The 545,976-nt window shown below is 38.9% G+C and overlaps 1 protein-coding gene across 9 annotated transcripts; it reads right to left on the reverse strand.

Moving 5' to 3' along the window:
* Window positions 1-111,535: 111,535 nt before the first annotated feature.
* Window positions 111,536-481,121, reverse strand: ZNF385B (zinc finger protein 385B). 9 transcript variants are annotated; one of them, XM_041721854.1, is made up of 11 exons: window positions 481,022-481,121; window positions 400,979-401,130; window positions 399,979-400,296; window positions 192,459-192,601; window positions 171,678-171,716; window positions 167,706-167,816; window positions 139,632-139,794; window positions 115,960-116,205; window positions 114,859-115,037; window positions 114,198-114,299; window positions 111,536-112,926 (listed from the first exon to the last, which is right to left on the reverse strand). In XM_041721854.1, exons 3-11 carry the CDS (start codon window positions 400,292-400,294, stop codon window positions 112,711-112,713), a joined length of 1,515 nt encoding a protein of 504 aa, XP_041577788.1. In that variant the 5' UTR covers window positions 400,295-400,296; window positions 400,979-401,130; window positions 481,022-481,121; the 3' UTR covers window positions 111,536-112,710. The 9 variants fall into 9 exon arrangements, with proteins under 9 accessions (XP_041577788.1, XP_041577789.1, XP_041577790.1 ...); XM_041721855.1 differs by having other exon boundaries at window positions 115,960-116,202; window positions 481,022-481,118; XM_041721856.1 differs by lacking the exon at window positions 171,678-171,716 and having other exon boundaries at window positions 481,022-481,117.
* Window positions 481,122-545,976: the final 64,855 nt, after the last annotated feature.

Raw genomic sequence — 545,976 nt, forward strand, 5'->3', positions numbered from 1 at the left:
GAAGTAGAAGGAAAACTACTAATCCCATAATTGAGTACTTGTTTGTAATGCTAAGGCAATGTGCCACTGTAATACTTTTGATCTTTTTAAAAGAATTATCATTTGCTTATTTAAACAGTATCTGATATTTGGTTGAAATCACTGGAGGAGCCCAGGTTTCTCTTTATAAAGCTAACTTTGTGAAATTTAAATAGAATTATAATAATTAAAATCCACTCATTGTTTGTGGATATTACTGGCTTTAAAACTGGAAAAATATCTCCCATGGTTTAATATGATGGGTGTGCTGATTCTCTGTTGCTTTTCAGCCTTACTCATTAACTTAAAATGTGCTACACTCTGCACATTACAGGATTCTGTTAATTGATTTATTTATGTGTGTGCGTGTGTAATTGCATTTGACCTTTTATGAATATAAAATGTTTTTTAGAGAGCTGAAAGCACTTTACATACATATAGCATCCGTTAATTTGAAAACTACATTCTAATGTGGGGAGAGAATTCGTGACTTTTATTTCCATTTAAAATTTTAAAAGTGAAAAATAACACCTTGTTCTTCTTTCTAGCTTTCAAATCATGCTTGAAGCTATTAATGCATGTAAATTAATGGATGTAATCAGTTCTGAGATAGAATAGGTACCAATCCTATCTAACTGATAAGGAAGCCAAGGCTCTGAAGGATTTAAGGGGTTTACTGGAGGTTGTGAAACTGGGTCCAGAGCTGAGTCCCAGTGCCCACTGTCCACTGTCTACTTTTTAAGTCAAATTTGTGTAGAATTCTCTTTTTGAATCTCATCATCTTATACAATCTTTCCTTCCAAGGTCTGTCCCTCCAGTCCACATGTGAATTGGTTTTAGAGTCAGGAATAAGATCTGCTTACTCTCAAACGACTGTACATGCATGGCCTTATAAATATGTTATCAAGCAAAAAGATGTTTTTTTTCCATTTTCAAATCTGAACAGCTAAGACTGTACACACAAACCAAATGCACAATTAACTATATTATTCCCTAGGAGTTTTTAATCCTGGAGAAAACTCGTGGACAGTCAGAAAAAACTCATATGTCAAGGAGAGGTTTATACTGAAAAAGTTATACTGAAAAATTTTGTTAAAAACAAAATTTTGAACTGGGAGACAAAGGGCCTCTTCATGAGTATAATAAAGAATGGAATTGCCACCTACTTAGTATTTTCCTGTTCATCGTTTTCCTAAGTAATATGAATCTGGAGTCCATTGTTTACCTAGAAACTCTTCAGTGAAGCCCAAAAGTTGAAAATGCTGGACATTTTAAATGCAGTTGAAACATGTCCATGGTAGCTGGATATTAAGGTTGGTGTGTGTGACTAGAAAGGAGGTAGTTGTTTTCCCATGGGACATTGCTGCATCCTGCTTATCACTCCTACAAATGCTGGTTCCACAGGAAATTAAGGTCCTGAGGTCTGCTGTGGTAAGCCACTCATTATTGAACATTTTTTATAAAATGTCTTATGGAAGAGTAGAATAAAATCTTCCAGGGCAAGGACTTCCTTTGTGTTGGTTGCACTTTGATATATCTACTTTATTTATTTACCTGTCTTATGTAAAACAATGAGATCCCCAAAACAATAGAATTCAATATGGGATGCAATCCCATCCAGGAACATACAAACTCCTCTGCCTCAGCTGAAGAGTTGATCTACTCACCAACCACATTGGAAGACACCAGGAAAATTCCAGCTATTCAGCAGACATACCAGCTAGGTTATAACCCAGTTCTCCCAACCTCTGCAATCATTGCAGTGAAGTTCAGAAGAATAATCTGAACTAAACAATTTAGCAAGTTCTGTATTTTTCTATGCCTAAGAAGAGAGAGAGAGAGAGAAACTATTTTAGGGTTCAGTTTCTTTCAAAATGCTTTGAAGGCTTCACATCCCTCTCAAAATCTCCTTCAAGGCCTCTCTTACTTTGGGCTCCCTAGATACAGATACTAAGGTGAAGAGTTGCATCTGGAAAGTTTTTTGGGGAGTTATCTCAGGAAATATACCTGTAAAAAAGAAAGGCAGAGGAAAAAGCTGAACTGCAGTTGGTTACAGATGAGGTCTCAGCCCATTTGAAGGGGAGGTCTGAGCTGGGTGGACCACATTGACGGAAGGGGCCTTGGCCTAGCCAGTCATTAGTCATGTATTCCCACATTAGCCAGTCATTAGTCACGGGCTGGTTCCTCAAAGGGATGCAATTTTGAGGGAGATGGTTCTCTGTAGCCTAGGGCAAGGAGCATGAAAAACCTCAGGATGAGCTCACTGGCGGTAGCTAGGGGTGGTGCGTGAACTCTGAAAGGAAGGGTTGGGTAGAGGGCCATTGTGCTCACTCTGAGGCCTACATGACATGACCTCTTCATATTACTGACCGCATGCCATCTCTAGCTGCACTGGCCTCCTGAAACTCCCAGGCATGCTCCCCTCTCAGGGTCTTTGTTCTCCTTCTTCCTGTTCCCTGTGTCTGGAACACATTTAAGGTGATCAGCTGTTTTGGTTTGCCTGGGCTGGGACCACCCTGGTTTTAGCACGGAAAGGCCTGCAACCTGAGAATCCTCTTAGTCTCAGACACGCTAGGACGGTGGGTCACCTAATCAATCCTCTTTCAGATATCTACATGTTTTACTCCTTCACCTCCTTCAACTCTTTGCTTGGATTGCATCTTACCTAACCATTCTCTGTAAAATCGTACCCTCTTACCCTCACTCACATAACCTTCAGTTCCCTTTCCTTGCATGCATTTTTCCCTGGGGCATTTAGTATCTTCTAATATGCTATATCACTTATTGGTTTTATTTAGTTTAGGAATACAAAGTCCACAATGATGCTTTCTGGCATATAACAGGCACTTGATGGAATAAGTAAATATTTCTAATATTTTATGGAAAGCATGTAGCTCCTGGTTTGTCTGCAACGTATGCCGCCGCCCTTTAATGATTCGTTAAAAATATTTCAGATTGTAATCATTTATCCTTGTTAATTATTTGGCAATTATGCTGGTAAAAGGTCAAATTGATCATGGAATCATTTCTTTGGTAAGCGAATGGAGAAAGGATTTTAAATTAAATCATTTTACTTGGTGGTTGATGGTAATGACATGCTATTTTTAAATTTTGTGAAAAGACTTAACAGATTACTTATTTAGAATTTGCAACTTGAAAAAAATAGGTTAGAAAAAAAAAATGGGGCAATGTGACTGACAGGATTGCCCACTGTGAAAAGCAAGCCTGGTAGGAGCCATTTCCTACACACATCTATATAAGCAAAAGTTTACACTGGACACAGGACAGCTTGAGACTAGAATTCCAGCAGCTACAAAGTCAAAGCATTAGCTTTTGCTTTCTCCTCAGTGATTCTTATTTTCTTCAACAAGAAGGGCAGAAGAAGAAATATGGGCATCATTTTACTTGCAACTGAAAGAAAGATTTTTAGAAAATACAATACTCAAACATTTCCAAAAATGACTCCTATTTTTGAGAACTTTGCCCAACTATATACAGTCCCCTCTGCTCCACAAAGAATGAAATATGATAAGAAACATGAAGTGGCCTCTCATAATATTTTAAGTGAACTTTATTGCTTTCTTGTTTTAGATTTTTTAAGAATTTATTTATTCATGAGAGACAGAGACACAGGCAGCGGGAGAAGCACTCGATCCTAGGACCCCCGGAATCATGCCCTGAGCCAAAGGCAGACGCTCAACCACTAGCCACCCAGGCATCCCTTGCTTTTGGTTTTAGTAGAGAATTATCCCTCCAAACTCCTCTAGCAGCCAACTTTGAATATGGGCAAATAACTATTATTCTCAAGCTCATGGAGAATTTCTAAAACCAAAACGTAGGAAGTTATCCTTTAATTTTATTTTTGAAATATTTTACCCTAAGAAAACACAATAAATGAAACCCAACTGAACATGCTGCCTCATGATAGGAGTTATGCGTTTAGCTTTCCATTATTTATATAAGGAGTCATATACACTATCGTTGAGTTAAAATAGATCCTGCATCTTTATTCTGTTTACAAAACAATAGAAGGAGTTAGTTAACCTAGGTTCTTTACCTGAAAAAGTCTGTGCATGTATCATATAGCCAGAAGGCTCATTTTGCTAACCAACTTTTTGGGTCCTCATATTGAAAAGGCAGTAAATTCAAATCAGGTGTATTGCATCTTTATTGCCATTCTAATAAATCGCAATTCTTTGCTGCAGATCTACTAAAGATGTTCCATTAATAAGTCTACATTCTCTAAAGCTCTAAGGTAAACTCCACCTGGGACTCAAGGAACATGTGAAGATTTTTTTTTTTAATGTAATGAAATTGGTTAAGTACTGTTACGCACTCCATTGTGTCTCTGCCCACCCCCAGGCCCCAAATTCTTATTTTGAAGTCCTAACTTCCAGAATGTGACTGTCTTTGGAGATGGGGCCTTTAGAGAGGTGATTACATTCAAATGAGGCCTTTAGAATAAGCCCTAATCCAACCTGACCGGTGTCCTTATAGGAAAAGGAGATATGGACAAGCAGAGGGACACCAGGGGTGTACGAGACCAGAAGAAACACTATGTGAGGACTCACTGAAGGTGGCCATTTACAAGCCAACATCCCCGTCTTGGAGTTCCAGCCTCCAGGACAGTGAGAAAATAAATTGCTGATGTTTAAGTCAGCAGTCCATGGTATTTTGTTATGGCAGCCCTAGCTGACTGATACAGTGTACTTTTCAAGCTTAGTAGCTGTTAACTGGAACAGGTAGGCCACTTTCCATTCATTCATTCATTCATTCATTCATTCATCCATTTACTTATTTATTTTGGAGTCCAGCATAGGGCTTGAATTCACCCACGATCCTGAGATCAAGACCTGAGCTAAGATCAAGAGTCAGACGGTTAACTGGTTAACAGACTGAGCCACCCGGGGGCCCCTACTATCCTTTTAGCCGTTGGTTAAATACAATTTAAAGTTGTTTGTTTGTTTTGTGGGCACTGGTGTGAGGGCTGGAAACCTTTTGTTTGCCTCTCACCCTCACCAAACACCCTTTGTTCCTTCCTTTCCTCTAATGTTCCCTCCTTTAAGTCTCACTCTTTGTTCCCCTTCAGCTTTTCCCCTCCCAGGGCTTTCAACCCACATGCTGCATCCAGATGTCTTTATAAATATATGGAAAGGGAAAAAAACGTCAAGTTTAATTTTAAAATGGGATAAATGGAGAAACTGAATGTTAAGGGGCAATGGATGGTACCAGAGCTCTTGAAAATAATTGGGATGGCATCCTTCCTTGTCAAATTTTATATTTCAATAGACTTCTAGTTAAATTATTGCTTTTTCCTAACCAGGTGATTTTACATTTCACCACCTTTGTAAAACTTTCTCTCATTTTCCTCTCTCTGAAGAAAAAAAAGTTCTCCCAGTTTCTCTTTTTTTCTATAACCTTCCTTTTCTTAGATTGAATCTTTCCATTCACATTCTTGACTGGTTTTTCTCCATTAGGAATCATGACTTGACAAGTAGCAGGTACATAAGAAGTGCTTCCTTGATGAATATATAAATATCAGAATGCAGCCTGCTGTTCTCCACCTCTCACCATCCCACCAGCTGTGACCCTGCTATGAGCCTCTTCATATTCTCCTGGGTCCTGGCAGAGACTCTGTTGGTCTCTCTGAAGGTCTAGTTCCCACATAGCAGCCAGTGACTTTAATTTTATTTACGTTTTTTTTTTTTTCAAGTGGGCTGCATGCTGGGCTTGAACTCACCACCCTGAGATCAAGACCTGAGCTGAGATCAAGAGCCAGTCACTCAACAGAGTGAGCCACCCAGGTGCCCCAGTGGCTTTTAAAATAGAAGGTAAATATGTCACTGGCCCACTGAAAGCATGCTCATGATTCACCATTTTACTCAGAATAATACATTGAAATCTTATGATGATCTACAAGGCCCTATGTGATCTGCCCTTGCCTTGCAATCTCATCCATCCCTCCCATGCTGGCACCTATTGTTCCTCAAATAGTCATAGAAGATTCTTATTTTAGGACCTCTCCCTGTTTCCCACCAACTCCAGAGTTGCACCTTTTCCCCTTATATTTCCTCAATCTCCATTTTCCTCTCCTGTTCATTACTTGCCTCCTGAGGTACCAGTTGATAAATCTCACGGACATGTCGGCTCTCACCTTCCTTTACTTGCACGTCTTGGATCATTCTTGGGTCTTCTTCGTTGGCTCCTCTCCTTTTCCTGACCCCAATATTCTAGGTCTTGAGCCTTCTCTTTTCTTCTGTGCATGTCTCCAGAGAGAGAATCTCATCCATTTCATGACTGTAAATACAACATCTGTGTTATGCACTGAAGATTCCCAGATTAACATCTCCTCTGCACTCAACACTTGGATATCCACTTGTGAACCTGTCATTCTCTGAATATCCCCCTTACAATGTACAAAACATGTTTTATCCCCATCCTGCTGGTTTCCTAGCCCTGCAGCTCAGAACAGGGCACCATCATCTACCTAGATGTTCATGCCAAGGACTTGGAAATCCTTCTTTAATCCATCCTCTCCCTGTCTGTATCCATCCCATCTAGTCTAATAGTAGGCCCTGTAATATTACCTCCTTAATAAATCCTAAACCAAACTACTCTCCACTCTGCTTTCTTCTCTTGCTTCTAGGCCACATCTGTCTCTCTTTGGATGAGAGGTCCCGGTTTCTATTCTTCCTCATGTCATGTTCCAGACCTCATCACTTTCCCTTGGACTACTGCCATGGCCTCCTGCCTTCTGGCACAATCTAATCCCTTCCCCACATTGCCGCCAGTTGGGTCTTTTTAACATGTGAGATCCAGGATCTGTAGTACTGCATACAAGGCCTTTTGTAATCTGGTGTTTCTCTGTGTCTCCAAATTTATATCTCTGTCACCTGTCATATACACTACACCCTCCCCTGCTTCTAGGCTTTTGCTGTACATGATAACCCCCATTATTCATCTGCCTTACTCCTACGTGCCCTTCAGACACTCTGTTCAGACTTTGTCCCTTCTAGAAAACCTCCCTTGGTTTCTCACAATTCAAGCAGTGTGGCCCTTGGTTTCCTTATCTCTCTCCTGCTGTGTCACTTATCACAGATTATTCTCTTTCTCCCACCAGACTGAGAGGCCTGACAGCCGGGACTCAAACTATGTACAACTGGCCCAGAGTCAGGACTTACTTAATATTTGTTGAATAAATTAACAGACACAGTTTTGAATCAAGTTAGAGAAGTATAGCTATCTGGGCACAAAATAAAAAGGCAGCAAAACTGTTAACTCTGGAGAGAATTGTGAGATGGAAGGTTAACTAAAGAAGAATTTTAGTTTTTCTCTTTATGTATTTAATTAAAAAAAATATATAAAATAACTGACCTGTTGTATAGGAGTTAGGAGACCAAGAGAATCTGACATGAGAGTTGTTGAAACAGGAGCCTTGCCTTTCTCTCAACTCCCAACAAAGTGAATAACACTGGGCAAAAACCTCTTAACTGATCTGGGCCTCCATGTCTCCACGTAAAATCAGGATTGGCTAAACTAGCTGTTCTTTCAAAATCTTTCCCAAAACTAAAATTCTACTATTGTACAAATGGAACAAATTAACAAGTTCATAACAGAAGTTTGAGCCCCTTCTTCGGTTTTAAGACAATTTTTATATGCTCTTTGGAGGTTAAAAAGCTATTCCACAATTCCCTAGGGCCCATTTAATATCTCAGGGTGGCACCACAGCAGATTCCCTGAGTTTTCCGTCTGCAGGATATCAAAGAAAGTGTTCATTTGCTCCCTTGGCATGTCTGACTTTCTGAGGGAGAAAAAGCTTTGAACAACAACATGTTTCCTCTGAGCTGTATTCTCCAAACCAGTATTCCAGGAGATGGAAATAGGTCACCTCAGTGGAGGTCAAGTAAATTTGGGAACTCGCTGCATTCGAAAGCCCTTTTTGGAAACATGCAACCTATTTTGGTCTATCCAAGGCTCAGAGAAGTCTAGTGGTGTAGGGACGTGCTTCATCCAGCATTTCCCTAACCAAGGTGAGTGTGGAGCACTTTTAGCACGGTGCACGTATTCCTATTCTGTGGCACTTTGTTAACATGTCGTCAACTTGGAAAACTCTGATGGAGAGCAACCTTTCTACTCTTCCCTTTAGTTTTCATTCATTCATAAAGTCCCTTGTATAAAGCAGCTTGACCTAAGCTAGGACTATTTCATGGCTTGATAAGTGCCCTAGACGATACCTTTCCAGTCGGGTCATTATCTCCACTTAATCCATTTTTCTGTTTTAGACTGCCCCAATGTAAGAATTACATTACTATGGCATTTCTTAAAACTATCTACACATCACCCTGTAAGACTGCCATTGTATTTTCTTGCTACTGATTACAGTGGCTAAACATTTTCTTTATAACATTTTAAGACATCTTTGTATAGATACATAATTATAGAAATTCTCCAGCTGATCTGGTTGGCACTTAAGCCTTTCTCAAAAATATATTGCCTTAGAAATTGCTTGAGTGTCTTGTCCTATCACACCTGAACCATACATTTTTGGTAGTTAGACCACTTAAAGTGCAGAAGAGGATACTCTTTCCATAACCTTTTGCACATAATAGATGCTATTCCGAGAGGTCAGTTGATCCCTGAGCGTGGTATGTCATCCTGTTGTGAACAGTACAAACTGAAAATCTGTAAAATGTCTCTCACGTTTTATTATTCAGACAGCAGCTTCTCACCCATCTTCTAAGCAGATCTACTAATGCTTCATCAACTTAAGATCAGAGTTGAGGCCTCAAGCCAAAAAATTACAAAGCTTCAATTACTTGTCCTACTTTATAGGGGTTTATTTTTAAAGCAGGTGGAGAACAGTGCGTGGATGGTCTGTGCTGCTGGACCTTACATCCTCAGCATGACTGCAGACTGCGGCAACCAAAGTTGGCAAGAGGCTAACAGGCCCTGACCTGACTTCAGAATGCCATCAATAACCTGCAGTAAACGCTGGGGGCTGGCGTCGAAGGAGTTGACAGCTGTCTCCTTAGAAGCATTTCAGAACAATCCAGTGAGCCTGATTGTAACCCCCTTTTTAAAAATCTCCTGGTTTCAAAATTTGGAGACCCAGCAGTTAAATGATGCTAATCTGAATAATGTCATAATAGCTCCATTTAGAACTCAAACAAAACAATACATTTAAAGGAGTTGTGAAATGAATACTGTTTAGAAAGAAAACAAAGTATCATTATTATTGGCATTGTTTTTAAATAACAGACCCAGGTCTAAAAAGGAAATTGTGGTTATAAGGCATATGGTTATAAGTCCATAAAATGGACTGACCCAAGGGGGGGAAAAAGTTGTAATTATTTTAACATATAATTTATAGTTAGGTCATTTTATAGGTATGATAATTTAAAAAAATAGAGTATTGGCCTAAGTATAGATCTAGTAACAGAAGAGAATAAGTAAACCAGAAGTTAATGGTATAAGAATTTAATATCAGATAACAGTAGTAGTAAAAATCAAAAAGGGATGAGAACATTACTGGATAGTGTCATGGTAACTGGATAGCCACAAAAATAATTATCCCCATCTTGTGCTGTATACTAGGGTTTCCAGGAGGGATCTGTATATTAAAAAGGGTGCTTTTAGCGCTAAATAAATATATAAATAAATGCCAATTTAAACAGTCAATAATAGGGAAATGCTTATGCAAATTATGGCACATTTATGAGATGAAATTGTAAACAGCTATTAAAAATTATGATTACTGCTTTAATCTGTTCAGGCTACAATGGGAGAATATGATACATTGAGTGGTTTATAAACGACTGAGATTTATTTCTCACAAATCTGGATGCTGCCAAGATTAAGGCGCTGTTAGTGCCTGTGTGTCTAGTGAGGGCTCACTTCCTGGTTCATAAAAGCCTGTTTTCTCATGGTGTTCTCACGTACGGGAAGGGCTGTGGGAGCCCTCTGGAGTCTCTTATAAAGGTACTAGTTTCATTCATGAGGCTCCTTAATCACCTCCCAAAGGCCCTCTCTCTTAATACCATCACATTAGGGGGTTAGGATGGCAACAGATGAGTCTTGGGGAACACAAGCAGCCTATAGCAGTTATAAAGAGTATCTGGCAGTAAAAAATATATATGACATAGTGTTAAGTGAAAAGGGTGGACTACAGCAAAATTCCTGCACCTGTTTCACTTCAGAAACTCATTGAAGAAAATCCTAACAGTGGCCTAAAGTAGATAGAAGCTTATTTCTCAGCTAAGTTAACTCCCTTTGGCTGTCCAGCGCTTGTATGGCAATAGCACAGTAATAATCTTGTGGTTCCACCTTGTGTGGACTCGACCTCAAAGCTGAATATGTAAACATCTGTTTCAGGCAGCAGCAGGAAAGGAGATGAAGGAAGAAAGGCAAAGGGTATTTATGTCGTTTTTAAAAGACGATTCCCAGACATTGCTACATGATCATTCCACCTTGCGCTCTCTGGCTTGCACTTAGTCAAGTGTCCACTCCTAGCTGGAAGGGAAGCTGGGAAACGTAGTCTTCAATCTGGAGGGCCATCTGCGAAGCTGACAGTCAGGGGCTCTGATATCACCCAAGGGAGAAGAGATTTTGGAGGACAACCAAAAGTCTCTGTTTTAACACCATTTTACAACCACGTGAAAAAGAAAAGAGGGAAGACAGTGAAGGAAATAAACCTGTGGAAGAGACTAAGTCACTGGAAGGAAAGATACCCAATTCCTGTTTTTGCTTTTTTGTTTGTTGATTTTAACAACAAACCCTTCCTGTGTTGTATCGCCAAGAAGAATTCCTTTTTTCCTGATCTTTCCTCCTCACGTTGTCCTCACCTTCCCTAGCTCCCTGTTTCCTGGGTTTCCCTCTGCAAAGACCTATATCCCATATGTCTTCTCCTCTCTTTAATATGCAGAGCAGTTCAGCTCTGCCTCAATTTATACAGGTGCTGAAACAACAAAAAAGTCTTTAAAGGGTAAGGAGATGTACTCTTCACAAGGCAATGATATTTTGTTATTTTGGCTCACAGGCCATAAGAGGAAGCTGTGGCAAGTCACAGAGATAGTAGGACACCAGTTAATCTGGTATAATGGAGGTGAGCTGGGCCACTTGGAGAATATGTTCTGAAGGTAAGGAGAGTGCTGTGAGGTGTTAGGAGGCCCAATAAGTCCTAAGCAAAATGAATCCTTAAATGGCAATTTTCACTCACAAGTCTATGAAATGTTATCAACCTTGCTAGGAGAACTGAATGTTAAATTATCTGAATTATTGGCTAACAATGTTCACTGGTGTTTCAGTGTTTAAATATTCAGTATAAGCTACAGATCTTTGTAAACACTGTAACAGGAAAACACAGAGAGAAAAAGATGTGTGTGTCGTGGAACACTATCATATGAGATCAGAAAAAAGATCCAAGATCTGAGTTATCCAAAGAAATATTGATTTCAACAGCAAAACCACTATCAGATCAAGCAGGCAAATTATTCTCCCAAAGATCAACTTTTAGACCTACTTTCAGCAATGTGACCAATATCGATACAAAATGCAAGAATATTTTCCATGTCAAACTGGCAATTAATTATAGGTAACTTTTGAAGTTTTACTTTAAGAATGATAATTTTAAGGGATGCCTTGGTGGCTCAGTGGTTGAGCATCTGCCTTTGGCTCAGGTTGTGATCTAGGGATCCTGGGATCCAGTCTTGCGTCAGGCTCCCCACGGGGAACCCGCTTCTCCCTCTGCCTATGTCTCTCCTCTCTCTCTGTGTCTTTCATAAATTAAAAAAATAAATTAAAAAAATGATAACTTTAAATATTAAATATTTGTGGCATTCTATTTTTATTTTTAGAGTTATTTTTGACATTTATTTTATGTTGTTCTTGCCTTTGAGTGTTTTTTTATGATCAACTAGAGATTATTTTTACATTTTATATATTTATGTGTTAATACATACTTTTTAGATATTATACATATTTACATGTTAATATATTAAGGCCATAATAATAACCTTAGGGGCATCTGGCTGGCTCAGTCTATAGAGTATTAGACTGTTAATCTCAGGGTCATGAGTTCAAACCACACATTGGGTGTGGAGCCTACTTAAAAAAAGAAAAGAAATAATAACCTTAATTTACTATTGTATCATTTTTATACAAAAACCTCTGAAAATTTTTGTATAGCACAGAAAAATGATTCCTTGTGTATTATTAGTTAATATAATAAATAAAGCATTACGGTCACTATAGACAACTGATGATTTCAGAATTCCTTGGACTCTCAAGGAATTCTGATTTCTTGTTTCTGAATCCTAAAGTTGAATAATTGTTGGGGATTCAGCAGATCATGGCAAGAGCCATAGAAACGATGACGAAAGGCAACAAGCCACCATGGAGGTGGGAGGTGGTGTAGTTCCTGCCGCCCATGTAGCAAATCTTGCTTCTTACCTAGAGTTGTGGGTCAGTTGTGTAGCTCTCCTGTGTCCTTGAGGCCCACACCGCATGTAATGAACTTCCTGTTGCTTCCATAAGAATCCTCATATCTTTATTGTGACAGGTCAGCTTACTTTAAATTACTGGAGGTAATCTGAGGGTGTCTAAAGGCCCTAATGCACACAGAAATTTAGAATTAAAAGATCATTCGGGGTGTGATTGAAGAGCATTAGCACTGATTTTCAAGTAGGTATAATCGATGAACAAGAAATGATCTTGTTTCCCCCTCCTGAATGAACAGCTTTATTTACATTAAAGTATGGTGTGATCCTGGGCTCTGCTAGTCACAACAGGACATACCTTAGAAGCCCAGTTCGGGCCTCTGCATTGCTCAACAGGCTGCGGGACTGACTGCACTGATTTTCCAGGTAGCACGGTAAAATGACAACCACTTGTATACCACCAAGTGCAATACAAAATTGTGTCTCTGGTGTGTAGTCATTGCCAGACAGAATGCCAACACTTGCAAAACAGAGCTAAATATTTAAAAAGCTTGCAGTGTCTGGAACTCACAAAGGGTTTGACAACGTCACCAAGTGTGTTTCTTCTATTACAATTCACATGTTGCATTATTATTTGTGTTATTGTGCATCTCCCCATAATCTGAATGAATTTTTTTTTAAGATTTTATTTATTTATTCATGAGAGACACCGAGAGAGAAAGAGAGAGAGAGGCAGAGACGCAGGCAGAGGGAGAAGCAGGCTCCATGCAGGGAGCCCGACATGGGACTTGATCCTCGGCCCAGGATCAGGCCTTGGGCTGAAGGCAGGTGCTAAACCGCTGAGCTACCCGGGCTGCCCTGAATGATTTCTTTACTCATTTTTTTGTCCCTGCTCTTTTGAGTTATGGCCAAAAGAAATTTTGTATCATAGATAGAAAATGATATATTCATTTCCACATCTATTTATAATTATTTTTTTTTAATTTTATTGAAAGGGCAATGAGCTTCATTTTAAAAATCACCTCTGAGCAATAAATAAATAAATAAAAATAAAAAAATAAAAATAAAAATAAAAATCACCTCTGTCTCAACATGACTATTTTCTCTTTGGAATATGAGACCCTACATGTCCACAAAATTTGTATGTATGTTAATCTCAGACAACTGGATTATCTTTTAGCATTTCGTTTTAATTAAATATGAATACCATTCTTCATTTTAAGGCTATTTACTGTTGGGACATAAAATTACCTCAAACATTAAAAGTAAGGTTTCACCAAACTTTTTCTGTAGAGGGTCACCTAGTAAATATTTTAGGTTTGACGGGTCATATGGTTTCTGTCCGAATTAATCCACTCTGCCTTTGTAGCATGAAAACAGCCACAGATAATATTTAAATGAAAGAGTGTGGCTATATTCTAATAAAACTTTGCTCGTGGACACTGAAATTTAAACTTCATGTCATTTTTATGTGTCACAAAATATTCTTCTGTTGAATTTTTTCAAGTATTTAAAAATGTGAAAACTACATATGTGGGCCACGTAAAAATAAACCGCGGGCTGGATTTGACCCACAGGTCATAGTTTGACACCCTAGGTACTGTGGCAGATTCATAAATACTATAAATACTTTCAACATGATGGTTTCTATCCACTTTTACTGGTAAAGAACAATTATTACAGTGTTAGTAGTACCAGAAATCCAGTTTCATAGATAAATCTCTGGCATTTTTGAACTCACTTATTTATATATTCAACTACTGTGTATGAAGATGATAGGGTGATAATAACTAGCTTTCATTTGAGTCAAAGTGGCTTACTTAATCAGATACAGAAATAAAATTGGATTAATAATGCTTTTCTCTCATTCTCAAAGGAGAATTGAAAGAAGTAATTAGTGATTTTACATCATATGAGAAGTAAAATTGCTATATAAATATGGAATTTAATAAGGCATGTGGACCTGGCTTTAATCAAACCCAATTATGAATGTCTAGATTCACACAAAGGAGACTGCAGGGTGATTGCTTACTTTACCGAAAGGACATGCATGTTATCCCTTTATTCAACAGGCTCAATGAGTACATTTAAAATATAATTTGGCTTGCACACAGCTTTCCTATAATTTATCACATAAAATGAAGAACTTTGAAATGATACAAAAATATCTATAAAATTTTCACCCACCCACTCTCTACCATGCACACGCAAAAGCACAAATTAAAGTCTAAAAAAAAAAATCTATCATCTGGTTCCTACTTCAAAATGATCAGTGAAGCCCTGGAAGGCCTCTAGCTGTCACCCTACAAAGATGTTTTTCCATGCATCAAAGGAGCCATGTGGTACACATGATGCAGAGTTTATTTGCATACTGAATTCTTACATTTAGAAAATCTATAAAATGCCAGAAAACAATGCTGTTAGCCTCATGACTTCCCAAGTCTGCCTCCTGGACCAGCCTTCCTCTCTTTTGTTCTCCACTTCAGCCATTGTTGAACTCAAAAACCTTTCCAGCATGGTGTGAACCACAAACCAGGACTGAACTTCAGCCATGGATGATTTGCTCCCTTGGCCTTTGGAGACATTAGGTTTGCGGCAGCCTCTAGACACCATATGTCGGTGCTTGCTGTGAACTGGATGCTTTCATGGTAGCGGCAAAACCTTTGCCTCTCCTTTATGTTTTTAACATGAACTGTAAAGTGGAAACTCCGACACGTATCAAGTGAGCATAAAGTGACTAGTCTAAATTTGGGCTGGGCTCCACTTGCTCCTTGGTGGTAGTGGAGCCATTAGGTATGACTTGGGGGTTTTGGAGTCAAACCCTGCCACATATCTTGAGGGTTTAATTCTGGTAGAAAAATCTCAGTCTTCATAAATCTCTTTCCATGCTTCCAATTAGATATTTTGTATTTGCTCTGTTGAGTCTAACCCTTTCAATTCTCTTCATTTCTGGCTTAGCTAGAACTAGATCGTGCCAACACAAAACTGACCCCGTCTCAAGTGGGATATTAATTTACTTTCTAGAGGAAAACTAAAGTTTAAAATTCCAGATTTCCATACTTTTCCACAGAGCACTTTATCTGACATTAAAGCTTACCCTTATGAAAGTCTTTACTGGCAAATAATTTTACAGATGTGGAAAGTAGCACAGAGAAGTAATTTCGGAAAAATTGTCAGAGAATCCTGGATTCCTTGAATTTGAGTATCTTGCTTATCCCTTTGAGTTGCTTCTCATCTTAGATTTTTAAAAAAATCACCTTAAATTGTAAAGTTAAATAGATTTTCCTTAAGGCTGACAAATCTCTTTGGACATTACAGAACATTCCAAAAAAAACCACTTCTTGAAATAGTACAGCCTTTTTTTCTTCCTCTTGAAATTTCTATACTGAGTTTTCATTTTTTACCTTAAAACATAAAATAGTCTCTTTTGTATAATTTCTCTACCTGGAATTTGACTTTTTTTTCTTATCTTCTATTTAAAGTGATATTTTGGATTCTTTCACAAAAGTTCTCTTTTATATCAACTATTTAACAGGACTCACTTTTCATTTTCCAGGTGAAGCCACTTCTACAGAGTGCGCCTCAGAAGCAGATCTTATCTTCAAGGCTTCAGCCATTGAACCACACAATCTCTGAAAAGTGTATAGGAAATGATGTACACAATAATATTTCCTTTAGGTAAATACTTCTGTTTCTATCAATGCCCACAGAAAATTTTAATATATAATATTAACACTATATATATATATATCTCCAGATTCATAAAATGATTAAATGTTGAGATTCTTACTAGACAGAACAGAGAGGGTAATAAACAGATACCTAGCTTTACAAATTCTTAGGGAAGAAAGGAAACTGTTATATATAGAGCTGACCAGAAACGTGGAGATGAAAGATATAACCTAGAATATTAAGTGATAATTGTTCATCAGAAGTCTAAACTATCCCTAAATTCTACCTCTGAAACTAATAATAGAGTATATGTTAATTAATTGAATTTAAATAAAAATTAAGAAATAAATTTAAAAAAAAGAAGACTAAACTAGAGAAAGGCAGGCAAGAACCAGAATTGTGAGTCCTAATTACAGCGACATTTTCTAAGAAGTAGACTGAGCAGCCACTATCCTGTTCATGCTTTCCATCAATAAATAAGAAATTCTTAGACATCTACTATGATCAAGGCATCATATGATGCACTGGAAATTCACTCAGATCTCTGCCTTCTCTGAAGTCAAGATCTAATGAGAGCTCCTAATCCGTAAGAACAAGGTATCTCCTACCATTTGTAATAAAGTACTTCTCATTGCCCAGTTCAAAATTTCAAAGGATGTCTTCAATATATTAGTAAAGGTATATCAACTGTTCATAGAAATTGCACTGGATATGGGATGAAATGGTTTAACCTTCACGTCTCAGTGGTTAAGGGTAAGGTGCTTTATTGCATTCAGATGCACAGGTTGCTACATCTGGGATTAGAAAGTGTTCAGACATATTGAGGTAAATTCGAGAGCAGAAATGTGTCTTGTCAGATGCATAAACCAATAAAAATATCGGGTATATTTCTGGATCCATGACTGACACATTGTGTTTTCTTGTGCTTCAGTTTTCTCATCTATAAAGTAAGATACTCAAATTAAATCTCTAAAATCCCTTCTAGAATTTTATTCAGTGTATTTTGAGAATTTAAAGATAGGAAGAGTTGGTTTATTCATCAGGTGTCAGGGCCAGTATGAATTGAACAACTGCAGGTTCTACAGTTAAAATGACCAAGAAACTATGGCAAGTATAAGGAAAGGAAGCATAGAAAGAAAGAGTGTTTGTTTCCAAGCATTAGGAGCCAGGCAGTAAACATTAATAGCAATCTGGAACAACTTGGCTAGAGTGTGCTTGACCTGAGTTTGTAGGACAGGCCTCTTTACAGAACTCTTTTGACAACCTATCCCCTTCCTACCTCAACCCCATTTCCTTGCTTCTCATTCACAGCAAATAAACTGAAAAGAGAGGTCTTTATTTGCTAGTTTCATAATCTTATTGCCATTTCTGCTCATGGTGATCATTCCAATAGGTCTACTTCTAAGCATCCACAGAACTCAAGTCAACCCAGCCCCAATATGCAGAGCATCTTCCTTTCCTTACAGCCATTAATTAATTTTTTAAAAGATTTTATTTATTTACTCATGACAGACACACAGAGGAGGCAGAGACACAGGCAGAGGGAGAAGCAGGCTCCCCCTGGGGAGCCCGATGTGGGACTTGATCCCAGGACTCTGGAATCATGCCCTGAGCCAAAGGCAGACACTCAACAACTGAGCCACCCAGGCATCCCAAAAACTTATTTTGAAATAATTTTTGATTTGCAGATGAGTTGCAGAGGGAGTACAGAGTTCCCACATACCTTCTGCTTCCCCTAAGGCTGGCATCTGACACATAACCCTAGTGCATCATCAAAACTAAGAAATTAACATTGGTGTGGGTACTGACTGCGCTGCGTGCTTTACTTGGATCTCACCAGTTTTCCCCCTAATGTCTTTTTTTTTTTCTGTTCCAGGATCACACTCAGAATATCACCTTGCACTTAGTCCCATGTCTCTTTAGTCTCCTCAAATCTATCTTATCTTCTCAGTCTTGCCTTATTTTTGATGACTCTGGCTGGCACTTTTGAAGAGTACTTTCAACATTTGGAATAATGTCCTATGTCCCTCCGTTTGGGTTTGTTTCATGTTTTCTCATGATGCGACTGGAATTACAGTTTTGGGGGAAAACGCCATAGAGATGAAGTATTATTGTCATTGCAGCCTACATTATCCTTTTATTTTTTATTCTATTTTTATAAGATTTTATTTATTTGAGAGAGAGAATGAGCATTGGAGGGAGGCAGACGGGGAGAGAGAGAGAGAGAGAGAGAAGCAGGCTTCCCACTGATCAGGAAGCCCGATGTGGAACTCGATCCCAGTTCTCTGGGGTCATGACCTGAGCCAAGGCAGACACTTAACCGACTGAGCCACACACGTGCCCCTCAGTTATCCTTTTAAACATATAAATAACGCAGGCTTCTTGCTTTCAGCCTTACCTCAGCTTCCCATCACACTGAAAACCCAGGCTCCTTACCACAGCCTGTGGGGCTCTGCTCTCAGGATGTGGCTCCTGCCTGCTTCATGAGCTCCTCTTGCACGATTCTCTTCCAGTCACTCTGGCCCAGCTGCAGTGGCCTTCTTGTTCTGCAAACACACCAAGCTCAGTCCTACCTCAGGGCTTTCGAACCAGCTGTCTCTTCAGCCTGCTATGCTTGTTCCTTAAATCTTTGCATGGCTGACTCTTGCTTGTCATTCACATAACAGCTCAAGTGCCATCCCCTAAGAGACTTCTTTCCTCGACTCACTGTTTAAGACTACCTCCTTTTTTGTCCCTCCCTATCACATTATTATTTTTTATTTATCTCACTTGTAACTACTTGAAAAAAATATTTTTTAAGGATTTTATTTATTTATTCATAAGAGACACAGAGAAAGGCAGAGACAAAGGGAGAGGGAGAGGGAGAGGCAGGCTCCATGCAAGGAGCCCGATGTGGGACTCGATCCCTGGACCCCAGGCTCACGCCCTGAGCCAAAGGCAGACGCTCAACCGCTGAGCCACCCAGGCATCCCCAAAAATATATATTGATAATTAAATACTTGTTAAATAAATACATGAATATCACAAAGCAAGAATCTTAGGCCTCAGATTTGAGAGCTCTAAGTTTTTAAGATAAACCATTTCTACTTTCTCATTTTAGAGATGGATTGAGTTCTAGACAGGTAAAGGACAGGGAAGCTCATTATTTAATTCTTTAAATTTTATTTAAATTCAACTTACCAACATACAGTATAACACCCAGTGCTCATCTCATCATGTGCCCTCCTTAATGTAAGCTGGTCATATAAACTAGTTAGTGGCAGAGCCAGTGACTAGAACCCACATCATTTGACTCCTACTTCGAGCTTTAAAATATATTCCACACTTCTTTGACACTTTTGAATAGGATTTCAGGTATGACTTTGGCTATCATTAGTTTCTGATAAATCTTTTAAAGCCATTGTGTTGTAAGTAATGAAGAATTCATCCTAATGTTTCCCTGCTGCTACGCGCACCTGGGCTGCTAGAGGAACTTGTATAGTGACATAAATTGGTGCCATTACAATTTGTACTTTCCAGCCTCACCTGGGTTCTCAAAGCCCTCTGAAATAATCCTGCTTATTCCTACTTGCTTCTCTTCTCCATCTGCACAGCAGCTGCCTCAAACTTTCATAATTCACCTCATTTATATTTATTAAGGGACTTTACCTTCAATGTCTCATGAAAAGAGAAGTGACTTAGTAAACAATTTCCTCACCTTCCCACAATTCTAACTATAAACTCCCCTTTCCTTTCCGTGATACATCTTTTCTTTGTAGTCTCGATTTGAACCTGCTATAAATTAAATTTTCTATCTAAAAATTGCTTCAATAGGGTGGACCCCCTTCTTCCTTCTTGAAAATCTGTTTTCCCTTGAGTTCCATCCATTCCATATCTTTGCATAACACCCGTAGATATGATCTATATTTGCAGTAGGGATGTGAAGGTGCCCCAGGTGTATTTTCTTTTTTTTTTTCTTTTTTTTATTTATTTATGATAGTCATACAGAGAGAGAGAGAGAGAGGCAGAGACACAGGCAGAGGGAGAAGCAGGCTCCATGTACCAGGAGCCCGACGTGGGATTCGATCCCGGGTCTCCAGGATCGCGCCCTGGGCCAAAGGCAGGCGCCAAACCGCTGCGCCACCCAGGGATTCCCCCCAGGTGTATTTTCAACTCCCATATTTTATCTGAACTTCATATTTATATTTCCAACCAGACATACTTACGGGAGGGATTTGCTCACCACATAGGGATGGGGTGCCCCAAGCACTATTTTCATACATCTTACTGAGATTTACCTGGAGATATTAATTTTCAATTACAGCCATCAAACTAATCAGCTGATGCTTATTAAGAATCAACCATAGTCAAGGCATTGTGGTAGGCCCTTTGTTTTCTGCTTTGAACAATTCCAGCAAGGTCTGTTTGACTTTGCCCAAACTAATAAAATTAGTCAGAATTCTGGTGAAGTTGATCCAGAGGAAAAAATCAGATAGATCTTTTAATTAAATGTTAGAAATATTTGTCTTTTTTCCATCAGGATTTATTATGCTTGAAAATTGACATGCTCTGCATTGTTGCTAAACAAACTCCAGAAAGGTTTCTGTGTTGAGGCAAGCGAGCGCCATAGAAAAAATACCACCAAGACAATGCTATGTTATTGTAGGAATCCAAAATCCGTATTTTGCCTGTAGAAGCTGATCACTGCTGACTGGTTGAGTCTATTTTAGGCAATATGGGAGAGAGTGTGTATATTCTGGACATTAATGATAAATATTGCAGTACTGATTTGATTGATTTAAAAATGTTCTAAGAGGAACACCTGGATGCTCAGTAGATTAAGCATTCAACTCTTGATTTCGACTCTGGTCATGATCTCAGGGTCATAAGATCAAGTGCGGAGCCTGCTTGGGATAATTTCTCTCCCTCTCCCTCTACCCCTCCCGCTGGCATTCTCTCTCTCTCTCTCTCTCTCTTTCTTTCAATCTCTAAAAAAAAAAAAAAAGTTTCTAGGAATGCAAGAAAGGTACAAAGATAAAAAAATTATGTATTTACCTTGTGATTCCAATTCCTAGGGTACTTGGCTAGCTCAGTTGGTAGAGCAGGCAACTCTTGATCTCAGGGTTGTGAATTCAAGTCCCATATTGGGCCTAGAGCTTATTTAAAATAAAATAAAAAAAGATTAGAATTCTTGTTAGGAGGGTTTCTTCCTCCATGAAGGATCCCACCTTGTCCTAGTGAATGCATATCATGTTGTAATTCAAGAGAAGAATATATGTAGATTATGTCTAGTGTGGATTGGCAAAAAAGTTTTATGCTGAGATAGCTTTAGCAGCAGAGGTCTGGGGTGTGGCATTGCATCCCAAGTTTAAGTAAAGGTTAAACAGGGAAGATCAACGAGTATGATACTTGCCTTGGGTATGGAGTTGGAACGTGATGGCACTCCACAGTGTATTTGCCTACCTGAGCCTAATGGTATTTCCATCATGCCAAAAAAGTGTCTGGAGTCTAAGATGAAAACATGATTCCTAAAAACGAAAGGAAAACCTGAACTTTTTTTTACAGATTTTATTTATTTATTCATGAGAGCACACATAGAAAGAGAGGCAGAGACACAGGCAGAGGGAGAAGCAGGCTCCATGCAGGGAGCCTGATGCGGTACACTATCCCAGGACCCTGGGATTATGACCTGAGCCAAAGAGGGAAGCTCAACCACTGAGCCACCCATGTGCCCCAGAAAACCTGATCTTATAGCCCCCATAAAGTATATAAAACATTGGTTAGACAAAAGATGAGGTCTCTTATAGAAAGAGATAATAGCTCTTTTTTTTAAAATAATAGATTTATTTTTATTGGTGTTCATTTGCCAACATACAGAATAACACCAAGTGCTCATCCCGTCAAGTGCCCCCCTCAGTGCCTGTCACCCATTCACCCCACCCCCTGCCCTCCTCCCCTTTCACCACCCCTAGTTTGTTTCCCAGAGTTAGGAGTCTTCATGTTTCATCGCCTTTTCTGATATTTCCTACCCATTTCTTCTCCCTTCCCTTCTATTCCTTTTCACTATTATTTATATTCCCCAAATGAATGAGACCATACACTGTTTGTCCTTCTCCGATTGACTTAGTTCACTCAGCATAATACCCTCCAGTTCCATCCACGTCGAAGCAAATGGTGGGTATTTGTCGTTTCTAATGGCTGAGGAATATTCCATTGTATACATAGACCACATCTTCTTTATCCATCATCTTTCGATGGACACTGAGGCTCCTTCCACAGTTTGGCTATTGTGGACATGGCTGCTAGAAACATCGGGGTGCAGGTGTCCCGGCGTTTCATTGCATCTGAATCTTTGGGGTAAATCCCCAACAGTGCAATTGCTGGGTCGTAGGGCAGGTCTATTTTTAACTTTTGAGGAACCTCCACACAGTTTTCCAGAGTGGCTGCACCAGTTCCCATTCCCACCAACAGTGTAAGAGGGTTCCCTTTTCTCTGCATCCTTTCCAACATTTGTGGTTTTCTGCCTTGTTAATTTTCCCCATTCTCACTGGTGTGAGGTGGTATCTCATTGTGGTTTTGATTTGTATTTCGCTGATGGCAAGTGATGCAGAGCATTTTCTCATGTGCATGTTGGCCATGTCTATGTCTTCCTCTGTGAGATTTCTCTTCATGTCTTTTGCCCATTTCATGATTGGATTGTTTGTTTCTTTGGTGTTGAGTTTAATAAGTTCTTTATAGATCTGGGAAACTAGCCCTTTATCTGCTACGTCATTTGCAAATATCCTCTCCCATTCTGTAGGTTGTCTTTTAGTTTTGTTGACTGTATCGTTTGCTGTGCAAAAGCTTCTTATCTTGATGAAGTCCCAATAGTTCATTTTTGCTTTTGTTTCTTTTGCCTTCGTGGATGTATCTTGCAAGAAGTTACTGTGGCCGAGGTCAAAAAGGGTGTTGCCTGTGTTCTCCTCTAGGATTTTGATGGAATCTTGTCTCACATTTAGATCTCTCATCCACCTTGAGTTTATCTTTGTGTATGGTGAAAGAGAGTGGTCCAGTTTCATTCTTCTGCATGTGGATGTCCAATTTTCCCAGCACCATTTATTGAAGAGACTGTCTTTCTTCCAGTGGATAGTCTTTCCTCCTTTATCGAATATTAGTTGACCATAAAGTTGAGGGGCCACTTCTGGATTCTCTACTCTGTTCCATTGATGTATGTGTCTGTTTTTGTGCCAGGACCACACTGTCTTGATGACCACAGCTTTGTAGTACAACCTGGAATCTGGCATTGTGATGCCCCCAGCTATGGTTTTCTTTTTTAAAATTCCCCTGGCTATTCGGGGTCTTTTCTGATTCCACACAAATCTTAAAATAATTTGTTCTAACTCTCTGAAGAAAGTCCATGGTATTTTGATAGGGATTGCATTAAACGTGTAAATTGCCCTGGGTAACATTGATATTTTCACAATATTAATTCTTCCAATCCATGAGCATGGAATATTTTTCCATCTCTTTGTGTCTTCCTCAATTTCAGAAGTGTTCTATAGTTTTTAGGGTATAGATCCTTTACCTCTTTGGTTAGCTTTATTCCTAGGTATCTTATACTTTTGGGTGCAGTTGTAAATGGGATTGACTCCTTAATTTCTCTTTCTTCAGTCTCATTGTTAGTGTATAGAAATGCCACTGACTTCTGGGCATAGATTTTGTATCCTGCCACACTGCCAAATTGCTGTAAAAGTTCTTGCAATCTTGGGGTGGAGTCTTTTGGGTTTTCTATGTAGAGTATCATGTCATTGGCGAAGAGGAAGAGTTTGACTTCTTCTTTGCCAATTTGAATGCCTTTAATGTCTTTTTGTCGTCTGACTGCTGAGGCTAGGACTTCCAGTACTATGTTGAATAGCAGTGGTGAGAGTGGACATCCCTGTCTTGTTCCTGATGAGATAATAGCTCTTAAAGGAAATTCTACACTGTAGTAATATTTGAAATTTGTCAACTTCGAGGTAGTTGAAATAGCATGATACAAGAGGCTAATCATCAAATAGGTAATGAGATATGCATAAATCAAAACAGGGAAAGTGTACATTCCCATTTCCCAGGTATGTGTAAACCAAATACCTCTGATTAGTTCTGCTAAATCCAAGGTTCAAAATCTTGAACGCCAACACTGTATAAGCCTAAAGTTTGAACAAAAACCTGATGTTCAGGCTCTTTCTCCAATTTGTCTTTTGTTTTCATGCTGATTCCAAATTGAGCTTTTTCTATAACTTACCACTCAGGAAATCTCTCTACCGCTCTCTTTCAGTTTAATTTTTTTCTTTTATAAAACAATTCTGAGATGAGATGCAGTAGGAAACAAAGAGATGGTAAATGAAATTAAACGACTAATCCCCTTACTAAATTAGACCCTATCTCCCTGACTGGGTGAATCTATTTTAGGCAACATTCCCTTCTAGTGGGCTAATACCTGTGCATTTATGAGGAGTTCAGTGTGTTTTGCAAAAACAATAGTGCCACAATTAAGCTTAGTCTCGTTGCTTCACATGTAGCTAAGTAAAAACATTTAGGAAAATAGAGGTCCTCTACCCTATTTTATGCCTTACTTTACGTGCTTAAACTGATATTTTCTTAAGAGTGAGAGATTATAAATGTGTATGCATATAACGCAATGTATGATGAATAACGTTTCAAACCATCTCTAGGACTTAGACAAACTTTGTTCTATTTGTTCTGTGAAATTTTTTAAAAAAGTAGACTTACTAAAGATGACAAGATACCCAAGCCTAATACTTCTGGGCTCAATCTTCTCTCTGCATCATTCATTTCTTGAAGGGAGAAGGCACACATCCAACTTTTGTGAAGCTATGGTTTTGTTGTGGAAAGTATGGTATTTCAGCCTCCTGAGGCAAAGAAAGCCTCAAGGAACAAGTGAAAGCACAGCTCTGAGAGGATGTTTCTTAGGAAGAGATGGAAATGAGTCCTCCTCAAATTACTTGATTACTTCTCATAACACTGTAGCTAATTTGGGGAAAAAATGTATTAATGAGTTTGTATTTATTTAATCAAACTCATTAATACATTTAACGGGGCTTCAACATGCCTCAACATGTTCAAGGTACCAGGCTAAGTACAGTAGAGGAATATTGGGATAAACAAAAGGCAGACTTTGCCATCCAAGAAGTCACAGGCTGGTGGGGGACTTAGATATTACCTGTCGTAGACAGGGGCTTAGACATAAACCTGTCTCTCTGCCAAAAATGTGATTAGGGTAAACAAAATATAACTAGAGAAGGAGGATCAGAGAATCATCGTACTCAAGAAAATCATCTAGCAAGAGGCGGAGGTGGACTTTGACTCCAAGTTTTCAATTTCAGGGGTACATTTTTCACAAATCAGAAAATACTCTTCAGGAATGTATTAGTTCTGAAACGAGCCCCGTTAAATCAGAGCGGGGAGATGATGGGTAAGCTGTGGAGGAGGGAAACCCTGAAATGGGAAGACATTATTCCAGTTCCACCCTTTACTGGGAACTATAATTAGAGAAGAATTCCAATGTAGTTTTAACATATTGGGAAACCTAGGTGGCTCAGTCAGTTGTCTGACTTTGACTCAGGTCGTGCTCTTGGGGTCCTGGGACGGAGCCCCGTGTCAGACTCCACCCTCAGTGAGGAGCCTGTTTATCCCTCTCCCTCTGTCCGTCCGCCTGCTCATGCTCTCTCTCTCAAATAAATCTTTTTTTGAGTTTATTTTTAAGTAATCTCTACCCTCAACATGGGGCTCCAGCTCATGACTCCCAGATCAAGAGTCACATGCTCTTCAGGTGGAGCCAACCAGGCACCCAGGAAATAATTCCAATTTATAAGCAATTTATAGTAGGCTATGTACCTATAGTATTTTGTTGGTCCTAAGGTATATATTTTTGCACAGTTTAATACTTCTGAATTCAAGATGTGTCTTACAATTAACATTTATATTTAATGTAAAGTTATTATTAAATTGATGTTATCTAATTGATATTAAATTGTTATTAAATTGATGTTGCTTCTTAGAATCAATGACATCTTCTTTTTTTTTTTTTTTTTTTTTTTAATGACATCTTCTTTTAAAGATTTATTTATTCATCTTAGAAAGAGAGAGAGAGAGAGCATGTGTGAGCAAACTCAGGGAGGAGCAAAGGAAGAGGGAGCACCCCAAAGCAGACTCCACGCTGAGGGGGGGCGGGCTCGATGTGGGGCCTCTGCTCATGACCTGAGCCAAATCCAAGAGCTGGCTGTCCATCCGACTTGCACCACTTGAGTGCCCTATACTCACTGACATCTTCGGTGAAGAAACCTTCATAATATGGGAGATTTGAGCCTTGCCTCAACTTCATCATCCATAAAATGAGAGTGAGACTACCGCAGAGTTTATGGAGATGAAATGAGATGATGGAAATCACTTAGCAGTACCTGGCACATGCAAGACCCACGACTAACTGTAATCACAATTTTTGTCATTTTTATTGCTGTTGATGTTTACCTGTTCACAGGCTGAGCATCTTTCATGGCAAAGCACCTGCAACTTTACCCTCTGTCAGAATTTCATCATCATACACAAACCACAACCGTATTTTAGTCACAAGCCTACTTCTTGAGAGAAAGGGATTTTGAAGGGGGTTGGAAAGATGAGGCAAATTAGAGGGGAGGGTTGCCAAATGTTGAAAACCGTCCTTGGGACTGTAACCTCTGGGAGAGGAGCTACTCTGAAAGCACAGATGCATCATGAAAACACATCAATTTTCTCTTCTGTGGAAGGGGGAGCAAATTGTGGCTTCTCGTCACTGAATTCAATAATGACAATAATATGATGACAGTTCTCTGATGACAATGGCAGCCATGAATGGGGAGAAAGTCTTCAGAAGAAAAACAATTATAATTAGACCACAAGAAGGAGGGCTGAAGAATGCAGAAAGTAGAGGGCTGCATACGGTATTGTCGAGGTTACCTAGCAACAGGGTAACTTTTTTTTTGGTTGTTTTGTTAGAAAATGGCAAAATGGAATATCAAGCATAGGCTACAACACTGAGCTCAGGAGGGCTAAAATGCAGGACTGTTATCCGTGAGCTTATAATTACATTCATAGCAACATCAATATAAAATGATGACTTGTGGCACATGCTTCAGGGGATTGTTGCATAAATAGGTGTGTGTGTGTGTGTGTGTGTGTGTGTGTGTGACAATTTTATACATGTCTATGGCAAGGAGGAAGAACCCAAATATAAAGAATTCAGATGGTATGGGGGAAAATTTCAGGTACCACCCCCGAGTGGAATGTGCAAGACAAAAACTTTAACTCAAGGGGACATTCTATTGAAACCAGATGTGAGTTGGCTAAATATAAGGCTTTTCCCAGTAATATTTACATTTTAGGAGGCGGCTTCTGAAATGAATCCTGCAAAGCTGTAAGGTGGAGGCGTCGGGGGTTCAGCACCTGCAGGACACCTATTTTTGAAGTGGGGTCTCTGCAGCAGCCCAGCCAAGTTTACAGCGTGCAGACCACCCGGTGGCCCGGCCAAGGTCAGCGGCGCAGAGGAAAACCTGGCCTCCTTCAGGGAGGCTGCAGCAGCATGAGCAGGGCCGGGACAGCCCCGCTCTCGGTCACCCCGAGCCCCCCCCCCCATTATTGACATCCATCACTTGAAGGCAAACTTACACGATGCATTTGCCACCTGGCTCTGGTCCCCTGTTTCCCCTGGCCGGGCCGTAATCCAGGGAGTTCGCACCCTTTAAAGTGCAAGTAAGTATTCAGTTCCTGATCTTTGAAGACCTTGCTGCGTCCTGGAGAAGGAGAGTGTGCAGGTGTCAACGGCAGGTTCTACCAGGGGCAGGTCACGAAAGCTTTCAGGAGGGAAACGGGTGGGTTTCAGGGTAAGTCACAGGGAGGCCCAGGTGCACCCAGACCCCCGAAGGGGCCAAAGCTCCCGTGTTCGGGCACAGTGCACCTAAGCAAATGGCCCGAGGACTCGGGAGCAAGTGGCCTGTGTGCCCGCAGTTCCAGCCTGTGCCGAGTCCCGTGTCCCCTGAGTCCCCAGACCTTCGCCTTCATCAGTCTTTGGTCCTTTCTCCTCTGTGTTAAAGTCACACTGCGTCGCCTAAGACTGGTCCGGAGGCAGGTAGCCACACGCCCCCCCGGGCCGCTCCCCTTGCCCGCACCTGCAGGAGTTGTCTGCATCTGGAGGGGGTGTCCACACCTGGAGGGGGGTGTCTGCATCTGGAGGGTCGTGTCCACATCTGGAGGTCTGTGCCCACACCTGGAGGGTGGTGTCCGTATCTGGAGGGAGGTGTCCACCTCTGGAGGGCCATGTCCGCATCTGGAGGGCCATGTCCACATCTGGAGGGGGGGTATCTGCATCTGGAGAGCCATGTCCTCATCTGGAGGGCCATGTCCACATCTGGAGGACGGTGCCCTCCTCTGGAGGGGGGTTTCCGCCTCTGGAGGGCCGTGTCCACCTCTGGAGGGCTGTGTCCAGGCCCGCAGCTGCCTCCAGCTGTGCGCCGCTGGTGGGACTCCTGCCGTGGCCTTTCCTGAGCGAGCCGGCAGGACGCAGGTGCAGCGATGAACCCGGGAGTCCTTTGGGGCCCCGCCGCTGGCCTCCTCTGTGGGTCTTACCCCCCTGTTGTCAGGGTGGAGAAGCCAGCTCCCCTGCGCTACCTTCCCAGCTCCCTCTGTTCCTTTTAATACTGAGCCTCTGCCTTCATGAGAAGAATCCTTGAGTTGACTCATTCCTAAAAGCCTTCAGATTGCTATCAGTTCATTAATGCCCAGTCCCAAGGACGGTGGGTTTCACACACACACACACACACACACACACACACACAATTATGGATTAAATGGGTATTGCCTAGCTCTGAGAAAGTAGCATTGTTAAATTTAAAATAATTTTGTTTGTAGGAGCCATGGGAAGAAAATTAAAATTGGATTTTTTAAAAAATATTTACCTGGAACTTTAGTGGACCTTGAACTCATTCCTTAAACTCTTCCTGATGTCAAAGTTCAGAAGGATCAGTTAGGGGATCCCTGGGTTGCTCGGCAGTTTAGCACCTGCCTTCAGCCCAGGGCGTGATCCTGGAGTCTCAGGATCGAGTCCTACTCGGGCTCCCTGCATAGAGCCTGCTTCTCCCTCTGCCTGTATCTCTGCCTCTCTCTCTCTCTCTCTGTCTCTCATGAATAAATAAACAAAATCTTTCAAAAAGAAGGATCAGTTAGATTCGGGAAGGGACAGCAAAGCGTCTTCCAAACACCCTCCTTGACTCCCTTATGCTATTGTGCTGCGTGCTCTTGTGTTTCCAGGCCCAGGGCTCAGCCGTGACCAGGCTAAGCCAGTAAGGGTAGACTCACAGCCTTCACACCTGTAGTAGTTCAGGTGACTCAAGCCTAAGTCATCAGCACACAGAGGCTTCCTAGTTAAGGAGTTGAGGGAAGCGTGTCTCTTCTCTAGTTCTAGACGTGAACGTGGAGCAGGTGGCTCTGTTGATGTTGGCAGCCAACATGGGAAGCTGACCTGGGGGCAAAGCTGACAGTGGAGGCAAGGTAGACTCAGGCTCCCTTCTCACAGAGCACGAATCCTGACTGTCACCTCAACGCCCACACCATGGCTGAACTTTTTGAGTCAAAAATTTCCATTTCTTGCTTAACTCAGTTTGGGTTGAAGTTTTTGATCCTTGCATCCAAAAGAATTCCAGCTGAATAGATTAAGCTGAGAGTATCCACAGATTTCTTCAGCCTTCTGGGGTCATTCTTTTTAGTACCACCATTTAGACTCCCATCCTGGAGATGGCGTAGAAGTAGCACGCACTTTCCAACTGCTCTGAGGATGGCCGGGGTGTGATTCTTTCCGTGGTTCTCTTGTCACCTTTCCTCTTGTGGCTGGGGCCACTCCCATAATCTGAGTTTTCTTTCTCTTTTCCTCTTTAGTTTCAGGATGATGACTCCACTGTCTCTTACAACTACAGTCCCAACTAGGAAGTTCCCAAATTAGTTATTATAATAACCTCTACATTTGGGAAAGACAGACTTTTATTTAATTATGGAGAGAATTGTTTTCTCTCCATAACACCTCATTACCTGAATATCCTCTCAGTCCACCCAGACATTATTCTAGCACCAAGTTTTGGGCCTTAGCTTGCCCAAGCAGAAGTTCATTAATATGTTTTTCCAATGAAATGGACAATTTTCCCCAAAGAAGTTGTAGTCCCCCCCCCACTAATATAGAACACACTTCAGTTTTCTATGTTTTCATATGTAGATTCTAGACAAGAAATAATGATTATGGCTGAAATTTTTCTAATGCCTAAAACTGCTTTCTTCATTTTAAATAATCATGAATAAAATTTGGGAAAACTAGTAGAAGGTATGGACTATGTCTTGTTGCCTAATTTATACCACAGTGCAGTGAATACTTGGAGGTTTAATAAATATTATTTACTGGTTAGCTATAAAGATAGTAAAACAAATTTCTTATTTTATTGGGATCCTCTTTTGGATATAATTTAGCAGACAATTTTTTCTATACTTTCTATTACATTATTTTTTTTCATTAAGAAAGGCTTTAGTTAAATCTCCCTACTCATCAAAAGTGCCTTCATTTGATTTATTTTGCATTTCATCAGTGAAGGTCTAGGCAAGTAAACATCATTGGGGAAGTATTTGAGTGTGGAAGATGTGATTAATAATATGCTTTAATTAAGTTACATTGACATTCATAATAGATCTCTATCTGGCTAATAAGAACTAATATTTTCTTGGATAAAGAGCAATATAAACTATAGACAGACAGTGATCAACTACTAGTGCTTGGATTTTGCACTTCAGATAAAATGGATCATATTCTATGGGGAAATTATAGAACTAATTGTGAAGAGTAATGATGCTCTGGGAAAAAAAGGATTCTCAACAGGCAGTAATTATAACAGTTATTGATAGATCTATAATTTTTAAAATCTAAAACTTTCCATGAGTGGGTTGCATTTTTACGTTGTGATTTTCTCTTCAAGAGCCATCATGATTAAGCAGCTTCCAAAATAATTCAATGTATAACATACCACATAAAGTGAGAGGATCAGACACCATTCTGCTTGTGGTGATCATTCCAATAGGTCTACTTCTAAGCATCCACAGACCTCAAGTCAACCCAGCCCCAATATGCAGAGCATCTTCCTTTCCTTACAGCCATTAATTATTTTTTTTTAAGATTTTATTTATTTATTCATGAGAGACACACAGAGAGAGGCAGAGACACAGGCAGAGGGAGAAGCAGGCTCCATGCAGAGAGCCCGACGTGGGACTCAATCCTGGGTCTCCAGGATCACACCCTGGGCTGAAAGCAGGCTCTAAACCACTGAGCCACCCAGGCGTCCCAGCCATTAATTAATTATAGGTGGGACAAACAAGTGGAATTGCAGTAGAATGTGGGGTCTTCAGGCCCATTACAGTGTGCTCTCACGTCATGTCTACCTTTTCCATACCCCCATCACACACAACTATATCCATTCATTGAATCTTTGCTAATGTATTTTGACACACTCTCTACCTTGATCAATTACAGACCCAAGGCTTTTTTCGTTCCTCAAACACACCAAACTTGATCTAGCTTCAGGGCCTTTTTGTAGCTGTCCACCACTGGGAAGTGTTCCTGCAAGACTTGCAAGGCCAACTCCTATTCGGGTCTTGGAGCAAAGATTACATTGTAGGAGAGCCTTCTCCTGATAATTCATTCTAAGGTTACTCATTTTCCCCACTGACAATCACGTTATCCTCTTTTTTCCTTTTCTATAATTAACCAAAATCGTCTTTGCCTGTTGAGTTGTAGATGGTCTCCTCTCTTTACATTCTAGAAGGCAGTTTCCCCAAAGCAGAGGCTTATTTGTTCTTTTTCCTTCTATATATCTACCCTCTAGAAGGTACTGAAAAGTATTTGGTGAATGAATAAGAAAATGAATGAACGAATGAAGGTACAAAGGAGAGAAAAATCACAAAAGTACATCTTCAGAAAGGAGGAAAGGGCATCCCAGCACTTAGTGCTTGGTGATAGTGAAAACTTTATCAATTGATTTTATGTCAGGGGTTATAAGAACCGCCTTCTCCCTCAATGCTGCTTTCTTTTTCCCTCCTTCCAACACTACTGCTTCCCCGCCCCCCATCCCCCAAACTCCCTCCACTTACTGGCCAGATACCTTGTTGTAAGGATGGAACCTGGGAGATTCACCTCAGCCCAGGAAAACCCCCATCAATTAGATTTCTTTTTCCCTCAATATATTCTGGCATCAGAACAAATGGAGAACTACTCAACCATAGATCCATTTGTAGTGGGCAAATGATCGGAAAACACACAAAGCTTACAGATCAGTAGGCTCACATTTAAGACTTTTGGAGCATTCCACTGCTTTTTCAATCTCCTGTACTTATACTTTTAAACAGAGAATATATCAGAGTATTATTTTTGGCCGTTAACTCCAGTCCTTGAAGTATGTAAGTCATTTTTAATATTTGTCTAGAATACCTACTGAGTTTTAGGCAAGGAAACATAAGTGCGTTTTGCTCTTTTACCTTGATTTCCTTAAATCCTAGATGTAAAACCAAAGAAATGATCAGATGTGAATACTTGCTTGCACAAATTACTTCTCTCTACCTGTACATGCTTTGCACACTCAGGGTTTTTATTAGTAGGAACAGGCACCAGAATAGGAGGGAAGCCCCAGGAAAGCTCACCTGAATATGGCAGGAATATTTGAACATGTATGTATATAGGTAGGAATATTTATTTTCTGTCTTATTACAAAAAGATTTAAAGCAGTTGATACTAAAAGGCAAGAACAAACTCTCATTTTCCATGATTCCACCAAAATAAAGGATGGCGGGGACATAGAATGTTGTCAGGAAATGTTATTTCTCTTTGTCTGAATGATTCATTCATTTATCCATCCATTTATTGAGCATCTGTTTATCAAAGTTCAAAGTTCTAAGCATTGGAAATGCAGTTTCTTGCCCACATCATACTTTTGGAGGAGGAACTGGGAATGAAAAAAAACTAATCATTGTGACTATAGCATCCACTAACAAAGATATTTCTTTAAAACTGTCAGCCCAGTTCACAAAGAGGACCTCAAAAGTAGCCAGAGAGAACCCCAGGGCTCTGAGTCTATATTGGTGCTTCTCAAACTTTAATGCACCTAGGAATTCCTGAGGGAAAATTTCTAGACCTTGGATTCTGATTCAGTACTTAGGATGGGGTCTGAGATGCTGCCTTTAAAAAAAAAAAAAAATTTATTTATTTATCTGACAGAGAGAGAGAGAGAGCACAAGCAGGGGGAGCAGCAGGCAGAGGGAGAGAGAGAAGCAGGCTCCTCATCTAGCAGAAAGCCCAATGTGGGGTTTGATCCCAGAACCCTGGGATTATGACCTGACCCGAAGGCAGACTCTTAGCTGACTGAGCCACCCAAGGGCCCCCAGACACTGCCTTTCTAACATGCTCCCAGTGATGCTGACGCTGCTTCTCTGTGCACACTTTGAGGAACAAGGGCTTCTGTAAAGAAGACCTGCTCTGACCAGATTCACTTTGTAGTCCCTGATAAGCTGTCCTCTTGTGGCTCCTGAAGTAATCGTCCCCCTGTACTTGCATTTTTTTAAATTAAATTAAAATTTTTTTTTTTACATTTCATTTATTTATTCATGAAAGACACACAGAGAGAAGCGGAGACATAGGCAGAGGGAAGAAGCAGGCTCCCTTCGGGGAGCCCGATGTGGCACTTGATCCCAGGACCCCGAGATCAGGACCTGAGCCAAAGGCAGACGCTCAACCACTGAGCCACCCAGAAGCCCATAAATCGATTCGTTTTCAAAGGGAACTTTACATCATCACCTCAAATGGAAAGACCAGTATTGCTTACCACAAATGCACGGTAGAAATAACTGAAAGGAAAACAAATCAAAACAAAACAATGTTTACAAGTTCAGATAGATGTCCTTCAAAGCTCCAAGCCTAAGTCTTTGTTAAAGGGAGACTATAAGAAGCATTAGAGAGTGTTAAAGACTCAAGGCACTAAACTGGCATTTGCTTTGATAGTACCACAGGGATTGAAAAGGACCTGAATAGAGATTAAGTCCTATGTAATTCAATGTGGATTCACACCACCTAAATAATTTCTTAGGGAACTTGCTGTAGATAATGTGTGAGAGTCTTGTTTTTTTTCCTGCACATTCATGTCATTTGTACTTGGGAAGTGCATTTATAGATCTGTGTTTACCGGTGTCACAACAGGATTGGTCTAAGGCAAAGTAAAGTATGCATGTGTGGGCTACTTTTACCAACCCTTTCTGCACAACCGATGGGGTGAAGGCATTGTGGGCTCTGACGTCAGAAAGACAAGGTTTATTTCTGTGCCAATTCACTGTCAATTTTCTGGATGTTACTAGAATTTCCACCTGTAGTCATAAATAAGCTTGTTCCATTTCAGAAGTAGTAATTGAGCTCTCCAGTATAAAGCTTTGAAGAGGGTAGCAGACGAACTATTCCCCTTCAGATGATTAATCAAATTAACTCTGAAAATGTTTCCCTTTACCAGTAAAGGGTTCAGGGTGGGCAAGCTAAAGCCCACATGGGCCAATGAGATGCAAGGAGAGGCTAGCTGATAGTAAAGGAAAAGCTTTTTGTCCTTAATAGAACGATAGGAGGAAGCTTTCCTCTCCTTTCAGACATAAATGAAGTGTGATTGTGATGGTTGTGTGACCATAGTGTGAGGTGAAACAGATCCTGTAGATGGTAGAGCAGAGAGAAAGCATCTGGGTCCTTAAGGATACTGTTTGTTGACTGCTGAACCAACCGCTCTTCAAGCCTATTGTGAGAGAATTGATTTCCTTGCGGTTTAACCTAGTATAAATCTGATTTTCAGAATAGGTAATCAATAGCATTCAAATTGACACAGGAGGATACTGTAAAAGTATGAGCCATAGGATTTTAAATCTAGCTAGGCAACTGTACCCATAAAAAAAGAGTAAAGACCAGTCATTTCTGTATAGGTAAATGACGGTATAATCATGTTCTGATACTTATTAAGCACCTAGTATGAGCCAGGCATTGTGCTCATATTTTATAGACATTATTTTATTTAATGGTTTTAACACATTAGGAGGTAGACGCTGCTATCCCAGTTTTAGAGCCGAGACAATTAAGGCTAGGACAACTGCGTACTGTGACCAGTGACACATGAGGGAATAGAGAACGCGATTCTAAATTTTATGCCTTTTGCATAATGTAGCTGAGAGAAGGAACCTAGGCAGAAGTTGATACATCAACTTGGTTGGCCAAACAATGGAAATGGAGTGGCTGTGAGATCAGATAGGCCAGGCATCTACTTCTCACGTAGTATAATCTTGGGTGAATTACCTAATTGTCGAGCCTCAGTTTTCTTATTTGAAATATGGGATAATTCTATGTACCTCCCATGGTTCTTGCTAATATATTTTTTAGATAATATATTTATAATGAGACCTTTTGAATAGTAGCTGGCATATGATTGAGATATGGGAAGGGTTTAAAGAAGAGGCTATCCAAAGACCACACTTACATATATGTTATTTCATGGGAGCCTGTTTATGTTTATGTGGGACTGATACCCATTTTAAAATAGTTTTTATTTCGAATATTGTTGATTCGTAAGACATTGGAGCCAAAACCCTTTTCTTTAGAACAGGGGAGGGACAGAGACACAGGGAGAGAATATTAAGCAGACTCCATGCCTAGCACAGAACCTAACTTGGAGCTCAATCCCACAACCCTGAGCTCATGAACTGAGTGAAATCAAGAGCTGGACGCTTACCTGACTGAGCCACCCAGGTGCCCCCTGACAACACTCATTTTTAAGGTGTATAATGTCAAGCTTTACCTTTATATCCTGCTACACGTCATTCTTCTGCTCAAAAACTTTACTTTTAATTGAATGACCTTTGTAAATAGAAATGGAAAATGGAAAGTTCAAATGTCCCTAGACTTTGATTTTGAAACAGTAGATCAAGGTGGCCAAACCTCAGAACTCTCATACCTTTATGCTCTCGGTACTCTCCTATTTTTAAATATTTATTTATTATTATTTATTATTATTTTATATATTTTATTATTAATATATATATTTTTAGTAATCTGTATACTCATTGTGGAGCTCTAACTCATGACCCCGAGGTCAAGGGTCACATGCTCTTCTGACTGAGCCAGCCCCATGACCCTCTATACTCCTCTATTATGGGCGGAGCAGAGGTCTTCTCCTTGAACTGGTCAGAAAGCTCAAGGCTGAGGCCAGGAGGACAGGATGCGGACTCAACAGAACTCTCTGCCATCCCAGCCCGGAGCAGATGCACTACCTCCCTGCTGCTCAATAAAGAAAATTTCCACTCCTACCATTTTCATCTATGAAATAGAATCTTCCACAAACTGTATAAAGCGGACTTTGTCCCTTTTACCCTTCATGAACTTCTCACCCACTCTCCCGATCCTCCTGAATTTGCCTGCTCTCGGGAAATGGTGGTTTTCTCAGTTGGTGACTGTGGCCCACAGAAGGTCTGTGGCTCCCTTCAGTGACTCAGCACCTTAGGGAGAAAAACTGTTCTGGAGGGAATGTCAAGACAGGCCACGCTGCTGTTTGCAGGAAAAAAAGAGATCAGACACCAACTACAGGGAAGCTTAAGGCACTGAACTTAACAGGAAAAACAACAGATGATGGAAATCCTGTGAGGTCAAGGTGAAGGAGAAGGAATTCCCTCAGGGATACACGAGGCAGGCTGTGAGACCTGCTTGTAAACCTCCAGGTACCAAGAGCCCTGATCGAGGGATCACACTGCTCTGGGGCAACGAGCAGAGCCTACATTCTTTGTTCTGATTTTGGCTATGTTGTCACTTTTCTGAAGTTGAGGATTTGTGAGTGGTCTGTGTAAAGACAGGATGCAGTGTGGAATCTGAACTTGGAAAGTTGCAGAGAAATAAAGAAAAAAATGTCATTCTTCCCATCCTCTCTGATTTATCCACTTGAAACCAAAGCTGCTGGCCTGTTCCCTGAGAAAATAGTCCATTTTAGGGTGTTTGTACTGTCACAGTGGATCTTGTCAGAGCTGTATGTGTACATGGGACTTGGCCTCTGTCATTCATCTTGAAAACAAGTTGGGGGGGTGGTGGAAATCTTCCATTTGTCCTATTTTCATCATGTCAAGCAACTCTTGAATCACTGTAGATTGTTCTAGAAAAACAGATGAAGCAATAAAACTCTCCTCCTTATTGTCTTAATTTGAAATCATAGCCATAAGTTCCCAACACAAAATTGCTTTAATTTATTTGTCCATTCATTCATTCATTCATTCATTCCTCCTTTCCCCTCCCCAGCACACCAAACACACATCTGGACGTTTGCAGATTTGGCCTGGAGCTTTACAGCAGCCTAAGACAGAGGGGTGTGTGTGACCTGTAATTTTTAAGTTGGTAATACGAATTACAGCGTCCGAACGATTAAAACAGACCTGTTGCTTAGAATGATCATGGTGATTTTTGACTTGGGAGAAATTTCCTCCTAAAGCCTACTAATGTGGTAACTGTTCCAACAGCACTTCTACATTGACCGTGATAATGGGTTTCATAGCCTTGTTGCTGATAAGGTTTCTCAAATGCAAGCTGATGCTTTTGTAGCCAAATTTAGCTCGGTAAGGGCAAGTCTGCAAAGAGCTCAACACTACTGTTGAAGGATCCGGTACTTACCAGCTGTAAGATGTGCTGGTAAAATGTTAAGCCCCAGAGAACCAGATAAACTCCACGGTCATCCGGGATTTTTACCTGAGCATTTTGTCTTTTTACAGTCAAGCTTTTTAACCGTTTTGGACAGCAGAGTTCAAGGTTATGCTCTCTGGAGAGATGCTCGAGTATAGATAATCCATGATGACGGTGAAGGATACATCTATCAGAGTCAGTTGAGCCGGTGGTAGGATCGACATTTTCTTATGAAAACTAAGGAGTCCCATCCAGAAAAGGACCGGATAGGTGGAGGTGGCAGTGATCGTCTCAGACAAAAACAAAAACAAACTCCTTCCTCTTCAGTGCAAGAAATGAGGAGACATTTATTTCAGGAGTTTTAATGTTTTACTATGCCTTAATTTTCAGAATTTAAAGGCAAGTTATGGCCATTTCAAACAATTTAGGAAATACAGAGAAGCATAAAGGAGAGAATCAAAATCACTTTTCATCCAATCTCTAGAGACAGTTAGCATTGACATTCTATTTTTTTTAAAGTACAGAAGTCTAATTTTTCTGTGTAGCACTTTTTCATTTGATATTATAAGCATTACCTCATGCCATTAAATTTTATAAAATCATTATTATATTTTAATATTGCTCTATATTTCATTGCATGGATAAAACATAATTTATTTAGTCATTCCACTATTTGAGGCTTTTTTTTTTTTTTTGGTAGACATTCTGGTTGGTCAGGGGACCACACCCCACTTGACTTCTGCAAAGATTCAGTCTGCATTCAGACTACTTGGGTTCAAATCTCAGTTCAATCACCGTGTGACCTTGAGAAAGTTACATAACCTCTCTGATTCTTAGTTTCTTCATCCATATAGTGGGGATAATATTAGGACCTATCTCATAGAGCTTTTTTGACAGATAATATCTGTCACATATCACACAGAATATGGGCTGGTCAAGGTATTAATAGGTATTATTATGATTACCAATACCAATAATAGGTATTATTATGATTATCTTTCAGAGGAGTCCTTCCAGAGTTGTGACATCAAAAATCTAAGTCCAGGTCTTAGGTACTAGACCCCAAGCATCACAGCCAATCCTAAGAGAGTTAGCATCTTACACTGAAACTTCGTTAAGACAAAAACCTCTCTAATTTTTCCCACTCATTCCCCTCCTTTCCCTTATAATCCCTTTCACTATTTCTTATATTCCACATATATGAGTAAAGCCATATGATGACTGTTCTTCTCTGATTGACTTACTTCACTCAGCATAATACCCTCCAGTTCCATCCACGTTGAGGCAAGACTCCTAACTCTGGGAAACAAAGGGTTGTGGAAGGGGAGGTGGGTGGGGGGTTGGGGTAAGTGGGTGATGGGCACTGAGGGGGGCACCTGATGGGATGAGCATTGGGTGTTATACTATATGTTGGCAAATTGAATTTAAATTAAAAAATGTGAAAAAACATAAAGAAAGACAAGAACCACACCTGTTCTAACTTTTAAACTAGCCCACACAGCATCAAAGGCATGTGTGCACAATGTGAACTTTCTATGAGAGCCAGGGTAGCTGGCGAAGGAGCGGATGTGGGGGAAAAGACCTAGATAAGATAATAGAGAGGTCTGCAGGGCTACTTTCTCAAATTTTATGGTTTAGATAGTCTGTCTTTTCATTAAGCAGTTCTTTGATGGGTCCTTGGATGTTCGTTATATTCTGAAGTTAGCTACATGAACATTTTACAAGACATGCAAAATCCCGTAGGCTGAAGCCTGATACTGTTTCAAGTCTAAAGGGACCTCTCTGCCTTGATAACAATCAGAGAATAAAACTGAACTAATGTGACCCAGCAATGGCTGAAAGAGGAGAAAAATGAGAAAACCGTGGCAAATATATTTTATATATTTTATAAAATCATTATGTTTTATTATTGCTTGATATTCCATTGCATGGATAAAACATAACTTATTTAGTCATTCCACTATTTGGGACTTTTTTTTTTTTTTTTTTGCAGACATTCTGGTTGGTCAGGGGACCACACCCCACTTGACTTCTGCAAAGATACACAGTCTCTGCATTCAGACTACTTGGGTTCAAATCTTAGTTCAATCACCGTGTGACTATATTTTCTTTCCTATATTTTAAAACTGAAACAATAAGCTACCATGTAACTGTAAATTTAACTGAATTGGCTTAAGGAAGTAAGCATTCTAAAATAGGTCATATAAAGGACTCAAGGATTTTAGGAATATATAGAACTGGGGATTTGGGGTAATGGAAGCCTAATGGATCAACAAAAACTGAGAACAGATATCCTTGGGAGGGGAAATGGAGAGTCAACATTACTGAGCATATCCTATCCCTTGGCCGTGCCCCTCTGCTACCGAGTAATAGAATGATGACTCAAGTGGAGTCATTCAAGGATTTACAGAACTGCAGCACTTGAAGAGGCGTTAAACGTGAAAGTAGCAAGCAAAGAATTACTGACAAAATTATAACTCAGTTGAGTTCTCATGTCTTTGAAGATGGTTCTAAAGTTTGAAATGGATACAAGGCAATGAATCAAGTCCTGGTGTTCTTGCTTTAATGCCAGTCTAAGGGCTCAGAGCCGAGCCTGTGGAGGCCAGGAGCACGGCAGATCTAAGGACTCCTCCTGAAGAGTAGATTTCCAAGTTGGCCTGGAGCAAGTGTTCAGAGGGTGTCTCAGCTCTGCCCAGATGTGTAGGCGATCCCTGTGAAGCAACCATTACCTGGAGAACCATTTTCCCTGGAACTCTGGCCAGCATTCCTTAGAGGCAGAGGTGAGGACTGAAGAATGTCCAGAAAGGAGAGGCGACTGAAAGTGAAACAGTGCTCGGGAGCCCATCTGTCCTGATGGCTTTTGATCTGTAGTCAGATGTTGTGGAAATTTCCAGTTGGAGGAGATTTAATGTTTCCGGCCTTTCTAGCAGTATTTTGGTTTCCTCCTTTCCCAAGCATCAAAGCACGATGTCATGGGCTTCTAGGCCTTTTAAAGAGCAAAGCAAAGAAGTTGATTTTTGGTGATGTTTTCACCCTGAGTGAGATTGAATTGGACAGCAGCAAATCATAGCTCTTCCTAAAAAATGTTTGCTTTTGGGTTTTGTGTCCCAATTGACATCTATTCTGATGGGTGCAAGCACAGAGGCTGTTCGGGAATCTTGTTGCCTCCAAGGCAAACTTCTTTTCAGTTTAGTAATAAGCCAAAAGCATAGACATAATTTCCTGGCCTTTGAAATGATGATATTTATAAATACCTCGTGATTTATTTCGGATGCACTCAATTTAGTTGATGGGTAATTTTAATCTCCTCACCAGAAGATGCAAATACAGAAGTATCTACCCCAATTTTAGTTTTATAGTTGTGATAGAAACACACACAGAAGGGTCTATAAATAAAGAGCCATGAGTGACTCCCTGTCATAAATATTTTAGTCTCAAGTTTGTATTTCTCCCCGTCACATGGACCTGTGATATGTGGCTGAAATGTGCATCTGTAACAAACCTTTCCAATAGGTACCTGAGATGAGTAGTGAAAATGGTTTAGTGACTCGGTTTTGTTTTTTTTTGTAAGGTAACAAGGACTTTGATACTTGAAGAATTGGTTCACTGCCTTCTTAATATATTTAAGAATAAGAACGAGGTAACTCTTGCCTCCTGCTTGAAAATCAAGATTAGAATGTCTTTCCCCCAGTAATTTGTACCATGCTATTAATAGCATTTGCTAATAATAACAAGGAACTGACCTAGTTCCTCTTTTTAGCCAAGAGATAAAAGGTAACTGACTTTCCAATTACTGGGCACTGCTCTTGCTATCAACTTGTCTCATTTCATAAATATATTGAAATAATTTAAATTTTCAAACCTAGGGAAAATAAGTAGAATTAGAATTCCCTGGCTTCCTTATCAGGACAAACAGGAAGTATGCTAATACCGTATCTGGCTCCTTGGCTTTATAGCTCCAGAGGAAATATTTGGATGTTTTCAATTAAAACCCAACAAAAGATAAATTGCAATGTGAATGACAGAAAAATCAAATGCCGATTTTATTAGAAAGAACCCATTAAGGAGAGCCATTAAGACCAGGAACTGATGGCCTCTTATGGCTCTGGGAGACAGAAAGCGGATCTACTGTCGCTCAGGAAATGTTTCTCAGCAATAGAAAATAAATTCAAGTACAGATTAGACATCTTAGTTCTTCAGATGGCTGGGGGCAAGCCGTGCTGATCGGCTGGATCACACCACAGTCCTGACACCCTGACTTTATTCACTGTGCATTCCCCAAGGGCTGGGGGTGCATCTCCATCACTGTGAAGTCCCAGAGGAGAGAGAGAGAGATGCTTAGTGTAACAATTCAAAAGTCATTGAAAAAAGAAAAAAACTACTGGAGAAAATGAAAGTAAGCTATCATCTATTCCCTTAGAGATTATTTATCTATTTATTAATTTTTAAATGTTTATTTAAGTGATATCTCTACACCCAACGTGGAGCTCAAACTCTAGATCCTGAGGTCAAGAGCCATGTGCTCTACCTACTACTGAGCCAGCCAGGTGCCCCAGAGATCATTTATTTTTGACAGTTCAGTCAATTGTCTCCTAGTCTTTTAAGGGGCTCTCCATACCTACTATGTATCTATACTAGACAGTAAGGGGAAAAAATTTTTGTTCCCTTAACTGCTGACCTAAATATTCATCATTGATTGAAGCTGGAAAAACACACCTTAATAAGTGTTTGAGTTAAAACGTGTTGAGCACACTCTAGGTTGATGACCAAACTTGAGAGAACAGGACAGGAGGGGAGTTCTTATTTTTCTTCCCCAAAGGGTCAGAATGCAGAGCTAAGAAGAAATAATCAGGGGGAAAGAAATGAGGACAGGGAGAGGAGCCCAAGAGAAAGACTGAGGCAGTGCATGGAGGAGGAGTGAGGAGAATTCATGGCACTGGCAATGCCGGAGGCATTTGGGGACCAGCATTCTCTCGTGCAGGTTCCACGCCATTTGCTTTGTGGTAGTTGCACCATCTCTCCCCTGGCCCCCAGTGGTTAAGTAAACACTGTCCTATCTAGAAAATGCTTGGTGTGTGTCAGCTTTTCTTGTGGGAGTATGTATACTCAAGTGGCTGAGGGTCAAAACCATATTGAGGCTGTAGGAAGGGAGACCACCCTCGAGGCTGTGGGCCATGGGTCCCTTCCTCCTTAGCTGCCTGTTCCCTCTGGATTCACAGAACACTTAGGGGAAGTTTTGGAATCCACTTGATGACGAATTTCTTCCTAGGATGATTGACAGTGGAGAATATCCATCTCATAGGGACACCCAACACCTGTGTACAGAGGTCAGACTCAACTCTGCGTCCTCGGAAGGAAAACCACGAGGAGGGTGTTGTTTCCATCATCTGAGTTAGATGGCTTTACCTTTGCTTAACTTTTTTTTTTTTTAAGATTTTATTTATTTATTCATGAGAGACACAGAGAGAGAGAGACAGAGACACAGGCAGAGGGAGAAGCAGGCTCCATGCAGGGAGCCTGACGTGAGACTCGATCCTGGGACTCGATCCCGGGTCTCTAGGATCAGGCCTTGGGCCAAAGGCGGCACTAAACCGCTGAGCCACCAGGGCTGCCCCCCTTTGCTTAACTTGAAGTAATATCAACTCCCCATTCTCCCTTTCTTCCAGCCCCCAGCAACCACCATTCTACTTCCTGTTTCTATATATTGACTATTCTTCGAACCTTATGTAAGTGGATTCATATAATATTTGTCCTTTTTGTTCCTGGCTTATTTCTCTTAGCATAATGTTTTCAAGATTCATCTATGTTGTAGTATGTATCAGAATTTCATTGTTCAAAGCTGAATAACATTCCATTGTGTATATATAGATACACACACACATATATACTGTTGATCCATTCATCTGAGGACACTAGGGTTTCTTCCACCTTTGGTTATTGTGAATAATGCTTCTGCGAACATGAGTGTCCAGGTATCTGCTCATGTTCCTGCTTTCACTTCCTTGGGGAATATGCTCAGAAGTGGAATTGCTGGATCATATGGAATTACCTACCACGTATGATTACATCATTGTGTTTAATTTTTTTGAAGAATGCCATACTGTTTTCTGCAATGGCATTTGGACCATTGTTAATAATAGAATAGAGGCTCCTGGGAGGCTCAGTTGATTAAGCGTCTGCCTTTGGCTCAGGTCTGGATCTCAGGGTCCTGGGATGGAGCCCTCATTGGCTCCCTGCTAAGGGGGGAGACTGCTTCTCCTTCTCCCTTTGCCTGCCGCTCTGCCTGCTTGTGCTTGCTCGCTGGCTCTCTCTGTCAAGTGAATAAAATCTTTAAAAAAAAATAATAGAACAGCTTTATACATATGTGTCTGCACATTCATGCAAAGTATTTCTGTGTGATAAAATTCTGAAGTGTAGACAGGGAATTTCTGAGTAAAAACACTTTAATAAACATTGCCAAATTTACCTTCCAGAAGACTGTATTAATTTACATTCCTATCAATAGTACTGACATTCTCTGCTTCATCACACTCTTACAAATTTTGGATTATCACATCTTTTAATCTTTGCCAAGATGATCAGTGAAATTTTTAAGCTTGCTTAGATTTGTGTTTTTGTAATTATTAGTGAGGATAAGCATCTTTTTGTTTTCTGCCCATTTATTATTGCTCATCTGTGGTTTGCCTATTTATGTCCTTTGCCAATTTTTCTTTTAGGTTGTCTTTATTTTTTTTTTTTTAAGTGGTTAAGAGAGCTCTTTTAAATTAGAAAATTAGCACTTTGTCTTCACAAATATTATAAATATTTTTCGAGTTTTTACCTTCTGACCGCAATTATGGAAGGATTTATAAATACTTTTAAAGTTCGAATATGTGTCGTGTTATATTTGTAGATATTTTTATGACCTTTGGGTCTCATTTCACATTTATAGATGCTTTCCTCACTCTAAGATTTATTAAAATACTAAATCTTTTTTTATTTTCAGTATTTTATTGTCTTTTCAAATTGAATCCATGAATCTAACTGGAATACATTTTGGTGTGAGGAGAGAACTAGGACTTTGTATTTCTCTCAAATTAGTTGTTCGAGTCCCTTATTTCTCACTAATTCAAAATCCCAATATTGGCACTTTGAAAATACCACATACTGTTTGTTTGTTTGTTCTATTAATAGACCTCTCTTAGACTGTGCTGACAACATACTGTTTATTTACTATGGCTTCATATCTCCAAAAACACATACTATATCTAGTCTATCCCCATATTACTCATATTTCAATTTTAATGTTGTTGTTCTTGGCATTTTCACTTGCATGTTCTTTCAGATAAACTTTAGAAGCATTTGGTCAATTTTATTAAAATTCTATTGGGATGTTATTGAATTTAAGGATTAGCTTAGGGAATTTGATCTTAAAAAATACTGAGTCTTTTTATCCAGAAACGAGACATTTTCATTTATTTATTAAAGTCATTTTAATTTATGGTTATCTCTTGATTACTCTCAGTTGAAAACGAGTCCTAATTTCAAGGTTTTGTTGAGAACCACCTGTTCTGCTTGATTATCTCCTTTGTTTTTCTTAACTGCTTTTATGTTCCTCATCTATATACAAAATGTAACTCATTAGGAGTTTGGAAGTAAGAACTTTAAAAAATATATATCGAATTGAATTTCAACCTGGGAAGAATGGAGACAAAGAGGTAGCAATGCTTTAAGCAGAGGCTCTTCCAAAGTGTATGCTTCCTTCCGGTTTATAGATGAGCCTTGGCCCATTTTAAGGTAGGAAGAATATGAAGTGTGGGGAAGGGAAAAAAAAAAAAAGAGAGAAAGGAATACGGGATAAATTTTGGGTTCCTGTAGAGACAGAAGTTCTATGTGTGGCTTCTTTATTTTATTTCAAATGTTGTGAACTTTTAGAAAATGAGAGGTACTCATGACCAAACATGAGTAAAAAGTACCTCTAAACTCAAATATAAATGATATCTTGTGGTATGTAGAGTGCTATATATACTTCCTGCCTGCTGACAATATTCCGAAATGTAAGAAAGAGGAAATAGAACATTTTTTTAAAAGTGGAATAAAATTTGGGTTAATAAAAGTGAAGAAAATAAGTGACTCTCCAGTGAAACTTTTAATGCATTTATCAACACGATGATAGTGTAATACAAATCATTTTCATTATTTGTAGCTCTTTAGAAATAAAATGTTCTTATACTGTATAATTTATAGCACGAGTCCAAAGAATTAAATAAATATTTTTTTATAGTAAACCTACAGTGAGTTTACAGCAAAAAGGTCAAAAAATTAAGTATATTTTTAAAAAGAATGTCACAATCACCACTAGAGGGTACAATAAGCAATCTTTTTTTCTAGGTGTTGAGCAGAAGAATATCACAGAGAAATAAAAGGCAATTTAGAATCGCAGTACAACACCCCCACAGGTCATCTGGAAGAGGAATGGCTTTTAGAAATATTCATCAGATTTGACATGTAACCAAGGACAGATGCTATCAAGTGGTTTTCAAGGGCACTGTTTGTCTTGGGTAGAAGTGAGTTTATCAAGAAACACAGAAATGTTTCTGAAGTAATTAAACAGGAAAACAAATAAGCCTTTCAGACTTCCATGAAACCGTGCATGCATCTCACTCAGCAAGCCTGTTGATTAAAGCTTCTCCTGGAGTGACTTTACTCTGGAAAGATAAACTCCACGAGGGCATAGAGAACAAAATGATGACACTGGCTTTAGAACCTCAGCAAGAAGCGGGAAAAGAAAGAGGCAGGAAAACAAAGAGACAACATTCTCAAACCAGCTAGTGACGATGGTGTGAGCCAGATGCGGAGCTTATGACTCCCTCACTTCGGATGTTCCTCCAGACTAGTGGAGCCCCTGTTGTGAAAAGTTAACATATTTCTCATTAGGATTCGAAGAGCAGGCTTTTGTTTGTGAAAGTTGGATCATCTCACCCAATGTACCACTTAATCTCCTGTAATGGTTCTTGGGGGGAAAAAAAAATCCTTTCTTTAATACAGGATGTCCTCTATTTCCCATTATAAACATGCTTTCAGCCTTTCACTTTTGAATACTGTTCTCTGTTCCAGAATATCTGTGCTTCTTAAAAGAAACACATCAAGGGGCACCTGCGTGGCTCAGCGGTTGAGCAGCTGCCTTTGGCTCAGGGCGTGATCCCCGGGGCCCTGGGATCGAGTCTTATGTCCGGCTCCCTGCATGGAGCCTGCTTCTCCCTCTGCCTGGGTCTCTGTCTCTCTCTTTCTGTGTCTCTCATGAATAAATAAATAAAATCTCAAAAAAAAAAAAAAAGAAAGAAAGAAAGAAAAACACATCAAGCTTTGCAACATAGGAGAAAATAAGGCAAGCATACCTCATTATAATGACAATTTAAACCTTCTCTTACTATTTTTTAAGCATAATATTGCTTAACAGGTGCACTTTACAATGTATAATGTACCTTTACATCTTTTGATCTAGCCAGGGAGATATTTTTATTCACGATTTCTGAGTGACAAAACAAAGCTTAGGGCCTGGGATAGGCCTTACCGACGTCTCTCAGAAGAAGACGGTTCTGGGAGAATGGAGCATTGGACCCCTTCTTCATCGAGTCCTATCGGTGCCATCCTCTGGTCCCCACTTGTCAGCCATGACTCAGGGTCAGAAATCTCTTTTGAGGCACATTTACATTATATTTCTCTGAAGAACTTTAGACTTAATATGAGAAGGGTTTTCTATTTGTGAATGTGCTTGTGTTTGTGTCCAGAGTGTCAGTCATGAGTAGTTCCGATTTCACAGCCATTTGTGTTCCCCAGGCCCGTTTCAACCCCTGGGTAGGGCACACCAAGCCTTATATCACTGAAGGATCATTACATTTCTCCAGGGCTTGAAGTTACTTGGCCTATGTTCCAACATTATCCAGTCTTGTCTCACTGGTTATCTGGAAAAACATTCTCAGGGTATATAAAGTTGTGGAACATACGCTCAAATCTCTTCAGCATTTGTTAAAGCATTGGAATAGTTGACCATGTTTACTTCTGTTATTACTCAGCAACTTTAATGCACGTGTATTAGATATAGAAAAATGTTAATCATTTTTTTATATTTTACTATGTTGAACAGCAATGACACTAGATGTGGATTATAGAGAAACAAAAATGCAATTATGACTTCTGCACACTATAAACCTGTTCTTTCCAAAAAATATTTGATTCACATCCAAATCTTGAACTTAATATGGCCACTGGACCACTGCTGAACAGATTTGCAAGATGTTGTTTATATTGTCACCTGAACTTGGTGTGGTAAGGGTTTCAAACTTCAATAATTTCAAGATTTTTGCCATATCTATATGCCACCTGTACTATTACTTACTATATATGCATATATATATTCATGAAATAAAATTTGATACAAATTATTTTTCTAAAATGTGTTAAAATCGTGTAACTTTAAACTTTTAAAATAAAAAAAAATCTATTTAAAGTAATCTTGGATACCAAGATTGATATGTATACCATATTTTGTGAGGCAGTGGTTTAGCAGAAAGAGTTCTGAACTGATAGTACGAGCTTGGATTATGGCATAAACATTACCATTTTCTAACTTTGATCATTGAGCAAATCAATTTCCCTGAGCCTGAACCTTAAAAAAGTCCTGAGGATTAAAGAGCTAAATGACTTAAAGATCTTTGCATACACAATATACTCAAATGCTAGTTTCTGTCTCTTAAAGGGAATTTAGCTGATTGAAAACCGCATCTACCTCAGTCAAGATGGTATGACTTGAGCCCAATACCTTTCTCTGTGTAATTTTTATCTGCACGATGTGCAACAAAGCACTGTAGAAAAAGTGCTGCTTTCAGAGAGGCCAGGCTACTGATGAAATCAAGTGAGGAGGTGGGTCCCCATTGTGTATTTGTATGGAAGTTCACACAATTATTTATCATGTTCTCTTTGGAACCCCATTGTCTCCCCCCACCAAGGTTGCAAGAATGCCCACTAAAGAGCCCATATCAAAGGGGAATAGGGCTATTGTAGCACTCAGAGATCTCATCCAACGTGATGACAGCTAATGGCATTCAGTGAGGTGGTGCCAACTAGAACTGGAAAACCAACCTCAGTCTTTCAGAGGCTTGGTGTCTCTTTTCCTCTATGTCTTATTTCTGCTTCCTTGAGCTTTTTCTCTGCTCACAGTTTCTTCTGCTCACTCATCTTTCTCATGACTCCAAAATGGCAGTGAGAGTCAACCTGTCCAGCTTATACATTTCCGTGAAACCAAAGGTCTTAGTTAACCAGTGGATTGGCTTCTCTGGGAATCCACTTCAGGGACAATCAGCTGTTCAGGGAGGGAAGATCTACTTAATCTATTCAGTCATGAATATATAAATCCTTCCACTGTCCAAGCCTTCCTCCCAAGGTATTAATAACATTTTGCTAGGAGTCATGGGGCATACTGAAGACCTATAGCTGTGCCATGATTTGAAGACTGATGTGTGTTTTGTTTTTTGAAGATTTTATCTATTTCTCTCATAGAGAGAGAGGCAGAGACACAGGCAGAGGGAGAAGCAGGCTCCTCACAGGGAGCCTGTTGTGAGACTCAATCCCAGGACCCTGGGATCACAAGCTGAGCCAATGGCAGATGCTCAACCACTGAGCCACTCAGGTGCCCCTGATGTTTTTATATGATACATCATATGTTTGAAAATTATCCTGTAAATGCAACATACTTTACTCTTTTTAACACCACTGTTACCCAGGTTAAGTCAATAATCCTTTCCTGGACCAGGCCATATTCATTCTTTAAATTTTAAGAAACTATATTTTTTAGAGAAATTGGATTTGTGAATCAGACTCCTCTATCTGGAGAAACACAGCCCCATCAAACGCTTCTGATATTGAGGAACAGTGGTAACACTTAAAATGACTCACAGTCTTCGACAAGTGTGATGAAATATGTTATTTCTCAAGCAAAGAATCAGTAGTTATTCCCCTTCTACCCTCAAATGTTGATATCCCGTTATGTAGACCTGGGCTAATAACACTCAATATCATTAATTAAGAAAGTGAAAATTTATATTTTCAGTGCTATTTTACATACTGAGGAGTTCAACACAAAATAGGTAACTTTCCCATGCAGAATTTTGCTGGACCCTTGACATAGAGACATAGTCTTAAACTCTAGCGCGCTTAAGAATCAAATTAAAGAGTCACAGCCACAAGGTCTGAGCGACCATCAAGAAAACTGCCTTTGTAATAAGCACCCCAGATTTTATTGATGTGAGTGGTCCGAGAACCACATTTTGAGACACGTTTTAGAGAAAGCTGCTATGCATGGATGAGAACCATCTCAACAAACTTCTCTGGGGCTGATCTGGTTTCTGCTTTTTTGCAAAGGGATCATCACATCATGTGCTTTATATCTGGGACACTTAAGCGCTAGTTATACTAGCATAAGTCCCACTTACCTACTTTGAAAGCGTTATATAAGAACTTTTTAGAAAACAGGCTTTCTCGGTGCCCTAGGAGAGAGCCTGGGCCCTACCTAGTTAGGTATAATCAGGGCAATCCCACAGCGGGATTCTGGTGTTGGTTTCCTGTGAGTCTATAACCCTTTAGCAAACGTCGCTTCCGTGATGTTTCATACTTTGAGAGTATGCTGTGAAGCAAGCAGCTTTGTTCCACTCTGAGATAGGTGTTTGCCAAGGGAAATGTGTCTTTCGAGGTCAGGTACATTTTTCTTGGTTGTTAGGATACATCATTGTAGCAAATGATTATAGAAATGCTATGGTAATCTTTGGGGTTATTTTAAAATGTGATACCATATGGTTTTTGAATCTAAAAACTTAACAAGTGATACCAGTTCAAATTGAATATTGTATGGCTAACGTACTTAACGTATTCTGAAGCCCACAGGGATTATTTTCACATCTCTAAAGGGAAAATGTGGGAAAATTGAAGGCATGAGATAGCATAAGAGGCTTTAGGTTGTTCATCATAAAGATCTTCTGGGTTTTAAACTGGGTTTTAAATGGAATTTCAAAAAACAATTGTTCCAACCTGTAAAAGAGTTTAGAAAACAACAAAGGCAAACTTATTTCCAAAGTTTGACTTGTGTTTTCACATGTAATGCTTCCTGTATGCTTGTTATAATGCCCCTTTATTCTTTACCCCTATGTTTAATGCTGGCCGTGGGTCCTTAAAAAGCTTTTTTTCTGCTTTAAATCTTTTCTTCTTAGCTGCGGCAGAACTTGTTTTTGTGGTTCTTTAAAAAATTTTTAATAGTTTAAATCTCTGGACCATGAAGAAAGTTAGATTCTGGAAACTTGTTTATTTTTCTTGATTTTCCCTTGGAGATTCACATTATCGGCCATTATGCTTTTTTCAATCAAGTTTTCAGAAGCCACTAATGATTTTAGATCTGATTTAACTCCTAATTGCTCCACATACTACTAATGGAAAGCATCATTTATTTTCCATAACTAATTAGACTTGTAAGCCAGGTATGGTTTTTCAGAGTGTCCCTGCTATAAAGTTTGTTTTTTTTCCACCCATCTGTCTAAAATATGTCTACTTATCCATATAGTTTCAGCCCAGAGATCATTCCTATTGAAGCCTTTCCTGAGAACCTCCTGCCTACTTAGGTGTTCTTTGTCTTATTTTTCAAACTCTAGCCCTACAGCTATCCTGTGTAATGTGATTGCTGACCTATTGCCACATCAGATAGTACTGCATAGCAGGTATGGATTTATTTTGAAATCCATAGTGTCTAGTGCATTGTCTACTGCAAATAAAATGCCAAATAAATATGTGAAGACATATATCTTTGTATATTAGACTTAAACTTATATGTTTTGATCCATACAAACATTTAAATTTTTCCTTTGGACAAGCAAATTTTAACAAAGAAAGCTTCTCTTCGAATGTAAGAGGTTATACATTTGCTTTCTGAAATGGATTACCAAAGGCTTTATTCAAATATAGTGGCTTCTGGTGTCCTAGAACATGGTTTCTCAACTTTGGCACTGTTGACAATTTGGGCCACGTAATGCTGTGTTGTGCGGGGGACTGTCCACTGCATCCTAAGCTATTTAGCAACATCCCTGGCTTCTACCCACTAGAAACTACTAGTCCCTAACCCCAAATGGGACAACCAAATGTGTCTTTAGACATAGCCAAATGCACTCCGAAAATAAAATCACCCTTGGTTGAGATCTACTATCCTAGAATGAAAACTTTACCAGCTTTAGGTCAATTGACCAGTTTACCTGAAAGGGTTTTCAAACATCATTAGAAATTTAATGCTATTGGCTCAGCGGTTGAACGCCTGCCTTCCACCCAGGGTGTGATCCTGGAGTCTAGGGATTGAGTCCCGCATCGGGCTCCCTACATGGAGCCTGCTTCTTTTTCTGCCTATGTCTCTGCCTCTCTCTCTCTGCATCTCTCATGAATAAATGAATAAAAAATACTTTTTTTAAAAAAGAAATTTAATGCTATTAACTCTGTAAAACATTTCAGTTTTAAATTTTTTAAAAGATTTATTTATTTATTTATTTATTTATTTATTTATTTATTTATTATAGACAGAGAGAGAGAGAGAGAGAGAGAGGCAGAGACACAGGAGGAGGGAGAAGCAGGCTCCATGCTGGGAGCCTGACGTGGGACTTGATCCCAGGATTCCAGGATCACACCCTGGGCCAAAGGCAAGCACTAAACTGCTGAGCCACCCGGGGATCCCTCAGTTTTAAATTTTAATTGCCCTTTTATACTTCCAATTAGCTTACAATGCAAACTTACCATTTAATATTTACCTTAAATCTTTTTAAACTAGTCTTTCAACATATATTTCTTTTATACCTATTGTTGTAGTTGTCTATTGCTTCTTAAACTATCTCAAAGCTTTTTGGCATAAAACAAAAATGGTTTTGTTATATACATGATTTTGTGAGTCAGGGATATGGATGGGGCATAGTACTAGTGGCTAAAGATGCCTAGGATAACTCAACTGGGCCATATGTGTGGTTTTGCTCATTGGTTGAGTTTCTCCATTTTTCTCTATATTGCTTCTCCTGGACTAGAATCCCCAAGACGCTTTCTTAGCTTATGTGACTGGTGTATATGGGCCAGAGTGGCTGGAAAAATGGGGCTGGATGGACATCTCTCTTTCAATGAAACCAGCTGTGCTTCCTCACAGCATGGCAGGCTTAGGATACTCAGACTTTTTACACTGTCCCAAGAGCAGGTATTTCAAGAGACCTGGACAGATGTCAGGGATCTAGCATAGCAGGGACACCTGATCATAATGCTTCTTATGATCTAGTCTTAAAAGACAGGGAATGCCACGTTTATTTTATTGTTTGAGGAATTCATTAAGTCCATCCCAGATTTAAGGGGAGAAGGAGTGGAGAGAGGGGACAAATAGACACTACTTTTCTTGAAAGGAATAAAATATTTAGAGAGGAAGGGAAGAAATTGATGGTGGCCATCTTGCAAAGAAGCTACCAAATCTGCCCAGGTTTGGGGAAGCTCAATTTCTAGAAATGGGAACAGAAGACAAATAATCCTTCACTTTGGACAGTAGCTTTCTTTCCTCTCAGTCTTTGGTTGACAATTAGAATTTGGGGTCCTATTGCAAAGACCCCCCATTTTGGAGGAGGCATGCTAAGCCACTGGTTTATAAAGTTTTGCTTTAGTTCTTCTGGGTATCTTTCAAGAAATAACATTTGTCATCCTGGGGGACATAGGGGTCTCCAGAGTGGTTTGGAAGTAGACAGGCCCAGATGTAAACCCCAACTGCACCACTATAGGGCATATAGTGAGTTCCTTAACGTTTCTCACCCTCATTGCCTTCTCTGAAAAGTGAGTGAAATATGACTATCTTGAAGGTTTTTATTAGGTATTAATTATTGGGACACAATTATCCACAGGTTCTTGTTTTTGCACATTTTCGAGGCTCTGACTGGCTTTCCTCTAGACTATTGTTATTTTTTTTTTAAGATTTAAAAAATTTATTCATGAGAGAGGCAGAGACATAGGCAGAGGGGGAAGTAGGCTCTCTCCGGGGACCTGAGGTGGGACTTGATCCCAGGACCCTGGGATCATGACCTGAGCCAAAGGCAGATGCTCAGCCACTGAGCCACCCAGGATCCCTCTCTAAGCCATCTTTTAAGGATTGACTATAAGGCAAACAAACTGGAAGGATAGTGACTCTCTCTGGGACAGAAGGCAGGTTAGTTTCCTGACCAGGATAATAAGCCTATGTCTACCTCCTGGGTAGAAGTCAGATAAATTCATTGTCCATCATAAAAGATTTAGATTTAGGGACACCTGGGTGGTGCAGTGATTGAGTGACAGACTCTTGGTTTCAGCTTGGATTGTGATTTCAGGGTTGTAAGATTGAGTCTCAAGGCAGGCTCCATGACCAGTGCAGAGTCTGCTTGAGTTTCTCTCTCCATTTCCCTCTGCTCCTCCCCACTGCACTCTCTCTCTCAAATAAATAAATAAATCTTAAAAAAAAAAAAAGAAAGATTTAGATTTCACCTATGTGGTTTAGTCAGTTAAGTGGCTTGATTTGGGCTCAGGTCATGATCTCAGGGTTGTGAGATGGAGCTCTGAGCTGGGTGTGGAGCTGCTTAAGATTCCCTCTCCCTCTACCCTTCCCAACTCCCTCTTTCTTAGGAAAAAAAAAAAGGCTCAGATTTCCTAAGTTTGAAGTTTCTTAGTTACTCAACTCCACATGCAGGAGTGAGCTGGCCTTGGTGTGGACATTCAGGCTTAAGGAATTTATGCAATGATTTGTTTCTGACTGTGCTTTGAGGTCGAATCCTAGACAGGGAGTGGATCAGCAAAGCCTTGATATTTCTCCCACTCACTTTGCTCTCTCACTCTTGCCTCCTGCAATTTCTAATCAACCTGACCTAGAATGGAGTCAGTTTTCTTAGACCTCCACTTCTTCTGTTGATGGGATCTCCCTTATATAAGACATCATGATGAGGATTACTAATCTGGTCTCTCTAGAGGAGATCAAGGAATTTAAACAATCCTTTGGTTAAGTTTGGTGGTACCCTCTTTGCTCAGAATGTTTCTTGATGGTAGTTGGCTATTTTAAATCCTACATTTCTATTTCTTTTTTTTTTTTAATATTTTATTTATTCATGACAGACACACAGAGAGAGAGAGAGGGAGAGGCAGAGACACAGGCAGAGGAAGAAGCAGGCTCCATGCAGGGAGCCCGACGTGGGACTCGATCCCGGGTCTCCAGGATTGCACCCTGGGCCGAAGGCAGGTGCTGAACCACTGAGCCATCCAGGGATCCCCACATTTCTATTTCTTTAAAGAATTTAGTGTTCAGTAAAGGAACTGAACCCATAGAAACTTACTGAGCATTCACCAACACATTCTTGTATGTATTCCTACATACACGGCTCCCTCCAGCCATATCTGAGAGCCGGAAGATAAATCTTACTCAGATTCTCAAGCACAGCTTAGACTGGTTGAAAAGCAACTGAAAGAGAGAGCACACTGTCTGGCAATGTGAAATAGTACATTTTATTTCTATTTTGAGAAGTGTGTCACTTCAGATTTTTACCAGGATGAAGTTGGATTAATTCTCCCCATTTATGTGTGGTATTCAAATTAGGATTCACATTATGTGGAGATGAAACTTTCTTTATGGACTCCAAACTACATTCTTTCTCTGGACCTACAGCAAATCAATTCATTTTGTTCACAGGGTGGCGATGGGGGTAGGTCAGGCAGTCCATCCACCAATAACACTGAATCACCTCCCTTCTCTTCTCTGGTACCTACAGAAAGTCATTTGAGTACTTATTATTGTTCTCAATTTATCTCATTTCAAAGTATTGATCATTTACCAAGCAATTGGCATGGGCTGAACATTGTGTGGAATATTAAATAAATACCTGAAGCCTATAACCTTGTTGGGTCAATTTGACACTTTAATGGAAACCATATAAGGCAAAATAAAAATTGTGCCCAAATATGCAGTAAGCCAAAAGAAATGAAAATGCATATCTATACAAATACTTGTATCCAAAGTTCATAGCTCCTTTACTCGCAATACCCCCAAACCTAGAACAACCTATATTAGTTACCGATTGCCCTGTAACACATTTCTCCGAAGTGTAGTGACTTAGACAACAAACATTAGTTATCTCATAGTTTCTGAGGATCAGGAGTTTGGGAGCCACTTAGCGGGATGGTTCTGGCTCTGTGTCTCCTATGAGGTTGTAGTGAAGCTATAAAGGGGCTGCAGTCATCTGAAGTCATGGACTGAACTTGGAAGATTTTCTTCCAACATGGTTCCCTCGCATGGCTATTGACAGGAGACTAAAGTTTCCCATCACATGGGCTTTTCCATAGGGCTGTTTGAGTTTCCTCACAGCCTGACAGCTGGCTTTCCCCAGAGAAGATGATCCACTAGAGAGAGTAAGGAGGAAGTCCAAACTCCTTACATGACTAGTTTCAAAAGTTGCATACCATCACTTCTGCTTTATTCTATTAATGAGAATTGAGTTGCTAAGTCCAGTCCATATTAGAAAGGAGAGGGAAATTAGACTCCACTTCCTGAAAAAAGTAGTAGCAAAGAATTTATGGACTTATTTTAAAGATACCACACAACCTTCATGTCCATCAACAGGAGAATCCCTAAAGGATTTGTTTGCCTATCACCCAATGGAACACTACTCTACAATAAAAAGGAATGAAGTTTTGAAGCATGTAACAACATGGATGAATGTCAAAATAATTGTGCTAAGTGATAGAAAGTAGACACAAAAGAAGACATACTGTAGGATTTCATTTATATAAGCTTCTAAAAACCACACACACTAAGCTATGTGGAGGTAATAGATCGGTGGTTGCCTAGGGATGGAGTTTGGTGGGGATAGAGTGATGGAGAGAGAAGGGGTTTCAAAAGAACACAAAAATACTTTTGCAGATGATGGATATACTCATTTACTTGAGTATGGTGAGAATTTTAGAGATACGTCAATATGTCAAAGGTATCAAATTGTAGGCTTTAATATGTGCAATTTGTTGTATGTCAATTATACTTTAATAAAGCTGCAAAAAATTATGGTAAAGACAGAAAAATTTTTAAGTTCACATCCCAATTATATTTTCCAGAACTTAATTTTTTTTAGCTCTGTCTCTTTAGTCACCAACTATAATTAATAAGTCTGGGACTTTCCTCCATTGCAAGATATTTTTTGGCATGGAAGGAACTTTTTAACCTCTTTCACATCTGTGTATTCTTGTAACTTAGCATTTATCAAGGCATAGTAAAACTGAGTATTGAGGAAGAAAAATAAAAAAAACAGCCTTAGATTCCAGCTAGACCATGTTATTTTCTTGCAGAATGTAACATTTCACCCAAATCACGAGAGATGACTCTGTGACTAATCCACTTAATGGATTAAAACAAAAACAGGGACCCTCCATCATCACATTTGAACACAGACAAAAACAAGAACACTGTGCTAACCATAAACATGGCCACACATCCCCCCTTCCAGCTGATGTGAATAACTGCTCTTTCTTTACCAACGACCAATTCCATGCCTCCTTCCTCCTAGGTAATTTACGAGGTAAAAATTAGTAAAATATCCAATCATAAATTGCTCCCAACTTTCTGATGGCACCGAATCCAGAACAAATCCCTATCTTTCCCCTAAATTATCTAACATGGACCCAAATCCTACAACATGCCCTCCAAATACCCTTTGAGATTTCCTTTTGTTCTCCATAGTATAAAGTTTTCCTGGTTGCAGCAAATAAGAAACCCAGGTTGGTTTGAATGCAGGTATATTCCTGGTGGTGTTTCACTGTTGGGCATCAAAGCATTTATATATTTGATGTTTCTCCTAGACACTGAAGATTTAGAGATCTGGGACTTTTATCTATCTATCTATCTATCTATCTATCTATCTATCTATCTATCATCTATCTTTCTACCTACCTATTTGGGCATATGCAAGACCAAGCATAGTACCTGACTATGTGCCAAGTACATGTTTGTTGGACAAATGAATGAATGTGTATTTTATGATTGAAACGAAGCCCTTTAACAAATAGAGGAAGCTGCTTTACTAAAACATGTTATTTTTCACCAGAGTGCTGTGTCAGTCTGCTACTGACAGAGTTTGCTTTTACATGTGAAGGTGCCCTGTGGTTTTCATGTTATTGCCTTTGGCCAGTTCCCACCATCGGCAGAGCTTATGTCTTGTTTTTGAAGTGACAGTGGCTTGTATTGTGCCTCCACAGTTCCTCATGATCCTTACCATTCCCAGCGTGCACAGCTACACAGCCCACCAGGTGTGAAGATGCTGTTATCCCAACTATACGTTACCAGAAATAAGTCACAGTGGGAAAGCAGATTAGGACAGTTTAAAGTGTAGGAAAGAGAAGCTACAAAAAACTGGAAAGAAAATTGATTTCTAACTACAGTTGGACCTCATACTTGTTTTGACTTCATGGATGATTCAAAGTATAGTGTAGTTGTCTTTTCTCTCCAGGATTTATTGCTATCTGTAGATTTCCAGAGCCCTCTCAAATGTAATCTTATGGATCTTCCTGTTTTGTGCTTTAGTAACATACTATTCAAAGTGGAATAAAGAGTGATAGTTCTATTCAAGGCACTTATCTCGATTTTGTCCAGTATAGCAGAGTGGTTAGGAACTCAGGTTTTTGCATCAGAAACACATGGATTGAAATCCTGAATCATCAACTTCCTGAATAGACGGCTTTCATATCATTTCACCTTCTTCAACCTTAGTTTTCTCACCTGTGAAATAGGGATATTAATAGCAAATACGCTGTAGAGTTGTGACAATGAAATGAGATAGTATATAAAAATCTACCCTGGCATGTAAGTTATAAAATTATAGCTATTATTAATGCAATTAGCTCATTATTTTTCATTAGCATAAACTGCATTTATAAACCTAGGGTGAAAATTGGATACTATATACTGTGTAATTTTATGTTATATAATATACTATTATTTTATGTATTGTAGCATATAAAGCATACTAACTAAAATATAATGGTTTCTATTACAGGATTCTCGTTATTTTAATAATAAAAACATTGCAAAACTAATTTGTGTATATTGTATCTTGCCTGAAATAACTTCTAAATCTAGAAAAATAAACTCTTTGTAATGCCTATCACTGGGGAAGTTTTAGTGATTAAACTGGAAGACCTTCAAAGTTGTCTGTTGTCAGAAAGAATAGAGTGAACTTGGTAAGCTGGAGCCGAACTACCCAGCCAAGCTGCTCTCAAATTCCTGATCCACAGAAACTACAAGACATTTAAACCTAAACAAACAAACAAAAAAAAACAAGAAGGAATTCTGCTTCCAGTCGGATTTATCCTCTGCCTGAGGCAACCAAAAAAGAAAGAAAGAATAAAAAAAGGAAAGAAAAGAAGAAATTAGAGAAAAATAGACAAACAGAATGTATTAAAAAACAAAACAGTTTTTAAGATGCTGGACATCAGGCTCTGAAAGTCAGGAGCTGCTGAGAGGCAAGAAAGAAAAGTGCACGGGTTTAGTGCCCGGAAGGTTCCAGGCTGTGGCAGCGACAGGTAAATCTGGCAGACAGACTCCCTAAGTGGAGAAGGTGCATCAGAGCCAGGAGACCAAGGCAGCTAGGGTTTCCAGGCCAAGAGTCCTCGAGAGGGGAGCACCGAACAGAAAGAAAACTTCTGAGTGGCTCAGTTGGTCCAGGGGTGGGTGACTCTTGATTTCAGCTCAGGTCATGATCTCAGGGATCATGGGATCCAGCCCAGCCTGGGGCTTGTGCTCTGAGCTGAGTCTGCTTAGGATCCTCTCTCTCCCCCTGCTCCTCCTGCCACCCCCATCCCTCTCTTCCTCTGTGTTTCTGAAACAAACAAATAAATAAAATCTTTAAGAAAAAAAGAGAGAGAATCTCAGAGATCTACTGCATGTTCACCTCCCATATCCTGTGAGTACTGATTGAGGCACACACCTAATAACGGCTGAAAAATAATGAAATAAAACATAATAGAACTGTGAGAAGAAATGGACAAATCCAGAATTTTAGTCAGAGATTTCAACGCTTTTTCAATAAGTGATAGGACACATAAGCATACAGTCAATAAGGATATGGAATTTTGAATAATACTACCAAATTGACCTGAAAATTGTAGAAGGCATCACCCAACAACAATGTGATACACGTTATTTTAAACTTCACATACTCATTTGCCAAGATAGAACATATTCTGGGCCTAAACCGAGTCTTAGTAAGTTTAAAATTATTAGACTCATACGAAGTCTGCTCTTTGGCCACAATTAAATTGGAGATAAAAGACCTAAAGAGCAGGATCCCTGGGTGGCGCAGTGGTTTAGCACCTGCCTTTGGCCAGGGTGCGATCCTGGAGACCCGGGATCGAATCCCATGTCGGGCTCCCTGCGTGGAGCCTGCTTCTCCCTCTGCCTATGTCTCTGCCTCTCTCTCTCTCTCTCTCTCTCTCTGTGACTATCATAAGTAAATAAAAAAATTTTTAAAAAAAGACCTAAAGAGCTCTAGAAAAATACTCAAATGACTGATAACTAAATAAAACTTTTAAATGACATATGGATAAAGTTTTTATTTTGTTTTAAGTAGGCTCTGTGCCCAATGCGGGGCCTGAACTCACCGCCCTGAGATCAACAGTCGGATGCTCTACTGACTGAGCCAGCCAGGCACTCCCAGATAAAGTTTTAAAAATGAAGAAAAAATATAAAGTATTTGAACTGAATGAGGATGTTAATATCAGAATTTGGTAAAGCAGGTTATGCATGCAAACAAATCAATGACCTCTGCTTCCTTCTTAAGAAACTAGAGAAAGAAGCACAAATCAAATCTGAAGTAAGAGAAGAAAGGAAATAAATGATATGGAAAGATCAAAATGAAAACAATAGAGAACATCAATGAAATAAAAAACTAGTTCTTTGACAGGATCAATAAACTTGATAAAACTCCTGCCAGACTGATCAGGAAAACAGAGAGAAGACACAGGTGATCGATCTCCAGGAAGGAGAAAAGTGACATCACCATAGATTTTACAGATAATAAAAGGATAATAAAGGAATATTACGAACAGCATTATACCTATAAATTCTACTACTCAGATGAAATAGACAAATTCCTTGAAAGGTACAAACCACCAAAACTTATTCAAGAAGAAACAAACAAATAGCTTTTAATTTACTGAAGAAATTGAATTTGCAGTTAAAATCTCACCTAAAAAAGAAAAAAAAAAAAAAAAAACCTAAACCCAAACAAAAACTTCAGGCCAAGATGGTTTTGTTGTGAATTTTTCCAAACATTCAGAGAAAATACAATGCCAACTCTACCCAAACTCTTCCAGAAAATTGAAGAAGAGGCAATACTTTCCAATTCATTCAGTAAAATTGCCCTGAGATCAAAAATAGACAAAGATATTACTTGAAAACAATTATAGACCATTATCCCTCATCAGCATAGCTATAAAAATTCTAAAGAAATATTTAGAAATGAAATGTACCAATTTATAGAAAGGGTAATACATCAGTACCATGTGGGGTTTAGTCCCTGGAATGAAAGTTTGGTTTAACATTCAAAAATCAATGTAAATTATCCCATTAATAAACTAAAAAAAAAAAAAAAAGAAAAACTGTGGGATCATCTGACTATAGCAAAAACACTTGGCATGTTAGTTACTGCTCATACACACAATGATATAAATTGTGAGATGTTGTCAAGATAATATACACTTGGCAGGATTGTGTGTGTGTGTGTGTGTGTGTGTGTGTGTGTGTGTAAGATGCCTATATCGCGTCCTTTGCCTTCAAATACTTCAGACTGAATTTCCGAAGAATGCAGGTGTCCTTTTACATAACCACGGTGCTGTTATCAACTTCAGTAAATTTAACATTGGTATAATACTTTTACCTAATATAGCATCCATATTCCAATTTTGTCACTTGACTCAATAATGTCCTTTATAGCATTTTTTTCCTCCTCGAGAACAGAATCCCATATATCAGCAATTGCATTTAGTTATACTGTGTCTCTTTAGCCTTCTGTTACCTGGAGCATTTCCACATCCTTTCATTGTCTTTTATGATATGAACATTAAAAGAATATATAGTCACCCCCCATCTACCTTTTCTAAATGGAACATCCTCAGTGGGGGTTGACTGGTATTTCCTCATTTTCTGATTCAGGCTATTCTTTACTCCAAGATGGTGTTGCATCCTTCTCTGTGTATCACAAATGCAGGCACACGATGTCCATCTGTCTCTCAGAGTTGAGGTCAATTTTGATCACTGTCTCAAGGTTCTGGATTTCTCTGATTGGTAATTGCTACTTTTTACTCTTTATAATTAATAAGCAGTCTGTGGGAATACATTTTAAGACCAACCATGTAAATGTCTTCTTTTTTCTTTTGTTTTTTCAAATTTCCCTAGATTTAGTATTCATTGATGATTCTTTCCTGATGCAATCTTTATTCTAATATAATGATTTCAACTCCAGGATCCTGCATCTACCAGCAGGCATTCTGCTTTCTAGTATATGCAACAGCTTTCCTTTCTCCTGTTCATTTATATTGGTAAGAACTAATAAATTTCTATTTCTTCAATGGTTTATAATTCATTACTTAATTGTTTGATAGCTATTCCCCACCCACCCCCAACCCCCAGATTGACCCCTCAATTTGGCACCTGTGTCTGTGTGATGCACCACATCATTTTTACTTTCTAGCAATATATTCCAGGCTCATCTTGAACCTGTCCTGCCCCAGCCCTGGAATCAGTCATTTCTTCAAAAAACATTTCTTTTAATGGAGAATGGCACTAGGGACCAAAATTTGGGTTCTAGATGACAGTCACTATATTTTGATACCTTCTCTATTAAGTAAAAACATTATTTTAGCACTATTAGAGCTAGGTTATCTGGATCTAAGGTTACTATTTGCTACTTCCCCTCTATTCTTTAATATTTAAAAAAATTCAGTTGTATTTATAACATAATACACATTCATTGTAAAAAGGAAGTGAAACAACTGAAACAGATATGAGGAAGCAACACAACCAAAATAAAACCCCAAAACACTTTAATTCTTACCAATCAGCACTTACTTCCTGTTATCATTTTGGCTCATCTGCATCATAACTGGGTGCCGTGCTAAAGATTTAGTGGGAGTAATCTATTGACTAGGTAAAGAATTGTCTTTTTTACTCTAACAAGAAAGTTCCTTCATCTGATCTTCGGGTTGGGGAATGGGTACATGGAAGGGTGGGAATGATTTACCAGTAAGAAACTGATGGCAATTATGCCCCCAACCCTAACCCTAGTTAAGTAGGGGTTTGTGTTTCTAAGCTATGGACCTATCCTGATACACAATTATTGGAGAAAGGGACTAAATAAGTATTTTGTATTCCAAGGAATGAGAGGATGGATGACATAACTCTCGGGGCTCTAAGGGGTGAAAGGAAGGTGGTATGCTTTAACTCTATTAGACAGTGATTAATAGACTGTCAAGTTCCTCAGAGATGTACAGTCTTGGTCTCATGTTGAGGAGTCGTAAGTGATCCAAGACGACACTGGGGCACAACAAGGTATGAACGGGGAGATGGCAGGTGCCCCTGTGCCACGCTGACCATTGATCCCTCTGTACTGATTTTCTGCTTACCATGTAATAAGGATTCTTCTCGGTTTTGAGCCTCAGAGAGAGCACCACCAGGTCATCTGGCCACTCTCATGAGGGGGCCTCTAGCGGCTTTTAAACAACTTACAGAAGTTCTCTCTCTCTCTCTCTCTCTCTCTCTCTCTCTCTCTCTCTCTCTCTGGCATTTGATAATTTCTATCATTAAAAGAAAATAAAATACAGTTGAACTCATACAACCATAAGTTTTCACCACTTACTAAGTACCGGTCGCTGTGCACTATGCTAAGGATTCAAATACGGAAAAAGTCTACCTTAGCATGCTTTATTAGTATCATTGGCCTCACAGGGTTGGCACAAAGTGCCTTTGGAATAGAGGAAAAGCTTCATCTAAGTCAAGGATGACAGGAGACACAAATTGGGGTGAGTGAACCCTTCCTGGTTCTCAGAGTGACTGAGCTTGATCTACCTGCCATCCTAATTAGTCGTATAATTTCTGACTGGAATTTGAAATGAGAACATGGATAGAAAACTACTGGTCATAAGTCATCGTGAGGCAATAGAGAGAGGATCCAAAAGCTCTTGCTGAGAGGTCCTTGGAACTATGCTGCTTTCTGTTCTCCCCAAGGAGAATCTTCAGGTCCTTCCCAAGGAGAATCTTCAGGTCCTCCTGAGATTTCTGGAAGGCATCCATTATCCTTCCAATATGTCTTTTGTTTCCATATCTCAGCCACAATCCATTTCTGTCCCTGCAACCCATGAAATTTGCCAGGCACTGGAGGTTTCAGAATAAAGGAAGCATTTGAATTGAGACTTGAAGGATAAACATACATTATTATACATTATTATATATTAAAAATACCTCTTTTCTTCAGCAATCCACCTACTTCAAGTTCTTGAGTAGATGAAAGTAGAGATGTATGTTCATGGCATTGCCAGTTTAATACTATTTCTTTCATGACAAGAGAAGTTTATGTACACAAATTATATAATTTTTTAAAAGATTTTATTTATTTATTCATGAAAGAGAGAGAGAGAGGCAGAGACACAGGCAGAGGGAGAAACAGGCTCCACGCAGGGAGCCCGACGTGGGATTCGATCCCAGGTCTCCAGGATCAAGCCCTGGGCTGAAGTCGGCGCTAAACCACTGAGCCACCAGGCTGCCCAAATTATATAATTTTTAAAAACTATACTCTACATATCTAAAACCGGGAAAATTTAAATAATTTAACTGGAATACTCAAAACTGATCCTTTATTTGCATAACATAACATAGAAACTCAATAGAATAATAGTCTATTAAGTACAATTATTGTAGAATGCTTAAGGCTAAAATTTTGACTCTAGCAAAGCTTATAAAAAATGATTATGTAAGGTCTTACTTGTTTATTACAGAGATCAGGTAAGTGCGGAACCAAATCAATCAGTTGATTTATTTACCTTAATCAAATAAAAAGTCAATTAAGTTGAAGGGAAAAAAAGTCAATCACTTTAGATAAAAATAAATAAAATCAGTGTTGAATTGAAGGTTCCTTTTTGAGAGTAACCGGGTTGGCATAGCCAGAAAGAGCTGCGGAGTTGAAGATAAGATGAAAAGTTTTGATCTTAGAAAGTTTTTGGTGAAATCCTTTCAGTCTGGTCATTCTAGTCAGAAGGCAATGAATATTTCTGCAGAGAATTCCAGGGATTGGGAGGTAGAAGAGACCAGGATAGTGGAAAGGAATCCGCAATTTTATGTTTTCTCGGGGATATAATGGAGCATGTGTGAACTTGCTCTCCTTAGGAATATAACATCATGGTAGGAATTTGCCAAGCTAATCTAATTTTGCCATGTAATTCACAGATTTTAAACCCGTCATCTCTCTTCAGACTCTCCGAAGGAATCTAAGGATTTACAGCTTTTCCTATACGAAGGATTGGAGGATTTTCTGACCTAAATTCTTGGTCTATTGGAGATTACTTTGACAATTTCTTAAATTTGGGATTCGTGTGTCAAAAACTCCACAAGGCTTCAAGGTGCTGACAAATTCTCGGGAGCCTCTTAACTGCGGGGTGACCAAGTGCTTTGCTAACCGAGCAAGCAACTGTATAAGTCTCTCACATCCGAATCCCATCCTGGAAATACAGCAGAGGACGAGACAAAATTGGGACATCAGCTATCCATATGCCGAGTAGGTTACATTGATGGAATCAAGAAAAGCATTTGTCTTTAAATATTTAGAATTTTTGTCTGTATAGACACAAACCAAAGGAGTCTATCAACATGGCTTATCTTCAAAGCTCTCATAAATAAATAAAACCCAGGTTAGTGAGGTAGATATCAAAAGATTTGGATATCACTTTGTTTTCAAATTTTGTTGCTTTTAAAATTTACTTAGGAAGTCAAGAAAAATTTTTTTTAATTAATTTTTATTGGTGTTCAATTTACCAACATACAGAAAAACACCCAGTGCTCATCCCATCAAGTGTCCACCTCAGTGCCCGTCACCCCTTCCCCTCCAACACCCGCCCTCCTCCCCCTTCCACCACCCCTAGTTCGTTTCCCCAAGTTAGGAGTCTTTATGTTCTGTCTCCCTTCCTGATATTTCCCAACATTTCTTCTCCCTTCCTTTATATTCCCTTTCACTATTATTTATATTCCCCAAATGAATGAGAACATACACTGTTTGTCCGTCTCCGATTGACTTACTTCACTCAGCATAATACCCTCCAGTTCCATCCACGTTGAAGCAAATGGTGGGTATTTGTCGTTTCTAATGGCTGAGTAATATTCCATTGTATACATAAACCACATCTTCTTTATCCATCATCTTTCGATGGACACCGAGGCTCCTTCCACAGTTTGGCTATTGTGGCCATTGCTGATAGAAACATCGGGGTGCAGGTGTCCCGACGTTTCATTGCATCTGAATCTTTGGGGTAAATCCCCAACAGTGCAATTGCTGGGTCGTAGGGCAGGTCTATTTTTAACTCTTTGAGGAACCTCCACACAGTTTTCCAGAGTGGCTGCACCAGTTCACATTCCCACCAACAGTGTAAGAGGGTCCCCCTTTTCTCCGCATCCTCTCCAACATTTGTTGTTTCCTGCCTTGTTAATGTTCCCCATTCTCACTGGTGTGAGGTGGTATCTCATTGTAGTTTTGATTTGTATTTCGCTGATGGCAAGTGATGCAGAGCATTTTCTCATGTGCATGTTGGCCATGTCCATGTCTTCCTCTGTGAGATTTCTCTTCATGTCTTTTGCCCATTTCATGATTGGATTGTTTGTTTCTTTGGTGTTGAGTTTAATAGGTTCTTTATAGATTTTGGAAACTAGCCCTTTATCTGATATGTCATTTGCAAATTCTTCTCCCATTCTGTAGGTTGTCTTTTAGTTTTGTTGACTGTATCCTTTGCTGTGCAAAAGCTTCTTATCTTGATGAAGTCCCAATAGTTCATTTTTGCTTTGGTTTCTTTTGCCTTTGTGGATGTATCTTGCAAGAAGTTACTGTGGCCGAGCTCAAAAAGGGTGTTGCCTGTGTTCTCTTCTGTGATTTTGATGGACTCTTGTCTCACATTTAGATCTCTCATCCATTTTGAGTTTATCTTTGTGTATGGTGAAAGAGAGTGGTCCAGCTTCATTCTTCTGCATGTGGATGTCCAATTTTCCCAGCACCATTTATTGAAGAGACTGTCTTTCTTCCAATGGATAGTCTTTCCTCCTTTATCGAATATTAGATGACCGTACATTTCAGGGTCCACTTCTGGGTTCTCTATTCTGTTCCATTGATCTATGTGTCTGTTTTTGTGCCAGTACCACACTGTCTTGATGACTACAGCTTTGTAGTACAACCTGAAATCTGGCATTGTGATGCCCCCAGCTATGGTTTTCTTTTTTAAAATTCCCCTGGCTATTCGGGGTCTTTTCTGATTCCACACAAATCTTAAAATAATTTGTTCCAACTCTCTGAAGAAAGTCCATGGTATTTTGATAGGGATTGCATTAAACGTGTAAATTGCCCTGGGTAACATTGACATTTTCACAATATTAATTCTGCCAATCCATGAGCATGGAATATTTTTCCATCTCTTTGTGTCTTCCTCAATTTCTTTCAGAAGTGTTCTATAGTTTTTAGGGTATAGATCCTTCACCTCTTTGGTTAGGTTTATTCCTAGGTATCTTATGCTTTTGGGTGCAATTGTAAATGGGATTGACTCCTTAATTTCTCTTTCTTCAGTCTCATTGTTAGTGTATAGAAATGCCATTGATTTCTGGGCATTGATTTTGTATCCTGCCATGCTACCAAATTGCTGTATGAGTTCTAGCAATCTTGGGGTGGAGGCTTTTGGGTTTTCTATGTAGAGTATCATGTCATCGGCGAAGAGGGAGAGTTTGACTTCTTCTTTGCCAATTTGAATGCCTTTAATGTCTTTTTGTTGTCTGATTGCTGAGGCGAGGACTTCCAGAACTATGTTGAACAGCAGTGGTGAGAGTGGACATCCCTGTCTTGTTCCTGATCTTAGGGGAAACGCTCCCAGTGCTTCCCCATTGAGAATGATATTTGCTGTGGGCTTTTCGTAAATGGCTTTTAAGATGTCGAGGAAAGTTCCCTCTATCCCAACACTCTGAAGTGTTTTGATCAGGAATGGATGCTGTATTTTGTCAAATGCTTTCTCTGCATCTAATGAGAGTATCATATGGTTCTTGGTTTTTCTCTTGCTGATATGATGAATCACATTGATGGTTTTACGAGTGTTGAACCAGCCTTGTGTCCCGGAGATAAATCCTACTTGGTCATGGTGAATAATTTTCTTAATGTGTTGTTGGATCCTATTGGCTAGTATCTTGTTGAGAATTTTTGCATCCATGTTTATCAAGGATATTGGTCTGTAATTCTCCTTTTTGGTGGGGTCTTTGTCTGGTTTCGGAATTAAGGTGATGCTGGCCTCATAGAACGAATTTGGAAGTACTCCATCTCTTTCTATCTTTCCAAACAGCTTTAGTAGAATAGGTATGATTTCTTCTTTAAACGTTTGATAGAATTCCCCTGGGAAGCCATCTGGCCCTGGACTCTTGTGTCTCGGGAGGTTTTTGATGACTGCTTCAATTTCCTCCCTGGTTATTGGCCTGTTCAGGTTTTCTATTTCTTCCTGCTCCAGTTTTGGTAGTTTGTGGCTTTCCAGGAATGCTTCCATTTCTTCTAGATTTCCTAATTTATTGGCGTACAGCTGTTCATAATATGTTTTTAGAATCGTTTGTATTTCCTTGGTGTTGGTAGTGATCTCTCCTTTCTCATTCATGATTTTATTAATTTGAGTCTTCTCTCTCTTCTTTTTAATAAGGTTGGCTAATGGTTTATCTATCTTATTAATTCTTTCAAAGAACCAACTCCTGGTTCTGTTGATCTGTTCCACAGTTCTTTTGGTCTCGATATCATTTAGTTCTGCTCGAATTTTAATTAACTGTCTTCTTCTGCTGGGGGTGGGGTCTAATTGTTGCTTTTTCTCTAGTTCCTTTATGTGTAAGGTGAGCTTTTGAATTTGAGATCTTTCCAGTTTTTGAATGTATGCTTGTATTGCGATGTATTTCCCCCTCAGGACTGCTTTTGCTGCATCCCAAAGATTTTGAACGGTTGTATCTTCATTGTCATTAGTTTCCATGAATCTTCTCAATTCTTCCTTAATTTCCTGGTTGACCTTTTCATCTTTTAGCAGGATGGTCCTTAACCTCCACGTGTTTGTGGTCCTTCCAAAGTTCTTGTTGTGATTAAGTTCTAATTTCAAGGCATTATGGTCTGAGAATATACAGGGGACTATCCCGATCTTTTGGTATCGGTTCAGACCCGATTTGTGACCCAGTATGTGGTCTATTCTGGAGAAAGTTCCATGTGCACTTGAGAAGAATGTGTATTCAGTTGAGTTTGGATGTAAAGTTCTGTAGATATCTGTGAAATCCATCTGGTCCAGTGTATCATTTAAAGCTCTCGTTTCTTTGGATATGTTGTGCTTAGAAGATCTATCTAGTATAGAAAGAGCTAGATTGAAGTCACCAAGTATAAGTGTATTATTATCAAAGTATTTCTTCAGTTTGGTTATTAATTGGTTTAAATATTTGGCAGCTCCCACATTCGGGGCATATATATTGAGGATTGTTAAGTCCTCTTGTTGGATAGATCCTTTGAGTATGAGATAGTGTCCCTCTTCATCTCTCACTATAGTCTTCGGGGTAAATTTTAATTTATCTGATATAAGGATGGCTACCCCTGCTTTCTTTTGAGGACCATTTGAATGGTAAATGGTTCTCCAACCTTTTATTTTCAGGTTGTATGTGTCCTTCTGTCTAAAATGAGTCTCTTGTAGACAGCAAATAGATGGGTCCTGCTTTTTTATCCAGTCTGAAACCCTGCGCCTTTTGATGGGGTCATTAAGCCCGTTCACGTTCAGAGTTACTATTGAGAGATATGAGTTTAGTGTCATCATATCTATTTAGTCCTTGTTTTTGTGGATTGTTCCACTGAACTTCTTCTTAAAGGGGAATCTTAAGAGTCCCCCTTAAAATTTCTTGCAGAGCTGGTTTGGAGGTTACATATTCTTTCAGTTCCTGCCTGTCTTGGAAGCTCTTTATCTCTCCTTCCATTTTGAATGAGAGCCTTGCTGGATAGAGTATTCTTGGTTGCATGTTCTTTTCATTTAGGACCCTGAATATATCCTGCCAGCCCTTTCTGGCCTGCCAGGTCTCTGTGGAGAGGTCTGCTGTTACCCTAATATTCCTCCCCATAAAAGTCAGGGACTTTTTTTCTCTTGCTGTTTTAAGGATCTTCTCCTTATCTTTGGAATTTGCAAGCTTCACTATTAAATGTCGAGGTGTTGATCGGTTTTTGTTGATTTTAGGGGGGATCTATTTCCTGGATCTGAATGCCTGTTTCCCTTCCCAGATTAGGAAAGTTTTCAGCTAGGATTTGTTCAAATACATATTCTGGCCCTCTGTCACTTTCCGTGCCCTCGGGAACCCCAATTAAACGTAGGTTTTTCTTCCTCAGGCTGTCATTTATTTCCCTTAATCTATCCTCATGGTCTTTTAATTGCCTGTCTCTTTTTTCCTCAGTTTCCCTCTTTGCCATCAACTTGTCTTCTATGTCACTCACTTGTTCTTCCACCTCGTCAAGCCTCGTCGTTAGGAGTTCTAGCTTGGATTGCATCTCATTTAATTGATTTTTAATTTCTGCCTGATTGGATCTAAATTCTGCAGTCATGAAGTCTCTTGAGTCCTTTATGGTTTTTTCTAGAGCCACCAGTAGCTGTAAAATAGTGCTTCTGAATTGGCTTTCTGACACTGAATTGTAATCCATATTTTGTAACTCTGTGGGAGAGAGGGCTGTTTCTGATTCTTTTTTTTGAGGTGAGGTTTTCCTTCTAGTCATTTTGCTCAGTGCAGAGTGTCCAAAAACAAGTTGTATTGGGAAAAGGAGAAAAAGAGAGAGAAGGAAAGAAAAGAGAAAAAGAAAAAAGAGAAAGAAGAAAAAAAGGGGAAAAAGAGAAGAAAAAGAGAAAGAAAACGAAAGAAAGGAGAAAAAAAAAAGGGTGGGGTGGGGTGGGGGAAGCAATCCGAAATCAAGAAGAAAGAAAGAAAAAAAAGCACAAGACAAAACAAAAACAAACAAAAAACAAAACAAAACAAAACAAAACAAAACAAAAAAAAACACGGGGGAGTATCTTCCGATTCTGTGTACTTTAAGTCCCTTGACTTCCCTTGGAACTGGTCCGTGTCGCTGGTCTTCTGGGGGAGGGGCCTGCTGTGCTGATTCTCAGGTGTTAGCACTTGGGGGAGCTGCTCTGCCCCTGCCTGGTGCAGGGCTCAGTGGGGGGTGTTCACCCCGTGAGGCCCCGGGAGGAAGCCACAGTGGCGGGGGCAGCTCTGGGACTCCGGAGTCAGCCCCCGCAGTAGCTCCGGGGCTCTCCGTCTGCAGGGCCTGGGGGCTCCGGGGCGGGGCCGCTGATCTGCTCAGCTCCAGGCAGGAGCGTCCTCGCTGTCCTGGGCCCTCCCGGCCTCTGCCTGTCCCTGGGGGAGGCCGGATCCTGGGCTGTGTCCCGGCGCCCTGTGCTCCGGGGCCTGCGCTGGTGGATTCGCGCTCCCGCCCGCAGCCCCCTCCGCGGAGCCGCCGCCCGAGCCCCTCCGAGCTGTTCCCGGAGCCGCGCAGCCCCCTCCGCGGAGCCGCCGCCCGAGCCCCTCCGAGCTGTTCCCGGAGCCGCGCAGCCCCCTCCGCGGAGCTTCTTCCTCCGCCCGAGCCGCCGCCGCGCTGTTCCCGGAGCCCCGCAGCCCCCTCCGCGGAGCCGCCGCCCGAGCCCCTCCGAGCTGTTCCCGGAGCCGCGCAGCCCCCTCCGCGGAGCTTCTTCCTCCGCCCGAGCCGCCGCCGCGCTGTTCCCGGAGCCCCGCAGCCCCCTCCGCGGAGCCGCCGCCCGAGCCCCTCCGAGCTGCTCCGGGTCCCGCCGAGCGCTGCAGCCCTTAGGGAGCTCGGCGCATCTCCCGGGGCGCAGTTCCTCTGTTACTGTCCCAGGGAGCCCGAGGGCGTCCCCGCCTTTCTGGGGATCCTGCTCCAATTCCCGGGGAGCCCTTTCCCGCGGGGAAGGTCGGTGCAGCTCCTGCTCCTCCGGGACGGGGCTCTCCTGTCCTGGGGACACTCGCCCCGGCCTCAGCCCGGCTCCTCGGGGCCCCTCCCCCTTGGAGGCCTTTTGTGTCTTTATTTCTTTTTCCCCGTCTTCCTACCTTGATAGAAGCGCGAACTCTTCTCACTGTGGCGTTCCAGCTGGTCTCTCTTTAAATCTCAGGCCGAATTCGTAGATTTTCAGGATGATTTGAATGTTTTCTAGGTAATTTGTTGAGGACAGGTGACTTGGGGACCCTGCTCTGCCCCCATCTTGCCCCTCCCCCTCAGGAAGTCAAAAATTGATAATATATGCAGATGGTTGAAAATCCAGAAGTACCAATAAGCTTAACATTAAAAATAAGTCTCTGGCCAATCTTTATTTCTTGCTGCTCAAATACAATCTCTTGGCTTGTTAAACTGTTTCTATTCTTTTTTTTTTTTTTTAAGTTTATTTACTTAAATAATCTCTGCACCCAATGTGGGGCTTGAACTCACAACCCTGAGATCAAAAGTCTCATCTCTTCCGACTGAGCCAGCCAGATGCCCCCGTTTCTTCTATTCTTAAGTCTGTATTTCTAAATGATAAACTTGTACTATTTCTTCATGTTATTAATTTTAGGCATCCCGTTATGACAGATGCTGACTACCTTGCCCGTCCTCTTACCCATCTCCTATTCCATGCCACTGCTTTAATTAAATCAACATAGTGTGAGATCATTATAACCTTGTAAATACTGTTTACTGTAAATATGCCATGACTCATTTCTCTTTTCTGCAGCAATTTTTTTTTTGTTATTGTTTCTCACTTGTAACACTTGTTATTCATATACCCTCAATACTGCCCTCAACCAAGCTACTCCATAATATCAACTGAACTACTGAATAGCTTTTTCTGGAAAACATGATTGAAGTCTCTTATTCTCTCCAACAGAGGCTGCATGGCCCATTACCTGGGAATCCTCTTTGACACTTTATTGGATTGACTCCATTTCCTCTCACATTTCATATTTTCTTCTTTTCCATTTTACTCCCTGATTTTGCTGGAGCCCATTCTTCAGTGGCTCCTTTCGAAAGATTGCACAGGAAGTGAAGTATCTTATCCTCTTTGTATCCGAATATGTCTTTATTCTGTGCTCCTCTTTGAATGATGAGTTGAGACTGAAAATTATTTTGCTTCATCATTTTGAAGTTGTTCCACTGTCTTTGGACTTACAATATCATTTCTTGAGAAGTAAATACCATTCTCAGCCCCAATCTGTTTTATGTGACCTAAGGTTTTTACATTGGAAATTTTTAGTATCTTTCCTAGTCTTGATGCATTATTGTGAGTCTTTTTCCATTTAATATGTTATGCATTTGGTGGACTCTTTCAGTCTGGAGACTTGTACTTTCATTTTGGGAAATATACTCATATTGTTTCTTTGACTATTTCTCTTCCCTATTTTTTAAAGATTTTTAATTTATTTATTCATGAGAGAGAGAGAGGCAGAGACACAAGGCAGAGGGAGGAGCAGGCTCCATGCGGGGAGCCCGATGTGGGACTTGATCTCAGGTCTTCAGCTGGGCTGAAGGCAGGCACTAAACCGCTGAGCAACCTGGGCTGTCCTGTCTTCCATAATTTCCTCTAATCTCTCTTTCTAGAATTCATCTTGATTAGATATTGGGCTTCCCAGCTTGAATCTCTAGACTTGATTTTTTTTTAATGTTTTCCATCTTTTTATTTTTTTGTTTAACTGAGAGTTTTCAATAACTGTCTCCTGCTGCTTTGAATTTTGACATTTGAATTTGACTATTTTAAAAAAGATTTTATTTATTTATTTATTTGAGAGAGAGTGCATGTACACAAGAGGAGGATGGACAGAAAGATAGGGAAAAGCAGATTCCCCACTGAGCAGGGGGCCAGACAGGGGCTAGGGATGGGGCTCCATCCCAGGACTTTGAGATCATGATGATCTGAGCTGAAGGCAGTCCCTTAACTGACTGAGCCACCCAGGTGCCCTGAATTTGAGTATTTTTAATTTCCAATATTCTTTGGCTTTCTTTTTTATAGAATTCTTTCCTTGCTTATGCATATATTGTTTCTTATCTTTTTGAGGATTCTAATTATCAGTTTTGTTTTCGTTTTCAAAGTTCTCTTTTTTTTTCCCTGCACACTATTTTCCTTATATGATTTTTTTAATGTTTGTTTTTAAATATATATGTATTTTACATTTTGGAGACATCTTAATTTGTAATGTTATAGTGTCCCTTTATATTTAAGCATAAGGCACTTACAAAATCTGATTAAAACATTCTAAAAATGTTTATTTTACTGGGTTTGGGTAGAGATCCACCCCTCTTAACCTTCAAGTGCCTATTCTCTGGGTCTATGTATATAGTCTCTCATAGAAACCCCTAATCTCCGTCTTGGGACCAGGTATTTAAATTGCCAGTGTTCTGTATGAACACGTAATGGGAAGGGGAGTTGAGAAATCCTTATACAACCTGTCAGTGAATTCCATATTATCAGCTTCATATCCTATCCCTGCCTCTACCACTCTGTCATGAGTCAAGTGTTTTTCATCTACATTCTATAGAGAAATAACCTTTAGGCTCCAGATTGAGTATTTTTAGGGTTGACTATGTGAGGGTGAAAGATTTCTGGAATTCTGCTTGTGAGCAATCGGGAGATTGACCATTCTGTATATTGACTTCAACTCTTATCTTCTTTCATAGTTTTTCACCCCCACCCTTATTCATACCAGCTAATTTCGAGTCCTTCCAGATATTATCACTTCCTGCTCACTCTTTTGACTTTGACTTTCCCCAACCAGATCATCAGTGTCCACTTCTTAATTTTTTTTTTTTTGCCTTCCAAAATTGCATTGAGTTCTTTGATCCACTAATATTATTTTCCCCATTCTTGTGATTTTGATCAGTTTAGTTTTGTATCTTAGTGGGGTCTTGGGTGGGAGAAGAGATAAACATGGGTGGTAAACCCTGGGTCTTTAAATAAAACCTTGCTTCTTTTGTTTTCCATTTGGAAACTGCTTTCCCACTGTTTCCATCTGCCCCAATTTCATGTGGTTTTATTGGGTTCACCAATCGTAAGAGGCTTCCTCCTGACCATGGAAAGCAGGTAACTTGAGGGTGGTGAATTACAGATCTTATGCATTTGCCATGTGATTTTTTTTTTTCAGGCATAGAAATGACACAAGAAGGGATAATTAGATAAGTTGGAGCTGGAGGAAAGATAGCCTTCCTTCTAAAGATTACAGAAACTTGATCTGGATGCAATTATGGAACTGCCGGTAGTCACATTATCTCCACATGAAGAAAAACTGAGGCAAGAGAAAATGATGTCAAACTGAAACAAAGGATTGACGAGGAACAAGAGTGGTAAAAACAGTGTTTGAGTTCTGGGACCCATTCATCCCTAAGTTTGCTTCACCTCTGAAACTTTACTGAGAAAGTCCCCTCTCACATAGACAAGATTGAAATTGGTTTCTATTCCTTATAATCTAATGTGTCCCAGTGAATGCATTGTTGTTCTATGGGGTATTTGTAGGATTTGGGTAGCAATAACTTGCCTTTTTCCAAATGGAAATAAAATATTTTGAAACAAAATAAGGTATTGGAACTTTTGTTTTCATACAAAAGAAACATGATTCAAATTGTTCAAACAGATCATTACTTTCATAGAAATAAAAAAGTTAAGGGATTAATCATGTGCAACTAAACCTAAGTGTTCAAAAAAAAATCTTTAGCATCTGTCTCACTCTGTTTGCCCTCTTCTCTGTGACTACGTTGTCCTTAGGCAATCTCCTTCTATATGATGTTAAGATTCCATCAGCCCTAATCTTAAATCTATCAGTTTAAAAAGTCCTGAAAGAAGAGAACTCTTTGGGGGGTTGACTCAGCGTGGATCTTATATCCATCCCTAAACTAAATGCTGGGACCCAGATGAGGGGTAGTGATGGAGCCAGCCCTGCCCTCACCACAGGAACACAGTCAGAGTATGATTTTGAATGAAGTTGGAAAAAAGTACAAGTCGATTTGGCATAAGAGGATTAGACATGGAAAAAAATCTTAATAAGGGTAAACTAGTAAATGAACTTATAGAAAGGACATAAAGAAAGTAATGACAAAGTAGTAGAATGAACAAAGTAATGGCAAAAAAAAAAAAATAGGGAAAGGCAAAAATGCTGAGCTGAGCACGTCCTATGTTGAAGTTGTAAAGAAAACAAAATGAATTTTGTGTTGTAAAGATTGGCTATCCTTCCTTGGACATGTGTTGAGACCATATGTTGACTGTAGACAGTGTTTTGATTGAGGTTAATTTCTCCTAGAAGATGTTTCTCTCATCTACCCAGAAATGGACAGTGAAGGAAATTTACACATTTACTGATCTATTCAAGAGGCATGCCTATGAATAATGGCCGACTGCAGAAATTGTGAACTAAATCACAATTTATTTGTAATAGAGTGGGAAAATATATTCATTGAAAGAAAGGGGTGAATATTTTCAGTGCTCTGGAAATAAAGTTCTGATTAATTTATAGATTTAAAAGGCCACTCTGACTCAGCCTCATAATTTGAGTAATAAAACTCTTCTAATGGCTTTACAACAGATTTATAAAATAAATGAGCAAACTTAATCAAACCATAGTGCTTGGCCAATACAAACGTTTCTGTTGTCAGCAATTTATTCCACCAATTGAGAGATTTAGCCGTGAATTTGGGTGGCTACATGCCTCATATTCCATGAATATATTAGCTTGACCTTCATAAATGCATTCTCTGTAGTAAATTAGGAAGGGCATATCCTTAACAATCAGCTGAAGAAAAAAATTCTTCTCTCTTCTTTTTTATAATAATGAACAACAATTTTTTGAAGTTCCATAGAGATATATATTAAATAAATTTTTAAAGAATCTCTGGGATATTATATTTAAAATAGTTAATGTTTCGCCATTTACTATCTATCATTTCAGTTGACTGGAACAAATATATGGAAGTGTCCATTAGATGTTTTATGTATCTGTGGTTTTAACTTGGAAACTCTTACAGAGGCAGATGAGGTTATTGATTTATAATTTATCTTTAAAAAATTATAGACCAGAAAGATAATTTAATTGTAGTCCATAGCCTATAGTTATTTTCTAGAAGAAATAGACCCAGACTGTGCAAAGGAGCTGACTATGATAAGGAAGAGGTGCCCTTTCTGCTCATCAGGTTCCAGCAGGGCTGACCTCAATTATATTCACCTTAAATTCATTCCATAAGTAAAAAGTTGCTCATATACTCCTAGTGTATATAACTTATTATTTTTTATTGAAGTATAAGTGATACACATTATCTTTCAGGTGTACGTCATAGTGATTAGATATTTTTATACATTACAAATATCCCTCTAAGTCTAGTTACTGCCACTGTAAAGTTATTATAATACTATTGACCATATTCCCTATGTTGTACATGCAAATCTGTGACTTATTTATTTTATAAATGGAAATTTGTCCCTCGTAATCCCTTTACCTATTCTGTGCCCTCTTCCTCCTTAGTCCTTCTTTTCTGGTAACCATTAGTTTGTTACCTGTACCTATGAGTCTGTTTCTGTTTCGTTTGTTCACTTGTTCTGCTTTTTAGATTCCACATATAACTGAAATCATATGGTATTTATCTTTCTCTATCTCATTTTACTTAGCATAGTACCCTCTCTTTTAAAAAATTAAGAATAGAAATATCATGCAATCCAGTAATTTCACTATCTGAAGAAAGTGAAACAACAATCCAAAAAGATATGTGCCCCCTTATGTTCATTGCAGCATTATTTACAATAGCCAAGATATGGAAACAACCTAAGTGTCCATCTCTAGATGAATGGATAAAGAATATGTGATATATATTTTATTTGATATATATCAATGAGTATTATATATATATTTCATTCTTTTTTATGGCTGAAACATTATATATATTATCATTTCAGGAAAATTCACACTATTTAATGTGTTATGCTTTTTAAATTCTATTCTCCATTTCTCTTACTTTCCATTTAGTGTTTTTCTTGTGATGCATGATATTTCTATTCTTAATTTTTTTTTAAGAGATTTTATTTATTTACTCGGCATGGAGCCTGACACAGGGCTTGAACCCATGACTACAAAATCATGACCTGAGCCAAAACCAAGAGTCAGGTGCTTACCCAACTGAGTCACCCAGGTGCTCCTCTATTTTTAATTTTTGGAGGAAACTCCATACTGTTTTGCATAGTGGCTGTGCCAACTTACATTCCCATCAATAACATATGAGGATTTCCTTATCTCCGCATACTCAACAAGACTTGTTATGTTTTGACTTTTTGGTAATAGCCAACTGTGAAGTAATATCTTATTGTGGTTCTGATTTGCACTTCCCTGATGATTAATGATATTGAGCATTTTTTCAAGTACCTGTTGGCCATCTGTATGTCTTCTTTGAAAAAACAGGAATTCTTAGCCCATTTTTGAATCCAGTTATTTCTTTTTTTGGCATTAAGTTGCATAAGTCCTTTAGATACTTCAGATATTGACCACTTTTTGGATGTATGATTTGCAAATACCTTCTCTGATTCAATATGTTGCCGTTTCATTTTGTTGAATGTTTCCTTCATTGTACAAAAGCTTTTTAGTTTGATAGTAGTAGTCCTGTTTATTTTAGCTTTTTTTTTTTTTTTTGCCTTTGCCTGAGGTGTTTGCTAGTCCTGTTTATTTTAGCTTTTCTTTTTTTTGCCTTTGCCTGAGGTGTTTGCTAAATACTTTTTTCTTAAGATGAATAGTGGACACATATGTTTTTGCTTAATTAGTCTTTTTAATGCATTAATTATTTTATAAGAAGAATTAAATATAAACTAGCAGTACCCATTAGACTGAATAATTAAAATGTAAAAAAAAGAATTTATTGATGAAACTTCTACCAATATTGTGGACTAAGTTTGCATAGACTCCATAATATAACACATAAAAATGTTGGATAAAAAATACACTTGAGAAATTGTGAATATCTAATGAAGTTCAAAATAAGAAAGGGAAATCTTCAGGTACCAGACATGAAGAGAAAAATCAAAGCTAAAGCAATAAGCAAAGACTGAAGTCAAACTGGGGCTGCCAGCTGAGATCTAATGCTCTTCTAGAATAGGAAAAGTCACCTAAAGCTTGAGAAGATACAGAAAATGAACTGAAATCACCGAACAAAGGCTGGACCTTATATGAACTTCCCCCTTTGTTAATCCTGCTTATTGACTGAGGAGAGATAACAAAGGTGTGTTTACTTGTCCTGTGCCTTATGTTGGAAAGAAAAGACATATATTAGGAATTATAATTCTAACCTAGCACTACACTCAGACATGGGATATAAATTTGTATACTTCATGATTCAGGACTCACCAGCTGAGACACTTTCACCATAAAAGAAACTCAATAGTAATAATAATAATAATAATAATAATAATAATAATAATAAATAATAATAATAAATATTTTTTCTAGATATGAGCTCACAATAAAAAATATACATCACACACACACACTCAACAAAATCAGTTGAGTAAACATGAACAAATGGGACAAACAAAATAATTACTACCTTGAGAATTGCAGATAATAAAACAATGAAAAAAATTAGAACAAGATTGTTCAAATTGTTTAAAAAGACTTTTTAGGGCTGCCTGGGTGGCTCAGGCAGTTAACCAACTGACCGTTGACTTCAGCTCAGGTTATGTTCTCAGGGTTGAGAGACTGAGCCTCACGTTGGGCTCCCCACTGGGTGTAGAGAGTCTGCTTGGGATTCCCTTTCCTCCCTCTCCCTTTGCCCTTCCCCCTCTGCTCTCTCTCTCTTTAAAAAGAGAAAAAGATTTTTTTTAAAAAGGGAATTGGAATTATTATGAAAATGTATATCATAACAAAGAGAAGAGATTGATTTTTTTTAAAGAACCAAGAAGGGGTTGGCCCAATCTGTTGAGTGTCTGCCCTCAGCTCAGGTTGTGATCCAGGTGTTCTGGGATTGAGCCCCATGTCTGGCTCCTGGCTCAGTAGGGGAATCTGCTTCTCCTTCTGCCCCTCTCCCATGTTTTCTCTCTTTCTCTCTCAAAAATAAATAAATATAATCTTTTTTTTAAAAAAAAAAGAACCAAGAAGGATGCCTAGAAATTAAAAATATACTCACACAAATGAAAAAACTTAAAATATAAACAGCAGATTAGACACCAGTGAAGAGATAATAGTTATCTGGAGATGAAAAACAAGGAAAATATTCAAATGCAGCACAATGGAAGAAAAACTCTAAATCGAAAGTAAGAGAAATGGAGAACAACACATTGAATAGTGAGAATTTTCCTGACATGATAAAAACACGTGAACTCACAGTTGAAAAACCCAAGCTGTGACCAGAGTAAACAGAACAAATTAATCTAGACATGTGGTGAAACTATAGAATATGAAGAGAAAATTGACCTCAGAGAAAATCCAGATTACATGTAAAGGGATAAAAATTTGACAGATGTCTTCTCATCAAAAGATGCTAGAAGAAATTGGAACAATATTTTCAGTTTTTAGTAAAATTTTCAGCTAACCTAGAACTCTGTACTCAGCTAAACTATCAATCAAGATAAATAAACACATAGAAAATGTATTTCAGGAAGAAAGAAATGAAACCCAAAAGGAAGGGATGGAGTGAAGAAGCAATAGTTAGCAATTGCAGCAGTAAGTCTAAAGGATCTTCAACTAAAAAAAAAATAATAATAAAAATGAATCACGTGGGCTAAAATCCTAGATAACAATAAGGAAAAGGGAAGTTGTCAGTGTCACAGTTATCCAAGGTCCTTGTACCATATGGAAGGAAGACAGAGGCCTTGAACATGTTAACCAAAAAAGCAAAATAAAATGAAACAAAACCAAAAGGCATAGACCTAAAATGTATTCCTTCTCCTTCAGTGAAGTAAAAAATAGAAATAAAATGTCATCAATTCAATAGAAAGATGCAAAGAAAACACATGATTAACAGAAAACATAAGATGGCAGAAATAAGCTCATCTATTAAGGCAAAAAATGTAAAGCATGCCTTCAAAAAATAGAGCTCCTTACTTGGTTTTAACTTTTAGCAATTTGCTTCTCTAAGACAAAGTAAAACATGAAGCTGAAAGTAAACCGGGAAGAGACATCCAATTTCAATGACCGGAGTAAGGTTAATATCACACTAAGTAGACTTTAAGAACAAAGGCTTTGGCGGGGGGTGGGGGGTGGGGGTGGGGGCAAAAAGGGTTATTTGTTTTCTTTTTTTTTTTTTTTTTTTTTTTATGATAGTCACACAGAGAGAGAGAGAGAGAGAGAGAGAGAGAGGCAGAGACACAGGCAGAGGGAGAAGCAGGCTCCATGCACCGGGAGCCCGACGTGGGATTCGATCCCGGGTCTCCAGGATCGCGCCCTGGGCCAAAGGCAGGCGCCAAACCGCTGCGCCACCCAGGGATCCCGGTTATTTGTTTTCTAAAAAGCAATTTTATTTATGTACTTATTTGGTTGCATAACATAATTTTCTTTAAGGTGTGCACTGCGAGGACTTAATATACGTGTACATCGTGAACGATCACCACAGTCAGGGTCATTAACACATGTATCGCTAGAGTAGGCAGTTAGTTAGGTTCTAACAGGACGCCTGGAGGCCAGCCAGGAGGGAGTCTGAGGCGGGTCCCCAGGAAACTAAACCACAAGAAACTGGACAGAACCGGACAGGCCAAAGAGGGCCCACAGGGTAGGCTGGAGTTCACACTATTCTTTCATTACACCACATTAACACTTTCAAATCTTCTCCCTGAGGGTGCCCGGATAGGAAAACCCAGACCCAATAAGGAGGAAAAGGCAGGTTAACCTACATCCCTGGAAGAGACTACCTGCTTCCAAGAACTCCTGCCTCAAGTAATGAACGTTCCAGTCCTTTGTTAATGATTGTTAACAAAGTTAATAAAAGACAGAGGCGCAGGCCCTGGTGGGCACAGCTCTCCTTTGAGCTCACCTGCTCTCCATCTCAGGAGGGTACTTTTTTTTTTTTTTTTAATTAATTTTTATTGGTGTTCAATTTACCAACATACAGAAAAACACCCAGTGCTCATCCCGTCAAGTGTCCACCTCAGTGAGGAGGGTACTTTTTAATAAACTTTCCGGCTGCTACTGTTCATCCACTGTGTTGTGTCTATCCTTGAATTCTTTCTCCTGGTGAGACCAAGCGCCTCCAGTGACATCATTTGGACAGGATGGGGTGAGGCCTCAGGGTCCGAGATCCCAGCAACGTCATTACCTCACATGGTTACCATTTTTGTGTGTGTGGTGAGAACAATCTGCTAACGAGGGTTGCTCTTTAACGATAAAGGAAACATTTTGATTAGAAGTTGTAAGATGTCTGAGACTGTATGCCCCCAGGACTACCTCTCTACCTTGGGATAATTCTTACAGGCTTAATGAAGAATTCCTAAACTTGATTTCTATTTACTTGCTCACTAGTTATTTGGACAAGACATCGCATCATGGCTGCTTTTCATTGGTCTTCTTGATTTATTTGTACTATAGTTTACAAGGTCTTATCTGAGATTTTGGACTGAGAGCTGCTCTTTGGATTAAAATCATCATCTAGCCCCAAACCAAGAATAATATTTCCTCCATGTCTAGTTTAATTACCTTTAACATTCAAGCCTTTAATTCATTTTAATAGGTTTTTGTGTGCACTGTGAGATAGAAAATTTCTTTTATTTTAAAATGAATCTCATCATCCCAGTACCATTTACTGAATGGTTTATTCTTTTCCCAACCATCTGCAACACTAAGTCTGTCACTTCAGTTCCAAATATATTATAGGTCTGTTTCTGAGCTCTCTTCTCTGTTCCATTGCCAATTTGCTGATCATCCTCTGGCTGTGTAATAAATCTTAATAAAACAAGTCTTCTCCTCCTTCCTCCTTCCTCCCTCCTCCCCCTCCTTTGGAACATCATGTCAATCCTTGGCTTTAGTTTTTCCATGGGAATTTTAATATTTGTAAAATTCCTAGAAAAATTTTTAGGGAAATTTCAGTGTAATGCATGCGATCTATACATTAATTTAGAAGGAGTTGGGATTTCTAAGATTTGAGTTTTCCTACCTACTAGGATAACCTTTCTATTTATTTAGATATTTTTTAGTGGCTTGCCATAAAGTTTTACAATTTTCTCCATAAACGTTTTAAACATGTTTTATTAGATTAATTCCCAGGTGCTTAATGTTTTTTTGCTGCTATGGGAATTGGACTCATCTTAAAAAGTATGCTAACTTAAAAAAAAAAAAAAGTATGCTAACTTTTTGATTTTTGCTGGTGTACAGAAATACAACTGAATTATGAATATTGATTTTATATCATCACTTTTCTGTATTCTCTTATTAATTTGAATAATTAAAAAACTTTGTATCTTAATATCTATGAATAAATAGAATTTGGTATCCTCCTTTCCAATCCTTATATCTTTTAAAATTTATTTTCTTTATTTAATGTACCGACTAGACAGGTAAATATAGATGGGTTAGAATGGGGTATTCCAGTGTGCGAGGAAAAAAGTACCACGTTGTATACACGTAGTTTTTTTCTCAGTACTGATTTTTAAATGAAAAATTTCTAAAATCCCTACATTAAAAACAAGAGTGCAGTAGTTTTTGCTAGATACCCCTTATCAGAGAAGGGAATACAATTTTTTTTAACATGAATTTTCTAGTATCTAGTTGAATTCTACCTAGGGAAGAGGAATTGTAGGGGAAAGATTTTAGCCAAAATGCTCGAACATTTTTTACTTTTTTTTTTTTTTATCCTAACACCACACCTGCCTATTTCTTAGAAATAGATGTCATCCCATGAAGGCAATAGGAGGTCAGTGACTGAATTGCTCTTATAATTTGAAGTTTCTGACCAGCTCCCCTACTAGGGACTGAATCTCCTAGATGCTAACTGGCGGAATAATTGCTACCCAGGATTTTTTTTTTTTTTTTTTTTTTTTTTTTTTTTTTGCAAGAAGCAGCATGCCAGGGATAGAGAAATGGACTTTCAGCGGGCAATAGAAATGTCAATAAATGACACAGTGGTGGAAAAGGCTGGTGATTGAGAAATACTGTCAACTAAATGAGAATCATCACTGCCCAAAGCCTACAGTGAAATGCTTCCCTGCTCTAGAGAAGACATATATTGGGTGGTGAGTTACTAGGATTCATATATTGAATTAATAATCAACTTGGGAGAAATACTCCACCTAGGTGTGGAGCATGAAAAACCTACTACATTGCGTCATCCAGCAGGGGGCAATCATGCGATGCCTGGAGGATCCAGTTTCTGAAGGCTCCTGGCTGAGAAGTTGAATTGGGATCCAAGTACCAGGGCCATCTTGGAGCTCAAGGGAGGCCAGTTTTCTTCCTCTACGCTTGACCTGGGGCTCCCAGGTGAGAGGATCAGTCCTGATCCGGGGCAGGGTGTGTTACAGTGGGACCGTAAATTTTATCACCAATCTTTACTGGTCATCTTTGAAACCCTTGTCTGGGTGGAACAGACTCATTCATCACTCAGGCTGCCCAGAGACAATCCCAAGTTTGTCTCAGGTGTGAAGGGAAGCATGCCCTGCACCTGTAAGAGTACAGCTAGAGCACTTTCTAGACAGGACTCGTAGGACATGGCATTAGGTCCTTGTGATTGTTTCCTGGGGAGTTAGTCCCTTTCTTTCAGCTGCAAAGTTTGTGGGTAGGGTGGGCGTCCCTGAGAAGAATCCTGCTCCCTCAGAGGGGAGAAAAGGACAGGAGAACAAACAGAGAGAGTGAACTTTCTTCTCTGAAAAGGACCAGGAAGGTTTAACTGGGACACAGAGCATTTAATGGACTAGATGTTAGAGTTTTAGGCTGGGAGTGAAGGTTGGCTCTGGTAATCCCTACAAAATGCATGCAGCAGGACTGGGGAGGGAGAGAGTGACGGTGAGGTGGAGTGTCCCAATGTGCAGAAACAGAAGCATCGTGAGGATTTTGTTTCCTTTGGGTAAGAACGTGGTGGGTAAGAAATCAAAGGGTCCGTTCACATCGTGGTTAGAATAATCCTAAAATGTAAAGGCATTTAACCTACTTAGGCTTTAAAACAAGTCGATTACTTTAGCATTTCAACATTAGTTTCTGTTCTAATGCTTACCTAGCTCCCTTGGCTGTTTGTACCCTTTTCAGTTCCTCAGTAACAGGTTGAAACTAATTGTGGGAGGATTTTTTAAAAAAGCTTTAGGTTGGTAAATGAATAGGGAACAAGCTTTTGTTGCAATTGGATAGATAAGGAACTGCATGATTTGTGAGGCTTAGAACAACATGAAAATGCAGGCTTCTCATTTAAAAAAAAAAGCCAGAAAAATATTGTTGTTAAAAGTACGTATTAGTACAAAGCTTTTCCTTTTAAAACTACTTCATAACTTAAAAGACACAATAGAGATAATCATCATTTTCAGTAAAATTAAAAATTTGAATTTCACCATTCATCTTTATATTGTGCAGTGCCAATTTTAATAAGTATTTAACTCATGTGTGGAATCCCCAGTATTTCACAGATCATACGTACATGTGCATTTCATTCTTGCCTGAACAATTGAAATCACAAAACTGTTTGATTCACTTCTTGTCACCCACACATCCTACTGACACTCTACCTTTGGCTTTCTGGTAAGTGAGGAAGAACTAAAAGACAAGGAGTTCAGGGCTTGTCCTCTCTTTCCCTTTTCTTTTATGTCATCAATTTATCATATTTTTAGCCAAGTGGTATGAATAAGAAAGAATGTAATAGAGTTCTTTGGATATTTATGTTTCTTAGAATACTATTGCTTGCTTTCTTCATTGGAAGCAAGTTCTGGTACAATTTTAGTATATGTGCTACTGAACTGAGCCCACAAGCTCTGGTTCAAATGAAAAGCATGACTTCTTGGACCTGTCAGGGTCCCCACTTGCTTAGTCTGAAATAAATTGCTATAGAATGAGCACAGGGGCACCTGGGTGGCTCAGTGGTTGAGCGTCTGCCTTTGGCTCAGTTTATGATCCTGGGGTCCTGGGATCGAGTCCCACATCTGGCTCCCTGCAGGGAGCCTGCCTCTCTCTCTGTGTCTCTCCTGAATAAATAAATAAAATCTTTAAAAAAAAATGAGCACAGATTCATGATGTGTGAGAGTTCAGCAAGACCCAAAGCTGGCACAAGTTAAATTTGCTTTGGAAACTACACAGCAACTACTGGTCCTACGTGTAAATAACTGGCAAGGTAGTGTGGACACGCGCACATGCATCTCCTCTACTCCACTGGCTCATTGAACTTCACTTACAAAACACAAGTTCAAAGATGAAATTTTTGAGAACCAGAGGGGGCAACCGCGGAGCTTTTGACCCACTGCAGCACTTCTGAGTGTGGGGTTTGTGCAACTGCACCTATGGCTCGTGAGGCTGGCCCTGGTGCTTCCAGATTCCAGCCCGGCTACTACTTGCTCTCTGGACTAGCTACAAATTGAGCTGCTTTCAGAGCTGCCCCTTGGCCTGGATCTGCCTGGGGGAGCGGGGGGGTGGGGGGGGAGAGCACAGAAGTCGAGTTAGCCGCGCAGCAGGTTTTGTGTGGGATTGGGAGGATGTTTCTCTTAGGGATGTCGTGTCTTCTCTCAGACCAGGAAAAGGTCTGAGGCACAGAAGAGGTCACGTAAATGACCTGGAATATGACACTTGACACCTCTGCACTGCTGATGTCACTCACAGAATCAGGAACTGCTCTTGTCAACGAGAAAATGCTCAACCCTGCTGGAATATTGTACACATCTTGCCAAAGGTCTGGAACGTCCATGGCCTCACTCTCACTTTTATGATGACCCCTGATTCTGCAGCTCTAGCACAGGAACCTTTCCTGTGAACTTTGAATTCCAGCCACCCACCCACACCACTTGCCCCTGGAACACTTCCCTGGCACCTCCAATTCAAAAGAGCCAACTCTGACCTCGTCGCATCCTTAACCATGTCTTCAATCTGGGCGCCTCTCTCCATCCCTCCTGCCCCCGCGTACTTCACTTCTTCGTTAGTTAGCTCTCTCCTGTACTTGTCCCCTGTCTCCAGACTCCTCCTTTCCCAAATATCCCCCAGACTGCCAGGAGACTGACTTTTTTATCTTGAAAATACAAGACTTATAAAACATTTTAAGCATTGATGAAGTCTAAACCTCTAGTTGATAGTAAAATTTCTACGCCTACCACCAAGCTTTGCTAAATTTTAATTTGCCGAATTTGCTTCATTATTATTTTTTTAGATTATTTATTCATGAGAGACACAGAGAGAGGCAGAGACACAGGCAGAGGGAGAAGCAGGATCCCTGTGGGGAGCCCGATGTGGGACCCGATCCCAGGTCTCCAGGATCACGCTCTGAGCCGAAGGCAGACACTCAACCACCAAACCATCCAGGTGCCCTGCTTCATTACTTTTGAAAGAAATAAAACATTATTAATATAGCGAGAGCCCCCTGTACACACCCTTCTGTCTCATAGCCCCCCTTTCCCCCAGAGATAACTATATTCGGTGTCTATCCTTCCTGTTTTGGTTATCATACATTTACTATACATGATTTTTTATATGTAACACATGTATTATTATGAATTTTAAAATTTTCACATAAGTGGTATCACAGTGTGCTTATTCATCTGCAACTTTCTCATTTTACTGAACATCGTATTTTTACAGTTTAATCATGACAAGACTTGCCATTTCAGTAATTTCATTTTTTTTAAAGATTTTATTTATTTATTCATGAGAGACACACAGAGAAAGGCAGAGACACAGGCAGAGGGAGAAGCCAGCTCCATCCAGGGAGCCTGATGCAGGACTCGATCCTAGGACCCCAGGATCATGCCCTGGGCTGAAGGCAGGCACTCAACTGCTGAGCCACCCAGGCACCCCTCAGTAATTTATTTCAATATTTTGATTTTAGTTTCAGTCGTTTAGTATTTCGTCTTTTGAATGTGCCTAATTTGGTTGTCTAGACTTTGTGATCATGTCAGTTTTCACCTTTCACTACTACACTACTACTATGTGACAACTAATATTTTGACCCATATTTCCTTGTACAAATTTAAGAGCTTTTCTAGAGTATAGCCCTGAAAATGGGATTGTTGGGGCACATCTCACTTAATCGCACATTGCCACATTGCTCTGTAAAGTGGTTGCACTGATACACATTTTCTCTAGCAGTTTTCACTCTCTTGTTCAACAGCTCTGTTTATGCTCGGACCTGTCAGTATTTACATTTTTTTTTGTCACAGTGTTGGGCCTGTAATGGTATATGCTTGTCACTTTAATTATTTCCCCTGATTATTAGGGAATATATATTACCTTTCCATATGCTATTGGCCAGCCAAGTGTTATTTTCTCTGAATTGCCTGTTCATATCATTTACTCACTTTTTCGGTTGTTGTTACATTGTTTGTTTTTTACTTATTGGTTATAGAAATTTGTAAAAAAAAAAAATGAGAAATTTGTAACTTTGATAGATTTAGGTATTATTTCCTAATTACATATGCATTAATGCTTGCAATATTCTGACTCCTAGTTATGCTGTAGGCATGGGTTATGGGTGCTTCTATTTCCATTTCTTGTTGAGTTTTAGAGAGTATGGGGAGAGAGATTTGGATTTAGATGTCTCTTATAACTCAATATTCTGTAGAATTAGTTTGTCTAATCCAACCCCCACCCCTCGAAAAAGAAAAACTACTCCTTTGTGTGTGTGTGTGTGTGTTTAGGATTTTACTTGTTTGAGAGAGAGAGAGAGAGTATGAGCAGGGGGAGGGGCAGAGGAAAAGAGAGAAGCAGACTTCCCACTGAGCAGGGAGCCTGATGCACACTTTATCCTAAGACCCAGGGATCATGACCTGAGCCAAGGATCCTAAGAGTTCCATCAACTTCTGCTTTCTTTCCCTTGGATCCTGGCTACCATGCTATAAGAAAATGCAGGCTAGACTAATGACTGATTAGTGCCCACAGGGAGAGAAGTGCTGGGGGACAAGAGGGCGTCTTTGGACATACCGACTCCACCCGGCCCAACTCTCAGCTAAAGGCAGCCAAAGGCAGATGCTGGGTCATAGGGTAGACATGTTTAAAGTCAATGACATTTCCAGACTTTTCCCAAAGATATCACACCATTTTACACCCTATCAACAATGTATGAGACTTTGAGTTGTTCCATATCATTGCCAATGTTTGATATTATCTTTTAAATATCATGATAAATGATATTCTAAATATGATAAAATGATAAATCTTTTAAATTTGAACCATTCTGGGAGTTTTAACAAAGTGGGATTTTATATTTATTTCATTCTATCTAGAACTTGCTATACTTTTTCAATCTGAAAACAAGCTTTTCATCAATTCCGCAAATTCTATCATTAGCGCTCAAAATGGTGCTCCTCTCCCATTTTCCATAGCTTTCCTTTAGAACTCCTATTAGATGTATGTTACAAATTTTCATTCTATTCCACATATATTCTTTCACATTTTCCAACTTCTTATCTCTTTTTATTGAATTCCAGGAAATGTCCTGAGATTTCTTCCTTTTTACTAATTTTTTAAAATTCAATTGTGTCTAATTTGTTGTTTAATACATCTATTGAGATTTCTTGTTTTGACTCCTTTTCCTTTTTCTACTTCATAATTTATCTTTTAAAAACGTATTTGTTATTAAGTCTATTTGTCCTCCCATTTTTTTTTTTTGATGAACCTTACTCAGAGTCTATTGTTTTTCTGTTTATAAACTTGGATCTTGATCTCAACATTAGCAAAACCTTATCTGTAGGAATTCTATATAGCTTTTTATTTTTGCTTTCATAGAGGTTTTGTAATTTTTATGCTAGATTCCCCAGGATGTCACTGGTAGGGACCTTTTTTGTTTTGGCTCCCTGACTTCGGGTCTCTGGACATTGAAGACAGTATGTATTTGACTCCATATTCACATTAGGGCTGCCTTAAAGTTAAAATTTCTTAGGAGAGATTTTATTCCTTGCAGAGCCTATAAACCAGCTTTGTCATCTTCTTGGATTGACACTTCCTGGTCTGTCCCTTTGAGGTTGCAGTTCTTTCAGAACCACGGCGGTATGCGGCATCTCAGTTGCAACCCCCTACATTGTTGGAACACCCTCCTCTATGTCCCTGTCATCATTAGATCCAAGTTCCATGTTGCTAGGATTTATTATTCCCTGTCCCCTATGGCATAATCATCATGTGAGATTTCAATTCCTTCTTCATTTTTGGCCTCTGGGGGTTTTAATACGTTGTTGAGAGTACAGATCTTCATTTAAACAGATATTTATTATGTCTTACTCTGTATTTCTAGGTGTTTATGGTAATTAGAAAGGCTTAGAAACAGGTTATTATGGTACATAACCTCCAAATATAGCAATGATTTTTCCCATTTTTATATGCTTACACTGTTCCTTCATCAGTAAGCTGAATCTGTTTTGCCTCTTGCGTTTTAGCCAATAGGATGTGGTAGGAATAATATTCTGGGATTTCTGAGCCAGGATCCTAAGAGTTCCATCAACTTCTGCTTTCTTTCCCTTGGATCCTGGCTACCATGCTATAAGAAAATGCAGGCTAGACTAATGACTGATTAGTGCCCACAGGGAGAGAAGTGCTGGGGGACAAGAGGGCGTCTTTGGACATACCGACTCCACCCGGCCCAACTCTCAGCTAAATGAAGGTACGTTATAACCCTGAGTGATTCATGTGAAGTGTAGTGAACCAGCTGAGCCATGCTAAATTCTTGACTGACAAGATCATGAGAAATAAATTGTTGCTTTAAGCCTTTACATTTTTAAGGTGATTTGTTTCACAACAGATAATGAGTACCTGCCAGAAAACGTGAAGGATCTTTCTAACATGCAAATCTAATATATTATCTTTGATGCCTCTCATACCCATGGTGTAGTGGAAAAAAAACAGACATGAACACATATAATTTAAATATGATTTAATAAATACTCTAATAAAAGGATACACACAATGCTAGGAGGGTCACCCAAGCCAGCCCTGTGGAAGGGGCAAAAGGGGCCAGTCACATAGAGAGTTAGTTATTCATAATTCTGTGTTTGACTAACTCTCCTGTTCCTTTTAGACAAGTGACTATGTCTCACCATTTTTGAATGTCTATGGCCTAGAATGGTTTTGGGTACATAGTTGGCATAGGATTAGTGAATGAACTTAATGTGGTCTATTTTGGAAAAACATGGCAACCACGTTGTTCCTAATCTCAACTTACTAAAGGTATACAATTGATACAGCATTAAAATAGATTTTCCATGACTCAGGGTTTTGGCACCCATAACTGAATAGTGACATGGTGTGATTTCAAGTGCCTTATGAAATAAAACCTCTAGCATTCTTTCTCATCTTCTGGCAGGAGTCTCAGATTTCAACGTAAGTATGCTATTCCTTTAGCTAAGGGCTTTGAGCCTGGCCCAAATATATCTCTCCATTCCCAGGGGAAAAGTATCTCTTTAAGCTGTGATGAGTTACTTCACTGGTGTATAGGCAGGTTTTATATCTTTCCAGGGAGCTTGTTTAAGTGGAAAAAAAGAGGAATAGGAAAACTTAGATTGTGAAGGGAGCTGCTAAAGATGGTCATTCCCTAACTACAGTTTAGCTGAGGGACTGGTCCTGGTCGTCATGTTAAACATGAAAAAGAGAAAAGTAAATAGAAAGACAGTATATATTGTTACACTCCACATGTGCCCATGCACTTACCCAACATGGGATGGAGTATTCATTTCTCTGAGTTTAAAATCTGTTGTTTTATTAAAAAGGACTTGGTATACTTGTTCCATAAGGACGTATAGTTGTTCTTGGTATGTTGGTTTTCTTTAAAACATTATTTAAGATAACTGATTTTTAGAAATCGTAGTAAAATACGTAACATTTACTATTGTAATCATTTTTAAGTGTACAGTGCAGTGGCACTAAGTGCATTGACATTATTGCACAACCATCAACACCTTCCGTCTCCAGAACTTTTTTCATTTTGCAAAACTGAAATTCTGTACCCATTATACAATTCCCCATGTGCCCTCTACCCAGCCCCTCTAAACCACTATTCTACTTTCTGTATCTCTGAATTTGACCAGTCTAAGTACCTCAAACAAATGGAATGATATAGTATTTTTCCTTTTGTGACTGGCTAATGTCTACAGGTCGATCCATGTGACATATCAGAATTTCCTTCATTTTTAAGGCTCTATAATATTCCATCGTGTGTCATACCACATTTCATTTATCCACGCATTTATTGATGGATGCTTGAGTTGTTTCCACCTTTGACTGTTGTGAATAATGCTGCTGTGAACCTGGGTGTACAAATATCTTTTCAACTCCTTGCTTTCAACTCTTTGGGTACATACCCAGAATTGTAGTCGCTGGGTCATATGGTAATTCTATTTTTAATTTTTGGAGGAACAGCTAAACTATTTTCTATAGCGTTGACACCATTTCACATTCCTACCAGCAATGCGTGAGTTCCAGTTTTACCACATCCTTGATAACACTTGTTATTTTCTCTTATTTTGATAGTAGCCATCCTAACAATGTGGAGTGGTAGCTCATTGTGGTTTTGATTTGCATTTCCCTGGTATGTTGGTTTTTATGACTTTCTTTCCAATGTTTGTTATTACTTCTTCTAAAGGAGCCAGACATCCCAAGACATAGAAAGGTAATGACATTGGAAAAAAAGATAATCCCTCCATAGTAGAAAATCAAAATGGATTTTGGTGTCTGATGGTGAAAACTTGATATATATCATATATATATACACATGTGATATATGATATATATAAAATTATATATATAATTTTAATACATGTAAATATTAAATATATACATATGATATATAAAATTATATAATTTTAATACATGTAAATATTAAATATATATACAAATATTAAATATATACATATATATGATATATATAAAATTATATATGATATATTATATATATATAATTTTAATACATGTAAAAGAGAGGCTCTGAATTTCCTTTCATGGTCCTTTAAAGACTGAAGTCCTGGAGCTTCTGGGTGGCTCAGTGGTTGAGCGTCTGCCTTCGACTCAGGCCATGATCCTGAGGTCCTGGGATCAAGTCCTGCTCAGGCTCCTTTCAAGGAGCCTGCTTTTCCTTCTGCCTACATCTCTGCCTCTCTCTCCCCCCTTCTCTTCTGTCTTTCATGAATGAATGAATAAATAAAATCTTAAAAAAAAAAAGAGAGAAGAGTCCCTTGCATGGTGCTGGTGGCCTCTAGGCTGTCCCAGAAGGCTGTGGATTCACTTGCTTTAGTCCCTGGCCTATAGCATTTTGAGGAGGTTTAAGAATAACTGGTTACCAAAAAAAAAAAAAAAAAAGAATAACTGGTTACCTGGGTTCTGTTTTCAGTCCCATGGAGTCTCATGACTACATAGAATTCCTAGCTGGAGAATTTGAGCAATAAAACAGTTTCAGGGGTTCCTGTTGATTCTACTAGGAGGCCCGGGAAGCAGCAGCACAAATCACAACTCTCTCATATCCTGTGAACTCAGTTTAACCGTCAAGAGAATGCCCTTGAAAAACTGAGGGCTCTAGGATCTCATTGAACTTTAGACTTTTATTACAGGCCCAGAAGAAAGGAAATATTTATTATGTGTTAAGTCTTTAGGTTAGATATGTTTCCCATAGAAGCTTATAAGTTATGTATTACTTTGTCTTATTAAAAAAAAAAGGTTAGTAATTTTTCAAGGTCACATAACTAATTAGTGCTAGAAACAGAACTAAAATCCAGGTTCAATTCTAAACCATGGTACCTCTGGAAATGTCTATTACGCACTGGGCATAATTATGCTATTTTTATTATACTCCCTTTAATGACTGAAAAGAGATCATCTTTGCAATTCATAGATTACTTCAGTATCCTTGGAAGTATTATGGAATTTTGAAAGCTCTAAAAACAACCCAGTTGAGCAAGGGTGCTGATTCTGGCTTGCTGCTTATTAAAAAATGAATAGCTGGATGTTCTATGATTTACTTACAAATGCTTGGTCTTCTCCAAATCACAGAAGTAGACTTGGCATGACCTTGTGTATCAGAATCAGAGTCCAGAAAATGTAAACCCCAGAAAAATTAGGATTTTTATCTTTCAAGCTCTTTGTGCAGTGCATTGACTATACCAAGGCGGTGCAAGCCAAGAGGCAATTATACCGCTGTGTATGAGTTTCTGTCCTAATACCATTTTGTTTACTTCACGCACATGTTGACCAAAGAAACATTTAGAATATATGAAAAATATAAAACCTGCCCTATAATAACACTCAATTGCCTGTCATATGATGACAGTGCTCAGGGGCACCTTTTATCTAAGGATTTCACAGTGCTTTATGTGCTCGTTAACTCACAACCCATCTGTTTTGTTCCATTTTATAGCAGAGAAACGGAGGTACCACGGAAATCACACAATATGTTGGTGCAGTAGCTGAACAGAGGACTTTTCAGATTCTGAGCATTCAGCGTGTTCATTCCTGACTTAATATGAATTCACCAGGCGTGGTGAGCAAGGAACATGGTGGCGGTACTAAATGCTCCTTAAGTGTTAACTCATTTCTACCTTTAGGAATTCTTTGAGACGGAAGCTTTTATTATCAGCTGCAACAACTGAAGACCAGAGAAGGTAAGGGATTTGCTGTTAATTTACAGTAAGTGTGGAGCTAGGATTCAAACCAGGCGGAGCCCATGTTATTACTCATTGCCTCACACTGCCTCTCAAGATAGTGGAAGGCCTTGTACTTTTAAACATATTGGAACATAGTGATTCTAGAGAAAGCAGTCACTTTGCTCTGACATGTGTAAAACTCTGTATCAGTGAATTAATCAGTGTTCTCCAGAGAAACAGAAGAGGACATGTATGAATACAAATACATAAATAGATTGAGAGAGAGAGATTGATGGGTTTTAATGAACTACCTTATATGATTGTGGAGACTTTCAGTTTCTGGTAAGTTCAAAACTTCAGGGTAGGTGGGGAGGCTGGAGACCCAGGGGAGAGCTACAGTCTGATCCCAAGGCAGTCTTTTGGCAGAATTTCTTCTTGCTTGGAGGAGGTTAAGCCTTTGTCTTGGTAAGACCTTCAATGGATTGGGTAGGACCCACCTGTATGAGGAAGAGTAATCTGCTTTACTAAAAGTCTATCAATTTAAATTGGTCTCATATAAAAAGCACAGTCATGGATACATCCAGAATGACATTTGACCACATAGTTGAATACTATGACTCAGCCAGATTGACCCATAAAATTAACCACCACAATCAGACAATATAAGGGGACAGTTTTCCTGATGATCACTACACCCTCATCTGACCCTCCAATCAGAATGAGGCCAAAGCTTCAGTTTCTGGGTGTGAATTAGCCCTTAGAGCCTTGCCTTTATAATCTCATGGGCTGTGTGAGGTAGAGGGCTATCCCCAGGACTGTCTATTGTTGGCTTTACTTAGCTGGAGCATATGGTTGGGGATCTGACCCTGCAGTCAGGGTCCATCTTTCCTCCACTAGTCATTTGTACCAGCTCTGGGTTATGAACGACCTTCACTGTGGATTTTCTCCGTGGTCTGATCCTGCATTGATGCTCTCCTCCATTTGACCTTCCCTCGGACACGCACCTCATTTTGCTTTCCTGCCCTGTGTGGCTGGTTCTCTCTGCTTCTCAAGGTGACTAATCCAAGAAATCTAGAAATTCTAAACATAATTCCTAACTTCCATGGGCACAAAGGAAGCAAAGCTAAATTGTCAACTCTTTTAAATTTAGGTCTTCTAGTTTAAGCCTCCCTGGGGATCATGCTGGGCACTTATTAGTTGTTCAATAAACTGATGAATCTATTTATAACTTTGTTTGGCTGACTCCTTTGGCTTTTCTGTTTTCTCGCCTATAAAATTCTGATAATATTACTCGACTTTTCAGGTGTGTTAGTAGGTACACATGAGAACATTCACATTAAAATGCCTTTAAAAGTAAACTTATCATGTGTCTGTAACATCTGTACTTTCTAGAAGTGCTTCCTTCCCTATGGCTCCAGAGCAGTGAATAATACCTTGGTCCCCAGAACAGTGACGGGGATACTTCAGGCCACATAGAAAGGAAATTATGAAACTAGTAGGAAGATGAGGGGGTCAGAGGGAGCTATTTACAGTGGGGGTGTGGGATGGGGGCAGCTCTTGGCGCCCCTTAGATGGTGCCCACATTTTGCCTCCACAGAAGATGCTCTGTTCCATGTATATGTGGATGTACTGCCTGGATTCTATTTAGGAATGAAATAAACTAGTTAAGAAATTATGGACATTTGACTGGTACAAATGGGACAAAAGAACACTTAAGTATGATGCTGCAAGAGTATCAACTTCAAAAATATTTCTCAGCCCACAGCGAAAGGATGCGTTTAAGTTGGTCACGACAAACTCGAATTTATTAACCATATTAAATGGTTCCATAAAAGATAAAATAGAGCCCAAAAGTATATAGGAAAATAGCATGGGAGAAAAATCAAGTGAAAAAATTAAAGGCAGGTGCTGACCCAGATATGAATTAAAAAATAAATACAATTAATATTTGTATTTATTGAGCATCAGTGTTATACCAAATATGGTTCTAAGCTCAATTTATGTGACAATTCATTCAATTGTCATAGCAATCACATGTGGAAGACGAGGAAACTGAGGCACAGAGAAAGATGAAGGCTTTGCCCTATGTCACATGGTTAGCACAAGGTAAAGCTGGATCTTGAACCCAGTCAGGCAGTTGGACTCCAGAGCCTATGCTCTTAACCAGTAGGCTAGATTGAGGAACGTGCTCTTTGAATATGAATATTGATCCATACAAAATCAAGGTATTATGGTCATGATTATGACTGGAAGGTACAGTAGAGATAATCTATCTGAACTCTTCATCTTCCAGGACACCGGGGGGCTCAGTGGTTGAGCATCTGCCTTTGGCCGAGGGCGTGATCCTGGGGTCCTGGGATCAAGTCCCGCATCGGGCTCCCTGCATGGAGCCTGCCTCTCTCTCTCTCTCTCTCTCTCTCTCTCTCTCTCTGTGTGTGTCTCATGAATAAATAAAATCTTAAAAAAACAAAAAATAACTCTCCATCTTCTACCTAAGGGGAATGGGACAGGTTAACTGACCTGCTCAAGCTCACAGGTGAGCTTATTTGCTGTATTTGAGACATGACGATTGTCAGCCCCCCTGCATCACCTTCACCTCTTATATTGAGAGCACAGATCCTAATAACCATCGTGTTGCAGTTCTGTTCTTGTCATCGTAAAACTGTTCAGTGCATTGAAGGAAAGACAATGATAGTAAACCAGAGAAAGAAGCTAGAGAAATAAATAGTGGCAAAAGGACAACAATCCCTCCATTAGTGAGCCTGTTTCTTGGAGTAGCTTTAGCCCTAGGACGGCCTGGTGGGTGTAGCTTCCCGACAGTGCGGGCTTGGATGAACACCTGCACATGGAGAGGCTGCCTCCCTCCCCCACCTCACTCACCTCCTTTCCAAGAGGTGTCCTTCAAGGACTGCTCTCAGTATTTATTTTAACCACCATGATAATGTTAAACGGAGAGATGCTGAAAACATCAGTTTTTTTGAAAGCCTCCGTTCCTTACTCCAGAAATGCCTCCATATCTTAGACTAACTCCAGTTCCAAATCACAAATAGTGATTTAAAGGTACAATGGTTGGGTGTAACTTGGATGTCCCTGGCTCTCCCCGGCTGTGGGAATAAATGAGATCACTGAAGCATTTGCATCCACTTTTTACTGACTTTTGACCAAGCTGGTGGCCTTGCTTGCTTGGTCAGTTCCCTAGCTCCCGAGGCCTTGGTGGGCCTCTGCCAAGTGTTCTACATGTGTGGCACCTCTGTGACATCTGTGTTCTGCTGGGCACAGCTGTCCAGGGCTGATGGCTGTCCTTCAAGTATCTGGGTGAAGATGAGACTATCTTTTTCTCACAATGAACTCCAGACACAGGAGACCGCGAAGCAGTGTCATTTGGTGGCCACAGAGTTACAGGGTTGGGTACAGCAGCCTCCTCCAAGAAATGGAGGGTTGTGGGTGCATATGCACGTTTTTCGTGGAGAGGGTCCAGTACTTCCAGCGGATTCTCAGGGGGTCTGTGAACACTCTCGGCCCCGCCTCCAAGCGGTGCCTCTGCAGCTGCTGATCCCTGGTGGCTCCAGTGCCACCCCCTCCTCCAGGTTAGGGCAGCGGAGGAGGCTGTTGGCGCAGCTCTGCAGAGAGGTTTTTCTTGGAGTCCTCTTCCCCCAGCTGCAAGTTGGTTAGATACGCCTGACCCAGAAGAAGACGACGGTGTCTCCATCGGCCATCGTTGCTACAGGAGTTTAATTAAATTTAGAAAAGGTAAGTTTGCACATTTTATTGCCAGTCCTCCTGCATTTGTAGCAGAGCTTGTATTACCATTTTAAAACAGCCTTGGGGGAAAAAATCCTCTTTCTGAGAGCGAGCGACAACTTATTCTGGGGAAATAGGAGTGGTAATGGAGAGTGTTGATTTAATTAATTTTACTGCCTATCTACATCGCCTGGGAACAGGTAAAATAACCAAATGAAATGGTAACATTTCATCTTCATGATCCCCACAATCAAGTCAGGAGGAATTTACTAAATTGTGGAGGCCACCGCGTAAGGCATCGTTCAGAGAATACTAATGAGATTTCAAGGTCCCAGGCTTCGGGGCTCACCTGCTACGGGCTCCCCGAATCCCAGCTCCAGTGGGCCCACGGGCATTGGTAAGGCCACAAACAGAGGATGGTCCTCAACTTGGGGACACACCCCCTAATTGGGGGGAGGGGGTGCAGGATCAGGGGGGACTTCGGAAGAGGCATTAACTCTGTAGAAGCCTCAATACTTCTTTAACTCCCATTGGTTCATACTGAATTCCATCCTTTTCCTATTTTTTCCCTCCGAAGTGGTTCCCCTCATCAACACGTGGCCTGTTCGTCCTTTCCCAGGACACCCCATTTCCTTCAAAGTGTCTTTGGGGACCGCAGGAAACGGCCTCCCACCTAGTTGTGGGGCAGCAAGCCCACAGGCCATCCTCCTCCTTGGGCAGCCAGGGTTGCGATGGTTCCCGTCTGCCGCCCCCCCCGCCCCCCAGAAGGATGTGAAAAGGGCTCTGCAGGCGCTCCATGCAGGTTTCCTGCACCTGTTGCGAAGACAGCCAAGGACATTGCAGTCTCTCCAGGCCCTTCGTTCACCTGCAGGAAAGTGGTGTCCCCACCTGTCCACAGTGGCTTCTGATCTCCTTACCTGCTGGGTCCCCCACCCCCTCACCCCCCCCATCCCTGCGACAGCCAGCCCTTGACGTCCCAGCCATGACTGCTGGGTGCAAACCCTGCTCGGCCCTCCCGTGCCCTCGCTCGCAGGTGATGGGGCTTGGCTTTCAGGTGTGAGGGGATGGGAGCACACGTGGGAGGCGTGTCTCCCGTGGCCCAGGCCGTGCACAGCTGTGTGACAGGAGGGCCAAGACCTGGCCAAGCCCTGGCCGCCGAGGCTCTGGGCCTGGAACGCAGGTTTCTCAGCCTCGCTGTTACAGTACGTGTTGTCACGGATGCAGAATCTGGAGGCCTCCTACTTTTCTCAGAGATGCTGGTGGTTGGGGCACAGGGTGATCAGTCATCAGGGCACCCCTAAATGAGAAAGCCCTATGCCAGAGGATTTGTGCCTGGCAAGCAGAACGGGGCAAAATTCAAAAGCCGCAAGGAGAAAGTAGGGCGAGCACCCCCTCCTTCTCAATATCCCTAGGTTTCGCCGACTCCGTCCGGGCCCTGCACTGGGCCCAGCGCCAGCGGGTGTGCAGGGCTGGTGAGGAGCCCGGGGCTCGCTTCACAGCACCTGCTCACAGGGGCGCGGGGCCCAGGGCAGAAATCGGGTAACACCAACACACCGGGGCTGGTAACTTGCACACTCAGGGCAGATCATTCACCACCGACTTGAGACTGTGCAACATATGCCATGGTTCAGAAGCTTCCATGACTTTTTTTTAATGACTTCTTAGAAGTAGGATCTCCGGTCATTATTATTTATTAAGTATGTGGGTTCACATTTCCCTGCCGTCGTTATCACCAGGATGCGGCAGTAAGTGGCTCAGTGCACCCAGATACTGCTTTTTGCTCTGAAAACCCTCCTGACCCGAATACATTGACCATTTCCTATGGGGATTTTGGGGGGTCACAATCTACACAGGAATTTGTGTAGATTGTGGGCATTTGCATAATTAAAATCACTCTGCTCCAGCGTCAATGCTCTAACAGATTACTCTGTGCTGCTTCGGGAATTTCATATTTAGATAAGGCGTTTTAGGATCGTGGCCTCCAGAGTTCACACTTTTGGACCCGAAGTTTAGCAATAGATTGGTAACATTGTCTCCTCAGATTTCAGGTGCCAGGACACTTCCAACGGTCTGGACATCATTGAACTAAAACCCCTCTCCTCCCCCACCACTCACATGCCTGGGAGGCTGGTCCTTCACTCTGTCCTCGGGCTTGGAAGATGTATTTTGCTCACGAAGAACAGTGATGGGAGGCGCCCGGCTCTCCTGCCTTCATGGGTGTGCTTCCCCTTCAGCCCCAAATGATCAGTTATCTCCAACCTGGCTCCTATTGAGGTCACCTGGAGGGTTTGTTTGCTTTCCTATCAATGCCCGGGGCTCCCCACCTGAGATCCTGGTTCAGCAGGTGCTGAGCCCATGGCTCCAATGGTGTTTCAAAATTAATTAGTTAATTAATTTAAAAAGATTTTATTTATTTGAGAGAGTGCAGGAGTGGGGAGAGGGGCAGAAGGAGAAGCAGACGCCCCCCTGAGCAGGGGCACGGGGTGGGGGGGCAATCCCAGGACCCCAAGATCCTGACCTGAGGGGCAGAAGGCAGACACCGAGGTCAGGAAGCCTGACCGAGCCCCCAGGTGCCCTAACTCTGGTAGGTCTTGAAACCCCCTCCGGTGATGCTGAGTCAGGATGATATTCTGTGGATTAAACTCATCTGGGCAGTATCAGAAATAAAATCAATTCCCGTTAATGCAGACACGTGTAAAAACAAACTGAGTACCTGAGCCTTGGCTCGCTCTCTCTCTCTTTTTTTTTTTTTTAAAGATTTTATTCATTCATATATGAGAGACATAGAGAGAGAGAGAGGCAGAGACACAGGCGGAGGGAGAAGCAGGCTCCATGCAGGGAGCCCAACGTGGGACTCCATCCAGGGACCCCAGGATCACACCCTGGGCTGAAGGGAGAAGCTGAACCCCTGAGCCCCCCAGGGATCCCCTCTCTTTGAAGATCCTAGTGGGCGGCCTCGGTGCCAGGTGGGAGTCTCACTGACTTTAGTGATTTTCCACACAGCGTCGGGCACCTCTTGGTTTGTAGAATGAATTAAGAAGAGGATCGTTTATTTGTTTATTGTAAGCATTTTATTTTATTAAAGATTTATTTATTTATTTGTTTGTTTGTTTGTTTGTTTGAGAGCGGGGGGGGGGGGGGGCAGTCTTCAGCAGGTCCCCTGTGCAGCGCAGAGCCTGATGCAGGGCTTGATGTCGCGGAGCTGAGGTCACAACCCGAGCTGAACCCGGGTCCCAAACTCCCCCGAGCGCACCAGGCGCCCCAAGAACATGAAGACTTTTTAGAAAGCTGATGTGCTCGCGGGGTCCGGCTGTGGGGCTGCCCCTGCGCGACCCCGAGGGGCAGACAGGCCGGAGCCGCCCGCCGCCCGCTCTCCCCTCGCCGCTGGGGGGGACCTGGGGGGGCTGCTGTGCGCCGGGACCCTACAGAAGGGACGCAGCGGGAGAATAAGCAGGGGAACCCCGGGAATTCCATGGCTGCGACCGTCTAGGATGGGGGCACACCCCGCTCCGGGCGGGCCTGGGGGGGTCGGCGGGCGCGGAGGGCGCCTCTGCCTGGGCTCAGCCCCGCGGGGCTGCTCCTGAGCGCGCAGGGCACGGGCACTCCCAGGGGCACGTGCAGGGCACGGGCAGTCACGGGCACGCACACGGGCACCAACACGCACACGCGCAGGACACGAGCAGGGGCACGCCCAGGGGCATGGACACGCGCACACTCTCGGACAGGACACGTGCATATGGCACGTGCATGCGCAGGGGGGGCATGGACATGTGCAGGGGCACCGACACCCGCAGGGGAGGACACGCGCAGTCGGCACAGACACGGGCATGGGCACGGCCAGGGGCACGCGCAAGGGCGGGACACGGGGCCGCCGCTGCCGCCGCCTCCCACTCTGGTTTCCACCGCTCGCGGGGCGGGCTCAGGGGCGGGCTCCGGGGGCCTCGTGGGTCGCACCTGGGCCGCATCACTGTCTCGGGCCGCAGAGCCCGCTCCAGTCCGCCGTCTTCTTTTCCACCACAAGGATCTCCCCGCGCAAACCTGATCATGTGGCCCCAAGTAGAAATCCTGGAAGGAGGGCGCAGGCTGCAGGACTGGGGCCCAGGTCTCCCCGGGGTTCCTCCCGCGCGCGCCTGCCCCTCCCTGGCCGCTGGCAGGTCCTGGGAGCCGCTCACAGTTTCCTGCACACCCGGTATGTCACACGCCTGCGCTTTGGCGCACGCTGTTCCCTCTTTCTTCGCTGCTCTTCCTGCCCTTTGAGCGATCCTGGCCTCCCGGACGGCACTTCCTGATGCGCGCGCGCCCCTGCGCCCCGAGGCCTGGGTGTCCGCGCCCCTGCGCCCCCAGGCCTAGGTGTCTCTGTGCCCCTGCGCCCCCAGGCCTAGGTGTCTCTGTGCCCCTGCGCCCCCAGGCCTAGGTGTCCGCGCCCCTGCGCCCCCAGGCCTAGGTGTCTCTGCCCCTGCGCCCCCAGGCCTAGGTGTCCTGTCCCTGCGCCCCCAGGCCTAGGTGTCTCTGCCTCCCTGCGCCCCCAGGCCTAGGTGTCCTTGTCCCTGCGCCCCCAGGCCTAGGTGTCTCTGTGCCCCTGCGCCCCCAGGCCTAGGTGTCTGTCTCCCTGCGCCCCGAGGCCTGGGTGTCTCTGCGCCCCTGTGCCCCAGGCCTAGGTGTCTCTGCCTCCCTGCGCCCCCAGGCCTAGGTGTCCTTGTCCCTGCGCCCCCAGGCCTAGGTGTCCGTGCCCCTGCGCCCCCAGGCCTAGGTGTCCGCGCCCCTGCGCCCCCAGGCCTAGGTGTCTGCCTCCCTGCGCCCCGAGGCCTGGGTGTCTCTGCGCCCCTGTGCCCCCAGGCCTAGGTGTCCTGTCCCTGTGCCCCGAGGCCTGGGGGTCTTTCCTTTGCTCGTGTCTCTTATCTGTACATGTGTCTGTGTCCCACAGCGGACGGACGGAGTACTGCTCACCTGCTGTCTCTGCGGCCCTTCCCGGAGGGCCCTTCCCGGTGGCCCTGGGGTCCTTCCCGGCCGCCGGCGACGGGCGGGCAGCACGGAGAGCGGGGTCGGGGGGGGGCTCGCTGTCCCCCCGCAGCAGGAAGCCCGGCGCGCCCTTGGCAAGGCGGGGGCCTAGGACCCGTCCCCAGGGCAGCGGGCCCGGAGCTGGCGGGGGGCGGCCTGGGTCACTCTGCGGGGCGGCGGGGAAGGGCCTCGCCCTCCGGGTCGTGGCCGCCTGGGCCTGGTGCTCCCGATCCCTGGTGCGCGCGGCACGGGAAGGTCACCCGGGTCGATGAGGGGAGGACACTACGCCTCAGATTTGCTTCGGGGCCTGTGCCTGGGCGGAGTCCGGGGACAGTGACCTTCGAATTCTTATTTTTAGCCCCTTGTTCTTCGCACAGCTAGGTGACATCGTCTGCACACGTGTCACAAATGCCGGCGCTAACCATTTAGTGGACTTGAATCATTAAGAGGGTTGTGGCCCGTATATGAGGCTCAAGAAGGTGGGGCACTTGGTAATAACGTCTAGAAAGGGTTCTATCCAAAGATTTAAATAAAACTGAGAGGAAAAAAAAAAAATAAAAAAAAAAAAAAAAAAACTGAGAGGGACGCCTGGGGGCTCAGCGTTGAGCCTCTGCCTTGGGCTCAGGTCGTGACCCCGGGGTCCTGGGATCGAGTCCTGCATGGGGCTCCCCGCAGGGAACGTGCTTCTCCCTCTACCTGTGGCTCTGTCTCTTTCTGTGTGTCTCTCATGAATAAATAAAATAAAAATAAAATAAATAAAATAAAATAAAATAAAATAAACTCACCTATATCTTTCATAAGCACCCAGAACCTTCTTTTATTTCTCTTCTTAAATTTGAGGTATTCTGATTCCTCTATTTGTCTTGAATCACTAGAAGCACCTGCTACAAATGATTTTTGGTTTGGTTTTGCTTTTGGGAGAGGCTTATATGCAGGATTTTGCTTATAACAGAAAAAAAAAACAAGCAGATTCATTTCTAGGGCATTTGAAAATCTTTACTGTTTGCCTACAAGTATTTGGTTGTTTGGAGATGGGGTTCCTCGGAGTTTTAGCCTGAAGTTTGCTCCACTCAGTGTAGACTTTGGAAGTGTTCACTGCTTTTAATGTGGACTCGACGCGCGGCACTGCGTGGACCAGGAGTCTCGGCATCCTGAGGCCAACAGGCTTCCTTTGATTTCATGAGCCAGACTACTCTGTGTCTTCTCTGTTTTACCCTGGGTGGGGGTGTTGGGGGAGGGCCGGGCCTGGTAGGATGCAGATTTTGGGGCATCACTCCGGCCTTCTTCAGTAATCCTCTCGGGGGGATGGGGCCCAGGAATGGACCTTTAACAAACCCTCCAGGTGGTTCTTCTCCACACACCCTTTCAGAATCTGTAGTCCAGGCTGTACTTTGTACCTCAATGAAGACTCAGCAGTTGGTTCAAGGATCTTTTTGCCTGTAGACAAAGCAAAGGAACCACCCTAATAAAAAGCCTTGCTTTCTGGTCTGAGATCAGAGGCACTTTTCCACCCTGCGTGGTGTCCATCGAGATGAAAAGCTTTCGCACAGCAAAGGAAACAGCCCGACCAAAGCTCCCAAGCTCATTGCGGGGATTAACTGCTCAGTAAATGGGTTGAAAAATGGGCTCGGCCACGCGAGGCAGTGTAAGCGAGAGAGTTAAAGCGCGACTGTTGTAGCAAAGGTATGAGCCTTGACTTGCAGCTGGCTGGAGGGACCAGGTGCTGCCAGGAGGGGCCTCCTGACCTTTGTCCTGGAGAGCCAGAGGTCAAAGTGCAGATGTCTAGTCCCTGGAGCCTTGTCCTAGTCATCGGGTAAGCTTCCAGGTTCACATGGTCTCACGCGCCACCTGTTTACATTTCCTGGAAAGTGGAACGGTTATTGGCATCCAAAGAGTGAATTCTCTTAGGGAGAGCGTCTGGCTAGCATTCTGACCTCTTGTCAGGAAAGGGAGGCTGTGTTTTGCATTGTCCTTTTATCATTTGAAACTTTGGGGCTTTGTATAGGTTAAATGCTGTCAGGAGGTCTTCAAGGGAATTTTCCTAACTATTCACACTCATACAGTCTTTCTTCCTTTAACAAGCAATTCTTCCCCACGGCCTGCACTGCAGAGAACAAAACAGCAGATAAATAGGCCTGGGCTGCTGGTCCTCTGATGGAGGGAGAAAGGAGGCCTGCCTTTCCTATGGACAAACTCTATGCCATAGTAAGAATGCATTTCCGATCAGCAGGCAGAGAGTGTTATTTTGATCTTAGAATAATGTCGTTACTGGAATAACCAGGCATGATCTGCCGTAATCAAAAACCAAATGGGGCTATGTGAATCTATACACTGGTTATGGGATTCCCAAAGGATTGGTTAACAGAAGAGCCCAGTACATGGGAGAGAGGTGGCAAGAATCTGTGTGAGAGGCATCGAGAATCATAAACCTTAAGATGCTATTTACAGTAGCACGTGGGTGGCTCAGTCGGTTAAGTGTCCAACTCCTGGTTTCAGGTCAAGTCATGATCTTAATGAGACCAGCCCACCTTGGAGGCTCATGTTGGGCTTCATGCAGAGTCTGCTTGACCCTCTCCCTCCCACTCTGCCCCACCACCTGCTACCTCTCTCAAATGAATGAATGAATAAATGAATGAATAAAATCAATTTTTTTTTAAAAAGGAGCTGTTTATATTATTTAAGTAACTGGGTGTTTCCTTTCTCAAAGTAACCTAATTGCAGTTTTCAACATGCCAGGAAAATAGTTTTTCTCAAGGCAGGAAAAAAAAAAATCTGAGATAACATTAAAGCTCTTTTCTGGCTTTTTGTTTTTATGATGAACTATTCTTATTTGATATTTATTATTTATTTTTCAGTTATAATTTCTTGGATTCTTCTGAAATTGTGTGTCATTGTGTAGTGGAGGCCATTTGCTTTGGTTACAATGGGACAACCAATTATATTTACATGATTCTGAAATAGCAACATGTGTTCTTTATAGAAATTCAAGTTATACCAAAAAATTAAAAATAAGATGTGGAGCCATATGGAAATCTACAACTCAGGAGTAACTTCTATCAGTCTGGATAACCACTTTTATCAGACATAGTTTTAAAATTTAATACAAGTGTGATCATACTCAACATGTTCCATAACCTTTTATTTCTCCCACCTGGACACATATCATAGGCAACTTTTCATGTCAGTAATTACAGAATTGTGTCATCATTTTCGTTTCTTTGAGTAGGCTCCATGCCCATGGTGGAGCCCAACATGGGGCCTGAACTCATGACCCTGAGATCAAGACCCACGCTGAGATCAAGAGTTGGATGGATGCTTAACTGACTGAGCCACCCAGGTGCCCCATGTCATCATTTTAAATGGTTCTGCCATTTCCTACTTCATATGGATTCCATCATTTATTTACTCATTCTCAGTGGATGAATATTTTTTTCACTATTTTGAAGCATAAATCTTTCAAATTTATAGGACTAATATCAGGATAAAGTCTTGAACACAGGATTCCTGGGCCAAATGTTGTGGGTAATTGACACGATGCTACATATTGACCGACCATCCTTCCAGAAAAGTTGAAGCAATTGTATTACCAACAGTGCATGGATGTGTCCATTTCCCTGTTCTTGTTGACATAGGTTTAGAAAATTTATATCTTTTTTGTTGATATGCCAGATCAAAAAAAATTGTTGATTTCATTTGTATTAAGTGATAACAAACATCTTTTCCATTTATTAAGCATTTGTATGTATTTTGTTTTTTTCTGAATTGCCTTTTTTGCCTGTTTTTCCATTGGATTGTCTTTCTTTTCTGGAAGAGTTCCCCCATCCCATTTTATGGGTTCTCTGTATAATAAAGATATGAAGCTATATATTTCATATGGGTTGTAAATATTTTTCTTAGTTTTTCTTCTATATTTAATTCCCTTTATAATGATTTTTAGTTTTTTACATCAGAAGGAAATTTTTTATAACAGTAGTAATTTTTTTTATAACATAAAGAAATTTTTGACTTTTTACAACTTGGGATTCTTTTTTTTTTTGTTATATAAAATACAAGACTTATAAAATTCCAACATAGTTGTGATATGTGAACATTTTGCATTTACTCTGGTTCTGTTATCTTAGTGTTACTTTTATTTGAATTACACCCTCGTTAATAGGAACATAAACTTACGACTAATGAATTTACTATTTCTTTTCCATCACAGATGTATTTTTCTCCAAGTCCAGATTAATGCTAAAGACTCAAAATTGGCTAATTTGAGAGAATTTACTTAAAATTTAAAATTTAAAATAAGGAAAACTGATTTCATTTATCCACATATGAAAATTTGTATAGCAAGCTATGACTGGCATTTTACATACTTAGTTTTATTTGCTTCTCAGAACCACGCAGTGAGTTGGGGACCATTATATATGTTTTACATGTGTGAGAAACTGGGACTCTGGGAAAATAACATAAAATCATTTTCTGACATCAAATCACAGAACTAAGAAACAGATGATGTGATAGGATTTGAATTCCTGAGGCACCTGTGTGGCTCAGTGGTTGAGCATCTGTCTGGCTCGGGGCGGGTTCCCGGGATCGAGTCCCACATCGGGTTCCCCACGGGGAGCCTGGTTCTCCCTCTGCCTGTGTCTCTGCCTCTTTGTGTCTCTCATGAATAAATAAAATCTTAAAAGATTTGAATTCACGTCTTTTGAGTGCAAGTTGTATATTGTTCTTATTTCTCTTCCATCTTAATTTTACTTTTTTACTCTAATAAAAATAAAAGGAGGTGCTTAAGGACTAGCTTGTCCAATCATCTGTAGATAAGTGGCTTCTCAAAATGAATGACATGAAGATACTGTCCCTGTGTCCACAGAAGGGAGCTGACAACCAGAGGCTGAGGCAGTTTGAGCACCTAGTGAGTAGAAGAATACATTGTGTTGTCACTCTGGCTTTAGAAATTTCAGCCAAAGAAATCAGAGCAATTCCCTAGAGTCACACTCCATTGCTGCTGAGGGCCTGCACCAGGTCCCTGATGAATTCCCTCAAGGAGCTAATTACTTGGAGAAAGGAAGGAGGCAAAGATGAGCATCCCCTGCAGAATTTGCTCTTGTGCTACACAGCTCCTCCGCAACCCCCCAAAGTATCAAAGGTGGTATTTTCCTAGAGAGGACAGGTCAACTCTGATGTTGAGGCCCATCATATTAACCAAACCAGAATCCGGCAGGACCACTGAAGAGAGGCCAGGATCCACACGGCAGGCCTACTGGGTGAAGAGAAATCCTCTGTTACCAGAAGGTGCTCGTGCTTGTCAAGGGTGTATGTATTGATGCTGACTATCCGTCAACGAGTTCCTGGTCATCTCTCCCATCAAACAGAACCATTTCTGCTCTAGGATATATGGATTCTCTTAGGGCTGAGAAGGAGCAAAGCAGGGTCAGTTTGTGTGATGCATAATACAAATGAAAATTTTGCTTTTTGCTCTTATAATAGTTTAGTTTTGTTAAGCACACTGAAAGCAGTGTGGCTTTCACGAAGGGGCATCTGTAGCTACATTTTCCGTGCCCTGGTGCAATCCCGTGCCAATATATCACTGACTTTTATTTACTGCAACTTCCTTCCTCTGCCTAATTTGTGAGTGCATCTCACTGTGTGCCTTTAAAATCTTGTTATTGAGTTGTGAATACCCAAGAGGTCACTTCTTTCCTGGAGAATCATGGTACTTGAGATGAATCTCAGGGATGCTCCTGAGACAAGGGTTGCCAGATTTAGCAAGTAAAAATACAGGCTTAAGTTTGAATATCAGATAAACAACAAATATTCCTTAGTATAAGTACATCCCAGATATTACACACTTATTTCTGGGATGTACTTAGACTACGTGCAATATCTTACTATAATTATTAAAGTATTCTATTAAAAATTATCCATTGTTGACCTGAAATCAAATTTGTTTATGTGTTTTATATTTCATCTGGCAAGCCTCTTGAGATCAATTTCCATATTCTACAGACACCTGTGCTGAACTATGTCAGAGTAAATAGCACATTTTTAAACTTTCCCAATAAGTGGAGGGGTAGAGTAAAATAAAATAAAAAAATGTCATGGGAATAAAATAAAATGATAAAAATTTTGGGAAATGTCATGGGAAGAGATATTAGTTTGAAAATACACATCAGCTTAGGATTGACCCACTCTGCTACTTCAGAATCAGGGTGGATAAGTTATATCTGCTTGATAGTGTTGTACATATCATGACTTGAAGCTACCCACAGCTACTCTTGGAGGCATGCATTTTAATTAATTGCTATTCTTTTATGCTCCTTCCGTCAGGTGATGCTTCAAAATCCTAAACCATAAATCGAATCAGCAGATTCCTGGGTCGATTTAAATACTGACATTTAAAAATTTTTGAGGATGGCAGTGAACATTAATGAGATGCAGGATATATACAAGAAATGAAATATAATTGTTACTGGAGATGATAATAATAATAATATTCTTCTCCAAAGTGTTAAAACAGAAAACACATTTCCTTCAGAGCATGATGTCCTAAGCCATGTCTGAAGGTCCAACCAAAGTTTGGTGTAGCTAGTACAGAGTTGAAATGAGTCCTATTAAAACAAATTCTGAATGTCAAACTGGAATTTTAGTAGACTCTAAAGCTAATAAGCCTACAATATCAAGGACAACAATTTTCAAGCAGTTGGATAAACTCTTTGATAAAGGAAGCCCATTGCCATATATCACAGCTGCACTGCCATCCACTGGCCTTAATATTTTAGAAATGGGGATTTAGGTGCCACCCCACCCCAATTCTTCTCATTTTAAAGAATTGGCATGGTTTGGACTTGAAGTGAGGGGAAAAGGAGCTCTCTCATAGCTTTGTTAGAACTCCCCTCAAAGTTCTGGAACAGAGTGGTAGATTAAAGATGGCCACAATTCTTTGCTCTTTTTCACATTGAAAAGTGAATACTTTCTTTCGCCTCAAATCTGGACTGGCCTTAGTAACTTGCTTGATCAACTGAATGCAGCCTAAGTGACATGCTGGGAATTTTGAGACAATTTTATAAGAAGCTTTTTGGCTTCCACTAGGGCCTCTTGAAGTGCTCTCTCTCTGGGAGCCCCAAGTTACCATGTCATTGCCCAAGACCACGGAGCTGGAGAGGGCATGTGTAGGTTTCTGGTAACTGTTCCAATAAGAGTTCCACCTTCCAGTCATCTCCACCCAGGCACACACGTGAGTGAGGCCATCTTGAGCCTCCAGACACCCCCCTCCCTCCCCACCCAAGTATTACAAAGGACTTCACACGGATGCCTCTCAGAATAGAAGAACAGCCCAGCCCAGCCTGGTTGGAATTCTTGACGCCTGAAATCATGATATAATAAGATGAGTCGTTATTTTAAGCCACTACGTTTTGAAGTGGTTCGTTAAGCAGATAACCAGAACAAATAGTGATGTATTGATCTTTACACTTAAAAAGAGAATGAGGTGGAAGAAAAAAGGGTGGGCTGGTTAGAGAAGGTAAAAGGGGGGAGGCGTGAGATATAAGGAGGTCATAAATGCCTTGGACACAAATGAAAGATGGGCTAGGGATTTAGAAGACTTAGAGCAAATTAAGAAAATCAGAGTCACAAAGTTTTATCAGGCTCCTACTGTGATTTAGGGCTACACTCACAACTTGGCCCTACTTCTTAGGGAATCAGAGGGAAAAGAGCAGTAAAGTCTTACCTCATGCAGATGCTGTGAAGAGTAATGAATAAACATGACAAATAAAAATGCTTCAAGAGCTGAAAAATGCTACATACATAAGGAGCAATCTTTGCACCTACTGAAAATCGTTCATCAGATGATTTCAAATTGGAGGTGTCTCAGGAGAAAATAACTTTGAAAACACAAACAGATTTTTACTTTTTGTATTTTTATTGAAAAGGTACATTTAAAAAAATACACAGACATTTTACCATTTACAGATTGCAGATATAGATGCTCTAAAAGAGTTCACTCTATTTTGTTGTTTTATGATACCTCTTGCCCCTGATACCACAAACATTCCAGTCTTGTTGATATCAGTTTAGAAAGGGGGGCATGGGAGCGTGACCTGCAACATATCCAGTGAACAGAAAGACAAATTGTTCAATTATAAATTTTTTTTTATCTTCTGTACATTATTGCATTAGGGAGCCACAAAATTATGTAGCATCATTACAAATGAAAACAGGTTAAAAATGAAGATTATTACGTAGAAATACATGGATTCATTGTCTCCTTGCAGAATGCACAAGAGGTGCAAGAGTGTGCAACAACTTAGGAAGCGCTTTTTCTGGTTGTCTACATTTGCTTAGCAACTCAAACTAGTGAGGAAGCTACAAAATAAGTTAAACAAAAATAGCAAACAGGTAGTAATTATAGCTATGTTATATGGCTTTCTAGTTCTTTTAAATATCACCAAATAAAACGTGAAAGAAAGAAAATACATTGCTTTATCTTTTTTGTTCTCTTAGAGAGAAAATTCAAAGCTACTTTGCTTCCTAACATTTACACAGCAACTAAAAAAAGTTGAGTTCAGACAAGAGATACAGAACTAGTACTACACAGGATACAACAGTACTAGGCCTAAAACAGTACACGATCCCCGTGGACAAGGGTACACCGTAAAAGAAAACATTGTGATCCGTTGGGTTAAGATGGTGTCCACAAGCGAGCACTTGTGTTCATCTGTTTTTGTTCCACACTAGAATGTGCCCAGTTGGATTCCAGAGTTATTTACAGCCGTGTGAGGAAGACCCCCCCAGTTTTCAAGTCTGTCAGGAAACAGCTATTCCTTATCGTTTCTCAGCCAGGTCACACCCATGGAAACGGAGTCAGAGGGTGGTAGATAGATGCGTTTTGTGTTGTTTTGCTTTCTGACCCATACATGTGCAAGAAACCAGTGATCTGGGATGCATGAAGGGGGGGCGGGGGGTAGGGCAGAGGGTGTGCTGCTGGGTCCCTAAGGCGGGCGCGCCCTAGAGGCCCTCCTGAGCCCAGTGACTCCTCGGTGTGGAGGCCCCGGCCCGGCCCGGCCCCAGCTCCGCCCGCGCGGTCGGTCAGTAGGGTGCGAAGAGGATGGAGGCGGGCGTGGCGCGGATGGGCCCGTGGCCGGGCCGCAGCAGGGCGGGCGGGAGGGCCGCGGCCTGGAAGAGCGACGCGGACGGCCGGGGCGGCAGCGACAGGGCCGAGGACACGGCCGCCGCCGCCAGCGGCGAGGACAGGAAGGCCGGGGCCAGAGGCTTCATCAGGTCCTTCTGGAAGGCGAGCTTGGCCTGGTGAGGCAGACAAGGGCGGCGGGGCCGGGCCCGGTCAGCACCGCGGACAGCTCCCCGCCCTGCGGCCCTGGGGCCCGGCTCCCTGCGCACCCGCCCCCCCGCACCCGCACCCGCCCCGCACCCACTCGTGCATCTGGCCGCCCCGCACCCACTCGTGCATCTGGCCGCCCCGCACCCACGCGGGCGCTGCTGGGCGCCGCTGCTTCGCCCAGGCACCAGCCGCACCCGCACGGCCAGGAGGTCTCCCGCAGGGCACCTCGGAAACCACAGGGCAGCCTTGAGACAGATGGGGGGCATGCCTGACCCTTCCCTCTCTTTGGAGAAGAGCCGCACTGGGCGAGCGGCTGGGTTCCAGACTCAGGGGCCTGCTGAGCGTCAGGAAGACAGTGCGCACCCCTCTCCCTGCCACGGACACAGTCGCAGGCCCTGAAAAACTGCCGCCAACTCGAAGTTCGGTCGGGTAAGCGAACTAGAAACACTCTCTTTTTAAAGGAATCCCAACGTGCAATCTTCCCCAGAAGTAAATCAGTCCTTAATTTCTCTCTTTTGCAATCAGGAGAAGCTCTGAGCGCTGGGTGTGGGGGAGGCACCGAACACCTGCTGGCAGTGTGGCATGGGGGCTCTGCAGAGGCCAGGAGCACCAGCTGGCCAGTCCCGCCTCAACCTCCAACAGAAGGCCCACTGGGCTAAGTCCCAGGGAGAGCCTGGAATGCAGCCATCTGGGGATTTCTAGGGCATCTAGTGCAGGCGCCCCTGGGTATTTTTGCAAAGGAACTGAAAACAGCGCCTACTGAGAGCAGGTAGGTCAGGCTGACACCAACGTGGCTGCTGGACAAGGAAGGAGACAGTAATACAAACACCCACTGTACTTTCTGGAGAGAGGGAACGGTGGGGGAGCCCGCCCCCAGAACGGGGGAGGGCATCAAATGGATGCAGTTTTGTTTTAGGAAAGCAAGCCTGCTTCCCAGATTCAACACAGTCCAGGGCTCCTCAGGATTACTTGTCTGTGTTCCTGGGCCTTAATTCTTCTTTATATGCTAAAGAAAGTTGGCTTTTGAAAAGATTCTGGTAAACAGTAAGGTGTTAGCTCTTAAAGCAGGGCCTGCAGGTGTCCTACAGCAGGGACTAAGGGGTTCCGTCTACACTTCCATCTAAGGGGGCTACTGCAATTCAAAACCCCCCAGGACCGCTTGGTCCCGAGGCTCTCCTGAGGGCCTGAGCCAGCAAGGTGGACCCACAAAACAGGTGAGCAGGTGAGGTGAACTTACCGCTAAAATGCTCGGGCTCCGCTGGAGTTTGTTGTAAGGGCTGTATTTCGGCTTCAGTGGTTTCCCAGCAACCCGATCCTTATGCCTTCGGCTAGAAATGTGCTGAAAAAGAGTTTGATGCATTAGCTGAATCTAAATGTGAGCTTAATTCCATGTAAAATCTATTTCCTAGATAGAGGTAGCGGGTCACGCCATCCTCAGCTCCGGGCCCACTGGGCTCTCAAAACGAAGACTTGCTCCTCACTCAGTCGCAATGTCTCTCTTTCCTTCTCTTTCTCTGGCATACTTACCCTGCTTTGCCTGTTGTGACCATCGTGACCCATGAGTCTGTCTCCCAAACCAGATTTTGGTCTTTGAGAGACGGGCTGAACATCTTGCCTTCCAGAAGTTCCTGCTCGACTGACCACGAGCTCCAGGGTGAACGCTTTTATTCGTCTGTCTGTCCCTGACGCCTAGCCTGGATCTGACGTATAATAGAAGTAGGTGCACAAGTATTCAGTACTAACTTTTTCTTCCACTAGCACTTGCATGTTGTATACCGTATGCATCGTGAAAAGGTTAGTAAATTTATCTGTGAGCACAGTGGGAACCATTATGCAGGTTAGATACACAAGCAAGTGGCGACCCAAACAACAGTGAATACTAATTCAGGACACATTACCTGCTTGAGTTGAATTTCTGAATTAACATGAACGTCACAGATTTCACAATGAAATGTCTTGTTCTGTAGTCCGGAGCCCTTACTGCCATTCTGCATCTTTAATCTTGATCCAGGTCTAGGATAGGACTTAATTGGACCAGCCCCATTACGAGCTTCAACCATGGTCTTGTGTTTAGATCCTAAGACAGAAGGAGACATAGTGTAAAATAGCTACTTAAGACCCGAATAGATACACGAATAGCTCTTTGCTTTCTTATCCTTGAGAAGTTTATCTTCGGGTTGAATTTCTCATTGCTTTTTTGTTTTTAATGATCATTTTAATGCTTATTATAGACACTTTTTATTTATGATAAACAATAATGTTTTTATTGTTTGAAGATTATTTGATAATCTTCAAATAATGAAGATTATTTCAGGCTGATCATTCGATACGTTTTGTAAAAAAATGGGAAAACAGGAGTATATTACAAAGAAAATATGGAAAATATAGAGAAGCATAAGAAAATAAAGATTACCCTGTATTTTCACCTCTCAGAGATAACCACTGTGATGATTTTATTTCATTTTTTTCAGGTTTTGTTTTGTTTATATACCAAAAGAAAATATCTATTTTCAAAATTGGGACCATGCTAGTTAAATATCCTGACAATTTCGCATGGCAAATCGTGTATTTTTTAAAAAAATAATTACATTTTAATGCCTTAGTAATATATTCTTTCATGTTGGGTTACTATAATGTATTTGACATTTCCCTACTGAGGGACTTTTAAATTGTTTCTCCTTTTTTCTAAGTGTGTTGCAGTGAACATTGTGCATAGATATTTGTCTTTATCTCTGTCACTTCATCGTAATGAGTTTGGGGAAATATTAGATGCCTTTGAGAAAATAAGAATAAGTTTTATCTCCAATTTGCTTTAAACTTTTGCCTTGCTGTTTCCAAAGTTATTATATCATATTTTCTTAAAATCACTCCTTTGAATCAAAAAAGCAGAGAAGACACTGAACAAATCTAACGTTTGAACAACAAAAGATATGGTATTCTGATGGGAGAAGTTGGGTTTTGTTATAAACGCTATTTAAATTCAAATGATAGCTGCTAACCTGTGTTGTGTGCCTCTAGCTGTGACAGGGAGTTCACAGCTACTTTGCATAGTGAACAATACAGTAATTTTTTGGCTTTTTCTTCTTCTGATTCAGAAACAGTACCAGGAGCTCCATTTGTGCTCTTCGAGGGAGAAGTGGCTGCTCCAGGTGGCAAGGGTGTTGTGCCAGATTTGAGGAGAAACGAGCCCCCTTCAGAGCTTGATGGCTGAATGCAACTGTTGGCTTTTAACTTTCCTTTATCTTCTAAGAGAGACACAGAGAAATCATATTAAAGCTTCATACAGCATTATCAACACAGGCAAATTGACATAAAAGAATTAAAGATAGAGATTTGATTTCTATATGTAGCTTTAATCTCCAGCACAGATTTTAGTTCATTGAACTTCACTGAAAAAGAACTCCATGCCATTGATATCCAATGTCAGCTCACTCCAAGATGATGACTTACGGAAAATGACTTTTTTTCTCCCACTGGTAGCAGGTAACTTTCTGATACCCTTGAGTTGTAAACTGTGCTCCAGGGAAGTCTTTAATGGATGAGAAAACCCACTACTTGCCAATATGAGTACATGATATGATGATAACATGAAATAAGTCATTAGCTAGCTTCATTTGACTATTCGTGCTTTAATTATGACATGAATATACAGTTAACATTCAATTTTTATGCCAAGTTAGCATTTTAACTTTGGGATGTTGCGGTAGTGGTGAGGGAAGAAACATGGTTGATTTTGGTTATAGTTAGTTAAGTTTTGCTGCTCTTTGAATGGCAGAGAAATTTACCTAAAATCCAAGATGCAAAGATTTCATTCATGATATTTATTACTGCCAGTCTATATTATAAGCTTTTTTTTTTTTTAAAGTAAACTCTATCCCCAGCATGGGGCTCAAACTCACAACCCTGAGATCAAGAGTGGCATGTTCTACTGGTTGAGCCAGCCAGGCACCCCCAAATTTTAAGTTTTGAGTAATGACATTAACCATAAGCAAAATATGAGGATTAGCCAAATAATTTATAGACATCTTGGCATTTTGATCATGTAGCTCTGAAATGCTTCCAATTGTCAAGGCCCATGGTGCAAGTTCTAAGAAGGGTCAGAGTGATTTTAATACGATTGAACTCTTCGGGGCTCATGTGCTATTCAAGACAGGTTCTGTTCAGCGGCATCTTTGGGAAAGAAATGGGAAATGCTCAGGCAACAGCCCAACCCATCACACATTTAAGCTGAGTAGAGCTGGTGCTCTTGGAAAATGTCTACTGATGTGCTGATAAACTCTTATTAAGAGAGGAAAGAAATTAAAACTGAAACTTATTTGTTAATTTTCCTAGCTAATTTGGAGCTGTATGCCATGGCCTGGACCACCGACAGGGAAGGAGTGACTAGGGGAATAGCAACATGATAGTGTGTCCGTTCTGCATCTGGGGTAACACCAAAGCTTTCATATGCCTCAAAAATAATGGGAGATCATATTTCTACTTGTTTGATTTAGGGATCAACACTTGATTTCCATCCTTTTTTCCTGCATTAGGTCCATCCAGGTCAAGACCAGCAGGGATTCTACAGATGAATTCTTGGACTTCACAATTTATATTCTTTTTTTCAGCAAGTTTATTAAAACTTCAGGATGCCATAAAGTATGATGGACAAGATCTTAGACTTTTACTAAACTGACCTCCATAGTATGAGAGAAGGAAATAAAATCAATCTTCCTAAAGTGGTATTAGTAAGTACATTAGATTGAAGATTATTTCAGGCTTGGAACTCTCTCATCCATAAGGATCCCTCAGAGTGATTTCAGGATTTCATAGAACTCACAAAACAGTGAACTAATCCGGTAATCTTAACATTTGCTCCTATGGAATTACTCAGTTTCTTGTCGAAGGAAACTCAAGTTATTGCATAGCAAAATCTTTACTTCAAGCATATCACATTTCATATAAATTTCACCTCAAGAAACTGACCTGTTTTAGTTATTTACTCATTCTCTCTTATGCACATTTATTTTATTGTCCTTTATACTGATCTCTCTCATATACTCTTACATTTATACAGAATGTTACAATTTACAAAGTGTCATCACTTACATTGTCTTATTATCTCTCACAACAAACTTGTGAAATAGGTAAGGCTGAAAATAATTATTTCTAGCTTAAAGATGAGAAAACTAAGGACCATCAAAATTGAATAATATCCCACAGATTAGCAGGTGGCATAAATGAGCATGATACTTTCTCTAACTATTCACTGGGTAGTGTATTATTCCTCTTGCACAAAAGGTGGACTTCATATGCCATTAACAACATAAATGGCATACGGTAGTCACTGGAGATGTGATAAAACCGTGGTTTTGTTTAGTTTGAAAGCATATTTGCCTTAAATGAAAATATCTATCCGGTTCAACAAGCATCTGATTCAGGTTGCATTGAGAAGACGGACAAAATTATCTTTTTCTCTCTATTCCTATTTCTTTAAGAAAACTAAACAGATTTCCTTTCATCTCTCCTTTTCAAAAGAGGTCTTCTATTCATTAGCAAATAAATCTTAACAAAATGCTAATTGCTGACAATGTGCTAGACACTGAAGAGAATAATAAATAAAGTAGGTATAGACTTTAAGAAAATAAAAGTTTAGCAGGGGAAATGAGATATTCAGAGATCTCTGATTTATGATAGAAACTAGTAAGAGGCATGACAGCATGGAGCAGGAAATGATTTCTTCTGGTTGGGAAGAAAGAGACATTCTTCATAAAGGAAGTGATATTTTGGCCAGGATTTGAAGGTCAGATTTAGAGAAGCGTAAGGTGAGGTGAGAAGTAGGAAGTGAGGGGTTAGAGCAGAAACATGAGGAAATGCTTAGGTGTTAGAATGCTTGGGGTTTGCTTGCCGAGAGCTGCTAGCTCAGCATAGATGATGGCAACAAGTGGGATGAGAATTGTTATTATAAAAGAAAATTGAACCAGAAGATAGAGAATATCTTAAAACTAGTAAAATGGATACTAAGAGAGGCCATTTACCTTTAAAAATATTAAGAGATATGGTATATTTACCACTTACATAAAATAGGTCTTACGTTTTATCCTCTGGATAGGCCAGAGCCTTAATGTTTGTGAATACAGGGATAAATCTTGACTCTGAAAACGTGTAAATGGTTCCATCAGATTCAGGACATTCTAGCTGCTCGATAAAGCAGATCCTAAAATCACCAACGCAATAATATATTTAGATTTGGGCATTTTCTTTCCTGGATGTACACATTTATAAGCTTCAAAGCCTAACTTTATTATTTCTCATTTTAATGGCTTTATATTTTTATGAAAATCCATTTTGTTATTTTTCTTGTTGGCATTTTTTAAAGCCTCTTTACTTTGTGTATTTGAAAATTTAATGAATGTACTGTTTACTTCTGCTTCTTTTAATAAAGATGCATGTCATCTGGAACTTCTGGTCAATGTGAATTCCGTTTTCAAGTATTCCCTCACCTAGTGTTAATTAGCGGGTCTTCTGACTGTCTTCATTATTTTCTGAGTACTCAACTGCCTTTTTTAAGGTTTTACCCTATAAGTCTTTGAAGCAAAATTTGCTTAGCTACATCAGAATTGCCCTCTGTAACAAATATCTGTAATTTATGCATCCAAGCAAATTTAATTCTTCAAAGTAGCTGTCTTGGAAGGTTCCACATTGATTTACTTATTTTCCAAAGTTCTAAGCATTTTGGAAACCTCTCATTTTAGAACTGTTTTCATATCTAGCCAATAAACCACGTGAAGGAAATCAGTCTTCAATATTTATTTGTCACAGTTATTTTTGACTCTACAATGTTACTCTGGTTAACCCACCTGTTCATCAAACTTAGTGTTATATTATTCAAACAGCTTCAGAGGACTAATAAGCTAACACAGATGAAAAGAACAGGCCAGAAGTTCTGGAAGCAGCTTTCAGACACTAATCCTGTGGGTAACTGGAAGACTCATGTCCATATATAAGTCTTAATTTAAAATACAATCAAAATAATATTCTAACTACATTGTAGATCTTATATTTTGAAGTAGAATTTTGGGAGCTATAACCCAATTTTTATGATTCCACTTACAAGGTTTACGCTTCAGTTTAATGTTATTCACATAAATTTCTTCTAACTGGGTTTCAATGGTTTAATAGCATACATATTTTATATAATAAATTTGTGTTCAATGTAGAAAGCAAAGTCAGACAAAATTTTTTTAAAATCACCCGTGATTCTATCACCTAAAATAAAAATCAGGAAACTTTTTCTGTAAAAAGTTTTACCAGATGGTAAAATATATTAAGCTTTGTAGGCCATACTGTTTCGGTTGTAGCTACTAAGTTTTGCTATTCTAGTAGGAAAGCAGCCACCAGCGTGGCTGTGATCTAAGCAAACTTTATTTACAAAAATAGGCAGCAGGCTAGATTTAGCCCACAGGTAGTAGTTTGCCAACACTTGACCTAGATTATTAGAATTATAAGTGTTATTTCATACTGTTCACGCAGTAATAAATGTGAAAAGACAAACCGCCATTGCTAACATTTTTCATTAGCAATAAATCAAGAATATCTTTCCATGTCAGTAAATGTAGAATTGGATCATGATTTATAACAAATTATATTCACTTATATGCATGTACTATAATTTATTCAACCAACCTTAGATATTTGGGTTATTTGTGGTTTGCACTTTTATGGTGTTAACAAGATATTGAAATAGGAGTTTGGTGGCCTCAGAACAAAGGAAACCTGCCCAAACCGCAAGCAATTGGCATCAAGTATCTCAGCATCTTAGAGTAAGTCCCCAAGGAACCCCCAGACACAAACATGTGGCATTTATAAGAGGACACAGAATGCAGGCTACCAACATCCTACCATGCACATTCCTGGAGCATCTAAGTACTGGAGGGCTCACAGGTATCATTCTGCCTGGGTTGGATGCTTCTGAATCCAGCCCAAGTAGTACAACTAGACGGGCATGTAAGAAAGGACACTGGCATTTCATTTTTCAGTCTGCTAGCTCCTGATCTTGGCGACCTGCCCCTCATGCCAGGTAGGGGAGAGGAAGGTTGGGGACAGATGATCTGGACCAAGAAAGGTCAGAAGTTGAAGGACCTGTAACCTCAGTCTGGCATGTCAAGGTTGAATGAACTGGACATCCTGAAAGGTGGTCAAGCTTGAGCCCTGTTGTTGGTAACCGGCAGGAAGGCTGATCACCAGGACCCTGGCAGCAGGAGGCTGAGGAGCAGACTTCTCTGGTGGCAGGAGCTGAGGAAGGACTGGAAGAACCACATGAAGCCCTTACCCATGGTCCTCGAGAGACAGACAGCATCTGGACACCTGCCATGCAGTGAGCATCAGAGACTGTCGTTAAGTACAAAAACATTTGGCGTGATTTCTTCTCTCATTCCTCCTCCTAACCCTAACAGTTGGGAAGGGCAAGAACTAGAAATTCTAGGCTGGGGCAGCAGGGAGGAGCAGACTATGCCCTTTCCCATGGTCCAACCTGAGCTGGGAAGAAGGAAGTGTTCAGTTGCGTAAGAGCCTGAAGTTTGAATAAGGCCAGACTTTCTGATCTCTGATAATGTCTTGGAGGAGTGAGAAAGGGCTATTCCAGGAGTAACAGGCCATCACGCTCATGCTCCACTGAAGTCACATAGTCAATAAACCAGTTTGATAAACAGCATTGTGTGTAGACATCTCTGTATACCTGCCTAATGATTTCCTCAGGACCTAACCTTTGAAGAGGAGCTGCTGGCACAAAACACACAAAGAGGAGCATGTGCGTTTTTGGACGTGTGCTGCGCATTGCCAGACTGCGCCCCAGAGGGGTTCACAGATTAATACTTCCGAGCTCTGTAGGAGAGTGCCAGCTTCCCTGTACCTTCACCAGCCTACCTACCCATTGCCTGGGCCAATCTGACAGATGAAACAGAGTGCCTCGTTGTTAATTTGATTTGCATTTTTTTTTATATCAAAGGGGTTGAATATCTTCTTGTAGGATTAATGATTTGTGTTTCAAAGTAATTTTTTAAAAATCCTGAATTCTGAAGGGGAGCAAACTCTTGAACTAAATGCACTTTTGAGAGTTAAAAACACTTTTACCAGTAGTAAGAAGTAAACTTTACAATAATCACAGGCTTTCTCTCGCTCTCTCTTTTTAGAAGATTTTATTTATTTATTTGTCTGACAGAGAGCAAGCATGGGGGGGGGCAGCTGCAGAGGGAGAGGGAGAAGCAGAGGGAGGCTGCTTCTCCCTCTGCCCTCCCCCTGCTTGTGCGTGTGTGTGCAAGCTCTATGTTTCTTGCTTTATCTCAAATAAATAAATAAAATCTTTAAAAATATAAAGACAGTTTTCCACAACGGTGGTTGTGATTTGTTTTCCTCCCAGCAATGCATGAGAATTCCAATTGTGGTACAGCCTCCCTAACACATGGTATCAATACTGTCACTCCTTTTGGTTTTAGCCACTCGGGTGGAGGTGTGGTGGCGTCTCACTGAGGTTTTCATTTCTATGTCCCTACTGACTAATGGTATCGAACACCTTTGCCTATTTTTGTTGGCCAATTATATAACCTTTTTTTGTGAAATTCTTGGTCAAATCTTGTGCTCCCTCCCCCCCTTTTTTACCTTGAGAAAAGTGCTCGGCAAACCAAGGTCACAACTTTAACAGAATTGTTCTTTATACTTTCTGAGGTCACTGAAATATACTGCTTGTCACTTCTTGGTACAATTAAATTTTCCTTTCTATACTTAATAATACTTAATATTTCACTAAAGAGAACTAGTAGCAGAGGCATGCAGTGAAAGGGCTGCTGCTCATATTCTTTCCTGCATTCACAAGCACCTTGTCCAACACCTCATTATTATTCCAAAAAACAAAGCAATGCCCGCATTACTGCTTAACACTCATTAAACCAAGTTAGTTCACTTTGATAAGGAATTCTGAAATCATTCTCCTCTGTCTTATCTTCCCACTTTTGAATAATGAGAAATTAATGGGTGTCAGTCACAGTACATACTCCCTTGCCAGTTGTGCAGTCTTGTGAGAAATGAAACTAAAAAGCCCATAGGGCTCTGTATCAGGCCAGAACCCCCCTCCCCACAAAACCCTCCAAAACACTGCAAACCTGTATGTTTGTTGATTGGTGTGCTGTAGAAGATTTCCTAACCCTTTGCTTCATTTATCCCCTCCTTATCTACACATTTGACACAGTAAAAGTGATGGAAACCACCAACTGATGACAGATAATTTAAAGTTTAAAGTGGAATTGCATTAAGACAGTTCATAGATTTGGTGGGTGGGGGGAAGGGGCAGCAGCACATAAGCCGCCAGATGAATAAGCCAATTTAGTACCTTGGCGTTCTTTGCAAAACAAAATGTAATAAGCGATGTACAGATGCTAGAGCATCACTATATTGGTGGGTGCAAAGGAAAGGGGCTTCATTAGTAGCATAACAGGTGTGCACCTGCCTAAAGGAGCAGCAAGAAAAGACCAACATCACATATAATGATCAGATACAACAGTCAGTTACCCCCTTTTATTTATTGGCTGTTTTCCTGAAAGGTATGTGCAAAAAAACCTTGAAAAATTTGGCAATAATTTGAATGCACTGTTTAAAAGTGTTTTTTTTTTTCAAATTTAAATTTTATTTAATTAACCTACAGTGTGATATTGGTTTCTGGAATAAAATTTAGCGATCCATCACTTAAAACAACACCCAGTGCTCATCAAACCAAGTGCTTTCCTTAATCTCCATGACCCATCCGGCCCATCCCCCACCCACCTCCTTCCATCAACCCTCAGTCTGTTCTCTATCATTAACAGTCTCTTTTGGTTGCTTCTCTCTCTCTTTTTAAGAGTTTTCTTTTCTTTTCTTTTTTTTTTTTTTTTTGAAAGCATAGCTGTCTTGGCAAGGCAATAACTACACATCCTTATTTTAAAATTTTATAATCTTACAGATTAGATTTGCTTAAATTAGAAACATAATAGTGAAAACTTCTATACCTGAAGAACAGGTCAATAAATCAGACCAACAAATGGGAAAAAAGTGATCTTATAATGGGAATAAACACAGTCAGCTTCCCCATGGAAACCACATCTTTCTTTTTAAGTTCCCTACCAATATCACCAACTTCTCATTAGCAAACAAACATCTGGTTTCCTGTTTCTCACAGAAACGAGGAAGCTGGATGAGTTTGCCTCTGATATTACATTTTCTTCCATTTGCACCTATTTTCTTTACACCTCTGATGAAAAGCTTTATGGTATCTTTTATGTTTCTTCTCTCCTTCCTACAGTTCTGGCTACTTTCTTTCCATTGGGTTCTTTCTGTTTACAAAATGCTGAGACTTCCACGTTCCAAAAGCCATTCCCTGACTTGGTTCACTCCTGGAATCTTCCATCTATCTTCCCTTTGGTGCAGAACATGAAGTGGTCATGTGAAGTGGCTCATCTACGTCCTTTCTTCCCGTCTATCTTTACCCTCCTGCAAAACCAATGGTCTCTCTTCGGTCTTCTCTCGTATTGGGCCCAAGTTCCTTCTTGAAATGCTTCTCCCCCTTGATCTTGACAAACATGGGCCTTGCCTGCTTCTCCCTCAACCTCCACAACAGCTCACTCTAGGTCCCCTTCGCCAGCTCCTATTCTTTCGCCTGCCCCTCGTGTTGGCATTCCTCAAGACCATACTCTTGTCCTCGTTTGGATCTAATTCACTCTAATAACTTCTTCTACCACATTAAATCCATAGATGAAATCTCTACCTTTCTCACAAGTTCAAGATCCTTTTCCCCTGATAGTCTTTGGAACTTCTATTTCTAGATGGTTCATGGGTGTTTCAAACTCAACATGCCTGGTACTGAATGAATGAGCCCCACATAGGGGCCCTTCCAAGTAGTCCCCCTATCAATCAATGACCTTGCTCGCTGTCCAGCAGAACTGTCATCAAGAACTCCTGAATTCTTCCTTCTCTTATCTTCTCTGTTTAATGAATGACCTAAGTTTATTGATATTATCTTCTAAATATTTCTTCTATTGGCCTTATTCACTTTTTATCCAGCAGACATTTCCTCAGCATCTACCATGTGCCACTGCCTCATTTCAGGCCCTCATTATTCTCCCTGGATCGCCATAAAACTTCTTTCTAGATCTTGCTGCCTCTAGTCCTGAGCTCATCTCCTCTCTCCTTTCCTTGCCTATGCTCTCATAATCATATAATTGTATTTTGGTTTTGCATAATTTTTTTCACAATTAAAATCGTTACCAAGGTAGAGAGATCCTCGAGTCCTGCAACAGTATCCTAATTCACCTTTGTGCCCAGGGTACGGAAAGCCATAGGTGGGCAACCAATATGTTGAAATAAGGAAATGCTCATTTCAGCGCAGTGCATTTTAGCCTCACAAGTATTAATACTAGGAATTCACTGTTAATGGCTAAATCATAAAGTGAAATAAATATAGATAGAACAGACATTTCTGCTATTATGTAAAATACTTGTATCGTTGTTAAAGATATATATTATATATACAATCAATATTTAATGTCATCTGAGGTTGGAACAATTCGTTTAAGAATGGGTCACCTTGACATGTACTAGGACAGAGTCATAACAAGTACATTGTGCCAGGTCCAATATTCTGATTCAATAAAATGAACAAATCCATAGATTTTATTATCTTCCTTATTTGGAATCCTACATAAACTTATATATATAAACAGTAAGCATGTACCTATGCCAGAAAATCTAAAGCACATGTAAAAACAAAATATCAAAGCACAGCCCATCCTCTTCGTGACTAAATGGATATCCTGTTGTCATGGCAAGGTTTCAGTCATAGCAACACTGTGGGTCTTATGTTTGGAGACTCATCAGAGATTTGTAGCTCGACAGCCCATTTTGGCAATGTTGTAAGCAGTCATAAACGAATAACATCACAGTCTACTCATCTGCACTATCAATCATTACGTGATGGAGATATATTCATGCAATAATGTTCTTTAAGAAATTCCAAGTACTAGGACCTATGCCATTATTTAATTTTCTTTACTCTTTTAGGTAATAGATACCCGTTCCTGAAAGTGTCATTTTGCAGACTTTGTATCTTAGTGATGATACCACTTACGGCCTGTCCAGATCCTCAAGGCACATAATCTTTATGCCACGTGGCCTGAGATGGACCTGGTACACTTGGAGTCTTCTCTAACTAGATTCCTCATTTAGATTTGATCTAATTCCAGATGTCCTCAAGCATTACCCAGCATAGTATAGGCTGGTTAATCTTACAACACCTAGCAGGTTAGTCTGTTTGCTTTATTAGTCACAGGACTTCTTGTTGGACAATGTCTGATCTCAATGCCTCACTTGAGGGTGAACTGTTAAACAACCTTTGGAAACAAAGAGTTTTCTATATGGCTTATGCCATTTTGCAGATGTGGAAAACACAACAGAGTCCTGTTGTGACAAGCCCAGAGACACAAGAAGCCAAGGACAGACACGAAAATTAAAGCTAGTTTTTAAAATTCTCAGAGCACTCAAATATTATACATTGGGTCAACTGATGCTGGTGGGGCCCTTCACACGGCTCCAGCTAAATCCCAGAAATCCCGCCTCTTTAAGCACCGTTGATCACTGTTAAGCTTGTTAATTCCTTTTTTTTTTTTTTAAAGCTTGTTAATTCCTAATCAACTATGTTTATGTCTTATTTTCACACCTTGGCCTTTAGACTAATCCTGGAAGGAGGGAAAATGGTCTATAAACTAAAGTGACTCTTCACTGAATCAGAAGCTATATATCCTTATTTAAAAAAAAACAAAAAAACAAAAAACAAAAAGAGCTTACTTATTTGAAGTAACTTAGGGCTCGTGAAAGTTTGGTGACCAATTTTGTAAGTTCAGAACAGCTGCTGTACTTCCATTTTCTGCCAGACTTAGGATATCCTGCTCTTTCCATTTGAAAGCCCAGGTCAGTTGGGTTCTGGCCACTGGGCTATACCCTGCAGGATGTTGTGGTCCATCTGCAGGAGATGATGGTCCCTGCCTACCTCTGCAGGACAACTGCCCTGTTGTCCTTCAGGCCACTTTGTTGGGGAGCAGAAGCTGCCAGTCCCTCACTCAGATAAAACAGTGACATCTCCAAGTATGTCCATGCCAACAGCTGGCAGCCCAGCTCCGTATCAATGAGCCGGCGCCGGTACTAGTGAACATGTCACCTTCCTAAGGGAGCACAAAAGAGGGCTTGTGTGCTAGAGTTTGAATCTAATGAACAGCTTTCTCCTATTTTGTGTGGTTTTCCAGCTATTTGACTTGTACAATAGAGAAATCATATTTCAACCTCTTCAGGTTGAAAAATTGCCCCTTTTCCGATTTGTCACCCCGAGATGTGAAACAGTTATTTCTGAGGCAGCTTTATTATGGAAAATAGAATAAGTAACTCATATCACTCAAATCAAGTCCCTCAGGGAGCAGGTCCAGTAACGATTCAAAAGCCAGGACTAAGATTAAAAACTGATTTTCTAGGTGGAATGAGGAGCAGGTTCTTTTCTCCTAGATGAATGGCCTTTTGCAGGGGAAACATCGATTCAGAAGGTATAAGGGAAAACATCTGAATTCTGCTCCTCCCACATCTATCCTTTCTCGATGCAGAATTTAGGGGTTAGCTTTGAAACTCCAGGTAATGTGACAAGGGAAAGGTCAACCTGAGAGGTATTGAGGAAACTGTCTTTCTTCATCTAAGAAATGTACTTTTATTTATTAGGGAAAATTTTAAAAAAAATTTACTTTCAGCAAACAATCCCATTGCCTCCGGCTGTTCCAGGGAGCTAGGAGTGGGCTGTCTCTCTTTATGGACCTAACTGGGGCCTGCCTGTCCTAAGGAGATCGCACTTTCAGTGGCTGGGCGGTCCCAGTGTAGGAAAGCTAGTAATCCTTTTAAAAATATGTTGCTAAAGGCCAATCACACTTTTACATCTTGAGTCTAGCATTTGTGCCTGAATTCAATCTGATGCTTTCTTATGAAACTGTCAAAGCTGGCTTTATATTTAAGGCTATGGGTTGCAGAAGAAAATCAGTTGATCATAGAAAGTTTCCTTTAAAAAGTGATGTTAATTCAAGAGGCCTGGACACCTAAAGGGGTCTGTGTAGAGTTTCTCATTACCTAGATTCTTTAGGAATACTGTGACGGGGGGCCCTATGGCTATAAGTTTATTTCCCATCCTCCCTGTGCCCTGAGATATATTAACTCATCAAGTCATTGGCAGTTATCATGCAAAGAACACAGTATGTAGAAATAGAGAAAAAAAAAACTCTATAAACCTCCCACACGAACAGGAGTTGTTGTTTTAAAGATTTTACTTATTTGAGTATTTGAGAGAGAGAGAGAGTATTTGAGAGAAAGAGAGAGAGAGAGAGAGAGAGAGAGAGGGCACAAGCAGGAGAGAGTTTGGAGAAGCAGGCTCTCTGCTGAGTGGGCAGCCCAACATGTGGCTTGATCCTAGGACCCAAAGATCACGACCTGAGTCGAAGGCAAACATCCAACCAACTGAGCTGCCCTGGTGCCCCTAAACAGGAGTTTTTAACCTGCGGAGGTGGGGGGTGGTCTACAGACTCCCAAGGGGCCCATGAGTTCACAGAATCCATGAACTTGGGGGCAAAACCCCCCATATCTTCACTTATATCTTCACTTTCATTTATCTCTGATTGAAATTTAGCATTTTCTTCAACGATAAATGAAGGCAAAAATAGCCATCTTGATGGCACCTGCGACTTTGCCCACTGACAGAAATAAGATATTTTCATCATATACTACAGTTGTCATAAAAATCTTGAAATGTTTATGCCTCACGTTACTTCAAAATTATCGTAGCTATCGGACCCGTTGTTAGATCTTATTTAAAGCATCATTGCTATGTCACTATATCATAATAAAAATTTGGCCACTGTATTCAGTGTAATTGATTTTCTTTGTAAAAGTATAAGTTTCCTTTTATGGCTTTAAAAACATCATTCTGGGGATCCCTGGGTGGCGCAGCAGTTTGGCGCCTGCCTTTGGCCCAGGGCGCGATCCTGGAGACCCAGGATCGAATCCCACATCGGGCTCCCTGCATGGAGCCTGCTTCTCCCTCTGCCTGTGTCTCTGCCTCTCTCTCTCTCTCTGTATGACTATCATAAAACAACAACAACAACAACAACAAAACAAAACAAAAACATCATTCTGATGGGCGCCTGGCTAGCTCAGTCAGTGGAGCATGTGACTCTTGATCTTGGGGTGGTGAGTTCGTGCCCCACGCTGGTTGCAGAGATTACTTAAAAATAACAATGAAAACAAATAAAAACGTCACTCTGAGACTAGGCCACAGGAATCCCTAGCACCAAAAGAGGTTCAGGACCTCTGTGTTTATGCCCATCACTTCATGCTGCCTTCTTTCCGTTCCATCATTTTCAACCACTTTTTTACCAACATCCTGAAATCCCTTCCTTATCCCCAAGTGTCCTCTCAGTGCTTCAATTCTATACACCACGCAGTCTTTCACATCTCGAGTCCTGTGGAGTACTGGTTCCCCTGGCGGGAATCCTCTTCCCTTCCACCTTCCGAACTGGGGCCCCCATTTCCATGGCCAACTTCTTTCCCACCAGGCAGAGAGAGCCTAAATCCTCTGCCTGGGACTTCCTTTCCTTCTCAGACAAGGTCAGCCTCTCTCTCTTTTCATTTAGCTTGTCATCACTTGTTCAGCATTTATCCTGGATGCTCTCACGAGGGCAAAGCCCAAGTCTGCTGATTCACCATCACACAGCCCGGGCCTAGCAGGATGCAGAGTACTCAGTAAGCACTTAATAAATACCTGCAAACACATGCATGGACAAACCATTTTGTAGCTTTCTATTTAGTGTATTACATGCATTTTTCATGTTGCTTTTATGTACTGTAAGGCTGCCTAATAGATTATTGGGTATAAGTAATTTACTGAAATAACTTCCCTAGTCCTCATCATCTTCTTTCCACTTTTCTTTAATACAAATACTGAAAAAAAATTTAAAAAAAATACAAATACTGCCATAGTAGGCATTTTCGTACATTTTAATTTTTTTTGCTTTGTATTTAGGATTATTTCTTTAGTATAAATTATAAGAAGAGGAATTAAATAGTCAACAGAATGAACTTTTATATGGTTTTTTATTTATTCTAGGACGTTGCTTTCCAAAAGAGTTCTCTCAATTTAAGATGCCATAGGTAACATAAACAGAACATCTACTAGTGGTTCTTCAAAATACTTAAAAAAACTTTTACTGGATATTAATCATTATGTCTTATGGATTAATCAAACGATTGGATAAAATTGTTGTTGAAAAGAATAAAATAAAAAACATTTTCCTTCACTCAAAATGATGATACCCTAATTAATTTCCACTGAGTAAAAATAACAGAACTAAGAACAAAGATATTGTTCTAGGAAAGACAAATTGCTTTGACTTAAATATGGCTATTTTGCTAGTTAAATGAGTACAAATCATCATGAAACTGTGACAGAAGTTCAAATATTTGCAAGCAAGGAATAAAATAATCTCTGTTATGACAAGAAATTCTAGAATTTATGTCATTTCCTATTTGAAAGAAAACAAAACACACATTTTCTAGAGGCTAACTAGTTAATAGCATACAAAAATTATTAAAAAATTGCAAACTACGAACATTCTTTTACAAGAAGCCAGAAATAAAATGTATGGGCTGACAAGTTTCTCATTTACTGACACAAATGCCAGCAGGCACTTGTCAGGCAGGAGCGTGTTTCCTATTCTGATTACACCCTCTGCTCGCCTCCTCAGTAACCCACTCTGGCTCCAGGCGGGGCTGCTTCTCCACAGGGAGCACCTGGTTTTCTCCCTCAATGAATGGAGATGTGTTGGGATGTCGTTGCTTTTAGTACTGTAACTGTGTATAGAACAGACTGCTGACCTATGAGGTGGGGTATCCACCTTACGGGAGACAAAGGTGGAGTTAACCAGGGTCCTCTTGCCCTGTTCATAAACTAAAGAAGGTGCCACGGCTTCCCCATGAAATTCTTCTTACTGGCATTAATGTAACATGGGCAGGACCTGAAGCTGCAGAGGCCATAACATTTGAGATACATTAACCAGTGGGAGAAGGAGTAGAAAGACATTTCCTCCACTTACAGCAATGTGAAGAAGACCAAGAAGGTCCTTCCACATTTTTTTTTTAATTTCTTTTTTAAAAAAATTTCTTTTTATTGGAGTTCAATTTGCCAACATATAGCATAACACCCAGTGCTCATCCCATCAAGTGCCCCCCTCAGTGCCCATCACCACATGTTCCACGGGGAGAGTCAGGCTAATCAAACCTTAACGTCTGGAAGGGAAACGCAAATGTAAATAATTAGCATGAGATAATAAAAGAAGCACAGAAAGAGGAAGGTAAGTACGGGTCCCGTTGCATGGCAGCATGGCATGAAATGATCATAGAGTCAAAAGGACAGGGTTGGGAAATTTCTTTGAACAACGGTTGCTTTCTATGGCTACCATCTGTTGACTATCTGTTAGGTGATAGGAACTGAGGCTGGCGCTGGCATCGTTGGTTCATCGATCCTGCCAGCTCCGGGAGGTAGGTATGAGCCCTCCCATCTAACAGACGGACAAACAGGTCAGTGAACAGGATTTGATTAAGGTTATCTGGTCAGTGAGAAGTGGAGCGAATCTCTCTGATTTCAAGCTCGTGCTCTTTTTACTACATTTGTATGCAAGGTAGGTAAATGGCGCTCAAAAAATCATGTTCTTATGTTCAAAGACACTCAAAACTTGATTTTTCAAAAATAAAACTAGTTGTAGAACAGGGTGGGAATAGAAATAACACATCTTTCTGAAGTGATAGACATCTTGTAGTGTCACTTAGTGAAAGAAGTCTCAAATAACTTTCAGAAAGCATGTGTGGTTAAAGTTCATGCACCCTCATCCAAAGTGGCATATCGTGGTAGTGAATTTGGGCGAGAATCTGGGCTTGAAGCTACTTTCTCTCTGACACAAAGCCGTCATTTTCCCTAACCAGATATCACTCTCTAGTATCCATCAGAGGACTCTATCATTAAATAAGATAGTATATATAAGACATTTAGCATATTAGCATCGGGCACACGGCAAGCATTCAGTGACACATTAATTATTAGTAGCACAGCTCTTACAATTACTTTTTGCATCCAAGTCTAATAAGCTTGGATTTGGTTTTCTAGAATAAACTATAATAGGTGCAACATAATGGAAGATGATGATAGCTGGCCACCACAAGGGGCATCTGTCACCTTTCATGGACAGTAGCAAGAAGAGACAGCTCCATAAAAGAAAAGAAACCCAAAACTGTAAGAATATCAATAATGGGCCTTTTTGTTATGTTTTACATTTTGCCAAGCACTCGCAAAATCATTTCACTCGATTCATAAAACACCATCATGATGCAGGGAGGGCATTATTCCCAATTTACAGATGAGAAAATAGAGACTCAGGGAATTTAATGCCTTCTCTGGAGTCTTGGCTAGTTAAAAGAGCAAAGAGTACCACAGTCTACAGATGCGCTGTCCAAGTCACTAGCCATGTTAGTACGTAAAATTAAATAAAATTAAATACTCAGTTCCTCAGTAGTATAAGCCACATTTCAAGTGCTGAATAGCTAGTTAGTTGGACAACACAGATTACAGACTGTTTTTTTTTATCACCCCAGGGTATTTTACTGAATAGAACTGGCCTATAAAAAAGAGAGCACCAAACTATAAGTGTGTGATACCATGCCCGGTATCCACTGTAGCGAACCTGATTCTCAGAGCAAGAAATCAGGGAAGTGGAAAATATTTTATAGATGTTTCTATGAAAAACACTTTAAGTTTTATACTGTAAAGCTAAATTTGTGTGGTACCATCAGAATTGGGCCTAGAATCCCCCAGAGTGCCTAGTACCAGTGCTTTGAACACAGAATCTACGAATATTTATTGACTGATTCTATTTGATCGCCCACCTATCTCAAAAAATATTTCATTGTAAGAGAGTTCTTCCTGAAGCAAATAAGTGGAATGTCATCAAATGTATGTAATAACCTTGGTTAAAGTCTCAGGGGGAATTTTTGGTTGTGCATTTATAAAATTATTTGATATACATACAAAGTCCTCTTATATTCCAATTTCTTTTCAATGCAGAATGGTTGTAAATAAGTATAATAAAAAGAGGCGAATAAAGTTTTTGATAGTGATATAAGCCTAAATGAGGGGATAGCCAAGGTTTTGCTTTGGGGAATGGTTTATAACATATCCCTAGTCAATTATAAGTTAGTAGGTCCTTAGTACATCATAAGTGAGTCTCAACTTTTGGTTCACTTTCTTAGGGTGGTGCTAGGAAATAGCTCTCAGAAGTGGAGACTAACAGTAAGAGCTCAGTCTTATTTCAAAGCAAGATAAAGTGCTCAGGAGTTTTGGAAGTTAGTTTCCAGAGTGTGACAAACACTTAACTACTTAGGAACCTTCGGCCTTGCCTGCCACTATGTTGTTGTCAGATTCAAGGTGGACAGGCAAGGATGGAGGCGGTTTCATTTTTTAAATTGACTTTGAAAGTCTTAATGATATATGTACATTTCATGAAAATATGAGCCTTAGTATAATGGTCTGTTCTCTTTAGACAGATGGGACTCAATTTATGTTCTACACGATTGTACCCCAGAATTTCAGACTTAGGATGTTTGTCATAAATATAGCTAATCTATTATTTTATGAGGGACACTAAATCTCGGCCTCCCGGATTTGGATAGATGTATGCTAAATTTACGATGGCACTTGTCTATAAATGACAGATGCTGCCAAAGCAGAAAACTATCATTTTCTTCAACTCAACAGCACAAGGTTCTGTTGCTAGAGACAGAAAGAGGGGAAGAGGCAGTTACGAAGACCTTGCTGGCTAATCGATGGAGTCCTGTGGCAGTCAGCGGAAATGAGAAGTTGTCATTTGGAAAACTTGGCCCCATTTGTAACAACACATAAAAACTATGAAACACACAAGGGAACCCATAAAAATGACGAGGCGAGGGTCTCTCCATTTGTATCATTGGCAGAAAGATTCTTCGACAAAATTGAAAATACACTTTTGTAAAGCAATAGGGTAACCATAAAAAGCTGAACTACAGCCTCTCCAGGTAAATCATACTGATCTACTGGCTGATAACTACTTTGGGTTCATACCCGAGGAATTGCCACAATGCAAAAACATAGCATGCTGAAAACTCAAATGAGCTGTTTTGAGGTACTCTATCCTCTCTCCTTCTTTTGTCTTTTCTGACACCGTCATCTCACAGTTCCCCTGGTATGATCATGAGGATGGGCTAAACAAAACCATCCACTTAACCCCAGTAGGAATATTTTCAATGGAATGATTCAAAATGCTCTAGCACCTCACATGAGCTATTTCACGTTTCCTAGACTCAGGTTCCTCAGCATTACCATATTTTGGGGAGCAGCCTGAAGGTGGTAACTATATATTATTTTTCTTTGTAGCCTTAATATCCCATACATTAAATAAACCACAATAGGTTGGAAGTTCTTTGAGCGCAAAAGACATCTTTGTGTTTATTGTTGCACCTCTAGTATCTGGCAAAATATACATATATACTACACCATTTAGTATAGATAGTAAATATTTCTTGAGTAAATAAATAGATACAAAGTTTATTGCATGAATGAATGAAAGATGGATACAAATCTCCCCTAGCAGTCACAGGGAAATGGAGAGGGTCATACAAAAATGTACAGGTGACTAGAGTTTATAAATTGAACACATTTTATGTGTTCCTATTGTTATATTTCAAGCAGAACATGCTCGTTTCATTATCTTTGCTCTTAAACTGCATTTACAAATATATCTATAGCATTTTGAATCATTCCATCTGCTTTCATCTGTTTAGACAGCAACTGATTAAGGATTGTTTAGTTCTAAATAGCTTTATATATTTTAAACTAGAAATGGATTTTCCCCATTTGATCTCTAATTAATTAAAAAAAATCCAGTGCCAAAGACTAGACATATGGACCATTAGGTTGACTACCACAACATTTTATCATTAGGTTGATTATAAAAACATTTCATTATTTTCAGGAAATAAGGCTTTTTGAAGGCTCTAGGTTTTTTCAGACCTGCTATGAGGGGTTAAATGCTGTCACAAAGAGCATTCAATTTGATGTATAGGGCATATTATCACAGGGAAGTGTACTGTCATATGGCATTATGACACTTGAACTCCAGGGAGAAATTTGGGTCGAGTGTTTGGCTAATATGTTCTAGCCATCTTCCTGAAGCTGCTTAATGCTTGCTGTGTTTTGACCCTAATTCTCCTAAAGCACATTTCTCCTCCCTCCAACCATGTTTTGAACTCCCATTGATGCATTCGTTAAAAGTTGGGATAGATCCTGGGAGACTATGAAACCATTTCTTTGGATTTTACATCTAATTCTACCCCAACTTCTAAAGACTGAATGGAACAACTATTTCTAACTGACTTTAATGAAACAGATTTAGTTTTTTTCAATAATGTGGTCAGAACTTCTTACAATAAATGAAATACAAGCTATTATACTTTAAACTCATTTTGTTTACTGACCTGAGAGAAAGAAAAGAAGGTTTGCCATGATACCCTGAAGTGTTTATATCTGAGAGCACCATTATAACAAATCTCTTTGGATTGCATAGATCCGGCCACAAGGTGAGCCGCATTATATCTCCAAATGTATCATAAAATTTAAAAGAATGGTTGTCCCAAGTGCCAAAATGGCAAGTAATAAAGCTTTTCTAACTCTCATAAGATTGTTAGGTCACTTCTTAGAATGAATAATCTGCTTTCTTGAGGAACAGATAGAGGGCATCTGTGAGTCCCATGCTCCTTGTTAGATACTCTGAAAGAACACTTTTGCTTGGCTGATATTTGGTGAATTCCAAGATGCTGCTCTCCCAGAGGCTCCCTCCCTTAACATCTGGCTATTTCCCCTCCCTCAAGATTTGCCCTTATTGGACAAGATTTGCCCTCTCCTGCTAAGTTATTGATGCTAAAAGAGGAGAATGGAAATTGAATTAGTCAATCATATGGATGTTGGGAACCTGGATATTTGAAATCTGATAGCTGAGACATCAAGTAACTAATGCCTTTACTTTTGATTTAAATATCTAAGAATTATGTAGATCCTGCTTAGGTCCATTTGATAGGAACTCTTCATTCATAAGAGAAAGACCAATGTTAGGCAACTTCAGTCTCATAAGAATTGGCCGTCATCTATAATTTTTCACTGTCATTGTTACTCTAATTTTTGGCTGACTCCTTAGAGATAGTGTTGTCTGAAATAAAATATTTGGTCAGTTAAGTGCCACAGTCACTATTCCTCTTCCCTTCCCCTTCCTCTTCCTCCCTACATTCTACTTGTTTTTTTGTGTCTTCTATTCTTCTAAGACAGGATTTTTGTTGTTGTTTTTGTTTGTTTTAAGTGGGCCCCCCGTGCTGGGCTTGAACTCATGACCTTGAGATCAAGACCTGAGATCAAGAGTCAGATGCTTAACCAACTGAGCCACCTAGGAGCCCTCTAACATGGATTTAAAATGGAATAAAAAACCAGTTGACAAAAAAATTGATAACTCTGACAAAGATGTGGGAGCTTTCTAAGGATTTAGAAATGGGTAGTTAGTAACAGGTTACATATCACATTGTTTAGATCAGATTTCCCATCTGGGCAAAATTTCTAATTTTCCAACTTGAAAACTCTACTACATATATGTGGGAATTTTTGCTTAGAAGCTGATACTCATTTGAAGGTGACAAAATAATATATATCTATTTAGCAAATACAACCCACTTTATTTTTAAATAATGCCATCCTTAACAATTTTGGTATTGCCTTTGTTATGGATCTGATAGAACAAATAAAGTATTTCATCAGTATGAATATTTATAGAAAACATGGGGAAATGAATAATTTATTTTTAAGATTTTATTTATTTATTTGAAAGAGAAAGGGAGAGAGCATGAGCTGAGGAAGGGGTAGCAGGAAAGGGAGAAGCAGACTCTCGGCTGAGCTGGGAGCCTGATGTGGGGCTCAATCCCAGGAACCTAAGATCATGATCTGAGCCGAAGGCAGCCACTCAACCAACTCAGTCCTAATGAAGAAATAATTTGAATGAATCAACTAAATGAATTACCAAATCATTTATACAGATTTTGAATAAGGAAGCATGGAAACTGAGGTAACCCCAAAATACAGGTGGTTACCACTGTTTCTAGTCCAAGTCTGGACAGTGACACAGTGAGTAAAACCAATAGTATTAGACCAAGTACTTTGGGGTGGATAAGTAGAGGATGCAGGATTAGAGACCACCACATGGCCACTGAAGAAGAGATTCTGTGCTTGAGATTGGTTTTCCTCTCTCCCTATTCACATCCCCTAGGGTGATTCTAGATCTCAGTTCTCTTTCTTTGTTTATACCACTGTTATACTTGACCTTGGTGTGCTCCTACGGCTTACTAGGCAAACACAAGTGCTCAGGAAGTCTCTTACATTGAGACCTCACTAGTATTTGATGGTAGGAATAAATGCCTTGAATTACAACTCTAACATACGCTCATTGGGTACCTTGTAGGTATAAGAAATGCTGTGATTGTGACCCAGGCCCCTGGTTTTCTATTTTCTATATTGTTCTTTCCCTGAGTCTATCCCTTAGTCTTTGACTTTTTTTTTGGTTTTCTTCGTACTCCCTTTCCCCTTCTTCCATATTTTCCCTTCTCTTTGTCTTCTATACTTTTATTGATTCTTCTTTCATTGATCCTTCCCAATTTCCATTTTCAACTTTTTTTTCTGCTTAATACTTTTACTACTATCCGTAGACAAACCCAATTCCCAAATAATAGTATAACTAAGGGGAGCACCGAGCACACACAGCAGCAATGCTGAAACATTTGCAATACCTACCAACTGTGCTATTAGCTCAAGACACAAAATAAGCTGAGAGGAGGGAGTGACACTAACCTCTATTGTTTTATCATTTTGTGTATGAGTTCTGCTATGCTTAAAGAGCGTAATTCAGGTAGTAAGAACTTTGCCAGGGTATTGTTTCAGAGAGGCAACAATATCCTGTAGAAAATGAAACCAGTCAGGCAGTCAGGAGATGATAGATCCAGTTCTTCCAAACACTGGGTAACCTCCAGTCGATGACTGCTAAACTATGGACCCTAGCTCGGTCTGCTTTTTTGTAAACTCTAATATCTGATAGGACTGCATCAAGGATTAATTAGATAATATATACAAAAAGACTTTGTTCTTTAAGAGAAGTGTGATGTAATAATCTAGTATCAATCATCTGTTCATCAGATAACACGATTTAGTGATTTTATCACACAAAGAACAAAAGTTTTTATTATCAGATTTGGGTTAAACTCACTCCTAGGCTCCAGAGCTTTTGGAACCAGCATTCCTGGGACCTAACCAATAATCGTCCCTTCCTAAATAGTCTTTTTGTCTTACCAAGCTTTCTGAAACTTCCCCTGATAGCAGTAGATTTGCTCTTCTCCAAAGCCCTAAGCAGCCACAAGAAGGCATTCTTAGGCTCTCCTAAAATTCTACAATGATTTGACGAGCAGAAGAGAATAGAAGTGTGTGTGTGTGTGTGTGTGTGTGTGTGTGTGTGAGATTGCATGTGCTTCCGACAACAGAGAGGTTCCTGAAGAGAGAGCCAAACATTGAGAAAGGGATACATTCTCTTAGTCTCCTTTCATAGACACTGTTCTTCAGTTAGTCACTGGAACAGGATTACTTATCCATGTTGGGCCCCGAGGGGGCACTTGTGAGTGTGTGAAAACCTTTCAAACATCCAATTTCATGGTATACATGCTAGAAAAATGAATTTTTTCTCTTCTTTCTGAATCATTCAGTTTGAACCTACTCAGAAAAACTGCAGATTCATTGGACTATGAAATACAGACTCTTCTTAAGAGGCATTTCCTCTGGTAGGCCATTTCCAATTACGTAAAGTTGTTCTGCTAGTCAATTCATAACTGTTTAAATAGCTTCCCTAAAATTCATTTGTAACTCTGAGGGGAACTCTACATAGATCTTCAAAAATCAAAATCTTTTATTACTGAACACATTTCCAGATTCATTTAATAATGCCACTCTCAGAAAACTTCACCTTTTTGCTCCTCCCCTCCTGTTTACTGTGATAAAAGAATATAAAAATGTCTATTAATAAACAACTTTAATCATTCCTGTACTGAAAAAGTCTATAGCAAAAACCAAACATAAAATGAATAAAAAGGTAATAAACTCAGTGTTTTAGATCCATTTCTTGATTTTTTGTCTAAACACATTGCCACCAAGTAGCCTCTACTTACTTTCATGCATATATACATATAATATATATATTTACACACACACACACATATATATATACTTAAATGTATATATTTAACATGGAATGGTAACATCAAATGCTTAGGTTCCGTGCAAACACATAACCTTTCCTGTGAAGGAAACATATTAATATTTAAGAACAAACCATGGAGAGTAACATGCAACAGCTGAGGGGAGGGAGGATGGGGTTGGGGCAGGGGACCCAGAGAAACACAAAGAATGTAAAGAACAAAAAGTGTCATTGACCTGATTTGTCAGAGCTGTTGCCTGTGATTGGAGTGATGGAGCAGCTGGGATTAGCCTTTGCGCTGTCCTTGGAAGAAACCATTTTGGGTTTATTTTTCGTTGCCTCTAGTGCTTTGACCTTCTTGGCATGTTTACTTCCTTTGTAGTGGGCCTCGGCCTGGCTCTACAAAGGAGAACAAATCAGGCTCATTTTTTTGCTACTTACAAACACCACAATGGATGATCATGCAGGAAAATATACATTCAATCCTAGGCACCACGGACAGTTACAACTCGGCACTCAACTATGCTTTTGGCATTTAATGAAGTGGTAGACCAGGTGCTAAGGAGGGTTTGCGTATTGAAACCTTCTCTACAGCACAGAGGACCTGTGTCTTTAAAAAACAGACATCATTGTGAGTGGACAATAGGGCCAGGGCACAATCACGAGGAAGGTGAGTTTTGTCATCAGCAGTGCCCTCCCACCACTGCCCATTGGGGTTACTTTTCAAACATCAGCTGGCAGCAAGATGCTTTGAGTGTCCTTCCACAAACATTCCGTTTTGGTTCCTTTCAGCTAAAAACCTGTTTGCTCTGCATCTACTTTCTTCTGGCTCTGCCTTGAGAGCTACTGATAGGACAAAGCAACCTACTGGTGAGTGGAAATGGAGCTACATTTTACAGTCATCTACATGTGCTTGATGCATCATTTTGAAAATTCCAGTTCCGAGAACAGATAATTTAAGCCACAAAGGAGAGACAGTCCTTGTTTCTAATCTCAGATGTGATTCTGAAGTCAAAACAGTTAGTGTTGCGTTCACTTATACACAAAGCATAGGTGGAACTGTGACTTTAATACTCGATCAAAAAGAAGAAAAGAGATCAAGACGAGTGACTACTAAAAATCTTTAAAAGACAAAAACAAATTACAGCAAAACAAGGAAACATTTAATCAATTTATTAGCATTTGGAAAATTTCTCTCTGCCTATACAATAAAGATTGTATATTTTGGGCACCTACACTAATACACAGATTAACAAAAGCATCTAAATATATTCACTTCAATTTCATTTTGAATAGACCCTGAAAGTAAAAACATGCAGTTGGTGAAAACAAAACAACAAAAAAAACCCAAATTAAAACATTTGTTATATGGTATATTAGCTTAGTTATAAAGGTGAAATGGATAATAAACTTGTGAGTTTTCGTTACAGAATTTCTAAAATAATAACGTTAATGTCAGTTTTCCTTATATAACTGTATATATTTGAAGATGAGTATATTAATGTTTTCATTCATTTTCCCCAGCAAGCCGGATGCAGGTGGGGTGTGTGTGTGCCGCGCACATGTGTAAGTAGGTGGGCGGAAGTGACGATGGACAGAACAAGCCAATTTTCAATTCTATATTTCAACTCAAGATACGTTAGTGATTTTTTCTTAGCATCAAACACTGATCGCCCAAGGTCAATAGCCTTATGTGGACTGGATACGGTACCGAACTTCCTGAGTATCTTCTCATGAATGTCATTTTAGATCATCACCGGTTTATAATTGCTCTTAGGTGGTTTGCTCAAGGACTTCTCATCTTGTTCTCTGTCCATTTGGAAAAAAATAACGATCCCAAGGGAGGAGAAAAGTGGAACATAAGTTCTTTATTTATTACGAACCGGGAACGCTTAAATCCAGCTAATATAGATGGTTGGATACAAATTAAGAAAATATACAAAGAAGAATTTAAAAACTGATCACATGAAGAAATGATAATGACTAATGTTATGGAGCCTCTGCCAAGCTCAGTTCTAAATGGATTGTGTGTATTAGCCCATTTCGCCCGCATAATACTCTGAGAGGTAGGTACCATTATTAATCAGCATTTTGCAGGCGGGGAATGAGACACAGGGGAGCCAAGTGGCACCCCGAAAGTCACCCAGGTGGGTGCAGAGGCCATTTCGCCGAGCTCGAGGGCTCGCACAGGGCCTCGCGCTGGGCTACAGCACAATTTTTTTTTTATGATAGTCACACAGAGAGAGAGAGGCAGAGACACAGGCAGAGGGAGAAGCAGGCTCCATGCACCGGGAGCCCGACGTGGGATTCGATCCCGGGTCTCCAGGATCGCGCCCTGGGCTAAAGGCAGGCGCCAAACCCTGCGCCACCCAGGGGTCCCTACAGCACAATTTTAATCAAAGGAGAGAGTCGCACGCAGAGAAGGCTCCTGCTTCTAATGACTTGGTGACAGTCATGTCCTCACGGAAGTTCCCGTGAGGAAGTTCCCGTGAGGAGTGCAACCCTCCTTCACTGGGGAGAGCATGCCCCGCACAACGGTGGGCCCGTCCTCCCCGAGGAGCAGGGCAGGCTGCCTGGGAGGCGGGAACAATCCCGAAGCGGCATCGGGCGGCCCACGGACTCAGCCTCCCAAGTTTGCTGAAGGGCCAGTGTGGCCTGCACGGGGTTCTCTGCTAAGCCTCCCTGCCCAAGGCAAGCAGTGCCGTTTCCTCGTTGCAGGTTCCTGGCATCAGGGCACAAAGTTCACAGCCTCAGTTGGCACTGAGGTCCAGCTCCAGCAGCGACACCTGGCTGGGGGCCAAGCTAGAGACCCCGCGGTCGCCGCGATCGGGGGTCCTGGGGCTGTCACCGGGAGGGGTGGTGGCGGCCGGCCGGGGGCAGCCCCGCTGTGTGCCATTCTGGGCGGCAGCGCTTTGCTAGCCTCACGACTGCATCTGGGCCGTGTCAACAGCTCCTAAGCCCTGGGCAGGTCTTCAAGCGAAACCGGGACACTGTTAGCGCCACATTAACCCGACTGCATCATCCAGGGCTCTTCTGGGTCGGGGAGGGAAAGCAGCAGGGCCAAGAGCCAGCACACCCGGGAACGAGGACGCAACCAAGCCCAACCAGCGGTGGCTCTTGTGCCACTTGAGGGACCCGCCTGCCCGGCTGACTGCTTTCCCCTCAGCGACTAAGGGGCAGACCCTGCCTGGCTGGCTCCACGGCCCCCTCGCTGCCCCCCTGGCCGGCCGCGGTGCCCCTGACCGCCGCGATCCAAGACGCCCCTGGCCGGGAACTGGCGGAGCAGAGCTGCTCAGCGCCACACTGACCTGCAGCACAAGAATTCCTCGGGGTCCAGGTTCTCCTCTCACGGGTCACCCCAGCAGCAACCAGACTACCTACCGGCAGAGGAGGAGCTGCGACAGGACGCCACATCCTGGGACCTCCTCTTCTGTTCACCTCCAGTTTTGTCACTAAAGCCTTTTGCTTTCCCAGATCCTCTCCATCTCTCAGGACCCCACCGGTCCAAACAAAAAGATAAACAAGGAGATGATGGATTGCTTTAAAAATAAAAACTGCTCTGAAATTCACCTGTGCTCGCATTTCTGGTTTTTCTCTTTTAAAAGACTTTATTTACTTATTCATGAGAGACACACAGAGAGAGGCAGAGACACAGGCCGAGGGAGAAGCAGGCTCCCTGCGGGGAGCTGGATGTGGGACTCGATCCCAGGACCCCGGGGTCACCACCTGAGCTGAAGGCAGACGCTCAACCCCTGAGCCACCCAGGTGCCCCCTATTTCTGGGTTTCACCTTACTTCTAATTTGTTTTTTAATATTTTATTTATTTATTTGACAGAGAGAGAGAGAGAGCCAGAGAGCAGGGAGAGTGGCAGGCAGAGGCAGAGGGAGTAACAGGCTCCCCACTGTGCAGGGACCCCGATGCGGGCTCCTCCCCAGGACCCCAGGATCATGACCTGAGCCAAAAGCAGGTACTTAACTGACTGAGCCACCCAGGTGCCCCACCTTATTTCTAACTTGGACTTCAAAGACCTGCCTGGGATCTTGAAACATGATGGTAAACTGTGTTCACCTTTTACAGGAAAAAAACAAACAAACAAAAAAAAACAAAAAAACCCACACACTCCAAACAGAAACTTACAAAGTGCCTGGGGAAAAGCTATGTTACTAGAGAAATTCCTTAATGATTTATTTACCTGTAGAACTCACCTTGTTGCATTTTCAAAAGTAATTAGAACTCTTCCCTTCATTAAATAAAGTGCATCATTAAAACTATAGGTGCCTATTTTTCTGAGACCTGAGATTTCAGGATGTTAAGCAATGTTACATGGGAAATAGCAGAGGTCAGTTAATTTGCAGAAAAACTCTATATGCTAAATTAAAAAGATGCCAAATGAACTTCCATAAAAAGAGGTTACTCCAACAAGGAGAAAACATTATTATTATTGCATAAAAAATTAGTTAGTGCTTGCCATGTGCTAGACATGGAGAAAGATTAATAACAAAGGACCCTACTCACAAGAGTGGTTGAAGGAAAAGACATGCACGCAAATAACTGCAACTCAAAGCCCAGAGTGGAATTGTAAAAAGCAACAAAGAAGTATAGAAGTTGGGAGAGGCAGATCTCTTTAGACTGGAGGCATCATGAAGCTTCATGAAAAAGAAGCATCGCAGCAGGTGGGGCCTGCTGTGGGGGGTGGTGTTCTAAAGTGGCAGGAGGGAGGAGGGGGAGGTATTTCAGACTAAGGGAACAGCATGTGGAGGGTTGTGAAGTCCTGTCAACTATGCAGTGTTCCCTGGGCACGTCCACTTTTCAGCACCACTAGAACACAGACATGTGAAAGGAACAACAGGGAAAGGCTGCTGCATTGTGCTGCCCTGAAAATTATTATCCCCTGTAAAACGGGAAATGTATAATAATGGTGTTCTACGATTAAAAAAACAAATATTCTTTTTGTAGGCATCTTATAGAGAAAATGGGTATAAAGTAAGATGTGGCTTTTGCATCACAGATTTTATCCTCTGCCCCAAACTATAATCCTATATTAAAACAACAACTAAATTATTTATATTAAAGCTGTAGTAATTGAGATAAAGAGAATGGCACTTTAAATACCATAGTTAAACATATTAGGAAACAAACTAAAGATTACTGAGTATTAGCTAAATAATTATTTGAATTTTTGCTTTAACATAGACTATAATTAACTATCAAAAGGCTTCTTGCATGTACTTGCTGCGTTGACAAAGTCACACACTCTCAGAGACAAGCTACTACGTATGAAACATAAGATGCACCCAAGAACAAGGCCGACTCAATCCAGAGATGGCTGGTAAGTCTTTCCACTGATATTTGTGATTTTAAGGCCTACAATATCAGTAATGACGTGCTACTGGCTTCGATGTGCATTTCATTCAATCCTCAATCCATTAGGATCCTTTGAAAACAAAGTCTACCCAAAATTATGATCAATATGGGATTTTTAGCTTGGAAGGACATAATGCTTTTGCTGATTTCTAGTCTATAGCTAAGTGAAACACTGCAGGTTGCTAAAAAGCCTGTTGAGAGTCGTCACATTGCATAACTCCAGGAGGGAGCGAGTGGTGTCTCCTGGATGCCTGCAAGACCAGGATTCTGGCCACAGCATTTCACATTTAATGGCTTTACGGTACCTATGTAGGAAAACCCATCAAGTCCAAATATTTCTATATTACTGACTCTCTAGAAACGTGGCTCTCTAGAAAGAAATGGTGTGCATTCTAGACTGCTAACTCTTTCGGGGCCTAATTTAAATTCTATCAAATATCATTAGACAAAAATGAAGTTCTTGGCTGCTGCTGCTTTAAAATGCCCTACTTGAATACATGAGCATCACATATATACTTGTTCACATTATCAAAATCTCCCCATGTAGGCAGATTAACTCATTTCTTAAAATGCTAACTAAGATCTTTAAAGTGGGCTTCAAGTTTTCAAGTTAATTTTTCAAATGCAGCCAGCTACAAGTCTTGATGCTAGTGTTTCTCGTGCATGATTCACTGGTGTAATTACTTTATACATTAAAACATGGAGAAGCTATAAATGGACCTAACAACTATGACAGAATTTATATAATGAATTACGAAAACACTACAGTTTGAGTTTAAAATCATCTAGAATACAGCAAAAAGTGACTTTTTTTAAAAGAAAAAGTGTTTTAAAAAAATTTGTTTCTTGTAGAGTTCCAAGTGAACAAAATTTTGCATCATTTTCCCAGTGTTTTATATTTCAATTAGGTGAAGATGGATTATTAATTTTAGATGATTCCCAGCAATCTAAGATTCTTTCCTTCAATATCCAATTATACCCTGTGTTTCCCATTTAGGATTAAGTACAACAGGCCATTAAAGAGATAGTTATATGAGCTTCACTATGTCAACTGTGATCTGAGCCTCAAACTTCTTTCAGATAAAACCAAATCATTTCATTTCATTGAATTTTGTTCTCTCCATCTGTCCTCTCTCTTTTTTCAAATTAGGCCATAGTTTAAAAACAACTCAACCATATATGTGTCAAGGTAAAGTTTGTCCCAGAATATTAATTTCCAAATGCTATTCATGAGTATTGCAAATTAGAGAGATTATATTTTGAAAAAGATTTTTCCCCCATCAACTTCAGGGAAGGGGGTTTATGAGAATTTTTTCAACATAAATAATGGATAAGAAAATGAGGCTTATTTAATGCCACAATTTCTTTAATATCATCAGAATTTAGTTAGGAATTCCACAACAAGTATCTGAAATGCTTAGCCTAAGAAAATAAGACTGCTTACTTCTCCATTTCATATTACATTACAATTTTGAAAGGTATATTTACTTGGTCTTCTGAGCTGGGGGTCAATATCTGAGTCAATTTAATGATAAATGTATGTGTAAACTCCTAGTATTTGCTCTGGAGTTCAGCTGAAGCAAGATGAAGTGTAAATAAACCCTGGCAAAATATGCCCTTAACTTCTCTCTCAAACCATGAGGGGAGCAAATCATGAACTCCACACAGAATTCATTTAGAAACCAGATTATCTAAGTTATTATGCTGAACATGGGAAAATTAGTGTTCTGTACACTAACATAATCTTGAATATGAAATAATGAGAACGCTTATGATTTATAAGAATACTCAAAGAATTATGCATATGGGGACCTAATGCGTTAAGAACTTTTAAATCTTAGAATTTTTATGAAACACATGGATACCATCTTTTATTTTTATATAATATACTACTAAACATTAAGGATTTAGTAATAATTACTTAATATTCTTAAGTCATTTATTGTATGATTTTCCCCAAAGTATTCCAAGTGGAAATTGTCTGCCTCTCCCTAATTATTTTCACGTTTTATATTAAACCAGGAAATTCCAGTTAATAATTCTCAGCTACCTTGAAATATAAAGAAGGGTATCTCAGAGTTTATAGTGATTTCCCAGTTACATCCTAAGTATCTAACATGTGTGAGTGCTGCTCTCTTTCAGTGGGGAAATGGATTGCCATTATGTGCTTTATAAGAGCGATTTTTGGTACTCAATGATAAGTAATGCAATATAATTCAAATCTACGCATTAAAGCTGTGACTCTCCAGCTAACTAATTCAAGTCTTCTGATGGTCTTTTAAATTAGGCTCCCAGGCTTCCACACATTAATTTTTAATCAGTCTAGAAGGTATTACATTTACTTCCATTTCCATATTAAAGAAATTTACATAAATGATAGAAAATAAATCTAAAATTAGAATTTGCTTTATGTCTCCTTATATTTGATATATAATATCTCTAAAGTAGACAAAAGTGGCAGAGTAACTTTATAAGTGCAATGACTAGAAAATTGGCTGAAGAATGGCTTTAGTAGTATTTCATATATGTTTCATATGTTATTTATTTATCATTACTCATTAGAAAATCTCTTTTACAGAATGGTTTGTTGTAAAACTCATACCACAGAGCCCTACACCAATTTTTAATACCAAGCAGATATTTTATAATTCAAAATTAAGTGAATATGCAAATGTAAAGATTAATACCATATCCTTTCAAAACATACAGATAAAACTAAGAAAAAATAATGAAACTGTACATATTTAGTGGTCACTTAGCCAATCTGAGTCATATTAAGGTTGTCTCTACTCTAAAAATACCAGATTAAATGAGAAATTTTCATTCCAGATTAATCTGGTCAAACTTCTCACATATGTGATACTGGTCTCCTGGAGGCAAAACTAAAATAAAACCGCCTTTAGCTTTGATTTACCCATAAATACAAAATATTTCACTATAATCAGCCAAGTGGACCTCTCATTTCTGATTCTGTGTGATATTCTCTAGAAGTTCTATTCACCAATAACAGTCACAATAAAGGTTGTTCATATAATATATGATAATCATTAATGTAAACTCTGACTTACTCATCTTGGAGTCTTCTAAAGTGTCTATTATATGGTACAGACTCAATAAAAAGTTTTTGAATTGAATATAATATATATGGGACAGAGTAGGGAAAATCTTCTAAAAGCATGAATTTAAAGCTGAGAGCCCATTCGTTCTTTTATTCAACAAATGCACATCAAAAACCTGTTATGTTTGAGGCATCATTCTAAGTGCTGTGAGATGCAGGTCTAGTAAAACTTACATTCTAGCATGGGAGATACTAAAATAAAAATTTACATATATGTATATATATTTAGGTGATTAAATTAAGTAATAAAGGATACATTTATGAGTATGTTAGGTCATGCTATAAAAGGTCAAGAAAGGTAAGAAGGATAGACTCTGATGGGATGGGGTACCGTTTTAGGTGTCGAGATAAGTCTTTGTATTGAGGGGACATTTTCAGAGAGACCCAAATGAAGTGAGGGAGTTAGCCAGGTAGATGGATGGTGGAAAAGCATCTCAGGTCCAGGAAACAGCAAATGGCCATTGTAAGGATTTTGACTTTAATCTGAGGAGCTGGGGAATCTCTGCAGTGGTTTGGGCAAACAAGTAACCTTGTCTGACTTCTGTTTATAAAATGGTAACTCTGGTTATTGTGTGGAGTACAAGCTGTGTGTATATGGTGAGGGGGCGGAGGTTGAGGCAAAGTTTAAAAGGAGGGTGTTACAATCATTCAGGCAAGAGATAAATAGGGTTCAAAATTAAATCCCACTGAAGGATCAGAAATGCTTCAAAAGAATGACTTTCTTAACTAATAGTTTTATTATTGGGCAGATTTGTAATCTTTGAACTTGAATCAACCATGATTTCTATAGAAGTTTGTGACCGATCAGCTAACCATTACTTTTGTTACTTTAAAATTTAAATTGTGTTTATTTTTTGTGTAGGTGATACGACCAACATACTTCAAAAGTGTATTAAAAAGCATATGCAGTGAAAAGTCTACCTCTTAGACTCAGCAACTAGTTGTCACTTTCTGTGTGTCCTGCCCCAGATAATTTACATGCCTGTCAAGCAAATATATACGTATGTTAATATTTTGAATTCTTCCATTTGCTGTTCTGTATTTTGCTTTTTCTTCTTAGCAATCAATGTTAGAGATTTTTTAATGATTAACAAGTTTCCTAACTTTTTAAGTGGTTGGGGATATTTATTCCAATATATGAATGAACCATAATTTATTTCAACAGCATCTTCTTGATGGTTATTTAGGTTGTTTCCAAAGTTGTGCTATCACCTATGATGCTAAAATAGGCATTAGATGCTTCAAATGAATCTTCTTCTTCTTTTACAACTAGACATGATTCTGTATTTTTTAAAGTACTTTAATTGAATTAGAGATACAGGATTCTCTTAATTAGTTTCCATACCCTAATTAGTGATTATGGATATACTATAGTTGTATGTTTTCCTAAATATGTTACTGGTAATCGGGTAACAAAATTAGCAGTCCTGCCCCAAGGTTAATAAAACAGTATGAAAATTATAGAAAAGAAAGGGCCTTGAGATGGGCCTTCAATAATGGAAAGGGATTTGAAGGCAACAGATCACGCTCCCAATAACACCATGACAAGAAAATATATCTGGAAAAAACAATTTATGTCTCTGGGAAATGTGAATAATCAGTTTGAAATGTGGGCTGGGGTAGAGTAGGAGTGGAAGAGCAGGTTAGGAAGGGAAGTGCCCTATTATTTAGGCCTGAAATATGAAGTACTGGGAAGGTAGTTAACAAATAGCATAACAAATAAGGGGTAAGGGGTAATGAGAAGCCACTGAAGGCTTATGTTCAGCAGCCTGATAGCAACAAAGACCTATTATAAGGAAAGGAAAGACAGGAGAGTAAGACCTAGGAAGTTCTTACTGCAGCAAGACAGGGAGTAATGGTGTTCAATACATAGATTTCAAATTTCAGGGGCAGTATAAACCAAAAGCCAGAGCTTTTTATAGAAATAGGAGCTATTCCTCCTATTAAGGCAAGTCTCTCAACTCAAAGACGCTGTTCCTTTTTCCCTTCCCTAAGCCTATCATGTGTGTTTTTTTGTTTTTTTGTTTTACATTTATATTCAATCCTTCTCTCCCAAATAAATCCTTATGATCTAATCTCCCCAAGCTCTAATCTCCCCAACCCAAAATGAATCATCTTTCAACTCACATTCACTGCTAACTTTTCACCCTATCACGCTGCTCCCTTTCACAGAGTAATTTAAATTGTATGCACATCTTCATTTTCTCTACTTGAATCTGGTTCATCTTAATTCCCTGAAACAGATATCACCCAGACACTGATGCCCTACAGGCTAAAACCAAGAACATTTTTCATTCCTCATCTTGCTTGAGCAATAGGGTGCACCTGACCCTGCTGACCTCTTGCCGCTTCTTTGGAAGGCATTCTTTCCCAGGCTCTTTCTTAGGTCGCTGTTCCCCTACCTTCCTTTCACAAGCATTTGCAGGCTTGTCCTGCAACCCCTTGAACCACCCCCCCCCCTCCCGTCCAGTCACTGAGTGTTGATATATTCCAAAATTCAGTTGTTGGCCTTGTCTTCTTACCAAAACCTTCCAATCAAGAGATCAGTCTTATTCCCTATCTGCCTCTACACTAATAATTTCCTGGTTTCTATCTCTCCAGTCTACATCTCTTCTGAGCTCCAGACCTAGCCTATCCTTTTGGATAACTCAAAGCACTTCAAACATAAGTTCAAAACCAAACTCCTGTGATACCAGACAAGTGATTCACTCAAAGGCCCCTCTTGCTCCCTTGCAGTCTGTTCTCCACATGGCAGGCAGCCAGAGTGATATTTTCAAAATGCAAATCTGATCATGTCATTCCTCTGCTTAAGATCCTCAACACCTTTTCACTATTAGTGGTTTAAAGTCTAAAATAATCATATGCAAGACCTGCATGGCCTACTTGTACCTCTACCTCTAGTTTCATTTGGTAGTAGCTCTCTCTTATTTCCTGAGGAACTGAAATATAATTATGGTACCATCCTTTTGTACATGCCTAAAACACTATCCCTTTTCTCTCTTCCTAATTAATTCCTATTCATCCTCAGAACCCAGCTCAAATATTTCTTCCTTAGGAAGCCTTCCATGATCCCTCAGACCAGGCCACATCTTAACTCTTTAAATTCCTTTCTTCATAGCATATCTCACAACTAAAAGTAAATTATGAATTTTTATAATTTGATTAAAGAATGTCTCCCCCCATCAGACAATAACCTTCATTAATTAGGCTTGTACTTCTAAGACTTTTGCTTTTCATTGTATCTCTTGTACTTAACACGCTGCCTGAGACATTCTGGGCATTTCATAGATACTTATTTCATGGACAGATGAATGAATGAATGAATGAATGAATGGAGAAAGAATCTTTATTACTTGGCAAAATATTAAAGTAAGGATTGAAGAAAAGTAATTTCACTCTAAAAGTTTCAGGCCTAAATGACTGGGAAAATGGTGAAATGATTAACAAAAAAAATGCAGTTGTAGTGCATATAGTGCATGAGGAACTGTGTGGAGGAAAATGAAAACTCAGTTGGGGCATCTTCTATTTAGGCTGCTAATGGGTGCAGGGCCGAGGTCCAACAAAGAAATGCAAATGAAAATGCAAATGCTCAACCCCCTGAGCAGAGGGGCTGGGGCTAGAGACACACATCTGAGAACCACTTGGTAAGATGATAATGCAACTCTCTGGGAATGGATGAGATTCCTGAGGAATTAAGTAGAGAGGTGAGAAAAACCTACCTGAGGAGAGAATTTTGTAAAACAGTTCTATTTAATAGATAAGACGAGGGAGAGAAGTCTGTACCAGGTACAGAAAAGCCACCAGAAAAGCTGGATATACAAGAAAGTAGTAAAACACAGAAGTCAAGGGAAGTAAAAAGTAAAGATAAAGAAAGGAACAAAGAAAAAAAATACATACATACACACAACTATCAAAGACAAACTATAAAAAAAAAACAAAGACAAACTATAGTCTTACTGAAGTACAGTAACATCTTAAATGTTAAAATATTTTTCTATGATTTCAAAATAATCTCATAAAATAACTGCAAAATATGGCATGAGGTCTTTATGTCCTAGACGAATATTTGATATAATGTGCACAGAAAAGTAGTAGCCATGTTAGTGTGAAATAAAGGATCTATTTATAGCTACTGCCCCAAGGAAATCATAGTGCCTCACCCATCACTTCAAAGAAGTGAGGAATGCAGAGCCATAGACGGAACACAGCAGCCTGAATACCCGAACACAATGTCAGGTTACAAAAATCACTCTGAATTCAATAATAAAAATAGTGACAAATAGTTTTTTCTTTAAAATTTTTATTTATTTATTTGAGAGGGAGAGAGAGAACATGAGCGGGGGAGGAGCAGAGGGAGAAGCAGGCTCCTGCTGAGCAGGGAGCCCAACATGGCATGGGACCCTGAGACCATGACCTGAGCCCAAGCAGATACTTAGCTGACTGAGCCACCCAGGCGCCCCAGGATAGTGACAAATAGTTAACATTTATTATTTGCTGTGTACCAGACACTGTGCTAAGTACTTTATGGACAGGATCTCATTTAATCCTCATAAAACCATGTGAAGCAAGTATTGTTAGCCCAAGAGACTCTGAAAAGTCAGTAACTGTCCAGTATTACACTGCCAGGAATGACAGACCCTGGATTCAAACCCAGGATTAAAAGATTAGAGTCTTAATCAGTACATCATTGAAGCAAGCCCCAAACCCAGAATCAAAAGGGCCTTCACAGGAGAAGATCCAAAACAAAACAGAATAGACTCTCCCTTAGTCATTCTGGAAAAGATGACCTTCATTTCCTTAGGATAATCTAGAGGTGAAAATAGGTCTGGGGATGTGCCCTTAAAGGTCATTGAAGGTAAAGTTTTCATTGTAGAGAATGGATTCAATAATTCTCAACCAACCCTAGGATGTCATAAATTATAGATTAAAAAAAAAATCCCCTTTAGTACCACTTATTAATTCAAGAAATATCTATACACACTTCCTGCCAGGCACCAAGGAGACAGCAATACACAAAGCACGCTCCCTGTCCTTTAGATCCAACCAGAGTGTGTGTGTATGTGCTAGAAACAGATATTTAAACAAATGGTCACATAAATGAAGATCTCTTTACCAATTGTGATACATTTCATAAAGAAAAAATAGTGGGTGTTATAAAATTATTACTGGGAATGAGTCTAGCTTAGATCAGGGAGCTGAGAAAAGCTTCTGTAAGGAGGAGACATTTAGGTGACACCTGAAAGAGGAGAATGGACTAGCCCAAAGTGGGAGGGGCTTCTAGCCGTTGTGGCTGCAGCCTTAGGAACAAAGGGGCAAGTGGTCAGAGTAGACTAGAAATGTGTGTAACTGGTTAGAAGCCTGAATGTTAAGAATTCTAGGTGACTAACAGGGTGAAGATTTTGGTGTCAAGAGGGGCCGTAATAATCTGAGTACCTCGTGCTTCCTCCAGATTGCTGACCGACTTCCGCCTACGATTCAAAGCAGTGGATTGAGGAAGGGGTCACCAGTTGGTATGATTTTGGGGGTGTGACTGCTTGATCAGTCTCAATGTGGAATGAGCAAACTCCTAACAGCCCAATCACTAGGTTATTGGTAAAATGATTCTTAAACACTGTGGTTTTCTCATTTGTCTATCAAGATAACAAGATAACACTAGGTCAGAACACAGAATCCGTGATTTATTGATAATTCAGTGAATTTGGTCAGTGCAGATAACTAAATTGGCTAAACATCCCTCAAAGCAATGTGTCTATGGCCTGAAACATAAAATGGAGATAATATCTAAGTTAAGACACTCAACTCAGAAGACTTTCAGAGAGAGGTGCCTGAGTGGTTCAGTGGCTTAGGTGTGTCTGACTCTTGATTTCAGCTCAGGTCATGATCTCAGGGTTGTGAGATCGAGCCCTGCCTCGGGCTTATGCTCAGCCCAGAGTCTGCTTGGGATTGTCTCCCTCTGCCCCACCACATCCTCCTCCCCAACCACAAACTCACTCTCTTTTTAAAAAAAAAAAACAAAAAAACAAAAAAACAACTTTCAGAGAAATGTTAATCAAGTCACAAATACAATACATTCATTTACTTTAAAAAAGAGAATAGTATTAGATATTATGAAGTGGTTTAATTTCAGAAAAACCTCAATAATGTAGACTAATTTGAGTTAAGGGTATAATGAAATGGTAAAAAGAAAAAGTTAAAAAGGTAGAACATTTTTAACATTTTGGAAGAAATACGGTTAGTTGATAACTATTAGGTACCAGAGATTCTTAGGTGACTTGTTAAAATATATAAGAATTATTTTAGATGATATCATTCCTTATATTTTAATGAGTGCCCATAAAATGTTTAAGCCTGAAAAAAATCGGTTCCATCTGTATTCTAAATCTCTATGCTTCAATCTTCTTTGCAACACTCATTTGCATTATCTTTGAAGAAAGAATTTGGACCAAACAAAAGTACAATTCAGCCTATACCTGAATGATCACAAATTCCTAATTAATGTAGTCCAAATTAATAAGAATTTATTGCACCTATAAAAATGGAAATTTATGCAAAAGACAATTACCTAATATTTAGATCTTTAGAAAACTAGCTTGAAGAGAATGTCTTTCAGATATTCAAATTTTGTATTTTTTATCTACATCTGCAAACTCAGTAATTCTATTCTGGCATTTTACAAATATAGATACTCATCATTTTCTCAGCATTTACAGATGTTAATGAATACCCCCTTCTATGACCATCTGTGTAAAGTGTATAAATTAAATCATAAAAAGATTGTTGGTATTTTAGTTTAAAAATGCATAAAGGGCATTTTGTTGCCTTAAACAATTTAAATTACAAAACTATAACAGGCAGCCCAATTAGTGAATCTATCCTTTTCTATTCCTCGTGAATGATATAAGAAAAGTCAATAAAAAATCATGACATAAACAAATAAATCATCACATAAAAGGATTCCATAGGTGTCTCTCAAATAATATAGAGTGGTTATTTTCTTTCCAGAGCAAAAACCAGATAATCACCTCAAGCTCCCGGGTCGGGGATAATGAAAGCTACATTTCAGAGAATACTCAGTGGGCAGTATCAGAGATAAAAAGAAAACTGCCGATTGTAAGTCAGTACTACATATTTTGCATGTTGAGTGTAGCATGCATTTAAAGCAGAACTAGAATTCCTGAAAATTGAATAACAAATGTCAGTGGTACGCTGAGAGTGAGGCTATCTACCTCAGGTCCAGGAAATAAGGGGTTGTACTGTCTATAAATAATTTAAAGGTAATAATAAAACTTTCAGACTAAGTGACTAATACAGTGGAAGCCGTAAGGTATCAAGAGCGGCTGTAGTCAAATGATTACAGAAGGCCTCCTCCTTCTGACTACATATCAATACACGCTGGCAATTCTAAATGTAGTTATAAAATAATCTTCCTGAAAATAAAAATTGTTCATCTACATTCTAAACCATTGCTGTGGTTATAGCTGAATTTTAATAATAAATATGCAGCTTAAAATCAGCACATTTTTGTCACTTCTCTTTTAATTAACTTCATGGAAGTTAAGATAGAGAACTTGCTGTTATATAATTGAACTTCCAATGCACAATGACTCTGCTAACCTATTATTTTGAAAGTAAGATCCTAACGATTAAAAATCATTTACGTTCGTTTCAGATGTAGTTCAAGTTTGTAAGCTCTGTGCAGCTCACACCCTGGCATTTCAATAATCAATCGGCACTAAACGAGGCTAGCACAGTGATTGTAAAGACAACGAAATAGAACTTGACATACTTCAGTTCTCTGATTTTACATGACTGCTTAGAATTTTTATTTGTGTTTAAAATTTCGGAGTGAGATAGTCCCACCTGTGAGGTGCATTATTCTTGCTTGGTGAATATGAATTTTAGCTTCTACATGACATATTTTACTGATTTTATTGGCTAATATCTTTACAATTGAACAATTGAAACTTCTGCCTTTTTTAAAGTTATGTGCTTTAAAGCTAAGCAATGAAGAACAACTATCCGCGGTGCGATTTAGCACATATGAAATTGCATCTTTCGTGTAACTCTGATTTTACTATAATTCACTTATTCCTTACTATAATATTATTCATCATTGTGACAGAATAATAGGTAGGTTTGAAAGTTTGTCTCTTTAAAAAATATATTAATATAAATAAAAAGGATCAACCCTTTACTTTTTTCCCTTTTTGTACTATAATATTAAGTGGTCTAGTCATATATTAAAACTTTATTTCAAGTCTCTGAGCTTTTTATTCTGGCTTTTATTATTATTAATGTAAATTTATATTTTTTTCTGAAAGTGACTATTCTATAGAGGGGATGTTAACATTATCTGCTTCTGGCATCAGCTATGTTTAGGTATACCTCTGATAAAGTGCTACGGTTTTATTTACAAGAGCTAAGTACACTTCTATCTGAAGGGAACACAAATTAGTAAGAGTCAAACCATATTCTCTGCCCCCCAAAGTCATAACCTGAACAGAGTGACTTATTCTTGGGAGTTCTTGCTCATCAGAATTGTCCTCTGAGAGGGAATACATTTGCTCTCCCTGTGCACCAGAAGGCAAAACGGAAGAGAGAGAGAGAGAGAGAGAGAGAGAGAGAGAGAGAGAGAGAGAGAAAAGACTAAGGTTTCATTTCATTTCAGTTTTCTTTCCTTTCCTTTCCGTTCCTTTTCCTTCCCCTCTTCTTTCCTTCCTTCCTATTCTTTCTTCTTCTTTTCAAGATTTAGGTAAGACAAAATGGTAGCCACTAAAAATCATTAAAGCCTGGAACATGTTGCCAAAGGAAGCTGTGAAACATTCATTCTGTGAGAATGGAAATAAATCACTTTAATCATCATCTTAAATAACTGTGGTTTCAGGTATGCAGATAGGTAAAATCTTGCATAATTTTACAGGGTTCATGGACCCCCGGGACCCTATATGAAGACTAATCTTAAAAAGCCCCATCTGTTTTAGCGCTAGTATTTTATAACTCTTCAATTCTCTCTCCTTCATCCTGTTTTTCAAGCTTTTCCTTCTTTCTTTTTTTAAAAAGATCTTATTTATTTATTTATTTATCTATTTATTTGAGAGAGAAAGAGAGAGAGGGAGAGAGAAAGAGAGCATAAGCAGGGGGAGGGATGGAGGGAGAAGGAGAAGCAGACTCCCCACTAAGCATGGCTTATCCCAAGACCCTGAGATCATGACTTGAGCCAAAGGCAGATACTTAATGGACGGAGCCACCCAGGTGCCCCTCTCTCAAGCTTTTCATAGTTTCATCTCCTCCATGAACCTCTGTGCAAATACAGAGATAATATATGTGAAGAGTATCCATTATAGAGCCTGGCAGAAAAATAGGCGTCCATCAAATGCTAGTTTCCTGACTGTGGTTATTTCAGCCCACGTGCTGACTCCTTTTCTAAATTTTTAAAAAAGATTTTATTTATTTATTCATGAGAGATAGAGAGAGAGAGACAGAGAGAGACAGAGTGAGAGAAAGACAAAGGCAGAGGGAGAAGCAGGCTCCCCTTGGGGAGCCTGATGTGGGACCCGATCCAGGGACCCCTGGATCATGACCAGAGCCGAAGGCAGATGCTCAACCATTGAGCCACCCAGGTGCCCCCTCCTTTACAAAATTTACATTACTCTACAGTTAACAGTATACAGTTTAGTGGTGTTTCTAAGTGTATTCGTTTTGTTTCCCTTGCAAGATAATTGGGTCCATGAGGATGGGGAAACTGTCTTCTATTTCTTGACTCCTCCTTCCCAGGCTGGAACTATTTTGACACTCTTCTGTCTCTAACTAAGTTCACTGCTTCTTTACTGTCCTTGAAGAAGTCACATTAACCAGCAACACTGTTTGTCCAACAAAGATTACTACCTTGAAATTTCAGAAATTGGCTAAAGCAATGCTTCCTCATATGCTATTATCCCCTGCCCTCAACCTGAGTCATGAATCATAAAATTCCAGTCAGGTTTTCCCCCCAAAATTGATCTTTATGATGACCCACCATATCTAAAGTTCCCTGGCCTCTAGAACAAATGATGTCACATTTTATTCAAATTTTCTGCTTGAGAGATGAAAGTAGTTAAAAGTTACCTCTTTTGCAGATGTTCTGAACTGTATTAAATCAGCCATTTGCTTGAAAGCAATGGAGTAGACAAAATTACTTTTTTTTTTTTTGCATCCAGCTTGTTTTGTTTTTGTCTTACATAAGTAATATTTTTTTCTTGTTGTAGAGGTTGTGAAAGTTATAGCCAGTTGCCCATGCAGGCATACAGAATAGAAGACAAGCTATAGGGAAGCAAACATGTCCTACATAAAGTCTGAATATAAACTTTAAACCAGCAGCTAATTATTTAGGAAACCTACAGTTGGTCAGCCTCAAAATTCTACCTGATTTCTAATTATATGGTTTTTTTTCCTAATTATATGTTGAATAAATTTTTAACTGAAGAATACCAAACCAGAAAAATTGAGTGAGACACTATCTTACTGCTAAGGATTCCTGAACCGATCTTAACTGAAGAAATCCATACCAAGCAAAGAAGGAAGATACACAAGCCTTCAACAATCTTCCTCAACCTCCAAGTGGCAAGAGAACTCTTAGATGACAAAGATCACTCACAAAGTGACTTGAAAATGCCTCAAGACTAAAAGAGTTGAAGGCAGATGCTTAACCACTGAGCATGCCTACTTTTGCCTATGAGAGTTTCTAACACAGGGATTTTACACAGGAAAAAAGAAGTCCCACAGTGTTTTTTAAAAGTGTTCTTAATATTTGCTCAGGAGAGGAGCCTGGGTGGTTCAGTTGGTTGAGTGTCCAACTCTTGGTTTTTGGCTCAGAGTCATGGTCTCAGGGTGACGGGATCAAGTTCCTCGTAGGTTCTGTGCTCAGCTCAGAGTCTGCTTGGGTTTCTCTCCCTCTCTCTTTGTCTCCCCCCCTTCAAATAAATAAGTAAAATCTTGAAAATGTATAAACTTCTTTGAAAAAATTTGCTCAGCAAATCTGTATTTATTTATTTATTTATTTATTTATTTAATTTATTTATTTTTAGCAAGCCTGTATTTAGTGGAAATGTACCAAAGCTTGTAGTACTGGTAGTGAATTGTAGATACCACAGGGTTTCCGTTGAGAATATATTCTGATATGTGAGGGCAGTTTTCAGTGCTTTCCTTTTAACATTCTTATTAGCTATTATTCTTCACAGCACCATATTGGCCAATCAATCTAACTTCAAATACTATTGAACACATATGAATACCTAAAGTAGCATGTCATGTGAGGCATCTATGTATTTTAAGAAAAACCAGAATAATATTGAATTATTTGTGTTGCATAATTTCGTCATTAGTTTAATGTAGGATCTGATGAGTCTTTTTAAAGTCAAAATGCTCACTTTTTTGGGAAAAAAAACCCCAAGTATTTATTTATTTGTTTATTTGAGAGAGAAAGAGAGAGTGTGAGAGTGCAAGTTGGTGGGGAGGGAGAGGGACAAGCAGACTCTCCCAACTCAGGACTCCATCCCAGGACCCTGAAATCATGACCTGAGCTGAAATCAAGAGTTGGATACTTAACTGACTGAACCGTCCAGGTGCCCCTAATGCTCACCTTTTTACAAAAAAAAAAAAAAAAAAAAAAAAAAAATTCACTTTTATCCTAGTCTTTCCTTCAGTGATGAATTTAAAATCTGTTCTAAAAAAAAAAAAATAAATAAATAAATAAATAAAATAAAATCTGTTCTAAATCATCCAAATACACATTTAAAATAAGGTAGTGCAGAGAAAGACTGTATGACATTTTTGTAATATCATTTGTCTACTTTGGAGGCAAGTTTTTTTTTTATTTAATAAGTAACTACTATATGCTCCAAAAAAGTTGACTACACCGGTTAAGAGCTTTGTTAAACAGAGTTATTGAAGAAAACTTTGAGCTCGGCATGTTCCTTTTCCCTAGAACCACGCTATATTTCTGTCAAGTTGGAGCAAAAAATGTTCATCATTTTGTCAGCTCTGTCTGCAAAGCAGAGAATTACCTTCCCAAGCTCCTGAGATTTATGCTTTTAATTACCTCCTATCTGCTTCACTACCCTCCACACCTAAGAATCAATATAAATAGTCTTATTTATGGGAAAAATGTAAAATATTTGACAAAAGCAGGCTATCATTTTCTAGATTTCCATTTGATACTATTGATTCCTTCTATCTTCAGTGACTTTTTCTTGACAGAATCAGTTGGTTTTTCAAACTTACAAAATTATTCATTTATCTAATAATTTGTACTGCTTTATAGCAGATAGTTGTAAACTTTGCAACTAGCTTTTAGGTTCCCAACCCAGCAACGAGATTATTATCACTTTGGCATCTCTTTACTCATCAGCCGCAAAATTCAGTTTAAGTATGGTTTTCTCCAAACTCCTTCACCATAAATTTACTTCTCAGTGAAGATTAACTTCCATGGCTTGTTTCATTTCTGAATGGGAGGCCACTATTAACCCAGAGGAAACCTAGCCACCAAGGCATCAGTGCTTTTTAAACTCTGCCCTCGCGTTTTATCAGCATTAATTCTTTAAAACAGAACCCCAACAAATTACAGATACATATCATTATACACAATTGTATTTACACTATTTATATATGACTATATAAATATAAACATAGAATAGGTGAATAGACTGAGCCACTCAGGCATTCCCAAACTACTTTTTTTTTTTTTTTTTTACATAGCATGGTGGTTAGAGTTTCAAATAATATGCTCAATGTGTTTGTTTTGTTTTATTTTGTTTTTACTACCTGGAGAATTTTTCAAGTGAAGTACCTCTCCCTGAATTTAAAGCAATGAATCCAGTAATAAACCTCAAGCTTCATGAAGGCACCACAGATGTCCAAGAATGGGAGGAAAAACAGTGTATTTGCTGTACTTTTGTGCCACAGGAAGAGAAAAAAGAGGAGGAAGGGAAGAGGTTGAAGGGTGGTGGGGAAAAAGGAGATAGAGAACGAAGGAAGGAGGAATGCAGTTGTTTAGTGGAAGAGAACATGTTTTGCAGGCAAAGAGACACACTGATAACCAACCCATGGACAGAATTTCTGGAGTTAAAAGCAAGTGCTAGGCAGTCAACGGCAGAATGTGGAATCCCCTGGAAGAATGTCACATGGCAACTCATAAAAAGCTTGGTCCTCCGGAAACAGAAAGTGGCTGCCCTTGCGGCCGAGCGCCTCTTTGGCCTTTGCTGCAAGGACCATCTTCGATCGCAGGGTGGAAAGTTCCTGTTTGCAGGCCGCTCGCACCTCCCAGGGAAGGCCGGGCAGCTGCTGCGGGGACTCACCAACCCACGGCAGCTGGCGGAGAGGTGGAGTCGGGCCTGGTGGCCAACGGGGAGGGAGGGTCAGCCAAGAGCGCGTGCAAAGGGCGTTTATATGGGACCCGGAGCCCGGCTTTCTCCCTAATCTCCTGTCTGCTGAAATCTCTGCTGGATGACAGAGGACGCCAGGGCTTCTAGCAGAACTGGCACTAAAGCCTCTTAAGTGGCAGGTGGTGGATGGGGGCAGTTTGTTCATGCAGGACAGTGAATGTGTATCATCTCTGTGGACTGCTGAAGAGACTGGGAAGTGGGCATGAGAGAGAGAGAGAGAGAGAGAGAGGTAGAAAGGTAGAGAGAGGTAGAAAGGTAGAGAGAGGTAGAAAGAGCAAGGAGGGCCTATTTAAATAATCTTATCCAAATGAAAATTGCTAAGACAAGGATGCAGAATGCAGAGGGAAGGTCCTGCCTGCGAACCTGGCGCACAGTGAGTGCCCTCGTGGAGGAATTGACGGGATGGCTGAAGGATGGCACCTCCTGAAATTTCAGAGAGATTTATAGTCGAGAATAGGAGAGTCAGGTCACTCAACCCATTCACACAAATGGTTGGTCAACTTGACATTTTACCTTCAGAAGCAAACCCTTCATTTCCTGTCCATTCGTACTTAGTCCAACTTAAATCAATGAGATGACATGAGGTCATTTGTTTAGGCCTTCAGATATGGGGAAATGTAACACACAGCAGCAGGAAGAGTGGGCTAAAATGAGAGAGAGAGCTATTTGAATAACCAAAGTCCAAAAGCCAAAAACAAAGAAAAAGGCAACAAAATTAAAAACCTAGAGAAACCACAAAGTAAGATGAAATAAAGAAATGCCAACTAAAAGTGATTCCAAGTTTGTAGTGCTCTTCAAAGGTAGTACTGCAAATTTGAAACACCAAGTGTGTTAACACCAAATGAGTAATGAAAGCCTGTGGGGTCAGCAATTAGGGACACTGCATCTCATGCTTAATCAATTGTGGTATTAATGCTGAGTATCAAAATTTCAGGGTCAATTCCTAAATTAGAGTACATAAAACTTGATTAAAAAGATCATTATGCTCTCGTTTCGATTTGCCTATGAAGCATAACGGACCCAGTGGTATGTTATTAAGGGTATTTATGATTAACCGTGTTCTAAGATAATGATAATAAAAGGAGATCATCTCTATTTTTAAGTCAAGTTGCCCTGATTTTGTGTAAGATCTGTTTAAGAGTCAGTTCCCTTTATCCTTCCGCTACTACCATCCAAAGAATTGAAATTAATATGCAAACCAGATAATATTTGGGATCTGCCAACTTCCAACCTAGCCAAAAGGAGAATCATTAGCCTCAAAAATATTTCAAAAGTCTATGTTAGCTCTTGTTTCTGGTCTTTTCGTGTGAAAACCGAAAACCCAATAATTTTGAGAGTCTTTTTTAAAACTAAGTACAGGACAGGATATACGCCTATTTCCCTGGCAAAGGCTTAACTCTAGAAATGCATTTCCCAGCCAAAGGGTAAAGATTCAGATTTAGGCTTATCAGTTTATGCCCCGTTATAGCTGCGGTACATTCATTTGTTGGAGAAGAAAGGGGCATTCAGGCTTAGGAAAACCTCACTCAGGGCTGAGGTTAAACCAAGTTAGGAAAAAGAAGGTGGCCAGGAAGAAACTAGGGATTTGGGTGCTGCACACAAATTTGTGCAAGTGTCTGGGACTCCGTTGGAAAGACGTATTATTCCTGGACTGCAGCGCCTGCCCCTGGCAAAGTTAATGGTGTTAATTTGTAAAGGTTCATTTGGGAAATGTTTGTGATTAATGCTTGCTCATTTACATAACAGTATATCGTGTAAATAAAGCTGTAGCCTTTTGCTGTCCGACAGTGGAGTTCTACTGAGACGATAAAAGCTGGACAAAAGGGGCTATGGGACACTGAAACTAGGTCACATTGCATTTTAATGCACGAAGCCTGCCCTGGTACATTTTACGTGGGTAATGGAGAACTGCGGAATGCAGTCTGTTTACTGTGCAAATCTGCCTTCCAGATTTTTCAATAAACATATTTTCTACACTGAAGAGTGAAGCCAATTCAGTCTCAGGCTGATTTAGAAATGTTATTAAAGAAAATAAGGATGAGCATCTTCTTAATTCTTACATTAAAATGTAAATAGGGTGATTATAAAATAATAAACTCTCCCCCAAGTAAAAAATGCTCAGTTTCAGAGCTCAGTTATGCAGATTATAGCACCATTACTAAACACTGAGAACATGTATATGTCACATTTGTGAATTTGCCATCCAGACTTTGTGGCTTTACTGCCCAGAGTCTAAGTATGACTCAGAAATTTAACTTCTTTCTCCATTATCAACAGAACTTTTGGGCGGTGACAGGGAAGCTGGTGGTCACGTGCTCACCTGTGTACATTTGTCCATGTCCCTTTTCAGTAAATATAAAAGAAAATGACTGACATCAAATGAAAACTCAAGTCAAAGGTGAACCTACTCCCAGAGCAATTCCGGGGCACATACAGAAGGCCGGCACACCTCCCCGAAACGCCCCCATGACTTGAATGAAAAACAAAACTCTTCGTCACTTTTTGGGTCTTAGTTGTTCTACCCGTAAGGAGGAGATGTCTACATCCTGTCCTTCTGACAGAAATGCCATGGGAATGATTTTTAATCACAGAGCTGGCATGGTCTTCAAAGATCATGTAGTCCATTTTAGGTAATAACAGAAGAGGAAACGGAGGTCCGTGGTGGTGAAGTGACTTACCAAGTTCAGAATTAGGATTTAAATCACCTTCAAAGACTCTTAATCCAGGATTCTATACTGCATGGCCTCTCAATGTATGGACTCATGAAAATATAGAGCAGAAGACTAATGTTCTAAGAGGATCTAATAAAGTTCATCCTTAGATACTTTCATTCATACTATTTGCTATAAAAGTTGCTCCTGGTCCCTGGAGCCTAGGTTGGCATAAGATAGGAGAGCAATAAGCGCTAAGAAAATGAGTCAGGTTGTCAGGTGGGACAGCATAATGCAATAGGAAGAGCTACAGCTTTCGAGGCAAGAGACCAGAATTCATGTTCTATCTGTCATTTATTGGCTATGAAAATGTATGGAATTCCAAAGGATCAGAAACAACCTAAGTGTCCACTAATAGGGACTATTTAAATCAATTCTAGAACATCCACACACAGACTACTCTATTAGCTCTCTATTGCTATTACAGTAAATTACCACGAACTTAGTGGCTTAAAACAATACGTTTTTATCTTCCAGTCCCGGGGGTCAGAAGTTAAATATGGGCTTTGTGGAGCCAAAACCAAGGTGTAAGACTGTGTTCTTTTATAGAGGCTATGGGGTAAAATCAATTTTCTTGATTGTCGAGCTTCTAGAGGCTGCCCACATCCCTTGGCTTGTGGCCCCTTCTTTCACCTTCAAAGCCAACAGTTGCCTGTCGAGTTGTTCTCATACCATAGCATGCTAACCTTCTCTCTTTTCTTTTTAAGATTTTATTTATTTATTCATAGAGATGGAGAGAGAGAGAGAGAGAGAGAGAGAGAGACAAAGGCAGAGGGAGAAGCAAGCTCCATGCAGGGAGCCCGACGCAGGACTCGATCCAGGGTCTCCAGGATCACGCCCCGGGCTGCAGGCGGTGCTAAACCCTGCGCCACCGGGGCTGCCCTAACCTTCTCTTTTGTCTCCCACTTCTACTTTATAAGGACCTTTGGGCCATTTAATTATCCGGAATAATCTATTTTCAGGTCAGCTGATTGGCACCCTTAATTCCATTAACTATCTTACTTTCCCTTTGCCATATAAGGTAACATAGTAAAAGGTTTCAGAGATTAGGATGTGGACATCTTTGCCCACCACATCTGAGGGAGCTGTCTATGTTCTGATAGGGACAATACTCTAGGATATATTGTTTTTTTAAATATTTATTTATTTTTAGAAAGAGAGCATATGAGCAGTGAGCAGAGGGAGGGGCAGAGGAAGATGGAGGGAGAGAATGAATCCCAAGCAGACTCCCTACTGAGCGCAGAGCAGAACATGGGGCTCCATTTCAGGACCCTGAGATCACAACCTGAGCCGAAGTCAAGAGTAGGATGCTTAACTGACTGAGCCCCCCACGTGCTCCACTCTAGGATATACTGTTATGTAAAAAATGCATGGCAAAGAAAAGTGTAAACAGCACATTGCCTTTTATGTAGAAAGGGGATGAAATAGGAATAAATATTGATATACTTGGTTGTATTTGCATAAACGAACTTGGGAAAAGTTTGCAAGAAATATTAAAGTGGTTATAGATAGGGAATGGGATGGAAGGTGGGAGGATGGGGAATGGGACGGAACAAGATTTTTAATGTATCATTTAAAATTAATTTGCTTTTTGAACCATGTAAATATGTCTTTTTTAAAATTCAAGGGATTCCTAAGTGCTCCAAAGTCTCTATTATTCACTTGATAGTCAAAACCCTTTTTTTTGAAGAGCCTGTCAATCATCGAACATTGTTACTTTTTTCTTCTCAATTTTTCTAATAGGCAGATCTTCCTTTGTCAGTGACTTTATATCAACAGTTCTCTATGTCCCTCAGTCCGCCTTAACTACTGATTTGATTTCTGTTACCACAGTTTTGTCTTTTGCAAAAAGTTATATAGGTGCAATCACATAATATAGTCTTTGTGTCCAATTTCTTACATTTAGCATACTGCCTCTGAAATTCTCCCATGTTGTGGGGTGTTATCTATCAGTACATCATTTCTTTTATTATTTAAAAAAATTTTTTTACATCATTTCTTTTATTGCTAAGTAGTATTCCATCGTACGACCATACTTTTGTTTGTTAATCCATTCATCAGTTGATAGGCATTTGGGTCAATTCCAGTTTGGGGCAATTATGCATAAAGCTACTACAAGTGACACATATGTCTGAACATTAAGTTTTCATTTGTCTTAGATAAATACCTAAAAGTTGGATTGCTGGATTGTATGGAAAATATATCTATAACTTCTTTAAAATTTCTTATAAATAACTATTAAACTATTTTCCAAAGTCTCTGCACTGTTTTGTATAGCTACCAACAATGAAAGAGAGAGGTTGGGTTGCTAATCATCCACTTTGTTTAATTTTCATCATTTTAATAGGTGGAGGACTATATGATTGTGGTTTGCACTTTCTTAATGGCTAATGATATTGAACATTGTTTTCCATACTTAATTGTCATTCATTTTTCTTCTTTGGTAAAGTGTTCAAGTCTTTTGCCCATTTATGATTAATTATTGAGTTGTAGGTTATTTAATATTTTGTATACAAGCCATATGCTTTTATACTATTTTCTCCCAGTCTATAGCTTTTCTTTCCATTTCCTTTTTTTTAAAGATTTTATTTATTTGAGAGAGAAGAGTGAGAGAGCGAGCATGAGCTGCGTGAGGAACAGAGGGAGAAGCAGCCTCCCCACTGAGCAAGGAGCCTGGTGTAGGGCTCAAATCCAGGACTCTAGGATCATGACCTGAGTAGAAGGCAGACTTTTAACTTGACTAAGCCACCCAAGCATCCCTTTTCTTTCCATTTTAACAGTATAACAATGTCACTTGAAGGGTAGAAGTTTTTAATTTTGATAATCTAATACAACAATATTTTCATAGTTCATACTTTTCCAATGACTATAAATTTTTTATTACGTTTCCTATGTAGAATTATCAAAACATCATTTATATACATATGCAAACAAGAGTATTTGTTGTTTTAGTATTTACAAAAAAAACATGACTCCTACAATATGTTCTTTGGAAAATGGCTTCAGGGGTGGTGTAACTCAGGAAGTAACTCGTATAATATACAGTTCCAGATTCAGATTTGCATTGGTCACTGGCTTTACTTGGTAATTGAGCAGTATAAACATTCTAATATTATTTATTTTAATTTCATGTTATCTTACACCTTGATCTGCTTTAATAAATGACAATACCTTTTTCTCGTTACTTTTTTTTTTTTAGCATGATAGCTATGTTGGCCAGATAAAATACTTTACGAATATTTCCCTGCATTTCCATGTTCTGGGAAAATATAAATTGTGTAATAAATTATTCTCTCAGATATTTAATATGGGCTTGCACAGATGAAATGTGACACTTGTTATTAAGAGTGATAGCAATAGTTTTCTTCAGTATCCATTGCATTTTAAACTTTAAAAAAATATCGTCTGCTATTTGGCAATATTTCAAAAGCAAATATAATTGGTAAAATTAAGCATAAAATTATTTGGGTAAGACTGATTACGTAGAGGAATTCTTGAATTTTTATATTGGCCACTCTATTGCTCATGTTTCTAATGTTGAATCCGAATCCCTGGGAAATCTGGCACACTGAAGTAAGTGGGCCACCAATGGGAGTAGCTTCTAGAGGCTATATAAATACAAAGAGATGTACATATTCAGAACAATCAGCCTTTCAGCTTGACATTCTTACAGAGAGCAATGAAAAGGTGATACTCACATCCGAATTAAAGCGAAGCTGACAGACATTACAAGAAATAACTTGTTTCTTCTTTGGGGGAATGGACACTCCAAAAGTGTGGTTAATGACTGCTTTTTGCACAGGATCCATCTGAAGAGCAAATGATAAAATAGTCAATGTATATCTTTAAAGATAGACAATAGTATGAACAAGTAAAAGTAGCTGTATTATGCCTTAAAGTTTTAACTTTTAGCTCCCAGACAGGGATAATAAAGAATCTCATTCAATAGTAATGTACTTGTTTCCAGGAATTAAAAACAAGAACAAAAAACTTCTTTGAAATAAGAATCCCCCCAAATCACAGGAAAATCAGAATATTTCAAGAAATCTTAAATCCTATATAAGGAACTTTGAAAACCCTTAAAAGAATCATAAAACGAGAAAACTTAAGATCTAAAGGTCAGAATCAAATTCACTTGTTAATGTTTTCCCAGTATGAGGTGATGATAGGTAACATGGTCTGAAATGACCTCAGTGACGATTACTACACATATTTCAGTTTCTCAAGTTTTGAGAAAAAAGTTATAAATGACAGACTCATATCACAAGAGAGAAACTACTGATCTTTATTTAAAAATAATTTATTACACCTCATGTACTATAGATTGAAATCCATCTTACTTGAAATGCTTGTCACATTTGTACACTCAAATACTCATAGCCGATTGATTAACATCCAACCTTTGTCTAGATATTGATCAAGTAAAGTTTTGACTTATAACCCATGACTTTCCTTTCTTTGGTTTGAATGTTCCATACATATTCAGAGAAATAAATGGTGACGAAAGGATTCAAGCACAGAAAAACTACGGCATAACACCATGAAAATACTTGGAGAAATAAAGAACACTATCTGCAGAGTCTATAAAAAGAGAAACAGCAGCAATTGTCTCATGTACTCCAGATAATCTCCAGCATTAATATCAGACAACTGGCAGTTCACAAAACAATGCGGATGATGAACAAAGCATTACTTATAAACACATGTAACATGAACAAGGACAGATCCACTGACACCATCATGTAGGAAATCTCCTGAGGTTAGAGTATGGGATTGGATTAGTTGATGATATTTGGTAGAGAGAACAAATGAATACAATGCTTGATCAGGAATATAAATCAACAAAATATAAAATTCGCAATTAGAAGAATTTAGGTACATTGAAAAAAAGGGTGGATTACAGAATTACTGAACAGTAGTGTAGCCTATTTTTTTTTGCTGCTAGTTTAAGAGAGATGACAGGACAATGTATTCCCACTATACAGGACAAAAATTTGGAGAGGTGAATGTTCTGGACTGACAGGACTACTCTATATCCTGATGTTAGTGGCGGTTATACAAATTTACACGTTAGAATTTTTAGAACTATATGTACTCCCCCAAAGTCAATTTTATATGCGATAATTTAAAACATAAAAAAGAAAAGGCTGTTAAGAGTATTATGTTTAACTACCACATGTAAAAATATCATTACTGGAAAATTTGGGGATTTCTTTTGTACAAGGTCATAATTGATGTAGTAAGTGCGGTTAATGAGAATTTTAAAAACCCTCCATGGGCAAAGAAAATGTCAAAAGTTCAGAAAACAAAATTTTAGTCCACTTTTTTAGTTTATTCACAAATGCATACACTTAAATCTCATTCATCCCTTTGCAAAACACAAAACTATACTTTCTCATTGTTACTAGAGATGGCAAAGCAGTCTGAACAGGCTTAAAAATAGGATAGCCTAACTATATTGGCAGGATGAAAGAAGTACGTTGTTCTGCAAAGTTAAAAAATGAGAACATTTTATTGAGATATTTTCTGTTCTTGGGCTCTGAAAAATACTTATTGGTAATATGTAAACTACATGGGATAAAATATTTCTCAAACAACAGTTTTCTGCATACTACTTTCATTATTTTTGCTATATCCATATATTATGGTATCAGTTTTTACTTATTTTTCCTTTAATTCAAACTCAAATTGACTTTGTAAAACATAGCAATAATATTCAGGAAATCTTTGGCTTAATATATTCTTTCCTGTTACTAATTTTTAAAAAGATTGAAAATTAACATTAAAAATTAAAACTTTCATTATCTAAAATAAATGCATATATTCTTCTTGTTCCCATACCACAATATAGAAACATAGGCAAAAGGCACAACTAAAATAATCTAGTTTCAGGTTTTCAGTAAGCCAGGACATCTGCTGACAGCTCCAACATGACCTGGAAAATAAACATTCTTCTTGCATCTTTAAAATTGTTAGCTGCCTATATAATTTTTAAAATAACTCCTAATATACAACTTTATTCTATCTAAATCTCGCATTTGCACCACATCAGCCTGAAAATATGCTCTAGTGCTCCCAAGGCTGGGGACAATCTGTCCTAAAAGGTAAATTGTGGATGAGCACCCCGGATAGAAACACAGGCGAGGTCCCAGCCATCTGCTCCCTGAAAAGTAAACTAAAGAGGTTCCTTCAAGAAACTTTTACCAGAATTGGCTTCTCTACTTTATATACATAATCCTACTCATTGTTATAAAATCAACTAAATAAACACAACCATTTTACCCCATTCCTTGTCACCTGTCATTAACACCTGCTGCCTTTTATCTTTTGAACAACTTACTACTAATCATGTAAAATTTTTATCCTCTACATTTCTCACTTGTGCATGGATTTTATTTATTTTCCATCTGATTCTTTTTCCTTCTTTCTTTCTCTCTCTCTTTCTTTTTTACAGCTATTTCAGGAGAAGATCCACTCCACTCTCCACCCTCTGCCCCCCTCCACGCAGTCTAAATCTCTTTTGTCTTTCACTGTTGTTTATCACAGAATTCTGTAATTACATTTCTTATTCAAATATCATTTTGGGAAAAAAAAAACAAATATCATTTTGGGGAACAAGGTTTAGTTGAAAGGGAACTTTAAGTTGTCTAAAAAAGATTGTTCCACTTGCCTATGCAGCTGTTACCTTGAAACAGATACCATCTAGCTGATATTTTGACTGTTTGCGATCTGACACAGTAACTACCAGTACCTGAGTCATTTCAGGGGGAACCAGACACTGAAGAATATAGAGAAGGTTTTCAGATCTCTCCCTTTCCTTTTTTAAAGTATTAAGTGATAAAATCCTGAATATTTTCCTTAGCAGTCCTACAATACGAGTTAGATGAAAATAATGACTATGATGTTAATTTATACTAACTTTTTTTAAATTTTTATTTATTTATGATAGTCACACAGAGAGAGAGAGAGAGAGAGGCAGAGACATAGGCAGAGGGAGAAGCAGGCTCCATGCACCGGGAGCCCGACGTGGGTTTCGATCCCGGGTCTCCAGGATTGCGCCCTGGGCCAAAGGCAGGCGCCAAACTGCTGCGCCACCCAGGGATCCCTAATTTATACTAACTTATATTGTTTTCTTCCACTAATGAATGTCAGTCGTCTGTAATCATAATGAGGTATGTAGAACTAAACCAATGGTAATTCTTTTATTCAATCGCCAGTTTTTAGGATGAATAAAATACTCAGGGTGAATGAAAACATTCTCAAAACTCCTAAAATGTGATATATACAAGTGATTCAATTTCATATAGTCAAAATTATATATACATGATCTCATATGCTGACTGCTTAGAAAATTACTGGAGATATTATAATTAACGACAGTTAAGAGTTTTCTTTTAAAGAGTCAACTGGTTTTCTCACAGACGTTTGGTTATTAAAAATAAACAAATGTTTTCAAACATCTCTATTAAAATGTTTACATCACTTTTAAAGGAACAAATGCCTTGTTAAATACTAATATTAAATTAGTTCCTGTTCATTCAGAGTGCACAAGAATGCAATGTATGGACTGAGAAAATTGTGATTCATTGTAAATAAAGCCAGAGAAGCGCTTGTTTGTTTGTTTAAGGGAAAAAAAACCCCACATAGTTCTAGCTACCAATATTCCTTACCTGGTAGAATTTATTGGTCCCAAATAAGCCTCTTCTTTTCTAAAAAAGTAAAAGTTAGAAGTAGTCATCTGGAATTTTGAGGCTAGCAAGCACATTTACATGAAATTTTTAAAAATTCCTTTTCCTTCTTCACCTCTGATTAAAAAGCCTGCAAAGCTTACCACCTAAGAAGCAGCGAGAGTTAACACTTGCCACTTTTTCTAATGAAAATCATGTAGAAATGAAAAGCAAAACCTATTAGTGCAATTAACTGGTAGGTAATAAAAATGAAAGATGGGGTTGTGGCTATTAGCAGGAATTGAGGAGATAATTGGAGGCTATGTATGGACAAATTAACTATTATATTATAGTACTTATAAATGAATTAATGAAGCTGGCCTTATCACACCATCTACTGTATTTTCAACATCAAAATAAGAACAACCAGGTATCTTTGGTGTAGGCCCCAAGATTATGGAACCACAAATCTGTGTGAATTCTTAACAAGTGTTTTTTTCATTGAGCATGCCCAAAACTAATTTACATCTTCGCCGTGTAAATAATCACATAAAAAAATATGCAGCCACAGATAAAACTTAGCCACAGGGAAATGCAGCACCTCACTAAAGGCAGGGGTGATGCTACGTGTGGGGAGAGGATGGAAGGTAGGAGCTACAGGACCAAATGGCTTCATCCTAGATGATGTTTAGATTCGAGGCAAAGAACTTGGAAATACGAACTTCCCACTGTCTCAGTAATTTTCAAGAGGCCTGAAATGTGATTTGTATTCTTGTAAGAGTCTTCAAATGATTTCACTAGGCATCCCGTGTGGCTGGGTATTGGAGCGAACCGAGCACCACCCAATTAAAAACCAAGGGAGACTGCTCAAGAATGATAATACGAGGTCTTCTTCTATGTGGTGAAATGGCTCTTCTTAAAGACTCTTCTTAGAGACAGGGATGTCCTCTTCGACTTGGCCATCTATTTTAACCCATGTTCCGAAAGGCATTTGGTAAGCACGTGCTATACAACAACGGGCAACTCTAGCTTTCCTATTAAACAGAAGTAGAGGGGCGCTTGGGTGGCTCAGTTGGTTAAGCATCTGCCTTCAGCTCAGGTCACGATCCCAGGACCCTGGGATCGGGCCCTGCGTCCTGCTCCCTGCTCAGTGGGGAGCCTGCTTCTCCCTCTCCGGAGGCTGCTCCCCCTGCTTGTGCGCGCTCTCTCGCTCGCTGTCAAATAAATAAATAAAATCTTTAAAAACAAAACAGAAGTAATAATACCAAGTATTTGACTTTTAAAGTTTAAAAGTCAGCCAACCAACAAACATTTCTGGAGGCTTAATATATCAGATATTGTTTCAGACTAAATGAGGCAGGATGAGTCCAACATAAGGACATACTTATAACTGCAAAAGTTAAAAACTGAAAAAGCAGTTTAAACTTTATTTAACTCGGGGCTGGGAAAAGCAGTGACCTTTAAGCAAAGTAATGAGGCCTGAGAAAGCACAGAAAGGTCTGTCTCCTTTGCCCCACCTGTACTTTGGCCTTTCTCTCCCTTTTCTGATTTTCTCACATTTTAAGCACCCAGGATCCTCCCTTTACCAGTGACGTCAATGCGTCATCCTCCCAGGATTATTTGCCATTCAATTCCTTTTTTAGCTGTGGACTAACAATAATAAACATCATAATAAGAGCAGCTTAGATTTACAGAGCTCTAACCATGTGCCAGGAATTATACCAAGGGATTATTTTGTGTGGTCTCCACCATCACCCAAGGAGGCAGCTGTGATCATTATCCTCTTTTACCAGTGAGGACTCTAAGGCTTTGAGAGGTTTAATAACTTGTCACCTCTGATTCCAAAGGTCTGAAGCCAGGGTTCAAACTCAGATGGGAGTCTCTCTGCACACTGGTCCCTGCAGGGAACACGGAGCAGAGATGGCAGGTGGAGCACTACTCACGGGGGTGAGATTTGAAGAAAGGATGGTTCTAGCACCTCTTTTGCCTGGAGGGCAGCTGCCTCGTTCAACTACACCTAAGGCCTGCTTGATGCTTCAGTAAGTTTCCTGGGGAGGTGAGTCTGGGTTTTGCTCTTTCGGATCCATCTTGGTCATTCTGAGAATAAGCCCATTTCTTCTTGAATAACTTCAGGAGAGCCAGAAATAATAACTGGGTCCCCTTTCCTCATTGTTACTGTTGGGCTTGCATCCAGAACAAAACACTTAGAGAGGGAATACTTAGAGATTACACACAGCCAGGGATGGTCATCATTTACACCTGCCCTTCATTTACTACCAAGAGGATCTCAGCTACTAAACCCTTGTGACTTCGGTCTATCTGGAAGTTTGGCAAAGCATTGCTTTTTAAAGTGCAATATGACCGAATTACAGTAGTCTGAAACAAATGGCTATTTTTCACCCCTTCCGTCTTCAATATTGGATTTATGAAAGAGAATGTGACAATAGGGTCTCATTAAAACTTCAAATATTCGTGAAGTGACACATTTAAAAGTGATAGCTACATCATTGAGGAGTAATATCTGCCTGAGTTACTTCAAAAAAGGTTTTGCCTTTTATATTTAAGTGCTCTGACCATATGCCTTAATATTATTGTTTACTTTTTTCAAATCCTCTAAAACTTAAAATAGAAACAAAACAGACACAGCTATCACAAAGACCCAATTCTCAAAGACCAAGAATTAGAAACAATTGCACATTATTGGCAACATCACCTCAACTGCACAGCTTTGTACTGTTTTGGATTTCAAATCAGAAGGCTCAATAAAAGTAAACCACATGGAACATTACACTGGAATTGCACGCTACCATGAGACCTGCATTTTTGCATCTGGAATGTGTAAAAAGGCACAGACTTGCCATACTGACACTGCTTCTCCTACCCACAGCACCCTGACAGGGGTCCACATGGATGCCATCATTATCACTGAAAGGAAGACAAATGGCATGCCACACTCTCCACAGACTGTTGATTCAGCCAGGAGCCATATGTCTGAAAAGGTGCTTCCCTCACGTATCTCCAGCTCCTTGCTAGAACCACACATTGGCTGTGCCTTACAAATCAAATCAGCTGTGTCCCTATAGCCATGGGATACCATTCCTCCCCTAAAGTGGTATAGAGGCTAAAATACTACAACACACACTTAAGAAAATAATAGGCAATAGGCTACATTATATCTTTGTCTCAGATCCAATAAAGCTCCTCCACCTCCTCCTCTTCTTCCTCCTCCTCCTACTGCTATTTTGTCAAAATATATTAAGCATTTTGGGATTGGTTAACAATTAGCAGTGTGTGATTGCTGCAGAAATGAAATGGGATCCCAGGATCTCTTTCCAGTCTCCCTAGGGGTGGTCCATAGTCTCTATAGAAAATATGAGTGGGGGCAGCCCAGAGATTTGAAGCAGCCAGTCAGAGGAGAGCACAGATTAGAATTTCATCCATCCTCCTTTTTTTTGTTGTTTAAATAAATTTAGAAGGCTCAATATCTTTCACTCAAATTCCATATTGTCAGAACCTCTTTGAAAAGTCTTGAGATTCATCAAACAAGATTGTATACTCCATTGACAAAAAAGGATGACTAAGTAAGGAAAAACACACGTTGGTCTATTTTGAAGATCTCTTTGGAAAGAAAAACTAAACCGCATTTTCCAGTAGTTTTTGGAGAAATTTCATCTTGGTTTTATTTTTGGAAGAATAAAAAGAAACACAGAATTGCTGAGAGATGTGCGTTTCTGCCATAGAATATTGTCCCCTTTCTAGATCACTCTGATGGTAAAAGATGCAACGTTTTTAGAGGTTAAGTGTTTCATCTTTTTTTTTTTTCTTTTTTTAAGTGTTTCATCTTAATGTAGTTCAGTATTCGGAAATTTGTGCTCCTTTTCCAACACATCACACTTTTTTAAATACATGATTTTCAGTTTGCACAAACACTATATTTTCTTGAAAATTCATTGATTTAACAAAAGTTTATTAAGTGACTATCATTCACTGTTTTTAGAAACTGGACATAATGAAGAAGAAGCCTTCAAAAACAGAGCATGGTAGCTGAAGAGACCTAGATATTTATTTTTTTTTAATTTTTTTTGAGACCTAGATATTTAAAGTAATATGGTATTTCTGGAGTGTTTAAGTACTTTAAAAAAAAATCAGATAGGAGAATAGGGAAAAAAAACACAGCATTTTACCACAGGAAACTCCTAAAGACATTTTGGTTGTCTTGATACAACTGGGATTCAGATACTTTTACATGTCAAACCATACCAAATATGTAAAAATAATGACACCATTCCATGATTTAGGAAAGTTGATACAGAATTCTGAATCAGACAACTGGTAAAAGTAAGGGGCATGTTCTTCAACTTTCAAAGTGGTCTGTGAGATTTCGACAGAGGATGCTCTTCAACTACCAAGTACCAAGATAACAAGTGGATGTCGGAACTACTACCATCAGCACAGGCTCAAGGAGAAAGTGATCCGCATTTTGGAATTTTTCTAAAGATGAGTCCTAAATGCTAGATGCCTCTCACATGGAAACCTGCCTAGTGGGTTTCTGCGCAGTGTGGCTGGTCTGGAGCCTAGTGAATAGCAAAAAGGGCATGAGTTACTTCTGTTTTTTAAATAAGTACACATTTGGCCCATGATGTAACAGTTATGAAGATACTACAAGAAAGTAATATTTTTCATTTTTTAACACTTTTAGGATTTTAAAGTTACCAAATGGTAAAAGCAAAAAAGTTAAATAAGTAAATAAAAGCAAATGAATGGGTGCTTTCACCATTTCCCTCTCTTCAGTGGAAAACCAGTTTACACTTAAGAAAGATAATTTTAAAACTACACTGAGTAAAAGGAAGACATTTTCAGTTCTTTTTTAGACAGTAGTTATTTTGTTAATGGGAGATGCCACAAGATTAGAACTGTGTACCTTACTGAAGCTGCACGTCTAATTCTGACAGTGGATCCTTGTATGTAACAAATACGGTCAGTTCAAATGTAAAATGTTCCATTTTCCTGGCTCTCCCCATGCCTGGTGATTTTCCATGCTGCCAGGGATTAAGAGTGATGCAGCAAAGCTGTAGTTATGCCGCTGGGTAATTTAAGAAGCCACATCAAAGAGCATTTCAGAAAGTTCAGTTTAACAAATAAGACTTTCAATTTATGTCCGCAACGGGTATGAGACTTAATTGAAGGTTCCCTCAAGACCCCACTGCAGGACACACACACATGCAACGTTTTGGGTGCTGATGTTCCTATTCAAATAATAGATGCATAAGGTAAAAAAAATTCAGTTGCATATTATCCATATTCAGGTTAAACAATGCATTTCGAAATGTCTAATTGGTTAATGTGATGTATTAAGGGAGACCACATCACTCTTAACTCCAATTCCAATTGCTCTTTTCAACCTGGGGGAAGAGCAGTAAGGTAATGAGCTGAATTATATCTCCTAAGAAAACCCAGTGCTTTTCTTCGTTTGTTTCCATTCTTAAACAAGCAATGTTTAGATGGGACGAGAAACCATTAAGAAAGAGAGGGGGGTTTTTCCATCAGGATGTGAAGAGAGTTCTTGAAAACTCTTTGTCTTATCTTTAAGATTTGATGTTCCTATAACTATAATATTTTTTTTTGGTCAATGGATGCCTACAGATATGAAAGATCTGTAACACCTCTGTCAAAGATAAGGTAAAAAATTCTTATGAAATCGTTAAATGTCCTTATAAGAGAAGGCAAAAAAAAAAAAACTTAGAAAAATTTTTAAAAAACTGAAAACTATGTGGAATCTTTTAGGAAATTAATAAGACTTTAGTTCTCCAGGATCCCTGGGTGGCTCAGCAGTTTAGCGTTGCCTTCAGCCCAGGGCGTGGTCCTGGAGACCTGGGATGGAGTCCCACATTGGGCTCCCTGCATGGAGCCTGCTTCTCCCTCTGCCTGTGTCTCTGACCCTCTCTCTCTCTCTGTGTGTGTGTGTGTCTATCATGAATATATAAATTTTAAAAAATCTTTAAAAAAAAGAATTTAGTTCTGTGAATTTTAATAACAAAGAAGAAATAAAATATTATTTTTTTGTCTGTGGAAAAATTACTACCTCCAAAGTGTTTATATTTCTCAATAAGGTATATTCGTATTTCAAAATCAAACAGCCTAAGATATGCATAGCTGACAATGAACTATGTCACCCCCCAAAAAAAACCTCCCATTAACAAAGTTAGAGTACATGTTTCAAGTGATGGGAACAGGAACTGCACTCACCAAGAGGATCTAAACTAAATAGGTCAGTTGTTTCCTGTGTTATTTAGTAGTGTGCCTTCTCAGGATGAAATAAAAGAAGAAATAAATTATTTCAGGAATATGGACTGAAGAATAGTTTTTTTCTTTTTAAAAATATTTTATTTATTTTATATATTTATTTATATATTTTATTTATTTATTTTATTATTAGAGTGTGTGTGCACAGCAGGCAGAGAGAGAAAGAAGAAAAAGCAGATTCCCAGCTGAGCAGGGAGCCTGATGTGGTGCCCTATCCCAGGACCTTGGGATCATGACTGAGCCAAAGGCAGATGCTTAACGAACAGAGCCACCCAGGCACCCCTAAAGAATAATTTTTCAATAAATGTACAAAATACTCAAGAAAATATTCATTTGAGGAGAGATCATGAGAAGCAATTATTCTATAATATATTGGTAGGAGACATCCATCCTGCATTCTGGATGAACTGGCTAATATCTGAGATAGAAGATTGGTATTCGGTTCTTGACCTTCCCTTGTTTTTAAAATATTGACTTAAAAACAGCCCCCAAAACTTTGTCTCCAAGATTAAATTTCCAGAACATAAAATTCAGTGCCAAAAGTAAGTCTGAGAAATAACTTTAAAAAAAAAATTGAATTCTTTATACTTTAGGGGAAAAAAAAGTGCCATACTAAGTCACCAAAGACCACTTGCTGACACTTACAGATGTAGCTTTAAAAGTTATTGGTGCTAAGTCTCCAAATAGAAGTAAGTAAGAATGTGTTTGCCTGTGTTCTCTGGTAAACAGACAAAAAAAAAAGAAAGAAAGAAAAAGAAAAAAAGTTACGAAGGCTAAGTGATTAGGGAAGCAATGAGCTTTCCTGATTTAAAAATCAATAGGCCTCCCAAACAGCCAAATGCATTAACTGACATCCTCTCAAAACCATTCTGTCAAAGCTAAGTTTGAAAGGCTGTTCTGGTAAGTAATCAGATATGTCCTCCTGATGGTGAAGCAGAACAGGTCCGTGACACAAATTAAAAAGGTATAAGATGAGAAGAAAACCCCACAAGGCAGGAGGAGGTGCAAATGAGGAAACCCACACCCTGTTTGGATGTATTCTTTATTCTGCAAAGAAAAGTGGAAATGAAATGTTTTTTTTTCCCCAAATGCAGGACAACACATTTCTTGCCCTCGCACTTCGAAGAATCCTGACAGCTGAGGACTGACAAGGCTCAAGGCAAGGGAACAAATGTGCAGTGCTCCAATCCTGAGCATCTGGGGCTCTCACTCTCCATGCCATACTCTCATCACCCGGGGTAAAATGGCAGAGATCATCTACGTTTTCAAACCAGTTTTTAAATTTGTTTTAGTTGGAGGTCCAGAACCCCACCACCCCCCAAATGGAATCCTAACTGGAAATTCTGTACAATAAACACTACAAACAGTGCTGGTGACAACAGGTAGGCCAGGCCCCATTTCCACCAGCCTGATTCTAGTCCAACTCCCTTGCTTGAAAATGAGAAAAGATTTGGAGAATTTTAGTGACTTGCTCTAATCTCTTTAGCTAAGACCAGGACCCAGGTCACTTGCTATAGTTGTCAGCTTTGCAAATTAAAGTATAAGATGCCCAGTTAAAGTTGAATTTCAGATAAACAACAGATCATTTTTTAAGTAGAAATATGTGCCAAAAATTGTATAGTATATTCTCCTACTAAAAATAATTTGCTGTTTATCTGAAATTTAACTGGGCATCCTATATTTTATCTGTCCCTATTTCCTTGTTATTGTTGTTGTTTTAAAATTAATTGATTTAAGTAATCTCTATACCCAATATGGGGCTCAAAACCACAAGCCTGGATCAGGAGTTGCATACTCTTCCAACTAAGCCAGCCAGGCACCCTTCTGTCCCTGTTTTGTGATTCCCGCCCAAGGATGTCGTAACTACATCAATGTTGATTTTACTAGTCCTTCTTCTTGCAAACTTACTTTGTCACACATAACATTTTAGGGTTCTTTATTAGGAAAGTGGTCCCTGAATGGTTTTGTGGACAAGTGACGTCAAAAATATTTTACATCATATAATTATCTTAATGCCTTTCTGTATGGATGTATATGTGTATTCATATTAACTCTTTTCACCAAAAAAAAAAAGGTTTTTGGTTTGACCTTGCATTTATATTATACAAAATATACCATACTTGTGAAGTGAAATAAAGAGCTTCAAGATTGTGCCTTAACTCTGTTCTCTGCAGTGATAATTGCTGTATTGAATAAGGCTCTGTTCATGGTACAGCTTGACATTTAGCATTTAGCTATTTGATTTATAATTATTTTTAGGTGATTGCAAGGAGGCTACAGTTCAAACTTAGAGTAGTCCAAATTGAACTCTTTCTTTTCTTCTGGATTTGTAAGGACATGTAGTCACTGATAGGTAAAACTATTTATCTACCAAATTTGTTTCAAATATACACAAAGCCCTTTCTGTCTCTATATATTCTAAATAAAGCAACTTATAGAAGAGAAAAATGAATACAGCCAATGAAATCACATTAAAATGTGTCTAGCTTGCTTATATTTTGGCCGTGGATATCACATCAAGACTCCCTAGTCAAGCAATGGAGAAAGACCTACATGTACCACCGAGTGCAGTGTCAGGAAATACAGAATCACTCAGGACCATTCATGAAAAGTTTTAATGTTACGAAGCAAAAACCATTTGCATTTCTCTAACTACTCCTTACGAAGATTTTCAGAAACGTCCCTAAGTTTTTTGTTTCCCATTCTGAACTTCAACCTATCAACATGCTTGGCACCTTCAAAGTCTTTGTAACACCCATTTGAAATTTTTATTCACCCTTTCTGTCTCCCCCAACCTTTAACACTTTTACTAAAATTGGGCAAATACCTATATCTAACAACACAAGAAATTCAGATGTCATTTTATTGAAAAGATTTTTGTATAATTAGTCAGGAATCACCAAATGTCTGCCTCACAACAGACAATATCACAGTAACACTTGCTGGCAGTCATGCAGCCACTGCCGTGCAACTGGCCTCCTGAAGCTGGGGTTAAAAGCTGGCCTCTGGAAATCAATCATGCTCTCGGCACAGAAGAATATTTCAGTGATATGAAAGCTGAAATGGAGACTATAATCTTTTGTCATTACCCTTGAGGCCGAAGCAAACGCAGAAAGGAAAGTCCATGAATTGCTGATAATTTCCTGTGATGACCGATTCCCAGGAAATTCTGATATAACTCTTGCTCTGTAACAAAATGATGCTTCCCCAGAACTGTAACTTCAAAGAACTCCACCTCTGGATGTCACAATGCTTCTTCAGAAGCTACTCACCCATTAACGGGGCCAGGCCGGTGAGGCAGCAGCTCTCCCTCTGAAGACAATGGAATGTCTGATTGCACAGGAGTGATGAGCTATGTGCTAAGGCTGTTTTTCTAGAGTTCTTTTTTAAAGGAATCGGTTGAAAATATATTTGTTTTAGACCTTTCTTTCTCCTCATATAAGTTTAAATTTGATGTGTTTCTCTGCTGTTCCTAATAATTATGTAGCTGTGATTATCTTGGCTTATATCATTTTTAAAGTTTTATTTCATCGGCTATTTGCTTTCTGAGAAAAAGTAGTTTACAGACATGTGCATACTGTTAATGTCTATTTAATATTTTGGGATAGAATATAAAACTACTCATCTCTTTTGGGTGAGTATTAAACTTACAGTTAGATGTCACTGCTCAGAACACAGGTTAAGTGGGTCCTTCTTATATGATTGGCAATAGAAATTCAGGAAAAAAGGAGGAGGCAGGGTAAATGGAGGTCTAACAGTCAAAAGTCCAAAGAATTTTTAGAATAAATTTCCATTATCAATACACGAAGGATAACTTAATATGTTGCCTTCTATGACTGGGTTTAAAATCTTTTTAAAATTGGTATGTTAACCACTGCTAGTTTAATAAATAATGTGAGAATAAAGGTTCTATGTTTGGAAGTCAACTGTATGTTATTTTATTTTTTAAAGATTTTATTTGTTTGAGAGGGAGAGAGTACATGAGCACAAGCAAGGGGAGCGAGAAAGGAAGAAACAGACTCGCCACTGAGCACAGACCGGGGCTCTATCTCAGGCTCCTGGGATCATGACCTGAGCTGAAGACAGACAGATAACTGATTGAGCCACCAAGGCGCCCCAAAGTCAACTGTAGTTTAAAAGTATAACAGAAAACGTTAGGAGTCAACGACAATATGTCACAAGTGCACAGCTCTCAGGTTCAAAATACCTTTATCCATAGCCTTTTAAAATCTAATTATTATTGAAGGTAAACAGGCAAAATGAAATACAAACTGGTGTGGTTATTCCCCACCTCTGCTCTATACCCTCTCCCCAGCCCTGCTCCAAATTCAGTTGTAGACTCTCTTCATTGCTTTTAGAAAGTCAGGTGATTCTGTTCTTTAAGTAGGCTCCAGTACTACCTCATTCAGCTAACTTAAAGTGAGTACCTACTTAGTAGCAGGCAGAGCTACTTTAAATGGAGTATAAATGTCTTAAACTCAAGAACCAGCTCTTAGTCATGTATCTGCCTTAATTAGGATTGCTCTAATGCAAAAAAGCAGCCCCCATGATAAATATAACTTGGTTTATTTAAGGTAATTGGTTAGGAAAGATGAGATGAAGGGAATAGACATATTAATAAGAATATTAATATTATTTGTAAGAATAGAGCTTTGCTATTTTAAGAGTCCTTTCATAAACAACATCTCATTTGATATTCATGGGAATTTTGCATTGTTCAAAATAACAATACGGTGATATGCTGGTGTGCCTGGTTGGCTCAGCCCACAGGGTTTGAGACTTTTGATTTAGGGGTTGTGAGTCCTAGCCCCAGGTTGAGTGCAGACTTCAAAATAAAATCTTTAAAGAAATAATTCGGCGATATGTTATATAGCTATGATTTTTTCACACTCTCACTAAATTTCAGAAGTTTTCTAAATATTCAGTGATATCCTCAATCCTCCATAAAACATATGAAGCTCAAATTTTCATGATATAATGATAAATATTAAGAACATATTATCACCTCTAGTTGTAAAATGAGGAAAAGTAGAACTAAGGGACTTTCTTTAGATCAAAGAAAATGAATCCCAGACACAGGTGCTCTGGCTCCCAGGCCAATGAAGTAGATCACTCTCCCCTCTTCCCTCCTCCACTTTGACTCCTGCTTCTCCAGGTGGCATGAAGCAGCGTCGAAGCTGGGTAGGATTATTAGAAGCTTACTTTGGAACAAGGCACGCAGAATTCTTTCTCTGAGATCAGAGAGAATGTTCCAAGTGGCTTTGGGGAGGAGGTGGGATAGGACAGACGAATGAATGACTAGGTGAATGGCACCAACTCTTTAGAAGGTAAATACTTCAAAAGTTGAAAATTAAGTATATATCAGATGATAGTGGCTTGTTACTAATCACTTCAGCATCTAATAGCTTCAGCTCATTTTTGGGAAATCAAAGTTTTGTGGGTTTGATAATATTATTGTGACACTGAATCAACTTACATATTATGGACGTTTGGTGTCTACATAAAAAAAAATAAGACCCAGAAATAAGACCCAGACATATATTTTTAAATACTGGAGAATTTATGTACACCTCTGATTATTGTAAATCGTAAACCTGTGAAAGAGATCAGCTATATTTCCTACTCCAACACTCAGATCTTTATTTGGTTGCAGAAACTTCACAATAAGAAAAAAAGTATGACACTGACAAGACAAATCTATCTTCTAAATAGAATACACTGCAGGGGTGCCAGCTGGCTCAGTTAGTGGAATGTGTGGCTCGTGATCTTGGGGTTGTGGGCTGGAACCCCACATTGTGGAGAGATTACTTAAAAATAAAATGGTAAAAAAAAAATCAATTAAAAAATAAATAGAATACACTGCAAAAGAGTTCTTCAATCTGACTTTAGGAGCCACAAGGATTTATTGGGCATTTAAAAAAATACATCAAAAAAAATAAAAAATAAAAAAAATTTAAAAATGCATCCTACTTGAATAACCTGTTAGATATACACACATTTAAATTCAAGATATGTTAGGGTGGAGACCAGCTCTTGTTTGTCAGATATTTAGCTTTTTTCCCTTTCAGTGGCAGAGCTGTCTACTGGAAGAAATGTGAAGACTGCTTTATATTCTTCAATCTTCCATTTTTGCAAAAAAGGGTGCAACAATGACACATATAGCCTATTTTCATATGTGGGTGTGTTAAAAGAATTAATTGTAGAATGTCTTTAAAATATGCTAAATCCCTCTGATACTAGAATTCCATGAAAATAAGGTGTTGTACATGTGATTTAAGTTTTTCCCATCTTATTTCAGGCATCAGAACATAAAAAGGAAGGTAAAAAAAACTAAATTGACAGCTAGATCTGTGAAAAAAGTATTTTTCCAAGATTCCTACATGGTTCCGCAAAGATGTTGAAACTTCACAGATTGCTCAATAGCACTCCAATTCTTCTTTAGCACCCTCAATGACAACAATTCTAAAAGTAAAGGGATTGGAATATTCCAAAACATGTTTTTCCTTCCCCAAAAGAGATTTGAGACCTAATTCTGAATACAAGAATCTAGAGGGAGGGGGGGAAAAACAGTCTGTGCTATTGGATGGATTCCCAAATTTTTGATAAAAGTTTCTCAGAAAACACCACCATCAATTAATGTTTATAGAGCAACCAATTTAGAACTAACTTTTTGGGCTGGAGGGAATGTTTTGCACGATAATATTTTGCTACTTTTTATATCTATTAAGCTCCCTTACTTGACCACTGGCATATGAAGACTTGGTCATTGAAAGAAGTTAACAACAGGTTGTTGTTGGTTTCTTCTTCTTTTAATTAACTAGAGATTTGTTAAGAATCAGATAAATTATTTTAAGAAGATGGCCTGACATAGGCACTTTTTCCAAGTTGACTCTACTCTTGAAAAATGCTGACCTGGGACAGCGCCAAGACTGAAGACCTGTCTTGCCAGAAAATCTGATGTGTCCTCCAAGTACACATAATCCTTGAAACTCTAGCACTGAAGGTGAGGCTCCAGAGCCATGTGAGGTTGAGACTAGGATAATGAAAAGAGACATACAAGAGGACATAGCGTGTGGGACTACAGATGTCTCTTTTCACAGGCTTCTGAACTTGTGTTTCCTTACTGCATAAGGGCCCGTCAAGTCTTAGTTCGATGTTTCTTGGCAGCTTCATCAACTGAATTGACTATTGACTATAAACAGTATCCTCTATTATGTTATGGTGAATTATACAAGAGGAGGAAGTAATGTCAGACAGTAAGCAGTTTCTGTCTTATTCACTATAACCCTTTCTTAGCACAATGATTGGCATGTGTAGACATTCAGTAAGTGATTATGAATGAATGCCTTTTCCTAGATGCCCTGCACAAATAATTTATTTAGGGAGAGGGAAGGCATATGATCACACATTATATAAATATGCATGCATGCATACATACCATATAAATAATATCTACATATTCGAAAGGTATTCCAACGGTTTGTAGAGAAAAGAGATTTGAGCATAAAGTCTGTAACAGGTGAATCTTGAGACTTTTGAGTAAGGCAAAGGACATGACTTACATTTTAAAAAGATATGTTTGTAGTTTGAAGAGAAGAGGGAGACAATAGGACAGATGGTCACTATGTAGGGTTCTTTTTCCTTCCAGGTCATGTTTACATAATTTCTCTCTGTCATACTGAGTAGGGATATAAAACATTTCAGGCAGGAATCTATGCTTAAATATTTGTACAAAATCTTCATTAATTTTATACTACCTTTCAAAGGCTTCCCAGACATACTTTTTTTTTTTTTCTAATGATCTAGGGGGTTGCTATTGACATTTTAAAGTCCAATAACAAGGCATCATCTTCCCTCTCTCCAAGTGAATTTCAGTAACCATGGAAAATTTCAACTTGGCCTATCTTATTATGCATTTATTTAGGACACACAGAAGACTAGGATCCTTCATTATATTTTAAGCATATCATGAAAATAAAAATTCAACCCTATTCTCTTATTTATTTATTTATTTAAAGATTTTATTTATTTATTCATGAGAGGCACAGAGAGAGACAGAGGCAGAGACACAGACAGAGGGAGAAGCAGGCTCCATGCAGGTAGCCTGATGTGGGACTCGATCCCGGGTCTCCAGGATCAGGCCCTGGGCTGAAGGTGGCACTAGACCGCTGAGCCACCCAGGCTGCCCTTTTTTTGTTTATTTTATTCTCTTTTATTTATATCTATTTTAACTCTATTTTGCTTTTTCAAATTTGGATAAATATATCATTAGTATGTTCAAGTAGCTGAACATACTAATATCCTAAGAAATAGGGAATACATAACTTTTTAATGACCACAAAGCATTATAAGAGTAAAAAAGAAGCCTCAAATGGCAAAAAATCACAATTGGTTGCATTAGCAGAGGTAAAGTATTTAATTTAAATTAAATTAAAGAAAAAATCAAATAGAAGAGGAATATGTATCCAAATGCTTAAAGACTTCGTTAGGTAATGAAGGTATTAAAAACAGATTAAAAAGTTAAATGTTTTGGCTCACTTCAGGTTTCCTTATAGTACCCCCTCATGAGAAACATGGCATGAATTAATAGCAAAGTAAATATGATTTTGATCCCCAATTTCTTTATTTCATACCTCCTTGATAAATATATCATTTCTAGTTCAAGAAAGAAAAATTTTAAATATTCATTGATAGTGCCAAACAATAAATAACCCAGAATCTCAAATTGTTTAGAATGATAAATAGTAGTCATACAGATCATTTCACAGATTGTCATGGATGATTCAAAGAGTCATGCAGTGATTTGGGATTTTATACTTAGAAATAATTTTTATTCTGTTCCACATATTTGTTCATGTGTCAGGAAAATTAATTTCAAGGTATATAGTAAAAATCAGATTATTTTTCACAAAAATAAGATTGCTGAGCCTCTTGCAATAAAACAGCAGTGATCTCTACTGGACTTGTGCCTTCCTGGAGCAACTGCAAAAACAAGGCAGGACTCAAAAAGACATCTGAAAGAGTAGGCATGGAAAGTACCTCCCATTGGCAGAGAGACTGACAGGTGACTGTGGTCTCAAGGTGGCTCTGGATCATATGTACAGCTCTGGAGAGTCACACAAATAATGCGTGTACCCCACATGTGGCTATTAAAAAGAAATACTTGATCTATTTGTCATCATATACAACATATAGCTTGGATATGTATGTCTTAGTCTGTTTGGGCTGCCATCACTAAATACCATAGACCGGGTGGGTTAAACAGTGGAAATAGATTTTATCACAATTGTGGAAGCTAAGATCAGGGTCCGAGTATCATCAGGTTCTGGTGAGAGCTCTCTTCCTGGCTGGCAGATGGCTGCTTTCTCACTACGTTCTCACATGATGGAGAGATAAAAAGCTTTCTCTGGTCTCTTCTTATAAATACACTAATGCCATTAGGAGGGCCTCACACTCATGACCTCATCTAACCCTGAATACCTCTCAAAGACCCCATCTCTATCTACCATCTGCAGATGTTAGGGCTTCAAACACAAATTTGGGGAAGGGGACATGAACATTCACTCCATAAGAGTATGTGTGTGGGTATAACTTCTAAATGGACTTATTTTATCATATTAAGTTGATACTATCCATCCTGCTAAGCATGCAATTTATTTCAGTTCTGAAGCCGTCTCTTCTTACAGTTAATTAAGCACCAGACATTACCCTGGTTGTTAAACACCAAATATTAAACACCTAGTATTATCTGGATTGAATGACAATAAAAATTGGATCCATAGTAAAGGAAATGAGAAATTCTAACTCTAATAGGAGAAATAATTGCCTATATCTCGGTAGCTACCAAAACATTATATACAGTAATTAAAGGATGACCAAGAGGCACTTGGAAGATTTAAATAAAGTGAAAAATAAAATAGTTAAAATAGCTGTACTGGGATACAAAACAACATTCTTTCTGGCTTTTAACCCTAGGAAGTTCAGTAACTATTGTCACTTTGCCTATATTTCATGGTTTTTGTTTCTTGCCTTTTCCAGTCTTTTTATTCAATTTCTTAATAAGTTTCTTGGGCACTACGGTATTTTTGTTTTGTTTATTTTGTTTTTCTTCTTCCTCAAACCCAGTATTCTTCAGTGCATATGTTTTCAATAAAATCCAGTAATGAATAACTCTCCCTTTAGACTGCACTTAAGAATAGGACCTAGGACAAGAAATGAAGTAGGCACTTGCAAGACTTCCACACCATCCACACAGAGAAAGCCAGAACTACAGCCACAGATAAGTTTGTAACTAAGTATTACCCTCAAATTAAAAAAACATGCCAGTTCTCAGGAAAATAAAAATAAAAGTAAACACCTAGACTTATCTCCTCATGCTTAGAAAGGGCTCAGAGACGTGTATTTCCTTTGCTGGGTGGAGAAACATATACATTGAAAAGCAAAGAACTGGGGCTGTTTCCTCCCTCCTTTTCTCCTTCCCTTCGGAAAAGTTTTATTGAGCTCCTGTGCCCGATGCCAGGCAGATGAAGAACAAGCTACAGGCCCTGTTCTCAAGGCCTGGCATTCTAGTGAGTATAGATAATCAGATAACCAGATTATGGTATGACGACTGCTATAATGGAGGTAATGCGGGAGGTGGGGGTTACTTTGGAAAGTACAGAGGATGGGCACTTAATTCAGACTCAAAGATCACAGAACACTTCCCGTGTGGGAGGTGATACCTAAGTTGGGCCATGAACGACAAATAGTGGAAGGTGGGGTGAAGCCTTAGTGGATAGCCAGGCAAAGAAGCTTATTAGGCTTTTTTTTTTTTTTTTTTTTTTCCTATTTGGCTTTAGATACAAAGGTTGAGATCTTTAAAATTTTGTGTTTTGGTTTGCAGAGTCTTTTACCTGCAAGTGGCTCGAAACAGCCCCTCTGTAAAGTACAACTGCTGAAGGGCAGAGTTAACATCACCATTCTCCAGACATGCATCCTTGACATATAGCCCATCATAAATTATCAGTGATCCAAACTCCATCTTCCCTAGCATGCCTCTTCATAATTCTGCTTGGACAGTGTCTTGAATTATTTGTTTATTCTTCACATATAAACACTGTGAGAGATTTTGTCAGTTGTGGAGTAGAAGGCAAGACAGCCAGTAAATGAATGCTGTGAGGCGCATTTCTTCACTGTGCACAATTTTGTGTAGAACAGGCACGTATTCTATTTTGGAATAGACCAGAATCTCATTTCATTCTTGCTATAATTCTCATGTAACCTTACCATACTCCACTATAAAAACAGGAGGAAACCACTACTTCATATGTATTTTTTAAATCCACTTAAAACAGCAAAACTTCCAAACTCCAAAACTTTCAGCTATGGCATCAGAATGTTTCTATTCTTCTGAAAATAATTATGAGTTAAAAGATATTTCTTATATTTATGAATACTATTCTTGGTTAAAAATAAAGCAATTATAATGGCATTCACCTACCTTGCTTTTCAAAGAACGAGTAGACTGTTGAATATACTTTTAAAATTTGCTAACAAGAAATTGTAACTTTTTAAAGTATGTCCTGCTTCGAAGATATGTTTGTAGAGGCCCAATTTTACACATTCAAAAAATTATTTCCTCTCCCTACTTAATACTTCTGCTGAAAATTGCCTACTATGCTTCCAGAAAAGAGCACAAAAGATTTCTCATTGAGCTTTGTTCACACTGAATGATGTGGGAGGTAATATGGACCAAAAGAGCCAAAGACATGGATGCGCCAGAACAGGAGTTTGTAAGTCAGTAGAGTTTTTAAAAAGATTTTATTCTTAAGTAATCTCTCCCAATTGGGGGGGGGGGGGGGGCTGGGAAGCTCACACTTATAACCCTGAGATCAAAAGTAGTAATGCTCAATGAACTGAGTCAGCTGGGTGCCCCTGAAGTTAGGAGGTTCTAATTCAAGTCTCAGTTCTTCCTTTACTAACACTTTCTCTTCCTCTAGACAATAGGAATTTTAATCAAAGTCTACTAAAATGTTCTAAGGTTTGAGTTCTTTGAGGGATACAAAACATCATAAGTATATAATGATCTAGTATAATTAGTGATACAAAAATGTTTTCCTAGAAAAATGTGGACAATGACTTTTATGAAATTGTCCTAGGAAATCTACTTAGATAAGTTAGACACTGGGATGGAAAAGTCTGCAGGAAAAGGATTAGAGCAACCGAAACTGTAACTCAGTAAAAAAATCAAAGGTAACCCAATGATCCTAAAAGTTCACTTATTTACTAGATGACAGAGGGTCCCACTTGCAATGACTTAATTTTTAATATACTACCAGAAATGCTCTCTGTCCACCAAATGACTTGGATATAAAATGTATGTAATGTAATATGATATGATATGATGTGATGTAATATGAGAGTAAAATGATGATTTCATGTAGTTCTTTGCTATATTCTTAACCTTAGCTAGAAGTATTTTCATTTGAAAATTACAAGTTTATTTTCTTCCAGGATGTAAAAAAATGAACTTCTATTAGAATTATTCTTTGGGTTTTCTCAAGTATTTCATAAAGTTAGTTGCTATATGGAACAAACAAACGAAAAGGCAAGTTAGTGTGTCTGTCAGTCTACACAACATTAGTAAACCATTATGAAACTGTATTTTTACCTAACAAAACCTTATGAAGGCACTCTTTGCATTTTTTATAGCTCTTAAAAACAGAGAGGTATATGTAGGACATTTTGATAGTTGAAAAAAGTAACTTAGCAAAAAAAAGAAAAAAGAAAAAGGTAACTTAGAGATCAGTGCTGACCATCTGAGAAGTTGTAGAAAGGCAACTGGGATCAGCTTTATAGCAATACTTCTAGACAAGAATGCATACGAGGGTACTTTCCTCTAACGAAGGGAGTACACATGGACACAGGGGCAGGGAATGGTGACTCACATTTTGCTTTGAATGTTCATGTTTCATTTGAATCTTTGAAATAAGTATCCACGTATTATTTGTGTTAAAAAGAAATGAACTACAGTAAGGAGCCCTTCATGCCTACCCACCTCATCAGGGCTGCTTCCTGACAGTGGCTGGACTCCTGCAGTGGCTACAAATGCTGTCTTCTAAATACACATTAATCAAAATACAAATAGCTAGTATGCGTTTTAAGAAGTACAGCTTAATTCAACTATGTCTGGAATGCATCACCCAAGTTTTGGTAGAGGATACAAGAGGCAAGCCTGAGTTCAAGTTCTCTGAAATGGCATGTCATGTTTTGGGTGGTTACTCCTGATAGATTAATGTGATCAGGGCAGGCATGGTTTCCCTCTCTGAGCTGCTCCACTGCACTAGAAGCAATGCTCACCTGTTTATGCCTTTCTGTTTTTTTTTTTTTTTTAATATACTGTTTGACTTGTCTTTGAAAAGCCCAGAAAAGACAAGAACATTCAACTGTTTATTCGTTAAGTCAAAGCCAGTGCTCCTTAAAAAGTTGGCTGATCCCCTGCCCCCTAATTACCTTATAACACTAAGCCATGACAGAAAGCCTGTCAGCAGATTTTATTTACAACCCTTGAGGAAAAACCCTCTGTTTCACTTCATGCAGAAGATAAGTTTGCAAAAGGAAACACTTGGCAGTACTTCAGATGTTCTCTGTCTGGTGGTGTTGATAATGCAATTCTTTTTCTTGATTATGGCAGCTTCTATAATGCTCTATCATTCATGTAGACCATCATGCCCCAACTGACTGCATTTATAGACTAAACAAATAATTCATACAATCACCTGAACTGTTTAACCTTTTCTCTTCCTACAAGCTTAGCATTTGTCTATGGGCAGATTTTATGCTAAATTCTATTGTTGAAAGGTGTCATGCTCCACTTGGCATGCCTACACAATGTCTTTCATTCGGATAAACAGTCAGCTGACCTGAATGAAGAACACTGGTAATTATAGGTGATTCACCAATATTTTTCGTATGTTTTAAAGGGAATGCTAAAGTATCACACAGACAATTAATATGTAGATTTAATTTTTTTTTTTTTTTAAATAAGAGAGTCACATTCACACAGTCCACAACTTCCCAATAAAAATTCTTCTGGTATAAGACCTAAAATATGTCCCAAATAAAAATGTATCCAGGTAGTCAAAGCATACGCTTTCTTTCTCTCCAGTAGTAGGGAAAAAAATCACAATTCGGAATTGTGTTCTTGAGCATGTGAACAGCACTGCAGAAATAATATGGGTTCTCAAGCCATCGAAGTCTATCAAAATTGCTCGAAGCTACAGGTGAAAAGTCACTTGGGGAAGTATTTGTAAAATAAATATGCCAGCTATTGTTTGGACTAATCCCCATGGGAGGAGGATTACCTTCCATAATACAGCTGATCAGTGTAAGCAGAAGAAGGTCTAAAATTACACACTTTGGAAACAGACTACATCTGTTGCCTATTCACAACTGTAACGAAAGAGATTGAGGAGGACACAAAATAAAAATACATTTACTCACTGTGTTAAAATTTGGAAAGAGCCCAACAGCAGAACTACTGTCCACTGGAAAAGACATAAATGGTTTGATATCCAGTGACGGCTGCATCATCAGGGTAGGTGTGCGCACAAGAGCAGGAAGTGTAGTAGTGTGGCATGTACTGCCTGCCAAGAACAAAACAAAAACGAATTCAATCTCTTGCTCACATCCATCTCCCTCCCCAACCTACCGTGCAAAAACAGGACTGCTGAGCTGCAACCTGAGAGCAAGAGAGTTATGCTGAAAGTAAGCAAATGGCACAGGAGGAGAAAATACAGTTAAAAGGGGTCTTCTTGCTCATCTTGTCCGACAGTGATGCAGAACACTTGCATTATGGCAAGGGGCAAGGGCTGCTCAGACCCGGCAGAGATAACACAGTGCACAGATCCTGCTGGCCGGTGGCAGAATGAGATCATCCTGTTGTTCAACCATTGTCTCTGACTAGCCAAAAATGTAGGAGAGAGGAGGGGAGGAGCCTCTTGCAGCCAGATGCTCTTTACTATTCAGAGTTATTGAATGGCTGGTAGGCATGTTTTATGCAAATCAGGGATAATTATAGGGTTTTTACAAGGGGGAAAAAACCTTGGACTCCTAGTCACTGCCTGCTCCCGAGAAAATTATGACTCAAACAATTTTATCTCTAAAAAAACCAAACTGAAAGTTGCCCTTACTTTGAGGGAAACAAGTAGTCTAGACATTGGATAGTTAGAGAACTTAAAAGGAGTGATTACTGCCAAAAGGGGTGATTACTGTCCAGGGGGGGCAGGGTATTGGGGGACGGGGAGAAGTTAGGACAGAAACTCAAATACTTGTCTCCAACTTTAATTCTAATGAGCCCTGTATTATTTTCACAACTACCCCCCTTTTAACAATTATATTAGCTGTCATCTTTTTAGGAATCTGGGCTAACCCATGTGTGGAGGATCTAAAGCACTCTTCGCCAGCAACAAGCATTCTTCTGTGGCCCTCTGGGAGGCAAGCTCTAGGGTGCCTTTTTTTAAAAAAAATTTTTTTAAATAAAATAACTTTATGGAGATATAATTCACATACCAGACAACTCTCCCACTTAAAGTGCACAATTCAACGGTTTTTAGCATATTCAGAGTTGTGTGCATCACCAAAATCGATTTAGAACATTTCCACAATCCCTAAAAGAATCCCATACCCACTAGCAGTCTTTCCCCATTTCCTCTCAACACCCCTAGCTCCTGGCAATCACTAATCCATTTTGTTTCTAGGTTTGTCTATTATGGATATTTCTTTTTTTTTTCCCTCGTTTTTAAAGATTTCATCTATTTACTTGAGAGACAGAGTACATGCTCCTGCACTAGTATGGGGGGTTGAGGGGGAAGCAGAGGGAGAGAGAATCTGAAGCACACTCTGGGAAGCCCGACACAGGGCTCATCTCACTACTGCGAGAATATGACTCAAGCTGAAACCAAGAGTCAAGGGACTGAGTCAACCAGAAGCCTCTAGTATGGATATTTCATTTAAATGAAGTAAAACAATATGAGTTCTTTAGTGATAGGCTTCTTTCACTTGGCATAAAGTTTTTAAGGTTCATCCATGTGGAAGTATGTATGAGAATTTCATTTCTTTTTAAGGCTGAATAATATTCCATTGTAGATGTAACACTTTTTTCTTTATTCATTCATCAGTTGATGGGCCTTTGGGTTGTTTCCATGCTTGTGCTATTATGAATAACGCTGCTATGAACATTTGTCGTAAGTTTTTGTGTGGAGATATATTTTCAGTTATCTTAGGTACATACCCAAGAGTACAATTGGGGATTGTTGGGTTATATGGTTAATCATAAATCATATAGTTTAACCTTTTGAGAACTTTCAGGCTGTTTTCCAAAATGGCCTGACCATTTTATAGTCCCACAAGCAGTGTATGAGGGTTCCAACTTCTCCCAGTGTGTCTGTATAGGACCACAAATAATCATAAGCCAAAAATCTCCTACTGACTTCAAGGAGGAATAAACAGTACGGGAAAATACTCCAGCTATTAAAATTTCCTCCAATGTTCTCACACAGCGTTCCAGAATAATTAAAATTTCTATTTCAATGATATATTTTTGATAATGGATTTCCTTAATAAACTCTGCATTATATTTTAAGTCATTCCAGAACATTATTAGTAATAGTGTTTAATGGACTATCATGCCTCATTTACATTGATCCTCAAAAGAGAAAAAAAGAAAAAGGCATCTGAAACATTTATCTGTAATGGCAAGTCTTTAGGTCAGCCCCATCCATTAGCGAATATAGAGTAGGACTCAGCAAAAATAGAATCAACCAAAAGTATAGATCAAACAGTAATGGTTATTTCTGATGCCAAAGTAAATACTCTGATCTCAGTCGGGCATTCACATAACTACTCTGTATTTAATTACACATTTTTCTTGTAATTAGGTAATGTTACACTCATGGCTAATTTCAGAGCTTGTAGATCCAAGATGATATATTATGTCAGTATTTCAATGTTGCAGAAGCACTTATTAAAATCTTTATTTTAAAAGCTTTGCTTTAAAATCTTAGCTAAATTGAAAAAAAAGATATTTCTTATTTTAGACCGATGGCCTTTTACAATTCACAATCATTATAATTGTCAGAAGTCAAAAGTCTAAAACATATACAGAATTATTCTACTTAAAGTTGCCTGATGAACAAATTACCTTGCCATGATGGGTCCTCCTCCTCTGCCCCCTGCCATAAGCAAAATTCTTTCTCTAAGTCCATGTAGTACAAGATATCGGAGGGCCTGGCAGGAGTCATTTTGTACTAACAAACTCAAATCAAACATAATGCAACATGGAACTTGACAAACAGATTGCTCCATCAACAAAGGTCAGAATGCACAATGATCCCCTTTACCCAATCAAATATCTATGCTAATAAAGACAAGGCTTGAGAACTACTTAGCTGCCACCGTTCATTAGCATAAAAACTTAGCAGCTGTTTACCATTCATTAGCATTTTAATGACAGACAATTTGCCATGTTAAACACAGATTGTTTTAAAGTACTGGTAGATCTCCTGAATAAATATAAACTGCTTTCATCAATTCCCCTCACCTCAACCTTGCTGTTTTCACTTTTAAAACCTGCTTTTTCATATTGCTTTACCTAAACCATTGTTTCAAAGGAAGTTTTTGCAAATGGCAAATCAATGGGGATAAAGTGCTCCCCCTCACCCCCCACAAGTTAGGTTAGGCTTTAATCCTGCTGTCACCTTATTCTAGATTTTGCTGCTGCTCCTGCTGCTGGAAAGCATTTCTCCTCACCTTGGGATGCCCAACAGTTGGTGGGAGATAAAGCAGAAATTTCGCCAGAATACATTGTACCCTGAAAAAAAATGCTTAGTTATCTCTAAAATTTGCTGAGAAAAAAGAAAGGGTTGAAAATATAATGAGCATAAAACATGGTGTAAAGTATCTTTTACATTGCTATGCTCATGAGACAGGACTTACCTTTGTCTTTTGTATGAACTATTTGGCAATATTATTAAAGACATCTCCTATATGTAGTTCTATTTCAAAGCATAGGATATAATCTTGTATATATCATAATGAATCAAGTCATGATAGGGCTTCACCTTATTTGGCAATAGAGATTTTTATTCTATTTTTTGAAGGTTTTATTTACTCAGGTAGAAACAGGGGTGGGGGTGGGTAGAGGGAGAGAGAGAATCTCAAGCATATTCTCCCAAGTGTGGAGCCAAACTGGGGCTTGATCCCAGGACCGTGAGATCATGACCTGAGCCGAAATCACAAGTCAGATGCTCAACCAACTGAGCCACCCACGTGCCCCAATAAAGATTTTTAAATCACTGAATTTTACTGTGTGTATACATCAGACTCTCTGACCTAAAATGAAATATGCACAAGCATGCGTGCATACCCAAAAGATCTAATAGTCACTGCTCTCACATGGAAATTCCACATGTTCATACACTTTCCCATAAGAATGCAATTACCCCACTTCCCCAAATTTCATTTTCATTGCAAAATCCAAGTTGTATTCATCTATAACCATGAGACCAATAATACACAAAAGACAACTCACCACCATGATCATAAAACTATTATTCAGCCAACTGCCTCTGTAACATAATAGGTGCTTTATTATGTCAATAGATTATGTCATAATCCATCACAATAAAACCTCATTTGAGGGTTAGGTGACATGTGAAATTACTGCCTTAGTCTTTGACTTTTAGAAATAAAACCTTGAAGATGTAGGTGAGAGCTCTGAGGCTTCCTAGTGGTTCTCTATGTACCATAACACAAGCAAACAAAACACCTCGGTGTTAGAAGGAGGTAATGCCAAAGTCACAGAAAAACTGTAAGGAGAAGCATTTACAGAATGAAACCAAATCTTTCCTATATTCCATTGAAGTAGTTTTTTCTTATGCCATTATTATGTATGTCTGCCATAGTGAGTACTGAAATAAAAAGCTTAACATAGTATAAAAGGCTACCGGGTGGAGGCAATGCCATTTGCAGAACTCCCAAAGATATCTTTAAAGAAATTAAAATGAGTGGCATTTTAGAGGCTCTACCAAACCCAGTTTTCTCTCTTTTGACTGCTTTCTCAGCTTTGTTGCTTCTTACCCTGAGTAACTTTCCAACTTTCTCTCTTACAGCAACAATCACCAACCAGCATCTCCTCTCCACCCCCCTCATCATTTCCATTCTTTCATCAGTCTGCCATGTGAGGAAAACAAATTTATCAACAGATCAAGTGTGTCACAAGAAGATGACTATGTGAATAGGAGATGTGACTGATAAAGGGTTTTGTTTCTGAAAAGGCCACCTAATAATAATAACAGAGATAACATTTTTATAGTGCATACTATATGCCTGGCACTACCAGAAGCACATTACATATGTGTGTACGTAAGTATACGTACTCGTAAGTATATGTATACCCATATATACTTGCTTATATATAGTAAATCATATATTTCTATCATTTATGCCATTATACATGATAGTGTATTATATATTCATGTATGCATATATTAAAAGAGTATATGCATAAATATGTATAATATATACATAAATGTTCACCATAACCAAATAAGATACTATCACTAGTCCCATTTTACAAGAGGGTAACTGAGTCACAAAGAAGATAAGCTCATACATCTTGTACATGGAAAAGACAATAGTGAAACCAGGAAATCTGACTACTGAATTCTGTTCTTTAGTGCTATGCTATGGTCACCAAATTACACACTTGAAAAGACTTCATTTATATAGACACATTCTCCAGAGGCAGATAGCATTTTACCATTGAATTAAGATATTTAAAATGTTGGATCTTCTTCAAAGCTGGGAATTAGGTGAAACTTTTAATTGACTCTAATGTAATATATGTTACTGAAATAACTAAAATACATAAGATTTTAAAAATGCCATATAACAGAGCTTCTAGAATATATTTATCTAGAAATAACATTCCCAAATAATAGTATTATTTAATTCCATAAATACTTATGGAGGAGCAGTTGTAAAGGCATAGTGCTGACAGATATAGGGGTTATAAATGGAGTCAGAATTTTAATTTTTAAAAGAGGATAAAATAATAACAATTACTATCGTTTAATGAGATTTTACTCTATGTGAGGTATTGCTAAATGACTTGTGTCTCTTATTTTATTAAATTATAATTCTATGAAGTTTGTATTATTACCTATATATTATATGTGAGAAAGGTGAGGCTTAAAGAGATTGAGATTACCTAGTATGTGGTAGGGCGTGGGTCTAAACTCTTGCTTGTCTGGCTCTAAAGCCCGGCCATCACTCCATAAAGTAGGTTATATGTAAAGTTCTTTTTTTTTTTTTTTTTTTAATGTAAAGTTCTTAAGTGAAAAAGATTCTGTCCTCAAATACATTTAGAAAATGCTGGCCTCAACAAAGTTTAGAGTGGTTCTTTTTTGCAAGACATCCTGGAGCTTATAATATACTAATGGGCACTGTGAATGTCTAGGCAGATAGAATTTCTGCTTTCCATTTCTTGAGCATGAAACAATCCTCTTTCTCTTTCTTTTCTTTTCTTTTCTTTTCTTTTCTTTTCTTTCTTTCTTTCTTTCTTTCTTTCTTTCTTTCTTTTCTTTCTTTCTTTCTTTCTTTCTTTCTTTCTTTCTTTCTTTCTTTCTTTCTTTCTTTCTTTCTTTCTTTCTTTCTTCTACAGAGCTTCTGGAATGATTATAATGCTTGGCATGTCCTTTAGGCAATGCTCTTCTACAGAAGTGAAATGTACCAATTCAGGAGAAAGTTGATGACTTTCAGGTCTACCACTTTCTTGTGCAAACTTGTGATGAAAGATAGTTGGAAGAAAGGAACAAGGGGCCCCTGCCCTAGGAGGAAACCACCCTTAAAGGATTTTACATCACCCTAGAAGAAGCCCTCCACCCCTTCCCATGTGATAGATAGAGGACTACAACCTGATTGGATGACAGGTGCATGCATGGTTTATCAGATTAAAACAGCCTACCAACAAGCCCATAAAAAACCCTAGACTTAAAAACTGTGGCCCTCTTGAGTCCCTTCCCTCTTGGGGAGCTTTGTACTTATCACTTTGCTATCCTTCAGTAAACTTGGCTTTACTGCCCATCCCTCTGTCTGGTCTACCTCTTCATTCTTGGAAGAGGCATGACCAAGAACAGTGGGCACTGAAGGAGAAAGAAATCCTGTGACACGTGGACAAGTAGTTCTATTTCTTTATTCCGCTATATTCTTTTTTATACACTGGGGAAAATAAGAGTAGCTACAGCATAGGACTCATAGGAGTACTAATTCAGATTTTTCCATGCAAAATGCTTAAGCCTATGCTGACACACAGCAAGTATTCAATAAGCTTTGGTTACTGTGTTATGAACCGTTCCTACTCTTCTCACACTATGCCATATCCCAGGAAAGCATAAATACTTAAATTCATTAATAGTAAAAGGTAGGATATGTAAGAGATCATAAATTATCAACAAAATGTTAAAGAGTTTCATGAAAGAAATTACATCTGGTTAGGAGTTAGGTTCATAAATGTTTTCATAGATGAGTTATCTCTTAAGATAAGCCTTGAGGAATGATTGGTATTTTGAGAGGTGGATATGGGATAATAGCGGGGGGAAAGGCATAAGCAAAAAACATGGAGAAAATTGAATGTATTAAAATGAAAATTCTTAAGGATTTAAGATATTCTTAGCATATCTGGTTAAGAACATAAAACATGAAAGAAAAAAGCAGAACCCTGGAGTAAGCAAAGATTAATGACCTTGGAGTAAGCAAAGATTTCCTTTTTCTAAAGATTTATTTATTCATTCTAGAGAGAGAAAGAGCACTTGTGTGTGCACTAGCAGGAGGTGGGGTGGGGCAGGGCAGCATGGAGACAGCAGGAGAGAATCCCTAGTGGGCTCCCCACTGAGTGTGGAGCCCCAAGTGGGGCTCAATCCCATGACCCATGAAATCATGCTCTAAGCCAAAATCAACAGCTGCTCAGCCTCCTGAACCACTTAGGCACCCAGCAAGGATTTCTTAAATAGGAAACAAAAGATATTAATCATAGGGGCACCTGCGTGGCCTCGTCAGTTAAGTATCTCATTCTTGATTCGGCTCAGGTCATGATATCAAGGTAGTGAAATGGAGCCAGGCAATGGGCTACGTGCTCAGCAGGGAGTCTGCTGGAGATTCTCTCTCTTCCTCTGCTACTCCCTCAAATAAATAAATAAATCTTGAAAAAAAGATGTCAATCATAAGAGAAAAAAAATTGACAATATACTCTATGAAGAATAAAGCTGTGGGACTGATATATTAAGGAAATGAAAAGGCAATCCAGAGTGGGAGATAATAATAAAACATGTATTTGGACAAGGACTTTAATCTAGAATACTGAACTCCTAAAGATCAATGAGAAAATGAAAACACGATAGAAAAGAATGAGTAGATTAATCACTTCATGAAAATATATTAAAAAAATGGCCAGTAAACATGAAAAAATACTTAACTTCATCAGTCATTAGGGAAATGCAAATTAAAACTGCAATGAGCTATCACTATATACCCATAAGAATGGCTACAATGAAGAAAGATAGAGATTATCTAGTGTTGATAAGGATATGGAGCAACTAAAAAAAAAAAAAGGATATGGAGCAACTGTAACTTTTTTTTTCACTTTTTATTTAAATTCCAGTTAGTGAGCATACAGCATAAGACTAGTTTCAGGTATATGATATAGTGATTCATCACTTCCATACATCACCTAGTGTTCACCACAAGTGTACTCCTTAATCCCCATCACCCATTCAACCCATCCCCGCACCAACCTCCCATCTAGTGTCAATTGTTACAACTACTTTGTATGGCTTTAAAAAAAATTTTTTTTAATTTAAATTCAATTTAATTAAACATATTGTATTATGAGTCTCAGAGGTAGAGGTCAGTGATTCATTAGTTGCATGCAACATCCAGTGCTCATTTCATCATGTGCCCTCCTTAATGCCCATCACCCAGTGGTAACCCCCATCCCCCTCCACCCACCTCTCCTCCAGCAACCCTCAGCTTATTCTCTAGAGCTAAGAGTCTCTTAGGATTGCCTCCCTCTGTTTTCCTCTTATTTTATTTTCCTTCCTTTCCCCTATTTCATCTGTTTCATTTCTCAAATTCCACCATATGAGTGAAATCGTATGGTATTTGTCTTTCTCTGACTTATTTCGCTTAGCATAATACCCTCTAGTTCCATCCACATCATTGCAAATGACAAGATTTTATTCTTTTTGATAGCTGAGTAATTTTCCATTGTATATAGATACCTCATCTTCTTTATCCATTTCATGTGTTGATGGGCATCTGGACTCTTTCCGTATTTTGGCAGTTGTGGACATTGCTGCTATAAACATTGGGTTGCAGGTGCCCCTACATATTACTATCAGTGTTAGAACTACTTTGAAAAACTAAATAGCAATATCTACTAAAACTTAATATATACATATCCTATGACTCAGCAATTCTACCTCTAGGTATTTACTTAATAGGATATGTACTAGAACGCTAATTGCAATACTATTTATAATAGCCCCAAACTGGAAATTAGCTGATTAACTCATCAAGAGTAGAAATAAATAATTTTTGTTCTTAATGCAGTAAAACATTCACATAATGAAATATAGAAATGAGAATAAATAATTTATAATTATATGCAACAACAAATAGAACTTTTAAGTATAATGTTGAGGAAAAAAACTAAAATGAGGGAGAATATCAACATGCTGTATGACACCAATTTACACAAAGTACAAAATCATGGATAACTAATCTATACTGTTAGGATAGGGCTATCCTTGTAGGAAGGGTGGGAGGAGCAACAGAGGGGCTTGCAGGGTGCTGGAAATTCTCTTTTGTCTTTGTGACAGTTATGCAGGTATGTTTAGTTCAACTGTACACTTTGCACATTTCTGCATGTTTTCTCTAACAGAAACTTTTTAAAAGTAATGTGTTCCACGATAATAATTTTAGTAAACTAGGCAAATACAGGCAAAATTCTCCAATAAGAAGAACATCTTGAAACACTGTCAAGTTTGTATACTTTTAGGATGAATATGATGGGTTTTTTTTTTTTCCACTGCCAGCTTGATTCTGCTCAAAATGATTTGTGAGAAAATAAAAGTTCCCTTTCATGCTAATGCTTCCTTGCTGAATTTCATAAGTGGATGGAAGAGAATGACACAGAATCCACTGATGCCAAAGAGAAAAACATGTATCTAGAACTGAGTCTATAAAATCCTAACAATTGGCGGTTCTGCTCCGGAGTCTCTCTTGGGGGCACCTCAGGGTTCCCTCCAAAGAGCTCCAACAGCAGCAGCCAGGAAGAATGTTGCATTTAAAAATAAATCCTTCTGAGTACCACACTGAAGTTTATGGGCAATAATGAAGTGCTGCATCAAAAAAACAGCAGTGAAGCCACATCATGATAGATTTTAAGCCACAACGTCCTTTGGGTTTAGTAGTAATATGCCAACTTTTACACAAAACCATGAATCCTTTCCTAAGATGCAAAGGATGACTTTTAGAATGTGTGGCAATAGAATACTTAGAGCCAGGTGGTGATTCATTTATACCTGAATATTTTGTCCATGTACTGACTTTCTTATATTGCAAAAAGGGTAAGATTTTCTTCTTCTTCTTCTTTTTTTTTACTCTATAGTACAAAATACAGTTTGATTAAACATGTGGCATACTGCATTCATTGTCATCCTTTTGGAAGCAGAAATGAAAAATCTGAGAATTTCAGAATTTAAATAAAAAAGATAACTGGTTTTCAAAAAAGGTTTTGAGGACCAATTGTCTTCTTTGGAGCTGAGTTTACAACATTTTTGCTTTGTTACCATTTTTCCACTTGCAAGCTGATACGATTAAGTATGACCATGCGAGAAAGGAAACTCAAAGAAGGAAAAACAGGGTTCTGGCAAGTGCTTTGTCATTTTTTGAAATAGTTTTTAATACACCTGACTTATCAAAAGGGAATGTCATGTGCTTAGTTCCTAAATTACTAAGTCTTTAGAGAAGCCAAAATTATCTCCAGACAGGGCTTTACTAAAATTGTCTGAGGTCAAGAGTGGATTGGGAGGTCATGGTAGCCTGACGAAACTTTCTGGCAAAAAGACGAGGGAGATGGTCCTGAGCTACATTTGCCCAGTGACTCCTTTCTATGGCATCAAGATGCTTTCATAAAGTCGAGCCTCTTTCTGTTAGAGGAACCTTTTTGCTCTCCCTTTACAGCATGTGAAGGACCTAATGGCTACATAGAACCATGGCTTATTTTAGAAACCTTCTAACTAATACAGTCTTTCGTAGGAAAAGCAACAACTATGTTTTCAAATTGTTGAACACTTCTAGAGGAGTTTCGTAAAATTTGGGGGGTAAACATAATTTAAGAATCTACCCTTTGTTTTACATGAGATAAATGATTAAGATAATTTAATGCAGCATGATACCTGACTGATGGTATAATCACATTTAGAGTTCCCATTGCCCAGAGACACTGCTTTGAATATTTAAGTCTATATAAAGATGTACAAGAATCATATGTTGAAGTCTTGATCTTCTTTAAAAATTTAAAGAGATTTGTATTTGGTCTGTTTTCTTTTCATGTTTTGACTGAAATTTAGAGGTATTCATTTTTCACTGAGATTTTAATTTTAATGTTTTATTAATATGAATAAAGAAATTACATCAAAGAGAAAAGCACTGCAGCCAAGTGTTAACATCTCCATCTATTTTAAAGAACAGCAGATTGATCACAACACCTCATTTTAAATAATTCTCTCAATATTTCCAATGGAATAAAAAAGAGAACAACAAACCCCATTAAAACTCTGCTTTCAACTATACTGTTTAGGTCAACATAACTAATTCAAATAGCTTCATAGCAGGAGGCATGCATACATTTGCTGGTGATTTTTACATTGAAGTTTTTATCAGTAACTGCAATAAACACACTATCTAAAAAGACATATTTTTTTCCAAGCTATGGCAAACTGACCTTCCACTGGAGCAGATCAAAGCAGCAATACCATTGAGGCCTCTGGGTCTGTCTTTAGGCCTCTCTTCTGCAGCTCACGAAAGGGCCAGGCTGAGCGGGATGCATGCAGCAACTCAGGAGGTCAACATATAAATTCTAGCTCCAGGATACAAAATGTTTTGCCCCCCTAGTTTCAGAGAATTTCAGTTCTTGCATTCAGTGACTTGGCTATTTGCATTTAAGAACCAAATGGGTGGGAAAAGGAATAGTGGTTTACTTAATGGTCCTTTAAAAAGATACTTTTTTTCCTCCAGAAGCTTGCTCAATTTAAAGAAACAGAGTTAATATTTACTCTGCCAGTTTTCTCTACTCCCACCTTGGTAGAGAAGAGAGATTTCCTTAGCTTAAATATTAACCAAACCTTTTAAAGCTATTCAAAAGTTGTTGCTCATGTTAAAAAAAAAAAAAAAAAAAGTAATGGCTCCTGGAAAGCACAATTTGGGAAGAAACAGGGCAGCAACAAGTGTGCTATACAAACCATTTTCCTTTGCCTACATAGTCCACAGTTTCCATATTATAATGCACTCACAATAGAGAATTCAAGACAAATTCTATTGGATTATAATCCTGGTGACTGTCATAGATGAGGCTACATTTGGTCCTCCATCAGTCAAGAAGCCATTTCCATCCAGAAAATACACAGATGGCTCCCCCTTGGCAGTCAGGATGCATGAAAACTGCCATTTCATCCCCGTGGAAACCTGGTATGGGGTGACTAATCTGGCCATGCCAGGAACGGAGTGAGAAAATATTGTAAGTAATGGGGAGATAGCGAGGTTCACTTGGGGCAGAAGTTGAGAGTGATTTGAGGAGGGAAGGAAGAGTGGTTAAGTTTGGCTTACTTTTACAGAGAAGACTAGAATTAGCACTAAATCTCTATTTGGAAGTTCCTAACATCTCACTCCGAAAATGAGTTTCTTCCCTTTTATCTTTAATCATGTTGTAGAAATCTGTACAGAATGAAGTAGAGCAGAGCAAAAACTATGTAAGCGGGAACAACTTAGTTAAGCAAGACATCTAATTTCCTCAAACCAAGGAGCTGGGCAACTGGGAGACAAGGTGATATCGCCCTTACCCTGAGAAACACGGAGTCCGGTGACCTATGGGATGCTCGCACACCAAAGGGTCTTTAGTGGGTATTAAGTGGAATGAACAACCCTTGACCTGGCTTCTTGGAAATCTGCCATTGTCCTGACATCTTAGAAATTGAGGTGACTTGCTTTAAGTCATTCAGGCAGCTTCTGGGGCACTAGTGAAATGCAAAACAGCGTCAGATAAGGCCCTCCAGTGAATGCCCAAGGACTGTCTGCGTTGGAAGTGATTCATCATAAATGATCACCCCTGTCCCTGCGTGTCATGTTTATTCTTATACCATTATACTGACTTTGTACCAGTTTTTCTTCTATGGAATTTCTTTTTGGCTTCTCGAATGACTTGGTCTCACTTCCCCAGTGAATACCAAAAGTCAAAGACATGGTGATTGTTTTAATAAGGTGTCTCATGGAAAGTAGAGAATTTAATCATAGCACACATCATTTTCCTTGTCAATGATTTGCTTTATAAGACAAGAAAGGGATGGAAATACTTTTTTTTAGAAGAACATTTGTTTTGACTCTTGGTCTCTTCTGAACTTCAAACAGCCTTTTAAGCTCCCTTTGCTATAAAGGACACAAATGGAAAAGTAACAGACCTAGGGCTCAATGTATTTAATTTGACAGAGCGTGTTCCCAGTTAAAGAAAATGCAAAAAAGAACCCAAAGTTCCAAAATTGCACAATCTCTATTTCCAACCTTTGATTGACTTCTATGTCTTTTTTTTTCTCTAACACCTTCTTTCTCTGTGTCTCTCTCAGCCCCCGCAGTCTCCCTAGACTCCCTCCCTCTCACCTGTTTATCTGTTCTGCTTCGCTCCTCTTGTCTCTCTCATGTCTCTGTTTCCATCTCTTCCTACCTCTGCATGTGTATGGACCTGTCTGTCTCTCTTGACTCTCTTTGTCTCTGTTGCTCTCTCTCACCATAATACTGCCAGGGAACTGGAAAGCACTCAAACTTTGTTATTTGCCTTCTTTCACAGCATTCATTTTGTTTTCAATATTTGCTTCTATAAATCAAAAGATGAATAGCAAGATTTTACTAGTATCAGGACAAGTTTGTCCCTGTGACAGGATAAAACAATGAGATGAAGGTCACATCTCTGCTTATGTCTCAAGTAGTCATGTCAGTTGTAATCACTGAGGATTGTTTTTATATACACTCACATGATTGTATCTGTCATACTCGAGACAGAGTAGAGCAAGTTAAGAACTTCAATTCACCACAGAATTGAGGGGTATATTTAGAAATTTGTCATCAGTGTCTTGGGTCATACAAATACTATAGCTTTTTGTTGAGGAACACAAGGTGCTTAAACACATACTAAGTCAACTTCTAACCTGTTACATGGCTCATGATCGATCCTCCCAACATTTTTCTAATGAAGAAAATGGTGCTCGGGGAGAAATGATTCCATGACAAAGCAAATATACAGAATGAAGCCAACAATGGGCCCGGGGCTAGAAAACGATTTTCTTCCAAAATCAGGTACGAGTCTAATTGTGATAACTACACCGAGCAACAACATCTACTAAGAAGTCCCACAACACAGAGTGTGTAGGACCTCGGAAAAATTAAGGCTCCTGGGCTTTAATTTATTATTTTTTGCAAGAGTCTACTGAGTCCTCAGTGTTGACAGCTCTTATTCACCAATGAGGTAGAATAAAAGAAGTTGATATTCTTTCCATATTTTCCAAACCACCTAAAATCCTACTGGGGACCATGAGATAAAAACATCTACCTAGTGCCAAGACTTCTTAAGTTTTTTCCTAACAATAATTTTTATTCATGTTATAAAAATGGCAAAATTGAAAAAAAAAAAGGAATTTCAGGTGGGGAAACCCAAAGTGATAACATTAAAACAGAAATGAGAATTTCACAAGCATCTATTGTATACATACAAACTACATCTATCCTCGTAACAAACAATACTCCCACTTGAGGAGCTAAACTTACCTGGTTTCCAGAGAGATTTCTATGCCCAAGGGTCTAAATAAACAATGAAACTCTTGAATTTTGACTTGAACTAGACGAAACATTAAAAAGGCTTGAAACGTGCTTATCATAAAAATCAGGTGACAAGAGTGCAAACCACCCACGTCACCTAATTTGGGGACAGGCTACTAGCCACTATCCTGTCCGTTTGGATGCGAATTCCTGAATAGGTACAATCATCAGCTTAAATATACTTTCGCAAGAGAAAAGTGAGAGAGGGTTCTAAACACTTGGATTAAACCTGAACTGCATTTTTACCTCCTAGTTATTCTGAGACACACTTCAAAAAGAAAAAAGATAAAGGAACCGTGGGCAAGCAGTCACATCGTCATTCTATTTAGCAAAGTGAACCAGTATTACAATCTAAATAAAAACAAGTTAGGAAAACCGGGACGTTATTGGGCAGGGGAGTTGTGAAATTAGCAAATTCGATTTGCTCCAATTCTACTTTTCTCTTCTTCTGAAATTGATTTTAACTGTTTTACATTTTTGTCACATCCTTCACGAAAAAGTTCCCTGAGGTGTAAATGCTGATCACCCGGCAATGCTTACCTTCGTAGTTAAGATTACAGTCCACGTTCACTTCTGCATTCGAGCACTGTACGAAGCATTACATTGAGAGAGAAATAATTCCATCATTTCAACCTGGTGCTTCTGTGAAATGTGGTGCTAGGAAACAGCCGCTGGCCAGTGCGTCTGAACAAATCATACGTCCTGTAATTGCCGCTTAGCTCTAATTACTATTGAGGATAGTGTCTGCAACTTGATTCCAGGGAGAGGGCAGACTGCCTTCTGACGACACTGAACCAAATATATCCTAAAAGGCTGACAATTACTTTCTTTCATGTAATTTTTCTCAGAGCTCTCAGCTACTCAGAAACTACTTGGCCAAGGTACAAATGAAATCGAATCGTCTGACACCCACCTCCCCTGCCCAACAAAGCAATGCAACTCTCTCAAAATACTTATTTATCATAACAATTTGGAGTTTAAAAACTTTTTTTAAAATAGATTTTATTTCTGTATTTGAGAGAGAGAGAGCAAGAGCAGGGGCAAAGGGTAAGGGGCAGAGGGAGAAGCAGACTCCCTGCTGAGCAAGGAGCGCAGTGTGGACTTGATCCCAGGACCCTAAGATCATGACCTGAGCTGAAGGCAGATGCTTAACCAACTGAGTCATCCAGGCACCCAACAGTTTGGAGTTTTTGGTCTTACTTAGACTTAAAGGGATTTTTTTCCTTTTTTTTTTTTTTTTAGGTAGGCAACTAAATCTTTATTTTGAAATTGCTTTTTATTTCAGAAAGGAATGTGTTCTCAAAATATGAACTGTGTCTATATTCTGTTAGTCCAGAATAGTTTATTTGCATACCATTAGGCCTGAAGAATTTCTTTCTTTCCTTTCTTACGCATTTTTTGGTTTTAAATAAAGATTCACAGCAGGTGACAATTTGAGGTTGATAACATTAACAGGGATGTTTATGCTTTTCAATGCCAAAAACCTAATTTTTCAGTCATTTGGGAGGATTATCATGGTGAAATGAACTTGGACCCAAAATGATACATCATGTACTCATATATCTAATCTCACTTTGCACCTAGTGGCATCTGATCATGTGATCATAATAAGGCTTCTGATATATCCATGTTGCACAGTGTGGCTATGACTGATTGGCTGTTTCCCTTATGCTAGGCTGATGGTCACTGATGAGTTAGCTTAGTGAGCATTTGACTGAATGAAAGAAACTTGAAATGGCTGATGTTTTAAATGTCAGAAAGGATTTTGGACCTTTGGTTGCGCAACTTAGCACATTTGCCAACCACAGCCAACACTTTAGTGACGTACAGAGCATATTGCGCTCACCCAAATTCAGAGATTTGATATATCTGCTTATGTCAGATTTGCATGGTAACTATCAGGGACAGGTAAACCTAAGGGAATAATTAGATGCAGCAATCAAAATGGTAATTACCATACCAGCTCTTAGAACTGTGCATATGTCAGGCCCCATGATCTCAGTTGTTACGAATAATAACAAAATAGCGCTCAAAATGGAACTGTGGCATGCTAGCTCTATACTTATTTTCCCCCAAATAGCAATTGTGCACTTCTGGCTCACATAATATTTAGTTCATGATTAGAATAAACTCGTATTGGGTACCTGGGTGGCTCAGTTGGTTAAGCATCAGATTCTTGATTCCTGCTCAGGTCATGGTCTCAGGGTCTTGAGATCAAGCCCCACAGAGGGCTCCACACAGGGAGTGGAGCCTGCTTAAGATTCTCTCTCCCTCTGCCCTTACCACCCCCACCCCCAATTAAAATAAACTTATAGTCATTGCTGTGGTTTTCACTTTTAATTTTTATTTCATTTTTAAAAATCTATACCTAAATTTAAAAATCTAGACCTCAGAAAACTTTGTGTTCAGTAGGGATTATGCTATTACTTTCTTTGAAGTATTTTTCTTTCAAAGGAGCAAGGCAAATTATTCCATTCTTTTTTTGCCTGCCTTTAAATCATGCCTGATTCCTGGAGTATTTTCCAGACCATATCCAGGCCTTGCATACTAGGCTATCCTCAAACTCCCAAACCTTTTATTTATACCTCCCACAGGTCCTTCGTTTAGTTCGGTGGTATACAAAGTGTGGTACCCAGAAGCATCTGCATCATCTACTAACTTGTTAGTGAAGCAAATTCCCAGGCTCCATCCCGGACCGCAGAATTATAAACTCTGGGAGTGGGACCCAGAAGTCTGTGTTTTAACCAACCCTCCAAGGGATTGGAAACACACTGATGGTTGAGGACTACTGGTCCATGGTGCATGTATGTACCAAGAGTGGTAGAAGAATGTGATAAAGAACATTTAAGCTTCCATGAGGGAAACCATGGCAGAGCATAAGTCCTAGCAGAGAGGTTGCATTTAAGTGGTCATTAAAGGGGTGGCAAGAGACTGAATGAATCTGAAGGAGGCATCAGCCATCCCTCACCTGGCTAACCCGGCACGCATGCCCTTGAGTTAATGCAGCCCCACCAATTCCAAGATCTTACTCTATAAGTTACCATCTTTCTTCAGTCAGTTCATTCTTAAAGAAAACAAAGAAACCTTGCCTGATTTTGTTACTTTCTTAGTCTATAAACTACTCTGTATTTTCCTTTAATTCCTTTTAGCATAGCCTACACTTCCTTTTTCAGCTTTTTTACTATCACTTCATAAATCTGGCTTCTGATTTCTCCATCTTAATAAAACTACAGTTTTGAAGTCCTTTATCAGTCCTTGGCCTCTGTACCATTGGAAGAATGTGAATTTATTCCATGTCTAAATACCTTTTCTCCAAGCTCAGCTTTTGTATTTCTGAACACCTGCTGGACTCCTCTCACCTGTATAATCCCTTTGGCATCTCAACTTCAACTTGTACAAAATGCAACTGGTCATCCCAGCCCACCTCCCAACCCTAGAAGGGACATTCCTCCTCTTGTGGTCTTTATTTTGCAGCCTGGTACCACGAGTTTTCTGGTTATATAGACTCTAAAATTTGAATCTGCATTTGACCTTTCCCCCTTCCTTGCCCCTGAACCAAGTTAGTTATCTTTTATTTTTTATTTTATTTTATTTTATTTTTTTATGATAGTCACAGAGAGAGAGAGAGAGAGAGAGAGAGAGAGAGGCAGAGACACAGGCAGAGGGAGAAGCAGGCTCCATGCACCGGGAGCCTGATGTGGGATTCGATCCCGGGTCTCCAGGATCGCGCCCTGGGCCAAAGGCAGGCGCCAAACCGCTGCGCCACCCAGGGATCCCCAAGTTAGTTATCTTTATGACATTTTTCATCTCCTTAACCTTTTCATACCCACTACTGTTACCTTCATTTAGGTCCTCATTAGCTGTTCACTAGCATAATTCTTTAATCACTATATTCCCCCCTGTGGTTAAATGAATTCTTGAGGATAGCTTGAATCAATCACTTTCCTGTTCAAATATCTTCCATTTGCTCACCTTAGTGAGATACAGGCTCTGAAATCCCATACCGTACACCTGTCCAATCCCATACTGTACATCTGTTCAATCTCATATTGTACACCTGTTCAAATCTCTACTCTGCTACCTACCAGCTGGGCAGCATTCAACGAATTAATTGACTTGTTAAGCCCATTTTCTCAGCTGACAAGTAGGAATAAACACACTTATGAGGAGACCAGAAGGAACTAATACATGTAAATTCTTACTAAAGTGCACAGAATGCTGAAGGATTCAGTATATGATAAGCGATAGTATCTCCATCACCAAAACCATCGCCATAGAATACAATCCCAACATCTCGGTTCAGCATCCATCACAGTTCTTAAACTTAACTGAAAATCCTTTAAGATGTGCTAAACTGAACTATTTCCCAGGGATGAGGACAAAATGCTTTTCTTTCTGACTCTGGCTTCTTAGGCAGTGCCTTACACCTAGTGGTCACTCTAGAAATTTTACTACACAAAGCACTGGTTGGTTCTGATACATACACACTTTATATTATTTTATTTATTTATTTTTTAGTTCTATCACCTTGCTTACGCTTCCTAGGATGCCCTTGCCTTTCTGTCTCCTTTCATATTCTATCTTCAAGTGGCATTTTAAATGCCATCTCTTCCAGGAAGCCTTTCCATTTCCATCAGAAGAAAGTATCTTGCTCTCTTTTGAACCTGCGATACGTTTCACTAATAAGTCTTTTACAGTATTTAAGGCATTCTATTGTGTATCTGTCTTTTCCCCCCAAGAAGCTATAAGCTCTTCTGAGTTAGAGACCACACTGACTTGCTGCTTTTGCCTAGTGACTTGCCCAGAGAAAGCACTGAACAAATTTATTGAATGAATGAATGAGCGAATGAAGGAAAGAGAATAGCATCTACACTCTCACATGAACTGTGCTATGGCATACTACCTGATGAAAGGCTTTCTTTTCCATTGATAATTATGATGGTCTTCAAAGAGGAAACATGATGAGAAATATAGAAACAAGTTTTAAGGGCCCCTTATAAAGGGGATGTTTTCTTTAAACCTTGGGTTTAAAGTTATTCTAGAACTCGGAAGCATGTTCCACATAAATAAAGTCATAAACATTCATTGAATTCCTTGGATTGTGGTCAAAAGCTTAATTAACCCATAGGACAGGTGTTGTGGTAAGAGCACCTCAATGCCAACGTGACTACTAGGGGGCATGAAAAGGGTCCATATTCTAGGAGTGTTTATGAAGTGTTCAATCTTCCTTATAAAACATCAAACCATGAATTTGTTTTCTTCTTCATATTTTAAGATATACTCTAAAAGCCGTAACCAGAAGCCAATTTTCTTGTATATTAGAATGATTACTTTTCATTGCCAGGATGAATGTGCTCTGGTTAAAGAACGAATTTAATTGTCGCTTATATTGTAAGTTTAGAAAATGAAAATCTTCGATCAAGTTGTTGGTATGTTTACATTTTCAGAAATCAGAAATTATTTTCTTTTTTAGTTACAATTCTAATTTTCAGCTCCTTTGTCTTCATTTTGGATTAATTGTAAATTGACTGTGTGGCCCCTGATACTGTAGCTTCAGTTCCTCTACCCACATCCCCTGACAAATACATAATGGCCTGTTAACAAACTTTTAATTACATTCATTAGGGGAGTCTGTTATTTTAAAGTAACTCTTCAGTGAGTAAATAATCCCTTTTTAATGGAAAAATGATTGCCTTTCCAATTATCTGAATTGCAATTTTGGATTTTCACAAATTTACTTAAGGCAGGCAAGTCTATAAACAAGAAATTATCAATGAAAAAGATATATTTTCACTGTTACTTTTGTTCCCACAGTACTGAGCTAGACATCATGACAAACTGAAAGCAGGGGTCTTTGGTCCTTGAGAAGGTGACTATTTGGAGAACAAAAAGAATATATCTGAAACACTTAGAGACTAGAATACAAAGACACGCACAATTTAGTGTGAATTACAGACCCAGAGAGAAAAGTAGTACAGGAGAGAACATAACCTCAGAAGGGCAGGGATCTTTCTTTTGTTCACTAGCAGTATCCTAAATACTTCGAACTGTGCCTTATGATATGAGCTCAAAAAACAATTGCTCCACCGAAAGGAAAGAGAAGTGAGTTAGAACGGCTGGAGAAGTTTCACTGTGAAGGCAGGACTTAAGTAAGACCTTAAAATATGGGATTCCTTGGTTTTCCCTTTTGCTTACCACCTACATCCAGACTATGACCAAATCCTGTCTGTACTCCAGCATAAATTGCAAGTCTTTCTGCTTCTCTCCACGTCACTGCCACTTTCTAGTCCAAGCCATCAACGTCCATCTGGGCTACAGCTAATGGCTCTGAAAGGATCTCTCTGGGAGTGTTTATGTTCCCCTATACTTGGTCTCCACATAGCAGCCAAACTGTTTAAAAATACAAATCTTACGTGTTACTCCTAGGCATAATGGCTTCCCACCACACTCTGAATAAAATCCATCTCCTTATCATGGCCTACAGTTGCCACATGATTAAGTCTCTGCTTACTTCCAAAACCTCACCTTGTATCACCTCCACTTGCTGACCCCTCCCTCTTCCAAGACCTAAGTTTCTTTTCTTTTTCTTGAACATATCAAATTCATTCTTATCTCAAAGGTTTTGTCTTTGCTATTCCCTCAGTGTGGAACTCTCAACCCTAAATTCAGTTGAGTCTCAGCTGAGATCTTTAACAAGGCTTTTCCTCTATTATGTGGTTCTATTTTATTTACTCCATTCACTTATTTGTCTCTAAAATTATCTTGTTTTATTTACTTGTTCCCTGTCTCCTTTGACTACAATGCAGTCTCCATGACAGCAACAGCTGTATTCTAGGTGCTTTATTCCCAGCTTCTAGAACAATGCTAGGCCTCTGACAGGCACGCAATACAGATTTTGAATGAATGAACGGCTTTATTTCCCCAGCCTTTTCAGGTATGAAGACACTTTTCACACATGGAATGATTTGAAGGGCTCATTACATATTATTATTCTTTTCTTTCCCATGAGTATTCACTGATTATACACGACGCTCTTATGAAGTCAGGGACATTTAAAATAAAGATATCATTATCACAATAGGGCTGACATACATTTGGCACGGGTTTGATATGTGAAATATGGTATTTATTCAATCTACCAAATATGTGGTGCACATTTCCATTTACGGGGACGTGAGGATCCTTTGGCCACAGATGTTATGGGATCACTGACTCATAGGCAGACAATATAAGAGAACAGAGGGATGGAAGCCACCCTAGTTAGTGCTTTCTCAAAACAGAAGTAAAAACAAACTCAGGTGAAGCCTTATCCTAAACTAAGGATAAACAGACTTGTTTTTTGAACCCTCCCCACCTCGACTGTAGAGCTTACTGGTCATTTTCGCAGGTCTGTATACCAACGGCTAACACGTTACATTTGTTTATACCAACACTGTTCTAAGCACTTTATGCCTATATTAATTTACTCAATCTTGCAAATTAACACAGTCAGGGAGGAACTTACTATTACCTGCATGTTGTAGATATGAAAACAGGGCACACGAAAATGAAGTATTTTGCTCAAGATCACAAAGCAGGTAAGTGGCAGAGCTGGCAGGCAAAGCCACACTGTCCAGCTCTAGGGTCCATACTTTAACCACTCTGCTGGGCTGCCTTCCTGATATAAAAAGAAGGCACTGCCCTTGCTTTAGGTGGAGAATATCTTGCATCATACATAGCACATAAGAAAAATTACGTATCAAATGTCGGCTACTTCTAAATATGCATGGTTCTCCCCTAAAGACTTCAAAGTGGTGGTGGTCTCTTTATGCCTAAAGCTTAAAGGTCTGAAAGCTTAGCAGCAAGTGACTTCATGAAGCAAGTTCTGTATCATGTGGGAAATCATGAGGATAATCTAAATCAAATACCAAATCTCACTGTGCCTTTGGTATCACGGTGAAAACAGCACGCTCTCCAGGACACACTGTGAGGTCTGAGGTGATAAGATAGCATATCTTAAAATGACTTGAAACCAAAAATGGATTTGTGGTTGTTATTCCCAACTCACCAAGAATGTTCTATTTTGACAGGTTAGAACACGGGGATACAGACCTCACCTTAATATATAAGGTCTTAAAGGATACAAACCTCAGTGATTTCTGTACAGTATCTGGCCGGGCTGTTTATGAAGCAAGTTCAATATTGGCTTACAGAACCCAGACGGAACTCCAGCAAGACTCTGGCTGTACAGTCATTCACACAAGGCCCTTCATTTATTCCCCTCCATCATATCCCCCCCTTTTAAAAGAGATTAATTAGCTACCTTGCAAAATATGAATGAATCAAGGAGGAGTCGAGTCTACTGGGCAGAGCACATGTTATGCAACATGACCCTTATGTAATAAATCTTTTGGAAAGCAGGTCTTCTTTTCCCAGTGGGACCTGTCTTCACTTTTCTCATGTGAGACTTGGCAAATGGGACACTCGGAGTTTGACAGGCCACTTCTCTGCTCCTCAGCTGACAACTATTTTACACAGATGTCAGTTGAAACCCTTACCGGGGCACGTAGGGGATCAGAACTTCTGACTCCCATCCAGCGCAGAGAATCCCTCCTCCCTCGGATCTCTGCCTGCCCCCACCCCATCGCACCAGCAGCCCAGCGCTCCTGCAAGGCCGCCCAGCGCCAGGGAGAGGCACTGGCAAGGGGAAGGGATTGGCCGTCAACGTGAAGCTGGCTTCAGGTGTTCCTTTGTAAGAAGTTCACTCAGGAAGACAAATCTCTGGATTTCTCTGATTATTCTTTTATAAAGATTTGGGAGCTTGAGAAGAGATGTGAAGGAATTTAGGGCTTTTTCTCATGGTGTGATAGTTTTAGAGTCAGACTCCAGAATCAGGTTTTGCTTGTACAATTTGTTAACTAGCGATGTCACTTTGGGGAATTACTATCTGACCCTCAGTTTTCTCATCAGAAATACCTGCCTTTTTTTAGGTTTGCAAGGGAAAGAACATCAGAACACATAAAAATGCTTACTTAGTGCAGTGGCTGGCACAGAGTATGCCTTCAATAAATGTTACTTCTCTCTTTGTTTCTCTAAAACTGAAAAGGCCCAGGTGCTTGGAAGTCGGCTTTTAGAAATGCCTCCAATATCCTCAGCACATCCCACTTTCATTGGCTTTGTTTTTGTTTTGGCTTTATATTTTTGTTTTGGATTCTTTTTTTTTTTAATTTTTTTTTATTTATTTATGATAGTCACAGAGAGGGAGAGAGAGAGAGGCAGAGACACAGGCAGAGGGAGAAGCAGGCTCCATGCAGGGAGCCCGACGTGGGATTCGATCCCGGGTCTCCAGGATCACGCCCTGGGCCAAAGGCAGGCGCCAAACCGCTGCGCCACCCAGGGACCCCTTTGTTTTGGATTCTTAAGATCCATGGACTCCCTCCTCCAAGAATTCTATGCAATATTTGCAACCATGCTCATTTTGGGGAAAGAGGAGTCAGATTTAATCAATTCTCAAAGGATTCTATGACTCACAGAAAAGTTGTAGGCAAAGTGAATACCTTTTTGTAAATCAAACTTGACTTTTAATGTATTAGAAGAACCAGTGAGCAAAGGAACCCTACGATGAGTCTTTCTGTAAAGCAAATATATATATACTTGTTTCCTAAACTGCATGTTCAATCCAGAGTTTTTTAGTTTTTACAAAAGATTTAAGATTTTCAATATCAGGTTTGCTTAAACTAGAACTTCAGTGACATTATATGCATAGTAGTAACTTCCATTAATGATTTACAATGTAGACTGGGGTCAAGTTCAGGTTTAGTGTAAACTGAAAAAGAAGAACTCCAAAAGTCCCTACTCTTAACTGGACTTATCTTCTGCTCCAAAGACCTCATTTTATGGATGAAGAAACTGAGGTTCTTAGGGGTGACATGACTTGCCCAAGGTCATTGCAATAGTTACAGACAATAAGACATAACAGCTCTAAAAATAATGACAGTGATTATGATGATGATGACAGCACTATGATCTGTTGAGCATTTACTTGAGCTAAGCCTTTTAAAGGCTTTAACCTCATGTACTTTAGCTACAACCCTAGAGGAAGATTTTATTACCTCCACTCATCAGATGAAACACTCTGCCCAGGGCTCCACAGCCAGTAAATGGACAACTCAGAACTTAAACTGACTCACAACTCAGAACCTGTTTTGGCTTGAAAGACTGTGATTTTAGGCTGCTTCCTGGAATACAAGAGAACAGAGAGTCACATGGTCTCGAAGGAGAAATGAGAGGTTAGTCAGGAAAAATTATCTACAACCTTCGGATTTTTAAAAAATACGGTATTAGATAGTCCTTGACAGTGCTATACCCTCACAGATAGACACCTGTAGTATACCAGGAGTATAAGCTCCCAATATACTCAGATCAACTGCAATATCACCCTTAGGCACAACTGTCTATGACCAGGCCTCTCCCCAGGCTGCAGGCCAAGGGGATTGGTCACCGTGGAGTCTATGCTCTCCTCCCCCACATTCTAAGCCACATTCTGGGTATCTGGGATTTCTTATGTTCATTCCCAAATAGCTCCTGAACTACTGCCAGGTCCTACATAGGTCTCTTTTCTAGATCTCTGCCCCTTGAGGCAGATAATACCCATGTGGGACCAGCATGGCTATTTTTAGGGAATGTAGATGGAGCTTGGCAGCCAGGATTGGGTGTCCATAGTCCTGTAGTATGGGACTGGACCAGGGTAAAAAAAAAAAGAGGCTGGGACAGGAGCCACTCTGTGCTTCCATGATCTGGCACAAACTTTGATGTGTCTGGGAATTCTAAAATAATATATGGCCTTCTCAGGTTTTTATGAACATATGTTTGTAAAGTATGTATTTGTCAAAGTATAGGAAATATACTTTACCTAGCATGTTAGTGGCTTGATTTTAAACCAGAATAGTTTGTAATAGATATATATGGGCATCAATTTTTTTCCTTGTCTCAGGCCTCACATATTGTGGGACAGGACAAGACAGGCCTGCGGCTTTTCCATTTCCCAGCACTGTTCTTTCTCAGCTTTCTTGGTCTCTAGAGCCCTTGGTATGGCTCCATATCTGCTTTGATTTCTACTTTCCTCACTCTACTTCTACTGATGACTTGGTATGAACTCCATCTTTGTAAACATCATCTGACATTTAATGTGGGCTGATTATAAGCCACAAGGTATTATGTACATAACCATGGATAAGAAACCCTCAGTCTCTGCCCTCATGGAGCTAACTGCCTGTGAAAACTCCTTTTGAAAATAAAGGCATTTAAAATACAGCATGACAAGTGTGATGACAGAGTAGTATTAGCTATGCTAAGGGGATGTAACTCTTTCATAGGTGTCCAGTAAGGTTTCCTTGAAAAAGTAAGGTCCAAACGGGAAACCTAGAATAGGATTTACCTAGGCAAAAGGTAGGAATGGGGTAGGAGAAGAGGAGGAGCTGGTTCCTTGTTTGTTTTAAGTAAAGGGGATTACACATAAGGCCAGGCCTACAGCCAGAGCAAGCATCATACCCTGACCTGAAAGAATTTCACCACTGACTGAAGTATTTCTCTGGGGTGAGAAATGTTCATGGAGAGGTAAACTGGAACAAGACCAATATAGGTCTTATAAGTCATGTTAATGTGTTCAGACTCGACCCAAAGGTGATGGGGAGTCAAAGGCCGATTTTAAAAAGAGCATGACATGATGAGACTTCTATGTTAGGAGCATCAGTGGTTGAAATGCAGATTATGTGTATGTGCCAGAGGAGCTGCTGGGGAAGAGGTGGGCGGGAACAGGCAGGGCTGAAGGTGCTAAGAAGTTCAAGTAGGAGACATTATACCAAACCAGGTGGTAGATAATTTTACCATAAATTGCAAGTCAGGCTATAGTGAGAAGACTGAGGAAAGAGGCAGAATCAGTAGGGCATGATCCCTGATTAGATGTGAGGCTAACATCCATTGGACTAAAGTGAAGCTCCCAGCCTGGGTAGATGGGGGGATCAATCGCAGAGAAGAATGCAGAGGGAGGTGAAAGCTTGAAGGTGTTGACCTCAGCACCACTCCAAGTCACAGTTCTTGATTTTCACCTTTTAATACCACACACTGAGACTGAGTCCAGGGCCTAAGTTTTAGACTTTGGAGGTCGCCTCCTCCCACTATGTCTCACTTGTTTTCTACCATTAAGAAGAAGGGGGGGGGACAAGCAACAGCCAGGAGAAAGGAAATTCTTAGATGACACTCTCACTTATGATTCCCCTGTTAAAGATCATCATTTGTTTTAAATACTTTGCTTTCATAAAAATTACCAGGATTATTCAATAAATGACAATGTTTCTGAATTTTCAGTTATGTTTGATATTATAGCAAGGATTCAGATTTAGTCAATATGTCAAGATTTTGCTCTCAAATATTTTTTTTAAAGATTTATTTATTTATTTATTTATGATAGACATAGAGAGGGGGGGGGGAGGCAGAGACACAGGCAGAAGGAGAAGCAGGCTCCATGCCGGGAGCCCAACGTGGGACTCAATCCTAGGACTCCAGGATCGCGCCCTGGGCCAAAGGCAGGCGCTAAACCGCTGAGCAACCCAGGGATCCCCCTTGCTCTCAAATATTTAAAGTTAACCTAATAAATGCTAATCCTTTAAAGATGAAGAAAGTTACTTAGAGAATGGCTAAGACCTATCCCTCCCTAACAAATCTTCGCAGACTTTACACATGCATTTCATAGTACATCTATTACAGAAATTAATATTTATCCACATGAGTTACAGTCTTTTCTCAATCTCCTAGAATGTCACATGGGCTATTAATGCCAGAAGGAAAATTTTAAGGAATAGCACTTAATTTTGGATAAAAGGAATAATGCAATTTTATTTTTTTATTTTGCCAGACTAAACATAAACTAATATTCTAACAATCCTTTATGAAGTTAGTAGCTCTCAGGAAAAGGGAAAAACAAAAACAAAAAACAAGCAAAAAAACCCCTAAAGGATGGGTTCAGTTTTTTGAAAACAAACTTTTCAAAGCTAAATGTATCTTCTGCTCAATATTGATGAACATCATCTGCATTATTTATTAGCCATATCATATGCAGTACACTTAGATCTTTTTTTAAAAAAGTCTAAAATTTAGGTGAAAAGCCAAATTTAAGAAAGTTACTTTGGAACTTCTTAACAATTGTGCTATGTGAATTTTTAAAGTTAAAGAAATAGAAATCAATACTATAAGGAGAAAAAGAAAAATGGATGAGAAAGCTTTCAAGGGCCCTATCAATATTTTAAGCAACTGTAGAGGAAAAAGTCAAGTTGTTGCAGCAGCACTACTGACGTTATTCACATCTAATGCCTATGTGGCTTTGGATAAATATCTTTACTTCTTTATATCTTAATTTTTCATAAATAGAAGATAGAATCAAAACAAACTCACCAAAAGGCCATGGAAAATAAGGTATATGATGAGTTTTGACATGCACTTGATAAAAAAAATAGCATTATTAGACCCATCTTATTTTATCTTTACACAGACCTGTATTCCTGTGAACCAAAAGGAACGATTTTTAAAATCATTTCTTCGTTGTAATGATCTTTAAGATTGATAACAAAATCTTTCCCCAGGAGAAATGGGAAAATGTAAATTAACACAATGAGAATGTTTCGATAAGTACCACTCGTGCCTACATTAAGAGGTTTGAATCCTGTACATAAACTTCATTTTGGGTAAACCTATCTACACTCCCATCTATTCAGGGAACAACAGATCCGCATCATCTGTGGATAAAATACAGATCTGAACTGATATGAATCAGACAGGTAGCGTCATCCTTATTCAGAGCGCTGTACAATAAAATAGACTTTTCTGTTTATTCTTCTCAAAACTGTTAGGAGTTCACTTAATACAACAAAGTAGAAAGTCCATGGAAGAAGAATCTAAATTATTTCTGTTTGGCTCTGAGCAAGGTATTTTATCTGTTACATCCTGAACAAGGAGGGTGAACTAAAAAATATCCCTGAGTGAACAATGGTAAAATTGGCTGAGTAACCCCGAAAATAATGACTATTGAAACACTCGCATTATAGTCAAATTACTTGTAGCTCTTTGCAGGAGAAGACTATTAAAAGCCACAAAGCCCATAAACAAACTGGATGGAAGTGATGCTAAAAGAAGCTAATCTAATGGCATACTTGCACATGGAGGAAATGACACTCTTCACATGGCATAAACCATTAACCTAAGAACAGAAACAGTGGTGGGCTACCATCTTCCCTGTGGTTCAGGAGAGCTGGGTGAGAGGAGGACTGTGACTGGAGGGCTGGCAGGTTAAAGAGGCCAGGCTAATGAGAGAGAAGTGGGCTTGCTTGCCGTTTCCTTTGTTCTCGGCGTCCTTCCTTCTGGAACTCTCTTTAGTCCTGCCTCCTGGGATATGTCTCTCCAGGCCCTCCTCTGGCCTCTCCCATCAGGTTGCTCTGTCCCTGCAAAGCCTGTTCTTCCTCTTAGGTGTATGTTATTGTTCAGGTTTTAGCAGTGGCTTTCTGCTGGTGGTCCTCTCCACCTTCTCCCCAGATGACCCCTGTCTCTCAGGGCGCTGTCTCTGCTAAAGTCTGCCACTCGGAGCCCCAGCCTCCGCCCCAAGCCTCAGGTATGCATATCCAGTTGCCAACTGGATCCCCCCCGTAAGCGTGTCTAGAACCAAACTTATTTGGCCTGAAAGATTTTACTCTGAAATGTGGGAGAATGAAGTTACTCATTCTAAAGGAATATTCTGAGATAATAAAAGATATATTTAGAAGAGGAAGAGAGCCAGTGCCAAGGAGTGAGAAAGAACATTAACCAGATTTCTTATAAATCTTCAGTGTACAAGAATTACATATTTTAACAATATTTTTAACCATCTGAGTACAAATTAAATTTAATATTATTTGAACACCAGGTTCGAATGAAGGGTGGCCCTTTGTTCTGTTGGATTTGTTTTCGCCCCTCACCAAATGTTAAAAGCAGATTGAGAGACAGAAGTAGAAATGCTGTTTATTTGGAATTCTCCTTGGCCTCTACGCATTGCTCCTTTCCCGTGCAAAGCGGAGAAGCTTTCAAAGGCCACTCAGAGTGAGGCTCCACTTGGGAGCTGATGCCGCCCCCTCTTCACTGCAAAATGCTCGACTCAGAGGAAGAATACTGGAAACAGAAAGAAAAATAAGGGAAAGCAAAAGGGAAGAACAAACTGTTAACACATTTCTCTTTCTTCCCAAATTTGTGTGTGAAGAATAAGTGGTAATTAATTATGCCAAAATGTTTTGGTGTTATCAACATTTTTTTAAAAGAGTGGGGTGCTCATGTTTTTAGATTATGTTCCCACCTAATGCTAATAACAATACCCACAGGATATTTGAAAAATTTGAAGTTCTAGAGGATTTTCATTGAAAACCTGTTAGAATTTCTCCACGGGTTCATTTTTAAAGCAAAAATTGAAAGAAATTTAAATTCTAAAATGACTTCAGAAACACTTGAACTTGATCCTCCCCCTAGACAACTCTTCTCCTCATATTCTTTAAGTTAAATGATGGCAACCACCATAACATATGCCTCCTCCCTCTCCTTTTCTTCTCACAGCCACAACAGCCACACAAACACCAGGTCCTACAGGTTTAAGTGTCCAATATGTCTCAGATTCTCACTCTGACTGACCACTGCCCTACTTCAGATCCTCATCTTTTCCCATCATTATTGGTCTCCTTTATTCCACTTCTATTCTCCTTGGATCCAACTCTCAGACTGCTGTTAAGACAATTTATCAAAAATTCAAACTGACTCTGCTTAAATACCTTTTTTCGTTCTATTTCATTTCATCTGCGCATAAAATATCTACTGAGGACCAGGACCCGTGTGTCAGATCAATGTACGATGTTGGGAATGTGGCATGAAAGAGACCGACAGGGTCTCCATGCCCACAGAGCTTTGCCTTCACTATCAAATTTGCATTAATATGGTTAACATGGCCCTCCAAGATGTTAGACCCCTAACTACCATCCGAGTTTCATTTCTCACCATCCCTGTCTCAAATACTACATCAGCAACATACATCTGTTTATAGTTCCCTGTATACTTCATGCTCTTCCTATTTTTCTCCTACTGACCCTTTTCTCTCCACTCTCACTTTATCTGCCTCTTACCATGCATTCTCTAAAAGAGAAAGTCTCTCTGACCAACTCAGACTGGGTGAAGTATTCCTCTGCTGTGGTCCTATATAATACCTACATTCCATATCACCATACCTATTACATTGTAAATACCTGTATACACAACACATGAACACAACTTATTTTAGGTACATGTAGTTCTAGACAAACATTTATTTAACAACTACCAAACTCAAACATATCGGCTCATATATTCTATAACAAATTTAGAAAAAAATTAGTGGCAAAGAGGTGGATATTAATAGAGTTATAATTCAGGGAAGAGGGCAGGAGGTGTTTGGATCCCAGTTCTAATTCCACATCCATGATGGGTTTTAAAAACTCAGGCAGTTCAATAAATATAGAGTAAATTCAATTGACTGTCTTGTTCTAGTAATCTCTGCTGCACTAGTGTGTTTGCCTTCCTGATTGAGGTATTAATAATTAAGTGTGTTGTGATAAAGTCAGTCCTTTTGCTAGAGGAGAGGGTTTGAGGAAAAACTTAACAGATGGCTTCAAGCATTCTTCATATGAGAATAAAGAACCCAGGAGAAAATCGTGGAAGTAGAGAGTAGTCATTACCTGCAAATACACAATTATGACATGGAAAAGTCCTATACCATTGGGCTACTACTGTAAAAACTAATACTTTCTTTGAGCCCTTCAGAACACTCCATGAGACAAAAAGCAGGCTACCCAGGCCCAGTTGGACTGAAGGGATCTTGTTTTTTGAGGCCAATATTAGTGGGGGAGTAAGCCAAAGCTGCCTCCTCAGATGAGATCTTGGAATAATTTCTTTTTTCCATTTTAAGCTGCTTCTAGTTCTAATTAGAGCAGATAATATGAAGTTGATTATATATCAGACATAAAATCTCATAGTGAAATATAAAGTTTCTCTAATAACCAGTGCCCAAAGTGTCCATAAATATAGACCTTTTACATCTGTAAGACCATTTACTATAATTCTCTAATTATACAGAGCTGGTATCTACTTTAAATAGAAACTTTGCCTGTGTATGTCATTATATTTCTAGTAGAAAATGTGGCAACTAGACCTGTGCTGTTTTATAATTACTGATCTTGAGGGAAAAAAATCAGGTTAATGTAAGGGTTTATACAAACCTTGTAAGTTGTATAACTTCTCATTAGGAAAAGAACTATAATTGATTTTTAACAAAATTTTAGATAATTATTTTTCAGTGTTTTTAGTAAATTAGTAAGATGAATGCTAGTTATGTCCACAGTAAGGAAAATAATGAATAAAATAATTGCTTTGTGGTCTGTACTGTCTTTGTTAGAAACAAAAAACATAAAACAAAACAAAAGAAGAACCCCAAACAACAAAAACAAACACACACACAAAACTGCTCGTGGCTATGAATATTAGTGTGCTTGGATTTCTGTAAGTTTCCTCAGACTGGTATATTTAATTCTCGTAATGTTTGTAAACTGACAAATGTCCATTTTTCATATTAATAAATTATTAAATTTTTTCTGCTTTGGCAATCACTCATTATTTAATTACATACTTATGTGGTGTTACCATTGGCTAGACACCGTAGACATTACTTTCCTTAACTAGTGACTCTACCCTGAATATGGGATGTGTGTGTGTATGTGTGTATGCATATGTGTGTCTGTGCATGTATCCATATACGCCAAGAGATTCTTCATACATGTTTATGTGTTGCACATTTCAGTACTATAGATTCACTCATTAGCTTAAATCCATTTGCGCATTAATTCAAGTTATTTCTTAATCATCTACCATGAGCCGGGCCCTGTGTTTATCGTGAGGGAGACGTGGTCCAGAATCAAACAGAGAAAACAAAATGAACATACGGGACAAAGGCAATGAATGAGTTATACATACAGAATAATGTGTAACTCTTCTTTCTGTACTTTTCTGAGTACAGACTACAACTTAAACCAAATCCTAAGACTATAATAAGTATACACAAAGTAAGCTGTTATAGTAAGTATAGTCATCTTGCCTTCTCAAATCAAAATCATCAGAGGGTATGTGTGGGTATCTTGCCCATATGAGTAGTCACACTGACACCATCTATGAAGCATAGAAAGAAAATGATTTTATGTTATTTTACACCTTATTTATCTATATATTCATAATTGCTCTGCCCAGATGCTGAGAACTATTTCGGATCAACTCAAGTCATTAGTATTATTAATTCCCAATCAAGACAGGCCAGAATTTACTAACTCATGCACCTAATGGGAAGCATTCCTTTTACCCTTCAGTCACTAGACTGTGTTCCTTTCTAGTAGAAAATGTGAAAGTCATATTGGGCCTTCACTGTTTGTTCAGCTGATCACAAATCAGAGGAAATGGCATTTACATTGCTAGTAGACTTTGCTCCAAAGTATTTTTAACTCCAGGTTCGGTGTAGTTTCTTCTATCTGAGAAAAGTTCATTTGATCTCCTGCATGAAACTAATCAGAACTAATTATCTGAATAGGAATATTCCCTTACTCATATACCCACAAAAATGTACACCTATTAAATCTAGAAATGTATGAAATTCTCTAATTAGTTATTTCATATGAGAATGAGGACTAGTGTGCACAACAAATTAAGGTATGCATTATTAATTTATCCTGACATACACATTAGATGACCCGACAAATCTGGGTTCATTAGGAGAGAACCTCCTAGTCATTCATTACGGTTGACAGCCTATGTAACAATGACCTCTTATGTTAGGCTTTTAGAATCAGACTAATAGAAAAATATGTATTTTGGTAGAGATTAAATCCTGCATAATGTGGAGAACAACTGCAAATAATTGGACTTTTCGGTAGAGCAAATTTCAAGCAGTTAAATCTTTGCTTTTTTTTTCATGTTCCTTTGATCACAATTATGAGCATACTATTGGCTTACTGGTGTGAAATGGAAAACAAGAATTCCAAACTCAGTTAACTTTATTAATGAGCACTAAATGACCTCATGCCAAAGCCAGATAAAAAAATTGTATTGGCTTACTTAAAGTATAACTGGTAGAGTTTAAAATATCTGCTAATTGTTAACTGTTTTAATCTGCTACTTGACCAGGCAAGAATAAATATACACACACAGAGACAGATATTCAGGTGACAATTAAGGTGCTCAGGTCTCATATGATGAATTTTATAATACTTAAAAACATGTAAAGTGTCCTGAGAACAGTCAGTAGTGTACATAATTTTGAATATTTTATCAAGTCCAATAAAATGTATAAATTTTGTTTCACAGTTAAACTCAATAATAGGATTTGATATGTCCTTAGAAATAATAACCAACAATTTTTAACAATTTTCTGTGCAGTAAGTGCTATGCTGATTTCTATGCACTACATAATTTAATTTTCATTAGAATCCTATGAGGTGGACTCTATTATTTCCATGTCACAGAGAAGATTGAGAAATTTTAGTGAGTTAAGTAACTTGCCCACTTGCCGTTAATAAGTGACAGAACTTGGATTGAAACCAAACTTTAGTGACTCCAGAGCCAAATTCCAGCTCATATATGGTGCTCTGTGAATTAGAAATTGGAAGGCCTGGAATAGAGTCTCAGTGTCAATCAATTATTAGCCCTGAGACCTTAGGGAAATTACTAAACTTCTCCAAACTTCAATTTTCTAATGTATAAAATAGAGCCAATAACATATCCCAACCATTCCTTCAGAGCTGCCATGAGGATTCAAGAGATAATGTAAGCAAGGAAACTGTAGAGCACTCTACAAATATCACTCCATTATATTGCAATATCTTAACATTTTGCAACTCCCAAGGCATTATGTAGGGCTAAATAATGACATTAGACCAAATATCTCCTTAGAGTAAGAAACTTTAGGAAGCTATCAGAGCAATCTCCCACCATAGGAAATTTTACGGAGGTTGCCCAGGGTGGCACAGGATAATCAGAAAAAAAGTCACCCTTTGTGGATGCCATGATAAATGAAAGGGAGGTCAGTGCTAAGGACTGAATGTTTTTATTCTCCCAAAATTCATATGTTGGCACCCTAACCCCAATGTAAAAATAGATTGGAGATCGGGTCTGATACTTAGAGTGCTAGTTAAATGAGGTCAAAAGGGTGGGGCCCTAATCCAAGATGGCTAATACCCTTATAAGAAGGGGAAGATAAAATAAATAAAATAAAATAAAATAAAATAAAATAAAATAAAATAAAATAAAATAAAATAAAATAAAAATTAAAAAAAGGGGGGGGGGGAGAGTGGCCCCTGCCCGGGTGGCTCAGTCAGCTGGGCATCTGCCTTTGGCTCAGGTCATGATCTCAGGGTCCTAGGATCAAGCTCCAAGTCGGGCTCTCTGCTCAGTGGGAAGTCTGCTTCTGCCTCTCCCTTTGCCCTTCTCCCCCCTGATGCTCTTTCTCTCTCTCTCTCTCAAATAAATAAATAAATAAAATCTTTAAAAAAAAAAGAAAAGAAGAAGAAGGGGAAGAGATACCAGAATACTCTCTCTGCCATGTAAGGACACAGAAAGAAGGCAACTACTTGCAAACCAGGAAGCCAGTTCCATCCGAAAACCTGATATTGGACTTCATGGTCTCCAGAACTGTGAGAAATAAATATTTGCTGTTTCAGTGACCTAGTCTATGGTATTTTCCTATGGCCGCTCAAGCCAGCTAATACAACCAATATTGTGCTCACCCCTCATGCTACCAACACTACCAGAAGGCAGAGCCACCTGAACCCCAGCCAGCTGTCAGCTGGAGGACAGCGTGGTCTGCTAGATCACATGAGAGGCTGACCCTCTGCAGTTAGGACCCATGGAATGTAAGAATGTTCTAGGCAAGCTTAGCGTGAATGGAGCTCAGAATAAACTGCTTTGCCTAGAACAAAACTGTTCAAGTTTAGCAGATCACAGTAAATATCCTCAGGGAAAAAAAAAAAAAAAAAGGAAAAAAAATATCCTCAGGAAAACAACAAACCAAACCGATGGAAAAATGAAAAAAAAAAAAAAAAAAAAAAAAGCTCTGAAGATGCAGCCCCCCACGTCTGTAAACATAAATTATTGCCAAAAGCTGAAAACTGAATCCGTGAAAAGAGTGGAAAAGTCCTGATTAAGAAAATTACAGCCAAGCAAACAAAAGAATTTCTACGTTAAAAATAAGCAGTAGAGTGCACTCTGGATCTTTCCTTTTTCACAAGAAGGGCACAGCTACTTCTTCATTAATCTACCGGAGTTTCCTCAGCTAGGAGGGTGGTGGGAAGTCATTACATACAGAAACAAGTACAAATGGAAATATTACTCCTGCAGCTTCTTTTTCCTTGGGATGATAGAAACCTTATGGCTTGGGAGTTGTGTTTTAATTTGCAAGAAGATAGGCAAGTTTTCAAGTCAAAACTGAGCTTCTGGGCAGCCCTGGGTGGCTCAGGGGTTGAGCATCTGCCTTTGGCCCAGGGCATGACCCTGGAGACCCTGGGGTCAAGTTCCATGTCGGGCTCCCTGCAGGGAGCCTGCTTCTCCCTCTGCCTGTGTCCCTGCCTCTCTCTGTGTGTCTCAAGAATAAATAAATTAAATCTTAAAATACAAAAACAAAAACTGAGCATCCCAGGAAGACCTGTCCTAAAATCTGAGTAATGCAAAGCAGAGTTGATACCATGTTTCTACTCACCCTCTCCTTTTACACTAATCACCTTCCAGATGATTTGGTTCTAGAGGAACATTTATTCCGTGGGAGGCACTATTCCCGGGGCTTATGGCAGCCTCTGCTAGTTTTCCTGCCAATCTCCAAGATACCAGGAGTTATCAGTTTAGCAGAAGCTTAAATGCTCAGATAGGGAGAGCATTTCCCGACTTCCCTTGCAGCTATAGGCAGGACCACGTGACTAAGTTCTGGCCAATGAGGTGTGAGTGGAAGTGATAACTTCCGGGTCATTTGGTTAGAAGGAAAGGTGTGCTTCCGGTAGCTTTCCTTCCCTCTGGTGGCCTGGAGTGTGGAAGTGGTGGTGAGTTGGGGGTGCAAAACACAGACAAACAAAAAAACCGAAAACACACGCAGACCAGAGGTGGCTAAGCAGCAAGACGGAGGAGCCCCGCCTGCCTAGGAGCTGTTAAACCGTTTCCGGATTGTTAGGTGAGACTGAAGCAAGCTTTTTTGTCTTGGGAAAGCCACTGCATTCTTCTTCTTCTTCTTTTTTTTTTTTTTTTTAAGCCACTGCATTCTTGAGCTCTTGTTACAGTAAATCTATTCTGCACGGTCACTGACAGACGACTGTACATACATGAGGCATTACTGTCCCAGTCTTACTGGGGAATCGAGGTTTAGGAGGTTAAAGAACTTTCTTACAGTCACAGGCAGGTGCTTACAGGTAGGGCTGGGATTTTAATCAAGTGTCTCCCCCATTAGGTCTCTTTTATATGAATAGAAAATCACTAATTTATAGAAAATCAGTATCATGCAGCTTTCTGATCCCTTACGAGTTAATCTGATAGGATTGATTATAAAGAGGCTCCAGTTTCCTTGAATTAGAAGCAGTGCTACAAGCCCCTATATTTCTTCTTTGTCTTCTTCTTTTTCTTTTTTTTTTTTTAAGGATTTTATTTATTGATTCATGAGAGACACAGAGAGGAGAGAGAGACGCAGAGACACAGGCAGAGGGAGAAGCAGGCTCCATGCAGGGAGCCTGACATGGGACTCGACCCCAGGTCTCCAGGGTCATGCCCTGGGCTGAAGGCAGGCGCTCAACCTCTGAGCCACCTGGGCGTCCCAAGCCCCTATTTTTCTAATAAAGTGCTTGATTATTACCTACTCCTCCAGGACCTACCCCTCAAAAAAATGATCCACTAGAAAAAATTATAAAGGGGCGCCTGGGTGGCCTTCAGCTCAGGTCATGATCCCAGATTCCTAGGATCAAGTCCCGCATTGGGCTCCCCGCAGGGAGCCTGCTTTTCCCTCTGCCTGTGTCTCTGCCTCTCTCTGTGTGTCTCTCATGAATGAATGAATGAATGAATAAATAAATAAAATCTTAAAAAAAATTATAAAGAACAAGTATGTTGATTCTCCTGGAATATGAAGTGGAGGGCTAGTCAGAGTGCTGTAATTATTTATAAAATAATATACTGAAAACTCACAATAACTCAGAAACAGAGCAGAGGTCTTTCTGGTATACATTTTCTTCCCTAACGTCATCCGTATGTTAACACATGAATTTGTTCTCAGAAAGAACCATAATAAGTGCATTCACTCACCATTCAACAAACATTTACTGAGTGCCTGGTCTACGTCAGGTACTCCTTTAGGTTCTGAGGAACAACAAGAAACAACCTGGACAAAGTCCCCGCACGCCTGGAGATCACACTCAAACACACCTACTGTAGGTAATGAATATCCTACACAAACGAACACAACAGGCTTTCAGCGTGCATCAGTGATTCATGTTTTTAAAATAAACTTTGGCAATAATTTTAAGTTTATAGAAAAATTACAAAGATGATACAGCGAGTTCCCATACACCCCTCACTCAGTTTCCTCTAGTGTTAACATCTTATATTATTACTGGGGTACATTTATGAAAAGGAAGAAGCCAATATCGGTACATTTCTATTAACTAAGTCCAGAATATATTCAGATTTAACTAGTTTGTTTATTTTTTTTTAAACTAAGATGCTTTCTCTGTCCAGGCAGGATCCAGTCCTAGCCTACCACATTACAGTTACACCTCAAGTTTCCTTAGTTGTCCCTAGTCTGTGACAGATTCTCAGTTATTCCTCTTATCGTGGCCTGGACAAGTTTGAGGAGGTGTTTTGTGAATGTCCCTCAACTTGGGGTTGTCTAATCTTTTTTTTTCTTCATAATTGAACTGGAAGTTTGGTTTTTTCTTTTTCTTCTTTTTGAAGAATCTCACAGAGGTAGAGTGCCCTTTTCATCACTTCATACCAAGGGATAACAATATGACATTACTGGTGATGTTAATACTGATTTCTACGGATTCCTGGTTCTGTCTGTTGGAAAATACTTGGTGTGCTTCTTGCTACTGAGATAAGCTCCATTTCTGTAAGCCTGTATTAAAATATAGTAAATTTATTTGGGGATACATTCATACACATAGGCACATGACACTGAAGCAGTAAAATAATGTTAAGTATAGAGTGGTAAAACGAATTCTTAAGTGCTACATTTCTATTCTTTATATTCAAGATGTTAGGTCTTAAAGAATTTACATTTAAGCACACTCACTATATCAGAATGCATTTTGGAAGGCTCCTTAAAAGAGAGGAATCATCACCATCTTCATTCTGTCCCCAAATCTGCTGCTTGGCACACACCAGTGGTGATTGATGCTCTAGTGGCATTTTGAATATCAGGGCCATATTTCAGCATTGATACAGTATGGAGCCCAAAAGAACCTGGATTCCTTAATGACTCTGTGGAGGCATCAGGATTGCAGACCTCCAGCCTTATTTTGTGTAGGAGAAAATAAACTGTTTAAGCCATCATTATCAGGGCTCTTTTTCCGAGTCAAATGCAATTCCTAATATAGGTAGTTTGGAGAGGAGGCAGAGAAGTAAAGATTTACTGAGAACACTGGGTACCAAGTACTTTATATGCTTTAGTTCATGTCATCATCAAAACAAAACAAATTTGAAAAAGTGAAAGATCAATGACACTAAAACTCATGCATAGGTTTATAGGATTACAAAGCTCAATATTAAAACTAAACCAGAATTTAAACTGGGGCACCTGAGTGGCTCAGTGGTTGAGCATCTGCCTTTAGCTCCGGTGATCCTGGGGTCCTGGAATCAACTCCTGCATAGGGCTCCCTGCAGGGAGCCTACTTCTCCCTCTGCCTGTGTCTCTGCCTCTCTCTCTCTCTCTCTCTGTGTCTCTCATTAATAAATAAATAAAATATTAAAAAAAAACATAAACCAAACTATGTTTTCCCATCATAGCATGCTAAAATGTCTTGTTTATTGTAAGTATCGGGACCTATGTTGATTACTAGCAATGGGTATAAACGCATATATTATTTTACTTCACTCAACAATAGAAGACAATATTTAAATAAATAAAATGGCATATATTTAAATACGCAACAAAACAGAAACATGCATCCATAGTTTGAGTCTTCCCATTTCCCTCCATGGGAAATGCTAATCAGTACCTCAAACAGTACAAGAGGCATCAGGGTGACTTCAGGAGTGAAACCTCAAACTTCTTGTCCTCAGCCCATAGGTAACTATAGATTTTCTCTCTGGGCTAGGAAGGGAAACCAATCAAACCACTGCATCAATCTGTCCACCTACTTATGCATTCATACGTACTGAGCACCTACTACATGTTGAACAACCTGTTACTTCCTGCATACACAATGTTGAGTAAGACACACAGTCCCTGTTCTCCAAAAGCTTATAGTTCAGTGGAAGAAACAGAAAAATAAATATACAATTAGATCAGAACAGGGTTTTTCAAGTTCAGCACTAATGACATTTTGTACTAGGTGATCTTTGTGTGGAAATCTGTGCATCGTAGGATATTTAGCCGTACCCTGGCCTCTACTTACTGGATGTCGGTAACACCTCAACCCTTTGTTATAACTGAAAGTGTCTCTAGACACTTTCAAATGTCAAATATCACTTGTCAAATGTTCCCCAGGGGTAGAAATCACCCTTCTAACCCTCTCCCATACTTTAGAGATAACTACTGCAATAAAATACATGCTACCATAAAATCACAAAAGATGGGCATCTAACCATAGAGGCCTGGGTCAGAAACGTTTTCTGAAGAAAGTAAATCCTTAATAGTGGCTTGAAAGTTCTGTAAAGTGCAGCCAGATGAAGCAAATGATTATATGTGTTTTTATATGTGTATCAAGAAGGCCTGCTAAGCATGTGCAAAGACTCAAGAGTTTATAAGGAGTATAACACATCCGGGGGAATAAAGGTAGTTTAGCACGCTTAGAATGGGAGGTATGTATAAAAGGGAATTATGAGAAGTTGCTTATACCTACAGAAAAATATAGGGGTCTAACCATGAGAAGGTACGAGACTGTAATCACAACAGGCAAATATTTGAGGAGAGAAGGAATTCAGTTTTAGATGTACTGAATTTGAGTTACTTGAGGGACAACCAGGTGAAGATGTCCAACAGGAAGTTAAATTTTCATTTCTGGAACATATGCCATGACTCAGGCCAGAGAATGAACACCATCTACATATAGAAGCCATATGTGTGGGTGAAATGACCTAGGGAGAGTACAAAGTGGAAGGAAGAGACCACAGGCCTGACAGTGGCCGAGTGGACAGGAGTGAGGGAAAAACAAGAGTGATCATGATGTCACAGGGAGAGTTTCATAAACAAGGCATAAAGGTCAAATCAGATGAGGGGTGAGAAATGTCCAGTGGAACTGGCAATTAGGAAGACATGATGATGGCCTTTGGAAGAGCCACCGTTATTGGTATGTTCCGGGCTGGAGTGGATAGGATGGGATCAAAGAGAGACACTTTTAAGAAATTTGTAGAAAATACTGGAATGATATAAAGAAGGGTATGCATAGTAGAATAAGTGACACGTACACCCAGCGTCAAAAGGTGCGTGGGGATGGATAAGAAGAATTTTAAGCAAGAGTTCTGACTCCAGGTTAGCTGTGGATATTGCTTATAGGCTCTGTTCTTATTTTTGGCTCTCAGAGTCTCCTGGGTATTTATATTAAGCTACCTCATAGAATTTCTGAATGTAAGCACAACTGGATTGTTTTTGCTTCTTCACAGCATGCCACATGATTCAGGGTGACTTTACAGTATCTATTTACTTGTCTGTGGTATGTCCTCTGAACAAAGAATCAATAACACCCGACTAACTGTGCACTAACTATATAGAGTTCCCTTTAAAAATATAATATTCCAATAGTCTAAAAGCAAGAACTCAGAACAGTAAGCCATTTTAGAGCTTTTTTAAAGCTCTAAAAATATTTTTTTATTAAGTGTATGAAAATCTTTCCTTTGAGAGGTTTTGATCTAGCTGTCTTGGAATAACTGACTCATGGAAGACAAAAGCTGAAATGAGGTTTAGAGACCTTCCACCTCCTTCCTTACCCCTCACCCATTCAGTGATTTTAGAGGAATCACTTTCCTCATGTCTTACAGTTCTTGCCCTTCCATCCCATAGCTACTGCTGTCACCTTTGTCATCTCTCCTGTGTGCCCCTATATGGCTTCCTGACTGCCTTCCTCGTCTCTAACCTGTGCCCTCTTCAAACCTTTGTCATACCTTTCTAGAGTGATCTTTCAAGAGCACATATTTGGATAGTTCCTAAGTTCTACCTGGAACTACTTGCGTCATGGGTTCTCACAAAATTCAGAACCTTTACATCATATAAAGCCTTTTCCATTTGTCCCAGCCATTCTTTGCATATTTCATCTCATCATGCTTATATCCCATCCATACAGGACATCTGTTAGATCCTGAGGCTTTATACTGACTTCCTCCCACAGGCCTGTGTTCTTATACTTCCATCCACTGTTCATCTAGAGAATAATATTCAAACATCTTCTTTCTAAAGCCTTTGTCAATCTTCTTTCCCTCACCTAAACCCAAACAAGGTTGACCACTCCTCTTTTGGTGCTTCCCTAAATATATAAGGTATCACTCTATACCTTATACAAATTTGTGTAATAGTATCAAACTGTTTTACTGCCTGCATTAGTTTTTATAAGTCTATCTTCTATTGAGCTCTCAGCTCCTTAAAGATAAGGGCTGCTTTTTATTATTATTTTTTTTATGTCTCACTGAAACATGGTATTTACCAGGAGCTAAGTAATTATCTGTTGAATGAATCTACTCCAAGCCTCTATTAATACCAATAAGGGAACATGGCCCATAGAAAAGTTAAATGACTTACCCAAGGCTACCCATCAAATGAGTGTCAGGGTGGGGAACAGAAGCCATAGATGTGGCCTGACTTTATTTGTTTTTAAGATTTATTTATTTATTTGTTCATGACAGAGAGAGAGAGAGAGAGAGGGAGAAGCAGGCTCCATGCCGGGAGCCCAACGTGGGACTCGATCCCGGGACTCCAGGATGGCGCCCTGAGCCAAAGGCAGGCGCTAAACCACTGAGCCACCCAGGGATCTCCTGGCCTGACTTTAAACTAGGGCTCTTCTCTGGGAAACAAATAAAGGGTAGTAGAAGGAGAGGTGGGCTGGGGGATGGGGTGACTGGGTGATGGGCACTGAGGAGGCACTTGACGGAATGAGCACTGGGTGTTATATGATATGTTGGCAAATTGAACTCCAATAAAAAAAATATACAAGAACCCCCCCCAAAAAAACAATTAACTAGGGCTCTTAAATATTTTCCCAGATGCTACTTCATCTGTTTGAAAAGAGAGAGCCCAGGGCCTAAATCTGTGGCTTGCTAACTTGATTGAACAAAGTTTTGACATAGAATATTTAAGTGACTATTTGATGGGAACATTTTTTTTTCTGATTGAGAGAAAACAGGTAGATAATTTTAAAATGATGTGTTATTTGATTTTATTCTCACCTTCTTCCCTACTATTTGCTCCTTCTACCTGATTGACTTCACCAATTAACATCTAGTTAATTTCAAAATCATACATTCAAAAATTTCAAAATCCGTAAGTAGATACTAGCTAAAGACAAACTAAGTGCTACCACATTCTTCTTGTTGACAGAAGGGAAAAAAAAAACCTGTCTTGGATGAAGAATTTACTGTATGTATTTGATACAACAATAATCACTAGTAGGTTGAAATTGGTTTTGTTTGTTTTTGCTGTTTAAAGATATAAATAAAAAAAAAAGAGAGTAATAAATTCTAGTCTTCCTTGGAATTAGGTTGCCAGACAGGAGGAGAATAAATTTGCATTAGGTTACTTTTCTTTTTTCCCTAAATGACCATGAAGATAACTAGCTCATCCTTTTCATTCATTCATTCACAAATAAAACAGAACATTTAACTGGTAAATATGTTTTATTTGGAATGCTTTAATAGTTCTTAGTATATAACATTAATATGTAAAGGCCCTAAAGAGTCCATTAAAACTCTGCACAACAAGCTGTATTTTAATAATGCAGAGACTATGCGAGATGGAGGCCATTTCTGCCGTTTAGATAACATAAGCAAAAACAATTTGCCTGAAAGAGCTGAAGCTTATAAGTAAAAGAGGTTTAAAATGCACAGGTCCTACAGATGGCAGAACTTAACATCAGCCTCAAGAGCACAGAAAAAGAAAAGATAAAACAAATTCCCTCCAAACCCAGGCTTCTTTCAAGTCTTCTACTCAAAAGAGGATCTAGGATGCTAATGAATATTCAACTTTCAGTTTCTTCTAACAATAAATTCCATTGCTAAATCTATGAAGTAAAACAAACTTGCACTATGTTTAGCTTTTCTCAAAAGATAAAGTGGTCTTTCAGATTCCTTTAGGAGTTGATGGTACTTGACTATAAAAGGACTTGACACCCTGAGTTGAGGTGAAACACTTGAGTGCCATTTTGTCAATGGCAGTTCCTAACCTCCACTGGAAAGGTGAGCATTTTGCAGGCTCTTTTCTCTGGATCAGCAAAACTCACAATATAAAGAAATCCTCTTCTTCTGGGGCATATTTTCATTTCAAAGAGGAGGAATGAATGAGAAAGATGGGTTTTTCTCATCTTTATATTGAACATCCCACAAGTCAAGACCAAGTCCTGCCATCATTCCTCATGCAAGCAGAGAGGTAAGGAGTGGTTCTTTGAGTTCCATCAGACTTACCTACCATAGTTGCTAAAATCATCTTCCAACTTAGTCTCTCTCCTGTCAGGAAGTTGCCTGAGGCCATGAAAGCCACTCATTCATCACCTGCCACACCACAATGATTCTCTGAGCAGACATCCTGGGCTGGCATAATTTGCTTGGCAGCCCTGAGGTCAGCCTGCCTAGTGACTTTTCCATCTTGAAATGTTACAAGGCATTGTCCTTTGTATACATGGATGATGTTCCTGACTTACCATCCATGGTGGTGAATCTGAAGAGCAAAATGTGACGATACAGTAGGGCTGAGCATGAAGGCTGTACATGGAAGGAAAATTTCACAAAATGACAGGAATTCTTGAAAAACCCTGCACTGTAGGAAGAGCTCTGCATTAGTCTGTACCTTAGGCTTTTAGAAGCCTGTTCCCATCCAACCCAATACCTCCAGCCTCTCTGATATTTTTCATATATTGGTCTTAGTTTCTAGGCAGATTTCTATTATCTGGAACAATTCCATACGTTGACTCGTACTTCATATATTTACAGGGATAAAGGAGCATTAAATAATAATCATACTCAAGCATCTTGGGAAAAATTAAGAAAGATATGCCAATTTTAATTTTGAATTTTCTTTTTACTTGTCAGTTCGCCTCTCAGACTTCATGCCAGCAGGGAATAAAATCATCATTACCCTCTAGTTGCTCAATGGCATATATAAAACAAAGAGGGGGGTTAACTCTGATCTAAGTGGCCTGATTTCTGCTCTGAAGGATCCAGCTTCCCGTCCATTCTCCTATCAAATTCAAACCAGAGAGAGCTGCCCAGACACATACATTCCGTAGGGAAAGGAGAGCAGCGAAGAAAAAAACAAAAGGAGGTCAGGGAAAGGGAGACCATCTATTTATTTCTGAAGTGGGCAAACTGGTAAGTTGTATTGGCATTTCTTTAATTCACAGCAATTACCTGCCCCCCATCCCCCCGAGAGGGGGAAGAAAACAGGCAGTTCTCTCCCACTCCAGTCAAAGCCCAGACTATATAACTATTTCCTATTTATATATATATCTATCGACATTGGACCTGATACATGAAGAGTGTTTTACCCTGGGGTCTGAGAATTTAGAGATGATTAACCAAGCTTTACTTCACCATACTAGCTCCGTGAATAAAAAAGGAAGAATTTTATGAAGACACCATTTGTTTCTAGAATACAAGCAGGTTTAAATCTGTGAAACTGGCCCACTTTGGTAACAAGAACTGATGCTGATGGAAAGCTATGCAACTGGCCAATTTGGAAAAAAAAAAAAGATGTTACTGTGATGCGAATACTTATTGGTAGGTGAGACCTAGTGTTGATCTGCTGATTTTCCTTTTGTTAGGTAGATCTAATTATAATTAGATATTTAATTCAACATTCATTAAACTGTCACCACAAGGACAAAAGTTACAAAGGGAGAAAACTTAGCATAGTATAGAAGAAAGTATATATTTAGATAGGGCAGGGTTAACATCCTTGCTGTTGTGTAGAATCTGTCTCTAACCCTACAGCGGTCCCCTAACCTCCTCCTGACACTATTATCTCCATCAGCAGATGATGTCCATAGGACAGGGTGGTCAGAATTGAGTGAGAGAGGGAGCAGATCCTGGAGTCAGCCTCCTGGGGTCCAAACTCATTTTCTACAACCTCAGTAGACCTTGCGCAAGTGAGTGAACCTGTCTTTGTCTCAGATTTCTCATTGTAAGATAGGGATTATGTTAAAACTTATTTCACAGGATTGTATGAGACAATGTATGCATGAGGTCTCAGCCTAAAGCCTGGCACCTGAGACTTTACCTGTACCCATTTTACCTGTGACTGCTTATTATTATTATTATTATTATCCTTATTATACCATCCAGAATGTGGTAGTGTATAATAAATAGTAGCTTTATTCCTCTCTTTTAAATTCCCTGTTTGTCTCTCTTCTAAGAATTTTACATGTTTAATAGGATGTACTTTGGGGATATGACTCTCAAGCAGACTCAGAACCCAGTGGGAGGCAGGCTTTGCCTATATACTTTCTTAAAAGACTTGACATAATAATCACCCGTGCAAAGGGCTAATTGCAGAAGCATCTCAAGACTGTTCTACTCAGATGGTACCTCAGCACCCGGTGGGGATTTAGGGTGAAAAGTAAAGCAACTGGCCCTTTTCTTTTTTTATTTGGCTTATACTTTGCTCTGCCTACTTACATTCCAAGGATGGGTTCTCCTTGGAAGTTCACAAGAGAAATATTGTCTACTACCTCTCTCGTGTCCTCATAAATTGGTTTATCACGGAATATGTGTGTTGTTGTCATTAATAGGTAGATTGAGGCAGAGGCAGAGCCTTTGAGTGATTTACCAAGTGTTAGAGCTCTAGGCTGAATCTCCGGTCTCTCTCCAGGGTCCACTCTATAAGGTCATGTGGGCCCTTAGGTCCCTTCTGCTCCAGTGACTCTGAATATCAGCTTATTTTCTTTTTCCTTAGTGGAAAACAGGACCCAAAGCCTGCCCAACAGTCCATAATAAGAAAATGTAGTGGTGTTAGCAGCAGTGTGATTAGGTGCCTTGCGATTACATAGTGGGCAGGAACAATATCATTCCCAAAATTAAACCACTGAAACTTATATATATGCCATTTATATTATGCCTCTATTCACACAGGCAAACATAATGTCTATTTGGGGAGGAGGGACCTGTTTCTTTAAATAACTGCCATTTTTATTAACTCATAGGTATAGCATTGACCACTGTAATTTGATCGTCTCAGTAAGCTGGATGGCTAAAACACAAATTCAGTTGTTAAAATCATAACATGGACTCTACTCTTTTCATAGAATGCTCTCCTTCAGCAATAAGTTCACCTCATTAAAAAACTGAGAATGAAAGCATGACATTGTGATTAACCCCATGTTATCTTTACAGTAGCAGAAGCAAGCCCATAGTAAATTTCACCCCGTAAAAGTGCTAATATTTAGTAATTGGGGAAAAAAGTACAGAACAAAAGTACACCATAAGGTCTCTGGACAATGTTTTTTACAGAAAAAAAAAAGTGTACCATAAAAAGTCTTTTGGAATTACAATCTATTATGTCATGGTCCAGATGGAGTTGTTGCATTATGTTAATTATTAACAAAGTAACAAAATATTAAACTGAAAATGCGTTAGCTCTAATTGCAAGTTGTATGTCTAAAGTGCTTATGGAAGGTTCCTGGCAACCCAAATCATTAGATATTTTACTCCTCAGTGTCTTTTTTAATTGATAGCGGGCTCTAATGGCTTCCCCAAAATCCCTACAACCTTATATTAAGCATATTATAAGTGAACACTGAGAATTTTCATATGGGAAAACTGTCTATTCTAGTCTAGTTGGGGATTCTAAAACCTAGGTCTTTGCAGTGAGCTTTATTTATTCAACACACCATAAAAAGTTACTGTTAGAAGAGAAGACAAAGGAAATAACTTGTCTGGGATTCAATTAAACTTCTCTAAAATATTAGTATTGCTTTCAATTATGATAAAAATGAATTACTTGCTATCAGTGGGAATGAAAACCTGGTTTGAGGCAAGAAACATTTTCTTTAAACTATAATAAACACTGAAATATAACAAAATCGCCTTCGGAAATTATATATGAAAGAGAATGTTAACGTACCTGAAAAAGACACCATTCTATTAATTTTATTCTGTTTGCTGAACATTTCAAATATTTTTTATTTAAATATTTTTTCTTTACTCAAAGCTACCAGCAACAATAGTATCCTTGAAATATTTTTTTTACAAATCCATCATGAATACATTTTATTAAATATCCACATATATTTCTGAACTATAATTCCATAAGAATTCTTATTAGGAATCCTTTTTTTCTTTTTTTGATTATCAAATGGAAAGTATCCTCTTAACATTGATGATAATTCTACAAGAATCTGGGTGGTTCAGTTTTCATGCATATAAAGAAGAACAATCGCTAAAAATATTTGAAAACACTCCCAAAGGTAACATAGTCTGGAGAGTGCACAGACACCCCAGTGTCAGAAAAGGCAATTCTGTTCTTGCTATTTTTAACAAGACATTAAGTTTAACTGGTTCTCTCCAAATTCCAACTACCATGAATATATTTTTAAAGAGTTCCTACATTTTTCTATAGCATCTGTTAGCCCATCTTAGGTATTACTAGGGTGACCACGTAATTTGGTATCTAAAAACGAGGACAGTTTTGAGAATGAAAGGGGAGGCTATTAATAGGCATAGCTTGGGACCGTCCCAAGCAAACGGGGATAAATGGTCACCTTAGTTACACCTATCTTCCTTTGTAACCTTCCTGCTTCCATGAAGTTAAAAATGTGCATGCCTAGCAGTTCCCTTCTCCAAACTACAATGTCTACTTCCAAGACCATAAGTAATGATGGCAAAGAGAAGAGTGGGAGCAAAACAACCAGACAGATTTCTTCCAACTTTGAAAAGGAAAAGCAGGCAAAAAGAAAAGACCAAAAGAAAATAAGATCAGTTACCAGAATAGAGCATAAATGAAAAACATTCTACCCTGCTGTTCCAGTAACTTGCTTTTTCTTGCTTTCCTTTGAGCCCTTAGCCTACTAATACAGGTTAGTAGTTTGTTGGAATTAATTTGTTATTGTTATTAGGCAGCTCTAATTTCAGCTTAGTTTGGCAGTCACACAAATAAACCTAAATAAATATTAGAATAAGCAGTGGTTAATTCCATCGGGTTTCATTTGTGAGCAGTACTCAAAGCTGTTGTAAAGGGTCCAGTGCTCTCAAATGGCAGCTATGCTCATTAAGTCATCGTTAACTCACCCACATACACTATAGAGTACCTACTTTTTTTGCGTATGTTACAGCAGGGAAGAGATTATTCACCACTGCTGGTTTCTAGTCTTCTTTGTGTCTGCCTATATCTAATGTTCTAAGCATAAGTCACAGAAAATAATATGCTGACATATGACTCGAGCCAGCTATGGCACTTGGCCTAAGGTTGACTCAGTTACTAAAACCACCATCACTGCTGTAAGCCCATTGTGAGCTGGTGTTATTTTTGACAATAGTATTTTTGAAGCTAGTTCAGATAATGGGGAGGCATAATGCCAAAAGAAAAAAAAAAAAAGCTTGTGTTAAGTAGGATTCTCATTTCAGGACAGCAGTATCTTATACAAACCATGAAACGAAGCCACTCTCTCAGGTGACATAGGTGAACTCTTGTTATAAGTAAGACATGACTAGCAGACTTTGCAGATCTCAATGTGATGAAGTATATTTCATTAAGCATAAAATAAATGTCAGTGAGAAATAATAACACAATTTTTTTCTTCATTTAATATTAATCATTGAGACCTCACACTGTCAAAAATGAAAACTATGATTTAAAACATGTTACTAAAACCGAAAAAAAATATATTTCACTAAAACTTGAGTGTAGGAGGATTCAGAGGAAAAATGGTCCTTTAAGTATCTTATCTTTTCATCACTACCTCCAAAGTAGAGAATTTGGCTTCCTATGTGAAATGGCTTTCCTAGGCCTTCTTAATTCAAATCTTAGGGCCTCAAGGGGGATTCTGTGGTTGTTCAACAGCAATACCAACCTTCTCCTCTTATTTCTTCCCCCCAAAATCTTAATAACTACATTTCCTGTATGCTCTTGTTGCTAGGGTTCTAGATATGATTTTGGTTCCACCAATTATGAATGCTAAATTAGGTCACATGCAAAGAGACCCAGGGCTTAAGGCATCTGGTTGTGATGCTACGCGCGATCACAGAGGGGCAAGTTGGTGATGCTTCTCAATTGTGGCTGTAACAGCAGCTCCTTGTCAAAGCCACATTCTGTGGTAGGGCTTAGAGTCATATTCGGAAAGTCAAGCTGAAGGTAATTTGATTTTTCAGCTATCCCAAATATTCTGGAAGTCTTTCAATATGCTCTAATAGACCCCTTTCTTATTGAATTAGCTAATATGAATTTATTCCCTGCAGCTGACCCCTGACCAAGGCATCATCCCTTAAAGTGAGAACTCAAAATTAAAAAAAATATGGAACATAAATTTCTCCTAAGAAATAGAATTTTCATCTTCCCACCATGGCCTACTTTTTATTTTTCTCCAGTAGTATAGCAAATTCTTAGCATACCAGGCAACTCCCTCTCCTACCTCTCTATACCTTCTATTGCTGCTATATGGAAAACAAAAGGATTCAAATTGGTATGTTCTGGAAGGGTGATCTAGCTATTCTTACAACATAGGCCATACAATTTACCTTCATTTGGAGACTTGGTTATGGTCTTGTGTGATGAAAACTAAAATTTCCCACCTGGATTTTTACTTTGAAGTGATACTTAAGGTTCAGGTTGATATGTGAAGTTTCTATACAGAGTAAACAATTCAAGGAATGGTGTCAATGTGTAAGCAAGAAAGGTAAGAGATTCCATAGTGTACAACTAAGGCTGTGAAGGAGAGGATTAAAATCTACTTCTCTAAGAGCACATTGATGAGTTTGAAGTAGAAAATAACCAGTGAGTCCTAGGGTCAGAAATACATGCATTTGTGACTTAATAGAAACTATACAGAACATAAAGCATTTGAACAACTGTTTTCAGAGCAAAGATTTATGAGTTTAGAAGTGAATTTATTATAAAGACCTCATGGAACCACTTTATTCGCTTTTAATTTGCATAAACCAAATTCTTTAAATCTCTTAGTGATTCAAGTTATTAATATCTGTATTAAATTTCTATTGCTGCATAACAAATTACCAAATAAACTTACTGGCTTAGAACAGCATCCATTTAATATTACATCATTCTGTAGGTCAGAAGTCTGAGTGGGCTTTACTAGGCTCTCTGCTTAGGGTCTGATAAGGCTGAAATTAGGGTGTTGAACAGGCTGGACTTTGATCCAGGGGATCTCAGTTCTGCTCTCTGGACCTCTGGTTCTACTCCCTGAGTCATCCTTCCTTTTATACAATAGTAACATATGTTTGCAGCCATCCAGTTATATTAGCCTGCTTCCTATAAATAGAATTTTGGGGTCCATGAGCCTCCTTTCACCTTGTACTCTTTTTGTTCCTTTCAGTCCTAACTGGTAGTGTTTCTGTTGATATAATTTTCTTAAAAATTTTGTCCTTTTTTTTTAAGATTTTATTTACTTATTTGAGAGAAAGAGGGTGAGCATGAACAGGAGGAGGGGCAGAGGGAGAGAAAGAGTCAGAGGGAGAGTAGCAGACTCCCCACTGAGTTCAGAGTCAAAGCAGAGCTGTGTATAGGCCATGCGGGTCCTGACACGGGGCTCGATCTCAGGACCCTGAGATCATAACCTGAGCCAAAGTCAGATGCTTAACCAACTGAGCCAGGCAGGCATCCCCAAATTTTTGTGTCTTTTATGGATAATACAACAGTGCTCTGCATTAGACAGAGCCATATCCACAAATCTTCTTGAGATAATTCCTTTTTTGTCTTTGGCTCCTGTTGAGATGGGTGAGGGCAACACAAATTCCTGGAAGCTCTCTAATTGTGAAGAGCTATGAGGCACAATTTTACATTTTTATGACGGAACCCTGATCATTTGATCTTTTAAAGGTTTCAGCAAAAAGTTATACAGCCACCCTTGGCTTTTTTCTTCTCTCCCTTTTCTTTCTAGTTCTTTTCTTTCAGAGGTCTCTTAGTTTTTTTGTCATCTGAATAGATTGAGAATTTCCCAAATTTTCATTTCTGTTTCCTTTTTTGTTTAACAGTTCTTCCTTCAATTTATATCTCTCCTCTTGCACTTGACTCTAAGTAGCAAGAAATAGGTCATATGTTTAATACTTTATTTGAAAACCCACTTAGCTAGATATCCCAGCTCATCTTTCCCAAGTTCAGTATTCACATAACTAAAAGATAAATTCCATTGAGTTTTGCCACTGTGTCACAAAGTTTCCCATTCTTTTGTTTCTTAGGAAAATGCTTCTCACTTTCTACTAAGCCCCAACCAGCAGCATCTTTAATGTTCATATTTCTGAGAGTTTGTTCAAGGCGATCTAAGATTTTTCTATTATACTCCTCAATTTTCTTCCAGCCTCTATCCACTCCCTTCTCCACATCCATTCTTATTTAACTACTTGTTGTGACAGCACCCCACATCCAGGCACCTAATCTATCTCTTTAGAAAGACCCAATTTCCCTTGGTTCTTGTTCTTTTCTTGCTTCTTATGTTTTTAACACTAAAAGTGTTTTTAACACTTTAACAAGTCTTATATTTTTATTGTGGATTTATAGTGCACCATCTTAAAAGGCATTGTAACACTTTACCACAATTCAGTAGTGGCCAATATCTACTATATAGATGTAGGTATTGCTTTGACTGTATTTTACAAATAAGATGCACTCACTGCCTTAGCACCTATGATTGAATATGTATATAGTTTAATATGATGTCAATGACTGCAAATGCAAAGTTATTTGTACCCTTCACAGTTATCTCCCAAAAGTCAGTAAATTCACCCTTGAAATTAAGGGTCTATTAGTCTTTTGGGTTCTTCCCATCCATCTCTCCTCAGTCACTCCATCTGAGCTTCTCATACAACTGATGCATAGATATCTTTGTGCCAGTCATTCATAAGTCCTATGGATAGAAGCTACATACCAATACCATTTTATTTTACATTTTAATGTAGTTTGGGAACATTGGAATATTTCATGAGATAGATATGAAGTATACGTGATGTTCATGTCTTACAGTTAAGGAAAAAATAGTATTTCTGCTTCAGAGGCCCTTTTCTTTCTTGGTTTGAACTTCAAGATCTAAGTTGAAGTGTTCTGATACAAAAAATTCAATACACACAAAAGTCTTTGAAAAGATTAATTCAACTTTTCACAATATGAAAAAGTAAAAATAATCTTCACTAGAGTTCAAGCATTGAAAATGTCAGTCCAAAGAAAGAATCTTGACAAACTTCCAACTTAGTGAAAAGAAAGATTTATAACATAGTTGCCATGGTAACTGCAGTGTACCCTATTGCAAGCTAGTTTATGGTTAGTAAAGTGGTTCTGTCTTAGGTTCTTTAGGATGAAAGACATTCTATAAATACAAAGTTTTGAGAACTCAAAAATAATATTAGTAAATCTTGAAATGCTTTCAGGAAGATATCTTAAAAACATAGCCAAACCTAAAATCCATATAAATGAGTTTGTTTTCTTGATATGCCTGAAATTACTCAACTGCCTCTTCAGCCATGGGTCTTTCTGGAGCTTTAGATCATTTGCTGTATAGTCTGCATCCTTCTTCACTATGGTGAGAGATACCTGCTTAGGCAGGATATGGATTGGGTTTTCCTATGAATGAGGCTAGTAGATCTTAGGTTATGGAGCTCACCATGGAATTTTCCTTATTCCCATCATGGAATAGTTCAAATGTACTTTGGTTTTAAGTGTCCCAAACATGGTAAGGCCTTTGCTTGATATATGTATCAGTACATGTGTTTGAATATGTCAAAAATTAAGTCCATTTACAAGATACATAATCCACAATAGTCTAGTATGTGTTTATTAAAAGATAAAGTCTATATGTCTGAGGGTGTGTGGGACTGTGCACATGATGAATCAAAAGCATGAATCATATACATTATTATGGTTTTAAATTTGGATTCTGAAAAAAAAACATAAAGTTATAATAACTACCATAAGTTCCTTGTAATTAAGGCTTTGTCTACATAACAACCAATTCTGACATCTAAGAACTATTTGTTTGGCACTTTGAAACATTAAAATGCATTAAAATAAATGCACATCCTTTTCAGAAGAATTTACTAAAATTCCTGTGGTTTAGAAACTTTATTTATTTATTTATAACTTAAATTCAATTTAGTTAACATATACTGTATTATAAAAAACTGTATTAGTTTCAGGGATAGAATTCAGTGATTCATCAGTTGCATATAACACCTGGAAAATTTATTTTTTAAAAAAGCATTTTGTACTCATTCTTTTTAATTAATTAGGGGGACAACTTGCTATAAGTAATAGATTTTTATATTAAATGCTTTAGATATATGCAGTGTAAAGAAGAAAATGATTCCTGAGGACACTTATTATAAAGAGTTCGAAAATACGTGAGGAATCATTGCTCAATCCATATACAGGGAAAGCATCCTATTTGACAAAAGGTAGAAAAATAAATGAGTAAATGAACATTTTAATAATTGTATTGATAAAAATTGTGTGTGTGTGTGTGTGTGTGTGTGTGTATTTTAACAGATAGCAGAACACTTGTGCAGGAATGAATAAGTATTTAGACCTTTTTGAGTAACAGATGGTATTTGACTTTTTCAACAGACGGCCTTGCTGTTATACCTCTATCTTCTACAGAATCTCTTGAGTGATCTAATTATTGGTACACGTTTTGGTTCAAATTTTTGGTTCAAAACATACCCACTGTATGGGTTAGAAACGGAAGTTCCAGGAAGGCTAAGGGACTTGCTCAAAACTAGGCTGTTTGAGTTTCAAAGCTGAGATTCGCCCAGATTTTCTGATTCAAAAACCTGAGATATTCACTCCCTTATAAAATTTAGTGCCAAACTCATGTAGATGGAAAGTATTTGACCATGAGAATTAACAGAAACAAAGTGAGAATACCTCATAAACTTGTATCACATATTGTCATATCAAAGAAAGAACAGCCAAATGTTTCATTTCAACTAATTGCCAAAGTTTCTCAGTCACAGCTAAATTAATGGACAAAACTTAGAGAGGGAAACTCTCTTCAAATTTCCTTACTTAATATTTTTCCCAAATAATTTAAACACAAATACTCTTTATAGTTTTATATGGAACTATTATTCTCCCTGAGTTTTATGTCTGTCAAGATACCTCTATTAAAGGAGACTCTGCATTATATAATGCTAAAAATGTTAAATGCAAACCTAAGTCAAAACAACTCTAAATGGGAGCTGAGTCTTCATCTGTGTCAGTCTTCTAGCTCAGACTAGATTTAGGGGTCTGCCTTGCTGTATGGCCCAACCATCATCGCTAGTGAATGTTTAGAAATAAAAGAGTTGTAGAATAACAAACGCAATTTGAATTCTAATAAAACAAACTAACTCCAGTATATTGGGAACTAAAGATACCATGCAAAAACTATACAACAGTTCTTTAAAATATCATTTTAATATGCAATTAAATAAGGGGGGGGTTAGCATTTCAACTGAAAAACTCTGCAGTGTAAATTGGACACTGGCAAGTTTGACAGTATTAAATTACTTCTGCAAGCAAGTCAACCAGAGGAAATCTAATAATATTCTCATCAAAAGAGAGTATTGCTTACTTTCCTAAGGTGGTTACTCCAAATGAGAAAATGTTTATCTAAATATGTAAGTCCGGGGAACTTATCATGTATCCATTTCTATATTTTTTGGATCAAATATTTTATCTCTCAAATCTTTGAGGAGGTATATACCTTTATATTGAAAGAATAATGTAATCCCTTCTGGTGGATCCACAGAAGAGCATAGCCATTTAAACTGCTTAACAAAATTAAAGTAATTGTTTTGCATTTCTTGTTCTGTATAATGCCAGTTGTTTCCACAGCAGTGTTGCCTACTACATTGTGAGACCCTTAAAGTCAAGAACCAATCCTATATTATTTATTTTTCTTCCTCCATCACAGAAACCAGCACATGGTGAGTGCGTACCCAAAGTTCCCAGAATTATATTACTCTCACAGAAAGACCCACATTCCATTTAGGAAAAAATGTTTCCACCTCCCACCTTCCCTACACAACAGCAACATTAAACTCCCACTGGAGAAGGACATGGTGAAGTCCAGCCAAGTTTCCCAAAAGTTTTGTGAATATATGTGGATAGAAGGAAAAAAAAAGACAAGATTTAAGTGGCATTATAAATACATAGGCCATTTCACTCTTGGATGCATGAAGGTGCGTAACACACTTGGTATCCCAGTCAGCACCATCTTGTTTGAATATACAAGACAAAACTGCACATTCTTACAATCCTTTGAAAGCATTACAGACTCTGGGCATATCTCTTCAGCAACATCTAGAAACTGCTTTTAGGTTTGGGGCTATTGCCAGCTCATTTGATAGCTTTATGCTAAGAGGAGGAGGAGTAAGTGTTTAGGGCTGGGTGAAGCAAGAATAAGAGATTTTGAAGTTCATGCAGCATATTCGGAAAATATCCCAAAGCAATAATAAAATATTCATTTTGTGTGTAGAATTCTTGGTTTTAATCTAGGATTATCATTTTTATGCTTTATGAAAACTAGATAACAGGTGTGGAATAAACAACTTTTCTTACTTTTAACATAATAATAATGAGTATATGAAGTTTCCAAATCTAAGCATGATAATAATTTTGCAGTTTTGTGTTGTGGATTTTATTTTTCTTTTATAGCTCTGGTATATTAAAAAAATAGAACTTTATATAAAAAAAACTAATTTTAGCTTGAAGAACTTTTTACTTTCAAACTCACATTTACCACTTGAAATTAGGACACAGCTATGATACGTATATGTACGTGTTTCTGAGTTACTTGAAATTCTGTATTAATTACAACATACCTATTACAAATATCCTTGCAGTCAACAGCTACAAGAGCCCTTAAAATCAACAGAGCCAGTTACACTAAAACATTATACTAAAATTTCATTGTCAAAGGAAAGATTTAAGTTTTTAAACATCTTTCCCCCCAAATATGCCATTAGGATAATTTGCTTTTTTATTATCTATTTCTCCTTTTAAAACTATGATCTGCTGAACCTTTTATTACAACAATATCCAAAGAGTCAACCAGAAAGTGATTTCAAGGGCAGGGTCAAAATGACTGCATTTTTACTACTTAGTGACTAACCTACAATTCTCATCACAATGGTGGGTGATGTATGAAAAATCCGTGGCATCAAGTGAAATTGAATGTCTTTCTATAGTAGATTCTACCAAAAAAAAAAAAAGGGGGAATATAACAAGTGTGATGTATTAGGATTTTCAGGATTATTGAGCACTGGCATACTGCTAGATGTGGTTATTTTATTCTATAAAATGTCTGAGACTTCATCAGAAGATACCCTGAGAAGATCTTTACACAGTACTTAAAACTGCCCACTAATAAAATGTGTAATTGGGATCAGACTATTTTTGTGAGCTTACTTTTAAGACACTAAACAAAGGTTCAGAGTTTTATTATCCAAAATACAACATGCAGGCTTTCCTTTTTTAAAACACTGTTACAAAAATCATAAACGCTGTATTCAGCAAATCACATAAGACTGCCAAATTGGGATATACTTTGAACATTATGTCAGAGTTTGTTTCTACTAGCCCATCTAGCTATAAATTACTTTTTTTTTTGCCTTCTATAATGGTCACTACTCTGCAATTTTTCAAAGGAAATATCATACATATTGCCAACAAATGAGAGTCTGAAAAGCCAGAATGATTCTGCCACTAGACTATCATTTTTTTAATGGAAGTTATTATAAATCGAATGTTACATTAGAGAACAAAATCCTGACATTATAACATAAATTACCTATTTGGAAAATTCACCCACTGCTGACAAACATGTTGTAAGCAACATGTAAGAAACGTATCTTGATATTTAGTTTTCATTGATTAGTATTTTAAAAACTCTTCATGTACAAAGATGCTAAAATTTTTCTTAGCTACCTCAAAAGATCAATGTGATTCCCCAGGCATCTTCAAACCAATTTGAGATTAAACAATCTGATTTTTGCCTCCTATTTAACTTTCTTCTTCATGGATTTGGATCGCTACAAAACTGATCGGGCTTTAGCTCATAGTATTGCCAGGGCAGAGCAGAAGAAACATGCATTGGTGCTGGAGGAGACGAATGTGGAGTCAAGTCTAGCTCTGCCCCTTTTGATCTGTAAGGTCTTTGACACATTACCCTATCCAAGCCACAGTTTTCTCACCTACAAAGTACCTGCCTTTATAGGAAAGTATCGAGGATTAAAAGGGACAGCACACTTAGCACTTAGCGAAGTACACACACTCAATATATGTCAGCTGGTGTTACCACTCTTCCAAGACAGCCTCAAATAATAGTTGGTTATACTGGGATCTAGCTCAGAGTACAAGCATTGGTGAAGCATGGATCTTTTAAAACAGGGTTTCTAGGATCTCAGTTTTTCAAAGGCCATTTATTTTCGATGACAACAACAATGCAATGGCCAAGGACCTTCGAACAACAACATTATGACATACAGGGTATTATGGTAAGGGCAACGCTTTCAGGTGTGCGTTTTTATGGTAAGTCATAGAACTCAAGAGTGCTATCTCATACCCGTGACTAGTAGCAATTCTAAGAACCGAGCCAAGTCCATGGTACCCCCAGCTGACCCTTGATAAAGGCAGCTTGACAGCATTTGGTTGCTTGGAAAAGCTCTCAGGGTTAGTCACCAAAGTAGCTGTGATGAAAATTTAGTTCTTTTCACTCTGGTACTTCCTCCACATTCCCTTTCCACACAAAATACGGTACTTCTCTTTTTGTGGGAAAGAGGAGAAAAAGGCTATGGTAGACACTGATATTTATCAGAAGTCGAATGCAAGTCTCCCTTCAGAAAATGCCTCTGTGGTAATTTGCGATCAGTTTTAAAGCTGAGTCCATTTAGAACACTTTTATGGAAAGCCTCCTCTAAGGGTTGGCGCTGTGGGAAACATCAGAGTGAGCCCACGGAGACTCTGCCCTCAATAAGTTGAAAAGCCAACTGGAAAAGCTATTAAAAGATTAAAAAATAATAAAAAGCCCCAAACCCTAAAAGTATAGGACTACAAAAAATAATGTAAATGTGTTTTAAAAAGTGGATTCCTAAGACAGGGCTAATGAGGATTAGAAAAAAGGAGTGATCACAAGAAGAGACGGAACTGAAGAGAAATAATGATAAAAATAATTCTAGCCCATTAAAAGAATGGTCATATTTTCTAGAACTTCTGAGTCAACTGGCCAGAGAAGACTGCAGTTGGAACTTGGAACTTCCATCAAACCTTCCTACAATTTAAAAATGTTTATGTTGGTAATCTTTATTAAACTCTGCTCATCATATAAATTCAAATGCAAATGATATTATCAGTAGGCCTTAATACCTGGAGAGGCTTTTCCAAAGTCAATATTTTTGTATGTTGTAAGTATTCATAACTATATCATAGAGCTTACTCCATACAGATTTTAATTTGTTGCAAAGGAAAACAGCAAGTTTGTTTTGGAGGAAATTTCCTCGCCTGCTTATAAATGCTATCTTTGTCAACGTGGTTTCTGGAGGGAATTTCTCAAACTGTATTTCCAAAGAGTACTATATAACCTTTAAAATTGTAAAATGTCACTATGCCTAAACACACCTTTTAACTGAATCCAAAAACACTTTATATTCAGTAGCACAAGGCAATAGTATTTTCTTTTCATACAAAGTACGTAATTGTGAAGTGATTTCGTTTTCCACATTGCGCACTTTAAGAAGTGCTCGTCTGATGTTATTTTGTTTCTGGCTTCATATTTGTTGAAACAGTGCATCTTCTATCTTTAATGTAAGGAAGTCCTTTTCCACATGTCAAGGATTTTGAGTACCTAATAGACGCATGTTTAAAATACACACTGATTTTTTAAAATGCATGTAGCAATATATCTTGACATGCTAATGTTAGGTAATCATTTTTAAAAATATATTAAGTCTTAATTCCAGTACATGCTACTTATCATTCTACCTGACTGGAAACATTTTCTGATTAAATATAGGTCATCAAGACATACCGCTTCCTGTGCTATTTCGTCCGGGTCATATTCTCCAGTTTATAAACCAACCCAAGTCATCTACCACTTGAAGAATTGTTTTCTAAGCATGAAACAAATGAAAATTAATTTCACTAGAATAATCAGTTGTAAGTAGATTTATTTATTTATGTATTTACTTTTATTTTTTTAAGAAAGAGACCAACACATGGTCTTGGATTTAGAGTGTACTTATGGGTCGTGAAGGTGGGACCCAATAGCAGTCATTCATGCTGGATCCCCAAAGTAAGTATCACATACAATAGGGTGACAATAGACCCTAACTCACAAAATGTGCATCCTGGCGGGAACTATATGAATACTTATTGAGTGATTTGGTTCAATGTGAAAAGTGAACAGTCAGGAATCCTTACGCCTTAAGATGCATTTATTTTCACACATTATCAAATGAGCTTAATAATTACAGGGAACCCAAATGGCCATTATTAATTCACTTCCTTATGTATAGTGTTCCCAGGTGAATTAACTGGTTCTACCCAGCAAATGCCAGTGGTATTAGAGGCGTGAGGCCTCCACCATCCCAGTAAATCAGGACAGCAAATAACAAGAAAGTCACCTTTTCTTCTTCTAACACAGGGATTTAGCCTGAAACCTATGAACTCTTCCGAAGAAAACATAACTATCTGGGCGAGGAGGGTTTCTCAGCACCAGTGAGTTCTTTTTTAAAAAGATTTTATTTATTTATTCATGAGAGACACAGAGAGAGGCAGAGACACAGGCAGAGGGAGAAACAGGCTCCATGCAGGGAGCCCAATGTGGGACTCGATCCTGGGACTCCATGATCACGCCCTGGGCCAAAGGAAGGCACTAAACCACTGAGCCACCCAGGCATCCCAACATTAGTGAGTTCTGAACTGATCATAAACCACCTTTGGAAAATAAGAACCCATTATTTTATAAATTTGGATAGAGATTATTATTATTTTTTGTAATAAGGAGTACAAGTAGTAGTTGGCCATCAACAAATGTGTAGAAATACACTAACCATATCTGTTGTTGTTGTTGCTGTTAATATTTATGAGAGACATAGGCAGACAGAGAAGCAGGCTCCATGCAGGGAGCCCAATGGGGGACTCGATCCCAGAACCCCGGGATCACGACCTGAGCCCAAGACAGATGCTCAACCACTGAGCCACCCAGGTGCCCCACTAACATGTCTGTGGAAATTTATAGAAGATTACCTCTAATGTGCAGATCAGAGTTGATCAAATGATTACTGGTGGGAAATATGATTCTGCTACTTGTGTAGCATGTAAATTGAGATTAGAATTTGAAGTAGAGTTTGAAAAGGGCTCTCCTTGATCATAGAAAAATTTAAAAGGTTAAGAGTATGTGACACTGAGCGACTCCTTGACAGGTGTCTAGAGTTTAGGCCTGACCAGTAACACATGCTGTCATTTTTAGCTCTCATTACTGTAGGGCTGGGCGGTAGAGGGTCTGCATTTCACCAGCACATGGGAGTCACAGACATTCTCGAAATGCCTTATTAGACATTGGGCAGTACAGCGTTGCCTTCAGAAAGCACCATTTCTGCTGAGTCTGACTCTATTTCTTCTCTTTCGCTCTGACAAAAAAGATTATCTCCTTTATGTTTTGGGAGCTGTGGAAATCTAGAGTTTTCTAAATTCTAGACTGGAGTTTAGGCAGATTTACTGAGTGTCTATAAAATATGCAAATAAGTTAAAATTTAATGACTGACATGTCATTCCAGTTTTTCTGTATTCTGTGTTTAAAAGAGTTTCCTTGACAAAACATACCACTCTAAAAATAATAATTGATGAGTTTCTCATTATAAAAGCAGTAAAGCTGTATCACAGAAATTTTGAAAAGCACAAGATATGATAAAAATGAAAATGAAAATCTCTATTTCCATCACTTGGGGATAACTACTTTTGACACTTAGATATTGGTCACATTTTCCTAATTTCCATAGATTCCAGACAGAGTGAAATCTGGATGACCTGAATAAGAATTTCTCATTCGGGGAACACACTGGGAGGGCACACTTCTGGGAGAGAATGAGCAACAGTGTTTGCAGGGTCTTGGATCTGCTTCACTCTGGGATCTGTGGTTTCTCCTTTGATACCTCTTACTATTTGCTTATCTGGATTTAGTAACGCGGACTGTTTGGTTCTATCTGGACTTGGTTTTTGGCTGGTCTAAGGCTGAAGAAACGGGCATGATGACATTAAAGCAGACGTGTGTATGATGTGCGCAGGTATATACTGGGTGAGGAGAGAGGGGCCTGAATATTTGAGACCCACACATACTGGCCAATGCACCACAGGTATTCATCAGCCTGGAGAAGAGAGGCTGGGAATCTAGGGGTGGGAGGAGCCAACAGAATAGCAGATAGTGGAAATCCCATGAGCTGTCAAGAGTAGGTCATAAGTCAGGGAGTGACAGAGTGACTAGCGAACGTTAAAAAAGACTTTAATAACTCCTAGTCACGATGACAAAATTTAACATTCAGAATTCTAGGGTGAATTCCCTTGTCCGGCAGAGGGGTTTGTGTTTCTGGTGGCTGACAAGTCAGTGCCATTTCTATTCACTTCTGCTGACTTACTGGATGGAATTTTCCATATACGTTGTTATGACACAGGAGTTTTGTGTGTCTTCACAGAAGCCCTTAGCTGCTCCCTGTTTTTTCTCTTTCCTGTCTGCACCCACCCCTCCACTTCGGATTTGGACGCTGTCACTCAGAAGTGCAGGGGTGGCACCTCCCACTGGTGTGAACCTCAGGCAGCAGAAAGCAGGAGTCAGGAGGGGGCCAGGTGTGAACCTTCCTTGCAAACTGTCTGGAGAAGCAGTTCCCCGTGCCCAGCAAATGCACCTGCTGCCTGAGCCGCTGTGCCCTTTCCAGATTCATTGTGACATAGGAGCCAGCACAGTATCCCATTGCGCTGCAGCTTCCCTTGCCTGACTAACTCCTTTTCCTTTATTTGTACTGTCCTGGGCTTGCACTCTCAAATAAAATCAGAACTTTAATCTTTGCCTCAGGCTCTGTTTTTTTTTTTTTTTTTTTTTTTGAGCAGTGATTCTCAAAATGTAACGTGGATATGAATCAGGTGGGGATTTTGTAAAATAAAATACAGATTCTGTGTCAGGAGATCTGGGATGAAGCCTGAGATGCTGCACTTCTAACAACTTCCCAAGTGACATCCACACTGTTGGCCCTTTACATAGTAAGGTTCTAGAAGACACAAAATAAGACAAAACTCAACACCGCTATAGTGTAAGCTCCTTGATGGGTCAAGACTGTATGGGTTTCTTTCTATATAGAGAATTCTATATAGAACTCTCACTGTTCTAGCCTTTGACCCTACAGCAATGCCTGGAATGGGGGAAAGTACATAATTGATATATGTTGACTGAATAATAAATGAATAAATTCCCCTAGATGACTTCAGTAATCTCGACTCATGGTAAAAAAGATTTTTAATTTTAGCATTCAAAATTCTAGGGTAAACTGCATTGGCTGGCAGTGGGTTTTTCTGTATTTCTGGTGACTGACAAATAAATGTTTGCAATGGACTGAATGTTTATGTCCTCCCCTCTCCAGAATGCATATGTTGATACCCTACCCCCCAAAATAATGCTATCAGGATGTGAGGCTTTTGGGACCTAATTAGGTTATGAGGGTGGAGCTCTCACGAATAGGATTAGTGCCCTTATAAAAGGACCTCAGAAACATCCCCCGCTCCTTCTATTCTGTGAGATCATACAAAAAGACAGCTGTCAAGGAAGCAAGGCCCTCAACCAAATCTGTGGGTGCCTTAATCTTGGCCTTTCCAGCCTCCAGAACTGTGAGAAATAAATTTCTGTTATAACCCACCCAGTCTGTGGTATTCTGTTATAGCAGCCCAAACAGAGCAGGACGATGTTGAATAAGAAAGGTAACTACACAGTCATATTACCCCAGCATCAAGGGGTAAAGGCCGAAAGCCAATTAAATGTAAGAGTTAACATTTTAGAAATTGGTTTCTGGTTCAGAAGCACAGACAAACAGTACTGAGGTATCAAGTTCAGGAAGATTTCCAGAGGCCAACTTTGCTTTCAAAAGCCTGGTTATCTTTTGTCAGGGGCTAGAGAACAAAGAGAAGCATGCTAAAGATCCATTATATTGGTAGCATCTTATGTTTACTCACCCAGCACTTCACTTTTCATATAATACCTTTTACAAGGGAGGGTAAATGGCAGTTTTCCACTGAATTTTAAAATAGTGCATCATGTATAATTCATAAAAACTGCCAGTAGCATCAACATCCTCTTCTGGTATTTGTCCTACTTAAGAAATGTCACACATTAGACTTCTGTGATAGGTCTTAGGCCTATTATTGGATGTAACCGACCTTGTCCCACTATTCCTTCTGTTGCTACCAACAACCATTTGGACATTAAAGATTTTTTTTGCTGACAACATCAGCAGCTATTCTTTTCTTGTTACACTTTTACTGTTGTCATAGAGACACAGAAACAGCTGAATAGAGATTTTACATATGGAGTTCCTGATGGAGGGGTGATATTAACCATGCTACTATCTGTCACTGAATTTGTTTCTAAATGATTGCATCAAGGACAGATTCATGCCCTTGAATTTTAAGGAATTTTCAAAGACAAGAATGGTTTCTACCAGGAAATCTCATCTGGAAGACTATTACAGTAGTTCTCAAAGTGTGGTCCCTCGACCAGTTGCACTGGCATCTCCCATCACCTTATTAGAAATGCAAATTCTTGTGCCCCATGATGGTTTACCAGTCCATTTAGATGGTAAAAGACTATTTCTGGTGTGTCTGTGAGGGTGTTTCTGGAAGAGATTAGCATCTGAATCAGTAGACTGTGTAAAGAAGATCTGCCCTCACCAATGTGGGGGGCATCATCCAATCCGTTGAGGACCCACATAGGACAAAAGATGGAAGAAGAATGAATTCTCTCTTCTGGAGCCGGGATGTCCATCTTTTGCCCTTGGACATCGGAGCTTCTGGTTCTCAGGCCTTCAGACTTGGACTGAATTGTATCACCGGCCTTCCTAGTTCTCCAGCTTGCAGGTAGTGGATCATGGTACTTCTCAGCCTTCATGACCATGTGGGCCAATTCCTATCATAAATCTCTTCATAGCTATCTGTCTTTCTATATACTATTGGTTCCGTTTCTCTGGAAGAAGATCCTGACTAATAGAGGCCCCATTCTGGGCCCATGGAATCAGAAACTCTGTGGTCTATATTTTAACATTTTAGCCTTCCAGGTGATGACACGGCATGCTAAAGTATGAGAAGCAACTTCTTCTCTATTCAACATCTTCCTGTCTGACGGTATTGATAAGAAATAGAAAGTACTCAAGAATCCAGAGATAAACTGAATACGAGATGTTCTACATACAAGTATTTGAAAATCTGAGGTATATAGAACAGCATTTTTAGAACTGGGCTTGAACACAGGAGAGGTACTTATTAAAAATACATAAGCCTCGGCCCCACCCAGACCTAGTGAATTAGAGTGTCGGAGTCTGGGCTGATTGCCTCCTTCCAGACAGTTCTGAGGCACCAAGTATTGTAGCCATAGAATAAAATATAGCTTATGGGTAACATCAGTTATCTCTGGGCAATGGGACCGAGAATGATCTTTACTTCCTATGCATTTTTTTGAGTTGGATGGCAATAATCCTATATTACTTTTATAATCAGAAAATAACAAGGCAATTGTGAGAATAAAAGTGGACAGAATAGCATCAAATCATTCTGGAGCCCTAGGAACTCGAGGGGCTGACCTATTTTGTCGACATCATTCATACCAGAGGGGTGCCAAGCTCAGATTCTGGCATAGGACTGGCGGGTCCCAATCCTAGAGGCACTGAGGAGCTATGTAAATCTCCTCGCCCAAGCCTCCATTTCCTCATCTCTCAAGCAGAGACAGTAATACTAGAATCTGTTTCACAGTGTTGCTGTGGGAATCATGAGTACTTACTACAGTGCTTAGCACATAATGACAATTCCAAATGTCAGCCCTTAGCAGTACAAGGATAACTATGTTTTCTGATTATCTATGGCCCTAGGTTTTACGCCTATTCTTAGCTCTTTTTTCTATGAGTCATATGTTGCTCAATCTCTCCATTTTTTTATAATGCTTAAAAAAATTGGCCATGGCTCTAAGTGGAAGATGTCCCTCTTCGTGGATAATAACTCTTGTGCATCACCCTGGACTTCCACCATTTCTTCTGACTCTGGTCCCCTGCCATGATTCTCACTCTCCTTCCTCTTGATAAAAAGCCTCATTCTAGCTCTTTCTCCATCCAGTGCCCAGCACCTTCATGCTTCCACTTTTCCCCTTTCAGTTTGGTGTCTGTTACCTTTGCCATATTTATGTGACTCCCCAAAGGCTGAAACTGCAGGTTATCACTGTGCATTTAATACATTTTTTTTCTTTGCTAAATTCTCTTAGGATTAAAGTTCAGCATCACCAACTATTCTTTTTCCACCTTGGACATAATTCATGATTTGAGTTTCTGAAGCTCCATCAAGCAGAACATTCCTGAGTCTCAGATTAAGAACTGATTAAAAAAAAATCCTTCCCAGGTTTGTGCATCAAGGGCAGGGACGGATGCTGTGCCCCATGCAGTCTTGCTTGCAGGTGCTTCCTCTCAGGTCCAGAATCGAGCTACACTTCCCTTTTTCAAAGAGAGATTTCATATGTGCCAAAGGCTTAGCACCTGATTGGGACCTTTTTTTTCCTACCAGATTTAATCAGGCACTTGTGAAAACACCGAGGAAAGGGGTTTAGGAGAGAAACTGATCAACTTTCTACTTTCTAAAGCACCTTTATATGGAAAACAACTACTTTAAGGCAATGGTTTTCAGATTTTAGCAGGCATGAGAATCACCTAGGGGGTTGCTGTAGATCTAATGTTCTGTCCTCCACAAATTCATATTTTGAAATCCTAGCACCTCAGGGGATGTCACTGGGAGGTGGGGCTTTAGGGGGGGTGAACAGGTCCTGAGGGTGGAACCCTCATGAATGGGATTAGTGCCCCTATAGAAGAGACCTCACAGAGCTCCCTTGGCCCTTCTGTCTTGGGAGGTGAGTCTATGAGGAAGTGGGTCCTTACCAGACACCAAATCTACCAGTGATTTGGGACTTCCCATCCTCTAAAACCGAGAGAAATAAATTTCTGTAAAATAAGCCACCCAGGTTATGATACTTCTCATAGTCAAAGCAGCCCAGATGGACTAAGACAAGGGCTTATTAAAACCCAGGTTACTGGTCCCACCTCAGTTGCCGATTTAGTAGACCTACAATGAGGTCTGAAAATTACCATATCTAACAAGTTCCTGGGGGGGTGCTGACACCCTAGCTCAGGAAATTCACTCTGAGAACTACTCTTTAAAAGAGTCTATCCTAAGAATCTTGAGAACTTGGTCCGCCCTAAAAGGGGAGGAGAGTTAGTACTAACTGTGCTAGGAAACTTCTAGTCATACCCTGTTTCTCTCTTTTCTTCCTCCTACTCATTGACTAGGACTCAGATTTGCCAATTTCAGCCCAAGAAAGTGACCCTTCCCATGCTCACTAAATTCAGAGAAACTTTTCTACAAGAACCAAAGAAATCTCTAACCCTTGCCTTAGAAAAATTCATCACCACTTTACCGATGATTATAATTTTAACAGCAAAATGTAAAATGTAGCTCTACAGGTGTTAGCCTCGGTAACTGCTGACGGACTTGTCACTCAGCAGACCTTCTCATGGCCCCTAAGGCAAGTCTGTACTCTCAGCTGGTGCACTTTCAGTTTCCCTGCCCTGAATGTCACTCCATCCTGTCTATCTACATCCATCACCACTTTGAAAATAGTTTCCTAAGATTTAGTGCCTCCGTAATATCTGTCTTTAGAAATGGACTCACAGATAATTCATTTGTTTTGCTTTCCAGTGGGTAAACACAGTTCATAGTTCCTATATCTCTTTTTCTATTATTTTCTACTATCTTCTGGCTGATTTATCTTCCTTTTTTTTTTTTTTAAGATTTTATTTATTTGAGAGGAAGACTGAGAGACAGAGCACGAGCAGGGGGAGGGGCAGGGGCAGAGGGAGAGAAAGAAGCAGACTCCCTGCTGAGCATGGAGCCCAATGTGCTGGATCCCAGGACTTTGATCATCATGACCTGGGCCGAAGGCAAGATGCTTAACCGACTGAGTCACCCAGGCACTGCTGATTTGTCTTCCTGCTTTTAATTTTGCTATCTTCTGACCACAGCACTCTTCCCCTAACACTGGGAGATACAGGGAATAAAAACTAATGATAGTATCTCCTTTCACCACCTGAGCTTCTCTGTAAATGATGCATGGGGCAGGACACAGCCAGGTTATCCCTGAATGAGAGGCCAAGGAGAAGCAGGAAAGCACTGAACTTGGCTTTCCTGCCTCTAAAAAATCCACACTGTCAGGGCCAACGATGACAAAGCTCCCATGCATATCTTGGCTTCAGTGGCCCCCAGAGGCTAATTGTAATCTGCTTATTTTTCTCTCTCATTTAGAGCAGATACAATTACCATGCTTAGGAAGGCAGCCCGGCCAGAAGGTTAGAGGGTTTTGTTTTGTGCTAAATTTTTGCTTCCATGCTTGGAGAATGTGTTACACAACTACTGTGAAATAGCACCTGCTCTGTTTACTAACACAATATTATAAAAGTAAAACATAATTAAAAAGAAAAAAAAAAGAACTGGATGACCAGGGTCCCAGAACAAAACTCAACCACAAATTGTCACCTCATACCTATAATTACCACAATAATTTGAGTGTGGAACAGATGCCAAATGATTCAGACCAGCCAGGTTAGATTCCCCTGCTGTGTGGCTGAACTTTTCAGGTGCATCTTAACATTGCATTGCCGTGAATATCAAAAGCACAGCAAGGGTCCCCCAAAGCTGGCAAAGCCAATAAATTCAGGGACTCACAGGCTTCCAGGAGCGAAACATATTCAGCATTTGTTCTACAGAAATGATTTATTCTATTAGATCAATGGTTTTCACTCTTTCCTTCCTTCTTTAGGTGACCCCTTTTCTACTTTGATGTTCAACATGTATATCCAAAAGTTCTGGCAGAAGCTGAGTAACCAGCTTCCCGTGACCCAGCCAAGAAACGCTGTGAGGATCTCAAAGCATCTCCTGCAGCCCTCTACAGCCCCACGGAACACAGGTGAAATAGCAACAGTGATATTGTACCGATTCCCAGAAAGAACAATAACTATAAAGACACTAGGATATAATTCCAAATTTTTCTCTATTTGTTCACATGAAAGTTAGATTTATTTATATGGAAGGAGGCACACTCTTGTTATACACCAGCCTGCCGGGCACCTGGGGTGGCTCAGTTGGTTAGGCATCTGCCTTCGGCTCAGGTCATGATCTCAGGGTCCTGGACTGAGCCCCACATCGGGGTGTCTCTGTTCAGTGGGGGAGTCTGCTTTTCCTTCTCCCTCTCCCTGTCCTCACCTCATCTCATGCCCACTTGTGCCCTCTCTCTTAAGTAAGTAAGTAAATAAATAAATAAATAAATAAATAAAATCTTAAAAAATAAAAACAAACCAGCCTGCAAACAGATTTCTGCCAATTCTAAATATTATACCTGGTTCTCTGAAGGCAATCTCTCCAAACGAGGTAGTGTGTATGAAAATATACACACAGAAAATAAATGAAAGTTTAATTAACCTTAAAAATTATTATTAAGCATTCCATTCAGTATAATGTGACATACTATGACATAATGAAAAGATATTAGAGCCAGAAGATATGGGGTAAAATTCCAATTCTGTTATTTCCTAGCTATGTGGCCTTGGCAAGTCTCTCAACCTCTCTGAATGTTAGTTTCTGATTTTTTAAAAAGAGCTTAAAAAACAATGCTGATAGTCAAATTTATCAGGGTAATTGTAAGGTTTACCTACTGACTAGTCAGCTTCTTTTTATTAGCAAAGTCTCATGAGTGATTAGCAAAGATTAGAACTGTTTTCCCCTTGAAGCTAGCTAGACACAGAGATAAACATCTCTTGTTCAACCTAACCAACCGAGATTTTCCCTGGTTGCAAAATCCCAACTGTAAATCCTCCCACTTGAACTTGTCTACTCCTTCCTATAAAAGACTAAAGCAAAACCACTCTGTAAAGACACACTCTGATCTTTGGGTCTAGGCTGTTCTCCCTAGTGTAATAGCCTGAATAAAACTGATTTCCTTATTTTTTAGTTTTTGTCTTTGATGATCTCATACATGTAAACGTGCCTGAATCGTACTTGGTTCTCATTAATTGGAAGCTTTTAATAAGGATCTTCTATAAATAGTGCTCTGAGTATAAACTATGAGGTGTACAAAGATGAGCAGAATGCATCTTCTGCACTGGCATCTGCTGAATCTAGCAGCAATTCCATATATTTATGATGCTAAAATCTTACTTTTCTTAAGTTTGCCCGACTTCCATGATGATGAGCTAATTTTGGCAGATCAGTAAACAATGTGAATTAACTCAAACTACTTTAATGGGAACTTTACAGTCATCTATTCATAAAAACTATAAATAGAGTTGAACTTTAATATGCATACCAATTCTGCAGGACTTAGCTGAGATGGCTCCATTTTCATGAAGCCTTCTCTAATTTCTGCAGTCAGAAATAACCTCCAGTCTCTGTGGTCCAGCTTGCATCTTTACTTTTTCTAATACTACCTTTCACATTATGTTCTATATTATTCTTAGTCATGTACATGTCTGATTTTCTCTCTAGATTTTATGTTGATTGAGACTAGGTACAGTGCCTTATTTTCTCTGGCATGATGTCTTATGCAAAGGATATATTCAATTAATGTTTGCTGAATTGAGTCTATAATACTCTTTGATGCCTTAGATCATACTAATCAGGCAGTGTGTATATGAATATCTCTTCATAAAATGTCACAGTCTACACTGAGAAGACTAACCAAGAAAGGATCACAGAGAACGGTATAGAAAAAGAAGAGGGGAGTGTGAAAAGAAAACTAACAATACATTGAGAATTCTAAGAAGGTAAAATTACACAGGAAAAAAATGCATCATAAGTAACTTAAATACAGAGCATATTATTCCAACTCTATATATTTTTGGGTAAAGGCAGATTACAGTCAAGATCTTTAGAAATTTTACCTATACTAACAAGTCATAATCAGAAAGTGGTAAGGGTAACGTTGTGATATACAATGTCCCTTTCAACAGAGGTCATCAATGGAATGCTAGTAAATCTTAGCAACCTACTGTCCAGGGTGGGGAAAGGGAGCCCTGATTTGTAGCAACACCAATTTCTACAGTGTAAATATTTCCAACATGGCTGATTTTAAGGTACCAATAAATTACTTAATACAAGTTTGGAAAGAGGTGCACACGGTTGGCTCACTCAACTCAGTGAAGCTGGTTCCATCACACTACTGCCAATTCCCTTTCGCCTACCTTCCTTCTTTTACTTTCTTCCAAGGAAGAGGAATGGAGATCTAGGGAAAGGGCAGTAAAAGAATAGGGCTTCACATAAAGTTTTGCTTCTCAGTTTCCCGTTTGGGATTATGTTTTGGAGACAATGGATCACCTCCAATTCATACTTTCCACCTCACTTTTCAGAGCAACCTGAAAATCCAAGAATCACTTTGGAAATAAAATGAAATGAAACCTACTATCTTCTTTTAGACTACTGATGAAAATGTTAGGAAGACTTGAATCATGATAAATATTACTCTCAATCTGAAAAAATGATGAGAGTTTAGCTCCTCTGAATCTTAAACCATAAACTTATATATGAGAAAGGCTGAAACTACTGAATTATTGGCATTTTTAGCTTCTCCACTGTTACGTACTAAGAGGTAACTTTCTAGCTACAGGGTGCACTTCATCAGTTGAGCCAATATTTACTTATCAAAAATCTATGTGCTTATTTTCTCTTAATACAAAATATACTGAAATAAGTTGAAAAAAATTTTGCATGGTTCTGAGTATTTATGCAAATTAGTAAGGGCTCAAAGACCCATGAGTAGCATGAATCAGACCTCAAGATATGTGACTATTAACAAAAATGTAATACAATCGCCCATCTTCTGAACTTGTTCAGGATCATCTCTACCAGATGCATCATCACTCTAACATCTTCCAGCCACCCTTGGGCTGGTGTAAACAATAAGTTCATGGAGTTTCCTGGATTTATTTTCAAGGATACGCAGAAGAAATCTAGCTTTTTGAAAACGTATACTTTGTGGCATCTAATGACACTGGAAAATCCCTAAGAAAATCTTCCTGGAATAACTTAGAAAGGTACCAAAATTAAAAATAAACCTTATTTTCTAAGTGTGGGCTAGAATGACGTGGGAGGGCATCTTCCCAGGAATAGTTATAAAAGTTATTTTGGCTCCAACTCTGTATTTTAGAACCTTAGAGAAGTTATTTATATTCTTGTTCTGCATTTTCAGAACCTTGTATCATTTTAAGCTACAAATATAAGAATTTTTAATCGCAACTAGTTGAATATCTATTTTCCCACTTGTATAACTGCCACACTGGTGTGTGGTCTGGCATGATTCTCTAAAACTGGCATTGTCAACTAACAAGAGACAGAAAGAAGACTGGCCTACACTCTGGAAGAACACAGCTGTAGCAGGATTTGGTGGCTGGCACATAGCCAGCACCTGCAAGAGCACTACCATCATTATCGGGGGGCTTCTCTGAGAGCCTTCATGGTAAAATCCCAAACATTTAGATTTATTTTAAATTATTCTGTTTAAAATATAAGCACCAAAAACAGAATAAATTTGATGTCAAAACTTAAAATGTTTCGGGCACCTGCATGGCTCAGTCGATTGACTCTTGATTTCTGCTCAGGTCCTGATCTCAGGGTCATGGGATTGAGCCCTATGTCAAGGCTCTGTACTCAGCATGGAGTCTACTTGGGATTCTCTCTCTTCCTCTCTCTCTCTCTGTTTCCTCCCTCTATCTCTTTCTCTCTAAAATAAATAAATAAAAATATTTAAATATAAATAAGTAAATAAATAGGAACTCAAGATTAAGACTCATTAGATAGCCTTTTCTAGGGTGTCCTGAAAAGTTATCTTTAAAAACTATCCAAGAACTCAAGAACATTTGAAGGTTTGAAAGAAAATTTAGTGGACAGTTGCCTGTTTGGGGGGACAAGGGATGCCCAGAATCTGGACCTTATGTCTCTCTGAGGAATTCATATCTTTTTAGTTTTGGTGGGAGGCAAGCCCACACCTCACTATGAGAGCCTATTATGGACTGAATATTTATGTTCCTCCAAAACCTTATCCCACCTGAGCTGAAACCAAGAGTCAGATGCTTAACCCACTGTGCCACCCAGGTGCCCCAACTTCTATTTCTTTCTAAATGGGTTTTCATATGCAATCATATTTTAAAATAGAATGGCAATTGTTTTTGGTTTTGTTTTGCTTTTCTGAAAGTGGAATCTCTTTAGGTTCACTAGAACAAGCCCAAGGATCTTCTATTTCATCCTCTCTTCCTTGCTCTCCCATCTCTCATTTGTCAGAGTAAATTGGAAGTAAAAGTTATCTGATCATTCCTCATTCCTGTATATCTCCCTTTATCTCTCTCTCTCCTAGGTACTTGCCATTCTTCTGCTGACACCCCCTAATCTGAGGCCCCAGTGTACCTACCCCCGCTATCCTATCACCTGGGTTTCATCACGGGCTTCTTACAGTGATTCTTCTCACAGCTGTCCAGATGCTCCCTTGTTATTCTCAATTCTGGAGCCCATTTCTGCCTTGGATTAATGTTTACTGTGAAGTTTCAAATTGTGGAAGCGCTTCTTCCACTGCAACATGTAGTAGATAGCTCATAAATGCCTGAACATCCCAGCGATTTGGTGCCCCAAACACGAGGTGCTCTATCTTTCCAGTTCACTTGCAAATAGCTTGTCAGTTTTTGTTTGAACACTAATATGACCCCCTGACATACATGAAGGCTAACAAAATGAAAACAGTACTACCAGAGGGAACAAAAGCCAGTGGTTGGCAATGTGGTACAGAGAAAAAACAAAGTTCAGCAAAAATTATTCCCACACATTTTGAAACTGCTCTGGAATGATACTATGGGTTCCAGCCTTTGAAACATCTGTCTTGGAATGGCCCATCTTGGTGAGGAGGTGGAGTGATTCATCAGATGGGAACCTTGGTGAAGTTGCCAATTTCCACCAAAGAATATTGACCTTATCTCCTAATCATAACTTTTTCTAAAGTAGATGGATTTATTTCCCACCAACAGTCCTGAGTGCCTATCCATCTAGGCCCTAGCCAAGGGATGTAATCTTAGACTCTCATCCAGTTTAGTTAAAAATCTGGTCGAGATAGGCGATATTTGGGGGATGATTGATTAAACAATTTCTTCTGCATGTTCTCAGTGATAGTTTAGAACAGGCCAAAGGTTACCTAACTGGATCATAATTTTCTGTCTCCTTACAGATGTACTTTCACCAGGTTTTGTCAGAAAGCCTTCAGCCTTCATGGAAGAGAAGTAGTAACAGAAATAACAGAAATAAAATCCATTACAGTTTCTTCAGGAGTGATGGTACAGATATTTTCGAGTTTCAGACACTGTCTCCCACATGAAACTCCATGTGAGAAATGCCTTTTAGTCATATTTCTCACGTATACAAGGAAGCCTCTGCCTTTCCTGAGGGTGTCTCTCTTCTTCAATAGTAAGAATTATGTAACTGATAATATATTCCCCTTTACTTGTCTAATGGGGAGTTCAGATGCAAGAATGAGCCTCAAAGAAAGAACCAAGATGGAACTTAATGCTTGATTATTCATATTTTTCCTCTGGCCTTACTTATCTTTATGATATATAAGGGTGTGTGTGCATATATGTGTGTGTATAAAAGTCTCTTTAAATGTGTGTATTTGGGATCCCTGGGTGGCGCAGCAGTTTGGCGCCTGCCTTTGGCCCAGGGCGCGATTCTGGAGACCTGGGATCGAATCCCACGTCGGGCTCCCGGTGCATGGAGCCTGCTTCTCCCTCTCCCTCTGCCTGTGTCTCTGTCTCTCTCTCTCTCACTGTGTGCCTATCATAAATAATAAATAAAAATTAAAAAAAAATAAATGTGTGTATTTGTGTGTGTGTGTATACACATAGCAAAGAACCATTATATATATATATAATGGTTCTTTGTTATGTGTAATTCAGCCGTTATTTTCTTACATATTCACATTAGCAGCAGCAATAAATCCTTTGTGGCAGATAGTATATGAATAAATATATAAACATATGAACAAATGTGGCCAAATAGCATATTAGGGTAAACTTTAGCTGTGCTCATTACTAACGGGAATGACTAATAACAGTGGTATCATTACTCCTACCAGGAATGGTAAGCACATACTACTGTGTGTGGGAGGCATGTGACGGGTGAGAACTTAAGAAAGCATACATGAGCAGGTAAGAGAGCATAAGGCAAAACTTCTGCCCTCAAGTCCTGAAATCTAACTGAGATGTTTGTGTTTATGCAGGCAAGCCAAGTAGCAGTATCCATCCTACATAAGAAAGGAAGAAATTCCAGCAGACAGAAGGAACATCGTTATAACCATGTCCCTTCAAGAGTATAAGTCCCCTCCCTCTGCTGTCCCCAGGGAGGCCTAGGTGGACTCACCATCCTCTCAAAATCCAGAATGCTTTTGTCTACAACAGCTTTGAAGGAGACTTCTTAACCTAAAAATACTGATTTGATACGTACCACAGGAGGGAGAGTTACTTTTTTTTCAGGAACTTTTTTATTGCATACTTTAAAACACTTTAAAATTTTCCATTTTTTTATTGTGACTCAGCGAGAAATAAATTTTACTTCATAGCTTAGGATGTATACATATACATAACTAAAACATAAGTTTTACAAGACGCTATTGATCCTTTCTCTTTGTGACACTATTTTTAAACTTATTTCGTTCCATTTCATTTTTTAAAGCATTCTTATTATGACCTGTTGAATTAAGTTTAGTATAAATAGCATTGCTTTAAGAAAATAGGAAATTCAAGTTTCTAAGGGGCAAGTGTTTGAATTTACTGAAGGAAAACTATTCTTTTTAAAGATCAAAGGAGATTGGAACAACTTCAGATGGATGATGCAGCATACTGCTTCTTAGCTCATTAAGTATTTGCTCAGAAATCCAAAATATGTAGAGTTGAGTCATGCAACTCTTCCTGAGAGGAGAAAATACATCCCCAAGTTGTATTCCCAATAGGAACACATCAACCCACACACGTAAATCAAATTTCAAGTGCCTCTAGTATTAGTGTCTCCAGATTCTAAATATGGGCTTGACTTCTAATATCCTTTCTCTCTAGCCTTGGCTTTAATGAACTTAAAAGATATTTTTATATATGCAAATACTTCAGTAATTCTGAAAACCGCATCACTATTGACTAATCAATGATGACCTTAATCTTAGATTTCTATACAGAAAAAATAAATTGTTCAGGAAACAAAAGGGGAAAATAAAACCCCTTCTTTCATTAACTGATACCATGGTTAATCAGCAAACTTTGAATTTGAAAAAAGAATTTGAAAAATACAATGCTACTATTATTAATAACTCCTCAATCAATCAAAACTGGGAATGGAAACATTTCAAATTTGCCAACATAACCTTTAGGCTTATTTATGCCAGAAACATCTTAGCTGAGTCCTAGCATTCCCCTGAAAAACATTAAGTAAGTTATAGGGTTGTGTTTTTTGTTTTTGTTTTTGTTTTACCATGTCAACTCTAAGACAACACTTAATTCTTACTGGGTGTTTTTCGTGCCAGATCACATTGGACAGAAACCATACCTTTAACAGATGGTTCTATTCTAGCCACAATCATATCACATTAACTTCCCAGCCTACCTATTAATATCCAACCAAATTAGAGCTTGGTGAACTTCTGGCAGGTTTGTGACAGTCCCTAAAACCTGCAATTTTAAGTAATTACAGAAATTCTGGGCAGGAAGCCCTCTAAGAAGATGATCAGCTTCATTACTTTCCTTTAAAAGTTTAAGACCATCCCAAAGCAAGAGTTCTTTCTTCTCTTTTAACTTGGAGGGAAGAAAGGATATTAGCATGAAGGATCACTCACTCCGTGAGTGGAACCATGCTAGGTCTACTACACATTTGATCTCATTTAGGCCTCGTATCTTAATGTACTAGGAATTACTATCTGTAGTTTACAGAAGGGGAAGTCAGGCTCAGAGAAACTAAGTAAGTTGATCAAGGACAAAGAGTGCGTGTGAGTTGGGGTCTGACCAGCAATCTGCAATAACTAACGCTCCTCTGTCAGCTTTCCCAGTAGTGGGCTAGGGCTGGCCACGCAGACGCACGAGAGCCAGTGGTATGCAGCTCTTTCCAACTCCACATTTGGTGAGGTCATACCAGTAGCTTGAAATCGGCTGTGGTGGGAGTATTTAGACCATGCAAACTGGTAAACACTATAAATCAGGGCTTTCTTCTTCAGATAGTCATTTACCAGCACACCACTACCTATAGCATTCATATATATTTTTAAATGATTTATTTATTTTCGAGAGAGAGAGAGACTGTGTATGTGTGAGTAGGGGAGGGGGAAGAGGGAGGGAATCTTCGAGCAGACTGCCTGCTGAGCATGGTGCCCAATCCAGGGCTTTATCTCATGACCCATGAGATCATGACCTGAGCCGAAATCAAAAGTCAGACGCTTAACTGATGAATCACCCAGGCACCCCTAACACTCGTATTTAATATTTCACAAATGTCATGATTGGATGCTTCTATTCATAATTTTTTTTTCATTTTCGAAAACAAATAACAATGAGAATACAGGCATACTATCTCTCAGTATGTGCTTCTCAAATTTACTTTCTATGTATTTTTGCCTACTGTTAAGAAAAACTTCAGTTATCTAAGTAGCTGCAATAATAAAATAATAATAATAAATCTCCATATCTGGGGCACTTGGGTGGCTCAGTGGTTGAGTGCCTGCCTTTAGCTCAGGGCCTGATCCTGGATCCTGGCATCAAGTCCCTCATCAGGCTCCCTGCATAGAGCCTGCTTCTCCCTCTGCCTGGGTCTCTGCCTCTCTCTCTCTCTGTGTCTGTCATGAATAAATAAATAAATAAATAAATAAATAAAAATCTAATAATAAATAATAAATAAATCTCCATGTCTTCATTATCCAGACTTAGTGATTATCAAAATATAGCCAACCTTAGTTCATTTATACTCCCTAACACCTTTTTCTCCCCAGCCAGATTATTTTATAAACAAATTTCAGATATTTTATAATTTTATTTGTAAATAATCAGTTTGTATTCCTAATAGATAAGCTCATTTTAAAACATTATAATAACATCATACTTCTACTTTAAGATTACCAGTAATTCCTTAACATCATCTAATAACCCATCCCTCTATTTTCAGTTTTCCTTGTTTAGTTTTCCTCATCAATGCTGTTTTTACAGTTTGCTTTGCTCAAATCAAAAGCCAAAGTTCACACATAACGCTTGAACAAAATGTCTCTTAAATATTAATTTATCTTACTCATTTACTTAATTTTTAAATTGTTTTACCAACTCCTCTCTTCCCCTTTTTTTTTTCTCATGTCATTTATTTGTAGAAGAAATTCAGTCATCTATCCTATAGAATATCTTAACTTTTGGGTTTTGTTGACTGGATTCCATGGTATCATATAACATGTTCCTTTTTCTTCTATATTTTTGAAAATTAATAGCTAAACCTAGGGGTTTGAACAAATTTATGTTCTATTTTTTGGCAAGTATATTTCATGAATAGGATTATGCACCTGCTACTTGTATAATACTTGTTGTTTCTCTCTCTCTCTGTAATTAATGAGTTTTGGTGTTCCCACCCTAACTCACTTCTTCTAAAGATTCCTCATCAACTTTCACCCAATGATTTGGGCAGCCATTGATGATCATTTCTCAGATTATTTGAAAAGGAGTTGCAAAATAATGATGGCTTAGTTTTTGTGTTCCTTCTGCAATTATTGCCTAGAATTCTTTTACAAAGCAGACATTTTTTCTTACCAACTCTTTGGTTAACCTGATTTACAGTTTGTCAGAAAAGGTAAGATAAATATTTTTTTCTTTCACTTTATCAACCAATTTTTAGAATGAATTTATGCCCTCATTTCCTTGGATCAAGGAGGTTTTTGGTTTTTACTTTTCGGTATCATTATACACTTGTAAGTTTTTAACATATTTGATGTATTTCAATACATTTCAGTCAGCTTTTTAGAAATTCTTTCAATTTGGTTCCTATGTCTTTCTGACACGACTCCAGTAATTTTTGATAGCTTCTTTGCTTTCTAGTACATTTCAAGCTCTTGACATTTCCTGCCCCAGTCCTAGAAACAGGTATTTTTTCTGAGGAGCTTGATTTCTTGCAGTGGGAAATTGTTCTGTGCACTATTTGAACTGATTCTGTCTCAACTCAGGAGAGATTCTCAACTGGAACACTCTGAGCACTCACAGACTACAGATGAAGGACAAAGTACTGGCAACTAGTGTCTGAACTTCTATTTCTTAGAGCAAAAATTGCCATCTTATTACAGATCTGTCAGGTTCAATGTATACAATATAATCTTTACCATATCCTAACTCATTACTGATTGCCTCAAGCATATGAATGAGTGATTGTTCACAAGATGACACACCCTTTATATATTAGTAGAGGATGGGGAAGATCCAGGTTTCGTGGAAACTGAAGTCTAAATAGTTGGAAGGGGCCTCTCCTTTAGAAAATGAATATAAAATTACAAGTACAAAATTAAACAAGAAAGTGGGTGTTTAGTTGACCAAAAATACCAATGCAAATTACAAGTGTAAAAAAGCTAAAAAAATCACAAAATATAAAAAATAACATGTTTTTATTAAGTTATTCCTACATTTTTTTGTTGTATACTCTTTGAACACCTTTCCACATGATAATGATTTTGTGATATCATTCTATAGAGGGATAAGAAAGATAGTCCAGTCTTTTCTCTTGTGTAGCTGACCAGATTTTCTTTTAATTTTTGATAGAATGTACAAAAGCTCGTGACTTAAACAAATATACTCTTATCTGTAGCACTACTATGGTTTGTGCCTTACTCAGAAATTTTGATAAATCCTATCTTAACCAATTCCCATCAAAAGAGGGAAAAATATATGACATATTTATAATTATACACACCAGTATGTTTTCTAGTATAGTACATTTTGATAGGAAAGAACTTGCATTGTGACCAAGTATCAATTAGACCTCAATCATCCAGTTACAACTTCACATGCCTCATGACTGAAGGAAATTTTACACAGATTAGCTTTGGGTTCTGTATGTTTCAATCATTCTTTCTCCTGCACTGCCTATATACATCCGTGGCTGTACTGCAGGACACATTAGCGATACAACACAGCCTCTGGCCCTGCTGGGTGAGTTGGCCAAATACGTGTTAGGACCCAGAAGCCATTCCTTTGCTGGGATGGCCAGCAATAACTTAATTACACACAGAAGCAATTGCAGATCCTATACAGAGCCAACTCTAAGTAAATATATCTCCCACCCTTTGTCTTCCATGCACACAGCTACCTCTAATTCCACTCAATACAAAGAAAAGTGAATGGAGGGGAAGTTCTAGTGGAAGGAAACAGTGGTTTTAACCAATTGTGGTTAAAATACTTTACTTCAGCAAATACTACAAAGGCATACAACCACGTGAACACACAGTTCAGTTTCCTCCCAGGGCCTTGGGAGGGCCCGTACAAGTGAGGGACCCTGAAATGTAAACTTCGTGGTATTTCCCTGTCTTGAACCATCACCTCACCACTCAGTCTTTTCTTTCCCAGTGGTTAATCAAAACACTTTAATCTTTCTGTCTGGGATCTTTTCCCAGTTCCTTGAACATATATGGAGCATCCTCTGACTCTCTGGCACTATCCTCAGGTTACCCTAGGGCACACAAACAGAAGTCTGTGCTTTTCACGTTCATCAGACATTCTTCACAAACCCTCCATGTGGATGCAAACATCATAATTTTGCATCTTGAAAGCAATCCCTGTGTGTATTGAGAGAGTAATCGTGTCAGATATAATTTTTTTCTTATCTGAACTCTTCACTGGTGGCATCAATAGTTTATATGAATCTATAGCTTATAAGACACTGTTTGTGGATTAAAAATACAGGACATCTATATAAATATATCTAGCTACACTTGGCAGTAACCCAAGAGTACTACAAGTGAAAACATAAAGAAGTCATAGCAAATGATTTCTAGCTATTATTTTGGTTTGTGTGTTTGTGTTGTAGCACACTCACTAGTAAGAGTAGCAACAACATGCTAGCTTTAGTTATAGTATGCTGTGCCTGTCGAGCCTGGGGGTTGCCAGCAAGCATTTCAGGAAAATTTCCAAAGCTATTATTAGGTATAATGCAGACTTTCCTACCTAGTTTTCAGCCCTGAGATCTCTAGCAGATGCTTTGGTGATTACAGCAGCTGTAATGCTCGGCATCCCGGTAGACAGCCTGCCCCAGGACCAGCAGCAGCAACTGACCGGTGTTTCACAGGAGGAATTTTTATTTTTATTTTTCAGATGCTTCAAAACAAGGACAAGGTCATTCTCAATATCAGAACTTTTAGCTAAGCCATAACTTTCCCTTGTGCATCAAAAGTTGTGAGGGAAAGAAAAAAATACAAAATAATAAAACCCACAAAAAATCCAGTTGCCAAGAAAATGAACCATTAAATTTAGTGTTAGTAACTCTGCATATCTGGAATACACCATTTCAAATTTGACACTAGCATCACTGTCAGCACCGCCAAAGTCACAGGTAACACTTATTTTGTACTTACTACTCATTGGGCACTGAACTAAGTGCTTTATATTAAACTTTGCGGTATCCTCATTTTACATGGGAGGAGGACAAGATAGCTGATTGACCTGGTTGTAATCAGCAAGTGTGGTGTGGGGATAGGGACAAGGGTTTGCCCTCAGGCAATCTAATTCCAGAGACAATTTGTTAACTTCTGCTCTATACTGCCTTGCAATTTTGCTATGTTGCAAAAACTTCTCTTGATCCTGAACTTGGAATAGTAATAATAATAATATAAATTATTAGTACAAGAAAGAAAAACATTTATGCTTTCCCTCTCTTAGTTTCTAAACAGGTCTTGCATATGATGATGACCATGGCACCAGATTTTGCATACAGTTTGTTAATGTTTAGGTTTCTTAGCATTTAAAAAACAGCAGTTTTTACATATTCAAAAGTGGATTAAATCAACAATACTGGAAAATAAACTCTTAAATATTACAAGCCAAGTAAATGTAAACCTATATTAAGCTGTTGAGAAAAAAAGAGAATTAATCCACAGATTAGCTGTTTTAAAAATATTCTGACCATATCTAGAGAGACATATTCCGAGGACAAAAAAGAATCGTAGGAGAAACTAATGTAACTAATGTAACATTGTGTGTCAACTATACTAAAAAAAAAAAAAAAAAAAAGAATAAAGAATAAAGGAATTAATCAGAAATCTTGAACCTGACACAGTAAGTTTATTGTTGGTCACAATATTGGTGTAGCAGATATGAAACTATTGCAGGACTGAGGAAATAAGTAAATATATTGTGCTGTAGGTACAAGGATTGGGAGAAGAGAAGTATGGAATGGGGAAAGGGGAGGAACGACCCCGTGATGCTAGAATAAAATTGATGGTAGTAGCATAGCAGTAGAATATTATAAAGCTACAATAGTACAATATATATATATATTGGTATAGGTATGTGTACATGCGTGCATGTGAGCTGCTAGTAGCCTTTTGCAAGGACCTGGAAGTAATTACGTTCAAACTGTAATGAGCAAACCTCTTGTCCAGATCTAAGTTTTAGAGGTAGGCCTAATTCTAAAAGGAATGAGCCCTCTCTGGACAGGAAAGTACAAGTTAAGCCTAAAGTACCCAGATGTGCCATGGAGAATGTGCTCAAACTGACGAGGGCACATCAAAAAGGAACAGAAGCCAACTCTGAAGGGCCCCCCCGCGCTGGTAAAATTTGGTACAATGTGAACAGTAATGGATAATAAAAAGAATAGATTACGATAATATTGAACAGAAAAAGTATAGTCATCGGTACATAGTGATACTAAAAATACCCTTTTTAAGGAGAAAGAACAAAGAATATCAACTAATAAATTTAAAAGTAAGGAGAGAAATAGAGGGATGCCTGGGTGGCTCAGATGGTTAAGTGTCTGCCTTTAGCTCAGGTCCTGATCTCCTGGTCCTGGAATTGAGCCCCACATCAGGCTCCCAGCTCAGAGGGAGTCCGCCTCTCCTCCCTCTTCCTCTCCCCCTGCTCATGCTTTCTCTCTCTCTCTCTCTATCCCTCTGTCTCAAATAAATAAATAAATAAACGAATGAATGAATGAATAAATAAATAAATAAATAAATAAATAAAATCTTTAAAAAATGATGGAAATAGAAAAACAGAATTTGACAAGCACATAGCAGTAAGCAAATCAGTATAAATGGATACCAAAACCACTATGTTTAAAAAAAAAAAAAGTGTGGAGAACCGGAAATTCATACAATCTCAAAGTATCACTGTACAGATTATACTTGAGTTAAAAAGGGGAAAAAAGTTTCTTTTAAATTAAAAATCATGTAGATACTACTTTTACCTTAACATCACCACAAATGGACACACACTGACATTCTACGTTTCCTGAGAAGGACACGGTGTTACTTAGGTAGATATCCTGTCAAAAATGAGGAAACAATAAAAAATATCCAAAATGAAGAACATTCTGTAAAACTAGACCAGTCTTTTCAGTAATATCAATACTATATAGAACAGCAACACCATCAAAAAAGGCTGGAGACCTGTTTGATTTAAAGGAAACTAAAAGAATATGATGACTAACACAGCATCCTTGATTGGATCCTCTAATGAAAAAAGAAGGAAATAACCAAAACAGTATTATTGGGACAACTGGGGGAAATGAGCAGACTGTTATATAATAGTACTCTTATCAAGATTGCTCTATCAGTACTCCCCGGTATTTTGCAGAGAATGTTCTGGTTCTTAGAATATCCATGCTAAAGCATTTAGAGGTGAAGGGTCTTGATATCCGCAGTCATTTTCAAATGGTTCAGCATGAGAATATATATCCATATGTATGCATATTAATGATATAAATGTAAGAACATAAATACATGAAACATAAATCCATATTCTAGAAAGTAAAAGAGCTCATGTGTGTGTGGAAAAGTGAATATTTAGCAAAGTTAGGTGAGAGAGTATATGGATGTTCCTTGTACTATTTTTGCAGTTTGCTATGGTTTTGAGATTGGTCAGAGTTAAAAGTTGGGGGTTTTACAATGAAAGATATTTAGGTTCAATTTGAAAATAAAGATCAGCAAATTGCTAAGAGGGAGAACATATTTCTAAGGCGATGATGGAAGAGTAGACAATCCCCTCTGTGAAACTGCTTCAGGTGAGCAGTAGAATAGACCAAGTGAACTCAGGAGGTTCTATTTAGCGTTATAATTTGTAAACTATGAAAAAATAGAAATAGAAAAAACAAAATAATTAACGTTAGTTTGATTTAACTTTTTAACTTTTTTATTTTTGAACACAGTGGTATGATCGCCACCACCTTAGGTCAAACTCACAGATTATTTGGTTGATTATTTGGTTCAAAATTCTCTAATTTCTAGTTTATAAGTTATGCATGCATTTTATCCATCAAAAGATATAAGTTGAGGGAAATATTATTATATTTTTATTATAGCTCTGTTAACTATGAGTTTTCCTAAATCCTCTTTGAATCGATCTTTTTTTTTTTTTAGAGATCTATACCTCCTACTGCGTCAGTGATTTCCATAATGTGACTACTGCATGTGAAAGTGATTCTTTTTATTTATTATATTTTATTTGCCTCCTTAGAACTCCAAAGATTTCCTTTTGTGGTATTTTTCAGGGATTTGATGAACAAGTATGTTTGGTCCTATCCATATGAAACAACATTTCATAGTTTTCAATCATATTCCTTTGGGTTTCCAGCTTGAAGAAATGACATTCTAATCCTTTTGATGGGCCTTGATATTGCCATTTCAATATCACCTCAGTCACTTTTTTAAAGAAAGGTTTATTTATTTGAGAGAGAGCAAAGGGAGGAACAGATGAAGGGGGTGGCGAAAGAATGCCAAGCAGATTCCCCATTGAGTGGGGAGCCCAATGTGGGGTTCAATCCCATGACCCTGAGATCAAGACCTGAGCCAAAATAGGAATCACTCTACCAACTGAACTATCCAGGCACCCCTCACCTCACTCACTTTTAATTGCCCTTCTTTGATCTTCCCCATGAGTTAGTTATATTCTCTAGCAGGAAAACAACTAGAAGAGAAAATAATTCTCCAAATATTTAGTTTAATTCCTGAGGCCTTGATTTCCAGTAGTTATTTATTTATTTTTTTAAATGAAAGATAAACTTTGTTTGCAACTGTAACTTAGTTTAAAACTTCAAGGGACAAATTATCTTTTCTTGAAGTAGAAACAGATTCTTGGGAATTACCATTGTACAGATATAGTTTAGATTTTATCCCCTTTAGGGTATATGTTACACATGCATACAGCAATATTGAACTTCTGTAGTCTCTAAGCATTCAAAATTTATTTCTGATACTTTTAGTTCTATAATACAATCTTCAGATACAAAGTTGAGAGGAGTCAAGAAATCGATTTATAGTCTGCTTATCTTTATAGAAAACTATTGCCAACCAGAGCAAATCTTGTCCAACCCTCGCAGTTGGTGAGCCAAATGAAGGTCAAGCTCCTTCATTTCAGGACCCACAGTGTAGAACAAACAGTGATCAGAGGCTCTCATGGCCTGAGATGCTTTCAATGTAGGTGGGAAGAAGGCCTAAACTGTCAAAGATTATGTGTCCCCATTAATCCTTGGCATGTGTGTGAGCAACACATAGCTCCCTTAGCAGCACTGACAGTTTCAAAGAATTTGATTCACTTCTAACCTGCAGGTTATTGAGAACAGCATCTTTGCGAGGCTCTAAGAAACTATATAAAACTAAAGACTGATTTAGAATGAAATCTTGTTTGCAAAGATATTGAAAATCAGTCTGAAGAAAATATCTGACACAAAGACAACTCTACTTAGAGATATCATAAGCCACAAATCCTTTGGGAGCACAAAATCATAGTATTAGAATGTGGAGTAACGTCAACAGATTATTTGGTTTTTTTGTTCGTTTGTGTTTTGTTTTTTTAAAAAAAATATTTTATTTATTTATTCACGAGACATACACACACACACACACACACACACACACACACACAGAGGGGGGTGGGCAGAGACACAGGCAGAGGGAGAAGCAGGGTCCATGCAGGGAGACTGATGTGGGACTTGATTCTGGGTCTCCAGGATCATGCCCTGGGCTGAAGGCAGTGCTAAACCACTGAGCCACCTGGGCTGCCCCTCAACAGATTATTTGATTTGGTTTTCTACCTTCAACCATTTGTAACAGTAAATGTTTTAAGACAGTAAATAGGATTCTGTTTTGAAGATCTCTAGGGGTTAAGACTCATCTTCCTCACTTCTAATGGTCGATAATTTTCTTCTCCTTCACCTATGTCTTCTCATGCCTTAACTTCCTTATCCTTTTTTTCTTTCTCATAGGGCCTGTATTCCATAATGATCTTATTCTTCTTTGAATCAATATCCAGCATAAACTATCAGGCAGTTGTCCAAGTGTAGTCTTTAGACCACTAAGGGTCAGGGGTCTGTGAAGTCAAAACTATTTTCAAAATCCTAAAACACTTGCATCTGTGCCTTTTTTACCTTGTTGACATTTGCACTGATGGTGCAAAAACAATAGTGTATGGATTTGTTGATGCCTTAGAGGAGTAAAGGCAGTGGCACCAGGCTACACTAGCAGTTCTTGTCTTTACTGCTATTATTCACAGTTCAAAAAAAATTTTTAATCATAAGAATGTCTTTTAAAAAACAATAAAAATGTTTAATTTCATGAATTCAACCCTTCCATAAACATCTGTTGAATATTCTATGCGACAAAACTGAAAGTACACATAAAGCACATTTTCTGTAAACAGCAGTATCATGACCATCTCAAAACAAAAACCAACCTCTGTGTGATTGAACTGTGAATTGAAATAGCCACTTTTTTTCTGAAACACCATCTTTATTTAAGAGAGTGACTGGCAGACAAACTATAGTTTCAGACTTGGCAATTTGGCAGACTTAGGGAAAAAAAGAACCAGAAGAAATGAATCTTCAAGGGAAATTGACATTTTTTTGGGCCAATAATAAAATCCAAGATTTCAGGTAAAAAAATTAATCTTTTGGAAAACTAATATTAACCACTGTAAGCTTGACAGCTTTGCAAGACTTTTCTGATGAGATTGATTGATATTAACATCAATGAATGTGCATTTTGAGTATTTTATAAGGAAATGTATCAATATTTGAAAGATTTGCTTATCTCAGGAAACCAGTATTTTTCAAATGACTAATGCGGGATGTTACAGCCTCATGAAGAGTTATAAGATCCATTCAAAGTATAGGCAGATCAATGCATTTCTTATAACATAGTATGAAAAGTTCACTGATATGGTTTCAGACTCCAAGATTCCTACTAATATTTGAAACACTACCCCTTACCAAATTCAAATGGATATCAAAGGGAATACTGCACAGCAATAAAGAGGGACAAATTATTGATGCATGCAACAACCAGAATAAATCTCAAAGACTTTATGCCTTGAGAGAGTGAAAGAGGCCAGTTTTAAAAGGCTATGTATTATATTTATGGTTCTACTTATGTAAAAGTCTGGAGAAGGCAAACTACAGTGATGGAGAACAGCTCACTGGTCACCAAGGGTTAGGGACACCCAGAGGGTGTGACTACAAGGGTTTAGCACAAAAGAAACTTTTAGGGTGATGCAACTGAATTGTGATTGTACTTATGTAAATCTACATGTAAATTAACATATCTAGAACAAAAAGGTCCAATTTACTCTATGTTAAAAATAAACGAAAAAAATCTCATAGCACCATGTCAGCTCACAGAAGATACTCAATAAATATCAGCTATATATATGTAGAAAATTCAAAATTCTGAGCACCATTTTCAAGGCACTTACTTAAGATCCGTTGATTAGATTACACACTTAGAGATAAAACAAATTCCCAAATATTTCCCCTGATGACATTTGGGAATCGTTTGTGAGTCGTGTGAAAATAATGTGAAAGCTCAAATCCTGAGATTTGCTTCCAGTCCTGCTTCTAACTGGAGGAAAGCAGATATAACCCGTTCTCTCATGGCCATCCTAGATACCATGAAGTTCTGTTTGTTACTACTGCCAGAGTTTGATGAAGGTACTGAGAGCTGTGAACTTTTACTGAGTGAGTGCTATCTCCAGGCCTTGTGCCAAGACCTATCTATGCCCAGTTCTCTCATTTAAATCTCAGAACAATCCTACCAGTGAGATCATGTCATTCCAAGATCCCATAGCTCAGTCAGACCAAAAGATGCATGCATGCGGCCACTGTGTGAAATGAGCTCTCCATCTCTGTTACCAAGGCCCAATATTTACCACAAATAAATGCGACAGGAAAACTGACTTTTATCCTATATCCTGTAAGTCACAAATCTTTTTTAAACTCACTTTCAGAGAATTTTCTATTCCAAACAATTTCTGGTCAAAGATTTTACTCTCGTTGTGAAAATTTAAGTCAAGATGTCAAATTCTCCAAAGATAATTTTGGCATCTTTGTATTCTTATCATTTCTTGGATTGTGGGTGATAGGATGGGGGACATTAGACTTAAATAAAACCTGAAGGAAGTCTAAGCCCATCAGATGATGGGCTTATGATTCATGAATTCTATAATACCCCAGCTCTCCTCCTATTTTCCCCAAATGTGTTTGAAATGGTAACAGGATCTCACTATATCTAAACTTCCTGACTTAAAAGTCCCATTTTTGTATACTCTGTTACATTTTACAGACCACATAAATTTGCTTAAAGTTTGTTATGAACTTTTTCAAAGGTGTAAAAAAATGTACTATAGTTTCTCATTATTATTTACTGGCAAGGGGATGGCTTCATTTGAGGCAGGGTCACCCTTGTGTGTAATTCCTGTCAGAGAATGGGATGTCAGAATTTTAATGGTAGAAAAATTGGTGAAAAACATTAAAATACTATGGTGGCACTCCACATTAGCACTTCATTAGATTTACAGAGCAAATGAGAGAACCATCTGACATCACTGTGGCTCAGCATAGCAGCTGGGACAACTTCTAGGAGACGTGTATTGTGACACCCAATCTTACAAAGGAGAAACTCTGACAATACGGTTGGGAAATGCTAAATTTTTTCAGGGCTTGTTCTTACCTGGTTTTCATTCCTAATTCTTGGGCTGCTGATACAGGAAAGCCATCACTGTCAAATAACCCTCTATCAATCTGGGGAAACACGAGCACGAATCACTGTCTTTAGAGTATTTTGATGTATCTAATAATAACAAGAACTGAGGTTTGTGTATCAGGCAAAATGCACCATCACACGAGAGGAGGACTTTTACGATAGTCCCTGAGTAGCAGTTACTCTTAAAACTCAAGCTTTATGGCTCCTCAAACAATCCACGAAGATCCACAAAGTGCCAAAAGCCTGGAAGACTTGCTTAGGCCACCTGAAGCGGCTTCCCCACCCGGACCTGTTGAAACCCCCTCTTCCTGTAAGTCCTACCTCAAGTCACACCTCTTCTATAGATCTTCCTTATCAGCCCAGCTTGACAGGTGCTCTCTCGTCTTGAAGTCCAGCAGCTCAGGACTCCTGGACATGTGTCCCTGGAGACCTGTAGGGCCAGGCCTGGGGCCCACCTTCCTAAAGGGGACCTTGTGAAACTGTACTTGTATACATACGCACCTGCATGCATTTTCTCTCTATAGAGGAGACCATAGGTTTTCATTTGATTATCAAAGGGAATCACAACCCTTGGAGTTTAAGAACCACTTTGGGTCCAATCTATTCCATCTGGTCTGTCCCACTGCCTTCACCTCACATCAGGATCTTGCTCCTCAACACTGCATTTTTTCCGGCCTGCTCTCCTACATTTGCCACCTCTCCTGTATTCCATCCTCCACAGGCTACTAGAGTGGTCCTTTAAACACATAAACCCGATGTTATAGTCCACTCTGTGTCCTGTTACACACTACACAGTGTGTTGAGCACAAGAAGTGCTCAATAAATATCCACTGAAGAAATGGATGGATAAGTGAACAGCTGCTTACAGTCTGAGTCCTCAACCCAGGACCCAATAATAAATCTCCCTGACTTGCTCCCTGTGACACCCCAAGACACTTGAACCTGCGGGCTTGGCACTGGAGCAAGTGTAATGAAATCGACACTACTGTGCCAGAAGAAAATCACAATCTGCAATTTGTGACACGAATGCATGACAAAATATGCTCCTCGTTCAAATGTCACACATAAACAGATTATAATAAGGTTGGTTAGTAGGTAAAACATGTTGAGTTCACTTGTTATCATTCTAACATTTTATTAGGATAGCCAGGAATATCTTCCTTTGGGGAGAAGATTTCAAAGAGCTGTGCCACAAATGTATATACTATTTTAACATATAACCATAGATATAAGCAGAGCTATAATCTAGAAGCAGAAAACTTTTAGGGATTAAAATTTCATACAAACATTTTTTTTTTCCAGTTGCCAGTGTCAGATGTCATAGCTTTGACTTTTAGACAGAGACAGACTGCCTGCCCTCCAGGTCAGGCTGACACGAACTCATCCTAGCATCCAGAAATTCAAATTTCCCTTATTACATTTTATCTATATGTGAATAGAACACAAAACAGCTGTGATTTCTACTATAGTTGGAATCCCCAGAGAAAACTGACTAGGTTTCCCAGTTATCACACAAAAGCCCAGGACACTGTAATATGGCTGAAGTTGTCCCTGTAAATAGCCTAGAATCCTCAAATTCCCTGGGCCCCAAAGTGCTTTTCTTTCTTTCCCTGTTTGTGTGTGTGTGTGTACGAAAACACCTTTTTGTTTTCTCGATTCTTAGAATCTGTATTTATTGGTTTCTCCCCAGATGACTTTATGTATATTTTTCTCAACAGAATGCATTTATTTTAAAGAACCCTCAAGTATATTTCCATCATAGATGTTGTTACCTTATCTTCTCCCCAGTTTTGTTGAGAGATAGCTGACATACATCACTGTATAAGTTTAAGCTGTATAGCATGATGGCTTGATTTACATATTGTGAAATGATTGCCACAGTAGTTCAGCTCACATCAATCTTATATAAATACAATGAAAAGAAAAGAAAAAAGGAAAAAAATTTTCTCCTTGTGATGAGAACTCAGAGGATTTACTCTCTTAAGAACTTTCCTGTAGATCATATAGCAATGTTAGCCCTGGTCGTCATGCTGTACATTATCTCTCTAGTCTCATGTATCTTATAGCTGGAAATTTGTACCTTTTTTTTTTAAAAGATTTTATTTATTTATTCATGAGAGACACAGAGAGAAGCAGAGACACAGGCAGAGGGAGAAGCAGGCTCCGCACAGGGAGCCCAATGTGGGACTCGATCCCGGGACTCCAGGATCACGCCCTGGGCCGAACGCAGGCGCCAAACTGCTGAGCCACCCAGGGATCCCCAGGTTTGTACCTTTCGACGTCTTAAGTTGTTTCTGTGTTTGGTCTGCCCTAAATGATGTTGCTACAAATGCGGGGATGGGGTGCAGATACCTTTTTTAGTATGTTTTCTTTGGATATATTCCCAAAAGTGAAATTACTGGATATGGTCATTCTATTTTTAATTTTTTGAGGGTCCTCCATACTGTTTTCCATAGTGGCTGCACCAATATACAATCCCATCAAAATGCACAAGGGTTCACTTTTCTCCTCATCCATGCTAGTATTTATCTCTTGTCTTTTTGATGATGGCCATTCTAACAGGTGTGGAGGGACAGCTCATTGAGGCTTTAATATATATTTCCTTAATGAGTAGTGATGTTGAGCATCTTTTCATGTATCTGTTGGCTTTGTATATCTTCTTTGAAGAAATGTCTGTGCAGGACCCTAAAGTTCCTTTAATCTTAAAGCCAAGTCAAACCATGTCCAACCTGAAGCTCCCAGCCTGGAGATACCCAGAGCTGTGTAGAGCCCTCTGGCTCTGGGCCTTCATACCATATAGTTAAGTCTTAAGACTTAGAGATCACAGAGGTCCAAATTAGCAAAAGGTGATCAGAGAGCCACAATCTCCTGTTTTAGTGGCTGTAGTAGTGAAGTAAGGCTTCCTTCCATTAGCAGCTGTCCCAGACACAAGAAAGAGTAGGTATATAACTGAGGAGATCCCAGAGATGGAGGAAACCAGAAGAGGATGTTTAGGTATATAGAGTGTTCATATAAACCTCATAACTTAGAGACTATCTACATTAAAGAGCCAAAGTGATTGCTAACAGCAGCAGTGATCACAGCTGGGATGTGTGTGGGGGTGGGGAGGGTAAAGGCAGAGACTCGAAAAGAGAAGTGGTCTAAGCTATTAATTAAAACAATTAGTGATCATATTTTTATTTCTGCTCTATAGTCATTCAAGTTAAAATACTGGCAGATAATAATTTTGTAAAATTCACTCTTCACCTTGAATAATTTTTTTCTAAAGTTATTGGATTGGGTAAAACAAGGTGTAGTCTGCATGAGTGAGAAGGAGGAAACTTGGTGATTCAGAACAGGGTGTCAGAAGAGAATAGGTTAGCAAGGTGTCCTTGGCAGAGGATTGTCCAGTATGGGGAGTCAGAGCCCCAGTAGGGTAATGAAAGTGATCCATATGGGAGCAGCCCAGAACCTAGTTTCGCAGCCTGGGTGGGGCAAACAGTACCACTACAATGGGGCATGGAGCTCAGCCTGCAAATGGGCTCTTGGGGAACGGGTGGGGTGAGGAGGACTTTCACGTGGTGGAGCAGACTGGGGGCAAGGTTGCTGGCAGCCCCGTGGTGTATCAGAGCCTAGGTGGGGTGAGGGAAGCATTTGTATAGGGAAAAGGTGGTTAGTAGCAATGGGAGGTTGGTCACAACAGAATTGATCAATTATGTAGATATATTAAGAAATAACTGGATCACCTGGGTGGCACAGTTGGTTAAGTGCCTGACTCAGTTCCAGCTCCAGTTGTGGTCTCAGGGTCGTGAGATAGAGCCCAAGTGGGGCTCTGAGCTCAGCACGGAGTCAGCTTGAGACTCTCTTTCCCTCTTCCCTCCCCTCCCCAGTCTCTCTTTCTCTCTCTCTGTGTGTGTGTCTCTCTCTCTCAAATAAACAAATAAATCCAAATAATAATAATAATAATAATAATAATAATAATAATGACAGCCAGTTTCTTACTGCAGAGAAGTGAGTTACAAACAGTGAAAGGGAGATATAAAAATAAATGTAAACATGTATGTGTTTGTATGCATGTGCATGTACAGCCATATATATGCTCTGTCCGCTGAGAGGGCTTGATAGCAACAACATCCCCAGACACAGTGAGCATATCTGCCATAGAGGTCTTGGTTTCTAAATACCATCCACCTAAAGAACCGGGACTTGGGGAGAAAAGGCTGAAATCAGGGCTGATGTAAGGCAAGGACAAGATAAACCTGAAATATCTTACGGTGCCAGAGAGCAAGAAGGTATTCAGAAAGTAGGGAGTCTCCTGGGTCATAAGGACACATGAGTCAGCTTGAGAGAGTCCTTGTGGCCTAGACTGGGACAATTTACACATCAAAATAAATGATGATTACTATAGGGACTATAAGTCAATACACAAAATAGGAACCGTGATCTATACGGATAGAAGTAAACCAATGGGGAATCTTATGAAGAATAGGATAGTTTAATGGTTTCAAAGTGCCACCCTACAAAATCCTTCCTAGTTGTAAAGGGGAAAGAAAAGAGTCACTCCATGGTAGGAGAGCTGGGAAAACACTAACTTTATAAAGAGATCGAAGTGAACATCATCACTAATAAGGGAAATTAAAATCACCTGATACCTGGAGGAACTCAATCAGAGGAACATAGCATTGATTCCCTATTACTCCCGTCTGAGATTCATGACCTAAAGTTAATCAAGAGGGAGCATTGAAAAAATCCAAATTGGCCTGTAATTTTCAAGAGTCAAGATTATGAAAATTAAACCAAAACCAAAACCGAAACCACCAACAAACCTTTCCAAGTACTACACAGACATAACTAAATGAAATGAAAGATTTTGAAGTGAAGTATTTTCTTTACTAAAAATAGATCCCTTAACTATGGAGACAACTGCTAAAACCCCAATGGTGTCTGAAAAGGAGAGGTAGAAATGCATCTATGTTAATTCCCAATTCTGATCATTGTATTCTAAGGATACTGCTTGTTCGTAAAAAATAAATAGCAAGATATTCCTAGCCAATAGGATAACTCACTCAGAAAAATAAATGTTCTTGATATTATATCACACATTTTCTATACCTTTGATTCTGTTTACATTTCCTTTTAAAATGTCTCTTAAAAAAGAAGAAGATAAATATGTAAGTCCTTCTATGGAAAAGTCCCAAGATTCACCCAATAAAGTACTAAGTGAAAATATTAAGGTACAGAATATATCATACATACAATACTATTTGTGTACCTGCAAATACATATACGTATGTGTATTTGGTTTTAGTTTTTGTTTTGTTCTGCTCTACTCAGAAACAAAGCACAAGATCTAACTAGCAAAGGTTTTTAGCTTTTTGTTTTGTTTTGTTTTGAGGAATGAGGGGTAAGGGTTTGGGAGAGAGGAAAGAAAAATTTTGCTTTCCATTACATATCTTTCTAGATTTTTAAGTTCTCCCATGGTATGTTTTAGTTTGAAAAGTTTAAGGCTCAGCTTAATAACATAAAATCAGTACTACGTAAAAATGTACAACATAATCCTGATCATAATATCTATTTGCATTTCCCAGTACTAGTATCCTTCCTCTCCACTCTGCTAGGGTAGAAGAAAAGAAATATCACACCTGGAGACCCAGGAGCCTGGTACATAGGAGGCAACAATTACATATGGTTGAATAAATGCATGAGCCAGTAACTCGTACACACAAACCATTTCACAACTGTATCATTTCATCCTTTTTTTCTTTTTGAGAAATAGAAGACCTGTGTATATTGTCATGTCTGTCCTATATAGACTATACTCAAAGAAACAAGGTTTCTCTGAAGACTCTAGAAGACTAAAAAAGTAGAGTGAGAGATTTCACTTGGAAAGACTGTGTGTACGTAATATGTTTTTGGGGAAGAGAGCGTGTTTGAAGTATGAGAGAAAGAAATAAGTTGTGATTCCCATTTAGCTCCATTATACCAATGCCCCATGTTTAGGACACCGGTCTAAGAGAATTTTTGCTTGATACATAGGGTTTCTATATTCAGGGACAAACACCAAAAATGAGCAGATGTGAGAGAAGGTGACAGACGTTATTCAAGATAAGGGGTGCCTGAAGATAAATAAATGCCCAAGGAATAGATAGTATTGAATGCTGAAAGGATAACATGATATCTTTCATGCTTGGACTTGGTACACAGGCTGTGGGGTTTATTGTTGAAAAAGGAATCCCGTAACAAGCCGTCATTTCGCCAGTGGCACCGTGCCTTTTTCAGTCATTTGGCTATATCAGTAACTCACGTTGATTCCATACACAGTGGATAATTCATTGCCTTTATCAGAAGTAGAAGAAAAGCCAATCAATAAGGTGGGAAGGTGAGAAACCAAGACACAAAAGTCTTTTGTGGTTATCTACACAACATTATGAATTTTCTTTGGATCAATGTGTCACAGCACAAGACTTGGCTGACTGATAGCTAACCCTTTCCCTGTCTTATTAGACAGCTAAGGGGCATTAAATCTACTAGACAATTGATACAGTCATACCCTGATACAAGGTAAGAATTGATTAAGGCAAAAAAGCAGCATAATAGTTATCATCAGTATCAAAATGGCAAACATTTGGAAACAATGCCCATTGATTCCCCTTTGTCATTGTCATTACTCAAGGATGAAAACACAAAGACATGCGTTAATTTAATTGAAAATATAGAATAAAGACACTGACTTGTTTAAATAATTCTGACTTTAATATCTTCAGAGTGCGTGTTTTCTCCCAAGATTTTTTTTACTATTTGAAGACAATCTGGCAAAAGGGTCAAATGATACAAGTTGCCTGAAAAGTTAGATAACTAACATAGGATAAGCTATTTTTACTGATATATAATTGACATACAATATATTATATCAGTTTCAGGTATACAATATAACGATTTGGCATTTGTAGGGATAAACTGTTCCTTAATGCACTTTCAGATAAAGAATCTCTAAATGTAAAGCAATTCATTTAATGGTTAGTCTGGAAAAGAAAAGTTACTGAATAAATATAATAACAGTGTCCAAAAAAGTCTGGAAAAAAAAGAGAAAGTAAGATATTTGTTTTTTTTCAATTAATAATTGGACATATTTCTTTGCATTTTGAAGTACTTTACCTAGAATGTGTCTGGAGGCTGAAGAAAAAGTATACCAAACAGAATATTATAAAATATAGCTAACACACAGTATAAAAATAAGTTTATACTTTTTCCAGCCTCATAGACACACTCTATTATACAGCACATAAACGCCTCAACCTCTTTTACCACAATAAATAATAAATAAATAACTCAAATTCTAATAAGACAGTCTCTTAAGACTTTTTTTTTTTAATGAGAACTGCAAATATGACCTGTAAGTTGGCAAGAGAGGATGTGAATATTGCTCTGTAGAGGCCTCCTAGGTCCCTGAGTGCTAACCTTACAGCATGAAACCACACGTATGGGCTGGGGGTAAAACAGGGGCTGTGAACCCTATCACTGGGAATATTGTGGAGAAACCTAAAGATTATCTGCTTCATGGAAAGTAGCGAATATTAGTTTCCCTTTTCTTTATCAGGGACATCTCGGAAAAAAAAAAATTAGGGAAGAGAGAGCCAGGAAGAAATAAAAAATACATTCCATAGGAGTGTTTCTTTTTATTGTTTAGAAAAATAAAGCCTCATTGGGCATGCCAAAACTGTAATGCCAGAGAAAAGTCTCAATCTTAGATTAAAACTAAGGTTATTGAGCTTCCCTTTCAACATGTCAGGGACCAGCCAACTCTGGCCTACACAAAGCATTTGAAGGCATAGATTTGGAAATAGGACAAGGGCTGTGACTTTCTAAGTAGTTACAGAGTCCATAGTTATAGCTGTTCAAATATATAAATAATGCCAATCACGATTAGGACAACTTTTTCATGATTATGTGGTTTCAATTTTCATAGTTCTGGTATTTTTCCAGAGTCCAGGTCTACACTACTGGTATAAAGTACATGTTCAATGATCTCTAAAACCATAGTTCCTACTGAATCCCCTAATTGAGAATCATGTCGTTCATCCTCAGGGCTAACACTGAGCCTGGAACTGTTTCATGTGTGTTTGAAAGAGTTGAAGAGCCTGTGCCAGTGGATTCTGGGAAACGCTACTTTTACGAGTCAGAACTTATGGGATTCCTCTTAAATAAAAACAACACATTACATTACTAACAGTGAGGCTTTAAGCGGCTCGCCTGAGCAGCCAGGAAATTCGGTGTTATGGTTATTACTGTAACTCTTATAGTCACCCTCACCCAAAATAACGGAATCATTTGCTAGATCCATAGCCCTTGACACTCAGCCATTGTTGTTATTTGCATATCTGCTTCCGAACTAATTGTGCAGTACCCTAAACACTAAGATATTTTATTAATTTCTCAATTGCTTCATGTACAAGTATACCGTAAATACTCAGGAATAATTTTTTGAATGACTGACAACAATGATGCTACGTAGAATACCATAAATACCTCACATATTAATTTGGTAACCTTGACAGTTCAGAATTCAGCTAAGCACCAGAAAATGTACCTCTTCCACCCTCACCCCTACCCCTCAAAAAAGCATCAGAAGAGTAAAGATTCATTTTTTTTTTAAAGATTTATTTACCTACTTGAGAGTATGTGGAGGAGTAGGGACAGAGGGAGAGGGAGAGAGAGTCCCAAGTAGACTCTGTGCTGGATGCGGAGTCTGACTCGGGGTTCGATCCGATGACCTCGAGATCATCATCTGGGCCAAGACCAAGAGTCAGGTGCTCAACGATGTGCAATATCCAGGTTCCCCTAAATATTCTTAAGAGAATCCCTGAGGTCTCAAAGAGTTAGAAAAAAACTGAGACATAGGGCAGGAGGCTTTCCTGCTTTGCTCCCCTCAATATCCTTAGGACCTTTACTGAGCAGAATAGATGCTCAATACAAAATGTGTCGCACAAATGACTACGGTGATGTAGTTTTGTCTTTTCTAAATGAACAGAAAAATGAAAATAGTTGAATCCAAGACTAGAAGCCAGAGTTGCTATAGACATGGAGGGCTGTGTCATCTGCCAGCCGAGACAGAATAGCAGAAGACCATAAAAAAGCACGGTCAAAAATGCAGAAGCATGACAAGTTGGAATCATTTCTTTTAGGAGCAGACAGATCCCAATCCTTCACTAGACTGTGTGCATTACCACTACACAGTTCAACAATTCACACTTGCATAAAAGATTCCAAGTTAATATAAAATTTTAAAAGCCAATCAATATCCAGAACAGTATCTAGAACATTAGAACAACATCTAGAACCTACCAAGGGATATGAGGCACTAAAGGAACACTTCCCATCCGTTATTGTTCAAATTAAATACCTCATTTGAAATGAGGTCAGGAGACCCTGTATGCTGGTTCTTCTCTGTTTGCTTCTAGATCCTTGCTCTACTTTTTGCCCCTTCTGTATGGGAAGAACAGAGAAATTGGAATATTTCTTTCAGTCTCCCTCATTGCCTGCATCTGTCAATGACATCTTTTTAGGGTAACAACTTCTGTTGAGTAGTCTCCCTTTCAGCCTCCAATTTCAGCTCTCACCAAACTTAGACACCTCCATTAACTGCCACCCTCTTCTCCCTCAGGAACGGGAGAGTTTATGGTTGGTCAATAAGAACCTTGACATCTATTGCTGACTCCCTTTAACCTTACTACATCTCTGCAAACAGGTCCCTTATTAAATTCTTTGGAAAACCCAGCTGATTATGCTTTCAATCAAACTGTTTGATCCACCATAGAACAGTCAGGTCCTTCTTACTTTGTATGAGACTTAAAAACAATATGTCAGGCACAAGTTAATTATCAAACCAATCCATTTCTATTTCTTCCTACTACATGAAAGTGCCCAACAAGGCTCAAGAGAGTGTGTGGTAAAAAGGTGCTAACAAAGATAATATGGGACCAGCAGCGTCAAGTGTTTTCTTGTTTCAATAATACCCAGGGTGGTGAACAAATACAGACTGGCTAGTGACTTCCCCACATGAGTCAAGGCCACTTTAATCTTTCTAAACAGATGAAAATTAATTGGTGATGCTTCTCTAAATTATGTTGAAACATTTCTGTAAAATGAAACAGAAATGCACATGAGTGAGAGGAAGCAAAAACAGTTTTAACAGAAAAAGATCATGGGTCTAACTCCACCGATTTTCTTTTTTTTTTTTAAATTTTTTTTAAATTTTTATTTATTTATGATAGTCACAGAGAGAGAGAGAGGCAGAGACACAGGCGGAGGGAGAAGCAGGCTCCATGCACCGGAAGCCTGATGTGGGATTCGATCCTGGGTCTCCAGGATCGCGCCCTGGGCCAAAGGCAGGCGCCAAACCGCTGCGCCACCCAGGGATCCCTTTTTAAAAATTTTTTTTAATTTTTATTTATTTATGATATCCACCGATTTTCAAGTAGACTACATAGGAAGATCTTATACTTAGTGACCTCGAGATGCAAACAAAATTAAGGGATGGAGTAAGGGGCATTACATGACTTCCTAGCACAGGTCTATAGCAGCCAAGCTCCTGCACCAGACCTCTTGCTCACCCTATCTGGAACAGAGGGAAGCATAGTGAACGAACAGAAAGAAATAATGGATTGGGTTCTAATTCCAACTTTCCTAGATGAGACATTTTGTGTAAGTCACTTTGGCTGTCCTGAGTGAAATAGAGAGGATGAAAAAATACCATATTAATTCCGTCTCATGCTGTGGTTAGAAGTTATGTGAAGATTATTCTAACCTTTTAGGGATGATACTTTTAGACTTATAGGTTTGGGGAAACTGTTTCACTGGTCAGTCCTCAAAGGGGCTGTCTTACAAATCCTGCCATTTTTGCTGAAACATTTGCCTCCTACTGTCTTGAAAACCCTCAGATTCTTCCGCTGGAATGGCAGCAAGTAGATGTGAGACGATTCTGTATGGGTTAGAGAATACCTCGTGTGCACCAGAACTTCCAGGGTGTCATTTAGTACGTATGTATTCTTAATCCAACTTTGCAGTCTAATGACTTTTTAAAGTCAAAACTTCTTCCAAAACCCTCTTGGAGTATGATGTTTGAAGCATATGGAGACAGAATCTGAGCCAATATATTTTATTCCAAATGAGGTTCTTTGATTTCTCATATGTTTTTGAAATGTGGTATCTGTCTACCTTGTGAAATTGTGTTCTCTCAGCTCCCTGGAAAGCTAGGACAAGTCTTAAATAACTGCCATCTTTGGTGCTTTCTGAATTCTACTATTTGGGGACAATTTCTGCTGGATAAACATGTTGCCTATCTATAGCATTCTCTTAATCCTGCTCCTCAAACTCTTATTTTCTGCTGTCAAAGCCAACAATTATAAAGCCAGACTCTGGTGTGGAGAACACTACTACATGGTTATTTGTTAATAAAGGACTTCTAGCACAGAAAAATGGAAACATTGCTGACAAGACAAATTACTTAAGAAGAAGATAAGCTGAAAAGGCAAGGAGGGATACCATGCATTTCAGAGTTCGTCATTCTGCTTTGCACATTCCAATCCTTACAATGAAAGGACTCTTCCTTCTCCATTGGATTTTCACCTGTAGAATATTAATCTCACAAAGTGAAAGAAATAAAAATAACCAGGGAATAGGTTAGTAGGTTAGAGTTTTAATAGTTATCACAAAAGCAGAATAATCGCTTGTGGAGAGGTAAGGAGAGAGAGAGAATTGTAGATACTTCTTCCAAGAAAACAAGCATAATCTTCCACAAAGTCATCTCAATACTGAAACTCACTCCATTTTACATGAATTCTCAAGAGCTGTATCAATACTGAATTTCACTCAACTTCACCTGACTTCTCAAATTTGAAATACTGGCTGACTCTCACTACTTCCTTTCAATTAATTTCTCTAGCCTACAATTCCATACATGTTGGTGAATATCTAAAAGCAAATAGTATCTGTACAGACAGGAAAATGATGGCATTTCAGGCAAAAGTGATGTCACAAACAGACCTCAACTCCAAAGGATACAGAGTTCGCACGGTACTAGGGAAAGTAAAACAATGACTTTATGGCTGAATAGTATGTAAAGAAAAACATTTCAACAAAAGTTCCAGAAAAATTAATCATTCTACATTTAACAGACTACATTAGCAACTATAGATGTTAAGTGTTTAATTTAGCAGAGGATTGCCTCTGACCAATAATAAATAAATAATAAATAAATAAATAAGTTTAATTTAGATTTTATCTTTTTTTAAATTTAAGTTTTTTAAAATTTTTTTCTTTAGCAATCTCTACACTCAACATGGGGTTCCCGAGATGAAGACTCACATGCTCTTCCAACTGAGCTAGCCAGGCACCCCACAGATTTTATCTGCTTGTGATTTATGTCAATAGGTATCATCACTGGCTTAAAGGAAAACTAGAAATTTATCTTTCTTTTTATGGATAACATTAATACTTTTCTCAGAGGGACTTCTATATTTTATGAATAATAATATTCACCTCCCAAATTTAAATCTTTTTTCTATAATAATTTTAAGACAGTAAGTGACACAAAAAGGAACAACACAGAGAATTATAGCTAGTAATTGGCTTGCATTTACTATGTACTAGGCAATGTACAGAAGGTTTTATGTACATTATTTTGATTAATACCTATGATACTGGAATTCCACAATGTAGACATTATGGACCCCCCCCACACACAAGTAAACTAAAGACAAAAGGACTGAAGCTTAAAGAGGGTAAGTGATCTACCAAGGGTCACAAAACAAATAAGAGAGGAAGTGGAATTCAGGTTTAAGTATCTCTTGTTCTCAAGTCTTTCTTCTTTATTTATTCTTATAACTAAAAAGAGTAAAAGGTACAAGTGAGCATATTTGACTTCTTAGAACATAAATACTGATTTTCAATGTAAATACTAAGTTGGACAAAAGCTACTTCATACTGAAAACATTCAGCAACAGTTCAGTAGAATTTGGACTCTACAGGCTTAAGAGAGTCCTTTAAAATTCTCATCTAGAGCAGCATTTCTCAACACATTTTTTTTTCTCAACACATTTTTTTTCTTTATCTCCCACCGCCCCACCCCACGGGGTCTTCTTGACATTTTTTTTTACCCCTCCCACAAAATTCTAATAACACAGATATACCATATAGCTATCTATGTACTATCTGTACCTCTGTGCTTTACATATAAGAAGAGTTAAGATTTTTTTTGCCTTTTAGAATGAATTTTTGCCCCTTGGAGGACAATGAGAATGTAGAATCTAGAGGATGTATCTCTCTGTTTTTCTTTGTTACTTCAACACCTTCCAACCCACTGGCTATGACTTAAAATTATATAGGGTTAGGACTTTAGATTTTTAGCTTGAAGTTTTTCATTACATTAAAATGTAAATACATAGAAAATGTTGGTGAAGCACTATAAACCATTTACATTTTACTGTGGCTAGAAGATAGGAAAACCAGTTTGAAGGAAAAAAAGAAGAATGTGCAGGCACTCCCTACTAGAGCAGGGGAGGGAGAACAGAGAGCCTCTGGTGCCAGGATGCCTGTGGCACAACCCTGCTTCAGTCTAGTCCCGTTGAACGCATTAACATGAAGTACTTCAAAATGCCAGCTCCCATTCATGATGAACAAGAAATCTTAGTCATAAGCCACTGTAGTGACCATCACCCTATTGATTAATGTGTAAATATTGGGTTTCCTGCCTGTGAAGAATTTGCTGTTTGGTTCCTTTGAGGCCTGTTTGTACATTCCCAACTGCTACGTGGCCAAGAACAAGTAAGTTTATGTAATGTTCCAAAGAAATGGCTCAACACCGTGGCTCATTTTAACCCAGGTATGAATAGAAGACAGAGATGAATTCACAAATACTTCTTTCACATGCAGTGTAAAATATAACTTTTCACTCCCAGAGGCCAAAATGGTCTTAACCATTGAAGTAATTATAGCTCACAACTATAATTTAGAGTTCGCTCTGGTTGACTCTAAATCCACACAGGAAAATAATTCACTCATTTCATTGGAACACTGGAGTGAATAATTTCATAAAACCTATATGGTTTCAGCAATCCTAGAAAGTAGGGTGAATTCTAATAGAAATCAACAGTTGATAATTTAATAAGACAATGACAGTAATTGTCTACCATTTATAGGTAACCAATTTAAAGACTCAAGTACCACAGTTTACATTTATAAATATCACCTGTGCAGTCCTTAGAGCAATCCTATGAGATGTACATGTGTATTCATATTTATGGAGGAAATGAGTTTAGAAAGGATGGGCAATTTTCCTGAAACCACTCGGAAGTGAAGGAAGAAGTAGAACAATTCAAACTGTCATCTGAAGCTCATGCTCTCCAACCTCAGCCACATTGAAATTATCTCAGTGAAATGATAGAAAGGATCAAGTCTAACATTTTAGTTTCCAATCAGATGGAAAAGTCTTGGGTAAATGGAGACGTAATGGATATGGTATGCAACATATTTTTTTCTGTTTTTGTTTTTTTGCAATTTTGCATGTGAGAAGCTACTGTTTAGATGTTTCAAGTGAAGGACCATTTTTTTTGTAAATGTTTTCAAGATGGGTATTAGTAAGGATTTTCTGACTTTGAAGGTTGTAAAAAACATGCATATATATCAGGACCTTGATAGATGATAAATAAAATGGTGGCTACTTTACCAAAGCACAGGTGTGCTTTCCAGAGGCCAGGGCTACTATAGTAAATTGTTTCCATCACTCATTCTCCATCAATGGCATTGAACCTTATAATATGAAGGGAGGCCCCATATGAAAGAATGGCCCTTCTAAAATAAAAAATACAAGAAACAACAAGTGCTGGTGAGGGTGAGGAGAAAAAGGAACCGTCTCGCACTATTGGTGGGAATGCAAACTGCTGCAGCCACTGTGGAACACAGGATGGAGGTTCCTCAAAAAGTTAAAAATAGAACTACTCTACAATCTAGTAATTGCACTACTGGTATTTACTCAAAGAACACAAAAATACTAATTTAAAGGGATGCATCCACCCCTATGTTTACTGTAGCATTATATACAATGGTTAAATTATGGAAGCAGCCCAAGTGTCCATTGATAGATGAATGGATAAAGAAAATGTGGTATGAATTTATAATGGAATATTACTCAGCCATCAAAAAGAATGAAATCTTGCCATTTTCAGGGACATGGATAGAGCTAGAGTGTATTATGCTAACTGAAATAAGTCAGTCAGAGAAAGAGAAATACCATATGATTTCACTCATATGTGGAATTTAAGAAACAAATGAGCAAAGGAAAAAAAAAACAGAGAGAGAGAGAGACAAACCAAGAAACACACTGCAAACTATAGACAACAAACTGATGGTTACCAGAAGGGAGTTGGGGGGGATGGGTTAAATGGGTGATGGGGACTAAGGAGTGTCATGGTAAGTACTGGGTGATACAAAGAATTGTTGAATCACTATGTTGTATACCTGGAACTAATATAACCCTGTATGCTAATTAGCTGGAATTAAAATAAAATAAATAAAAGCCCTTATTTAAAATTTCCTGTTTGTTTTATACATGTATATACTACCACCAAAATGACAGGACAATAAAAACTAAGAGGGCAGAAATGGAATAGCAAAAATAAAGTAAAAGTCTAAGAAATAATTTTATGGATGTACAGAGTAGCTAACCCAATATTTAGGGGCAGTGTTGAGGACTCAGGACCCAAACTTGGTCACCTAATTCCTGGACCAGTTTCTTCATAACAGTATACTGTTACCAAGTAAAACAATAAATAGGCTTGAAATTACAGCAAAAATTGACCTCCGAAATACATCATCAATTTTAGGCTTTCTCTGTGGAGACTGACCTAATATTTAAATTATTTAAACATGCTGACAATGAAATACAAATATAATTTATCTTTTAAACTACCAACACAGTTATGTTTACTATCTCCCAAATGGGATATCAAACATCCCTAAATAGTGACATAACAAGTAACTCCAAATAAAGGCTAAAATTGTTCTCACATGTGAAATCATGTGTACAATTGGTCAAAGTATAACCATTGCAATAAAAGATGTTTTCGCTTAATTTCCTAGAAATTTCAGATGTTTGTTTAGCCCTTATTAGCTGGAAAATTCTTTAATGCATTGTGCACTTACTGACATATTCTAGTAGGAAAATGTTTGTTTTCCAAATAAATAATCCAAGGCATAAAATTCAGCCAGTGTTTCACAATATTAACTTGACAATAAATGAAGCGTTTTATCTATGAGGCATTTTTAAAGTGTTTATGTAGCTCCCAGTGAAATTCTAATTTAATTATGCTCTTCTATAAAGTGAGAAAGCTTCCCATATAGGATCTTCTTTGAAAGGTTTTGTCAGATTTCTATTAAGACGAATGCATGCAAATGCTATCTTTAAAAATACTTTGTAACATGAGTTATAATTGTGAATATTACTAAAATATTCTTAACACTTCACTTTTTCCATGTTCTACTTGAAACTAATTTTAAAACTGACAATCTAGGCATTTCCATGTATTTTAAATATTAATAAAATAATCATGCAGAAATGGTTCTCTTTCAGAGGACACATCATAGCACTTTAACAACATATGGAAGTCCAATATATTTTTAAACCCTGGAGTCATGTTAACATTTAGACTGCACAGACTCTGTTGTCTATAACAACTACTGATTAACCCCCCAAATGTTATGCTCATCTTAACGGAAGGAGAAAAAGTATAGCAATGCTGGTCATGCTGCCCTTTTAATTTACATCTACATGTCCAAGATCATGCTAAGTTGTCACACCTCATCAACTAAAATCCTAGTAGGACACATACTACTGATCATGGTATTGCCCAGCACCGTACAAAATCTGCAGAAACCTTGGAAAATTACAGCCTAAGCCAAGTACATATCCATATATATATATATATATATATATATATATATATATATATATACGTTTTTTTCCTGCCACTTTAGAACAAATCTACCATTTGTAAGTTATGTTACTTACCGAGAAGCATGTTTCTTAGCAATCGTCAATTGAGCCAGTCTGTAATTTCTGTCCGATAAAGGTATGAAGAGCTGAGAAGTATGTTAACCTGCTGCACGTTTTGTGACAGATAGTGTGAGCCCTCACCAACTCCTCCTGTGTCCCCCGCCTGCTGGAGTACTGGACGGACTCCACTCACTCACCCACTGTGCACCTCGGTGGAAACTAACCAACAATACAGGGACTGTCAGTTGCTGCCTCCTCAGCCGACAGAGCCAAAAAAAATGATGGAAAACTAGGTTACTTCACTGGGGTTGCAGATGTAAATTCTGAATCGATTATGCTGTTTCTTTAAAATTCCAGTAATATTTTCTACTGAATTCACAAGGAAACAAAATTTAAACTTATGCAAATAAGCTTGTGAAATCCTGTTTAGAAAATGTAAGTGTCCTCTTTTTTCCCCTTTTTTTTTCCTCTCAAGAATTTAAAATACGTCTCGCTTCGAACTAACAAGAAATTCTGCTAGAAAATAAACTCTGTATAATATGCACATTTTTAGGGAAGACTGATGATTAAAGTTATATCACCCATCAAGGATCACAGAATGCAAATATATTTATTATTTGATGTTATGAGCTTGAGCCTCCAAAATGATTTCCGTTTCACAATGGATTATTTGTTTGACTCCAATACAAAGATAATTATTTCTGAAATCAAGTTTCTCCTGAGGGAATAAATCTTGCAGTTTTAAACCAATAAGGATATTGCAATGAACACTTAACAAAGGAATATCTCGTTTCTTTCTATTTTTCTGCTAGATGTGTATTAACAATTTAAAAAGAGAAAAATCTATATCTGAGCCCAAAAGAAGGATACACAGCATGTCAGATAACACTAGAGTCAATAAGTTGAATATGATTTTTGAGACTATGTTTTCTAAAATAGAAAGTAAAATGACATGTCCAAATATTACATATTCTAGCAACTGTTTTTCAGTTATCCTACAACACATATTACCATTTACATATTATAATAACAGAGGACAGCAGTTAAACTGTACCTTCCTTGAATCCAAATACTTGAAGTGACGTTTTACAGATGTTTTTGTTCAAACATATTTCTCTATTCCTTATTTTGGGGATTCAACTGTTACAGGATTAGCTACTATTATTGTTAAGGGTGAAAGTTAAAAACAGGAAAAGGAGAGGAAGAGAGAGTTTGAGGAAAGTGTAAAAGGGAAAATTTTGAACTATCCTGGTATTGCAGATTTTTCTGAATCTATGTGATACAGGGAAGGTGGGAAAAGACTAGAGCTAGGATAGTTTGGAGCTAAGAGGAAAAAAGGGAGGGTGATAGCTAAGGATAATAATAATAATAAAATATACCAAGGACTGTTGTTGTTGTTTTTCTTGGCCATTATAAAACGAAGGCCTTTTGTGTATCAAATATATCTATTTGAATGTAGTCATCTGAAGGATTGCACATATAAATTCTTCCATTGAGTAAACCAAGTTTCAAGAAGAGGTGTGTGTGTTTAAATTAATAAGTATTTCTCTATAAATGTGAAGGGAGGCCTCCCTCACTGCCTTTGACTTCCATTCATTCTTATCTAGTAGTTCTCACACTTAAGCATGCTTCAGAGATCCCTGGAGGTCTTGTTAGAACAGGCTGCTGGGCCCAATTCCCAGAGTTTCTGATTCAGACTCTCTAGGGTGGAACCTGAGAATTTACAACAAATTCCCAGGTGATGCTCTGCTGATGCCGCTAGTCCCAGGACTACACTTTGAGAACTGCTGCTCTAGCTCATTATGTTACCCTAGCATCTAGTACGAGGATAGTCTCCACTGCAAATTGTTGTATTACCATATTACATGGATTCTGAGATCTCCCCCACCCCTACCACCACATCTTCACAGCTTTGAGTCGAGATCCGTGTCTAATTAATCACATCTTATGATAAGTATACACAAGGCAGCACTCACAACTTGTAGTTGTCAATGTCAGAGTGTGCATGGACTTGGTCATAGCTGTTAATAAGGTCCCTTCAGCTGAGTGACATAATTTTTGAGTGATATCATGTATTGAGTTTAAGTGCCATTTAAAAATTATTTTTAAACCTATATTTTTTAAGAGCCACAGTATGATTTGACATGGAAGTTGTTGCATACAAAGATGGCATATAAACAGGTGTGAAGTATGTATTTGTTATTAGTGAAGCAGATGTTCATTATTGGAGGAATGACAGCAACTGCAGATTTTTTTTCTTGGAAAGTAACATTCTATTGCATTACAGGATGTAAGAAAGGTAACCTCAAGTGGAAGATGTGGTACATGTAAAAGTTTTGCCTATCACAGGCCTAGTAATGCAACTGAAGGTGAAAGAAATTGCCAGATCCCTCTGAACAGAAATTTCAATGTGATGAGTTGCTGGTGTGAATAATTCACGGAAGTCCAGAGTAACTCTCTTTAAGGCTTTGTGTCAAAGTTTATTGACACTTTTTTCCTTTCTTAGTGACACATGGAATAATGATGTGAGTTACATAAAAACCCGTAGGTTTGATAAAATATGATGTTATTGGGAAATGAAGCAATCATTCCTAATAGTAGCTCTATAAAAACTGATGATTAATGTCTTAATTTAAAGTGGGTTTTTTTTGGTGTTTTCAAAGTGTGGTGTTAAAATTACCTAAAGAATCACCAAGGTTCCCTGCTAAAAAATGTAGGTGTCTGGGACTCCTTGAGAGCTATTGAATCAACAGCTTTGGTTGGAGAATGACTGACCATTTCACCTTCAAGTAAATAGCAATTTAATAAGAATGGCTCCACTGGAGGACTCCTCAGTGTTAGTGGTAATAATATATTCCTTAAGAAAACTATCTTTGATTCCAAACCAATTACAATACATCTTTGGTATTGCCTAATGATTGAAACTATACAAGGACAACTCCGCTTATCCCCACGGGAATTTTTATAAACCCAAACACCAAACTGCATAAATATTCCAAAGGACCTATGTGAAGACAGAGAAGTCACCAGAGGCAATGGTTGGATGCACTCATCTGACTAGGCCCAAAGCAAGTCATGCTTAATAGGAAGGTATGATAGTAGGAAGAACAAGTACGTAGGAGGAATACCACATCACCAAGTCAAAGACTCCAACACCAGCCCGGTACTGACTGGAGATTCCGTGTAGCCCTCCAGGGGTGTGAAAAATTTGGAAAAGGTCATACCAGAAAACCAGATTTAATTGACTGACTGGAAAGTCACCCAATATCTCTCAGCCTGTTTAGTCTGTAATAGAATAAAGGTATTGTTAGATTAGATTTCTATAGCCCATTCCAGCTCCAAAATTATGTAATTTGTTTAAAAATGTTCATAAGAGGGTGTGGCCTCTTTCAAAGTCTTATTAGGAAAACCTCATGAAAGCAAATGACCAAGTAATCAAAGACAAAGGGCATGTGGGATGGTTTGAATTATGTCCCCCCACTACTTCAAATGTTGAGGACATGAAACCCTCCAATATCTCAGAATATGACTTTATTTGGAGGTAGGGCCTTTAAAAGAGGTGATCGAGCTACAATGAAGACATCAGAGTGGGCCCTAATCCAATATGACTGGTGTCTTTATGAAAATGAGAAATCTGGATATAGATAGGTACAGAGGGAACAGGATGTGGAGACACACAGGGAGAAGACAGCCATCTACAGACCAAAGAGAGGCAAGGAACAGATCCTTCCCTCACAGTCCTCAGAAGGAACCTACCCTGCCAACACCTTGAATTCAGAATTCTAGGTTCACAACCTGTGAGATAATACGTTTTTGTCGTTTGCACCACTCAGTCTGTGGTGCTTGCTACAGTGGCCTTAGCAGAGGAATATAGCATCTTTGCCAGCTGCTTGATATTTAAGTACCTGCTAACTTCATACAAAGACTGGAGAGCAGATCACCACTCTCTCTTTCCTCTGAAAAGCAGTCTGAGCAGCCATGTTTGAGAAGTTAAACTCAGATTTTTATATTTGTCCTTCGATTAATTTGTCCTTAATCAGGTTGGTCATGCATGTGTCTATTCAAGTAGATTTACCCCTCAAGAATGATACTAGCTGTTGATTTTTTTTTCATACTTGCTTTTATCTTTATTAATGTCTGCTTCCTAACTTTCTTTGATTAATTTTGATTCATTTTTCCTAGTTTCTAAGATACATACATGGCTCATTTATTTTTAATTTTTATTTTTTTAACACTAAAAACCATTTAAGAACAGTTTTGATAAGTTTTCCCTTCCATTAACTTTTAGATAATCTATCATCTTAGTTTTGGTTTTCCTTTTCTCTTTTTACTTAATGGATAATAGAACTAAAAGTAGAAATAACATTATCTTTTATTCTGTCTTTAGTATTGATTTAGTTTGGCCTTGGGCCAATCACTTACCTTCCATGAACTTCTAGGATGTTGTTTGTGTGAGGACCAAACCAACTCAATGACAATATTTGAAACCATAAATTGTTACATAAATTGAAGTCATTATTTTAATTATTTTTGAGCAATTAATTATATGTAAAGAAACAGGGTAAACCTGGGGACATCAGAATGGCTTAATTTTGGAGTTTCAACATCTCATATCTGTTTGATGTATTATTGTTTCTCAAATTGTTTGTAGGTTTATAATTTTATAGCAAAACGGCAATCATTCACCTACTAGTACAGCTTTAGTTGATGACTTTCATTCAAGGAAAGAGATTATTTTAAAATCCACATCTTGAAACATTCTGCATTATCATTTAAAAACAGGAGAGAGGGGATCCCTGGATGGCTCAGCGGTTTGGCGCCTGCCTTTGGCCCAGGGTGTGATCCTGGAGTCCCGGGATCGAGTCCCGCGTCAGGCTCCCGGCATGGAGCCTGCTTCTCCCTCTGGCTGTGTCTCTGCCTCTCTCTCTCTCTCTCTCTCTCTCTCTATCATGAATGAATAAATAAATATTTAAAAAAAAATAAAAACAGGAGAGAAAAACAGGAGCAAAATGAGCTAGCGTTTCTTGAGAGTCAGCTATGTGTCAGGCACTCTTTTAGGTAATTTACATTAAATTCTCATAACAGCTATTGCACAGATGTAGACACTGAGATTAAGAGTATAAGTAAATTGCCCAAGGTCACAAATCTTCCAATCCAGTGCTCCTCCCTAGCTCCCTCCTTATGGAAACCAATGAATAGAGACAGCAAGGTTAAACTCAAATTTTTTCTAGTGATTGCCAGGGAATATAAAATATTTTATATTTGGGGGGAAATTTAAAATATAAATCTTTTTTTAAAATAGGCTCCATGCTCAGTGTGGAGCCCACAGCAAGGCTTCAACCCATGATCCTGAGATCAAACCTGATCCGAGATCAAGAGACACCTAACCAACTGAAGCCCCCAGGTGCCCCTGAAAATTATAAATCGTTTTTAAATAAACATGTTTCAAAAGAACACAAAAAACAAGTGGTCCTTTTGTGGGTTTTTAAAGTTTTTTTTTCTTTAGAAGAAAATTTAGTTTTTCCTTTTTTTGTTTTCCTTCAGGGAAAAATGAAAATATCTGTGAGTAATTATTTTGCTTTGAATTATACTATTATTTTTCTCTCATGATTAATTTTAAGTTCTAGCACATCTTATGTATTAATTTAAGAGTTCTTATAGTGTCTAAAATGTATGTAAAAATTTTTAGTGACATTCATTTTTAATACTTAGTGCTGAGTTTTTGCTGAAGACCACCTGAAGGCATTAATTACTATTATTTCTGGTGAGATTATGCTGAAGAAAAAATTGTAGCCTAATCAGCTTTTCAATTATCTACAAGTACAGCTCTCTGTAGATGAAAGATCACTACTATTAACTAGGCTGCCACATATTTGAATAAAGCAAACATTTAGGGAGTTATATGAGTTCTGAGTTTGAGAATCCAGAATGGACCCAGAAAAGACAAATTGTAAGAATTAAAATTGTATTAGTGAAGATGCTCATTACATTATGTAAAATCACAAACATATAGAAACATCCTAAATGCTCAATAGCAGAGGAATGTGTGCATCAATATTATGAAATATTATAAAATATATTAAGTGACAGGAAAATGTTTACTATCTAACAAGTAGGGGGAACCCTGTAGAATTGATCATATATGTAAGAAAAGCGTGTTCTATATCTATACAAATGTTTGTCTATGTGCATATCTACAGAAATATGTTTAGAAGAAAATACTCTAAAATAAGTTAATATTGCAGGTTTACAGAAAATTTTATTTTGGTTTATTTTTTTTTTTTTGTATCCTTACATTTTTTGGTACTAAATTGAAAAAAAAATCCATCTAAAAAATGGCAGTGAGAGGGATTTGGCTCTTTAAAAGAACATGTTTATATTTTATAAAAATCTGGATGTAGGATTAGCTAATTTAGATAATCCCACTTAAAAACCTTATTGTAGGTAAATATTGAGAACATGCTAAATTCTTAAGTTTTCTTAGGGTCTCAATGATCCTCTGATACAACTGGTAAGGTTATAGACATGAGCAAGTGTATAGACTAAACACACACGGGAGGCTCGCATTGATCATGGTCACAGTGCAAGTGTATATAAGTGGTGTGAAATAAATAAGATAAAAGGGAATGAGGATAATGGTAATACAATATTTATAGGGAACTTCAGCCATCAATTCCCACAACTCCCCATGAGTCAATCTCCTCACCTGTACTATCTGCATCCATAGAGATGAGCCCAGAGAACCTGCAGGGAGGAGATGGGAGAAAATCCAGCCCACAAATAGGCTTATATACCTAGTGACTTCTTTCAAGGTGTTAAATCTTTTTAACCACTGTCATTTTATGCAACTGTTTAACTTTTATAAAGGAAATGATTTACAGGCTGGAAAGATATGGCTCCCAGAAACCTTTTATAACATGGCCCAAATAAAACTATTCCTTATTAATGTCCTCAGAATAAATTTCCACAACAACATCATGACACATAACTAACATGGTTCAGACACATTAGATCCCTGAACAACTGGACACATCAAGGAATTGTTATGTCATCAATGAGTCTAGCAGACCACCTGCTCCCCTCCTACACTGGAGAGCAGATGTTCCAATAATACCATGTAGGTTTTCTTAAGATAGATTCTCAGATGTGTTAAGAATTTCAGTAGGGTTAAAATGGAAATGCTATCATTTTTGTTCTTTTCATTAAAAAAAAAATCTCTATCTACCTAAATGGCACCCACTCTACCTTGCTTATTTTAATGTAAAGCCAGCTTGTCCTCTGAGGCTGAGTTTGCTTAGGGCAACACAATGCTCTGCAACTGTTAATCCCCTGAGAGTGATGTCAGCTGGGAGAAATGTGCTCTGTTTAGTTTGCCTGTGGCATGTATTTGGAGAGAGATGGACGAGACCCTATAACTTGGGACCAGTTAGACAATTTTGAAGTGTGATGATACTCTGCAAACAAAAATTTTAGGTACATCTATCTCTGGGAGATGAAACCTAAAGAGATTTTAAGGTTTCCTCTCCATTAGCACAGAATCTAAAAACAACAACAACAAAACCAGCAAACAAAAAACCATTTAAAAAAAATCTCCAATAGGCTTTATTTCCTTTCAAGAGCTGATTACACACAGTAGGTGTTAAAAACAAGACCGAAAATCATCTAAAATACTATGTAAAAGGTAAATTCACTGGAGTCAAAAGTGTTGAAATAGGGTTTTAGAAGCACATGGGTACCTTCCCTGCAACTGATCTGTATAGTTAAATTAGCTATAAAAAATGTTTATCAAAAAAAAATGTTTATCAATAATATACTTTTCTAAGACAACACATATATATATAAACTCTAAACCATATGAATAAGGAAAAGATGACTCCTTTGTTTTGGGGAATGAGTTTACTTGCTTAAAATATAGTTTTAAGGAAACATTTAACAAATAGGGTTTTTTAAATTTTGAATATATGTCATTTAATTATAGAACCTAAATTAAGTCATCATATTTTACTAACAAAGAAACTGAGAACCAGAGGGACAAGTTACCTTGCTTATTGTCATCCAGTTGGTGAAGGGAAAAATCATAGGAATATTTATTAATTGTTTATGGAGTTCTGTTCTATGCCAGGCACTATTCTGAGTGCTGAAACCATAGGAGGCCCTGCTCTCCTGGAACTTACATTAATGTTTTCTGATTCTCATCATTAAGCTCCTTGCTTACATACTTCTTTCACCAAAAGGGCTAATCCATACAATTGATGAGGGCACTCCAACATCTGATAAAAATGCCTATTGTTTTTTGTTGTGTTTTTCTGCCTAGGTTCATCTAAAATGGTTTCCTTGGAGGTGATCACATTTATCCATATTAATCAGAAAACCCCCAGATCTATACGTTACGTATACTTTAACGAGCAACTTGCATAAGACCTGTGTTATATTTTTTGTTATATCAAGGTAACTCATTTGGGATATAATGGCATAAAACAATTGGAAAAGATCTCTCTCTCTCTTTTGTTTTAATTTCTATACCCCTCAGATGGGGAAAAAAAAATCTGAGATTCAGAGAGAATGATTTGCTATTTCCTTCCCAGTTTAATCATAGCATTCAGCAGCCATTACATTATGATTTGAGTGAATGATTTCGAAAAATACCTATATAATATCCAGCGATGTTGTAACACTAGAACTGCAGCAGTTAATCAGGAAAAATTTTAGCTTGTGGTCTTAACATTCACTAGTAACCTTGTGCTGAGCCTGTACTACAACTTTTAGCCTTAGGCAATTCCATTTTGTAATTAAAACAGAATACAATGCATGTTTGCAGGGCTTGTTTCTGACTTAGTGGCGTTTAATACGTTAATTTTTACAACCTTCTAAATATAAAATTATAGGAGGGTTACTAAAGACCATAGTACTGAATTAATCTTTTCCAATTTTCAAGTTTCAAACAGTTTTTGGTGTTGCTCATAATATCTGCTTTTTTCATCTCTTTGCTGTTCTCTATCATAGGTGTTAGAAAAACAGGCACTCAGAGAAGCTTATAAGTAGCAGTCTTCTGGTTTGCCATGACCCCGACATTCTCCTTTATCAAAGTGCTTTCTGGCTATTTTTCCCAATAAATTTTGTACCTAAAGTACGAAAGGACTTTCTCCTTTATTCTTCGTCTAATTAGTCATCGATCCTCCTCAAACTGAATGGATGAGAAAATATTTTCTCCTTTGTTTTGCTTTTAAAGATTTGATTGAAGTATTTTTGCTACTTGTTTATCACACAGTTCCTGTAGCAAACAGATTTTTCTTCTGCTTCTGTGTTTGTTTTGCTCCTACCAGGAACAGAGTCTACAAAAATTTTATTGCTGCCACCTCATATACCAGAAAGAAGGCTTTATTCTTTATAATGTAAAGAAAATATCAATCTCAGTCAATATAAAGGCTTTAATTAGAAAGATCTATTACAATGACAATGCAGATATCATTCAGCTATGGCTTTGAGCCATCTGAAGCACTTAACGCTGGGGTTTTTCCAACCTAAGGGAACGTAAAAAAATGGGGGACGGTTGAAAGGAGAAACATCCATATGATTAAAGGCTAGAAAACAGTAGGAAAGACAAAAAGTATAGCAAAAAGGACATTAAGATGTGGCCTTCAAGTACATAAATGGCTCTAAGTTACCAAATGTGGAGATGACATGTAGAACTACCAAGAGAGTGTCCTTAGTGGTAATAATCCTAGGAACAAACGCTTCAGTGCTGGATCCTTCTCTAAATGTTTGCCTGCATTCACTAATGTAGTATTGTTATTCTAAAATTATAGATCAGGAAACTGACCCATGGAGACAGTATGTAACTTATCTGAGGCTACACAGCCAGGAAGTTGAAGAATGAGGATTTGAAAGCAGTTCTGGTCCTGCAACTGGAGCCCTTAACCAGAGGCCGACCACCCCTCTACGTAAATATTCTGACCAGTAGTTTTCAAATCAGTTGAATGTTAGAATCATCTCAAGAATATTTCAAAGGATAACTCCCACCTGGGTTCCACCTCCACGGATTTAATGGGTTTGGGTGGGAACTGTCATTAGTAAATCTAAAGACGTGCAATGGTGATATTAAAGCTCAGAGAGGCAAGAGCACCAAGCCTAAGTCACCTGGCTGTTTAGTAGTTCAAACAGGAGCAAAATCTAGGGATCTTGACTTTTTCCTGTAGGATCTAGTAGCTCCTACTTTCAGCAAATTGAAGGAGAAGATAAAAAACATTGTTACTCTGGAGTGATGAATTTGAATTTCTTAAACCAAAAAGTGTCAGTTCACCGAGGATCATGAAAGACAGGATTTCTTTTGGTGGTTATTAAAATTAAGATGGATTATCAATTTTCTGAAATAATTAGGTATATTAATGAGAAACTGATGAACATTTCCAAATTCCCCTTCTTAAATGTTGTAGCACTAATATAATTTAGACACCAGAGGTCTCTGCTATACAATTTGAACTCTCTGTGTAATAAAGAGCCCTCCTGAGAATCAGCTTAAGGCAAAATATTTTAAAGAAAGAATAAAGGGGGTACTGTGGTAAATGTTGAACAGCCAGCTCCCTGGGGAGAAAGCCCTGATTTGTAGTGTTTACCAAATCATAGTATAAATATGATTCTAACTTCAAGATACCAAACTGATGGGCATTACTGAATGCAGCGCTCAGTGGCACACCATTACATAGTATTTCCACACAAACATGTATATATAAAATTGGCATAGAAAGCCTCAAAAGCATAGATAATAATAAATTATAAATAATTAGGAAGTAATGGGTTTTGAATACTTATCACCTTTGTTTTAAATATAATTCCTTTAACATACATTTATATAATTTAATTTTCAACAACACTATGTTTAATAAGTGGCTTGCAAAATTCCTGAAAATTTAATAATCAGCTCTTGCAAAACCTGTCCAACATACCACTGAAAAGGTGTCCCTTCTGTCATGCATTTTTTTTCTTGGAGAAGAACAATATTTATTAAAATAAAGTAAATAACAATAAGTCAATTTTTATGGTACCTACAGTCTATATAGGGGAGAAAATTATCTTTCTCCATTTATTGAGCTTTCTCAAGAATGAGAATTTTTTATTAAATCCTTCAAGATAAATCAGCCTTCATTGTGTGAGCTACAGAACATAAAGGTTAAGAGTATGGGTTCTGGGGTCAGAACACCCAGATCTGAGTCCTGCCTTGCCCACTTATAACCCTATAACTCTAGGAAAGTTATTTTAAAAATTTGACCATTTGTAAAATGAGATAATAATAGGACCCACCCAAACAATTGTTGCCAAAACTAAATATTATTATACGTAAAGCATGTACAACCGTGTCTGATGCACCACAAATGTTCAGCAAATGTTACCTACCGCTACCATAGGAAAGTGCTTTCAAATACATAAACCACATATATTTGAGATAGTTACTTAAAGTTCTCTGAACATACCAAGAAGTTTCAAGTATCCTTGCCTTTTCTCATGCTCTTCCTTTCACCTAGTATAATAAACATTTGCTGTGTCTTTTTAAGTTCAGCTAGAAAATACTATTTCTCTTAGGCATTCTCTGATTGGCTTGCACTATGGATGATGATCCAAAAGCCTTGTATAAGAATATTTTTTATTTATTCTTAAAACGTAGTTAACAGGTTCCCGCAAACATGTTCTAAGGTCAAGCATTTGAAGGCTGAACAGAGGCACGTACATCCTGAGGTAGGGTAAATGTGTCTGTTTGCTGGCATCCTCATTCCTCAGGGGCTAATCACTCTTTATCAGAACTTGCACACACATGAACAGCTTCCTCAGGTGACAGCTCAAATCTTCCTTGACTATCCATATTTAAAAAAACAAAAACAAAAACAAAACTTGTTCTGTGCCTGAAAGTCTGATTCCTAAAGTTTTGGGGCACCTAAGCATTGTACAAGTGAAGTTTGTATTAAATGGAAATTATTAAATTTAAGGGCCACCCATAACTTCATGATATCTATGCCTTCCTTCTGTTTTCCTTCTGGTAGAGTCTTAAAGGCACTATATTTCAATCTATTTGTATCTATATAGCAGAGTTTCAAGTACGTGCTAGGTAATCAATAAATGTTGGCTGTATTTAATGTCATTTAATCTGTTGCTATAATCATTTAAAAACCCCAAAGTTCAGGAAAAAAAAATAGCTTTGCTCTCTCCTGTTAACTGAATATCATTTGTATACTAAAGGAAGCTATATAACTATAAATTTCCTTTCCCTTCCTAGAGTAGCTCTACAATTTTATTTAAATGATCAATTATCTTGTATAGATAGATGTAAGGGAACGAAGAAGGAAGAAAGGAAAGGACCAAGGGATAAAAAAAAAGGAAGGAAGGGAAAGAGGGAAGGCCAATTGGCCTTTTTTTTTTTCCTTAAAAGAAGTATCTCTTTAAATATAGAATCATTGTTGCATTCTATTTCCATCAATATAATGAATTGAACAAATATTCTAAAAAAAATCCCTTCCATTGCAAAATGGATAAAATTATGTTAAGAATCCTTTTAGATGCATAGGAGATATAGAAAGAAATCAAGGAAAGTTTTCAAAGGCCAATAATGGAAAGCCAGTTTTGTAAGATGATACTATTGCCATGACTGCCTTGAGGGCATTTGCCAGCATGTTATCCTAGTATGGTGGGTTCTCTAACTACTGAATGGGAGCTGAAATCAAGGCTTTGCTTCTTCACCAGGTAGGGAGTTGAAAATGAAACTCAAAGCCAAGTCCTTTGAAGAGCAAACCTGCAAAAAGCCTGCTCACTAGTAAAGGGGAAAGCAAGGAAAATTGCCTGTTGGCCAAAAATTGAGGACAGAGGGTAGCTTTCTTGGAGTTTATAACCATAGTCCTATCCTTGCATGGCTCAGAATTTAGATATTCACTACGTGCCTGGTCCAGGAAACTCCAAAACAAGAAAAATAATGGATATGGTCCAGGGTTGATTCTATCCCAGAGCACCTAGAAGAAGCTAAAAGAATTTTTCTAGATGAGTGCACCTTCAATCCAAGTGTTACAGAATTCCCTGAGAGAAATCCCAGTAAAACATGAGCTAACAATCTGAAATTACAAAATACACAAAGAAATAAACCACCATGAACAAGAGAAAGACACAAACAGCATACTCTAAACTTTTTCACAGATCTCTTTTAATCATTAAATACAAAAATATAAAACACACCTGAAATATTTGAAAGACTGTGGGTTGTGGATCATATAATGGTAATTAAATGTTTCAAATAAGTGGCATTTACATTCTATATGGAGGTCAAATATAGAGGGAACTTGGGAACATGTGTTTGGAATAATAAAAATTTTGAAATAAGACCCCGAATAGAATTGAAAAGGCAATTTTTCCTTCAAGTCCCCCTGCTACATCCTTCTCTTACCTTCCCTTTTCTTTATCCCCCTTTTGAGGGCCTAGAATATTCACTCTGAGTAACCATAGATTAAAGCCAACTCTAACCATATTAACATCACTGCCAATGATTACCTGGAATCTTTACTATCCAGAGTTAATATTCGTGTTCTAGTTTTATTTGAAGATATTGTTTTATGACATTGATTTTAAAACACTCTCATGCCATATTACTTAAATTTGATAAAGAGCCATGCTATTTCATTTGAATATGGTAGTAAATAAAATTTACACATTTTCTTTTTATGCAACTTAAAACCACACAGACTTCTATCTGAAAAATGAAATCTTGTTTAGTGTACTACCAAAAGACTGAGCAAAATATCTTGATCTTAGAAAAAGCACAGTGTTTCAATAAATGCTACAGCTAAGTCTGTTATATCTTTTTAACATTTTTACAGACTTAGGTTGAGAATCATTAACAGCTTTCTTAAGGCTAGGAACTATTGACAATGCCACTATTACATGCTAGGAGGCTAATACTGCATTTTTAAAAGTAACATATCTATTTATTCAACAACATTTTAATGGGTATCTGCTCTGCACCTGATACCATGATATCCTCTGTGAATAATCACTGAACAAAACTGGGCACAGTTCCTGCTCTCATGGAGTCTACAACTGAGTGAGGTGCACAGATAATTACTGGAGTAATCATCAAACAAATGTAGAACTGCAACCGGGCAACTATGACATATTCTTCCTGACTGTGGTCAACAAATACATTGATCCTAAAAGCCTTTTTTAAAAAGATATTAATTAATTAATTAATTTAATTTATGGGAGAGAGAGAACAGTGTGAGAGTGTTGGGGGCGGGGGAAGAAGGGGGAGGCAGAGGGATGAGCAGACTTCATACCGGAGCTTGTAGCTAACACAAGCCACGTGTGATTCCACAACCTGGAGATGGTGACCTGAGCTGAAATCGAGTCTGATGCTCAACTGGCTGAGCCACCCAGGTGTCCCTTAAAACCCTTTTAAAGAATATTTAGTTTGTCAAAAGTTAAGAGGCAACAAGTTACTCCGGTCTTATTGTAGATACATTCATCTTATAAATATAACCCAAATTTCCTATTGGAGATATTTGCTTGATGCTGAAACTTATTTAACCTTTTTAAAGTCATTACCAATTTTGTCAATTTTTAGAAATTTTAGAAACTGTTCATTATAATCCCAAATAAGAAACAGTGAATTTATTAATTTCAACATTTCACCAAATTTTGTTTCTTTACTTACAAACTTTGAAGCAATACAGATCGTATGGGATACTTTCCTAGATTTGGAAGATTTCCACTTTTAATGTGTTGTCGTGACTGCAGTTTAAGAAATGTTTAATTCAATTCTGACTCCAACTGCCTACTTGAGGAAAGATGGAGACACAGGCCAGCACACTGGTGGGCTGGTCTGCTAGTCTCAGGGAGGCAAATCTGAACTGAAAGGGCTCATAGGGACAGAGAGAGAGTCTGAAGACCCCAGAATCCACAAATACTGATTCTTTACAGCCCTCATAGCTCTCTAAACCCAACCCATGTGAAACTAATAGTAGGAAACTATAAATCATAAAAACGAAAAACAACGGTTTCTTAAATCTGTATTTTAGTGACTAAGTTTAGTAATTTGGCTCCTTGGTAAACTGGCTTTTGGGTGATTGACATTAGTCCAATTGGCCTAGAATTAACTATAGCAGGTCAATCTGACTTGGTCCTTAGTCATTAGATAAGAATACCCTGGCAGCATGAAGCTAGACTGGAGCCAGACCTGAAGAGTGAGTGCAAGCTGGTCAGGTGGACAGAGAGGCGTAGAGCAAGGCCACAGCAGGAGGAGGAAGGGCACACAGAAAAGCCTGAACTGGCAAGAGAAATTGGGTTGAGATGAAGCCAAGGCATACTCCAGGTCCAACTAGGATGAATGCTAGAGGCTATTTTTAAGAGTTCTATCTTTGTCCTAGGTCACTGGGAGCAACATGACGAGGTCTCGGTTTTGGAAAGCACTCTGGCTACAACGTGAAGAATGAACTGGAGAGCAGCTGGGGCGTATGCAGGACGATGCAGCAGAAAACTCTTGAAGTGGTTTGCTGAGAGATGACAGCAGCCCGGACTAGGGCTGGAGTGAAGGAGATGGTGAGCGGTGGACAGATCAGAGTAGTTGTCTTCCACTGAGGGTGATTTTGCTCCACAGGTGGCATTCAAATAAAACATTTTTGGTTGTTACAACTGGGCCAGAGGGAAGGGCTATTGGCATCTAACGCATAGAGGCCAGGGGTGCTGCTACGCTCCTACAATGCACATACAGGATAGCCCCTCATAACAAACAACTGTCTGACCCCAAATGCCATAGTACCAGGCTGAGAAACTGTGGTCTGGAGAACTACTCAGGGAGTAACACAGACTTCCTATCAGAAATTACAAGCATAAGTATAATGTCAGGTTTATGAAGATAATGTAACGATCCGTAAGAAAAACAACACGGTGTCAGTAACTGCTTTAGGGACAACAAAATTTAAATAAACAGGTGCAATTCAGAGCAATTATTAAGTACGCACGTAGAGTTACTAAATGCTTAGAAGGGATGAGAGCTGTAAACTGCACTCCCAGCTTGACAGAAATACATAGCGACTAAATCTAGCATTGTCTGCAAAAGAGGCACGCACTTCACTCTGGTAACAGTCAGCAGGATCTAATTTTAGTTTATACTCTTAGTGCATTAAAATAGCATCAAGAAGCTCAGGAAGTCTAAAACCATCACACTCCAAGTTTCTGTCTATACTGTTAATAGCTACTTGCCAAGATCCCTGTTGCCCATGTGATGATTATAGCCTATTAAAAACATGTCCTCTGCAAAGTGCTCTTGAAAAAAAAAAAACAGGAAATGGAGTTAAGGGAACGATTCTAGATAAAATAATTGGCAACACAAATATCACAATGCAGACATTCATAAGGAATAGATCTTAACTCCTGAAGTTTTGTGAGAGCTTTATGAGGATTTTTTACTGTTTACTATAAAAGTTAAAACGCTTTCAATCAGAGTTCCAGTGTCACAATGGTAAATTAGAAAAGCAAATAAACATTTTTGTTTGAACAGAAAATCTACTAATTGCCTACATGTGACTTGGATAAAAGTTGAATGGGGGAAAAGCTGAGCCAGGCCTTTTACTGCAAATGGGGAGCAATCCACAGTGTGCTTGGTACCTTAATTTATCTGTTAAGCCTCTCTTCTAGTCAAACAAAATCCAGATGGACTGACCCAATGAGATTCATTTTTTCCACTTCAGTTCATAGGACCTTCTAAATGCAGTTTGAGATTTTTTTTTTAAATTGCTTTATTTTCTGAAATTTTAGTTCAAGAAGTATTCCTCCCAGTAAAGTATGCTCAGTTGTTGCATTCTGCAATGTCTAACCAGATACATATCACTGGAACGACCTAGAAAGAGTTCAAAATTAATATCCTACAGTATGGACAGTTTGGGTTGTTTTTTTTTTTTCTACCAAGAAGCCATAAGCAAAAAAGGAAACAACAATCAGCAGTTTCATAGTTGAAGTCAAATTAAGTCTTATTAGTGTTTTCTTTTAACAGCAATAAATATATACATTCCTCCACTCTTGGGCAGATTCTTTTCCAGTGTTGGATACCTGAGATACAAAAAGCATCTGTTTCAGTCCCTCCTCCTCCTCATGCTTATGCTGCACTCCTCATGCCTATATTCCTGTGCCTAGGACTATAAATACACAGCTACCTGGAATAAAGTCTACATTTTCCAGTTTCTCTTGCAGCTAGGAGCAGCCATGAGATAAAATTAAGGCTAAGTGAAACTTTTGGGTATTTCCTTAAAGGGAGAGGAAGCCACCTGACTTCTTTCTTCCTGATGCCTGGGAAGTAGATGTAATGACATGCCCAAGAAGCAGCACAGGATGTAGAGGTGCAAGCCACATGATACGGATGTCAGAGTTAAAGAGAGTGGAAGCCTGGTTCCCTGACACCGTGGAATACCACACCAAGCATGGATGGTCAACAAAATATGTTTACATGAGCAAGAAAAGCATTTATTTTTCTTAAGCCACTGTTTTGTTTTGTTTTCCTGTCATTGTAGATGACATTAATCCCAACTGATACATGTCTTTGCAAACTACTTTATTTTTTAAAGATTTTATTTATTGAGAAAGAGAGAGAGTGAGCGAGTGAGTACGCACAGACACAAGCAGTGGGGAGACGAAACAGGGGAGGGATAAGGGGCAGAGGGAGAGGGAGAAGCAGGCCCCCCCGCCATGAGCAGGGAGCCTGATGTGGGGATCAATCCCAGGACCCAGGGATCATGACCTGAGCCAAAGGCAGATGCTGAACCAGGGGAGTCACCCAGGCACCCCTAGGATTCTCATTTATATACAGTCTTCATGTAGTTCAGGTTATGGGTGGCTTGTTTGTTTGTTTGTTTGTTTGTTTAGGAACTCTCAACTTCCACAGAGATTTTTCCTTATATTGAACTAGGACTTATTGTCTATACATTTCCACCTAATTTTGAACTTTGACAGCACTGTATATAAATATTTATTAATTTGAATTTACCCTATGCCCCCACAACTAGATGATAAATTCTTAAGGCTTGGAAATATGCTTTCCACTTCCTCGTATTCCCAATACTTTGCTACAGTTAACAGGTGCTCACATATCTGCTAGGAAGGGGAAGTAAAAGAAAGAAAGGAGGAAGAGAGTGAAGAAGGGAGAGACAGAAAAGGAGAAAGGAAGAGAGAGGGACAATGAGAGGGACAGTCCAATAAATGATTAAAAGCAACGCAGCAATGTGTTTTGCCCCCAAAGATGCTTACTAATAACTTCTGCATGTTTACACCTGTGGGCATTAATGGGCCATTATAGGATCAATTTAAGCACCTATTGGTTAAACATTCCTGTATTCAATAGCACTTTTGAATGCATAACTGAGTGGAAATCTTTGTGGGTGGAAGATGACTCAACTTGAAACAATAACTCTCCAAGAGTCTAGAGAATAAGAATCTCCTGTAGGCCGTTCTGTGGTTCTTCTTTGCTGAAACAATAATAATAACAGCAGCAGCAACTGCTAACAGGAAATGAAATTGAAGAAGGCTTAAAAGTTTGCTAGAAGCTCAGAATGATTATCTGAAACCGTGCCCTGTGCCTGAAGAAAAGCCAGAAACCAATCCAAGGATGTCTGTGAGCCAGGGTCAAGTTAGGACAGGGTTTCTCACTGTTGCTGACAGAGAATAAGGAACTCAGTCTTCTTACTGAGTTTGCCAGATTAGAAGTATCTTCTTGTACTTGTTGAAACAAAATTTGTTCTTACATTTCCTTATGTATCCAGCATTAATCATGGCTTACCAATTGATTTTGAACTTCTGCCTTGACAGTGTATAGTTCTTATTACTGCTTTTGGCTATCCTATAAATCTAAGCCTGATTCCTGATTTCTCTTTATTTTGCCTTAATTTTGTTTACAGTGAATTTTGATTATAATTAATCCTGGCTGATAAGAAATGGCTCTACCTCCTTTCTCACTTTTTTTAAAAAAATCTTTTAACTCTGGAATAATTTTAAATTTATTCCATTTACTTTTGATAAAAAAAGTTGTGCTTTTTATTCTAGGAATGCAAAGTTGGTTAAAGATTCTAAAATCAATCTAATTCTTACCACTTTAACAGGAGAAAAATCATGCAACCATCTCAACAAGTGTAGAAGAAGTATTTAAAAAAATAAAACTCTATTATTGATCAAAGGATCTTAGTAAACTATCAATAAAATGAAATTTCCTTAATTTGAAAAAAGGTATCTTTAATTAAAATAGTATGGTACCTGCACAAAAACAGATAAATAGACCAATGAAACAGAACAAAGAGCCCAGAAATAAACTCAAACATATAGAGTCAAATAATCTATGACAAAGGTGTCAAGAATACACAACAAGAAAAGAGCAATCTCTCCAATAAATGTATTGGGAAAACTGGATGCTCACATGCAAAAGAATGAAACTGTATCATTATCTTACACCATATACAAAAATTAACTCCAAATGGATTAAAGACTTAAATGTAAGACCTAAAACTGTAAAACTCCTAAAAGAAAACACAGGGAAAGAACTCCTTGATGTTGTTCTTGGAAGCAATTTTTTGGGTGACACCAAAAGCAAAAATAAACAAGTGGTACTATATCAAACCAAAAATCTACACAGCAAAGGAAATGATCGACAAGATGAAAAGGCAATCTACGAAATGGGAGAAAATATTTGCAAACCAAATATCTGATATGGGGTTGCTATCCAAAAGTACAAGAAATTCATAGAACTCAATAGCAAAAATCCCACCTGATTTAAAAATGAGTAAAGGAGCTGAATAGACATTTTTCCAAAGAAAACATACAAACGGCCAACAGGTAGATGCAAAGGAACTCAACATTACTAATCATTAGGGAAATGCCTATCAAACCCACAATGAGGTATCAAAAAGACAAAAGATAACAAGTGTTGGCAATAGTGTAAGAAAAGGGAACCTATGTAGACTGTTGGTGAGGATGTAAATTGGTACAACCATTATGGAAAACAGTATAGGAAGGTTTCATAGAAAATTAAAAATAAAACTTACTATATGATTCAGCAATCCCACTGCTGGGGATATATCCAAAGGAAATGAAATCAATATCTCAAAGAGATATTTGCACTCTCATGTTCATTGCCACATTATTCACAATAGTCAAGTTATAGAAACAACCTTATGTGCCTGCCAAAGGATGAATGGATAAAGAAAATGTGATATATATCTCCACATATCCATGGATAAAGAAAAAAAAATATATATGGAGTATCATTCACCTCTACAAAGAAGGAAATTTCTGTGACAACATGGATATTCTCAGGGAACATTAATGTTTAAGTGAAATAAGGCAGAGAAAGACAAACACTATATGACCTAATTTATAGGTGGTACCTAAAAAAGTTGAACTCATAGAACCAGAGGATAGAGTGGTGATTGAGAGAGGGTGGTGTGGGGAAAATAGGGAGATATTGGTCAAAGGCTACAAACTTTCAGTTTTAAGTTTTCAGTTATAATATTTTTTGGGGGGGGAATAAATGTGAGTCTAGTTAGTAATACTGTATTGTATCCTTGAAATTTGTTGTGTTCTCACCTGCACCACTGTAACAAAAAAGCTAACTATGAGAGATGATGGATGTGTTAATAAAATAATTGTGGTCATCATTTCATAATGTGTATGCATATCAAACCATCACATCGTATACCTTAAATATATACAATTTTTTAAAAGATCTTATTTATTTATTCATGAGAGACCCAGAGAGAGAGAGAGAGAGGCAGAGACATAGGCAGAGGGAGAAGCAGGCTCCCTGCAGGGAGCCCGATGTGGGACTCGATCTCAGGACCCGAGGATCATTCCCTGAGCCAAAGGCAGATGCTCAACCACAGAGCCACCCAGGCATCCCAAATATATACAATTCTTATTTGCCAAATACCTCTACATCTCAATAAATGTGGGGGGAAAATGAAAAAGTTTATCTACAAAATTCCTAAGGTAGATCTCATAATTAATGGTTAAAAATTGAAAAAATTCTCTTTGAGATTGGCAGTGAGACAAAAATGTACTTTATACTTCTAATTAATACCATATCACTGGGATCCCTGGGTGGCGCAGCGGTTTGGCGCCTGCCTTTGGCCCAGGGCGCGATCCTGGAGACCCGGGATCGAATCCCACGTCGGGCTCCCGGTGCATGGAGCCTGCTTCTCCCTCTGCCTGTGTCTCTGCCTCTCTCTCTCTCTCTCTCTCTCTGTGTGACTATCATAAATAAATAAAAATTAAAAAAAAAATACCATATCATTGAAAATTCTACCTACAGCAATGAGACAAGGAAAAAAATGTTCTAAGACTGGGAACAAAAATATGAAGCTGTAATTATTAGCTGATGATGTGATCAGTGTATGTATAAAAATCTCAAGGATTTCAGACAAATAAATATATAAAGCAAGTTCAGCAAGGATGCTAAATAAAAAGTCAATAATATCAACTCAACTGTCTATAAAACAGTTGGAAAATGAAATTAAAAGAATTAAACTATGCACAACAGCTTAAACATGAAATACCTGGGAATAAATTTCAAGAATGATATGCAAGACTTCTGTATAGAATACTATAAAACATTATTAAAATGACCCCCCCCAAAAAATGAAAATCCAAATAACATGGGCATACCACACTAGTAGACTGGAGAAACTCAATATTGTAAAGATGTCATTTCTCTCAAATTGATCTATAAATTTTATGCAATCTACTATAATTTCAGAATTTTCTTTTTTTAGCAGATGATTTTATTCTAAAATTTATATGGAAATACAATGGACAAAGAATAGATTAGACAAACTTAGATAAAAAAAAGGTGGGAGGAAGAGCACAAGTAATCACAACACTTACTATAAAGTCATAGTAATTAAGTCAGTATGGTATTAGTATTGGGTTAAACAAATATAACAATGAAACAAATAGTTATGATAATCCAGTACATATATAGACACTGAATTTTTGGTAGCAGAACAGTGGGGGAAAGCCCTGCCTTTTAAATAAATGGTTCTGAATCCACTGTATTGCACATGAGGGAAGAAAACAAACAAACAAACCAATGCTGAGTCCCAAACCCCACTTCACACCATACATAAAACTTAATCCTAGATGACCTGTAGCTCTAGATATGAAAGGCCAAACAAAATTTCTGTAACACTCTAAACAAGAATATATTCAGGTCCTTGTGGTAGGCAAGGATAATTTAAATATAAATAAAAAGTCTTAACCACAAAAGAAGAGATTAACAAACTGGATTGTGTGAAATTAGGGTCTTCCACTTACTACCGTAACACCATTAAGAACTTAAAAAGCCAACCCACAGACTGTGAGATATTTGCAATTCATAAATCTGACAAAGGACTCACATTCAGAATAAACAACTTCTACACAACATTAAAAAAATATAGACAAACCAATAGAAAATAGGCAAGAGACTTAAATAGGTACTTCATAAAAGGAGGTATTCAAATTTTTATGAAATTATTAAAAGGCTCTCAATCTCAATAGTAATCAGGAAAACACAAATTAAAACCAAAATAAGATGCCGCGATATTCCCATGAAAGTGACTAAAAAAAAAAAAAAAAAATTTAACAGTACCAAGTGTTGGCGAGGATATGGGAAAACTAGGACTCTCATAGTTTTCATTGGAAAACTATGAATTTTTCAATCTGGAAAAACTTTTGAAGAAATCTCATTGCAGAACATATGTATACCTTTGGATCAAGTAATTCTACACCTAGGATGTGTGTGTGTGTGTGTGTGTGTGTACATACATGTGGTGATATATATATAGGAAGTATATATTATGTTGGATATATGCATTATTTGTAATAATTTCAAACTAGAAACAACTCACATTTCTCAATAGATAATTATGGTATATCTGGAATATGGAATACTATTCAGTAATAAGGGTAACAAATACAGCTCTATGCAACATCTCAAAAGAAACTCGATACAAAAATACATATTGTAAAACTCCATTTATGATATTAAAAAACAAGCAAAACTGAAGTATGACATTTGATTTAGGATGTTGGTTATCTTCGGGAAGGAGGGCAGTAGTCTTTCGCTTAAGACGCGTCACAAGGAGGCCTTCTGGGTTGCTGGTAATGTTCTATTTCTTAACCTCAGTAGTAGCTACTTAGGTGTAATAACTTCATCATAATTAATTAAGGCAAATACTTATGATTTATGAACTTTTCTGAGCTGTGTTCTATTTCAAAACATTTTATTTGGAATATCCATCTTTTATCGATTTTCTTCTTTTATCTATCCCTACCCTATTTTTCACATTTGCATGTTAAATATTTAAATCCAAGATCTCAAGGTCTTGGGGAAAAATACATGGTTATAGTTATTAAAAGTAGCAAGCAGCATTACAAGTATATAGCAGTTTGCAGATTTTCACATCCATTTATCTCGATTATTTGTAACAACCGTTTGAGAGACAACAGGCAATAAGAGGGTTATTTTTAAAAAACAGATGTATAAACTGAGACTCAGATTTTGTTCCCTAAGTTCACACATCTAGAAAGTGACAGAGTTCAATTTAAGACTTTTATTCCTGATCTCTAGATTGTTGCTGTTTATACTATCCATGTAGCCATTTAAAATAATATGTAGCTAAAATAAATGATCCTGATTCAAACAGCTGAGTTTTTTATTTGATTCTGACCAAACCCACTCTGAGTCTTGAAAACTGCCATTGCCATTTTCTCCTAAACCTCTTTTAAAAATAAATGCATTTATAGAGGTCAATTACAGAAGGACAACACTTTCCACTTTTTTATATAGATTTCTCCACACCAAGTAATGTGTGTGAACTGTGCTTCATCCCTTCTTAACTACAGCAATCTATTTCAAATGTGGATTCTGTTTTGGGCGCTCTTTTAAAATTAGCAATAGGACTGAGTTGTCCAGGGACCGTATATTCTGAAGTTCTCCAGTTGATTTTTCTAGTTTTAGAGGAAGGAAGAATTATTAGTTTCCTTTCGATGGGTTATCCAAATTAGGAGGATGAAAGGAATATTTTAGACTGCAGTTACAGAAATAGGTTAGAACACTGTGCTGGTAAAATAATGAGTATGATCACTCTGGATAGCTTATGTATTCTTTGATCACTATAGAATGCAGCTCTAACTTCTACCAGGTATTTTAAAATTACATACCTTTGATCACAGCGGGTACCAGGAAAAAGAGCTCATACGACCTAATTGACATTATCTGCACTATTAGAGAAACATAATTCAGAGGTTTATAAAACTGATGATGTGCGAGGAGTCTCACCCTCAAACGGGGGAACTGGTTGGTGTTTCGTTGGTGGTGGTGGTGGTATACACTGGTACAAATTCTACGGAAGAAAGTTTGGCAAGCAGTCTTAGCTAAAAGGGGCATTTCTAAGGCTCTGTACTCACTTTATAGCAATCTTTCAAAGGAAACAACTAATGACAAAGATCTGCCTACAAGGCTATTTGCTGTAGTATAATTTATAATAGTAAAAACTTACAGTAGCATAAATGTCAAATAGTAAAAAAAAAAAATATTAAATTACCCGTGGCATATTCATATTCACTTTGGAGCCATTACAAGCAGCAGTGTAAATGAACTGCTAAGATGATATCTGGCCAGACAAAACAAATAATATTCAAATTCTTTCCTCAACCAGCCACCTTTCGTCTGTGAGGCTGTGGAAGGATATGTAGGCATGTGACAGGGTCAAACAAAAGAAGACATTATGCTGAGGCTCCTGTGACTTTTTAATACTTCAGTGACAGCAGGAGCAGTTCTTTTTTGACACATTTTTCCTGCATCAGCAGGACCTGACTTTGCCTATTATAGTATCCACTTCCCCATCTTCTTCCCCCTTTTGTGACCCTACTCCCTTTAAGCAGATTCAGAACATAATTTCTGAATTTCTGCCCTGTTTTATTTGATGCTCTCCCTGCTTCCCATTTCCAAGTGCAGGGCTACCGTGATTTGTCGGATCTGTGTGACTTTCTCTGGGTTTCTTTCCATTTCCTACTGTTCTTGTTGTAACTACAAAGTAACCACCTTTTATTTTAAGAAGGGATCTCTTTGATATCTTACTTCTGATGCCTTATGTTCTCATCCCAAATCTCAGAATAGTTTCCGTGTTCATTTACCACATTCCAAAGGCTTTTTGCCTTCTCACGGTGGTTGAACTCTGTCTCTGAACAAACCTATTTACTAGACTTTAGACTGATTATGGCACCGATGTATAATCTTCTCAGCCCTCGGGTGTGTGATAATTTCACGGACTTTTTATTCCCCCTTGGCCTAAGAAGAAAACACTAGCCCTCCCCCACTTGGGTAGAGGTCCCCAATCTTGTTATTTATTTGTATTATTCACTCCACTGCCCCAGTGAGGGGGAATCAGTACTTTGGGTCCCTGAAGTTCATAGCTGAGACCAGAGTGCATATACTGTCGGCTAAGAGACCCTAATCAGGAAGGAACATCATCCCTAAGGGGGTGAAGAGCATCTTCTTGGATCCAGCCATCCAGCATATATATCCTGCTGTATATATCCAGCAGCCCATATACAGAATCTTTCTCTATTTGAATGTCTTTTAATGACTTATAAGACAGACCAATAATGCCAAATGATTAAGTGGGACTAAAGTACCTTCCAAATAGTAGGTATAAAAGCATCTCATTTGTGCTTTTTTTTTTTTTTTTAATGTCCTCCACAGCCACACATAGAATCAAGATGGGAAGCACCAGTGGTTAAGCTACCTGTGAATGGTAGGAAAGCATGGTGGGGCAGCTGCTGGGGTTTAGTTTCTCTTCTCTTTTCATGTATTTATGTTTGAAGCAGTTTACCATGGAACCACATTTATTACTTTATCATTTAGACACTAATGTTCATCTCTTTTTAAAATGTGGCTACTTTATCTTGAACATCCTGAACAAACCATGTTAAGGCCCAGGGTTGTTTTTCTTTTTTTTTTTTTAAATCTGCTTTCAATTCCCCCTGATTCCCTAACTTCATCATCCTTGAGTGCCATTCTCATAGGACACTGCCTTATTTTTAATATTAAAATAAGAACTGTTAGAGATATAAGAAAGAATAATTTTTTCAAGTTTCTAAAAGATGGGCCTTAAAACCTTCAAGTAATAATAATGAGCACATATAATCTGTTTCTCAAGACCTAGGTTTCTGAAACCTCCCATCTATATTCACTGTCCATGAGCAGTGGTCTCCACTAACAGAAAAAAAAAAAAAAAAAAAAACAACATGCAGAATGCCAGTGACTATTTCATTGTAAATGTAGGTTCTGTATCATCTCTGTGCTCAGATTAGAAATAATCCCTGGACAGATACATAACTCAGAGTTCAGCTTGTGGGTGGACCATGGTTGTAGAGCTGCTTCCACTTACCCTGGTGAGGTAAACAGTCACATCTTCACTCTCTGCTTGGCAGCACATAACAAGAAACACCACATTATAAATAAAACTGAAGAGACTAAGGTCACTTCAATTCACCTTCTAAGCTTCCTCCACTTTTAAATGGTAAAATAAAATATTCATGTGCTACCATTATGTGGTTGAAAACGACCGGAGACATTTCCTCTTACTTCTATTAATCCATGATTGCCCATAGCCTCCCCCCAAGTCCATCATCTATATCCACATCTACCTCATATATGAATGAGGGAAGTAGGAAAAAGTGATGGTCATACATAATAGAATCAACAAGTGAGACAACAAATCAATCTTCCTAACAGCATGACAAATGTACCAAATCACATTTCAAACATTCACTGGCACTTTGAACAAAAAAACACTGCCTAGTTCATCCACAGAATAACCTATTTCCCCAAGAGATGTCTGAGGCTGCCCAAGGCAACATACCATCTCTGAAAATTTAGGGAACACAAATGAAAACTGAATGCCAGTTTATTTTCTGAATTAAAATCTTAAGCACTTTAAGTGAGATAACAATACCGAAAGTAATTTAACATCTTTTAAGATAATTCAAAGTGCTCAACTCATTTAATATAATTATCTCTTAACATTGTTATATACTCCCTATTTTCCTAGTGCTCTTTAGAAAGGACAAAATACCCTTCCTTTTACCATAATTTTTCCCTTGTCTATATCTAATTGAAGAGCTTTCTATCAGGAAACTTGAAAAATGGATAATTACTGCTCTGGGGCCTCTCGTCAACTATGAACTTGGGAATTGGAGTTTCTGGCCTTGCTTAATGAAAAGTGTCTGAATTAAATTTTCTTCATCTCACAAGTATCATTTTTTTTTCTTTTGGTAAAAAAGTTTCCCAGAGAATCTCTTTTAATAGCCACTGGCAAAGCCCGTAATTCTACTACTGAAACAATGAGATCTATTTTCCAGATCATCAATCTTCATTCTCCAGACAGATACAATTGTTTGAAGAGTTGCAATTACATTATCCCTTGGTGCTTCTTCAGCCTCCACATTTGACTGATTCCACAGTTAAACAATTAAAAGGCCAACGGAATTGAGGATTAATTTTTATCTCTAATAATAAAAAGTTCATTGCATTGAATTTCTTGGTATCAGCATCATCACCTTCCTAATTAAAAGTGCAACAGTTATATAATCTTGCAAAAGGAGAAATGGAAGTCAATATGCATTCATGGACTATATAATTTGAGTGTAGTAACTGCTGTCATCTTGACTGTATGGACAACACCATTTTATACTACCTAGAAATGAATCAATTTAAAGTGCTAGGCTTCGCCTGTAGAGCTAACACCTCATTTAATCCTCTGACGTTAAACACTACATGTTTTCTGAACAGCAAACAACTATAGTTAGCCAGAAATAGGTCCAGTAGATTCCAACCAAATGCAGATAACCAGGGTGAACCACACACACCATCAGCATGTAGGTATGTTCTACATCAGCTGGCATTAAAGGCCAGCAGAAGGCTGTGTCTGCTGCCTTCTAAGAGCCCGAAAGGAGTCAAGGCCAGCTCTTCTTCACATTCCCTACATGACTGCTCCCTTCATCTCATCATGTTACCATCAGTTCTGTTCATGTGGGGGTTCCTCTCAATGGCTCTAGGAAGACAGGCCTCCCCTTCCCTGCCCAGGTGCCAAGGTTTGGATTCCACAGGCCTCCCCTGGAACCTAGGAGTCTGAATTTTTCACAAGCAGCCACAGTGTCAGTGAGGTGTAGTCTTGGAGCCACTTTTACTTTTTTAAAGTTTTTATTTAAATGCCAGTTAATTAACATACAGTGAAATATTAGTTTCGGGTGTACAACACTTCCATACGACATCCAGTCCTTGTCACCCCTTAATCCCCACCACCAACTTCACTCATCCCCCCACCCTCTTCTCCTCTGGTGACCATCAGTTTGTTTTCTACAGTTAAGAGTCTGTTTCTTGGATTGCCTCTTTTATTTTTCCCTTTTCTTACATGTTCTGTTTCTTAAATTCCACATATGAGTGATAGCACATGGTATTTGTCTTTTTCTGACTTATTTCACTTAGCAGAATACTCTTTAGTTCCATCCACATCATTGCAAATGGCAAGATTTCTCTCTTTTGATGGCTAATATTCCATTATATATATATGTATACATATATTATATATGTATATATATTATGGAATATATATAATATTATATAATATATATTATGTTATATATATTATATAATATACATATGTAATATAACATATATGTGTGTGTATATATATATACACACACACACACACAGACCACATCATCTATATCCATTCATCAGTCGATGGACACTTGGGCTGCTTCCATAATTTGCAGATAAGGCTGCTATAAACATCAGGGTGCATGTATCCCTTTGAATTAGTATCTTTGTATCCTTGGGTAAATACCTAATAGTGAAATGGCTGGATTGTAGGGTAGTTCTATTTTTTTTTTTTTTTTTTTTTTTTTACTTTTTAAGGAACCTCCATGTTGTTTTCCACAGTGACTGCACCAGTTTGCACTGGGAGCCATTTCTTCAAGGGAAAAAAAAAAACTTCCTGTGAGCTTTTGGAGTACTCTGGTTTGTGTATTCTGAGCGCTTGGCACAGTGCCTCAGATGAGATAGAAATTAAGAAAAATGACACCAAAAGCCTAGAAAAGGCAGGATTCAAATTAGAAACTGGCTTGGGGAAAGGAAGGTTCAGAATTTGGTCCTACTGAGCGCTCTTTTATACTCTTGTGTCTCTGGGTTTCAACTTCTTCAGGGTAAAAGTTCAGCAGTAGAAGCAGAAGGTAAAGAATGTGAATGTTAGGAGGGTAGAGAGGACAATATTTTAAGTGTATGATTTAGGAAAACTTTCCCTGATCCCACAAGGACAGTCCTCTCAACTTGTCTTCCCCCAAAATTGGAAAGAAAAACAGTCCATGTAGTCATTGTAGAAATCACCCAACAAATATAATATTTAAACATTAAAAATTATCTTAACCTGCTAAAAGTGAGCAGTTTTCATCTAACAAAATTGAAATTTTGTTTAAAAATATACATCTTAGGAAATTACCTGAAGTCTATGCAACAGTTCATCTGTGGGCTTCTGAGAATTATTTCACTTATTGTTTTTGTCAATTCTCTCATGAGGTAACGGACTAGTCAAGCCAAAATTTGTATTGTTTTATCAAAACATAACCATATTTTATTCATTTCATAATGTATAGGCTAATTTCAGTGTCAGGACTTGTCTTCCACAGTGTGGTACTGGCACAAAAACAGACACATAGATCAATGGCACAGAATAGAGAACGCAGAAGTGGACCCTGAAATGTACGGTCATCTAATATTCGATAAAGGAGGAAAGACTATCCATTGGAAGAAAGACAGTCTCTTCAATAAATGGTGCTGGGAAAATTGGACATCCACATGCAGAAGAATGAAACTGGACCACTCTCTTTCACCATACACAAAGATAAACTCAAAATGGATGAGAGATCTAAATGTGAGACAAGAGTCCATCAAAATCATAGGAGAACACAGGCAACACCCTCTTTGAACTCGGCCACAGTAACTTCTTGCAAGATACATCCACAAAGGCAAAAGAAACAAAAGCAAAAATGAACTATTGGGACTTCATCAAGATAAGAAGCTTTTGCACAGCAAACGATACAGTCAACAAAACTAAAAGACAACCTACAGAATGGGAGAAGATATTTGCAAATGACATATCAGATAAAGGGCTAGTTTCCAAAATTTATAAAGAACTTATTAAACTCAACACCAAAGAAACAAACAATCCAATCATGAAATGGGCAAAAGACATGAAGAGAAATCTCACAGAGGAAGACATGGACATGGCCAACATGCACATGAGAAAATGCTCTGCATCACTTGCCATCAGGGAAATACAAATCAAAACCACAATGAGATACCACCTCACACCAGTGGGAATGGGGAATATTAACAAGGCAGGAAACAACAAATGTTGGAGAGGATGCGGAGAAAAGGGAACCCTCTTACACTGTTGGTGGGAATGTGAACTGGTGCAGCCACTCTGGAAAACGGTGCGGAGGTTCCTCAAAGAGTTAAAAATAGACCTGCCCTACGACCCAGCAATTGCACTGTTGGGGATTTACCCCAAAGATTCAGATGCAATGAAACGTCGGGACACCTGCACCCCGATGTTTCTATCAGCAATGGCCACAATAGCCAAACTGTGGAAGGAGCCTCGGTGTCCATCGAAAGATGAATGGATAAAGAAGATGTGGTTTATGTATACAATGGAATATTACTCAGCAATTAGAAACGACAAATACCCACCATTTGCTTCAACGTGGATGGAACTGGAGGGTATTATGCTGAGTGAAATAAGTCAATCGGAGAAGGACAAACAGTGTATGTTCTCATTCATTTGGGGAATATGAATAATAGTGAAAGGGAATATAAAGGAAGGGAGAAGAAATGTTGGGAAATATCAGGAAGGGAGACAGAACATGAAGACTCCTAACTCGGGGAAACGAACTAGGGGTGGTGGAAGGGGAGGAGGGCGGGTGTTGGAGGGGAATGGGTGACGGGCACTGAGGTGGACACTTGACGGGATGAGCACTGGGTGTTTTTCTGTATGTTGGTAAATTGAACACCAATAAAAATTAATTAAAAAATTAAAAAAAGGACTTGTCTTCCATAAAACTGTACATGAAAACACTAATTCAAAAAGGTATTTACACCACTATGTGCATTGCAGCATTATCTGCAAGAGCCAAGTTATGAAAGCAGCCAAAATGCCCATCAGTAGATAAGTGAATAAAGAAAATGTGGTGTGTGGTGTATATATTATATATAGAAAGAGAGAGGGGGGGGGGAGAGAGAGAGCGCACAATCATCACGATGAGCACTGAATAATGCATAGAATTGTTGAATCATTATAATGTACAGCTGAAACTGAAAGTATACTTCTCTCACTTCCCACTCCAATATCATTGGCATGTTGAGAACTATCAAGAATTCCCATGAGTGCTTGAATTAAGTCCTGCACTAAATGGGAGCCAATTATGAAGGGAATGACCCAAACTATAGAGAGATTCCTCTGAGGAATTATAACTATTAATGGATTATGCTTTTTTTTTTTTTTGTAGGCTCCATGCCCAGCATGGGGGCCCAATGCTGAGCTTGAACTCACAACCCTGAGATCAAGACCTGAGCTGAAAACAGGAGTCTGGCACTTAACCGACTGAGCCACCCAGGCACCCCTTACTGGATTACTCTTAAAGGATGGGCTAACAAGTAAACATCAATCTGAGGGACCTGCCTATTATAATCTGTTCCTTGGTTTCTGTCTCACAAGGTCAGTTGCTGTTTGCTATTCTCTTGACTCATCTCATGAACCCCAAATTACTCTATTTCAGAATGATTGTCATGGACTATGTTGCTCCACCCCAGCATCCGCCAACTGACCTGCACTGCTTCAAGCCATACGTCAGCAGGTCCTGTCATGTTGATTCTTTCTCAACCCTTAGAAATACCCACCTCTGCTCATATAGAGTTACTAGAAATTGCAAAATAAGCTACTATATTAATAATACCACTATGTTCCTAGTATGTAATATCATAAAACAAGCATCAATGGAGAATAGGTCAGTGATTAAGAGAACACATCTGGAGTCCAGTAGGCCTGGTTCACGTTGTGATTCTGATGAGTACTAGCTGTATGACCAACATGGTGCCTACATCTCTCTGACTCCCATCCATTCAACACTCCCATCCTAACAACACTACTATCTCCCTGGGTCTATGTAGAGATTAAAAATGCTGCCTGCACGATAGTGGGCAAGAGGACTGGTGAAAGTGTTTGTTCAACCTGCTGGGAGCTACTATACTAACACTACTCCTGTTAATGAAAAGGGTACATGCTTTAGAGTCATAATTCGTTCAAATCATGGCTCTGCATTTCCATTTCTTCATTTGTAAAGTAAGGTTGGCACCAACCAGGTTACAGATTTGGTTTGAAGTTTAGAGATGAATATATTTAAGTCCTTGGTAAAATGCCTGGCACAGGGCAGGCACGCAGTGCAAGGCAGCCATTGTAATAACTACAGATAGCAATGACTTTGGTCATGAGGCTGTAATCCACAACTGTCAAGTTGTTTTAAGTTTAAAAGTCTTTTGATACCTTTTAGTGCTGTGGTTCTTACTCCATCATGATCCTCGTGCTGGCGAGGAAACCCTATTCAAGCAGAAATGCACCCAGCCCTTCTCATCCTCTATCTACTAAGGGTCTCGTCTCTACCAACTCAGTTTCTTTCCCTTCTCTGCCTCAGAGAAAGGTTCTGCCACCAGGCATGTTGTCTGGGACTTCCATGGTCTAGAAAGGAAAGAAAGGGGCAAGAGGAGGAAGAAGGGAGACAGGTGGGTTCGAGGCGGGGGAGGGGGAGGGGAGGGCTTGAGAGAAAAGTTGCTGGAGGAGCTGAGGGAGGATGAGGAAACTCATGGAGGCAAGGGAAAGGGTATTTCCTGAATACTGTTTTATATACCCTCTCCCGAATATTCAAGGAAAGTAAGTAAAAACAAAACAAAACAAAAAAGAAAAGAGAAGAAAAAAAAAAACCCTTTCTTGTTGCTGGACTGTGTTCTCTGAGTGCCAGCGCTCTGAGGCTGTACCAAATGAGTCGTGGTTTCTCCTGGGTAATAAATACTACGCACTTGGCTGCTCCTGGAGGCAGAATGCCACGGGATATCAGACACTGTGAAGACAGGGCTACTTGATTTCCTAGGAAGGTAGCCATGGGAGGGAAATGCCTGTAGAACTGTTAACTCTGGAGCATCTGGAGGAAGACTGCCAATGGCAGGACAAGGAAGAGAGGCTTCCCAAGTGAAATCAGAGAACCAAGGATTCAGGTGACCAGGGAGATCTACCCTGGAGAACGTGTCCATCATAGACCTGGAGATGGATTTGGAAAGCACCATGAGCTCCATAAAAATGGGGCCCCGCACTGACAACATCACTTAAATGCAAGAAGTAGGGCTAACTAGCAGCCCTCCATGCAGAGCAGAGAGGGGACATCTGCCAGAGAGAGAACTTGGGAGACAAAAGGAAAGGAATGTGGAAAACAAGGGTGCAAGAGAAGGGAAAGTAGCCTTGTTGGGCTACGCAACCATGGCAGGAAGGCACTACACAATGGGTATTTTCCATCTGCCCTTCCAGAGTCAATATTCCCCATTCTCCACCCTGCTCTGTGCCCTGGGAGACTGACCTTTGTGGACTAGATCAGTGGCTCCCTTGTCCTCTGGCTTCTGGTTGAGTTCAGTTAATGTTGGCCACCAGCAAGAGACTAGACTGCAAGAAGAGAGGGAAGGCAGGCATTTGTTTACTTCTTCGTTTTTACCCTAGACTTTGATTTTACATCTTCCTGGTGGCAACACACTGGCCATACCTTTCCCAGGAAATAGCAGCTCCTTGCCTGCTGGTCGTCCCTCTCCTGTACCTGCCCCTGTCTCTGGCTCCTGGCAACAGCTCCCTTTCCTTGCTGCTTCAGGGTCAAGGGACAGTAACTGATTCCAGCTGTTGCTAGTTCCTGGTCCTTCTCTCTTTCTCCCATTTGTTCTCTTAACCCTGCCCACACCTTTGAAAATATTCCCTTCATTAAACCCTCAGTTGCCTACTTGAATGTACCATCTGCTGCCTGCCCAGACACCAACAGACAGACCCAAGTACAATGATGACTGCATAAGGAGAAAATGCAGAGGTAATGTATCACCCTCCTGACGGAGGCAGAGGATGAGAGAAACTATGAGACTAGAACTGAATCACCAGACTAATGACTTTGGTTAGAGGATGTTTATGAACTTCACGTAAGTCCAAAGCTTGATTCGTGGTAATATGATCTACTTGTAATTATTTTCAATGATGATTCTATCGGTAAAATAAGGCAATATATTCTGTAAGTTTCTGTTACTCTTGAGATAAGATGATTTGCAATGATGCACAATGGAAAAGAGATCTAGTTTCAATTCCTATTTTTGGCACTTATTGTGTCAAGTTACTCCATCTTTGTATGCCTCAATTTTTTCATCTGAAAAATGGGGGTCATAATACCTTCTTCACAGGATTCTCATGAGATTAAATGGATTCCCACCAGGTGCATGCTTGCTCACAGTAAATCCTTAACAAATGACAGTTGTACTTGTTATTCTTGTGCTTCATCATATCCTTTTCTACCCCAAGTATCAGTTTAAGAAATCCAACAAGATTGTGGTGGTGTCAAGGGTGCTTAAATAGGAGTAAACCCAATCAGTTCCCTCAGCGCTGATTTAGATCAAGATGAAGATAACTGATAAACTCCACCTGCACCCACCTTGCTGGCAGGGAAGCTATGGCCAGGTTCCAGCAATCAGCTCCCCTGTCATATTTCCCTTTGGTGAAAAATGAGCTCTGAAGTGTTTATTTTTTCAGAAATATATTCCAAACCACATCAATGTGTGCTACATTTAAATCCTCAAGTTATTAATCAGTTAAAATCCTCAGAATTGCTCTTGGAAATTCTAGTAAACTAGTGATATAGAACTTTCAAACCCTAGTGACTCAAAAATTCATTTTCAGAGTCTTAGCCTTCCTTTGTGCCTTATTTTCCCTAGTGAACTTTTTTGAGAAGTTTGCTCAAGATCTGTTCTGCTGAAAAAATAAAATATCAGACACAGAGAATATCTTTATGAACAAATATCTAACTCTTAGTTCCGTTCTTTTGTATGTTAAACATTATACATGCCACAATATTTTTAACCTTCACTTACCTTTCTTCACACATACCATAAATATATCCTGAGCGCTATTCCCAGACCTATATTCTGGGGAATCTCCAGATAATAAAAAATGCAAAAATGTACACCCTGATGGATGTTACATTCTATATACAAGGTTAATGTATTTTCCTCATCTGTCCTATATCTCTATTACCAAAAAGTACCGAATTTTCAACCAGTCTAGTTGGACCAGATAGAATATAGCCTGTCCAGTTAAATTTGAATTTCAGATCAACAATAAATATTTCTTTTTAGTATGTCTTTAGTGCCTCCCCATCCATGCTCACTGGAGTTGCCTCTTTGCCCCTTCTGTTCACAGGAGTAAGTACCTGCCTCCTCCTAAGAGAGATCTTTTCTTTCACCTTCTGATTCCTGTACCCTGCGGGGCCCACTGCAAGCCTGAACCACACAGTCCTTGCTACTCAGTATGGTTCCTGCACCAGCAGCAATCCATTCCCTGTGAGCTTGTTAGAAAATACAGTGTTCTGTAGTGTTGGACTCTGAGAATACTGAACCAGAACTTGGCTTTTTAAGTTTGAGATTCACTGACGTAGGACACCTCTAGTCAGGCACAATTTTTCCATATTTTCCAGGAGAGCTGCACTATTTGGTCTATATTAATTAGACTATCCTAAAAGCAATAGTTTCTAATCTTGTTTCTGCCAAGGTACACCCACAGGATGACACATGCTGCCACAAGGAAGAGGGGCTCACCTCTGTAGTGATTCTCATCCCACCTACCCTGCATATTCCTTTTGTAAATCACTGCTTACCATCAGCTAGGATGCTGAATGACTGTATTAAGAAGGCGGAAAAGTACCCCCTCCATTTCTTGCTTTCAATAACACTGTTCCCTAAGTATATGAGCAATAGGGAAATATGAATTATGACTTCCCATCCGTACTGGTTGTCTGATAGACCAAATAAATTGACTCATTTTGAAAATGGAATGAAAATACAATGATGAATTATTTCTGATACAGAGATGCTTATTGAATAATTTAAAAGCACTTTACAATTTCAAAGTTTTCAGAGCTTGATAACTAATAAAAACAATCCAGAGTTCCACTAGCTAAGTTTTTTTATGTTTGTGTTCTGCTTCACAGAGCTGTTCTTGAAATTGACAGGCATGTAACAACATTCAAAATACTTTTTATGAAATAATCACAGGTACAAAAAAGATTGACAGAACCAACAAAACAATAACTGCCTGTCTTGGTAAATAGATATTTGGTTGTTACACCTCTTTCAGCCCCAAGGGACAAAGCCAAACAAATATGAAGAAACCAGTTTTTGTCTGACTATAATATTAATCCTTGGATAATAAGATACCAAAAGGCAGAAAAAGAATTCTACATACTGAATTCCCAAATAACCCAAGTTTGTGGAGTCAAAAACAAAAACATATTCTTTTTTCTTATTAAGATCAATATCCCAAAAAGCATCTAATGGCCCAAATATATATGAAGAGTAAAAATATCAACACAATGATAGGTGGACTCATTTTATTCATATATAGAAGCTAACATATCTTACTATACTATATTCGAGTATTAAAACTCAAAGAAACGTCCAATTGTTAAGAGAGATAAATGAGAAAATATTTCTTAGAGATCTAAATTCAGTATTGTTATTATTAAATTCTATATAGGAGTTTACAACACATCATTATCAACTCATAACTAAGCTGAGTGGATAACGAACTCATACCCATGCAGATTTTTTTTTTCAGTTCTAAAGTTTACTGCTGTACTTTATTTAAAAGGAATTATACAATTAGAATAATTAAATTTGTATCCTTAGAATGAGTAAAGAGATAACAAGTCTGTTGCCAGACTAGAGAGAATTTGAAATAGCCCTCAGTTTAGCTGCATTAATGTCTTTTTTTAAACCCTAGATTTACATCACTGACATTACTATGCAAATATCAGTGATTAATTTCAGCAAGTTTTAAAATTCACTTGTGAAATATGTATTTAAATTCTTAAGAGAAAATACAAAATTGTCCATGAATTGATATTTCAAAGTTAATAGAGCATGTTGGCATAGAGCCACACTGTTTTAAAAGCAGGAATTGAATAAAATATTCTAAGAATGGAAAAGGAATTGGACTTCAGGGCTTTAAAGTCCAGCAGTTGTAGACTTTTGAAAGAAGACATCTGTGAGCTTTGGCCTATCTTCTTAACCTTTGACTCATTCTTTTTTTCTTTTTTTTTTCTTTTAATTGTTTTCTTTAAATCTCCTTTGGGCTATATAACTCTTGCTTTTTATACGGAGTTAATTATCATGGGTCAGAGAGATTTAATCCATTTCATTTACTTCATCTCTAACTAGAGTGACCATCTTATGTATCATCTAACATTTTTGAGAATGAAAGGTAAGATTAATAATACCAGGTTACATCATATGAAAAGCTAACATAAACTGTATCAAAGACCTAAATGTAAGAGCTAACACTAAATAACTATTAAAAGAAAACATAGGGATAAATTCTCATGATCTAGGATTTGACAAAGGATTCTTAGATATGACCAAAAGCATCAGCAATAAAAGAAAAAAATAAATTGGACTTCATCAGTTTTCTTTTATTGTGCTTCAAAAGATAGCACTACGGAAGTGAAAAGATAACCTATAGAATGAGAGAAAATATTTAAAAAGCACATATCTGGGCAGCCCAGGTGGCTCAGCGGTTTAGCGCTGCCTTCAGCTCAGGGCCTGTTCCGGGATCGAGTCCCACGTCGGGCTCCCTGCATGGAGCCTGCTTCTCCCTCTGCCTGTGTCTGTCTCTCTCTCCCTGTGTCTCTCATGAATAAATAAATAAAATCTTTAAAAAAAAAAAATAAAAAAATAGAAAGCACATATCTGATAAGGGACCTGTGCCTAGAATATATAAAGAACTCTTACAACTCAATAATAAAGAAGACAAAAATGTCAATTTAAAAATGGGCAAAATATTTGAATAGATATTTCTCCAAGGAAAATATACAAATAGTCACTAAACACATGAAAAAAATGTTGACATCATACTCATCAGAGAAATGCAAATCCAAACCACAAGATACAACTGCACACCCACTAGAAGGACCAGAATAAAAAAACCAAATAACATTAACTCTTGGCAAGGATATGGAGAAAACTGGGAAAACTTTGATGCATTGCCATCTCTCATTTCATCTGGGTATCTGACCAACTCACTTTCCAGAGAAGGACTGTTGAGAAAGTTTAATCAATTAATTCTATATTTATACTGACCCTGTTGGAAAACACAAGTCAAAAAATATGTCCTAATGGAGTGGTTAGGAAAAAATTCAGACGGGAAGAAAAAATGTCGACTCACTGGGAGATATTCTCATATACAGGGCCCTCTTCACTACTTTTCAATAAGCTTTGAACCATCTAACAGGTAGACTGAGCATGTCCTTAGGGTGCCCACTAAGCCAGGGCCCTCTTTCCAAATAAGTTCAGCTACAATGAACTTTTTAAGAAGTTTACATTTAAAAAACTATACAGAGAAGCTGTTTTCTTCTTCATATACATCTTGTACATATACCTGAAATCCAATGGAACTCATATACTTTTTTTAAAAGTTAAGTATAAATTTTATTTTGAATTGTAATATTATCAGTGCTGGGACCATCTAGAGGTCCTATTCTAACCCTGTGAAGAAGGAAATGTGGACAGAAATAGTCAAAGAACCATGTTTAAGCTTAACATAGGCACAGACAGGAGGGTCACAGCACAGACCATGAGAACCAAGGATGAAAGCAGCGTTCCCATCCCCCACTGTTCCAGTTGGTGTAAGAACCTGGTACTTGCAAATGGCCCTCACGGTGGGGTGTCCCCAGTTAACTGAAATTAAAGGTCCCATCACCTTGGGGTCAGATTTAATTTTGTTTATGAAAATAAACATACAAGCTGTGTTTTTGCACAACTGATTTTGTGGGGGTAAAATTCATGCACACCTTACTACCTGTGTCCATTTAGCCATGACTGTGAGCTAAACCTTTTGGCTTTTTACAGTCCAATTGGAGATTAGAATGTAAAATCTCTACCAGTGCTATGGTTTTAAGATGATTCTAATCATAAGAATTTATGTGCTCTTTTCCTTTCTCAGTACATTGAAACAATATTTGTAAATGTTTGAATTGTACGGCTGAACTCTGTAAGAAATGAAATCATTAAGAACTTGCTAACCAGATAACCATCTATATATATGAAGACAGTTTTCAGTATTTTAAGAAGGAAACATAGCTTGCTATTAGGTTAGACAGCTTTCAATAAATCATGGCTAGGGCAATAGGTATGGTAAAAAATTAAAGTATTTATGTCACAAAGGTTTTTAGCTGGTTCTAAAATAACCATCATATATACTGAAGATTCTTGAAGACAATTATTATTTATCCAACTCTGACATCTCACAAAAGCATTCCAGTATCTGAGAGGACAGGATAACTTAGAGTATCACATAAATTCCAGAATCATTTATTCAAATCAAATATCCATTTTTACATCAAGGGCAACTACTTCTTCATAAAAGAACAGTGTAATATATTACCTAGAAATGAATGTTACATATTTATAACTGTGGCTGGTAAATCCCAGTCATACTATTATTATGCCATTAAACTGGAAATATATAGAGTTGAAAGAGGAGTGATCATAATAAAAGCACTTTATTCTGCACGTAATACCTGAAATTCAATCTAATACAACTTCCAAATACCAGAAGTTTAATGTTTATGGTCTTTATTGAATAATCTTCTCTTTCTTTGACTAAAGTCAATAAAAAGTCATCTCTAAACTTTTCAGCGAAGCTAGAAACCATTATATTAAACTACAAGGTCATCAAGATAGGAATAAAATAAAGAGATCATCCTTCTGATTCTTGCTAGTTGATGCTTTAGTGCTTTTCTTCTCAATCCCAACACTAGGTTATTAAATATTTTAGTGAATTAAGTTTGACCAATGTTTTTTGTTAATGCGCTTTTTATTTGTATATTCATATTTGATTTAGAGTTATTTCAAGGAAAACAATATCAAGTAATGTTATAAGTATGCCAGGAAAGCCCTTCAGGTCTAGAGGAGGCAATTTAAAATAAAATTTTTATTGTGATAAAATGCATAAATTTACCATTTTAACCATTTTAAAACATACAATTCAGTGATATTAAATACATTCACCTTGTTGTGCAGCTGTCATTACCATTCATCTCCAGAACTTTCTCATCTTCCCAAACTGAAGTTCAATACTTATCAAGCTCTTCCCCTCTGCCTCAATCGAGGAAACAATATTAAATAATATGCTTATCAAAAACATATGTTTTTAAGTTGGAGTTATATACTCTTAAGCAGAAACCCTCAGTCTACCAAAAAAAAAAAAAAAAGGAAACCCTCAGTTTGCACTTTAGAAACAATGACTGTGCATTAATGATACATGCCATTGTAGATGTACTTGTTGATATTACAGAACGGTCATATATTTTGGAATTAGGCTACACAATTATTTTAAAACATCAATAGCAATACTGTAAATATTACAGAATAATAAGTTCAAACATGATTTAATAATTCCTGCTTTTAATAAATGATTCAGAGTACATACGGGGGACATGGATATCAAATAGTATGTTGCTGCATTTGTAGAGTCATATGACAACCCTGATTTATTTAAACAGAGAAGTATTTTGTGTCATTTTCCTAAGGATGGCTATGGACTTTGAAGGATTCATCTATATTTTGATATATCATATCCTCTGTGGGCAGGAGATGCCATATATGTGTAAGTAGATGAATATATATAATATGGCATGTAAACAGGGAAACTATAATTAGCATTAATATTAATTTAAAAAATAAATGAAGAAGAAAGAGTTGCTTTTATATGTCACTAAGAAAATAAACCAGATCTTGCAAAAACAGAGTTAACCATTTTTAGGCAAACAGACTTGCAAAAAATACCTGATTCAGATGACCTGACCTGGTTGGAAGGAAACCTACGTTATGCCTGTCATAAACGATTCTTCCGTTTGCACTCACTCCTCATGTTCTGCAGCCCAGCACTCCAAAAATGTAGTCTTGTAGGATGGACAAATCTTTGCTGACTGCATCCTCCCAGGCCACATTTGTTGCACCCCATCCACGTTCCATTGCTGGCACGCCAGGGAACCCTTTCCACCGAAACTTCCCGATGCCTGAGTTTACCATGTTCATTCACCCTCGCCTTTTCATCCTTACTCTCAAATTCAAACCACCACACCGATAGGCCATGAACTCTTGGGCTCCCTGCCCTCAACAAATTTTGTTCTTTTCCAATGGGAGCTCTTGATTCCTAGATAAGAAGGTACCTATGCCTACAAAATCTGGACAACCTCAGTGATGATGGTAGATACCAGATGATGATAGCAAAGGAAGCCCGTCAGTTTTCATGGGATGCCGAATGCGGTTTGAAGACTGTGGGACTGGGCAAGCAGAAACAACATGGCGCAACTTTCATGGTGACCATGAATGTGCTTCTAGGTATCATCTGACACCACACATCATGTCCTCACCTCATTTTTCAGAACAAAATAAAAATTATGGTAATTCTGGCTATCTTCTTAATATGGTTATTAATATTAATAGATCTTATGGCTCATACACTATGAAAATCTTTCATGCAGTTCAGAAATCTTCCCCACCTGGCTTCCGGCGGGAATATTAATCACCCACTGACATAAATAAAACAGTACACCAAGAATAGCCAGAGTAAGGATTCCTTTGGAATTATTTTCTTTCTTCACCTTAATACAGTCTCTTTTTAATATGCAATATACAGGTAAACTCAAGAGTTCTATTGTATACTGACCTAGCAATCGTTGAGAGAATATAACATGCTAGGAACTGTCCTAAGAGTTTTACACTAAACTGTTCATTTAAACCTTCCAGCAGTCCTATCAGATGTCAGCAATTATCCCCGTTTAATACAGTGTGCAGAGAAAGTGAAAGAGAGGTTAAGAAACTTAGCCAAGGTCACCTAGACTTTACCCCAGTTCACTAGAGGCAGCCAGATCATACTCTTAATCACTAGTTTTAAATGTCACTGTTGTTTTTCCACATGTAACTCATTTTCATTTTCCACTTTTACCTGTTTATAAACAGATTTTAAGGACATAAATAGTGAATATGGTCTGGCTGAAAATCCTGGTATCTGGGCAGCTTGGGTAGCTCAGGGGTTTAGCGTCTGCCTTCAGCCTGGGGCCTGATCCTGGAGACCTGGGATTGAGTCCCACGTTGGGCTCCCTGCATGGAGCCTGCTTCTCCCTCAGCCTGTGTCTCTCCCTTTCATGAATAAATAAATAAAATCTTTCTTTAAAAAAACAATCCTGGTACCTGAAGGTCATGCCTGAGATTCCTGCCATCTCAGGGCATTGGCCTTTGCTGGCTTCCTTGGATATTTCAATTCAGCAACTGATATCTCAACAAGTTTTTTTGCAGACATTTTGATAAGCAGTTCACTGCGGAACTTCATAAAGGGGTCACTTACACAGTTAACAGTCAGAGTGCTGCCTGAATGGGAATTCCCTGAGAAAAACAAGGTAAGCATGCTACCACATCTAGAAAGTGCTTACGTCTTTTGCTCTTCCACATGTCATTATAATTGTATCCCATAGAAAGGAGCAGATACTGCTCCAAATAAAAACTGAATCTTTCGGGGCACCTGGGAGGCTCAGCTGGTTAAGCTAAGCATTCAACTCTTGATTTTGGCTCAGGTCACAACCTCAGGTTCCTGAGATCCAGCCCTGTGTCAGGCTCCAAGCTCAGCGGGGACTCTGCTTGAGATTGACTCTCCATTTCCCTCTGCCCCTCCCACCACCCCCACCCCCAAATAAATGAATAAGTCTTAAAAAAAAATCACCGAATATCTCATTGTCAGCCTTCCAGAGACGAACTCTTAATTCATAAATGGGAGGAAAAGGGAGCAAATTACAGTTGTGTCTAACTGTTGTGCTCAAAGAGGACAATCTGCTGCTCCAAGAGACTTTTTACATTTTTATTAATATAAATTTCCTATATTAAAATAATTCTTATTAATTTCAAAATAGAGACTTTTTACATTTTCATTAAAATAAATTTCCTATATTAAAATAATTCTTATTAGTTTCAAAATATATTCAAAATATCTTAAAATTCATGCTAGTGCAACTCTATTAATATTGTTTGATATTTTAAGATATAATTCTACATAACTATTTTCAATAATTTAATCAAATAGAAAATAATTAAGTTATTACAAGTACTTTATTGTTCATTTATAGCTATTACTGTGTTCACTAGAAAACCGGTGAGCCAAAGGCAGGCTTGCGTTATTTATTAATTCATTTAGAGTCATCTGGACTTATTTACTGAAGAGTGATCCAGGTGTTAAGCAAATGCACTTGGAAAACACAGGGAAATTTTATTACTCCAGCACTATGGTCCAAGAAATTTTACGACAGATATTAAAACTGGGTTTGGGTATTGTACGTGATGTGCTTATTAAATGAGACTGATTCCTGTAAGACACACACCCACGGATGAGTCTCCGTAATGTATAGTAACACCATGTAAACAAACCCCAAAATGTTCAAATACAGAGAATTCTCCCTAGGACAATTCCAATTGAATACAGCTAGGATGGGTTAAGTGTGAGTCTGAAATTAGGCCAATAGGGCAAAACTAAGTAATTGCTGGGTAAATAGAATTTTTATTGTTTCTGTGTTTTGAGAGAGTAGGACCCTCGGTGTTACCCGTCATTCTGCTCTTTCTCTCACATCCCATATCTAGTCCACGAGGAAATCGCCTTCAAAAGAAAGCCGCAATTTGTCTACTGCTACTCCCACTGCCACCATTCCAGTCCAAAGAATAGCTCCTTGTCTGAATTATTGCAGCAGCCACCCAACTGTTGACCTGGAGCCTCTTTTCAACATAGTAGCCAGGAAGATTCTGTTGAAACCCTTTCTCCCAGTGGCTTTCCTTTGCAGTTAGGGCAAATACCAAAATTCTGATGATGCCACAGGCCTCTGGTTTGCTGTCCCCGTGCTGACCTTACCTGTTTTCCCTCTAGTGCTCCCTGGCACAGGAACACTGGGTTCCTTGCTCTTTCTCAAACACGTTCAGCATGTTCCAGCCTTGGGGGCTTGCACTGGCTTTTTCCTCAGCCTAGAATTGCTCCTCCCCAGATACTGTGTGACTAACAACCCCCTTTCTTAAAGACACAGCCTCTCCCTCTCATCCTGATTAAAATATCAACCCCAGCAACATACAGACCCTTCAAAACCCCCTTCTCCACTTCATTTTTTTTTCTCTTCTTAGCACTTACAACTCCCTAATATAGTATACATGTCCTTATTTACCTTATTTATTCCGTGTCTCCTCACTAGAATGTAAGATCTAAGAGGTCTCATTCACTATTTCCCACCATCTATGACAGCAGCCGGCACGTAGTAGGTATTGGATTAGCTTTTGTGAAATGAAATGAATAGATGAATGAATGTATTCAAGATCAACAGAAAACACGAATGGACACAGAAAAGAGAAAAATCATTAAAACACTTACAGGGAGTGAGAGCTAAGTAAGAAAATACACAAGCATGTGTGCAGCCATTCAGTCTTTTGCACACACAAATGTTAAGTGCCTACGTGTAACTCTTCACAGTCCCTCAAAGGGTTTCTAGTACCGCTGGGAAAATGAACAGGTCAACACACATGGATGATGCTATGATGGAGGCACTTGGGGGTTTCCAGGTGAGGCTCCTGACCGGAGTGGCAGGGCCAGGGCTATGCTGAGAAATCAGAAATGGAGAGGAAACGGGCCTAAACCAGACTGCAGATGACCTCTTTTGTCAAGCTAAGCAGCTAGATTTAATCCTGAAGGCTCTAAACTAGAGGGCCACTGAAGAACTTTAATCACAAAATTATGACATGATCAGATTTTTGTTTTATGAAAGTCATTCATACAAAGGATGTTCATTATATTGTTATATATAGTAGCAAATAAATATGAACTCTATCCAACAATACAGCAATTGGATAATAAATCAGAGGAAATCCATATAACAGAATGCTAAGGATTAAAAAATGATTTCGAGGGGCACCTGGGTGGCTCAGTGGTTGAGCATCTGCCTTTGGCTCAGGTCTTGATCCTGGGGTCCTGGGATTGAGTCCTGAATCAGATTCCCCACAGGGAGCCTGCTTCTCCCTCTGCCCATGTCTCTGACTGTCTCTGTGTCTCTCATCAATCAATAAGTAAATCTTTAAAAATAAATTAAAACTAAAAAAATAAAAGTAAATTAAAAATGATTTAGATAAGAATTCATTGATAGAAAAAGTTCCATGACACAGTATTAGAAACTACTTCAAGAGAGCACATAAAATATGGTCCCACAAAATTTTCAGTATCTCTGGGTAGAGAAAGTCCATGAAGACATATAGAAAAATGTTAACAGTATGAATCTCTAGGCCGTTGGATTTGAGATAATTTTACATTCCTCATTATGGCTTCTGTATCAACTGAATTAATGTTACAGAGAGCATATATGGCTTGTATAAGAAGAAAAAAATTGTCTTGTTTTTTTATTTTTTTCATTTTGGAGGGTATAAAAGGAAACCACTCTGTGGGCCTAGACTGGAGGGCAGGGCCCACTAGACTGGACGTCCGGCAGCAAATCCAGGGGGGATATGAAGAAGGAACGGGGAGAAATACAGGAGGTAAAATGGGAATGACAGAGGTTTCTGGCTTAAGCAGCCATGTGGGAGAGTCACTCAGTAATGCAGAGTCACTGACTCGTGAGTGAGCAGATGCCAGGGCCCAAGGGCACTCGGAGGAAGCCTGAAATTTCTTATCCACCAGGGCCTGTAGTCAATTTGTAACATTTGGAATACTTGGCATTAGCTAATACCGTGGCCTGACTGCTCACCTGACTGGAATTTCCACGTGGTGCCATCATTCCTGGCATTGTCAAATGGAGTTTCAGAGGAGCATCCTGTTGCTCTCTGTCCACCAGGTGATTATCAGCAACAGTCATTTTTTTTAAAAAAGACTTGTGGCCACAGAACCCTTGCTCAACCTTCCAAAGGTAATAAGCACCTCTTGTCATCGATTCCTCCCTTTACTCTTGTTCCTGTACTACTCTATTCCCTTTCTCTGACCTAGATCCACAGATTTTACCTCATTCGAAAATTATTCTATTTTCTATTTTTCACTACAGAATTCTCATTCCATTGTGGGGGGAAAAAAGACAAAAAAGAGAAAGAATGCAACTCTTACTATCCTCCATCTCTGACCTAAAAGCTTCCTCTACCTCTTGTCCCCGAATGTCTCCTTTAAAGACATCACTTCCTGGGAACCCTCTCAATGATCACTGCTCATTTTCTTGGGGTTAAGAGTAGGTTGCTGTCTTTGCTCCTAAATTCCAATTTCAGGCCATTACTTCCCATTTTTTTTGAAAATTCATATGAACAGGTCATACATCCTTTTATCCTTGTTTCTGACCCCCAAAGCCTTACCAAATATTTGTTTGTTTCCAGGACTTTGGTGTTAGCTCACCATCTTTTGCTCACTCCCAAACCTGTCATCATCCTATGTGATTTCAATATCCATTTGGGGAACCCATTTGATACTCTCAGGTCCTTTGGTTGAAAAACTTTAGAGACCCAACTTTGCCTCACCTATCTACTCCCCCCAGGATCACCCTGGACTTGGCAACCTCTGGAAGCTGTGTCACTCTCCCTTCTCTAACCTTGTCTTCCCATCTTCTCTTCCATTTGATGTTATGTCTATTCTTTGACGTCAATGAGAGAAACAGAGTAGAACATACTAGGGTTTAGCAAAGTTTGTCTATAAAGGGCCAAAGAGTATAAAATATACATAAAAATAATAGGCAAAAAATTCAAGATAGTGGTTGCTTCTGGAGGGAGATCTACAAAGGGCTTCAGCTGTAATGTTGTACGTCTTGCATGTATGAAGCAATATGGCAAATGTTAAGATACAACAAAGCTGTGTGGTGGTACACGGCGCAGCAGGGGTGTTATGCTATTCTGTATTATTTTAAGCATATTAAAATATTTCATGAAAAATATGCTAAGGGTACCTAGGAGATACACATAATATAGGACATAGTGAATGCTCATGTTTTTCAAGGTTCACCCTCATGGCCCTTTTTTCACTATGTATCCTCTCCCAAGGAGATTCTCACCCAGGGATTATTCATGATATATGTGATAGTGACTCAAGTTTCTATCTCCAGTCAGATCTCTTCTCTGAGCTCCTGATCCATGAATCTCACTGCTAAGTGACTTCTCTGAGTCAAAGTTTCAAAACCACTTCAGCTTCAAACTGCCAAAACATAACTCATAGAATTCAAATGAGAAGGATGGAGAGGCCAGAGGATGCAGAGAGAAGGTGAGGGGCTCAAATAAAAATGATAACAATTAAAATTAATATTTATTGAGCATATGTGTCAACTTGCATTAATTACCTCAGTAACATCATCTCTGTTAATTCCATGACAACTTCATAAAGTAAGAATTATGGTTATTAGCATTTTACATTTGAGAAAACTGAGGCAAGGAGCATTTATATAACTTACTCAAGGATATCCAGTAAGTAAACAGTGGATCTAGGATTTGAACCTAGAAGTCTATGGGCAGCCTGGGTGGCTCAGTGGTTTAGCGCCACCTTCAGCCCAGCACCTGATCCTGGGGACCCGGGATCGAGTCCCACTTCAGGCTCCCTGCATGGAGCCTACTTCTCCCTCTGCTCTGCCTCTCTCCCTCTGTGTCTCTCATGAATAAATAAATAAAATCTTAAAAAAAAAATGAACCCAGAAGTCTGCTTTATTTTCAACCATGCAATAATATCTTTTTAACAAAGGAGGTAGGTTAGGTAGAGATTTAGGGCAAGTATTGCAGTATATAAGGAAAAGCTGTGGGGAGTCAAAATCCATGGCTCTAAAAGGAATAAGGAAATAGCTAGTAGTATCACCCCTATAAAGACTGATGTATAGGGATCCCTGGGTGGCGCAGCGGTTTGGTGCCCTGCCTTTGGCCCAGGATCGAATCCCACATCAGGCTCCCGGTGCATGGAGCCTGCTTCTTCCTCTGCCTGTCTCTGCCTCTCTCTCTCTCTCTCTGTGACTAACATAAATAAATAAAAATTAAAAAAAAAAAAAGACTGATGTATAGAACAACATCTCTGGTCCCCACAAACCTTAAAGTTCTTGTTCTTAGAAAAGAGAGCTCTGTGAATGTAGAAATGGTTTAATGATGACAGTTTTCTTCATATCCAACATCTGTCACAACTTTCCTGCTTATACCTACTGTCCCAAGCCATGCACACCCAAGTCCTCACTTGTCATTGCTGACATAATTAACACATGCACACATTCAAACCATGAAGACAAATTACTTTATGCCAAATCCCCACACTTCTTCTACACTAAGTGACTCCCTCCACGGGACTGGCCATGTCCCCCACCGTAGTCAGTAACTTCCAAATTCATATCTCACTTCTAACCGCTGATAATTCTGGAGACCCTACTCCACCTCTGACTTCCAGGTGTTTACTCTTCTTTAGTCTAATTTTTTCAATCTAAAATGTCATACACAGAGTAAACAACTACAAACCTATAGATTTCTTCACAATCATAAGACTTGGAAGAGTGTTTGCATGGGGACTGTAGGTGGCTGTAGGCAGAGGGATTTACTGAGAAAGCACTGGGATTTTTTGAGTTAAGAATAAACACTAAGGTATTCCCTGAGCCTAAAACTTTCTAAAATGACTCAGTTCAGAGTCTATTACAGTTACATATAAAAGCTAGAACACATGAACAAAAGGATTTTCCCACGGTGTGCTAAAATACAAAACCGAAGATGATTTATATAAAATCCCCTTTGTTTTTGATGGGTAAATAATGAGCTAATTGCTATTAACTTTTGCTTTTATTCTTGTTTTCACTAAAAGTGTTGAAGTGGGAGGCACCTGACTGGCTCAGTGATAAGAGCATGTGACTCTTCATTTCAGGGTGGTAAGTTCGAGCCCCACGTTGGTTGTAGAGACTACTAAAAAAATAAACTTGATAAAAAAAAGGATTTTAAAAAGTTGGAGTTGCGTGCACATTTAAATAATTTATGTCTGTATTTTGTCTGCTTTTCAAAATGATCGAACTCTATGGCCCATAATAACCATATGACACAATGCAAGGCATGATAAAAAACACCTCAAAATTCTTGCCTAACACCCCATCAATCCTAATATACATATTAGGATTTGTATCCTACTAGGATATGCAAAATATCCTACGATACTTTGCTAAATTCAGTGGGTGTGTTTATGAATTTGTTTGCCCTCTGTTTTTTCATTTGAAGATCTCAGTCACTATTTTCTTTCACCTTTACTGAGTTAACCTAAAAAATTCTACCAATATCCTAGTGACAGCACACCAAGAAAGAAGTTTGAGGTGAGAGAATACACTTTCTGAAACCATAATTTTGGCTTGAAAAATGGTTTTAATTATTGAGTAGGTCATACATTTCCATTCTTGAAATCTCAGTTATGAAAAAATTTGTCTTCAATAAACCACATATGCTTGTAAAACTACGTATAATCCTTGATCTTTTTTTCCGTTTTATCAAAGTTCTATTATAGGGTAATCTAGAGAGTCTCCATATTTCCTTAAGAAAACACATCAAGAGGAGCATTAAAAAAAAGCTCTTGGGTTAGATTGTTCACTACATCAAATATTGACTACACATTACATATCTAATTTACTTAAAAATTGTATTCCAAATTGTATATTCCAAAGATGTCTTTTACCTCCTCTGCCACATGTGTTTCTAGAAGTTTACATTCCCTCATTGAAAGGTAAAGTTTATTTCCTACCTTTTGCTTCTGGGAGAGTTTGTGACTTGCTCTTAACCAACAAAATGTGGTGGAAGTAACACTGAATATCGTCCCAGGGTTAGGTCATGTAGTGGAGACAGAAGCTGAAATGCTTTTACGTGGCCCCTGAGCGACCTGTAAACAGTGAGATTCCCCTTAGGCCGCCATGCAGTCAGGTGTCCAAACTAGGCCTCGTGGAGAACCCTGGAGGCTACAATGACAGACACAGAGTGGTGCCCAGCCAGTCTCCAGTCGTTCGACCTCCAGCTACTGCCTAACTGCAACCACACAAGAGCCCATGAGTCCAAACTCCCTAAGCTTTTCCTGAATTGCTGATTCATAGAAACCCTGAGATACAATTACATGACTACTGCACATTAAACACCTAAGTCTGAGGGTGATTTGCTAGGCGGCAACAGTAATGGGACAAACTATGTAAGTTTTAGGGTCTCAAAACTAATATTAAAAAAGACTAAAAGTAGAAACATTCATATAAAATGAGAAAAAAACTACTTCCAAGTGGCCTATTTCCTCAAAGCAAGAAAGTTTCCATTTACAGCTTCTATGAAGTGAATGGAGTTAAAGGAATCATTTCAAGGTTTAAACTTCAGATGATATAATCATCAATTTTCTTTAGATTTTCCTTAAATATGATCCTTTTCCTAAGGACATGATTTCTATATGGTTCTGCTGAGACAGATAAATAGATATACGGGGGAGGGGAGCAAGACAGCGATACAGAATGGATAAGGAATTGGCATAACTGACAGAGATTTGAAAGAAATTGTATCTACTGTGATATGAAAAGGTCGTCCGCTTCAACTTTTGCCAAACTATTTCTTACCTCTCATTATGCTTACAAAAATAATTATGAGGGTGAGGAAAGGGGAGAGCATGGGACATTGGATATCTGTAGTGTATTTTAAGGCTTTATCATTTCCAATCACACCCACTGTGGTGAAGTGTTGCGGCTATGGTTGGGAGCAGATCCAAGTTTTGTGGAGACAGAAGCTTATACAAAGTTGGAGATTCTCTTAAAGAAAAGGAATCTAAAATTGCAAATGTAAAATCAATTGTGAAAATAAATATTTACTTAGACCAGAAAAGAGATAACAGCAACAACAAAAAACACCAAAGTTTAAAAATCTGACGAATACTAACAATACCACAATATCCAGGACAAATATATTTGCTTTGATTAACTGCCTGACACATAGCTTCATACTTTATAACTACATTTTTTGGTTGTATTTCATAGATTACTTCTTCATATGACAACAATTATATTTTCTACAGATTAAAAAAGATGCCTTCCTCTAGCATAATTGGTTGGAACTAGTTTTTTGTTTTGTTTTGTTTTTTTGTTTTTTACTACTAATGGTTTATAAGGGTTGTATATGCTTAAAGTCATATATGCTGCATTACTGAATATATATATACACACGTGTGTATAATATATACACATTTATAGTAAAAACCAAATCCTTCACTTAAAATTTTGCAATTCAGATGACTAAAAGACTTTTCTACTAACCAGCTTCTGGCTTTGTACATATAAAAATTTCTCTCTCTTCTACTTTGCATACAGTTTGTTGCTATAAGATATCATCATATTGTAATATTGATCCACAGAGTGACTTGGCCTGGTGGACAATATATTTCTAGAAGTCACTGCTACACCAGGATAGCTAATGATGATTTAGTAATACAAGGGAGTGATTAAAAACCATGTAAAGAAATAACCCTAAACTGAAACTAAAGAGTCCCCACCTCAACTTCTCCTTACAGAGATTTTAAACATGCCATGGCAACTCTACTGTCACGTGTCACACAGAAAAATATAGTGGAGGGGAAGCTGGAGCTGAAGATGACCATGTTCTTAACTGAACATGATTAAAATATCCACAAAAAAAAAATATCCACAACATCTATGATCCTGTGAACACACTGAAAGGCTGCCCCAGATTTCTGGAAAGGGCCCACGCACATAAAGGCTCGGAAGCCAAGGTTTCACTGGGCTCCTAGTAAATCTACCTTACTCATGACTATACATTTTACCAACGCCATTGGACAGTTTTCAGGTCTCTCAGGGGAGTTCCCCATTCTAGGTCAAGTCCTTGGGTCTGTCATCAATGCCTATCTATCACCACAGAGAGGGCAATCTTGTCCAGATTGGCTACTCAGATTAACCCATTCTCAGTCTGCATCAGTTTATATAATCCAGAAAAGGCTAATGAGAATTTCCTAGGGTTGACATAAGGCTGTTTAAGGAGGGAAATCGTCTTTTTATGGGGGATACTAAACAGAGAAAGAACTGGGTCTGCTGATGACTGACTTTTTCCTATATGGAAAGACTTTGTTTGAGAATAAAGCCAGCATTTAAAAGCACAGCTGTGACATGGAAGCTGACATTATTTGAACCTCTAGAGCCAGTTGTGCACCCTCTCTAATCCTCCCTGTTGTTATGATAATAAATTCCCTTCTTTCTTCAACTAAGTCAAATTCCTAGAGTTTACAACCCAAATAGCCTTGAGTAATAATACTACACCCTTTCCTTTGCTACATTATTTTGCTCCAATAATTATGTAGCAATTACAGAAAACGTAAATTTTAATAATAAGTAAATAAATAAATACCTCCATTGTTTAGAGAATTTCTCAGATCTGGCAACACAACCAACATGAAATATTGTGCACATGGGAGACTGAGAAAAGTTCAACGCACAAAAACCTGTATTTCTGTTAAACTTTGCGTTAATAAGTTTTAACTAAGACAAAACAAAGGATAACATATACTAAAGTATTTCTGGCAGACTTAACATACAAATCTTTTTAACTCCAAGGCATTTTTATAGGGTATTTGTATTAACTAATCCCCCCAAAACAATATGAAAATGTAATAATTTTTTTTAAAGATTTTATTTATTTATTCATGAGAGACAGAGAGAGAGAGAGAGGAGAGAGAGAGAGAGAGAGAGAGAGAGAGAGAGAGAGACAGGCAGAGACACAGGCAGAGGGAGAAGCAGGCTCCATGCAGGGAGCCCAATGTGGGACTCGATCCCGGTCTCCAGGATCACGCCCTGGGCCAAAGGCAGGCGGTAAACCGCTGAGCCACCCAGGGATCCCGAAAATGTAATATTTTTAAAATGTGTGATAGCAGACAAAAGATCAAACAGAAATAATTGGAAGCCCCCAAATATAATCAATCCTATGAGATGGTATTTAAGATTGACCAAAAAGCCAAAGATTACTTGAACAATGGTGTTTTACATAAGAAAAAAAAAGAGAAACCACACTCATACCCAAAGTGAAACTAAATTCCATATGAGTTAAAGCCTCAAATGTAAAAAATAATAAGGCTAGAACACTATATAGGTGAATATTTACATGGCCATGGAGTGATGAAATGTAATAACAGAGAATTCAATACATCGAAAAAGATTTATATGTCTTTAGGAAATTAAAAATATCAAAATATAAATTTTAAATAAAAATGCAAAGATAAAATATAAAATAAGGATACAAACAAGGTGGAAAATAATATTTTAAATGACAGAATAAAGGTAATACATAAAGAACTCTTGTAAATCAATAAAGATAAAAAAAAAAGTAAGCCCTCTAGTAGAACTGTAGAGAAAGGGGATGCGTTCCCCAACACTCCAGTACTAAAAAAGACAGCTGATATGTTTTAAGATGTTGACAGTGGCCACAGTAGGACAGTAGAATTACAGCTGATTTTTCTTCACCATTTTGTGTGTTTAAATATTGAATTTGTGTTCTTTTTTTGTAATTAGAAAAAAGCAAACAATCTTCATGTAACCTGACACCTTATGATAAATCTTAGAGGAAAAATAATCTAAGGAAAATGTATTCTAGAGGGGGAGACCCAATTTGTCACTTTCTATGAAACCTTAGGCATTACTTACTTGTTTCTATCTCACATTATGCTTTAGAAACTAATCTAGTCACACGTGGAAATCTTTACAGCCTAAGTATTTTATTAAGCCAAACGCACTGATAAGTCCTTTATCAGTGTGGTTGTGGACTCTGGCATGGACTATTCTCCTAGCTCCCCACATTAGGTTGGTACTAACTATATGTGTCTCCCACCTCCACCCCCATGGTCAGTGACTCAAGGATGCCTGTTTCATCTCTGCAGGCCCCGGGTCCAGCTCGGTGCCGGGTCAAGGCAGTGTTTGATAATTCTCAGTCCAACTGAACTGACCTCAGCCTCTACGATTAGGAAACCTCACCCAGAAAGTCATGGTAAAACAGAATCAATTAGTTACTGTGTTGTCTTTTATATGGTCAAGTATTTTCACATAAACTCATTTACCAATTTACTTCAAGTCACTGACATTTTCAATTAATTTTCAAATGGTTCACATACCCAAAAAAGGAATGAGCTAACTGTGAGATTTGAGTCATTTAATGTATAAAACATATGATGTTTAAGGGGGAAAAAAATCACACACACACACACACACACACACACACACACACACAAAGATTTCCCCAGATATTTATAAAACCATGGTGAAGACTAATTCAAAACTAAGAGAATGTCCAAGTGAAACCAGTACAACCAAATCTTTATGTGAAATAATAAACTTAACTTTCACAAATATTCCAAAGTTCTAGTTAACATATTGCTTCCAAAAGGAGGTTTACTGGATATTTTTTTAATGTCTAATTTGTCATTTGTTATTTGCATCAATGTATCAAAATCCTTGAAAGCAACTTTTCATCCCACAGATTAATATTGTCATCGGAAGACTTATTTTTGCTATTAAATTACTTGGCAAATAGGGTTCTTGATAGGTAGCCTGATGTTTATGCTATGCTGAGCCAATGACATTCATAATGTCTTAATTAATAAAGGCTAAATTAATGAGATTTCATTACTAGCAATAGTGTAAGCAGAGTAAGTTATGAAAGGTAGGCATTTCTAAAGACGGTCTTTACTAAGACAAAGGTTACTGTTATTTAATGCAGAATACATTTATCTATCAACAAATTTTATTTATCCACAGCATGTTAACTCTAAAATAATGAGACTTTTGGCTTCACTTGTTTTGAACAGTAGGTCTTAAAAGTGTTTTCCTCAATTATGATCAAAAGATAAATATATATTTCTTCCATTATAGAATAATTCTAACATCTGTAGTTTGAGTTATACTTAAAGGTACTTTTACGTTTCATTACACACTAAATCATCAAAATAAACATTGAGCATCATGAATGCCTGGCTTTTAAATGAATGCTTCTGTATATTATTTCTTCACAAATCGCTGTTTTCATTTTAAAGGTAATCAGTCATGGAGTCACACAATAACAGAACTGGGAAATGATATGGAGAGGTTACAAATTTACTCACACTTTGCAACTCAATGTGTTAAAAAAAAAAAAAAGTACTTTTTTTTTTCCCCCTTTTTAAATTGATCTGATCTTCACTAACCAGCTTATCATGAGTTTCCAGGAACTTCTGCATGTGTCTTACTCTTACCCACATCATGCCACCACTTCCACTTTCTGGGGCTTCTAGATGTTCCCTATGGATAGCCTAATCCAAGGGGTTTCCACTATCTGCCACCATGCATAAGCTGACCCCAAGTTTCAAAGGGGATCAAGGATAAAGGCCCCTTGTTTTGGTTTCCCATTAACACATTTAACACTACCGCTACCTTTCCATGAGTCAGCTAAGATGGTGAGGGGGCAACAATTATATTCATGAGCCTCTCAACACCTCTAACTTTTCCTGTCTCTTCTAGCCTTCACTGTACTCAAATGAAAAAGGCAGCCTTGCCATCATAAACACATCACACTCTCTCCTTGTAGGTGCCATGTTGTATTGTGTTTTCCCTAGAGGCCATAATGGCACATGAAATACAAGGAAATCCTAGTTTACTGACATCTGAGCTTCCAGAAGGATAAACTAAGCTATGGGTAAACTGTGGGCTGCGAGGCTCACTTTATATAATCAGCAGGGGTTTGGGTTCAGACTAACTTCCAGACTTAGAGGATACAAAAGGTTTTAACTGCTTCCAGGCCTACTTAGAACAATGCAACAGGGGAACATAGCAGTCTGCATAATAACATCAAATGCATCTTCAATGGCAGCCCTTATGGCAATCCAGGCATTGCTTCCCAAACCCCATCAATTATGCTCAACTCAGTTATAAGAAATGAGATCCCACAAGTGAATGCAGACTACTCAGACATAAGGAAGCCTTAGACATGAAGGAACTCACATCTTGTAATCGCCTCTGAGTATATTTTCCAGGTCTCTTACAAGATAAACACTCAGTTATGACGGAACAACCTTGGGAAAGCTGAGGCTATGTTTCCTCTGACAGATTTCCATATACAGGTGATCACATGGGCCTTTGGGTTCACATGTCAACTAACAGTCTTCTTAATCTCAATAAGGAGTATTCTCCACAAAAAACAATACTGAATATAGCTGACGTTCCATATTTATCTTAACTAAGTATGTTTTCAAGGAAACAATGTTGCAGAGAGTAAATCCAAGGCCATCATCCCACGCAAGATAGGTTAAGACTTGATAATTCCTCTAGAGGGTAAACCTAAAAATACATGGACAATTTAAAACAATAATAATATTAATAATAATAATAATATCATCTAATTTTTGTGAAGAAAATCACCTGAAATGAAATTACTGGTAAATAATAGAATACAAATTTCAGAGCAACTATAGATTTCAGGATGATGATAAAGATACAGATTAATTTTAGACTTTAAGTACCATGCTAAAAAATATCTGGAGTAATTATTAAAAGAGCAAATGTAGAATACAAACCTCCAAACATGTAAAAAACTGAAATGGGATTTTAAGGAAAAACAAAGCTCATTCCATCTAACAGCATGAAAAAAACAATTAAGAGAAAGCAAAAGAAGGAAATAGAAGTCACAGTATAAGATGGTAGAAAGGAAACCCAAGCATACCGGTTATTGCCATAAAGTTAAATGGACTAAACTCTCCAGATTAGTTTCAAAATAAAGATTAAAGATTAAACATAAAAATGTAAGTTAAGCTATGAGCCAACGGAACAGAACAGAGGGTTCCAGAAACAAACTTGGACATACACAGACACTTAATTTTTAACAGAATGGGTACTGAAAACCAGGGTGAAGAAGAAACTACGTTACTAAATGACCCTGGAATAGTTGGTTATCTACATAGAAGAAAGAAAACTGCATAAAATCGACTGTATAAAAACAATTCCAGGTAAATGAAAGATTTAAATACAAGCTATAGTACTTGTAGAAGATTAATATATTTAGGATCTATATGACCTTGGAGTAGGGAAAGACTTCTTGAACAGGATACAAAAAGTACAAACCATAAAAGCAATAGAAACATTTGATTATATTAAAGTTAACTTTAACAAGAAATGCTAAAAACCAGTAAACACTGAAGCTATAAACTGAGAGTATCTCTGCAACATAGGAAACTGAAGAGGATTAGTACAGTATCTATACTATATAAATAACTACTTACATAAAAAACTTTTAAAAAATTAATGACTCTAAAGTGGTAATTGAATAGGAATAGAAATTTCACAGAAGAAGAAACACAAATGGCCAATAAACATGAAAAGATTCTTCACCTCATTAGTTATCAGGGATATGCAAATTAAATACCCAGTGAGATAGCATTTCACAACTACCAGATTGTCAACAATTTTAAAAAATTAGACAGTCTCAAGTGTTGCCAAGGAAGTAACACAATAGAATGTTCATCTGCTGTCAGTCAGAATATGAAGTGCTACCTCAACTTGGAAAAATAATTTGGCATTTTGTTCGTTCATTCAGTGCATATTAATTGACTATTTACAATGTATCTGGCACGATTCTGGGACTACAGTATGGGCAAAACAGATAAAATTACCATTTCAAGTTGAAATGTGTACCTTTATGACCTAAATTCTGCTTCCTGGAAAGGATATGCCCTACAGAAGATACATACATACATACATACATATATATATATATATAACCTAGAGAAATCTACATATGTGAATGTGAATGTTCAAAACAATATTGCTTTTAAGTCAAATTACGACAGGAAGGTGATAGGATGTGTGAATGGCTCAGTTGGTTAAGTGTCTGCCTTTGGCTCATGTCATGATCCAGGGGTCCTGGGATCAAGTCCCATGTTGGACCCTCTGCTTATCAGGGAATCTGCTTTTCCCTCTGCCCCTCTCTCTGCTGTTTGTACTCTCCCTTGCTCTCTCTCTCTTTGAAATAAATACAATCTGAAAGAAAGAAAGAAAGAAAGAAAGAAAGAAAGAAAGAAAGAAAGAAAGAAAGAAAGAAAACCAAAATATATATTATGAATGGAATGGATAAATTGGAGTATGAGATACAAAAGAATATAAAACAACACAATTTGAATAAACTATAGCTACATATAAAAAAGTGAATCTCAAAAATTATGTTATGACAGGTAAAAACTAAACATATTTTCTTTTCTTTTTAATTTACTTTTAAGTAGTCTCCATGCCCAATGTGAGGCTTGAAGTCATAACCCTGAGATCAAGAGTCACATGTTCCATTGACTGAGCCAGCTCTCAAACTACATATATTTTAAAGACATATTCATAGCTAGTGGTAAACTATAAAGAACAGCAAAAAAAAAAAAAAAAAAAAAACAATTAACACAATTCTAGAGAAGAATCACTTCTAGGCAGTAGATAGAAGTAGGAGGCATCTAAGGTAGGGTTTTATTTTTGAATTAGGTATATGGGAGTTTCATCTTTTAAAAAATTACGTCTAAGTTTTATAGACATTTTGGAACTATTTTATATTTTACATTAAAAAATAATACCTGCTCTTAACATATAAATCATGCTAGGTTTCTTTGATTATCAATTTGTGCCAAAACAATAAAATGGTAAAATCAAGAACTCACAAATGTTACTGCTCATAAATCACATAAAAAGTAGTATATACTATAACAGTATAATCTTGTCTCAGTGAAAATTTAAAAAGCAATTTAAAATCATCAGGAAACCAAATAAAGGATAGATGATAACACCGTTATCAAGAGCAAAATCTACAGAATTACAAAAAATGGTCTGAAGGTTCAACTGAATTGGTACTCAAAAAATATTTACATATGTAGATTATTCCAGAGACATGACTCCCATGGTAGACTCATTCTCTAATCTGTACCATTAAGAAATAAACCTTGAACACAGTTAACAAACATGTTAGGAATTGATTTGTAAGAGTTGATATAATACAGAGCCATTCATATAAATTGATTCAGTCTAGTGTTTATAATATTAGAAATCATATTTAGTGAACACTATTCAAATATAATTTCAGTTCAAGACCAGCAGATGAGGCTAAGGTAATGCTTTTCAGAATAGAAATATTGAAATGGAGGCTCTTTATAAAAGGTTAATAATTACTTTGACCCTTTAAACCAAATTCTAATAAATAACTTCTCTTTAGACTACAGCAGGAAAGTTAGGGAGGAAGGAAATATTTCTATCGGCTTTGATGCACAGAATACTGCTTGCACATACAAATAATTTTTACAGGAGATTCCTAACATGAGATTTTTATCATTTAAAATATTAATAATTTTGCTATAAAATAAGCTTATTTAAGGATCAATATGTATTTTTTAAATGAAATCTAAATCTACGCCACTATCAGTAAGGGTATACGCATACACGATTTTATGGAATTTTCACAATGCATGTAAACAAATGGAGCATTACCATGAATTAATATTACTACTGTATATCTATGGGAAACTATGCAACACTAATTATATTCAGAATATTCAATTTCATCCATTAGATCAAGAACTACATAGACATACTTTTCAAAACTTCAGTATAATAAGAAAAAAAGGGCTTCTGTGATTAAAGTGTACAACTACTCAATCAAATAATCAAATTTCTAAACACCTAAGTGTTTAGAAATGTCAAGTGAAAGTAGTCTAGGGGAGTTGTCAATTTTCAGTGAAAATGTTAGTCATAAATGGAATATTACTTTTTTGAGCATACTTTGTATAGTTAATAACAAAAACAAGGTTCAATTACCTTAAAATTACCCATCAGACATATGAATGTCTCCATGTGCGTAAATCTGTGCACGTGTATATGTACACATATAGAAGTATGCATGTTTTCCCTTTCCTTTTGAGCTATATGTACATAAGGTCATTTTAGACATTTTCTCTAGATGCTATAAATTAAGGTGTTGTGTTTTTACACAATGTATTTTTGGTATGTAGTCAAAATGTTATCTGTTTCTCTAGCCCTGTCAGTTTCACACTGTTCTAGGAAGTGAAACTGCCAAGACATGGTGCAAAACCAGCAACTGGAAGCACAGAGCTTAAACAAGAAATTACTATGCACATTGCTTGAGACAGGCTAGAAAAATAAATATTTGACATAGAAGACTATGCCCCAATTTGATGAGATGTTTCACACAAAGAATCCCAGATTCTTCCAGATGTATGAGTCCTTATATATGTAGAAACGTTTAAAAAATGAAAGTAGGATAACCTAAACAAATAGCACACCACCTAACAACCTTACAGAAAAAGATATGTAAGAATGAAATCTTACGGTCATAGCATTTGCTTATTTGCCTAGAGTTAAGTTATAGTTCCAATGTTTTTTTCTTCTTAAAGATTTTATGTGTTTATTTGACAGAGAGAGAGAGAGAGAGAGAGAGAGAGAGAAGGAGAGAGAGAAAACACAAGCAGGGGTAGTGGCCGGCAGAGGGAGAGGAAGAAGCAGGCTCCCAGTAGAGCAGGGAGCCCAATGCAGGACTCGATTCCAGGACCCTGGAATCATGACCTGAGCCAAAGGCGGTGCTTTGACTCAGCCACCCAGGCGCCCTAGAGTTCTCACTTTTACATTCTTGTGGATAATAGTCATTTCAAACCCTCCATCCACAGCAACCTTTTAAAATCTCCTTACAGAAAACATGAAATAACAATATAAAAAAGGAAGAGTGTGAAAGGTCACCTTTGTTATTCTGCGTATTTCCCATCATTAAAATCTGTCTACTCATTGCCCTAATAAATTAGTTACCATTATTTGGCACTCCAGAAATCTTTTAAACACTAAATGTGATTTTATATATGAAAGATTTAGCATAGTGGTTGGCACAAGTAAGACCTCGATAAACTGTGATGGTGGTGGTATATAGTATTCTTACTACGTTGCTCTTTACTACTGCTCCTATTCTAGACTTTCTATGTTACTTCACGAGGTGAAGTCCAATATTAGCAACGAAAAAAGTAGCCAGAAAAATAGAGGCTACTTCTGTTTCCTTAATAAGTGATTTGTAATGAGGAGGAGGAGGAAACAGTATTAGTAATGATACTGCCTTTGTGCTTTGTAAACATCTTTCATAGATGTCATTGCATGGAATAGACCTTGCATCTCTGTAAGTTTTGTAGAGCAGATATTATTTCCCTTCTTTTAAGGATGAGGAAATTAAACCACAGAGAGGTTGAATAAGCAGCCCAACTGAATTATTACTGCACATTGGGCCATTTAATGCAAAATGGAGACCAGAAGCCACATCATGTCAACCCAAGTCCTCCACTATGATTTAAGTCAGCATGGCATTCCACCTTGAAATATAAATCCTTTGGAGCAAGTAGAGTTTCATGTGGGTGTTTCATGGGACACCTGGACTAAAGTGATTAGTTCAAATGAGTGGACAAGTAGTCAACATTAAAAATAGATCACAGCTGCCTTGGTCTGAGCACAGCAAAAGAAAGATAATTCATCAGATGACATTTCAATTTCTGCCACTTTATTATTTTTATAAATTCAAAATATACTAAAATAGATTCTAACTTAAATTATCCTACTTAAAATATCCATCAGTTTTTATTTTTCCAAAAAATAACACTGCAAACAATGTAAAATAGAAACGGGTTTATTTTCTGGTCTGGAGAACTTTCAAGGGGATTTGTGTTAGCCAAGTAATATTAGGACCTGACAGCATAAATTTTCTTATAATGAAGCACTTGGGAAAAGTCCTATATAATTGGGAAAATAATATCTGAAGAATCTATGATTGCTATAGTTATAAATGATCTACTTTTGGCCTTTTAAGGATTAACCATGAGAAACAGCAATAATGTTCAACACCCAAAATGTTTATAATCTACTTAAGTAGACCATAATAATATAGTCTTTCCGCTAAGATACAATTTTTATTTTTATAAACTTAGAATTATATGAGCTGGGAATTATATGATTAAAAATGTAACCAATGAACATGTCCAAATAAAAACTGTTTTGAATAACCACCATGGAAAAACAACATGTCACACCTAAATTCTACATATTTAAGCCATATGGAGCACATCAAAGCTACCATAAAGGGACTGAAAAGATTTATTTTGAACATTGAGGAAATCTTCCTTGTGAGCAGATGCCTAGACTAGCTTAGAGGCAGCAGGTTTTCATTGGGTGACTAATCACATCACTGGGGCATTTTTGTGAAGCCCATAAAAAGGATATTTAGTAGGAAAATGCATACATATTGAAGATAACAAACAAGATAGGCACTTCAAGATATTTCTGAAGAGCATCACAATCACAGTAAGTGCCCTGAATCTTAAAACAAAAGCAGTTCATCCCCATTCTCAGAGAGCAACTGCCCTTTTGTCAGGTTTGGCTCAGACAAAAATCAATGAGAAGTTTGCCTGAATAAAATGCACTAAACTCCTACAGCATAGTTATCTCAGTAATAATCTCTCATTTCTTTAAGTTCTTAGAGCAGCTAATTCTGGAAAAACTCAAAACACTCCAAATTCTCTTCTGTTTTTTCAGACTACAAATGCAGTCCATCTTCAAAAACCTCACAAATGCTTAAAAAATCCATTATGGGATGAAGTCATGAAAAATAACCCTAGAATTGTTCAGCTTGAGTGGTTCATAAAGAATATTAAAAATGTAGTCCAAACTTCCACTTCGGAGAAAAGGAACTTGAAGCCCAGAGACTTAATATGACTTACTCAAGTTCTCAACGTCGGGTAGCACAGCCTCAGGATAAGAATCCAGAAAAACCCATATCATGTCGTGTTCTTTCTACCACACCATGACCTCTTTAATATGGAAGGGAGCGTGCAGTATGAAAGAGCCACATTTATGAGGTTTGGGTCTTAAAATCCTTTCTTTCTCATAATTAAGCCCCTTTTTTTGGCCCCTAGGAAAGCAGCATTATTTTATGTGCAAATATTTCTAAAAGTAATTCTAGTTTAAATCTACTATTATCTGGCCTCAATATGTTGCACTTTCTTTCCAAAGGACTGATGTCATCAGAAATCCTTCATATTGGTTAGCAAACAATGATCTTTAATTGCTAGAAACAACATCTGTAACCTCTCAGTTGGGAGGACTTTGGGTCGGAAAAAAATATCAGTGTTAGTTTAATGCATGAATGATAGAAATCAGGGTGAAAACACTCTTCAAATAGTCATGTTATCTTATGCATTTATAGATTTAAAACCCATTTATTAATTCTTGATAAAAGATTAAATCAGGAGACTATTAAAAATTACTAAAACAAGGGTAGTGCAAATAGTTTTTAAGTTTTTCTTAAATCTTAACCCCAAAGTAATGTCTTCTTACAAAGATTCAAGTAGTTTAGAGTATTAGGCAGAGAAAAGGTTAAATTCTAATAACATAGTGGAGCTAAAACATGACTTGAAAGAAAATTTAGTTCATATTAAATATTTACCACCGGAGTAAAAAACTGGATTAAAGAAAACTAATGAAAATATTTTTATACTCAAAAAAAAATGGGAAATTAAATTTCTTTTTTGTTCAAGTTTCCTGAAAATCCCAAAAGGAAACACTTAATTTTCTAGGACACATTGAAAGACATAGGTAAGAAGGCAACCCAGCCAGAGCTGAATTAATCAAGGAAACATCACTGAGAATCAACAGAACTTTCCTGGTGATTAAACTCAGTTTGAGACCACTAGAGGTGAACCCAATCTTGTCTGAGATTCCATGAGAACAGAATCTTGAGGGTGTGAAATGGACTTAGAATATGTAAACCACTGTAAACCTCTCAGCATTTTCAAGAATACAGGGGTAAAATCTGAGGAAAAATGAAGAAGGTATTCCTTGCATTTTCAAACCAGAGACTAAGATAGCTTCTTACCTATTTCATTCTTATTTTCCAGGTTGCATCATATTTACATGAAAATACCTGCCTTCTCCAATTTCCTAAATTTTCCAAGGGTCATGGAACTACTAGCAATCAGGAACTCAAAAGATTGAGTATCATAGTGTTCCAAGGCCAGAATTGCTTTAATTGTTAATTCCTAATTGTTAAATCTAACTATATCTGGATTCCTGTTTGATCTATTTAACACTTGCAATGGGAAAATTCTAAGAATGTCTACATCCCTAATTAGAGTGACCCTACATCCCAGTAAAAAAAAGCAACCTGAGTTCATGCCTGGGTCCTGCCTTAATCATAAACAACTTTTAAAAGGGTACCGTTTTGCTGATGAATTATATAACCATGACCCAAAAAGATCTTTAAATTGCCTCTTCCCTCACTGTCCTAGTCCCTAAGAAGACTTTCTTCCATGTAAGTTAATGCTAGAAAAGACATTAATGCTAATATCACCATGATAGAAACATTTCAATATACAATCTTGACTTTTTAGGTTCTACCTCCTGTCCCTTTACTACTTTGTGTCAACTGTATGGATTTTGCTTCTTCCTATGGAAATCATGCATCACTGTTCTGACATTTCCTACCTCGAGTACCCTAATTCTCTAGTGCTTATTGGCTTGGAAACACAGACTTAATTTAAAATATTCAATCTATAATAAAATGCTTCAAAATCACTAACTTAAAAATCGATTACTGCAACACAGTTCATTTGTAAATTATACTGATAAAAGAATAATTTAGGACAAAATTTACGCTTAATAAATACTATTGAATAAACATCGGAATGAATAAATGATTAGGAATGGACTTTATAGACAGGAGGTTTAATGTGAATCAAGTAAGAGAAAAATTCGTATGCCATGAAGAGAAAGAGAAAGGATGGTGACGAGATAAAGGAAAAGAAGCATAAAATCAAAAGTGTTATTAAGTTTGAAAGGATCTCTGCTACCTATTGGTTCTTCTCAGGCACCAAAAAAGTTATAAACTTGGTCCACTGGGACTTTTTTTCTTTTTACTGTAAAAATGGAAATCATGGAAATCACTTGTTAAGATGGATTAAGTTTTTAGAAATAAACATTGAAGGGACTGAAATGCATTTATTTCTGCAAGTGAAATATGCATACATTGGCTTTGCATGCAATGTTCAAATCTGGCTAATATTGTTCCCATTTTGCACAAAAGGCGTAGCCAAAAGTATAAATGTGGAAAAGTGTACCTCTGCTTCAACTTTTCACAATCGTTATGTTTCTAAGTATCTTGCTGGGTTCTGTAGTGTATGTAACTTTTTTCATCATCACTCCTACCCAATGAGGTAGAGTTTACAGATGCAAGAACTGAGTTTAGAGAAGTTAGAGAACTTTCCCACACAGCCAATAAAAGTCGGGGTCAGGGTTAGAACCCGTGGCTGCCTGATGCCCCATCCCAAGCCCTTTGCCACTCTGCTCTATAATCTCACTCTGAATAGATGCTTCACAATCAACTCATTCATGGTGCTTCTTTCAAAGACTCTCCACTACCTGCCCAGTAGAGCACAAACCCCTTGAACCAGTGATTCTCAAAGGTGGTTTTAGAACAAACTGAAGAGCTTTTAAAAACACACATCCTGGCAATTTGGATTTAATTGATCAGGGTGGAGCCTGGGTATCAGTATTAATCAAAAGTTCCCCAAGTGATTCTAACGTGCAGCTGGGACTTGGAAGGCTCCCAGAGACTTGCATACAGGGGCCCTCTGCAACTGGCTTGTCTTTGCCAAAATTCTGTTTCGTGACAGTTCTTCATGGCCACCCTACCCTCCAGACATACCACAAACAGACCACCATTCGGCACAAATCTTTGCACAAAGCAATAATGTCTATAGGAGGAAAGAAACTTATTCAGATTACAATCTCCTATCTGTGCAAATTGTTCAGTCTCTGCAGTTTGGGGATCATAATTCCTGTGCTGACTCTTGGACACTTCTTTGAAATTAAAACTGTGTAGCATGGAAAGTTTGTAAGACATCTTTCCTTGATCTATTCCTGCTGCCATTTTTACAAGGCAGGGAAAGATGGAAATTCATAGAATATTAGTATTAGGTCAACAGTGATTATATCTAGTTACCTCAGCCAATTAGAACACAGGGCTAATGAGACTAATGTTGTAACTTTCATGTGTAGCTGGCTCTGTATGCATTCACAAACCCAAACCACCTTTAATCTGGGGTAGGCAATGCATAAATGCCAGCAATTATGTGGTTGATCACAACAGAAAGGGTGTGTATATATATCTACGTGGCTCTGTGAAAATCCAATAGTATCATCTTCAAATGCAAGCAAGAGCATATTTCAAAAAGCAGCAGAGCAGCCAATTTAAACCAATTAGAAGACAGAAGGAAAATGTCCAGTTAATCAATAGTTAGCTGATCATAATATTAACCAAGTCCTTCATGCCACATTTCTGCAAGCTAACATTTAATATAATATGAAATCACTCCCACTTCAGCTCAGCTGGGATTTTGAGCTTATTAAACAAAAAGAATGAGTTAAATTAACATTCAAACTCCGCATTAAACCCCTAGAAGCAAAGGAATCCGTGATAAGACGTCCATTGTCAAATCATGACTTTGTATTGCAGTCCCAAAGGTAAGATCACCCAGTGTTATGTATTTCTCAGAGAACTAAATGTATGAGATTAAAAAAACAAACCCTCTGCACAAAAGAGTGAGCTCAACGCAGTACTGAATGCTGTCACGTTTGTGGATTCAAGGCATACCTTACTATTATTTTAACGTAATTTTGGTCTTTATTCCTTTCCTTTTAAAATGGCAGCATGACTTGCATTGAGGCACTTTGGAAGTTTTCATTTCACAAAGCTGAAGTCCTTCAAGTCCCTGATGTTTTTACATGGACACTGAAGACTAAGACACGTGAACATATTTTATGGAAGAGATGCTCAAGTGATTGCATTCAAGCACGAATACTTGAGGAGTGTATCTCCAGCATCCAGCAAGTTCTGAGAGGAAAAATGCACAACAGGCAGGGTACGGCTGGACACCAGGAATGGTCATAGAGGGTCAGTACAGCACCTGCTCAGGAATTGACCAAACATCAGCTTTTCACCCTAAACTGACAGGTAACGGACACTTGGGAGGACAAAGGGCAGTAGTACGGATCATCATCCAGTGACCTGGTAAAATGGCTTCTGCTGTCCTCATCCGTCAACTGTGGCTAGAAACTATGAAGTCATCATCTGGCAACCCTACAAGCTTTTATTGTGATAACTTTTAATCACATCACATACCTACTATTTTCCCTCTTCCTCTTTCATCTTACTTTTTTTTTTTAAAGATTTTATTTATTTATTCATGCAAGACACACAGAGAGGCAGAGACACAGGCAGAGGGAGAAGCAGGCTCCCTGTGCGGAGCCCAATGTGGGACTCGATCCCAGGACCCCAGGATCATACCCTGAGCCACATTGGCTCAGATGCTCAACCGCTGAGCCACCTAGGTGCCCTTCATCTTTCTCTTTTTTTATATGAATATATCTGTTATTCTTAAAAGTAAACTTCTCAAAAGTAAAAGTATGTTAAAATTCAAGAGTATAAAAGAGCATAACAGTTAAATAAAATTCTACTTCAAACAGTACAAAAGGGAATAAAGTCAAAAGTAATTCTACTTGGAACTCCATCCTCAGACCCCCATGAAACAGACTTATTCCTTCTTTCCTCTCCTCCTCTGTCCATCCTTCTCCTCCTTCCCTCCCCCTTTTCTCTTTCTGCATATATACATGTATATATACATATAAGCACACAAACATATCTTTTTACGGAAACAACATATATGTTGTTTTGTCTATTTCTTCTTTTACTTCTATCTTATACATTATCCCATATCAGTTGTTACTGATATTAAAACTCAGATGTTAAAATCCTAATGCCCAGTGTGATGGCTTGAGGAGGTGGGGCCTTTGGGAGGTGCTTAGGTCACAAGGGTAGAGTCTTAATTAATGGGATTTATGTTCTTATATAAAAGAGATCCCACAGAGATCCTGTGCTCCTCCTGCTATGTGAAGATACAACAAAAAGTCTGCAACCTGGAAAAGAGCCCTTACCTGACCATGCTGGCACCCTGATCTTGGACTTCCCAATCCCAAGAGTATGAGAAAGGAATTTCTATTGTGTACGAGCTGCCCATCTGTAGTATTTTGTCACAGCAGCCCAAACAGGCTAAGACAGTATCACACTGCATGGGTGAACCGTGATGATTACCGTCACCCATTGCTGGGTATTTTTTCTATATTTTCCTGCAACAAAGAGTGTTACAGTAAAATTTTGGATGTGCTGGCATAGAGACCAATGCAAGAAAATGTATTGCTCTCTGTACCTTTGTATACATATGAAAGCATGTACGCTGACTAAATCTGGGGTAGTGGGATTGTTGGGCCAAGAGATATACATGTTCTTTTTTTTGTTGCTATATATTTTTTAATTGAAGTTCGATTTGCCAACACATAGTATCACACCCAGTGCTCATCTCATCAAGTGCCCTCCTCAGTACCTGTTACCCAGTCACCCCATCCTGCCGCCTACCTCCCCTTCTGTAACCCTTTGTTTCCCAGAGTTAGGAGTCTCTCGTGGTTTGTCTCCCTCTCCTATTTTTTCCCACTCAATTTCCCACCTTTCCCCTATAATCCCTTTCACTATTTCTTATATTCCAAGTTTTGATAGTTATCGCCACATTGCCTTGACAAATACATGAATGAATTTACATTCGTCCAACAATGAACAAGAGTGCTCCCATGATCGTATATTTGCTAACTCATTGTATTATCATAAGATTTGATCTTGCCCATCTGATAAGAAAGGCTCACTGTTTTTAATTAAATAATAAATGTGACTATGAATGGCAATATCAAATGATTTATTGAGTTCTGGACAAGTAGTCACATATCCTGTATTTAAATATTGTATCTGTTAGTCAATGTTTTAAATATATCATGTACTATGTGTCAAGTGTTGTATTGACATTTACATATTTAAAAGAATTAGGACCTAATTCCTATCCTCCAGCAGTTTAGTAGGAGATAAAGATATTTAAAATATATATGCACATAGTGATAAGTATAAGACTATGAATTGGATGTAAAATGGTTAACTGGGTAAAAAGCTTGTTCCTTAAATGTACCTTACTAATCTGCTTTTACATTTGATGAACATATTCAAATGAGATGAGGAAAATAAATATAATATGTTGGTCCACAAGAAACATGATGACAATCACCGCTAAAAATTAAAGATTCTGATCCAATGAAAAATTATTGTAAAGTGACCAATCTATATTTATAATCGATATTTATTGAAATAAGAATATGCAGAGTAGTTTATAAAACTATCTTATTTGATACATATTCTGGGGACTTACAACTTTGAAAAAATAAATCACAGCCTGTCTTCTGTCAATTGTTTTGCAGATGTTGTTAAATTTTTCTTTGATTAACAGAATCCAGGCACAAACTTTTGTCTTCTTGCCCTCCCTCCTCCCCCAACTCACTGAACCATTAAACTTTTAATATATGGTGATTCTTATTAACTGCTGGATTTGTTATACCATGCTAAAGAAGCTTGCCCTTTAGTATGTGGTACGTTAAGGATAGTTAATTATATTACATCGAAAGCCTTTTAAGTATTCAGATCCCATAAAATGTGTTAATAATGTTAACATCATTGACTGGTAAGGTTACTACTTGAGCTTTTAATTATCATTCCAACCTTCTTTACAAGCTGTCTTCCAATCAACAGGAAAGCTTTAAAATTTTTATTCCTGGACTAAACTTGATTCACTGATCATACTCCCTTTTCCACATTTTTCCTTAATTTCCAAACTTCATTACATTATTTATGGTCAACTGGTAAGTCCTCTTTAAAAGTAAATATTTGAGCTAGGCTGCCCCTAGGACGAGGCTGAAGAAGGTGGTGCGTTGTGCGGAAGCTGCTGAATGGGGGCTCAAGAAGTCTAGATTTGACTTCCAGTTCTACTATTTGGCAAGTCACTCCCCAGTTGCTGATGTATTATTACTAGTGTAATGAGAAAATACTACTTTATCTACTTCCCAGGGTTATGGTAAAGATCAAATGAAATAATGGCTGGAAATGGGAGACAAGTATAAGCAATTACGTTCCTCAATTCCCTTTCAAAAACCCCCTTCTGTACCTATGCCCAGCAATCTATGTGGCCTACACTTAACCAAAGCCTTCCATCCTGTGCCACGTTATTTGAGTCTCCCATGCTCCAGCCCTGTATCTACCACCAATATTCACCTGCTTTAGGTTTTATCTCTCAGACTCTGATTTTTACTAGAAGATAGCTATAATAGAAGAAAGAATTGTTTGTAAGTAATAATGGGCTATATTGAGTACTTAACCTCATGCCAAACCATAAAGTCATTGTTGGCAGCCTTACAGCTTTTACTATAACTTCTGATTATACCATATTCCTCCCACTTTCCCTCAGTTTGCCACGCCAAGAACTTTATATTCATTATTCTCACTTAATCTTTATAACAAGTCCATGCAATGGAATCTATTCTTCTTCTTTTATGGCTGAGGAAACTGAGACTTGGAAAGTGAAGTAATTTGCCCAGTCATACAGCCAAGGTGTGGTGGAACTGGGCTTTGAACCTTTGAAGGCTTGAAATCTCCCCCATAATCACTGTGCTGTGCTGCGTCTCCCAGATGCAGAACTAACGTAATGAACAAATGTTCACTGATATATTACCTTATAAATTTAACATGCTCCTGCAGTTGTAGAGTCTGAAAGCTGTTAGATCATCTACTAAAAAAAAAAAAAAAAAAAGATTTCTTCATTTTAGAGAGAGAGAAAGAACATGTATACAAGTGGAGGGAGGGGCAGAGGGAGATAGAGAAACCTGAAGCAGATTCGGCGCTGAGCATGGAGCCCAATGCAGGCTCCATCCCAGAACCCTGAGATCATGACCTGAGACAAAACCAAGAGTCAGCCACTCAACTGACTGCACCACCTCGGCGGCCTTGGAAGATCTACTTTAACCATCCATCCAATCCTTATTCTCCACCATCACATACCTAAGTCACTTTCTGCCTTTTGCTTCAATATCACCAAACAGGGATGTGTACTATGTCCAAAAAATGAATCTCTTCATATTCAGATAACTGTATTAGGGATTTCTTTATATCACATAAAAATCTTTCCTTCTGAAAGCCCATCCACTGATCTTAATTTTACCTAAAAACTTTATTGAAAACTATATTAAACTATAGTTAGGTGGGGGTAGAGGGTGTCATAGATAAAGGAGATTAAAAGTACGCTTATTGTGATGAGCATTGAGTCATGTGTAGAATTTCTGAATCATTACATTGTACACTCGAAACTAATATAACACCGTATGTTAATTATACTTCAATTAAAAAAAGAAAAATTCAAATAAAAAGGAGGGGGGAAAAAGAAAAGAAACACTATTAACTCAAATGTTATAATAAATCCTCTAATGATCTCTTCTCCTTGGCAAAGTACTCAGTGCATCTTGGCCATGATAGTCACCCTCAAGAGAAAGGACCTAAAGCTTTCTGCATCTCTCCAAAACTTCAGGCATGCTCTAACCAATTGAAGAAACTTCACTGTTACAGATATTCTATTTTTTCTAACCTCATCTAAGAAATGATTAAGATTCTAGAGGGTAATCATGTTATGCTTTTGATTCATGTATGAGTTTAGGGTTCAATACTCCTACAACTTTTCTCTCTCCCTCTTTCATTTACTGTAGTTGAAGTTGACCATTTGGAGTTGTCTATCTTTTTGAAACAGTGGCTCTACCTGGGGCTGCACATTGGAATCACCTTGGAAGTTTTAAAAATATTGATTCCTGTGTAGCACTCTTAGAGATTCTGATTTATTTGTATGAGATGTGGCCTAGGAATTGAGATTTATATTTGTTGCATTTCCCTATGTATTTATTATCTCAGCTTCCTATCATCTACAAATTTAATACCCAAGTCATCAATGTTCTCACCAAGTCATTGCGGAGTCCTAGAGCCTCAATTTAAGTTAATATTGACCAGGTACACTTGGGTGTAGGCATTCAACCAATTACAGATCCACTAAATTACATTATCATTTAGCCCACAGCTTCCTATTGTATTCACAAAATAATATCAATAAAGATTTTGTTAAATGACTTACTTTTAGAAAGCTAGTCTAAGGCAGTGTTTCAAAGCACGGATTCTGGGGCCTGACTGCCTGGATTCAAATCCCAGCTGAGTTACCTGGACGACTTTGGGCAGCTTTCCTTATCTCTCTGTATTTCAGTTTCCCTACCTGTAAAGTAGATATAACAGTACTTACTGATAAGTGTGTTATAAAGACTAAATGAGTTTATGCCTGTAAAGGCTTTGGCATACAGTTGTTTGAAAGTGTTAATTATCACTGCTGTTATGATGAAGCCCTTTTATGCACTATTTACTGCAATCACTTGATTAAAGAAGGACAATGATAAAATTTGCTGATAGAGTCCAATGCTGGTTAAATCACTTATAGCTGAAGCAAGAAACAAGTGTTAGAGATCATTTCCAAGCCATCCCATTTTCTCCCTACCCTAATTAAGCATGATTCACAACCCATTAAAGGATTTCTAACTATTGTGTATACAGAGTGACATCCGCTGCTTGCTTCCCCAATTTGCATAAAAATTGTTGTATATCTAAATTACACAATATTTGAAAGCTTCAGTTAAGCAAGAGTTAACTAACATCATAAATATTGTATTACCCATTGTACGATAATAAAAATACATAAAATGTAGAAAAGTGCCAGAAAAAAGTGCCTGTGGATTAATTTCTGAATCAGCTTACTCCTGAATATTTTGAAATTTCTTCAAAATCCACGCTCTCCTTTCCAGTTCTCCAAGAAAAAACTTGAGTAAAGAAATACCACCTTAACTTGCTGGAAGAAACAGAGGGTTTCTAGATTTAAAGTCATTATATCCATCATTTTCTTAAAAACCAACATTACTAAAGAGTGAATCAGATGAGGAAAAAATAGAAGTAGAATTATGATAGATCTCCAAGTGAAATTCACACACCAATTTGAAATGTCAGCAAAAAGATGTTGGGCTAAATAGCCTTGTGGTATTGCAGACTCCCTGGATCGAATCAGAAGACAGAAGATTCCTCTCTCTGACAGAAGATGATTCCCTGTGGGAGGCACTTGTTTATTATTCAATTGCCATTTGTCAAGAAAATATAGCTATTGAACAATCTCATCTTTTAGGAAATTAAAAGAAGTAGAATCCCTCCAACTAGTAGCAACTTTAACTTACCTGTGCGTTTTCTAAGAGTTTGGGGACAAGTTAGAAAAAAAAATGTTTCTTGAAGATATTTAGTTATTAAAATTTAGATTATGGATTCACATTGGTATTTTGCCATAATAAGCAGACCCATGGCCAAATAGGAATGACATAAGGAGGGGGACACTGGAGCTGACATGGAGACTAAAGTAGTGATCTTTAAGGTAAAGAAGAATCAGAAACTTTTCCCAAAGACGACAGTTTAAGTACCAGAAAAATCCACTAATACAATCTAGAACTAGAAGAAGTAATGTATAATACAGTAACATTTATGACTAGGTAAAAGCAGAAAATAGATTGATAAGAGAAGGCAAATGATATCTTCTGAGATCCAAAATAATCAGACTGATATGGTGGCATATTGTTAAAAGAGAGGGAAAATTGGAAGTAATTTAGAATTTGTCCTGTAGAACAAAAGACCTTGAGAAACAAACTAGATCACTGTTTGTTTTTTTGGGGGGGTGGGTATCATTTAATTGGAAGAAGATATGGTTTACTGAACAATTCTTTATTGGGCTGTTAATCCATTTCCAAAACTTGAGTTAATTGCTCTCATAGTCAACTGATCAATTTGGACTCAAAATTGTTTTTCTGGTTTGACATGTCACATGACTGGCAGAAAGAGAAGTGAGGTGGCATTTTAGAGTGGGTACAAAAAGGTCAGCTTAAAGAAATTACCCCACATGTCTCCTCCGCATTATTTACTAATCAACTGCAAGGTAGCCTAACTCAAGATTCTGTTATCAGGAGTTTACTTCTACATATTTTTTTCTCATCTTGAGAATCAAATTATGTACTGATGTCTAGTCATTCTCCTTGAGGATATTTATAAAACAGAGTGAGGGCAGGGAGATACTTCCTGGGAAGTAAAAAGAGAGAAGAAAGGTAATGCAAAGTCTGAGTGACCAAAGAAAATTTTAAAATATAGCTTCAGGTGAGATAAAAGAAAATGAACCTTTATTCCTCTATTTCCTGTGGGGAGATTGCCCAGATGTTTAAAAGTAACATTCGGAGCCAGGATGGAACGTTCTGTTCTTCTCTGGTGAGGTTAAAATTGGAGTAACTCTGGGCTGGGAACAGGGTGGTTTTTTTTTTTTTTTTTTTTTTTTTTTTTTTTTGGATAAATAGCTTAACATGTGTACAGTGGATATTACATTACTATATTAAAAAGTAGTTTTTCAATAAAAACCTGTCTATAAATATTTTGGTACTGTATGAGGCACATAGTAGGTACATAAGAAATCTTATCTCTATTCTTTTTTACTCAGCTATGGCACATTGAATAATGTGAGGGACGTCTCGTGATGCATCTTAACTACAACAAAATAAAGTTAATTTATAAGAATCTCAAACTTGTTAAAGGAGGACAATTCTGAAAATGTTCTAGTTGGTAAAGGATAACACTTGAACATTAATTATGTAATTCTCATCATTCTTTATCTAAAATGCTACTGACAACTGTTATTTAATATGCTGCCTTTATTGTTTTATCTCAGTAATTATAGGAGGCTTTTATATCCTTGCTCATGATTTCCTTTTTTTTTTATATCATTTTAAGTTTCTCAAGTGGAAACTTTCTTTTCTTAGGAGTTTCTAGGCATAAATTCCAAGAGTAGAAACTGCTTTTTTTTTTTTTAATTCTTTTTTTTTTAAATTTTTATTTATTTACGATAGTCACAGAGAGAGAGAGAGAGAGGCAGAGACACAGGCAGAGGGAGAAGCAGGCTCCATGCACCGGGAGCCTGACGTGGGATTCGATCCCGGGTCTCCAGGATCGCGCCCTGGGCCAAAGGCAGGCGCTAAACCGCTGCGCCACCCAGGGATCCCAGAAACTGCTTTTATAGGAATGTGAAGCCTCCATTTTGGCTTAGGCAGACCCAATATTCTAAAAGATTCACCTTCTTATTTAGAAACTAGAGGTTTCCCATGTTAAATATAGGACACCCTGTCAAATTTGAATTTCAGCTAAATAACGAATAATTTTTAGTATAAGTATGTCCCAAAGATTGCCTGGGATATACTTATACTAAAAAGTATTCATCATCACAACAACAAACCTCAAAACCAACCACCAACTATATAATTAGTCCAAACTAACTATTGTACATATACAACAGGAAAGCTCACCAAACCTGAAAAGTACTTGATTTACTACTTACTTTACCATCTGCTATGTTTCATTACCATCATTTTTTAAATCTGCTGAAGGAAACTCAGGATCGCTAGCCCTTGATATAAGAGTAAAAATATCCAGGTAAATTTCACATGAGAATCTCACATGCTCATGATAACTTTCTAAGTCCTACTTCTTGAGAAAGAGAAATCGCTGATAAGATTTTAGGCAGATATGCTAAATTATTGTTCCCTTCATCTAGTGAATTTCTATGATCTGTGTAATATGACACACGTTTTACTATTCTAGGGGAATTCTGACATTCTAAAATTTCTTTTAAGGTTTCATTTACTAAACACGTTAAATCATAAGCAACTCAAAGAGAAAATCTCAATGCCCTTCTAATCTTCTAATTCTCAACCCACAAACCCAATTTGTTTCATAGGCTTTGGGAAGTAAGAAATATGAGATACTTATTTGTAAGTCAAAGCCTAAAACAAAACCCCCCTGATAATCCAATGATGACTTGTGACATGACATCCCCAAAAGAGCAGAAGAAAAGTAAGTTGTTTAAAATTATGCTTCACTGAAAATCAGAAAATCTTCTAATGATAATGGCACATATTATATGCCTGCATTTTAATAAATATCATTTTATCTTGGATCCTTTATCACGAGCAGTCACTTAACCTAGGCAAAAATCCATGGATTAACAAGAAAAAAAAATCATGAAACTCAAGATTTCAGAAGTGTTTTCAGTTCCATTGTCAAGGCCATTTGGAAAAAAAAAAAGTATAATAGCACCATTCTAATGTGTACCCTAATCCACCTGCAAATACCCATTACCATCATACAAAGAAAAAAACACAAGAATAAATACTTCACCAAATGTCCTGGTAGTTAATTTTGACCACCTCTATTTCAAAATGCATTATGACTAGCAAAACTTGGCAACAAGGGTCATTTTCTGATGGAAAGAAAAAGCTAAGGAAATCATTCTTACAACATTTACAAGTGCATTTCATCTCTTACCACTCTGTGGAAACAAATAAAAACTGTGTTTAATATTTATATAATTTTAGCATTTGGGAGCTTTTATCCTTCAAGATGAGGCAGTTTATATGAAAGAAGACATATTCAACATTTTTAATATATCTTTGGAGTGTTTAGTTTTATTCCCTAACTAATCTTTCTCATAGCACACACATGCATAATAAAGTATGGGTACTTTAGATCAACTACAAAATATATAAAAGCCTTGTCCCCTCTCTAGCATTGCTCTAGGATATATTACCAAACAAGTAGATAAGTCTGATGATGAAATGCACAATATGGTCACCACTAATAGAGTGGTTTTCTACAAATGCATTATAAAAAGATGAACAAATACTTTACATTTCAGAACATAGCTATTTTGATGTCACATGTCAAGGAAAGTCCAAAGTGATAAACGTCAATAACTTTAAATCTGTAGGTTTTGGATTAGAAACATAAAGGAACTTTGGAAGAATGACAATGCATTCAGAAAATAAATCAGGTTGAAGGTAAGAGTCCCTTCTTGAGGGTCTAATTAGGTGCCCCCTCTCCCTCTCCTTTTAAAAAATTTATCTCAGAGAGACACCTTAGCAGAAGCTATCGGCTTTGACAGAACACTGAAATCCTGGCACTGAACCATAAATTGACCATTACCATAAAAAGAGCTGCTAAATGAGAAACCATGTGCTCAGTATAAAACTAATTTCATGCTTTCAAAAGCACACAGTGGCTTCTAGCAAGATAGTGGCCCTGGGACTTGCTGAGACAGATTGGCGAACACAAATGGTTTGCTCCTGATGCGTCTGCTTAGCCAAGCTTTACATGTACTGGCAGTAAACGGGGTTCTCGAATCTTCTGTCAAACGAATACACACTTATCTATAACTTCAGAGTTGAAAGCTATAAAACAGCTGCCTCAAATAAATTTAGCAGGAAAAACACATACACATCTATCTATATCTATCTATATATATATAAATACATACCCCATGTGCCATGTTAGCTTCCTATCAAATAAAAATAGATTTCTCTGCAGACCTAACTCCTAAAACGACACTTAATAAGCATACTGCTTTGTGAATACAACATAACTCTCAGTCTTTTCGGCTTTAGAAATAGCTTCTCATCGTGTAGGAATTGGAGTTAGAAGAGCCTAAGCAGGAGGACTCCATCTACTCGGAGGCTAACTTTGAGCTTGCCCTTATCTAGTTGGCTTGCAAATACTCTACACTTACAACACCACATCTGAGCTTTCTGGGCATGGTGATCCACTAATTTAACTTTCCAGGTGAGAGTCAGTACTTTATTTGTATATAAGTGATAAAAATCTGCTACATTTAAAACGCCACATCTAATTAAAATGCTTTATAAGGAAATGCTACTAATTTTCTCATTTCATTCAGTATACTGCCTCTAAAATTCAATTACTGTAGGTTGTGCAATGCATGACAGGTCATAACTTCTAATTATTAATGTCAAGCTTAACAAGGTGTCAAGTCCAGTATGCAAGCCATTTCACTTACTTTCTTAGTTCTCTCATAAACATCACTTGTTTCCTCCTATTTTTTTCACATCAGAGATTCTACAGAGTACATTTAGTTCATAGTCTCTCTCTACATACATATATACCTGAAGCACATCGTAGCACTGCTAATTACCTACTTTCAGTAATGACAGCAAATTGCATAATATCACTGACTTGTTCTGAATGTTTAAAATGCAAAGGAAGTCACCTACTGTTAAGATGTCCTCGGCAAACAGCTAGCACAGAAAGAAAAGAATGCTATCACACCATGCATTTAGGGAGTTACTTCCCAATAAAATTAAAGGATCATATATTTTGCTCCTCAGTCCTGCCCATTCCAATCTGTCAGCGCGACATGATAAACACAATTGATAACTCCACAGGATTCAACACAGCATAAAAATCTGTTACTGACACACCAGATCCCGCATCCAAGTTTTAGAATAAAAATGCTCACCTCTGCTAGGAAGTCCACTCCACATCCTGGCTGGGCTTTCACCAGATTTGAGAGCAACCAAGTTGGATAAACAAAACTTCCAGTATGTGACCAGTGTGATGCACAGTGCTACCGAGACTTGGCTCCAGCCCTGATTATCTGTGTGACAGTACCACGCTATATCAGTGCAGCTCCAAACCTTCCCAGATGCTGGCTTATTGCACTGCTCATTGAAAATCCTTTACACGCTGGCAACATTTTAGGGAAGGACAAGCACACTCTGAGTCATTTGTAAAGAAAGCAGAGCAATTTCAATTCTATATCTCCATGCGTGCTGAAACCAGAAGCACTGTCAACCTACAAGTCTGAGGTGGATTTATGCCGAGAAACAGGCAACCTAAGCCTTCATTATCAATGCATGAAATCAGCCACTGTGATCAAATTCAAGCAAACCACAAAAAGGATATGATTATGAAAGACTCCACAGATTTAGCACCAAACCTTGTGGAATGAAGAATCATCTACTGAAATTGTGTAAATGTTAAAAATAGCCCTGGCTTTTCAACAATGAGCAGGATGCAGAGAAGAAATCAGTAGTATATATTATAAGGACTTATCATAAAAGCTGCAAAAACCAAAATAGCTGTAGGTTCCTGGGACTTTTCTATAGACAAATAAAATCATTAGGGACTATCACAATTATAACAACAAAAAAAATCCGTATATTTGATGTAGATGTCCATTAAAGAACAAATGAAATATACTTTAACCCCTAATTGCTTGTCTCTAAATTTAAAAAAATAATGACAGTAAATGTGTGCAGGAATATGCTAATGCCAGGGCAAAATACTATCCAATTTACTCTAAGACAAATTCTTAAACAATAAAGATTTAAATGTACTCTGTGTAACAAGAAAATAAACATACAAAGTAAAGAATATTTTTAAACCCATAGTTCTTGACTGCTTATTATTTTTAAGGACTCTATAGCTCATTAAAATCCCTCCTCCTGATACCCTCAAATTTTTACCTTTACCTTTCACCATCTTTTCTCTCTCAATATTAAAATATAAGATGCAAGAGCCAGTTGACATACTTTTAAAAAGGTACAAGGTAGACTATCCCAGAAAATAGAAGCAATGATTTGAGATCACAAAATATAGAGCTCTGACACGTGCAAAGTGCAAAGCAAAAAGGGCATAAAAACATTCATCAAAAATCACAAAAGTAACTGGAAGAAATTCCTGGTAAGCAGCATTGACAAAGAACACGTTTAAGGTTCTACTCAGATTTTTAGAGATGGGTTTTAGGTTCTCACTGAGACTGTAAAGCCAGAGCAAAGCAGGATCCAATGAAGGCAACTCTGACTTGAGGATCCTCTGTAAACGACTGTCTAGTAGTCCCGCCAGCTGTTAGGTGCCCACATTTAGTAGTATCTACTAAACCCAAAACATCTGTGTAAAAATAATCCCTGTGCCTGACATACATTTACATAACATGACACTTGGAACAACTTTATCATGGCACCCCATAGGTATCTGCATTACATCTTTATGTGTACATTTGACTCCTCATAGGCCACCGGCTAAACCCCTTCCTTGAAGACGATTACAGACATACGTGGAGTGGACACGCACACAAGTATGTTTGCCCAAGTCACAGGAAAATGCACTTATCCTGCTGCAGTTACTTCTGCTACCTGAATTCCATTCATTTTGTGCCTCATGATTCACTGATTCAGCAACTGTCCAGTGTTTTCCCGCTGTCTCTATCTCCATGTGTGTGTGCTTTTCTAATCTTAGAAAAATAGTTCATGAGGTTGTGTGCCTAAAACTCTTTTTATTATTACCATACATGCAGCTAGCTCCCTAATAAGATAAAAGTTTAAAGTGAAACCATAATATTTGATTATAGGTCCTCAATCCCTAATCTAAAACCTGAGTGCCAGATGCATTTCAGAATTCAAATGCTTTTGCATTTTTGAAAGATAATACTATGCATAGAAAATGAATTATAGAATGTCTCCGGTGGGGTTTGGGGCAACACTCTATGGTCAGACACATTAACATTTCTGCAGCAAAACACAGGGCATATTCATATAAACGGGATAAATAAAGGCTATAATTAACCTCATATCAGTTCAGGTCAGGTTTTGCCATCAATATGAATTATAAAACCTTCTGACTTTCAGGGCTTCTTGGATTGCAAGAATTGCAGGTTAGGACACAGGTGGACCTGTAGAAATGTTTACCTAAACTGTTATAAGGATTAAATTGGATTGGAAAATGGTAACTAAACAACTGTTCTCTTGCTTGAGCAAGAGATCTGGATATTAGCATCGCTTTCATGGGACAATCAAAAAAACATGACAGAAGATGCTGTTAAGACTGAGACACAAAGGAGAGCAGAGATGGAGATGTATTGAAAGATGATGAAACTAGGGCATGGGAAAAGAAAGTAAGAAGAAGCCATTCAGAATCACTATGTCAAGAAAAAAACAAAACATAATGATAATAATATCAAACATTCATTGATGAACTACTTTATATCCAGTCATGTGAAAGGCATTTGACAAAAATATTTCTTTTAACAATGTACTCTATAATCTTCAAAGGAAAATTTTAAAAGGAAAAATTTAATGGAATACTACTCAGCCATCCAAAAAAATGAAATCTTGCCATTTGCAATGACCTGGATGGAACTAGAGGGTATTATGCTAAGCGAAAGAACTCAATCAGAGAAAGACAATTATCATATGATCTCACTCGCACATGGAATTTAAGAAACAAAGCAGAGGATCATAGGGGAAGGAAGGGGAAAAAAGCAAAACAAGACAAAATCAGAGAGGGAGGCAAACCATAAGAGACTCTTAATCATAGGAAACCAATTGAGGGTTGTTGGAGGGGAGGGGGTTGGGGCGATGGGGTAACTGGGTGATGGGCATTAAGGAGGGCTCTTGATGCAATGAGTACTGGGTGTTATAGAAGACTGATGAATCACTGACCTCTACCTCTGAAACCAATAATACATTAAATATTAGTTAACTGAATTTAAATTTTAAAAAAAGTGAAGCATGAAACATTGGGTTATCTCACTCTTTTTCCATTGTACCCCCAAACAAAACATCCACAATGTGAAACATCATTGTGAGAATGTCACAAACAAAAATAAACCCTATGAAGTAAGGTCCCTATTTTACTATTATACACTATGTACTATTTGGTATAAAAGTTCTTCAAAATCACTTTTTTAAAAAATGTAGTAATATTCTTTACCATCAATACTCAAACTGTTTAACTTTATTTTTTTTTTGTTTTTAATTAATTTTTATTGGTGTTCATTTACCAACATACAGAAAAACACCCAGTGCTCATCCCATCAAACCCATTTTTAAAGGGAATATTTCTCCCCCAAAACACGAATATTATGTTGTGTTCACTTGGAGTTGTCCTCTGAGTATATTTCCTGAATACTTTTTTAAAGTAGGTACATTTGGGATCCTTGGGTGGCGCAGCGGTTTGGCGCCTGCCTTTGGCCCAGGGCGCGATCCTGGAGACCCGGGATCGAATCCCACGTCAGGCTCCCGGTGCATGGAGCCTGCTTCTCCCTCTGCCTGTGTCTCTGCCTCTCTCTCTCTCTCTCTCTCTCTCTCTCTCTCTCTCTCTGTGTGTGACTATCATAAATAAATAAAAATTAAAAAAAAAATAAATAAAGTAGGTACATTAAAGAATTTTAAGATAGCATTGACCCTGGACATAAGACTTTGGGCCTAGGAAACATTCGTCATCCTCAAAGACACGGTAGTCAAAGGGTACCAAGTTGCAGTTACGTAGGATGAGTAAGTCTAGATAGAGAGCTAAGGTACAGCATAATGACTATCAAAACTATATTGAATACTGGAATTTTGCTAAGAGAGTAGATTTGAATTGTTCTCACCACACACAAGAATGATTATATGAGGAGATGGATATATTAATTAGCTTGACTATAGCAATCATTTCACTATGTGTATGTATATTGAGTCATGTTGTACACAGTAAACATATACAATTCTTATTAATAAAAATAAAAGACGATACATATTCCACCTAAAAAGAAGAGCATTTCTTAAGTGACTTTTGGGGCCTAGACTTGCAGTGGAGAAAAGTCCCAGAGGCATTTATGAGAATATTGGTCTTCCTATTCACTGTACAAAGTATAACAGAATTTGTGGCTCTAATCTTAGTATCTAGAATATGGTCACAAAGTCATTTTCCATGTGAAGAAGGAAAGTGCACTTATTCATTTTTGACAGTGCAACATAATTTAGTGAATTCCTTCTTTAGTAACTGAAATAGTGCCCTGGGGGTTTGCTGGAGTTATTGCAGCTTCTAAAAGCAACTGACTATACAGAGTGGGTAACTCCCCAGGATCAAAATCAATATCTCTTTATACCTTTTACATCATGTCCACATAAGAACAAATAAACTTCCAGCATCTACAGGCCAAGAGTTTCTGGATTGCAAGGCTGGCTCGCTAGAGGGCAGGCTCTAGAAATGGGTCAACATGATGTGAATGCCATCACACTGGGGCCATAAAAACAAACAAACACAATAATCAGTCTACCCGGATCCTCCAAACTCTTCATGTAATCAGGAAAAAAGCAAACTGTGTTTCATAGTTGGCCAAAGAGCCAGCTACAAAAAAAAAACCCCATAAGCACAAGTATGAACGAACACCAACCCCATTGTCAGTTGTAACAGTTCACAGGGATGTCTAATTTGGAACAATGTCCAACAACCTCCTTGGCTATGATGCTATAATGGGTATGGCAGTGGAATACCTGTGTGAAAAGAGTTGGTCCGTCAGGATGAGGGTGAGGACAACACATGTAACTCACCAAGAGAATCTGAACTTACTAATTTTAAATTCCTACTGAGCCAGTGACCAAAACCCTTTATCCACAGATTAAGTTAAAATAGGTAACATACACAAAACCAGGTAACAGATTTTAAGTTGGTTGTTGATAATTCACATCACTCAGCCACCCAAACACTTCTGGTCGTTGTCTAAGATTCAGTTCCACATTGGAAAGTGTCGGTGTTTGGTTTTCAAATTCTCAAAGCCGAGACTTGTATAAAATAACATTTACCTGTTAATAACTATATGTAAAAGTCCACAGCCCAAAGCATTCTTAAAGCAAGACCAAAAAAAAATAAAAAAATAAAAAAAAAATAAAAAATAAAAAAAAAAAAAGCAAGACCATCTGTCCTCACTGAAAAAAGGCCAGACACACCTTTTAAGTTTTTATTTTATAAAGTGCCTTTAAAATTCCTTTATATATCAATTCCTTAGAGTTCTGTACTTAGATAACGAACACCCTTGTTTATAGTTTTTAACACATGTACAGAATATGGAGTTGTTTTATGATGACTTTTCAGGCAGGTCTACCTTAAAATGTTCTAGAATTCTGACACCATCCCAAATGGCTAGGGTTCTGTCTCAAAGCATTTAGGGGTATTGGAGTTATAACTTCAGGTTCCATTCTCTTTCTGTTCTCATTCACGAGGAACCTCATGAATGAGCCCTCAATATAAATATCAATATTGATATTTAATTGATATCAATATAAATATCAATCATGAATGAGCCCTCAATATAAATATCAATTGAACTCACCTGTGGAGTACCTATGTGTGTACGAACTCTAGCTTCGTTTAGAAGAACAGAGTTAGGATTTTGTAAAATATTCAGAAACTTATTAACGATCAATTTTGGTCAAGACAAAGAGCCAGAAGAATATATTGATATTTTTTTCTACTATATCATCACAAGGTCTAAATTATTTTAAGTAAGTGAATTCTTGGGCCCTATCAATAGGAATTTATATGAAGGAAAGTAAATGTCATCTTCTTTAGAACCCAAGTTAGTATATATTAAACCAAGATCATTTTCCCTTCTAAGTCTGGTTTTCTTTTTTTTTTTTTAATATTTTAAAAAAGATTGTATTTATTTATTCATGACAGACACAGAGAGAGAGGCAGAGACACAGGCAGAGGGAGAAGCAGGGTCCACGCAGGGAGCCTGACGTGGGACTCGATAACCAGGTCTCCAGGATGATGCCCCAGGCTGAAGGTGGCGCCAAACCGCTGGACCACTGGGGCTGCCCTAAATCTGGTATTCTTATGGAAAATTATAGGAAGTTATATGGACTCTATCTACTAAGTGGGCTGTATAATAATTATTCCATGAAAAGATTTCTATGGACTTATACTTAAGAGGCCTAGGAAAACTGCGTTGTAAATAATTTAATCCATCTACTTCCATGGTGAAAGGCTTTTTTACCTAGTGCACTTACCGATATTTTGTCAATGATTGGTTACACTGTCATCATCATACCTATATTTTGCAAAAGAGTTCTTAGTTAAGTGATAATGGACCGACTTATCAGAAATGAAGGAAAAGCAAGTATTTTCAACCATGTTCCTATTACAAAAGCAAAAGATGTGCATACTGACGAATTCTAGCCCTGCACCTATCACACAAACCTAAGTTTGCATCATTAAACACTAATGTTCATATCTAATATCTCTCAAAAGGAACCACAACTTCATTTTGTTTATGAAGGGAGCAATATTACAATATTAAAGCAGTAATTCTTATCCCTGAAGAAAAATCTCCACTGATGCTTTCTCCCTCGCACCCTTCATCAGGAAACAACACACACTTGCCACCACCCTCATATGTATAGCTATCTCCTAACTTCCCAGGTGAGTTCAACTGATATTTCGCCTAATGTGTAGAAGATATTCAAAAAGAATCTGTGAAACAAGCATGCTCCTACCCAGACATGCACGTCTACACACATGCTCACCCTTTTGTGAGTATTTCTTTGCTTACCATACTCAGTGTGTTCCAGCAAAATGTGGGGCTTGGAATGAGGAAAATATCTTACTTTTGATATACTTGTGGCACCATCTTGTGGTGATTCCATAGTGCTACTGTTTCATGTTTGATTTTTCAAGTTCAAAATTGAGAGAACACTTTTGAGGATATAACAATTTCATTTTAAATATAGAGGAGAGGCAGTGTGAAACATTCGGCCTTTGAATTAAAAATATATATATATACAGATTTTAAGAGTTATAATACGTATCACAGCATCCTGACCTTAGTAGCTGATTCTTAAAGATAGAATAGGAATGAAAATAAGAGATCATTAGAACAGAAGGGGAAAAAACAGCTGACAATCCTGGAGGTATCAAAGGGAAGCTCAGAATATGGCAGCAAAGTCCAGGATACATCACACAACGCTCCAACCCACAGCCCACTTTCTGATCTTGCTGTCCGTTTTTTACTTCCAAGTAATCACTGCTACTTCCTGCTACAAAATCACCTGTTTATATCGTCCTCACCTTCCCTCTCTCTGCTCCCAAAGTGTCCTCAACTTAAAATCTACTCAAACTCAGTAAAAATTCCTACGGGCAAATAAAGATGCCACTTCTCACACCAAGAGGCGGAGTCTATTTCTTCCACCACTTGAGCTTGAACTGGTCTTGTGACTAGCTCGGACCAACAGACCTGAGTGGTTACAGCTTCTGCTCTTGCCATCTCAGAGTGACACTCAAGGACTGGGGAATGAAGCCTCGTCTGAGCCACTGGAAGAGGAGTCTCCTAGGGAGAATGATCCAGCCTACAGTCAGCACCAATTACCAGATGCATGTATGAGAAGCAATCATAGACCATCCAACCCTGTTGACATGCTTGCTGCCTGCAGATGCATGAGCGACCTCCTCTGGGTCCAGGACAAGAACCACCAAGGTGAAACCAGCTCCAATCTCCTCCGACCCAGAGAATCATGATTAAAATAAAGCACTGTTTTTAAAAAATGTCTAAAGTTACTACCACAAATTTTCTTGTCTCTCCTTCTGATGTTCTCACTCAATTTCAACCACATCTCAATTTAAAAATATTTTTTATTTATTTGAGAGGAAGAGAAAGAGCAAGAGCACAGGAGCAGGGAGAGGGAGAAGTAGACCCCGCACTGAGCAGGGAGCCCTACGCAGGGGCTGGATCCCAGGACGCTGGGATCATGACCTGAGCCGAAGGCAGACGCTTAACCTACTGAGCCCCCCCAGGTGCCCCTTCATCTCAGCGTTTTGGGTATGACAAACTGCTTTTCCGTCTAAGATTTTAAACATTCTCTTTTACTCCCTTTGAATCAATATTTCTCCACTCTCTCTGCTTGACTAACTCCTGTTTAGTCTTAAAAGCTGTAAACTTCAATGAGATTAGAAATTCTTTGGAATTAATTGAAAGTGAGAAAGAAAATGGGCAGTTCAGTTAGGAGCAACTGGGAAAACCAAACATGAGATAACAAGGAAGCAGTCATGAATTCTTTTCATTTTTACTTTGTGAAGAATTTGTTGCAAAAAGTTATGAGAGGTAATGCAGAGTATGAGAAAGACCTTAGACTTTGAATCTTTGTGTGGCCTCTGGAAGGGCCTCCAAATCTGCCTACATTTCTTATCTACAATGTGAGGAGAGTCATACTTACCATGTTGGGGTGTGAAAACTAACGTCATTATTTCAGTCTTTTCACGATAACCCCTATCTCCGGTGCACCTCAAATCAGGTACGAATGTGTCTCTCTTACAACAGTTCAGCACAGCCTTCCTAACCTGGGCCTGACCTTTCATAGTTTTAAATATTATTTGTGCCAAACAAGTGCCAAGGGAAGGATCAGAGTTCACGCCCTAAGAAAGAATCCTTTCCCATTTTGAGGCAATCTGGATTCTGAAAACCCCAGAATATAATCAATCCTCCCCACCATAATCCTCGGGGGCAACTTGATTCTCCGCGGCAGGCACCGATGTCCCTTGACAACACAAGGAGGACACAACGTAAAGTTAACACGTATTACTCGATCTGGTGATTTACCTGCTTCTGCTTGCACAGGGTGGGTGTGAGGATATTACGTACCCCTGGCTGACATGAGGGGAAAGCCTCTGAGCAACAATGCTGATACATCCAGAGACAGAACGTACAGCCTCTCTTTTCTGATACGACTTCTACGTCAAGTACACTGTCTGGGCAACAACCTGTAAGCACAAACTAGGCAATTTCTGCCCAACACAACTTCCACCTGTAGATGGAAGGCAATATCATGGTGAAGAATCGGGTCACAGAATCAGGCCAACTTGTTCCAAATCTCAGCCTGGCCTCTTTTGGCTGCTACCTAACCTCTTCATTCCTCATTGAATTGTATGTAATAATAGTACCTTCCTCATAAATCTGCTGTGAAAATTTAAGTAAGGTAACCTCCTTAGCGCAGGGTAAGGCCTCATTCATCCACTTAACCGCAGCTATCGGGTCTACCTTCACTGTGTTTATTATACTGTAGAAAGTACAGAGTTGCTTATAAAGCTCCCAACTAGAGGTACCTTGGTTGATGGGGGTGGGAGTGTACACCAGTTTCCATGACATCATCCCTCTATTACCGCGGGTCCGCGGATGCTCCAGGAGGACACAAGGAACCTAAGAAGGCCATCTTTTTCATTCCTGACCAATTCCTAATTATAGATTTATCTGAGATAAGAAGCTCCTTTGCTGGGTATCCATCCTCCTCAATGGCTTTCATTGGTGTTCCCAAAGTGTGATGTCAAGCCAGGAGCTTCCACGGAGAACTTGTTAGAAACGCAAGTTCTCAGGCCTACGACAGGCCTACTGAATCAGAAACTGTGGAGGTGGGGCCCAGCAGTCTGCATTCTAACACACCCTCCAGGTGATTCTGATGCACACTAAAATGTGAGAACCACTGAGTTAAATTATCAATTATTCACACATCAGCTGCCTTATTTTTTTAAGTTCAAATACCCCTCACAGGATTAGAAAGGTGACTAGGAGAGGAATGGTGGGGAAATACCACAGCAATAGGCACTGAGGATAATAGATCCCAGCCTTTGATGGCAGAGGGTAAGAGGAGTGTCACTAGCCACCCTACATAGAGAATAAGGTCAAATTTATCTGGACTTGGGGGATTGTATGTGGGTCGTGGAAAATAAGATCTACATCGTCAGGTGGTATCCTCGAGAAACACCAAGTTGAGGTGTCTGGACCTGATGGGGAGGCTCCTGGTTGACATAAATCAGAGTGGCACAGAACTTAGGAGAACTCTGAATTCCAGCAGCTGCCCTGATTTTTTTAAATATATATTTGGGAAGCAGTGTTTTTCCTATGCGTCCACAGAAGAAAGACGACTCTCTTGTTCCAGCTACTTCCTATTTTGCCTGAAGGATCTTCCCTCCTTTTCACCCAATCATACTTCACTCCAATAATAATAGTTTGTTCCTACATGCATTTACATTGCATCATCACTTATATTTGGAATATTGTTTTTCCTCCAGTAACCTGAAACTCATCATTGAATATTTACCACAAATGTCACCTCCTCTGGGAAACCTTCCCTGACCTCTATAAAGTTAACCATTCCTTTCTCTATGCCATCCACTTTATATATAAATCTGATATTCATTTATGTAAACAGCCATCTGGACACTTAAGAAACGAAATTGTGTTTTATTAATCTTTGCAGACACTTGATATTATTTTAAAAATTCACCCTCCCCCCCAAATTTGTGTTCATTATCATCTCTGATAATGCTACTAGAAGACTGGGTATTTTCGATGGTCACCTTTATTAAGATTTTTTAACTGAAATTTTTATTGAAATGATTAGAGATTCACAGGCAGTTGTATGAAATAATATAAGAAGTTCTCTTGAGCTCGTTCCAGCTTCCACTGATTACACATTTTGTAAAACTATATAATATTGCAGTCTGGATGTTGACATGGATACCATCTACCAATTTTATTCAGATTTCCCCAGTTTTACTTGTCCTCATTTGTGTGTGTGTCACCCTTTTAGGTTCATGTAACCACCACCCCAGGATCTCTCAGGTTGACTTTTCATAATCACACCCACTTCCATCCTGACACCGTCCCCCATCCCTAACCCCTGAGAACTACTGATTTGTTCCTCATTCCTAAAATTTTGTAATTTCAAAAATGTCGCACAATGGAATCATACAGTACGTAACCTTATGGAAATGACTTTTTTCATCCTGCATAATTCCCTAGAGATTCATCCAGGTTGTTGTACATATCACAATCGTTCAACAATTGAGACCCCAAAACTTTGAGAAAATAAATTTCTATTGTTTCAGACCACCAAGTTTGTGGTGATTTGTTACAGAAGCCTCAGGAAACTAATACAGAATTGTTTATAGTTTTTGGCTATTACAAATAATGCTACTCGAAGCATTTATATACAGGTTGTTGTGGGAACATACATTTTCATTTCTCCGGAATAAGTCTCCAAGAGTACAATTGCCGGGTTGAATGGTCAGTGTAGGTCTAGTTTTATGGGAAACTTCCCAACTATTTTCTCGAGTGGCTATACCGTTTTGTATTTCCATTAGCAATGTGTAAGTGACCCGTTTACTCTCCACCCTTGCCAACATTTGGTATTGTCACTATTTCTTACGTTAGCCATTCTGACAGATACATAGCAAAATCTCATTGTGATTTTATATTTAATTTCCCTGATGATTAATGATGTTGAAAATCTTTTCATGCATTTGTGGTCATCTGTGTACCTCTTCAGTGAAATTTGTCTTCCTATCTTTTACCTATTTCATAATTGGATTGTTTGATCTTTTTTCTACTTTTGAGTTTTGAGAGCTCTTTATATGTTCTAGATACTACTTCCTATGTTAAATATGTGGTTTACAAATATTCTCTACCATCTGTAAATGGAATTCTTTCACAGATTCTTTGGGATTGATAGATAGAATATCATGTCATCTGTGAAGTGAGATAGTCTTCTTTCCAGTTCGTATGCCTTTCATTTACTTATTCCTGGCTTATCATGGTGACTAGAATATCCAGTACGATGTTGAATAAGAGAGATGAGAATGGACACCCTTATATTGCTCTTTTTAAATTATATTTTTTTATATTAGGAAAATCTTACTAAATAATTGTAACTAAGGTTTACACATCTGGGAAATTCAAACGTTAACTGATTTTTTCTTTATTATTTATATCGCTTGCATTTAAATTTTTAAAGGAATACTGGTTAGACAATTTTGTAAAAGGAATCAATTGTACAAAAATATATTGGATTAAAGAATTTAATAATAAAAAATTTTTTAATTTTAATTTTAGTATAGTTAGCACACAGTGTTATATTCGTTTCAGGTGTACAATATACTGATTCAACAGTTCTATCCATTGTTCAGTGCTCATCGAGACAAATATACTCTTTAATCCCCATCAGCCTATTTCACCCATCACTTTACCCAACTCACTTCTGGTAACCATCAGTTTGTTCTCTATAGTAAAGAGTCTGTTTATTGGTTTGTGTGTCTTTTTTCCTTTGTTCCTCTGTCTCTTAAATTTCACATATGAATGAAATCTTATGGTACTTGCCTTTTTCTGACTTATTTTACTTAGCATTATTCTCTCTAGCTTCATCCACGTTGTTGCAAACGGCAATATATCATTCTTTTTATGGCTGAATAATACTCCATTGTGTGTCAGTGTATATATACATATGTATATATCACATCTTCTTTAGTCACTCATCTATCAGTGGACACTTGGGCTGTTTCCCTAATTAGGCTATTGTAAATAATTCTACAATAAACATAGGGGCACATATATCCTTTCAAATTAGTGTTTTTGTATTATTTGGGTAAATACATTGCTGTGAGATTACTGGATCTTAGGGGAGTTCTACTTTTAACTTTTTTGAGGAACAGTATGGAGATTTCCACTGTGTTTCCACTGTGTTTCCAGTGTGGAGATTTCCACAGTGTTTTCCCCTGTGGCTGCACCAGTTTGCATTCCCACCAATAGTTCAAGAGGGTTCTTTTCTCCTCCATATCTTCACAAACATTTGTGGTTTCTTGTGGTTTTGATTTTAGCCATTGTGACAGGTACAGGGTGAAATCTCATTGTAGTTTTGATTTGCATTTCCCTGATGATGAGTGACATTGAGCATCTTTACATGTGCCTGTCGGCCATCTGGACGTCTTCTTTGGAGAAATGTATGTTCATGTCTTCCACCCACTTTTTAATTGGGTTGTTTTTTGGGTGTTGAGTTGTATAAGTTCTTTATATATTTTGGATACTAACCCTATATTGGAGATGTCATTTGCAAATATCTTCCTCATTCAGTATGTTGTTTTTTAGTTTTGTTGATTGTCTCCTCACCGTGCAGAGCTTTTTATATTTTGATGTACTCCCAATAGTTTATTTTTGCTTTTATTTCCCTTGCCTTAGGAGACATATCTAGAAAACTGTTGCTATAGCTGCTGTCAGGTACATTACGGCCTTTGCTCTTTTCTAGGATTTTAATGGTTTCAGGCCTCAATTTACATCATTAATCCATCTTGAGTTTATTTTTGTGTATGGTGTAAGAGAGTGGTCCAATTTCAGTCTTTAGCATGTTGCTGTCCAGTTTTCCCAACACCATTTGCTAAAGGTACTATCTTTTTCCCATTGCATATTCTTGCTTCTTTTGTAGAAGACTAATTGACCATATAATCATGAGTTTGTTTCTGGGCTTTCTATCCTGTTCCATTGATCTATGTGTTTGTTTTTATGCCAGTACAATACTGTTGTGATTACTATATCTTTGAGTGTAATCTGAACTCTGAGACTGTGATATCTTCAGCTTTTTTTTTTTTTTTTCAAGATTGTGTTGGCTACCTGGGATCTTTTGCAGTTCCATACAAATTTTAGGATTATTTGTTCTAGTTCTGTGAAAAATGTTGTTGGCATTTTCATACATTTTTAATGTATTTTCATTGCATTTAATTTGTAGACTGCTTTGGACAGTATGGACATTTTATTTATCTATTGATTGATTTTATTTATTCATGAGAGACATAGAGAGAGACAGAGACATAGGCAGCGGGACAAGCAGGCTCCCTGTGGGGAGCCTGATATGGGAATCAAACCCAGGACCCCTGGATCATGACCTGAGCCAAAGGCAGAGGCTCAACCACTGAGCCACCCAGGCACCCCCGGCAAGGACATTTTAACAATATTTGCTCTTCCTATCTATAAGTATGTAATATCTTTTTTGGGGGGGGTATCTTAATTTTTTATGATAACACTTAGGATTACTGAATCCACCAATGTGCCTACCATTGTTACCAAGGTATATAGGCTTTGCAGTTTTCTGCAAGATGTGTTAGCAATATGTGTTTTTTTAATTTTTTTAATAATAAATTTATTTTTTATTGGCTTTCAATTAAGCATGTAATATCTTTCCATTTGTTTGGTTTTCTTGAATTTTTTCTTGAGTGTTTTATAGTTTTCAGAGTATAGGCCTTTCATCTCCTTGGTTAAGTTTATTCCTAGGTATTTTATTATTCTTTGTGCAATAGTAAATGGAACAGCTTTCCTAATTTTTTCTGTTGCTTCATTATTAGTGTACAAAAATGTAAGGTATTTCTATATACTGGTTTTGTATTCGGTTGACCTTCCTGAATTGATCTATTAGTTTTAGCAGTTTTTTGGTGGAGTCTTCGGGGTTTTCTTTTTTTTTTAAGATTTTATTTATTTATTCATGAGAGACAGAGACAGAGAGAGAGAGAGAGAGAGAGAGAGAGAGAGAGGGGCAGAGATACAGGCAGAGGGAGAAGCAGGCTCCATGGAGGGAGTCCTATGTGGGACTCTATCCAGGTATTCTGAGATCACACCCTGAGCCGAAGGCAGATGCTCAAACACTGAGCCACCCAGGTGTCCCTCTTCAGGGTTTTCTACATGAGCATCATCATCTACCAACAGTGAAAAGTTATGCTTTTTCCTCACTAATTTGGATAGCTTTATTTCTTTTGCTTTTCTGATTGCTGTGGCTAGGACTTCCAGTACTACATGGAATAAAATGGGTAAGGGGGAAATCCTTGTCTTCTCCCTGATTTTTAGGACAAAAGTTCTTGGTTTTTCCCAATTGAGTATGATAGAGCTGAGCATTTTTCATATAATGGCTTTTATTTTTTTAAAAATATTTTATTTATTTGAGAGAAAGAGAATGAGCAGAGAGGAGGGGCAGAGGGAGAGGGTGAAGCAGACTCCCTGCTGAATAGGGAGCCCAAAGTGGGGCTCGCTCCCAGGACCCTGAGATTGTGACCTGAGCCTAAGGCAGATGCTTAACAGACTGAGCCACCTAGGCACCCTTATATATGGCCTTTATTATGTCAAGGTATGTTCCCCCTAAACTGACTTTGTTGAAGGTTTTTATTATGAATGGATCCTACACATTGCAAAATGCTTTTTCTCCATCCATTGAAATGATCATATAAGGTTTTTATCCCTTCTTTTATTGATGTGATGTATCAGATTGATTGATTTGTGACTATTGAATCACTCTTGCAACCCAGGAATAAATCTCACTTGATCATAGTGAGTGATTTTTTTGTTGTTGTTGGATTTGGTTTGTTAAAATTTTGTTGAGGATTTTTGCATCTATGTTCATTGAGATATTAGCCTGTAACTTTCTTTGTGGTGTCTTTATTTGGTTTTGGTATTAGGGCAATGCATATCTCATAGAATGAATTTAGAACTTTTCCTTCCTCCTCTACTTTTTGGAATAGTTCGAGAAAAATAGGTATTAACTCTTCTTTCAATGTTTGGTGGAACTCACCTGTGAAACCATCTGGTCCTGGACCTTTGTTTGTTGGGTGGTTTTGATTACTGATTCAATTTCATTGATGGTAATTGGTCTGTTCAAATTTTATTTCTTCCTGATTCAAATTTAGGAAGTTATATGTTTCTAGGAATTCATCCATTTCTTCCAAGCTATCCAATTTGTTGGCAAGCTCTTGATCTTAGGGTTAAGCATTCAGTCTTTCACCATTTAGAATAATGTTAACTGCAGGCTTTTTGTAGTGCTCTTATTAAATTGAGGTAATTTCCCTCTATTCCCAACTCGTTGAGAGTTTTATCATAAAGGCGTGTTGAGTTTTCTCAAGTTCTTTTACTTCATCAATTGATATGATCACATAATCTTTCTTCTTTAGCTGTTGATGTTTTATATTATTGATTTTTAATGTTGAACCAATTTGGTCATGGTATAAAACTCTTTTTATACATTACTGGATTCAATTTGTCTATATTTTACTAAAATTTTTAAAGTCTAAGTTCATGTGAGATTAATTTGTAGCTTTTTTATAAATTGTCTTTGTCTGATTTTGGTAGCAGGATAATAATGGCCTCATAAAGTAAGTTGAGTATTTCTTCCTCTTCTATTTTCTAGAAGAAATGTATAAAATTGGTGTTCTTTGAATGCTTGGTACAATTCGCTAGTAAAATCCTGTGGATCTAGAAATTTCTTTTGGGGGAGATTTATTATGCATTCTTCTAAGTTATAAAATTTCTGAATATAAGTTTACAGTATTTGCTTATTATATTTTTAATTGTGGCAATTCTATAGTAATATCAATTCTATATCATTTGTGTCGTCTTTTTAATCTTTGTCAGTTTTGCTACTGGCTTCTAAATTTCATTGATTTTTTTTCCTCAAAGAACCAGTTTTTTGTTTCATTGTTTTTTTTTCTATTGTTTTCCTATTTTCAACTTCAGATATTTCTGTACTTGAACTTCATAATTTTCTTCCTTCTGCTTGGTTTGGGTTTATTTTTTTCTCTTTTCAGTTTCTTAGTGCATAGACTTATTTATTGGAGACCCTTTCTCATTTCACATATAGGCATTTAGTGATATAAATTTTCTTCTCAGTACTGTTTTAGTTACATTCCACATGTTTTAATATATTGTTTCCAATTTTCATCTAGTTTTATGTATGTTTTCTTTCCTTTGAGCTTTATTCTTTGATTCATGAGTTATTTAAGATATATGTTATTTTCCTGTAGGTTTTCTCTTATTGATTTCTAGTTTAACCTCATTATGGTCAGAGACATACTGTAACCATATTGTGTATGATTATAATTCCTTTAAATGTGTGAAGGTTTGTCTTGTGGCCTGGAATATGGCCTCTCAGTGTTCCATGGGCACTTGAAAAATATATATGTTCTACTGTTGTTGGGTGGAGTTCTAAATAAGTTAGTTAAAACCTGTTGGCTTACTATATTGTTTAGATCTTCTATATCCTGATGAGTTTTTGGTCTAGTAATTCTATCAGTTACTGAGACAGAAATGCTAAAGTCTTCAATTGTAATTGATACATGAACACTTAGAATCATTATGTATTCCTGGTGGATTGGACTTTTTGTCATAACATGATGTTCTTGTCTTTGGCAATATTCTTTGTTCTGAAGTCTATCTTACCATATTAATACAGAAACTCATGCCATTTAAAATTTTTATTACTATTTTTAAAAGATTTTTTTTTATTTATTTGACAGAAAGAGAGAGAGAGAGCACAGGTAGCCAGAGCAGTAGGCAGAGGGAGAGGGAGAGGCAGGCTCCCTGTTAAGGAGGGAGCCTGATGTGAGGCTTGATTCTAGGACCCTGGGATCATGATCTGAGCAGAAGGTAGATGTTTGATCAACTGAGCCACCCAGGTGCCCTGTGAGTTTGTTTGGATGAATTTTAGAACAAAAGAGTCCTCCTGTTCTACCAGAAGCTGAGATTTAAAGGTTTTGAATTCTAAACTTAGTGAAAGAACTGCCAGTGGTTCTTAAGTCTCAACCACCACCCTGTGGACTCTACTCCCATCCTTGCCAATCCTTACACTGTAAGAAGGCTGACAGAGAAGAAGGAAAGTTACAGTTCTTGGGAAGGTTACCTTTACTACCACAACTCTTCTCCTTTATGGGGAAAATGGGATACCATTTTCCTTTGTGTATCAGTCAGCACTGCTGTAACAAAAGCACCATAACTAGGTAAAGATGTATCAGCCACAGTTCTGGAGGTTGGCAGTCCAAGATCAAGGTATGGCAGCATTGGTTCCTTCTGGGGACTCTGAGAGAAGGATTGGTTCCAAACCTCTCTCCTTGGTTTGGAGATGGCTGTCTTCTTCCTGTGTGTCTTTACATCATCTTTTCTTTTCTTTCCTGTCTGTATGTCTAAATTTTCCCTTTTTATAAGTCATATTGAATTAGAGTCAACCTAACCCTAATGACTCATTTTAACTTAATTTACCTGCAAAGGCTCTATCTACAAATAGAGTTACATTCTGAAGTACTGAGGATTAGGATTCCAATATATCTTCTTCACAGGGGGTGGGGGTACAATTCAGCCCATAACACTCCGTAAAGCCAAGCAATGGGCACAAAGGGAATACTAGCATTTTGTTCCTTGATGAAGTGCCTACTTTGTCAATGGACTTCCCAGTCTCCCTTGTGCTACCTCGGCAGGCAAGAGAAATGTGGAGGAGCCTCTCACACCCCCGTCTGCTTCTACTTACCTGTGCCTTAGCAGCTCCATGTAAGAGAAATGCTAGTTGTCATATTTATTCTGTACATTCCCTCAAGCCTTAAGAGTTGATAAATACATAGACAAGAATAGAGCACACAATCTTGTCAGGACTGCCATAATGTGGGAGATAACGGCACAAACAGTTAGGGAATGAAGTCTTGCTACAAAGTGGGGGTCAATTGGGAGATGCAGCTAAATCTCAGGGATTCCCAATGCCTATGGAACATTTTGGGGAGTTCTTCCTCCACAGGCTCTGTCCGGAGCACTTGTGACCCAAAGACAACCAGAATAGCAATCTCGTACCAAGAATAGCATTGCAACCTTGCCAAGGCTGTAAGGTAAGGCCATTCTACCCCCCATCCATCCACGGACAGAAGGGCAGGCTGGATAGGTGGAAGCTGAGAGCGAACTGTATCCCCTCCTCCACTCTCAACTCCAGGGTCTATCTAGCCAAATCTTAATTTGGCTCTGACATGGATGTTTTTATAAATAGAGCTGAGTCATTTAAATCAAAGTCCCTCTGAATAGACAAAAGTGAGAAGTTATGGGCTGAGAAAGTGCTAAGGGAACTGCTACCCAGCAGGAAACAGACATTTGATAGATCAAAACTGAAGAAAGTGGCTGGAAAAAATAAAACCATGTCAGTCTTGCTCCTCAGTGAGTTGAGACTAAACAGTAGATAAATGCACATGTACACACAGCACTGAGGTATGTTCCACTTTACTTTCTGCTGCTTCACTTAGCATGATATTATGGACAGATTCCCCTGCCATTAGGGATTCTTCATAAATATAATTTTTAATGATTATAGTTTCTATCATTCATCTTATAAATGTACTTTAAATGTATTTAACCTTTCTCTTATTGGACATTTGGGATCTACTGAATATTTTGGAATTATAAATCATGTCATAATCATCTTTCTACATACATCTATGTCTAATCTCTATTTCAAAGAGAAAAAGACACTGTTATATCTACTTTCTTTTCAGATGGGGAAATTAATGCTAACCACTTTCAGAGATTAAGTGACTTCTTCTCGTCATATGTTTTTTTTTAAGATTTTATTTATTCATGAGAGAGAGAGAGAGACAGAGAGAGAGAGGCAGAGACACAGAGGGAGGGAGAAGCAGGCTCCATGCAGAGAATCTGATGTGGGATTTGATCCCGGGACCCCAGGATCAGGCCCTGGGCAAGGCAGGCGCTAAACCACTGAGCCACCCAGAGATCCCCCCTCTCATTATATTTTAAATCCATCTTCTGACAATGGGTAATTGACCAAATTATCAGTGCATAAAAGTCGTCCTTTATACCTAATGTACAACTTGAAAAGCTGACTCATTTTGTACCCATTTTCCCCTATACTAATATTGCCTTAGACCAAGTGATGAACTATATTTTACTTATAGAATATATCTATAATATTCTGTGTATGCCTTAGCTAGATTTATGTAAGCTAATTTCATTAGCATGGAGAAACTCATGACTTGGAGCTTTACATGTCTATTTGCAAAGCCCCCTGAAGTTAAATAGTTCACCATGATAGCAACAATTTGTGACCACAAGTATATTAGAGCACACAGGTCTGAATTCAACCAGAGTATTACTGCACAGCAGAAAATAGTAGCAAAGCAGTGACAAAGAATAATGGCTTCACTATTAATTAATTAAATATAGTTGGTATTCTAGATCTGCCATTTCCATGCCATATAACCTCGAAAAATTATCTTTCTGTGCTCCATTTCTCGTCTGTAAATGAGGGATAATCATAGTACCTACCTCAGGGTTGATGAAAGGATTAAAGAGAAAATTCCCAGAAAGGACCAGAAAATGGCCCATAAAATACGGTCAGTTAATGTTAGCTACTAATCTCACTAATTAGAAGTCACAGGTTAACCTCAATCTAGGCATACATATTTGGATTCTAACAGACATAATTCACACCTTTAGTCAGGACTATTTGCTCTCTGATATAAGACAATAAATCAGTTTTTAACCCAACACCAACTCTATTTTACTATGTAAATACAGATACATTAATGCATCAGTGAATATTTATATTATCATCATAATAAAGACAAAATGGATAGGTAATTATTCACTATTATAATAAAATGTGTATCTTATATCCTTGACGTTCCTTTAAATTCTTCCATAGCATGCTAAGTATTGATTGGGGAAAATCATTTAATGGAATTAAATCACACACTGAGTAAAAAGCAGTTAGATTTAGCTTGAAATATAAAAATTATCTCTTTACAGGACACACAGTGTTCACTGGAGCTTAATATAGGGACCATGGCATAACTTCACAAAATCATAAACTATGTAACAGCACCGAGTGAAATTCCAGGGAATAGTTGCTTTGCACCATCACACTCCATAGCGAAGCCTCCTCACCAGAGTCAGCTAGAGTGGAATTTGGAACTCTTCCACCACAGTTAGAAGGAGGCTTATCTTGATCTCCCTAAACCTGGGTAGGAGGCCCACTTCTTGTAGAAATCTTCACCACCTATCACGGTAAGTCCCACATTTTCTTTAGTTGCGTCCTAGTGAAGATACCCAACAGCCAGCAATGTGGAGGAGGAAGGGCTGCCTAAGGACAAGGATAAGGATAAGGAATCTGAAAGACTGTTTCTCAGATTCAGGGCAGATGCGGGAAATGTGAGAACTCCTAAGCTTCTGCCTCTACCCACCCACAGGTCAGGGTGAGAAGTGAGAGGGGGAGGCAGGAAGGTGCTTGCGATAGGGCCAGAGAGCAGAGGTAAGCCTTGTTGGTTTTGGCACTGCCTGCCCCTATTGTTAAAACACCACTGGCATGCTGCTGCCAACTCCCCAAAAGAATATAACACGTCTAACACTCAAGACTAATGCTCCTTTCCTGCATCATGGGATGTTATAAATAAAGCTGTAGCTTTTTATATACCATCAAGGAGTACACCACCCTATAGAAGGCAGATGAAGGAAACTCAGGAAAGCCTAATTTTGCAGAGAGGCGGAACAAAACACTGACGTCACTGATCTATTTTAAACACATTTCAAAACACACTAGGAAATGTTTCCACACTATGGGAATACAGGACCAAGTCTATGACCCGATACACAAATTTTGTGCGTGTGATGTTTGCATCTATTATAATCCCCATGAATTTTTTATGCATGCACACACACAAACACACAGACGTAACCAATAGCTCTTGGGATGAACTGTAGGGAGAAGAATACATGTTATGTGGTGGTAGCTTCATGGTGAAAGAGATCTTATTCTAAATCCTTCATTTCCTAGAACAGTGGCATTTCTCCCAGCAGCTCACGGAGCCCCAGGCCCTTGCACCTACCTGCGCTGGTGGTGGTGCCGGGGCTGGCGAGCAGCTGCCCTGAGCCCTGAGCCGGAGGTGGCGGCTGCCCATCACTCAGCTGCTTGACTCGCTTGCGATGGGATTTGCCATTGTAATGGACTTGGGCCTGGGCGGCGGAGTTCAGCTGAATGTTGCACACCTCACAGAAGGAGAACAGAATTTTCTTTTTCTCTTTACTCAGCTGGTCCTCAGGCCTGTCATTCTTTATCCCCTTTTCTTCAAAGCCCCGTAGAAAAGTTGCCATATTCATAATACCATCTTCAGGGTAGTTATTAGGGCGTAATGAGTACTTCATACCTGGAAAATAAAAAGTACAAGCGCTTGTAAAATATATGCTCTCTGATTTTCTAGTATGATTACAATTAATTTTCGAGATTTGGGACAGGCTAAAGGTCTTCCAGCTACTCAGTGGATGCTCTTTGAAAAAGTCATCAAAACTACCTTATGGAGCAAATATGGTCTTTGAACAGATGTCCTCTGTCTGGAGTACTTCCTCCTCTATCTTCCCCCCCCTCCCTCCACCTCTGGATCCCTTTGCCCTTTCTAACTCCTGCTGACCCTGAATCTCACCAGAGTACTACCCTCTCCAGGCAGCCCGTCCTACCCGGGGATAAGGTGATCTCTGGCTGCATGCTCCCACAGTGCAATATGACCTCCCTCAGAGCATCTATCACCCTTTGCATTTCATACGTATTTGTGCAATTTGGTTTCTGTGTTTCTTTGACAGAGTATGAGCCCTGTGAGGGCGGTAACCTCATTTCTGGATGTCCCTTAGGTCTAGAACTGTACTTTCTACATAATAGGTATTTAAATACCTATTGAAGGGAAGAATAAATGTTATGAACCCAGCATCGTGGAAAAGGCTAGGTATAGACACAAAGGTATAAATAACACACGTGCACCTGCCAGCAGACAAATGCCCTAAACCTGGGGAGGAGGTGAACAACAGAGATTAAAACACAGTATGTCTGCAACTTACATTAAGTTGTGTTCCAAAAGCCCCTTTATAAGTCAGCCAATGGGAATTTGAACATATTTTCTTATAGTTGTAGTGAAACAAATGATATTCAGGTTTCCAGATTAGCCCGTAAATATCAATTTAATTTTTGATGAGGTTGAAATGCAGAACATCTGAAATAAAAAGTAAAAGAAATACAGTAAATGGTAAACTAGTAATTGAAAAATAGAAAAAGAGTAGAGCAGACTAAGATTTTTGTTTGTAATTTTATTTTTAAATGCTGACTTTTTTTCATTTAGTTCATAAGGGTATAGTGATAGATTATAACTTAACTGAGGATTTTAAAGGAGACTTTTCAGTACATCAGGGACCTTCACCTGATGAAGATGGCCTTGGTTTTTTATTTTGCTCGGTTCCACTATAACATATGTAATTGTTTTCATTTTATTTAATACTACTATTACTGGGATTTTTATACTTTATTAGAAAAACTCAGATTTTTCCTTCCTATGTAGGGAAAACTCCAGTTCTTCCCTATTGTGTTCCCTTTTAGAAAGGGATTTCTAAAGAAAGTCACTTTATTAGTCACAGAGAACACTTCACTTCTGCTACTTCGGTCACCAAATGTATGGAGGTTTTTTCCCCCAAGAGAAGCAATTCTGGGTGTCCTTCAACATAACTCAATTCTGACACTATGTACCCAGAGATAGAATTAGATACCACTGGTTAAGGGCTCAGTCCCACAAGACTGTCTCCCCACCACACACACACACACACACACACACACACACACACACACCCTTCAGACATCTTGCAAGCCCAAACTGTGCTTCTGACCAACCCCCTAAATAGTGAAGGTCCCAACAATCACCTTCTTGGGTTTGATTAATTTGCTAAGGTAGCTATAGAATGCAGGGAAACAGTTTACTTATTATTTACCAGCTTATTGTAAAAAGATATATAAAGAATACAGATGGACATCCAAATGTAAGAGATGCACAGGGCATCTCTTGATATAAGGGGCATGGAGCTTCCATGCCTTCTCCGGGTACACCATCTCCCAGCACCTCCACATGTTTGAGAGCCTAGAAGCTCTCTGAACCCTGTTCTCTTGGGATTTTATGGAAGTTTCATCAAGTAGGCGTGATTGATTATATATTCTTTTTTCGGCCTCTTTTCAACAGAGTCAGGGGTAGGGCCAAAAAGCCCAAGCTCCTAAACACAGCTTGGTGGCCAGCCCTTATGCAAGAACAACCCAGGAGCCCACCCAGAGTTGCCTCATTAGGAAAAAAGATATTCCTATCACTCAGGAAATTACAAGGCTTTCAGGAGCCCTGTGTCAGGAACCAGGGGTCAAAGACCAAATATCAGAACAAAAGATGTTCCTAATGTCCCTATCACTTAGGAAATTTTAAGAGTTTTAGAAAAAGCTCTGCACCAGAAACTGGGGGCAGAGACCAAATATATTTTCTATTATCTCACACATTCTTATCAGTGTGATTATGGCAATGCATTTGGTTCTCAACTAAAAAGACACTCTCATAAGAGAAAGAAGAGAATAATATACATGGAATAATTGGGTAAAAACTAAGAGAAAAGGAGTAAGCATGAGAAAGAACTGGCTGAGGTGAACAATAGTGTGCCATGAGGGATGAAGAATTAAGATAATGAAAGGATTATGGCTTGTGAGGGATTCCTGCCTATGGGAAAAACTCAAGAGACGGAAGGACATTGGTTTGAGCAGTTCTGTTGGTCCAAGTTGGCTTAGAGCTGTATGAAAAGGAAAGGGCAACCACAGGCTAGTCCATATTTGGAGCGTTCACCTGTTGAATGTTTTAAAAAAAATCAGAAAATGAGTTATAGCACAGGGTATGACTAAAAAGATAGAAGTTGATTCTACACATGCAGTATGCCAGAAAGCACTCCCTATTTACACCCATACACCCAACTGCAAAGATCCATTATGCATTATACTGTAGGCTAAATCCTAACCTTCACTGAGTTGTTGGAAAATTGCTTACTTTGATATGGAAAACCTATTTGTCCCATAAATATTTTATCCTGATATCACCATTTCAAGGAACCCTATTTCACAAAATTTTAAGGTTTATTCAAATTATACATAAATCAGGTTTAAGCAATTCCCATAACTGAGTTGCAGAAAATAATTCAGCTATAATTAAAATGTGATTTAACTGCATATACATCAATTTTTTTGCTTTTATTCCCTAAACCCAAAACATTATATCACAAAGTCACTTTCCTGATACAACTTTGGAAAATACCAACACTATATAAAAGTTATGTTTAAACATACTATAGTCTGTGTCCTCTCAAAATATTAAAATCTATTCTAAGAATCAACTGAACTGATAGAAATAAATAATTTTAAAATGAGCTCTTCATTAATATATTATGCCCTACCTAGAGAACTAATCCTCTGTAAAACATAAGGAAAAAGGAAAATCAATCATTTCTAACCTTGCAAGGCTAGGTCAGATACCAACTCAATGAATCATTGAAATCTAAGTGTTATATTTCAAGTCAAGTAACCAAAATCCTTGACTCAGCTGAGGACTGATGACACTTTCATCTGAAAATTTAACCCAACTTGGAGGTGGCTGGCCTTGCCCATGCTGTCAATTAACACCTGATGTTTCATGGAAATAAGACATACAACATACTGTTCCATTTTAAATGTGAAATATTAAAAAATGACTTATTTGTATTCTCTTACAGTGTATAAAACCAGCTTACCTGTGATTTTCTGATTGCCATTTGTCTTAGAAATATTTTATGCTTTAGATTCACTTAAATATAGATATTTTAACTTCTAAGAAAGAAACCTTTAAAATGAAATGAGTAGCCATTTTAGAATTCTCCTGTAAACCTCTTCAGAATACCAGCATACTTCATAATCTTTGTCCCTATTTTCCTTTCACCCAGAGTTACTCTCATGTACAGATGATCCCCCAAGCCTCCAGCACCCCATTTATGGGCCACTTTAGGGAGGATGCATTGCCTGGCAGGCAGGGTGCAGTCTGTCAACCAAGTCCCAATTTATTAGTCCTAGCTCCGCCTTCACATTTTTCGCCTCTTGGGAAAAATGCCTATAGCACCTGTTAAGAGCTACTCTCAACCAGAAGGTATTTCATTCGAGAAGTCTTGAGAAAAAGACCTAGAGCTGGTAGATAGGCAATATATCAGGGTCTCAACATTCACTTTGGCCTAGGCTTATAATATGTGCGGCCGTGGTATTTATAATGTCAATTTTCTAGCTAAGGGGAAAGTATCAGTGAGTTTAAGTAGAGGAAGAAAGAAAAATCTCGCTTTCCATTTTAAAGTTGTTGGTTTTTTTTTTTTTAATCAGACTATCTTAAATTACATGTTTCACTTGCATAGGGCAGAAGAACCTTCAGGGGTATCTAATTTTAAACTGAGCAGTGGGCAGCATTCTGCTTTGGAATGCCATGCAAACTTCTCTGAGCATAAGAGAAGCCAGAACTGGATCAGGTATTCCATGCTCTTTTTTTTTTTTTTTGTAGGATTTTAAAAGATTAGATTGCCAATAATTCAACATCCATGAAAGAATAAGATCTTTTGCAACAGATAGAGGAATGAGAAAATTAATTCTTGAGTTGCTGCTTTTGAGGAAAAGAACTGATAGGATAGTCAGTGACTACCTAGAGGAGTGACTTTTAAATGACCAGGGATGTGATGCATCAGGAAACTTTTATACCCAACTTTCTCTGAAGCCTGGCTCTGATCCGTGTAGTTATCCAATTGTTTTTATAATAAAAAGAAGATTTGTTATAATTATTATGGTAAATCAGGAAGCTGATTCAGAGGTAAAGAGGGCTCCATTATGCAGGTGGAGAACACATTCTTTGACAAAGTTGCCATAGCAGACAGAGAACATGGGAAGAGATTTTCTCACTTCTATGTAAGTATGAAAGACTCTGCCCACCCTATGGATTTATTATCTCATTTCCCAACTCAAGTCAATCAGTTTTATCCACTTCTCATTCATTCCCTGACCTACAACAACCTGGATCATAATTGTTTTCTAAATTTTGTCCTTCTCTTTGAAAAGTCACTTCGAAAAGTGTTTGAAAACACTTCCTAACTGCCAAATCCAAGATGGTCCTCTCCTCCGCTCATTTTTCTTGAAGTCCTCATGATGCTCCTCTTGTCAGGGTCTCTTCTACTTCTGCACTCCCAAAGCATTTTTTTTTTTTTGCATGGCAAGCCTGGAACTCAGCTCTTACAGTATCATCTTAATAATTTATATAGTTTTATTATATTCATACGATTTTAGTTATTCACTCAAATTTATTGGCTGTATAGGCAGAGGCCTGGATGCTAGGGAAACAATAGTGAACAGGGTGGATGAAGTGCCAGCCTGAAGGGACTCTGTAGTCTAATGAGAAATACAGAGAAGAAAACAGAAAATTATAACAGAGTGTGATAAATGCTATGGAAAAGTCTACATTTTCCTTCCTTCCTAGATTTCAGGTTCCTTGAGGATAAGAACTGTGCTTTCTTTGTCTTTGTATTCCCAGCATCTCAGACTGTGTTTAGTGCAAAGCAGGCACTTAATAAATATTTGCTGAATAAATGAATGCATTGTGTATGTGTGTGGTGTTTAGCATGGGTTGTGAACACAGTGACTAAGGTTACTTGACTACACAGCTGTTTGCATCTTGAGATTTCAAAAACAGTAGTAGCCATGTACTTCCAAAAGAAAATAAAAAATACACCCACTCACTGGCAAACTAAAATCCCAATTATTTGGGGCAAACTCCTTCATCTCTTGACTGAAAACAAAATTTAAAGTTCAAATTCTACTGGGGGGTAGATCACATACTAACATGGGCACATTTGTTCCAACATCCGTAGGACTTCTGCTCGCTCCTCAACTTTTGCAGAGAATGGAGCACTGGGTAGAGGAAAAGATTGAGCAAGATAAAAACACATAAATGGGGAAGATTAAAGACTCTGACACTGATTCTTGACCATTCACTATGTTGCCAATGTCTGCTCTTGATTCCTAACTTCCTATTTTAAAGGACAGCTGAGCTCCTGGGCACCAACCAGACTGCAAACAATACTCTTCCCCCCAAATACAGAGTTTCAGGAAAAATTAATAGGCCAGCAGTACAGTATGTTCATTTTGTGGAATATTTCAGTATTTATTTCATAATAGGATCCAGATATAGGAGGCTATAATTAATTCAATTCAACCAGGCAATTATTTATTAAACATTGGCTATATACAACACACTATCTTTGGCCCTATGGTAGCCAAAGGAATGAGTAAAATGAAGAGCTTAAAATAAACCAGAAGAAGCAATCATTCTGCTGCTCATTGTTCATGAGAGTGACTGTGGAGAATTCTTTGCATAACAGTTCCCAAAGTACTCGGCATACTTCTACAGCATGTTAGCTTTATTACATTGGAATGAAATTACTGCTTAATATTCTATTTCACTAGACAGTTCATCATTCTCAGATATTTTTTTTTCTGATCGTCTACTGGCACTTTGCTGAGTTCTAGTGAAACAGATTGTAACAGGGTGCTCTGGCCTAATGTGAATCCCAAGAGATTTTGACACTAATTACTAAATAAGAAAAACTGACATTTTAATACTTCTCACAGTTTGTTTCCCTTGAGAAAAAGATTTGAATTCAGTTTTGGGGGCACAGTACTCCTTTGTTTTGGAGAAAATATCTTAGAAGATCTTTTGATCTTTTGATTATGTGAAGATGTGTAGGTAAAGCATGGATTCTATTCTATAATGGAGACTCTGGAGATAATATGGCTCCAAAGAGCTTAATCAGCTTTTCATAATCATATAAAGGGTTGTCTTCACTGTGGCACAGCTGCATCTCTGCAAATTATCTTTTCTTTCACAAATATTTCTTTCCTGTAAGTAGATTTAAATTTTATTGTCCCTGAAAGTTTTTGTTAGATACTAGGAGATGAACAGATTTTCTTGTTCAAGCAAAAAACCACCAGAGATCAGTGGAGACTGGAAGCCACAAGAAGGATGTGAATGCATCTTACCTTAGAAAGCAGAATGGACTGGGACTGCTGAGGCTCAAACTGGACTATCCTGTATAAGCCCCATATTTGGGGTCATTCCAGATTAATAAACTCAACTTTGGAAAAAGTACTAATACTGTTCTGAATTATCTTTGGAGCTAAAGAAAGACCACATCTCTCCGGATGGGTATAGGATTACCCACAAAGGAAAAGATTTTTCCACTATTAGTCTTACCAAAAGATTGACAGGGGCAGGATATAGATACAGAGAGGGATGAGCCTATGATGGTTTCTGGGCCTGAGGAACAAGGGATCTGTGATCCATGTATGAAAGACTTGCTCCAGGAATTCCCTCTGTTAGGAGATAAACTTATCCCTGAAACCGATAGATAGGCCTGAGATTGGGCAGAAAAGACTGCATAATAGAGAATGCCTGTGGAGGGCTTTGGTCTATGAATTCAGAGAATCTCCTGTATATAATAACAAATGTGATTTTCCACTTGAATCACTTTTTTTTTTAAACCCAAAGGTATTAGTGAAATCATACAAATATCACAGCTGACTTTTCTACTAATGTGGGGAATTGTGCAAGAGTCAGGAATGGCACCTGGAGTAAAGCCATACATGGTAGACTACAGCACTGTGCTAAAGGATACTAGTGAGTGCCAAAAACAAAAAACAAAAGAAAACAAAACAAACAAAAAAAGCAAGCAAAGCAGTGGCCCAGAACCAGGCAGCTAGTTAAGATGTTGACTAACTACTGGCCTAGGATATCTTAGGGATTTAAAAAAAAGTATATAAGAAGGGCAAGTTGGTAAAATATTGAAATTCTTACATCAAGTAGGGTAGAGATTTGAACTATTTTGAATTAGGTAATGTGATGGGTAAATAGGGTAGGACATTTGAGTTACCTAAATGTAAATAAAACAAGGCTATTTTGTTCTAATTCATTATCAGAGATTATAAACCTTGGCCTTAAGAAGGCTAAATAGTTGAATGTCTATGTAGATCAATGTATTTTCCGGTACCTTCGACCTTCTGAGTCATCCAAATTATCATCATTTACAAAGAGTATAACAGTATGTCAGTAACAATAACCAGAAATATATTTTATTCATACTGTCAGAGTGTCAATTTCAAATATATGTACATTTCAGATAAAACCAGGGTTGAAAATATCCTTATATGCTTAATAAATTGAGATTCTATCAGAAGGAAAGTTTATGTTTCTTATTGTGAGAATAAAATGTTGCCATAATCAACATTAGTTATGAAAGCTGTTAATTTTAGATAAAAGAACAATTACTAAAAATATTCAATCAGGGATCCCTGGGTGGCGCAGCGGTTTGGTGCCTGCCTTTGGCCCAGGGCGCAATCCTGGAGACCGGGATCGAATCCCACGTCAGGCTCCCAGTGCATGGAGCCTGCTTCTCCCTCTGCCTATGTCTCTGCCTCTCTCTCTCTCTCTCTCTCTGTATGACTACATAAATAAATAATAAAAAAAAATTAAAAAAAAAATATTCAATCAGTAAATAGAGAAATTGATTGACAACTAAACCTAGGACTATCTATAGAGATATAGAGGAAACATATGCTTATTTTGAGGTAGAAATATTTGTAAACAGTTTAATAATATTGAGATACAAATCAGATTAGAATTCTAATCTCTGTAGAATTCTGTGGTGTACCAGCTTTCATGATATTACACAAATAACCTTGAAGCACTATAGTTTTTATTTCTTTAATTCCATTAGGACACAAACCTTTTTTACAAAAAACAAAACAAAACCCTATGTAGGAATTCGCATCTTCTGAGAATGAAGTAAAAGCAAAAGGCTAGCTTTGCTACTTCAAAATTATTACCTCAAAGGGAAATAATTAAATAATACTTAAACGCATAATATGATATAATTTTGTTTCCATATCTCAAAAGTTATTTTTTACTGATGGTATTAGGTTTTAGCCCCAGGCTATTGTTGACTTTAATACTTGGCTTCTGGAGTTGCACCAAAAGGTACATGAGGTACACCTCTAACCATAAGAGAGAGCAATGCTTACTGACTGGACTATGCAGTCTTCTTTATAGTGAGGAAATCTGAATTCCATTTGCTCTCTGCCCTGCCTAAGACTGTACCTGAACATAGTGGGGAAAACTTCAAATCATGAAGACCTAGGCAAGAGCAGATGTTGCAGCCCTGTTTTTCCTACAGCATTGCCTAGGCAGTGGTGCAACCCTGAACGCTATCCTGAGCAAGCCTTGGAGCCACTCCAACAATCAACGGTTGAGTCTTTGTGTGAAGCAAGAACAAGCTCTCCTGGCTCCTTGAGATGCCTGCCATTGCACCTTCCTTGGCATGGAAGAAAATGTGGGGAGTTTAGTAGATCACTCCACACAAGCAAGATCCATCCATCAAGAATAGATCTTAGTTCATTGAATTCTCAGATAATTTTAGAAAGTTTACAAACAAGAACAGTGTTTTCTGGCTTTTGCTACTTGGAAATTTTTAGTTAACGAGACTACATTACACAGTCTAGTTTTGTTTCAAGTCAGAGTCTCTTTATATGCCATCTAGACACATTTTTACATTTATTGGATTTTTTTTACTTATTATAAAAATAATGTATCATTCTAGAAATTTCGGTAAATACAAAGAGCAGAGAAACATTGGAAGAAAGTACTCTATGTTCTCAGCATTCAAAGTTACCCACATTTTGTCTATTTCTTTTTTTTAATATTTTATTTATTTATGTGAGAGAGAGAGAGTGCACAAATGGGGGGAGGGGCAGAAGAAGAGGGAGAAACAGTCTCCCTGCTGAGTAGGGAACCCAATCCCAGGACTCTGGGATCATGCACCAGCCAAAGGCAGGTGCTTAACTGACTGAGCCACCAGGTACCCCTCACATTTTGTTTATTTCTAGTCTTTTAAAATGTACATATTGTTCTTAAAGAATTCCGATTAGGAAACACATACTTGATAAAAACTCAAATACATAAAAATATCATTACTGAGTTCTTAACTGCAATTTGATGAACAAATTACTCTCCAGTATGAATCAAATATAACTGTAACAAGAGTTCTAAAGAAGAGAAACGATACTGTGAACACCTTTAATAGAGGGCTAAACCTTCAACAACTGAGAGCAATTAAAAATAAAATAGGCTGTTTGGACAATCAAAAAAATTAGAGACAACAAAAAGCTAGGATGGGGTTGAATAATAAGTTCATTTCTTCACAAGACTTCAAGACTGTAAGAAGTGGTTATTTTATCTAATGCATAGAAAACAATACAGAGACAAGCAAAATGAAGAAACAGAGGAATACATTCCAAACAAAAGAAAAACCTCAGAAAAAAAATGTAGTGAAGTGGAGACAGGTACTTCACCTGATAGAGTTCTAAGTAATGGCCATAAAGATGCTCACTAAATTCAGGAGAATAGATGAACACAGTGAGAACCTCAACAAAGGGACAGAAAATATAAGAAAGTTCCAAGCATAAAAAATGGAATTAGAGGGATCCCTGGGTGGCGCAGTGGTTTGGCGCTTGCCTTTGGCCCAGGGCGCGATCCTGGAGACCCCGGATCGAATCCCACATCGGGCTCCCGGTGCATGGAGCCTGCTTCTCCCTCTGCCTGTGTCTCTGCCTCTCTCTCTCTCTCTCTGTGACTATCATAAATAAATAAAAATTTAAAAAAAATGGAATTAGAGACTACAATAACTAAACTGAAAAATACATGAGAGGGTTTTGACAGGAGACTAGATGAAGCAGAAGAAAGGATTAGTGAACTCAAAGAGCAGAGGGACTTACCCATCAGACGAGCAAAAAGAAAAAAGAATTAAAATAAGTAAAAATAGCATAAAGGACTTGCTGGACAACATCAAGCTGACTAATATTTGTATTATAACAGTCCCAGAAGAAGAAAGGGACAAAGAGGCAAAAATATATTTGAAGAAATAATGGCTTGAAACTTCCCTATCCTGGGAAAAGAAACAGATATCCAGGAAGCCCAGATTCAGGAAGCCCACAAAGTTTCAAATAAGATGAACCCAAAGAGATCCACACCAAAACATACCATAATTAAAACAACAAAAGTTAAAGACAAGAAGAGAATCTTAAAAGTAGCAAGGAAAAAAAAAAACAGCTTGTTACATACAAGGGAATCACTTTAAGACTCCAAGCAGATTTTTCAGCAGAAACTTTGCAGATCAGAAGAGAGTGACATGATATACTCAAAGTGCTGAATGAAAAAATCCAATCAAGGATACTCCATCCAGCAAAGTTATTCAAAACTGAGAGAGAAAGAGTTTTCTAGATAAGCAAAAACTAAAGGAGTTTATCACCACTAAACTGGCCTTAGGAGAAATGTTAAAAGGACTTCTTTAAGCTGAAAAGAAGGGGCGTGAATTAGTAACAAGAAAACATATGGAAGTTACACACCTCACTGGTAAAGGTAAAAAATATATTAAAGGTAGTAGGTTAATCATGTATAATGCTATTATGAAGTTCAAAGGCAAGAGTCTAAAAGACCACAGTGATGAACCATTCTCCTTCTCAACTTAGTGAAAGGAACTGGGCTATATCTCAGAGACCATTCCAGTGTACACTTATCAGAGGCAGGAGGACAGGTCCACCCAGTTTTCCTTTTCGTGCTCTGACTCTAGAGGAGCAGAACACACATACAGTAAATAATCTCAGTTCAGCCTCTCAAGTTAACTTCTCTTTACTTCACCCACAAAATGTAGATCCTAGAGATTTATCTATATCACCATTCTGAAAGGTGAAAGTCAAATTGATGTGAAATGCTGAGAAACTATTAAAGGAATGGCACTATAATCAATTCCCTGGAACCATGCTTATGTATTGTTCATTTATTATTTGTTCTTTCAAAAGTCAAAGAAGTTATATTAGTTGTGCAGTACATACAAAGCTTTAACATCTGTAGGTATTCAGTAACAGAATATCAACTTTCCTATAAGGATTCCAGCCCTGATGATTACTTTTTCATATTTGAAAGTGTAGCTTTTGACAATAATGTAATTTTCGTTCTTTTATTCTCTTACAAAATTTTACAACTCAGTCTGGAATAATCGAAAATTCAACGCTCTAATGCACACACACACACACACACACACACACATATAACAATGCACGTAGGTAATAGCTAAGATGGAGACATTAATGGTTTTGAAGTCAGTACCTTCTATGGATAATTTTAACTGGTTCTTAGGCAGGTTCTTATCTCTCCCCCTTGTAGGTACCCTATTACAAGGTACTGTCACTAACAGAGAACACAGATAGAGTTAGACAAGGGATTATATTCTATTGGGTCAAAGCATACAGCAAGTGTACTGTACTTAAGAGTAATGTGAGAAGAAAATAGCAATTCCCAAGGCTCCCTTAAGAATTTAGAACACACACACACAAAAAAAAAAGAATTTAGAACACAGGTCAAGATTCAAAGCTGACAGCTTCAGTGGGTGTGATATGGCTGCCAGGCAATGACCCTGCAAGCCCTGTTGGACAAATTAATACCAAAGGTACCATAGGCAGAAGATGACCCCATTACTGAGAAGAAGGTCAGGTATATAAAAGACAATGATGAGAACAGGCCAGGAGACTCAAATACCAGAACATTTGAGATTGTCAGATTTTGATTATAAGTCAAAATCAGAAACTTCTCAGAGAGAAAAGAATAAAATGCCTCATTGAAAATCAGCGTCCTGATGCTCCTGGAGGTAAGAACAACCCTCCAGGTTTCAAACGAAAGAGGAACCTCCACGATAATTATGTCATCACCCCACTGTTAGTTGGAATAAATAAGAAATAGAGAAGACAGACAAAGATGGCCCAGGAAAGAGAGGTGCAGACTAAGAGTCTGATGACAAGTATGTTGATTTTGTTGAATTTTTTATTTATTGCCTTTTCTGACTACTATTCTTTCCATATCAATTTTCTTTAAATGGTCTTTGCCCTTTTAAAATTGATCTTAAAAACTATCCTTTGCCAAATATCTGCACTGCTTCTAGTTCTCCATTTAATGACATTTAAAGTATTTATTTTCTTAATACCCCCCCCCAAAAAAAGAGAAATGACTGATTCTGACTTAATTCTATCATAGAAGAAAACTGGAGAAATACGGAAAACCAAATTTATTTGTTGTCGCTAAGCAAAATTGCTAAATTTATTCTATAAAATGTTGAAGTATATTACTTTATTTTTAGATAGTTTCTTAATTTCAAAATTATAAAGTTGTTAAAATCACTCTGATGTATGCTCAGAAAAGGCATGGAGAAAGAGTAGCCTATATGCAATTTGTTTAGTCACACAAATCTTTATCTACTGGTGACCATAGCAGGCTTTAGGCCAATTTCATGTTTTCAAATGCATAAGTGGGTAGAAGGTATTTTTGCTTTATAATTAGCTGGCAATCAACCAACCTATGTACACAGGGACTGTGGTGAAAGTGACAGGCAAGATGGGGCAATGTGTGGTAGGTTCCAACTACTTGGGCTAGGCTAGATTTTTTTAGGGTAAATTCTTGGAACACTACATTTACATCAACAAATAAAATTAATATAGTATTAAAACACCAAGAAAAATTAAGGGAGAACCTTAAGCATTTCCAAAGGGAGTGGTTTTCAATCACAAATGCCTGTCTGTTCAAAAATGCATTGAAACATCTATCAAGTTCTTTCTTTTTTCTCTCTCCTCTCACCTCAACGACCCCGACGAGGAATGCAAAGTATACTAAAGCACTAAACACATTGGTAGTACACTGGAGTAATTTTTAAAGGACTCATGCCAAACACATGAGCATGCTTGCCTATTTGGGAATGGGAGGGGAAGAAATGGTATTAAAGGAAAATACATACATACATACATACATACAAAGAAAGGAGCCTCTCACAAACCAGCAATGAGTGTTAACATGCCATGACTTGAAGAGAGTAATTAACTCAACTCTCTATATCCAAAATTAGAAAAAAGATCAAAAAACAATTTTTGTTTTGAAACTACTCTATGATGATGAATAATAAGGTATTATGTCCCATGACAACAGGCTCATAAAAGATTCTGGAGTAGCTCCAAGAGGGGCATTCAAGAGCTTAATCTGGTTAGAACAGAAGGAAGGAAATTCCCTGTAAGGCTGTTAAGTATGGATCTAAGCTCCTCCCATCCTCACACTGACTGGACAAAATTGAAAAGAGACAATATTTGCTTAGCAAGCATTTCCCTCTTTTGCCTTCTCATAAATTGCTTTTCTAGGTCTCCTATGCTTCTTCCTGAACCTATCTCTAGATTATTTCACATGAAGTTGTTATTGACATAGACCTCTTTGTCAGAAAGAAATGAATCTCCAATGCAGCTGTGTTTAATTGAGACACACACCAAAAACACTCAAGGAGCTTTTAACCAAAATCCGTATGTCCCAGCTCTACCTCTATAGACTCTGATTCAGTAAATTTGCATTTATGTAGTGGTAGAATGGAAAAGAAAGAAGTAAAGTGTGTCTTAGAATGCTAAGAAACTTGTGTTCAGCTGGTCCTGAGCATTTATCCAAGTATATCTCTCCACTTCCTAGGCCCATCACATCAGCTATAAAGACTTCTAAGCCATTTGCCTACAGGGAACAGGAGACCAGGACTACTCCCCTTCGCACCACTCACCTGCTTCTCAACCTAATACCCCAGCAGCATGTGGAAGAAAGTGGCAGCTCTGTCAGTCACTTGATAGCTGAGTGACCTTAAGAAACCATTTTTCTACCTGGGCATCATATTTTTCTTCTGTAAAGGGAGGAGGACAAACTGGATGACCTCTAAAATTTCTTCCTATTCTAAAATTCCAGAAGTTTATATGACTTCATTTCTCTCTGTTGTTTATTTGCTTTTCCTATAGGGGGCAATTATAATGTCTAACTTAATTTTTTGGCAAAATTTTATAGCCGTGGGAAAATGATCTGCTCTGATCCTTCTGATCTATAGCTCATCTGTCACGAAGAACCCAACAAGTGCTGCTGTCAGTTTCAGGTTTGCATAGAGAATATTCCCTCTCATCTCACTTAGTGATTGAGTGGGAGGCAGCAGGCAATATTTCAAAATGCAAACTGACATTTAATTATACAAAAATCTTCCATGATCACTTTTCTTGCCAGGCTGATTCTGATCTACTTGAACATTTCTCCTTTTTTTGTTGACTCCTCGTTTCCCAGTTCTTATTGAGAACAATCGGAAATGGGCCTCCAACACTAGGTTTATAGAATGGCTACTTCTTCCTCAATGTAATAGAATTTTAAGGTGACACTGTATTTGCAAAATGATGCCTTTCTCTGATACTCATCTGAACCTCTGATATACACACTAATATTCTTAAAATGTGGGTATTTCTCAGAAATATTTTTAAAATAGAGTACCTGTACAAATGTCACTTAAAAGCTTAAGTGGAGATTCTAGCAAAAAAAAAAGGATGGAAACAGACCATCCTTAGCTAATTAAACACTGAAATGATTCAGTATGGAGGTAAGTCAGCCAGGACTACAGTGAGGCAAGTGAGGGCACTTCCCTCAACGATGGAATTTAAGGAAGCACCAAAATTCTCAATATTAAGATAAACAATATATTAACGCAATATTTTAGATCAGTAACAGTGTCATAGGAAACCATAGTGGAATCTGATCTAAAAGGAAAAAAATTTTAAATATTGATATTATCTTTATTTAAATTTTTAATATTTTGCTTATAGATTTAATTAATTTGACATTTTTGAAATATTAAAATAAAATATTATTTATATTGATTACTAAATTAAGGGCATCTCTTTAAATTAAACTTTGAAGTTTGCACCCAAGGCAAGTTCTTTCTTCATTTCACATGGGTCCTAGCTCCAGAATGACTTACCCTCCGTTATAAGCCACACAAGAATGTTAATGCACCTTGTACTTCATAAGCAGCAACCCCTACAATAACTCTAATGATTTCTATTACAGCTACCGTTTGTGTGCGCACCTTTTCTAAGTGATTGATACCATTTTAATAATTTATTCTAAGCAGTGACTAGAGAAGTAGGCAATTTTCTTTTTACATCAAAGAAAAATGAAACTCTGAAAGGTGAAAATAACCCGACAAGGGGCATACCTCATGTACAATGTGCTGTTAAATGAGATCAAGGGGGAAAGAGAGAGAGGAGAGGCAAAAAAAAAAAAAAAAGGAAGACAAGAGGAAGATGAATACATATCCCAGGGATTTCCAAGCTGAAAGCACATAGACTCATCTGGGAAACTTGTTTAAAATGTAGATTCTCAGGCTGACTCAGATACATTTGAATTAAATAAGGCCTAGGGTAACTCTCAGAATCTGCATTTTAAGTGATTTCAATGCAGGTGTTTTAGGGACCACACGCTGAGAAACATTGATGAGACGCACCCATTCTGGCAGAAACTGGTCTATATATCTGAAACACATTTTCTCATAATCTCCCCTTCAAATAACCTTCAAGGTAAGAATAATGTCCCCCCTTTCTTTACATATGAGGAAAAAAATTCAAAGTGATAGGAAAATTGCAAAGTCACACATTGAGCAGAAAAATCAAAATTCAACCCAGATCTAACTCCAAATTTGGGCACTTCCATCGTACTCTGGGACTTCCAGGAGGAAGGCAAGAAATGCATCCGTTAGGTGAGTGCTCTCATGAACCAGGGACACCAGACTGCATCAAGGAATCTAAATGCGCTCAAGTGTGGTGGTCAACAGCTGCGATGGCAGGCAGCTGGGACAGATGTCAGCGGGGTGCACAGGAGAAAAGAAAGGGTAACAGGAATGTTAGAGTAGAAGTGAGGGGCACCAATTCAGGAGGGAGAAAGAAAGTAATGTTTTGCGCATACGATGGTTTTACTTTGCAGTTTAAAATTCAAAATGAGAAATACAACCATTATGTCCATGTTAGCTATTATATGAGCAAATGACATAATATATTTATAGATAAGACAATAATATAGTTTGATGAGGGAAGAACAAAATCTTGGATTGAGCCTGTTTTCTAGTTTAAGACTACATCGCTGGATTTATCCCCATTCTGCCTTTCTGTGCCTTCTGTCTCTAATCCTGAACTCAAGCTGTTCTTACTGGGCCAGTCTAACATTTTTACATTTTTCAGCCAGAACCTACTTGAAATCCATCTCCCCTGGGAAAATCTTTCTGGTTTACTCTATATAGTTCCCTATTTGACACCTTACCATTATGTCCCCCCAATCTTCACCGTGTTTACACTTCTGTGTATATACCCTGTGTTGTTTGGCTCTAATGATGCATCTTGATCGTGACTAGATTTGTAGACAGATTTTCAGTTTCTGAAGGTGTCTGAGTAATCCAAAATGTAATTACTGAAACTCTGTCACCTAAAAAAATGCTATATGCCATGAGAAAGGTCAATGAGTTTTTCCTGAAGAGAATAAAAATGAAACAGTTACAATTTTGTAAGGCGATAGTTCTAAAATGTTATCACTCACTTGTCATTGAAGTGAGTTTTCTCCCCCAAGAGAATCATTTATAGACTTCTAATATTTAATAACCATCAGACTCTTGCTATTTTTCTACATCTGGCTGGGAGTAGGGGTGGAAGAGAGAAGCGCAAGATGTGGTCTTGAGAAACTTAAATCTTATTGAGGAAATGAAAACCAATGTCCATAATTTTAGGCCGAGTTGCACTGAACCCACAATCCGAATACAGGAAAGAAGGATCAATAGGACCTCAAGAGTGATCTTGGATGAGATGGGAACACTTGTGGGCAGAATCTGATTGGATGTCAAGGGGAAGAAATTGGGCCTAAAACAGAGAGAAAAGTGAGACCTGGAGGTACATGCACGAGCTTCATGAGCCCAAACAAGACTTGGTCATAAAGGTATGTACGTGGGGAGACTATGTGTGGAGGGAAGTTTAGGAAGAAAATAAATGAGAGAATAAGGAATAAGATAATATTTATAAATCTCACCCCAAAGGAGTCTGGCTAATAATGGAATAGGCTAGTGAGGACAAGTGAAAAATGTTTTCTAGAGAGATGAGACTTTGAAGATACAACACAAAGAGGCAGCAATGCAGGAAGAGATGGGTTACAAGGGCAGTGAGTCCCCAGAAGAAGGGTTTAGGGATAGGGTGTAGAATATAGTGGCCAGGAAAGTTTTCAAAGGGAGGAAAATGCCTCAGAAGGGAGACAGAGATCATAAAACTGCTGGGGAAAGTGGGAGGCAAAGAGGGAGCCCACCCCAGTTGGTTTCCATCATTTTCACCAGGTGGGAGGTGAGATCAGCTCCTGAAGGCAAAAGGGAAGTGGGGGTAGATGAGAATGTCTGGTTAACTGCGGTGGTGAGTGTTAGAGGCTGTCAGTGCCACCTTCGTCATCTATGGTGACACCATGCTGTATGTTAAACCTTACATAAATTATTCTGATAGAGTGAGATCATACATTTTATATAAAGAGATAGCTACAGTTTCTCCTTCAAGCTCATAAAGTGTAAATAATATAAAATCTAGTTATATTTCAAGGTCTAGAAGGAGATCCTAGTTTTCATTCTTTTACAGTTTTTTATATTGTCAGCCAATTTTTTAAAAATATTGTTAATTGGCGTTGTTATTACACAATGTTTTGAAATGAAAAAATGGTGGTGTTAGTGACTTGGGTTGGCAGAGCTTACTAAGTGACGTACATACTTTATAAATCATTAATATCAGAGAGCTAACATTAATTTACTGATAAAAGTAATGGTATTTTTTTTTTTAAAAGTAATGGTATTTTAAAGGATGAAGTAATCCCTAATTTAATTGAGAATTTCTATGATCTTCCAGATATCAGGAAGCTGTTCAACAACTACACAGAAAGACGCATCTCTGGGCACATTAAATTTTAGATTTACACCAAAAAACCAGACTGTGATGGAGCACTCTAATTTATTTCTCTCTTTTCTCCATGAGACAGGAACTATGAAGAGTTTACCCTAGTTATTCTTGCTGGGGACACAGGGAAATCCACCCATGGAAAAGGGGAGAAACAACTAACTTGAAGTTTGAAGGACATGTACTCATGCCAATCTTGAGGAAATTTGTAGCCAATAACTAATAATCATTGGCTAACTGGGAATTGTTACTTCTAGTATTTTTTTTTTACCTTCCTTAAAGGACTGCTTTCTTACGTTTTATACGTATTATAAATTTCAGGAACAGTGTTCATATTGCCTCCATTTCAATGACGTGGGAGATAAAAGATGCCTGGGTCAATCAAGGCTTCCCAAATCCCCACAGTTTTGTGTTTGGAGTCAGTCACTCAACTGCCGGAAGCACAAAAACGTATTGTAGTCAACTTCCTGGGCTGCTACTTTACCAATAAAGCTACAGTTCTTATAAATTATAATTGCTTCAAGAAATGCAGAGGGTCATTTTACAAACGATTTTACTGACTTGAGGTTCTTAATTTACTTGTCTAGACATTACTTATGCAAAATGGTCTCAAAGTTCACAGATGACTAGGACTTGAACACTCACCTTTTTAACAAGATTTTTACAAGCTCCCCTGGATCCTAGATGAGGGAGTGATCCTCCTGGGGGAAACATCAGAGTTTGATCCAAGGGTTGTGTTCGTTCCTTAGTACTGAAAGCACCATTTCTAGGTTTGCCTGGATGCCCCCCCCCTTTGTGTACGTGCATGACAAAGAACACGCTCCACTTTAGGCCGCAGCATCCTCCCCCTGCCTGCCAGCAGCGCACCACGTGAATACACTCCACCCAGGAAAAGCGCCTTGCAACAACTGATTAAGAAGAATATTAAAATAAAACTGTGCTTTTCTTCCCCATCTTGTGGGGAAGGGGAGCAGCTTGCCTCATTAAAGATTCAGAGTGGCTAGTATTGCCTTGGAGCAGGCTGACTGGTTTCGGAGTCTCTATTTAGCCACAGGCAAATTGTAATCTCCCTCAAAAGGCTTGAATTTGGGCAAAGAATACTGATCAAGAAAATGGAAAAAAAATATATAATCCATATATATATGTACACACATACATCTACACCAGAAGACACTGTCACTCAGAATCTCGGCTCCTGGTAACTGCTCAGACCGAACACAGCACGGGGGAGCATGCCAGCAATAAAAGCCAAATGGGCTGCATTGCAAGCCTGCCTCCATCCTCTGCTAGCTGTGTCTTGGTTTGAGATATTTAATATCTCAGCACGATCTGAAAAGTGAAGACGGTAGAATTTCTTTATAGGATCCCGGTAAATTTGAAGAGAACACCCGTAAAGTGACTAGATCAACCGTCTGGCACATAACCTAATATTTAACAAACGTTAACCGCATCTCATTAGGAACATGCTTTCGGGAGTGGGATGGGAAAAAACCCTCACCTGAAGCCCTTCTTACCACAGTAATTATTTCACATAATAAATGACTACTTTTCTCCACAATATGCTGAGATTGATCTTAAGCGACAGGATTTTTTTTTCTTATCATAAAAAATTCAAAGCATAAACAAAAGTAGAGAGACTAGTTCTTTCTCCAGTTCTGCTAAGTATGATCTTGTGTTTCACCTGTACACTCTGCTACTTTTCCTTCCCCCTGCTCCAGATTATTTAAATAATCCCAAAAATCATAATCTCAGAAATCATATTATTTCATCCATAAGTATTTCAGTGTGTCTCTCAGAGATGAGGATTTTAAAAACTCTACATAACCACAATAATGTAATAAAATTCTTTAATATCATCAAATATCTAGTCAGTGTTCAAATTTCCTCAGCTGTTGTAGGCGTGCTTTCCCTCCCTCACCATTTGTTGAATAAGGATCTAAGATCCATACGCTGCCATTGGTTGATATGTCTTCCAACCCATAATTCCCCTCCCTCTCCCTTTTTTTTTTTTCAATGTATTTGTTGAGAAAACCAGGTTGTTCACGCTTTAGAGGAGTCCTAATGTTACACTTCCTCTCACTGCATCCCTGTGATATCTTTTAGTGCATTCTTCTGGTTTTTTCTTTCTGAAACTGATAATCAGATCCAGAGGGCTGATCAAATTGAGGTCTAATCTTTGTCACAGGTAATTTCACAGGTGATACCATGGATTTCCAGCAGTCCTGTCTCTCTCTTTGTGACATCAGCAGCTGCTCGGTGGGCATTACCCAAATCTGTTGTTGCAAAATAGAAATATTCTATCATTCATTCTACATTTATCAGCTAGTATTGTCTTACAAAAAGAAAGCCCTCTCATCAAGTCTTGATCATCAATTGTTGCTTTCCTGAAAAGGCAGGAAAATTGCTTCATTTCTTCTCTTTATTTTTTTCAAAATATTGAGTTTGTTTGCTAGCATCCTACTGAGGGACCTTTTTAAGTATCATTCTAAATGTGTGTATTTAACATACCTTGTGCGTTTTAATCTATTATTAACATTATTCTAATTGATGATTAAATTACTCTGTCTTTGCTTAATAAGCACCTGTTCAAGATGACTCCTAACTCTTTTTGATACAAACCTAGTATTCTTTATAGCATCCCCACTTTCCACTTCATCTTTTATTTCCTGTCCAAGCCCTAGGTTGGAGAGTCAACTATTTCTCCAAAGACCTTAGTTCCTTTCAGGAAGACATGGCGCTTAGAAACCGAGTCTGGTAGGTTGGGATGCTCATCGTTATGCAATTAGTCATCGTTATAAGCCTTTTCAGTGGACAGAGGTAGTAAATACTTTTTAGAAAAAAAATAAAACACATCACAGGGTCTTACTGACAACGCAATTCAAATCCTGTACTACAAGGTTTATGTTGACCCCACTCATCTTCTTCTTCCTCCAACGTCCAGATTCCCGTTCTCAAGGACTCCAACATAATAACACATCTGTTTTACCTCACCTTACTAGTTTCAGGATCATCACCCGACTACACTCCCAAGGATACACTTAGAGTAAACCATTTAAATTCTGTTTGCATTTCTTTTGTTCTTGGGGTCACTATCCCTAGGTTTGCATAGTCAAATTACAGTGGTTTAAAGTTTTAAGAAGTTTTTCTCTGTGGGGTTATGCCACCATTTTTTTCCACAGGTTACTTGTTTCACTTTGCTTTTGACTTTTAAGGACTGTTTTCACATTTAAGTTTGTTTTATATGTATTTAAAATATTTACATTGCTCCAAAATCATATCTATGATAAAGAGGTATATTCAGGAAATCCTAGGTTATCCACCTGTCCCCACCATCCCCTATAAGACTCGTATCTTGGGCTCCTGGGTGACTCCATCAGTTAAGGGTCTGCCTTGGGCTCAGGTCATGATCTCAGGTCCTGGGATCAAGCCCCAGGTCAGGCTTCCTGCTCAGTGGGGAGCCTGCTTCTCCTTCTCCCTCTGCCTGCTGCTCCCCCTGTTTGTGCTCAATCTCTCTATGTGTCAAATGAATGAATTTTAAAAAAACTAAAAAACTCATATCTTATTTTTAATAGTTTATCCATTCAATTTTTAATGCAAGTAAATACATCTCCTTCTCATAAGAATAATAGTAATATCCTAGACATACATGTATCCAGTTTCTTTGCCATTTCTTGTTGGTAGAAGTTTTATAATGGAAAAATTTGGAGTCAGAAGGACTGATTAGAAATCTTACTTTAACCTGCAAACTAGTTGCATGATAGGTAAATCACTTCACCTCTTAGAACTTCAATTTCCTCATCAGTCAAGTGCAGATAATATTACCAATTCCAGACTGTTGCTATGAGAAAGACATAATTATTTGAATATGGCATATAAACCCTACAGCACCATGCAAATATAAAGCATAATGAACAAGGAATAGAATGACTGGTTAGATCAAATCCAATCCTAAAGCTTTAATTTGTTTGTTTAAAATGATGGCAGCATCCGACTATGAATGAGAGCTTTACAATCATCCAAGCTGCTGTCTGGAAACTGACTTTTTGCCCGAACAGAACTCAGTTATAAATATCTGTCTTTCGATTTGACACTCAATTCTGAGATGAATCGAACATGCTTCAGAATTTTAATCTGACATCGAAGAGCTAAAACTCTGAAAGTAGATAAAACATTTTGCGGGAAAAAGCAGCAACCTGTTAATCTCAAGTGACTTTTAATTCCGACTCTGATTATTAGATATAGTAACATATCTTCAGATGGAAACTCATTTCTGAAAATTCATCTCCAAAGCTTTTATATAATCTAAGTTGGAGAGGAAACACACCTATATTTTATGTTGAGGGAAAATAAAACGCTAAAATTAATCACTTGTTCTTTTAAAATTTTTTAGACAAACCTCATTAAGGAAAGAATATTGTACGATGTAACTTTTTTTAATGTGATTCAACAAATGATAAAGCAACAGGAATAAGTAAGAGACTTATGACACTGCATTAAATATCAACTATGTTCATATTAGCCTTTCTTGGCTGTTACAAAACATTCCTCACCGAAATTATTCATTCTCGCCAATGAACTCTGCTTTTACACCAAAATCTGCTTTGGGGAGTACACATCGAAGAGTCATATCTAAATTCACATGTAACAACAACAAAAAAATTCTGTATATACATTTTTTAGCTCTCAACTTTGCAGTTGCACATTATTTTCCTCTTTCCATTTAAATATTACATGCTGGCAACAGTCCTATGTCTAAGCCAACAATCCAGCCATGAACAGCTCACTGGGGGAAGGGCAGAGGAGATTAGTTATGGAACACATGCAAAAACAGTGAGAACAGGTCAACGAGCCTCCATATATCCATCATCCAGATTTAACAATATCAAGAACTTGCCGTTTTTATATCACCTTCCTTTATTGCTTTGTGGAAGCCTTTTATGCAAACCTCAGACTTCAGGCACACCCCAGCATACATCTCTAGCATGCCCATACATGGGCATTTTCTTACATAACTACAATGTAATTTCCACTGGAATAAAATTGCCGATTATTTCTTTATTTCATCAGTTACCCAGTCCATAATCAAAATCTCCCAACTGCTTCAAAATAATCATCTTAGGGCAGCCCTGGTGGTGCAGCGGTTTAGCGATGCCTGCAGCCCAGGGTGAGACCCTGGATCGAGTCCCATGTCAGGCTCTCTGTATGATGCCTGCTTCTCCCTCTGCCTGTGTCTCTGCCTCTCTCTCTCCCTCTGTCTCTATGAATAAATAAATAAAATCTTTAAAAAAATCATCTTAGAGTTGGTACATTCAAGTTAGGACCCAAATGAAGTCTACACATTATATTTGGTTAATTATATTTCCAAAGCATCTTAAATCCAGACATGTGCCTCCTCTATATTCCCCCCATGCCACCGACATGAAAAACCCTCCCTTTATTTTAAATATGCACTTATTAAGTGCCTATTTCTTGCTAGATACTTTTGCATGTATTCCCTAATTTGATCTCAAAATAACCTCTGGGGTGATGTGGCAGTCACAGGTACTTGCTACCAAAATTTGGGCTTTCTCTCCCATGGTATGGAGCTTTGCTGAGAAGCAGCAACCATCAGAGGTCTTACTAAGTGACCATCTGAGCCAGGTGGATCAAGGCTGGGTGAAAGCATTTCCCAGTGACAGGTGCCCCCAGTAATTTCCCCTCATCTAGGAATGTGCTTCCTGCAAGGTAAGTTGTGGGCATATTTGTTGATAGGCATATCCTCCCAAGACAACATTCTTAACTCCCTTCTCTGTGCTATGATGTTGTGTCACATTTCTATTATATCACTTCTTACATTTTAACTGTAGTCATAACTATCTTCAGCCACTACATAGTAAATTCCAGCAGAAAATTATGCCTTACTCAACTTTGAATCCCCAGGGCGTACCACACTGCCTAACATATAACAATTTGTGGCATAAAAGAAAACCCTAGTGAATCAATTATACATCTCATCCTTAGAATACGGTTACGTGGCAGGTTATCATTTATTTGAGAGGAATTCCTCTAACGCATCCATGACAAAATCACAGCACTATAGAGGAATTAAGGCATGAAAAGTAGTGGTACATAAAATTATAGAATGTGGAGGGAATAAAGGCAAAAGGTGCTAGAGGGAAAGAGTCTAAGAGAAAAATTTATACTTTCAAGGAAGGAATTGTTCTGAAATACTAAAACACAAAGCAAACAAAATTGTGGTTAATAAGAGGTCACAGATCCATAACTGTCTGCACAGGGACATCTCTGGCTGATTAGTGGTTAAGCCATTTTTCAGTATTACCAAGGTTGCGATGACACAATTTAGATCAATGTTTAACAATCTTAATTGTTTAGAAAGGCGAACCCAAATCCCTTACACTTCAGTTTAAGCACATTTCTTCTTTCCCATCATAAGAAGGTGAGCAGCTGGCTGCCATGCTAAGCAGATCTCTTTATATACTCAGAGACCCTCCAAATATGCACTGCTTATTCCAGTCTTTAAATAATACAGCTCTCTTCACACTCTTCCTTATGCATTCTGTTGGGAATGATTCTTTATGTAATTCATCATATTAAATTATCCTTTTTTTTTTTGCTACATTCCTTAACTTTACCTCTCCCCAAGCCCCTTCTGCTAATGTCTCTAGTTCAATTTACTACATTAAATTCTTCCCCTCTCAAACTGGCATTCTGCTTTCTACGTCTTAACAGATAGATAATAATTTACCTTACATTTCATTCCTCGTTCTGAAGTGCCTAATGATAAAATTAAAACAGTTCCAATCAGAATCATGAAACCAACCTTAAAAGAGTTTCCATATGTCTTGGGAAGATTTGCCTTCCTGGAAATGTGTTGATGAATTTTTAGCACGAATTAAACCTCAACGAAATCATTCCTCAACTATTTCTATAAGCCTTCTGCATCATGTCACCCTCTGATACTTTAGAGCGGGAGAGCCGGTTTGAAGATGAATGATACTGATTCCAACAACCCTGCTTACAACTTACAAATCTGAGAAATGTTTCTGGGAGGTGAGGTAAGTGGTCCCAGGGAAAGAGGCCAGCGAGAGTGTTCACAGTACTCCGCTGCTTATTAGAAGGTTTGTTATTCTGCTTTCATGTCCTGCTGTCCAAAGGGTTTGGCAAATAAACCTAATAATAAAATAGAGCTAAAATGAAAATACTGTTTTAAACCTTAGAAACCAATAGTAAATAACAACGACACAATAGCTAACCCTTACACTGTACTGACTATTGGTACCGGTACAGTTGTAAATACTTTGTGTGTATTAACTCATTCAATTTTTAAGCTACTCCTATAAGGGAGACATCTTTTATCATCTTTAATGTTACAGATGAAGAAACTGAGGCTCAGAGACTTTAAGTAACTTGTCTAAGTCATGCATGCTTTGACTTGAATTTAGACTCAGGGTATCTGGCCCCAAAGTCTATATTACTACTCAAGACTTATATGGTAAATGGTTCAGAAGATTTGTTTTTGTGACATAGGAAATATATCTGCTAAGGTAATACATATTTAGTGAATATGAACAGTTCCAAAATCACGTTTTCATCTTAACAGAAGATAAAATGACACAAAATAATAAAACTAACACTAATAATAACAAAATTTTTAAAATAACAAAAATGATAATAATCAACACAGTATCAACGTATGGATTTTCTGAGTGATGCCCTCTCTGATTCATAGTCTAGTTGGGGACCTCCAGCAATTCCTCTGACACTGTATGCCCACGCAAGTCCTCACACCCAGGGTGGACAATTCAACAATGTCCTCCCATTGAAGCTGGGCTGGCCTTGGGACTGGCTTGGACCACAGACAGAAAGTGGTAGACGTACATTCTGGAACTCTCAAATCCAGTCCTTCACTTCTGCTCTTGGAACCCAGCCATCATGTACGAGAAACCCATGCCACATGGAGATGTTACATAAGGGGGAACCAGACATACTGGTTGACAGTCCTAACTTAGTTCCCAAATGATGCCAGTGCCAACCCCCAGCTCTGTGAATGAGCCATCTTGAGTGGTACAGTTCAATCAAGTCCCAGATAACTGCAGCCTTAGGCATCACCACGTACCCAGCTGAGATTAGTTAGCCCAGAGAAACATAAGAGGTAATAAAATAATATGATAGTGACTTGCAACGATAATTAATGATTTTAAGCCACTATATTTTGGCTGTTTTATTACAGCAATACACGTTGTTTATCACAGCTATATCAAGGCATCATTCATGAAACTTCTGGACAGAGTAGGTATTATTGGGGCTAAGCTCTCATAATTCTATTCTGTAATTTAACAAATTGTATTATAAATATTTATTTTTTAATCTGTCTCCTCTACTGAAAGTCTCAAGACTATAACTATGAATTTAAGGGAAAAATTTTTTCCAGGGTAAATTCCAATAAAAGTAACAAAATTTATAAAGAACATAGGTTTAACAAACTAGAAAAATTCAGAAGTCACCCCAGCCTATCATTTTGGCAATATCTAACGCTTTGTAGATTTGAAGTTACAGAAAGGGTGAGACTTGTCACCCTAAAACAGATGGTTTAACATTATCACTATTTATATACCACTTATTTATATACCACCTTTTTCTTATAACTGAGAGAGAAAATAAAAAGAAATGAAACAGAGATAGTGGCCAAAGTTAGCCAAGATTATTTTGCTTGTTTAATTTTTAAGAATAATAATAGAGAGAGGGAACTGTTTGGTGAGGTAGAAAGATATTTTTGGAGGCTGGGTAGTAGAGGAATTATAAATGTGAACTCTAGAGCCAGGCTGAGTGGGTTTTAAATTCAGTCTCATAGTCTGAGTTTTGAATCGTCCCTACACAGTTGTGTGGCAAGTCACTTAACCTGTCTGTGCCTCAGTGTCCTTATTGGTAAAATGGAGATAATGAGAGTACGTACTGCAGAGGGTGATGTTCAGGATCAAATGAGTCAATATACATGAAGCACATAGAATGGTGCCTGACATCCAGTAACACTGGCTAGCTCTCCTGCTGTTCCTCTTCTTGTTCCCCTTCTCCTCATACTACCCTAGAAGCACAGTAATGAAGATACTATCCTTTTAGATCATAGAGACACGAAGCAGCCACTGGAACTAGACAGTAAATAGAACCTGACAACTAGCTCTATAACTTATGCTAGAAACAAAAATAAATTCCGAAGAAAATTTTGCTTATAAAACACAAAAACTTTGGAACATTTAGAAGAAAAAAAAAAACAGGAGAGTGTCTTTCACAGGCTGGTTTGGTGAGGGGTGGGCAGGAATCTTAAGCTAGATATAAAAAAAGACAAATGACTAGGGAAATGGTTGTTAAACTTGACCGCACTAAATATTAAAAATTCTTTGCAAACAAACAACCATAAACGAATATAAAGGACAAGCCAGAGACAGGGAAACAGAATTCTGTCAGGATTAGTGTCAAAAATAAATAAAGAACACCTACTAATGAATAATAAATAGCAAAGAACTCAATACAAAATGGGCAAGACAATAAACAAGTCTGTGTAAGCAAAATGAAAATGGTTACCTGCAGAACTCAATAAAACTCCAAGATAACAAGCCCTCGAACTTAAAAAAAAATAGGATAGTACATACTTGGTAATTGGATCCTCATCCTCTGCGTGGGCCCTGAGCTAGTGTTATCTTCTGAATAGGAAGAGAAGAATGTGGGTGAATCAGGGAGATGGGGATGAGAAGGCTAGGTCTTCTAATTTCCAGAATTTTTCCATCCTAATCTTTCCAGATCAGGCTATTTATAGAGCCATAATGTAACCTGACATTTTATGTAGTTGAATTTTTTGAATCTCACTTATCATGGTTTGGTGGTGTGCTGCTGACAACAATAACAACATCATCTTGTAAAAGGCTAGACACAGCTCTACGAGATGTCCACATATTAACCCAGAACAATCCCACAAGGTGTGTCTGATTATTCCCATTTTGCCAACGAGCCACTAAATGGTGACAGGCCCAAGTTCACACCAAAGACTCAGGATTCAAACCCAAGTCATATGGCTCCAACAATCATACATTATTATTATATCTGGCTCTGAACCATATTGTTATTATTGCCTCTAAACATATGACATAGGAAAAGATGTTCAATGTTGCTAGTAATCAGGAAAATACAAATTTGCAACATACCATCTCGTAGTCTATGGAGAGTGGCAAACATTCAAAGTCTGACAATGATGAGCTCTATGAGGATATGGAGCCATAGAAACCTATGAGTTTTGGGGGACTTATAAATTGGTGCAAACCCTTTCAGAGGCATTTGCTACTATTTGCTTAAATGGAAGATGTGTGTTCTCTATGCTGCAGCAGTTTAACTTCTACAAATACATGGCAGAGAAAATGTTTGCCAAAGAGATAAGGAGAGAAATGTTCATTTCAACCATGTTTGTAACTGTAAAAACTATATATATTTAGTGATATATGCAAATGTCCATAAATGAAAACTATATAAATTTGGCATAGACATACAATGGAATACTATTCAGCAGTTGACATGGATAAATTGGAACTCCTAGCTACATAAAAAATAAATCCTAAACAATTGTATCATATTAAAAAATAAGTTTAAAAGTGATGTAGTTGGCTACCACTTATAAAAAGCTAAACAACAAAAAAAATAGCATTTATATTTTTCAGTGATACATGAATGCATAGTAAAGCATACAATCACAAATGCAGATGATAAACACTAAATTCCAAGGCACAGTTCCCTCAGAGAGAAAGGGATAAGGCAAGGCACACAGGGCTGTATCTGTTGTGTAGTGCTGGCTTTAAAAAAAGGCAGCACTACATTACAGGCAAATATGTTGACATTTAATAAAACTGGGTGGCAGGTGCATGGTGGTAAGCTAGTTTGTATACTTGTCTCTACATTTAAAAGTAAATCTCATAATAAAAGTATAAAAACAAATAAAATATGGCATAAAAGAATATTTCAAAAATAAATAACAAAAGAGGTGATTTACATATATTTCATCAAAGTCCTTTTTTGAGAAATGCATTGCTTTACAGGAGCATCTGTTGCTCTGAGTCTAGGTCCTTAACATTGATGGGTCCTGCCTCTCTTTAGAAATTTAGCAAAATAAATGGTTTCTACTACAGCAATAGCACTGCAGTTTTATACAGAACGACAAAATAAGGAGAATCTCAAGACACATAGTGTGATTAACAAGATAATAAAATTAGTGACAAAAATTTATGAAAAAATCAGCAACATATTTGTCCTCACCTGGCAAAATATGCCACAGGACAGATAACAGGAGGTGAAGTAGGAAAAATATGTTTTCACTACCTTTTTATAGAGCTTTGGTAGTTTCTCTTTCATACAGAAGAGAAAAAAAACATCCAGGGTTAGTGATTTTCAATCAGGTTGGTAACCGTCAAGTTACGATTAATGCCTCTCAAATATCAAAAGGTAAAAGCTTAGGGAGAAAAAAAAAGTCACATTGTGTCTATGTGTTCACTTGGCCCATTAACCTGCATTCCTATCCCATCACCTAAATTCCAGGATGAGCAGTGATCCAGTTACAAATTCTGAGACTCCAGTATAGAGAAGCCCAGATGAAGAAGACATGTAAGAAACTTGTCTCATGAACTCAAGATTTCAGAAAAACTCTTTTATCTTGGCATTTCTTGCCTTTGAGGTAGCCTCATTCCTTTTGTAGCTTATTCGAATTGTCTTTTTGTTCATGTGCAAATAGCACACTTAACCAGAGTCATTAAAGTGTCAGTCTAACATTATATGAAACGTAGCCAAGACAAGAATATACAGAAGAGGCCCAAGAACTACCAATATACAAAGCACGGAGTTCAATCATTTAGTCTGATACAAATGGAAGTTGATTTAAAAGGCATAGATATATCATTTGGAGGTATCAGAAAAGGAAGATACTGGGAAAAAATAACAATTTGTCACAGAAATTTTTTTAAAACCTAAATCTAAAGTCACTTGCAATGCAAGCAAAGATCCATCATATTTGAAGAACTCACAAGAATGCTACACTATTTATAGTTCATTCATAGTCATGGCCATGGATTTTCAAGAAAAAATGTTGATGTTTATTCAGTACATATTGATTAAGAAGCATGAGGAATTGAATTTTAAACTTCTGATTCTAAAATTCATCTGGAAAAACAAATATGTAAGAATGTTCTAAAAAAAAAAGTAATGAGGGAATCTGTCCTTTTAGTAAGAAACATAGTGTAGTGAAATAATAATTAAAAGAGTGAGATAATGTTACAACAACAGGCAGGTGAACTAATGGAATAGAATTTTCTCTACACAGATAGTAGGAAATAGAAGTTAATGATCTTTGATGAGAAGAGCATCAGCAATCAATAAGTAATTATCTAATAAACTGGACTACAACACTTGTTCAACTACCTGGAATACTGGCTATGTAAGAGGATTTACATTCTTACTTCAAACCAAATATTAAATAAATTCCCAGCAGGAAGAATTTAAAAAAAACTTTTAAAAAGTTTTAAATAAATATTTAATGAAGTAAAGACTTTAAGTATAGAGAAAAATGACCAAAAAAAGATTTTTTTTTCAAAATGTAAGTACTTTTACTTTTATAATTACAAAAGTAATACGTGGGACATTCATAAATCTTAAAATGCATGAAAAAGTAAATAAGAAAGATTGTTGATTTTCCTCACCATCCAGGGGAAGTGTTACATTTTACAGTAATTTCCTTATTTTCTAGTATGTATATATAGGAGTTTTCTTTTTTATTATCATATAAATGGGATCACAGTTGCTTTGAAATGTAAAGTTTTCAATTTCTATATCAAACAAATCTTCATATATCAATAGATATGGATGTACACTGTCATCATCATTACTGTCAATGGTTACAATACATCTTACTTCATTAAAAGGAACATTTTGGAATTAAAAACAAACACAAGCACAAACTATTTCTCTCTCAACTACATGGCTTCAAAAGCTGATCTTGGAAGTCTTAATTTTCTTTCTTTAGTTTTAAAAGTGTAAAAATTCCTTAAGTTAATAGGTGACTTTGACTCAGTAGGGTGGGTCACTCATATACTAAAAAGTGTTGGAAAGTCAAGCACATTTTTATAATTCCAAATATTACACCTAAACATTTGTTTTACCTTCTTTGAAAACTAGTCATGTTAGATTTTCTAAATGTTTATTCATCATTGGTATTTCTTCTTTTCTAACTTATCCCTTCATGTTCCTTGATCAAGTTCCTTCTTAGAAAAATTTTTTTCATTTCTAAGAGATCTTTTCAATAAAATTTTAAAAATTAATATTTCCATATGTTATAAATTATTTTCCCTGCTTGTCATTTGTATTTTATCTTTGTTAATTTTTTGCTGAGTGGAAGGTTTCAAATTAATCCCATTTGTCAATATTTACCCGAATGGTTTCTACCTTTACTGACATGCTTAGAAAGACCATCTATCCACTTAAACATTTTCCCATGCTGTTATGTTTTGCTAGATTTTTTTTAAAAAATACTTGAATCCTTACTCTGCTTGAAATTTATTTTGATATGAGTTATGAGAAAGAAATTCTACCAATGTTTGCCTCAAAATCTGGACATTTGCCCCCAGTGAATTAAATACTTTGAACATATGCCAAATTCTTATATCTACTTGGGTCTGTTTGGAGACTTACCATTCCACCACCAATTAATTTTAAAGTTGTCACTTGACACTCTTAAACTTTAAATCAATAAAAACATAAAAGTAAAAGCAACAAATTAGAAAAATTATTGCAGCAAATATGAAAGACAAATAGTTGATAACATCATACAAGTCAACAAAAAAACTGGTGAAGATCCAATGGAGGGTGTGGAAGATGGGCAAAGGACATGAGGGAAAAGTCATAAGAAAAGAAAAACATTAAACAGCAAAAAAAAAAAAAAAAAAAAAAAAAACCAGCAAACAATAAAAAGTGATTTCCACCTCTCTAGTAATCACACATTAGTTTAAGAAATGAGATAACACTAAACTGTTCAATTAGCAAAGATGGTTTTATAAAATAATCATTTTTCAAAAGCCCTCAGAAGCATCTGGAGGAGAGAGGCACACTTACACTTCCCAGTAGGTATATAAATCGACAGAAACGTTTTTAAAAAACAATTTGGCAATATCTAACAAGAGTCATAAAACAGTGCATATCCTTTGATTCAGCATTTTCCTTTAGACTCTCGCCGAGGAAATAATCTGGAATGTAGTAAAAGATTTATGTACAAAGATATTCACCTTAGTTTTATTTTACATCAAAAATAGAAACTAGGTAAAGGTCTAATAAAATCACAAATATATCAATCATAGCATAATAATAGTATTAAATACTCTAGCTATTAAATATAGTTCTTAAATGTTTAATGGTATGTGAGAAGTCTTACAATATAAGTCAAATAAAAAGAAAGATTTTAATAGTCTATATGTGGTTGGATTCCTAGTCAGTAAAAATGCATGTAGAAAAATAATGGAATGTAAACACATGTAAACGATCATCTCTGCGAAATGAGATTACGGGTGTCTGTCATTTTCCTCATTTCCTTATTTCCAAAATACTTTACAACATGTCTCTATTGTTTTTATCTAGCTAGATGGGAATATAAATTTAAGAATGGCTGGTATTTTTAAGATGGGAAAACTATGAGCAAACATATTCACGAGCTGGAAGAAGCAATAAAGGGACAAGATAAAGGCTTAACAGAAGAGAATGGATACTATAAGGGTCCTGAAGGGAAGAAGCAACAACAGAACAGGTGGAGAGACTCGTTTGGGAGGAATATCTTTCCTTTGGTACTTAGAAGTAAGAAGTACCCAATAAGGGCAGACACAGGTAGATTTACAAGCAGGCAATGGGGAAAGAACATTCATGGAGCTCGCAGACGTTCCCTTTTACTACCTAAATCAGGCAGGAGGCAAGCTCATAAACTGACACTGAAACAGGCTGAGGGTGGTCGGGGAATTCGAGAAGAATGATAAAGATTATGAATAGGGAATGGAGAGGAAGCCAATTAAAAATAGTGAAAAGATCTGTCCTGGTATTTCTGCTTTCCTAAAAACACACTGCAATCATGAAATTGCTCAATTCTGGGGACCAGGGCTGTTACTGTCTTGTTCATCTACGAACAGTTCTATTAACATATCCATGCCACATCCTGATTGATCACTTGACTAATTCAGATTTTTTTTTTTTTATTCATGTGACACCCTTCAAGCCCTTGGCCAGGTCACTAGAGCCCTCCACATTTGCAAATGCAGCAGTCAATTCACAGTCTTCAGGTTATTTTCCACTTTCCCACATTTAGGAATTCCTCCTTCTTTAAAATTATAATTGATGTGCTCCTAGGACACTAGAAGCTCTCCTTTGGTACTTCTCCTACTACGCCAGTCACCTTTCACTGACTCCTTGGCAGGTGCCCCCTCATTTATGTGGTTATAAATGGTAAAGTGCTCCAAGGCTCAGTATTTCTCTGCCTCTTCTCTACACTCATTCATTCACAAGATGATTTCATCCAGGCTCTTGGCTTTAAATACCTTTTATACACTGAGAACTTACATGCATATTCTATTACACACACACACTGTGGTCTGGCCATCTTAAGCTTCCACCTGGACTCCAAACTCATACAGAACTGCCCGCTTTACTTAAATGTCTATCAAATTGTCCACAACCACATCTCAGACTACTCCTCATCCCCAAACTACTTAGCCATTCAACCACAGGAGAATTTTATTCAGCTGGTTGTTCAGGCTAAAAACCTGGGAGTCATCCCTAATAGGCCCTCATTTCTTCTTGTCCTCTTCTAGTAGAGTTACAAATCCTATCTACTCTACTCTCAAAATGTACCAGGGATCTGATCACTTCTCCTCACTTTCATTCTAGTTCAAGCCACAGTATCTCTCACCTGGGATGTCTTAGTACCTCAGGTAGCTTTATCCCACATCTCTTATCCCCCATAGTCTCGTCTCCCCACAGCAACCAGAGGGATTCTATAAAAAATACCTAAGTCCAATCGCAACACTCCTCTGCTTATAGCTCTACAATGACTTCCCATCGCACTCAGAGTAAAATCCAAGTTCTTTTTGAAGGCCCCAGAGTCCAAATGGTCTGCTGCCCTGCAATGTCTGACCTCGAGTCTTCCATGTTTCTCCCCTTCACTCAACAGGCCAAGCATCTTTCTGCTTTTCTGGCTTCAGGGCATTTGTCCTTGCTCTTCCTTCTATTTAGAGCGCTCTTTCTCCAGATTTACCCTGGACTCATTCTACGTTAGCCTCAAAAGGAAGTCCTTCTAAGAGAGGCTTTCCCTGATTACCCTATATAAAAAACAAGCAACTCATTCCTTTATCATGCTTTATCTATTTCAATGTATTTTTCCATAGCATATATCCCCATCTCATTTATTATATGTACATTTGTCTATTTTCCCACCCAATTACAATTCTCACAAACAAATGCTTTTCTGTTTTGTTTACTTTGATAGACGTAGGATCTGGGCATCTGCCTGTTATATAGTAGGTGCCTGTAAATATCTGTTGAACGAGGGAGTCAATGAAATATTTTTCAGTACCAACTATGTATGAGGCCACTGTATACTGGGTGCTAGAATAGGAAATTAAGTAGCTTGCTCATTTCTGTGTAGCTCAGGGTTCTTAATCATAAATTAGGAAAAACCAATCTGGACTTTTAAAAAAAGTAATTACTGCATGGTCAATGGGGACTTTTCTGGTCTGACCGGCGAAGGAGGGAGGCAGGGAACAAGAAGATCTTCCTTCTGTTTACGGGAGACCACCAATTTCTCTAGCGACTATACCAAATAGGGGCTTCCCAAATAAAAGTTCAATGTTTGTCCCAGGCACATTTTCCAAAATTTTCTTATCCAATTAGCAAGACCGGGAAATTGTCCAAATAAAATATTTATCTAAATAAAACCACACAATTTTTAAATAAGCAATTTCAGAAATATTAATGGTATCCTTCTGACTATAACATAGGATAGTCTAATTAGCATTGTTTATTTAATTTCAGTTTTTACAAGAAAGGCACCAACAGACCAGGTATAATCTACGAAAGCTTTTTCCCCTTTCTCTTCTCCATCAGCAACAAAATCCCAAAGTATGATTTCCAGATTCTCTTGAAGAAACATGAACATACGATGTGTCCCAGATGGTGCCTTCCAATCTCTTACACACAGAAATGAAGCTTTTACTGTGAAGAACAGTGGGCATTTCTAACTCTGTTGAAAGCAGAACAATGACATATATCCATCCTTATATATTCACAAACAGAAAGCTCTCGATTTCAAAAAGGCAAGTCGATTGCCCACCTTTTTATTCAGTCTGCTATCAAAATACTAAATTTTATTACTATTCTGTTGCACATTATTTCTGAATTAGTAAATTATCACATTCAAGGAAAGCAAGTAATAAAGCCTAGCACAGAGTGACACAGAAAGAACATTTATCTGCAATATGGCAAAATAAAGAGCTGTTTCCTGAGTTTCAAGATACGTTCCTTGCCACCTTCTCATCTGACCCTGTTGACTCAACAAATATGTGTGAAAGGCAATTTTCTCATCTACTTATATAATCGTATCCTCAACACTTGCTTTGGCATTTGAAAGCAGAATAAGTTCATGACGTTCTTTCTCTTAAACGACGTGCAAATAATAAAAATGAGCCAGTATCAAAATCACCAATCTCATCCCAAAGATAATCACATGAAATAATTGGTCTGAGTCACCCACTTCCAAGTCAAAGATCAAAAGAAATGTATAAACCAAGGACAGAAAAGTCAGAAGTTAGCTGGAAAACAGTGAGGAGAAAAAGAGAACAAAAGCTTAACCCTGTAAGTGTAGGTATTACTGTGTATGTGCGTGTGAATTTGAATAGGCCCATGTGTGAGGGTGTTGACTTGAATGGGTTCATATGCATGTGTATGCCCATATGGGTACATCAGCCTGGGCAAGTTGTGTGTGTGTGTGTGTGTGTGTGTGTGTGTGTGTGTTGACCTGAGCAAAGAAGAGTGTGTGTCTAAGTATGACTACTGGAGCAAAGCGTGTGTATTTGTGCTTGAGCAAACAGATGTTTATGGGAATGAGGGAGAGGGTTGTGTAGGACAGGATGAATGAGTGTGATTGTGAATGTGTGTGTGTGTGTGTGTGTGCGTGCATGTAACAGAAAGAACTAGAGACTTTTCATTTTCCTGCATACTGTATATGGGGCTGTTTTCTTAAAAATTATGAAAGCAAAGACAGGTTCACCAAAATTTGCCACTCCTATATAGGGCAGGTACTTCCAACTCAATAGGAATTAGGTGTGAAAAATATCCTAAAGTGATTTAGCAGCAGGGCATGTAGATTTCAGTTGATTCAAACATTGCCACTTTGTAAGGTAACAGAATGCTATTTTTCCTTTCAGTTTAAAATAACCTGATATAATGAACAAATAAATGTTCCCTTCAATAAAAGACTCTTTAAATCAGTATTACAATTGATTAATGTCCCTTGATTAAACACCATTTTATTTTAAATTAGGACTTAACAAATAATTTCTGAATGGTCACGATTAAATCCTTTGCTGGTGTGTTAGTGTCATACATAAAACATAAAATGCACCCCCTGCCAGAGATCTTTCGGTTTTTATTATTTTTTATTTTTTATTTTTTTAGATCTTTCAATTTTTAAAACTAAGTACCACGAAGCACTGCTGCCGTGTGCTAGATCACAGCTGTATTTTGATGCCCGTAACACACCTCAAGTCGGTTCACTCTGCTCTGCTCTCCAGGGCTCACCGGGCGGGGACGGACCACATGCAGGCCAATGGAAAAGAGAAAAATGCTCTCATCTTCAGAGCTGCCTTTAGTGCTCATCAGGTTTTAAAACCCCAAGATAAACCTGGAAGGACATCAAACTCGTCCAGGGGACCTGCGCTTCCCCAAAGTTCCGGTCCCAAAGCCTCTTCATCAGATGGAAAGTAACAAAGGCAGGCTTTCTTTTTAGAACTCAGCTAATATTTTGGGGCTTTTTCCGCCAGCATCTCAGGGATATGTGTGCATAAATATATGCACACTTGTAAACACACGCACAAATAAAAATTTGCTCTTCCATCTAACGTCATCTTTATTTAAAAAAAAAAAAATCAAATAAAAGCTGCCAACCAACAGTATTTACCACTCACACTGCTTCCCACCTTGGTCTTACAAGAAGAGCACCAAGAAGTTCAGCAAACTTGAGGATGGGCTGTGGCTTTCAGTCCCTTGTGGTCACCACCAAGAAGCTGGGGCCTAAAACCCAAGGACAGGTGAAAGGGGGGGCCCCACTTCTCCCTCCACATCAGTGACAGATCCTGAAATATTTATGTGTCTAGAACACAGCGGTCTCGCTTGCTTGTGGCTCCACCTCCTCCGCAGCCACTTCATCCATCCACCACCCAAGGCCCATATCACCTCCCCCACCTCCCCTGGGAGTGGGGCTGGGCCCCTCCATGCTACTCTGTGTTTCATAACCTATGGCTCTACGTGGGACCTTTCTCTGCCTCTTTCAAGTCTTGAAACCACATTTCCTTTTGGGCAACCCAAGTTACTGTTCCCCCAGAGAATAAAACCCCAAAGTTCTTTGGTTTTCCCCTGGAAGAGGAGTGAAATGTGGAATGCTCAGATTCTTAAAAAATCATCTTGGCCTCTTCTTCCTGGGAGGAAGAGTTAACAGCAGCCACAATCATTGATGTTCTATTAATACACCATTTTGCTTGAGTTTAACAGACTTTCTGGACACTCTGTGGTATATAGATAGTACTTCTTTTCATATTAATAATTAGACTGCTCCAGGTACTTAACCCAAAAAGGTATCTAGAGATTAAAGAAAAATGTACTGGGAATATTTTTTGATAATGTAACTAGCATACTGTTGACATGAGTTTATGTTTCCAGACTTTCCAAATGCACTGGGAGTGTGCACATATGTACATAGATGTGAATGTGTGTGAGGGTATCTCCGTGTGTGTGTACGTATGCCTATGGCAATCAAGATGCCCCACTGTGTTTTCCTGAGGTATAAAAAGCTTTATTTATTTTTTTGTTTGGTAAATAAAAGCTTGATACTTTTCTGTTACTGAAAAAAAATCTCTTCCAGTTTACTTTGTGGCTTTGTTTTTGCTAATGAGAATTAACACAGAGATTTCATCAGGATTTTCAAGCATATCTGCATTGAGTTACACAGGGTATTGGCATAATTTTTCATCTCTTCTGACTGCGGCCAGAGTCCCTTTCTCATTCTTAAATGTGTTTCTTTGTGCTTTTGTCTCACTTTTTAAGTTCCGTTTACCAAATGTTTATTTCATTATTTCATTTTAAACTAGCCTTAGATACATCATTCATCAACTCTATTGTTTGTCCATTTTCTAACATTAAATCCTGTGTTTTGTTCCTATTATTAATTTATTCTTGGGGCGCCTGGGTGGCTCAGTCATTGAGCATCCGCCTTCGGGTCAGGGCTTGATCCCAGGTCCTGGGATCAAGTCTCACGTCGGGCTCCCCGCAGAGAGCCAGCTTCTCCCTCTGTCTGTGTCTCTGCCTCTCTTTGTGTTTCTCATGAAGAAATAAATAAAATCTTTAAAAAAAAAATTATTCTTACTGCTTAAGTTCAGTTTATTGTTGTTATTCTGTTTCAGGATTCTTTTTCCTCCCAAATATCTAGAGTTGAGTGTTTCACTCATGTATTTTCAAATTTTATTTTTAAGCAACAAGATATCTTAGGGCTACAAATTTATCTATGAATATGTTTTTGACTGAAAAGTATAACTTTGATATGCAATATTCTTCAATTACTTTCTTAAAAGTCTACAGTTCTATTTTTATTTTATCTTTGACCCGGGGGCCATGTGTCCTTTTTCCTGTAAATATTCTAAACCTAAAAAAAGAGATTCGTGAATGGATGGGGGGGGGTCCATCTGAAATATTAAAATCCTAATAATATTATTAGCTATCGATAAATCTCATCTTACTATACTCTGGGCCTCTTTTCTCTATTTCAACCAAGAAACAACTGTCAGATTTCCATTTGTGCTCTGTAGTCTGACCTATCAAAACTAATAAAAGATTTCAAGTGGAGCTTTTTGCAAAAGCTTTCTTTTCTTTTTTTTTATAAATTTACTTTTTATTGGTGTTCAATTTGCCAACATATAGAATAACACCCAGTGCTCATCCTGTCAAGTGCCCACCTCAGTGCCCGTCACCCAGTCACCCCCACCCCCCGCCCATCTCCCCTTCCACCACCCCTAGTTCGTTTCCCAGAGTTAGGAGTCTTTCATGTTCTGTCTCCCTTTCTGATATTTCCCACTCACTTTTTCTCCTTTCCCCTTTTTGTTTTCCCATTTATATTCAAAGTACTTATTGAAAGAAAGGACGTTAATCTTTCCCGTTGTATGACTCTGTGACTGGTAAGAAGATGCAAACTCCCTACCATCAGAGCACAGCTTACTCTCCTTCCCTCTGGTACTCCACACTTCTCTTTCCACGGAGTCCCATCACTTTTTAAGTGGTAATCACAAATGGAGGCATCTGGGGGCAATTAAGAAGAGCCTCGTGATTTAAATCCTTTAAAATCATTTAATACCAGAAATGCTCATGTTGATTGATCATTTAAAATATCCCGTGAGATGTTTGGGTTTCCTCCCTCAAAGGAAGTATAGGAAGGTCAAAGGAGGTTGGCAACGGGACAGAAGCTGCGGAGAAAATAAGTAAAGCCTCCAACACCAAGTTCAGTCATGCTTACGTGTTATACCTCTCAGTTTAAAAACCATGCATGGGACTAGAAGCAAACTCTTGTTAAATGACTTCTACTTTTTTTCTGAGAAGACTTCACAGTTTCACATGCAGTTCTTCAGACCTCTGACAGAGATCAAAATAAGAGGCAATTTTAAGATGTCATTCCTTATCTAGCCATGTTCTTCAGACACGCTTTCCCCAAGATAGACTAAATGACAACCTATTCCCCCGTCTTGGTCTGTACCAGATAAACTACCATTCCCAATCTGCCTTGACTATAGTTCTTGCAGAATATGATTAATGACATAGTCCAAGCAGAAGTCCCCAAGGAAAACATCCTCTCTTAATTCTATATCTAATGAAATGGTGTAATTCATAATTCATTAATCTGACTGGGGTGACAAAACAGGCTGCAAGGAAAAAAAGTGCCTCTATCACATCCTAAGAGACAAAACTGAGATAATGCATTAGTGATAAAACATACTTGAAATTCACCATGTTCTGCTGAATAACACAAGGTTTCCTATTTAAAAAAAATAAAAACATCAACATACTCATTGTGGTCACCCCCAAAGAAGCCTACAGAATTCTCATTAAGTCATTAAATTTGATTTTTCATGAAAGAAAATCTACTACGCAATGGATTTCCAAACTACATATTATACTGAGAGGATGAGTTAAGTAAAAGTCTACTCAACAGTGATTTATGAAGGACAGTGGGAACAAGTGAGTTAATAGGATTTTGCCTTTCTACTCTAGGTTCCTTATGCCTCTTCTTCAAAGAGGATTGCCTGTCACTCCTATGAAGCATACACTTTCCAAGTGTGAGGTCATTCCACAGTTTATACTTATTAAGCTAATGGAGCTTAGTACATCACTTTATTCAAAACTAGCTTTGAACTAAATGCAATAGACTAACATGCAAAACCAATTTCTTTTAGTACTTTAAAGTTTAAAAACAGCATAAAGGCAATAATAATGGAAAATTTAATATTCGGTCTGACTCAGCATAATCCTAATTATCAGCAGCAGCAGTAACAACATATACCTTAGTTGTCAAGGTTTGGTTGAATCCCGCACTCATGGAAGGTGCCCTTCCTAAGCCATAAAGGATATTTTGAGTTCTGAATGTCATCTCCACATATTGAATCTAACTTCCTGGATTTTTAAACTTTCATCTGTACCCGAGGCTAGCAAGTAAACACCACTTGCTTATCAATATAGGACAGAGTAAACCCAGACATCTCCCCCAGGACTGAAAGATCCTAGATCATCAAGCCTAAAAAGTTAAGTCACTGGAATATTTTTCCATTCTAAAAACTATGAAGATATCATTTTGTTAGTGATTATATAACTTGGAGGTTGTGAGGGCAGGGAAGCAGATTTCGGCCTATGTAAGGAAAATCTCCTCTACACATGGGTTCTCTCCATTTGAGAAGGAAATTTTAAAAAACAATACAAATATCTAGTATTGAAGAGCTCAGAATTCATAATGAATCAAAAGATAACTTTACACTGGTCATGAAGTCTTTGTCAAAGGAATATGCCAATTTACTAACCTTGATTCTATCAGAGAGATAGAGTAGTTGAGGTAACGATAGTGAGATCTACTCTTCTGCTTGGATCTTGTCCACAGACACCAAATTCTTCAGTTACCATGACATACTGAGTACAAGTGCTGTGTTTAGTGTGAGTCTCACAAACAAGTGAATTTTAACTATGGATAAAAAGATGAAGATGCGTGCTATGACTAGGCAAGTTTACTTTATTTTTTTTTTAAAGATTTATTTATTTGAGAGAGTGGATGAACAGGAAGAGGGATAGAGAGAGAGAGAAAGAGAGAGAGAGAATCCTCAAGCAGACTCTCCACTGAGTGCAGAGCCCCACTCAGGGCTCAATCCCAGGACTCTGAGATCATGACCTAAGCCAATGTCGAACGCTTAACAGATGACTGAGCCACCCAGGCGCCCCTGTCAAGTTTCTTGTATATCCAGCTCTCCCTTGCAGGACAATCAAGGCCACAAAGCTATGTTCATTTTTAACAACTTCTTCACTTTCCATCAAGATTTGGTTCACTATCAAGTGAGTCAAACATTTTCCTTAGCACTCCTTTCTCTTTGTTCCCATTGTTTTTCTCTGTGCAGAAGTATTCTGACCTGGATAGTTTTCCTTGCATTTTTACTGTTCATCCTATCTCTACCTTCCTAATCCAACATCCAGACTTGAAGACTTTCCTGTACCAATTATAAGAGCATGCCATTCTTCTTCTCAAATCATGGTTCTCAAATATTTGCAAATCAAAATGATTTGCAATTATTTTTAAATCATGTATTAGGAAGTCTTTGATTATAAGTATCTGACACTGCAACTCAAAGCCTTGAGCAATAAAAGTTATTAATGGAACTTACTGCAATAACTTATTATTTTTTTTAACTGAGAAAAGTTACTGGTTCATGTAACCAAAAACTGCAGTGACAGGATTTGGCTTGGTTGAGCAGCTGAACAATGCCACCAACACTATCTTCATACCAACCTTCTGACCTTAGGTGTCATATTCATCCTAAGACTTGTTTTGATCTTCAGATGATCTGTAGTACCTCCTAAACCTACAGCTTCAATTACTTTCAGTAGGAAAGTCATAGTCTATTTTCCCAGTAACTCAATTAAAATGCCAGTCCAGTCTAGCTGTACACATCTGTTCCACATGACCATCACTAAAAAAAAAAAAAAAATCATTGTGGCTAAGAGGATAGGAAACACGGGTTGCTTACACCAATCAGGGCCCTTTTGGAACTGAAGGAGAGGTCTGTGTTACCCAGGTTTCATAGTTAGGATGCTTGGGACACTGTATTTGGAAGAGAGAAGGGATGTTTGAGAGTCAACCAGCAAATACTGACAATAAAACTAAATTTTTGACATTTATCAGGTTGTGATTCTTCTGTCCTTCCTATTCCTTGCAATATTCCACACAAACTAGCATAACATTTTCTATATAGCAGGTGCAATATGAATAATGATATTAGTAGAACACAAATATATAGAGAATAAATGCTGAATACGTTTGCTATACAAACTCAATACATTTGAGGATCACAAGATGCAAAGAAAATAAAATTTGGAAATCATATTTAAACACACTTGTCATTTAAAAAACTCATTGTGACCAGAGTCCCATGTTTTGCTTTTTCATTGTTCTTTTCACTCCTAAAGCACCATACGTTTTAAATCACACTTGGAAAGGACATTTGATTTTCTAACATTTTAATTGTGATTTTATAATTTTATTGGAGGGTAAAAAGTTAAAATATGGCTTTTAAAAAGCATGACCATTCATGCTGGTTTATCCAGAAGATTCCTGGTTTATGCCTTTTGTCCCTGGCAAATTATTAATACTTTCAAGAGAATCTTGCTTTGTACAATAAATTACATGGTCAGTCTAATTTTAAATAAATGTCAAACACCTATTTTGTATTCTAAATAAAACTGAGATAAGAAAACTACCTAATCAAGTAAAAATAATGCTAAATAGGTATATACTCTTTGCAGGAGTAAAAAAAAAAAAAGTTATTCAATTTACCATTTGTAAGAAATAAAGCATCACTTCTAAAGTCCAAAAGAAAACTCATTTAAAGCCACAGCTGTTGTGCTATAAGGATGTGGATTAAAACTCATCATTATCTTTCTGTTAATACTCTTCCCTGGACCAATCAGTGGTCATATGGTGTTTACAGACCCTGGACACTGAGCTGACTTGAATGGCCTTTGTATTGCAATACAATCAGATTATGTCTAATCTAAATGCGGGGTGTCCTTTATAGAACAGACAAATCCTAATCCCTCATTTACAAAAGCAAAGCCAGTCCAGTCTCTGATGGCTATCTATTCATTTCCATTTAAAAAAAAATTTAAGGGACAGAAATTAAAATAAAATTGAAATTCACTGAGTCTAAATTTCATCTTAAAGGTAAGAATTCAAAGATTTTGAGCTGCAGCTAAAGCACTGTTGTGATAGCCTCAAATATGTTATTGCATAAACACAGTTCTTTAGTTCTTTTCTTCCTACAGAATAGATTAACAAAATAAACTACCCCCACCATTCTAAAAGAATAAAGCCAAGCTTAAAAAACATCTAATTTCCCGTTCTTTAAATTGCTTGGGAGTTTATCTTAAAACTCAGATTAGTTAGCTGCACCTATACTTTATCAGTTAAGCTGTAATAATGTTTTAAAGCCAAGGTCCCCATTAGAGGATTCACCAAACTTTTCTAGAATGGACCTTTCTGCTTTTTGCCATCTCACTACATTATTGTCAAGTCCTGCTTCCCCATGAAACCTTGGGATTCACTGGTATTTTCAAGAGCATGAGGGGGTAAAGTACAGATGTGCCAATATCTCCGCCCCCCCAAATCATGGCTTTCACCATCTGTCACCCCCGACCTTCTCTTTCACTGCCATCCTCTTCCTCCCAGGACCCTAGAATTCACTGTCAGTACATATCCTGATGCCATCTCCTTCCTCAGCTCTGCAGGCTGCTACTAATTTGGGGAAATCCTCCTTTTTTAAATTTTACATTGTCTCTGTGAGCCATTTTCTCATGACCCGAAAATGAGAGTCTAAAATTAGAAGAGAAAGACAAAGAAGTAATTGAAGTATGGAAAACAGTTATCCGGAATGTACCTACCACCCTCCCACTCATCGGAGTTTGGGGTTTGAAACTGTCAAACAGGAAAGGAGTTCTGTGTTGTTTAAAATGAATAAGGGAGACATTTTGTTAGGGCATCAGGAAGGGAAAGAGTTATTTCCACAAAGCCTGGTAGTGCTCAGGTCTTAACACAACTCTATAAAGCCACCAATAAAACAACAACAAAAGTAGCAGGGGCTTTGGTGCACTCGTGGGTTTTCTTCAGAGATGGAGGTGAAAGGCAGGCTCGTTCACAAGAACGAAAAGACATTTCAACTCTAACTTGATGACTGATTTCACTCCTGTTAAAATACTCAGACACCACTTTCCCCAGCCCCATCCATCTCCATGAAGCAAAGAGCTCTATTGATAGCTCTGCTGAAAAGCAAAAATATTCCTCAGTGGTGCCTTTAGAGTATTTAGCACAGTCCCTTAGAGTAGGAGGTCAGTAGCAAAATATTTCTCCACAATGCACACAATGGATCCATACCTAAAATGAATTGGTTGGGTTTTTTTTTTTTTTCATCTGACTTATATATTGTCCAGGATAAAAGTCTTACCTAGATTCCTCTCAGTGCCTAGCACCTACCACAAAATATATGCTAAAAATAAAGAGCAAATGCTCCTGCATCAATAAATAATACAATAAGGTAAGTTTGAAGCTAAAATTTCACAAGGCATAGAGACAAATTTAGTTGACTTTTAATTTATGTATTAATTCAAAACAGTCAAACCCTTCATCCAATCAACACTTCTTAAGTTCCTACCGTGTTCTAAGGACTACAGTGGACAGAAGACAAATTAGAAACTGCTCCTACTTTTAATGATGTTAAAGAGACAGATATAATTATCTAAGGATATAAGATGATTTAATACACTCTAAAAGAATGATAAACTCTTCAACCTGCCCTCCGTTTACTATAGCCCCCCATGCGCCGCATACCGTGTTAAGTACCAGGGATACAGTAGTCAAAAATGCATAAATATGATGGCACCACTGGGGAGAACAAAGGCACAAAGAAAAAGCCAGAGAAAAGACTTGTAAGTTTGGGGGGAAAAAAGAGTGCTCAGAGAACTGCAAACAGCTAGGTATCTTGAGGAGAGCAAGACAGGAGTTATTAGGAGGAAGGAGTGAGTAGAGACTCAGGAAGAATCCAGACCACAGTGTTCCTTATGTGCTTCCCCCCAAATTTAAAATTCTATCCTGTAGGAAATGGTAAGTCATTAAAGACTTTAAAGAAAGTATCTCGCTTCCACAATTACAAAAATTTTATTTTTTTTAAGATTTTATTTATTTATTCATGAGAGATATATAGAGAGAGAAGCAGAGACACAGGCAGAGGGAGAAGCAGGCTCCATGCAGGGAGCCCGACGTGGGACTCGATCCCGGGACTCCAGGATCACACCCTGGGCCGAAGGCAGGCACTAAACCGCTGAGCCACCCAGGGATCCCCCAATTTCAAAATTTTAATAGCTGATTTCCTAACTGCATATATATCATTTTAAGGAAGTGATGACTCAGTGGGAAATTGGTGTTTTACATTTATATCCTTATAAATATAAATAATTTATTTGAAAAACAGGATTTTGACATGCAAAAGATAATTCATAGTACTGTTTAAATAATATTGCATGTTCTTTAAAAAAATAACCCTAAATACATATCCTTTAATGAAAACTTCCCACATTTCCTGGCCCCCTGGTTAACTATTAAATGCTGCCTTCATTGAGAATACAGTTTAGTGCAAATTGATATTGGAATATTTTCCAGTTGGGGTTATTACATGTGATGCTTCTATGAACGCTGTGCTTTGGGGACATAGGTATACGTCCTTGTGGAACTGCTGGGTTCGCCTTATTCACTCATTGCTTGTAACACTGATACTTTCTGACAGGAGCAAATATAAGATAGAGAAATGTATGAAGCCACAAAAGAACATAAAAGGTAAAAACACATTCTCCAAAGAACCTCTAGACCAAAATTTTAAACATTATTTATTAAACTATATATTTCTTTCACTGTGAACCCACCATATTATACATCATTTCGGGATAATGACCTTTTAATTGGGCAACTCTTTAAAGTACAACAGAGATCCATTTCTGCTTTGTTGTTTGATTAAGTAAAATTTTTAAAAGAATATATCCTTTATTCAATTTTGTCTTTCAGGTAATTTTCTTCGACATTAAGCAAACCATCATACCATGAGTGGCTACAGTACCGCTAAAAAGAATGTACCAAGAAAATCTAACAGGAAACATTTCTATAAGAAATGGCTCTTGGTTTTTATGAAGTTTGAGAGTTGGAAAAATACAAATCATTTCAAGAAGAACTTTAAAAGCTTTCTTTCAAACAGGCCTATGTAACCAAATCACTGGCAACTGTATTTCTGAAAATACTTCACAAGACTTCAATGATCTGAAATATATGGGTTTAATGGATTGCCTGGGCTCTAAGCCTGGAAATTTTCCCAGAGATCATCTCACGTTTTTATTCCTAGGATCAATAATGTCAGCAGATGTTAAGGCTTGCTAGCCAAGTACAGTGAGGGAGAGGGAGAGAGAAAGAAAGAGTGTCAAGCATTTCAACAGTCCCCAAACAGTAGCTCAAAGAATGAAAGAGATCAAAAACAAGTTATAAGAGTTGGGAGTGTTTGAACAATAACTATACAAAACATTTTATTGAGTAACTAGGTTTTAGTTAAGAAACACAACCGGCTATAAATCATACACACCATTCCACAGTCCTCCCTAATCATCCTAAAATATAATGAAAGACCTAAATCCTGTCAAATGTCAAAATGCTTCACTGATAAACAATTCTGTGTTCCTGATAATATTTCTCCACATAGTTGAAGACACTTTGTTCATTGAAAGAGGATTAATTATTCTCCGAGGCTTTCGGTGATTAAAATATCTTCTTATAAAAGAAAAATCTTATTATAAGTATCTTCAAAAATAATGTCAATTCACTTACTAGAGAAAATCGAATGGGTTACCGGATGTTCACATATAAAATATGAATCTAGACACTTACCTTACACCTTTAACAAAAATTAACTCAAGATCATAAACCTAAATGTAAAACACAGAACTAAAACTTCTAGAAGATAACATAGGAGAAAGTCTTTGGTGATGTTGGATTGGGCGACGAGGTTTTAGATGCAATACCAAAAGCATAATCTATTAAAAGAAAATGTGATAGGTGGAACTTTACTGAAATTAAAAACTCCTAATCTGTGAAGACACTACTAAGAGAATGAAAAGACGAGCCACAAGCTTGGAGAAAATATTTGCAAAACATGTATCTGATAAAGAACATGTGTTCCCAAAATACAAGGAAATCTCAGAACCTAACAGTAAGAAAAGAAACAACCCAATTTTAAAAAGGGCAAAAGATCTCAACAGACACCTCATCAAAGAAGATAGGCAGATGGCAAATAAGCATATGAAAGGATGCTCAACATCATATGTCATTAAGAAAATGCAAATTAAAACCACAAAGAGATACTAGTACACACCTTTGAGAACGGTTGCAATTCTATTATAATCGCTGAAATACTGACAACACCAAATGCTACAGAGGATGTGAAGCAACAGGAACACTTATTTATTACCAGTAGGCATGTAGAATGGTACCGCTACTTTGGAAGACACACAATTTCCTACAGAGCTGAACACAGTCTTACCATATGATCCAGCAATCATGCTCCTAGGTATTTACCCAAATGAGTTGAGAACTTTTGTCCAGACCTGCACACAAACGATTGTAACAGCTTTATTCTTAATTGCCCAACTTAGAAGCAACCAAGATATCCTTCAAATAGATGAACAGTTAAAGAAATGGTGTTACATCCAGACAAATATTATTCAGCAATAAAAATGAGCTATCAAGCCATAAAAAGACAATGTTGGGGGTGGGGGGTATCCTTAAACACATACTGCTAAGGAAAGAAGCTAAGGGCAGCCCGGGTGGCTCAGTGGTTTAGCGCTGCCTTCAGCCCTGGGCGTAATTCTGGTGGCCCAGGATCAAGTCCCATGTCAGGCTCCCTGCATGGAGCCTGCTTCTCCCTCTGCCTGTGCCTCTCTCTCTCTTCTCTCTGTGTATTTAAATAAATAATAAAAAACTTTAAAAAAAAGAAAGAAGCTAAGCTGAAAAGGCCATGTACTATATGATTCCAACTACATGACATTGTGGAAAAGGCAAAACTATGGAAGTAATAAAAAAAGATCAGTAGTTTTCAGTGGTTGGGGAGGGAAGGGAAAGAGAGATAAGTAAGTGGAGCACAGGAAATTTTTAGGGCAGTAAAGCCATTCCATAGGATACTGTAATGGTACATAACAATAAGCATTTGGCAAAACTCAAAGAACAGTACAATACAAAGGGCAAACCCTAATGCAAACCATGGAATTTAGTTAATAGTAATGCATCAATATTGGTTCATCAGCGGTAACCAATGTAGCACACCAATACAAGATGTTAACAATAGGGGAAACTGAGGTAGGGAGTATAGGGAACTATATACTTTCTCCCCTGATTTTTCTGTAAACCTAAAACTGCTCTAAAAAAATAAAGCCTATTAATTAAAAAATTAACTAAACTGATTTTGATTTTCAAGCAGTTAACATTTTTGAAAATGTACTATAATACTCATAAAATGGAAAACAAGAGAAATTGCACTTGAATCCCTGATCTATACAGATTTCCTTTCCTAGGCACTATTAGTAATAATAAGGATGATGAAGGATAACAGTTCTTATGCATTTACAAAGTGCCAGCCACTATGCTAAAGATTTTATCCATTTGCTAATTTAATCCTCACGTGACCTTATGAGGTAATCATTGATATCCTTGTTTTTCAAATAAAGAAGCAGGATCTTTCCCCATTTATTTCAGCTGGTAAAAGGTAAGCAGGCTGAGGGACCTCACAATGCATCTTAGACTACTAGACCACGTGCTACATTGCATTTACCACAATGTAAAGATCCAATAAAATTACATTAATATCTCCCAAGGACTCCAACTTTATCAGATTAGGTCACTTGAAAAAAAATAGGTAAAAATAGGCTTATAATTTAAATTATATATACATTTTTTTTTTTTTTAAACTTATCCATGGAGATGCTCAACCCCTGTCTGCTTTCAGCCCAGGGCGTGATCCCAGGTCCAGGGATAGAGTCCTCCATGGGGCTCCCTGCATGGAGCCTGCTTCTCCTTCTGCCTGTGTCTCTGCCACTCTCTGTATGTCTCTCATGAATAAATAAAATCTTTAAAAAAAAAAAAAACTATCCGTGACCTACAAATACTTGTATGTATGACCTGAAAGCATAATCTCTAATTTTCTAGAAGTGGACTTCCTTTCAGACAGATGCCAATGCTTTCATGGCCCAGAAGTCTGTTCAAATGCTCCTTCCAAGAGAAAAAAGAGAAGTCCCCTGGGTTACGGCAAGTAATAGGCACAAAGGCCGTGGGCCCAAGCCCTGGGCCAGGAGTTTGAAGACCAGGGCTGTGGTCTCAGCTCTGCTGGTCCTGATGCAACCACATCTGTTTCTTGCCACCTCCACTAAAAGAGACTGACAGAGAAAAATCTGAGTGTCTTCAGTTCTCTGATTCGTGGATTTGGTGTCTCACAGATTATTTATTTTGTGACTTAGAAAAATAACTCGATCACAAGGTAGGCACAAATTACGGTGGGGTGTAGAGTTTCGTTTTAACTTAGGCAAGACTGAGTTAGTATGACGCCACTGGTGGGTCTGAGGTTCTATGGCAGAGCCTCTTTCCATAGACAAGTCTTGGACTAGCTGAACAGTCAGATTAAACTGTGTTAGTATCTAGAAGAGGAGTTCCATTTGGGATCTTGGATGATTTTGGATAATCAAAGCCCTATGCAAAACAGAAAAAATGAGGAAAGTTTGGCCTTAGGCTATGTTTACAAAGGAATCTCTCTTCCTACCAAGGCCTCCCCAGCTGCCTACTTCCTTGCTTCCCCACTTCACTGGGCATCCATCCCAGGACATTCCTTGAAGTTTCCTACAGCTACAAAACATTCACCTCTTCTTTTAAAAACGCACTGTCACTACAGCTCTTCTAGGATTTAGAAGGAAAGCAAGCAAATTAAGATGACTCGGGAGTGCCTGGGTGGCTCAGCTGGTTATTGACTGACTCCTGATTTCAGCTCAGGTCATAATCAGGGTCCTGATATGAAGCCCTACATTGGGGTTCCACACTCAGTGGGGAGTCTGCTTAGGATTCTCTCTCTTTCTCCCTCTGCCCCCTCCCTGTTTGAGTTCTCGCTCTCTAAAATACATACATACATATATAAATTGGATCAGACCACAGAATAAAGAGCTGAAAGGAGTTTAATCTTTCCTGGGCTGGAGGAGGAATTCCTGGAGGAGGAATTTGGATAAGAGGAAGTTTTGTGGATTTTAAAGTTTTTTTATTTGCTTTTATTTTTATTTTTTTTTTTTTGATTCGTTTTTAGTAAAGGAAAGCACTATTCCAGGACATCTTGTCTTTATTGCTCACCCTACGTTAGCCTACCAAATCAGAAAACAAAACCAGACACCAAGCAACCCACCCCACTTCTGCAAGATTACTAATCCAAATCCAAGTCATCCTGCAAGATGCTCGGGTATGTGTGTTCTTTAGGCTAATAATTTAAATTATCAGCCTAGATTGTTAAGTATACATTTTATAACAATTATCACATTCCATACTGATAATCAAAGTGTCCAAGAATTAAAGTAAGATATTCTTAGAGAAAATATTCAAGATATAACTGCAATTAATTTTTATTGTATGAATAAATGCACCATGCAAACAGCAGAAGTGTGCTGACATTATCTCCATTAAGAAATATTTTATTCATTTGAATATTCTCTGGTTTGGGTCCAAAATGACAATATTACATAAAAAGTCTTTCAAAATTATTTTATAGCTTCTCTAAAGTCTGTACAACCAATTATTTTACATTTCTCTAGGTATATCACCCTGGACACACTGAAGAGTGTCTATGTGTATTTTTCAAAGAATCAGATGCTTTGTGCAATTTTTATTTGTATAGACAAAATTAAATATTCGACTGCATTTTTTCAGTCTTTTGTTTCCCCAAATGTGCCTTTATTTTGACTATTTCAGGAGAATACAAAGGAAAATCATGTAAATAAAATGACCTTTTTATTTTTCTCTGAAACTATTTCTAGACCTCACAATAAGATATAGTACCCATAAGAAACACTGCTCTACAGGAGATGCACACCTAAAAGAAACCAATGAAAACACACAATGGATACACACACACAATGGATACACACACACACACACACACACACACGAGTATCTGGTTTTAAAGAACAAGATAAAGTTCTCAGATATAAAGTTAAAAGATTAAAAATTAAGAGGGGGAAGTATTAATGCCAGAATCAAAACAAGAAGAAATATTACTATTTGTATGATGCTTTAAAGTTTTACAAGTGTATTGATACCCATTATGCCATTTTGATAAAGCTGCCCTATTTACTAATGGCCAGTACACACACTGCTGTCCTACTAGAGCTTAAAGTTAAAAATGGTAATGGTGTTTTTAAAACTCAGACGTAATAAATACCCCTTTTATATAGCTTTGGCTTTTAAACCATGTTAATGTTTAATATATTAATAAGTCAAAGATTTAAGTAAGAAAGGATAGGGGAAACGAAAATTGATTTGAAACAGAAACAAACCTAATTGTATATCAAATATATCCCCTTACAGAAGAAAATACAAAACACACACACACACACACACAGGTAATTTTTGAACATAGCATATGACTTTTATATCCTCAAGGAGATACATTCTAAGGACATAAAGAAGGGCAAAAATATCCTGAACTTCATTTGTCTGATGATGGTATTGGTGTAACAGTTCTAAAATTTTGGGACGGGGTTGTTAGCTATAAATAAGTAAATATCAATTTATTGATGTCATTGGGACCTAGGCTTTCTTTTGTGGGAGAAGAGAGATTCAAATACAAAAGCGGGGGAAGGAGAAAAAAGAACACCATGGTATTGGATTAGAATTACAGGTATCAGTAAGAGCTTGTGGGCTGTGGTTGTGCGTCTGTGTGTCTGTGTGTGTGTGTGGTGTGTTTACTAGCTCTGTCCACTGAATGATTCTAGAATCAGTGATACCTTCATTCCGAAATCAATATATTGGTAGCAATAAACACATGAGTTCCAAGATGTTGGTTTCTGAGTATCATGCTCCACTAAAACAAACCATGAAATTTTGGAGAAATCATTGATTCTATGTCTGAGGAAGGGAAAATAACAAAGTAAGCCTGGACCTTCTTTCTATGTCAGAGAAAAAGAGAATTCAAAAACTGATTGAAAAGGTCAGTAGTCCAATTTGAGACAATTACAGCATCAAAATGTATAATGATAGGAGTTGGGTTAAAACATTATGAATTTTTTTTAAATCCTTGAGTTCATACTGATTTTTTAAAGGGGGGAAGGGAAGGAAAATTTTTCTTTAGAAAAGTAAACCAACTAACGAATATGGAAAAACCACGAGAGATAGAAAAATCATCAGTTTCACAACCACCATAGCAATAACTGATTCGGGGAAGGTGCTTCTATGGATACTAATACCATTAGGTGAAAGGCTATTAGGAAACAAGATATTCATGGTCTCAAAGTATCTCCCCATAGATTATTTATTGATTGTCAAGGGGGAAAGATACCTTTACAATGCAGAAATCTAGCAGATACACCTTATCAAATGTTGAAGTTTAATGTCATCAACACTAGGACAAAGTAACATCTGATATAACACCTGATATTATGCACTGTGAAGGACACAACACCACCAAGGGAGGATTTTTGCCAAATAGATTTAACCTAAATATAATCATGAGGGAACATCGATCAAATCCAAATCATAGGAGATCCTCCAGAATAACCAGCTTGTGCTCTTCAAAATTATCAGTACCATTAAAACCAAACAAAGAAGTCTGTGGTGACTGTTCTGAATTAGAGGAGAAAAAGAAATATGACCATCAAAAATCACCTATAAAGTATATGACTGGGACAGTTTGGGAAATTTCAACATAGGCTATAGAGTAGATACAAGTACTACATTGCTGATTTTTCTGGCCATGATCAGAGAGATAGTGAAGAATTTAAGGATGAAATGTCATGACGTCTGCAACTAACTTTGAAATGCTTTAGCAAAACAAAACAAATCAAATGCTTGTATAGAGAGAAAAGACATAAAGCAAAGGTGGCAAATGATCACCAATTGGTGACTCCACATGAAGAGTTTTTGCAACTTTTCAGTGTATTTGCAATTTTTCAAAATTAAAAATTAAAAAAAAATTGTTGGGGGTACCTCAATTGTCCCTTGAGGTAAAGGGACACGTTCACACGAGTTTTGACCCCAGCACTGTAGAGTCCACATTATCCGGGTGGGGCCTGAGCCTAACGGCGTGTGGGTTAACAGGTGCACCGCAGAGCCTGTCGGGTGCTGGTGCAGGAGGGAGCTCCGAGAGCCTCAGCAAAGGTCTTGGGAACAAGGCAATTGCTGGCACACTGTCCCTTCTTTACTGTGGCTCTCAAAGCCCTGTGTGGTCTGTCCACCTCAGTTGTCCATCGCTGCCTCTCTGGCCCTTATGTGTCCCTCCTCATTCCTACTTTCCTTTTGCTATTTTTCAAAACATCAAGCTCCTCTCACCTTGGACTTGTGCAATCCATGTCCTCTGCTTGGGAAGTTCTGTCTCCAGATCCTTGTGCACTAGCCTTCATGTCTTGTGGGTCATGGCTAGGCGTCCCAGCCTGGCCAGGGTGTCCTTCCCTGACACCTGCAGCCCTTCAGAACAGCCCTTCATTTCCACCCGCTCTCTCAGAGCATCTTGGTTAGGGCTATCCTTCATGCACTTACCCCAAGGCACAAGCCAGACATTTTATTTATGCATTTATTTATCAGTTTGTTACCTGTTCTCCCTCAAGAGGGCCTTGTTTCTCTTGGCCGCTGCTGTAACCCAGGGCTTTGATCAGGGCCTAATGTACTCTGCAAACACTTAGGGACTTAATGGACCGAGGTGCTAAAACACTGCGCAACCCTATGGATTAAATCCTGCACTGCTTCCCCTGCGATTTTTGCATTTAGAGCAATAAAATAAAATGCAAAACAAGAGACTTTGAGTCGATATTGTCTCTCATATTTCTTTGGGAAAACAATTTTGAGATAACCTGAATCAATGTTCCCAGGTTTTCTAATGAAATAGAAGTATATTTGCAAATAATCACAAATCGTAGCAAACTGGGCCCCCCTCCCCCTTAAGGAGAAATGAGTGAAGGGATGTAACTGCTGCTTTGTTTGCCCCCAGCGCTCCACTTAGCAGCCGGGGGAAAGTATCAAACAATCGGAGGTGGGAACCTATTCTGCTTTTCCACTTCATTAAATCATACATCATTTTTACATGTGAGCCGCCAGGCCATAAATCATGTAAGACAGAATGAGAGCTAATTAAAGGGTCAGCTGAGCATATAATTTTGAATTCCTAGGCACCCAAAAACTGAGATTGACAATGAGTGTGATAAAACCCAGAATCATTTGTTAACTCATAAAGCAAGAATTTTCAAGCTGCCAACTTGTGAAGTCATATTTTCATGTATAAAAAAATCTATATCGAATATAACTCTTATATGGTAATGAACTTTCAGTCATTTATCCCAGAGTACTTCATTAAAATATACTTTTTTTTTTTTTTTGGTTAACGATTGCAAGGTCAAAAAAATACAAGTGAATTGTGTTCTCATTTCAGACTGAAGTTCACTCCTGAGATAGGAAACATTGTTAATTGGTATTTCATAGCATATTTCTACCAAAGTGTGTTCAGGGAAAGCAGGTTAGTAGAAAGAAATTCCATTTGTCAAGGGGGAAAATGAAAATGGAGTTAGACCAAGATGGCCAAGGTCACTAAACAAGTCAGTAACTGTTCTGAGAGCAGAACCTGAAGAGACAGCTGACTCACCGTGGTTTTCCCTCCTCCAAATACACTGCTTCATCTAAAAGGTATTTTGAGGATATTCAAGTTTATGCATTTTATATTTGCATTCCTCATGATGAGGAACTTTCACATTAGAAAAAAAAACATCTTAGACTATAATAAATATCAAGACTATTTTCTTTCTCTTAAGAATCCTTACAGTCATAAAACAGAGCTTGAGATCTAACATGTTGAGACAGCTATACTGGTCAGACATAAATACTAGGCTACAGTTTTGAAAGAAAGGTACTAACTTCCTATCATTACTATAATTTAATAACCTAAAAACTAAAGTGCAATCTCAGAGTTCTTGAATTATTAGAATTTTATCAAATTTAACATTTTCGGAATCACAGCTAAAGGAAATGAAAATTTTACGTGTTAAATATATCCACGGTCTATTTGGCAATTCCTTAAAAATCTAAATCTCCAATATTTTCTGTTCAAGTCCCAGGGTAGAAAAAAAAAAATGTTTCCCTCTGTGAATTCAGAGGTGAAAAAGGTGGGAATTTAGTGAGTTACCTAGATCGAGTCTCCAAAGCTGTGCCTGTTCCTAAATCCTCTTTCAAACAACATGATACACACATCTCTCTGTGACCAGGTATAGGAAATGAAAAAAAATAACAACAGAAACAAACCACAGCTCGAGGACAACATATTCAAAAGATTGCTTGGATCTTTCCTAATCTCATGCCCCATGCGTGAACCACTGATCACAACAACACGGGCACTTCAGTAACGTACAAAACAAGAAAACTGGCACAACAAGCCTTGCTTGCACAAGATTTGTCTTTTTACCCCTCATACCAAAATCTTCACGCACATGGCATGCCACGCTTCTGATCACACGGGAAGTGTGATTATTAGCCTTGGCTACATATTACCCCAGTATCACTGGGGTAAGACATAGGCTTCCATCCCCTCTACATTTCCAAAGGAAATGCTTACTGCATTGCCACTTCCAAAAGAAGATTTCCTCAGGAAAAGGAAAGCACATGCTTCTATGGGATGCAAAGCTATATATAGATATATATAAATATATATCTGGATCTGTGAGCAAAAAAATAGCAAAGACTACTGGAAGCTCCATGGTGTCTCTAGTCTGTCATATTTGAGCACTATACACTCTTCCTAAGAAAAGAATCAGTAATTTGACATTTGTTTCCATGGCCAGAATCATGGAAGGGGAAATTAATTTATATAAAACTACATTTAGGGATCCCTGGGTGGCGCAGCGGTTTGGCGCCTGCCTTTGGCCCAGGGCGCGATCCTGGAGACCCGGATCAAATCCCACATCGGGTTCCTGGTGCATGGAACCTGTTTCTCCCTCTGCCTGTGTCTCTGCCTCTCTCTCTCTCTCTCTCTCTGTGACTATCATAAAATAAATAAATTTTTAAAAAATTTATTTAAAAAAACATTTAAAATATTCTTTTGCTTAAAAGAAAAATTAATATGAATAATAGGCTGAGTTAAAGATGAGTTATCACTATAAACAAAAAAAAAATAAAAAGGTTTTTTGCTGCTCCTAGCAAAGATCCTTTCAGTTTCAATGCTATATAATCTATCCTAATTCAAAGAACACAGGCTACTATAAACCATTTGGAGGAGGAAAACCATCTAGGATTGACATTTCTCCCAGGGTTCTTTCTGGAGAATTCTTCTCCTGAAGAAGATTAATGCCTAACTCTAGAAGAAAACTGCTTAGTTGTGGTCAACAGCCTTTTACTCATACTTGACAATTCTTTTGGGACTTATTAAAGACCAGCTGCAAAAGCTGTAGCCACTGAGCCATCCAATGAACCCTGGGTCTGTTGCTCCCATTAACTACCCAACATGCCTGTCCCCATGGACCTTACCAGAGAGAACTGTGCACAGATGGGGTCTTTCCCACCACCCAAACCAACTCAGTGCTCTCTCCCATGAATTTTCATTAGTCAATGAAGTAGAAAATTTTCCAATGAATCGCAAACGAAATGGCCTTTCTTGACCAGAAATGAATACTATCCTTATCCTAAAGTGACTTTTAAATGTAATGTTCGAGTCTATGATTTTATGGTACCATTTGAAATAATAGAAAGTAAAACACAAAAATGGACATTTTGTAATTAGTGTCTCTAATTCAATTCTTTATCATTGAAATTTTTCACAAATGTTAAAAAAAATCTAAGGATTTCAGATCGCCATTAGGGTCCCACTGGGAAAGAAATACAATACTCAAATTGGGGAAATCTGAAAAGAGTTTATTTTTAAAGGACTGTTCACAAGTATAGAGTCAGAAGCGGAGGAATCACAAGGATACACAGGAACCAGGGGTCTGAGAGAGGATGGTGTTGCAACCCCCAGGGGAGAAGTCAGTTACCTACATCTGGAGAGCAGAAAAGACCATGAGGGAGGCCACGTTGAGAGAGGCAGTGACCAGCACAGGACACAGTCAACCTGTGGTAACCTTGCAGCGTAGGGTCCAGGAAATAAACACTCTGATCTCACTCTCCTCCCTCTCTCCCATCTCTGGCCAGCATTTTCCATTAATCAAACCCAACTATAAGACAGTGGACAAGGGATTCCGTAGATTTGGTCCATATGGGTCAGCCTCTTAAAGCAGAGACATGAGTAGACAAGGGCTAGAGTGGATCCAGAGGGACAAATGGAAAATATCCACAGACAGAGACAGACCACACAATACTTCCTTTCCAAGATTAGATTAAAACTACAGATATTTTTTCAAAACATTACAGAATCAGGGTATTCACATGGGACAGGACCAGATGCAAGGTCCCCAGCACAGCTGGCCTCGTCCCCCAGGGTCCCTAAAATAAGCACACAAGCACTGGCAGTGCAAGGCACGATCCTGCTGAGGAAGAAAGAGTTGCTCATTTCTTGCCATACCCGGTTAAATCCACATTCGGGAAGATTTTGACAAGGTCCTCCGAACATGATGCAAAGAAGTTTGGGTTGTCTACGTGCAAAATCAAATCACAGAAGTTCTTCGATTGGAGCAATGCCATGATTGCATCTTTGTTTAGAAATATTTCTTTGATGCTATTATGGCATCAAGATCAGAAGAGAACACGAATGAAAGCTAGGAGACCACTCAGAAAGCCATTACGATAATCCAAGAGAAACAAATTCGGTATTATCATTTTGTGGTTTGTACTTTTAAAAATCCTTGGTGCCTAATACTTTGTGATATAACGAATTTGTTCCTTCGATTTTGAAGTTTCTATATCCTCTTATCGATTTCTCTTGCTTCTTGACATCCCAGGACCAATCATTCACCAACTCCTTTTGAGTTTAGCTTTTTAGCACCTCTAGGACCTACCTCTTATCTCTGCCAGTGCTCTGATAAAGACCACGTTTATCAGGTAGGCTAGCATTTCTCAAATTACCTACAAACTGTTCTTGAGGATTCCACAGAAAAGAATGTTTTCTTGTCAAATACTATGGGGGAAGACCTGAGATAAACAAAAGTAAATAGTTTGCTTATATGACTTGTGAATTCCTAGAGAGGGGGGCTACATTAAGCAGTTCTCCCCTTTCATAGAAAACTTAAGAACATCTCTGGGGACAGTGGTGCACCTCAGACTATAGATGGCAAAACGCTGACATGGACAAACTAAGGTTTTTCTTGTATTTCAGTAAAAGTTCCTTCAGTGTGCTGACTTTTCTGTATTTACTGCCTTTATTTATTTTTTTGTATTTATTTTGTAATTTTTGTATTATTTTTTGTATTTATTCTGTATTTCTGTATTTATTGTCTCCAGGAAAAAGATTACATAGCATAGAGCAGAAGAAAGAAGGAAATGAGGGTACTCCTTTCTTGCAGTTTGAGTTTCGAACATTAGGGCAAATCGTGGGCAACAGATTTGAAAGAATATGATGAGTAAGAGCAAAGCTTCCTACTTTCAGACTAAATAAAAGGGAGAGAAAGGGAGATAGTTAAAGGGTACTGCAGAGACTTTTGAACTAAGTGAGTGTCTGGGAAGGGAGCCCAGGTCTCAGCCCATTCACCAGCCTTGCACTGAGCCCTGATGGAAGGAAAGATCATGGAAACCCCAGCAGGTTTGGTAGATCTAAGAAGCCTGGGAATCTGTACCTTCCTGGGTACATGGAGCCCTGAGAATAAATGATAAATGGCTGAAATGTACTATATTCACGCCTGGATGGAAGTTTCTCAATCCCAGCAATATTAACATTTTGGTTCCAAGAAACCTTTGTTCTAGGGACTGTCCTGTGCTCTAGAGGATATTTAACAGCATTGCTGGCCTGTATCCACAAGATGCCAGGAACATAATCTCCTTCCCCAGTTGGGGCAACTAAAATGTTTCCAGACATCCCCAAATGTCCAGGGGTGGGAGGATGGGTGGGAATCCCAGTTAAGAACCACTAGCCTAGGTAGTTAGAGTCCTAGACAGCTTCGGCAGTTTCCTCCTGGCACAGTATAGGTGGCGAAGAGCTGAACGAAACATTCTGGAGGATCTAGAGCAACCTGCATGGCTGATGTGCTAGAACTAGATGGGATAGGAAAAAAACGAATCAATGCCTATGGATGCCAGAGAAGACTAATCACTCCCAAGGACAAAATGGTACGCTCCCCATGGATATCTCTGCATTGTAGCTGCACTCGTTAAGAATGAGGATACTGGAGTATAGCAGGCGTTGGGCTGCCTGTGTTCGAATCCCAGGTCTAGTCATTAAGAGCTGTTTGACTTTGGTAAATCACTCGACTTTCTGGGCCTGTTTCCTTATTTATAAGATGGAGATAGTAATAGCATGTACTCTATATAGGGTTACTAGAGTAATTAAATTAGTTCAAATTTATAAAGTACCTGCTTTTTATATAACTAAGGGTTTTTTTTAAGATTTTATTTATTTATTCATGAGAGAGAGACAGAGGCAGAGACACAGGCAAAGGGATAAGCCAGCTCGCTGCAGGGAGCCTGATGCGTCACTCAATCCCGGGACCCCGGGATCATGACCTGAGCTGAAGGCAGACGCTCAACCGCTGAGCCACCCAGGCGTCCCCATAGCCAGGTTTTGAATAAGTAGTGGTTTTTACATGTAAATAAACATGGACTTAGATCTCAGTCAGAGAAGGGGAGTACAACCCTGAATTCTATAGCTAAGTTTCTACCGTCAAATCAAAGGAAGCTCACAATAGAAACTGAAATTCCTAGGAAAAGAATGAAGTTATCTTTATATTACCAACTGTGTCAAGAAACTTCCTCTCACTATGTCGGTCTCTTTGCATCCAGTCTAACCTTCTCCGTCCCTACCCCTATCTCTACCTTCATACCACCACTGTGACCATCACTCACATCTCAAATCTGATCAGATAATGGGCATCTGATCAGTCATGGTCACACAGAGATGCCCCAACAGTTAAAGGCGATGTGGCGAAGGGCATGGCATGAAAGTTCATTGAGTTTCTGTGTAAAATTTTATTTGCAAAAGTGACCTATAAAGAAAGAAAGAAAGAAAGAAAGAAAGAAAGAAAGAAAGAAAGAAAGAAAGAAAGAAAGAAAAAGTGATCTATGCTCCTAAAAAGTATTTAAAAATCATTGGCCCACAGAGGTTCCACCAGATGGCAGTCAAACCCACCCATGAGCAGCCCTTGCCCATCTTTCCAGCTGTTTGTAAACAACCCCAGGGTCCAAATGAAGAAAATCACTGACAGAGAGCACATGTGCTCATTAACTTCATAGTTCTGCACGTGCTGGTTCATCTGCTCGGAATACCTTTCTCTGTCTCCTACCGATGTGATGTCAATGAAGGGATCTTTTGCTGAGAAATATGCTCAGATTTGCATTTAATAAAGAAAACTCAGGGACTGAAGGCTTCTCCTTTGGTGCTGGGGGCACTGCTTTGTGTGCTGTGGGATTTTTTTTGCCAAGGCTGGAGATCCTTATGATAAAATACATAGCTTCCCCAAATGTATCACACCCCCGCACAACGTCCTGCCACGGCACTGGAGTGCTCCAGAGAAGCAGACTAACCTTGGATCCACTAACTTTAGGAAACCAACCTCTCCCTTTCTTTTCTATTTCCTTGCTTACCCTACCCAAAGCTCCTTGTTGCTCTTTCCTACTAGAATATAGTCCCTTCAAGGGGCCTCTAGAACACTAGTCTCTCATCTAATGTAGGCAACTTGCTTTCTTCCCTGCAAATCAACTCTCCCCTGAGGTCAGGGGAGCACACAGGCCCGGCTACCTGTTTGAAAAGGGAAAGGAAGTACACACGTAGAGTGAAACAAACTGTTTCACAGGGAATCACGATTCTACCTCTATGGGTAGCTCTGTGAATCGCCACTTCTTTCTTCATGTTTTTCATGAATTAGTTTTGTGGTCAGAAGCATATACTACTTAAAAAGAAAAAAATCCAGGTCCAATCGGGACACACATTTATGTTGGAGCACGATTATGCAAGCTACACTGCAACACAGGTACATGACAGAAAGCAGTAGCTTGGGTCTCCAGATCTTCAACACAATTGATGCCGTGATGAAAAACGCGATTTCCTCCAGAGGGTCACCATTCATTGTCTTCACTCATGCATCCGTGTTCATACCCTTTCAGTTCAATGCCACAACCCATCAGATCACCTTCTCCTCTGTCCCATTTGGCAGCCAGTCTCAGGACTGCCGCTGGTTTTCCATCTGTCAAACTCAATCTATCTTCAAAAGAGAGGCAGGGCCTGGAGAGTAGACGGAGCAAAGAACAACGAAGGCAGATACTGATTTCACCCTGGATTTGGTCTTCCTTGAGGGGAAGAGGAGTCCTAATAATATGGAAATTCCCTCACAGGAACTTGCTTCCTGGCTCAGTGAGAGTCTGGCTAGAATGGAGCTTCCAGCCTGGAAGACAACTACCCTATACAGTGAACAGCTTTTGCAGCCGGTCCTTGCCCAGCTGTGAAGATCCCTCTTGACCTGCGGCATTTTGAACTCTGTACAGTGTAGCCACGCTCACGGCAGGTTGTTCCAGAGAAGACAGTGATCCAAGTTAGCCACTCAGACAGAATGGAACATGCCTACAGAACTTCCATAAAAACGGAACCAGTTGAAATGGGCTCTTCCATTGGCTAGTTGTATGACCTACGGTAAGGCATTTAACCTCGCCTGACCTATTTCTTCATCTGTGGAAAGAACAGTCTGCACTAGATGATGTTTAAATTTCCCTTCTAGCCTTGCATTATGGTTTTTGGGATGAAGGTGAGTTTCTCAACTTCTTAAGCATCAGTTTCATCATGTGTAAAATGGGGATGCTTAAAGCACTACCGCACACAGCTTGTGGCCTCTGGTTGATATTGCTATTTTCTTGCTATTTCTATATGGAACATAATTTGAAATTAGAGAAAAGGAAGGTAGGGAGAGATGGATGGAAGGAAGTCAAGGTGAAAACATAATTGTTTGGTCAAAGAAAGGTTTTGAAGAAGAAGATCCAACCACTTGGTTTATCATTAGTGCAAAGAGGTTGGGGAAGGGTAGACCAAGAATCGGTATGACTCTCCGGCATGCAAAAATGTACAGGGTGTTTAACTGGGACCTTAAAAAAAGAAGAAGAAGGTAATGCTATTTATCACAAGCTCTATCACTCTCAGAACCTAAATGAAAATCTAGTAACAAGGGGTATTTCAAATACAAGTAGCACTGGGTAAAGTCATAACTCTCCAATGAATGATAAACTATTCAACTTGGAGAACCATGTTGAAGACTTACTTTTTCCTTTGTCTTTCTTTGTGTCCTTGTCCTGCTGACATGGACTATATCCGTATACCAGGCCCATTCCTTCCTTCAAACATCAAGAGCTCACTACTCCAACACCACACAAAATTGGTTATCTCCGATGCAAATGATTTTCTCAATCCAGAAACTACTCTAACACCCTGAAAGGTGGTAATGGTTTAAGACTCAGAAGAATAACCTAGGATGTCCATTATAGGGTAGTCTTCTCTGTATGGATGCTGTGCTCTGGTTGCAATTTAGGATTTACTCATATATGTAGCCTGATCCCGGTTCGATTCTTTGGGAAGTCAATGATCCGATTGGGTACGATGCAATGAATTGACTGACAGAAGACAGGTAAGAGATGAAAATAAATAAATAAAAGGACCCGTGCTGCATAATGTGGGAGCATATGATGCCACCCTCGAGAGATGTAAAATCTCGGCAATAAATGGATGCAGGTAGTGACGGCAGTCGACCCATGGTACTTCAGCCAGAACAAAAAAAATGCCATTCTGCCTATACAGGTGAAAACAAGTGTCACCGAAATTGATGGGGACAGGGATCAAAGATAAACTCATCACACGACGGGCATGTCACACCTGCCTCTCATATAGAAGAACTGTATGGATTGCATGCATGTTTTCCACATTGCATTTGTGAGGATTTGCAGCTCTTGTTCTATTTTCTGGGCTTGTATGTGCAAAGCAACATGTGCACAATTGACCCCGTCAGATGGTCACACCAGGAAACTGGCAAGAGCTTCCCCATTCGGGGGATCCTAGGTACCTCCTAAGGAATGCGAGAATGAACTCATCCGTGGTTCCATATTCACAACTTGATACCAGGTGCCCTAGCATTCAAAGCGTGTTTGTGGCGCTCTTGGATGCCTTAGAACAAAACCAATCTCTACCGTCTGCCCCAGGCGGCTACCACGGCGCTGTCGGAAGCTGGCATGGCGTGGGGCTGGCAAGACCTTTTCAAAGCCAACTGGTTCTCTTGCAAGCTGATGAAAGACAAAGGGAACCTCTCAGAGAGTCTCCCCTTGGACAATATTCTCTCCACTGACATACCTGCACCTGGAAGGGACTTTCCGTCGTCGTGGAAAGTCACCTTAGAGGGGTTAATGCCTTGTTGACTATGAAAACAGTCATTTGTACACGGTTATGTCCCAAATTTGGTGTTATTCTGTTGCTTTTCTGTTTACATTTGAAAACTATATTCTTGTAAAATGTCTAGCATGCCTATTTTCAAAATCTGCAGCTCAGAGGATCCCGCAGCCTTAGGTTTCTAAAATCATCTCAGAAACAGAAGTACAGCTCTAATTTAAATCATCCTAATCACTCAGATGTCTAATCAGAGATGTTGCCCACATGTCCTGTTACATTTACATATTTTTAAGTGGGAATTTGCTGATACACGGTGATATCGGGAAGGAGCTTGCTGATAGGCTCCTACAGAGCCTTCGCGCCAGACGGCCGTGCCATCGCAGCTCACCTCCTCAAAGGACCCACGTCGCGGCTCCACAGAACCCCTCAAAAGGCTTGGGAAGAAAAAACTCGTCCTACTCGATTTCACATATAAAATCCAGGATGCTGCTGCCCCAAGGCACGCGGGCAGGTCTGTCCCCCCGACAGCGGCCTGTCGTGAGCCCCGAGGCCAGGCCTGGGCCGGGCCCCAAGCGCAGGTGAGGCCACCGTGGAAGCAGAGGCCTCGCCCTTACCGGCCTCGGTCCACGGTCCACGGTCCACGGTCCACGGTCCACGCGGCGAGCTTCAAAGCGCACATGGGGATGCCGCAGGCCCGAGGTGGAGCCCGGGACGCTGCACGGTTTTTCACAAACTCCCGAGGGACACCCGTGCTGCCCACCCAGGGCCGACCCTGAGCAGGAGGGTCCGCTCTGCCGGTGCCCCCGGGCACATCGGGCGGCCTCTCGGCGCTTCGGCTCCCCTCTCTAGAAGGCCAGACAGGAGGCCGAGGCTCAGGGACGCCGGGGGCTCAGGGGCTGAGCGGCAGAGCAGCTGCCTTGGGCTCAGGTCGTGACCCCGGGGCCTGGAATCAAGTCCCGCCTCAGGCTCCCTGCAGGGGGCCTGGGTCCCCCTCGGTCTGTGTCTCTGCCTCCCTCTCTGTGCCTCTCATGAATAAAGAAAAGAAAAAGAAAAAGAAAAAGAAAAAGAAAAAGAAAAAGAAAAAGAAAAAGAAAAAGAAAAAGAAAAAGAAAAAGAAAAAGAAAAAGAAAAAGAAAAAGAAAAGAAGAGAGAGAAGAGAAGAGAAGAGAGAGAAGAGAAGAGAAGAGAAGAGAAGAGAAGAGAGAAAAGAAAAGAGAAGAGAAGAGAAGAGAAGAGAAGAAAAGAAAAGAAAAGAGAAGAAAGAAAAGAAAAAAGAAAAAAGAAAAGAAAAGAAAAGAGGAAGGAAGGAAAGGAAAGGAAAGGAAAGGAAAGGAAAGGAAAGGAAAGGAAAGGAAAGGAAAGGAAAGGAAAGGAAAGGAAAGGAAAGGAAAGGAAAGGAAAGGAAAGGAAAGGAAGGGAAAGGGACAGGGGAAGGGACAGGACTGGAAGGGACGGGAAGGGACGGGAAGGGAAGGGAAGGGAAGGGAAGGGAAGGGAAGGGAAGGGAAGGGAAGGGGGAAGGAAGAGAGACTTCACTTCGTCACTTCAGGGAGCTGAAGGGGACGGGGACGGGGACGTGGCTGCAGGCCGGCCATCCCGAGGGGAGTCCGAGGCCCGGGGAGCAGTCAGGCGACTCTGGAGTCCGGGAAGGCCGCGCAGAGAACTCTCCCGAAGCCAACGGACCGGTGCCACCGCCGCTGCTCCCGCCTCCCGGCCCTCTGCACAGTCCAGGGAGTTCTTCTCCCCAAGTCCCAGGCACCACCGAAACCGTCTCAAGACACCAGGTTACCGAACTGAATGGCAGCGGAACAGAGGGTAGTTTTCTGCGCCCGCGGCATTTGTCCCATAATTCTGGCCCCCGAAATGCGCCTACTGCTGCCTGCCCGCAGCACACGGGTGGGGGGGGGACACCGCGGTCCCCGCCCAGCACCACAGGACTGGGGGGGGGGGACGGGGACACCGCGGTCCCTGCCCAGCAGCACAGCAGCTAAGGGCGGAGGCGGCGCTGGCAACACTCTTTGGTCCCGGGTCAGCCCACGGCCTCTGCTCGGCATTCGAGGACATTCTCCTACCAAACTGCCTTCGCCCCGGCTTCCCTGGGAGGCACCTGCCGCCACCCCTGGTTCTGTGGCAGCAGCCGGTCGTGGTGCCATCGGACCCAAGGACATCGAACCAGAGGAGGAGGCTCACAGGAGCGGGGACCGAGCGTGCGACACAAATGAAGCGGAAGGGCCTGGAATAAGGGACCACGCGGCTTCAGCAGGCAGGCGGCTCCCCGTCCGTCCCCTCGGGGGAGACTCGGGGGACAAGAGCGGAGACACCTCCTGGCTTTACAGATGCTCAGGGATGCTCTTACCTAGTCTAACCCGCTTTCAACGGAATCTCCTCTGGGAGGCGCCGCACCTAACAGGCCACCCTGTACCTAGAGGGGCGCCGGGGGGGGGGGCTCATGGGGTGCAGAGCAGCGGGCCAGCTCTAGAAAGACCCCGGGGAAGTGAGGGAGCACCCCAGGAGGCCAGCCGGGCCGCAGGCTGCGAGCTGCGGGGGGTGGCGCAGAAGGGCTTAGGGAGCCGGTGCAGAGACGGGCTCAGGGCAGCCCCTCGTGCTCCCCGCGCTCTGCCAGCAGGCTGCACAGTCTCGGGGCCACACATTTCCTCGGGACTGAAATTTTACATCCAGGGACGCTATTTCAAATAATCTAATTTGGTGAGATGAGAAAATCGTATCTCGTAAAACTATCATCCCTTTCCAGGAGGCCCTATAAGGGTTTGCAGGCTGTGGCGGTATCTAGCCACAGCACGAGCCTCCCTTCCTGGCGATACCGAGACGACAGACTTAAAGACGAAATTATTTTAATAAGCAATGTTACTACTCGGTATGTGCAGTTTGGTCTTTACAACCCGAACTTCATAAATTTTTATAAGGTGTCTATTTACTGTCAGGCTCAGGAGCTGCTGTGTCACTGCTGCTCAAAGCTTTTGCAAATAAAAGAATCTTGGCTGGATGCGATACATTATGTGGTATTAAGAGAGACGACCCCACGCCCACTCCCAGTGTCTCCTCAGTAACACTCCTGTCTTCTATGCAAATGGTAAAATAAATATATTCCCAGTCACTGTGAAGCAGGTCGCTCTTCTGGCCATCGCACATGCAAGAGCGGAATGCCTCAGCAGGAAGGCACCTTGACTATCCTCTACTAATTCTCAATGGGGGGCAAACGATGTGCAAGAGCGCAATATAATCGTGCCAAGAAAACTTCTTCGGGACTTGTGTGTGGGTGTCTTTCAGGGGTTGGAGAGAAGAGGAAAAAAAGAGACGAAGGACTATTTTCAAATAACCATGATCATTTCCCAAGCGCTCATTATGTTTCTGGGCCAGGATTCGCACTTTGTGTATGTTATCTCACTGAGTCCTTGCAGCTCTTGAGGAATGGAATATTCTGGCCATTTTATGGGAGAGGTATCGTTGGCCTCGAGAGGTTTATAATGTTCCCAAGGCCATAGAACAGGAACTCGATGATCCAGGCGGGTCAGGTCACAGGGAACAGTGTTGTACCCCAATGTCACCTCCTGGTGTTGCTTCTCCTCATAGTTCTGGATTCTTGGTTTCCCAGGAGGATACTAGGCAGAGGCAAAGGACCTCCGGAAAACTTAGAAGGGAAAAGAGATTAGGAAATACAGTACTTCGGTATGAGCCCCTATAAATTGTCTGGACAAACTCCTCATTTTACTGAGAAGAAACAATGAGGTGGTCACAGAAATAGTTCTAGGTGACAAGCCAGCCGACAGCAGGAGCAGGATTTCTTCCTCATCCGACCAGGAATGCTGCCAAAGGCAACATAACTAGTTGGGTTGACGAAGGGGTTGCACAAGAGGTGGTTTTCCTTTCTCTAATTTGGGGGATTTTTTCCCCACCTCATTCTCTTCACTAGCATTCCCCTGAAATAGAATGAATGGGACAGAATTAGGATGTGATCAGGAATGGAAAGGCAGGGTTGGGAGGAGAAAGAATATTCTGGTAGATTTCCTTACCTTGAGGATAACAGTCATCCTAGATATTTCTTTTGGGGAAGGGGTACGATGGGAGGAGAAATCAAATATTCAGTTAACAGACATCTGCTTTCAACTACTTGCCAGATAGATACTTTAGAATAGACACTAACTAGGAGAATGGGTCAGAGGGGTCTGCTCTCAAAGAGCTTGCAGTCAAGTGTGAAAAATGAATACAACCAACACAAACCTGATTGTTACAACCTAATAGTGCAGGTACCACAGAGGAAAGGGAAGATGTGATATGAAAAGATGATCAAGGAGACAGGGTGAGGTAGGGTTGAGTATGCAGGGCAGCTTTTGTGACATCACTGAAAATGCAAGAAAGCCACTGGAGGACTCTGGCTAAGAGAAGACTCGCTGGAATTTTTGCCTTTTGGCTGTTAAATGAGATGATGTTTTGGCACAGAATAGGTGCTCATTAAGTGCAATGTGCTTAAAACGGTTGGGTGGGGGGAGATGAGGTAATTATTCTTTCATCTTTTAAGGAGTCTAGGAAACACCTACCTCTTCACCTACCTTTTTTCTTATACGCCCCCTCCCCTGCCTATGGTCACTCCTCAAACTATTTTATCAATAACGCCAAAAAGGGGTTGGATTACAGTGGCCAGCCTAGTTGAACCTCAATCTTGTCTACCTTGTTTCCAGTGGCCAATCCTCTCACGTGTGACATACTTCCCTCTGGAACAAGCATGAAACTTCTAGGCCAGTACTGAACAGTATGAATCATTAGAAAGTTCTCTCTCATATTGAATTGAAATCTGCCTCCCTACAATCCCACCCACTGAATCTAATTGTGCCTGCTGGAACTTCAGAAAAATGAATCTACTTCTTTGTCCACATGTCATCCCTTTGAGTGTTTGTAGGCAGCTTCCATGTCGGTTCAAAGCCCTCTTATCTTGCACCAGATGGTAAGGCATGTGTCTTGTCCTGCTGCTAAAGGAGGTTAAGAAATGGCAGCATGGGGGTGGGGAGACTCGTAAAAATTCTGCTTTGTGTCTTTCTTCATGCTAGGCTGCTTAGAGTGGCTTTAACCAGTGCCGAAATCATGTTCTTACTGCACTGTGCCTTATGGTCATAACAAGGCTTGGCAGAAACAAAGGCGTGGGCTACTCCGAGAGGCCTTTGGAGTAGTACAAGCTTCTCGACTAAGCACAGGTCCCAGAGACTACCGAAAACCCATCCCATGGAGGGCCCCTCCAACGAGCATCGTCGTTAACTCTATGGAATAGTTCAGAGCTGTCTTTCAAATGCTCTTCCTAATGTCAGAGAAAGAAACTTGCCATGTCGCCAGTAATTATCCCTTGAGAAGATCCATAAAGTCTAGCATCGCTATCTCCTGTATGCACAACTCCCTCTCACATTTAATTTGATTGGTGGTATCGTTTTCCAGGTAGACGTCTACCTGGAAAATGGTATACGTAGATACCTAGATACCTACCTGGAAAATTATATATTTTGCCAGTCACCCAACGTCACCAACCCCTGTTGGTTACCAGTGAGCCTTCCTTATTGTCGAAGGAAGAGGCTGACATCCAGGAGGACTGAGTCAGGCTAACCACAGGGTTCCACCAAAACACGAACTTGCAACGAGGAGAGGTCAAACTATTGACTTTGACGCCACCTTGCCCTCAATCAATCTCCGAAGTTTTATAAAGGGTTATTTAACGAGCCAGAGCACTACTGCTCAGATTTTAAAATAACCAACGACAAAGTTGTTCATAATATAATAATCATTTTCAATATCCCTTTCGCTCATTATTTTATATAGCAACACTAAAACACTCTCTAATTTACATTTTTAAATGGGTCTATTGGAGTACGCGCCCTGAAGACAGAACTGTTACACACCCCACACACACACAGTAATTTTTCTTGCTATAATTCTTGATATTTCAAAAAAGGCACTTTCAAGAATTCAACTATTTCGAAAGATCAGGATGCCTTTCCCCCCGTGCCAGCCAAGAGTACATTATACTGCTGCTTTTTCCAAAGCACTTTAAGAGGAAGACAACAGATCTGAGAACCTGTGAAATTCTCGACAAATTTAAACCCTGCTTATGTAAGCTATACACAGGGAGGCAAGGAAGACTTCAAGGATTTAAAAAGGCTTAAAGGGGTCTCTCTGCCAGGACAGCAGCAGTTTGAATGTGTGCCATCACATCTGTACATTTGGCACAGTCATTTGGGACTCCACTCGGCAGCTGTGGAAAAGAGAAGACAGGAAGAGACCAGAGAGAAAGGAGCCTGTGTCTCCCATCATAAAACCACAAGGACAGGAGAAATGGCTGTTTGCAGGATGCAGAGAACGGAGAAGCCTGGAGATGTGGGAAGAAGAGACACTGCTGACATTCAGGAGTCATGGTGGTCCCCGTACTGGCCTTCCGGTCACTGCAGTTGGTGTGGTCACCGCAAGCACTGGGGTTGTCTGAGGCTGTGAGCCACGTGGGCAAAGGCTAGCTCCGTAGAGCACTGGGTAGAGAGCTTGATCAAGGCATAATCATCATCTGGAGAGCCAAGGAAAAGCCGGGCTCTAAGACCTCACATCCCACCACATTTTTTTTTTTTTTTTGTAGAGTTAGGTTTGGGCCCTGGAATCTGAATATCACAAGTGAGCGAGCTCACAGGGATACTGAGGCAGGTAGCCAACGGTCCACACTGCTACGAAGAACCATGCTGTACTAAAACCTGTGGCTGACGGCCACTGGGTAGTCAAGGAGAGAACACAGCCTTGTTCTCTAGCATTTGCACACGACAGGCTCCACATGGGTGATGTGGAGCAGCTTAAGCAAGGAGTGGCCTGTGGTTAAGGCATCACAGAGGAACTGAGCTTGGCCCTCTTGCACTGTGCTTTCACTAAGAACCGCAGTAACTCTGATACGCATCAAGAACTAAGAGCAAGCGTTAATCCAGGGAACTAGACTAAGTTTGGTCTGTCAATCTACTGGGATACTTGTAAAACTTTTTGATAAAATACTTAGATTACCAGGTCCTATCTCAAGACCTGGTGAGCAGAAAACTTCAAGGGTGAATTCCAGCAATCTGCATTCTTTGCAAGCCCTCCAGGGATTCTTTTACATGCTAAAGTCCAAGAATCACTGCACTAGAGACATTTTTAGGATCAACCTAGGACCACAAGCATGAGACACAAAGAGAAGGTTATCAAAAGAACAAAACTAAGATTTTACCATCCACATTCTGAGTCATGATGATTTTATTCCTATGGAAATGAGACTGACCATTAGGAACCATACACGTAGTAGTAAGATACATACATAGATTTAAACTCTTTGTAATCCTGCATATAGTTTACCAACTATGGTTTCTTTGGTTTTTGTATTTTGTGGGTTGCTTTTTTTTTTTTTCTAATTATTTTCTTGTCTAAATTCCAACTTACTAGTGCAGGTGTTAAAATAAATGCCTGTGAACCAGGGAGGATTCAGGTGACTATTTAACTACAATTCAGGTGCCCGAGAAGAGACTGTCCTTGAATGAGTCCACCTTGATAACAGACCCTGGTTACAAGAGCTGGCTCCTATACCTAGATCACTCTCTGATTTGGGTCACCTCCCACCATTCCAGGTTCATACATGAGTACCAAGTTCGAGAAGCACATTCATGCAGAAGCTACATCTTAAACCACTTGGTCTTTTCAAAAATCCTACACCCTGACTTATATATTTTGTTATTACAAAAATCCATCTGTGCTTCACATGGTTACAAACTGTCTAGAGTCCTTGTAGTGCTTACAATCCCACACCTCTATTCTCTCTTTCATGTCATTGCTCTCCTAAAGTAAACAAAGAAAGATAGAGGAGAAAATAATATATCTTTGAAAAATACCAAAGTGGGCAGCCTGAGTGGCTCAGCGGTTTAGCATGGCCTTCAGCCCAGGGCGTGATCCTGGAGTCCCAGGATGGAGTCCCACGTCAGGCTCCCTGCGTGGAGCCTGCTTCTCCCTCTGCCTGTGTCTCTGCCCCCCTCTCTCTCTCTCTCTCTCTCTCCCTGTCTCTCATGCATAAATAAATAAAATCTTTAAAAAAAAAAAAAGAAAAATACCTAAGTAAGTTTCGAACTCAGGGTGTAACACTTAGAGTTGCACAAGTTCTCTTGGCAAAGAAATCAATGTATCTGTGAGGCACTTGATATTAATTATTTAACCATGTAATGTGTAACAATGGCTACCTTTATGAATACTGGACTTTGCTAAGTCCTAAGAACATTGCTAAGTATGTTATGTGCACTCGTTGTTTTGGACAATGATCCTATGAAAATTTCTCATTGCCTCATAGACTTGGGAAACTAAGGCACAGCGAGGTTGAGTAACTTGCTCAAACTCACACAGCTAATAAGTGGAAGAGCTAAATTTGCATTCACAAAGTCTGACTCCAGAGCCTGAACCCAACCATTAGGCTCTACTTCTTTCCATCTTCGGCAGTGTAACAAATGCAGGTAATTAGATATATTTAATCGTCAGCATTTCTAGATATTGTGTAAGCCTGTGTGCAAAGACCAACTCATTAAAATAAAAATACTCATAGATATAAATTTAAAACGCCTGTATTTATACACAAGTGTGTTTTTTATACATACAAGGGCATTTTGTGCTTTGTCTTCTTACTCTCAGCATTATATTTTAGGTAAAATATAAGGTAATACCTCTCCCTTTCTAAGTCTGTGAGGTACAGTCTTCCCACCTCTAATGTATCAGCTCTAAGGACCTCACAGGGTCTATACAATTTCTATGTGAAGTTTAAATTTTAGCGTTTGCATCAGCAAAACTTTTTCTGTCCTTATTTGTAATGTCTAATTTTCTTAGGCTCAAATTTTAAATACTCTAGATTTCTTTGGTCTCATTTTTCCAATTTATCAATGAGGATTTTGTGCAAAGATCCCTGTCCATCCCAAAGACTGAACAGTAGTCATTTTTCTATCCTTAACTCCCACTTCACAGAAACAGCAATCCAGGAAGCTGGAGATTAATTAGAATCTGAATCCTGATTTGCAACCAGTATAAGCTGACCAAGCGTCCAGGCCTCTAGCCTCTGAAAACCTTACATAATGGACTAACCATCAGACTGACCACTTTAACCAATACACATTAAAAATCACAGCTCTCTGTAGAATCTGACACAATTTTAACACAAGTATACTAAAGCGAAGATTGAAAATAGAATCAGCTAAATGTCTCTTGCTTTCCTTAGTGGAGCTCAACAGTTCTTTTTAAAATGTCATAATATCTTGGTCTTAATTGTGTTATTTAAAAAGTACACATCACAATATGGAAAATAAACTTTAGAAAAGTTTAATCAGTTTAATTGAAAAATACTTTTTCTGATCAAAAAAGTAAATAATGCAGAAATGAAACCTTTTATTCTAAGAGAGAAAGGTGAGAGGCAGTACCCTCTAGCCCTTCTTTTCCACGCGGAGGCCATCAGCGTAACACCCCGAGTGTTGACCAGCACGCACCTAGGCCAGGCCCACTGCAATTACTGAGCATCTTTTTATTTGTTTTCAGATGTAAAAAGAAAAAAAAAAAAAAAGGGAGGGGATGTGGGGCTTCAGTTAACGTTGGTTATATCCATTTATCCAATCTTTGCTTTTGCCGCTCTGATGATAGCATTATAGCATAACGGCTCTTCTAGAATCTCAGCCAAACAGAGAAGAAAAAATTGATTAGCTTTAGCCTGCTTAGGACAGGATCTCTCTCTCTCTCTCTCTCTGTGTGCGCTTGTTAATTTTTAAGTTCCATTTCCCATTATAAACTCCGAAATGTAAATGCCTAGCACATTTCTATTTATTTCCAAAATAATATGCACTCTTGGATCCATGAATTTCCACCCTGTCTATCTGTTGATGATAGAACTGTCTTTATTAAAGAGCAAAGTCATTTTTCATGACGTAGGTATGAAAGCCCGGTCATCCTTTTGCATCCGTTTATATGTGTTTTAATCTATCTCCGCTATTTATGAGATCATAGAGTTGATGTGGCACCAAATGGATCAAAAGTAAAAGGGTGATTGGTTTTTATTAATATATACGCCCTCTTCTATATTTTCTCACTGACTTCTGAAAAATATGCTCATAAATTCCTTCTCTAGGCCGCATTTCTTGAAAGTGAACCACAGGGGGCGAGGAGAGCTTCAGCTCCAAGGCGAGAAGTGACCCTTAAGTGACTCTGGATTTAAATCGTCAACGGCAAGACCATCAGGATAAGCCACACCACTGTCTCTTCAACGACCCCAACATGCGCAGAATTCCACGAATGGCTCCCGTCTCTCCTCACAAGAACCACGTCAACCCATTGTCACAGGTGAAGACACTAAGGCCCCAAGAAGTGAAGTAACCTGCGGAAGCCCCCACAGCTGGTGAGCAGCCAGGTCAGGTGTGATGGGCCGAGGCTGGGTTCCCACCCTCACTCTGCGCTGCCTCCCAAGTCACACTCGCCTGGGGAGACTTAAAAAAAAAATACTGATAAATTAAATCACTCCCTTGAAATGAGCTAAACACATCACTATTTTTTCGTAAGCTCCTGAGTTGATTTTAGTATGAATCCCGGGTTGAGAAAAACCAGATTTGCAAATGCCAAGGTATAGGGTTTTGTTTTGTTCTGTTTCTGAAGAAACATGAGTCTTTCTCCGGGTAGCGCAAGAACAAAAGTGCAAGTTGTTTATCTAGAACAGAAACATTAGATGCGGGCACAGCAGCGCCCCGATGGGGCGGGATCCTTGGGGCCGCCCCCAGCCGCCTCCTCCTGCCCCAGGCCAGGAGCTCACGGGTGTCCCAGCGCCGGCAGCCGCACATCTCAGGCTCCGGTGAAGGCAGGATAAGTGGAGTCGCCGCGCCCTGTCTCAGGGCTCCTTTCACAGGAAAATTTTGGAAGCAACAGGAGAACAGTTGGGGCCGGGAGTCGGCCAAGGGAGAATTTTAAGAACCAGAGAGGGCTCGGGAAAGAGAAAGAATCATAGCAGGGAGGGGACCCGCCTCCGCCTGAACCTAAGGGGGAAATGGGAACTAATAAGACGACAAAGAAATAATCAGAACTAATAAGACGACAAAGAAATAATCAGAACTAATAAGACGACAAAGAAATAACGGCCGGAGAAAAATACAAGGGGGAGAAGCAGCCGTGGCAACGCTTTACCAGCAAAATAAGCAAAAACTCAAGGGCATCACCGCATCTTCCATTCATTCGGGCTTGGGAAGCACGTCGAGGCCTAAAATACTTTCAGAGGAGAAAGTTCTAGGGAGGCGAACACTACCTGGAGGAAACTGAAACCCAGCAGGGAGGCCGGGCTGCCACCAACCCCGGGGGGGTTGGACCCTCTGGCCCAGCCCCGACCTGCTCCAGCAGCACCCGCCCTCCGAGCGGGGCCCCCCAGGATTCAGGGCATATTCAGACTCGAAGAGCACTGGCTCCACCGCTCCTGCGACAGCCAGAGGAGTTGGGACAGGCGGCCACGGCGGGCAGAGGTTGGGCCTGGAGAACTAGTTAGAGCTCGGGCTCCTTAAAGAACTTCTGCATGCGCCGGGCCTCGGGGTCTTTCAGGAGCGGCAGGCCTGAGGCTAGGCACGCGAGCGTGGCCCTTAGAGAGAGGCAGGAAGCACGCGGGGAGCTACAGAGGGAGACAATGGATGTGCTCCAGGAAGAGGCCCAGCAAAGTGTCACAGGGTTTGCAGGAGCGGAAGCTGGGGTTCAGAGACAGGGAGCAGCTGCCCAGACTCCCCGGCAGGTGGAACTGGTGCTGGGGGCGTGGGGGGGCCTCTCCTAGGCAGAGGGAACAGCAGAAGCAAAGACGCAGAACCCAGAAGCCTGCTGTGGGTTGAGGGGACGCCGCCTTCGGCCCAGAGCAGTTCCCCGACTGTTTCAAGGAGACTCGGGACTCCGAGATGGTGACGCCCTCAAGGCTACTAAGGGTGGGCTGGGAGGTCAGTGGGCTTGCTGGGGCCCGTAAGATCGTATTTTAACGGTGGATTCCACCACTGGAAAATAAAATGTGCAGCACAGCACTGAGCTAATACACAAGGCACTTCTAAAAGTATGATCTACACTGTGCCTGGCACGCAGCAGGCACTCAAATATTCACAAAAGAAATGAGTGAATGAGTGAATCTAGGAGATCAAAGTAAAAAAGTGGAGCTGCTTTTGGTCTGGACTGCAAAGGGTCTGAACATGTCAGAGATGAGGTCTGTGTTGTTTGGTAGGGCACTGGCACTGAGCGGGGCTCTGCTCTGAGAAGCTTATTCTGGGGCAGCCTGGGTGGCTCAGCGGTTGAGCGCCTGCCTTCAGCCCAGGGTATGATCCTGGAGTCCTGGGATCGAGTCCCGCATCGGGCTCCCCGCATGGGGCCTGCTTCTCCCTCTGCCTGTGTCTCTGTCTCTGTGTGTGTGTGTGTCTCATGAATAAATAAATAAAATCTTTTTTTTTTTTTCAAAGCAGCTTATTCTACAAACCAAGCGTAAAATGGATTGGAAATGAGAGACTGGATCTGGGCAACTAGTCAGGAAGGCATCAGGGTAGTTTCTAGAAAGAGTTAAGAGTCCAAAGAAATACAACCCACATGGGCATAAAAAGGTGGAGAAGCAGGTATCATGAGACATCATGTGGAGATGGAGCCCATGGGATTTTCTGTGCATTGTATTTGGAGAGCAAAGATACTGGTAAGGTCCTGGGTGACCGAGAGAAATACAGAAATTGACAGAGTCACCCCTTTTCAAGTAAGAAGAAAGATGTCAATTAGAGTTTAGGCCCGCTGAAGGCACTTGAGAGGAATACAGAAGCAGCTCGCAGATGATTCAGGTCGTCAATAGGAAACTTAGGAGGGAAAGTAGAGACAGGAATAGCACTTTGGGAAAATAATCCAGCACTAAGAAAAGGACATCACTGAACAAAAAGTAACATGCAAAAAGGAGATCACCTATTACAAAGCAAAAGAGGATCAAGAGAAAACTGCAGAAAACAAAAAAATGAAAAAGCAGAGGTAGGATGAAAAGACGACATCGAGACACACGGGAACAGAGACGGGACCGGGGGAGACGACAAAATAGAGATGGTGAACCGGTGGGGGAGGCGGTCACAATAAAAACGCAGGAGTAAAAAGCAGTGGGAAATTGGGACGAACGTGCTCATTGTTCTTTAGCTCCTGGAAGACATGGGATTTTATAGGGACAGCAGAAAGCCAATTTTGCTCTTTACTTCTGTGAGCAAAGATTTTCATAAATGAAGCAATTACTCCTGTGAGAAGTAAACTAATTGCCCATATTTTTTAAATACATATTGTGGCTATTTAAAATCATGCAATGATATCTTCAAGCTCAGCTGGAAGAAAAAAAAAATCTAAAGTAGGGGGGAGGCAGCTGAGGGATTGAAGATTCTGATCTCTTCCACGGTGGGAGCTCCACACAGCATTATTCTACGTAGACGTTTTACCTTTTGGAGTTGTGTTTGTTTTGCTGCATTTCTTCCCCCCTCGCTGAGCCAGGTCACTAATCTGAGATAAAGGACACTGAGCACACCTGATATAACTTGATAAATCCTCACGTAATAGGTAACACTTGGTAAAGTTCTCCTCTAACTGCTGACAGGTCTCACTAATTGGCCATGTTTGGGTGACAAGTACTAATGACAGTTCCTTCTCCGGTTTGATGGCAGAAGAGACACCTCTGTTGGTCTCCTCTCTCTGCCTCAGTTCAAGAAGGATACATTCAGTTCACCGTTCGCTTTTTGCCCCTTGAATCCGTGTATTTGGTAAAATGCTATAAAACGTCGACGTTCTTTTCGTCAACGTAGCTGCTGCTTCGTGGCTCAACTTCTATAAAGACATCAGTACTTACGTAATGTAAAATAATATAGTGCAAATGAAGCACACGCGGAATTATGCTGCAAAACATTTCTATCACTCGGCTGATTCCAGGGAGGGCAGTAATTTTTCCTTTGTAAGAAGGGCTCACCTTCTCGAAAGCATTTTACTACAAATGCATCCAAGAGAGGTCAAGGAGATCTACAAGAATAGCTATTTGATTTGTGGTTTTCATTCCAAGCTTCCTCAAATCACTTTTGGAAATGAGCAGCAGTGTCAATGATAAATCCACAAATATTTGATTTATGGGGATACGGAATCTGAACCACGACCGACACTTTTGAGTAAAGACACATTCTTTTTTTTCCCCTCCACCTTAAAAGCCTCCTGTAACAACAGAACTTCCAAGGCAGTATTTGCATTCTAGGGGCATTTATGTATCCCAGGGAGGGGACAGCACACACTCCGGCGCACAGATGGCATCAAGATAAGATGAAAGGACTAGGAAAACCAGGGAAACGGTGTCCTGAAATATTTAAGGGAGCTCTCTCCAGCCAAAACCTTTATCTAAGATGCAGCTTATTGACTTTATGAAAAGCCTGCTTTTTAGTTTGATAAATGCATTTTCTACGGCTCCGGGCATCCCGCTGAACCCGCGCGTTTGGAGCTGGAGGCTGGACCCTCCGCCGCGGGCGCAGGCCTCCCGCTGAGCATCCTTCGCTACATCTCGACAAAGTTTGCGTTTCCCTGGGCGGATGCTCCGGGGCAGAGCAAAACCAAAGGGGGTGCGGGGGATCCGAACCACCTCTGCTGTGTGAAAATACGGGAGGTGACGTTTCGCACCCCAAGAGCTTCGGGGAGCATCCAGAGCTGTGCTCCTGTCGGGGGGGCCGAGGGCTGGGGGCAGCCTGTGTGCCCCGCGGGGCCGCAGCGCTCCCCGCCCAGGTCCGCCCTGGGAGCTGCCCGTCCCGGTCCCCGACCTGGGACACACCTGGGCGCCGTCCCAGCAGCTCCCGCTTCGTGCCCACCGCCCCGCGCCGCGGCCCCTCCGCGGCCCCGCGCGGCTCCCTCGGGCGCCCCAAGCCCCGCAAGTGCAAACTTCGGGGACCTCCCCTCGGCTGCGGGACTCCCTCGGAGCCCCTCCGCAGACACGGCCCCCAGCGCCGCAGCTCCCCGAAAGGGCGAGGGAGACGCCCGGCGCCACACCTGCCCGGCAGGTGCCCGGGCCCCCTCCGCTCGGTCCACGCGGGGCCCCTGCGGGCTGCGGTCGCTCCGGGAGCCCCCCCAAGCCCCTCCACAAGTGGGACCCAGTGCAAAGTCCGGGGTGGGGGGGCTCCCGGCCCTTCCCCGGGGGCGCGGGTCCCGGGGGCGCCGGCTGCGCGCGGGGCGGGGAGGCGGGGGGCGCGCGGTTGCGGGCCCGGGGGCGGGGGCGGGAGGGTGCACGGACCCCGGGAGCTTCGGCTGCACGCGGGCGGGAGGGCGCACGGGTCCCCGGGGCGGGGGCGGGAGGGTGCACGGACCCCGGGAGCTTCGGCTGCACGCGGGCGGGAGGGCAGGAGGGCGCACGGGTCCCCGGGGCGGGGGCGGGAGGGTGCACGGACCCCGGGAGCTTCGGCTGCACGCGGGCGGGAGGGCGGGCGGGAGGGCGCACGGGTCCCGGGGGCGGGGGCGGGAGGGTGCGCGGACCCCGGGAGCTTCGGCTGCACGCGGGCGGGAGGGCGCACGGGTCCCCGGGGCGGGGGCGGGAGGGCGCACGGACCCCGGGAGCTTCGGCTGCACGCGGGCGGGAGGGCAGGAGGGCGCACGGGTCCCGGGGACGGGGGCGCGGGCGGGGGCGCGGGCGGGAGGGTGCGCGGACCGGGGGGCTCCGGCTGCACGCGGGTCCGGGGGCGCGGGGCGGACGCGGGCGGGACTCACCTCTGCGCGGCGGCGGCTCGGGCCGGGACGCTGGCGGCCGCGGCGCTGTCCCCGGGCCCCGCGCAGACGCTCTCCGGTGTGCGCTGCGGCCGGGGCGGCGGGCGGCGGGCGGCGGCTCGGCCCCGCGCGGGCCCGGAACTGTGCGCCGCCCGCGGGCGCGGGGCTGAGGCTCGGGCTGAGGCTCGGGGCGCGGCCCCCGCGCTGAGCGCCTGCGCGCCCCGCCCGGCCCAGGTGAGGGGCGTGAGCCCCCGCGCCCCGCGCCCCGCGCCCCGCGCCCCGAGCTGCAGGCGGCCTCCGGCGGGCAGCGGCGAGGCGGGCGCCCTAGGGGCGGGCGAGGCGGCAGCGCTCGGGGCCGCGGGGGCTCTGCGGGGCCTCCCGCCGCATCGCCGCCCCCCAACCCCGCCTCGGCCCCGGGAGGCTCCGTCCCGCCCGCCCGCCCCCCTCCCTGCCTGCCGGGCGCGGGGGCGGGGGCGGGTCTGCCCGGCACGAGTCGGGCCGGAGCGCAACTCCCCTCCCCGGGTCCGCGCGCCGACGACCGCTCGTCCCCGCGGCGGCCCCGGCCCCGGCCCCCGCCCCCGCCCCGGCCCCAGCAGCGCGCCCGGCCGCCCGCGGGGTGGCGGAGCCGGGAAGGCCCGGGGCGCCCACAGCGTGGCAGCCCGGCCGGGGGCGGGGGTCCCGGGGAGGGGGTCCCCGGGGGGCTCCCCTCCCCTCCGTGTTAAAGTTTGCACAACCGAGACGGGTCCCTGGTCTCCCCCATGTGGGGCATCGCTGAAAAGTAGTGCCAGCAGCCAAGGTGCTGGGTTCTGAAAGGGAGAGCGCTTGGGGGGGAGAGAGAAAAGAAAGAAAAAGAAAAGAAAGAAAAAGAGAGAAAAGAAAGAAAAAGAGAGAAAAGAAAGAAAAGAAAGAGAAAAGAAAAGAAAGAAAAAAAGAAAGAAAAAGAGAGAAAAGAGAAAAGAAAGAGAAAAGAAAAAAAGAAAGAAAAACAGAAAAAGAAAAAGAGAAGAGAGAAAAGAAAGAAAAAGAAAGAAAAGAAAAAAAAGAAAGAAAAAGAAAAAGAAAAAGAAGAGAGAAAAGAAAGAAAAAGAAAAGAAAGAAAAAGAGAGAAAAGAAAAAAAGAAAGAAAGAAAGAAAGAAAAGAAAGAAAAAGAGAGAAAAGAAAGAAAAACAGAAAAAGAAAAAGAGAAGAGAGAAAAGAAAGAAAAAGAAAGAGAAAAGAAAAAAAAGAGAAAAGAAAAAAGAAAAAGAAAGAGGAAAGAAAAAGAAAAGAAAAACTGAGAAAAGAAAAGAAAAAGAGAAAAGAAAGAAAAAGAAAGAAAAAAGGAAGGAAGAAAAAAGGAAGGAAGGGAGACACAGAAAGAAGAAAGAAAGGAAGGAACGAAGGACAAAAAAAGAAAGAGGAAGGAAGAAAGAGAGAGAGAGAAAGGAAAGAAAGAAAGGAAGAAGGGAAGGAAGGAAGAAAACATTAAGGGGAAAGGAAAAATATTTTTTTAGATGACAATTACTTTTTTTTACATATTTTTTAATTGGAGTTCAATTTACCAACATATAGCATAATACCCAGTGCTCATCCCATCAAGTGCCCCCCTCAGTGCCCATCACCCAGTCACCCCCCCCCCCCGCCCTCCTCCCCTTCACCCAGTGTTCGTTTCCCAGAGTTAGGAGTCTCTCATGTTCTGTCTCCCTCCCTGATATTTCCCACTCATTTGGAAAAATAATTTTAGAAGGGCAGTTTTCTAAGATTACTTCTTTGGCTGGAGAAGATCAAGAGTAATAAATGACAAGAGATTTTTTTTGATAAAATGATTTTAAAATATTATTCTCTGGACCAAATGATTTTAAAATATTATTCTTTGGTTTTCTTCTCAGATGATTGACACTGACTCCATCAATAATTAAGGCCGCAGCTGTTGGTGTCCTGGCATCATGGTCCAGAGTGAAGATCTCCGCGAGCCGCCAAAGCCAGGGCTGCTCTCCAGAGTGGGTTTGAGCTTTGGCCGCGGCAGGCGCACCACCCTCGAGCTCCCTAGGGGAGCAGGTTGTGCTCGTGACCCGCCTGGGAACTTAGGGTTATCGCAGGCACCGACACACCTGAGCTACCGGCCTGAGAGGGAGCCTCAATCTGACAGTTTTTAAGTATTTAGAATTCTAAATATCTGCATATCCAGGTGTGCATTCTCACTGGCTCGAGACGAAGGACACACACTTCTCGGTAGGCCTGTTCCTAAAACGGTTCCCTATTTGAAATTGCTTCATGCAGGCAGCAAGCACCAGGATGAAACCACTGTAACCCACCCGGCAGGAGCTATGGTAACCGCCCAAGTGGTCTACAAGATCGTGGCCTTAAGGTCCCCTCCCATCAGTGAAAGTTATACTGAAAACAAGTCTTCCCTGAGTCCCTGCCGGTCAGTCGTAAGGTGGGGTTCTGGCCGACGGGGACGGGCAGGAAATTCCAGAGGCAAAAGCCTTGCTGGAGAAAAACACCCAGCTTCCAGTGCCCTGCCCTCCAGAATTGGGACCGGGCGTGCTTGCTGCTGAGCTCAGATAAGTATTGGTATCTCCAGCTACCTAAGGTACGGGGAGAGGGACGGGGGCCCTCACAGCCCCAAGTCAACACCTTGGATTGCTCTTGGAGGCAAATGAGTAACCTCTGCCCAGTGGAGCACCTGTGAGAAGTGTTCTCTGTGGCTTGCACAATTTAGCAGCATGTGCATTTTTTTCTGTCCTGCAAACTGCAACTATATCCTTCTCTCCTCCGTCTATTTTTAATCACCCATAGCAGAGACTTCTGGTGGACAATAATTTGAGGGCTACATGTCCTAACAACAGCTGAAGGAAGCATAAAATTCATGCAGACAACTCCCACTTTTTTTTTCTTTTTTTTTTTTTTTTTACCTGTGACATAACTAAGAGCTGTGTGCCTTCACATCCTTAGCCAAGATAGGATTAAAGTCTCCAGAGGCCCAGGCACTGGAACAATTGCAGAGCCGGCCTTCTAAATATACTTCAACATGGAAACGACATTACACTAAAACCCACAAAATTTAAATATATAGAGACGACAGCTTCTCTCTAGAGTTTCTGATGGCAAATGTGAGCTTATGGGATAACTTGGCATTGGCATCGGCCTGTGCCTTTCCAGTGGTATGTGATATATGGGGTCCTCCTGTCCTCAAACTCTTGCACCATCATTTTCCTGGAACCATCATTACTCATTCCTGGCACTGATGGTGTAAACCAACTCGGACAACTATTAGCTGTAGGCGAGGAGCACTGGCAGGACTGGCAGGAGAGCAGCAATGCAGGGGGGTGTGCAGCAAGAAGAGGTCCCTAAACAGTGAAGAGGGATGTAGCAGAAAGATTAATTTAAGCCTTTTTCCTTCCTACTATGTGTGTTTACAAGGCGTGTGGTGCTTTGGTTCCTAAATATCGATGAACTGAGGCAGACAAACTCCTTTTAACCCCTCCTTTTAACCCTCCTTATATAGGACACCTGGCTGGCTCACTAGGTAGAAAATGTGACTCTTGATCTCGGGGTCCTGAGTTCAAACAAACTCCATGGTGGGTATAGAGATGGCTTAAAAAAAAAAAAGTCCCAAAAAACTGAAAACAAAACTAACCTATGTCCACAGAATCAACCTATCCACTGGGTAAAGAACTTGGTGATAAGAACAACACCAACCAATTTGAAGATTTCATAAATCACTCAGTTTTCCTCTTACCTTTCCAAGAAATAGGTAAGAGTTTCCACAACAGGATCTTATAAAACTAGGCCCTGTGGCTATTTTCGATTGCTTAGAGCCATCAGCAACACTCCCAGCTCAGGGCCACATATCTCCATATTGGGCAATAAGGTCTAAAGTCTCTTAGAAACACACACAAAAAAAAGAAAAATTCTATCAGGGACTTTCAGAGCAACTTAGAGCTGGATAAAAGATGGTAAATTTTGTTTTCATAGGCTACTATGTTATATTTGTTTACAAGCATACGTGAACATTACAAATACCAGAAAATCTTTGATTTCAACTTCCACATACTCTGAGAAATTAATGGAATAGTTTTTTGGTTGACATTGGTTCTTTCTTTTAAAACTCATTGTATCTCATTGTGTCATGGTGCCCTACTTTGGGAAAGACACCCTATTCTTCGTTTTCTTTTCTTTTTTGTGTAATTGAAGTATAGTTGACAAACAACATGACATCGGTTTCAGGTATCCTACATAGTGATTTGACAACTCGATACGTTATGTCACGCTCATCACAAGTGTGGCTACCATTTGTCACCATACGATGCCAGTACAACACCATCGACTATGTTTACTGTTCTATACTTTTTGTCTCCATGACTTATTCAGTCCATAACTTTAACCCTGTATCTCCCACTCCCCTTCACCCATTTTGCCCATCCCCCCACTCCCCTGCCTTCAGCAACCATCAGTTTTTTCTCTGTATTTATGGATCTATTTCTCTTTGTTGTCTGTTTGTTCTTTTTGTTTGTTTTTTAGACTCCACGTATAAGTGAGATCATATGGTATTCATCTTTCTCTGACTTATTTCACTTAGCATAATGCCCTCTGGGTCCATTCATGTGGTACTGACACTTGTTCTTAAAAGCCCCAACTCGGGTTCAGCGAAACATGTCTATTTCTTCAAATCCATGATAATCATTATTTTAAGGATGTCTGCTTACTCAAGATGGATAACAACTGAAACACAAATGTTGAGGGCTTTTTGATCAGGTGATTTTCATATCCTTTTCTCACATTTGATAAAAAAAAAAAATAATGGAATAGATAGACATTTAAACCCAATGAGTTGGCTTTATGTAGAAACTCCCAATTGGACCTAGACATTTATATATATAATCAATATTTTTAAAAGTGTACGAAATTTGTTTTAAATGGAAATTGTAAGGTTATTTCTGACCTATCAATTTGTGATTTATATTTGTCTCCTTTTTAAAGCTAATAGTATCTTAAATCTAACTGGAATATCTGTATTTGGAAGGAAAAGAAATATAAAACCCATTGCTAAGTCTCAGGCTTACTTGAGGAGCTGTGATAGTCTTTTTTTTTTTTTTCCCCCTGTCTTAGGGGATTGTCTTTATGTGAATCACTAGTATTCTGTGAAAAAGAATTGGCCTCTTGGCCTGCAATTATTTTTTAACTGGAGATTGAGTTGTTTCCTTTTATCTTCCGATTTTATTTGAATACTCTCTGCAGAGAAGGGTCATGCATTTAAATTTCTTGCTAATATGTCTTCCCTTTTTGTGTTGAACACATTGTGATTTCTTTATCTTGATATTTTACAATTAATAATTTAAGTGTTTTTCCCAAGTGTGGCCAAGATCTGCCTGCTTTCACCCTTTCCTCATAAAAATTTATGTTTTCGAGATGTAGTGGAATCAGTGCCCCCCTTGAAAGGCAATAATATCTTTTGTGTCCAGAGGTGATCAATATTGTAAAAGTATTCCTTCTAGGCCTTAACCAGGCTTTGCAGTAATAACTATGCCTCTCCTTATGTCTCTTTTCCTTTGAAACTTAACCCAGCACCTCCGTGGGCCCCCAAATGAAGGCTATGCCAACTTCATGATATCCCCAAATCCTTTCCTGATTAGATTGCAGTGTGATTACCCTGGTTGGCACATATTCCCCTGTCTGGCTCTTTGCACTGAGGTAGACATAAAAATTAATCTTCTTTGAACTGCATTTGCAATTTTGATTTCCTTTCACTTTTTCTGAATCTGAGGACGTGGTAATACACCTCTCATAAACCTTGATTTCTTCTTTAGGCTCAGTTCTTCAGTTCTCTCCCTTTTGTGCTTCCAACTGCTTGGCAACTAGGGAAGCTCCCAAGTGACTAGAACCTTTTGATTTAAAATTATAGTTTTAAAAAGGTTTTTCATTTTCACCTATGTCATAATTTCAGAGACATTACTGATGTTGAACTTTGTGTATTGAATAATTCTTAAAAAGGTTCAGTGTCTGAAGAGCTAACGCTGTAGTCCTGACGGGAGAACACCGCGTCCCACGTACAGTACATGCCTTGTCTCGTTTATTGTCCTAGAATCCTAGGAGGGAGAAATAGTTAATCCGATTTTACAGAGGCGGGAAGTGAGAATCAGTAACTTTGTGATATGCCCAAGGGCACAGATTGGCAGAGCCAATCCAACTCGAGTTTATCTTATCTTTAAAAAGTTCCTTATATGCTACTTCTTGAGGTTAATCAAAAGGATTGACTTGACTGTAAGTTCCACCGAGAGTAGAAATCACATCCTACTTGTTCTTTAGTCCCTTAGAATACCTGATATGTAATACCTTGCAAAGAGCAGCTTAGTGCCAGTTTGCAGAGTACGTGGTTTCTAGTTTTCTTTTTTTCACTTGCTGCAAGTCCTATCACCATAGCTTGTGAAGCTCTTCTCCACTTCGTCACCTCAAGGCAGGGTTGTGGGAAAGGAGTTGAGAAGGCCGAGGAGGAAGACCTCTATTTCTCAGCAAATTCCGAATATGTTGTAGTCTTTGACCTCGCACTATCTATCCTATTTTGGATGACCATCTGGAGCTCTCTAAACAACTCCTTACATCTGGTCCTTATCTCACATCCCATCTTTCCAATAAGACCGTCTGGTTCTTAAAGCCAAAGACTGGTTCTTGGTTTTTGTTAGCATTCATCCACCACCGGAAGCACCTAAGACTCATTTACACCAGTTGTTGGCATTCAATGCAGGCTTGGATGCTGCCGGTATAAAGGCCGCAGAGGAAGTGATTTTCAGAAAGTTCATACGATTATCCAATCATTTCTTCACCAGATACCATGTGTTTGATGTACAAATCTGTGTTAGGCCCCAGGGGTACAATGGAGAACAACATGCCGTCCCAACTCTTCCCCTAATTTTCTAATCCATCAATATTTTTTCCTATCTCTCATTCTCATTATAGATAACTTACTAATAAGCTACTCAATTTGAGAATAGTTTCGGCCCACATTTTCTACTTCCTTGCTATTGGTCAAAACTCATCTCCTTTATGTAAGGATCCAGCACTGCTTGGCCAGTTTAAGGGGCCATCATAATCCTAACAGAAGAATCCAAGATGCTGTTGAAGCTGCCCAATTTGTGTTGTTTTGTGAGTACCCTTCATGGTCAGAGCCCTTGACCCAACTACCTTCCAAGGGCTTTCAAGTAATTGGGATCAACCCTAAAGTACAAGTGACAATCATTTAAACATCGAACATTAGCTGAAGAATTCCATGCTAACCAAGGAGGCATATACTAGTGGAGAGGTTGAAATCACTGTAGCTCAGGCAGGTTTTCTGAAAAAGGTTCCTTAAAGGAGATGGACCCACATGCATTATAATGGAGAGCAGACTGGCCTGAGCCATAGTGTGGGATTATGGAAAGACCTGAAGTCTGGAGGTATCGAGACTTGAATTCTAGCCCGAGCTACTCGGAAAGTGAACTTGGGCAGTTGACTTAAATTCCCTGAGCTTCTGTTTCCTTATCTGTTCAGTGTTGGCACTACCATGAAACTTTACAGACCGACCTCAATTAGCCTCTGTTAGCTTTTTAAGAATCTTTAAAAAGTTTCACTTTTTAGCCTGTTACCACTTGAGTTATTTCTCACTTAATGAATGAATGTTTCTTACTTTGGATACAAACATCTGAACTTTCAAGAGAGCCTGACTAACTAGATAGTTTACTATATTACTGAAAATGTCTTTGCTAGGGGTGCCTGGGTGGCTCAGTTGGTTAAGCATCTGACTCTTGGTTTCAGCTCAGGTCATGATCTCAAGCACTGGGGAGGAGGGCTCTATGCTCAGTCAAGTCTGCTGGAGGGTCTCTCTCCTTCTGCCCTTCCCCCAACCTCTCAAACAAATAAATAAATCTTTAACAAACAAAAAAGCAAAGAAAATTTATTGGCTAAAAATAAGATCCTTCAGAAAGTCTGATTTTGTCCCCAGTCAGATAATTAGCAATGTCTAGAGACATTTTTGGTTGATACAAGTTAGGAATGCTGCAGGCATCTAGTACATAGGGGACAGGGATGCTGCTAACAAATCTACAGTACACGGACAAAGAATTATCCAACAATAGCCAAGGTGGAGAGATTAGCGTAGAGGACAATCTTGTATAGACAAAGGACAGGTATATGCAGTGTTCATGCTCACTAAAAATTAAAAACATTTATTTAAAACAGCATGCAGGGATCCCTGGGTGGCGCAGCGGTTTGGCGCCTGCCTTTGGCCCAGGGCGCGATCCTGGAGACCCGGGATCGAATCCCATATCAGGCTCCCGGTGCATGGAGCCTGCTTCTCCCTCCGCCTGTGTCTCTGCCTCTCTCTCTCTCTCTGTGACTATCATAAATAAAAAATAAAATTTAAAAAAAAAAATAAAATAAAACAGCATGCAATAACATTACATTAGCAGACTTTTATGAAGTTATATAAAATGTTGTGGCAAAGGTATGGTGAAATGGTTATCTTATTCCTTGGTGCAACTTTTCCTACAAGTAGTATTTGCCATATTTACCAAGCTCTTAAAACGACTATTCCTTCAATATAGACCAACTTCAATATAACTTCAATATAGGCTATATCTTATGGAGATAATGCTAAATGTAGAGGGGAAAAAATGAGTCAAAGAAAAGTGTCGTTGCTTTACTACCGATAAGAAAAACTAGGCAATCTAAGAAAAGTCAAACACATCCTGTTAAGGGAATATTACATAGTTATTTTCAATAATGTTTCTTAGGACGTTGGAGTGAGTAACATGGGAAGTTATCGATTGCAACATAAAGACGAAAAGAGAAAATAATTGATATACCACGATCACAACTGAACAAAATAAATCGATGCATGAAAAGATTTAAGGAAATGTAAAACCCATCCATATCAATTAATTTACAAAAGTTTTGATTGATACATTTCGAGCAACTATACAAGTCATATAAAATATACGTGGATATAACTTTACTTGTGTATTTTGTGGTATATACCATCTATTTTTTTTCACATATGTTAAGATTTCCTGATATAGAAGCTTAAGAAGACAACGGGTTTGTTTTTTATTTTCTTCATCATACCACGGACATAGTTATATGTTATATGAGACTATTAAACAATCGGGCATGCTCTCATGCACTATTGATGGGACTGTAAATTGATATAACCTTTCAGGAAGGTACCTTATTCGTGTGCATATCCTTCAACACAGCAATCCCACGTTATCCCAGAGACGCACCAACACATCTAAGCAAAGCAGTATATACACAGGTAGTCATTACATTATAGTTTGAATAAGAAAAAACGTTGGTAGCAAACTAAGTGCCCAGTAACAGAAAAAAAAATGGTAAAATAAATATTCTAGTAAACATGAACTAAACATTTTATAAGCATAATGTATTCACATGTTTAACTGCTGTTATAAAAGTAATAAGTGCTTTTCAAAAAGCAGTAGGCAGGGGATGAAGTAATATACCCTCGGGTTTAGCAGTGTGGTTGTGCTCAAGCTACTTCAAAAATCTGCTGAAGTATCACAGTTTTTGAAACCTAAAGTTTATCTGTTCCAATCTATGTGTTTATTTTGCGTAATAAAAAAATAAATAAATAGCACAATTTAGAGAAGGAAGGAAGAGGCATAGCCCATCTAGGTTAGCATGGGGATGCCACTCAACCTTATCCCAAGAATCAGGAAATTAAACTTCATTTGTTTTAATCCCAACCACTCGTTGGATGTCCTGGCCTATGGGTACTTTCCTACTGCTGGGGGTTTTACCCTTCTCAAGACAACCCTGTCATCTCTAGACAGGTTCAATTATTCAATGTTTCTTCCTTATATTAATTCCAAATTTATATGTTTATTTCTTCATTTCTATTTCAAAAGCTTGTTTCTTCTAAGCAATTTGTAAGTGGCCTATCAGGCATCCATTAAAAGAAAAAAATATACCATCCAGTAGGCCCATTTGAGGTACAAGTTTGACAAGACAGCAGCACACCTTTCCTGCCCCACATGTACTCCAATAATAACTAAATATCTAGCCACTAAGCCTTCCCTTTCCACCATCCCTAAGCCGTAATTCACACTCAGTCTTCCTCTCCATCACTCCTGATATCCTGGTGTCTCTATTCCAGGGCCTTTACAATGATCCATTTCTTGTCTCCTTAACTTCTTGTGGAACATTCAACCGTCTCAAGTCCCCGAATCCATCACCTTATCCAACAGGAAAAACTAATCTCTTGCATTCTTGGAGGGTAAAAGCCACCTGACTCATTGAGCATCACCATCCTCCTTCTTCACCACAAGGAACACCTTAGCATTTCTCTACCTTTACCTCTCCAAGGTGAGGCCGCCTCCACGCACACCTGATGCCAGTTTCTCTTGCTTCTTTCAGTACAGCCGTCCCCTTTATTCTTGATCTCATTTCCTTCTGCTTGCTCCACCATTTGAAATATTCCTGAACCTCTGAAATATCTTTGATCTCCCCTATTTTTCCCAGCACGCTCTCTTACAATTAATATATTCAGGGGGTCTTTCGTGTTCAAAATAAAATTTTTAAAATCCAGATGGGAAAACTTCCTTTGATTCTGCTTCACCTAAAGCTGTTGTCTTCTTTCATTCTTTCTTTTGTCATCAACACTTATTTAACTAAAATCTTAAGCAGCCAGTCACACAGGATAACCTGGTATGTACCGCTGTTGCGGAGCTTGAGATATTTTTCAAAAACTAAAATACAGTCTCTGTTTTAAAAGCCTAATGTATTTGGGGAGGCAAATACACAAGAAACTTCTTGGAACAAAACTGCCCCCAGTTGCTGCTTGCACGTTCCCATCCTCTCCTCAATCAAGTTTCTGCTTTCAATAAAATCAATGATCTATCAAGCCCCAAATGCCACAGCTTCTCAGTTCTCATCCTCTTTGGCTTTTCTCATTTTAGGGGATGTTAGTGATTACAGGAGTTATTCACATGTATGCTCAAAAGTCATTCTCACAATAATCCAGTAAAGGAGATATCCGCCACAACCCCAAAGGCTCGCCCCCATTTACCGGGTAAGGCTCAGGAGGAATGAGTACCCAAGGTCACCTGGCAAGTCCACGACAGAGGCTGGACTTGATCTCACAGTTTCAGATTCCAGAGCCTTCGTGTCTCTTCACCCCCGGCGCCTTCCCGGGCTGCCTGAAGGAATGACTGGAGCATCTACATGAATCAACTGCATGCATGCAGAATGCAGAATGTCAGGAGACATTTGTCCTTCTCTGACCTAATCTGACAGCACTTCATGCAGCACTAGGCCTGGGATTACTGCCCATTAACCGTTGCTGTCCAGCTTTCAACACGAAATGCTTGCTGACCGTGGGTACCTGGGTGGGGAGGATGGTGCTTCGTTGCACTGAAATGCTGTCCTCAGGATTCCAGAAGAACCTTAGACACGAATGAGCTTTATAATTAGGATTTCTTTAAAATAATTTATTTATTTATTTATTTATTTATTTATTTATTTATTTATTTATTTATAGAAAGAGAGAGCATGAGCAGAGGGGCAGAGGAAGAAGGAGAAGCAGGTTCCTGCTGAGCATGGAACTGGCCGTGGGGCTTGATCCCAGGACCCTGGGACCATGACCTGAGCCGAAGACAGATGCTTAACCGACTGAGCCACCCAGGTGCCTCGTAATTAGGATTTTTTGGTGCCTGAGTATCCCAGCAGCCCTAGGCTGAAGAGCAGGTGGCCTCCGCTTTTAGCATATTTCACTACTGGAAGATAATATTTTAATGATGTTCCAATTTACAAATAACCACCTTCATTCAAGAATCTTTGAGTAATTGATGAAATGGAAGCATCTTACATGCCCAAACTAAATTCACTGTGGAAATCTCAAACTATGTAATCTTTCATCAATGGATTAATTCCTACCTGGTTATATTCTAATCCTTCTGAAATCTTATGATCCTGGTATCACCTAAAAATGTCTAAATCAATGCTTCATCGCTTTTTTTCTTTCTTATAAAAATAGTGAACATCTAGAATTTTCGCCTCATCAAATTTGTTTGCAGGTAACTTTTTTAAAACTGCCTGCATCTGTTGTCCCAGGAAAATTGTTGTCTGATAAAGGTAGCTCTCTGCCTGCTTTTTCGAAAGTAAGAGCTATGAACACATCTGGGTTTTTATCTTCTAAACGATCTCTTGCTTATAGTCCTAATTAGTTCAGTCATTTACTTTTATTTGTTGCCATCCCATTTGAACTTTTTACTGCCATTTGAAATGTTTTCTGAAACTTGCTGCTTATTGTCTTTCTCCAGTATGTAATTTATCCTTAATTTGGCTTGTTTACATTGCTTTCTTCCTCCTTCACAATTTCTTCGTAAATGGATATTTTAAAATCTCTTCCATATGTCTCTATAACTGGCCTAAGATCTCTGTTAGGCATTTATTTGTGTGAACTGCTGTTTTTTTTTTTTTCCCCTTTCATTTCTTTGGAAGAATCCACCTTAATTTTGTTCTACTTTTTTGGAGTGCTCATGATGAAATTGAATAAAATCTTAAATGTTTACACTCAGCCACTTGTACCCTTGACGGGCACAACACTGCTGAGCTGTAGGGTGGAAAAGCCAGGCAGAAGGAAGAACCATGAAAGTAGAATGGATTACAAGAATTCTTAAATTTAGGAAAAGTTAAAGTATGACGGCGTAGATAGGATATCTAAAAAAAAAAATCGGAGTTCAAAAAGGGGTATGTAAATATAGTAAGCAAGGATGAGTGGACTCCATGCATTCTGCAGGGAGAAGGAGTGACAGGTTGGAGTCATCAAAGAAAGTTCTTGAGAGTGATGGACTTAACTCGGGGCAGTGTCTTGGATGTCAGTAGTCCAGTGGGTGGTGGGTGGCCTAATTCCAGCTGGAGGAAATCGCATAGAGATGGAAATGAACAACTAGCTCAGACAATATCTAATTTGTTGCTGGATGAATAAGGGAATCAGAGTCGGTGGACATTGAAAAAGCAGAGGTAAGTTTGTGAGTACAGAAGGAAAGAGGAGGTGCGTATCATTTTTAGTTTGCGGGAATTTTTGATGTCATTTTGATTCTGATCCTTGTCAGTTATGTGTGCTGCACCCTCCCCCCAGTCTTTAGGTTATCTTCTATCTTTTTTTAAAGACAACTTGATGAGCACAAGTTCTTAATTTTAGAGTAGTCAAGTTTATCAATCTTCTTTATGCTTTAGCACTTCTGTATCTTGTTTAAGAAATCTTTCTCTACTTTGGGGCTAGAAAGACTTTCACCTATATTTCTTTCTAAAAGTTTTCAAGTTTAGCTTTTGATATTTAAGTTCGTAATTTATCTGTAGTCAATGTTGGTGATCCATATTTTTTTTCTAGCTCATTCGATTCAATGATCTTCCCCCAGTGATCTACATATCCCCTCAGACATATACCACAGGTTGCACAAGTCTGTTTCAGGTTCTCCGTTTTGTTCCTCTGGCCAATGAAAAGGCAATAACCATGACCACTGACACCGTTAGATGCTGCCTTACATTGTTCTAGCTCTATGACAGGTCTCTCATGGGCCAGGTCTCGATCATATGCCCACCCGGTGGGCAGGGGCCAAAGTAATCTGGCTGAGAGGCTCCAAAGAACTCATGAATTTGAGGAGAAGCATTTTCCAAATGGAGGAGATGGGGAACAACCAGGGAAAAGGTGATTTAGGGCAGGCAAAAAAAAATGGTCACATGTTTTTTCTTATTTGCAGTAGAAACTTGGCTGAGGTGTCCTTTCTCCCCATCCCCATAGAGAGACTATTAGTTTTGCCATATGGGTTACCAGTCTCACATATGTGTTGAAGACACTAACTCCTTTATTGTCATACCTGCATTCAAAATATTTCCCCCAATTTGTTGTGTTCTTTTAAATTTTACCTATCACATTCTGCAACATGAAAGTAATGACTTTTGTGACTCCAACTTCATGGAGCTTTTAAATTGTGACTTTATAGTTTTATTCTTTATTGTGACTACTTTTATTCTTAGTTCCTTTCCATCCTAATACCTAAAGAATATCCATGAACATGTATTTCTCAAATACTTTATCCACCTGAAAATTATTTTTAGTGGAAATAATAGGAGAGGATCTAAATTTCTCAAATTTGCTTGTTAATTTTCTTGGCACTATTTAGTGGAGAAGAATCATTTCCCTTCTGATCTGTAACGTAGTCCTTGTCTCTTCGGAGATCCAGACTCATATATAATGTATCTTCTGGCATCTTTCATATGTCCTTTGACTGCAAAAATCCAAAATGGTACTTACTGATCATCACTGGAAAAAAAAATGCTGCCTTAACTATAATAGCTTTATAATGTGTTGTTATATTTGGCACCATATTAAATCCATAGATCAGTTTGCATATGGTAGGCAAGTAGATAGGTAAATAGATAGATGGATGTGCCTCAAGTGGACCAACATGAGTTTTCACAAACCCAGGATTATGATTAAGCTTACCCTATGCACTGGAGATCCAAAGTTTGCTGTGAATAGGAAGTAAATGGGATGCTACTGAGTATATTTTTGGTAGGGTAAGTTTTGTTTTGTTTTGTTTTGTTTTGTTTTAAATCAGGTACTATTTTCGATTATATCATTAATGACCTTGAGGAAAACAAAGTATACACAAGAAATCTGGGACGCTGGGGTGGCTCAGTGGTTGAGCGCCTCCCTTCAGCCCAGGGCATGACCCCGGGGTCCCAGGATCGAGTCCCACATGGGCTCCCTGCATGGAGCCTCCTTCTCCCTCTGCCTGTGTCTCTGCCTCTCTCTCTCTCTGTCTCTCTCTCTCTCTGTCTCTCTCTGTCTCTCATGAATGAATAAATAAAGTCTTTAAAACACACACACACACACACAAGAAATCTGCAGAGTAACAAATGTAAATTGACTCTGTGCAAATCAAAATTAGGCAATTCAACCATTTGTAATAAACCACAATTTTGAAAAATGCCTGTTACCTCTCTTAAAACTAACATTTATTGAGGGCATGAGCTGTGTACACCCAGCACCTAAAAGAATGTCTGACAAATAGTAGCCACTCAATGCATATTTGAGGAATGAATAAATAAACAAGTGAAGAATGGAATGATAGAGAACATCATGGACAAAGTACACACTTTTACTCACTTTTCAATCTTTTAGCTTGACCAGTTTTACCGACTAAAATTCTTCCTTTAGGAGAAAACGTCTGCATATACAATTCCATGCAGATAATCAAATTATATGGTTTCCGCGGTGTCACATAATTGTGTGAGCAGTCCCAGCACCCATCAGCTGTCCAGCGGAAGGACGCACTGGCTAGATTCTGGGAGGAACCGTGAAAGGAGATACGTGAGCCAGGCAGTCATGGCCCTGTTGTTCTAGTTTTCATTCAAGCTGAGAATACAAAATGAGCTGAAGGGAAAATGTCAGAACACTTAGAGTAACAAACGTAAGTTACCTCTGTGCAAACTGTGTGCACCCGTGTTGAGAAAACACAGGCGAAGCAGCAGACACCCCTTTGGCAGGTGAGAAGCAGTGGAGCTCCCTCCTCGACAGCTTTCCCTATTGGGAGGGTTTACTGTGACGACGACTCCTTCTTCTTCTTCTTCTTCTTCTTCTTCTTCTTCTTCTAGATTTTGTTTATTTACTTGAGAGAGAGAGACAGAAAGAGCAGTGGGCAGGAGCAGAGGGAGAGCGAGAAGCAGACTCCCTGCAGAGCAGGAGGCCCAATGAGAGGCTCCATCCCAGGACCTGGAGATCATGACCTGAGCCGAGGGCAGATGCTCACTGACTGAGCCACCAACATGCTCCTACTGTAACTTACTGGTTTTCACACTGTGGTCTCAGACCACTGGCAAGTAATGATTAATATTTATGTAGATAAAAATGATACTCGTTGCCTACATCCACATAATATAGATCTCCAATTTTAACTATAATTTATAGGTAGTTTTCTTATCGATCGATCTGCCATCTAAATGGAATAGTTCATAAAGTGCAAAAGAGAGTGCATGCATGACACATACTAAAAATAGGAAATAGGTGTCAGTTTATTAAAGTTTTGTTTCAGTTACTTGTATGGTTTTATATGTGTAGGCATGCGCTGGGCTGTAACATAAAGTGTACTTCTTACGGTAGACTCATCCCACATGTAAAAGTGAACCGTAATACACTGAGTCACAAAAGGGGCTGTGCAGCCCCCTGACAAGCCCAGTACAAGAACAACCACCCTTGCTGTCCTGCACACACGCGGTGATAACGCCTCAAGGTCTGGCTCTAGCCCCACTCCGATGGGCTCATACTTTGTTGCCTTGTCTTTCTCAGATTTGCAGCCAGGCAGCAAATTGTTTAAAAGAACTTTCCCCATTTCTTGTAACTATTTGCAAGGCTGGGAATTCTGGTGGCAGCTTCCCAGATATTTATAGCTCTGCCATCAATTTAGAAGCTGTCCCATCTTTCAGATCTCCATTCGGCTTGGAGACACCCTCTGCAGCAATAATGTAGGGATCCTGTTGCCCCTTCCCGGTCTGTCATTCTCAGTTGCAACACCAGAGTGAGCCTGTAGACATGAGTGAGTCTCATACTAGAATCTTCAGAAAGTGTCTGCTTTCTTATAACTGTACGATGTAGAAGGAATTTATATCCACTTAGTGCCGTATACAGGCAATTATGCTTTCCTCTAAGAGTAAATCTGTAATTATTCTGTAACAACCGCCTTGCATCATTTCTTTTCTAGATAAGCTTTTTAAGTTTTGAAATTGAGAAAAATAAACATTTGAACTAATAAAGTTGAAATTGTCAGCATTTTCCCTCTAATGCTCATTTGCCAAAAGTTCTTGAAACAATGAAAAATAAATCTTTGAAGAAACAAGATAAATGGATTCTATCTATGGGCACCAGTTGTGTTTGTCTTTTTGTTTTGATTTGTTTTTTAGTATCTTTTATTTCCCCCCCAGTGAAAGCAAAACAAGACAACCCAAGAACCCAGATAAGGTCAGCTTTACAGGTCAGTCCCGAATACATCAAATGAGCGTATAGTTAGCAGGTCTCTGTTGAATGAAGAGCAACCTAGAAAAAAAATCAAAGGGTTAGAACACAGAGACAACAAAAAGTGGTGGGCCAAAAGGTGAGAGACTGCGTGCCCAATTTTTACCATTGTCGAGTATCTCCTAGCTTCAGTGAGAATTCTGTGTGCCACTGGATTTCATGTGCTCCCACGTGAGCAGAGGAACTGCCTATAGGTGACAAGCAGAACGTGAAGCTGCATGATGTCAATGATCGGTCACAGGGGAGAGTGCTAAAAGCAAATAGTACAAGGAAGACGGCTCTTAACTAAGGCTAATATACCCCAATAACCGGAGTGTGCTCTTCAGTTTTGTAATTTATTTTTCATAGAAAGAGATGGAAAAGCAGGAGGCTTTCAAAATGATATTAAATTTATTTTGGTCACATCAAATGCATTCACTGCACTGAGAGAAAAGGAGACATCTTCCCAAGCATACGTTCTATCCGTACAAGACCGGTCCTGTCCCTGCCTTTGGTGAATGGAGGTTATGAACATTCATAGCAGAGGCATTTCATAATTCTTTCTTATTGTTTCCCATGTTTATCAGACATTTCAACATTCCATGACTTTCAAAGAGAGTGGCCCGTGGGAGTCCTCCAGACTGCCCTTGGGATGATCTCAACATACCAATATTTATGATATCCTCACTTTTAACTCTTGAATAATTTAACCTGTTGGTGATCCCTCATGGACATATCCTCAGAAAATTTTATTCTGTTGAAATATACTATAGACCCCTCTGAATTTCAGAAGTGTGGGCTGCCTATTAAAAATTGAATTTAATACTAAATCAAGTAGGTTTGGTAAATTTGTTATTGGTGCTAAAGTGTAAGTACTCAAAAAAGGGGGAGGGGAAAAGACAACCTTCCCTGTGAGTGGTTTGTTGGTTTTGCAAATAGACTTCTCCTACGATGTGAGGATTAATATGGAGTTAAGAATTAAGCTTATGTAACTTTATAAAATATGCCTAATCTCCCTTATCAATTATACCTTAGGCCTTTTTCTTTGAAGTTTTCAGACTCCAGGATGAGGTTTTAGAGGAAACATAGAATATCCTCATTCTGGGTTTACTATACCAGGTACATAAAGAGGTAAAGAAATGTAATACTTGACATAAAAAATTTTTTTTGTCCAGTATTGCCATTGATTCTGGAGAGCACCATGACCTCTGCATTCAAAATTTGTAGGCAAAATGAGCAGCGCCCACCAGTGGAGTTCTATAAATAAATTGACAATGAACAGGGAGGATTACATCTTGTTAATTAAGAGCCACTCAAGAACCGGTTCTTGACTTTCTGTAAAGTGTTGTAAACCTTCCCTTTTTAGAGTGCAGGATTTTTATTTTTAAAGAAAACACACATCTGTGTTTATAGCAGATGGTATGTAGACATTTCCTATTATTATTCATTCTTCTGTCCATTGCTACAGATGTTACAAGTATCTTCTACACTTTTCCCCTCTCACAAGGCTAAAAACAGAACCTAGCATTAAATATAACACCAAATGAAGAGGCAGACAAAAGCTGAAATGAAAAAGAGTTGCATTATTAGATTAACTTTGTTCTTCTACTACTTGGTCACTCTAACAAGACAATACGGCCAACGCTGTACAGCTACATGTATTTTTTTTCCATAGATAACTCTGGAGAACAAATGGACCTTCATCTCATAAGTTGAACTCTTTATGATATTGTATGTATACAGAATGCCCTTAGGTTAAAACCCTTAGTTGAAAACCTCTGCTCTGTTTGTCTAGTTCTGACTTAATTCCTTTTGTTACTTAAGAGTCGTACTAACCTCGTAATGAACAAACATTTGACTCATATTTTCTGGAGCTACACCTGCCAATGTTTAATTCAATGGCCTTATTTAGAGTCAAATCAAAGGGTGCAAACGCCTTACCAGAGAATACACTGATAACCTGCTACCCAGAAATAAGCTTTAAAAAAAGGATCCAGTATTGATCGAGCTACATAACGGTTCCAATGAAGGCATACTGAGGCCTTACGGGGTAGCATTCCCTAGCTCCTCACTGGGACACTCACTGAGGATGGGGAGGATGCCCCATCATCAATCCCTACTGATTGGCTGAACAATAAATACTTAGGGTTTACTATATATACAGAGTTTCTCCTAAGAACTTTGATAGTATAAGGATTTTATTCTGAGCATCACCTTCTTTCCATAACATCAAGAGTTTGGAGAACTTTAAAAAAATACTCTCAGTATTAAAAAAAAATGAGGACCCCAGATCTGCGAGGAGATCATAGTCCATTCTCCATAAAGTCCTTGATAATAAGAGGATACAAAACTCAAGGTAATCTCTAGTTAGTAGGCCTAGACCCAGAATACCAGCTATATTTTAAAGGGCCCTGGGGAAAATAGAAGCAAAGCATAGATTTGTTAAATGAAACTTTCATCTACTTGGCCAGTGAAAAGATAAAAGTTTACTTTCAAATAGTTTTATGTAACTAACATTTTCTGAGGTTTACTCTGGGAGGAGGAAAGGCAAGCGACACTGCATCAGATCACAGAATGAAGGACTCATGTCATTGAGGTACTGTTCTTGGAAAATTAATAGGTTCCAGAATCAAGCAAGATGATTAATACTGGCTTTCATTTGATCTATAAACCACAATGACAGGCACAGCATGCCCCTGACTTTGCCCGGCATTGTGATTTAATGAAAATAGAAAGCTTAGAAGAAGACTAAGAAGGCGGGGGGCGGGGGGGGACCTTCTGTATTGCGCCTGAAACTTCTTGACTGATATACCCACTTTTTGATTTCTAAATTTTGATCAGGGGCTTTTGTATATGGTGGATATTTTCGTTCCCAAGATAGCAGGGTAAAAGGTGTGAGATTTTTAAACACAAGTGACAACAGTATAGAAGGGAAGTGACAGACAGCTTCCTATTTTCTGGAGGAAATGCCATTTGCAAAGACATAAATAATAATGCTGAAAGAATAGGGGAAAGTGAACGTGCTAATAATCATGGGTGTACTTCTATTAAAACCGGTCTTGGAAGCCCAACTGTAAGGCTGAATTAGAAGATAGTTGAGGCCACAGACTCCTTTGGTGTGAGTGAATCTACCAACCGCACCCTATCAGGTCTCAGTGGTTTTGACTGGCAATGAAAGACCACCGTGTGGATGAAAAAAGATGGACTCTCCAAACCCCTATGGAAAAGGTTGAAGCCATACAGAGCGCTGGAGCTGTCCTAAGACTGCCCTTAGACACCACGGCTGTTTTTCTGATGACTCTTACTATAGCTCAGTGCTCTGCTCTAAGATGGTCTACACCCACCCAGACACCTGAACTTTCATCTCCACCTCTCTCTCTCTCTCTCCTATGAAGGTCCCTGCCTCCATTCTGCCTCCTGGGCACTTCAGTCTAAGTCTCATCCAGTGTGGCTAATACACCCGACCTAATTTTGCTTCCAGAGATTTCTTCAGAGATCAGAGCGTCTTCCTTATCTTGCTAGCGACTCTCCAGAGGACTTGCTAAATCATAACAAGTGGGGACACGCTCCACACGTTCACAAAGAGATTCTCTATGCTGTGGTTGGATTTGTACACCTGCCTCAATGGCTGCTTTTAGTGTTTTAAGCATTTTCTTTCACTCCCTCCTTTTTCTCCTCATGTATTGAACATGTCTATATGCTCCACACCTCATCTCTGAGTTAAAGTTCATTCCTCTGCAGAATTTAGCCTGCTGAGAAGGACAGCCAACTTATAGATTATGGTAGGGCGGTGACAAGCACATTGAGAGATGTACACACAGAAGCTGTTGGGCCACTTAAATCAGTTTGCCTTATTAGTTTGGCTGCTTTGATCAGGAAATCACTGGATTGAAAGGTCACACAGTACTTTTTTTTTTTCATTAGCAAGCTTTATCCCCAAATATCTTGAGACTATTCATTCAAAGAATATCTAGTGAGTATCTCTAATTGCCCAGGCACTGTTCTATGTACTGAATGGAACAGAGAAACACTCCTCATGGAGCTTATGACCTACAGGAGTCAAAGCTCCGCTGGATAACACATGAATAAGTAAAACGTAGAATAGGGGAAAGAGAAGTGTGTGCTAAAGAGAAGAAATAAAGCAGGGAGGAAGGGTATGACATATAGAGGGAAGTCAATATATTAGGGTGACTAGGGAAGGCCCCCTGAGACACTGACTTCTGCACAGTGATCCACAGGACGTGATAGGATGAGTTGTGATGTTATCTGGGGAAAAGCATTCTAGACAAAGCTATTCCAGCAAATGCAAAAGGCCCTGTGGCAGGAAACTGCCTAGTGGGTGTAAAAACAGTAGGGAGACCCCTGTGGTGTGGGATCAGGGAAGAGTCAGGGAGAAACTACTCTCCTCTTAAGGAAGAGATGCATTAGGTTCCCACCGCTGTTTCAGGACTCCACAAAAGGAAACAGTGCTTGGAGAGGGAAGTAGTGATGTTATCAAGGATAGCCGTATGGGAGGATAAAGCTCCATTTCTCAGGCCTGGAGTCATCACTGTGACCTTCAACCCTCACCCTTTGCTCTTGGAATACGGGCTGATGTACACACTTCTTCGACGGAAGATGAATGGGGACAGTGATCTTAACAGACAAGAAGAAAGAACTTAATTACCTTAGGCATATTGAAGAAAAGGTACAAGAGTGATGGTGCATCCTCAATACCTAATGTCCCCCTCCGTTTTTTTTCTCCTCAACATCCTTTCTTAGCTTGACAGTATCTGGATAGAAAATCACCACTGAACTTCAATGGCACAGCTTTCCACAAGACCGAACCCAATTGTAGCTAAGAACTGAATCTCCAGAGAACTTACAACCCCCAACTGGCTCACCCCCTAGGAAAACATCTCTATAGGGAAACACCAATGAAACTATCTGCTCTCAACAAATTGAAAACCAAACACACACTCACACATATGCACTAAAAAAAAAAAAAAAAAAGAAGAAGAAAGGAAGCCAAAATTCTAGACAAAACAAAAAAAGTTACACCCTTTGTAACTGCCTCTGAGATGGTGATTCTTAACCTTTCATCAATTACAGATCCCTTGGAGAATCTGATGAAAAATGTGGAATCTGCCTCAGGAAAATGCATATGCGTTCAATTTCAAGGGGTTTCTACAAACTCCATGAAGCCCATCCATGGATGGCTCCGCAGAGTTGGGATTCAGAATATCTGCTTAGAAAAAAAAAATCCTTTCTTCTTCTTCAAAAATAAATAAATAAATAAATAAATAAAGTAAAAATTCTTTGTATTTAGGTTCATTAGACATAAATATGCTCCTAAAACTTCACTTACGGCTCTATCTCCATTGACTGTAAACACACTACAGTTTACAATTCAGGGAAAATCAGAATCTAACCTCCCTGCCGACAGGGGCGGGGACACCAGGCTGAAGCTGGGGACAGGAGCTAGCAGCAGAGTTCAGCATCGGGGAGAGGGGAGAGGTTCAGCAGCTCAGAGCCCCCACCTCTGGAGATGCCATCATCAAGCAGCAGCGCAGCGTCCCCTCTGGGCCCTGGCTCTGGGCCCCTTGGGCAGCATCTCTGTGACCCTGCGAGGAGCCCTGGCCCCAGGAGACGTCCTGAGTCATGCAAACAGATTCGGCTGTGTCAGGAAGAAGCTTCTTCCCCCCTTCCTAGCAGTGGCTGTTCCTCTGTCCTACTAACTTAGTCACTGCGCTCACCCGGAATAGCCTCTAGAATCTCTTTGCAAGCACTGAGCTCCTCTCCATCATTAGGGGGGGAGGTAAGGAGGGACGAAGGGAGGATTCTTTCCGCTAATATTTTCCTCATCTGTGTACCTGCCAACCTACCGACAGCCCTGGGAATCTGAGCATAAACACTGGGGCTCAAAAAAAAAAAAAAGAAAGAAAGAAAAAGAAACACAAAGTCTGTAAGACGATATGTCTTTACTGCTGGGAGATGGTCCAGGAGAAGGAAGTGTTTAAACATGACTATATGCATTGCTTTTCGTTGTTGTTGTTTTTTAGTCAAAAAAAAAGAGATGCTGATACTCTTATTTTAATAAAGTGCAAAATGCTTCTCCCACTCTCTTCCTGCTCCCACACACCTTCTCCAGCCGCATGGGTTTGTGAACTGGTTGTTCTCACCGAGGGAGTTAGCTGGGAAGGAGATGGCAGTGTGGTGAGGGTGGCTGACATCAACAAGCCGATCTCCGTAGGCCTTACTCATCCATATGTGACATCCTTGCAATTCATGGCATTGAAGGTGGGGGTCACTTTGTGTTTTTATAAAGGAGTCATCCACCACCACCACCCTGCACCTTCTGGGGAGGGGGGACTGTGTCACCCTCAGGGAGGTTGGACAGCCCCAAGGACCAGAGACTAGGCTCTTAGACAAAAAGGAGTCTTCCTCTCCTCTGATAGGGACCCAGGGCTCAGCCTGCTTGACAAGCGCTGTCAGTGGAGGTGGGGGGACGGGAGGTCCTCTGAGGAAGGTGCCACAGCTCCAGGTCCTTCCCTTGACTCCAGCTTTCTGAGATTCTTCTTGTCCTTGATGAGGGCATGTTCTCAGTCAGGCATTGTTAGCACGTTGCAGGAAAACACAGCCACCACGGAGGCCAGGAAAGGAACCCGCCAAGTGCCTGACTGGGCGCATCTAGAGGGTCTGGGTTGCTGCCGACCCCTGCGAGCTGGGGCCCGAGTACTGTACGTCGGGACTGGGTAAAGTTTGCAGACATTAGGGATCATATAGTCAACCCCTCCCCACAGACGATCATGCGAGCAGTGGTGCTCAAGTGGAGGCAATGTCTGGAGACGGTTTTGATTGTCATGATTGAGAGAATGGGTGCCACTGGCATCTAGTGGGTAAAGAGGCCAGGAATCCTGCTAAACACCCTATGATGCGCAAGGCAGCCCCCCTTCTCCCCCACAAAGGCCGATCTGGCCCCACAAGGCAACAATGTCAAGGCTGAGAAGCCCTGTGCTGAAGGGAAGGAGGGCATGGAGATTCGAGGGACAAGAGAAGCAGAGTGCGTGGGAGCCAAACACAGCAGAGAGCCCGGGGAGGTCGCAGAGGCCTGACCTTTTCAATCAAACTCAAAGGATTTGGAGACCTCAGAATAAGATGGGGCATCTTCTGACTGAATCTTTTACCTCAGAACTGGACAATCTATCAAACTGCTGGTAAAAATTGGAGTATTCTCCTATGGCTGCTTGTAGTTAACGACTTTCCCCTCTGAGTGAGTCTTTCAACTTCTGTGCATCTGTGTGCGTGTGAAGAGGAAGGCAACCCAAGTGCAAAGACTCGGACCATCTGGAAGGAGGCAGTGCCTAAGATGTAAAAGAAGAAAACCTGGGTCCTTTGTGCCACAGACAACACTGAAAAGAAAGGGCACACATCCCTCTTCGTGTACAACACACTGTTGACAACTGTGGGCTTGAGATTTGAGATATATGAACTGTCTTTCGCCCCTGGGGACTGCAGCACTGGAACTGAACAGTTTCCCCCAAAGGGGTTCTCATGGGTGACTTTTCAAAGGATAGTTCCAGGTCCATGTACAGAATTCCCTCCTCTGTTGACAGACGTCTGGGCTACTGTGGGCAATACTGCAATGAACATGGGAGTGCCAAATAGCACTTCAGGTGAATTTATTTCATTTGCATATATACCCAGAAGTAGAGCTGCTGGATTCTGTGATAGCTCTATTTTAAATTTTTGGAGGAACCTCCATAATGGTTTCCATAATGGCCACACCAGTTTCCATTCCCATCACGAGTGTGTGAGGGCTCCCTTTTCTCCACATCCTCACCAACAGTCTTCATGCATCTATGCGCACTGTAGGACATATTACACACACAGTAGGATACTATTCACCTTCTAAAAAAAGAAGGAAATCATGCTATTTGCGGCAACATGGATGAACCTGAAGATAGTATACTGAGTAAAATGAGCTAGACCCAGACCAATACTGCACGATCTTCACTTATATGTGAAATCTTAAAAAAAGTTGAATTCATAGAAAGAGACAGTAGAAGAGTGGTAGTAGGCGGTGGGGAAGATGGGAGATGTTGGTCAAAGAGTACAAACGTTTGGCTATGGGATGAATAAGTTCTGGTGACCTAACGGGTGGCACGGCGAGTGCAGTTAGTAACAGTGTATATAGGACACTTGATATCTGGTAAGAGAGTACGTCCCAAGTGTCGTCACCACGTGAAGCAAGTAACTGTGAGGTGGTGGGTACGGTATTAGCTTGATTGTGATCATCACCGCACGATGCATACGTACAGCAGAACATCACTGCGTGCACCTGACATATGTACAATTTCTATTTGTCAACCACACTTCGATAAAGCTGGAAACTTTATTAAATTAAATAATTAAATAAAATTTAATTTTAAAAGAGCTTCCTCCTCCCCTCCAGCCACCCTCAGTTTGTTTCCTATGGTGAAGAGTCTCCCACAGTGTTTCTCCCTGCCTGATGACTCCCATTTGAGGTGGGGGGTGGGGTAACTGGGTGATGCGACCAGCACGGGGTGTTAGAGGCAGCATGAATTACTGAGCTCTGCACCTAAAACTAATGATGTATTCTGTTGGCCAATTAAATTTAAATTAAAAAAAAAAAAAGAGTTCCCTCCTCTCCTGACAAGAGTATAATCCTGGGAGACTGAGGACAGAAGGGCAGGGTGCATGAGCATGCACATGGGAGAGAGAGAGAGAGAGAGAGCACAAGCATCCGTCAGAGTATGTGTGTGCTCCTGCCTTAGGTTTTTTTTTTTTTTTTAAGATTGTTTATTTATTTATGAGAGACAGAGAGAGAGAGGCAGAGGGAGAAGCAGGCCCCATGCAGGGACCCTGACATGGGACTCGATCCCGGGTCTCCAGGGTCACGCCCTGGGCCGAACGCGGCGCTAAACCACTGAGCCACCCGGGCTGCCCCTGCCTTAGTTGTATTTATTTATTTTTTCCCTGCCTTAGCTTTAATGTACCTTCTAGATGGAGCATGCTCGGCCGGAATGACTGTGCCACCTCCCCTTTGGGCCTTGGCTTCCTCGTAAAGAGAGAGTCGGATCCAATCATCTCTAAGGTCTTTTTCCAGCTCTAACGTTCCTGGATTCTATGTAGACAGTTATTTTCGTGCCTGCAGAAGGATGCCAAATGGCTGCATCCTCTGCTGCCTGTCTTCAGTGGCCTTGCACAGACCCCGCTGGCACAGCAGGCTGCTCTGTGGGGGACAAGTACCGGGAGCACCCAAGGCATCCGTTCTTTGCCTCTCGTTCTTGCTTTGAAGAAATGCTCTCTATTCCTCCTCAAGATTATGTGAAAAGGACTTTAATGGGCTGATTTTTATGTGAGGATCCAATGATAGAAAAACAGTGCTTTACTCGGAGGATCATTCCACAGAAGCTGAGCTGTTTCTAAAATAGTCCCCAAAGTAGCTTAAAAAATAATGGAGATTCTAAAACCAGATCATTTCCTGATGAAAACTCTAGGCCTGTTCAATTTTTAATCCTTTCAGAAATCAGCATGGTCTTTCTTTCTTTCTTTTTTTTTTTCCCCATGAAGGTATTTAGAATGAAGTCCTTGAATGTGCCCCTTGGACGCATTGACATGTTGTGGCTAATTTCCTAATTCACTCAATCAAGGCTTTCCTAACTTTAAATCGCAGTTAACTGTCTTCGGGGGAATTAGGGTGCTTATTCCTATTTGTCTGACAAACATACAGCATCAAATATTCATCATTTAAATGCAATTAAAATATAGAATCACAAAACATCATTGCAATGATTTAAATTGCTCCAGTTTTAATTAAGGGATTAGGGCAACTGGGGATTAGGAATATAATATAATGCACAATCAAGAGGCCATATTTCTATAGGTCTTTAATAATTCAAAACTCTTGTGACTTGAAAGAGGTAATGTGGGTGTATTTGCCAACAATGAGTAATAATGACACTGGAGAAGAACAGGAAGACATGGGCAAAAAAAAAAAAAAAATCTGAAAACTCAGATGTACTGAGAAATCTAAAAATCTATCTGCCCAATGAAATGTTTAACGGTCCTGAATTCCTCCTGGCCAAAAGCAGTAAGTTGGAATAAAACATCACATACGAGTGGGATATGGTATTCAGCAAAGTTGTTAGGAATCATATCTCCATTCGGGAAACAATTCTTACATATCATATTCCTATTTCACTGGGATCGTCTTAATTTCTTTATGGCTCTGGGACTTGTGAGACCACCTTAATATGAATGCTTGGAATTGATCTGAAATGTGGTCTGTGGATGATAAAACCTAAACACGTCGTCAAAAACTAATTGACACTTTCATTATTCAGCTGGCCTCCGAAATGACTTCATATAAATTATATTGCCATATATAAATCGTTAGAACTTTAGCTGCCACATTTTCCATATAAACCAACAGCAGCTATAAACAGTGTTAAGTGAAGCGAAAAGTGGTTTCTCTTTGGAGGCTGGAAATGTGAAGTCTCCTCTACTTTCATAATCAACATCTCTTGTCACATTTTTAATTAAAGTGGTATCAGTGCTTAATGTATTACCTACGCTTGTTGGCGGCCCGAGGCGCGTGTGCAGTGCTCACATCCTGAGGCCCACGGGCGCTGATTCGCACCTGGACACACCTGCTGAAGGGTCGACTGTACACTGAGCATCCATATACTGGTTCCAACGGGCACCTGGACCTTCAGAAAATGTTCTGAACAAAAAAACTTGAACAAAATGTTTTGAACCAAAAATCTGGTCTAGCATTCTGGATCTAACTCTTCCATTTATTCTTCTATAAATGAGCCACCTAAATGAGGGGCGCTCTCAATCAGCACTATCCTGTAAAAATGTAATGAAAGCCACCTGTGCAATGTTAAATTTTCTAGTAGCCACATTTTTTAGAAGTTAAAAAAAGACTTGTGAAATTAATTGTAATAACGCATTTCATTCAGTCTAAATTATAATTATTTCCATAAGTAATCGATGTAAAAACTATTGAATTGTTTGACTTTTGTCATACCAAGGCTCTGAAATCCAGTATGCATTTTACACGTGCAGCACATCTTAACCCCCGTCAGTCACGTTTCAAATGCTCAGTAGTCGTGCCTGGCTAGGAGCTCTATGGATAATAGGGCAGCTCTGGGTCCTTCAAGGGGACCGGAATGATTTTCTGACTCTGAAGACATCAAAAGAGTGGGAAAGGGTAGCCTCTTCCCCCAGAGGGCGTTGTTTGAGATTCAGACAAAGCCGTTGAAGTTAGATTTGTGCTTCTGGTCATAGGGGCAATGTTACTAGAAGAAGAAATTATAAATAAGTGTAGAAGAAGGTATAGATAAGCTATGGTCTATTCATACAGTGGAATATTATGCAATAAAGACGAACGATATACAATCACTCGCAACAATGAGGATGACTCTTACAAACAGAATATTAATTGAAAGAAGCCAGATACTAAACGTATGTATAGATCTCCCTTGACTTCTGGATTGGAAATATTGTAGATCAAAAATGCATTTAATACACCTAATCTACTGCACATCATAGCGTAGCCTTGCCTCCCTGAAACATGCTCAGAACACTTCCATTAACCCACGGTAGGTAAAGGTCTCTACCACAAGGCCTACTTTCTAATAAAGTGTTGACTACCTCGCGTAATTTATTGAATACTGTGCTCAGAGTGAAAACCAGCATAGCTGTGTGTCTGTCCTTCACCCTCGTGACCATGTGGCTGATGGGACCCACGGCTGCCACTGTCCAGTGTCATGAGAGAGTATCATACTGCGTATTGCCAGCCAGGGAAAAGATCAAAACTCACAATTTGAAGTATGGTTTCTACTGAATGTGTGCTCCTTGTGCACCAGTGTAAAGCTGAAAAATCTTGAGTTGAATCGTCCTAAGTCAGGAATTGTCTGTATTTTCTGTATCCAATTATGTACAATACAAAAAAAAAAATCCCCCCCCCCAAAAAAAACAGGCAAAACTAACCCAAAGAGTAAAAATGTCAAGATAATGAGAACCCTTGGTAGTGTCAGTAACTGGAAGGGAGCACAGGGGAAGCTACTGGGTCCTGGTCATATTTCGTTTCTTGAACTGGATGTGCTTCATGTATAAAAACTCATTGAGCTATACTAGGAAAATGTTTACTTGTCATTGTATATATTGTACTTCAATATCAAGGTGTCTTCTTTAGGATTCAAAGTACTAAATTTCTACATGTTTCTGTTTTGAATCATAAACACATATCATGGATCACATAACCTCATAAAAAAGATATGTCGATATTTCTGACCTAATTTTTTAAAATTCAGATTACAAAATAAATTATAAAAGTAAACAAAATCAAAGCTCATAGGTACTGATTGCTGACAATGAACCTCAAAGGTGGCCGGGAGCTCGGGCCATAGAAGGAACATGAGCAACCCACCACCATCTATCCTTTTCTCTGAAGAATGTTTAATCTTCTTGTTCAGAGTTTCCAGAATTGGTCCTTTTCCCCAGATTTAGCAACTGAACTCAAGAACGTAGATCCTCAACAGGATAATTCGTCTATTAGGCCTTGAAAGCATGAGTCTAAGGAGGACAGATGGGAGCATCTTGGTCGATTTAGAACATAACTATATCTGATTGCTAGATGGCTAACAGCTCATGATCACTACCAGTTTTTGGGACTATACCCCTTTGGAAATATTATGTTTGGAAAACGTGTCCTAAGTTCATCATTAACACACTTTGTATTTTAATGCTTATTCTCGGAAATTTTCTACCCTTAAGAAAATTGCTGACAATTCTCAATAGAAAAAAAGAAAGAAAATAGAAGACAAATCCATCCTGTGAACTCAGGGTGCTGTGATTCATAGCCAATGCAAACCCACTTCAAGAGAGTCTTGTTAAAGTGGCAGCCCTGGGCCAACAGGGCCTATCATGACCAGGACCTCTGCTTGTCATTCCTGCAGAGACTTTTTTTTTAAGATTTTATTTATTTATTCATGAGAGACACAGAGAGAGGGAGAGACACGGGCAGAGGGAGAAGGCTCCCTGTGGGACTCCATCCCAAGACCCTGAAATCACAATCAGAGCCGAAGGCAGAGATACTCAACCACTGAGCCACATCGGTACCCCCACAACAGGTGCTCTTGAGTGTACTCCAGCCTGGCCAGACGCCTCACCCATTCCACTTATGTGCCACTGCTCTTGGGCATTAGAACAAAAACTGTAACTTAAAGAATGTAAAAGTCTTGTTAGAGCATCTCCTGCACATAAATTCCATTGTACCGTTATAGTCCGCCGTCCTTAGCTCCCGCACGCGCATAGCTGACGTGTCTAGATGTTTTAGAGGAATGTGTTAATAGTTGTTTATATGCCTGTCACAATAAACGCTGAAACTATAGTTTAATTATTTCTCTATTATTACAAACATTTTTGTTTAAATCCCTGAATTCTATAAATCTATCTTTGTTGACTTAAATTCTTGCAAAGAATGTGGATTAGACACAGTAAGACTATGCCCTGTCTTAAAACAATCCATTGACACCCAAAGATGAAGTGGCCTATATTCACATGTAAAGCTTAAAAAATTGTGACCCCTGTACTCTCAGCTCAGGGTGGAATTGAGTTCAGTCCAGTCTCAAAAATTAATTTCTGAGCAACCCAGGTTCTATGCTTCCATTGTTTCAATGCCATGAAAAAGCCAGGCTGAGCACAATGATATTTCTTAAAATTCCTTTTCCACCCCAAATAGTTTCATCATTTACCACAGCCTTCCCTGCACCTCTTCTCGCCAGTGCTCTCACCCTTCTCCCCATGACCTTTCTCCTTTTGTCAAAACCCTGCCAAGAAGTATGCTGCTTGGAGGAGGCAGAGGGGCGAGGAATGAAACAGGCAAAGCCTGACTTCTCTTCAGAGGGGAAAGGAAGGCCGGGAACAAGCATGTGCGGATCATTTTTGTCCCACCACATGGTGTTAGTATGACATTAGCACTGTCTCAGGTTGGGTTCCTGGGGAAAGAGATGGAGACAGGGATCTGCCTGCAAGAGGCGCATTGAGGAGAGCGCTCAGGAACAGCACCTGTTGGAGCCTGAGGGGAGCAGGATGGTTGGGCAGAGCGGGAAGGAACAAGAGGCGGATATAATAAAGGCTCCCCACAGTCCCACGGGGGTAGGACTATGTAGCTGGGATGGGATGGCCCTTCCAGGTTTCTTGAATCAAGACAAGGGGGACAGGCCTCTGTGTCCCCTATTCAATAGTCAGCGGATATGGGCTGTCCCAGGAGGGGGCATGACCTTGGAACTTGACTTTTTTTTGGGGGGGGGGCTGCAAACTGATAACAGCCTACATCCTGAGCAGCTGAGAGAAAACACCCCAGCCTGGAAGGGGGCATCTGGTTGGCACATAACAGCACCCGCCGCAAGCACGTATTGAAAATTGTCTCTTTATCCCAGATAGCAGCAATTATCTGTCCCTGTGTTGCTATGTGGGATCCTTGTTCTTCCTTGATGGTCTTTGGAACATCTTTGTTCTTAATTATTGTTTCAGAAGGCCTCCTGTGAAGTGAGTTTGCTTCGTCTGTTGTTGCAAACCAGGTAACGGCGACCCGTACGTGGAAATCGTTCTGCCAAATGTCTCTGAGGAGATCTTTATGCTCGAGCCTCCTACAAATGTTTCTCTGGCTTTCTGTGCAGCGGCTCAGAACTCTTTTACTGTTTACCCTCTGCACATATTCAGGCCAAGAAAAGTTCATTTTCAGCAGTAAAACTGCAGTACAGTTATGCAAGTTTGATGTTGGTGATGGTAAGTAGCTGGCACAAATGAAATCGCTCTAGAATGTAACGGCTCAGTGCTACGTGCCAAAGTCTCCCAGGCCTTTAGGAAATTTGGTTCTCAGCACATCTCAAATCTGGCTTGAACTTCCCTGGCTATGTTGATGCCAATCCAGTCTCCAAGCCATAGATGTGTTTGATGCTATTTTCGCCTTCCCAATCTATTTAGCATGTAGTTTGACTGGGAAAGCAAAAATGTGTTTATATTTCGGTGAAAATGCTTAGTTTGCTTGTCCATGGTACATACCGTGATGTATACCCTCAGCTTCCTCCAGCCTGATATTCATTTAACTTGATAGTCTATGGCTGTCCTGATATATAAGTTCTGACACACAGGTGTGAACGTAAAGCTGTCCCGAATCAGTTCCCAGCTAATGACTGAAAGAACCAGTAACGATTCTTTTTTCCCCCAGTGTAACTGGAACATTATGTAACTAGAACAACCCATGGCATCTTACCATGTTTCAGAGGGCCTGTTGGAACTTCCTGGTGAATCAACCTAATTAGTAGCTGCTGGAATAACCTGAAAGCCGTTGGGCAGCCTCTGTGTTCAGCCACAATGATAAGCATTGCATGGTACACGGTGCAGGTCCATGGATATTGCATCTTGGAGAGTTCTTTCTTTATTATGGGGCTGTTTCCTGGTGGGAAGTACGTCAAAGTGTGAAATACCAGGCATATTGAGTGCAATGTGTCATGGGGTCAGACTGAACAGAACTGAGAGAAATAACACAGCTAGGTCCTGGCACAAAAATCAGTAGGATCAGGAGTTCAAAGTCAACTATCAAACTGACCATAAATTTGAGGCTCAGGGAACTGATTGGTCAGGGAACAGGGAACCCCTAGAGGTCAAGACAAGGTGAGGGACCAGGTAAAAGCAACTGGATTTTATTCAGTAGTGACAAAGTCATAGACTCCCTTTAGTGTCTCAAAGTCACTGCATCATTTAGCTTTGGCTTTCCACAACGACTCATATTCCAAACCCCTCCAGTAGTTTACCTTTCACACAAGGAGGCATTAAAAAAAAAAAAGTCAAGTCATTCTGTACCATCAAGGGTATAAAACTAACTTTTTCTCTTTGCCATCACAGAGAGCTTTAAAAACCTGACTAATTAACCTTCACTGTATCTGTCAGTTAAGTAATAGATTGAAAGGAAGTACAGCCCCCTACTGAAATAAAGTCCCATTTGGAACATAAGCTTTTTTGAGCTGTAGCTAGACAGCAGTTTAAGACAGAGTGCCGAGGACAACATATGGGACAAATATCCAAATGGATGGAAGTATGAAAATAGGACAGGAAGCTAAAATAGATGTGCACTCAATTTCTCTAGTATAAATAGCATTGTCTGTAATCTCAGGTATATGATTCAGCAATTGCTAATGGAAATCATTTCCAGTATTGCAAATGGGCAAGCAGCAGGTCCATGGATTCTTTTATAAAAGTGAGAAGAGTCTCTGAAGGACTTTGAAACACTTGAAGATTCCAGTTGGGTTACCTTTCTTCCCCATTTGTTTATATAACTAGCAAATAGCAATGACTGTTTACCGATCTACACAGATTTTGATCCTTGGAGAAAATCAATCTCAGTAAGGGTGGGTGCAAAAGATGTCAGAGCTGTTGGCCTCATTACCAATTTGTGGCTACCACACTCACCTGGGTGCTTCCAGCCACTCTACCCTTTATTTCTCTCTGCATGAACCCCTATTTCCTTCAGAATTGAACATTTTTCTCCTCCCTCTTTAGCTTTCAGGTCCTTCGTGCAACCCTCATTCTCAATACATTGCCTCCCTATCTAGCTTGAGTCTGTCCACTTTCCTTCCCACCCCTGTCTAATTTTTATCCATCCTTCTCTCAATCATTTCCGCCTCAAAAAAAGCAGTGTCCTCACTTCTAAGACCAGTTTTTCCATTTGATCCTATCTCCCCTCATCTTCTTTGAGGCCTTATTCCAGCCAACCAGCCTCCCTAATTTCTTTCTTTTCTTTCTTTCTTTCTTTCTTTCTTTCTTTCTTTCTTTCTTTCTTTCTTTCTTCTTTCTTTCTTTCTTTCTTTCTTTCTTTCTTTCTTTCTCTTTCTTCTTTCTTTCTTTTCTTTTCTTTTCTTTTTTCTTTTCTTTCTTTTCTTTTCTTTTAAAAACTTATTTATTTATTTGTGAGCGAGAGAGAGCAGAGGGGAGGGAGAGGCAGAGGGAGAGAGAAAAGCAGACTCCACACTGAGCAGGGAGCCGGAGTCGGAGCTGGATCCCAGGACCCAGAAATCATGACCTGAGCCAAAGGCAGATGCTTAACTGAGTGAACCACCCAGGTGCCCCTGTTTTTTCTTTCTTTAATGACCTGTTCCAGGCACCTATTGCTGCATAACAAGCATTCAAAAAGTTTAGTGGCTTAAAACAACAATCATGTATTCACTCACAAGTCTGCAGTTTGGGCCGAGCAGGGCTCTGCAGTGATCCAAGTAGCATCTTCTGGGGCTGGAAAGCCCAAACTGTCTTTTTCACTGATGTCTGGTGCCATTGCTGCGATGCCTAAGCCATCTGAGAGCTGGCTGGACATCTCTCTCTCACTCCAAGTGGCATTTCCACATAGATAGTTTAGGTTTCTCCCATAGCAGGATGGGGCCAGGTTCAGAGATCTTGTATGGTGTCTTGCTTCTCCAGAGTACAAAAGCAGAAGGTATAAGGTCTTCTTAATGCCTTGACTTGGAAGCCTTTCCAAGAACATCACATTCTATTGGTTATCAGGCCACCCTATATGCAAGGGGACACAAGGATACAAATACTGGGAACTCACTGGAGTCATCAGTGTAACGGACTACCATCTCACCTCTTTGTTGTCTCCTTAGAGTCAGCTTTCCTTGTCCTAATAAGACTTTCTTTTCAACCTTATTCTCTTCAAAGAATAACAGCCCTCTCTCATTTACACTTTATCACCACTTCTCAAAAATAATTCTCTGCTCTTGTTTTCTCCAAGGTATCACTTTTCACTTACTTCTCAACACACTGCAATCTAGCTTCTGATCTCATCACATTATAAAAAACTAACACCAACTTTTGGATGTCTGGGTGGCTTAGTTGGTTGAGCATCGGACTCTTGGTCAGGTCACGATCTCTGGTTTATGAGATCAAGCCCTGCTTTGGGCTCTGCCCTCAATGCAGAGTCTGCTTAAGACCCCCCCCCCTCTCTCCTGCCACCCCTCCCTCCTCTAAAGTAAATAAATCTAAAAGAAAATTAACAGTAACCTTCTCTTTTTTAAGTCTATGTATTTCTTCTTTGTCCTCATTTTACTATATTTCTCTGAATAATTTGTTTCTGTTGACCTTCTTCTTGAAATCCTCTCATTTGGTTTTTGAGATATTGGGTAGGCCTTTTCCTAACTTACACCATCTTCATATTTCTCTTTTTCTCATGCTCTGCATAAGTGTAGGGGGTTTCCTGCATCACCCCCATTCCCATGCTATCTAGTCTGTCACTAGAGTATCACAATCCTACCTTGGTAAACCTAGAAACCACCCCATTTTTCTATTCCCATTGCTCCTACACTAATTCAGAGCCCCATTTGCTCTTCATTAGGCAAATGCAAATTTTCTATTTGATCTCCAACACTGTAGTTTCTATCTCTTCCAATCCTGCAAATTGGTATAAGAGCTACTTTCATCAAGGAGAAAAATCTATGATCAAAAACTTTCCCCAGCTACCTACTGCCAATTAGGAAAACAGTCTTTTTGTCTTAGTTTGCCAAAACCTGTAATTCTGGTTTTGAACTGTATTTTTGAATACCACAGCAAATTCCCACAGCCTAAGTTTTAGTCCCACAAGACATTTCATAGTTCTCTAAAGATGTCTTATGTTTTCCTGCCTCTGTACTTTTCTTTCAGAAAAGTATCTTCCACCATCTTGGCCTATTGACAACTCCCTTGTCCTTTAAAGCCAGCCTTAAAAGATTCATTTTCCACAAAGACTTTTCAGAACAAATCCATCTACTTGCTTTATAGCCATGGAATTTTGTTTAGACATTGCTTTTAGAGCATGTCATATTTTAAGTTAAAATGTGTTATTATTTTAGTGCTCCTCACTAGATCATAAACCCCATGAGACTACAGATTCAGTAATCCCAGCATCCAGCACAGTCGATGGGAGCTCACTATTGTTGAGTTGAATTGAATTAGTATTATGAAGTGTTTATTGGCTTTCAACCTTCAGCTGGAGAGTCATGTAAAATGAGAGAGGTTTCCTTCTATAGATGTGGTTCAGTTGCCACCTTAGAACAAAGGCTCTCTGTGGACAGGTTGCTAAAATTCTGCCCCACTCAAATCACTCAGGGCTGTAAATATTAAACTCTAGAGGAATATTCTTAAAAATCTAGAAGAATCAAGCAAAACAACTCTGCAGTTTCCCAAATTACTTAGATAACTGCCTTACTTCACCATCTTGTTTATATTATCGCTCTAGGATTTATCACTAACTGATGCTCATTAAATTTTAATAATTCTCTGGGATATATGTGGCAATGACACTGCACTTCCTTTACCAAGCAGCATGTAGATATATAAACACTCGAGTTTAGTGTGTAATATACTATTCAGATAAATCTATAGAATGGAATAAGGAAATGTTGGTAAGTATTTCATGTTGTAAGAAGAAAATTCTTGCTCACTCCCTGTAACAAACTACAACAAAATTATACTATGTGTCTGGTGAACAGCAATTAAGGCTCTACCTCACTTTCACAAATAGATGTATAGATCAATAAATCAATTCTATCTTCCTATCTCCCTATAATTTATTTAAGATTCATTTTTCATTTATCTTTGTCTAACAATTTCCAACTTTTGTACATTAGGCTGCTTAACCCACCCATAGATTCTCTATCAAGTAGTTAATGGTCTGGAACCAAACACTAAAGAAGTTCCTGTTGTAAAGGAATCCTAGGGTGAATACTTCTGCAAGCTGAGTGATTAGATTCTAATTTGTACTTTGAAAATTCGACTTTGCATAAATAGCTCATGTATGTATTTGCAATTTATGATTATGCTGGGCTCCAAAGATAGTTTGAAAACTGATTACTAAAAAATTGGAATAAAATTTTTTCCATCCAAATAACTTTAGTCAAGTTCCTCAAAATCATGCTTTTTTAACTCTAATGTTGCTGCCCTGTAGCACATTATTTCCGTTAATAAGTAGATCAGTTTCAGGATCCAGGGAGCCTTGATGCCATAGGAAGAAAGAAGAGAATGGAGAGTGGTTTCCTTTTTTAAGGTCTTGTTGAGTGATTCTAAGCAATATTTCAAAACTGTAACATTTACCATCATTACTCTTCTACTCCATCCAATTCTCTTTTTCTTTCCTATTCACTTCCATTGTCAGGGTCTTGCTCTAAGTTTATGGTTTTGTAGTCTTTTGCTTGAATGACATTAAAAGATGCATTTCAGGTTTTAAGATGACTTAAGCCCATCCTATCTCTTCCAAATTGCCCTCTCATCCTACTGGGCTCAAGAATCCAAGGAAGAGGGGACTTCAGTGGGGAGAGGAGAGAATGCCAGTCTCATGTAGCACATCTACAAGAGGCCTAAAGATGACAGAAATGAGTTCGCTTTTATTTTTTTTACAATACTTGGACATTCCTTGAAAGCATTAATAATGTAGTGAGACAAACATGAGAAGGAAATGGGGAGAAGAGATGATGTTACAGCCCCTGTAAAGAGAGGATTGGAATGGATCTATCAGCAGTAATGAGTAAGAAGGAAGAGGATGAGGATACCTCTTTAGCCAAGTCAGACAAGATGGGATAGCCATTTGGATGTTAGTGACATTCATTAGTTGGGAACTTTGTGACTTACAGAGAGACCCTCCTATTGTCATGATTCAAGCTAGTAAAAGCAAAGAAACCACAAGATCAATATTTTTCACTTTTTTCAAATATATCAGGAATAAATGATCAGCTTGGGAATTAAAAGGAAAATCATTTTATTTTTAAAATATTTTATTTATTTATTCGAGAGAGAGAGAGAGAGAGAGAGAGAGAGAGAGAGGCAGAGACACAGGCAGAGGGAGAAGCAGGCTCCATGCAGGGAGCCCGATGTGGGACTTGATCCTGGGTCTCCAGGATCAGGCCCTGAGCTGAAAGCAGGTGCTAAACCAGTGAGCCACCTGGGCTGCCCCGAAAATCATTTTAAATAAGCAATTTTTAAATCTAGAAAGTGAAGTATTTTTATTTCGATTTTGAAATCCATGAAAAAATCTCAAACGTTCAGTATGTTGCTAGTCATCTATTTTGAGATTTTTGGTTTTTTTAAAAAAATATTTTATTTATTTGAAAGAGAGAGAGAGAAAGAGAGAGAGAGAGAGAGAGAGATTGTGTGTGGGGGGGAGGAGCAAAGGGAAAGAGGGAGAGAGAATCCCAAGCAGACTCTGAACTGAGTGCAGAACTGGGTGTGGGGCTCAATCCCATGACCCTGAGATCACGACCAGAGCTGAAACCAGGAGTTCGAAGCTCAACTGACTAAACCACCCAGGAGCCCCTGTCTTGAGATTTCTGATTGTGGAAGTTATTAATAAGATAATAAAAATGGGGATCCCTGGGTGGCACAGCGGTTTGGCGCCTGCCTTTGGCCCAGGGCGCGATCCTGGAGACCCGGGATCGAATCCCACATTGGGCTCCCGGTGCATGGAGCCTGCTTCTCCCTCTGCCTATGTCTCTGCCTCTCTCTCTCTCTCTCTCTGTGACTATCATAAATAAATAAAGATTTTAAAAAAAAAGATAATAAAAATGTTCAACATATCAGTGATTGAGGAAATAACTAAGTGAGTTTTATAACTGCAAGTGTAGAATTTATAAGTGGGAAACGTGGCAATTTAATACAGAATAATATAGGCAGTTTTATTTTTTAGTCATCCTATACCTATATTTCTAGAGCATTTTTGCTTTGCCCAGTGCACCACTACAATGAATTAACTGTCTCTGCTCCGATCTAAGGCCAACCTTTCTACCTACCCCATCCTCCCTTACCTACTGAGGATTGTGTTCCCGTGATTATCTCCTCTCATCTGGATTATCCCCCTCAATGTACAAATATGCTCCAATAGCTCACACTTAAAATAAAAATTCCTCTCCTTAAAGAAACAGCTGATTACCACGTAAGATAGAAATATCGGATAGCAAGGAATCTATTAGCAACTACTAGGGTATGTCAAAAATATTCTGAGGCCAAATCAAAGAAGCTCCCACTGCCCACAATGGGGACAATTTGAATGTTAACAATACTACAATGTATTGAAACACACTGAGTATATTTAAATCCGCGAGTTTATAGTATTTTTTAAAAATCATTTATTGTTGGAAGATACTAAAGATTTACTTATTTTTGAAAACTGTTAAAGAGAAAGAATCAAACATTTATTCTGCCTTTCCTAAACAAACTATAACAACAAGTAACCAAAAATTGATAAGGGAAGTATTCCAGCTGATAAATAGAGAAGCAAGGATAGAATTGGAATGTCACCATTTTGCAATCCCTAATGAATTAATGTATCTGGGCAGAGAGCATCAATGGCTGCTAACAACATAAAAAGAGAGACAATCAGACATTATGTTCTTATTGATGGATAAACATATCATTTCTAAATTAATTATGCAAAAAATTTAAACCTGACTCTGATCAAGCTTTTGTTTTGTTTTGTTTTGTTTTTTATCTTTTTTTTATCTTTTTTTTTTATTTTTTTATTTTTGTGATCAAGTTTTTGGATCCAACTATCAATTTGGGGGAAATACAAAAGAAGAGTGTTAAACAAAATCACAGAAGTTCGTTCAAAAAAAAAAAATCACAGAAGTTCAATTAGGAATACTCAGACTGTAGGAAACTCTACAGGACATACTGGTTTCTTTGAAAATAAAATGCAAGGGGGAGGGCGGAGAAAAAGATGGAGAGAGAATATTTAGGTTAAAAGATTTAAAAGATACAGCAAAACAAAGAAGACAAAATAACAAAAAATGACATGGCAATGTCAAATCAAAAGAAGTTGCAATGTGTAGATCCTGTTCGGGGATTAATTCAAACAAATCATTCAAACTTGTGACATTTGTGAGATAATTAGAACTTTGAACACTCTGGATGTTTGGTATTAAGGGATTACTATCAGTTCCTTTTGGGTGCCGTGGGGCATTGTGATCATATTTTTTTTGCAAGGAGTCCTTGTTTCTTAGAGATATACTCTCAAATATTACAGATTAAATAATATATAGGATTTTCTTCAAAATAATACAGAACTAGATAAGTGCACAGCAGTACAGATGAACAAGATTGCACATTCTCAACGCTGTTGACTTTTGTGAAGTCTATTGTTTTACTGGATCTACCTTTTTTATGCATTTAAAATTTTCCATCACAAAAATATTTTTAAAAATTGGATCTTGATCCTCCATCTTTTTCTTTTTTTTTTTTTTTTTTTAATGTACAGCCTAGGGGATCCCTGGGTGGCCTAGTGGTTTAGCGCCTGCCTTTGGCCCAGGGCACCATCCTGGAGTCCTGGGATCGAGTCCCACATCAGGCTCCCGGCATGGAGCCTGCTTCTCCCTCCTCCAGTGTATCTGCCTCTCTTCTCTCTCTCTCTCTCTCTCTATGTCTATCATAAATAAATAAATCTTTTTTTTAAAGATTTATTTATTTGTTTGTTTGTTTACTCATTCATTCAGAGAGAGCGAGAGAGACGCAGAGACACAGGTAGAGGGAGAAGCAGGCTCCATGCAGGGAACCCGACGTGGGACTTGATCCTGGGCCTCCAGGATCACACCCCGGGCTGCAGGCAGCACTAAACAGCTTCGTCACCGGGGCTGCCCAATAAATAAATCTTTAAAAAAATGTACAGCCTAATTCCTCTACTTCCCACTGGAGGACAATTCCACACGTGACTCGACTCTACTTCTTCACTTCTCATTCTCACTCTTTTCAATCAGGCCTTGGCTTCCCTCTACTCCACCAGACTCCTGTCATCTAGATGCCCTAGGACCTCTGCCTGCCAAACCCAGCCTGCAATCTCCTCCTTGTGGGCCCTCTCTCCAAATACAGTTAAGTTGAAAGAGGTTTAATATATGAGTTTGGGGGACCACACTGACCACAACAATCTCAGGGCTTTTTATTTATTATTATTATTATTATTGTTATTATTTTATTAGCACTTTTCTTCCTGCTCAGAATATCATTCTCTCCAATCTTTCAGGGCTACCTCCTTTGCAATGTTCAGATCTCAGGGCAAACGTCCTTCTCTGTTCACTCTGTCGAAAGCAGTCATGTAAATTCAGTTAACCCCAGTCACTCCCATCATTATCCCTGTTTTATTTTCTTCATGACTTTTATCACTACCTAAAATACCCTGTTTACTTGCTCATCAGACACTCCCACCAGCTCCACAGGAGCAGCAGCCTTGCCTGACCTGTTCTCCCCAGCACACACAAGGTCAAGAGTAGGAGGCTCTCAGAAGGAAGTGGTGGAGAGAGGAGCCTGCACTTAGCAGCCAGACTACTGTGCCAGTTTTGGTCGTCACTGAGTCCCAGCAGAACAGTTCTAAGGACACTAGATGCTGAATTAAAATCTTGCTGAAAAAGTGAATGCATCTTTGAATTGTAATTTATTAGCCCCTCCATCTCAGCCCTAATTTTCTCCAACTTTCTTTGTCATCTGTATAGCTCCCCCTAAAACATTCCCACTTTTTCTCCCTTTCTTAATGACTGTATAACTTCCAGACTCTCAAATCTTCTCAGTGATTCTGAGGATGATTTAAAGAATGAACGACTAAAAACATATTAAAAACATAAGAAAAATATATGATTTTTCTAATGATCACTTTTTCACATTAGCTGCTTGCTTTGAGTTATTTCTATTTTCCTAACACTGAAATTGAGAGATGGGAAATACAGTATTTCTAATAAAAAAAATGGAAAGAGTTATACTTGGCTAATCTTCCACTACTTTTCTTATTGATGACTATATGTGCTCAGACTTACGCATATATAAACACTTCTTTTCTAACTAAAAAAACAGAATTGGGGCACCTGGGTGGCTCAGTTGATTAAGTGTCCGACTCTTGATTTTGGCTCAGGTCATGGTCTCAGGGTCCATTGGGCTCTGTGCTCAGCAGGGAGTCTCCTTGAGGATTCTCTCCCTCCTTCTCTCTCTGATTCCCTCCTACTCCACTTTCTTGAGCATGTTCTCTTTCTCTCTCTCTCTTTATATATATATATATAATAAATAAACAAACCTTTAAAGAAATCCCAAAATTGTTCTCTCTCTACATATTGGTCCACACCTCCTGAAACAAGATACCCTGATCATCTTTCTGGGCCATACAGATTAACTTTGTTCTGTATAAATGGTGTATTACGTTCCATTGTACTAACCACAGCTTCTTTGTTCATGCCTCAAGACATGGATTTGAACTCATTTCAAATTATGTGTTTTCACAAAGTCCTTTGTATGTGTGTGTTTACAGACTTGTGCAATTATTCTCATAAACTGGATGCCTAATGCTGAGATGGCTTCCTTAAGTGAAATGAACATTTTCATTCCTGAATTCATGTACCTACTCAATTCTCATCATCAGTGTGTAGCATGGCTCCCCTCGGCTTGAAATCATCAAAATGTCATCACACTTTTACATTTGTGCCAAACTGAGAGCTGTTAGCTTGCGGTTTTAGTTTGCATTTACCTAATTTTTAATGAGAAAGAACATCTTTACCCATGTTATTTAGCCCTTTATACACTGCGACTTTTATATATTATGTTGTTTTGCACTTGTATAGCAAAAATACCCTACTAAGATTTGAGAAGGCTTATCATAGAACCCACATAGAAGTATTAAAAATGGATAAAACGAAATGTGGGGGGGAGATTAAGCGTCTGTGTCATCTATAAGGCACACACCCACTATACCGGCATTTCAATAAACAGTTATGGGGGGATGCTTACTAGGAACCAAGCACTCCTCTAAGCCCTTGGAGCCAAAGATTAATATGATCCTGTCCCTGAATGTGTAGTGTTTCCATATAATTAAGCGTACTAACAGGAGAAATTAAAATATAAAAATGATCAACTTGACAGTTCCCTATAAAAAGTTGTAAATTCACAGAAACATTAGAATATAGACCCGCAAATTAGATCACCAACGGATATGCTAAAGCAAAATTTTTCGGGCAAAAAAAAGTATGACAAGGTTTTTTACCATAATAGGTAAATTGATTGAAAGTTAGCATTAAACACATATTATGTTTATATAATAAAAATGTGTTGAGGTTTCAGTAGGTGAAAACAAAGTTAACTTCCTTGGCAGTCAAGAGAATATGCAAGAAGAGTTGATGAATTGCCTCTCTCACTTCTTAAAACCTCTGTCTGCAGATTCTCTGATGGTTTTACAAATGGCTAAGTCCACCGGGAGACTGCATTTCGTGTTCTCGGATGTATGCATTCCTAACGGAGTCATAGTTTGTAATAAAATCATTCCAAATGTTAAGAGAAAATGAGAGTGTGGACTACATGTGCAATTCTCTGCAAAGCTGAGGGAAAAAAAATGTTCTCACTTTAGACAACTTATCAAACATTCCCAAACTGAAAATAATTCAGTTCAGGATTTTATACCCAACATCCCAGATGCTTGCACAGTTGGAAAAGTGGGGCTGGCCTGAATCTGGCACACAGTGGAGTTATTTATGAGACAAAATGCAATTTCCTTTCCCCTAAACTGCCTGCGGATTATACAGGGTCTGGAGAGACTGACCATTAGGGATGGGCCTTTCTCATCCAAACAGGATGGTAAAATTAGCTGAAGAGGGAGATGGCCTGCTCGGAGCCTTCCCATCTCACCACAGGGTAGGCAGCCCTGGCCTTTTCCATTAAAAAAAAAAAAAAAAAGTTATTTGGTTGTTGCTGTTTCCTTTCCAAAAAGCCTTGAAATCATCAGGAGATTCTGTGGACAACAAAGGCCTCTATGGGTTAAGTTTGAGCAGGAAGACAGGGAGAGAGGACACCATGGAAGCATGGTCAGCTTGGAGCTCAACCAGAGACACATTAAATGTTCTCAGCACAGTTTCTTCCAATGATTGGCACCTTTTGCCCAGATACTTCCATCCGAGGGCAGCCTCAATATCCATACTCTGGCCATCCTTTTAAGATGGGAGAGCAAGCAAGGTGTGTGCTCTAGTCTAGGTATTTCTGTGGCATCTTGAGTTAGGGTCTTGGCACTACCTTGCTGGCTCCAAGGCAGTCTCAAAACTATGTTAGGGATTAGTCTTTGTTCCAGAGCCCCTTAGAGATGGACTAAAAAGTCAGGCAGCCTCTTTGACACGAGGCAAAGATTTATGCAGCTAGTTTGGTCTTCTGATGCCAGTGCAAGTAGCTGCAGCCTTGATTCTAACCAATTGAGCTTTGTTAAATGAACTCCTGATTCATAATGGAACTGATTACAACTGGGAAGACCAACAGAAAACTCCCTGTATGGTTTTGTGTGTCACCTGCCATATCTGTCCGAGTTCTAACCCTAGGTACCTGTGAATGCGACTTTATCTGGGGCAGGGGGAGGGGGAAAGGTCTTTGCAAATATGATGAGTTTAAGGATCTCAAGAGGACATCATCTTAGATTCAGGGTAGGCCCTAAACTGCATGACCAGTGTCCTTATAAGAGACCGAAGGACAGAAAACTCAAAGGCAGAGGGAAAAGCCATGTGAAGATGGAGGCAGAGACTGGAGTGTTGCATCTATAATATAAGCCAAGGAACACCAAAGGTTGCCATCTGCCACCAGAAGTGAGGAGAGGCATGGAAGGGAGTCTCAGAGCCTCCAGAAGGAAACAGCACTGTAAATGCCTTGATTTCAGACACCTGGACTCTAGAAATTAAAAGACTAGGTTTCTATTGTTTAGAGCCATCCACTTTATGGATGTTTGTTTTAGCAGCCCTAGGAAACTAATACACCCCACACTCCAGGTCCCAGGGTTTAGTGTGCTCTGTGCTGGCAGACTGCACTGGGAACCCTGTGAAAATAGTCCTTTAGGGCACACTTGGGGTATGGATGACAGGACACAGGTTAGTTACTGCTGTGTGGACTTGGCAAGTGCTCCTAGGCTTTTGTCTCTTTATATGAGACCAGGAAGGCAGCCTAGGAATATGGGATAGAATCAGCTAGCATCCTCCAAGCATATATAGAGGTTATCAACACTGGCTGCACATTGACATCATCTAGGAAGTGTTCAAAATATTTTTCACAGCCCCTCACCTTCACATAATTATCAGAGCCTCTGGGACTAAGCCCTGGGCACTGATAATTTTTTAAATTCCCTGGCCACCACTTCATACTCACTGGGATGGCTATTACCAAAAAAAAACAAACAAACAAACAAAAAAAACAAACCAAAACAAACAAACAAACAAAAAAAAGAGAAAATAGCAAGTATTGGCAAGGATGTGGAAAAATTGGAACCCTTGTGAATTGCTGGTGCAAAACACTATGTCACTTAAAACAACAACGTAGAATTACCATGTGATCTAGCGATGCCACTTCTAAGTATACACCCAAAAGAATCAAAAGCAAGAACTCAAATAGACATCTGTACCCACATGTTCATAAGAAGAATTATTCACAATAGCCAAAAGGTAGAAACAACCCAAATGTCCATCAGTGGATGACTGGATAAACATAATATGGTATATATATAAAATGAAATGTTATTCAGCTTTAGAAAGAAAGGAAATTTTGACCCATGCCACAGCAGGGATGAATCTTAAAGACATTATACTAAGCGAAATAATACCAGGTATAAAAAGGACAAATATTACCTGATTCCACTTACATGGGTACCTGTAATGATCATATTTTGGAGACAGTAAAACAGTGATTTCCAAGGACTGGGGAAGAGAAGGGAGGAGGAGTTAGTGCCTAATGGGTATAGAATTTCAGTTTAAGAACATAAAAAAGTTCTAGAGATACATGGCGGTGATGGTTATACGCCAATGTATTTAATGCCCCTGAATTGTACACCTGGGAGTGGTTAAAATGGCAAATTTTACATCATGCATATTTCACCATAAATAAAAAAAAATGGATGTCAACTACACCTACTGTGGTAATTATTTCACAACATATATAAACCAAACCATCATGCTGTATACCTTGAACTTCCATAGTGATGTATGTCAATTATTTCTCAAAAGGACTGGGAAACACACACACACACACACACACACACGCACACAGGCACACACACAGGCACACACACAAACCCTTTTTGGGCAAGGCTGGTATGCAACAGAATTGAGGAAGGGATAAAACAGTGCCCAAGGTTGGAGGCTAAGGCATGTCGGGCAAATCATGGAAGAGACCACTTTGGCAGGTGAGAAACCCAGGACAGGGACTCATGCCTGAGGCCGGGATGCTCAGGGTCAGTGGCGGGGGCATTGTCCCTGGCAGGTGGGTCACCAAAGTCAAAGAAGGCCCACTGGCATCCCGGACCTGGTGCTGAACCAGAGTTCCTTTCCAGCACAAAGCTGGTCCCACCCGGCAGCCAAAGTGGCCTTGTGGGGAGGGGGAGGAGGGGAGGGCCCCAGACGGATGGCTCAGGCAATGGGGACCCCAAAGCCGGTACCGCCTGGAGTCTGCTTTGTTGCTACCATCTCAACTGCATGGCTGTTCTGCTCTTATAGAGGAACGTTGTGCAAACCTCAGCTCTTGACCTGGCAGGGACCCGCTCACTGCGCCCCCCAGGCCGAGGGAGGGCTGAGGGCCCGTGGGCCTCGTGCAAACCTGTAGCACCTTCAGCGAGCTAGTCCCAGAGCAGAGTGGGGTGCAGGGAAGGGCTGCACAGGGTGCGTGGTGCCGGCTGGGGGTGTGCATGCATCGATGCAGACTCTGTTCACTCAGGTGCCCCCCTTGTCCCCAGGCTTGGGCGTGCACTCTCCCTGCACTGTGCGCCCCCCTGGCGCCGCTCTTGGACCTCCTTTCACAGGGCGAGAACACTACTGTCAAAGGCCACTGTCAGGCCCGCTGCAGGAGAAGAGTTCAAGTTGGTGAGCAATGAAGGCGATGCAGAGCGTTTAGTTCAGGTTCCTGTGCTGGCTGAGTCCGGCCTGGCCCCTGCCTCCTGGCAGGCCAGCTGCAGCCCTGTGGCCCCGAGCCCTTGCCCCCGCTCATTATGCGGCGGCCCCAGGGGACAGCTCCCCAGCACTCGGGGGAAGCCAGAGTGGGAAGCGGGCCCGCACCTGTCACATGCCATCCCCGTCACTTCCCAACAGCATCTCCTGCGTAGAAGGAAAGTATTTCACCTCTCCTGTTTTAGTGGAGTTATCAAGAACTTTCTTCAAATAAATGAAGGTGGGGGAGGAAGGATGATACAGAGTCTTCTGTGTTTCTGGCGCCTTTGCAGTTCTGTTGGTACATAGATGGGGTCCACTTAGTCAGCCCCGTGCTCAGGGGTAGAGCGAGAAACAGACCATCAAGGCTGGTGCGTGTTGGAGGGCTGGGCAAAGCCGGCTCGGCCCGGGTAGGGCTACTTTCTCCTTGTTTCAGTGCGGAGCCGGCCAACAGGCTGTGCAAGCTGAAGGGCACGCAATGGTAGATTCGGCTCCCAGGCCGCCTTTGTTCTTCAAGGTGCGTTCCCCAAATTTGGAGTTCTGACAGCCACGCAGAGTGAGGAACCCACCAGGTCGAAGATCCCACAGGTACGCTCACCGCCTAATATTGATACTTATAAAAGGGGATGGGTTGGGTGGGGGCCGCAGGAGCCTAGCAGCCTACATCAATCAGGCCTAATGTCCAGGTTCTAGATTTAGGATTTCTTTCTTTCTTTTTTTTTTTTTAATATTTTATTTATTTATTTGTGTGTGTGTGTGTGTGTGTGTGAAGGAGAGAGAGAAAGAGAGGGAGAGAGAGTGAACAAGTGGGAGGAGGGAGAAGGAGACTTGACCCCACCACCCGGAGATTATGACCTGAGCCAAAATCAAGAGTTGGATGCTCAACTGACTGAACCTCCCAGGCACCCCCAGGATTTCTTGATGCATCGCAGGCATATTAAGATCTGTGTCCCCTTTTGCTTCTTGCTGAGCCACAGGGTTTACTTGGGACTTCCCCTTAACAGGCCTGGCCATGGTCTATCACAGCTGTGAAGAACAAATAATACAACAAATGAGTGACTCCAAACTATTTGCCATTTCCACCAAAGAAATTTTAAGGTGAAGAGTAACAGTCTATCACAGTACAGTAAACATGTCAGTGCAGTGACCCCTGAGACAACATTTAGAGGCAAGGCTGTTTTGATGGCTAATTTAGAGATGTGATTCAGAAATCTGCCTTGATAATCTAAACCCCCTGGTTGTCATGAGGACTATTTCACCCAACAGGTCCCCCTGGAGCCCTTAGCACAGACTTTTTTAGGGACTGAAATAATCACATCTGCCAGATGAAGACTTGGCTAAAGCTGGATAACACCTATAATTTTTTACTATCCACCTTACCTACTTTTCCAGATTCCATGCAGACCCTGGCTCATTGACGTGGCTTCTCACATTCTCCCCAAATCAAGACTTCCCCCTGTGCTTTTGATATTTTTATTTCTTGGATCATATTCATTCGTATGTTTATTGATTCACCCCTTCAAGAAACATTCGTGAAGCATCTATTATTTCCCAAGTGGTGTTCTGGGCTCTGAGAACACAACAGAGATAAAGGACACCACTTTTACTTCAAGGTGTTCACATGCTAGTTGGGAAGGCAGACAAAGAAACCCCTGACAGAGGTCTGCAGATGCTTCCAAAACCAACTATGTCATGTATTATTTTTAAATCACCCTCACTTTGGATGGTGTGGGATCCAAATTCTAAGAGGACCTCCAGGGATCCCTGGGTGGCGCAGTGGTTTGGCGCCTGCCTTTGGCCCAGGGCGCGATCCTGGAGACCCGGGATCGAATCCCACGTCAGGCTCCTGGTTCATGGAGCCTGCTTCTCCCTCTGCCTGTGTCTCTGCCTCTCTCTCTCTCTCTCTGTGACTATCATAAATAAATAAAAATTAAAAAAAAAATAAGAGGACCTCCAATGTCCTCACCTCCTGATCTTTATCCTCTTATTCAACTCCTTCCCGCATTGAATCAGTGCTAGCCTGCATGACCAAAATATCACAGAAATGGCTTCTGAGATCATAAAGGGTGCCACAGCTTCTACCTTAGTCTCTTGGATTGCTCACCAGCCAGCTACATACTATGAGGATGCTAGCATGGCCCATGAAAAGTCTATTTAAAGAGGAATTGAGACTCCTGGCCACAGCAAGTATGAACTTACCAGTTGTATAGGATGGCCACCCTGGAAGCTAATGCTCTGGCCTAATCAGATCTTCGGATGGGTGCGGCCCTGGCCAGCATGTGACTACAACCTCATGAGAGATCTCAAGTCAGAATCAGCCAGCCAAGCTAATCCCAAATTCCTCACCCACAGATACCATGAGAGATAATAAATTATTATTATAGTTTTAAGGAAGTAAGTTCAGAAACCATTTGTTACATGCCATTAGATAATTAGATAATACAGACAGGCTCTGCTTTGTCTTCTGTTATGCTTTTTCTTCTGCTTGGAATCTCCTTTGCATATGTCCTCCATTGCAGCTTCCTCATCTTTTAAGGTACAACACAAACATCACCTATTCTAATAATGCTTTTCTTGTTACAACAATCTCAGATCTGTACCAGTTACCTGGCACATTGCACATATGATAATTCCTTGTCTATTTGTCACAACTATTTCTAAATTGTGAGCAATCTAAGTACAGGTTGTGCTGTATTCAGTTTATAACATCGCAGTACTAGCCTAGGGTCTTACACCTCATTTGTGTGCAATAACGATGTGTTAAATGAATGATATGTGTGATCAGTGATAGGCTGTGGTACATAAACAAAATGTGCTTTTACATGTTTATGTGTTATTTCAAGGGCTCTTTTGTCTTTTTATTTTTCTGATGTCAAAATTAGAATGGGGCATGAACTTCATCTGTTATACCTTTTCTGCCTGCCTACGGCATTTAATATAGTGCTGGATACTCAATGTGTGCTCAATAAAGGTTGACTGACTAAGCATTTAATCCCTTAAAACAGAAATTCAATAAATGTAGTCCCAGTGACCTGAAAGAGTAATGTTTCTCCTTGTGTGTCTAATGGATTACCAAAGAGTGTCTTAGAGCCAGGATTTTAGAAACAATTGTCAATGCCAAACTCAAGGACACAGCTATCACTGAATAGGGCTTGCCTCAGAGAAAGATAATTCCCAAAGGATAATAATAAGCTGAAGAAATTTAGGTGTACTCAGTCCATAGAAATCTAGACTCCTTAGATGTAAAGGACACCCTCTGACCCCTATGCCTACCTCCAAATGAAAGATTTCCTTTTGGGGAAGTGGGTGTGAATATCCCATCTTAAGTCAAGAGAATAGTCAGAGCCTGAAAGTCAATATTAGTGACAAGGCTACGTAAGAAATACCTGAATTGCCACAGTGGAAGTTAACTCTGCTGCTAATTCCTGTCTAAGCAACACCTGCAATGTTCGGCTACCTGTCTCTCCGTAGCCAGTGCTGACTCTGCTCACCAAAATATCTCATGCTTCCTGCTTGAGATGCTCCCCCTCTCAACACCATCCTAAGAGTCACTTTTACTCTTTAGGATACAAAGCTCTGGGCTATAGCACTGTCTGTGACTGGCTTCTCTTAATTTCCCTTTATCTATGCTGTGTCTCCACCTTAATCCATTGGTTTATGTCTCCTGGATGGATTTCCTTTCATCTACTCAAGTATCACTTATGAACCAGTGACTAATTAATTCCTTCTCAGTTTCCACAGTAGGAGCTTTATTACTCCTACTGGGGAGTAATTACTGATATCACCCAAACTTTTAAAAAGAAGAACCAGTTGATTATTTTTTTAAAAGAAAGCAGCCCAGGTTCAGATGATAGAAATTACTCTTAAAAATACTTCTTTATGATATTTGGTATAGTCAGCATTACAGAAATGATGGTAATACTTTGACCAATGAGAGGAAAATATAAAAGTAGAGGGAATATAATAAACATCAAGCCTTACAATATACTAACATTTACCATTCAGATTTTCAATAACATAATAGAGCACCAAAGCAGGTTTTATTATTCAACACATTTGCCTTTGGATTATCCATCAGAAATGTAAATGCCCCTAATTCAATCATGTTTATCTTATAGGTATATTAGTATCTTCACTGTTGATGGCTTTTGTGTATTGTATTCAAATGTATGTTTGTTATTATGAGAACAATAAATTTTATGAAAGAAAGAGTCAAAATTACATAAAGTGAAATTATATATAAAGGGAATGGAATAAAGTAAAAATTATTAATAGAAACAGAGCTTTAGGAAATAAATTGATTTTAAAATTAACATTATGGTATGGAAGGTTTTTAAAAATTTGAATACCCTACAAAGAATTAAAATGATTCATGGATGTGTTTTGGCTCTGAAACTTACTTAAATTTAATAATTTAGCCTGAAAAATCCTTGGTATTTTATTAAAAAGTTCAATAAGGAATAGCAAATAAAGCGTGATCATCACAACCTTCAAGTGCTATTTATTAAGCTCCTGTCTACCTCTCTTAAAATCATATGAAGTACATAAATAACAAAATAGGGGCGCATTAAAAATTGATCTTTGTGTAGATTCTATGTTCATTCTCATCCCTGTCTTCCTTTACAGTAATTTCTACCACTATCACCACATTTTATAAAGCATCCACTGTGAGTCAAGAAATGCACTAATCACTCTAATGCATTATCTTATTTAACATTCCAGACAATCTATGTAAGGACTCAACATGGTGCAGATGGGGAAACTGAGGCATAAGGAAGTCAAAAAATTTGTCCTAGATCACAGAAGGGCAAGAGACAGAATTCAAAGCATGTCTATTTGATTCCAAATCCTGAGCTCTTACTCATTCTACTATTAATTATTAAATCTCCTTCAAAAGACTTTCCCACTCCTCTAGCCCACAAAAACCTCATTCCCTTTTCTAAGTCAAAGCTTTTTCTATGTGTATCATATTTTCATTACACACTGGTTTACAGAATGTTATGTACATGTGTTAAGTGTGTAAAATTTGTTCAACTAGACTGTAAACTTCATGAATGTAGGCTTATGTCTAATATGTGCCATACTACTGTCAAAAATAAATAAAAGATAACAAGTGTTGGTGAGGATGCGGAAAAGAGAGCCCTTGTACACTGTTGGCAGGAATGTAAATAGATACGGCTATTAAGGAAAACAGTATGGTAGTTCCTTAAAAACTAAAAATAGAACTGCCATATGATCCAGCAATCCCCCTTCCCGCCAAGGGAAATGAAATAAATACCTTAAAGTGATGCCTGTATTACCATGTTCACTGCAGCATAGTCAAGATATAAAATAAGTGTCTATTGATGGATGAATAAAGAAATCGTGACATATATACATATGCATATGTCACATACACATATACACGTGTATTCATATATACACAAGTGTCACATATATATACACATCACATATACATATATGTCATAGCTTTATCTACATCCAAAATATATGATGGAATATGATTCAAGCCTTAAGAAAGGAAGACATCCTGCCATTTGCAATGAACCCAGAAGACATCACACTAAGTGAAACAAACCAGACTCACTAATATGTAGAATCCAAAAAAATTGAATACCTAGAAGCAGAGAGCAATGGTGGCTAGGATGGTGGGGCAGGGAGGTAGGGGAAATGGGGAAATACTGGTCAAAGGGTACAAAGTTGCAGTTTTATTGGATGAACAAGTCTAGAGATCAAATGTACAGCATGATGACTATAATTAATAATGCTATATTAAACATTGGAAATCTGCTGAGAAAAGATTTTGGGTACTCTCATCACATACACACACACACACACGCAAAAGATAACTACATGAGATGATATGCTAATTAGCTTTACTATAGTAATCATTTCACTGTTACATATATAAAATCATCATGCTGTATTCCTTAAATATATACTTTTATTAAAAATACATACATGCAAAAAATATGTGCCATATACTCTTCCAATTTACCAAACCACTTCCTCATATATAAGTACTCAATAAATATTAGATGAATTGTGTTGAGTATGACCATGTAAAATAGGCATTGATGGTTAATAAGATATTTAGCATATTTAATATAATATAGTCCTAATATTATACTAAGTAATTTATATGAATTATCCTCCTTTAACCTTCATTTACTTCCTGTGAGGTAGGCTTCATCATGCCCATTTTATGACAAAGAAATGGAAGAAATATCAAATAATTTGACCAAGTGGCAAATTGTAGTGGCAGTCTGGGATTCAAATCCAAACTGTCTTTAAAAAAAAAAATCTGTATTCTTATCATCTACTACACTGTTATATTAGGACTTGGCTAGGGCAAGTGATATTAACAAAATTGTCTTTGCTTCTGGGTAAAGGGTGAATAAGAACTGATCAAATAGAAAATATGTATCATTGTTACATACTATATATCTGAGTACATGGAACTGAGTATCAAGGATGTGACTGACTAGTAATTTAATATTTACCATGGAGTAGGGGAAAAGGAGGTATATATAGGTATATCTAGATATATCCTTCACCTGGGGGAGAGAAAACTGAATTCAAAGATATTATCTGTAATCCTTCTAGAAATAACACCTTTTTTAAAAAGATTTTATTTATTCATGAGAGACAGAGAGAGGTAGATAGAGAAGAGGGCTCCATGCAGGAGCCTGATGCAGGACTCGATCACAGGACCCCAGGATCATGCCCTGGGCTGAAGGCAGGCACTTAACCACTGAGCCACCCAGGGATCCCTAATGCCTCATATTTAAATAGCTTCTGACTTCATAGGAGATTGCCAACCATCTCTTTTTTATTAAAGATTTACTTATTTATTTGAGAGAAAGAGAGAGAGTAAGCACAAAGGGGAGGGGCAGAGGGAGAGAGAGAATCCTAAACAGACTCCCTGCTGGACCCACAGCCCAAGGCAACCTCAATCTCATGACCCTAAGGTCATGACCTGAGCCAAAACCAACAGTCAGATGCTTAATTGAGCTACCCAGGTGCCCTGAGATTGCCAGCTATTTCTATTGGAGAAGTGAAGCTACTTTTATTTTATATTTACAATTTGAAATTTTGAGATGAATTGGTTTTAACATAAGAGATATTTCATAGCCCATTATCACTGCATTATTAAAAATAACAATCTCAAATGTTCTTTTTTTGATCCCAAATCTCTGGGGAAACATCACCTACTCCTCCTACCTCAAGCTTGTATTATATTAAATATTTTATTCTTTCACAGGGGTCAACCTGGAACCATTCCTTCACCTTCTCTTGAAGGTGTCCTTTCCTGATAGATGATTCACACCAAAAGAGATTCAATCAAAACAATTCATAGGGCAGGAGGAGAGATGGAGAGTGTTCAGTGAGCAAGGACTGACTTCCACTGTAATTTCTTATAAGCTGATGACTCACTTCTGTTGCAAATACCAGTGTTATTGAGTGCTTCTGCTCTGCTATCTCTACAGCTTTGCCAAAGATGGCCACAATGGACTGGAAATATCCTTATTTGTTGGGAAGCAGGACTTTTGATAGTTTACAAGGTAGCCATATCAATAGTTAATAAACTCATCAATATCCAGGCGCAAAATTGATTTTAGTGAATACAGAACTGAGCAAAGTACTTAGCAGATTTTCCCTTTGGCCTTTTAAAAAACTGCATTTAACTATACGTCCCTTCATGGTACCGTATTTTTTTTAATGGTTAATATGTTTGGCCGACAAAGTAAAAATATAGATCTATAAAGGATTATTAATGATGAAGAACTGAAGATACAGAAGGAAAAAGTGAGTTGCTGCAGAATGAGATACAGCTGAGCAAGGCAGAAATAAAGAGAAAAATGGTCTTAACAGCATGGAGGAGGATTGTTTCAATTCCAAGCTCAAGAAAAAATTCATTGCCCCAGGGAATTGGCTAGAAACATACCTTTTATGTTCATTTCAGCATTATTTGTAATGGTGAAGACTTAAAAACAATATAAATGATCAGTCATTATGGTTCACTCATGTGAGAAAACACTATATAGCCATAAAAATAGGTTGTAGAGGAATATTTAATGACATGAGAAAAATTCAGTCAATATTATAAAGAAATAAAAACAGATTACAAAATGGTAGATACATGATGAAAATTATATAAAACACAGAGATACTCACATGCACATACATAACATAAAGATGGGAAAAATAAACAACAAAATGTTATTGGTACTTAGCTCTGGGTTATGAGCTTATAGATGAGCTTTAATATTCTTCTCTGTACTTTTGTATATTTCTCAAATTTCCTGTAATCAACATGTAATATCTTTATAATTACAAAATAAAAACAATACTTTGCATCTTTATTTTTTAATTTTATTTTTTTAAGAACTACTTGTTTATGTTAGAGAGACTGGAGGGGGAGGGAGAGAGGGAGAGAATCTCCCCCACTGAGCGCAGAGCTCCACGCGGGGCTTGATCCCATCACCCATGAGATCATGATCTGAGCCGAAACCAAGAGTCAGATGCTTAACCTACTGAGCCACCCAGGTGCCCCAAAACTCTGCATTTTTAAAGGAGAAGACGAAAACAAAGAGAACTTCTATTTTTGACAATAAGGCTGAGTAGATACCCTCAACAGCTCTTTGGGTAAAAAGAAATTCTGGGCTAAAATATAAAGGAAACAAATGTATGAAACTCCTATTAAAACATATGGCCAGGATGGTAGAGATAAACAGTCTAAAGCAAGATCAAAGGGGAAATTCAAAGAGGTAAGCAATAACTCAACTGTCTTTCCACTCTGAGGGATATGCCAAACTAGTGGATGGAGCTTCCATTTTCGGAGTCACGTAGAACGTGAGCACTGGGGTGTGGAGCTGCCTACCACCAGCCCAGAGTGCTGACCATACGAATCTCCTCTTAGCTTGATGTTCAATGTTTCAAACTGGTAGTTTGAAATTGGCCATGTGAATATTTATAACACAAAACCTGCCAAGTAGAACAGATCAGGATTTTTTTTCCCCCAGATTGCCAGTCCTTATGCATTTACAAGTTTAGGAAGCAAATCTGAGGGCCTATGAAAGAGTGAGACTCTAACTGTAGACCGCATAAAGTTGGGGTATCAAAGATCTCCACAGTTAGTAGGAGAGAGAAGTAGAAATTAAGCCTATTCTACAGAAGAAATAATCAAGGAAATAAACTTGATGCTAGGCGAGGGGCAAAATATCTTCCCTGAGAAGTTCAGTGTCACAAAAGTTTTGGGACCTGAAACTCCTACTACTTACATGGTTCACAGAACTTAAAGCCAACATTCAAAAGTGATCCCGGTTGATAGAACCCCCAGGCTTCTGGATGATTCAAATGCAAATCCTCTCTGTGGAAACACACTAAAACTCAGCCTCAAAAATGAGCACAAGTGAAAAATATTAGCTCACATTAAAAAATTGAAAATAGCGCCCATGAAAATAAGACAATAGGAAACAAAACAGTAAAATCAGACCTCCAGAAGTTTTAAATACTTAAGCAGGGCACAAATTAGAAACAAGTTTAATATAAATAAAGAAATAAAATAATTGTAAACATGAGAACAGAGCGTTATTAAAATAGAAGAAAAAAACAGACTTGAAGGAAAACAAGTAATACTTCTGGAAATAAAAAAAAAATCAAATAATAGAAATGAAAAAACTCAGTGGATAATTCAAACAGAATATTAAACACAGCTGAAGACAGCGTTCATTTGGAAAATCAGAAGACAGATCTAAAGTATCTAGAATGCAGTAAAACGTGTCACGGAAGTGAGAAATATGTAGGCGAGGTTAAGACATGTGCCAGAACGATTGGGGGACATCTGTGGAATAAATCCATAAATAAAAGCATCTGGATTGATAAATATTCAATTTAGGACAATAGTTACCTGTGGGATGCAGTGAAGCACTGGGTCATGTGCATATAAGGGCTTTAAAAACACCAGTAATATATACTATGTCTTAAGATTGGCAATGGGGGACAGTGGTATAGGTGCTGGGGGTGGCAGTGGCCTTGCCTTGCCTGGCAGGGTGTAGGCAGCAGCAGCAGAGGCAAAGAAATTAAAAAAAACAAAAACAAAAACAAAAAACAAAACAACAACAAAAGGGTAGGGGGTACACAAGTGTTCCTTTTTAGTTTTATTCTTAGAATACATAATACTTTTTTATGTTGTACATAATATTCCTGTTCTTTTCTCTCTTCCTTCCTTCCCCCTTTTCCTTTCTTCCAATTTTATTTATTTATTAGACAGAGAGAGGGAGAGAGCATAAGAAGGTGGAGTGTCAGGCAGAGGGAGAGGGAGAAGCAGGCTCCCCACCTAGCAGAAAGGCCAACGTGGGGCCCGATCCCGGGACCCTGAGATCATGACCTGAGCCAAAGGCAGACAACTGACTGAGCCACTCAGGCACCCCTATATCGTCAATATTTAATGAACATTTATAAAGTAGCCTGAAGGGAAATACTCCATGGTGTTAACTGTAGTTGCATTTGGGTGATGAAACTATGGGTCTTTTTATTTTTCCATCTTCTCTGATACTTTTGAATTCATGAAACTGTATTAAATTTATAATAAAAGTGATAAACACAGTTTAAAAAAAGAGGCATATGGTTTCCCAACATGATAAATGTCTTTGCATAAAATAGCAAACTCAGGTGATCCAATTATCTAAGACCTTGTCTTTTATTTACAGATAAATGAAAATTTTAAATGCAGCTTATAGAAGTAGGAAGGCTTCTTTGGGTTATTTTTTCTCTGGTGAATAAAAACATTATATCAAGTTTCCAATGAATTAAGGAAGCTTTTAAATTACTCTTTGGTACTTATGCAGATTATTAAACTGAATTACTTCAGTTTCTTAATTATATTTAGTAACAAATTAATTAGAGATCTGGGACTGGTGAAATTATAATAAGACTACTGAGATTTACACTCATTTCAAACAGAGTCAGTGGCAAAGATAATAGTGATTTAATTTTGGACATAACGTGTTTATAGAAGGAAAAGGTTAGAATTAAGTCCCATTGGTGAGAAAAGTACTGACACCGGTAGGTTTTTAGATAAAGAATTGACAAAGAATTTGCCTAGGCTTCAAAGCATTTCTAATAACTAGTTGAATAATCAAATCCTAAAGAGAAGAGAAGAAAAGACATTTTTGAAGGGCTGAAATCAACTTATTATAAAATTACAGTTTGCAAAATCATATAAGGGAAACGTGAGATAAAAATTTTTAAAAAATGTTACTGGAAGTTGCTTCATGTTTTTCTAACATTAAAAAAAATAAGCTATCTTATAAATGCCTAAGGGTGAATGCTGCTTCCTATTTGAAAAGTATAGCTTAGCTTGCAATTTTTATTTTAAGTGCCCTAAATTGTCTTAAATATTCTTTTGGTTTCCAGCCATATTTATTGAGTATAATCATATGCAGTGTAATGTACATTTACATGCAGTTCTATCCAATTTAAAAACGCATACAACTGTGTAACCCCAACATCATAAAGATGTAGACCACTGCCCTGCCCCCAGAACTTTCCCTTGTACCCCTATCCTGTCAATCCATAACCCCATACACCATCCTGATTTTTATTATCAGTGAATGCATTTGATTTTTCAAGAATCACATAATATTCAGTCTTTTGTGTCTGGTTTCTTTCATGCAGCACGTTTTATTAAATTGTTTAATGCTTTTTATTCTATTGTATACCATGATGTGTTTACTCATTTTTCTGTTGATGGCGACCTGGGCTGATTCCAGTTTTTAGCAATTACAAATAAAACAAATGAATGTTTTTGTACAAGGCATTAGTGAACACTATGTCTTAATTTGCTTTAAATACTCAGGTGTGGATTTGCTGAATTATAAACAAATATGTTTTTTAAAGAAAACTGCCAAAGCGTTCTCCAAAATGATTGTACAATTTTACACTTCCACCATGAAGGTATGAGAGGTTTGGTTGGTTCACTCCTTGCCAACATTGGTATTGTCAGTCACTTTCATTTTAGCCATTCTAGTCCTTGTGTGGTGGGCTATCATGATCTCTCCTTGAATATGTTTGTCTGGTCTTGGTGTCAGGGAAATCTGGCCTTATAATACAAGTATTTCCTGTATATCTGAAACTGTGGGAAGTTTTATATTTGGATTTAAATGAAAGTTAGTTCTTTAACAGATAAAAATCTATAAAAGTTTTCTATATACTCTCCTGTTAGTTTTTGTAATTTGTAATTTCTATTTACCGTGAATTTACCTATTTCATCTAAGTTGTTTAACTTACTGGCATGAAATTGTTTATAATATCCCTTTTTGCCCGTTAATTGCTGCAGAATTTGTAAGGATGTCCCCTCTATCATTCCTATTTAATACTGGCTATTTGTGCTTTATCTCTTTTCTTGATCAGTCCTGTTTGATAATTATCAATTTTATTAATCTTTTTAAAAAACCAATTTTGTGACATTGTTCATTTTTCTGTTTTTGCCTATTTTCTCTTTCACTGATTTCTCCTATCTTAACTACATCATTTCTTTTAATGTTGAGTTTAACTTGCTCTAACTTTTCTAGTGTCTTAAGTTGGAAACATAGGTCATTTCATCGACGTCTTTCTAATATATTGAGGCTTATAAAAATAAATATAAATATATAAATATATAAGATTATAACTTTCAACTATAATGACTATATATATTCTAATATAAGCATTTACATTTGAAATATAAATCTACATCTAAGCATAGCTTAACTATATGCCACAAATTTTGAAATGCTGTTATTTCATTCTAAATATTTTTAATTTTTCTTTTGATTTCTTCTTTGGTCGATGAGTAATTTAGAAATGTGTTATTTTCCAAATACTTGGAGATTTTTAGATTAATAATAACTTAATGTTATTAATTTCTAACTTAATACTCTTGTGGTACTCTTGTGGTCAGGAGACATACTCCAAAGATTTCAACTTTTGGAATTTATTGAGATTTGTTTTATAGTCCAATACATGGCCTATCTTGATAAACTTTCTTTTTTTTTTCTTGATAAATTTCCTATGCGCAATTGGAAAGGATTTGTTTTCTCTTATTTGGGCTATAGTCTTTTACAAATAACAGATCAAGTTAGTTGTAAGAGCTTTTCAATCTTCTGTATCCTTACTAATTTTTTGTCTATTTGCTCTATAGCTTACTGAGGTGCTAAAATCTCCCACTAGATTTGTCTATTTCATACTAATTACTTCAAACATTTAGGAACTTTGTTATTAGGTGCATACATATTATCTTCTGCTTTATTAGTATTATGAGATATCTCTCTTTTATCTAGAAATACTCTTTGAAGAGTCTGATATATTTTTATTTAATTCTATATTGTTTGTGCTTTCCTATTGGACCCATTTATTCTTTATATCTGTTTCTCCATTCTCATCCGCCTTTGGGTAAATCAAATATTTTTTTAATATTATACTTTAATTTCTCTATTGACTTTTTAGTTGTGTTGTGGGTTTTTTTAGCAGTTGCTTTAGAGATTACAATATGCATCTTTACCTTCCACAGTATAGCTCCTCCAAAATATCTATTATTTCATCAATAGTGTAAACATCTTACACAGTAGTGGACTTCCCTCCCTTCCCTCCCTTTGTGCTACTCTTCTTATATGTCTAACTTTATGAATGCTATAAATCCCACAGTATTTTTTAATTTAAGGGATCAGTAATCTCTAAAATAAAATTTTAATATATATATGTATATATGATTATTTTTATCTGGTAACTTTTCTATCTGGCATATTTTTCCTTCAGTTTCAAAAAACTTTTAGCATGCCTTTTATTGCAGGTCTGATGAAGATGAATTATTTCTCTAGCTTTTCTTCAGGTACAGATGTATTTACCTTCATTTTTTTGTATTTACTTTCATTTTTGAAGATAGTTTTTGCTAGGTATGGAATATTAGATGATAGTTTTTTCTTTCAGCACCTGAAATTGTTCTATACTCGTCTAGCCTCCATTTTTTTCTAATGAGGAGTTAGTCAACATTCCTATTGCTGCTCACCTGTTTGCCATATTCTTTATTCTCTGGATGCTTTCCAGACTTTACCATTGAGTCTTTCAGCAGTTTGATTATGATATGCCTTACTGTAATTTACTTTGAATTTATCCTGCTTAGGGTTTGCTGAATCTCTCAGATACATTATTTTCATCAATTTAGGATTTTTTGGCCCCATTTTCTCTCCACCCTTTTTCTACAACTCCAATTACATGTATTATTGACCATTTTACATTGTTCCACTATTTTAGATATGCTCTACCTTTTTTCTTTCTCAATTTTTCTCTTTGTGTTTCACTTTAGATAATTTTCATTGACTTATCCTTAGGTTCATTAGTTCATTCCTAAGGTACATCCTCTGGGCTTGTAACCCCATTGATGAATTTTTTCATCTTGGCCATCATAATTCCATTTCTAGAACTTCCATTTGGCATATATTTTATGATATTCTCCCATCTTTTCATATATATATTGCTCACTTTTTCCATGAGTTCTTTTAAAACATCCTATTGTGGCCACATAGTTGTGTTAATCATTCACCAGAGTCTCTCTCATCTATATCTCTGATTGGCATTATATACCAGATGGACAGTGGCCAAGAGATAGGGATTTGGCCTATGATGGTACAGCCAACAGAACTAATTGATTACCTAGTATTCTCTTAACACTCAAATTATAAACCACAAGTCTCTTAGAATTAAGATCATTACAAAAATTATTGGCAATCCTACTACATTGCAAAGATACATGCCTATTTTTCCTGAGCTTTCTTCTTTATGTTGCATTTGAGGCATAAGCTAAAATTATTGGATTGATAGGGATCAAAATATTACCTTAAAATATGTCCAAAAAGGAGGGACGTTTTTCTTCCAAAGGCTTAAAGGAAAGTAGATTTCATACCCCTCCATAATAAATTTGTTTGACATTTCTTTGACAGGAATATATTTCTTTTAAAAAAATTGTGCAGTGCTGAACAGTTTTGGCTATTATTTTTCTAAACAGATAGTTAATAGTAATCAGCATGGTTTTGTGGGGGAAAATCATAACATTTCTGAAGGTCATTCCTGAAGATTTCAAAGAAGCTGGTTTAGTAAAACCAAACAACATACTCAACAGTGATAAAAACAATGCCAACATACATTTAAAATATTTTAATAACTCTGGAGCTAAATCTTGGGGGTTTATGTTGTAAAACTATTTAGGAGAAAAGGCTAAAAGAACAAGAAAACTCCTTCATTACTAAGAACATTTGTTAAATGTGTAGTAGCTATATATAGTAAGTGTTACATCAATTTTTGTGCAAAAAGTTCAGGGATCATTATTGTGTATAACAGTTAGCTTTTGTTGTGTAGCCAACTACCCTGAAACCAATGATTTAAAAGAGGAAACATGTATTAATTCTTAAAGCTCTGAAGGTCGCCTTCTGGTCTATGCCAGCCAGGTCAGGACCCACTCAAGTGTGGTGCTTGGCAGGTTGGTTGGTCGATGGGGGGTGGGGGTGGTTGGTGCTCACTTTTACGTGTGGCAGTTGGCTCAATGTCAGCTAATGGGATGGCTACAGCCACTCATCTTCCAGCAAGCTTAGTCTAGAGTCACGCACTTGGTAAAGGAAAGATTTGTTGCATTAGGAGAGGACAAGCCCCAGTGCATAAGACCATTCAAGTTTCCCCGTGCATCATGTCTGCTAATACTCTATTGGCCAAGGCAAGTCATATACTGACATTCAAACCTTTGCAGAGGTGTAAAAATAGGCCCTAGTGTAAAAAGACTAAAATTCTAACTAGGATTCAGATTAAAAACTCAGATTCAGTGTGGGTTTCTCATTTGGTCTCAACAGCGCAGTAATAGAGCATACTCCTTAATGTTAAGTGACATGCAGAAAGGATTAGAGAAATGGCCATGATGCAATCTCCCACATCATACACCTTGTGTATAGTTAACATGAAGCAATAATTTCAACTATATTTGAGTTGGAAAGAAGATCAAAAGCACAGTCTACTATAGGAGATTTCACACATCTCTTGTCTTTTTCTTTTAACTTGCTTTTGCTACTGCAAAGAAAGTGTAAAAATCCTGGGTATTTACGAGTCAATGCATTGGCACAAAATAAAGATAATGTGTAACTAACACCTATGTTCGGAATTAGAGCAATGCCAGCATCCCCATAGTTCCATTTATCCTGTCTTTCAACATATCCTACTCCTCTCCCCAAAAGTAGCCACTACTCTGACTAATCAGATTCATTTTGCCTGTTTTCCTACTTCAGATTGTTGAAAACATATAGTTTTTTGCATCTGACTTCTTTTGTTCAACATATATGCTCTTTTGATTTATCTATGTTGTTGGATATAACTATGGTTTTATTTTCATTTCTGTACAGTTTTGCACTGCATGAATAAACTACTAATTTATTTATCCATTCTACTGTTGTTGGATGTCTGAACTGTTTCCAATTTTTTGCTATTAAGAATACACTATTTGGAACATTTTTGTATACATCTTTTGGTGCAGAAATATGTGTACAAATTTCTGTTGGGAAGAAAAAAGATTGAAAATGTGCACAGTGTTCATACTGTTTATCTATGTACCCAATATGCAGTGTTCTTCCCCCACTCCCAGCTTTACTGAGGTATAATTGACAGTTGACAAATAAAATTGTAAGCTATTTAAAGTACACAAAATGATTTGATGTATATATACATTGTGAGTTCCTCCCATTGAGTTAATTAACACATCTATCACCCCACTTCTCACATTGTTGTGTGTGTGTGTGTGTGTGAGAACATTTAAGTTCTACCCTTTTAGCAAATTTCAATTATACAATGCAGTGTCATCAACTATAGTCACCATGTTATACATTAGACCTTCAGGCTTTATTCATCTTGTAACTGAAAGTTTGTGCCCTTTTACTAACCTCTCTCCACTTACCATGTCATGTCCTAGTATACTGTTGAACACCTAGGGGTGGAATTGCTGGTGACTAGGGAACATGTATGTTCCCATTTAGCTGATACTGTCAAACCATTTTCTAAAAGGATTCTACTCATTTATATCCCCTCCACTCCTTTTTTTTTTTAAAGATTTTATTTATTTATTCACGATAGATATATATATATAGAGAGAGAGAGGCAGAGACACAGGCAGAGGGAGAAGCAGGCTCCATGCCAGGAGCCCGACGCGGGACTCGATCCCGGGACCCCAGGATCGTGCCCCGGGCCAAAGGCAGGTGCCAAACCGCTGAGCCACCCAGGGATCCCCTACCCCCTCCACTCGTATGCATTTTTCCTTTAATATACTCTTATGCATAAATTTTACCTTCATTTTGGTGTCCCAGGTTTTTAAGCTAATATGTTCTTAACTTTTACTTTCTCATGCTCTACAAAAGAGTTATATTTGGACTCCAACTGGGGTTAATAGTAGTTGATCTGTATTTGAAATTTCACAAAACCCCAAGAATCTCAAAGTATAGACAATTATTCTGCTTAACAATAAACCAAAATATTCTGTTTTCCCATTCATTCATCAAATGCTCATCAAGCATCTACAAGAGATTTTTAGATTTGAACCTGGGGATACAAAGGGATATAAAATTGAACTTCTGACCTCTTAGAAGTATGGACAGAAGATGACTTTTTGTCAGCAACTACCCGCTCCTCCCCAGTGCCCCTTACCTCTCCTATTACTTCTCCAATACTTACCTCTAGTCTAGATGAGTAATGCAGGATCTTTCATGGACCACAAATGCAATTTTTCCTCCTCTCTTTTTCCTTCTTGGTTAAATACCCATAGGAGTTTCATTTTTTCCCTTTTCAGAGAAAAAAATAAGCAAACTTGTTCTCAAAATTTGAAGAATGGTGGTAATATTTATTTTTCACACTTTTTCCTGTATTTCAAGGAAGAGTCTACAGGTATCTGTATATAATGGGATTTTCAGACTGCTTTTATTTT

This window comes from Vulpes lagopus, chromosome 11, assembly GCF_018345385.1.
Source record: "Vulpes lagopus strain Blue_001 chromosome 11, ASM1834538v1, whole genome shotgun sequence".
Lineage (NCBI taxonomy): Eukaryota > Metazoa > Chordata > Mammalia > Carnivora > Canidae > Vulpes > Vulpes lagopus.

Excerpts from the sequence above, each read along its gene's own strand:
- ZNF385B (XM_041721854.1), bottom strand. The coding sequence starts at position 400,294 with ATGAAGTACTCATTACGCCCTAATAACTACCCTGAAGATGGTATTATG. Across the intron at positions 167,817-171,677 it reads GGACCAATAAATTCTACCAG|ATGGATCCTGTGCAAAAAGC; the intron begins GTAAGGAATATT and ends TTTGCTCTTCAG. Across the intron at positions 116,206-139,631 it reads CAACAGCTCTGACAAATCAG|AAGATAAAGGAAAGTTAAAA; the intron begins GTCAATGACACT and ends TGTCTCTCTTAG.